The sequence below is a fragment of the Lepisosteus platostomus genome, chromosome 8 (assembly GCF_059453375.1).
Source record: "Lepisosteus platostomus isolate fLepPlt1 chromosome 8, fLepPlt1.hap1, whole genome shotgun sequence".
Lineage (NCBI taxonomy): Eukaryota > Metazoa > Chordata > Actinopteri > Semionotiformes > Lepisosteidae > Lepisosteus > Lepisosteus platostomus.
The window spans coordinates 12,120,000-12,558,600 of NC_142618.1; the positions used below are offsets into that span (position 1 = coordinate 12,120,000).

A 438,601-nucleotide genomic window follows, 5' to 3' on the forward strand; every position below is an offset into this window, starting at 1 on the left:
ATCTAATATTCTAAAGGTAAATTAATTAATCAGTGGATGTACTCATTGCTAGTGAGATAACATTAAAGCAGCCATCTTTTTATGTTGAATACACATATTTCAGATGACCTTCCTAACATAAAGGTAGTAATAAAAATGACAGAAGAAATGACAGATATAGCAGGGTAAGTAGAAATAATAAATGAAAAGTTAACCTCCTGTAAATTATTCATTTAATTATGCATTCTTAAACATTGAAGTTCTGAGGTAATGGGGTATTCCCTAAACTAAGAATGTTTTGAGCTACAGATGCAGCCACTTAAAATGTCAGGCAGTATACTACAACAACTTGCATTGCTATAATACCAACATGTTATGGCATTTTTATATTTGCAGATAATCTAATGCAGGACTGCACTACTCTGTAAAATTACCAGGTGGTGCAGTGAATCCTTAATGTACCACAGCTGTGGGTGACTATCATACTGTACATATCCTATTGTGATTAAAAAAATAAATGTTATCTACCAATTAGCCTGAACTCATTTGTCTCATTCCCCTCACTGAAGATCCCCGAGGCAACTCTGAGACCCTACACTTGGCTGGAGCTCAGCCTGCTGTTCTCCATGGGCCAGATTCTCAGTCAAAGCAACATAACATGTATCAGCTGCACTGCAACTTAGAACACATGACTGTAAGTCATTCTTTGGAAAGTCATTTAAGTCAGTACTAACCCCTTTTCTTTTAATGTGCGTATTTGTTTTTAAATTTAATATGGTTTTAAAGGCATTATGTAATAATAGTTATATGTCCTGTATACCATGAAATAATGAAAATTTCTGTTAGTGTCGCTGTACAGTATGATTAGCACAGCAAAGCACTAAAGGGATAAGCTGTTAACAAGCAGTGAGCAGGGAGAGTTAGAAACGGCCTTGTAAACAGCAGTGGAGAAAAAGAAAGTTAAACTATCCGCCTTGAGCCTAATTCTCTCAGCAAAAATAACTGTTTCCCTTTTTTCATATCCCAGGACCCTTTGCCTCATTTCATCATACCCAAAATGTCTCAGTAGCTAAAAACATTGTTTTGTCTTTCTTTCTTCCCTTCCTCTGTGAAATTAACTTCTACATTTTTCTTTGCACCCAGAACACTGATGCAGTGCCCTAAACAAACAACTTCTATCATCACCTTTTTAGAATTGAATATTTATGATAATTCTTCTTGAAAAGGTTTATATTATCTATTGTATACATAATAATGGTGATGAAACTGTCGGTGTCTGTTAGGTATCTTGGACATGAAACAGGTAGTTTCAGGTGACAGGTGGTCAATATCAGGGCAATGGAGGCCGCCCATGTCACAGTGATGCTGCTGGCTCTTGTTGGACTAAACAGGCCAAATGAGAGACGAGCAAAATATTGTTTAAACTTCTGTTGGATTTTTCAGTGCGAGTTTCTGCTTTTTTATGACCACTGTTAAAATGCAATTCTAAGCATTCTTAAAAAATTGATTCTATATGTCCGTTGTAAAAAATCCAATCATCGGGCGTACTGCCAGCATATTTTGCTACTACAACGCAGCATCATAGGTTATGTTCAACACCTTTTAAAAAAAGTAAAACCATAGAATTATACCCACCCACATTGATGTGAACAACATATTTCCTTCCTTTGGCTATTGATACAAATGAGGGTGTTAATCGATACACTGCAAATACAACACAGTTCTACTAATAAGAATCTACTACTTGTTAGTAAATTGCTATTGCCATTATAATATGTACTTGCTAGTACAGTCATTAGGTAGTGTTACCACCTTAAAAATGCATCTAGGGTCTCACCAAAAGTTGCAACACAAAAGAACGCCTGAGAGGAGCACTTTGTTACCAAATGTCAGATCTCAAGAACAAAATAATACTGTTTCTGTTAAGTATTATATTAGGCTAGACTGTTCTATCCTGGATAAATTACACCTTCTTCTTTACGTGAAGTACATAACGATTCCTTTCGATGTAAATGCTACACTAATGATAGAAAATATTAAATTATATCCCTATTTATTTAGAACTCTGGGACAGAACATCTGTCCCAGAGTTCTGAGGGCCTGTGCTGATCAGCTGGGCAGAGTGCTCCAGCGACTGTTCAACCTGAGCCTGCGCTTGGAGAGAGTCCCTGTGCTCTGGAAGACATCATGCCTGGTCCCGGTACCAAAGAAAGGGTGCCCCTCTGTCCTCAATGACTACAGACCAGTTGCACTGACTTCTCACGTCATTAAGACACTGGAGAGGTACTATTATACTACTGTACTATTATTATTATTATTGTATCATTCGTTACACTGTGGCTGTGTTGTCCGTGTAAAGCTGCTGTTGCACTGCAATTTCCCTCACGGGATCAATAAAGTATCTATCTATTTAGAAATGTGAAGAAGGGCTTTGCTAGGCCTTGTCACATTGCCTTTGAGGCCTGTCATAGACCTTTTGCATATACGGTAGTTTTTACAAATATTGCTGTGTTATTTCTGTATTATACTGTATATGTATTTTATGTAGTCTGTGTAGTGTATGTAATGACCATCCAGGGAACACAATAGTATAATATAATAAATAATGTATATTTGTATATTTGTTGTATATTTTTTTTCCAATTGTTTTGTAAGAGAGAGATCAAAATAACACAGACATGTTTGTTTTGGCAAATATATTTACCAGTAGGTTCAAATGTTTGAAGTGAAAGGACAAAATGCAACGAAAAAGCATTTTCTGCTGATAAGTTTACTGAAGAACAAATGGACTAACAAAAAGTTTAAATAGTTAAGTGAATGGTCAATCTATGTGCAGCTAAACTATCCAGAACCATTAAAAAGAGGTCTAAAAAATCTTTTAAATGTTTCCCCTGTCATCTTTTCTGAAAAACAATGATTCAGAGGTGGATGTAACTTGAATGACAATCATAAATTCAGTGAAAAAATTAAGCTTAATGTAAGCCTTAGCTAGGGTGGGGTTCTAAGTGTTTTTTTTTGGAATCCTGAAAACAAAAAACATATATAAAGCATACTGTATAGTAAAAGTCCAAATGAGATGAGACCGTGCTAAGCATCAATGTGTTTGGTTGGTTGTGGCAAACAGATCAAATTTGAAAAATGTTCAGCCTTAGCAGCATGGAGTGGAGATACAGCACTTCCTGACATGTGCACTGTAGAAGCTACTGTTATGTATTTATATATCCATTTTATTTTAGAATAACTTTAACAGGGACAGGGAAATGCTGAATGAAGAAAGGCAATCCATCAAAGAAGCTTAGATATATAAGACAGAAACTGTAACTTTCATACATTAAAAAGGCCTGTTTACACTGAAGCATCTTCATACTTAGTGCAGCTCAGTTCATTTGGAGAACGGTATAAACCTCTGTATTCACCTGCTAAATGGACAGGAGCAAACTGAACTGGGACTACCGGAAAAGGTGGTGCAAATGAAATGTGGACGATTCACTTTATAAACTTGAAAGTTAGCAAAGCAAGAGCTACACAACTCCTACAGTACATTGTGAAATCTCCTACCAAAAGTGAAAGAGAAGCCCGTAAATTCCTGGCCTTTGAATTAAAGCAGAAGAGCTACAGTATTTATTTAGTGTCTATCTTAGCCTTCTAAAGGGTTTGCCAATGTTCAGAAGGTTATGTAATTTTATTTACTTTAATTAAACCATGGTCTTCCACCCAGTTACTTTACCACAATTTCCAACAGTGAGCATGACTATCAAGGCTGAACCACAAACCAGAGAACAGGAAAGCACTTTTTAAATACAAAGTTTGTGGGGGTCTAGAATAAGCTGCTCAGTCCTGTGGCTGAAGCTGATACATTTGCTTCTTTCAAAAAGTGGCTGGATGATATCTTCAGAAAAAATAGCTCCTAGCTGACAAACATGATAGATCCCATTTTCTTATACTGTATGTATCCTTTCTTATTATATACAGTATGTATCTTACACAAGTGTAAACAATTAATATTATTATTGTTATTATTATTGTTGTTGTTATTATGTTCCAATTACCTGCCAGGGAATGCATATTAATATGAATTTTCAGGTAAACGTCAATTATTTTGGTAATGTTTTATTTGAATGTTACTGCATAATGGCTTCATTAGCCCTTTTAGTGCACAAGAGGTCACGAGATTTGCTTTAGCATCCTTTATAGAGCTTGGAACAATGCAAAGCTAAAACAAATGGGATGACCTTTTATGCACACTTGCAGTATGTCATTTATGCATGTCCCTATCCAACAACTGACAGTATGTGAGTGCAAAGAATGTAAAGCACCTTCATCTAACCAACATGAAAAATAGTTGTTTCAGTAAAGAATTTATGTTGTATGTCGATTATGATAAGTATAAAAGATGACAATTTACACAGTGGTCTCCTAATACTGATTTTCGAAGATAATTCTTTTCTCTTATGATTTAATCTGGTGCATTCATTGAGATTTTTATGGAATCCATTCTGTTTAATATAAAAAAGCTATTGTGAGTATGTCTTTCTTTGTGAAAAAAACAATAATGGATTTTATTATTATTAATAATAATGGACTGAATTGAATGTACACAATCTGAATTATTTCTCTATACACACCCCCCACTTCCTTAAGCAATTTAACATATATGTGAGAGACTATAGACAAAGAAGTTTCATAAGTGGAATTGTCTCTAAAGGGAATGTGAAAAAAGCATCAAGGAAGAGAGAGGGGATAATTAACAAGAAGATCATTAAACCTGATTGATATGACATCTAACAATATTTGACAGCTTCAAAAACTGTCACATGCAATGAAAATATTTAATTTGCCACACTGACTAGTGCTAAATCATTTCCAGGAACTGTAATAAGCATGAAATGGGATATAACAATTTACAAAAGCAGTAAAAGATAGTGATTCATGATAGAAGTTAAGTCTACTACTAATTGACAGCATTTCAGTTTTTGATATAAGTATTATTTACTGATACACCTTTCACTTTCTGACCTTGTACATAATGAGGATTTATAGGTATTTTATTTTTTAAGTCAGAAATAAACCTTAGGTGGTTGGGCTTTTTGCTTGCATTACTTACAATTTCATTGTTTCCCAATTTTTAGAAACCTTAGCACAGCAAACCTTTGTGGTAAACAGAAAACAAGCTCATTTAAGCTAAAACTAAACTAAAAGCTAAAACAATGTACAGTCCATTCTGTACACTTCTTAAACGTGCTTAAAAACTATTTCAGTCTGAAAAATGATGTTACAAAAGATGTTATGGAGGAAAGGTCTGAAGTTTGGTTTTCATCCCCTCACAGGTTTTAAACCATAACAAGTTCCAGATTAAGTAGGCTATCATTTAAAGAAAAAAATAATCTCATATCAATATGGTACATGGTACCTGGTGAAAAGTGGTATCTTGACTGATACAGGATCGACAATATGAAGCATGAATCAGGCCTGTATTGTTTATAATTACACTTTACCAACGAGTATACAGTCGTTGCGACTTTTGTGGATATCCAAAAAAAGAAACGAAGCAATTTAATGCTTTGCAGGTGTAAACAATTTTAAGAACATAACTCCTGTCATGTCAAAGTGTGTGTAGTGCACTCAGTGACTACAGCCAAATGGAAAGTAAACTTGGCAGGACAAAACTAGATCAGCCTTAGCCAGAATGAACCGACCCACCACCTTCATTTTCCCAAAGAGGCTGTAACACCTTTTCACTTTTTCCTGCAAATACTTACTATCGTTTGTGAACTATTGTTTACAATTTGTTTATTGTTTGATTTTAGGCTATTATTTAAAACAAGCAGCCATATACAGTCCTGGGCTTTGCAAAAGTGTTCAGATCCTACTTATAGTGTCCACTTTTGTGGATTTACAAAATGATGCACACACATTTTTAAACTTTTTTTTAAATGTTCAAACTGAAGACATATAAGGTTAAGATAACTTAAAATAAATGTAAGAAAAAATAAAGACAAAAAACTAGAATATGTTGAACGCTAGTATTCAGACCTGCAAACTCAATGTCTGATTAAATCACTTTTAGCAGTGATTACAGCCACAAGTCTTTTAAATAAGTTTCTACTGACTTTGAACCCATGCATGGTGCAATTTGTGCTCATTCCCCTTGGCAGGTTTGGTTAGGCTCTCTGAAGTTATTATGTGATTGCTTATGGAGAGCATTTTTCAAATCTTTTCATAGAATCTCAAAGGATTCTAGTCAGGATTGTCACTCATGCATCCAGAATGTTAATCATCTGCAATCAATCTTTTATGGGTAACTTTATCAAAGGCCTTCTGAAAATCTAAATGCACTATATCATAAGCTCTGTGTTCATCCTTTACTGTTGATTCTTCTTTAAAGAACTTAATGAATTAGACTACCCAAGACTAACCTTTTCTAAGTCAATTTTGACTAATTTAGTTAGAATAACTTTTTCCATCACCTTACACAGATGTAAGACCAATTCTGTAATCCTTTTTATACATGGGCACTACATTAGCAGCTCTCCAAGTCTTGAGTGACTGTGGGAAGAATTGCGTCAGCAGCATACTGTATATACCATATAACACCTTCTGTTTGTTTGAGTACAATTTATAAGCTACCATCACCCCCAGAGACTTTTTCTAGTAGCTGACACACTTCTGCATTTCTATGCCATTACTATTTAATAAAGAAATTCCTTCTACTGCTTGAGACAAGTTATTGACTTCTTCCATAGAACACCTGAATGAAATACTCTTTTAGCACATCTGCCATTATCTTTTCATCATGTAAACAGTTACCGTTGTTTAAGATACATGTATGTCATCCTAAAAGGTTCCACTGCTGTTGTATGAGCCTACAAAGTGAGTTGGTAATGCTGCTAATGCATCAAATTGCGGTATTACGCGGGGGCGTGTTCAGTGTGAGAGCGACACATTGCCTTAACAACCACAGCTGACCTGGCTAACTAGGTCTCAGCTGTGGGGGGCCCTTTAAGACACACTGAGCACCTCCCCAGAGAGACAAGCAGACCCCTACAAGGGGAGAACCTTCCAGCAACAATCCCCCTCCGGGATTGGAGAGACTTTAAGGTTACATTTTCACTTCTTTTTGTTTTCTTTTTATTTTCTCCTGTCCCACTGTAATGATTCTTTGTAATGAGTTTTCTTTGCATCCAGTCTGGACCTCACTAAACAGGGACAATCCAGCCTGGACGCCGCTATTCCAAGCAGTACATTTTGATTTTTCCTATTTTGTTGTTTTTTTTGGGGGGGGATTGCGAACCTCACACTGTTGCCTCCACCTCCTCAGACTGGGCATCGAGGAGGTGTTCGCTGTGACTCCTCCCTCTCCCTCATTGTTAGAAAGCTTGTTTTCTTTCGGCTGTTAATGTTTAAGAAATGACAGCACAAAACTTTTTCTATGGGTTGTCATTTTCCTTTTTTTAAGGCCAAGAGAAAATATTAGCTCTTATTTAGAAGTATTATATAAGACAGCTAAAGAAGCAAGAGCTACAGACAAAGAACAGAATGGAGCTTAAACCATTTTTTTGTAAATACAGTATGTGTATATTTGTCATGTTTTTTTTAATTCAGTGCTTAAACACCCATTTTGTTTAATAAAGTAAATTCCCAAGGTACTGAAAATGATACTCTAGTGTGTAATGAAGGAGCATCTGAGCTGAAAAAAGTCATTTTATGACGCACAGCACAAAAACATTTATTGTAGGCCATACAGATAAAAATATTTTCTCCTAATTTGTTGCAAACTCAGTTGACAGGTGATTATTTTTGCAATGTTTTTTCACTCTACATCATAAAAGGACACAACCATATTTCTAAAAAACTGTGTGAGACAAGGTGATCCTAATGAAAATATCTGAAATCCTGAAAGTCTTTTCAAGGTATCTTGTTTTCAGTTTTTGGAGATGTCAGTGGGCGTCGGTCAATTTACTAAATTATCCCTTGGGTACTTGGGACAAGGCAGAAAATAACAAGAGGAAATCCTGATGAGACAGAAGGTGTGAAATCTAATCCCAGCAGGGGAACTCGCATAATGGTGATTGATTTCTGAAATGTCTTGAAACAGTTGATCTACATATTCATCTACAGTTTTCACTTTTATCTCAGATGACAGCTTTGTGCAATTTTCAAATATGTCTCAACTGCAGTGTGAAAAGCAAAGCATTTACAATGCACTCCTTAAATATTCTTTCACATGATATTGCAAAAAATGTATTAGTACCATACGTTCTATATAATTTATATAGCACTTTCCATGGTAGCCAAGGGCATTAAAGGCATTATAGTGAATAGTTTCTGTAAAGGTTGCTGAACTCAACCAATCCATCTTCTGTTGACAAACACATAAAAATAGAATTAAAAGGAATTAATAAGCCAACTTGCAATTCCTGTGAATTTTACTGTTTGCTCTGTTTATGATACTAACACCATTTAAACCTATCAGATACAGTATAATGGTAAAGTTACAGTATGTTTAAAAGCATGTGGTCCTCTGTGATTTCTTTTCTATAGGTGTTCATATATTTTCATTCTCATTTCCTAATCTGGTCCTTTAACTTAAAATATGCTACTTTACAACTGGTATTTTGTCATTTCTTAAGCATGTAAATGTTCTAAACAAGCTTGAAACAAATTAAATTTTTCACTTTGTTAACATATAAACATTTTATTTACTCTGATTCTATCCTTTGGCCTACATCTATGTTTCGTTCAATTTGTAGTGCTCATACCATGCTGTTAAACAAATGGTGTTAAACAAAAAGGACTTTCAAGAAGTTTTCAAAAATGTCTAGAAGTTTATACAGTAGATGTTGTATGTTAGAAATATGCATACACTGCAGACACAGCATATTCTAGGTAATAATCATTATACTAGTTTTTATATTATTTAATAATAATATTATTAATAAAGTACTGTAACAATATAAAATTACACTCTCAATATTATATTGCAATATTATTACCACAGTATACTAGAATTCAGCAAAGAGCATTGCAAAATTTGATGTAAAGTAAAAATGACCACCTGAACACATAGTGTTGGCATGCTTTTCACATTACTACCATAATTAAAAAGGTAACAGTCCAAACACATAGACAGATAGATAGATAACAAGGCAAACAAAGCAAACTGGAATAAGACTGGGACCATACTGTACATATAATATCAGATTGTTCAAATATTTAAAGATAAAACTAAGCAAAAATTTTACATCGTGTCTGGCTGAATGCACCAAAATATGGCAATGGCAAAACAGAACTATATACTGTATTTTTCTCCGATTGTGATAGATTATTTTGCATTGACTTAAGACAAAAATGCTGTTTAATAGACCATTCTTGCTAATAAAAGGCTGCACAGCAAAGCTTTTTACTATAAACAACTCAGACCAGCACTCAAGCAATGGTGCAGTCTAACATAGCCCTTAGCAAAACTGAATGTGCAGTAGTATTCATGAGGAAATACAGTAAATGTGATACACATTAAATTATATGATGTGTGAAAGAATTGATTAAATTTATTAAAAATGATAACTGGTACACGGGGCCCTAAATCTTTGGGCCCTAGACATATGCCTAGTTTGCCTATACCTTGTTCTAGCCTTGGTAAACTGTTTCAATTATAAATATAGTGGCAAAACTTGTCTCTCTTGTTTGGATTTAATACAGAAATAAACACACTACAAGTAATGCTTATCTGCTAAAACATTCTTGTAATTTTTAATTACAATTGTATTTAAATCCTACCAGACTCAAGGAATCAATACCACCTCTCTCTATAATGAATAATTGATAAATAATTAATTTATTTAACTTAGACTTTAAAAAATAGTCTTCCCTTCATACAAACTGTGTGAATAGCAGATATTAACTGTTTTAGATAGATGCAGACATTTGAGCAACCTTTAAAGTTTGTGAATTTCTATAGCATAACAGAATTGTTAACCAATGGCCTTTATCATTTTTGATAAATCATTGCAGTTCCCCTTTAAGTGACTTAGATTGTGATAAAACATAAAATCAATATTGACTGGATGGCAAAAGTTTGAAGATGTTCTGCATGAAGAATATAGCTCTTGAAGTACATAACAGTCTATAAATCAGATGCACAAATGTTTTTAGAAAATCAAATTTAGTGTGTCAGTTCAGAAACTTGTTTACATCATTTACACTTCTTATCTAGTTAAGATACTAAACACAAAAAATAACTTTTTAACTCTAAAATTGAAGGTGTGACATCCATCCAACACTCATGCATTCGTTTGCTGTTATAAATGGTATCATCTGAATCTCATTACAGTCTACTTTTATGTGGTTCTGAGGTTGATTTAAAATAATAAGGTCAGTTTTAGACAGTCTACAACTTCTTGCCAGGGGCAAGTGGAAACATTTGTGTGGCCTCTAGCATTATATGCAACCAAAGCCAGAGAATTAGCATTGGAAAGCACTAAAATTTTAAAAGAACAGTCTTCTCATAGATTATTAGATTTTTTTATAGCTGTATTATTAGTACTTTGTATTTTTACAGATTCCTGAGACATAAAGTCTTGATTGATTCTCAAACAAAATATTTCACAAAGCTGGTCTCTTAACTTGTGGGCACCCACTGAATTTCTGCAATAGTCATATAAGGTAATTCATATTTTATCTAACAATTTTGGGGATAGCACCATACAGGTATTGTACATTCCAAACAGGTTATACTGTAAAATACCAAATACCTTCCTTTTTTTACGTGCACCTCTGTTGTACAATGCATGCTTCTGAGGTTCCCTGTGTAGCGGCGAGGCTTATTAATAAGAAAGAATTAAGTGTTTCTGAGCTTTCCCAAATTAGGCCTCATCTCTCTGTTCATCTCTGTGGTGCAGCCACAGAGAAACTATTCATGCAGGCTGATTTAAGGTTCCTTTGATAAGGTTTCCTCGGACAGCTCCCAAAGGGGGATGCACTTAGCTAAGCCTGGCTATCATGATCAATGGTCATCCATTGGCGCCTATCTGTCTAGGGAGTGCCAGATGGACATCTGGACTGCATTCCTAAGTGTCAGGAGTAAGTGACTCATATCTCACCTTGATCAACCAATCAGGGACTGGTAGGGCCGAGTAACCCACGTGGGACTCTGATGCCCATGGAACTGTCAGCCAATCAATGAGCTGAAGTTCCTCCAGGTAAAAACAGGCAACACAGAGAGCCTGAGAGATTCAGGGAGATTCAGATTCAAGATTTTCGGAGAATTCTGTGGACTTTTCTAAAGGGAATTCAAAGGAGAATTCCAGGGCAGGACGCCCCAGGAGCAGAAGGCTCCCAAGGGCAGGACATTCTCGCAGCGCGCCTCCTGACCATCCTGAGACTCAGCCCGGACAACCACGGAACGGCCAGTGTGTCCGAGTGCCAGAACTTTCCTTTGTTCTAAGAGTTTAGAGTGGAGGTTGCCGGAGAGTAACCAGAGGATCCACCCGAGGTTAGCACCAGCAGCAGGCCTCGTGAACAGGTCGGAACTGTGGACAGCTGAATCACTATTCAGAACTAGCTCTTCATCAGGAACGAACCGGTCCTCTTCCTGACTTGCTGGGACCCCCACAGTCATCTTTTCTCCTGTGCGCAAACTTTGCTAGTTAAAGCCAACACTAACTAGCAGGTCAGTGAGCATCTGCAGCGCACTGTCGCAAGCCGCACAGCACAGCCTGGCACCGAGCCAGAGAGCGCGGATTGGACAGCAACAGCCTGCAACTGTTTCTTTGTGCCCGCAGGAGATCTGAATCCTGAGATTGGATGAGTATTCAACTTCACTGCATTACTGCTCGAGAATTCAATTATTATCCCAACCAGTTGATATCAATTTAATTCCTAAGAGTTATGTACTTGTTTTGAGTATCTAATGTAGAAGTTATAACCAAGTTCATTTATGAAACGGTCTTAATGAATGATATACTGAACGTATGTCCTCTTGATATATGTAACTCTTTGTAACTGACTGAATATATGCCTTTTGTATTCTGATAACCCTCTCGATAAGATCTGTTAGGTTTATATGCATATTCTATGTATTAATAAATGTATCCTCGTGTATTAGTACCCGTGTGTGTGTGCGTTGTTTGAGTTATATCGCATGGTTGGAATTTAAAGCCATCAAAAGAATCAATTTTGTGATTTACTGCTACAATTAATAATTGTCACAGTAAATGCCCAAACCCTACAGAACTGGTGCCTTCAGAGAGCCACTACATTACATTTTGGCTATGGCAACGTTACACCTGGGACACCTTTGGATCACCTTTCTGGACCACCTTTCTGTAAGATAGTGGATGCAAGAGGTGAGGCTTCAGGAATAGTGACCTTGCTTCATTAGATCCTCATATAAATCTCTATGAATCAATGTAGCTGGAAAAGAGACCAGTTAGGAATTAGTAGTGAGGACCTTATGCAGAAAACTTGGGCAAACTCCAAAAGGCGTAGTCGAAAGAACAATCCGAGGTCCGAAAGCCGTAGGTAAACTAGCCGGTGCAAAAGTACAAATAACCAGAGGCTGAGCTGTAAACCGAGAGTACCAAAACCAAAACCTTAGACGTAGATGGGGAACAAACCAGGGTCAGGAAGCCAAAAACCAAGTAGTAAATAACAATGAGACTGGGAGCGGCTCTAGCCAGGAAAACCCTAATACTGAGCACAGGGAAGAATGTGAGGCAGCATTAAATAGACTGGGGAAAAGGGTTAATTGGGAACCATGCTGGAATGTGAGGTGGAATGCCGATTCCTCCAGGGGCGTGGTATAACAAGAGCTACGGTATCTCTCAGACAGGTCCACCTGATCCCTTTTAACTTTATGATTCAGAACTTGCTTATCCTCTCAAAGATGATTTTTAATGTACTGTATATTACTACCTCTCTGAAGTGTACACTGTGTTCCCAGGGAGCCACTGTCACATTTTATTCATATAGTCTGGGAATCCACAGATGTTTTAAGGTTTTGGGAAAAGATCTGTGCATCACTGTACAACACACAAGTTACTTTATGTACTGTATTTACAAACAAGGCGTTTCAGAGGCCTAACATTCTGGTCACCCAGAAAACCCCAGACTGCTACTAAGCATTAAACTCTTAATGCCAACTGAGGCCACATAAGAAAGGTGCAGCCTTCTAACTAAATACAAAAGAACCTGCAGTTAAATCTCTCTTCCTGCATTCTGGATGCCATAAAATAAATAGGAGCCTATTTCCCCATCCATAGAAATGCACCCTAAGCAGGAAAGATGTTTCTTACTGAGGTTACTTTTACCCAGGAAACCCAAGTTTCCTAAAAACACAGAAAAACATGCTCTCTCTAACAAGGTTCAAATACTTAGCTCCAGTCAGGTTTTGTTTGGATGATCATGAAGTAGGGGCTCTCACCTGGCACAAGCTTCAAATCCCAACTCATCCAATCTTCTCTCTCCTCCCTGCTTCTCCTGGTTTCTCCGTTCTTCCTCTCTCCTGCTCTTCATGTGATCTTATATTGTGTGTGTCTGTACTGCTCCTTGACAATCATTAATCCACAACTTACCTAGGTATACTAAGGTAAACTTTTCAATTGTTCCAGCCCAAGGAACCCCTAAGACCTCAGCAAACATCCTCTCTCCTTTGAAGTTTGAAGTCTTTACTCTTCCCAGTGTCACAAACTTTATCTAAAGTCTAAGACACACTTCAAAGCACCTAAAGCTGTGACAATATGTAAGTATTAATAATGTTAATTCTTAATCGTTGTAAGATGTTAATTGTGAAAAATAAAAAGCACTCATCCAGTAATACAATAAGCAGCATCAGAGACTACAAAAGGGGCTCTGTGCATCAGGTAAGACCAGAATATTTCACTCATTTACTCAAAAAGAGCAAAAAAAAAGTGGAAAAAAATTACCAGTACAGTAGAGAGCATTTCTACTTCTAATTTTCTGATGTAAAATTGGTGGAACACTGAATTCCTCTCACATTTCTTTACTGCAGATGATACTGTTTCTCCTGATAAGAAAGGTACTGTATTTTGTCAAGTGGATTAGGAGGGCAGACCTACATTTCAGTGAGGTATTTCAGTCTGGATTCTGAGGCTACTGTATAGTGAGCTGAATAAGGCTTTTCTGCTTAGCCTCTGGAAACTGTTCTATTACAAAGTTCATCTGTATAGATGTGATAGCCATCTGTACATCTTAATGAGATGGGCACCAATCAACTAGGCACAGCGTAATGCAGAGAAATTTAAAAACTAGAACGTAACGGGGAAATTTAAAGAACACATGAAAAGGGAGATAAATCCAGTACATATAGAATTTCAGGAAAACAGTCTAGAAAGAAAACAGAACCTAAAGGGGAACTGCAATGCTATTTTTAAATTTGGGGGTTAGAAAGAATTGGCATTAATGAGTGTATTTCAAACCACAATGAAAGTAAAATGTACACAGTAAAGCCAGCATACTGTATAGCCAGCAGCCATATCACCCTCACAACTGGCAACTCACAACTGGCAGCCCACTGAAGCTACAGTAAGTAGGTGGTCAGTACCTAGATGGGAGACCTCCTGGGAAAAACTAAGGTTGCTGCTGGTAGAGGTGTTAACGGGGCCAGCAGGGGGCACTCAACTTGCAGTCTGTGTGGGTCCTAATGCCCCAGCATAGTGACTGGGACACTGTACCGTAAAAAGCTGTCCTTCAGATGAGACGTAAAACTGAGATCCTGACTCTCTGTGGTCATTAAAAATCCCAGGGCATTTCTTGAAAAGAGTAGGGGTGTAACCCCGGCTTCCTGGTCAAATTTCCCATTAGCCCTTACCGATCATGGCCTCCCAATAATCCCCATCTATTAATTGGCTTCATTACTCTGTTCTTATGGCTGCACATTGGTGGTGGAGGGGAATCCCCATTACCTGTAAAGCGCTTTGAGCGGAGTATCCAGTAAAGCACTATATAAGTGTAAGCAATTTTTAATTATTATCATTATTAAAGTGTTACAATTAAACAATTGTAACAATTTCTGTCACAAAATAGACAAAATGTCCAATTTCGCAGTGCCATATTCTGTGATTCAGAGCAAAGCAAGGAACTGTCCGGGGACGTGAAGCAGCCCTATCACATTGTAAACATGGAGGCTTCTGAATACATCTCTCTTAATCCAACAGAAATATTGCTCTTGATTTTGAGATTATTTTGTTGACAAATACAGCTTACTTGTTAACTCTGTATTCAGATCATGTTGGAAATTTTGTGCGGTGAAATGTCTGTTGTACAACCTGTACTTTTCCGCTCATACATCACATTACATGTAATCATTACAGTGGCTAGAGAGCAGGATGGACCACTTCACGCCACGTTTATTACTGAGATTTAATAGCAGGTTCAAAAAAATTGGGATTGCAGTTCCCCTTTAAGTGACGTAGATTGTGAATGTAAAATCAGCATTGACTGGACGGCAAAAGTTTGAAGATATTCTGTGTGAAGAATATAGCTCTTGAAGTACATAACAGTCTATAAATCAAATGCACAAATGTTTTTATAAAATCAAATTTAGTGTGTCAGTTCAGAAACTTGTTTACACCATTTACACTTCTTATCTAATTAAGATACTAAACACAAAAAAGAACTTTGGATTTTGAACTCTAAAATTGAAGGTATGACACCCATCCAACACTTATGCATTCGTTTGCTGTTATAAATGGTATCATCTGAATCTCATTACAGTCTACTTTTATGTGGTTCTGGGGTTGATTTAAAATAATAAGGTCAGTTTTAGACAGTCTACAACTTCTTGTCAGGGGCAAGCGGAAACATTTGTGTGCCCCCTAGCACACACATATGCAACCAAAGCCAGAGAATTAGCATTAAGGATCACTAAAATTTTAAAAGAACAGTCTCACAGATTATTAGATTTTTTTATAACTGTATTATTAGTACTATGTATTTGTACAGATTTCTGATACATAAATTCTCTCTAGAATTCTATAATAATAAATTTGTGTAGTTTGGTAAATTCTGCAACAGATTACTTGACTGAAGTTTTCATATCATTACAGAAGATTAAATTCAGAAGTATTTTGTACATGTACAAAACATTTTGAAGCTCTTACAAGAGAGAGCAGATGTACTTACTTAATGCTAGGTCATCTACTTGATATAAATTAGTGATGTTGGTAGCTTAAAGATGATCTACTGCTACAAATGCAGTATTTCATTACATCTTACATCAGAAGATTGTTGTGCATTGAAGAACTATAAAATAAGGATTGATTCTCAAACTATTTCACAAAGCTGGTCTCTTCACTTGTGGACACCCATTGAATTTCTGCAATAGTCGTATAAGGTAATTAATATTTTATCTAACAATTTTGGGGATAGCGCCATACAGGTATTGTATATTCCAATCACATTATACTGTAATATACCAAATACCTTCCTTTTTTTACGTGTGCCTCTGCTGTACAATGCATGCTTGTGAGGTTCCCTGGGACACAAAGCTTCTGGATCACCTTTCTGTAAGACAGTGGATGCAAGAGGTGAGGCTTCAGGAATAGTGACCTTGCTTCTTTACATCCTCATATAAATCTCTATGAATCAATGTAGCTGGAAAAGAGACCAGTTAGGAATTAGTAGTGAGGACCTTATGCAGAAAACTTGGGCAAACTCCAAAAGGCAAAATAATAGATTTTTCAGAAATATACTGTAATTTCAACAGACCATCTGGAGTTTTTTTATTATCTAGATATCTATAGGTCTGATTTTTTATTGAGGACCCCTACAGACATTTTGTCAAGATGTCAACACTGTAGCAATTCGGATAATCTCAAAAGAAAGTTATAAACATCTATGTGCGTGTACAATAGATCATGAGGGTAAGAAAAAATAAATCAGGTATGTAACACTAATATTGTTTTGTGCCAAAGTTATCATAAGGCTCTGATGAAAAATCTCTTGAAGAGTTTCTTCAAAACTGGCCTCAAGTCAAATGCTGTAACTTTTGAAGTTACTTGTAAGTTACTGAATTTTCTTTTTCACAGGAAGAGATGTTTAATTTCTTCGCTGCTGTTCCTTTCTGTTGCTGTATTTTTTCAGTCTCTCTGTGGGATAAGTAAGGAGTAGTTAGGGCTGTGATCATTCTTTTCAAAACCTCATTCCACATTAATGAATGCATTCATATATTTTAACCATCCTTCTACTCATCTGCCAGAGTTGAAAAAAGTAACACTGCAAATTAAAATGAACAATTTCCACCTTAAACATGCATGAACAATTATTTTGAAACATGATCAAACTTAACTGTACTGGAGGTATCTACACTCAATATGTAGATTATTTCACAGAGAAGAATATTTTGGCAACATTTTGAAGAGAAAAGTGTTACGCCAAAGATGCCTTGTTGCCTCTTTGAGAAATGACTGATGATTTCAAAGTAATAATAATAATATCTGATTTGCTATGTAGCAGGGCCACTAGCACATATTCAGTGTTGTGCATTTCACAACACTGGGTGGGTAGGTAATGTACTTCAGTGGTGGAAAAGCTGGGTCTCCTCCTTTTTTATATCAAGAACCCATTGAAATTCCTTGCTATAGAAAAGGTACTATTATTAGAAAACAACCAATCTTTTATTGAGGACTGTATTTCTATGTTGATGTTACTGGATTCGAGACACACCTCAGATAAAATATTTTCATTTAGCTAGAAAAATGTTTTTCCTTCAGTCATAAACCTCTGCTCTCCGTGATTAAATTGAGAAATGGACGTGTTCAAATTGATCATTAAATGTAACTAAGGTTGCTGCTGGTAGAGGTGTTAAAGGGGCCAGCAGGGGGCACTCAACTTGCAGTCTGTGTGGGTCCTAATGCCCATTGATCATTTCAATGTAAATAGAATGGAAACAGGAATAGGTATTAAAAATGGAAACAGAAAATATACCAAGGTTTTAGCCAACCTTGGTTACTTTTCAGTAAAAATGAAATTGCATAATTGACACAATTATATATATAAAATATAATATAGTATAATAGTATAATACAATATAAATATAATAGTTTATATATAAAAAATAATATACAGTCATATACTGTCAAATATTTACACATCTACCCTCCAATCCATGTCAGAGAGCCTGGGATTTGCTCCACCTCAAAACCATCTGTCTCCCCTTACCATAATGTTCAATTCACTCAATACAAGCTCATTCCAGTGTTATCATCTTTCGTGGATTCAAGCTGGATGTGTTGGATTGTGTTGGTGCCAGACTACACCACAGTCCCTTGCTAAGTTAAACCCAAAAATCCAACAAATCTGACATAAAGAACAATATTTGCTTTAATTAATGAGCATCTTAATTCCCATTAAATAAAAAAAATGAACCTCTTAGAAAAAAAGATTGTAGTCTGCATATTTTTTCTTTTCTGTGTGTCATTCATTGAAGTGAAAACCAAGGATTTAATAAGGATTTTAATAAATGTGAGCCACTTTGGAGGAAATAAACACTGAAATGGCTCTAAATATATTTCAGGCTGCTTGAATGCTTTGTAATTGGAGGATTTACTGAATATACTGTACCTCATCAATCGGTTTTTAATTTATTGGGTTTTTTATTGCATAATGGTTTTAGAGTTTTTTTTAAACAAACCCTTCCACATTTTTAGCTCTTTTAAACACTTTTTAACATTTAACATTTCATATGAAAATGTTATATTCAGTTCTTTTTACAACAGTTTAAGAATGGCTAATGTCAGTAAAATCTTAAGCAACCTCATACTGTATAGGCACTGCTACAAGAAGATTGCTCTACCAAGGTCATGACTTCAGTATTAACAAAATAAAATTCAGACTGGTTTGTTGTGGCACTACTATAAAGTGTTTCAAGATCACTGAATCTTTTAGCTTCAGGGATTTCAGAATCATATTTAGAGAATATTATAATTTAAACCTAAAATTAGAACTATACATTAACAATGCATTGCCTCATTTTAGTATGTGAAAATACTTGTATTTTATACAAAATATAGAAATTCCCACTAGTTCAGAAATTGCTCTGAGACTAAATACAGAGAGTGACTTTTTACATTTACATTTTTTTGTCTGTGCTAATCACAGCAGACATTTACCTTCTGTTGAAGTGACACTTCTTCTAAGTTGTTCTTCTCATTTTGATGCCAACTGTTCAAATTTATAGTGGTTATGGTGAATAGTTACACTGGAGAAAACATTATGGAAATGATCTAAAAACATTCTTGCTAAACATTAACTTTAACTTTTTTTAAACTAAAAATAAGTGATTGTTTGAGAGAACTAAGAGCAGCACAGGAACTTTAAGCCAGAAAGCTCAGCTGTGTGATACTCTAAGTGTTTGACAGATGCTAAATAAGCTGTTATATTTTCTGTGGGAAATTGGAAATGTAAATCTGAAGACAGACACATTTCATATGTACACATTTCAGAATGTTTTATATCTGATGTAAAAGCAAATGAGGTAAGAGACATGGATAATATTATTTTCTGTATTTATCAAAAGACTTCAAGGAAAGTGATTATAGAAAAATAAACCCTGTAAACCTTACAGAAATGTTTGTGAGACCAATTTAACCATATTTTAAAAAAAGCAAGACTATATTCTTCTTATTTTAAATCTGTACTTTACAGATTGAATTGCAAAACCTACTGAATTGGGATGTTTTTGGAATTCCTTTTGGAATTTCCTTTTTTGGTTAATGTCGAAAACCTCATATTACATCTTAAAAAGAAATCACATTCAGTCATTCATTTCAAACTCAGCTGTTCCACTTTTGCCAGAATATAGTCATATTCCTTTTTGTGTCCCCTTAATGATTACTTTCATTGATACCAAACATCTGGATTCTTGAAATGGTTTAGTTCACTTTCATTATTTGTATTACATTTTTCAAATAAAGCCCTGCTTATCGGGTTGTCTGCTAATTTGATATAACACGCTTTAAAACAAGTACGCAAAATGGGGCAAACTGGAATTGACAACAGAATTGCGTGACATAAGAAAAATAATTATAACACATTAATAGTTCATGAAAAAGGGTGATTCAACTTTCTGTACATGAAATGAGAAAATAAAATTGGGAAAATGCATCTGAAATTGTTTTAAATATTTTGGCCACATCCTAATGTAGGAAACATAGCAACAAAGGTTATTGAAGATTATATGGCCAGCAGCCATATCACTCTGCAACTCACAACTGGCAACCCACTTAAGCTAAGCAGGTGTGAGCCTGGTCAGTACCTGTAAGGGAGATCACAATATCTGATTTGAAAAAAATCAGAAGAAGGGTTGCTGCTGGAAGATGTGTTAGTGGGGCCAGCAGAGGGCGCTCACCCTGAGGCCCATGTGGGTCCTAATGCCCCAGTATAGTAATGGAGACTCTCTGGTCATTAAAAATCCCAGGGCATTTTTCAAAAAGAGTAGGGGTATAACCCCGGCGTCCTGGCCAAATTTCCCATTGGCCCTTACCAATCATGGCCTCCTAATAATCCCCATCTCTGAATTGACTTCATAACTCTGCTCTCCTCCCCACTGAAAGCTGATGTGTGGTGAGCGTTCTGGCGCACTATGGCTGCCGTCGCATCATCCAGGTGGGGCTGCAAATTGGTGGTGGTGGAGGGGAGTCCCCATTATCTGTAAAGCACTTTGAGTGGAGTGTCCAGAAAAGCGCTGTATAAGTGTAAGCAATTATTATTAAGTTTACAGTATATAATCATTATGTAATTGTGTATTGTCTACTGATTTTGAACTCAGAGTTTGGTGCATGGAAGATGGAAGAAGCTACTGTATAAATGTATTTGTTTTGAGGTTAGTCTTAGATACCAGAACATTCTCAATGCTTTGGCCTCAATTAAAAGAGCTGTAATCAGTATGTGAATGTTAAAATAAACCTCAAAACTTACATTTATTTAAACATTGTTTCCTAAATCTTACAAACATTTAATAAACATTATGCAGACTGTGGATATACCATTATTCGTGCATTACACTGCACAGAAACATTATATAAATAATATATTGTTACAAATAGGGAGTAACAAAACTCCCTATTTGTTTAGTTTCGTGCTTCAGGACTTGTGCTGTCTGTCCACACTCAAGATATAGCTGGGCACCTGTTTTTTTTTAGTTTTTCAAAGAAAATCAAAAGATCAAAAGAAACAATGATGTGTCACTAAATATGGTTTTAGATAGTTAATGACCACTTTATCTGCACAAAAAAACATTTATTTTCCAAAACTGAGAAAAACATTAGATATAGAAAAAACAAAGATCATGCTTTCCTGATGTTGAAATCTGATCATTAAAATTTAAATGTAAATAGAATGGACAGGAATAGATATTAAAAATGGAAACAGAAAATATATCAAGAACATGAGTGCAGCAGCCTGTAACAGGGAGTTACTGTAAATCACAACTGCTTACAAATTAGCAGATGTTTCTTTTAAGCAGAAGCAGATACCAGAGTATGAAGATAATATTGCTTGAGTGAAGTCAGGTGTTATACTTCATGTACTGTATACCCAAAACCTTACAAATGCTCCTTTATACTAATTAATTTGTACAAAGAGGAATGTGATGTTTTTTTTTTGTTAAAGAAAATTGAACTTTGCACGGGTCAATATTATTGCATACTTGTATATACTGATGGAAAAAAGAAACACAACATTTTCTGGAATGAGAATACTGTATTTATAGCTTATGTCACGAAAAATTTGTTTTAAGCCCTCTGACCAGCAATACACTTGTGCAGTGAGGCATTAGAACTTGCCAATCACACGAAAGCTCATTAGGTGCACTTTTACCCAACGAGGTTCAGGTTGAACAATGCCTGATCAGATCACCTTTAAAAAGACCACACTTAGTCAGTTCTCTGTGCATTCCATAATGCCTCGAATGTCACCAGAAGCAAGGGAGAGGGCCATTGGCATGCTGCATGTCATGTGCCAGCGTTGCCAGACACTATGGAGTAAGCCACTCCACTGTGTCCCAACTGCAGAGAAGGTTTCAGCAGACCAGCAGGACAGATGACCATCCAAGATCCAATTGCCCTTGAATGACCACACCAGAGCAGGACCGACACATCAGACATGTCCATCTGAGAGATTGTTTCAGATCTGCCACCCGTACTGCTGCTGAAACTGCTGGCAGACACAATGTCTGCATCAGTGACAGGACAGTGAGGCTCCATGCTGCTGCCTTAGAGCACGGCAACCTGTCAGAGGTCCTCTGCTCACACCCCCTAGACATCACATACGACTGGCTTGGGCCAGAGTGTGGAGGTGTTGCGTTTATTTTTTTTTCCCCATCAGTATGTATTGCAATACTGTAAATTCATGTAAGAATAATTCCTTATACTTATGGAGGGCTTTTCTAGGCAATCCACTCTATGATTATTAACTTTATATTACTGACCAAATCTTTTCATTATTATATTATGAGAGGCTATGATGTGCTTGCAGAAAATGTTAGGAGTTTATCCCAGTCTCAAAAGCCTTGTTATGAGAGAGAGAGAGATCCCGTGAGGGAAATTGTACAATGAACCCTATGCTCCATCTTGCAGTCATGGCAACATCAATGCGAGTCAATTTTTGTCTTTTTGTTCCTTAAATGTTCAACATGATAATGCTAATTTATTTTCAGCAAGGGCCATTCAATCATGTCATCTCAATTTGGCATCAACATCAACATCATGGTTTGAGCCACTATGCTGTGACCTCTTAACCCAGAAGTGCAACTCATGGATGGGTGGTACAGTATGTACTGTACATACAGTATATATCACCCAATACATTAATGAAACTGCCAATCTAACGGTTGCTTAATAGAAAGATTATCAGAAAAACCTTGCAATCTAAGTGCACCACTGCTTCCTATCTATGACCTACAGTATCATGTCCATTCTTGTATTTGATTTGTGGTGAACATGCAAGATACTGATCACCTAAACAAGGGAATCTAACCTGACTACATTCATAATCTTAAAATATTACAAAAGGTACCATCACAAGATTGTATGTACTATAAATTAAACTATATCATAGCTAAAACATACTGTACATTTACCCTGTCTAAATGCTCATACGGAATTTGAAATTCCATTTCTTAATATGTTTCTGTATTCTGAAAGACAGGCATTGTGATGCCTCTCATCTTAACCTGTGCATTACAAGCAAGTCTACTTGAGGCTGGTACTGCTACTCCAGATGGAAAAAGCTTTGTCCAAATGAAGCAGTCTGTGATATTGGAACTTCAAATTAGTTTGTAAATTTATTTTAAAAAAATAATAAAAACAAGTATTTAGACTTATAACTTCAGAAAAAAAAGTATGGTACTGTGAGGAGACACACTACACCTTATCCTAATAAGCTTTGTATTTTTCTACTTTAACCTGGTAATCTAGCAAAAAATAGTGTTTGTTTGAAAAGGAGCCCTTATTTAACAAGAACTGGAACCTATAACACATAATATGTTTTGCTTATTTTACGGACCTTCAAGTACTTTTCAAAAGTCAAACCAGGATGAAATTCTGGTTTCATTCCTGAACCAGAATCCGCTGGCAGTATGGTGTTCAGGGACATTCTGCTATAGGAGATGCCATCCTTCAGATGAGACATTAAACCAAGGTCCTTATATGTTGGTCGTATAAGGTCCCATGGCACTGTTTGCAAATGGGAGTATGCCATACTATGTTCTACTCTACATTCTACTTCTGGCCAATTTAAATTTCTCCCTTAATGCAATTGTTGAAGTTTTTTCTCACTTCTTCCCCTAATCTGCTGCATAGTACTGTAATTGGCATGTAACTGTTGCCGTGTATCACCCATGTGGGTGCTGTCCATAAGTGGTGGATGAAATAAGTTCCCTCTTATACTGTATGTAAAGAACTTTTGGATCCTTAGATGCTTTGTAAATAACACACACCCTCCTGTGATGGAGGGCTAAGAATCTCCCTTGTGGTCCCTTTTTTTACCCTGCTTGGAGAACTAAATTGTAATGCTAAAAAGGATGTCTCTCAAAACAACAGGACGCATAACATGTTCACTTTTATTTAGTGGAGCTGTTTCGAAGACAGCTCAACTGGCTTTTACCATCCAAGCTTCAAAGAGAGACTTTGCTACCCAGTAGAATTGTCTTTAATGCTGGACGTGGGCGTATACGCCATGTTCTAAGAAAAACTTGCCTCAAAAGTTCTGTCTCACTTCATTTTTTTACATCACCAAAACCACAATACCTTTGCAGAAAACCTTTTATCAATCAAAAAGTGTTCAACTAGGGCTTCACAAAACCATTTTTAGAAATTATAGAAAAACGTTCATATAGTCACACATGTGCTATCCTTAGCGTGGTCGTAAACGTCCACAGAGTAAATCAATATCTACCTTTGATTCCTTCATAATTTTAATCGAAAAGGGACAACCAGAGCTTTAAAAAAACGTGTAGCAGTGTCTAAAGGTTTTTATAGCAATTTCAATGTTTTTTATTGTTATTATTGTCAATATTTTACATGCGTGAAATTTCATTCCAGGTCCAGTCTTCACAAAACATTATGTAGAATTTTTTCTAATTGATCAATTTGTCCCAGATTTGTATCCATGCAAGTAGTCACCTAGAACAAGGTTTTCAAATCATTCCCAGGACCTTCACAGGCCTAGAACTGAACATTCTGACCTCTGAAGACCAAAACAACATTTCCGCCTGTTGTTTTGTTTTTGTTTTTTGTTTCATATGTTTGTCTGATGAGTGGACACATTAAGAAATATAAGACATTTGACTGTTCACACTCAAAGTCAAGGGGGTTAGCTTTAATTTAAGACCTTAACCAGGCTCCTGCTATGTTCTGCTGCAGAGATATAACAAAATGTTTAAGGGGGGGAAATTCCAGGCAGATGTTGGCTAAATGGGTCTCTGCCACTAATATTAACATCACTTTATTAACCCTTTACAATTTATTGCATTAGGAATTTGTCTTTTCACATACCCCAGCTTGCTCTCCATGTGACACACAGACAGGGAGAAAGCTTGGGGTCAGAGCACAGGGTCAGCCATTGTACAACACCCCTAGAGCAGTTGGGGTGAAGGGCTTTGCTCAGGGGCCCAACAGAGTAGGATTCCTCTGCCATCTGCAGGATTTGAACCGAAAACCTTCCAGCCATAGACACAGATCCTTAGCCACAGAGCCACCGCTCCGCCCATAAAGAGACTCCCAAAATTTTACAACTTGTTAGAGCCACCGTAGGAGATACAGAATGCAATTTTTCGGCAGCATACTGTACTGTATATACAGTACAAGTAAAGTTAGGTTTCTCAGGGGAGACAAAGGAATGAATCAGCAATTTTACAGCTTCTGTGTGTCACGCCCTCTGCAGCCAGAGGGCGCTCCTTCTCTGTCCTGTCCCTAGTTTCCGGTCTGCTGTCCTTCCTGTCCCTCTCTTTCCCTTGGGCTATATATTTTCGGGTCTTGCACTCTGTCCTCGCTCAGCATTGACGTTCGGATGTCCTGAGACCCGCCTAGCACCAGGCCGCCCCACGTCCGCTCCCTGAGGGCATAGGTTTCTATACGGCATTCCTGAACTCTTTGCATTATGAGCCCGGGCCTTTTTCCCGTCTCGCCGCTACGCATATGGGTCCTTTTCCGCTCTCCTGCTCCCCACGGTTAGTCCCTTTGGACGTCCGTGACACTGTGACCTTGGTTCTCTGACTAATGTTTTAATACCCAAGGACAATTGTTCCTGCTCTCTGGCTTCTAACAGTACTCTTTTATTCCTTCTCAGACAAGTCATTAATTTGTACCTCATTGTCTAATTTAACTCTCTGACTTCTCTACTTTCCTCAAATCCATCAAATGTAAGGAATTCATTCAAAATGATCTGCTGTTGCACAGCAAGTTGTTGTGCTAGGATAATCTGACAATTAGAATATTAATCAAATGTAAAAGAAAATAAATAAATTACCTTAATAAGAAAAAATAGTGGCAAAAAGTAATGACTACAGCCCAGACCAAATTAAAACTTGCCTTCAAATTACAAACTTATTACAAATTTATAGCCAGGTTGTCAGCTGACTGATCAAGTTCTCAAGGACTGCATTTTACACCTTGTCTAAAGGTTTTTAAAACTGCCCTTAATTTGAAAGATAATTCATCTATCCATTTTCTAACATTTTGAGATTTTGGGTACCAAATGTTAACCCGGAAATGGGGGATTACTGTACAGATGGAGGAAGCTTACCACTGAGGCCACAGCTGGTGGGGGTCACTAGGACTAAACAGGGTAATACAAGAGCAGAAACTCACAGACCAACATTGGGTCTTGTAGGATGCAGGAAAAGAAAGGAAGGAGGGGGAGTGGGCACCAGTGCTACCACAGCCTAGGTAACAACTGGGATTCAGGGGCTACCCTGCAGGAATTTTAGGGGGATAAGGGTGAGGTGACCTGGTAAGTGAGTGGGGGGCAGTGAAATGGAAAGTACAGCAGGTTTCGGTGTGAGTGATGGAGTTGAGCAGTAGGGGCTATCAGAGGAGTTAAATAGTGAATGGGCTGGGAACCAAGCAACAGTGCTGGATGCAATGGATTCAAAGTATGGGGTACTGACATACTGTACGAAACTCAGGTTACATTGAGAGGAGGAAGCCACACAGAGTAGGAAATGTAGAGCATAGAGGGGGGTTTGAGCTAGGAGTATCCCAATGAGGAATCAACTTGGGAAAAGTTCTGAATTCAGCCAAAGCTTTATGGCTGGATTTGGAGACAGCACTAAGGAGGGGTTTAAGCAAACTGGAGAAGCATAGAGGTGTTTTCAAACCTGATACTTATACTATGGTGGCTAGAAATGGGTGAGAATTAATATTCTATTAAAGTACTTGTGAGATTGTACATTTTAATATATTATTTTGTTATTAGTAGTATTTGCTGGATATTTTGTAAATCCTAATAAACATTTTAAATTACTGGATTGCATTGCCATAATGAGGAAATACAATGTTTCACTGTAACCACAGAACCATTGAACCATTTATTGTGCAAACTTCTAATTATAGCAACATTGATCTTTTTAGAACAAGTTTGTCTCATGTTACTCATGTGGATGGCCAGACAAGCTAGAATTGAATATGTTTGAAGCTTCAGGCATAAATTGTTGTACCACTAGATTACACAGCAGGAACATTCTATTCTTACAACAGTAAGTTATTGATGTGGAGAATAAGTTTTAATTTTCCCTTGAAAAATCTTCATTTTATATTATTATTATTATTATTATTAATAATAATAATAATAATAATAATAATAATAATAATAATAATAATTGTGAAATCTATGCCAAGAATATACCAAAGGTATTTGTATAGTTAGAGGCACTGGGAGTTCATTGTTCTGTGACACGGTTCTGGTGAAAGGGTAATAAATTAGAGGAAAACTGGGATAAACAAATATTTATTAACAATGACAAAAACATGGACTAAACAATGCAGAACAAAACACACAAGGTACCCTATTTACAAACAAGATGTTTCAGAACCCGATGTCCTGATCAACAAAGACAAACCCAGACTTCTAACCCAGTACACATAAATCCTATATAATGCAAAAACAGACCCAGAAGAGAGATAAACCTGCATTCTAATTCTAAATAAAGCAGAGCACACCCCAGAGGTATATCTTTCTTCCTAAAATTTGGATGCTCTAGTAGCATAGTTGAATTGGGACTCTATCTCCCTACTGTATGTGAAAAATGTACAGTATAATAACCTGGCAAGAATGTCTTTAGCCTGGGAATTCCTTAAAAAGAAATCACAGCTTCCTAAAATACCAGACAACAAGCTCTTTGAAATAAGGTTCCAATACTTACCTAGAATCTGGTCTTTAAGGTTGATTTGAACAAGGTCCTCTTGCATTTTTCTTCTATCTTCTGTCTCTTCCTTTCTTTGTCTCTGTCCTCCTCCCCCTCCATCATCTTTCATCTTGCCTACTTATTTTTTATCCTGTTCTGCCTACTTATTTTTTATCCTGTGTTTCTAAACTGTTGATGACACTTAATGATTTACTACAGTAATTACATAGAAGTTCCCTTTTTGGTGGACTTTGTGGCCTCTAAAGACCTCCAGGAAAGATCAATCAAGATCAAAGATCAAAGAACTGGTCTTTTTTCCAATGTTTCTGATTGTTTTGAAGCCCTGAGAACTTCATAATGGCCATAAAATTATGAACTGCATAATGTGAACTCTGATATTTGTAGTGTTCTGTTTAACCAATGTTCCACACCTTTGCAGAAATTGCTGAAGATGTGAAATTGAAGATTTCATACTATGCTATGAAAAGGAAAATGAAAGAGCAGCTTTTTAAGGGAAGCGTTATTTGTGAAGCACTTAAACAAATTACATAAGTTATGTACACCATTGAAATGTCATAAGAAAATTATGTAGAGCATGTTTAAAAGGGACTTTTGCAGGGGGATGTTTACTTCCTTTCTCCAGTGCAAATGTTTACTCCTATTATGGAACACCTATTTTCAATATATAAAGGTGTGATTCTAACAGAACACATCATATATATGTATTTTTTTTTCTTTTAACATTTGAACATTATTTAGTAATTAGCTGTTGTCTGACATTATCTGACAAAGAAAAACGTTAGGCAAATTAGGTACGTTAGGTACTGTTCTGGAGCAGTTAGCAGGCACTCTGGCAATAGTACAGAACTATATAAAATTGTAATCAAGTCCATGTTTTTGAGCATTCAGGTTTCCATCATACCTGTGTTAGAGTATATAGTTTGCTGGTTATCTATTGTTTGGCTAGAAACCTTGTGAAATAGAACTCACATGACTTTTTTCAGATCCAGTATTCAACCTAAACATTTGTATTTGAAAATCTTCAGTTGCATGTGTGAATTTATTTGTCTAGAAATGAGTATATTCTAAGCTATTTTTTTTGTTTTCTACTAGCTGTTAAGATATATTTGAATTGAAATAAAAATGATTTTGATTGTATCCGCACAGTATTACCTAGTCTTTTAACTTTATTTTCTGATAACAAGGAATATATATATATATGCATAGGAACAAGTAAAGGTTTATTCCATGCTGAAAAGAGAAGGAAAGAAACACTAGGTTTTGGCTGTGGAGTCTGGCAATTTCTTTTTCCATTTTTATTATAATGTTACGGCCTTCAAATAGTTGAAAAGGCACACAGAACATTAAAAGTGATATATAGTTAAAAGTGTACAATTTGAATACAGGTATGCTATGCACTATTTGTACAAATTGTTTTAATTTTTGGTCACTTAGATACAAGAAATATATTGCAACTCTGGAGCAGTGAATTTGAACTGATTCCAATCTCCATCCACACTTGTAGCCCCTAGCTTCGGCACAGATAGAATTTCCTGTTGAACTATAATTGTGGCAGCAAATAACGTTACAGCACTGTCCAAGACAATGTGGATCTGGACAATCTTCCCTTTAACCCTGCCTGTAACTTCAAATACCTGAGTGGATAAGTAACACTGCTGTACACCTTTAGAGTACTAGAGCCTGGGTAAGGCCTGCAGATACAATCAGAAATACAGTCACTTACACCAGACTGTCCACACCAAAAGTGGAATTTCAGTAATTTCACTTTATTGGTTTATACATCAGTACTTTTATGAACATGTGTTATAGGATCTTTAGGAATCTTTGGGAACCAAAAGTAGTCATTTGGGACCTCAGTTTAACAACCTCATCCAAACAATAGCCCTTCCTGTAGCATAGTAACCTATCACCATACTAGTGCATTTGTTATGATATTCTGCTACCTACTGGTCCAACAGCACCACTTACAGAAGCAACCTGATTTTCTTTAGAGTTAATTATACCAGTATTCTAGAAATTTAAATTTAAATGTAGTGCTCAGGTTTGATTGATATTTTCCTTTTTCCTGATATCACAAAACAGAATGAGGAACAAGCATTTTGCTTTCTAAAATATTTCTATGTTCTTAATTCTTGGCATCTCCCATTCCTTTGGTGATCGTTAAAATCCCAGCTGCCGCTGTAGAAAAAAAGCTTTTGAGGACATGGCTTATACTGTGCAAGGTATAATGCTTTCATTGATATGATTATTTGTTAGTGTAATGTTAAAATTCTTGACATTATGTTTTTTTTGTATTATAATTCCATCTTCAGAGATTTCATAGTGTTGTAGAGTAAAGCTAACTGCATAATTATTTTGAATCCTCACGTTATGTTGTTTACTGTATACTCTGGTCATTTGACTAATGTTAATTAACCCCTTCCCCTTCCTTGACTCCCAGGAGCAGTATTTCTCCTAGTTTCCTTGTTATTTACAATTTTCTTGACAAATAATTATTTCATACAGTGTTTGTAAATGTACTGCCTATTACTTAGGGGGAGTATATTTGTGCAGCACAATGCTTTAAAGTCTGGAGGTTTGGAATTGTTATTATCTGTCCTGGAAGAGGGCAGTTCAGCTTATGTCACCCACATTCCTCAGAGAAAACGGAGGATGACCTATCATCCTCAGTCCAAGTCTGTCCTGATGAGAGTCAATTGTTCGGTGACATTTAAAACTAGGAAGTGGAGGCTTCCAGGAGTTCTGTCAACCTCTGCAATATCTCTGCAAATGCAATGTCTCTGCAATGAGAAGGGAACAAAAAGGCATCCGAAGGATGGACCCTCTGACTTTCTTTATTTTTGTGTTGGAAGAGTCTTGGAGAGAATCTGAGCTTTCTGGAAGAGTTTGTTTTGGAGAAGCATATAGCAAAGGGAGTTTGAAAGAGTTTCAGAGGAACATTTTAGTGTCAGAATGCCGTGTGGCTACGTGGTAGTGTTTTAGAGAGGAACTGAAGAATTGCAGTTAAAACTTGGAAGAAGAGTCAGGTATTTACGCAAATGCATTGCTGCCATCTGTTGTGCCACGCCCCCAGAGGATTCGTCATTCCACCTCGCATTCCAGCACGTTCCCAATCAGCCCTTTACCCCAGCCTATTTAATGCTGCTTCACACTCTCCCCTGTGCTCAGTATTAGGGTTTTTCCTGGCTAGAGCTACTTCCATTTTCGCTATGACTTACTACTTGGTTTTTGGCTTACTGACCCTGGTTTGTTCTCCGCCTACATCTCCTGGGTTGGGTTTAGGTACTTTGGTTATCATTCTGGTTTCGACTCTCGGCCTCCTCGCGGCTTACGGCTCCGCTTCTGGTTTTGTACTTTTTCACTGGCTACTTTACCTACTGCTTTCGGACCTCGGATTGTTATATCGACTACGCCTCTGAAGATCATTCTGGTTTTCTGCATAAGGTCATTACTTCTATTTCCTAACACCATCAAGGAAAAAATCCTTTTTTTCCAACCAAATTATTTTGCAATTAATAATAATAATGTTTCTTTATTAGCCCTATACAATTTCTTGCATTAGGAATCTATTCACATACCCCAGCTTTTCTCCATGGAGACACAGACACACAGACAGGGAGAGAAGCTTAGGGTCAGAGCGCAGGGTCTGCCATTGTACGGCGCCCCTGGAGCAGTTATGGGTTAAGGGCCTTGCTCAGGGGCCCAACGGAGTAGGATTCCTCTGCCGGCCGCGGGATTTGAACCGGCAATTATGAGATAGATGATTATTTTGTAATTACAAGATAAAAAAAATGATCAATTGAGTGAATGTTGCATTGTGCAATGACAGCACTGTTACGTTGTGCAATGACAGAATCTCCAAGCTACTGATAGCTTTGCTGGAACTCTTGGTTTAGTGTTCCTGACAATGTAGGACACTGGAAAATGTGTATGGACTTGCTTTCTCCTGGGGTTTATTCATTGTAATGTCACATTACAGATTGTACCTCATTTAAACTCAGTTTTAACCATGATGACACTTGCACGTATCGTAAAACAAGAACAAGTGTGCCAAGCAATTGATTCTACTGCTTCAAAAAGAAAATCAGATAATGATAATGTAAGTATTGCATGACAATTGTGCTAACCCGTAATCATCACATACAATACATGAGAATGTACTATCTCATAATCATGAGACAATCGACTATCTCGTACTTATAAGATAATTTGATATCTCGTAATTCTCCAGATAACTCAGGATGTTTTTCCTTGATGGCAGCAATGTGTTTTTGTTTTAGGTTTTTAATTTGTTTTCCCCTGCTCTGGAAATAAAGGTGCAGGTTTTGTACCTTACCACTGTGGCTGTGTGTCTGTTTAACCCTAACTAGCCTATTTAAAGATAGAATAATGGTTTGTCATAATCCCTTTCTCATTATTTTTCACTCATCTTTAAAACTGGCATTACAAAATTGGAAATAAAGAATTCCATTTAAGAACTCCCTGGAGAACTGGTGCACAAGCAATTTGTAAGTGTATTAATTAAATCTTTATTCATAATTAATGCTAATACACGTGATAATGGAGCACAGTTGGGTAGAAAACAAGGCTTTACTGTAAGTAAAATGGCAATCATATTCAAAAAGCAACAAATATCTGATTTGAAAAGTCAATTCCAAAATAAGCTTTTGCTAAAAGTGAAATTAGTAAATTAGTAAATATTCAGTAAATAGATATTAGTGCCTGACATATATCACAAATGTCTGACCTTGTTATGTGCTGTGTTCGTCATGCCACTGCGAGAGTAAGTGAGACAACCATGTTGTTTGATTGCTGTGCAGGAACTGGAACCCTTGAGGGCAAGCCTGCGGGGAGAAGAGCAGATCACCAGCACAGGAGGAAAGAGCAGGTCTAGGACATGGCAGGCAATTCTAATGACTCCTGTGACCTTTACATCCATGTCACTGGACCCTTGCCTACCTGGGAGTGTCTGTACATAGGGGTGGCCTTGGAGGACTCAGATACTCCAAGGAATGTAGAACTCAGTGGTGTGTGTTCAAGTTCAAGTTTGTTGTCATTATACTCATATACAGGTATATGGTATAACGAAATGCTATTTAGCTAGCTCTCGGACATAAGTAGTACAAGAAAAAAAACAACAAAAACAATACAATTGTATAACAAAAGAAAGACTGAGACAACAGACGATGTGCAAAAACAGCAACAGGCAATGTGCAAAACAACAACAGGCAATGTGCAAAACAACGAAAAGGTAACAGGGTATGTGCAAAAAATATGCATCAACAGAATGAAATAAAGGGATAGAAATTATGGGGAGTGAGCTTTTGAAATGTGTGGTAGAGGTAGATTTTCAATGTGTGTTTGGGTTTTTGGTAAGAAAGAAAGAAAGAAAGAAAGAAAGAAAGAAAGAAAGAAAGAAGGCACTGTGAGGTTCAGATCATAGGTGAGAGGTGAGGTGAGAGTGAGAGAGGCTGGGAGTTTAATAGTTTGATAGTGCGGGGGTAAAAACTGTCTCCGAGTCTGGTAGTCCAAGCCCAAATGCTCCGGTACCGTTTTCCAGATGGTAGCAGATCATAAAGTCTGTAGCTGGGGTGTGTGGGGTCTTTGATGATGTTTAGAGCTTTCCTCAAGCACCGTCTGTCATAAATGTCCTGGATAGATGGGAGGGCAACCCGAGTGATTGACTGGGCAGTTTTCACCACCCGCTGTAGGGCTTTGCGCTCAGCAACACTGCAGTTGCCATACCACACTGTGATGCAACCTGTCAGTATGCTTTCTGTAGTGCATCTGTAAAAGTTAGTGAGGATCTGGGGACATATCTTAGCCTTCTTCAACCGTCTTAGGAAGTACAGGCGCTGTTGAGCTTTCTTGATCAGACAGGTGGTGTTGAGAGACCATGTGAGGTCCTCGGTGATATGGACGCCAAGGAATTTAAAGTTACTGACCCTTTCCACTTCAGTCCTGTTGATGTGGATAGGGGCATGTCTGGTTTGCAGTTTCCTGAAATCAACGATCAGCTCCTTGGTTTTGCTTTAGAGATGCATGATATTTACTGTCCTGCCTGTTTTGTACTCCTGTGAAGCTGGCTTTCTTTAATATTAGGTTTCTAAAGCATGAATCCTGTACTTGAATTGTTTGCTGCTGTAATTATCATTCATTATCACAGCCCACAGAGAAACCACTAGGTTTCATTACATTTGTGTAGAAAGTGAGGTGGTGAACCTATAGTGCGGTTTGAGTTCCTTGGAAGGGTCTAAAATGGAGAGGAGAATGGTGACAGAAAAACAACAGAGCAAAAGACAGATACAATGGTCCTGCAAGAGCCAGTTACCAGAAGTAAGAATTACCTGCTTTCTTTTTGGTATGTTTCGGAAAAAGACTGTGTCAAACTTCATCAGTAAAGTCCACACAGAAAAAAATAGGTTCTGTTACTATATAATTAGACAGTATTTTTTCGTGATTGAGATAACATAAAAGAATGAGAAGCCAGGGGAATACTCAAATAAGATGGCTATTTAAATGTACAGTATGCCTCCTGATCACTAGGGTACTGTGTGACCCTAATACAACAACAGTATTGTTGTTGTTGTATGACAGAAAATACAACAACTGTAAAAAACATCAGTTTGAAGTTTTGAAAAAATATCTGCTAAACACAAATTTATTGACCAACCAAAGAGGAAAAACATCACTACAACATGAAAAGGCTTTCGGATTAAATGATGCCATTCAACTTTCATAGGTTAGAAAACACTATCTTATAAAAAGATTTGGACAGTTTCTTTCCCCAACAACTCTCCTTGATTCCTTCATGACTCCTTCACTGACCAGTCCAGAATAACCTAAATAAATTTTTATTTTATTGTTTTGGCTCCCTTCTGTTGCAAGGCACAAGGACATCACTGTGGCATGAGGACATCACTGTCAAGACTGCCTTGTTGCTAATGATGTGCCAGCCCAGTACTGATGCCATGTGAGAAATTATTTGCTAATATACATTAATGTTTTGAACTTTGGAGTGCCACTGACACATTTAAAAAAACACAATAGTTCAATATGACCATTATAACTTAGTGACTAAAAGAATTCAATCACATTATTTATTTGTACTTGAGGTTCAAAATATTCCATAATGCCTTGGATACTTTCTCATATCTTTAAATATACTTCACATTTTTGAGGACATTATATTACATTTAACAAGGAGGCTTTAGCTTAAAAGATAAGATTTTTTATTTAAAAAAAGGAAACCTTTCCAAATGTATAATCATTTTTACACAAGTGTAACCACTAGATCATATATTTAGTAGGAATAAAAGGGATTATGGGAATGAGATAAACACAAGCTATTTTTACACCAAGGAGAGTGTAGGGATACAAAAAGTCTCAGTGCAGTTCGGTATAGTTTTGGAAATGAGTTTATGAAAGATTGTGCTCTCAGAAATCAACTCTAAGACCATTTCTAAATGTTCTTATACATAGTGTAGACATAGCATGAACAACCTCATGTGTTTCCTTATGAAGAACAAAACACTAGAACATGGACATATTCTGAACAAATTAATATTTAAACATCAGCATGGAACGAATACTTCTAAAACCCCAGAAACATAGACATTGCACTGTCCAGTTATCACACTTCTCCAATAGTCTAAACAAAAGCTTGTCACTCCCAGGGTCACATGACAGGTGCATTGCCAGATTTGTTCACATAAAAGACATATGTCGAACAAAATTCTACAATGCTGTGAATCATTGAAAACAACCAAAAACTGTTATAAATCCATTAGCTTGGCACACATACAGTTCTGTAGGATAATCATCAACCTATTTTACAAAGCTATTGCCTTTCATAGAAATGTTGAACGGTATTAAATGTGATGCAATAATTTTTAGTTCCTGTTTTACATACTGTATAATGCACACATACTGTGTACAGTACACTGAATAGAAAGGTGTGAATAAACCCTTTCAAACCTATGGCTTGAGGAAATAATACATTTATGTTGGATTTGACCACAGCATGACGTTAATAGAGCTGTATTTCCACCTTGCTTAATATCATGAAATTATTCGCAGGCTGTGATTCTGAGTCAAAATAAAAACGTATTCATAACTGCAAATGCTTGTGCCTCTGCCATTGTTATTTTGTAACAGTCAATTGCCTTCAAGCATCAGCAATAGACTGGATTGAAATTACAGAAAAATTAAATTGATTTCTTGTTAGCCCTATTTGTGTGAGCTGGAGGGCAAAGACAGACTTGTCAAAACAAATTCTGTTCAAGAATTCACTGAATGTTACATGTCAGCTACTTGAACTGTTACAAATTGTTTTTCCAAACAAACTAAGCTTGTACTTTGTTCAGGAGGAAAACATTCCCCTATTGTGATAATAATAGGGATTGTTTTTTTTTTCCCTTAAGGACAATTTAAATCTTACAAACAGTAACAGACAATGATTTGCAGCAGTATTAATAAAGACTAATCCAATTCCTAATTAATCATTTTTATTTACTTCTCATTAAGGATTTTTAATTAGCCCATATATTCATGTAGCAGGTTTTGTGTACAAAATAAACATAAAACATTAAAATAATACCTTGCAGAACAATGGATCTTTATACAATTTAGTACTATTACTCTTCTATAATCTGTAATGTCTGAAAAACATTTTTCCCATTATCCAGTAAAATGAAAATCACAAATTTGAATCTCTTATTGGAGCTGTTGATTCCATTTAATGTCCTGATTGAACTATTTGTGACAGCAGTGTTCAGTTGATAATTTATAATATTGAAGTTATGTGACATTATTATACTGTACTTGAAAAAGTAAGAGTATTGTTTTACCTTTCCAAAAGTGGGGAGCCCCAGTTGGTAAATTTGGAATTGCATTTTTTTTAAACACAGCTGAGCACAGACAATAGGGTCTATTAACACGTTAATATGGAGTTCATGGCTGTTACTACCTTCAACCCTGATATATTCTGATCTCAGGAGCTTAGCTAGATTTACCTGTAAAAAAAGTAGGCTGCTGGTATGCAGAAATCACTCCACACTATCTAAAAAGTACAGCTTGTTATCTCTTAGAAGATGTTAACAGGAGGTAAGTTGTATTGCCATACCAGAATTCGGCTATAAGTGGTGCTGCCTGATAGCAACATGACTACTGTTTAGGATGATCTTATCACATGTTGTTTATTTTAGTTTTGTGATTTCTATTATAAGCACACTGGTTTACAAAGGCATTAATAAGCATTAATAGGTTCACACTTTAGAATAGGTGCTACAAAAACATTTATACATTGGCCTATACAAAGGCTTTATTAATGTCTGTTAATAGTTTTTTGCAACATGTTTTTACATTAATAAACATGGATAGTTTCACATAGGGGTGCAAAGAATTTCTAAAAGGTTTATAAAGCCTTTACAAACGCCTGTTAATAATTTATAACAACCTAGTTTAGTGTTAGCAAACATACACAGGTTCTTTAAAAGCCTTAGTCTGAATTTGGTTGATGATTATACAGTAAGTGGCTGAATATTGTAACAGCACATTCCAAAAAGAACATAACTACAATTATACCTGTGTCCTAGATGGAAGAGGTCAATAGCCCAGAACTATGTATACACATGCTAATCAAGACATTTATGTTAACACAAGTGCTAGATATCCCCTTATACTGTATATAGTTAAGGATATTATTACCAGTAGCTACTGATGACAAGACCTTACCAAAGATATCCATTGTGAAAAACTGACATCTGTTAATATATTGTTCATTTTCAATCAATTATGAATCTTTGTTAGTTCATTATTAATAAAGCATTTATAAACCCTTAATATCAGAACCTTATTCTAAAGTGCTACCCAAAATTCTACTACAGTGCCTTGAAAAAGTTTGCAAATCCCCTAGGATGGTCCAAATTCTCATTTTGTAGAACTAAAACGTAACTAGATCTTGATAAAAGTTTTTATAAAAGATTAATATAACCTCTAAATGTTTAATATAGATATATATGTATTTAGGTTATTTAATAAATTCAATAGCAAATATTAAATTGTGAATAAGAACGGTATGTGAAGCCTTAAATTTAGAATGGAGTTGCACCTCCTTGAATAACAATGACTTCAACTAGACATTTCCTGTAACAGTTTAAATAGTTACAGTAGCTGCGTCAGCATGCGTAGGCTGCAAAGGAACAAGTCAATGTTGATTCCACGTGGTGTTTCCCGTAACAGTTTATCAGTTTCGCTCATTGGCTATTTCTGAATTTCCTTGCATGAACAGCTGACTTCAGGTCCTGACATAACATTTCAAATTGATGTTTACTTGGATTAAATGACATTGAATAGGACAATTAAAAGTACAATATTATTTCTTTTCTGCGATTCTGTTGTAAAGGTGCTTTTATAATATATTTAAGTTCATTATCTTGCTGCATGGCTTACATACTGTATGGCTCACCTTCAGCTAACAAATAAATGGCATGACATTCTCCACCAGAAATTGTTGAGAAATTCCTGATTCCATTAATGATGAAAAGTTGTATGGATCATGAGGCAGCAAAGCAGCTCCAAATATGGTAAGTCTACCACCTTACTTGACGGTTGAGATGAGATTCTTCTGTTGGAAGGCAGATTTTGTTTTCTGCCACACCAAAAAAAAATCTCTCTATGGAGAGAAAATGCAACTTTTATTATGTCTGTCCAGATAATATTTTTTCCAATAGCGCAGTATATTGTCCATGGGTTCTTCTGATACATTACATGAGATGGGCAGCAATGTTCTATTTAGAAAGAAATGGTTTCTATCTTGCTTTTCTCCTTGAAAATCATTCCCATTCAGTATTTTCCTGATGGTTGAGGCATGAACACTGACATTAGCTGCAGTGAGAGAGACCTACTGTATACTGTAGATCCTCAGATGTTACGCTTTCCACACGCGTCTCTGACCCTTTTCGCATTCTCACGTACACTGTGTTTAACAAACGTTCACACTGCAAGTAATGTACTTATCACTGTTCACTCCCGTCACTATTTCAGTTCCCCTGTTTCCTCACTTCCCCACTCACTATTGCGGATTCTCCTTTATACTTTATATTCGGTATCTGACCTTCTAGCTTGCCCCTCGTTTACGATTTGGAATTGCCCCCAAGAACTTGAAACAAGTGCAGCGATTCCTGGGCTTTGCTAACTTTTAACGTCGTTTCATCTGAAACTTTAGCTCTGTTGTGGCACCCATCACGTACCTGACTCGTAAAGGCCCTAGACAGAGTAAGTGGACCCCTGAGGCCGACAGGGCTTTTCTTCGTCTCAAGCAGTGCTTCTCTTCTGCACCTGCTCTCTGTCATCCTGATCCTGCCCTCCCCTTTGTACTCGAGGTCGATGTCTCTGCCCTTGTAGTCGGTGCCATTTTGTCTCAACGCCATGGACAGAAGGGCATACTCCATCTGTGTGCTTTTTTTTCCAAGACGACTATCCCCTGCAGAGATGAATTCCAACATCGGGAACAGGGAACTCTTGGCCATCAAGCTCGCCCTGGAGGAGTGAAGGCACTGGCTGGAGAGGGCCCATCATCCTTTTACTGTTCTCACTGACCACAAGAACTTGGCCTACTTGCAGTCAGCTAAAAGCCTCAACCCTCGCCAGGCTAGGTGGGCTCTGTTCTTCTCCAGATTCCACTTTTTCACTACCTATAGCCCAGGCTCTAAGAACCTCAAAGCCGATGCCCTTTCCCGCCTTCATGATCCCTCCGAGTCCGAAGATTCCCCTGAGCCCATCATGCCTCCTGAAAGGTTTATCGCAGACGACGTGTGATGGGACATTGAAGACCAGGTGAGACACGCATTTCGGAACCTCACAGTACCTCCCCAGTACCCCCCGGACAGACTGTGTGTTCCTAATTCTGTGCGTTGGGCTGTTCTTCGATGGGGTCATGACTCCCGCTTCTCCGCCCACCTGGGTGCATGAAGATCCATTGGATTCATCTCCAGGGACTTCTGGTAGCCCTCTCTGAAATCCGACATAACGGAACACATGTTGGCATGCCCCACCTGTGTTAGAATCAAGACCTCCCGGCTAATAACTGAAGGCTGGGAATGATTGAGCGTGGTTGTTGTCATCCCTCCTGAACTTTCATTAAATAAACTCCATTACATTTTGCCTAGCAATTTGGATTGGTATTCTCTCTCTCTCCTGAGTCCTGCACAGGATCCATACTACCTTGCCTGTCCCTATTACAGCTAAGCTCTTTGTGACTTCATGAGTTTCTGGGTTAAACTTGGCAGAGATCTTGGCAGGACAACTGGTTCTGAGTAGTCACCTTCGTGTAGAATATTTTCTATTTGTAGACTGTCTGACAGTACTGTAGATGGATGGAGCCCCAGATACTTAGAAATGTTTTTTAACACTCTGCAGACTAATATGCGTTAACAACTCTTTTTCTGAGATCTTCTGAAATCTCTTTTGTCATGGCATAACATGTTTTTACTAATCACTATGGTAAACACCAAACTTACAAGGTTTCTGACTGTTATATATGGCATATAGACCGTTATACAGGGCAGGTGTGCCCAAACACCTTTGCTGTTTGTTATCAGATTATTTAAACACTGGATTCTAAGTACCCCCTTAATTTTACCTTGTAAACTATGCACGCACTTATTATTTCATGTACACTAAATCTTAATTATAAATTTTCTCAACTTTATACACTATTGTGTCTCAACAAATATTGAATAGGTGAATATTAACCCGTTTGTTTATTTAAGAAAATACGGATTTCAATTATATATACGAGATCTCTATTTATTTAAATGGTATTGGCACTAAACATAGCATTAATCTATGATTACACTTTGGCACAAATCTCTTTCTCTTCAAGATGGCTCCAATTACACTCTTGTTGAAGGAAATACTGTAATTCTGAGGGTATGCTTTTCAAAATGTGACCATATTGTGCCCATTTCCTGAAGAAGCTGTATTAAGATACCAAAGCACAAACATAATTGTGCAAAAGGAAATGTTTGTTCTACGGACCTTTGGAAAAGTCTGTGATCTGCATTGGAAAAATATTTCATGAATACTTTATAAGTATCTTCTTATTTTGAATGACAAAGTTCTGAATTCAGATTATTTTTTGTGTAGGGTTTTTTCATGCCCCTAGAATCCTGGATCAAATGACAGTTTACTACAGTATACACATTATTATTTAAAAATATTGTATTTCCCAATATTGTATCCAAAAGAAGTATATCGAAAAGTGAAAATCTAATGAAGTGTACTTCAGAGATACAAAAATATCAGTTTATTAGAGGTATTCTAGCATATAGTTTTTTATATGTAATGAAATGTTTGCTTTCAAGACAACTCCATTTACTGAAGTTTTTATCAGTAATTAACACATTTAACTTTGTCATTTAACCTGAAGAAAAAGGTTAAAAGATTTTAAAAGAATAATTGTGATTTTATAATATCAATCTTATGTTTCAGAATCACCTTCTTCAGTTACTAAAATGGGTCAGAATAAACAGTTCATAATCCACAAAGTTCTAAAATAAAATGAAACTAAATGAAAAACATCTACATTATTTTTTCAAACTAGTTAAATTAACTGATACACAGAAATTCTAAAATGTTAACTAGTGTTCCAAGAACTTCTTTTTGAAAGATGCTTAAAACAACAACAAAAAAACAAAACAAATTGCTTAAATTATAAATTGGTTTTATATAATCTGAAGATTGTCAGATTGTATAACTGGTAGGTCTGAGAAAAAGATAGGTGTACTAATAATATTTGCATTTTTTCTATATCACTATATTTTATCAAGACTTAACCACTTACATGTCTCATTTATTCCTTATAGGGGTGTGTTTTGTGTTCGTGCACTATCTGGTTTGTTGGAAGCTCTAGAACTGCCAGATGTTTGAAAACGATTAATTTAGCTTTTTTTATTATTTCTAAAACTTGTTGCAGCTTCAAATTGCTCTTTAAGATGGCTGCACCATAATTAAAATTCAATCTAAGTCTTGGTAATGAGATTTATTATGGCTGTGTGACTCATACATATGTTAAATGGTTTGGGTGGAGGTGTTAATCCAAGCATCATAACCTGAGTTTGTCACTTCACAGTAACAGATGGTAAATTTCAGGCTGAGCACAAAGATGTTTAGGGAATTCAGCCTTTGGTAATTGTCTAATTATAACTTAAATAATGGAAACTGAGGTTATGCACTTATGCTTTCCATCACATTTGCAGTACAATGTGTAAGTGGGATTACTTATGTATTACAGACGTACTTAATTACTTAAGTATTACAGACATTTATTAATGTCTTTTAAAGAACACAAGTATTTTAATTTTCCAAGTATTTTAAGACGTTAGTAAATCATAAGATGTGCTGTGACAATGACAGTATAGGAACGGATTCAATATTCTTAATAATGCTAATAAACTTAATTACATTATTTTTTAACATTTTGGCTTATTTACAGTATATTACAAAAAAGCAAAAACAATATCTGACATATGGTAAGTTTTAATGTACATAATAAATTTAATACATGAAGAATACATCCTACTGTACATCCCATTCTTTAATATCATTTAAGGTCCAAATATGGGGTTTGAATCATCAGTGCTTTTGACTTCTCCATGTTCAGAGAAGAAGACTGTCAGAAGTGTTAGAAACCGAAAATCAGTGTATGCATGCAATACTCCTGTTTTAATTGCCCTTTTTGTATTCTGCCAAATCATACAGTATTTTCTTAGTTATACCAATGAAATGAAAAATGTGTGACAACACATCCATTGTAAGAAATGTTGAATAGTGAGTTTCCAAGTGCAAAGGCGATGTGATTGTGCATGAAAGGCATACAAGTTTGCCATTGTTAGTGATTGCACTGTGATTGATTTAAGGATGATAGAACTCCCATCTAATTGCTGGGGATGCCACACACAAAGGCAAAAAAAAAGGAAGGTAATACCTCTATCACATGTACATTTGTAGTTGCAATAATACATTCCTAAAGCAAATGTAATTAGTCATATGACTAACATTAAAATACTTTCATTGCTGCCTGTTATTTTCTTCTGTATTAATTAGGGGTTCCCAATTCACAGCCTCTGATGGTCAGGACACAAGATCTCTGGGATAGTTTTACTTGTGTATCTTGCCTATCAGGCACATATGTTTTTAATTACAACTGAGGTTTATAGCAAAACATAACAGACTTACAAATACTCCTGATAATACATCATATTTTTCTTAATAGTGCATAAAACTTAGTAAGGGATAGGGTTAAATTTGAAAGTTTTGTTTGGGTTATAATTAAAGTTTAAGTTAGATTTGGGGTCCTGAATAATACTTACAGTTCAATTTCAATCATAGCTTTGATAAAGTGAACATACATTACATTTGCTAAATATACAAACTATTCACATTCTGTAAATTCAGTATTTTGTTAATCATTTGGCTTTGAAAACATACAGTAGAGAAGACACTTCCTCTTCTTATTAAGGAAGTAGTTTTCCTCCATGAAAACGCATGGAGTCTCATACCATAAAAACTACATTGGATTGAAGTCTGAAGGTTATGATGGCCAAAAAATAAAAATTATTTTATGATTCTTTAACCAGATGCGCTTTGTTAATTATTGTGCTGAAAATACCATTTGTGATGAAGATTGAGCTTCTCAGTATATGGAACCAAGTTATTTATATAAAATATCATGAAGTACTTTGGAATCCATCCATCCTTTAATTCCAACACGGGCACCAGGACTAGAGAATGCAAACAATTTTAATACAGAACAGACCCAATTGTCCTCTTTCCAGGAGTACTGTCATTCTTTTTCAACATATGATTCACCTTTCTGGGTAAATTGTATTACTGAGTTAGTCAATTAGTTGCCAAAACTGTGTAATAATGAAGACCAGACACAGCCAGCTACTTGCTGTAGGCTTGTGCTTGCTGTATGCCCCCTGAAGATCTTTGATGGTAATTTGGCCTAAACAAAAAAAATTGAAACAAGACACGGAATAGTAACGTTAATATCCTGAGAAGGCCATGTGATACCCCTAGTTTTTTTATATATCCACACCTCTGAGTCCCATGTGTAGAACATTTAGGTATAATATCCAATGTATCTTCTACCAACCCAAAACTCAGATGCAGATGAGTAAAAATATATGTTAGGATAATTATGTTTATAAATATATTATGTTAGTAAACAATAGGTTAAGACATATACTATAATATATTGTATTAATAACATACTGTATAGTTTTTTAAACAAATATTTTTGTAGATATCCTGCTCTGTGTTGACAAATGATTGGAACTTGAGATCATACATCGGTGTGCAACACACTTTTGCTATTGAGTATATTCTGTAATATTTTGGTATATATTTTTATTTTATTATTTACGGCAAATCCCTACATGCTACAGGGAAACAAATAGTTTTGAAAATAAATGTCTGTTATATAATAATTGTATCATTTTTTTTTCTGTCATAATCTCCTAGATACCTGACATTAAATTACCTCTAAAGGCACTGGGGATCCATCTGCCTAGCATCATGTTGTTTCATTGCAATATATTATAATTACGGTAAGTTGAAAAATAGACTCTTGCACAATTATTTTATTAGTATTTGTTATTTTATTATATTTATTTCCTTTGAAAATTTGCAGTCATGACATTTGAATTAGCAATTCATATTTGTGATAAATAAGAAAGGTGTGTTGTACTTTCTAAACAGCATCTAGATTAGTCTGTTCCTATTCCAAACTGGACAGCTGGACAAGGAGAAAACTGGTTAGCGATGCCACTGTGAGGCAAACAGCGACTTGGTTCAATGGCTTCAGAGTTCAGCTGTAGAGTTCAATGGCTGAGATGGGAGAAAATATCCATATCTGGCTTACAGTGTATATAGTAGGAAACAATTACTGAAAAAAATCTCAGCTCTCAAATTAGGCATCTACCTCTCCTTTGAGCCGATTGAACCTATCTACATGTATTCTTAACATTTCCAAACATGGTTTTCTGCACAACAGAACTGTTATTGTAATCCTCCGTCCGGTTTGAGTTATTTAACTACAGGTGTTCAGTAATAGCAATGTGCTACGCAGGCTAAGTGCAGGATACAGTGTAATAGAGTGTCATGCCCTCTGCAGCCAGAGGGCGCTCCTTCTCTGTCCTGTCCCTGGTTTCTGGTCTGCTGTCCTTCCGGTTCCTCTCTTTCCCTTGGGCTATATATTTCCGGGTCTTGCACTCTGTCCTCGCTCAGCATTGACGTTCGGATGTCCTGAGACCTGCCTAGCACCAGGGTGCCCCACGTCCGCTCCCTGAGGGCATAGGTTTCTATACAGCATTCCTGAACTCTTTGCACTAATGAGCCCAGGCCTTTTTCCCGTCTCGCTGCTACGCATGTGGGTCTTTTTCTGCTCTCCTGCTCCCCACGGTTAGTCCCTTTGGACGTCCGTGACATACTGTAGAGTTTTTTCCTAATTCCACATGCATGCTTTTCTATTAGCAATCGTTTTGGCACTGACACATTTAGCTCCAATTTTTCTTTATGTTCTGTATGTTACCATTTTGATTTGCTATGTTTAGTGCACTTTGTTTATTCTCATGTCTTTATACAAAATATTGGATTTATCTTGGTATTTCAAAATGATGATCAAATTCTTGAAAATGCTTAGGTCTTGACTTCACCTTAATAGCTGTGTAGCTATTATTATTAAACTCTCAGAACCACTTCACATGAAGATATTGTATGCATCTTGTTCTCAGTTTTAAATGCACTTCTACTTAGATTGTGAAGATGTCAATGGAGCTGACTTTGTCAGTGTTCTTGAGGATTTTGAATACTTGAATATCCAATTATCTTTTCTGTTTAAGACAAAGATTAAGGGTTATTTATTTAGCCTGATTTTGTACATTCCTTTAAGCCCAAGAATGTATCTGGTTCCTTGTAAAGCAGCTGGATCCAGACCAGCAATATTTTTTGTAACTGTATGTAGTGACAAACATGGTAAAAAATATTCTAAATTAGGTCAATATTAGGCTAAATAGCTCAGTAGACAATGTTAATATAATAGTCTTTGATTTGAACTTTTTTTCCCGTTTAGAATTTTATCTAAATTTTTTTTTAATTTGCTTTTTCTACAGTGCTAATCCCCCTGATTTGGTGATGTCTACCAACTTTACTAATTTCCTAAGTAGTTCAAGTAGGTAGCTGCGTCAGCATGCATAGGCTGCAAAGGAACAAGTAAAGAAAAAAAACACAGCGTTTCGGCTGTGAAGCCTTCTTCGGGCATCTTACCTGAAGTGTCATCTGGTGTCAGGTGTCTCACCTGAAGAAGGTTCCACAGCTGAAACATTGTTTTTTTTCTCTTTTTCTCTTTCCAGCATGGAATAAACTTTTACTTGTTAATTTGCTAACTATTCCTGAATCTAGATCATTGAGATATGATAGGAAGAACAGTAGTTCTATTACTGTTTCCTGTGCTACTCAATTATGTAAGCAATTAATTCTAGCCATACATAATGGCTCACCATTGTTCTGAGCTTGTCCTGGCTTCTAGGCATGAAGCAATCAAAGAACATGTACTGTAATTCCCCCCATAGATGGGATACCAGTCAATCACAGGGCCTACTCAGGCAAAGCTGGTTCACATTTATTGGACTGGACTGGAGCAACTGGAGTAAAGTACTGTACCTCATTACAACTACAACTTGTAGTACAAGAGTATGTGCAGTGGTGCCTGGCACCCACATTCCACCAGTTATAAGGATGAAGTGTTAACCACTACGCTATGAAGCCTCCACTCCACTAATTTTCAACATTTACCCCTTTCATTCATTTAATAGCTCTTTAGAGAATTAGTCATTTGAAAATTATTTTATGAAGGCCTTTTACAAACTGTATCAGAATCCTTCTAAAAAATGTACCATATTGCATACTTATAGTATACTATTGGCACAGTGTCATGATGCTGCAAGAATAAGCAGTTCATATGTTCACATTGCCTATGTTGGCACAAAGCACCACTAACAGATTGCAACAAAACTCTTGGGAAAAGAGCTGCTAAAGTTCAGAGACTGTCATATTCTGTATTCATATGCAGACCAAGGGGAACAATTCTTGAGCTGTTGGTAGTAGACATCAAGTTAAGAAAATGCTGGTCAAAAACATGTATAAAAAAGCGGAACAAGTATTGATACGGAACATAACGTTGTAAAATACATTTTTTTTACAATTTCAGGTTGCAGTAAAAATAAAACAACATCAGGTTTTACAACCTTCATACAATTTATTAATTTCCTCATGTGTTATGTGTACTGAGTTAAACAATTCTGGATAACATTTCGAAGGCAACATCTAGGCGTTTGGGGTAAGAAAGAGGTAGTGATTTATTGTTGAATAATAAAAAGTTTATTATTTCCAGATCAGTTAGAAAAGACTTTTGTTAGTCATCCAAAATTTACCAGAAGTGTTCTGTTTTGGATTTATAAGACAGGGTATTTTTCAAGGAAAGTAAGTATAATTACTTACTGGGCATAGTCACACATGGGCATGGTTCCACCTGACAGCAGTGTGTACAACAGTGGCATGCTTATAATAAAGCTAATAATAATTCAGTGTCTCATATTCCAGCATAGTTTTTGTAGGATTCAGACATGAAGTTAATAAAATATTCTTATTATTGTATTGCAGGTCTTTTCAATGGTTCAATGGTTCAATTCAATTTAATTTGCTCCTAGAATTTCCAATTGGCTATACCATTTTGGCACATCATATCAATTTCTACAGTTTTTGCACCAAACTCAAGTAATGATTCAACACTGAGGTACTGTAAATGTCATTTTTCAAAGTTAAAGTCACATAATGTGCATAGTGTCTGTTACATGTTTTGATTTGGTTAGTGAAGAACTGTTGTTCTTGTAAGGAAGAAGTGAGTGTACAGTAGATGTGGGTTTTAAAACAGGATTTGAAAATACAGATTGATGTGCAAGATCTGAAATGGGCTAAGTGTTACTGCAGCATTTCATGTTACAAGCCAAATACAGTAGCTCCAGGCCTTAACAGCGAGCAGCAGTATTTTGAAATTTATTTAAAAAAAAACCCAAGGATACTGGATTACACATGCCAGTGCAAGAAAACTAAAACAGTTGATAACATACACATACATTTTATTTTAGTTTTAGTTAAAATAAATAGTTGTGAACGTGCTGCAATTTATGAATTATACGTTTAGATGTATTGGCTTGTACTACATTACAATACAAGAATCATAATCTGTTCTGCTTCAGTCTACAAGTAATGAAAGAACAGTCTTTCCTTAAAAACATGCTCGCTGTCCTTGTTTTGATATTAAATTCTACAGTTTCCACTTGTGTGCTCTAGTATGTGTTTCTCAGTGCCTTTGAAGATTTTAAATACCTGAATGAGGTCCCCTCATAGTCTCCTCTGTTCAATATTAAAAATGTTAAGTTATGTCTGCCTGGCATGGAAGGATATTTAATTAAGTGTTGGAATGCATCTGGGTGCTCTTCTTATGAAGATATCCAGAGTATCCATTGTGCCAAGTATAGCAAATGGGTGTAACAACTGCATTATACCACTATACAATTTTAAAATAACATTCCTTTTCTCCAATAATACCTTAAACTACTGTATATAGCCAAAAATGTTATGCTTTTTATAGCTTTATATTTCTGTAAGATGTTAACAATGCTGAAGATGGGGGTTTTAATTTGCTGTAACAATTGGAAACTGTAACAGTAAATTTCAAGATTACATCACCACTTTTAGGAACCAATCAAACATAATAATTTACAATCTCACATGTGGATTCTAAATACACAATACACAATATACAAAGTATCAATATACCCAAGCATGCATTACAAGAAACAAACTTAATAGAATATATCTCTTAAATGATCTGCTGTTGTATGAAAGCTGATTGTTCACACTGGGATTACCAAGATCAGAGTTAATAATGTAAGAATTAAAATATGGTTAGACTATAATGTGTTACAGTCTAGCTTATATAACATCTATCTCATAAACTAAATCACATTTATATTTTCAGACACAGGTAAATATGCCTTTACTATCATGAACTAAACATTAAAGATGTATTTGCAATAATAGTTCAACTCTCAAGAATTATAATTTTAACAATGAAGTTATACTCAGAGAATTAATTTCCACATATCCTTGATGAGCTGAATTTCACTCTGACAGATGGAGCTGGGCTGGGTTTGTCCATGGCAACTTCTCTGTGATGAGTAAGTTCTGGTGCAGACCAAGGAGGGAAAGAAAAAGCTTTTGCCTTGAGTTTGGGCTCAGCTTGCCGTGGTCTGCTCTGCCCAAGTAGTGTCTTGCTGACTTCGGTCTTTAAAAACAGTCTGTGCAGTTTGTCTTCTTGAGGTCCAGCCACAAGGTAGACAAGGGGGAACCCAATTCATTTCAGTTATAGTTTTCTTCAGAATATGCTTTGATATTCTAGATGTCAACATAAAGAAAGAGTCCAACTGTCTAACATTGTTGTTCAGGCAAAAATAACAGTGGGTTGGTGAACACAAGACTTCTTCTGTTTCAGAAAGAATATCTAGGGCAGAATTCGATATGTTACTGACTTGACCCCTGGCCTGGCTTTTTAGAGAAAAGTCCTGACTTGGACTTGGACTGGTTGTAGTCACATAGTTATAAAAGTCAGTTTGCCAGTTTAGATGGAGACATTTCATGTCAGTGAGTTAACCAGCAAAGAATGACTTGGGTTACAGTTTTATAGTACAACATCACAGCTTTGGTGATTGGTCAAGATACTATCAGGTTTGGTTCTGGTACCCATCCTACAGATGCCCAATTGGTGGATCTTCTTTAGGATGATGGATAGTAATCTTTGATCTATGAGTTTTGGGAAGAAAACAGCCTGGAAACTTGCTGGACCCCATGTGCACTACATATCATTAAATATACAATGCTGATACATTTTTGTGATGTCTCTTCTCAGAGGGGCCTCATTATCCACATTCCTGTGCAATCACACAGACAGCACAAGGCTGCTTGGCCAAGGCACACAAAGCTTATTTCAAATATTTCATAATATTTATTTCATAGTGTAATAATAGGCTTTATTGCTACAATAGTGTGTCAACTAACTATTTTCATAAATAGCCCCTCTACCTTATTGTTGCCTTTTTGATATATAGATAATGTTTTAACTACCTATACAGTATGTATAATCCTGCACTTGTTAATATTAAACATCATCTGCCCGGTGTTTGTCTTGAATTTAATCAAAATATCCTTGAATTTCATTTACCCCTTCCCTTTCCATTTCTGGTTGAACATTCAACCTATGGCTCCAGCCTATATCTGTTCAAACCTCCTTTTCCCTGTCCCCACAGGAGCCCCTGGTTGCTCACTCCCACTCCGCCCCTTGGGAGCAAGAGCATGGTGTCAGCCACACACATTGACCCCCATCTTTTTTGGTTGGCATGTAATTGGTCAGTATCAGCCATTATTACATGTATTAAAAGGAGATGTTTTTTTCTGATCTAAAGATTTGTACATCCATTCACATTTATTGTCACTAAATAAAATATAGTTGTCCTTTTCAATATAAAGTATGTACTTAACCATACTGCATCACTGGGGAAACACAGTTCAGTCCTAGAGGTGACTGTAGAAATGTAATCATTTTTAAGTGAAAATAAGTAACCTGTATAATTAAAAGATTACACAAAAGATGGGGCCTAACCACTAACTATAGTTACAAAACTCTCTAAATATGTTTCTTTAAGTGTTCCAATTAGCTTAGAGATTAGAAGGCAATAATAAACAATATTAAAAAAAGCATCCTTTAACATTCTAAGAATGATTGGGAGACTGTGTATCTACAGTATCACTAAAGTCAACTGAGGTAGGATTGTCTCTAGCCCAAGTGGGAATAAAGTACCTCAGTATGCACTCGAAATTGAACTTGTTTATGTGTCACTGGGTTTTCAGGAAGGTATTATACTGTAGTACATTCAACTAGAACATCAATCCATGAGTACTATCAAACAAATTAGGAATTCTCAAGGTATTCCTCATGCCTGTTCAAAAGCGGAGAACGTTGGATATTATTCAACACATTACTGATCATTGATAATACTCCTTCCCCTAGCTTTAAATGTAGCTGCAATGGAATTGTAACATGGCTATTTTCATCCTTTAAAAAAAGTCCTACTTTAATCTGATTTTTTAACTCTATATGATATAAAATCATTTATTTATTTTTTTCATGAGAGTTTAGGAATGTACTTTCAGTTCATCAAAACATTGAACCAGTTTTAATTGTGTTCTGTACATTACAATCCATTAATAAAGCAGCAGTATGGAGTTATAGCTATAATAATAGACTTAAAGGCTTCAGGTTCAAATTCAAATTCAAAGTCAATAAGTGCTTTGGATGTTCACCTAATATATGAGTTTTGTAACATTTCAATATGTTCTAGTTTCTTATCACCCATGAAATTGCTAAACAGACAAAGATTAAATGATTTCAATCACAACATGTTACTGTTACGCATTCAACATGCTCTCATAAATGCCTGACTTTTTGCTCGTTCACTGGCCTACGGTTTTAGTCCTTGTGATTCGGATTGGTTACTCCCGGTATTAACTGCTTTTGCCTGGTGTAGACTTTTCACTTGCTTTTTGGGTTGGTTTTTGGATTCCCGGCTTTGTATTTAGGTCCCTTTTCCAAAAATTTGTCTTTTGTGGCAAATAGTGATGAAGAAGATGCATCAGCATGCACTGTTGTTAGGATACAGTTAAAAGATTAGAATTTAATGTTACGTTAAAACTATATAATCTACTAGTAATACTTCATTTCTGTTTTTTTTTATAATTTTGTAACAAATAGGATATTGATGCTCTGGAATTAGACCACAGAAGAATAACCAGATTCTGTATATTCCCAGACTACCTAATCCAAGAAAACTATTGCTGATCCAGAAGAACTGAACCTTTTTTAGGTTCAAATAGACAAGTCTACAAGGGTACCTGATTCACAATTGTATTCACAATCCTTAAAGGCTATGAGAAAGTAAGACTAATGGACTTTTTCACAATCCATAGTGAATTAAATGAATACACAACAGTACTCAGGTAAAGACATTAGAACAGGAGACACATTTTCACACTAAGGTTATGAGTGTGGTACAGGCCATGCTGTTCACATCAATAACCTGGTTTATTTAAAAACAATTGCTGGATAAAACATTCAGATCAATTAGCTATCAAGAATCAACAATATAGATGGGCTAAAATGTCTCCTCTCATCTGGTGATGTCTCATTATAAGTTTATTCTTATCTTCTTAAGCAGAACACTGGGCCCTCTTTCTTCCACGGATACAAGAACGTTTTAGAAATAACTTACATAACTGACATATTCAGAAAAGTAACCCAGGTAGGAGAAGTGCCAATTGTTTTCAAGGAGTTAAAGAACTTGGCTTAGCCCTCAGTTTTACATTTAATTCTATTTTTTTTTATTATTCACACAGTGCAGTACAATATAGTATAACTTTGTATTTCATGACCTTGTTGGTGGCATCTACAGTATAGTACAGAAAACAAAACAAAGAGGAATTGTACCTAGACACAGATACAATGCACTGTATACATTTTGATTCTAATATCCTATTTGATCTAGGGTGTTAAACATGTTTATAATGATAACTATAGGTATTATTTGTGCGTATAGGGTGATATTTGGTACTTTTAACAAAAATGTTAGTTAATGGATGAAAGTGTTTTAATCATTTATGAATATTGTTAATGGAAAATGTATTGAAGAGTATATTGAATAAGCATACTTAACATATTAAAAGCAACTTCAACATGAGAAGGAGTGTTTGTTTTTAGCCATGTGCAACAAATCACTGACTTATGAAGAAATTTGCCTGTATGATGAAACACTGCCAACTGGGTAATGTGGTGTGGGCCTTCTAAAATGCATATTTATGCAAAACTGGTATGCATAAATCACATAGGGAAAACACCTGTGAAAATAACAAAGTACAAAGAAATACCAATTCAGAAAAGCCTTCAGAAATATCAGAAGGGATAGTTGGCCACCTAGTGGTATTTCTACAGACTGCAGATTCAATTTTGTATAAGAAGAGCAACATCACTTTTCTTATTTTTATGAATTATCCATTAAACTACCACAATCTGTTTCATAAGGTACACTGTATTAGCTTATCATTACGAAATGAAGTACCTTCTGAGAGTTGTTTGCCAACTGCTTATGCCAGCAGCCATATCATCCTTCAACTCACAAGTGACAACCCACTGAAACTAAGCAGGTGTGAGCCTGGTCAGCCTGGTGGGAAACCTCCTGGGAAAAACTAAGTTTGCTGCTGGAGGAGGCGTTAGTGGGGCCAGTTGGGGACGCTCATCCTGTGGTTTGTGTGGGTCCTAATGCCCCAGTATTGTGACAGGGACTCTATACTGTAAAAAGGTGCTGTCCTTCAGATGAAACATAAAACTGAGGCCCTGACTCTCTGTGGTCATTAAAAATCCCAGGGTGTTTCTTGAAAAGAGTAGGGGTGTAACCCTGGTGTCCTGGCCTTTTCCAATCATGGCATCCTTATAATCCCCATCTATCATTTGGCTTCATCACTCTGTTCTCCTCCCAAATGATAGCTCATGTGTGGTGAGTGTTTTGGCACACTAGGGCTGCCATTGCATCACCCAGGTGAATGCTGCACATTGGTGGTGGTGGAGGGGAGTCCCCATTACTTGTAAAGTGCTTTGAGTGGATTGTTCAGAAAAGCACTATATAAATGTAAGGAATTATTATTATTATTATTATTATTATTATTATTATTATTATTATTATTATTATTATTATTATTATTATTATTATTATATTTACGATATTTAAATAAGTTCTATTTAAGTAGTCTATCTAGGTACTTTTTCTTACAATTTACTGTATAACTAGTGTGCAATATTGTGTCTGTAACAAGTCACAACAGGATAAGAAATTAATTACTGTAGGTTAAATTAATGTGAGACAAGGTTGACAATTAAAAGCCACGTGGCGATACAGCATATGTAAATTAAATAATAGCACCCTTGCAGTAAAACATTTCTTTTAACTTTGTGATAAATAGATTTCCTGCCCAGCATCTGCAGTCAAGGAGGTCAGAAAGAGTGCTTTACCCTAATTACTTTCTCACTGATTGATATTCTAATCTGTTTGGTAAAACACTCCTGAAAACAATTACTGCTTGATTGTGGTAGTAGCTGCATGAGCTATGAATTCCAAAAGCTTCCCGTTGGGCCTCACATCTTAGTGAATCAGGGCATACAGTACAGTATGTACAGTACTTTACATCCGTCCTGATAACTTGTTTGTTTTAAATCTATACAAGATCTGCTACTTTGAGGGCCTCCCGGGTTGAGCCTGGGTCGTGTCACTAGATGACTGTGACTGGCATTCCTGAAGCAGTGATGCACAGTTGCCCAATTTCTTCAACACCTCTTAGGGTAGGGTGGGAATTAATTATCCAGGGTTCTCCTCGAATCGGTGCTCAAACTCTGGTAGACATCTGTGATGCTGTTGTTTTAAGATATGAACGGCGTGAAAGTGAGCGAGAGGAGTCTTCCTACACTTCCTTGTTCTGCCCTGTGTAGGTCTGAACTAAGATGTGAAAAACAGACTATTGACTATCCCAAATCAGGTGTGTTTAACAAAAACAGGCAATTCGAATGTTTTAAAATAAAAATCTGTATGTACATGTACAGTACTAAAGCTCCACTGCTGAAATGTTGTGTTTCCTTTCTTCTCTTTTCAGCATGGAATAAACCTTTACTTGTTCCTTTGCAGCAAACGCATGCAAACGCAGCTACGCACCTGAACTACAGTACCTACAGTATGTACTACAGTAAGTGCAATATACACCAGAAATATAATTTAAATATAAGAAACGCAAATGCAAATGCTTAAAGCAATATATCAAGGGCCTCCAACTCCTTAGGTTCCTCCTACAGAAATGTCCTTCTCCAAATTTTGATCCTACTAGTATCAGGGTGTGAGAGTGCTTCTTAAATTCCTAAATGAGAACTATTTTATTAAATTTTAATTCAATGTAATGTGTTGTAAGGGGAAGCAATTGTTAATATCTGTACTTTTTCAAGAATCACTTCAGGATTATATGATTGACAGTTATACTCTAAATTATTTTCACTGAAGCTATTACAGTATTTATTATTTCTCTATTGGAAAAGAAAAGGGATCCCTTCTTTGTGTAGGTAATAGCCTAAAGAGTTAATGCAAATCAAAATGTAAAACAAGATATGAAAATTATGCAATCTCAGTATGTGAATAAATTAATATGGCCTCAATGTTCCCCTTTCAATAATCCCATTTAATGTTTTCAAAAATACTATTGTTTAAAACGAAAAATAATCAAATGGGCGGGTTTTTTTAAAATACAGTAGATATTGTTGTTTCTATATAGTTTTACACAGTATAATGAAATTTTAGCATGTTGAAACAAATTTGCTTACAGCAGAATCAACCAAAAATAATTAATCATATCATTTAAAATGTTAGAAAAAAGAACTATCTAAACCCATTGTACAGCTGCATAAAATCTAAAATCATTAGCATTAAATCATGTCTCTTCCAGGAGACAATGTGAAAGTGTGCAGTATCAAGGGAATTTGTATTTGATGGTTACAAACAAAGCAGAATGTAATACAGAATCAGATTTCATGTATTTAGAGTTTTAGAAGGCATTTAATATAGTTTCTCAAAAAAGATCAATTGTAATTCCAGGCACTATGCATTCAAGGAAAAGCATTTACTTTGAATAAAAATGAGTTAACAGACAGGAAATATACAGATACGTTATAATGCTTGGAATTGGCACTGAAATCACAGGGACTGCTATTTTATAGTTTTCTGGTATAGGCAGGAAATTAGTGAAGTCTGTACATTAACTCAATATTGGATTAACAAACGAAGGAGAAAAGTAAATGCACTTGACCAAATTCAGGACTGGAAAGACACCTGACACCTCACAGATAACACAGTGCAGACAAGTGCAGAATGCTGCAGGTAGACAAGATGTAAACTATACATCTGAACTGTGAAACTCTGTGTTTGAAAGGACAACATAAGAAAATGACTTAGGTATCTATGCTGGCATGTTGTTTTCATTTTCAAGCCAGCGTGGGAAAGCAATATAAAAAAAACAATGTTTGGAAATACTATATAGTGAAAAGCATTGTAAATAACAATTTTAATTCAAGTGATGTTATTCTAAAGCTGTACAATGCTCCAGTATGATGTTATTTTTAATATTGTATACAATTCTGGTGACATACAAGAAAACAATTTTCAGTAATTCAGTTCAGAGAGGGTCATCAAGATACAGTTCATTCCTGGTCTCAAACAAATGCTCAAGGCTAAAAGTATTGAACCTTTTTAGTCGTGAAAATACTGTAGTTGACTGTAAGGAGGCTTGATTACAAGTATTCAAAATCCTTAAAATCATTAACAAAGTCTATCCAATGGACTTCTTCAGAATCTGTACTGTAATATGAACTAGCAAAGCTTTCTAAAGTCCATTTAGAAATGAACCCCGGGGACTTCTTTAAAAAGTGTTAAGTGAATATGGAACAAGCTACCCATCCACATTGTTGAAGCTGATGTTGCGACTTCCTTAATAATAATAATAATAATAATAATAATAATAATTGCTTACACTTATATAGCGCTTTTCTGGACATTCCACTCAAAGGGCTTTACAGGTAATGGGGACTCCCCTCCACCACCACCAATGTGCAGCATCCACCTGGATGATGCGACAGCAGCCATAGTGCGCCAGAACGCTCACCACACATCAGCTATCAGTGGGGAGGAGAGCAGAGTAATTAAGCCAAGTCATAGATGGGGATTATTAGGAGGCCATGATTGGTAAGGGCCAATGGGAAATTTGGCCAGGACGCCGGGGTTACACCCCTACTCTTTTCGAGAAACGCCCTGGGATTTTTAATGACCACAGAGAGTCAGGACCTCGGTTTTACATCTCATCCGAAAGACGGGGCCTGTTTACAGTGTCCCCGTCACTATACTGGGGCATTAGGACCCACATGGACTGCAGGGTGAGCGCCCCCTGCTGGCCCCACTAACACCTCTTCCAGCAGCAACCTTAGTTTTTCCCAGGAGGTCTCCCATCCAGGTACTTACCAGGCTCACACCTGCTGAGCTTCAGTGGGCTGCCAGTTGTGAGTTGCAGGGTGATATGGCTGCTACTTCCTTCATGAAACTTCATGTTTAGTTCTTTGGATCAATTAGCTACTGAAAGAAAAACAACCAAACTAGATGGACTGAGAGACTTCCTTTTGTTTGTAACATTTCTTAAGTTACAAACCGAATATTGTTCCTGACACACTTTACATATCACCTATATTGCCAAACAGGTATTTCTGATCAGGCTGTTTTGCATGTGAGTTGTAGCTGTTTTGTGTAAATAAAACCAGAGTTGAACAGCAGTACTAAAGGAGGAGAAGCAACTGTAATGAGACACATAAATATTTTTATTGCAAATTCATTCTTTTTTTTCTAAATTATAAATTAGCAATCAATTATTGCAAATATCATATGATGATACAGGATTCAAAGCTGCTTGGAGGCTGCTGTGTTTTAATCTATCATTGTTCCTGTACTTTCAATGTACTGTAAAGTGCATACAGTACCACACATGTCAAATGTTGGGTTTAGTAATACTGTCTTTAATAATTATTGTGTATACTCTGTTCAGAATTCAAACTAAATATGTGTATTATATATCACAGATATATGTCACTTATAATGTGTAGTCTATATTTCAGCATCAGTGATATATAATACACATATTCAGATTAGGCTGTTTAGTTTCCAAACATGCCACGATAAAATATAGTTCAGGTGGGTAGCTGTGTTAGCATGTGTAGACTGCAAAGGAACAAGTAATAGGTTTATTCCATGCTGAAAAGAAAAGAAAGGAAACACAATGTTTCGGCTGTGGAGTCTTCTTCAGGTGTGTGGTGTATTAGGTGTATCAGGTGTACAAATTACAACATTAATATCAGATGAGAAAGACAGATACATTTCATGCGAATCCTTAGATGCTAGCATCTTAAGTATATCATAAACCATTGCTTTTCAAAAAGAGAATTTAATATATACTGTAGATAATATATAATTGATATTGAGTTGATTAGATATCTTATTAATAATGACAATACACACACGAAACTACACACAAGATAAACATACACCATACAAGTTACAATATTTACAAATTACTGCCAAGAAAAATCTCACACTGCTACCAAGTATTCAGCTCTTGCACAATGCCTATATAGGCCAAAATGGGAGATAAAGCTGCCTTCTAAACCAAACACAATATGACCTACAGTTAAATCTCTGTAAACCTGGATGTTACAAAATGAATGGGAACCTATCTCCCTATTCTAAAAACTGCTACCAAAAACCAGGAGTGGCTGTTTTTAATCAATGGATTCTTTACACAGGAAATCAGTGTTCCTAACAACAACAGAATAGCAAGCTCTCTTAAAAAGATTCAAATGCTTAACTCCAGTCTGATCTTTCTAGACAATCTGGACAAGGAGTTCTTGTCCTTCTTTCCCTGACAGTCCTCCTGTCTCCTTCTCTTGTCTTTTTTTCCCCCTTTTTTTACCTGCCTTTTTTATACTATCTTCCTGGACTGTAATCATTACCCATAACGTAATTAAATAAGTTAAATTACGACTGCTTTGATCGCCAAATCTCATCTCCGGCCTCTGCATCTCAGCAAACACCCCTTTGCTTTGAAGTTGGAAATGTTGACACAGGCCAGGTGTTACCCATTGTATCCAGATGCTGAAAGACAACTTCATAACGACAGATTAACAATGATTCCAAAAAGGTTTCAAAAATACTCATTTTCTGAGTGAACAATTTGCTACAGACTCCAGAATAAGAGCTCTGTCCTAATATTGTGCATGTGGGCATATATTACTACCCATGTAGGGAAAAAATATCTGAGAAAGCATTCTCACAAAGATAATAACTCCTGATAAATAGAAGATGTAGGGTCACCTACAGTACAATGCAGATACCTGTTTTTAAATACATCGATGTAAATGTGATTAAGAAATTAAATCTGAAAATCCCAAAATGTATGTTTTGGGTCTATTTTCAATGCATATCAAGTTGCATATGGAATGGTAATGCATATGGAATGGTAAAACATTTGAGTTGAATAGCACCAGACTTGATGAATCCTGAGAAACTGAAAAATGTTGGTAACTATCCCTTTGTACAGAGAAAAGGAGAACATTTGAAAATATATTTTAAGAAAATTGAATAACCCTGCAGAAACTACTTCACAAAAAAAAAACATGAGTGTGCTGCCTTGATATGTGCATCCTGTGTAAAAAATATTTTATTATTCTTTTTTTTTGGCTGGATGTTTTTTGATGGGTTGAAACCGAATGCAATGGTTTATGTGATGTTATGTAAGTTGAATAGTACTATTCACTATTTGAACAGGAAATACATGTAAATTAAGAAATGTGTGAGAAAGACATCAACTGACACCAACTGGCTTGAGATGGCAGTGTAGAGCACAGTTTAGAGCTTTTAGGCTCCTATCCAGAAGGTTTGGGGTTTAAATTCCAGGTCGGCTCCAACAATCCTAGCTGTTTAATTTGACACTAACATTTATATTTATAATGTAGTTAATTGTGTCCTCTGTGAGTTGCTTTCCATAAAAGCACCAGCAATGCCTTGTTCTTTTTATTTTCTTTACAGGAAAGCTTACAATTCCTTTATTGAATAATCTGCTGCTCTACTCCTTGAAGACTACAAGCCCATCATTTTCTGTGCTTCTTTTAATCATCAGCAGATTCATACCTGTGAAGCAGAGTTACATTGGCCCAACTAAGACTTAGTTAGACATACTAATGCTGTCGATTTCTTAAGTTAGGGATGAAAATCATGTATGTTTCTCAGAAGCCTTTCAATTAGCAACAGTTTAAAGACCCCCAAAAAAGGTGATTAGGATTCTTAACCAGATGATCAGTTGAATTATGTAATGAAAATTAGAGATAGAGCACAAAAAGGAACCTACAGCATAGCTTAGCATAGGACTGAAGTTGCCCTCCGTTGATTTGAAGAGACATACAGTACACTGTATAGCCACCTGCACTGGGGCTTCAGAAGATCGAAGCTGGTGACCCTTAATTAAACAATCTTATGAAAAAAAAACATTTGATAAAAGCAAAAGCTAGTAAGCAGTAAGTAAAATGTTGCTTCATGAAACCATGCAGGTTTCATTATGAATAAAATAACTTTTTGGAAGTCTCAGTAAGTCAGCAGTATTAATTACTCATTAGGTAAAAAAAGTTAGTTGTTAATTGTTTCATTTTTTACTAATTTTATTTTTTAAATCAGGCAAAAATTAAATGTCAACTTTGATCTCTTAAATAGCACTGATCTCTAAGATCTCTGATCTCTTAGAATTTGTCTTCACTCCAGTGAGGCATGCCAGGCAGATTTAAGACACAATAATAAAACATTAAATGGGTTGTATTTTAACTGGTTCTGCTTAAACTCTACATAATATGCATGTGTGTAGTCGGTTAAGTGCTTATTTAGAGTAACAAAAATTGGACAAAGACTAAAAATACTCTAATTTTCATTAGATGTCAGACTGTTTTGGTGATGTTAGCTAATATTGCAGTTCTGGCACATTTCAGATGGAAACAGACTTTTAAAATGCTTTAATCAGGCCCAGAGAGCGGTAGTGCCTTAGCGTAAGGGGAACTGCACCAACTTCAGTTTCCCATTTCACAGCAGGGAACATAACAGTATTCAGCAAAGCCTCCAATAACATGTGGAGCTAGGGGTATTTGAACAATTTTTGCTTTATGTTCCTCATTTGGCATACATTTGTTGTCACATTTGGTCTTTTTCATGAATTACAGTGTGGCTTGTCCAATCTCTTTTTCGCAGGACAGGCTTGAGAAACAAATTGTGTAACATGACACTTGCTACTGAATTTAACAACTACAACTTAACATATGCTATAGACTGGCTCCCAGTATTGGTGTTTACAGCTCCCCACTGGGTTGCTTTGAGTCAGTCACACCAGGGGATGGGTACAAGCTCGACAATATTTTATATCTATTATGGTGCAAGTATGACTAGTATATCAACACTAGCATATTAAGCACACCATTCTGGAGACTGGGAATATGAACATAGCTCAAAGTGTTATGTTTCATTATGTATCAGACAGTGTGACCAAGGTTTTTGTGGATGTGGGCTAACATATACCTCTTTGTACTGTAGTATGGTGAACAAGGAAAGCATATTGATTCTTTTATGTTTTTATTTTATCTGTTAACGTATGTTATTGTGGGTTTCAGTCTCCAAATTACACTATAAGGTCACAGGAGATGAATGAGAAATAGGATTTAGGGCATATTTTTTCAGCAACAGCCCTGGGGCTTATCCAGCAGTCCAGGCTTTTTATCTGAATATAATTTTCTTTAAGTTTGCACACCTATAATGTGTATAAAACTTTCCTCATCAGCTTTGTAATATTGGATTGGGGACTGTTTACCTTTTCCAGGAGCTAAATAGGCACTTTTTTCTTTCGCTATTTCATAAGTTCTTCACCCACTGAATGGAATAATTTTGCAAAAACAGCTCCTCTCATTGATAATTTGATGGATCATTATCAAAATGAAGGTTGTGGTATCACTTTTCATTACAGCAATGGAACGTATTGGAAAGGTCGCCTTTTTAGGAGACCTGATCTAGGACATTGCCATTTTATTTCCAATGTAAGGCAATGCACTCTTAAAGGGGAACTGCAACACTATTTTTACATTTTGGGGTTAGAATGAATCGGCAATGATGAAGCATTTTAAACCACAATGAACCTACCAAGCACATAGTAACTTGTAAAACTGACAAAGGAGACACAGTTTCAATGTACACATAGTGCCATATTGCCATCATTTTCTGCAATTCAGAACGAGGTAGAAAAACTTATGATGAACTAAAAGCAGACTTATTACATTGTAAACATGCTTTAGATTATGCAAATTTCGCTACTATATTAATAGCAAATAATTTCATGAAACTAACACATACAAGATGAAATGTTTTAATTACTTTTAAGTTTTGCAAAAATGAGCAAGCTGTCAACCAACTAAAATACACTCATAATAATTAATGTTGTCAGAAGACCATGTTTCTCATTCACTTACAGCAACTAATGAACAAAAAGGGCCCATCATTTCACAAATCACGTAAATTCTCGCTCTTCACTGTAGCCAGACCAGCAATTTCTCGTCTGGCAGTCACAACACAGCGACCGTTCACAAAGGTCACAATTTTACACTTAATTCCAAATTGATCAAATTTTATGACACCATCAATTCAATTATTTTATTGTTTAGATTTAATAATCCGTCTGAGAAATTAGGATTGCAGTTCCCCTTTAATGAATATGTGCTGGCTCAGAGAATGGCCAGCAATACAGCAGGTTACTGCATGTGTGCCTGGAGTATAGACATATACACACAGATAATAGGGTTACCAACTATAGTATATTCACTAGATTAGCATGTAAATAAAGGCTGTGTTCTCTCACCATTATTTTACTCCCTGTATGCCAACAACTGTACCTCCGGTGAACCCTCTGTGAAATGTCTAAAGTTTGCAGATGACCCCACCTTAGTCTTATCAGCAATAGAGACAAGGCCAGGTACAGAAGGGAAGTGGATCAACTGATGACATTGTGCATCATAAAAACCTCAAACCCAACTGTCTTAAACCAGTGAAAATGTTAATTGACTTTCGTAGAAACCCTCCAAACTCCAACCCCCTAGAAAATGGCGTGGCTGTTGTGAGTATGAGTCTTTCAAGATTCTAAGTACAACCATCTCTAACTCCCTCAAAGGGGATGCAAATGTTATCAACATCACAAAGAAAATGCATCAGAGATTGTATTTCCCGCACTAACTGAAAAATCTCAACTTTTCCCAACTCATTCTCATTCAGTTTTATAAAGCCATTATCGAGAGCATTCTGACAGCTTCTATAGCTGTTTGGTTTGTCAACACTTCAGTCGAATCTAGAAGCAAATTGCAAATGTCTGCTGTGCAAAGAGAATCATTGCTGCCATCTGCCATCTATTGAAGACCTATATAAGCTCAGACAAGAGATGTGAGCAGAAAAGACTGCCGATGACTCCTCTTATCCAGGACACCATTTGTTTTAAAAATTTGCTGCAGGGAGACATTACTAATCAATTAAAACCAAAACCTCCTGGCATATCAACAGCTTCTTCTTCATGACCGTCACCCAGCTTAACCAAAATACTGAACATGGGATGTTGTGTGTATATAATCATGGACCTGTGCATGTTCTTTATGTAATGTTCGTATGTATTATTGAATCATTTCTATGTTTTGCACCAAGATATGAGATCAAATCCCTTGCACATGTAACGTACTTGGCAAATATAGTGATTCCGATTCGCAATTGTTCTAAGCAGACCTTTCTAGTTTGCAACAGTATTTGTATGATTTGTAGTCAAAACATGTTTAAACCTCAAGGTTTGAGCTATTGTATTTAGAAATTTACCAAGCAAAGGTTGTGGTCATATTTTTCACCTGCACTCGAAAGCACACATGACTAACATTTGGTAGTAAATGATATTTGAAATTGAGCTGTAAGTCTAAGTTAGGTTTGTTTATTCTCATGAGAAAAGGAATTCACTTACAGTATAATACTGTAGCACCTTGAGAAGATTTCCTAAAACGGACAATGGGGATTCTTCAAAAACCTAATCAAATATCACATTATAACGTATGTCAAGGGTTTTTGTATATGACAATACTCAATCTTTCAGAAAATGTACATTGTAGATGGCCTGAAAACCTTCTGTGTTTGGAATATGATTTCAGGGGATTCTACTCTAAATTTTAGAGTAAGGAGCACATAGCATTAACAAAACACCAATAGAAATTTCCAAGTATAGTTAATTACCACAGAATATACTGAATGTGTATAACCTATTGTACAAAACCAAACACAGCATACATGCAAATACCCATTTAATCTTGCAGCAATGCAAATTTCCACAATGCAAATTTTTCTGGGAGTTAGAGTGCTGTTGTACTGAAGACCTTTTTTGTGATCTTTGTACTGAAGACCTTTTTTGTGAACTTTGAATGTCTAAACCAATTTCTAAAATCCTGAAATGAAGAAATTCAGTTTGAAATAGTTAATTCTGCGAATGGGCAGCCACTACTTTCAAATATATAGGTGCATTTACAATATCTTTCCAGGTGGTAGTCAGTAAACTGCACCAATTCTATTCTGAAATACAAAGAAAAAATATTTTTATAAAAAGTGAATTAAATGTCCAATTTCCACCTGCCAAACTGCATTTGACACTAATGCAATTTCATCAACAAAAAAAAAAATCAGTTGTAATACAGTTAAACATGGTCCACTAGTTATATTATTAAAATGTTTTAATAACCACACTAGAATGTATAGACATTTGATATTATGTTCACAAAAGTAACTTATATGTTCACTTGTACACTTATTATGCTCTTTGGTTTTATTGTAGATGTTCTAATAGAATTAATAGCAAACGCTTTTATACTGAATACGTATCAATGGCTCTTTTGAAGAACTGATTCAGCGTTGTACTAAGAAGCATTAATTTAAACAAATGACTTGCAATTACTTATTTTGTTCAATGCAAGTACCTGTACATATTGTAGGAGATTATGGTTAGACAAAAAACCTCACTGTTTGTTTTGAAAACAGGGACGTATTTCAGCAAGGCTCGTAGTCAAAACAGCAAACTGAAAGTGGAGTAGCTGAGTTTGGAAAGTTTAGATCACGTGGTCGTGAAAAGTTTTGTTAACTTTTCGATAAACACTGTATTTTATAGCTGATGGAACCGATTTCTCTTCCGTAAAAGAAGCCACACCCTCTGAACACCAAATTCTTCAACGTAAGACAAGTAAGATCCTTTCTATGTGAATTTATTTGGCTAATTTAATGTAATTCTCATATTTCGGTGAGAAGAGATGATCAATTGTGGATTAACCTGCTGTGTTAGAAAATAGCGAAGCTAGAACAGACAGCCTCTAAGAAACCAAGTGACAGTACTCATCAAACTAGTAAACCCCTACCAAGGTTTTTGTTTTAAATAACTATTTTGATCTATTTGCTGTTAACGTCTTATTTAAACTGGGGTTGAGGAATGCTTTCTGTTTTACCACTGTTGTGCGCGTTTCCAGTCGTTAAAGCCTAATAGGAGCTAAAGCCTAATGTTTTTTTTTATATTCGCACCTGAAATAATGCCTTTCTTCCTCTTTCTCCGTTTTAATATATACAGTACAAGATATTCACATCTGTGTTTATAATATAGTTTTCTGACACAATTCCGGTTATATTGCCTTACATATCCGTAACAGAAATGTTTCAAGTCAGCCCGAATATCAACCGTTTTCATTAAACTCATGTTCCTATTGTATGACAGAAAATCTGTGGTACTCTACGGGTGGCGACAACGGAACAAATACTTAAAAATAAAACAGTGAATCGTTTGCTATGGGAGTTACGAATTTCATATACTCAGTGTATGTAAAAGTACTTTTTTAAAATTTAGATTAGGCTGTTGTTTATTCAGCAGCAGTATTCTGTATTACCCAGTTTAATGCGTAAGCCTGGCAAAATTTTATGGAGCAATATTTTAAGCAGATCGTAGATACAGTACGTGTTTCGGTAAAGGTAAAAAGATCTATGGTCTTAACATGAGCAAAAAAAACTTTTACAATTACTTTTTAGTTGAAATGGATATGAAAAACGAAACAAAAAATAAAGATGCATTGTTTCACATCACATTTACGTGAGATCGGGAAAAAGCAGAATTTGGAAAACAGAAGTATAATGTCAAGTCAATCGTTTTTCCACACGGTTAAAAAAAAGTACAATGAGTAACTCCAGCAATGTATATACTGTATATATAAAAGATTTTAGTTGTTTGCATTTTACCAGCGATGAATTAGGAACCTACGGTCCTCTCACAACGTAATCCACTAATATTCAGAAAATGTAGGGAGGTGTCATCACATGTACTGTAGGTGATGAGGTAAGAAATGCAGTGCTGTTTATAAGAAGGTATGAAGGTAGACTTAACTCGTCATTTTCCCTTTCGCTTGGTAGCATGAAACGTTTCGTTTTTCTCCAGTACGTGTTCTGAAAGTGAATGCTAGGAAGCTTTACTGTTGAAAAGCTTCGCTGTTGTTTATCCTTCAGTTGCCAAGTTAGCTTACTTTTATTTTCAACGTTTTCATTATAGTAAAAACAAACTGTGTATAACTTAATTGTATATTAGGTCATACAAAGGCAAAATATACCCCTAAACCTGTTATGTATTCCCCAATGTAATAGTGTAAATAAAAGGTAAAAAAAACTATTTGGAAATACTTATCTGAAACACTAAATATTTGGGGAGTGTAATATAAACAGGAAGGTGGTAGGACAAGAAATAACACAAACAGCAGGTGGTTCCATTTGTCTTGTTTTGCAGGTCCCTTGATTTCAGTTGTTTTCCAAAGTGGTAGAAGTATGAATTGCTATGTAGGTTTGCTTTGGGATACGACTATTGCATTTTGTGTTTCTGGCCTTTTACCTTTCTGTGTTGAATAGTATTTGACTATATGAACAAAATCAACCTACAGAAAAGGAGTGGCTGCTGCTTAGCCTGTATGTTTATTGTTAAATTTGTTGCTACAGGACAGGATGGAATCCCTTTATTACAGTCTTTGCCCTGCCACTCCTCATCCCAAGTACCAGCCATGTCATGGAATGACACCCCTGGTTCATACAGTTTATGTGTGGTGATCATGTGCAGAAACCAACACAATTTCACTCTGTGTTGCACCCACACCTTGCTCCATTCATCCAGCTTCTACTATGGTCACTACAGTTTTCTTTTCCATACAGTGCATAAAAAGAAGAGACATTCATTCTTTGTTGCTTCTTCAAACCTATACTTTTAATGCTACCAATATGATATTATACTCTAAGTGCACCTCTTATCCCTTCTTTCTTTTCTTGGATGCTATCCCATCTTGTAGAATTTATTGAACTCTTAGTAAAATCTGTATCTTACTGTGTGCCTTTAGAAACTCTTATGCCAATTAAGATCTAAAATGCATTGAGTTTATACGTGTATCTACAGTGCTGTGAAAAAGTATGAATAGGTGTGTGTTTTTCAACATATTTGCATGTATGGATATTTGATCTTCATTTCATCAATATGGATAGATAAAGTTGGTCTAATTTAACAAATAACAATGAAAAATATTCTTTGCAATCATTTATTCAACACAAAAAAGTCAGAAATGCAATTGTGTGTTGTGGAAAAAATAAGTACACCCCCTAGCTTCAATAGCTGGTGTTGTCCCCTTTGGCAGAAATCACTTCTTGTAATTGTCTATCAGTCTCCTACATCGACTTGGAGAAATGTTTGCCCACTCCTCCTTACAGAACTCCTTCAACTGTATGATGTTTGAGGGCTTTCTTGCATGTACTGCCCCCCCCACAGCATTTCTATGGGGTTAAGGTCTGGGCTTTGACTTGGCCATTCCCTCCATTTCTTCTTTCTGAGCCATTCTTTTGTGGATTTGCTTGAGTGTTTTGGGTCATTGTCTTGTTGCAAGGTCCACTTACGGTTCAGCTTCAGCTTTTTGACAGATGGCCTCACATTCTCCTCAAGTACTCTCTGGTGCAATGTGGAATTCATGGTTGACTCTATGATGGCAAGCTGGCCAGGCCCTGAGGCAGAAAAGCAGCCCCAAACCATAATGCTTCCACCACCATGCTTTACAGTAGGTATGAGGCTGTTTTGGTCAAAGGCAGTTTGACCAAAACTCAATCAGGGTATTAGCTTTGATGTTGGGCTACTTATTCCAGACACCCACAATGCTTTTGTGTAAAAAGTCTTTCTATCCTAATTTTTCCGTGCACTTTTCACTAATGTCTTCTGATTTGTGTTTTAATTGTTTATTTTAAAGACCTTCATTACTTTGACATCAGTCAATGTTTTTAAGGAGTTTGAAAACTTGAATCCGATTCCTTTATACTCCTCTCTGCTCAAGACTTAAATGGCTCCTTCCTTCAGTCTGTCATGTGCTCTTTTCTGGACAGATTTCAGAGCAGAAATATCACTTTTGGTGGTCTTTTGGGCTCTCAGATGCTCTTTTATGCTGGAATGTTCTGTTAATTCTTCTTTGGACTGTTTTCTGAGCACAACTATCTTTTTGTAAGTTTTTAACCGAAAATGAGAGAAAAGCTCTAAATGATGTCCTACTAGTCCATTATAACTTTTACACTTTTTGCTTAATAGTCTGACATTAGATATTCCTTTTATTGCTTCCCCACAGTGTCTAGAAAATGAAAATCTCATATCAACATAAATGTCTAAGTCTTTGTGACAGCATAAAAAGTAAAACAAAATGTCTTTTTTCATAAGTAGCAGCTGCGAGAGATCCTTGGAGCAATTAGACTAGACGAATGGCCTCTTCTGTAACCATTCATATTTATACTGTTTTTTTCCCTCTCAATTACAAAACATGTAAACAAAGCAGCAGTAGAGTGTGGTTCCATCTTTTCTTACAGCTATGAGTTCTTTTGGTATTTTAGGTAACATCTCTATGATTTACCTTCTCATCAGTTGTTCTATGAAATAATTTATTTGTGTACAGTATATGAAAGTAAAATTACTAACTTTCAACATTTCTGACACCATTTTTTTTTGCCCAGCAACCATGGGAAAAGGCAGCATGAAGAGATTCAAAGACAAGTATGGTGTGAAAACCAAGGCACCGATCAAAACTCCAAAATGTAAAACCACTCTTGGGAAGACCAAAAATAAGGTCAGTTAATCTCACATTTGCTGTTTTCCATGAAGCATTGAATCAGATTTGAGTCACAAAAAAACCCCACAATTGTCGTGCTTGTAACAAAAGCTCTGGAGAATGGATGGCCGCATCACCTTAGACCTTAGACATTTTAAAATTCTTATCGCTATAGTATATGATTGAACAATCTTGTGTTCACTCTCACTATCCTTTTTAATCACTGGGTTTTTATCAGTTGTCATTAAAACCTGTGTATATGGATAGAGATGCTAAATAGGCAATAATACATGGAAATATAACTTCAATTCATGTAAAAGATATCCAAGCATCTTCTTTTCTTGGTACATCTTATCTCTTATTTAAAGATGAAGACATCATCACATTAATTGAAGATACTTTACACACCAAATGAATAGTTTTAAAATAGTCATGGATTCATATATTACAATAACATTTGCCTTAAATTATTAGGGTAACTGTTTTACAGTAAAAAGCATCGGAAAGTTGTTTAATAACTCTATCATTAAATAATGTCATATTAATAAAATAGAAAAGCTTATGTGTTATATGTGTTATATGTGTTCTTATGTGTTAGGATCATAGACCCTACATATGGGTTTTTTATCTTATACCGTTGTGAGGTATAGATGCGGCACAATTGTAAAAAACGAATTAAGCAGGAACGACTAAATATAATTAATGAAACCTTTGCATTTCTCATGGTCTAAGAAATATGAGTAGGATATAGGTGGTCTAAAAGACAATGATCAAAGGTGATCGTCTGGGGAATTACTCAGGTTAATCATAATAAGAGTAAACATTAAAAATCCTGAAAGACGGGGTAGAAAGACACAGGAGAGTCAGTCAGGGAGACAGGATAGAGAGATTGAAGGAAGGAAACAGAGAAAGAAGAAGCTTGCCAGGTGAGAGGACCTTGTTTGGATAAAACAGATTCCAGCTAAATATGAACCTTCAGGAAAGTCAGATTCCATCCATGAGGAATCCCCAGGCTAGAGAAGTTCTCTCCTGGTTAGCGATGCATTTTTTAAAACAGGGAGATAGATTTCCATTGACTTTGGAACATTCAGATTTACAGTAGCTCTAGGTTGTATACTTTTTTTATTTAGGACACAAGGTCATCTCTTTTTCAGCCTGTTCAGACATTATGTAAGATTTTTGAGTACTGAGTTAGCAGTCTAGGTTTTTTTTTCTGGGTCATCAGGACATAGGCCTCTGAGATGCATTGCTTATAAATAACATTATGCTTAATGCTGTATATGTTTAACATTGCGTATCATCTAGTTACTGTTAACATTTTTTTTTATCCTAGTTTACCTCTGATTTATTACTCTTTCACTAGAACATTTGCCAAAGGATAAAGAGGTCAGGTGCCTTAATCTATTATAACATCAGGTATATTCTTGACATATCTTTAATGGTTTGGGGGTTATTATTTATTTCAGTCATTGATTATCCCACTCAAGTTCTCTATTTTGTTAGCCCTCTATTTATAACAACATCTATGAAATAAAGCTAAATACATAAAATTGCATCACACTACAGTAAACTAGTGTGATGCCTCATTGATAATCATGAAACTAAGAATTGTGTGTGATGAGACGACTTTAACATGAGCTTTCACATCATGATCTTCATTTTTCCCATCATGTACTTCACATCTACTTTTTGTGAATTTATATTCTGTGAAAATGTTGTTAGAAAAGCAGAATAAAAAATCAAACATTATTTAGTCCAGGTGGTTAGCTGCGTCAGCATGCACATGCAGCAAAGGAACAAGTAATAGATTTATTACTTTACTACTTTACTACTACTTTATTACTACTGAAAAGAGAAGAAAGAAAACACAACTGTTTCGACTATGTAGCATTCTCCGTGTCTAAGAAACATAGGGCAACACAACGTTTCGGTTGTGAAGCCTTCTTCACCTGTAAGAAAGATAGGGCATCCCCAGGTATCCCAATTTTACATTACATTTTATATAACAACATGTTAGGGCTGTGAAGATTTCTCCAAGCCCATAGTTTCTCATCTCACCTCTGACGGCCATGATCACACTGATCTCTCCATCTGCATTCACAAAGTAGGGTTTCTTAACTCCTGTAGCAGAAAGACATCAGAAACTAAAATCATCCTGAAACTTGGTTCACACCTTCCCCTTTCTCTCAACGGCAGACTTTTCTTCTAATTCTCTCTATTCATTTGTTTCCCACCTCTCCTCATCTCTCTCGACCTCACACCATTTGATTGGCCACTCCCGCCTCCTCCTCTCTCCTGGCTTTTGTTTTCCCACGCTATATTATCTTTGCTGACTGCCCTATCTTTCTTATACCCTAAGAAAGCTCCACGGCCGAAAGGTTGTGTTTTCTTTCTTCTCTTTTCAGCATGGAATAAACCTATTGCTTGTTCCTTTGCATATTATTTAGCTGCTAAAATTATCAGTGGTGGGCAGAAAGCACCTCTTCTTTTCATAACCAACTTTTAAGACACCTTCACACAAGCTTAACACTTAAGAGATAGAAGCTAAATACAGCATAAGAAGCGGTGATGTCATTGTGATGTTTTTTGCTCCTAATATCATTTTTCAAACCTTAGTAGGTCACGTAAGAACACAAATAAGGCTACAAATGAGGATTCCGTTTGGCCAATTTAGCCTGTGTGATAGTAGTTAATTAGTCCAAGGATCTTATCCTGACATTTCTAGAAAGAAGTGAGATTATCAAGGGACGTTTGGCAGAGAGGTTTGTTTCACACTCCTACAATACTTTTGGTCACTTCTTTATGTGCTTTCTGTTCTGTGATATATGATGTGAGTGCACTTAATGAGCAAAAACATTGTCAGTGTGGCACTTATTTCCTATTTCAGATAATTTCAGCCTGAGGGGAGGCAGAACCTATCAGCAAGCAATAGGTGAAAAAAGTGTAAGCCCCTGAGTGGGACCCCGGACCATCACAGGACATATACAGACACAGACATGAACACGTTTAGATATAATGTCAATATGAAAGCCAATAAAAGCAAATTAAAAATTTCCCAGAAGCCAGTGAACCTGCCAGTATGTTTTTGGACTGTGGGAGGAAACTGGAGCACCCATAGGAAACCCACGTGAACCAAGGGAGAACATACAAACTCCACTCAGATCGTGCCCCAGCTCAGGAATTGAATCAGGAATGAACTACTGTGCCACAAAGCCATCCTATTTAATAATACAAATAAGGAAACAGTTGCATTAAGTATCATATCAATGTTTTACACACACTGCATTGACTGCCTATGTGAGAGAAATGGGAAATATTTTCTCTTAAGAGTTTTTGTTCATAATGATGATGTCAGCTTCAATCTACTTCCTTCTATTAAAATAGTAATACTGTATTTCCCCTGTGGTTTTCTGCAGTTTACCAATGTGGCTAAAAGATTTCTCATCTTAAATTAGTTACATCTCACCTATCTTTATATCACCTACTGTAACACTGCACATTTATTTTGTGGTTCATTTAGGTAATAAGGAATATTAGGATTTAGTTTATGTTCTTGCAACTGAAATTTGTCAAAGATTCACCCAACAACTAGGCAAAGTACTGTATAAATGATACCATTGAGAAAGTAGAAAGACTATTCCATACTTCAACATATTATTCTATTATAGTAGTGAATTCATTTAAACCACTGGCGGATTAATATTTTGGCAAGGGTACAAAAAATTGTGTTCCTAATGGATTTTAAATGAAAGTCCAAAGTAAACAATTAGAGGCTATGTTTATAATGCAAGGATTTATGGGGTAATATATCACATAATAGATTTGGGAAATGGGAAACTTAATCCTTGGGGACAGGAAAAGCAACATATGGTGTACTAAAGCACTGCCTTAAAGCAGTTTTTTTTTATTGAAGGAGAGTAGTTAACAACTCAGTGTCAGCTGCGTTAAAACGCATTAAAAATGAAAACAAATCAAAAGTCACATGAGTAAACCAACCACTTTTCAGATGTTTTTAATTTATCATTATTAAGCATAACCTGCCATGCCTGCTTGATCCCTGATGCCCATAAATCTTTTAAGATAATGGGGCCAGTAAAACACTATGGTTTTGTAATAAAATGCTACTGAAGTGATATTTGTGTAAGTGTGTGTTACAGGTACAGTAGCTTAGTCTGATTTAGAGAACCATGTTTAGCTTGCACAATATATAATTGTCCTGTATACAAAAATATTAATAATTTTATGACTTTTTGTTTCTTTATATAACATTCCCATATGGAATACATCAATTGCTAATCAACCTGTCTTTACTGCTGTGGTCATATCCTCATGAGAGGGCATAGGTAAGTGGTTTGCTCTAGATGGCTTGTCAGAGTCATTCACCATTTGGTCATTGTGAGGTCCACTGTACCTGAATGAGACTTACCTTTGATTAAAAGAGTGTATTAAAAGAGTGTACCTTTGATCAAAAGATATGTATCTTGCTGACACCAGCACTGAAAGTTTTAGCCGACATGACTTCACTGCTATATTTGTGCTGCTGATGTTCCTAAAACACAAAGCCCATCAGACCCTGGCCACTCTATATTTTAAGAACCTTTGATTATGTGTGGGTAACAACATAATCCAGAAGTGAGTTTGGTAATGTTTACACTTAAAGAGCTCAAATTGGCATTCCAAATGAGTGCAAAAGATCCTTAAACCTCTTAATTTGGCAAACCTCTTAATTTCCTCTTTAAATACTGAACTTATACAGTTTTTCCACCCCTTAGGTAGCCACACTGAAGTGCACACATGATTAACACCTGTGAATCTGTGTTCTAATTGGACAGATGCCATAAATTTAGTTTGATTTAGTTGTCTTGTGGAACTAAAGCAGAGGTATAAATAATCCAAAAAACACAAAATGGGAGGATGATAACCTGATATTTTGCGTAAAACATTTAAAAACAAAGCATTTATTTATTTTTTCACCACTAGATGGGGCTTCTCTCTTTTCGTTATAGAACTTTCAACTTTTATAAGATTTATAGTATAATTTAAAGGTGAAAGCTTTATGCTTTGTAACTAAAATCTATTTTAAAATGTAAATGTATAAACACTGACAGAGGCAGTTTATTGGTGGAAATTACAAAATGGTTTATATTACTGTAATATAAACTGGAGATTTAAACCAATCTTGAGTTAAAACAATGGGCTATGTTTAATATTGTATGAGGTTAATATCGAGGTTACGAGCACAGTCCTCAATCAGCTATTTCAATTCCATTTGATCAAGGTGAATGCATTGCCTAATTAAATAACTTACCAAATAATCACACTATAACAGCACTAGTTATTTTCACATTATGAATTTTATCAGCATTACCATATGATAACATATGATCATAAACCTTATCTTTGTCCTTAGAGAAATCTTGAAAAGAAATTTTATTGCTCTGCACATTATTTCAGTAAATGGTATACAAAATATTAGAAAAAGAGAAAGAAAAGCTTTAAGATTTTATTTTGCACAACTGGTATTCTGTTTTATTAATATACGATACATTTAATTGTATATTTTAAAGTTGTGAAAGAATTGTATACATTGTATACAAGAGTTACGATTATAGTGGGTTAAAAAACTGTATATTAGGATATGACATTGTTGTCTTTCTTCTTAAAAATGTGCACCCCTTTAAATATCTTATTTACATTTTTCTGTGATCTGGAATTTTTGTGGCTTATTATGAGTACAAATAGTTATATGTGCAATGGTCAGAAAGACTTGAACCATGATTTCAATAATAATTTGCTGAATGTGAAAATAACTTGACATTTCAGCCACATTATTCTCCCTTAAAATAACAATACTTGTTATACATTGTGGTTATTATTTATTAGTATTGCTGTACAGGCAAGCTCACTTTTTAGAAATGTTCAACAAAAATATTTCGAACTTAGATATTGGACGAGTAGACATTAGTGCTGATGGAGTCTCGTCTCTTAATATTTACTATGTTTTGTGACAACATGTAAAGCAACACAATTAAAATAAATGCATCCTCGTGTTTTTACAACATATCTCAAGATTCTTATAATAAAAGAGCAATGGTAAATGGAAAGATCATCTACTACACAAAAATAGACTCTGAAACAAATCCACCAAGTGCTGGGAACTGCTGATTCTGACATTCTTCACTGGGAATTAAAGGAAATCAACAACCCCAGTAAAGAGCTGGTTTCCCTGCAGTGTAACTGAGAGAGAGTAGACAAAGGGCGTCTTCAGCATCAGGTTGTAGACCAGTATCCTCTCAAGAGCGACCCAAGTAATAGGTGTTGAAACAAACTATAGAATAAATCTTAGTATTATAGGGGAACTGGAGTCGACAGTTACCATTTCAAATTTTGTCAGAGAATTTTAATATTCTCGACCTGTGGCCAAATGGTATACACCAGGCAACCTTCCAACTAGAGAGTTTCTCATTAAGATGGATTTGTTAGTGAAAATACATAAGAAAGGCACTAAATCTAAATCTCAGTCTATGCTTGGGAATTATTGAAAAGCCTTATATTTGTTTTAAATAATGATGACAATGATTATTCTTGTAATTTAAAATTAATTGTTGTCTTGCTAATGAATCGCTTGATAATTTTGAAGTAAAAGCTATTGAAAATAGGCATATGGATTAAAAAGATAAATATGATCATAAGAAATACTGTTAAGAAAAACTTTGAGGTATAATTTCTATAGCATACCTAAACTTTTGTTGCAGGAAATAATTCAAGATCAATGATGATAAAGATGTGACATTCAATTTCAGAAGCCAGGGTAATTGATCTTGAGCTTTGTGAAGTTTGTAGCAATTGATGTATTTTGTATTTTGATAATTTGTTCATGAAAATATGCAGGCACATAGAATAATTTCAATCCTTCTTCTCAGATAGAAAATAGAGTGTATTTTCAATGATGAAGCCATGTAGTTGTTTAGATAGCAAGCACAGAATTTGAAAAAGGTGTGAGAAGAAAAGCATTTATGTGCATTTGTATGCTTTATTTATACTGTATGCTTTTTGACATTCAGTTGATTTGAGTCATGATTTTCATTGCACTAAGAGCAGACGTAATGATGTATCAAACCTTCTTCAAATTGTGTACAAATTATCCTCTTAGATACATGAGGTACAGTATACATATTTTAATATATTTTATGATTTACTGCTCGTACAATCCTAGTATCTCCTGTTTATTTTTTTAAGGTTGAAACAGATTACAGCATATTCATGACACACACTCTCAGGTCAGTGTAGGATTAGAGCTGTTGTTTTGAAGCAGGACAAAAAGGTAGAAAAATCATTTGTGCATGTAAATCTTAAATTCTGTGAAAAATTAATTTATATCTTTCCTAATTAACTAAGGCCTCTTTACCTTCTTGCATAGTTTGCCCTGAATGATTTATTTAGGAATCTAGAAATAGCAGTGACCCACACAATATCTGAAGTAGTAAAAGAAGTAAGCATAGTGTAAATGACCATATGATTCTTTGTTTATTCAGTGTGCCACAAATGAACAAATATTTTAAAATGAGAACTTTAATTTTTCCTATGTTGTGGATAAAATCATGGACTTTCATTACAAGCCAGAACAATATTTGCATGGATCAACATTCTAGAATTATAAAAACCAGTCATGAATTGAAAAATTCTGTGAATTCTCTTCACTGTACCACTTGAATGACAAAAATATCTGGTTTGTATTGCAGCTGAACTTGTTAAATTTTTAATTTTGATGTTTTGTGTGCCACAGAAGAAAATTAGACCCAAAAAAATGTGCCGGTTACTGCTCGGTCTTACTGTTGTCATAACTCTTTGTTTCAAGCTCCTGAAATTTCTCAGCAAATCAAAGTCTTGATTAACATGTACAGTATCACACATCCTACAGTTTTGCAGCTGAGTAAAAATGTGGTTTAGACTAATTTCCCTTCTCTTTGTTGTATTTGTTCTTATTTCTTGAAGCTCCTCTACATACTTTTTCAAGTTCTGCATCACGCATCACGCCTTTCTGTTTTACTGCATTCTTCACATGCTGTTCGTTGTTTATTCTGTTGCTAAGCATTATGCTATCCTTATTTTGTCTCTGTAGCATTAGTGATGGATGAAAGGTTATATGACCAAAAAGAGTGAAGAAAAGGCTTTTTTGACCAGAGATTACATTTAGGTTTGATTTAGGGTTAGCTAAATATTAGTTTGCACAATATTGTTACCAAAGTGGGAGATATGTAATAGAGATTAAGTAGAATTTAAATACTAATAACACATAAACTGGTATTTACAACCTGTTATGTAAAATTGAAGTGAACTCTGAAGTCTGACTCATTACACCATACTTCTCCTCTAAATTCCTGACATACGCGTAGAGCTCTTTAATATACTCATAATTGGACATACTGTATTTTTCATGAAAATAAGTTTCCTTACAAAAGCTCTCCTTAGGAATAAGTAATAGTTTTTTTTCCATGCTGAAAAGAGAAGAAAGAAAACACCACACAGTGTTTTCTTTCTTCTCTTTTCAGCATGGAATAAACCTATTACTTGTTCCTTTGCAGCCTACGCATGCTGACGCAGCTACCCACCTGAACTACCTAAACTCTCCTTAGGTGAGACTGCCCTCTAACCTGTAAATGCTAAGGGGATGACTGGACCTTAGCACTTAGGAAAGATTTGGACTTTAAAACTGCACTTAAATAAAAATATCAAGGTCTGCCTAGTAGTTTTAAAAAAAGAAAGCTGAAATATTTATATATAAGAAACTTTTTCTCAAAAAGCATCCCTACATTTAGTGTGTTCAATGCGCAATGCTCGACACGTTTTGGTTTATCGAAGAGGAATCCAGTACTGAAGAAGAGCTGCAAAGCTATTATATTTTCCATCTTTTCTATAGTGCCATAGGCAGCCAGGGACTTTCTGTTGAAATTCCAGGCACATGATTTCTAAGCCTTTTGGACTTCATTCGATTGGGGATTGTTTATTTGATTAGATAAACATTCAATACTTGCCCTGCATAGAATTGTTAGTTATGTTTATGTCAGGGATGTCATTTTTAAGAACAGAGGACACTAATTAATCCAGGCATACTGTACCACCTACTGTCATTCCCAAAAAGGAAATAATGTGAATAAGAACCATTTTCTTTCTAAATTGTTGTAAGATATAGTTCTGTTTTTCTGCTTCTTTCTTTGTATAACCAGTTTTGGTCCTATTTTCAGTAAGAGTGAGCTTTGTTAGGAAATTGCTTGGCTTTCTATAACTATAGAAATTCTGTGTAATTCTGGCATAAAATTTTCTTCCACATAAAGTATTGATATCCATCCATGAAAAATTGCAACTGACATAGCACCATGATATGAATTTCTATTGATTTCTATTATCATAATGAAATAATTATGTGATTTTATATGTTTTAATATTTACATTATACAGCAAACCCTCCATTTTTAAAATTATTATAATTGGCACCATCATATATTTTATTTAATTGGTTTAAATTTAAAAGATAATGCGCTGTGATGGAAATAAATTAACACTTTTTTTAGCATTTTAAGGTTTTTGTTTCTGAGTTTATATAATACAACATTTTGTGTGAAAGTGAAATTACAATGGATCAGTCAATTAAACAGTAGGTAGCAATGGCTGATTTTTACAAAGGCAGTCAATAGTTTTCAACCAAATATGTAAAAATGTATTTTACACATAAAACAAATGCTCTGAAATTAACTGAATAATGTACAATTTATATATGAATACTCAATGATAATATTGTTTGAAATAATCCTAATAATTAACTGAAAATAATGATTTTGGAGTGAGGCCGATAGAAATTATACAGACTAGCAGCAATACATATTTGAAAAGTTTTTATCTGAATATTTTTTTCCTACATTTTTCAAAGAGACAGAAATTGTATTCTGCTCAATTTAACCACCATACATAATTGTGAATAATTATAAACTATATTGAAGAAGGTATATATGGAAACAATATTGAATTCTAAACTGTATTGAAGAAGGTTCCACAGCCGAAACCTTGTGTTTCTTTTCTTCTATTTTCAGCATGGAATAAACCTTTACTTGTTCCTTTGCAGCCTACACATGCTGACACAGCTCAAACTACTTGTTAATAGTTATATACTATAATTATATACCAGTATTGTAAAGCAGGTTCTTTAGATGTAGATTGCAAGTCTTCAGCAGTTTACCCCAAGAATGGCTAACCCTGATTACAGATATGTTTTAATCAGTGTAGGTAGTCAGTTTTTTCAATTAAGTCAGGAATCCTTAATTGGATATTTGGCTGGGTATATGACTACAGAGCACTGGTATTAAGTTATCCCAAATTATTTATAAACTATGTGGTTAGAGGTCATCTGAAATATGCTATTGAATAAATCACCATTTGTATTTAAAACCATTTGTTCCAGGTGTTTAGAAATTAATGATTTCACAGTAACCAAAAAAACCTGCTGGTTCCAAGGGACTGGGATTTTTCACAAACTCTATCCAATCTGTCCTTAGCTGATGGGGAAAATTCCCAGAAGTACTTCTAACAACAGAAAGAAAGAGTATCACTTTTTTATTATTTAGAAACACTTTTAAGAAAAGACAAATAGATTTTTAACAGGAACCTTTAACAGACATAAAAATATCAATACATTACAAAAAGAACATTCTTAAATAGTTTCTTAAAAGTATTTTTAAATCAGAAGCACAGAAACTAGAGGTTGAAAATTCTCTCAATTCTGATGGACACATTTTTTAAAATTGATGAGACACATTTTCCTTAGTGTATTACCAAATAAATAAAATCCTTTGACAGTCACTTTTTTATTGAAAGTATATAAATATCTGAATATTATGATTTTTGTTCATTAGTGAAGTATGAGGTCTAAATTGTAAGTACAACTTGCACAATAGCTTTGTTTTTGCATATTAGTTAATCCATGGACTGTAAAAAAGAGTGCGTGTGCAGTAAGACGTGGTTTGATCTTCCGCTGCTGTATAGTTTTCAAGATGAGCCTGTTCACTGCTTGCAGTTCTATTATTGCTTTGTTTGAAAGCTTGTTTACCTGCTGATAACATACACCAGTGGATTCAGCAGCACACATCCAAAACCTGGTGCCAGAGTCACTCAAGCCTTATTGTACTGTAGAACCAGAAGAAAACAAAATGTTTATGCAGAGGGGAAATGCAAATGTTAAATGTGGAAAAAAAACTATGGAATAAGAAATAACTCCAGTAGTGCCAAATTTTATTTTTAGCTCTACAGCGGTGCTTGCTTTATGGTAATGGCTGAGGATTTGTGTGTGATTTTGTTTGTGTCAAATTAATATTCTTTTGTTTAGAAGAGCGACAGAGTGACTGCAAGGATTTGGAAACTGCCAAATGGGTCGTAAAAGAACTAGACATTTAAATTTTACTTCATAATAAAGCATAATGCAACATTTAAAACCTCCTGCAAACTTACATTTCATGGTAATATGTAGTATATGTACAATATGGATGCAGATAGGGTCCCTTTAGGTGTGAGACAATTCAGGAAACACAAAGAACCTTAAACTTAAAGTATTTGCATTTTCACAGCCTTTTTTGGCATGGCTGTACTGTACATGGGTTGAATCTACTTGAGGGATCACAACCTAGTCGTGAGAATGAGCCAGAATAAGTGGAGTAGGCCAGTGAGCCAAGAGGCTGCTGCAGGGACATAGAGTGGCATGGTGGGGGGTGCTAACCATCAAGCGTTGGGAAGGAAGGATTGCTGATCTGCAGTTTATTCAGAGTGGAAAATCATGGCAATGACATGAGGAGGGTTGGTCCTATTTCCAGAACTTTCATTTCTAAACACCTTAGGGCACCAGTATTTTTGGGAAACTAACAGCATGTAAAATCATCCTTCTGACTTTGATTTGGCACCCACAAAGTTTGTTTAGTTTTGGGTTTACACGATTGTCTTGGTTTTAGGTGGGTTGTGTGTACCCCATTTATTACAGTTAGAATAAAAAAGCACTTCTTCTAGCTCCTTGAAGAGTCCCCCAATATAAACAACACAACTATATGCCGTCCACCACAGTGGTATGCACTCTATTTGTGCTGGTTTGCACCATTGAAAGTAACATTTGTGCTGCTTTTGTTCCCAAGATATAACACCATATTTCTTTGAGTGATGTCACTTGAAGGTGCTCGGGAACGAAAGCATCTCAGATGCTAGTGTCAACAGCACAAACCAGCACAGACCAGCACAGAAGGAGCACACATGAATGAGACTGGTTTGATTTTCCTGCGCCATTCAAGGGGAGGGAGTGACATTACATCCCTGAAGAAATATGGTGCTGTATCTCAGAAACGACAGCAGCACAAATGTGACTTCCAATGGCACAAACCAGCACAAACAAATGTGGTGGCTATCATAATTTGTTGGGGTGCCAACTTCACAGAGCTGCTTCTTCTGTCTCCCCTGCCAAGCAGCAGAAGAATCCCCTACACAGCCACTGAGACAAGCACTGCCTTTCAGTTTGCAATACTGCAGAAATGGGAGTTCTCGAGGCATTATACTTAAGAAATATGATGTCTTTGCATTAAATACTACTTTCATACTTTCTCCATATACTTCAATCCATGTTTGTGTCTGAGGCAAACTGCCTGCCACCTTTTTGCGTTCAGGAGCTCTTTTGCCCATCTGAGGAGATGCAGTATCAAATATGGATACAGCCTACCCCTTCTGGCATTGAAATGCTTTAATAAATAATAAGCAGTTGATCAAAACCCTTCTGATGAATTAGTTGTAATTGCATGTACTGTAACTTTCAATCAGGCACATTCATGTACAGTATATGAACACACAAATAGGCCTGAATTAAATCGGACCCATTCAAAAATGAAAAGAGATTTGGCTTTCCAAATCTGTGGAAAGCTGCTGTCTAGAATTTGGAAAGGTATTAGGGGATGGGTCAACATTTTTTTAATCTGAACTAAAATAAAAAATGGCATTGATTGGTTCCACTTAAAAGTGAAATTTTTTTTTTCCTATGTATTAGGTCTTTTTGTTCAAAATGCTATCCACAGATTTGAAAAGTAGTTTTCATTTTTGTGAATCACAGGCAAACCAATTCTTCCATCAGTGGCCAAATATATTATGTTAAAACAGTTTTACATGAGTGCCACAGTTTCTGCTAACTTATGAAGATCCAATCCAAATTGGGCAAGCATCTAAATGCAAAAGTTTCACATTAGAATGACTTTTTATGAATGTCCTTCAGGCCAGCAGTGTCCGCTGTCTGAGAAATTAAATGAAGCTTGTTAAATTTTTATTTTCAGTTTTAGTTAGCAATGTTGATATCCTGGTGATGTCATGTAGACTGATGCTTGCCAGGGACCTTATGACCTGCAATGAATACTTACCCTCAGGGTTAATGGCTGGAAGTGTTGGAGACAGTTACCCCCATATGCAACTTAACTTTCTGATGGAAGTGTTCTCTGTAGTTTTTTATTATTTTTATAAGGTGCATGCAGCCATCACTATTTATTCTCATTAATGTCACAAAGAGACAAAAATGTATAATCACAGATATCACAGATATTGTCTCGTGTTATCACATTACTTATCTTTAAATATTTTATTTTGCAGTGGTAATTTCATTTGGTTTTACAATAAGGTTCTATTAGCTGAAATCTCATCTGTCTTGAATGAGCCAGAAAAAAAGCTTGTAAGTGCAATATAATACAACATTTGGTCTAAAAAAACATAAAGGTAAATATATATATTGCAAATGCAAATTTATTATGTAATTCACCCTTTATTGTAGAATATCAATTTAGAAACTAAGAAAATAAATCCTGAGGGAAGATTGCAGATTACGTTTTAAGCAGTGAATTGGCAAATTCGTAGGAAGTGTATTTGAATTAAAAACAATCTCTTATAGAACACAATCCATTCTGTCTCAAAGTCTTAAATGTGCTGTAATGAAAAAAGTAAAACACTTGGACAGGCAGCTTAAAATATTTTAATGCTTTAATATTTTTAATACTACTACTGCTGCAATAAAAGCAACAGCAACAATTCCAAACAATATGAATACCTATTTTTTAACATACTTTAAATAAGTTCACTAAACAGAAAACATTCTTAGGGATACAACATTTCTTTATTCTAATTCTTCTAACCACTTTTTTGCCTTGAATTTTCTATCGTTTCCAGTGCTTAGAAACTTCTTTTTCCATTTTCTTTACCAGGAATGAGACTGTAGGTGCACATCTTATACTTACCAGATGGCTAGACACGGCTGCTGACATTTAGGATGGCAGGAAACACAAGTCTAAAAGGTTTTCTCAGGACATGCCGGCCAATGGTCTGTAAAATGAAAACTGAGTTCTTGTTTTTGTTTTCTAAGATTGTAATGAAAGCTTTTGGAAGAATCTCACATTGAAAACGAGGTTGAATTAAGTAGTTAATTTACAGTCCAATTTCACTAACATATTCACTAAAGCTCACATTAAACATTTCTGTGGGCTAAGGGAGTGCAATAGAAGTTCACATTATTGTTAAGGATTTCAAAGATCGCACAGAGAATAAGGCCAGGGAGCAGTGGATGGACAATGAGTGAGTGTGCATGGCTGTTAGCAGCAGCTGTCAATGGATTGGAAGGCGAAACAGACAGATTGTGTGTTCTGTTGCTACAGCCAGTACGCCACCTGGCAGGCTCTCCTCATTATAACTTCTAGCTGTTTCTCTCTGGTTTAAATTCTGTCTTTTTTTAAACTTTTATGACTAACCCTCTCTCCACCATTTCCAGAAGGTGCAGGTTAAGAGGCTGAGAAAACATACTTTAAAATGTAATAAAATGTAATTAAAGTCTTTAATGTAATGTTGGTTGTGTAGTTTAATAGAGGCTAAATGATGTAGAACTTGCTCATAAACAAAAATATAAAACTATGCCTCACTGTTCTTCTTACCCACAGCATTTATTGTTTTATTTAAATTCAAAAAGCTTTCTTTTGTTAACATTTGTAAAGCTGTGGTACCCTCTAGTGGCCAAATTATTTGTAAAAATGCTGAAAAGAAATGAGCACATTTTTGCAGTCTTTTGTCTCATAAATAAAATAAAAGTACCTTGAAGTACTTTAAGCATTTTACATTGATGTCTTTAGGGTAATAAAGGAATTATATACAGTAGCTTCAATAATGTGTGTCTTTTTGTTTGGAAAAAAAAAAGAAAGATTTTGATTTGGTAAACCACAGCCTTGATCGCCCCAAAAGAATGGTAGTTGAATGGAGCTGGCATTTAATATTTTCTGTTAAGGGACAGATTTACTTGCATCATTAAATGTAAGTTAGTAAAAATGTAAGATGTAGTTTTTGTCATAGTTTTCCTTGATACCGTATTGTGGGAAATTTGATCGTTAGACGTACAATAACCCCATAACAAAACAGTTTAGGGATTGGATGATGTGTCATGCTCCATCCTGTTTGGGCTGCCACTAAACCAGCAGTCTTAAATTTCTTAATAATGGATGCTACCTTGGAAAGTAGAAGATTCAGCTTTTTGTGTATTCTTTATACCTTTCCCCAAGTTGTGGGTAGTCAATGACACTTTGCTTGCAGTCTTTGGAGAGCTCTCTCACCTGAACCATAATGATACATGCTATTACTATGCTGTCCTTTTTTGTGCATTAACTCGTTTTATACCCCATCGAAGCAGGATTCCTTTGTAGGCCTCCATTGCATTTCTTAAGAGTATAATGATATTATAAAATTTGTTTTTGTTGATTTTTATTTAATAAACACTTAGAAAAATGAATCAATGCGCCAGTGATTTAGGTTATGAACTCTTCATCCGAAGGTTATGGGCTCAAATCCTGTCTGAAATGCTCTTGTTCTAACTCCTGGCAACTTCACCTGAATTGCTCCTAAAAATACCCTGCTTTATAAATGGGTGCAAATGTAAGTTACTTTAGATCAAGGAATTAGTCAAGTAAATTAGTTAAAAGGAAAATGTGACTTTCATGTTTTCTGGAATATGGTAATAACAAATATGACTTTGCTTTATGCAGTACTGTTCCATTTTTAAGCAAGACACCTTCAGTAAGGACTGGGTAGTATCCAAATCCAACTCATTATGATCTAAGATGTTTTTTGTTCCTATTTCATGAGAGCTACAGTATGGATACATTTGGAGGGCACAGTAAGTGGCATTTTTACGTTTACGTTTAGAACTGTGAGTTCTAATAATATGTTTATGTTGCATTTAGATTTTGGTATTAGCCTGAATAAATTGAGGATGGCCAACTAACTAGAGGGCATTTGGTGGTTAATAATACAACCATGTAAAGGCAGAGATGGACTTTGGAGTTTTAACTTGCTAAGGATATAACTATTTTGATCCTCAGTTAGAATGTGCATTAGTCAGATTTGTTCTTGTACAGTATAAAGTGTGTTTCTTGTCAGAAGAATTTTCTTTTTACCACTAACAGACTGCCGGTAGATTTATAACTATTATGATTCCTTTGTTTCTCAGTTTGTTAAAAACCATTGAAGCATTTTAAATAGTAGACACAATTCTGAACATGCATCAAGTGAATAATTTGATAACTTCAAAAAAGCAGCAACTAAAAAATTGAAATTTCAGTTTTGACTAATCCCTGCAGGACAGAGATGTACTGTGAGAATGAAAATATTTTCACAAAAAGTAAAATGTTGTCCTACAAGAGTAAATAACAGTGCATTGTTTGATGTTAACACATTGCATCAGTGTGCTAATATGTAAGCTAAAAGCAACACACCATAGGAATTTGTCATCAGCCACACATTGCTTTTAATGCCTTGCAAAAGTATTCAGACCCTTCCTATGATGTTCCATTATGTTGCATACATATTTTAGGCTTAATATTTTATTCCAATCCTGAATGTTCAAACTGAAGAATTTTAAGATAATTTATAGTAAATGTCTGCAAAAACTAAAGAGAAAAAAATGTGTACGTTGATATACAGTATGTATGCTGATTAATGCATTATTCAGACCTGTGAACTCAATATTTGGTAAAAGCCTCTTTGGCACTTTTGTGTACGTTTCTACCAATTGTGCACACCAGCGTAGTGTACTGTAGGTTTTTACCATGCTCTTTGTCAGTTTTGCTCAGCCTCTCTCGGGTTGCTTATAGGTCACTTATGGACTGCAGTTTTCAGGTCTCCTCACAGATTATCACTTCAGGTCAGGACTTTGACTGGGTCACTCAAGAACATTCACTTTCTTCTTATTATGCCACTACAATGGTGCCTTGCCTTTGGGTCATTCTTCTACTGAAAGGTGAATTTCTGTGATATTTTAGGTCTCCAGCAGATTTAAGTGGGGTTTTTCTGAGATATATGACTGTACTGTGATCACTGCTGTGTAGATTTTGAGCTTTCAACTCAGCCAGCAAGTATCCTGCAATACGTATAATTTCTGCTCTCCTTTCTGTCACCTGGTGCTCCATACAGCCCAGTGGGAGTCCCCTTTCCCCAGTACCCCTGCCATGTAATTTAGACAGTACATCCCTACCCTTCAGCTCTGCTTTCCCTGTTTATCCTCCAAACTCGAATTTTCTTATAAATCCTCCTTGCCACAACCTACAGTCTCACTACAGTTAACATGCATATTATTTTGGATCTATCTCTTTTGGGGCTCATTGTTCTATAAAGACTACAAGCAGTATTTATTGTAGAGCCCTTGACATGGAACTTTACTGTTGTATGACAGATGTATATCCTACAACATCTGCTATCTAATACTTTAAAATGTCTGCCCTGTAGCTAACTCCAGCATTGACCCTGTTCCTTTCACCAATTGCATTCTTCCCATCATCCTCACCTATTTAAACCCATGGAGCACATTTTCCTTAATCCTCTCCATTCTAAAAAATACAGTATCTGTGTCCATCCTAGATTGTTTGTCAGAGATCACCAAACTTGAAATAAGCAATTGCTCCTCCTTTCTGTGACACTTGCTCCAAATTTGTGTGGCTATACCTACTCTCTCCACCCCCACCACCCATTCCAGCACCAGTCCGCCTCACATGGTGAATAAACAATACTTCTCAAAGTATGAACTCATGTACACTGTGGTTATGCTGTGTTCTAGCCTGTGACTATTTGCACTTAGACAAAAAGCTAGAATACCAAAACACAATTAGGTAATATTAATACAATTGGTGAAAAAACAGCTGTGGTACTTTAAGGATTCACTGCTCCACCTTGCAGTTTTACAGAGTAGTGCAATCCTGCATCAGATTATTATAAAAAATAAAAGCATCATGATGTGTTGCTGTCAGCAATACTATGGTGCCTATTGTCGCGGACGTCCAAAGGGACTAACCGTGGGGAGCAGGAGAGCGGAAAAAGACCCATATGCGTAGCGGCGAGACGGGAAAAAGGCCCGGGCTCATTAGTGCAAAGAGTTCAGTAATGCCGTATAGAAACCTATGCCCTCAGGGAGCGGACGTGGGGCGCCCTGGTGCTAGGCGGGTCTCAGGACATCCGAACGTCAATGCTGAGCGAGGACAGAGTGCAAGACCCGGAAATATATAGCCCAAGGGAAAGAGAGGGACAGGAAGGACAGCAGACTGGAAACTAGGGACAGGACAGAGAAGGAGCGCCCTCTGGCTGCAGAGGGCGTGACACCTATAGCGGTAGGCACCTCGCACATTCTAGATGGCTGCATCTGCAGCTCTCCATTTTTCAGAAACTGAATGTTCTTCTTGCTAAAGAAAAGATTTATCTGTCCCTCTAAAATTCTGTGGAATCATTCTCAGTTCTGAAGTTTTTTTTCACCTTCTTTCCTCGCAGCAAACATGATCACGTGTAGTTGTAATATACCACCGTCTTGTCTGCTGCGTTTCGTACTAAACGAGACCTATTTTTCTTTATGTGGCGTAACCCTTAATATTGCAAAGCAGAGCTTCATTACTGTTGCTTGTTTCTGGAGAACGGGAATGGGCTGACCCTCTTCTATGATGAGTTTATCACCTGAAGACCTTGAGCTTTTCACTCATGCTGCCCAGTCTTTTGGCTTTAGAGGCTATTATCAGGGGCTTTTGCTTGCAGCATCTTGGCCTCCTAACTTCTCCTTTATCCCACCATCTAAATATGTACTCTAACTTTTCGTCTCAATTAAAGCTAAACCTAGCAGCTCAGGTATTTTTAAATTACTATCAGTCCTTATGAACCACTCCTCAATTATCTAAAACTCCACATAAATCTTCTCACCCTTTCATTAAGGAAAAGTATTTTGTTATTTCTTGTAACTATTTTTTTTTCTTTCTTCATTATAATTGATTAAAACCTGGGTCCACCACTGAACAATTTTCTGGCCATTCCTTTCAAAAAGGCGACCTCATTAGCAGTCTTCCAATGCCTTCCTGATTACATCAAATACTAATAAATACTAATCCAGCACCAGCTTCAATATCCTGAAACATCCGTTTCACCAACATTTCTGTCTAGTTGCCTGGAAGGCCCTAACAGCCTAAAAGTAGCCTTGGGCTATTGGTTTCTGTTTTTTTTTTCTAAATTATGCACTGCTGTTTTGGTTCTTTTGAGATCCCAACTTTCTTGTCCTATACCCAGGGTGTTGGCCCTCAATCAAGTGGGAAAAGCCAAAACATTCTTCTGCCTAACTTTTCAGTAGGAATTGGTAACAACGGATTTAAATTTTGAGGTCATCAGAGCTCGAATTGTTAACATAGGTCTTCACATCTGTAGTCTTGCAAAAGACAATTTGAGAAGTTTCATTTTGAACACTTGCATGAGTAGAGAATAGCACTGTTGGGAAAATATTTTTATCAGGTGCTCCATATGCAATGCATGTACATCGTTCCTTCTGCCCATTGCCTGTTGGGATAGGTTCTGAGTCCCCCGCAACTCTGTATTGGATAAAGCGGTTCGAAAATAGATGGATGAATATCCTCCATTTATTATTACCTACACATGTCCCATCATTCTCTTGTTCAGTGGCAAATGTTTGTTGCACCTTCACAGGGATGAAACTAAATTTCAACAAATGAACATGTTCTCTAATAAATTGATTACAAAATTAAAAGAATACTTTTTTTGTCCTCCTGAAGTAGATTACACAGTTCTTATACAGTATATTGCATGTAGCAAGAGAGACTAAGGTTTGTTTCTGGAGTGTCTTTACAATACTATTTGCAGTGTCCTGGAAAATAACATCACCTAAATGCATAGTTTGAAATGCCAGGAGCAAGCTAAATGCTTTAAATCTTATTTCATCCTCATCTCTAGTTTTAAGAAATGCCCCACAATAATTTAGTAAAGTATTAGTATTTTAAAGTTAATATTAGTAGATTGCCAGAAGTATTTCTATTGTGGTCATCAGAGCACTCGTAAAGCTGTTTTACAGGGTACACATCCCAGCAGAAATCCTGACTGACAAGGAGACCGATTTTACCTCCCATCTCATGAAGCTGGTCCATAAAAAGCACAAATTCCTATTAGACAGACTTGTTGAAATATTTAAACAAACACTAAAACATATGTTGAAGAAATGTATGTCTGAAAGAACATGAAAGACCACTACAAATGTGAAAAACTTTGGTGGCATGCTTGCAGTATTGGATTATACAAGAAGTTGGGAGAAAATGTCCATGAGTCAACAATATCTGGTCCCTTCATGCAACTGACCACCAGCAAATCCTCCGTGGAGTTTGTAAGAAAGCATTTAAGGAATACTGCAAACATGAGGCATAAGGTTTTGTGGTTAGACAAAGAAAAATGTGTGGTGAGCGTTCTGGCGTACTACTGTATGGCTGCCGTCGCATCATCCAGGTGGGGCTGCACATTGGTGGTGGTGGAGGGGAGTCCCCATTACCTGTAAAGCACTTTGAGTGGAGTGTCCAGAAAAAGCACTATATAAGTGTAAGCAATTATTATTATTATTAACTTTTTAGTCAAAATGCAAAACGTTACATCGGGGGCAAACCCAGCGCAGCACGTCACCCAGTTAATACCATCCAAACTGTCAAGCATTATGATAGAAGCATCATTTATGGAGCAGCTTCTCAGTAACAGGAACTGGGAAGAATATCAAGACTGAGAAAAAAAATAGATGGAGCAAAATACTGGCAAATTTAAAAGGAAACTGTACTTCAGTTTGCTAAAGACCTGATGTAAAAATGGTTGATCATGCTTTTTAAATAAAATTATAATAATTTATCATTATTTTTCAAAGGGACAAAAAATACATAAAACTTCATGATTGCCCAAACCATAAGAAAAACCTCAATCCTTAAACGAATATAAATGTTTCCCAAAATGTAACCCCAACTTGAATCCTAACCACAAATGTTATTACTAATAATAACAAATTTGGACGGTATGGTGGCACACTGGTTGGCTTTTCTGCCTTGCAGCACATATTTTAAGATAGAATTACACTATACCACAATGAAATAAACATAATACACTATATTAAATAAAATTACAAAACACAACCACAATAAAAAGTGCAATACAAATGCCAGACAAACCAAAAATGAAGTGAATGAATAATAACTAGCACATATGTACAGTATAGGTAAGTAGTTACATAACATTAGAGTAGTCACCCTGTCAGTATGTGCTCCATATTAGTAGCAAATAATGTAAAAAGCAAATTACATTATGAAAGGTGAGAATTAAAAGCATTAGTGCAATACAGTGTATTGCTTACATAATATATTTGGATATACAGTATAAGTGAGAAGTGAGTTCACAGTGCTTTAGCAAATGTATCTTGAGGAGGTGCTGATGGGCTGTCAGTGGCTGAGCAGACCTGGTGTCTGTTATTTGTTCATTTCACCATTGAGGGACGAGGGGAGAGAAGAAAAGGCTTTGCAATTGATTGGGACACACAGTGGAACTGTAGCAAGTCAAGTCAAAGCATAATGGAGAGGGCAAGATGGGTTGTAGAGAGATAGGAGAGACTGAATAACTCTTATCTGTGCTTTGATCTTTGCTGTGCCCATATAATGTGTTATTAGGTAAACAAAATATATAGTTCAGGTGGGCATGCTGCGCCAGCATGCGTAGGCTGCAAAGGAACAAGTATTAGGGGTATTCCAAGCTGAAAAAAGAAGAAAGAAAACACAACATTTCGGCCGGGGAGCCTCCTGACACACCTGAAGAAGGCTCCATGGCTGAAACGTTGTGTTTTCTTTCTTCTTTTTTCCAGCATGGAATAAACCTACTACTTGTTCCTTTGCAACATAATATATAGTTGGTTATACAGATATTGAAAACCATAAATATCTTGATCTGTATAAAGTGACTTCACATTTTAGTTCCCTCTTTATGACTTTATCTGGAGTTAAAACTCTTGAAAGTGCTTTGTCTTATTTTGGTGGTCAGAAGTCTTCTCTTCTGTATTTTGTTTCACTTACTGACAAGCGATGAAGTCCAGCTTTGCAAGATTATTCAAAGAAGAATGTGTGAGAAATTGAGATTTTGTTGTTTGCTAGGGGTTTCTAGATTAATTTTAAGTGATGCAAACATTATCCAGATTAGTTCAAAAGAAAAAATGGCATGCAGTGCTACTTATTTCCTCAGAATGAAAATCAGAGGTTTGTCTTTGTTTTATCCATTGCCAAGAACAAAATATGAATTTTAAGTAAGTTTTTTTTACAGTGAAAAGAAACTGTGCTTAAAACTATTTTATGAAGTCCATATCCTACATCAGTTAAACACTCTAACATCTCAAAAACCCAATTACAATCACAAAATATTATAACTCATTGTGTTCTCTCAAGATAATATTCAGCATTTCTGTTTTTTAATAAAAGACTTCAAGTACATTACAGGAACAAAAACAGTTCCATTCGCAGGAAATGCCATTTAATTGGCTTTGTCAACTGAACAACAATCACAGATGTTTAATGCTTTGGCAAATATGACAAAGAAATGCTGTGTATTTTCAAACATGAATGGGTGTCATGGTAACCCATGGTTTTGCAGAAGAGATACAAATTTAGTTAAGGTAAGGGAGTGAACCATTTTCAATTGGACTTCAACAAAGAAAATAGTTATTTTTACACTATTTGTAAAAGTGTCATTGTGTTTTAAAATTAATAATTTATATATAGTCCCTGTGTTTTGGTAAATTAAAAATAGAAATTGATCACTTTCATCGTTGCTGGTTTTGCTACTGTATCTGTATATTTAGTGTATTTTGTAAAGTATCAAAATATCTTTATTTTGATAGAATAAATGTGTTCATACCATATAGGAGTTGAAGTATTTTGTAGTAAAGTATGTAAATAGCCCATTTTACTAGCACACACAATGTACTCTATTTCTTACAATTGCCGGTACTTCATATATTAAAAAATATATTTGACATTTGGAAAAGTAAACATTTACAATGTAACAAAACTCTTTATTCTCTAGCTAATATTGTGTGGTACTGCCCTCTTTTCTACTGTGGTCAAGCAGATGTGGACAAGCTCATCTGTCCTGCTCTGCGTGATTATAGTGCATTCCTGTTGGTCTACAAAGGAATTGTAAAACAGATCTCTGCATGTTTATGCCCATATATTTTAATAATCTATTAGAACAGATGATGCCTCTGTGCAATGTGCCTTCAAATACAGCATTATTAATAAAATATTTTTTAAATTTGAATAGTGTTGGAATTAAATTATAAAATAACTTATAAGTATGTTATTTAAAGAAGAATCTGGCACTACAAAGTAAAAGCCTTGTCCCTATCTTTTCCTGTATTTGATTCCAGGATAAACAGATGTTTTGTCTTGATAAGCATTGGCTCTATGTTATTTCAGTGCCTTTGTAAAAAAAAAGATTTGCAAATGTTTGTGTTTAATACTTTAGCACAAAGGACAATCTCTTAAATAAGTACAAAATGGGCATCTGTGTTTTACTAAACATTAAGTTTAGTAATTTGTTTTTGGTATAGTTCTTAAGATCTGAGGTTCTCCACCCTGGCTATGAGGCTTCTCACACCTATTTGCTGTTTCACCCTAGTTGCTTACTTTATTGAAGCCTTCGTCGAACTAACAAGTCACTTGATTGGAACTTATTCAAGTGTTTCTTTCTATTCTGTGTCAGAATGAATAAAACTGATTTTGTTATTAGGTCAATTAAGGGTTCAGTTATGTAGTTCAGAGTTCAACTGGAACAAAAACCAGTAGGTACAGTATGTGGGTCTCTAGGCCCATAACTGGAAGACTCTGCTTTAGATGACATAGTGAAATTCTAAATAACATTTTAGAGAATTCAGAAACATATGAAGATTAAAGTGTCTTTCCAGGTGGGCAGGACCTCCCTTTTCATATTCTTGTTCTACTCATGAACTTGACAAAAAAAAAAAACAATACATAAAATATTTTTAGACAAAGAAATCTGCTTCTATGCTCCGCGCACAATCACATCTAAGAATCCAGTCTTTGCCTGTTCCCAGAGGAATAAAGGTGAAAACCAATCCAGCTGTTGAAATGAAAAGGGCAGTGTTCAAGTTGGAATAAACAAAGTTTTCTGGAAGAAGACAAAGTGCACAAAAGTCCCCTGTTGCGGCTGGCAGTGGTGTCACCCAGTTCCATGCCCCACAGCCATCACTGAGCCTCATGGGATAATGACAGCAGCTCAGGACATGGCCTCATTTGTTCACTGCCCTTTTCGGTGAAAAGAGTTTTGCTGTGTGTTTTGAATAGGCAGCATTTTTCTTTGTGTAGTTGGTCAAAACAGGGAGCAAAGTTAGTCAGCAAGTTGCATAGCTCCTGCATTCTGACTCTTCAAGCCTCTTTTGTATGAAGATTGACAATGTTTTATACTAGGTTTGACCTCGGTGGGATGCTGGAGGTAGGAGCCTTTAAAAATGTTAAACTTTGAAATATATATATAGTGAGTTATCAGTTTTCTGTTATCAATTTTCTAGTTAGCGCGAATGAAACATTTCCTTTTAAAATTAATGATGTGTAAACTAATAATGTCAATGAGTTTTTGTAATTATTGATGGGTTTATGAGATCCGATAAATAAATAAAGGATACAGTAATGACGCAAAACATTAGCAGGCATTGCAGAATTTCTTTTGAATGTGTATTTAATTTAAAAAGATGAAGTGAGTCTCTTTTAACTGAAATAGTTAAATTAAGCAGTCTGGACCTTACAACCAATTTGAAACATGGACAGTGATGAGATACTGAAGAGTCTTACCTTTATCTAACATTAAAAGTCTTTGCATTTTCAATAAAAAGTTAACAGGAAATGAATTACTATGGGATTAAAGGTTTTTATCTGATCTATTTTTCTGTGAAAAGTTTGCTGCAAAGCCCTGGCATTGCTAATATTACCTGAAGGCAAACTGTACAGATTTATACAAGTTATTTACAACAACAGCCAAGCGGTTCCTCTGGAAACTAGGCTGCAGATCAAAGGATTGTTTTGATCTCTACTTAGCATATTTGTTTAACCTAGCCAGTGATTCTGAAAAGTGCACAGGCTTTTTGGTGATATACACAGCAGCCTTTATCCTTATTTTTCTTGTGTTAGCTTGGGATTTAAGTACTTTCTGTATTTGGGAGACAACTGGATTTTCCAGCTTTTGAATCTTAGTTGCCCAGTGCTAGTAGTCTGGCACTCCAAAATAGATAACTAGGTATACTGTGAAGCTAATCCTGATCAGCCTTGTAATAGTATTTGTGGACTTTCAGACGCCCAGATATGACACACCTTGCTGTTTTTGTTTTCCTCCATTAAATTATAAAGGGAAATAATGTTTTAAAAGTATCATCAGTAAGGTCATAATGTTACATTGATGTATTTCACATTTACACTGCTATTATCCCTGTTGGATTACAGTTATAATTGCTTTTTGAAATCTAAATGAACTGTATGGAAATATCATAATTTGCTCAGCATAAACATACAGTACATGTTTCCTAAATTTGGTACAATAGAATAACATTAAAATGTGTGAAATGAAAATAGTGAGAGACACATTACATTTAATCCTTGCATATCGATTATATCCATTCTCTGGTGTACAGAGCTGTAATGTAGCTACATTTCATGGGGTTAATTCAATGAATTGCCTGAATAAAGACAATAATCTTTTTCCATGTACTTTCTGTGGTGTCTTATTAAAAATACAATAAAAATACAAAGTGTCCTTGAACATAAGTGCTTTTGCAAAATATCCTCACCATAAAATTACAAAAAATAGATTGTGACAGAAAACAAGACTGGGTTGAAACATCCATTATGCTGAAGCTGCCACACTTGTGTAAAAAAGGGCTCCCTGATAATAAAAAAACAAACATGTGCTTATGTTACGTATGGAATAAATTGTATTGTATTCCATATGTAATAGAATTATATAACTTTCTAATCAATTTGTAACATTATTGTGAAGAATACACAAATGTGTAAACTTCCTGTGGCTGTGCCTGTTCAAAGGACGCATTCTTGTATTTTGAATCTGTTCTACAGAAAACGAGGAAAGGAGTCGACAAAGCAATCATGGCACAGTCTTGTGGAAAATTGAAAAGCAGCTCTCGAAGGGCAAGGAAGGTGGAAAAACAAGAAGAGCCACAAGATGAAGGTGAAGAGGAGGAAGAAGAGCTCTCCAGCAGAACTAGTGAGTCTTCAGGAAAAGGTAAAAAAGACAGAAAAAGAAGCATTTTGTGTTCTAAATGCATACGATTCCACCCTCTACTATCTTTGTTTAAGCAGCATATGCTGCTGTTTATTGGAGAGTTCGTATACCTGGGGCTACTTTTTTTTGTCTAAACTCTAAACTGGAAAAGTCAATTAATATTTCTATATGCTGTTAGAAATGAGACAAATCTTAACCCTTATTATGCTTGCTTCTAAGACAGAACTTAATCACCAGGGTTATATACTCACGACATGTATTATGCAAGTTTGTGTGTGTAGCCTTTCCAAGATTGTTTGTGGTAGAAGGTGACGTCAAATATTTTGAAGCTTTTGAGGATCAAATAAAAATAATCCTATTTATATATACACAATCCTATAACTCATTGATTATTTTGCTGATTGAAACCGATCTAGTAACTGAAAAATAAAAATAAAAAATAAGAAACAAATTAACATAACCCCCTGAATGTATGAATGCTAAGGAGCATCGCTGTCACATAACTTGTGCATAGGGTATCCAGCAGAGGTCAGCATGTAACATTGAATTGGAGTAAAAGAATGTAAGAACCTTCTGTCAATTGAGGTCATTGCAACATAAATCAAGAAAAAAAAACTCTTTAGGCAGGAAATAAAAATGATTTCAGTGTCACATATTATAATGCCTTGCCAGCTGTTTCACAATTTGGTTTCTTGGCTATTGATGCTTGTACATTCAAGTTTTTGAACTGGGCTTTTGTGGTTTAAAAATACATCTCTAAAAGCATTATCTTACATGGGTTAAAGGAAACGTACTTGGTAATAAATAGCTTATTTAAATGTATTCTAGAGGTATCTAATTTTTAAACAAAAGGTACAGTATGTGTATACTTTTTTACATGTAGGGCATTACATCTTTTCATTTTATTTGGTGAAATTGGCAATATCTGCTAAATGTTTCCACACATAAATCCATCAAAAATACCATTCTTTTTTTTTTAACTGATCCTCCCTTTCATCCAATGACAAATAACTGTTTTTGCATATATTTATGAGGTTCTTAGGAGCTTTACATGAATAAGTAATGAGCATTTCAATGATTTAATCTGCAGAAATTGAAGTTCCGGGTCAAAATTATTAGCAGTATTTCATGAACATTGTCAAAACCTGGATGGAAACAACAGAGGAAATGTCTGATAACAAAAATACAAGTGAAAAAAAGCGTAATTGAGCATTAAGAGTCGAGGGAAATTCCTTCCCAATAAATGGACTGATTTGCAATATTTTCAGTTTTACAATATTTTAAATTTTACAATGTTAGCTTTGTGAAGCTAGTTAAAAATACGTATATACAGGCTGATAAGAAAATGGAAAAGGCTGCAGAATATGAGCAATCCCCGTTGCAAATAATTCAGTTTTGGTTTGACTGCTTCAGTTGCCTAATACAAAATAATAGTGATCCTTGAACTTGTTATCTGATATGACTTTATTATTTCTCACAATATCCGTAATACTTTGCATTAATTTTAAATGTGGAAAGAATGAGATGATATGTTCTGATTCATTTTGTAACAGTTTTACTGTAAACTAGAATATAATACAACTAGAATCCCCTTTAATTACCTATAGTGCAAGACCATATGCATTTTTCTTAGATGTAAGCTATAAAATGTCTGATGTTTATAATACGCATTTCAATTGGGACATACTAAACTGTCTAACACTATTGGTGTAGTAGCTTTTTGCTACAGATTTATGTATCTAATCCACTTTTTTATACATATCAAATTTCGATTGCTACAATTGTTTGTATTAATTTAACTGTGGGACTGCTAGTAACCTACAGTATATTGACCATACAGAAAACAAACAAGCAAACGGGTGCTGCTTATATTTTCCAGCTTTATGCTTTGGAAAACATATCCAGATTCTTGGTTTATAATTTAAAAAATAATGTTTACCATTTCATCAGGGAAAATAGAGGTTAGGAAATATAACAATATAACAACGGCTCTAGTCTTAAAATCATCTTCGGTGTCCAGTATTTAAAATAAATAAAGTGTTGGATGTATACTGTATATAAACATCACCATTTGAAAAAGTATCCAGTTACAAATTTAGTTAGACGCAATATATGATATAAAGATGGAAAAGACAGTTCAGAGAAAAAAATACAAGGACATTTCAAAATCTTTTTTATTATTAAACACTGGGAGACACAACACAATAATGTACCAAAGTTCTAGAAATGAAATAAGCAACTACTCTCTCTTTTTATATAATTGATCATTTTTTTTATTTTTTGAAACAAAAGGTGACCTTCTGGATCAAAGGGTTTTATGAATTTACTGTAGTGTTTTTATTGATGCTACTTATGAAAATCTAGTGTAATGTGTGCATTACTTGCACAGTTTATTCATGCTATTCTGCCTTGGGTTAATTGTAACCATTGTGATGTGGGCTGATTGTAACAAAAGTGGAAATTAGCACAGTGGTGACTATAGGGCCAGAATGAGATTCAAATAAATGCTGCAAGTCTCGAGATGAATTTGTTTTTTATTCCTTTTAACACTGAGGTTTTACAAATAGGCATTGGGGTTTTACAAATAGGCATCTGTTTCTCTTTTTGCTAATTAATTTTTTAATAGTCTATCATCCCCTTCTCCATCTGTCTTTTATTTTTCAACATATATGCATATCTCTTATTTTATACTGTTTGAGTTGTCTTATAAGTGTGTATTTGTACAATTACTACAGTTTAGTAAATAAGCATAGTTAGAAATACAATGCACTCATTCTTGAACTCTGCATTTCCAAAATACAGAGTTTGCACAATGTGCAGTATGTCAGCTTATTCAGATGTTTCCTTTCAGATGGGTTCAGAATGACCCATGTATACAGATGGGTGAGGTTTGTGGAAGTGTTGAGATACTCCAGCACTTTTATGTGTAGGGTATTCTTAAAGTAATTTAAAGGCCACAGCTTATGCTGTGTGCTTTCCGCCCAACACAGCAGAATTCTCCAAGAGGACTTTTTCCTGACTTGGTGAATCATCATGTCTCCATGGCGGGCAGTGTTTTAGTGAAGATGGTTTATGAACTCACACCGACATTACAGTACAAAGACAAAGTAATTGTACTTGAAAAAAAAAAATATATATACTGTAGTATTAAGGAACTGTCATTATTACAGTCATTGTCACATTATTATAGTGCTGTCCTGGCCAATCTCTTGACATTAACCCCACTTGCAGTACCTTGTGTAGGTTTTTCACAACATAAGTTGCCCTGTACACCCACTTCCCAAAACTTCATCAACAATGATCTCTGATCTTGTCCACTCTTATGTGTAAGATCGTTCTTGCTTTGTGTAGGACCAGATGCGACATCACATAATACTGTATTAACCTTAGTCATAATTTTGTAGTGTTGCATATGGTCACAGGATAAACAGTTATTATTGTCCATAAACTATATAATGTGGATATACTCTATATTTTAATGTACTTACAGTACAGTACTTCACAAAGGTAGAATGAATCAGTATATACATCTGAAATAACAGTTTTAGCTGGAGGAGGTGATTCTGGTAGTGCCTAATTCCTGCTTTTTCTCTTTGTTCCTGTATCCAAGTTAATGTTTGTGTTATTCAGCTTTGTAGGGAATGGGAAATCACTCTTTATCCATTGTTCATCCTACTACAATATAAAAATATTTTAATTATAAATGTCCAACAGCATCCAACTTAAATAACTTTACCGTAACATCAAACATCTTTTGCACGTTTCGCACATTTTATGAAAACTGATAAAAAAGGAGACTGAAGCAAACAGATAAATGCATAAATGTAATCTATAAATTGTCATTGTTAAAGACATATAAATTATTTTTAGATCAATGCATAACAAAAAAAGCCAATTTAAAGTATATACAAGAGCCTTAATGGATAGATAATTAATCCATAAACCATACAGCTAATGGATTTGCATCCTTCATAGAATATTCATTTTCTTATAATTGTTTTTATACCCCATGTTGTAATTCCATTGTACATTTCTGAACATTTATAAATAATATTAAGCTTTTTTTCTCTGAAAATTATATTACAGTTTCTTAAAGTTCAGTTCTAAACTGTTATATTCAAATGTAGTACAGTATAACTCTCTTTGAACTATCAAAAGCCTAAGATGTGAGAAAGGGTTAAATGTATTCAATTATGCAAACAGAACAGTTAGTATAAAGCCCAGGCTGAATGAAAACCCAAATTCCTTGTATCCTCTTTAGAGCTACAGTACAGTTATGTGATCCCTGGCATAATAAAAAAATATAGAATTCAGCTGTGTTTAGCAGAGACCCTTCTTAATGATTTTTACTGAATTAATGAAAAAAGGCATTTTGAAATTCTAAAATTCAAAAACAAGTGAACGTAATTGCTGCATGTTGTCTCCATGCTACATACATAAGAGTTCATCACCCCATTTATGATTATGAAACAGCAGTTGGTCACAGGTATCGTCTGGGTAAAAATCTGTGGCATGTGTCTTTATTGTAACAGCGAAGTCAGTTCTCAGTTTAAAGTGTTTGTCCTTCATTTCAGTGAGCATTCTTCAATCAAAAGATAAACCACTTTTCTTTCTTTGATGTTTTGCGATGTCAATACCCTGTCCTTGGACACTTACATTGAATGGAAATGTTTAAAAAAACATTTTAAAAATGAGTTCAAATCATTGTGTTTTCTACCTTTGAGCATATTGACATTTTAATTCATGTTTAATATTGTTGTATTTTGTTTGAAACTCTTCAAATACCATGTGGATAGAAAATATAATTCTAAGCCTTGAAATGCTGTGTTTTCAGTTGCTTTCCTGCTTTCTGACTTAGAATTAGAAATTCAGAAGCTCGGAAGACTTGTTATATTTTCATGACTTGGATGAAATCCTGGAAGCAACAGAGTGTGATGTACAATAGGAAGCTATGTTGGTGGCTCAACAGTGGGTTTGCCTGTGAAATGAAAAGCAGTTAATTCCCCAGATTTTGTGTTAGGGGGCACTATGACATTAGTGGTTGTTTTCATGTACAATGCTCACCCACTGATTTTCTTGCTGTACTTTTCCTGAGGGGAAAAAAAAATAGTGGTTTGAGGATGAGGCAGCATAGCTCAAAGGTTCTTTGTCTTAAATCTGTGAGGTGTTTGCACTTGAAAAAACTTAAAACTAACTACGAAATGCATATCACATATGTTCATATTTGAAATTAGATTTCAGCTGAGATTTTTGTTCTTCAAAAATAGAACATGAATGCATTGCTATTTGCCCATACCTACTGTACTGTTCTACTTGAGCCTAGATTGAAATGAATGATAAACAGTTTTTCTTATTGAGCTCAACTAATGTGTGAGTTAAACTTAATGTAGCTCAACTTATTGAGTTAAACTAATGAAGTTAACATGAAATTCAAAAATATTGTTATATACTTTACTCCTTAATTTATTATGGTGTTATACTTCCCTATAACACCACTTAATGCAACAGTTCTTTCTAATCCAACTTATTTACACAACACATTAAAACTTTATTCAATACGCTAACTTGAATTTTAATCATCAGATTTTATCTGTAAATAGAAAAGGTATCTTTTGGTGTCCTGACTTGCATGAGACTATGCAATGCCTCCGAACTAGAAATCTATTGAAAACAGAATGTACTGAGAAACTACTACAAAAATACGTTGATAAGGAGCAGAGTACTCTACTCCCCAATTCACCATTTCAACCAATCAAAATAACAAAAATCAAATTGAAAAAAGCATTTTCAGCCAAATCTAACTAGCATTAGGAAATCCTGCAGTATTTGAAAACCTGAATGATTTTCTTTTTAACTTACAGTATAAATGTACATAATAGTAATTGGTTAATAATATTCCAGCATTAGTTAATTAGCCGCATGTTTTCAATACTTGCAAACTGATTCAATTTAAATATTTTTATTAATACTTTGAGTGCATTCAAAATATTTTAAAATTACAGTATGTGAACCCCTCCCTTTTCTTTATGAAAGAAACAACACAGGAGTTTTGAGAAGTGACACTGATCTTTCAGGACACTAATTCAAGATTTTCTTAAAGATAATTAAATGTTTTTTGAGGTTTTGTTAGTCATCATATAATGACCAATGTTGTTTTCCACCTTCTTCCAGTATAAAAAAAAAATTAAGAGAAAAACTGAAAAGATTATGCAAGACTTTGTTCCTTGGATCTTTTACTTTTGCTTTAAGTGGGATTGATCTAGTTCTCCATATAACTAAGTTTTAGTTATATCAACATGCCTGTGCTATTAATCTATATTTTATTATTCTAAACAAGGTGTGGTGTAAAATATGCTTTTGTCTTCTGCCACACATTTCACAAAGCTTATGAAGACACTCAGAAAAACACAGGTACTAAGTATAACCATCTTGTGTCATGTACATTTCTACTATAGTAGTCTGTTCATTATATAATATAAGCTTTTACAAAACAGTAGTAGCAAAATGTAATACATATATTTCAATAAATTATGTAAAATGTTTGCATACAGTATTTCTATTGAAAGTAGCCATATATCTTTGGTCATACTTGTTATTAATGTTGTATTTAATAACAAATATAATTGACATAAAAATGTCTCATGGTTTTCTACAACAACATTTAAGCTGTAATACACTCTCCATTGATTAGACTTTATTGCCAGTGAAGATGATAAAATCAACTTGAGAGGACAGTAAAATATCAATAACCAAGACTGATTTGCTCTGGGATGTGACAAAAGTAAATGAACAAAATTAATATGCAATACAATATTAAAGTTGTATGAAAAGACACCATGATTGTGCACAAATGTAGTATTTTACGAATAAGGAAGATATGTTTTTAATGAGTATATTGTACTAAACTTAAAAAAAAACATTTAATGTGTTTATTTTTCTAATTATTTTTCAAATATTCATATTTTTATTATATTTGACAGTATTCATATAAATCAACAGTCTGTGCTGGTTATTCATTTATAGTTTTGTTTATTTAAGAGTTTTCAGGGAGCTTTAGAATTTTGAACACAAGTATGTTATTTATTTATTTCCTGAATTCAGAAGTCAAGGACTGTTCCTATTATGAGCAAAAAAGCAAACTACTGCATTTTCCTGGTGGTTTAGATACTTGTTTACCAGTTTTAAATACCATCATCTTTTGCTGAAATCCCCTTTCAAAAGAACCTTTCAGTTGCTGGAATAAATTCAAATTAAAATTTAAATCCCTCTTTTGGATTTCTTCAGCCTCTTTTAAAATAGCTGCTTCTTTTTAAAGAGCTGTTTATGTAGTGATCTGTTCATAATCCAGTTTGTTTCTCAACAGCGAAAAATACTGAAATCTTATTATCAGAATCTTGGAGCGATGATGCAAGAAATCAGTGAGTGAAAACATCTGAATCTTTAACAAGTTTGTAAAATTGTTCAGTAAAAGTGATCAGCAAAGAAGAAAACCCTTTAGAATGGAAATCCAGATAAAATTAACAAGGGAAGCTAATATTCTGTGAGGAAATCCATAGTATATTAGCTTTCAAAAGGGACAAAAAGAGTGCAACCACCAACAATTAAGAGACATTTCCGTTATTAAATATGTTTTATATCTATTTTCAGGAAGAAAAAAAATGTTTTACTTTCTCAAAAATAAAAAAGTTACCACACTGAAGTTTGTGAATTATTTGTAGTTTAAAAATAGTGAAAGGGAAGGATTTAGATTAAACAAATGTGTTTTCGTTTTTTTAAGAAGTTAGTTCCTTTATAAATAAAAATGAATATAAGAACATACTGTAAGAAAGGTTTCAACTGAGAAGAGGCCTTTCAGTCCACCTCGCTTATTTGGTTGCGAGTTGTTAGTTGAACCAGGGAAATGGGAAATATAGTCATTTCTTGAAAAAGTCCAAGCTCCCACTGCCCCTTAAAATTTCTTTTTGGACCATGAATAGCTGAGTGTAGCTTAGATTTTCTATAAAACAATATACATAAAATGATAAAACACATTTAGACATCTGAACAGTGAGTACTATTGAACCTGAAAGTTTATGTGCAATTTTACTACCTTTTGTGGTGATTAAGATGATGTGGTCACTTTGGCATTTTTACAAAAATCAAACAACAACAACCACAATTACAAAGAAGATGTGATAAATTTAACAAATCTTGTGTTTTGAAATATTTTTTGCAAATGTTTCTCCCCTTTGTTAAGCATCACACATGTAATCACATTTTTAACTGTGCATTACATGCTATTGTTATCAACTTAATCCCGAAAGTAGTTAAAAAAGACATTGCTCTAAGAATTCATTTCCACTGAATACTCCTTTTAAGAAAGCAAGTAAATATCCAAAAGATTGACAATTTTAGTTCTTTCTTACAATTTAGATTGGTGTGTTTTCTATTAACGAAGTTACTACATCTTGATAAAATAGTACGTGTGTTGATAATCCTAGAGTGAGGGTCGCTTAGTTACGCGTATTTTTTGTTTTAATTAAAACAGTTGTTGAGTAGTTGAGTAAAGCTTGTGTTGTCTAAAGCTGGAGTATTCAATTCCATTTGATTCCATGACACCCAATTAAAAAAAGTTTGGACATCAGTATATATAATGTTTACGTAGAGAATATTTTGAACTTTGTTGAAGTTGTATACTAGGAATTCTATGGCATTTGATAAATACGTTTTGTGACTGCAATGAGTTTCTCTATATAACAAGATTATGCTGCTGACATTATTGACTTTTCTTGTTATTCATCTGCACCAGATAGAGGTGATTTAAATTTCTTGGTACTGTTCATCCTGGCCTGGCACTATAATTAATTTTAATTACAAAATTATCTTTACCTTAACTTCCATAACATAAAATAGTAACCTACTGTATGTGATAAGCACAGTTAGATACAGGGTTAAAGGCATTCTTCCTTTTACTCTGCACCATGGTGTATGGATATTGTTTTGCGAGCAAGATTTCTGTCATATTGCTTAAGTGGCAGATTGAGTATATATTACGAATGCAGGGTAACTTTTATTTGCAATTAATTTTGCTCAACCTGACACCCATAGAATGATGAGGTTCATGAAATCATGTGGCTCTGAATTATGATTTTTAAATCATTTTCTAACTCTCCCGTGAAATTGGTGCATAACTCTTTTGTGTCACCGTGACTTATGTTATTGTTTCTGAATGGCTGGTGAAATGAAGCTTTTGCGTGACCAGAGAGTAACCAAAGAGAACAAGATAAGGTTCTTGTCTTCAAATAAAAGTCGTCGGTAGTTTTTGCAATATATTTCTTATAATGTGGGAATCTCACCTAACTGCAGAATGTATTTTGTGCTGATAGTGAACAAAATTAAAATATTTCTTCACTTTAAAGGTAAAGAAATGTGACTGCAGTGTGATCCCAGGTTTAATGGAAGAAAGGATTTTGGCTTTGTTTTATAATATAAGCTAAATTCTGTTTTCAAAGCAAGTTTTTTTTTAATTTGAATTATTTAAAATAATTCAGTAAAACACATTAAAATGGGGTTCATGCTGATGTTTGCCATTGAATTCAAGTTAAATTGAAGATGATATGGAAGAGGACATGGGCAGGCTGTTTAATTGATGCTTTCTAAATTGGATTTATTGTTAGAAAAGGAATTATAATTATTGCTAAAGAAAGTTAAAAAAGACTTAAACAAAGAAAATCAATGGCCAGCGCCATTAATCACACCAGTCCTACTACTTATACTGGAGAAACTCTCAGTTCCTAATCAATTTCTTTGTTTAGTTGAAAGGACATTTGCATGCTGATTCACGCCAGGAAGCTTCATGCATTGGATGCAATCAAAAAATTTGTAAATCACATTAAATAAGAGCTTCTTGTATACTCTCAAAGCATGTCCATGAATAGAGCAACCGAACTAATGCTTCTTTGTAAACTGGACTTTAAAGTTTTCGTTGAGTACGCAATTTGCCAACACAAAATTTTTGTGCATCATGGTAGAGGTTTCTGTTTCTATTATATCAGCCTGTCTCAATCATTTCAATATAGAGATATTTTCTTACATTTGCATGTTTCTACGGGTTTGCTTTTAATTCCTTTCCTGTGCAACCCTACAAGGTTTTACCTGAACACTTAAAGAAAAAGGGACAATCAGATATCATTATTTTTAGTTTATGTCAAATCAAACATATTGCATGTATTATAAAAACAGAGAAAGTAAAGGTAAAACAAACCTAATCAGAACACAAGTTATGATTTTTGTAATATTTGTAAATTGATGTTCCATTTGTAATTGTAACAGCATAAGCAGACACAGCAGCCCAGTGTATCAAATTGTGCCTCATTTCAAAATAGAGAATTTCCATCAGAAAGGACTATATTTTCTATATTTTACTGTATATGAAAATAAAGTCATAAAAGGACAGCTATTAAATAACTTCATTTTCTGTGCTGGAGGATGTGTACTGTAGGAGATGTTAACAACAAAAGTAGAACAATGGGGCTTTACCTTTGAGGAGGAATATTTATCTTAGCATTTATTATTATTAAAACTACACAATCAAGATGTTGTTAGTGTTGAGCGAGAGCCATTATAATCTAAATTGAGTAAAGAGGAAAAAATAAATAAGATGTGCTTAATTGATTGTAAGTTTGTAATAGGAATTTACACGCATACAATATACAAGGATTTAAAAGTGGCTTGACTAATAGAGAGAATTGAACTCATACAATGCTCATACTCACTCAGAGTAACTACTGCCTGCAACCATGATTTATGAGACGGAATATCATGAGGTGGAGGAGTATGGCATCTAAATCATACAAAAAAACAATACATTATTATTCTGTAATGTAGCCTTATCAATGTTACTTCTGATTTCACATTTTTCATTTGATATTTTATTTTTCAGACTTATAATAGGGTGTGTATGATTATGGTGAAGGTCAGAACAATCTAATAATAATAATAATAATAATAATAATAATAATAATAAAATCAACTTTAACAGAAGAAAGCACTGTATGTTAGTCCATTGTAGGGTACAGAAGCAAATAGAGACACCAGTTAACCTACTGAATATGTCTTTGTGAAGTGGAAGGAAACCAGGCCTTCTGGAGAAAACCCATGTGGATGCAGGAAAACATGCAAACTGCACTTGGATTTTTAAAATGTTTGTATTAAATTAATTTATTGTGAGAATTAATGCTACACAGTTAGAGATTCTGATAAAAACAGTGAGGCACTCTTGGTGATACAGTCACTGTCCTCACTGTCCTTTTGCTACCTAAGTGAATATTATGCTTAAACATTAGTTCAACAAAAATTGTCTTCTGGTGTTATTTTTATAAATTCATTATTACATACAGTACAGTGACTGTTACGGGCCTGAAGTTTTATGAAAAAGGAAAATATGTTTTGATTGTGATTAAATAAATATAGTAAACCCTCAGTTTAACGTTCTTCGCTTTAAAGGCTGTATTGGATTTAGCCCACAAAAAATAACCTGTCTCTGCAAACAAAGAACTGTCCAGTAAAGTGGTAGCTAGTCTGGACAACAAACTTGGTTTATTCTTATAAATAAGGCAAAACAGATTAAATAAAATAACAGTATAAATAAGTTGTAAAATATATTTATTGTAATATTTATATATATACAGTATACCTTTAATTAAGTATAAAAGGCATGAATATCAATGATTCTCCATAGGTCAATGGCTTTAAATGGGTGTTTGTGTTTCATATGGTTTAGTGGATTTTATACAGTACATTTGCCACACATAAAATAAGACCTTGTATATTTATGATAAAAGGGCACAAGAGCAATTTCATTTACTGTGTTGATTGAAATTATTAAAATAATAAGTAAAATATATTTCTTATATAATAGAGTGTTTTGTGGATGAAAATGTGATATTAATGTTTTTTACAGACATTTGGCAATAATGGACACTCCTTCCCCCCTATTAGTCAATTGACAGTATATAGTAAACACATCAACAATCTGTTTCAGGCTCAATTGCTCTTCTCATTCTATTTATCATATGATAATACACAGTACCTAACAAGGCCCATCTAAAGATATAGACAAAATCATGGATTGGTCTGATACTTGACAAGTTTAACATTGATCTGGCAAGGTGATCTATACAGGTAGTGGAACTAATAACTTAACATATTGCATGGGTGTTTCTGAGCTGCAGAAAGCAATCCATGATCTGGATGTTAATGTAGATTCTTTTGTGTTTTCTTTTCAAAACCATTTAGATGAGTGGTCAAATAAGCAATAGCACTAATAGCAATATGTTTATAAGCAATAAAATAGCAATTAGAGCATTTGAGTATAGAGAAAAAGATGTGAAAATCCAGTTAAGTCCAAGATGGTAAGACTTTATTTAGATTGTGCTGAGGTGTGGTCACCATACCAAAAAATATTTTACAGCCTTAGTTCAAAGAAGAGGAGTAAGATTGATCCCTGGTCTCCGGATTTCATAATTATCATTTATGTATAATTTAAGGGAGCTTACACTCTTTAGTTTAGAACAAAGGAGATTGGAATTGAAAATAGCTGGATGACATTTTAAATTAACTTAGCTACTTAACTATGAAATTAGCAAAATGGGCTAAATGTTCGCCTATCTTTTGCAACATTTTTATGTTTGCATGTTCTTCTATGTATTGTTAATACATGCAAGCACTCCCTAGCAACACTTATGTAGTGCTTCCCAAGACTTGTGAGCCTAATTGAGTGTGGTTACTAAGAAATAAAGCCCTTAAACTTTTGCAGCCCTTTATTTTTCCTGAATTCGTGTTTTACTGTGGGCTCACACAGTATGTATCAAGTGAGCATTCCCTAGCAACACTCATGTAATGCTTGATTAGATTTGGCAAGCTGATGTGGCTGCAGCACCAAAGGAGTGAAGTCAAGGCAGCACAGCAGACTCTGTTAAAGGGGATACACACTGACTAATTGTGGGTGCTCTGTAAAGCAATCAGCCTCAACCATTTTTACAATGGGTACATTCTTGTTTTATTAAAATATATATGCTCTTCAGCCGTTGAATATTATCCAATTGTACATTTAAATTCTCGTTATTCTATACGTATGACTGTGTGGTTAGCTGTGTGTTGCGAATACAAAAAATATTTTTCTTGGAGTCAACTTTTTGTCCCATTATCAAACAAAGAAGAATTGAACGATGTGTGCAGTGTGCCAGGGGTTTTGGCTCTCAGTCCTCCTTGTTTCCCTGTACCATATCTTCTGTATTCAAGGTAGAACTGATTTCTCCAGAGAATCCCCAGTTTTCTCGTAGTAGGACCATCTCAGGGAGCAAACTGATAGCACTGTACCATATAAATGATGAATGGCATTTTTCAAAAATGGCCTAAATGACAGGCCATATTGAAACCAAGGTCTTATCAACACCCTATCATTGGAGAGCCCCTCTATGCCCGTGGAGATGTCTGAGGAGACATACAATGTACCATATAATGACACTGCCGCAGAGGGAATGCATAAAGAAGTGAAAAACTGAAGGCGAGTGGGAGACCTCTCTTTTATTTTGCAGTTCCTGTCATTACCATGATCCAGCTCAGTTCAGTGAAGTCTGTACACCCTCTCCTAAATACACAAATTTAATAATGTTCCTTTATCCCATCAACAGATGGTGTAGTTCACCTAGTGGTAGTCAATAATATACACCCATCTCTTTTCTAAGTGCTTCATCCATTTCAGGGTTACAGGGGAGCAAGCAAGGATAAGGTAGGATACACCCTGGGCTGTACTCCAGTGCAGTACATTGTATACACAGACACAGAGGTTCAGTAGGTGACACAAGGTTCAGTTTTCCCAGAAGCCTATGGCCATACCAGACTATGGAGGGAACCTGGAGCACCCAGAGAAAACCCAAACAAACAAGGGGAGAATCTACGAACTCCATGCAGATAGCACCCCAGGTCTGGAACTGAATCCAGGGCTCCAGTGCTGGGAGACAGAAAAGCTAACCACTGCTCCACCCAGCCACTCTTGTCCATAAAAAGAAGTCAGTTCTTCAAAGCACAGCGCTCAAACTTTTTATGCTAATTTTTTTTTAATAATCATCTTTTAAAAAATGTATTATCTTAAATGCATTTCCTATCCTGTCCTATCTATAGCCTATTTTGATGACCCCTGCTTTTCCTTCCCTACTTTAATCTTAGAAGTGGAAGATTTAATCTTTGTTACCTACCAGAAACACTAAAATAACTGCCATGTTTCTGCTAGAACACCTTTTACCACCACTCCAGCTGACCAGCCTCAAGTCAATAAAATATCCAGACACCAAACTTTTGACACTTGAGCATTGTCTTCATTGAACTCATAAGGTTCAAAAGCTACTGTATTTGCGCAAATACAACTTTTTAGTTTTGCAAGAATTCAGTTATGATAGAGATAGTTGCTACCCATCACAGAAACAAGTTGTATTTTGGATTTCACCTGCTTTCCACATTCTGTGTCAGACGAGATGAAAATGTCTTCTAGATCTGCCCACCAAAGAGGGACACATTCGGAATTTGTTCACACTGCACAGCTGAGGCCAGAGGAGAACATCCAAGGTGCTCATAGAGGGTGAAACCTGGTGTCTTATAGTGACTGGCGGAATGGCTTAAGAATGTGTACCTCAAATATATGCTTTTTATCTTTTTATTAAATGCACAGAAGATCCTCCTGTTTCCACAGTGCAAGGAACAGCTTATGAGTTCAGTATGATCCCAGCGGGACTGGGTCTGGCACCATATGCCTTGTCCAAGTTTACAGAGGCAATATTGGATCTAATGTGGCTTCTAGGAGACATTAGAAGACACAGTTGTAAAGTTTTCAGTGCAAAAAATACCCAGATATCACAGTCAATCTAAATCTAATTTAAGGAGCTATCATATGGCAAATATTTGATGAGATAAGCTTATATAAAGTTTATACATTTTTATGGACCAATATACTTATATTTCATATTTCTTATCATAGTTGCATTTCAGTGGGTTTATTCAGATGTCACCATAGTTTTGATGACAAATATGTGAATATACGAACATTTTCTTCATAAACTCATTTAAATTAAGTGTATGTAATTTCTCCTTAAAAGCATATTCTTACAATCTGCGAGGACACCTAAAGTGTGCTGTGGAGATTTAGTTAAAATTGTTTAAAATCATGTGGGCTGGCTGAGGTGGAGTACATTTATTTATGTTTTTTCAGGGGGCTTGAACCAATCACACATGTTATCAAACATTAAAACAGGCGATGACTACCAGATCGTGAGCAAAACCACCCATTTATAACTAACCAGGAGTGTAAAAAAGGAAACCCACAGGCATATCTTATTATGTATTGTGGTCACACACCAGTCTCAAGAGACCCGAGAACAACCCAAAGACAAGCTTGTTTTGGTGTCCCCTAGTGACAGCTGGTAATGGAAATACTTGCATCTCTAAGAGGCCCCTTATGTGTATCACTGGTTCTGAGGTCTGGGCTTGAGGGCCCCCCAGGCTCCACCTAGAAGTGTGGCTGCCTTTGTCATTTTAATTGGGCCCTGTTTGCTAAACTCCTCTACTGTTTGCTTTTTGCTAGGGGGCTTGTATTTACAAAAGTCGGCAGGAGGCTCAGTGACATCACTGCAGCTTGGCTTATGTAAGGTCTGTGGCAGTATCTTGAGGCACTTTCTTTCTTTTTCTCTATCTGGGCCTGTCTAATGCATGTGCTAGCACAGGAGGGTTACATGGCCTACAGGGAGGAATTACACCTAATTACTCAAATAATTGCTAGGCTGCTGCCTCCCTTAGTCACCAAAAATAATTTCCAGGTCTCTAGCTTTTATAGATAGCCTTCTAGAGAATTTAGCAAGAGTGTACTTTAACTGAATCCATTCATTCACAAAATAGTGATAATCTTATATTTAAAAAAAATAATCCAAGCTGAAAAAGCTTGCAAAATTAATAGACACTGCTTTCATTACATATATTTTAGGTTGTTGTTGCCGTAGCGATAAAGTCGGGTACATTGAAACTCGTCTGTTGAGCCATTGTTATCATCCCTGGCCATCTGCTGCAGAAGAGTGATATTCCATCTCATTTGCATGATGACTGATATATGGGAAGCTTGGAAGGACATATGCCACAGCAATCATGTTATGAAAATTCGAGTGAAAGTTTTGGACCCCCAATGTATGAAAAAAAATCAGTCTACGTCAGGATGTGAACATGTGTGTGACTGTGTGTGTTTATTTGTATGTTTGTATATGTGTGAGTGGGAGAGAGAAGGGGGGGGGGGAGCACTGTTGATGTGCAAATGTGCATCATATTGAGGAGCTCTGAATAGGGAGGTGTGACGTAAAAAGGGACTCAAACGCAGGTGCTTATCTCCAGGCAGTCAAAGGCACAGTATGTCATATTCCTGGGGACTACCTTTCAAAGCTACAGCTCCAGCACAGGCAGCACATTGGAGGAAAATAAAACTTTTAGGATCACAAAAGTAGGTTTGTACTGAAGTTACTTATTTTATTGCTACTGTAGTCAAGCTGAGCTTCAAAAGGAAGTGTTTACAGAAACTTTTCAGGATTTTAATACTGATGTATTCAGGAACATTTATCAACTGTTCCTTTTAGGCTAAAGGTGACTAGGCCGTGAATTTACCATTGTTTGCAATTGATTCTTATTTTATATACTGAATAGACTGTTAAAGGTATTTGATCACTTCAGAATTCTTCAGAAGAAGAAAAAAACACAGATTAGGCTGTGCTTTATATTTGCTTAATTTCTAATGTAACTTTGATGAGTTTAAAAAGGTGGTATGAGCTTGCATAAATGCTGTATTTTTATTATTAAAACGAAATATTGAATGCAGAACATAGATAAAATGTCCTTTATGTGTCTTCAAAAACTTTCTGGAATAATTAGTCAAGATATGAGTATGTATCAGATGGCAGGCTTTGAAAAAAATACTTTTTAGTGATTGTGCTTGTAGACATATAATGCTTGAATACTGTCAATACCTTCAGTGAAAAAATATTGCAGATTTTATTTGGGCTTTAGATTGTTAGCGAGGAGATTACATGGCTCAAACTGTTTTTTAAGAAGCATGACCTATTTTGGATCATCCAGATAGCATTTGATGCTGTCTACCTAAATTAAACTCACAGCACTTAGAAACAGTATAAGCTAGTCTTAGAAGAACAAATGTTGTTATTGTGTTGAGACAAAGCTTGAGGAGATTGTATAGTGTTTGTGCTATGTGAAATTAAGATCATTTAAGTTCATTTAACCTTACTAAGAGATTTCCGAGTGGTTAATACATTAAAAATCACAGCTATGACTTGTTTCCTGAATTGTTTTCTTTATTTGGTTCTTATTATACTCAGACTAAATTAATTGAGATATTTAGTTATGAATTATAGGTGTTTAATTATATGTCAATACTGTAAAGAATACATACTGTATTGGGCTTAAAGTAAAGTTTTTAACTTTGTGTTGGGTTACCACAACTTACAACTAAGGTCAATTGAAATGTGACATTCAGTTCTTCTAATTCAGTCTAAATTCAGTTTATTATAATCAGTGATAAGCAGGTTTATTTCAGTATATTCTTAACCCCAGTTCATCCAAAAACTGTATTGAAAACTCTCAGCTAAGGAGACATCTCAAATAAAAATACTGATTACTGCTAAGCAACATGGTTGTGGTTCCAAGGTCATTGCCAGCTCAAATTGATTTTAGAGCAGAAGATATACAAATGGAAAAAGTCAATTATGTGCTATAATATTGTGCTTTAATAATTGCTTTTTTAATGTCACTGGCCTTTATTAACAAGTAGGAAATCAAAAACAGCCTACAGGCATATATACTTCACTTGTTGTTAGATTGTTTCTGAATATGTGAAATACCTGTATATAGTCTGTCTTACAGTGTATAAGTGGCCTGAACCTAATGCAATTTTGGAGGAACTTACAGTATTGAGTAAAATGTATTTTTTATCTAACATATAATGTAGCAGGTTACTACTGATGAAAACTGAATGGTTAAAACAGGCATGTAATGATTGGCAAACAGTTAGGTGACAATGTTTAAAAGTACCGTTCACTGTTTTTTGGACTTGGTGGAAATAGAAACCAAACATTCTTTATATTTTCTGGATGAAAGGAACATTGAGGAACGCCTTAAGATGTTACTTTGCTGTTATCAGCAACCATTCTGTTTCAATACGTTTTCTTTAGGAGGTGCTTTACAAGATATGGACGGTCCTGTGTTTCATTACGTGCAGTTACATTTATAATAATGAGGTCATAACTTAGTATGCTTGTGAAACTTGCAAAAAATGGATGTTATAATAACAGCACAGAGTCCATTTAAATCAGCTTTTTGATGCACTAAAAGATAATCACTTTAATACATGTTTCCCATATGGGTAGAAAATCTTTTTTCAGTCACATTCAGCAATGTGACAACTTCAGTGTGATCAAAGACCAGACTGGTAGATCATTCCAAGTAAACATGCTGCTTCCTGTAATAGTGACCTTAAGCCAAGTTACAGTGGAAGAAGATATTTAAAGAAACATTTCTCATCTATGTTCTTTCTCTGTTGCAATACATTATTATTTTAAAACAAGACTGCAAAACATTTTTAAATGGATGCTTTCTAAGAAGAAAAGACCTTAGTAACAGAATAGGCTTTTACAAAAAGTATTTTTATTCATCCGGCGATAAAAAAGAGTAAATAAACACACTGCAAAAAGAATGTAGCCTCTCTGAGTAGACTTTGATTTTTCAGGTATGTAATTAGTCAAATCCTAACAGCAATAACATGAGGAATGTAAGCTTACATTTAACTGTAATGAAGCACTATAATGAAGCTGAAGCATTAACAATTCTTTTGATGCTCATGCAGTACCACAGATGTAACAAAGCTGACAGAATTGTCTGCAGTTGCACTGTTCAACAAATAAGCATGTCTCCCCCTCACCCTCTTCCTTCCATTCTTTCACTCTCTTTCTTCTATTTTTTAAGCTCCTACATGGAAATGCTAATGTTTGCAACACAGCATGAAGGTATCTTCTTCTATTACTGAGTTAAGAACCAGGAGCTGTCCATGGTAGCAATTCTAGCTCTGAATGCTGTTACTGTATATTGTAGATTCACTTGATGATTTGGCTGCAGGAGATCACAGTCCCAGTATGTGCTGAAAATAGAAGTGGAAATGATGTAAATTATTTAAATTGATACTGTTGAAGGAATGATGTCCACCCCCCCAAAAAAAAAACAAAATCTGTGTAAACAATATCATCCGCACTAATCTGTGCTTTTTAAAATACTCTTCCAAAGCACTGTGTACTTTGACACAAATATGTTGTGCCAAACTACATAAAACAAGGAATAAAAAATGAAATGCATAGCAAAGTTTCAGTTTTGCACAACTCCACCACCCTCCTGATTTTGTTACCTGAGCTTTGACACAAACTTCACTCAGCTAATCCTAGGAAATGAGTTTTATGGATTGAATTCAACGAGGTTTCAGAAATGGATCCATCTGCCGCCTAGCAGCTGGTGAAAGGATAAATTTAATTAATTACTTCATTCGGAGAAAAGTATTCCAGAAAAAAAAAATCATAGCTGTTTATATATATTGAAAGTAGAATATTCTAAATACCATGGATGGATGTTATGATGTTAATTTCAGCATTTATACTAACACTAATGTATTTATATAGTGAACATGTAGTGTAATCTTTAAAGTAACTGAAGATGAAAAATAGGTTTAGCATAGCTTCTAGGTCTACCTTTGAGAGTGGTAACAATCTGCATGTTTCACGGATTTTTAAATTTAGAAATATTTGGGATAATATTGCTCAATTTGTAAATCGGGGCTTTTGTTTGCAGTATGTCTCCAAAAAGGCAATCCAGAAAACCTCATTGTTAATTAGATACAAATCCAGACTGAGTTGAGTGCTGGCACTTATGTTGTCCTTGTACATGTAGTTGCTTTCAGAATTCTGTGAAGGAAAGGCATGTTGTACAAATGGTTTAAGAATTTAATTTTGCAGTAATTTGTGCAGTTTTGGTGAAGCACACTGTCCCACATATGCATTTTACTGAATAGTCCATTTACTCTCATTGTAAGTAAATTTCATGTTATAATGTTATAGATAAAAATGGTAGCTTATATGATCTATGTAGCATGGGAATAAAGGCTAGCTGTCAGAGTCAGTGCCTGACATACAGGATCTCAAACAGCAAGGGAGTTTTTATATCAACAACAAGTTTCTATAGCCTTTCTGAGTTAAAGCCCTTCGTGGGTCATCAGGTGCTGTTTCTGACAGTAGACATGTTTCACCATTCCCTGACTAGTAAGAATTTGTTAATAGAAACAGTAATTCGGTTTCATTGTGTGCCCGTCCATTAATATTTTGTATAGTCTGCATATGATTTGAGTTTTGACCACAAAGCTTGAAGTATATGACAGCTGAGTTGTGTGGTAGATTCAATTTGAAAGTTTCAGGCATATTATAAATAGACTCCACTTTAAGAAATCCAATATTATACCTTGCTCTATTTTCTTTCAGGGTAGCTAATGAAACTTCCCTCATATCATGATTACTTAGAAACATCCAACAACCTTATTTGGCCTGACTTTTTAAAACTTATTTTAAGTTAAATTTTATTCTATCAATGTAACAAACGTTTGTTGCATTGGCTAAATACTATTTTCACTGTGGCAAGAGTCTAACTTTTATTTTATTTTTTCATTGTTTTGTATGTTGCCGAATTTTCAAAGATGAATAAACACAAGAGACAACTGTACTTTTTTTCATTTCCATTTGACCAGTTAATTTTACAGGCATGCTCCATATAAAAGGCAGGAAGCTTTTAAAAGTATCACAGTGACACACTGTTTAAGTTTTATTCATTTGGCATCCAGAAGCTGTAAGCTTTGTTTCTAATTAAAATTACATGGATTTTTTTTCAATATATTTTAGCATTTACCTTTATTGTAATGTTACCTCACTGGCGGTGGTTTTGTTTGTTGGACTAACTATAAAGGATCTGCTTGTACCCTTGTGGGTTGGGGAAGAATTAGGATTTATGAATTTATTTCCTCTGTTGTATTGTTTAAACAGCTTTGGTTTAGTTTTGATCCCTTCCTCTTGCCTTTGAGGCTGTTCCACGGTGTCAGCTGTTGACTGATAGTAAGAGAACTGCCTCACAGTGTGAATGAAAGAAAACTAGCGGTTGGTAAACACTGATAAGGGATAAATAGAAAGCGGTCAGGCAGAGATAGTTCTGTGAGAGCCCAGATTGTGTGCGGTCTGTTAAAGTGAGATTCTGAGCCTGTCTTTTTTATTCTCCTTTCCCCAGTATTGCGTTTGTCTGGAAAATCTCCAGTGACCCTGCTCAGTAGTCCCAGACTGCTGTATTCTTTTTTTGTTTTGTTTTGTTTTCTAACAAGGGTCAAGTTGGCCAATAGACATGTCCCTGATGCTTATGGACAGCTGTCATAGCTGCAAGTACTTACAATAATTCATTTTGTAGGGAATTAAAGGACTGTACCACAAACGCAAAATTGGGGGAAATATTGTAGAAAAAGACAAGAAAAAAAATTATCATGAAATTATCAGTCTTTACATTGCTAGCTTTAGTCACTCAAAGGTGCAGAAGAGCAATTTGTTGAAAAAAAGAAAGTACTACACACATTATAATAGTTTACTGTTCAGTTTATAATTTAGTATTTTTGCCTTTATTTTTGCATTCTTAATAGTTATGTAAATGTTTTATTTGTCATGAAAAATAAGAATTTCGATTTTGTGCATGTATAAATATTTTGTTGTTTAGACAAGATGTTTAACCACAATAGAGTTATAAAAAAACAGTTAGTTTTGCTAACTGTTGTTGTTGAAAAGTGTCTTCTCTATCAATTAAAAATAAAGATATAAAATAAATGTCTAATGTTTCACATTAAATTTTATTAGCCAAATAGGGATTTAAGCAATATGAGCAGTATAGATATTTTGGGATTTTTGTTTTTATTTTTCATTTTATAAGTACTGTTTATTAAACCCTCTCTATGCTGTTTTGAGGAACCTTGTTAAAGATAAATGAGAAAGTAAACAAATAGTTTAATACATATTTAAAACCAATTTAATGGATCCTGATACACAAAAGTCCTTATTTAGAGACAATCTGTTCATTTTTTTGTAATTGATTTTTTAAAATATCCATCTTTTATGTGATTAAAAAGACCTTCAGAGGTCTAACCTTGAGGGTCACCATGTGGTGTATTTACACAGAAAATGTATCAGCCCATTGTACCCCAGCAGCTAATGAGATTGGTCGTTAAGTGAATGACACAAAGGCTACACACACACAAAAAAAAAGCTTAGCAGCTCACTAGAATATCACAGTGTCCCCGCGCACCACGCAACAGCGACACATTGGACTAACCTACCCCACCTCTGTTTTCTTCTACATCACTGCTTCCTTGATGTTACTATCAAAGGCAGAACAAAGGCTAAAAGAGACACGGTAAGTCAGGCTAACAATTTTGCCCTGTAGAAAATGTGAATCTGTGTACGTTTTTTCGTGTTTCCTAAGCTACAGATCAATTCATGCTCTATAAAACAGATAAGCAGATTAATGAAAGGTTATTGTACCACCTAAAGAAGCTATCACTACCAAAAGCAAAGCTGATACTAGTTTAATTGATATTTTACTCACAGTATTAAACTACAGAGCAAAGTTTTAGCCATTGTTTGACAAGTAAAGCACAATTTTGTAATTGTTTTTTTTAACTTGAAGGATAAATTGCAAGACACATCTAAGTTTAAGTGTGCCATGCATTAGGGAAGTGTTTTTGCTAGAGAAAGAAATGGAAACAAATGAACTTTCTGAAGTACCCTCTTGAACCAAATTGATGATTTTAGTTACTAACTTGATTCATGTAAGGTTTAACTTTCTACGATTTCTCTTTTTAATCCAAATACTGCTATTTCATCAATAGCTTCATAAAGTGATGCTACAGTTACATTTTTCAAGCACCCCTGTGAAGAATGCTAAAAAAAACTGCAAGCTGAAATCGATAAAACCCCTTACATTTAGCTTCTGAAGTAGGAAGGGCAGGAAGTTACACAGATGGCTTTGTTTGTATTATGTTCTCAAGCAGTACTGGAGTTGTTGCTATCTAGTGGATGATCAAATTATTTTAAGTTGCTTTGAGTTTAAAGTAGTTGCTTTACTGAATGTTATATTTGTGAATTATAAAACTATAAAACTGTACATTGCATTATTACAGTGTCTGTATGGTAGATTAAGCATACAATTTCCAAATGGAAATGTCGTTTACCTTAGTACATATTTGGAATATCCTTGTTTTTGGGTGGAATCGAAAAAGTTGTATATTATTGTGTAATCCAGAGTGGAATGAAAAGAAATGCAATGCTGAATCATCATCGTTGTTGCAGCAAGGGTAACAGAAGGGTTTTTTTTATTTTATAATGCAACAACCATTTGGGACAACCCTAACCCTGTCTGCACTGTTATTCAAATAATTATTTGCATTTCATACTTCTGCATTTGGGAAGTGAGAATATTCTTGAGAATATGGTCTGCTCTGGGCACAGACAGTGAAAGAACATTTCATCTAGGATTTTTAAGTAACATGCATTCAGAAGACTATAACTATAAAGACAAAAAGTGACCTTGATTTCTGCCTCTAGTAAAGGTTGGAATAAGTGTGGAAAACTACCTAAAGGGCTGTATTTTATTTCACTGAATAAATATAATAAATCTTAAAGCATTAATAGATCTAGTGAATCAAATCTACCAATCAACTGTACCTTTTGTAAAATGTCATTTAATACTAGTTATAGGAGCTTTTAAGTGCTTATAGTCAGTTGTATTCATATGATGAATAATTGAACTTCTTTAATGATGCAGCAATAAGTAAGTTTATATGTGTTTGCCCTTAAAGAACCACCATTATATATAAATCCTGTAAATTGAAGAGTTAATTCTTTATTTGATTTTTGAATTTATTCCAGCTGCCATGGGAAATAATCGGTTAAAATAGGCATTTCCATCTTTTTATTAAACCCTGGAGTTAAGTCGAAATTTACATTTTGTTAAAGATTATTCATTTTATTGATGCATATAATCATAATCATGGACCATCTGTTAAGCTGGCAAGCTTGGTTCGAACTCTCTGAACAACCTCTATAACCTTTTAAGTACAATTCATCTAGGGCTCAGCTCAGTGTTATCTAGAAAGGAGGAGCAAACTAGGAGGATAGTTGAGACTTATGTTCTCTAGAAAACTATTGCTACACTCTTTATTAGAGTTTGAAACTTATATTTGTTTTCATTTTACCAGTCATCCATTTGTATATAAACCAATAGAATACAAAAGTGATTTACATTCTTTTATATGAATGAGTTGCTTATTTAAATGTGCATACTCTATCTTTTGGACAGTGTGAATAAACTGACTGACTACTGAACGTTTTTCCTAATATTTGTGTGCAAAATAGAATAAAGAAATTCCTATGTGATGTTTTCACAATCTTTTAAAAACATTTTTTGCTCTTAAAGTTATCAGTTTTACCAATATTATATTTATATTTAAAGGACACAGCTTTCCTGATAGCTTGAGACACAGAATAACGCTAAGCTTACTTCTTTGTGAGAATTTTTAGCAGATTTATATGCTTATTTATTTTACATGTAGAACAAAATTGTAAATGGGCACCTGATTGTCTGAAGTAAAACTGCAGATTTAAGGCAACATCGGTATATTTAGCAAACTTCACGAATGTAAACCTTTGGAATATTTTGATATTTTTTAAAGAGGATTGAAAATATAAACACTAATTCCAGTATTATCTGTAATCATGGGTCATACAACGTTACATTTTAAGATTTTTTTATAAAGCAGATTAGTGTTCAAAATTTGGCAGTCCTTTTACTTGAATTCCCTTTTTATCATTTCCAGTAAATTATTCTGTCACTGAGTGTTTAACACTAGCAAACTTTTATTTGGATTTTTCATAATTCTCCATTAGTTCCCTTCTTAACACATAAAATACTTATGTGCAACTCATTCCAGACAAAGCTTATTCGGACTGGGAATATTTTCTGCCAGAGGTAAATCCGAGTTAACACGGACTTAAACTGGCATGAGTTAAAGGACTATGGTTTGTAATCCAGGTAGCCAAGGGATTTTGCCACATAGTAGCAGAAATCACTTAAAACTCCCTAAATATTGTGTTCTGATGTGTCACACAATCCAGGACTTTATATTTTTCTTTCTGGAATTGATGATGCTGCTTTTCTGCTTTTCTTTGCTAAAACTTGTTATAAGAATCCAAATATTTCCACATTCAGGACAGTCACCAGGAGTTAGATATCTTTGCCTTGGTTTGAACTGGTGGCCCTTAAATTAAATCAGTAACAGTGTTTCTTGGACCTCATTATCAGGATTTGTAAGATATTGGCCTGGTGAGAGAAGCCTGCAGCTCTCTCGTCCCAGAATCTTGCCAGACTGGTCATATTCCCCTTTGACTTTAGTTCTGTCTGCTTGGAAGTGAGTGACTCAATTTTCCATCTGCATAAACATAAATCAGTGCTTACAGCTGAAAATAAAATAGCCGTAGATGTGTAATCTGACCCAGATCCTAGTTCATACAACTGTAATATTTAGGCTTTGTGCAAATAAATTATCAAAGAAAGAAAACCCATTTATTTTTTTAATGATTCCGAATCCCCCATTGTTCATTAAGCAAACATATATCAGTGCTATTTGTTGACGATGAAGATGCTTAGATGAACAAAGTGGAGTTGTTTAATGACAGGAACAGCTGACTCATTAGGAGAGAGCAGTGAAAGGTAATTAACCCTGGGAAAAGTACAGCTGCCATGCGAGCTGTTCATTTCTGTACAATCTGATTAGGAATCAGTGTTAAATCACTGATTCTTTTAAAACTGCTGTTTATGATAAACTTTCTTCTTTAGAGACTCAGGAGAACTGGAACACTACCTTTTGTTGAGAGGGATTAGAGTAACCGGTGACTAGGTTTTTTTTTACAAAAATGCAGTCCACCTGGTAGCATTCATGCATTTTCAATCATGAAAAAGCTTTTCGGAAAACTAAACAATAGTTTCGGCAGAGAAGCTGTAATAAGGGTAAGACTGTACTGAGCACATGTGTAAGCCTGAATGTTTTGTTCCTTTAAAATCTGTCCATTTCTTTTTTTCTAGTATGCACAGGATATATTTACATCATTAGTATACTGTACAATCTTTTTAATATCATTAATCATTATCATTAATGTATTGTGGTCAGCCAAGTTGGAATATTGTTTGTGTTCTTTGAAAACAAGAAATCCGAGCTAACTTTTTAGATAACTTTAATCTGTTAAATGTGGTATCCGATCTGCAATAAATAAACACATTATATTATGTAAAGGTTAATTTACTTTAAAATAGACAAGACTAAAATGTAACTAGGTTATGAAGAAGTGGTTTTATTTGCATAATTTGGTTGTTTTAATATTGAAAGTACTCATGCTACCTAATTCTAAATAAGGATGTGTAATCTGTTAATTATTAATTTAAAAACTACGTAGTATTTTTTAAGAATAAACCATGTCTAAAATCAATTTAAGATTAGACTTTGTTTTAACATGACAAAAATAAGCTTGTTTTTACATGTCAAATCTCTGTTTTAATTCAGCAAATGAATCATATTTATTTTAACTTTGATTATGTTTTACTTTGCTATATTCTGAATAATAACAAATAACGTTTCAACATCAGCACTAGATATCTAAGATATGTCCAGGGCTGATGGTTGTGGAAAACATTGTTCAAGGTCTAATATGCAAACTAACCTACCATAATCCAAAATTCCATTTTATCGCCCTTTCTTGAAGACTCAAGGTCTTCAACCCATCTAAAACCCATCTACTTACATTTCTGTATAACTAACTGAATGCTAAAGAAGTGACGCAGTCTTCAAGACAGATTAAAAAACACTTGAGAGGTTTCACAAAGCTGTAAGTTTGTAGTCACCTGTTTTTAAAATTGGGTGTACCCCAGTGGTAAATTCAAAGCTGTTCTGGGACAATCTGGGTCTTCCGAGCTCTCTCCTTATAACTGGTGTGATTCAAGATTATGCGAAAACCTCAGAAATGATCTTGGAATGTGAATACAAAATTAATAAATGATTATGGCAAAAGTGTCAGTATCTGATACTTTCATGTCTTTCTAAATGTATTCAATAACAACTTTCCCTGTAGTTATGCCATCATACCAAATTATTGAACCACCACTTGGAACCATTGCTCTTTCACTGTGTGTTCAGAATTCTAAGAGCCTTTTTTAATGATGCGGCCCTGCCTTGTGGTACTCACAAAAAAAGCAGGACTCCTTGTAAAAGTCCCAACTTGGCATAAACACTGAACACTTTACTTGGCTTCAGCACAGGCTGCTGGAATGATATTTCTGAAATCACAGTTGTCCTTAAGATTTCTCCATGGGGTGTTTCAAAACTCTGGTCCCCATAGAGAGAGAGAGTTGCGAGTGAACAGCGATTTTTAAGGATTCTTGGCTTTTTATTTCATAGTTTTATTCCCTAGTTAATCTGATCTGCTAATGAATTGTAGACCTGTAGTACTTTAATCCTGTAATTGCTTTTCCATTTTACTTCCAGCAATTTGCAAGCTTCTTAGAGGTTTTTTTACCTAATGCTTCTGAACACATAGACTAGTTATGTCTCTGTCACTGTTTCTATCTAGATTTTGGTTTTCCGCTCACAATTGTGCTACAAATGTGAACTTTTTTCTTAATTGTAGTAGGTTGTTTTATTCTCCCTAGAGATTTGAATATTCCTTTAATGATTTTCTCATTCAAAATGAAACATTAATGCAGACTGTGAAACCTAACAGCGCTTTACCAGGCTTTTACCAGTTCAGTTTTACTGTTGAATACCAACAGCAGCAATGTGGGGCCGTGCTGGCCCACTAGTAACACTTCAACAATTCAATATACAATTTACTGTATATAGTGTTTTCCAACCCAAAGGATCCCAAAGACCTACTATATATAGTTGGGAATTCACCTCATCCACCATTGAAGTGCAGGGCCAACCTGGGTGATGCAGAGCAGCCATTATGCACCAGCAGCTCCACTACACAGCAATGGGAGAAAAAAGGTGGAGAAATATGAATTGTTCCACCAGCTAAATAAAGTAGGGAAGACAAGATAGTAAAATACCAGAGTGGAACATAGTCAGGACACTGGGGTTAACACCTCTATCTCTCTGTCTTCCAGACATTGCCATGATTTAAACTGTTAAAAACTGGAATTGTTTTTAAGCATTCCCACAGATTTGCTTTGCTGTGCTTGTGACTAGAGCAGACACTATAAAAATGCTCTTTGTTCTGTGAATTTACTTAGCTTACCTAATTTTGTTATTTTGACTGTACACGTAACGCATTAACGATCTTCAGAGATCTTACTTGAAGTGTTTGATTCTGTAGATGCTGAAATTGACCTTACAGTCACTGGTAGCATAGGAAATAGTTAACATTTTCCCCTGTGATGTGTATTGCAAAAACAGTGATATACTTAAACTTAAGGGTATAAGCAGAAGCATGTATTGTCTGCATGTGTAATACACATTGAAAGTGAGTTTATTTTCCTGGGTATTGAATTAAAACATTTTTTATTACAAAATGTAAAAATTCTGAGAACTTAAATTGTACAGGAATACCCTACCATTTTTTTCACCATTTATTCTTTAACTTAAGTGTTTCAGGTATAAGAAGGCTTGTAACTGTTTCTGTCCTATGATCTGATCATTTTTACTCATGGTATAGTTGACATTTTAGTCCCCCATCTCAATAAAACATATTTTTTTCCAAAATGTTCTATTGTTTTCCTTACTTTTTAATTAAATTTTAAGGCTCATCAGTGTCATTTAAGTTAACCAGATCTGACATCCGATTATCATCAGCTGAAATGTACAGTACCTTAAAGGGCATAAACTATTTAGTTCATTTAAGATCCAGTGACAGATTCTCAAGTCTTGAAATTTATTGGTATTTTTACAAAATATTAAAATATACAGCTTTTATATTTGCATATGAAGTGACTGGTCTTCTCCAGACTCAGTACATAATCATTAATGTCTGGAATGGATAATAAAGGCACATTCAGTGTGGTATTGGTGGAACTGATATGGATATAGAATCTGAGCTTTTTTTGCATCTAAAACGTCTCTTAGCTATTATAATTATTCTAATGTCCAGCTGCTGGCTTTATAGGGGGAGGGCATCTGGTTAGTACCAGGCTGTACTGGAAATAGAAAATCCTTTTAAAAAAAATGTTTATTAAAATTGTCTCTCAGTGCTGAGTATAATTTAACCACAATGAATGCATTTGAATATTAATTAAAGGGAAAAAATCAGTTTCACATTTTAGTGCTATACTCCATTGGTTTTTTTTGCGTTACTCACAAGTGTTTGTATTATTTCTCAATTATGAAAGGATTATGAAAGGATAATAGGCATAAATACTTTTTGTTTTAAATAATTTACTTGATACATTTATAAATTAAGCCACAAAGGAAGGGCATGCTGCTCTTAACAAGGAGAACTGCTTATATGTTTCATCTATAATTATTAGCAGTTGCAGTGCACTTATACATTCATTACAAGGAAATGTTAAAGTAAATTGTACCATCTCGCCCTGTTTATGCTTTATTATGCAGAAACAGAAAACACTTAGCATGTGAAATTAATGTGGAAATTATTCCTGGGTAAACTATAAACACGGAAGTTACCCCGCACATTCGCCCTTTTTTCTCCCTTCCCCAGATCAGAGTGTAATTGCCAGTAATCAGGTCTGTTTGCTGCTGATAAAACCACTCTGAATGCGAGGAACCCTCTTTGTGTGATGACTCAATTATGCCAGAAGTGCCTCATCAAACCTGGCCCATCAGCTGGCTTAATAAATAAGGAGGAAAACTTGCTGCAGGCGCATTATAATTCCATTCATTCCATAATTAAATCCATTCCAATTTTAACCCTTCCTTCAATCTACTTCTGAAAAAAAATAGAAACAGTGACCTTGCAAAGTGCACCCGCCCCTGCCCGTAATACATGAAAACTAACACTGCCTAAGAAAGGTTCATAAAAAAAAAGAGAAAGAGAAAAAGGCGTTGTGAGAAAGGATGTCTATCGGTACTGATGATGAACAGGCACTTTTTTGTTTATTTTCTCATTCATTCAGTTTTATACAGTAATTACAGTGAAAATGTTATCTAATCATGACAATTGGTTGTTTGCAGCATTTAATTACACTTTTTATGGCAGGTGATTGTAAATCTGCACATTTTCCTGTTGAAATACCCAAGATGAGCTGTGAAAATATTATTTTTTTACATACTGTACCGCTCATTTTTTTAATCTATAATCCTCAACTAAACTATATCAAGATTAAAAGGAAAAAAAGATTTCTAAAATTAAGTAAAAGTAAAATGGCACTTAAATGATATAAAAATAAATAAAAGAGAGGCACTGTTTATCTTTTTTGTTATTAATATATCAGCATTATTTTAGTATTAGATGTATTATCAACATTTTCTTTTAACATAACATTCTTCCTTGGGGAAATTTCAGGATTGTAAATCTAAGAATTTCCCATGATTTGTGACTGGCAAAACAAATTTGAAGCAACTAGAAACTGTACATAAATTGTATAGAAAGAAATACTACATATTAAATGTCACATTAACTGTATTATACATTCATAATAATGAATTGCCAAAAATGAAAGATTAGGCATTTCTTTGATATATTTCCATGTTCACAATAGAACAATCATTCTTATATGTTAAATATTTCCATATTTTTTAATATTACCTTTGTAAACCTATTTGCACTAAATCTACCACGATTAACCCTCCACATAAAAGGCCGAAAACAATGTTAAGCCTTTTTTAACATTTTAGACGTTTTTAAGATTTTGAAGCTGAAAAATTGGAAGTGGAATTAAATAATTAAAAGGATAAAATTAAATCTAACTAAATCATTCACCTGCCAGTTTGGTCAGTTAATGTGACTTGTTCAGTAATTTGAAGTTATTAATAATTCTTCGTATGCAAACAGATTCAACCGATCAGTCTCAGTTGGCTTAAAGTTTTGAAACTAAATACTTTGTGATGCGATTTCTCCAGCTAAAGTATGATTCTTCCTGTCAAAAACTTGAATCCACAACCAAAAAGATCACCTGATTAGGTCAAATGAATGGCACATCTCCCACAATGGCAAACTGGTGGACGACTGATAAGGCAGATCTAATTGTACAATGTGACAGCAGCATAAATTTCTAAACCACGTTACCTATAAATCTCATAGTTAAGAAATTACTGAAGGCCAGTGCTGGCAGGATTAGAAGTTTGCAGATACCAGTAAACAAATTCCTTATTCTGCTGGTAATATATAATGTACAGAAACTTCAAACCCTCTAGTTTTCTTTAGAATTTAAAACTTCCTCAGATTGTGCATCACTTTCTATAATTGGCCATTACATACCTGCTTGTAGGAAGGAGATACAGTGTTTTAATATGATGTTAATGGCCTTACAGCTTTGTGTTCGGTCTTGGAAGGGAATTGTGAAGTTGGGGTGTATAGTTAATTGTGAAAATGTTGAAATATGTAACTTAACATCTGTGTTTAAAAAGACTACATAATGCATAAGGGCATAATTTTCTAAACATTTCTTTTGTAGCACAAGGTTAGTCAGTTTATCACAAAATATGTTTGATATATTTCAGTTTTTTTAAAAATGCTGTCATTCTTTCACAAAACATATTACTAAAAAGAGTGATTACGACTAATAAAATCTACCATTAAATATATTTTATTTAATTAAATTAATTATTAGATATAGTGATTTCACTTAAATATTGACTTGTAATTTAAGATTGTCTAAATTGAAGACTTTTTTTCTTAATATATGAAGGTCACTTGCTACTTAAATTATAGATGTATGGTAACTGTAGTGGTAGATCCTTTCTAAATACTCAAAATCCATTTATTTTTGTAGGTAATATTTCATTGTTAAAGTAATGGATTTGGCTAAACTAAGCTGCTTATGAAATCAACACATATTCCTACTCTTTCCTTTTCATAATTTTCCTTGAAGCCTTTTAAAAATGCAGTACTTTATTTTATGGTCCATTGTGACATGGTGTACAGAGTATATTTTATCTTGAAAAAGCATTGCTTGATTTGTTACTGTTTCAAATTTTATTTCAATTTTTTAAATTTCACATACAGTATGTTAATATATATTAATCAGTGCATCGAGTGTCAGAACTTTATTGAAAAAAATGTTTTTTTATTTAATTTGGGTAGCAAATGGTATATTTTGAATATGCTGTACTTATTAATTCCAATCTTTATTCTCTGTGAATTTTTAGACATTGTCTATATCAGCAGTTTATAAAATTCAACAATTGAAAATTGTAATAATTATAATCAGTTTTAAAGTTCTCATTTGGTTAAACCATGTTTATGAATGATATATGTAAGCATTAAATACAGTCATTACATGTTTTGTTGACCTAAATTGTTTCTGATTGGATAGCTGTAAAATTGTGGGGCGTTCTAAAACTGCTCCACAGTGTTTGAATAAAATCAGATATATTCAGAAAGAAGTGCTAGAGCTTAAATATTGACTTATGTTATTGATTTTGTATATGATTCTCATTCTTCTGTTTCAATTCTATCCCCTTGTCTTTTATTTTGAAAGTTACTCTTCCTGTCCTACACCTATATACAGTACATTATACATGCCCATGCTCAGGGGTTTCTCATTCATTGAAGTGAAAAGGTTTTCTTTCAAAAGAAAAATTCACGGAAGAAAAAAAGTTAAAAAATTGAACATGAAATGAACATTGAACATTGATGTATTAATGTTTTTCTGTATTTATATATTTACAATATATAGATGTAGCATTGTTTTGCAGTTTCATAAAGTACGACACTAAACAAATGCTTAAGTAAGTACAATATCCTTGTTGATCTAGTGGTTACAAATCAGTGCTTTTTTTAGTTTGTTTTACAGTATTTTGTCTTTAAATAGCTGTTTTAAGTTAGACTTTACTTATTTCTGGTTGATTTAATCCAACAAGCTATACCAGGGGATAAGCATGTTACAGTGGTAACTCCCTCAGCTGTGCTCCTTGCACCCTTGGCCTTATGGGATGGGAAAGACAGCAGATGGGGTTAGGGCAGAGGGCTGATGCCTTTGACAGCAAGCGGCCTGGTTACCACATAGAAACTGTGAGCATCAGGAAGCTTATTTTCCCCTGAGAAATCTGCCAAGCACTCTGGAAAGGGAAAACCAGTCCTGTGAGAAATGTTATTTGTAAAAAGAAATAACCGAAATTATGATTCAGCAGATGACATACTGCCTGCATTTTATTTTATTTTTTTCTGTGATGCAAATGACTCTGAGGGACTCCTGATACTTAGTGAATAAAATGTAAACACTGCTATAATTAAGATCTTCCAGTAGTAAAAGAAATGAACATGTCTGTAATAGAATCTCTGATGTGTGCAGGCACAGTTCACTGTACAGTGTCCCCTTTGTATTTCTTGTTCTCTCTCTGGGATGGTTTGTATTAATTACACGCATGCAATTAGATTTCTGTCATCCTAATAATAAGTTGTTAAAGATAAAGCCGCATCATTGCTTATTACATTGCGCATTTTTCATTTCTCTCATGAGATAATGAAAGCTCTGGCTCTTTCTTTCGGAGAAAGAGCTGCCTAGGCATGCATAAAGTCAAGAAGAAAGTTCTTTTGCATTTCTTTCAAAAGAAGGGATGAGTGATGGGACAGAAATTGGGTTGGACTTATTAACCATACCACTCCACAGTGCCCTGTTGAGCAGGTGATAATCAAACCAAAAGTAGAGTATGCTTTGATAGTTTTATCAGTATCTCTTTGCACAGTTTGCCCCATGTTTCACCTTATACACATTTTGAAAATCTAATTTGTGTTTTATGTCAGAAGATACAATACTGCTATTTTCACTCAAGTATGAAGAATAATGCTTAAATTATTTTTTTAATGACATCAGAAAACTTTTAAACTGTGTAGCCCAGATCTGTATTTCTCAGTTTACCCACTCACCAGCAATGGATCTGATATTTCTGTGTGATATGCTTTCTGAAAGTTCTCTAGTATCCTTGGGATTCATTGGGAAAAAAAATGATTCAATCTAAATTAAAATTATATGACTTTGATTGTAGAAGACACTTTGAAGGTTCTAATGATTATTTCTCTTTAATTTCCATGCTGAAATTTAAGGAACAAGTCAGTTTTGTATTTTGCTTGTTTCACAATTTTCCCCCTTTATGTGTGATTTCTCTACCCACCTCCCAGACATATGTTGGCCAGGTTTGACTGGCTACTTTAAATGTGGACTTTTGTTCCAATCAGAGGGATAGCAGTCGTGGACCGTCAGTTCCATTCAATGGATATGCTTCCACAATAGGATGTAGTTTGCCACAACTCTCAGTAGGAGACGTTCCTTTCAAATAATGGTTGCATTGCTTGTTTTACATTAGCCCACCAGTTCTTGAAGTGTCATCCTTACCTGATCAACCTTTGAATTTGATGCGTAGTACATGTCAAGCCCTTGGAGGATGAAGATATTTTCTAGCTTCGAACACAATTTCAGGAGAGGTAGTTTTGAAGCAGTTTTCTGCTTGGCACACCAACAGAGACTTGTTGCACTATTGTAATCAGACCAAAGGTGACACGCATTTTAGAATGGATACCCCATAATTCTTTATTTGAAAAAAAATTTTTTATCTGTAAATTATATGCCGGTAGCATAGTACATACATGTTATGTACTAGTAACTCCAGCACTCAGTCAAATGATTAAATTTGGTCTATTTTTGTTAACTATTTACCGACTGGATCTGAGATCACAAGGGTATTACAAATAACTAATTTGAAATCTCAGTGTAGCCATTGTTTACAAAGCTACATTTTAGGTATACAAAAATAAAAGCTGCACTAATACTTTTGGCATTCTTGATTGCACAAAAATTGCACAAAAGTTTACTACATGCCAGTTTGGGTTATTTTTGATAAACATATGTGCAGATCATAACAATGCAGTGGTTAGCATTGTTACCTCACAGTGCTGGAGCCCTGGGTTCCATTCCTGGGATACTATCTGTATAGAGAATGTATTTTCTCCCCATGTTTGCTCCAGTTTCCTCCCACAGTCCAAAGACATACTGGTAGGTTAAATGGCTACTGGGAAAATTGGACCTTCTATGAATTTGTGTGTCTGTGAGTGCCCTGCAATGGACTGGCATCCTGCCCAAGGGGTATCCTGCCTGTTGATTACCGAGATAGACTCTGCCATTCCCCGCGGCCCTGTAGTGGATAAAGCGGTTAGAAAATGGATTGATATGTGCAGATCAGTAGAAAAGTATGGAAGTTTAAAGCAAAACAATTGAAGATTTTTGTTTCACTTCGAGTATTACACAAGCTCGATTCAAAGAATTGTAACATTAGTTTTAATAAACACTATTGCCAGATTTTTACAGTTGATAATAAATACTGCGTACTTCTTAAAGACTTCTGGAAATGTTATAATACAGTTAGTTATTAACATATTCCATAAAATCTGTTCAGGTGTGTTTCCAATGTGAATGCTATTCTTATTTGAAGGGGCAGATGTAATTAGAACATCAGAATTCACAAATATTACATATCAGAATAAGAATAAGAAGTTGATTGGACTTGGTATTTTAGGTGTGTTAGGTTTATTTTGTATATGTTGGTATTCTTCATCTTGTATTTATTTCAGTCTATGTGTCACATTAATATGCTTTGTCCAGATATGATTGAAAGTAGGACTCAGAAAAAAATCATATTATATATATATATATTTTCAACTTAAATGATTTAATAATACTTCTGAATGTGTTTCATTCTGTCTTCAGAGAATGAATTTTACCCTTGCCTTCTGAAGCAGACAAGGACTTGTGGCACTGACCAGTGTGGACATTGTGGGACATCTTGTAATTTGACTTCAAAACACATTAAGGTAAAAGTGAATATTTTCTGTTAGTAATATATTCAATACAGCTGTTTCTGTTTTGTGCAACCTTAAAAAATAATTCCCACCTTTTACCATTTTCAGATGATTTGCCTTTTCCAGACCTACATACTATTTTTGTTTAAAGAGGGAGGCATATTATTATTCTTTTTAGTCTTTTTAGAAGTAGTAGTAAAATTATAGTTATATTTAATATTACTGTGGTGACTGACCAAATTTTAAAAATAAAATCTTATAGCTAATTTGTCTACTGTAATTTATTTATTGCTATTTATTTGCTTAGTATATGTCCTTATCCAGAGTAACATCCGTAGATTCTTAATGGAATGCATTCAGAACCTAATTATTTCAAAAGTATGAATGTGAAAATCTGTCAAATGATTTGTTGGAGAGTCCATAGTGTGTAATGTACTGTAAGTGGCTCCATAGAATAAGATAATACCATGATAATTCATCTATAAATACCGTTCTTGGCATCAGTAAAAAGAAATCTTCAAGAAGCTTAACCTAAATTACTTAGAATGTAGTTTAATGATGAAAGGCAGGTTCAAGTTGAACTTCACTGAAATTTTTATAGAAATAAGTAAAAATCTAAGTAAAAAAGAAGAATACATAAATAATTCCTGTTAAATTATTTGACTGAAACAGCCAGGGACAGACACTGATACAGTGGTACAGTTTGTACAGAGTGTAGTCTGTGCAACTGATTGCTCAAAAGAAAAGATACTTTGCTATTATTTACATACATGCTCTGGACCACTATATTTCATAGAAATCTTCCTGTTTAGATACACATTTCCCTTGCCATAAACAGGCTGGAGTCCTGTTTATCTCAAAGTTTAAGGGAAAAAATATATTTTATAGTTCCTTCAAAAATCACCTGTCTTGATCATCTAGTTATTAAACTGTCATCCTATCAAAATACTGCCATGGTGGGCCCTGATCACAGTTGATTATGGGATCCTCTGTCTTCAGAGCCACTGAGCTTTACTCCCAAGACAAGCAGTGAATTCTGCTACACAATGATTGGGACTGTGGGAGAATTCTGTACTATCAACATTTCAAATGGGTGATAACCACCTTCTACAGGGGCTCAGTGCCAGGGAGGCTTTAAATATTCTCCCCATCTTAGTTCCTCTTTATTGTCTGAAGCAACCTTTGCAATTGGTAGATGTTAGTTTCTGTAATTCATGTCATGGCACCAAAATGAGAAGTTCACATTTGATTAAAGCAGATTATGGGCACCCCTCTTTTTACCAATACCACTAGTGTTGAATGCCACTAACTCAAAAAACTGTCTCTCCTACCCCGGAAAAATTCAGTATTATTTAGGTCACAAAGGGCTAACATCACTTTTTGTAATAGACTAGGTGCCTCTAAATCCTATTTTATGTACAGTTGGCAATCTTCTGCCAGTCGGCACAGTATTTCTGAAAAAGGTAACAAAAGGATTTAGAATTATTTGTCCTTATATACAGTACCTTTATTATTTGAAAGTATTCCAATAAAAAGCAAAATACACTGAAAAGCCATGTTACCTAATTTGAGAGAAATTTAATATTAGCTATATTGATACTTTAACTGTGAATAGAATGAATATCAGACCTCGAAAGATAAGGAAAGGTTGGACCTGGTTCAATTCTGGGATCAGAGTACTTCATGGAAAACCAGGTTATTGCTGTAGTTGGTGTTGGTGGACATGTAAGTGACACTCTTCCATGTGGATGATGATTTCCAAGCCAATTCCCCAGTAGGGTGACTAGGGACACTGTGCTGTAAAAGGTTATACAGTACCTTGGTATACAGTTTATACCAAGGACCTAACTGTGTGGTCATTAAAGATCTCCTGGTATTCCAGTGTTTTTGTTTAATTTTTTAGGCTTACACAGATCAAACTTCCTAAATGTTTCACTTAATTTAATTGTAAGGTCCTTATTTCCCATTATGAGCTGATGTGTAGTGAGGCTGCAGATAGTTGCTATGCATCACCCAGGTGTTTGTTGCACTTCAGTGTTGGATAAAATGGGCCCCCTACTAAATATGAGGCACTTTGCCTTTGGGATCAAAAGTGCTAGATAAATGTAAGCAGTTATTGTTATTGTAATTATTATTGTATTTTAAGTAGACTTAGGCCAGTAATGATTCAGAGATGTTATCTCCTTGGGCTTCACTGCTGCATTGCTTGATATTTGTTGTTTGTATTGATGTTTAAAACCACTTGCTTTTAGATAGATTAGATAGAGAAGCTATGACAAGAATATTTGTTTTTGCTTTGTTTTTTAAAGTCTATTCATGTTGTGAAAATCGTTGATATATCTAAGCCATAATGAGCAGGTATTGTCTATTTTTTTTCACTGAACTTCTACCTTGCCCGATTTTTTATATGTTTTGGTTTTATATTTCTTATATCTCTCAATAAAAGTTAGTAATTGCTCACGATTTTGTGAAGTAGTAGAATAAAAAAAAAATAATATCTGATTACCAAAAACATTTTCAGTAATTCAGTCAAATCCTAATAAGTTGGACATAGAGGTGAACTGTATTAGAGAATATCACTGAGGGAACGGCAGGTTAAGTGAGGCTGACTGAATCCCCCTCACTTTTGTGAGAAATGAGCTGGGGAGCAGATGCAAGGGTATACAGTAGATGATGTGGAGGGAGGGGTGCAAGAGAGGTGTGCAAAGGGGCATTCAGAAGACAAGATAAATATACAGTATATACTTACAAGACTCGAAAAAGGTGAGAATAGAATCCGACCTTTCTGCTGAGCTTCTGTTGAAAACTGGATTCAATCAATGAGTAAAGTATTGCAATGCAGTACAAATAGTAACATTCTAAAATTTAACAATCCATACAATGATGTCTTTATTCAGTAGTTTGGTGAGATAAGTTTGAGGGAGTCAAGACTTGCAGAGTATATTTGGCGTAGCTCGCCCAGCTGAGGAAATACCAGCCTAGCTAGAAGGACAAGGCTGGCCAAACCCCCTTCTTAGTATTGTGAGGATTGAGCTGAGGAGATTCTGTAGGGGTGTAGATCGAATGTTAGGAAGGGTTTGACAGAGATGCATGACAGGAAGTCCCGGGTGTGAGACTTATATATGTAACTGGCCTGGTTGTGGGAACAGCAGTCTTATTCAAAATAGGGGGCTTTCCAGACCCCCCAGAAGAATCCCCAAAAACCTGTTGCAGAACAAAAACACTGAGCTAAGAGCAAGTCAGTTTGGTTGCAGTTTCGCAGGACAGAAGTCATGACAGAAGTACGTGTAACGAATGAAAATCGTATGTGATGCACGATTGCGCTTGTTTGAGTTAGTGGATTTGGATGCAGTGCCTGAGAAACACGTACAGTATGTTGCGGGTGACAAAACACGAGTCAGTGAACAGGTGGCACCAGCAGCTAGCAGCAGTAGCAGGACTGTCTATCTTGGATAGAAACTCTACGGTGGGCAGAAGAAGGTGACAGGAGGAGTAGCTGTGGCCTTGAAGAGTAGTCTGGCGTGGAATGCAAAACAGACCTGCTGTTTGCTGAATGTAACTAGATAATATCAAAGAATTCCCATCTAAATCCCCCAGAAGAGAAGGAAGTATGTGGCTGAGGTCTAGTGAGGAGAAAGAGCTGAAGGCCAATACTGATCAGTTGGACTCCAGTTGGAAAGATTGAAAAGCCAATGCTGTAGTTGCCTAGCCCCAAGTGCTAGGGACAGCATGAGGGTTAATGAGGAAGTCCAGATCTGGTGCAGACTGCTGTGGACAGCAAAAAGAAGGATTGGGAGGAGGGGAGAAAGAAAAATAACATATATAGGCTGGGCCCATAGGTGTGATGGGTTTGACATTCATCCAGAAATGGAGAGAGATATGGTGAGGGAAGAGAGAGGAATTCACAAGAGTAAGTAGACAGAGAAAGAAATGGGGGACTGCCATAGGGACAGCTACTGTGTTGTTCTGGGTTTGTGGAGACCTGAAAGAAAATGTGGATGGTGTGGTGGGCTCAGACCTGCTTGTTTTTGGTGAGAGACAAAGCGACTCCAGTCCTGGATAAAAGCAATGAGGATAAGGTCCTGGCAATGCCACATGTGAAACAAGTCCATCTGCAATGAATCAAGATGGAAAGTGCTGTGAGGATGCATGCGGTATGAGACAAATGCACTCCATACGATAGAGATGCGCAACAGCAAGTCCTGGGTGCAAGACTTATATACAGTCTGTAGGTGAGGTGAATTGTGCGAGGTTAGTTTCTAACTTTCCTCCCAAATTCCTGTGATAAACTTCTTTATTTAGTCACCGACACTTTCATCCGAATCAAAGTACATGGGTAGAAACTATTTATCAACATCCGGTGCTGATTGTCTTACAAAGACCTTTAGAATTATACATCATCTGAACAATGGAGCTCAGGAATGTTATGTACTGTAATTAGCTCACAGTACCACTGGGGTTTAAACCACACTGCTCTTGGGAAAATCCGTTACCTTAATCGGTAGGAAACTTAGCACTTAGATGTGCAAAGGAAATGACATTTGAAAACTAGTCTTTTTGTTCAATGCACAGTGCTTGATATTTGAAGCAGTGCATTCAAACAAGCGCAAGTTCAGATGTTTCTACGACCTGGACTCATGGATAAGCAGTGAAACTTTGATTTTCTTACAATTTCTGGACAGCTAGTAGGTCAATGTTGTGGAATACCCTCCAGTCATCTTCAACAACAGCTATAAAACAGACATAATGGTAAAAATATTTTGAAAACACAAGAAATACATTTTTTGCTTTAGGGGGTAGTTAAGATTAAGCATCCTTAATTATGCAAATAACGGAAATAGATCATTTGCAAATTCATAAAACAGAATATTTGTAGTACATGTACTGTATATTCACTAAGGCATTGTATACAAGCATATTGTATATAATATATTATGTGAATTTATTGGTACAATATATCTACTCAGTTCTAATCAGAATGTGTTTATTTTTTACCTCAAATGTGAAAGTTCACCATTTACAATAATGAGAATTTTAATCACTTTTGAGTCAAGAAGGTTATGTAACATTGTGATCAGTGCATTGAATAGAAAATGTTAAGCTCAAATTTAATGTCTGGCTGTTTCTCCCACTACTTACAGATTTTTCTTTCTATGAAAATGATTTTCAGATATTTACACTTAACAGGTAATCTCATCACAGAATCACAGAAGGCCTGCAATGTAATACGAATACATTTGTTTTGTAATCTGTTTTGAAAAAGGTATTGTTTCCATATTCACAAAGGAAAGTGCAGGGTGGGGGGAATTCGTAATTAGATTTTTAAAGTTATTAATTGTTTCTAAGAGGATTACTGTGACAAAGCTCTGGTGTTCAAAGAGAGGAGTAATTCGATATTCTGAAACATGTTAAATAATTGTTAAAAGCTAACAGATTTATGTAACAAAAATACATCAATGAGAAACTCTTAACAATTGCATTTGCTATGAAAGAGCTCCATGCAGAAATGTAGTAGTCATTTTCAGTGAATTAATTCAATTAATCCTAATGTATTATTTAAATATAAAAATTTAATAGAGATTTAATTGGAAGGATCTTATGATGAGAATAATTTAATAAAAATTATTTCAACTCATAGTAGTTACGTTGTATTGGACATACTGAAATAAATGTAACTTATATATGTATATATGTTATATTTATGTGTTCATTTTATATTCTGTTCTGTGCAATAAAGTGATTTTGCAAAAAGGAAAATGATGCACCTTTGCAGCAAGCAACTTATTAACAAAACATATAAAAAATAGATTAAATGGAACAGCATTATTAAGAGAGCTGAAAACATTATGAACACTTTTAATAGTTTTATGTTTCAAGAGCTATTGTTAAATTTGCTGGTTGTTGTGTGATGTGGAAGAGTGTAATGAACTAATCGGGTACATTAGTTTTACAGAATGTAATCTATAGTGTTTGGGAGTTGTTTGTCTCAATAGGCTATAGTAATCAAAAGTAATGAACCTATTATGAGCAGGACCTTAGAGAGCACAGCGTGGCAGTAAGAGTGTGGCACATAAAAGGTTTATTAAAGGAAATTAAGGTCCATCACTGCCACACCTGCTCCCCTATTATAAATGTATGACAGGTCAGTGCCTTCAATCACAGCAGCAAACGAGAAAGAGGAGTCATGTTTCCCATTACCAGTGAAGTAACAGCATATCCTGTGACTCAGAGGTTTCAGAGTCTGTGACCACTATACACAGCCATCAGCCTGGAATAATTATATTTAATAGGTTTTATTTGGGATCTGTAAGCAGCATAGAGTGAAAGTGGATGGATTTTATCAACTATTTTTGTCAAAATACATACTATATACCTTCAGCACTTTAACACAATAATTTCACATTATTTTTCCTCCAAAAACTTTCGAAGTTTACATTTACCGGCTGTGCCTTATTGAAGAACATTGTAAAGTGTGCTGTCAGCTTTTATTTCTCCATGGATTTTCTTTAGGTTTTTTTCCCCCCATCATCCTACTTCCATATAACATTATTCTAATTAAAAAAATGTTGAAGATTTACAAAATCCCAAACGTTTGTAAACACAGCCTTTGGAATTAATTATGAGGCTTGGGTTGACTGTGACTGTAGAGCATCTGGAGTTTTGATATCCCTTTTGGCATAAAAGCTTTCTATGTCAGTTTCGCTCTGAAAAAAATAAACGTTTTCCTACATATATATGGCTAACTCACCAGAGTACAATTAATGACTGCAAGGTTTTAGTTTGATATTGATTTCTATTTCACTACTTCTATATTTAATTTAAGTTTATAATATTATTCATTAAGTAGTGATTAATGCTCCAAAATTGAAGTGCAGTCAATTATTTTTTGCCAAAGTGAAATTTAAAATGAAATATTATTCCTGTCTCTGTAGTTAAATATTTAACAAAACAATTAATAGGGTGTAACAGTTAAACAAAATTAGTATTTGAAAAACAAAAGGGAACTATAATTTTCAGTTCAATTAGAACATCCGAACAGTAGAGATGAGTGCTGTTTAAGTCAAAGCACCAGGGTAACAAAATTAATAATTTTACTTATTTATTAAGTGTTTAGAAGTCAGTGAAGATTTTGCTTTAGTAACCTTTTGCTACTGTGACCACACTGCAAGTAATACAGTTGATGTGTTTGCATGGTGGCGTCTGATGCCAACAATGAGGCTGTCAGGACAGTTGTCTTTGTGATACCATCTGTTAGCATTTTCAGGAATATGTTAATAGAAGAATTTCCAACACCATTTACAAATTCTTGATGTTATACCATACCAGTGTTAACAAATTATTAACCTCTAAAGCTACTAAAAACAAGGATATATCTAAACGGTATAGATATGATACAACATTAATTAGACAAATATATTGGCAGTATTGCAAAATGCGATGGCTACAGGATGAATTCATGAACATTTTCTTTAATCATAAAATATATGTAATTTTAAACAAATTAAGCAATCTTATTAATATAAGATAATAAAAAAGAGTCTTAGTACTAGAAAACTGAAATCACTTGTTTTATAGAATAAATAAAATATATTTACCATCAGTGAAGCTCCCTTTCAAATACTCTTATGGTTCTAAGTGAATATAATATAATAGCAAAGGTGCAAAAGTCATAACCACACTCTGTATTTAAAAATAATATTAGTTCTAATTAGATTTTTTTAATTTTACTAGAATTACAGCCACATTACCAAGTCAAATTGCAGCAAGTAGTGTTCATTGGAACAAGCAGTGGTTACTTCTACACTGAAAAGTAGGAAAGGATGTGAAGGGTTCATTTCTTCTTTTTACTTTTCAGTGTAGAAGTAACATCTGCTTTCATCCTGCACACACACAGCTCCCGATTTGAACCTCTTTAAAATATTTCTTTGGACACATACAATACATAATTTTGTTGACTGCATGTTTAACATATCAAGCAGATAGGTTTATGGATTGAGTAATATTTGTTTTTTCTTGGCATAGCAAAATACTGAGCTCCAGCCATGTCATTGCATTAAAATGGTGCTCCGTGTTTAGTATGCATGTTGACTTGAGTTCAATTTGCCAAAATGCCTTGATTAAGAATCTGTTGTAAATATCCATGGAAAAAGATTTGATTGCAGTTAGCTCAAGATCAGCAAGAGCAAAATACATCACCATACCTCACATGAATATTGACAATCACATGGTTGTTATGAAAGAAGTTGCCAGTAGATGAAGAGATGTTCTGCTTCAACATTTATCAGAAACCAGAAAACTGACACTGATGGCTAGGCCACATCCAGGAACAATAAGGGTCACCATATTGACTCAGGGCCCTCATTATTCTGGCTTAACTATCGAAAATTTTTTTTCCAACTGCAGTGGCTACAGTATACAAAATTCCAGGACTGAAAATCATCAGCATAATGATTGTAACTTGCTGTGTGTATAAAAATGATCTGCATAGCAGTTTAGTAGTGCAGAGGAGGGACGAAAACTCTGCCGTCAGAGGTGGTAGTAAAGGGAATGATGGAGTGTTTAATTCACCAATGAATACTGTTTTTCCCTTGACAGACCTAACATAATAGAACAATTGCACGAATGCCGTTATCAGCTCTGTGGTGACTATTTAGTTGTTCAAGCCAACCAGTGGTACAGTACAAATATAATGAATTAGAGAAAATTTCCTTTTATACCAGAACTTTACAACTTTTATTTTTAATCTTACTGCTTAGCAGCGTGTCTACAAAGGGCTGAAGCCAATGGTTTCTCTGTTCCTCCAAGCCAGTACTGATTTGCCAGCAGGGCAATGCAGGACTATAGTCACAAGATGACAGTGGCAATTTTTGAAGAAATGGTCTTGCTACAGCCAGCTTACTGTACAGTCCTTGGCCCCATAGACCATGAATGTGACCATCTTGACAAAGCCATCAACAAGAGAGAAATGTAACTGGCCAGCCTGAACCAGGTAGCTGCCGCTATACAGGTGGTGCGGCAGCATATCCCACAGCAGTTTATCCAGAGGCTGATTGAGTCCATGTGTCCGTGGTGTTTGACATCTGTGTTTAACACATTTTATTATATCAATTTGTTATGCCTGCCACATTTATTTTAAGCAATAGTATGTACAATATACATTTTCCATATACATAATACATGATCATGCTTTCTAAATTCAATAGATTGGCAGGTGATATGGCTTAAGTATTTCTTTCTTCATAATAAAGCCTTATGTCAAATTCAGTAGTGTAAGTGGACATTTGAAAGGTCACTGTGTTTTAAAGTTAAGCAGCATTCTGAACACTGCTATATATAGTAAAGTGTTGGAAATGTTAATAATAATTTCACAACTGCTGTAATATATTGTTTATTTACCAATAATTAACATTATAGAGATGAAAAGGAATCTTTTTTATGTTTTTCCGATACTTATGTTTTTAAGTATTTAAGATACTTGATAAATTATTACAATGTGTTTCACAACTAAATGCCTCACATTTATTTTGTAGATGGAATCAGAAAGTGAAGAAAAGAGAGTTCAGGCATGCAAAGGAAGCAAGGGTGAGTAGTTTTGTAAGTGTATCTTTATGTATTGACTAATGCACTGTAAAAGTGTACTGTATTCTTCAGTAAATCTCATATACAACACTCAGTACCCATGCAGTATGATTTTGATTTTAATGCCCATGTTTTTCTAAAGCTGAAGAGCATAGGTAATATATTATTCACTAGGGAATGGGTTCATTAAACTGTAATATTAGCTCAAATTGGCCAAGAAGTACATTTATATTGTACATTTGATTAAAATGGCTAGCCAGGGAACACCATTATACTAGTTTTCAAAGCCTCTTAAGTCTCCTCTTATTGACCACTGTAGTCATTAATACACCTCTGAAATATATGGAAGGTTTATTGGTTTCACTCTATGAAAATAGGGTGCACTTGTGAATGAGATTTTGCATCTCAGTGTGCTCTTCTGATGAAATAAATTTGAATATGATTTAGAAATCATGCTGTCAAACTCCTTTCTGTGAAAGCAGTGCATTACATGCACTAGAAAACATATAAACCCAGTTTAAACACAGTGTTTAGAAAGAACAAAGAAAACCCCAAGAGGTTGGCTGAAGTGCGTACAACTGTCTCCGCCTGCCACCTCAAACAGTTAAGCTTATTATTCAAAGGGGCTTTGATTTTCAAAAGGAGACAAAAAATATTTCAGTAGTTTGGTTAGATCCTAATGAATGCGAGAGAAAGACGAATATGTATAGAATAGCTGGCGAGACTAGCCTAGCAAAGAGAATGGCACGCCACCCAGGGCTGGATAGACTTCCCAAACCCCCCACCCCACTACTGCTGCAAGGGTGTAGATGGAGAGGTGAGGGGGATGGGAAGGGAAGACTTGGGTGCGAGACATCTTGTACACAGGCGAGCACCAGTGTGCAAGATGAGGATCTGACCTTCCACCCGAACTTTTGTTTAAAAATAAAAGGAAAAAAGAAACCGGTGTGTGTATCTTATATATACTGTATGTTCAGGCAAAATTAGTGTCACTTGAAGTATTTTTGTATTTCTCACATTTTATTGATGTTTTATGTGGTGTTCAGATGACCCTGAATTATTTTCCACAGCTATCAAATACATCAAAGTTCTGACACTTGACAAATCTGCATCTACAGTCATTCTAACACTTCTGCATACAGTATATGGTATCCTGTGATATTGTTGACTGATGTATTTAACATAATTACTAAACGAGAACAATTTAATTAGCAACCAATTTAAAAGCCCCAAAGTATAACATCTTCCTGTATAAAAAGCGATGACGTTATATATTTTTCATAAATTTTTCATGATTGAAGAATGTTTGTCAATTCCATTATTTTTTATAGCAAAAATTGGAATCTACTTTGGTCATGACTCATTTTTTGTTGTAATTTTTTTTCATTACAACTGGATTCCTATAAAATGCTAATTATTTAAGATTTTTTTTTCTCCCAAATTAATAAATATGCAATCGGATAGCATATACATATGACCAATACTGACCTTTTCTTGATTTCATTTTGATTAAAAGTATTTACATTTTTTCATAATGTCTTATCTTTAAATGTTAATAAAATCTTTACCTACAATAATGATCCCATCCACAAATTCCAAACGAGGTTGTTACTTTTTGATGTGAACACCAAGCTGTCTGCTTCAGCTTGTGTGGTTTAACATTAGAGGGCTCAATGAGAATGCTGAATAAAATGCAGTTCTGCCTTCACTTTGTAAAAGGATTCGATGTCAACACTCCTATGCAGGTTGTTTTGGCAGAAGGCTCACCTATTTTTGTGACATGGGCCAGTACTGCTGTTAGTCTGAAGCTCTGGTGCAGGCTTCCAAACTATTGTACTGGAAATGTAAACAAGTTCATTTTTCTCACTTTCTTTTCTTTCTATTGACAGTTCCTGTTGACTCTATAGCCCAGGCTCTCAGGTAGGAATGAGTTAACGTTTATGAAAAAAGGTTAATATTGTAGTTTGATTTCACTGCTGACTAAAATACGTTTTATATTTATTCGTCCATCCATTTTCTAACTGCTTCATCTAATTCAGGGTTGCGGGGAGCAACCATGCAACCGGGGGCAACCAACAGGTGCAAGGTGGGATACACCCTGGACAGCAGTTTATGGCAGGGCACACACACACACACCAGGATCAGTTTTCACAGAGGCCAATTAACCTACCCAGGAGCACCCAGAGGAATCTGGGAGGAAACAGGGCGAATATGCATCTCACAGTATATATATGTGAAACCTTTGGCTTCAATTTTTTTCATACTACAATGCAGCTGACAGTTTTACAAAACAAAGTAGTGCAGAAATAAAAGAAAACATTACAAATTGCCAAACTATTAACTATTAACAAAAAGAAGTCTATAAAAATAACTTTCACATTATATTTTAGGTTACACTGAATATATAAAATGTTCTCATAAATTCCACATTTTTCAATTAAAAAAGCAAATCTAAAGACATACCAATTCATTGCATACCGATATATTTTCCATATATGACATCACTATAATCTTATCATCTTATAACTATAATATTGGATTTGAATTTTCAGTATTATCAGTACATCGTAAAGGTTCACTAAATATACTGCTGTATGTATACACAGTATATGTTACAAAATAATGAGTTTAGGCAACAGCATTTTGTTAATAATGATACTCATCTAAAAAAATAGATACGTGGAGTTGTGAAATATCTCACAAGAATATAAGAATGTTACAAACAAGAGTAGGTCATACCATCGATTTTGTTCATTTGGTAGTAAGTAATTGGTTCAAGGACCTCATCCAGCCATTTCTTGAACAAAACCAGGGTTCTGACTTCAACAGCATGGCTGAGTATCATGTTTTGTACAACATTTTGTGTAAAGAAATGCCTCCTGTACTCAGATTTAAATGCATTTACCTATAGTTTCCACTGATGTCCTCTGGTTAATGTTTCACTCTTTCTTCTGAGGCAATTCACAGGGTTGACTTTGCCAATGCCTTTATAAGGATATAGATAAATTGACTGAGATATCCTCATATTTTTCTGCTTTCAAGGAGACTCTTTTAGCCTGTCCGTGTAAGACATTCCCTTAAGTACAGTAATTTATCTGGTAGCGCTTGTTTCGACTGATTCCAGTGCAACAATACCTTTTTTGCAACAAAAAAAATAAGAATGGTAGCAAATGACAAAAAGCAGTCTACAAAGGAACAAGTAAACTAAGGCTTATTTGATTGCCGAAGAAGGCCCCACAGCTGAAACATTGTGTTTCCTTTCTTCTCTTTTCAGCATGGAATAAACCTTTAACTTGTTCCTTTGCAGCTTACGCATGCTGATGCAGCTACCTACTTAAACTACCCAAAAGCAGTCTAGCCCATTTGGTAGTAGCTTACTGATCCAATAATCTTATCCAGCTGTTATATTAAGGAATCGATGGTATTGGCTTCAACAGCATGCCTGGTAGCTTGTACTACTCCAACCCTCTTTGTGTAAAGAAGTGCATCCTGTTCTTTATTTTAATTGCATTTCTATGTAGATTCCATTTGTACCCTCTAGGTTTTATTTCACGGTTTATCCTGAAGTCTACTTTGTTGACTTTTTCAATGCCATTGAGGATGTTGAATACCTGTATTAGGCCTCCTTGTTATGCACACAACATTCTTCAACTCACTGTTTTCTACTTTATATTTATAGCTATATTGTTTGCATGTCTTCCATGCAACACCCTGCACCTGTCTACCAGGTGTTTGGCTGTCTAATATTTTTAAAAAATATTTTTTAATTATAGTTCCATTTATATAATTTGATAGTCCTCTTATTTTGGCTTACAATGACTAGTTTGCTAAATGTATCTGAATGCAGATTATTATATAGATTGGGAAGATCAGCAGTCCTGGTATAGATCCCTGTGGTACTCCACGAATTTCATGGCATCATGAAGAATTGTGTCAACATCTTGTTTCCTTAAAAAAAGGCAATCGGTAAAATACCATCTGGCTTTGGAGATTTCTGCCACTTCTAAGTCCTCAATATTTCAACCATAAAAGGGGTGCCCTCTGAGTATAGATTGTGCCCTTCATTACACACATTGAGAGATGGAGCCTGGGTCATATCATGGTCAGTGCCTTAAGGATTCAGTGCCATGGGAGCAAAGTAGGATGATACCACTCCATGCTATTGCAGCCTTCCCATGAAGAGGTGTGTAGGTGAGAACATCAGGCAAAGATTTTTGCCTTGCCATTGATCATCTCAGCTCACGAGACAAATGAACTCCTCTGCAATTTACACGCTATATGCCTGAGACCTTTACTTGTAAGAACATTACTTTTACAGGTCGTCCTTGAAGGGGGCCTTAAAGATTAACATAGAGAAGTTTAAAATATTTATTAAAATGAATAATTTGAATTCTATTTGAAGAGGATATGGATAGTCATAACAAAATCAACAGGGTTTTGACAATTAAAATTGACTTGATATGCGATTCTTTTTTATGTAATATAAATGGTTATCCATCTCCCTACCTGGTCGTTGATTCCTGTATACGTTTACAGTTCCTGCATTCAGCATGCCTGCTTTTTATACATATACTGAAAGGCATTCATGACATAATACATGAATACTGGAACAACCAGCATTTGTTACATTTTAAATACTTCTCAGCATGTGGTTTTGCATAGGTCAAGTAACAGTCAAAAGGAAAACTAAGAGATAGACAGTGTTACAAAGGAAGACAGACAATAAAAGAAATCTTTGTTTTTTAAACACTTACATCCCTAAAAATGACACCTGATAAATGCATTGTTTAATTTCATTTTGCATCATTTCAGTTTGACAGTTTGCACTATGATAAAATTATTAACACTGTGGTTAGAATGTGACTAAGTATGTTAATCTTCAAAATTGACAAAAATTGAAATCCTATGAATTCTAGGCCCTCTGAATATTTTTGCACTGGCAGGGTTACAGGCCAATCATACTAAATTTAAGTCCTTTAATCAGAACACTCGTTCCCACTCTGCTTTTGCTCTTTCTCCTCCACTTAATCATTTTGCACATGATTTCTTTTTTTTAAAGAATGCAGTCATCAGTCATCAGTCATGAAAATGATCAGGAATAGATTGATTGACTCAGCAAGTTACTATACAAAATAAGTTGATTAAAAAATGAAAACATGTATTAATATAACCCTATTACAGAAGACATGACTCACTTCTCTCACAGAAATGATGATATTCTCCAGGGCTACCAAACCGAACTTGGGCAAGGTTTTATTCCTGCTGTGCTTCTCTCAATGTATAATGAGTTAAGGTCTGTCCTGAACCTGCAGGCCCTATTAGCTGCAACCAAAGTACCACAGAATACGTACCATGCAGTTCCTCCTTAGGAATTTTCAAAGATGAGCTTGGTTCTGTACATGACATTTTTTGTATGGTATTTCCATCTCAGCATAGATTCACTCGGGACAATGCCACAAAGAGAAATTGTCAAGCCTTATGGTGAAAAAGAGAAAAACAGGATTTGAGAAGGGTGTTTCACTTGTCTTGTGGCAGGGCTTTATCTGAAATGCAAGATCAGTGTTGACCAGAGCAAACAAGGGTAGAATATTAGCAAAGTATCACTCCCTCCAAAGAAGCAGCATTATGACAACCTAGAGGGCTATTGAATGTGGGAACATCTATACTTGGATGTGGCATGGAGAGTTTGAACCATGGCCCGATCAGTGGATCCATGCAAAATTATCACTCCCTGCAGTCTGGCCTTTGCCATTTTGCTAATAACCATCCTCTTCTAGTCTCCATATTTATGTTGCTAACAGCTTTTTAATTTATATCAGTGTACTGTAAAATTTAGTTTTATTAGTGTGCATACCAAGATCATGTATGAGGCATTGTTTAGAGTGCTTCTGTAAAAAAGAGAGCATCAAGTCTCAGGTGAAGACATGTGGGACTAAGGAATGTACTGTACAGTGTGATGTGAACATTACAACAACGGTGCGTTTTATGTGTTTGCTTGCTGCACACATTAGCATCATTTAAATTGAAGTAGATTCGTATACAGTATGTTCATAAATTGTTTTTAAAAAAACATAATGTAGCACTTTCTGGTTCACTTGGGTATGCGCCCTCGCTGCTGCCACCTCAGGTCAGCCCCCCACCACTGGGGACTCAAACCGTGGCCTCTGGTGTCACTTAACAGGGACCAGCCAGCTGAGCTAAAGGGAGATCTCTCCTCAGCCCGGTGGCTGCGGTCACAGGGAAGGGCGGTGACGTCACTGCACTGGTAAGCCGGCTTGCACAACCTGTAATGTCGGCCGTATGTGTTACAATAATAATCCCTTATGTATGAGGTTGATTGATATCTTTGTCATTATCCTTACCTTTTAGATGAATACAGTAAAGTAAAGGGAAATTCCTCAGTACGTTTCAGCTCCGTGTAATACTACTGTAAATGTACATCCTGTCAAAAGTGTGATGGAGCAACTTCATGTTCAATCACCAGCACTTCACCTTTAAAATACAAAATGACATCTATACAGTTTTAAATACTTATTTTAAAGTGAAAGAAATTTTAACTGATGTGATATCAGTTAAAACTGATGTTTTTTATTTTTTCAGTTTTTTGAAAACATTTGCAGTTTTGCAAAAGGTGTACAAATCATGTGAAAATCATGTGGCAACATGTTCAACTAAAAGGCTAAAATAGCTGACCATCTTAGTAACATCTAGGTTATATTTTTAGAAAATGAAATGCTTACCATGTGAACCGTTTTAAAAGGTTTGTTTGTTTGTCCTATATTTCCTTGCTCCTGGATCATACAGAAATATGTGAGTTAACGTACTGGGATGAGCCTGTTGTTAATGTTTATATAGGAATTTACATTTACGTTTCATCAGTGATACCGTTGGCACCACATTTATCCATCCTGTATTGATCTGCCTATTACATTTTCCTCTCATCCATATTATTGATCAGTTTTATAGTTTTCTGTATAATTGCAAAATCAGAATTCCAGCTGTGTCTACCTTTCTTAGAAAGTCCAAGGATCACATCACAAATAGTACATTTCTTTGTATGCAGGATGTTGTAGAAAGGTACAACGATAAGAGAACTGTTACATTTCTGTGCCGCGTTTTTCAGTTACTTTTTTTCTAGATTGCCATGAAATTGAAAATCTCTTCATCTTTTAATTGAATTTTTTTTTACAAATTGTATTCTTACACAATTGTGAATGTCTGGGTGATCGTTGGATCAATTAGCTACTAGTAATCATAGATGGGTTAAGTGGCCTCCTTTTGTTTGGAACATTTCTGATGTTATAATTTAAAATGTGATATTTGAGCAAAATTCCAACACACTGTAGATCACTGTAAGGGTTTTTGTTTTTAATTACCGACTTATAAATTCATTTTTAAAATTTCTTTGCCCACAATTTTTGTTAGTTTTTAAATAGTAATCTCTTACATAATTAATTTGTATTGGTAATGGATTTATTTTTAAAGTCACTTTCACCAGCACTGATTATAAAATCAGTTATAATACATCTATTTTCTCACTTGTTTCTTCCAATTCAGGTTTGTGGGTGAGTGGAGTCTATCCCAGCAAGCAGTGGGCACAATGCAGGGTACTCTCTTAATGGGGATCCAGTTCATTGCAGGGCAGATAGACACAAACGCAAATATTCACACACACCTAAGGACAATTTTCCCAAAATCCAGATTACCTACCAATATGTTTTTGGACACTACCTTGGGGAGAACCTACAAAATTCACACAGATAGCCCCAAGAAGAAACCCACCTAAACATAGGGAGAACATTCAAACTCCATACAAGTAGCACCCAGGTCCAGAATTGAACCCAGGCCTTAAACCCACATGCTTAATATATTTTTTTTTGAAGTATTAAGTATATTTTTAATCCAATCAGTCTGATATACCCTGGGCTTTTAAACTATGTTAAAGCTACGTTCATTAAAACACATTTACAATAGTTAACAATAGTACAAACTAGTAACTATCTTTATCTTAATCTGTATTAATGGGGATGGCATTAACTTGTCATTTTTTACATATACTAAAATTCATCGCACATGATAAGAGAGCTGTTACATTGCTGTGACCTGTTTAAGATGCCATTAGAAATGTTACATCAAAATTAACTAGCAATAAAACAAGAACAAAATATGGATTCATTAATCTGTATTAAGCAGAGAAATGCACTGCATAGAATGCTGTGGTACTTATTGCACTTGAATTGTCAAATCAAAGGAAGTTAAACCTCATATCGGTCCATTTTTCAATTCAGGAGTTCAGTATTTCGTGTGTCCTCCATTTGTTACCAGAAATGTTTGCATGCGACAATGGCATCAACATTTAAAAAGCACTTACTTCTCTGTGGGAAATCATTTTCCTCTCAGCAAGAAGCACTGCACACAGCTCGACAAGTGTACATGGTTGTACACGGTTGTGGATCCAGACAACACTGTACACTGTACAACAAACGAGATATTGTCAATCACTGCACAACAAGTCTGGTAACTCTGGACATTATCATTCTTGCCCTCTGCATCCTCATTCCTTCTTAATTGTGGCTGTCATGGCATTTTGGTTCAGCCATGATAATTTCCCTGGCTTTTCTGAAATCAGTCACAGGTGCAAAATTGCCACAGTCATATCCATATAATCTACAAACTATTCTACCATATATGGTGTATTACAAATGGAAGTGTCTAAGATTATTTTCTCATAGTTGGTTCATTGACTGTCATGTGTATTAAATTAATTGTATTTAATATTTGTGAATATATACTACTGGTACATATCTTGTAATACTAGAACCAAAATATTGTTGTATTTTGAGTGTTTCTTAGTATATTATATACACCCTATGCTTGTTGTTTAATAATTAAAAACTGCATACTGTTAACAGTATTTCACTCTTATGTTATATATGTGTTAATTTTAGCAATTAATTAATTAGTTATATCTTCTGTTGCTCAGTATATGTTCAATTAGATTTCACACAAAGAACTTTTATCAAGTACAGTTTAAGTTTAAGCTTTATATATCCTCCATTCATTAGCAAGAACCAGCAAATTAAAATAATCCTGAATATTGCCAAAGAAAGCCTTAAAGCCAGTCACATTATCATGAACCACATGTAAGAAGCTTATAATGCTGAAGTCAGATGATTTGTTAAAGGGAACTCCCTCCATACACACAACAGATCCGCACACACTGTATCACATAGTTTCCTAAAAATTCATATAATAATTTCGAAGATCTATAATGGAGGACTAATCTTTGTATAAAAATTAAAATTAATATTTTTTGTACTTATGTTTTGCTTCCTCAACCTCTTAAATTAAACACCATTGCATGGCTTTCTGCATTTCATGCAATGATTCAGCTTTTGCATTCTGTAATTGTATGGTATGATGTTTTAGGGTCAGGCAGTAGCTGATGTGCTACTAAATAGTTCATTAGATTTGTGGTGCATGGCTCCAGCCCCTAGTGGATTGGTGTCCTGCAGTCTTTATAATTATCTTCAAATTGTTAACACCTCATTACCTGGAAAAGGGTTAAATTGGACCAATTAAACAGAGATAGTAATTAATAAAATTAGATAAAAACTCAGGTAGAACAAAAAAAGAGGGCCTATGAAGGTTCTGCTCCATAACTTTGGCTTTGCTGGAGTGGCTATGTTGACATCTTGAGGTTTTAGACTGAATTGCATATTAGACATTCACTGGGGCCTTGCATATTTTCAGATTTAATTTATACTAAAATAAAAATGAACAGCTCAGTGTGGAAGTGTTGTAACTTGATCAAGAACTTGAGAGTTGATGTCCTACTTAAATAGTTAATAATTCTGTGACTTCTTTAAAGTACGAAATACAGATAATAACTTAAGTATATGTTAAGTCTAATTGATCTTCAGAAATCATGAATATAAGCATTTCTGTTTCTTCACAGCATTTTACACAGTAAAATGGATTATGACTTTCATGTATTTTTAGTTATTTATTTTTCATGTTTGTTCTTTCAAAAATTGTGAGTCACAGTTTTCATTTATATAACCACAGTTAACAAATAATCATTTTCCACTGAAATATGTTTGGAACTAATTAGCTGACTTAATTTATTTCTGTTTTAGGCAAAAATGCAATTGTTGACTTTTACATGTCAAGACTAAATTGCCATTGATTCGAAAATTTAAAAACATATCTTAACAATATATAGCATATTTAATTGCCTCATTTTACAGCCAATTAAAGTATGAAAAATGACTCTGCACAAAGGTGGGAAGTAACTTGAGAGTATGGAGTTGTGTCAGATTATGGGTTGCAAAGGAACAAGCACAGGTTAAGTCCATGTTAAAAAAGTACAATAAAAGCGTAAAATATAGAATGCATTGGCTGTGGAGTCTTCCTCAGGTACTGTATGAGAAAGCTTCTAAAAAGACCCGAGGAAGGAGTATTTCACTCTGCCTCTTTAGTTTTCCAGCATTTAGTTTTAGATTGTTTCATTTTCAATACATTGATACCTATGACCTCTGAGAACAGTATTCTTATTTACTTGTGTGGAAGTTTAGGTACTTTTAAACAAAACTAATAGAACAAAAATACACTCTTATAACTGCTTTTCTTAAAACATCATCACATAAAACTCCAGCCAAAACAAGTAGGTACCCCATTACTCAATATAAAATCGTTTGATAGTGATACCATTCAAGTGGTGTGTTACCATAGAACCATACCAATTGAATGATATGAATATTGGTATTTTCAAGACATTTCATATTTGTTTTTGTATCCAGATGGTAAATTATTGGAAACATGCTAAAAATTAGAGTGTGGTCAATGAATATCAGAAACAGTCAACAAACGGAATATAGATGAAGAAATCACCCAAATATGTAGTCATAGCAACACTTGATATTTATTGCTCTATGTCTGTTTTTATATGAAGTGCCTATGGTTCTATGGCAAGGAAAAGAAGTGCCCAGGAAGCAGTGTGTGGAGCCCCGGTTAACAAGAGGAAGTCTCTTCTGATGAAACCCCGCCACTACAGCCCCAGCAATGACTGTGATGAGGAGACTGAGGACCTGGCAGAAATAGAGGACAAAGACGAGCTGAGGAGCATTGACACTCCAGCAGGTAGACAGATGTCCTGTTGTTTTTGTCTGTTTTGATGAACAATTGACGCTGAATTTTTAAATACCATCTGTTGCATTCATCTTTTTCTCATTCTACACTCATTGTTTGCTGAAAGTGCAATAATGTACTGCTGGGTATTCATTGGTCATTTGTTACATCCTCATATTTTCATAGTATTTCTTGACAGTCAATCTGCCAACCCCCTGTTGAAGTAAGCACATTCTTTGTATTTTTTTGTATTTATTTGTTTGTTTTGCTGCCTAATTTTGTTTTTCATCTTTGTGGAAGGATCCTTACAAAGCTGTTTTAATGGATCTGAAGATTAATTATTTAGATTTTTTAATGTTTTTCTTTAAAACGGCAGTGGACTCCATTTACATTTTACCTTTAAATTTAGACCATCTGATATCTTAATTTATAAAAGGTTCTAAAAGAAACTATACCACAATATAAGAAAACATCCTTAAAATTTAATAAAAATTGCAAGTAAACATATATTTAGTACTAAGAATAAACAACTGATATTTTAATGAGATACTAGCTCAGACTTTAATCCTGAACCTGAGATTTGTATACCATCCTTTTCAAGTAATTTGTGTGTGTGCCAATAATTGACACTTTCCTCCAAAAATACATTCAAACATCATTTTCGGGATTTTCTGACAATATTTTCTTTTTTTCTACTTTCATATGAATATTCAAACTTTTAAAAATAAAAAAAATAGAAATCAAGAAAAATCAAATGTAAAGAGAAACTAAAGATATAAAGAAATGTAAATCAGCAGTAAAAGAAGGGATGCTGGTAGGCTTTGCTAGAGTTTTGCTATAGTTTTAACAGTTTTCTTATATTTGAACGTTTGAGCCCTTTTAATATTTATACAGGACCACAAGTATTTAAGTATTTCCACAAAAGTTTTTTTTTTCAGAACATCTCTAAATATCTCTACAGAATGGACACAACAAAATTGTCTTTGTCCCATTTTTAGAATATGGTCTGTACACAATGCAATCATTGTATTCTCTTTGGGGAAAAAAAGCACACCAAATAAGCTAGACCCAGGAAAAAGACCATTGAAAACAACAGGAGGGCTACAAGTCATAGAAGTGTTCAAATACTATTATTAAATGATGAATATAATACATTAGAACATAATAATATAATAGTAAAAATGTATATATATACTGTACAATATGTTTCAGTAGTTCAGTCAAACACTAAGATGGAGAAGAGGCACTATTCAAAAAGAAAGCTTTATAGGAGTAACTGACCTGCCTGAGGAGAATGGCATTCTGTTATTAAGGGGTGCTGGAACCCCACCCCTTTAATGATGAATGAACCAGGATTCTGCTTCAAGGGCGACAATAAAGAGGATGCAAAACAAAACATGCAAAGGAGTAAGAAAAAAAGCATAATATTTAAACATACTGTAGGCATATTGTAGTGCAAGTGGGCATCAGAGCTTGACCTTCTCGTGAACTTTTGTTTAAAAGTCCATGTAGCAAATGATATCAATTTGATTTTGTTTCATAAGCACATACAGAAAGAAGTTTAGTTGTTACTTCTTTGTTAAATCAAGCTCACATATACTATATTCTAATGACAGAGAAGTATGTTTTAATGAATAAATTATTAAAATGCAATACTCATTCAACCAAGTATTGTTAGAAAGCTACATTCCTGTGGTGGTTTTTAGTCATAGGAATTTATACAGTAGATCTAAACCGTTAATGTTATTGTATGGAAAATGATTGAATGGAAATGGACTGTGAGTTGTTTTTTATGCCTCTGGTAAAGTACAATAACCAGAGAAGTTCTCCCTCCTCAGTGCAAGTTGAAAAACTTACTGCAAACTAATTGAAAATACTCAGAGGGTTCCCCTTCAATGAATAATATATCGGCCAGACACACAGCAGCTTTCGTATCTTATGGAATGTTTTTATATATCAGACTAATAACAAAAAAAGCTATTTTTTAAGAGTGCAATGTATTCCCTTAAGGATAGAAGATAAATATTCTATTTAAAATAGTCTGTTTTGTCAGGGTAAAGTGGTCATGAAACAAACTATGAACACCATTTTGGCGACAATACAGTAAAATGCCTTCCATGAAGGATGATTAATATTTTATTTAAAAGCACTGTCCTTTCTAGAGACAAAACAGTGTGAGCTTGTAATGAACTGAATTATGAACAACATTTTGGCAACAATACATGTGGTTTACATGTGCATTTTAGTCCCCTATAATCTGCACTTAATAGGTATATTTTAAACTATGTAACCAAGCAACAGACGTAATTGTTGCTTTCGAGAGCTTTTGTTAGGCCCTCTAACACAGTCCAAATATGCATAATTAGGCATAATGTCTACAACTCATTATTGTACACATGTGGGTAGTTAAGTGGACCAGGAGAATAGCTCAATGAATTGAGCAGATTCATTGGAAATGGCATTTATTTGTTTCCTGAGTTCATATTACATTACAATTATCATAACCCTTTTTGCACTCCCCTAACCATCAGTGGCGTTATTCTGAAAACTTAATTTATATTTTTTTCCTAGTCCTGTTTATATCTGAAGAGACGTCTTTGGACTGGTGTTAACAAAATGACAAGATCTCGTTAAGATCGCTGCATGTTTAAAAAGGGATGTCTGTATATGAAAATCAAATGACAGCTAGAGTGAAAAAAGCCATAAGAATCAGTGCCTGTGGGATGCTGTGAATATCTGCATTTCATAACAGGAAAAAAAGCCTCCCATTTGGTCATGCAGTACTGCAGTAGATGTGAGCCAAGCTTCTGCTCTGCTGCAGAGCTCCGGTAATGGCTATTCTGGAGTACAAACCAATCACCTGTTCCAATATAGAAACCACAGTAGGGATCCAAGAAATTTTTTTCAGTTTTTTTGTAAAGGCTGTGCATCCATCTGGATGAAAAACAAGTGCTCACTGCCTGTTCTGCTAATTGTAACTAAGCATAACTGACTAACTTTTAATCTATTTGTTGGATGGGCTCACTGATTTTTTTTAAATCTATTTAGATTAAAATGTCTCCCTACACAGTAAGGCAGGAAGGTTATTATCAGACTGCTGCACACCTCACAAATCCAGTTTGGTCTGGATACTGCAAAGCCTTAATTGTAATTAATGAACTACTGTTGTATTTTATAAAGAAGATATAGGAGATCATTTGAAGCTAGAAGAACATTTGACCAAAAATACCAATATATTCTCAATCCTTCATGGCAAAGAATGTTTCAGTGCTTGACAGTCAGCAAATCCTTAAAACAATGAGAAGGATTTGCTTGTGTGTTTATTGGAATCGTAATACATCGAATGGTTTCTAATTTTACTTTGTTTCTTTTTTGTGCACTAAAGTGTAATCAAAAGACATTTTAAATGTGTATACATATAAAAAATGTGCATTTATATGCATGCTTTATATATGAAAATGGTGAGATTACTATTTTCACAATGCAATCTCAGTATATGGATCTACTTATAACAGTGCCCTTCGGTTCATGACACTCAAGATGTTATTCTGAGGAAAAGATCATATATCTTCTGAATTATCGTTGTTGATTAGTTACTTGTACTAGCCGTGCTGGTTTTGTAATGCAAGATTTTGAGACATGTTTTAACTTTTAAATCATACAATATATTCCTATAGTATTTACAGATGATTTTTGTTTATAGAGATCAATGTGTGCCTGTTAATATCAGTACTGCAAAAGAGTTTGCCTGCTGTGTGTATTTGACTGATTCTCAAATAATCAACATATCATATCTTCTTCAAGTCTTCTCTAATAGTCTTAGTCTGGGTTATATTTAAATTGTTCTCTAACTCCTCGTAATGTTAGAGGATAGATCAGCCATCTACTTTATATAGCTTTTGCTAAACCCTTATGCCCAAAGAGACTTATCAGCAAGTTAGTTTTAATGATTTGACGGATTAAAAGAGATTTTCTTGAATCAATCCAGATGATAGCTTACCATTCTTGATCATTAACTGCAGATGCATGTAATCTGGTATATTTTCATTTTTAGTGTCATTTAAAAGAGCTTTGTGCAGCTAAATAGAGTCTTAGCAGATATCTTTATAGAACTGATCTATTATTGCATAAAAAGAACATTGTAAAACCTCTGTTAAACCTAAATCATAGCAGTCTGTATTACCTCATTTGCAATAATGTTTTATTTTATAATAGTCTACAGTAACAAATGCCTAATTATACAGCTAATCACATATAACTATTTCAAAGTCTGACAAGTCCTTTTCATAATATATTACAAGGAGGGTACTAAGTTTACTTATACTTCATCCTTTACACTTACAGTATGTAGATTGTACATGTAGAGCCAGAAGTTATTCATGATATGCTTATTTAAATCTTCGATAGTTTTAGGAGATTTTCTCTGAGAAAAGAAGATGCATTGTAGGACAGTGGTGTAATTATGTACAGTATTAAATAAAATAATGAAATATAAGAGTAATTAATTACAAAATATTAGTCTACAGGACTATCGTCTTGTTACTCCAGATTTATAACATTAATTTGTCAATAATGTATTAATATTGTATATGGTTAATATACTATTTATACCATATAATTAGAACAGACATATATTTTATAGTGTGTTTATTACTTACACAGGTGAATATCAGAATATTGTGAAGCTCCTTGGCTATTTTAATTTTTAAGGATGTTTCTTTGATAAGTCCATCAAATTTCATATATAATAATAATGGTAACATGCCTTGTACTGGATTTCTTACAGTTAGTTTTTTTATTACATTAAAATAGCAACAACTGTAAATTTCATAGGAAAGCATATTTCATTAAAAATATTTTAAATATCTTTCTAAATATATGTTTTAATTTATGAAATGCCAATGTGTTAAAAGATCGCACAGTTATTTCTGTAAATTGCCCACTTGGAAAGATTTTTCAACATGGTAATGATCCTAGTAATGCTGCAAATGTAGTTAACATTGCTTTCTAACAAACTAAGACATTATATAAATATTCTACCATAAACAGTACATCCAGTTCTGTAAACTGTGTGCTAATAGCAATAATAAACACATTTTGTAAGATACTAAACTAGTGCATGTTGAAGTACAAAATAAAATGTCCCCATGAAGCTGGGAGAAATACCCACAGAAAGTAAGGATGGCATCTGAACTCTGCACACATTAGAATGGATCTTTTTGGACTGTGCTAGGAGACATGCATTTGTTCCCATTTTAATTGAGGATTATTTACATTATATAAAAACTAAATATATGGTGAATAAAAGGAAAACAAAAGAAGATATATTCATGATTGTTTGTAATTTGTGCTTATTGTTGGTTTATAATTTCCATACACTATATATATCAAAAGAATAATGTAGTAGTGCACATTTGTTCATTTTCTTATTCTTACCTGTGTGCAGTACAGCACAACTGTTATATTTTTTAAACAAATTTAATAAATGCTTTGAAGTTATGATTTTTATGTGTAAAATGTACATCACTGGTAGTCTTTATATTTTACGCATAACATCTACTTTCTGTTTAGATTGTAGTTAAAGTGCAATTTAAAATCGTTCCATTTGTAGGTGTCATGAAAATAAAACAGTGTGTTTTCTAAATATACAAGAATAGTTGTGTCCTCAAATAACAGATTTACTGCTTAATGCCACACCATTAAGAATGCTATATCATTTATAAGGTACATGTAATTGTTAAAATAGTTTACATGTTGTACTCCATGCCAGGAATCTTAGCAAATTATTTCAAAAGGGGCACAATTTAAATTACTAATCAGTGTGGAAACACAACCTATCCTCACTTATAGCAATTATCACTTTTATGTTTATTTAAAAAAACCTTTCAGCTGCAACTGTGGGCAATAAAATTTCAACAAAATAATGCTAAATGCAGTACATTGTTTATATCAGGGAAGGGACCAGGTTAAAGGGAAGCCAAGAACAAAATAAATTATAAGAACTTATTTGTGCTAAACTTAGTCCATTAGCACATATCTTAAAATTTGATTTTGCCTTATTGTGAAAGACACCAGGAGGGAATACTATGAGAACAGAGGAACATGTGATCAGCTATATATATATGTTGGCATACCATCTAACTACTGTGTTCTAAAATAATTTCTTCCAGTGAATTCTAGGTATAGGGAAAATAACTATTATTCATAATGATGTCACTGGTACCTTCCTTATAACGTAATCTCATTAAATCTTAGAGGCCAGATTAGGCAGTACTGTGATGGGAGACCTCAAAGCAAAACCAGGTTGCTGCTGTATGTGGTTCTGGTGGAACAGTGCATGGAAGTATTCCCACTGAAATTTCTAATCCAATTCCCCACTATAGTAGCTGGGGAAAATGTGCTATAGTAGGGACAATCCTTCGTGTCCTTCAGCTTAGACCTTAAATCAAAATCCTGACTATTTGGTCATTAAAGATCCTATGGTACTATTTGTATAATTAGAGTTAGGTTTGAACAATAAGGCCGATCTGAAGTTTCCCCTTAATTCAGCTGCTGAGGCAATTTATCATTTTTTCACGTGATCTGCTGTGCAGTGGGGCTGCTCCAGGTCTATGCTGCACTTCAGTGGGGAATGAAGTGGGTCTCATTCATATGTGAAGCATTTTGGGATCCTTTCAACAATTGTTAATTATATAAAAAATATACATTTCTGTCATCATGTTAATCATTCTATTAATAAACTAATGTCCAGAACAGCATTCATCAAATTTCATTTCAATATAAACCAACTTTCACATATTAAATAGACTTGTTTTGTGTTGACCACATATAGTATTTACTTCTTGTTGGACAAGTTTCACTTGGTATTGTACCTAATGCATGGTATCCATATGTCAATAATCAGGTCACATCATAATTTGTTGTGCTTTTTTAAGAATCTGTGTATGTGAATAAGTTAAGTTTACTTGGCACAATTAGATTCAAAATTACTCAAAATTGGTAATTAGATTCAAAAGGTTAAATAATTTGTTCATAAGCAAACAAGTAGGACAGGGAGTTTTGGCATCCCTGTCCTATTGTACAGTATATAATGGTAAGAAACTTTTTGGGTTTTGTGTACTGTGCAGGGTAGTAGAAAAAGAACAGTTGCCCATCATTCTGGAGAGGGTTATAATACCATTGATATATGTTTGAGACTTTATCCATCCATGTCAAATATTGAAAACCATGACGAGTCTATCCACGACAGATGGTACTACCAAGATCTCTAAGAGTAACACAGAAACTCAACCAGGAAATCACAGAAAATGTTCATGGGAGGATAGTCCGTTTCAAATTTCCCCAAGAACACTTGGATAACCCCCAAACTGACTGGAAGAATATTCTCTAGGCAGTCAAAAGCGGAATGGGAATATGGACCAAATCCTCTTGGATTCACAAACATTTCCACTTCAAAATGATAGGATCTAGCCAATTTAGTAGTTTATAGTTTATAGTTTATAATTGCCCACAGAACCTCATTCAGCTGTTTCTTCGGTCTCAGTAACATTGTTAGGTAGCTTGTTCTATATTTCCACAAGCCATTGTGTAAAGAAGTGCCTTCTGTTTTCAGTCTTAAAAACCTCCACATCCTGTAGACTCCACTTGTGTACTGGTTACTGTTTCTGAACTTATTTTGAAATACGCAGGGCTGACTTTTTCAGTGCCTTTCAGGATTTTGAATGACTCAATCAGGTTCCTTTGAAGTCTTTTCTAAGATTACTTATATTTTGTTTGCATTCTTTAGACTCTGACCTTCTTGTAGTTTCTGAAATTGGGCTTCAGACCTTGGGAAACTGCTTTCTCTTCTGTTGCGAGGCTGGTGAATGCCTTCTAGCCCACATCAGGCCGTGTTTCCAATGTGTTTGCTTTTCCTTTATTATAAGGTGCCTTTATTCTGTGTCATGAATGAAGATACTTATATATAGATTCAAATAAAAAAAAAACCCTGTGCCAAAATCATTTAGTATAAGTAAAAAGTCTCAGATATTAGGAGAGAATTTCTTCAAGCAAGTGCTACTGAAAAGAGGAAATTTTAAGGGGGGTGATGTATTACCTTGACTTTGAATCGATTAATAATTACACCTATTTTAGCTTTAGGGCTCAGATGTTGCTCGGCTTTGGAATCTACAATATGTGCAGTGTTGTGAAACTAAGGATAAACGGGAAAAGGAGAGTACTTTTCTTAAACTAGTAGATTGAATCATGTCCACATTTGTTTTGTTTTAGTATATACATTGCATAGTATGCAACATACTGTATGCAGTTCTTTTTTTTTTTTGCTTCTGCTCGCAGACAGAACTATTGATATCCTGCAAAACTGCAATCTCTGAAAGAAGGTCATTGAATAATTTATTAAGGGTAATAAATATTTGGTTCAGTGATAGTCTAGAGATAACATACTATAGATGCCTGTCAGCACTTGCTTGATCAAATCTTTTATATCTCTCATGTCTCAATTAATTGTGAAAGCTGTTTTCAGTCTTCTGATTGAGAGGCAAATTTTAACAATATGTAATAGTAGCTTTTGAATACTGAAGTAAAATGGTAGTAAATCATATATATGACTACATTTTCTTTTAAAATGACCCTTCTGCATGAGGTAGTGGTTTTGGTATAGATTTCCCTTCTCATTAGCTTTCTAAGACAATGGTGTTTTGGTTGCACTGTAATTTTGATCCCTTTACGTTTTTTATAGTACAGTTCCTTTAGAAAGTTTACCCACCCTTTACAAAGTAATACTGTACATTTTGTGGGCTGAAATCACGAATTTATTTTACCTTTATAAACACATTGTAACACACAACCTCAATGTAAAAAACAAATACTCAAACATTCTGAAAAGTAATATCAAAAGAAAATCTATAAGATAGATACAGTAGATACTTTACTGATCCCGTGAGGGAAATTGCAGTGCAACAGCAGCTTAGCACAATCAACACAGCACAGTGTAATGAAATGATACAGTAATACAACAGTACAATACATACAATACAGTCAGTACAGTCAGTGAGAAGTGCACTAAAATGAGTTGCTCACAGTACAGAATATATAAAAAAACAGAACAGTACACAAAAAGTTGTATTACACATTATAAATATAAAAACATATTGCACATGTTCCTAGCATATATTGCACAAAAAACAGTTGTAAACAGGAAAAACCAGATGTAATAGGTCACATTTCGATTATGCCGTAATTCTGTTTGGATAAATCTGTACCAACATAGCACACCTAGATTTGGCAATGGTTGCTCATCCCTCCTTCCAGAACTGTTCAAGCTCAGTCAGATTAAGACAGGTGCGTTGATGAATTGCTTTGACTGCCTTTGTCATGTTGAAAGGCAAAATTCTGTCCCATTTTCAACTTTCTTGCAGAAGGCAGGAGGTTTTCCACTGTACTTTTCCTGTACTTTGCTCCATTAATTACTCCTTCTATCCTGACCAATGCCCCCACTCCCTGCCAATGAGAAACCTCTCAGTAACATGAGGCTGCATCTTCCATTCTTCACAGTAAGGACTGTATTTTCTGGGTAATGTGCTTTGTTGGTTTTCCACTAAACATAATACTTTGCATTTAGGCCAAAAGGTCCCATTTTAGTTTTGTCAGACCATAAAACATTTTGCCACATTTTGCAGCATCACTTTAATGCTCTGTTTTTTGCTTCCTTCTTTCTCTCCTGTCATTCAGGCTAGATCTGTAAATGTAATTTATAAGCAATGGTAAAATAAATTCTGATTTAATGTGTCTTGATTTCAGGCTGTTAGGCCACAAAATACTACTTTGGAAAGTGTGTAGACTTTCTGTAGGTGCTGTTTGTAAATATCTGTATATACACCAACATGTTCAATCAACCCACATAATAAAACTCTGTTTTATTGTATACAGCACGCACAGCTCTAACTTTTTATACATAATAATATATTATAATGAATTGTTGTATCAGTAAAAAGCTAAATCTACGCAGTATGTGACATGCACAAAGAATTAAACTTTCTTATATATACTGTAACACCATTCAAACAATGTATCCATCTTGCTGCATGTTAAACCAATTCAGTTTTAAGTAAAAATATTAAGTAAATAACAGTTACAATTAAAACAATGAGCAGATGAACAAATCCAAACAAATAAGTGTATACACGCCCCAGTGGAATGAAATTTCCATACATACGTGTTACTTCTTCCGTATCTAATATATAGACTAGATATGCACATGTTACAATTAACCATTGAGAGCTGGAGCTCATTCTTTCACAGATTACTGACTGATTCACCACTATCAGCAAATATTCAGGAATTCAGACCTTCCCAGAACTGGCAATCCATGTGTGCCATCACAATGGCAAGGTCATACCATTGTCCTCTCTTGTTTGTGTGACTGTTTTTTTTACCAGCCTCCACAGTAGTTTAACATACCAGCAGAACATACCAGAGATCAGGATCTTATAGTTTATAGCACCTACTTCACCAGACCCATTTACTTCATCATCTTTATTTAGGTGCATCATTAGGGTCACCTGGTGTAACAGTGGCAGAATGCTCGTTTTTTACTTTTGGATAGCATTTCTGGTTGGATTGGGCTGATTTAAAGAATAGAAGTGGCATATGGAGGCATTAAATGGCTGTTTTATTAGTGACTGCTGCAGAGGACCCGTTTGTTGGGCACAAAATATCAAATACATTTTGTTGTCTTTGAAAACAATGGACCTGTTAGAAGAAGTCACAATGCTATAATATAATATAGCATTATATTATTGAAGTTCCAACATGCTTAGATATGAGTTGTTCTTTGTTGGATAACATTGTCTTGTATACTAGCCAGAACATAACAACAAGGATGCTCAAATTTTTCTCTCATGGCAGAAATAAACATATGGTGGATTGGTCAGTTCTCAGCTGTAGACAAAATCTTTTGCTCAAGAAATTCCCATTGCAGACACTAAGGCTGCCACACCTAGTAATGGAAATTTGCTTTTGGATTGGTAACATTAATTGACAAAACAGCCTACAGAAGTATATTTCCAAATTTACTATGTACTCAATAGCAAAACTTAGTTTTTGAAAATATATTCTTAAATCTCAATGAAAGAACTTAAAGTTCTAAAGTAGATAATTTTAGACATATTTCTCCATTGGTGTCCTTTTCAACATGGTACAAAATTATTTTTCTTCATACCTGATCTCATTTTTAAGGTCTTTTGGACTTTTCACTTTAGGAATTGCAATCGTTTTTTATAAATTCAAAATAAGCCATTGACCTTGAGTTAAGATTTAGCATTGCATGTACTTTCAATAAGTGTCATCTTTTAATTTTAAACATGCTATTAATCAAGTAGAAGACTGTTACTAACAGGTTAATCTCACAATTAATACGATGTTAACATATTCCAGGCTTCAGATAATTGAAAAATAGAAATAAAGTATCATCAAGTCTTAAAAAGTAGTCTTTTGGCATTGCAAATCAATAGTAACCAGGACAATAGCAAAGTCGCTCAAATTAAAAGCACAACATAGGCAGCAAAAAATAAAATTAAATAATAATAGAAATCAGATGTGATAAACTTCACCCTTAAAGGTTTGAGCAATATCTGTAAAAATAGCAAAATAACTAATGTCAATGTGATGCACATTCATTTTCTAAAGATTTGGGAATTTATGTGAGCATTTAAATTAAAATATAATAGAATTACAGTATATTATATGATGCACTTTGCATATCATTAATATACAGTACATTCATGTACAGTAGAGCTGCAGTTACAGTTTTGGTTCAAATCTGTCAATGTCGAAGAATCAGAAAATACAATACATTTAATATATTTTGTATTTAAGAATCTGGAAGATAAAATGCATTTTCTGTTTGAAAATAAATTGTATTGAAACATATTCATTTCCTGTTGGTCTGTGTTTTCACAGAAATGGCTGTGACCTACAGTATGTTTGTCCTAACACAACCCTTAAAAAAATCCCATATGAAAATTTGAGTATATTACTTTCAGAATATTTTTCATTTCTTAGATTTCATTACCAAGTCAAGTAATATTGTGGAACTGTTGTAGAACTAAGGTTTAATGTTATAAGCAGTGTTTATCCAGTGATAATCTGGAGATTTCATACCCTTAACAACTTGCAGACATGCAAGTAGACAGAAGTAGAAAACATGTGTTCCATTCTTGCTTTCATGTAAAAAGGATAACATAAAATAAAATTCTTGTTTGACGTGAGGTGTATTGCTCGATTTTAAAGATTTTTTTAAATATACCAAAATATAAATCTCTTCAGTGTTTTCATTTGTGCTAAAGCATTTTGAGGACATTGTAATCTTAGAATGTTTGGGAAAATACATTTTTTCTTTCTTGTTTAGACATCAGGTTAAAGTACTTTTCTAAGATTGAAACATGTTAAGCAAAGATTTAAACAGCTGTATTTACCTACACCTTTCTTATTCCAAATGGCTTTGCTTTAGTTTCCAATTCTGTTTTTTTTTATTTTATTATGATCTAAATAAATGTAACCTTCCAAAATGAACTGAAATAACTGTCAAAGCATGTCGTTAATTTGATTATATGATGTATAAAATATTCTAAATAGAAAATTGAGAAAAGTCCATAAAAATGACTTATAAATTCAGTACGGTAAGTGCTGAAAAAAGAAAAAAATGTTAAGCCAAAATACCTTTAATTTTGTACTAAAATAAACATATTTTGAAAATTTGTCTCAAAATGAAAGAAAAGGGAGTTAAAGAAATTATTTCCTTTGTGTGATTCCACTTTCATTTCCCTTTTAAAGTGATCGAAGGCTTAAATATGTAAATATCACCGCAGTAACTGTGGGTTTTCTTTGCTTTATGTTTAGGTGGGAATTTAAAGAAGACTGAAGAAAGCTCGGACACAGACAAAATACTTTGCAAGAAAAGCTTCCAAAATCATGTCACAAAAATCCAAGAATCACAGGAATTGTCTGAGGATGTCACTGCTGAAAGCTCCCTGCATGAAACTGGTACTCAGTGCACACAGCCAGACAGTGAAGGTGAAGTGCAAGACCAAGCAAAGGAGGATGAAAACAATGTCAGTGTGGGGGTTCAGAGTGTGACTTATTGCTCTTCAGGGCACGGCGAACGCAGCTGTGAGAACAGGAAGGGTGAGTGGGATGGTTTGGCCAACTTTACCAAGGTGAATGGCATAAATGGAAGTCCATCAGAGAACACAAAAGATTCACCAGGGAAGAAAGGAAATGCAAGAAAGTATGACGCAGATGAAACAGATTCAGATCCAGATGGCCAAATAAAGATACCACAGAGCCTTCAGGGAGGAGACCTGAACTGTAGGAAGGATTTAAGTGAAAGTGAAGATGAGGCAGAGGTAGTTGACACAGATGAAGTCTGGACCTCAGAAGTTTCGGAGAACGCTTTTGACTTTGACAGGGCTAAAGGGAACTTGAGCCTTCTTGAACAGGCCATCGCTCTTCAGTCTGAGCAGCGACAGGTTCTTCACAATGCTTACAAGGAGATGGACAGGTTCTTACTGGAGCAGATGAGCGGGGAAAGGAGGCACCACAGACTCATAGACATTGATGCCAGGCAAAGCTACAACGGATGTAAAGGTAGATGGCTTAAACATAAACAAGAATTTTGGACTAAGAATCAATGAGTCAGAGCTGACTAATAGAATGTTTAACAGAATGTTTAAGGATCATGCTTAGGTGTGTTATTTGTATTATTAGTGGATATGTTTAATTTGTTAATATGAAAATAAAATATATAGTGTCTATAGGTATATCAGTTCATCAGATTTAAATATTACTTAATATGTCCCTAATATATACTGGATAGATTTAAACATATACTATAACTTAGTAGGTCTAAGGACCATTTGTAATATTTAGTTCATCAGATTCATTTTTGTGAAGTAGGCAAATGTTTAGTTAGAGGAAGCTGATTTACATGGCATTACAAAATGAAGGATTTCAATTTAAGGCTTGTCTTACACATTTCATTTTTATTATTTTTGTTTTTTATTACGTTCAATTATGCAGATTAGAAAATGCAGACCGGTGAATTATTTGTCCAGCATTTCTTTGTGTTAGCTCCCAGTTGCCATATGTCTATCTAGGCTTTCTAGAAACTTACTTAACACTGACCTGGAAGTTGAAAATCCTCTTAGACATAAAAATCACACTGGTAAAAATCTGTAAACTCTTATGCTTTTCAATGTGAAGGTTAAATTATTGGATTTTGAAAGGAATCAACTATACATTTAACCATAACTGTAAGTCTTAAATCCTAAGTGCTTCTAATGTTTTATACTTATTTTTCATATGAGTGCTGCAAAATTTATAATCCCTGTTGTAATCTTTTCTATGGATAAGCATTAAGACGTGCATTCCCTGACTAAAACTGCAGCCTTAACTAAAAGAACAGATTAAAACATAAACATAAACATCCCACAGAAAAGAGTGTGTGGCTACAGTATCTTTTTTGTTTGCCTTTGATTCCATATAAATTTCTAGGAAACACATACAATATACAGTAAATCCCACACAAGATGCAATATCAAGGCAAGTTAATTAAAGCTGGGGAAGTTATATCCTATTTTAAAAGCAATTGCTTATACCTTTTGTTTGTTTTCTCTTGGGTTTGTCCTCACATGTCAGGACAGCTTTTAAAGACAATTTAATTACATTGATATACTTCAACAGATAATGTTTCTCAATGAATAATCTTAGAAAAGTTATCTCAGAAAATGTTTTTCTTTATAGATACTGTACAAGTTTAAGAAATTCTAAACACTAGCTGATACACTGTAAAATTGCAATGCCACTGTGAAACATGAACCTGCATGTAGTTTTCTTGCTGATGTAATTTAATTAATTAACTCTTCAGACTCTCCAAGATCTGATAAAAAAGAAATAAAGTGCCCTACACCAGGTTGTGACGGTACAGGCCATGTGACTGGGCTCTACCCACACCACCGAAGTCTGTCTGGATGTCCACATAAAGTCAGAGTACCACCTGAGAGTAAGTGAACAGATGAGTTTACTACATATTGAAGTAATGGTCAGAGCTTTGTTTGACAGCGTGTTCTTGCTACCACAGCTATGCACTGTGTTTGTAATTTGTGATTGGCAATAGAAGCTATATTTAAAAGTAATGTTGTATAGTATTATATACACATTCGTAATACAACAGTATAATGCAAGTCACAGGTGATGTGGATGTCACAGGTTATGCTCTGTCTAGACGTTTGCAGTATAACACACAAGCTATATTAATTACTGAGCAGTTGTCAGGTGATGTCTGTTTCTTGTTGATGCATTTCTGTGTATTTTCTTTCAGCTTCCTTTCAGCTTTTTCAAGTGGTGAAAAATGCCAAAATCATATTGCACAGAAATGACAAATACTGTTGATACCTTAGTTTTCTGTTATGAAATACTGCCTTAAGCATATGTTCAGCCAGTTGATGGCGCTACAACATGAATATATCTTATTTGTAATCTCGTTTTGTTTTAAAAGAAGTATGTTTTGGTAAAATTAAAACTATAAACCTTGAATTACTGTAGTTCAGACCTTTGCCTATAACCCCTATTTATAAAATACATTACCATGGTTGTGCTGCTTTTTTAATTTTGAAAATAGGCTTGGTTGCATAACAAAAGGAACAAAAATGTAATTAACTTTTTCAATTTGAAAGCATGTATGTTTAAAAAAAGAAGCAGTATTTGCAAATCAAAGGGATGAACAATCCCTTGTTCAAAAATAAACATGCACATCCTTAAAACTAATTGGAAATTAGGTGTTCCGCAGAAATGAAAAGTAACTAAGGATACTAAGTGGGATTTTCAATTGAAACTAGCAATGCCTGTTCCCTTTAAAGTACAGACTATAATTAGCACAGGATTTTGTTTGCTGTTCATTCTTCAATTTTTAGCTTTCCTACAATTTTGATATTCATACAAATATTCATTGAAAGGTACATGTAAGGCAGGTAAGAATTTAAGAAGAATCAATTTACCCATACCAAAAGACATTTCATGATAATGATCTTCAGTATTGTGACCTGCAGTACATTCAGTCTCATAACACTCAGATCAAAGTAAAAGGGTATACTTCCAATGAAATAGATAAAGAAGAAGGTAAGCAAGCTCCATTCGTTATTTTGTCACAAGTTGCATACAGTGCCCAAGTAGTGAGTATGAGGAATGAGGCTGCATCCCATTCATTTGTTATTACAGCTATTGCTGAGTGGAAAGGTAAAATGCATGTAAAGGCACTGACGTAGACGTTTTTGTCTTTCAATAGAGAATCAGCACTGAAGAAAGATATAAGATGTGAAAAGGGGGTTAACTGATTTCTTTCTGCACAAAGACGTCTTGTGACACAAGACATTCCATGCTTAAGCACGTTTGAATTACGTCAGGAAAGAGAGTTAACTGATAAGAGATTCCAAGGGCAAGATGAAGACTCCCTAACTAAGGAAAGATAAAACCGGCCATTCAAAGTGGTCAAGGTCTTGGGAATATCTAAACACAGGTGACCTCTCCCCATTACCATGGTAACAATTTGCATCAGAAACGGCTGAAGTTTGCTGTATAAACTGGACATTTTGTACTTAAATTCCGAATAATACTTTGATCTAATTGTTCCTTGCATGCAATAAACTCAGTTGTTTAAACTTCATTTCGGGATCCAGAACTTATTCGTCTGTTACAATAGCAGTAAGGATTTGTTTTTACCTCCAAGGTGAGTAGGGCATCCCCTAAAGGTGACCAGTATTCAGAAACAGTGCACTGTTTTTTCCTTCATTTGATTGTAGGGAATGTGTTTCAGTCAATGTATATTATATGTCACCAATTTATAAACCTAGGTATTTTACAAGTGCAATATGAGATAATTATTTTGCTCAGAAATACACCAGCACCCCTGCCTGGGCATTTGAACCCACAGCCTACATCAACTAAGCCCACAGTCTTGTCCACTCTTCCACAACTTTCCAGCACATAGCTGGACCAAAAAAAAATAAAACTACAGAACAAAATTTGAAAATGTGATTCAAATTGTGACAGGTAATTTTCTGAAATAAAGAAAAATAACATTTTCTTTCACGCAACACAAAAGTCCCTCATCCCATCCAAGTTTCTACCTAATGACTCCCTAAAACAGCTTCAATCAGACCCCCAGGCAACAAGGCTCTGACTGCAGCAGCAACAGCACTTAAAGCTTTCACTGTTACCCTGTAGCACCAAGGACGTGCGTAGCAGTCACAATTTCCAAATAAAAGATACAAAGAGCAGCCAGGGCCCCTAGGAAGTGGGTAGTGGAGGCTCCCAACACAGCGCCACCAACTATTTGCCACAGTCAAATACTATAGTTCCATCTCTGCTACAGTGAAACGCTAAGTTTAGAGTCACCATCTTACAAATGTAAAAAGTGTCAGATATCCTGATCAAGAATAATGGACAGACCCAAAGAGAGCTGTTTCCAGAGATTAAAAACTTCTGGACACTCCCAAAATCATACATAAAAGTTATCCACAGTGTCCCTCAGACAGATCATACATAGGGGATTACGAACTACTGTAGCTTCATATGATGCAATCTACGAGATCTACATACAGAAGATACATTCTTTGAAAGATGTTTAAGTGAATCATTCAGTTAGGATTTCTGGAGACAGTATTTTGGTTATTTTAAATACTGTCCCAGGAAATGGCCTCATCTGCAACATTCTAGTCCCTGTTCCAAATGACTAACTTTCCTAAAGGTACATATGAAGCCTGCAATAAAACGACTTAACGTAAGCCAGCCCATTTGTTTTTGGCCAGTTTTCCAGATTATACATGGATTGCATACACAATTTTGCATCCCAGAGGTTGTCGTATGCAGACATAACAGAGCAGAGACATAAATACATATTGCACCTGTGTATTTTGGATATAAAGCCTACCTCTTTAAAGGGTAACAGTACTGGATAATTATGTTAATATGTAGTAGTTTAGAATGATTGTTTTGGTCATGTTCTTTAAAATTTAAAAATATCAGACTGAGGACAGGTGCTTTTGATACCATGTGTACTTCTACTACAGATGGACTTGACAGTCTTCAGTTAATGTGTTTGCTCCAAACAAATCTTCTACTTCTAAAAACAGAAATAGAACTCACCCTAATAAAGTAGTTTTTTCAGTTCATATTATCATGTCAGAATTATGCAAACATGGAGCCTGTTTCACTGTACTTCTACAAGTGGGTGGCATGAATAAGTGGTGTCCTGTCAATCCTTCACATTTGGTTAATTCTTGAGGCAAACCTGTTATATTCAGTATTCAGAGTTAAATCACTTAGTGCTGTGCACATTGCTCTAAACCTCTCATCTTTGTACACTTTCACTTGGCAGAAAATGAATGCTTGCTGTTGTTTTTGGATTAATCATATAATAATCGGACAGGTAAAGTTTTATTCCACACTGAAAGGAAAAGAAAAGAGAAGCAATGTTTCAGCTGTGACCCGAAGAAGGCTCCACAGCCAAAACATTGAGTCTCTTTTCTTTTCCTTTCAGCGTGGAATAAGTCTTTACTTGTTCTTTTGCAGCCTACACATGTTGACACAACTACCTACTTGAACTTCTTCAACACATATTAGTACCTTACAACTTTTTTATTCAATTATTTATTCATCTTAGAGAAATTATTTCGTAAGAAATTAAAAGAGTAAGCATCTTAGAAGATATTGTCTATAGACCAATTCTAACATTTTCCAAGAACCATAGTATTTTTGCAACAGACAGATAATCATCGGGGATTTTCGAGGATTTTTTGAAGCTCGGTTCCACACTTCCACTTTGTTGTAAAAAGCAGTGCCTGCTGATAAATTAGTATTAATTTTATAATAATAATAATAATAAAAATAATAATAATATAATTATCTCTCTCTCTCTTTAGTTCTTGCCATGCATGAAAATGTCCTTAAGTGCCCAACACCAGGATGCACAGGAAGGGGTCACGTCAACAGCAACCGTAGCACACATAGGAGGTAGGTCATTCCACAGAGCCACATAGTGCTTTTTTGCAGTGTGGTGTCTTTAATTACAAATTATGTTTGATTTAATGTATATGTATTAACTGCATTTCCATCCCATCTAGTTCAAAATGCATGTTAAGTGCCAATCCGTTAAATCTTCAATTAAATGTGATGCCTAGAGGGCAACAGTACACTTAACATCTGCCATAACTAACAATTACAATAAAAGTTCAAGTTGTTACATTTTATAGACCACATGTAGGTTACTATCTGTAGAAGGTATCACTTTTTACTTGTAAGGAAACAGGAATATATTTAAAAAGATATCAACAGTATTTTAAATTTGGTTTTGCTGTCAACTGCATCATATTTTTCGACACTGGCAGTTTGCCGGTCTAGCAATTTTTGGACAACATACTATATCTTTTTATGGACACTAGTAATGAAATCAGAGCTGCTTTCTTTCTTCCCCTGCACACCTTCTGAAAGAAAAGTCAAGGGGATGGGGCAGGGGGGCAAGGTTAGTACCATTCACATGAACTGAAGTCTCAGTTAAAATGACATGGCTACAGTCAATAAAAAGAGCACTCTGCTGTGGCGCTAGGAGACAGAAGAGAGCTCTTACTGGCTGGTGTTAGGACAGAGAGCTTTGAGACATTTATAAAAAAAAATAGCACAAGCAGTTTATGAAGGATTATCCAGACATAAAGTTGTAGATCTGATGACATTAGCAGCAATGTACAATTTAAAATATTTATATTTTCCAAGGAAGATTAAAACACGATTATAGTGCAGTTTAAGAGATAAGAAGCATATTGCTTACTTTTTTAACAGAAGCCAACTCGGCAGACTTACCTCTCTCTTCCACACAGACATGCCCAGTGAGGCAGCTTCTCAGACTGTTAACTTGAGTAGCTTTATGTTCGAAGCCAAAGGTGTGTTCAATAGAAACTACCTCCTTGTTGATTGTACTGTCATATGCAAATTGTTTCGATAGTGTCAATTAATTTTTAGTAAACATTACAGGTAGCTACAATATAACATATATTTCTAAATATACATTCCTTTATTTCACCAAAATGTACCAATGTATTTTGTAATTTATGGATTTATGAAGTGTTAAAATTAATCATTTTTTGGCCATTAATTTTCATTGCTGTCACGATCCTTCAATTATATGTGTGTTGTATACTGTTTATAAAGTTTTTTTTCTTTACTTCATATTATTATATTCTTTTACAGCCTTTCAGGCTGCCCTATTGCTGCAGCTGGGAAAATTACAAAACCTCAGGAGGAAAGTCAAAAATCTGGACAAATTGCTGACAGGTTGTCCAGGTATGGCCAAATAATTTTCTGTTCTAAGTGTGTGTAGCCACCGGTTACAGGAAGTGAGTTCACAAGTTTTCAGCTTTCCACTGAAATTTCCAAGCTGGAGAATTAATGTAAATTCACAAATTAAATGAGGATTTAATTCATGTCAAGACATCTGCAACCAATAAATCGAGAATGTTAAGGAAAGAACATATTGTACAAGTTTCTCCTACAGAGATGTGAGACGAATTCCTAAATATTCATGTTATCCTACTATTACATAATGTAATGATGTCACTAAAGTTAAAAATTAAATTTGTAAAAAAATACTGTAAGTTCAATGGGGAGCATGCACCCCTCTCTTTCATACTGTATATTCTGCTTGCTTTTAACATCTAAAAGGGCAGATGATATGTACAGTATGTATTTGGATGCCTTCAAGCAACATTATGAAACACAAGCTAAATATAGCTCTGGCAAATGAATCTCTGTACTTCTAGATTTACTTCAAAAAAATCCTTTGATGTTATTCAATAATTAAAATATTCTTACATGGGGCTTTGAAACAATATTCTAAATAATGTTATGGAATGAGACTCATTCAACAACCCACACTAACTTTAACAATAACTGTGTGCAGAATTGAATTAACAATGTTTGAAAATGTATGAATTGCATCTTGAGAGAAGGAAATGCATGGATCTGGCATCAAAACCACCCTCCTACAAAAATATGTTAACTGAAAAAAGTAAAACCTGTAAATAAACTTCAAATGACATTCCTTATAGTTTATATACACATAAAATCAAGTAATACAAGTTATTACTTATTCTGTAAACCCTCAGATTCAAGGTAAAACATTAGGATGGATGAAGTTTGGAATTTTGCTATGACATCATTTCATCATTTAAAAAATAATTCTCCAGCTGAAGTGTTGTAAGATCCGTCTGTTGTTTGAATGTTTTATTCAAATACAAAGCAATTACAAAGAATTAGCTTGGTGTGGAACAATCACAGGCGCTTCCTGAGCCGATCACAAGTACTTTCAGTTGGTACCACTGCTGGATTGTTGTGATAGTTAATGGATGAATACTGAATGCCCTACAGACTTAATATTATCTTAATTCTGCCAGAGCCATTTCTTTTTCAAAGAGCTATGGCACCTTATGGTTGAATCCAGTGAACCTGTGTGTCTGTTACATGTGCATACATATTTGTTTATACTAATCCCAAACATATGTGACTTACCAGACACATGTTGTCATGTTTTTTTGTCATTATGCATTAAGGAGATAAATCAGAGCACAAATACAGAAAGTGAATAGTCATTGTCACTCTGCATAATCAATAATTAGGGAATTAAATGCATGTTGTGCTTTTGATGGCTTTCAGCTTTCTTCTTATTCTCCTTACGAATATTTGTATTCCTGCCACAAATAATTAATTTGATAGCCCCATAGTCATAGCCATATGAGTATGCATTCCTGCACAGCTACATTACAATCACAACCAAAGACAGTAATTATGACTGTTCCCACTGAAAATTGGGAACTTCAACATACAGTAAGTAGTGAATTTGGATGCTTCCAGTTCTTGCTTTCACATTTGTTCTCTGGTTAGTATTGGTAGACCCGTGTTTCATCAGACGTTGTTATCTGTGCTAAAAAGTTATCACCCTCAATTACAAATCTGCTGGGCAAATCAGCAAATATCCAAGGACTGATTGTGCTATGGTCTTAGGGGAGCTTTTGTGATACCAATATGGCAGTGTTCTTCCTTTGTATATATCACCTGAGATACCTCATTTTGAAACTTAGCCAGAGCCCCTTATGTGGGAGCTCTGTTAATTAAATCAGGATTTAAAATGGCCATGTAGAAATCTCACTGCATACAAAAGAGCTACGCTTAACAAAGAAAGCTGTAGAAATCATCAGAAAACATGTTTAATTATTAAAACACCTTCAATTAAAGAACCACCTTAACTTCAATTTTGTTTAGCTAAAAGACACACAAGCATATGTTTTTTTATTGTTTTTAGATTTAACTAAATGTTAAATGTATTTAAATGCTTGAACTGATAAAGATGAAATGTAAGATGATAATTATTCACAAAATCTTCAAATAAATATACAAGAAAAAAACAAAGGAGGAGCTATAAATCAGGGTCATATGTCTAATGTTTGTTGTAGTGTTAAGTAAAGGTCTTTAAGTTTCATGTTGTATAACAGCACTTCAGTTGAAATGCTTTTTACAGATCTTTTCTTTTAATTTTCTGAATTGGTAACACAGTACTTTTATCTAATATATAAATCGTATACATCATATAAATGGAAACTTTTTTTTTTTATTTCCATTAATTCTGTAGTTACAACATGGTTATTCTTATGTAGGCCCCCAGGACTGATGAAGCCATTTGAAATTCCTCAGTACAACTATAGATTTGCACAGCCCGTCACCACACTCCAGGCTAGCATTGCAAAGGATCTTGACAAGTATGGCAAAGTCCGCTTTGATTATGCCAGCTTCGACGCACAGGTCTTCGGCAAACGCACAGCTGCACCAGCCGCACAGGACCAAGAAGCTTCTCACTTCTCTGACTGTAAGTTGGCTCATTTGAAATCTGAATTGAACACACCTACAGTATCCTTGCTTTTTGTGTGACCCTGTAAGATAGATAAAGGTTTACAGTGATTCTGTCCATTGTTCCCCTATTAAAATATATTGTATTGAACAGGTTTTATAACAGCAGAATATAAGCTGTACCATCTCACTTTTTTATTGTAAATTGACTGTGATAGATTTTGAGAAGAGCAATAATGATGTTATATTTTAATGGAATATGTTTGCATTGTTTCTGAAATTCAAAATATGCTTTGTTGATTTCTCCAAGAAACTCTTAGGAAAAAAGTGCAAGGTGCTTGCAAATGTTTTCTTTCCTTTGGAAAAAAAGTGTCTTCTTGTGGTGTCTCATTTTGTAATATTACAAAATGTTGTAATATTTTGTGATATTACAAAATGAGGCATTCACATTTTTAAATAAATATTTTAATAAAAAATGGAATGCATAAATGGAACACTCCTAAAGGTAAGATAATATACAGTACATGTAAAAAAACTAGAGAAAAATACAGAATTATGTTGATTTTAGAAGTATTCAGGTCTGTGAACTCTGAAAGATTTGGTGGCAGCACCTTTGGCAGCAATTATTGTCGCAAGTCTGTATGTGTACTGTACGTTTTTACCAACCCTGCACGTCAGCTTGGTGCAATTTTGCCCATTCTTCTTGACAGATTTGTTCAATCTCTCTTAAATTGTTTGGGGTCACTTATAGACAGCAGTTTTAAAGTCTTTCACAGATTCTCAATAGAATTCAAATCAGATTTTGTTCTTAAGCCACTCCAGTGTAGCTTTGGATTATTGTCCTGCTGAAAGGTGAATTTTTGCTCTAGTTCAAGACTTTTTGCAGGTAACGACTTAAGTCTTTACTATTCAGTCTAGTTTTAAGTCTTTGGCTGTTTTCCTCTATGCCTGTACTTCATTCCATACATTTTTCCTTCAATCCTAATAAGCTTTCCTGTACCTGCTGAGTAGCAGCCCCATAATATAATGGTGACATCACCAAGCTTGACTGGAGAGATGGTGTTGACTGGGAAACGTACTGTGTTGGATCTTTTGCAGATCTTTTGCAGGAACACTCAGATGCTACATTGCAAACAAATGTGTCTCCATGTGGGAAATGAGATGGGATTTTCCTGTCTGCCATACAGTACAGACTGGCTTGTGACCAGGATATTGTTGTCTAATGTGCATTTTCTTTACATTGAACTCTGTAGCCTAACAGTGGCGTCCTTCACCAGTTTCTTCTTTGCCTGGTTGCTCATTTTAGGGCGATGATCTGTATGCTGTATGTAAGGTTAATATGATGCAACTTCCATTTCTTGATCTCTGAATGAGTAGACTTTTCTCACAGAGATACTGTATTCAGGGAAATCAGTGTGTTTTTACCCTTCCCCTGATGTGTGCTTGTCAATGACTTGCTTTAAAAGCTCCTGGGTCTTCATGATTGAGTCTTTACTTGAAATTCACTACCTGAATCTCACAGAGACAAGCTCTTTAATTCTAAAATCATGAGGACCACTATGATTGCACAGATTTATCTACTAGATGTGTGGCTTCTTAACGTAATTTTAATTTTTGAAGGTAATTTTCAGCACCACAATTAATTTAGTTTAGCCACAGGTAAAGGTTTGAAATATGTATATATGTATACATATTTACTGTAGTCTACTATGTATATAAAAATGTTTTTTATCTTTAAAAAAAAGAAATCATTATCTTACTTTTTCTGACTAAATCAACTAAAAATAAAAACTACTCAGACTTAATATTTGTGCTTGCTTTGTCACTTCGTTCTAATCATCTCCATAATTCATAATCTTCATAATTTAAAGACAATCTCTCTCACCTTCTTTGAGCGAAAACCAATCATCACACTATTACATATCAGCTTTTTAACACCTGTTGGGGCAAATACCTTTTGCAGAATAAAAGATTTGTATGCAGTATGGGCAGGTGCATCATTCTATAACATGATTTTGTTAGTTAAATATGCATAACATTTATTGTAGAATAGTATTGACCAGTATTTTTCTCTTTTGCATTAATCAGAATATCTACTGCATTTTATCAAAAATTGCATTGCTTATAAAGACTGGGCAACTTCTCCCTGCATCTAAAAGTCTTGAATATAAATTATATAAAAAATGAATTATAATTATAAATATATACTTGACAAAAAAACTAAATAATTGAAGTATAGTCTGTTATGCCCTAAAACAAAATAGGTGTTTATCAGTGACATTATGGGGATACAACTGTTTTGTTAAATTCTGAAAAATATTGAAAGTACTAATTTTTTATGTAACAGAGTAAGCTTCCGTGAGGCTATTCAACATTTATAAATAAAAAAGCATAGTAGAATTTACTATTTAATTTGATCTGTGGTTGTAGATGTTTAACAGCTGTATATATCGTTTCTATAACAGTATACCACTTTATATTTACAGTATGTATTTGTACGTATAGAATAGTTTTTGAAACTGGTTATCTTATTGCCTTGACATGGGATAGTTGTTCTTCATCAACAGAACAACTTTTGAACTTCATCTTCAACTGAATTTCAATCTGGTATAAGAAACCTTACAAATGTATACCACCCTCCACTTTATTCGTTATCCATATCCCATTTTCTTATGTTGATTCAAGTATCACAGATTATTCTTAAGAGTGTTGCAGCACAATGTATTTCCAGATCTGTGTATTACTGCAATCATAAAATAATGACACATTTGTAAAACGTGGTGTATTTCTGATTTCACTTTTTTACTGATTGCTTGCCCTTGCTTTGAAAAGCATAACAAATTTGGAGCTAGCTTTTAAAAAAGTAATTCCTTATATTAATCAGTGTCTCTGTCACACTATCAATATACTGTATATCAGAGGAGGAGTATACGTTTTGGTGTTATTTTTTCATGAAACAAGACTAAAGAACCATTGTGACCACACAGAGCCAGCGTTAGTCTCTCAGACAGTTCTACACGTTGAAGCGTTTTTTCACTTGGCTTTGTGTCTGCCCTTGTTACAGCTTCCCTGCAGTATGCCAGTCCCCTGACATCCAGCAGTCGGATGACTGTTCCCCAAGGACAAAGCCCCTGTAATTCAAGCACCTACAGCTACAACCCTGATAGCGACGAGGCTCATGCAGCTGCTGCGGCTGCCGCCATTCTTAACCTGTCTACCAGATACAGAGGGACCGCCAATGGAGTTTCTGCCAGGCCCCAGGCCCTGTCCACAAAGGTAATCAAACCAATCTGCTTGGAAAGGTATTTGAGGGCAGCCATTTTAAAGCAGCCCTGATTTGTGCACAAAAACTAAGCATCAAACAACAGATTCTGGCACAGACAACTGTGCCTCTAGTGAAAGAAAAACAAAGAGGTTTGTCCATAAAGCTTTAATGGAAAATAGTAATTACATCAAAAGAAAAAAATACAACGTTGGCATTTGCATTTCTTTTTCCATTGCAATTAGACCGTATTTTTTTCAAGCATGCATTGCATATGGTTAATACTTTTATTGTAAAAAAAAAAACTTTAAATAATGCCTCTGTCTGGTATGATGCAGATGGTAGAAGATATTCTGGTTAGTAAGATATTATCCAGGATAAGCTGTGTCAGATCAGCCTTTACTGCCCATCTCCATCAGATGGCCTATAAAACTATTTCAGTGGATTAAACCAATCAGCAGAAGGATTCATAAGCTGAGCTCTTTTATTCACACAAATTGAAAATCTCCCACTTTCCATCAAATATGCATCAGTTTAAAAGTTTAACCCTTTTTAAACTCCCTTTGGTGCTTCCTCTAAATCTGCAATTTGTCCCTACATAACAATATAGAACAAATGTTACATGCTGCACCTGGGTTGGCTAGACTTGGAAGACTTTAATGGTTCTTAAAACCAGATCTAAACTTACAAAATGAGTAATGTCAACAACTAATGTCAATTGATAATACCACCAAAGTAGAGGATAAATATAATTGAACTGTCACTTGAGATTTTTAGAGCTGTTCTACACATGATTTGGATCAGTTTATGATTTTGCAATGCACACCTACAATATGAAGAGCCCAATTTAAATTCATACTTTTTAATGAGCTGAGCATGTGGCTCTGTCTGGGGTGCAAATAAGCAAATGAATAAAACAGTGTTTGCATATTTGTCACATGCCCTGCTTTGAATCAAAATGCCTTTATGAATATAAAATATTTGTAGCGCACTTCAGAGAGCCAGGTCATTTGGAAGAAAGGGAAGTAAAACTTGGAATTATTGACTGTATGGAATAACCATTTCCCTTCTCAAATGGAGATAACCACTTTAGGGATCATGGTGCAAGAATTTACATTTAAATGGAGATGTATTAAGGGTTTTGAGGGGGTAGTCTCACAAAATATTCAACCTGTGTATTTTAACACAACAGTATGATTCTAAGATAAAGGCTTTTTTCATAAACTGAGTTTATTTATGGTACAGTATATAAGGAGGTGATTTTTAACTGCAATATACTAATTTCTCTTTATCTTAAGGATTAAATACATAATATTATGTGTTGTATATTGAAGCACCATTAGAAAACCATTTATTTTAATGAAAACTGAATAAATAAATCTATTCTGCATCATTCTCAGATTCATTATTGAAATGTCCATTTACGTACTGTACATTGAACAACTTTTCATAACAATGGAATACTTTAAATATCAATACCAAATTTGTTTGGAAAATTCATTGGTCTGTAGGTGGCTAAATAACATCTCAATTTGATGGAAAAGCTGTTGTAAACATATTCCAGATTTACGGATACTGTTGTTTATTTTTCAACCAGAGGGATGTTCCATAATATTATTATTTAATTGGAAATGGATATGGAAATGATTACAATTTTAATTAAAGGATTATTTAGAAAAAAAAGTACTATTTTGAATAAAATAGATCGATTGATCGATTCATCAGCTCCAGTACAACAGTGCGGTTGTTTTAGAGACATTCAGAGAAAACCCATTGAAAGAAGAATGCTTGAGCACATTTTGGTTTGGGGGTTTGCAGATTTAACCCCATGACCTCAAGGATTCCCAGAAAGAATAAGTGTAGCAAGATAAGACCTTGTGATTCTGAATTTAAGGTATGGGATTATGTATTTATCAGTTTCTTAGCAATTTGTTTTCTGACTCCCTGTGGTGTGCTGGCCAACTTTAATACTTAAATATCGTATGGACAACAAGTGTAAGGAAATCAAGCAATAGTGAAAGTGAGTTAAGTAAGACAGAAGTAGTACACTGAAATATATACCGCCAGTTATATACGTGTTAATCATGATACTGTTTATACGGGATGTGTTAGCCTACTTACGACATTATTTTGGTTGAGCCTTGTCTACTATTAATAACAGTTGCAAAACTAACTCTGACGAAGACATTTTCACGCAGACCAATATTTATTACCAACCACATGGTTGTTTTCCATCTAGGGCACCCTGAGTTTAGTCATGCCCGTGATTTATGGCTGGAAGTAATCAAAACTTCACCTCTTCTGCCAGCTGCAGTATGAGAACCTGGTACATGCTGATGGCTTTTTGTTTAACTGGGAGTTTCTTGCTTACATAATGAAAACCCACTATTAAATATCAGGCTTGTCAGTTGTGGTAGAGGATCCAAGTTCTGCTTCAATCCAGGCCTTATTATACTGTGGTGATAACTGTGCATTACTGTCTTTTCAATGAAAAGAGATAGTCACTAAAGCACAGTTATATCCATGTACTCCACATAAAAAGTAAGCAGTACAAATTTATTTATTTTTTCTGTGCAAATCTGACAGTCTAATCCTGTCAATGTTTATATTTTTGGTTGGGGGCAGCAGTAAAATGTCCTCCTATGATGAAATTAATCTTGCATGCAATAATTGAATTGAAAAGGTGATGATATCAGAACATGAACCACAAAACAGAAGCTGTATTAGTTCTGTCTTAGAATACTGGTAACACAGGTGTTGCTAGTAAATAGAATCCCATCAATCTGTGCTTCATGCAGTTCTATCAAAATGGCATTGTTAAATTCAGTAGCTTTGTAAATGCATTTTGCATTTAGCAGTCTGCCTTCAGTTTTAATTAACATCTGTATAGAAGATCTTACAGTGGTAATTGTGAACTTGAGCAGTTGTATGAAACTGCTCTTTTACCGAATTAAAAAAAGGATAATTATTTTTACAGTTTCTTGTTACCAGACCCATGGCACATTTTAATGTAAAGGAACAAGTAATACGTTTATTCCATGCTGAAAAGAGAAGAAAGAAAACACAGCGTTTCGGCCGCGGAGCCTTCTTCAGCCTTCTTCAGGTGTGGCACACCCGAAACGTTGTGTTTTCTTTCTTCTCTTTCCAGCATGGAATAAACCTTTTACTTGTTCCTTTGCAGCCTACGCATGCTGACGCAGCTACCCACCTGAACATTTAAATGTAGATTACCAAATCATATAGTGTACATTCTTTAGAGTGATTTTTTTGTAGTTGTAACCGTGTAATTATGCTGTACATAGGATGTACTTATTGAAGTGGACGAAAACGGCACACTGGACCTGAGCATGAAAAAGAATCGTGACAGGGTAAAAGCTCCACCTGTGGTGCCTTTGGGAATAGCTCTGCCTACACCTGAGTCTTCACCATCGAAGTCTGGCAGCATCCGGGTCACCCCTGCGTTTTACCAGGCACTATGTGAGCAGGAAGGATGGGATACTCCTCTTAATTACAGCAAAGCACACATAATAAGAGACAAAGAGGTAATGAACAATGATGCATGTTTTACATGTTTTATTTGAATGTATTGTACATACACACAATTATCAAATCAAGTCTACTTTAGTTTTAAAAACAGTACTTTTCCTGAAGTATTGCAGTGGGTCTTATAATTTATTTTTTGCTCAGTTGCATAATTTTCATGAGAAATATAATTTGCAAAGAAAGAAGAGATTTGTATAAACTTGGGTGGTCAAACAGTTCAAAGTCATTGTTCTCATAGTATATTATAAGCGCTTATCTAAGTTATCCAAATCTACCTCTTTTTTAATTATTTGTGCTAGAGAAAGGGTTAAAAAATAAATATCTCACTTTCCCATTATACCACAGTGTTATGATTTTTTTTCCATAAAATGTAATATTCAATAATAATTTCCTACCACATCAATGTAAGATTTGTCTTAATATATTGTTTGTATTTTTGAGCTTGTGAAATATTTTTATCTTGTAAAACTCAAAGCTTGAACAATATACAGTACTTTATACAGAACGTTATGTAATGACTTCTACAGTATATTGAAACAACAATTAGGTAAACAATTTCACTATTACAATTACATCAAATATCAATCGCACTATTAAATAATGGGGAAAATCACCCTTAAAACGATAAAAATCAAATCATTGAGAGATACATTGTCATGATTTTCGTTGCACTTGGAAAATCACAGTTTTATTGCTCTTATCAATTTAAAGTGAAGTTTGTATCTTAGAAAATAATTTATAATTGGAGTGAGTCATATTTTACACCCAAATAAACACAACATGTTGTTGCACTCCTTTACATTTACCCTAGCATCTGGTGCTTTTTAACAGATTTCTACTTTTTAAAGTAAATCCACATAGAATTTAGTTTTAATCAATGCATGGGTTACAGTAAGAACATCAAACTGTAGCATTCCCACTTTTTAGTCTGAGGTCATCAGATGTCAGAAACTGTGCAAGGTGGGACCTGGTCAGTAATGGATTGAGAGATATCTAAGGAAAACTGAGTTGCTGCTTTAAATTTTAGAGACACTGTGCTGTAGGAGGTACTGTCCTTTGAATGAGATGCTAAACTGTGGTCCATGCTTTTTATTAAAGATTATTATTAAGTATTCAATATCACTCTTTGTAAAGTAGTGAATTCCACTTTGTTTTTTGAATAATATACAGCAGATTGCCTAAAGCTCCCTCTTGATTCAGTTAGTGACATAATTCCTTGATCTCTTCCTGATGTTCTGTGTAGCTGGGCTTCCTTGTGCATAATGTCTGCTGTGTATCACCAGCTCTATATGTACTTTGGAAATGGGGGGATGAAAAAAGCTTTACTGCTGAATCTGTTCTCACCCACTCTGAATTGTCAGCTTACAGATTTACTTGCGTAAATGGGCAGCCTCTCAATGCGCAGTATGACGGTTTAATTAAAGAATACTGTTTGAGCTCTTCTGAAAGCGAATTCATCTTGGTGTTTTCAGAAAGATGAAGTTGAAAATGAAGTCCAAGAGGAAAGAAAATACCCTGGTGATGTTACTATTCCAAGTCCCAAGACCAAAGTGTTCTCCAGGGACAATAAAAAAGAGCTGATGAGGTATGGAAGAAGAAGCCTCACAGATGTGCTAAAGTGAAACTTGTCCACAATACAGACTTGAAAATGTTCTTCAAAACTTAATGAGTGTTGTCCTCTTTGGCATGCTTATAATGAAAAACAGTTGCTTTGTTAAAGGATTTGGAAAACCATGCTGTTAAAATGAAAGCATAAGGGTGTACTAACTTGACAACTGCGCAGGTTGTCCCTATAGGTTTCCAAACTACAGGTCAGTGAAAGGATCTTGCATGCTTTGGTCGGAGCTTAAGGGAGGATCCAGGTTTGACAGAGATAGTAAAGAAAAACAAGCTTGTGTACATAAGGAGAAACACTGTAGCTAAGCAAATATGCAGCATATATGTCTTAGTGAAGAAAAAATGGTGAACAGAGAAGAGTGTACAAATGTACAACATACTATAAGACATATTTATTCATTGCTGTGACTGATGTATCTGCAGGTTCATTTGGAGGAGAATTGTATCTGTGTAAATGTGAGTTTATACGTATATATACATCTTCATTTGAGCTTACAAGTCTCCTTTTTTGTAGTTAGACTGTGCATGTGTTTGCATTTTTTAAGCTCCGTAGAAATACTCAGATTCATATTTTATAATCTGGGACTGAGTACTTGTAGTATGAAAATTAAACCTTTAGATTTTTTTAACTAAAGTTTAAAAGGACCTTGCCTGTTGCTGCAGATTGTAGACACTCTCCTAAAGTTCATTTCTTCTACTAAACACTTCTTGCTGTACTAACCTCTGTAACAATTTAAGGAATGTACTCTGTCTTTTTTGTTGTTACAAAGTCACTATAATTTATTAATACAAATCCAAAGGTTGTATAAATGCTAACTGATTTTTTATAATGTTTGCAGTTTACCAAAGATGCTAAAAAGATGAACTGAAATGAATCACCAGAAAGTCAACAGATTTAATGTACAGGATAAATGAAAATATAAAACATTATACTCTACTATTGAGTTAAATTTAAAAATGATTACAAAAAATTATTTCTTAATTTTCAGATTCCATTACATTTTAGATACTATATATATTTTACGTTGTTTTATCATAAATAATTGCTTAGAATTGGTCCCCACGATAAAAAAGTGATTATATAAAAATTATTCTTAAGTATTATTGTTGGAAGCTGAAATGTATTGTCTGTCCTTTATAGCTGTCCAACTCCAGGATGTGATGGAAGTGGCCATGTGACAGGAAATTATGCTTCACATCGAAGGTATTAAAAAACATTGAACACTTTCATTAACGTTCAATATGCTTCTAATCTGCAAGTGTGCTGTATATCCATACAATCTTAGTGAAGGTAAAGTTTTAAAGTGGTAAACGTCTTCTTTATCGAGTTTAAAATAATCTATAATTTTGGAGGCCCTGGTAAAAGCTTCTGTTTGCTTGACAACAGAAATCCTAAATCCATGAAATTATTTTTTATTCATTTTTTAATCCTTTTTCATGTAACTCAACCGAGAGCACTTTCTCATTTATTATGACATGGGGACCAGTTTATACAACAGATCATTTACTGGATTAGCTTGTTTTTATGGGATACAATTACTAGATACAAAAATTACCTTGCACAAAGGTACAACAGCAGCGTCTTTCCCAGACATGGTCCTCCATGGAGTTTGGAGAGTCAAATCACTACTCCATGCTGCTTCCTAATTACCTTTATTTCCTTCAATATCATCAGCTGTACTGGCAAACACTAAAAAATATAGTACATAACAACAGCAAGTTGAGAGGAGGAGAGGAGGGCATTTGATCTATCTAGCCTGTTTGGGTGCTAGTTAATAAATGATCTGAGGATCTACTGTACTTCAGCTGTCTCCTGAAAGAGGCCAAGTATATCAACTTCAGCAATATGATTCCCACCAGCTTTTGTGGAAAGAAATGGCAGCTGTTCTCAGTTGTAAAAGCACTGCCCCCGTAGTTTCTATTTGTGTTTTCTGGTTTGTGTTACACTGCTGATTCTGAAGAAGTTTTTGCAAAGTTTATTTGAAGATTCTGATTGCTGGAATTTGATCCTCTCATTGATTTCTCTGTTCAAGATGAAAAAAGCTGATATCTTTTAGTGCTGGAATCCATTCAGAGTAGGGAAGCTTCAGAATGTAAAGGTGTAATATTGGGTATAGAGATTATAATAGAGTGGATACAGCTGAAGTATAAAACAAAGCAGAGTGAATGTATTTAGGATTTTTAAAAATATGTGACATTTAGTAAGTGGCAAATACTACAAATTGAACTGAGTTGATATTTTAGTAACTCCCATTTCTAATATTTCAATATAGTTAAAATAGGGGACATTGATTAATTTGTGGTGTTGTATTTCTGTAGTGTTTCTGGGTGCCCGCTTGCTGACAAGACTCTCAAATCCCTAATGGCTGCCAATTCTCAGGAACTCAAGTATGTACCGTCACTGACACATTTGGAAGTGTGTTGAGTTTAGTGCTCTGAATGTAAAGTTATTTAATCAGATTACAGAGAAAGCTGAATAAATGTTGTCTAAACAGGTATTGCATTCTTACATTGCATGATCCAGTATATGTACTTATTTGATATTATCACATTATCACCCATGGCGATTAATAAAATATCAAACGGGTATGGTTCATCTTGTTTTCAAGCCGGCTTTGGCCACCAAGGGTGAGGTTGATGTTGTGTAATATTTTGTATGCATCTGTGTGGTTTCTTGCACATACTCAGTCCTGACAATCAGTGCAAAAGCAGTGCAAACATAACATCAGATAAGAAGATTAAGGTAAAAGCACAAAATTGGTTCATTAGTAATGAACTGGATCACTGTTTCATTTTTCATCAAGTCAGGGTTACTTGGCTATATATTTTGGAAATGTGAAAAGGGAATATATGTTTAAAATGCTGTACCGCTAGTATTGTGATTATTACACTTGATGGCATCAATACCATGCTACCCATGGTGACAGCTACCCATCAAAAAAGATTTAAGGAGGACACTGTAAGTTTTCTTGAGTTTTAACAACATGATTTAGTTTTTTACACACCATCTCAATTTTTTAAACAAAAAGGTACAGAACTCCACAGCAATAATATGACTTAGTATTATGACTATGATATTTCACTTCACTTTATTTTTTAAGGTTACGTTTTCTATTTTCGCTTGGCCATGTCTTAGAAGTGACTTTATTATTATTCAGACAGGCCTTTTTGACAAGTACATTTTTACACAAACAGTTTAATACTTTCTTTATTTACGTACACCATTCCAAGAAATGTGTCTCAGTACGTGACATGAATAATTAATTTAAACATCAAAACACAGTGAAATTTACAATAATTAAAATTGGATTGTTACATGCATAAATGAAGGCAGAAATGAAAATAACAGACAAACTGTAAGGAATGATCCAACATAAAAAATATAGATATTATACACTACTAGTGTCTCTGGGGACACTGCACAGAACCTGCACAATCCTGCAAGAGTCTGGTTGAAAACCTTAACTGTCCAACAATTGCATTGATACTGACTAGAAAAATTAAAAAAGGTTTATTTTGACCTTTCAAAAAAATCTAATTGAATTTAGGGAAAAATATATTTGTTTTAAAGAAGTGTAGATCCTTACTTCATTCCTTCAAATTTCTGTGAATATCATTAATCACAGTGTAATCTCTTAGGTGCCCAACACCTGGATGTGATGGATCAGGCCACGTGACTGGAAACTATGCCTCACACAGAAGGTAAATAGTCTACCACTTCAGAAAGGGACACATTCCTTTTCATCAGTTTTTAATTTAATTTTTTTAACAAACTACATTTAATATAAAAGTAACACTTACCCTCACCCAACCCACATCCCCATTAGTGGCACTCCTCTCCAAGGGAAAGGGACATATTCTGAAGTTGTAAGTTGTTTATAACATAATCAATTGAAGCCATAGTATTGCAGTAAGCTTGCCGAAAGTGAACGTGATAAAAGTGAGTTGATACAGTGACGTGTATAGGTATAGCATGTGCATCAACTGAATTGAGCAAAGTAACTTAGATGTGATTCTTTAGTACTGAATAAGCAAGCTGATAGTGAACATGATAATACAAAATAAGGCAATTTAAATTCTAAAAACAACATTAATATGCTTTTTTAGAGTTCAAAGCATTTTCTTTTCTTGATTCAGATTTTTGTTTTGCTTTATCTGGTGTGCCTATGTAGAATTTACTTTTTTATCATTAGGGTACCATTTTCAGCAATAAGCAGAAAGAGAAGAAAAAAGGAATAATTTTACACGTCCTTTCTGATTAGTTCTCTTCATGTATAGCTGATACTAAGATGCTCTTTTGCATGTGATGTTACAATCACCCAATCTGTTCAGAAACATAAGAATGGGTGGCATTTTAGCATTTTAAACAGCTGCGGTAACACCTCAGATCTGGCCAAAAGTTTGGTCCTCTTCATAGTCACAGCAGTGATACTCCTGCCTTCAGCCTAACTTGGCTGGAATTAGTGCTGTTACTCTAGATAAATCCATTTCTGCACCATTTTTCTAGGCAGCAGCTTCACTTTTTTTAATCTCTTTCAGCCTATCGGGTTGTCCACGAGCCAGGAAGGGAGGACTGAAGCTTACACCAAACAAGGATGAGAAGGAAGAGCAAGAAATTAAGTAAGTTTGCATTATTAACGATATACTTGTGTTACTCCTATTTTTTACACTTATAACTTAGATTTCCCTATCACAATACATTCTTATCTCTCTGTTGTTCTTTATATGTTTCATCAGATTATCTTCTTTTGGGCTTAAAAGCCCATTCTGTTATTAAAAAAAAATCTTAAAACATTAGTTAATTGATCAGCAACATAATAATACAATTTTCATTTATATAGCTACACAGTCATTTTAGAAACAGGGGTATATTAAACTTACGCATAACATTTACTTTGGAAATTAAGTGTGGATAAAAAAACTGTTTTTGTTTGTGGGTTGGGAATACAGTTTAGAGCTGAAAAATGTTACAAATCAAGTAGCAATATACAATTCATTATTTAATTTCTCAGAATGTACCAATGTTACGGGGGGGGTGAACATTAGAAACCCAGTAAAATGCTTTTAAATCCCATGGCAATTCAGGTGAGGAATGGAAATAGACAGATGAACAATAAAGTGAAATCATAATGTAAATTATAATATAAATGGGGGTGGCACAGTGACACGGGGGTTAGTATTGCTGCCTCACAGCAGTGGGCTCCTGGAATCAATTCTGGATAAGGGATGCTATCCATGTGGAGTTTGCGTGGGTTTCCTCTGGGTGCAGCAGTTTCCTCCCACAATCCAAAAACATACTGGTAGGTTAATTGGCTTGTGGGAGAAGTGGCACTGTTGCAAGTGTATGTGTCTGTGTGCCCTGAAATGGATGGGTATCCCATCCAGGGTGTATCCTGCCTTGTCCCCATTACTTTCTGGAATCGGCTCCTGTGATAAGCAAAGCAGACTAAGACTTTGATTAAATCAGCACTTTGGCCTCTTTGCATATATCAAAATCAAAAGCCATGGCCTATTTGCAAAACTATTTGTAAACATACATCAGGTTTCATGTTTCGAATTTGCAATTTGCAAGTGGAACAATGTTTTGATTTAATTCCAATGGAAACTTCAGACAACTCTGGGGGCCTGAAATTATAGAAGGGAATGCATAGTGATGTCTGCATTAGTAAATTTGGAATGAATTGTAAAATCATGTTAAATATAAGCTTTCACTATACATATTTGGGTATCCAGAGTCTTAAAGTTTGGGTTTATTGCTTTTTGCTATTTCATTAAAAACAATGAGGTTGATAAAATCTTGTAGATAATTATGATTGCTCATTGCACTAAGAAGTTTTCAAATATTGTCTAAAATGCTGCATAGTAGTATCTGAAGTAACTTGAACAGGAACTTCTTAACAATGGTGAAAAAAATACTGTATCTGACAATTTTGAGAATTGGTTAAAGTAAATGCACTTGGCAATTTTCTGATTTGCATCGCATACATTACAAATGTGTGGCATCTCCTGCATTAAATGTGAATGTTATTGCAGCACCTGGTCATCTATTTTCCAGCTGATCAGCAGTGTTCAATGACACATGCTCAAAGAGGGCATCCCTATAGTTAATTCTACCTGCAAGTCTTTCATAAATAAAAGCAGAACATTAAATTCTACTTGCCTGACAGCCCATTATTCTAAATACTTATTAGATGGGTTCTGCAAATTTCTTGCATGTAAACACATTGAGTAATCACTCATTTAAGGCCTGGACAGCATGCCCTTTTACAAACTGGAAAACATGGATTGACCAATATACAGTCTTTGCTTAGCCAAATTGTGTAGTAACTAATAGTTGATGAAGACGAGTTTCAATTCTTAAAATTAAACCTACAGTACTTTATAAATTTGAAGTATATTTTATCCTTAATAAAGTCTGCTTGCTCATCTTGCAGATTCATCAACTCATCTAATGAACACAGATGGTTTTGGTCTCATGAATTTGAATCCTGTGACTGAAAAATTATTTCATTGAGGGTATAGCACTGTAACCACATAGTTCCACCATGCGATCAGACTGCAAAACTGCAGATAGAGCAATATATACAGTAAATGCTGCAATAATCTGTAACTAATCTAGCACAATAGACAGATATGGAAAGATGGAACCTCAGTGGTTTCAGTATCCCACTTTACAGAAAAACGAAAATTCTGATTGACAAATATATTTAAACTGAATTCTGCAGTCTGGTTTTAGATATTTGGAATATTTTTGTTTGGAATTTTTAGGATTTAACATTTGTGTAATTTTCTGCAAAATATAATGAAAACAACCTGTTGAAAACAGAACTGATCAGGTCTGTAAATCTATAGATTGCAATAGTGTTTTATTTCAAGATATGAAAGCTGATGTAGTTTGGTTCAAGTATGTTGAATACCAGATGTACCTACAGTATACAGTATATACTATAAAACATTGCTCTTTCAGCACTAATACAATTGAATATTATAAAAATTAAAATGATGATAAGTGTATCCTCCTTTACTTTTAAATCTGGAATGGCTTACTTTATTTCTCATTTTAATTATAAATGCCAGGTCATGAGCTTATGAATTAATTTGGAATGGATCTAATACACATTAAGGCAGGAGGATAGAAAATTGTCCTTGGGTTTGGGATATAATATATTAGTAACTGTTGCACATTTAGGCTTATGATAGTGTTTACATGCAATCCTCTTAATTCTGATTTATTCTGCAGTTGATCATGTCATCAGACAATAACATTGAGCCCAACAGTCATAAACAGCACCTACACTGAACAACCTTCTCTTTGTGGCCCAGTACAATTCATGATGAAGAATCAAAGTAAAAAACTAAGAAAAGAACAGGCCAGGAGTGAAATTTCTGTTATAGTAAAGTTTACCTTAGTCTCCAACAGAGACTCCAAATGTATGTTTCCTTTGTTTGATTTTTACTAGATGAATTTGCGAAAGCTTCTATCACCTGCCCTTCAGTCCTATCCATTAAATTAAATCCAACGAGTGCAATTGTGTGCCAGGTGACACAATGGACTGCATAGATACTGCGTGTTTGATTTATCATTACAGTTGGCTGAGCAAAGCAAATATCAGTAATGTACTGATCAAGGTGTGTGTCACTGAATTATTAAATTTATTGATAACAAATAAAGGCCCGTAGTAAATCAAAAACAATGACTTCTCACCAACGGCTCATTCCAGACCCATTTCTTTGTGGCAGCCTTCTTGCTTTCTTTCTGATACAGTAGTACCTTTCTGCTTCTACCTAATGGAAAGGCAGAATCACATACTGCATATATAATATGTGATAGGAAGATAGGTTAAGGCCGTAGACACAGTATTTCCAACTTTAATTCTCTAACACAGAAGTTTATTAAGTTTTTTAATTTATTAAAAATAAAAAGGGCTACACTTTAAAGTATAATATGGATTACAAAATGAGCAGGCTATGTGTAGAACTCTAGAAGCTTTTAAATTGAATTACTTACAAATATGTTTTTTGAAATAAAATCAAGGTATATTTTATATCTGGAATGTCTGTGCATCTGTGCAATACACATTTTTTACACATTTGAAGAATTTGAAGAATTGTCTTCCCAGCTGGAGTAGTTATTGAAAACTAAGTCATGGCTTTCAATATGCTGGGAATACCCATTAGATGCAAAATATTTATTTTGTGCTTTTCTTAAAATTGAAATGAGCAGTTCTCACATTGTATGAATCACTTGCACTCCAAGTTAAACACCAAGCGTAGCACAGCCGCTGGGAATCTCTGTCCTCTTTTGTTTGCTTGCACCTTTGTTTGTTTGGTTTAATAACACATATTTCAAAATCTGCCCACCGTGCATCGCATGTCTATTTTTTTTATAAAGCACACCCTTTAGAATTTCAACAACTGTGATTATCATTAAATTAGCACTTTGTACATTAGCCACGATATCAATAATTTGTGATGTGCTTCTGTTTTATCCAATAATGACTACTGAGCTATGAACTGGTATTATAGGAAGTTGGCACACATACGCAACACTTTTCCTTGTTTTCCTCTAGATGTCCAGTAATAGGCTGTGATGGCCAAGGTCACATATCGGGCAAATATACATCCCACCGCAGTGCAGGAAGCTGCCCTATAGCTGCCAAGAGACAGAAGGACAGCTCTATTAATGGAACTCCATTCTCCTGGAAAGTCAGCAAACAGGAGCTGCCACACTGTCCTCTGCCAGGATGTAATGGATTGGGTCATGCTAATAATGTCTTTGTCACTCACAGGAGGTAAGGCACTGATTCCTTTCATTTGTCTGCTGCCTATGAAAAGGAAAAATGTTCACACATTAATCTATACACCCCAAGCCATGTTATATGTTATGTATCAGTCACTGGACTCAAAGTCATTTATTAATATTACAGAATGTTGCAAGAAATTGTTACATATTCGTACATCATTCCTTTAGATCTCCTTTTAGATCTCAACCATCACCTAATTCATATAAATATGTTAATGTTGGTTATAACTGTCCCTTGATTTGTTTTAATTTTTGTACTCTTTTTGTTCAGCTTGTCAGGGTGCCCTCTGAATGCTCAGTCAATCAAGAAAAAGCTTTCGGGGGAGGAGATGATGACAATTAAACTCAAAGCAAGCAGTGGTAAGACTAGCTGTATAAGACCACATGTTGTGTTTTAACATCATGATATGAGTAGGAAAGAATATTAATTTTACAAACAGCTATTTAGCAGAATACTCTTAAAACATAATTAGAAGTGTTTTGAGGTGGTTCCATCTTCATAAGCATTGTGATATGAAAAGATCATATCCATACTTTCTATACATTTAGTAATGGTGGTTTGAAGATAAAGTTCCTTAAAAAATTTAAATTTCCTTAGAAGACAAAAACAACATGACAGGTTTTTATACAGTATGCAGCATATGCTGTATATATATATACTGCCTTCCTCAAATATTACAGAATGTTATATTTCATAGAAATGGCCCATCCTGTCCAAAGCAGTGGGACTGGCCCAGTATGTGGCATGTGATTTTGAATGATAAAGTAATCACAGCCCAGGCGTTTTCCTTTGTGAACTGTGCTATGGGAAAGAAGGCTGATCGAAATGACCTCACAGGAGGCATGATTATTGACGCACATGCATCTGGAGCATCACTGATGGCAGAACCAGACCTGGATAATTTATCAAATCAGACAGCCTCAAGGGAAGTGCACTTCAGACCACAAGAAGCCAGTCACATCTCATGCAGAGCTGTGTCAATGGCTGTAGGCTGAGTGGTCCCATTTCCCTACAGGCAACTGTGAACATCTGCCGGAATCAATGTTTCAATGTATCGCAGTTTTAATTGATGCTGTAGGTGGACAAACAAGCTATTTTACATACACTGTTATTTTTGATAAAGTGCTATATAGAAAGAAAGATTGAGAGGTGTTACCGATGATTCCAATACTCATTTCTAGCATTTTGAATGCCTCTCACTATATATACACCTATATTGAATAGATGTATGCAGTCTTTCCTGATAAACTGAAATTTCTTTATACGGTAGCAATCATTAATAACTAAGGAAAAAAATCCTACCATTTTGCAAGTTTCCCTGTAATTATTAGTAATATGCTTATGGGTTTTCTATACAGGTATAGAAAATGATGAAGAGATGAAACATCTGGATGAAGAGATCAAGGAGTTAAATGAGTCCAACCTGAAAATAGAAGCTGACATGATGAAACTCCAGACTCAGGTTAGCAGAGCAGTCAACACGGTGAAGGCTTTGAAGCCCTATGGGGAAGAAGTTTTATAAGCAAGCATCTGAATGCTTTCTTTTTTGCATGACAGATATCATCAATGGAATGTAATCTAAAAACAATTGAAGAAGAAAACAAGCTGATTGAGCAGCATAATGACAGCCTGCTGAAGGAGTTGGCACGCTTGAGTCAGGCGCTTATCAACAGTCTGACTGACATACAACTCCCTCAAATGGTAGGTCAGCCCACTGCTGCTCTTTATCCTAGTAACAGATTCTATAGTCCACTCTTAATATACAGATATAAATAACCGAGGACTTTACAAAGAAAATTACATTTAAAATGAGGAAAAGCAGATTTTTTTCAGAAATCGAAGAAATATCTGACGTGTGTTTTACCTCAGCATTCGGTAAAACATCAAACATACTGTACATGTGTCTGGAGTTCATAGTTTTAATGAATTGAAAGAAAAAAAACTACAAAGCAGAATAATCCAAATCAGTAATATACTGTATGTTGAAGTAATGTTTCTCAGTGATGTATCCCTTTAACACTTTAAGTACTGTACTTAGAAAAAGTAATTTTTATTCCCTGTTTAAGTTTTTAAATTTGTATTTATATATATTTTAATGAAAAGTGTAACTACACATACAGTGTATGGTGTATGGCATAAAAACGCTTATTATAATGTTTTCAACCATTAAATAAGCACACAGAGCACTAGTGCCGCAAATTACTGTAAATCTCATGTGTGAACATCAATAGAAATATGGTAAAACATGTCTCTTATAGCTTTTTTTTCAAGAAAAATACAGGTTTCTTAGCAGCTTTATGTTATCAACACTTTATTGTAAATAACTGTAAGGATTATATCACAAATTCTGAATAACATTGAACTAAAAGCCTGTAACCGAGAAAGTTGACAAAGACCATCAACAATATCTTGAGTACGTCTTATTATCAGTTAAGAAATGGTACTGTGCTTCAAATGATAATGACAGAAACCTCTGCCAATGCTGATAAAAAGATGCTAAAATTAACATCATTTAAAGATATTTATTATATAAAGAGATTTATTCAATTTAACTTTTTCCGAATTCCATTATCACTCCAACATACTACATTACATCAGATCTCTTCCAAGGATTAAATCAACTTGTCATCTAACTTAACGTCTAAAATGTCGCTGACTCTCTCTGGAGCTTTTTGTTGACTACGACATCTTTCTGATGTAGTCACAGAGCCACATGGTCTGGCCCTTCATTTTGTGTCTTGACTTTCTTGACCCTTGCATTCTGTTGTGCACTTTGCCAGATGCAGAAAAGAGCCAGAGACAGGGTTGCCACCTGTCTATTTTTTTCCCCAGACGTCTGGAAAACAGACTGTTTTCTGACCCTTAGTGTCAAAGTAACATTTCTCATTGAATTGAGAATGAGACAGGATTGGTGAAACTGGGGACACACTGTGAGAGCCCAAAGAGAAGCAAAAAAAAACTTGTGAACTCCTCCTGTAAAAATGAATCCCAGTATTGTAGACGTGAAAAAAGTCAGTTCTGCCCAAGCAAAAGATTCACAAAGTCCATTTTAAGTTGTCAAGCTCTTGATCCTCCTTCTGATAAACCCTTAATGCCAGTGTCATCCATGATGAAATCCAACATACAGACACTTTCTTTGGCCAGTAACTGAAATCCACCTTGCCAGAATTGCTCCTTTTCAAGCTTTGTTTTGTGAAGTACCCTATGATTTGTAACATATTCTAGAAATGTAATATGAATTGATTTAAAAACAAAGCAGAATGTAGTTTCCTAATGAACCATGCAGAGCACTTTTTATTTAAATAGACTTGTCTACTGTAAATGAACTTCCTTTTTAAAATATTTTGCAGGGGCCAATCAGTGAGCAGAATTTTGAAGCCTATGTGAACACTCTGACAGACATGTATAACAATTCAGAGCGTGATTATTCTCCTGAATGTAAAGCTCTCCTTGAGAACATCAAACAGGCTGTAAAGGGCATTCATGTGTAAGCTCCCCACTCCCTAGTCAGCACGAAATGCATCAAAGCTACAATGCTGCTGAACAGCTCGACTCTGTGAGATGGACTGGTTTGGTTGCATGAACATGAGAAGACTTTTGGAAATGCAGTTCCATTTTACAGCAGACACATTGCACTAAATGCATATTTATACCAATACCAGCCGTGAAATGTAATGGACTTTAATAGCAATTCACTTCATGTTTATTTTAGTGGATTTTTACCCCCTGCACTTAGTTTCTTTTTTATAGTTTGCTGTAAATTATGTGTATTTTTATATTTAATTATTTATTGTCTTAATATATAAGGTTATTGAATTTGTAATTTATTCCTGCCATATTTAAGTTACTGAAGAAAAATAAAATAGGAAATGAAGAGAACCTAACAGACCTTTGAAACTTAACAGATTTCATGTGAAATGTTGTGGGCAGCAGTCTGAGGCACTTGCACGTTCTGCACATTGTAAAGAACATTTTAACAGCTTTCCGTTTAATATTCATAAGGCTTTTTATTATTTTAAAACAGCAAATTTCATGGAACTTCTCGAGCAAAAACATGGTATACTGCTGCCCTCTAGTGATAGATGTTTTTCAAACTTGTTCAGAGCAATAATGGCTTTTGACATTATGCTTTCTGGCTACGATAAAAACCCCAAATTATTTTCTATTAATTGCTTTAGTTTATTGACACAGACACTTATCAGACTTAAAACAGTATTATGTACTGTACAAAAAGAATACTAAACGTAAAGATTTTTAAAAATCACACTTTTTAAAAGTGTAGTGTCAAAAACATGCTTATTGTTGGCATAGGAATTCTTTGACTGGCGCTTACCAGGAGATCTTATTCTGTCATTTTTAATAGGTAGTGATTGCAGTTTTCAACCACAGAACTAAGTCTATGCTGAGGATCTGATTTCTAGTGACAAAGAATATCCCACTTTTTTCTTAAGTTCTTTAATTTTATTTGAATATTTTTTCTAAACTATATTGATATGAACTGCCTTTTGTGAACACACTAAAATGTGTGTATATGTGCCTAAGTGTAAATGTGTAAATGAAGTATCACTATTATTACTGTTTTATGGTACACCATGTCAGGTTTATACACTTAATTATTTCACATGTTAGAACAATAAAACAATAATAAGACATTTTAATTTGATTTTTAACAAGGCTATGATCTTCCAACTGTTCAATGTTCCTGAGGCACATAATGCTGTTGAGATTCCAGTTCAGATAATATAGCACAGACTTGCCCTACTTTGATTTATCTAACCCTTTCTGTTTTTAGCAAAACTTTTTAGGATCAAAACTGAAAAAAGGAAATTTGAAAGAACGTTCTTCCTTTGGCCTTTGAATATGGGTATTTTTGTACCTTTCTTTCACAAATTCAAAGAAATGGCATGTGGTTTACTGCAGCTGAATATGACTTTCAGGTCTCTTTTCTCGGAAAAATCAATATGCTGTATTAAATTTCTTTTGTTTTACAATAAATAAATGGATATACCATAATTCAGTTTTTTTCACCAAAGTTAAAACACATAGAAAACTGCAGTAAAACTAAAGCATTGTAACCTGGGGGATATATGTCATATTTTGCTTAAAACATTCTTTTGATTTGTTAGTTTCCAATTTGTGGGATGATGAGCCTTACAGTGACATAAACCCTTATGCTTATAGAGTGCCAACCCACAACTTAGTACCTTGTTTGTAGTTTCCATCACTGGTGTGTAGATAAAGCAGGCTGTATAATAGAGCAGAGTTCACTGCATTGTTGGCATATCAACCATAAAGGAGAAACTTTCTGGAACATTTCAAATATGTCCATGAGAGGAGTTCCGACTAGGTGAGACTAGTGAGGAGACTGTGCTCTCATCGATGGATTATTTGCTTTATAACTTTTTGTTTTGGAGAAACATGTATTATATTCCTTAAGAACTTTTGATACGTGGTAATTTACAATAATCAAAAATAATTATCTGAATTTTAACATTTTTCAAGGCTAGAGCCCTTGGTATCAGTGTTAATAAAAGCATTTTCTAACAGACAAAAGTGTTGGAAATACTGTACCTTTTGTTTTTGAGTTTAACCAAAGTCTGGGGACTCATTTGTGAGTTTATTCTTCTTTTTCCATCTAGGTTGCATAACTAATGTTTGTATATTTAAAATTTTCTACATGTTGTGTATGACTAGGCCAGTACATTTTGTGCAGTTCCAACTTAACAATTAATAAAAACTACACGAACCTGCCAACAGAATGAACATTTGCTAAAATGCAAAGAGATGTTTTATTTTATACAAAATGAATCAACTCATTAAACTGTAATTTTAATAAATTAAACTTTTATCAGACATTTTTTGAAATCCATGATAATTGTAAAACTTTATAATTCTGCTTATTTATTTGTATTGTTAATATTTAATTTATATGCCATGCATTGTTTGCTCAGGAAGTTTTGTGAAAAATAATTATTTTTTCCTTGTTTGTACTTGATGTGTTTTGTAATGTGCACTGAATTTTGTGTTGAACGACATTAGTAATATGAGACTGTATTGTAAATTAGATTTTTTTTAACGATAAAGAGTTATGCATTTTTTTTCATTTCAAGTAGTTTGTACATTGGAGTTTCCTTAAAATTTTACTATTTCATAAACAAATATGTGCTGTGTTGTACAGTTTGTGTAAGGTAGAAATAAAATTGAAAATTGAAATTTTTATGTGTTGATTACCTATTTTAATCGAGGCAAACAAAAAACAATAACTTCAGTGAACAGAGAAAAAATATCCTTATTTTATATATTAAAACTGACAATTGGGCAGGATTTACACATTACTGTTTGCAAAAGGTGTCTTTGAAACACCCCCTGTTGTCTAATTAAAACATTAAGTTGTAAATGCCTTGCACAGTCTTTTACAGCCGAGTCATGCAATTTTTCAATGACCTTGAAGATGATGCCACTTATTGTACTGGAAACCTTAATTGGAAATAATATGGGATGCCTACAAAAGGTCCAGCCTGTCATTCTCTGATTTAACTCTGTAAAGTGTTAGAAGCGTAGATCAGCTGACCTAGGTATGTTGTGCTGAAAAATAAGTGCATTCTGGAAAAATAAAACACAAAAAACATGCATCACTGCAGATGTTCCAAAAGGGCAAGACCAGGCATTCTTTTAGGTAAATTCAAGAAGGGTAGTGTGATATTCTTCTTTTAGAAGGATGCAGTCATTTATTGAAAATCTTGTTGAATGCTCTTTGTAATGAATTTGTGATCAGTAAAGAAGCCATGAAGTACCAAAAAGGTTAACAGAATAATTTCAGACAAAGATTAGACTCACAGGGAAAATAATTGCAGTCTTCCTAGTCTATTTGCATTTGTGAAGGTTGGAGTTGAAAATATATACAGTGTGAAACATGCATTCACCTACTGTGTATATTACAAAAAATATTTTTTTCTAGTAGAATTATGAGTTTGATAATTCATTCTTTTGTTTCATGCACTTTGAAAAAATCTCCAGAGATAGGAGTTTCTAGTGAACTATTTTCTGGTTACCAAGTCTTTTTAGATAATAGAGAATTTTTCCATGGTGAACATTATTTTAACATGCACAATTTGTAATATTTTAGGACAATTGATCTAGCACAATATGTAAGGATAGAACAACAAATTAATGAGAATTTTAGTAACCAATGAAAAAGAAAGGACAACTTGCATTCAGCATTAAATTATTTTAACAATCTCTTTCAGAAACCTCATAGATATTATGTAACATCAGATAACATAAAATAAGTTTTGTTAAATGAACTAACACCATTGTGTTTTAAAGAGTATAACAATTTATCTCTCTACCACATTTCGTAATAATCAGAATGATTAGCACTTTTTGAAAGCAAATTGTTCAAGGAATAGACCATGTTGTTTATTACTGATGCAATATGTCACTGAATACTATTTTGTCCCATTTGGGTCCTAAGAAAGTTAATTGGGATTTCACAAAACCTGATAGTGACTCTTCACCTTCAGCATTGTACTTGTCCAAACTTGACGACCTTTTCCTTTAAGAAGTGACTTCAGACTGGATCCAATTTGACTTTTAGCGTTCATCAGTCCAAAGCTTCCCATTAAGTTTACTGAAGCTTAACATACTGTACACATCAGATGTGTTCAAATTTAACTTGAATGGTTGGAGTTGTGGCTTTGAATACCACCAGCAATGTGCAAAGCATAAAACTAGAGTACTAATAAGACAGCGGTGTTAAGTGGTCCTGAGAGATCTGGAATCCAGACTGGAGGATGGAGGATTCAGATGGTAGGTGGGTTGCTGCTGTTGTACTCTTAAGCAACGTGTTTCACTCCAGTAAAGGCCTGCTGAAAAGCTGGATCTTCAGGTTGTCTTTGAAAATGAGAGTGTGATAACATGTGACATAAAATAAAGGCATATTATTCCTTTAAGTGCAATATAGTAATAACATGAAAAAGTGATACTAGACTCAAAACAAGTCATGGATGTGTTGCAAGAGCTGAAATGGAATGCACAAAAGCTACAAATTTAGTTCCGTTAGAAGTATTAAATGATGATGAGAAAAAGCTTTAAATCATACTGAAAGGTTTATGTTTATATGTTGTCACATCACAACTTTAACAATTCTTAATTGTTAAGAATTTAACAGAATTCTTTACAATTCTTTAGTGGGACTGGAGTTAGACATCTCAAGGACAATAAGATTCAGTATTCTTTTTCTTCCCTTCTATTTTCTGTCTAAGCATCCTGTGACGTAAAAACATTAAAAATAAAGATAGACAAAAATGTTCCCGCAGCTAGTAGGAACTACTAGTAAAAATGGTAGTAGTCAGTCAGAATGTAACGATGCATAGGTCAGGTCCCCATGCAGACGGTATAATCCAGAAGTAAGTGGAAATGGACACGGAGGAGACAACGAGGAACTGGGCAGGTTGGCAAACAGAGGGGCGTGGCGACTGTGCACTGGTGCTCGGGAGGGCGTGGCCATGGCAAACTAGTCCAGGGGAGTCCAAAGGGAAATCCAGGGAGAAGTCCAAGAGCCCAGAGCCGGGTGATCCATCCAAGACAAAAACAAGACAAGGCTTAAAAACCGGAACAGTATCCGGTGCAGGGACAGGGAATTAAAAACGGGTTAACGAGGCCAGGCACTCTGAGCCTCTGACCCAGATGGTCAGTACCGATGAAGCCGATGCCGTTGGGTCACTCCAGGACCCACTGGTAGGTGGGCTTAGGGGCATCTCATTTTCCAATGCTGAGCCCAGAATAGTAAGAGCGTCTGGCTTAAATAAGGAGGGGCTGGATAGGAAGCAGGTGCACATAATCAACTAAAAAGTGTAAGATCCGGAGTGCCCTTAAGAGGAAGGATTACGATCGTGACACAGAATGCAGATGTGCGGATCTACTGTCTGGAAGTGGGATTCAGGGTGAACACACAGGTAAGAGGTTAATACCGAGTACTGTACAACTGAAAATAGAAAAACAACTTTTCAAATTTTAAATACTACTTAACAAATTCTCAATTATAGCCTAATCATACACACTTTCTTTTACCGTACACATAATGGGTATCCGTATCTGCCTGCTATCAACCTACAGTATCTTGTGCTGTACTGACACAGGGTGAGAAAGGACATGAAATATTTTTAAATATTGATCTCAAGTGACTCAATCTTAAAAGGCACCCAATTGGAGTTTAGGTTATAAGTTATCAAAGTTCACAAAATGTCAGTAGTGACAGATTTTCTGTATTCCCGCAGGATACATTTGAAATGCATAATCTAAAGAATGAACTGCCTTTATCAAGAAGATCCATCTGTACTTTCTGTACTTTGTACCTTCGGATGAGAAGTAAAACCGAGGTCCTGACTCTCTGTGGTCATTAAAAATCCCAGGGCGTTTCTCGAAAAGAGTAGGGGTGTAACCCCGGCGTCCTGGCCAAATTTCCCATTGGCCTTTACCAATCATGGCCTCCTAATAATCCCCATCTATGAATTGGCTTACTCTGCTCTGCTCCCCACTGAGAGCTGATGTGTGGTGAGCTTTCTGGCGCACTATGGCTGCCATTGCATCATCCAGGTGGATGCTGCACATTGGTGGTGGTGGAGGGGAGTCCCCACTACCTGTAAAGCGCTTTGAGTGGAGTGTCCAGAAAAGCGCTATATAAGTGTAAGCAATTTTTATTATTATTATTATTATTATTACCTTGTGGCGTAGAGTAAACAGGTTTGCGACTTTTGCAATTAGTACTTAATTGCTTAGCTTTCACCCCTACACAGGTCAACTCCCAAAACATACTGTATACAGTATGAATTTTAATAGACGGTAAGTAACAACATGTGGTAAAACAATAAAATGAAAATTGTGCCCATCAGAAGCTTAAATTGCAATGCAAAATCTGTTCGGAAAAATGAAATAGCAGCCTAAAGTTTGAAACAATAGCCATACAGATACTATGCATAGCACTACAGTATATAGTGTGTGAATACCAAGCAGCAGTGAAGCCAGCCTGGTGAGATGTGTTCCATGTCCACAGTGAAAAGAAGTAATAATTAAATCACACATTAATTAGAATGTGCAAATGTCCTTGATTTTAAGGGGACATTTTGTAATGGGAAAGATGCTAATGCATTAATTACTAAATTAATCTTAAGATGTTTCATCAGAGTGGCTGGACATACAGGTTTTTGCACTGAATCGAAGGGTAGTCAGGACATTTCAAAAACTGTGTTTAAAGATACAGCTTAGCTTCAAATTTGGAAGAACTCCAAATAACTACTACTAAATACATTAAATTTAGTATTTCTACATTAATTTAAAAATCATTTATTAGTATTGTATTAACGATCTTACAGAGAAATTTGATACCATAAATATCTGAAAAGAAATGTAATTAAAAAAAACACAGGAATCCTTCCAATGTTCCATAAAAAGGCATTGTAGTCCCTCAGCACCTACTGTACATGAGGTAAGAATAATGAAATGCTTAAATATGCTTGAAGAGAATTTTAATTTCTCTGATTTTGAGCCTGATAATATGAGTTACAATAATAAGGCCTATAATGATATCTAAATGTGTATTTGCAGGTTTATTGCACTTGACTTGTAATACAGTCCTCATATTTTAACCCTGTCCAGTTTTTGGGGGAATAAATAGCTGTTGAAGTTTAAAAAGTAAATCCTATCTGATCATAATGCGCTATAAAAGGACACATGGATGATGGTTTCAAAGCCATAACATCAAGAATTCATCAAATGTGATGCCTTTCTTAAATTTTAATTACACATAATAAATGTGTAAACACATGAAAAACAGTGGCACAGGGATTGCATGACAAAATGCTGAATTAACATTTTCAAACACAAATATGAATACTACATCCATTCTCAAAAGTCAAAAAGCAGAACAATTTTTTCACATATGTATACTGTATGTAGTACCAATTTCCAACACAGATGTTTGCACTTTGGATAAAAGATGTGGATCAATGCATGCTGTTAAAACAGAAATGCTAAAACAAAAACAGTAATGGAAATTAATTAAGTATAGGCCTGTATCTAAAAAAAAATGTTTTCACTTTGGCAACATATCCAGGGTGTAGCTACCTCGTACCTTTTGTTTGCCAAGACCACAGCTCCCCTGCAACTCTCAATTGGATAAAGTGGATAGAAAAAGGTGTGGATGGATAGTATACTATAGTATAAATAGTATAATTAGAAAAATTTAGCTACATATAGTCAGATGGATGCAAAAGTTAGAATGCATATATCAGATATCTAAGGTGTTTCCTTTTAATAATCTACTTGTGACTAACATCAGCTCTATTGATGAAGCAAATTTCAAAAGCACAATCAGCTGAAATCAATGAAAAAACAACACATGAAATTTTAAAGCATTTCAATTCAAAATACGTCCCTTTGATAATGAAAATCCAATACCTTACTATTGGAAATCTGCTTGATTTGTCTTTCTCTTAATTATCGTTAGAGAATTAACACTGAATTAACATCACAATTGGTTGGAATTGAGTGCTTTACTGCTTACAATGAAAGAGATGGTACTATATTTTGTGCTCAAATCTAACATCCTTAACAAAAGTACATTGATCCATACAAATCAAACAGACCATAAGGGCATAAAACAGTAATATAATTTTGGTGTCTACTTATTTTATATCTAAATTCAAATGTCGACACATATTTTAATAAAAAACCTCACCCATCATGAGCAGTTATTTACTAATCAGGACATTTATAGTATCACTCAAAGTTTTCTATTTTTTTTTCTTCTACAGAGTGCTTGTTGTATAACTAGGAATTTCGTTGAAAAACACTGGTCAAATGAAATAACCACTAATGTAATCTGAAGTAGGGTTAATTACTGTGGAAATATACTAGAGTATAAAGAGTATACTAGAGTGTAAAGAGTAAAGGTAATACTAATTTATAATAAGTAAATAAAAAATATAACTAAAAGAGAATCTTGATAAAGCTATGTCAGCCACCAGATGTCATAATGGAGTAAATAATACAGTAAACAACTTTGCATCATGTGTACACTTGGCTAAATTTCTTATAAATTTTATTAGAAATATTAAGATAGAATAAGATTAGTCTAAGATCTAAGACTTAGTATTAAGTCTCAGAACTAAGAAATCAATCATAATATATAGGAAAATGGCTAATAAATACTGTAAGTAAAGTACAGTTAACATATAAAAATCAGTTACATACAAATACAGTGGCAACCTGAATGTATAGTATGGAAATGTACAGCATCCTTGCTGGTTGATAAATTTGCAGTAACTACTGGATTCACTTTGTTGATTAATTTCAGACTTTTAAAGACCCCAAACTGTATTTGTCCTTTTCTTAATACCTATTCAGTTGCTAGTTGCAACTCATGTTTTCAGCACTATTTGCCCTTCTCTGAATCTACAACATCAAACCTTTAATTTAACTCCAGAAAAACCTCGACAAGTTATAAATAAAAGATTTCCTTCTTATCCATACCCCTTCTATGTAGTCAAAGACATGATTACAAATAGGCTGTCCTCCAAAAGCTACTGTATACAAAATAAGATGTACTGTATATAACATAATCTGTGTACTTACTCTGCATTTTAAAATAATGAAGGTACAGTAAATAAAAGTACACAATATAATATGTATATTAATTTAGTGAGTGCTGGGGTATAGCATAAATAATTAAACTATTGCTGAAGACTGTTTAAAGACTGCAAAATGACATGTTAGCAATGTCACTAGCTACTACTGCTAGATAGCATTACATACAGTAGCTCTGTTTACACCAGTGAAAAAAATGTTATTCCCAGACCCAGAAACACAGAAAGAACATTATAAAAATATAACGGATAGAATGTAAAGGCCAAGGTACACAAACTACTTTTTTTTAGAATCTACCTTATTAAAGCACAGACCACAATATTAGCTGAGAATTTGTTTTGTGCATACATCCTGAGATATGCTTCTTAAAATCACATTTCTCCTATAATCCAGAAAAGAAATACATTGCAATGGACAGGCTCGCACATGAACAATTTTCCACTTTAGACATTTTGTAATGTTAATGTGGCTATGTGCTTTAGTACATTGTGGCTGAAATCTATTGAAATGTATTGCAAATGATTTCTGCCCTCAAAACATGTAAAGAAGGCTCTCACAATGCTTGAGAGCACTACAGTATATATACTGTACAGTGAAATGTTCCTGGTAGGCTTCTTCTTTTCATCACCATAATTTACTGTAGTTGGACTATTTTTGGAAAACAAAGTCTATTTTTAGTCATTAGAGCACAGGATGTTCTCTAGATGAAACTCTGCTCAGACAAACTTTCTGAACAGCACTGTGGCAATCCTCCAATACAAACCAGAAGTAATATGATGTTGCTCAGTTTATCACCATTTTTTGGCTGACTCCCTCTGGACAGTCTCAGCTTACACTGGGTGTTTAGGCATGCTCTTTCTGAGTACAACCTGTCATAGGAAAACAATCTAACTCTGAAACACTTTACATATGTGAGAATGAAACTTCAGAACCAGCTTCATTGATTCTGGAGCCTCATTGTCACCTCCTTACCCTTACACAAACAAGGACAGCATTTTCAGAAGTACTCATTTAACTGTTCGTAAAATCTCAAAACGGCTATTGGATAAACAAAGCAGCGTGACACTCAGTGGTCACATTCCCTGGCCTATACTGGAGGTGACTGGAAAACATGCAGGCTCATTTAGAACAGAAGGAGTGTTATCGCAATCATCAAGACCACATAACTCAAGTACAAGCTCTTTAATTTCCCTTTATGTATTACACAATACCAACTATTCAAACTGAAGAATACAGTATATATATGTCAATGTCTGTCTACACCTGAACCCCAGGCAACCCATCTGGGAGGAAAACCTCCTACCCAAGCTCCTACCATAAACCCACAAATTCTTAAACTAACCCTTAAATTATCATCTATCTGCTTTTAATACAATTTTAGAATTGCTATCCAGATTTCTATTTCCCATTAAATGAGCGAGTAAATTATGCATTTTTTTCATTTACAAATGCACCTGTGCACCTTATTTGTAATATGCAAACCTGAAATAGATCTGATGTAATTAGCATAATGAAAGGAATGGTTTCCACTGTTGTGTATAAACTTTGATACAACTGAAGAAGTATGTTTCAATTTTCAATTGACTTTCAAAGATATTTTGTAGCAATGCAACTAAAAAACAAGTAGTTTGAGGGCATACTAGCAAATTTTATTGCCATGGAATAACATAGTAAATCAATGAGGCAGAGAGGTTGTCATGGAATAGTAAAACATTTTGTAAAAATGTAAAACAGTTTGATCATTTGCAGTTTAAATGTTTAAAAAACAATAGAAAAATGATTAATGGTTATCAGGGACTTATATATTACATAGGAACATCATTTTATAATATAACAATATTGTATATACTGTATTATGTTCTCATATGTAGTATTTTGAAAATTAACAGATTGAAGTGTATGTGATGATTTACTCTGTTCCACTGACACCTTTTTGTCACATTTTCACAACAATTTTTAATTATTTGGTTGACACTTTTATCTGAAGCAACTTATATTTATAGTGTGTTTCAAAACTATTCACCCCCATTCCAGTCTGTTGAATTACAAAATTACACTTTTGGTGAATATTCTAAAACGTGCATACTCAAACAGAACATTTGTATGAGTGAAAGAAGTTAAACGTGAAAATGAACCGCTAAGAAAAGGGAAAAAAAAATTAAATAAGGCTGAGATGAGAGAAAATGTCAAAGCTGGCCTGCATGGTAGAGTGCCAAGAAGGAAGCCACTACAGAAGAAAAAAAGTATTTTGCAATAAACCGTTACAGGATGCTGTAAACATATGGCAAAATATTTTGTGGTTAGACTAGGCAAAATTGTAAATTCAGTGTAAAATCATGATGTCTTCCTGAAATCAAACACAGTGCATCATCCAGTCACAACCACCCTTACTGTCAAGCACGGTGGTGGCAGCATTATGTTATAAAAATGTTTCTTTTTAGCAGGGACTGAGAAACCTGTCAAGAGTGAAGGGAAAATGAAAAAAAAAATACAAGAAAATCTTCATGGATAACCTGCTTCTGTCAGCTAAAACCCCTATACCTGAGACAATAAATCATCTTTCAGCAGGACAAGGATTTTTAAGAGTACTTTGATGAACCAGAAAAAAAATATATAAAAAAATTCTCCAGGACAATTACCCAAAGTTGGAAAGGCTTAGCAAGAAGAAATTAAAATGTCCTTGAGTGTCCCTGACAAAATCCTGACACAGCATCTTACAGAATCTGTGGCGATACTTGAAAATTGTCCCCCCCTGCGATCCCCTACCAGCTTGGCACAGCTTGAGGGTGTTTTCATAAAAGAATGGGCAAAAATTGCACCATCATGGTGTGTGGTGAAAAGCTGTTAGAAACTTATCCAGAAATATGCCCAGCTGTAATTGCTGTCAAAGGTATTTCCAAAAAGAGCAGACTCAAGGGGGGATATTTATCCAATCAACATATTTTAGTTTTTCATTTTTCTTTGCAATATTTGCTAATTACTCTACCTCCCATAATAGTGTTCAGTCTGAGTTTCCAAAATACGTTAAATCAAGTTCCCACAGAATTACCCCAGAAACTATTCTTCCTTGTACAAGCAAACTGATGTAATTTTGTAAACCACAGTTTTGGTCACAATTACAATATCATATTTTTCACAGATTACCTGCCATGTTCAAAGTTCCTGGGATATCCCATGAAATCTGAGAAGAAAACAAACATTCTTACATCTCTGTAGGTTATACAGCTTGGATGCATAAAAGTATAGCAGTAAGAACAAAACTACTGGATCTTGCCATGTAAAAATACTGCTTCTGTCTTGATGTCTTTTGTGTTGAAACTTGTTTTGAAACCAGTTTATCCCCTTTTCATATATACTGTTATAGAAATGTGACAGATACAGTTGTGCCTTTACTAAGTTACAGTTCAAGTAAAGACATGAAAATATCTTCTTTTACTCTGCTTTTCATGTCAGGAGGATGGATAAAGTAAAGTTCCATGAAAATGAATTGTTGGTTGTAGCATTTGGCTTGCTTAACCCTGAAAAATGTTTTACAAAATAGTTTCACTCACATATCTCACAAATAGCTGCATTAAAAATGTCCAAATTTGGCATGTACAGTACAGTATATTCTAATACTGCCTTTTAGAACATCCATCTATCTTCTAACTGCTTCATCCAATTCAGAGTCAGAGGGGAGCCTCAGCGAGAACAGGGCAAAAGTGCCAAGCAAGCAGTGCTCTATCTGTACAGTAATATGAGCACAACTCACATGCTTCTGTGTTTGTGCTCTCTCTTAGATCTTAGATGGCTTGGCCCTTTTGCCCTGTGTACGCCAATTTGCTCAAAGCGTTTGTTAGAATCATTAATACTTTACCACATAAACATATATGCATCCTCTTCAATTTTCCTTGTGCTGCTTCGCTTCGGATTTCATAATAAGATTCAGAAAACTGCTGCTCACCTTTAAGGGCTAAATGGTTTGGCTCTTTGAATGCATCCAAGAAGTGCTGCCTTTCTGTACACTTTCATTTCATTTGAGCTCTTGGGACTCTGGCCTTTCATTTCCCCAATGCACAGATCAGAACACAGGAAAAACATGCTTTCATTTCTGTTGCTCCAGTACTGTGGAATGATATCACAGCCCATAGTCAAACTTGCAAGTCAATCAGTGAAATCCTGTCTCGAAACTGAATTTATACTCTTAATTCTAATTGCTATGGGGGATGCTTCACCATGTCGGGGCCTGCAAGACTTGTGAAAATAGAAGGCAAAACTGATGCAGCAAAATACAAAGAAATCATAGAGGAAAAACTGCTGCATTCTGCAAGAGACCCGGAGCATTGGAGAAGATTAATCTTTCAGCAGTACAAGTACCCTAAACATAAAGCCAAAGCCACAATAGAGTAGCTTAAAAAACAAAAAAAGACAATATTCTGGAGAGACTGAAGTAGGTAAAGGTTTGTTCCATGCTCCAAAAAAAAGAAAAGAAACACAACATTTCAGCTGTGGAGCCTTCTTGGGTGTCAAAGAACGCTCCACCCAAAGAATGCTCCACAGCTGAAATGTTGTGTTTATATTCTGGAGTGGCCCAGTCTCCATCCTAATCGAGAATGTGTGAGTTGAAAATTGTTAAAATTCCAAAGGCCCCCATTCAACTTGAGTGAGCTTCAACATTTTTGCAAAGAATAATAGACAAGAACTGCAGTGTCCAGATGTAATAAGGTGGATGCTGCACATTGGTGGTGGTCGAGGGGAGTCCCCATTAGCTGTAAAGCGCTTTGAGTGGAGTGTCCAGAAAAGCGCTATATAAGTGTAAACAATTATTAATTATTAAATTATCAATAAGCTGGTAGAAACTTATCCAAGGAGACTCATGGCTATATTTTCTGGCAAAGGTTCCTCTACCAAATATTCACTCAAGGGGGTGAATACTTATGCAATCAGTTATTTTCTTTTTTATACTGTACTTATAATTAATTCAGAAGGATCTGTAGATTATTTGTTGATTCATTTGTGTTGATCTATGGCAAAAAAAAACAATCTATGGCAATATGACATTATTGTAATCCATATTATAACACAATAAAATGTGAAATGTTTTAATGTGAAATAATGTTTTAATAATGTGAAATGGAGGGTGAAATCATTTTGATAGCCACTATATATTCTACAATGCTTTTTGCTTGTTATTCTTACTAGAACCCCTTGAGCTTAGGCTATACTGAGGGACATCACATGAGCCGACAGATGGGCTGAACAATAATTAGAAAGGAGATTCATTACAAAAAAGATTAATGAAAGCCAGGAGACATGGTAAAACTATCCTGAAAGGGAAGAACAGCATCCTATGATCCTAAGGCATAGTGGTTTGTTTGCCAGGTTCAATGGAGTTGAAGTGTGCTGCTAAGAAACAGGACTGGTTGGCTGAACCAGGGCTGACTGGAGGCATTGGTATCTGGAGGAGTGGGGTAAAGCCTGGCAAAGTAGCAGCATATCGTATCCACATAGCTGAGAGACGGGAGTCTAAATGCACAGTACTAAACTCAGGACTCATCAACAGACAAACTGGTGGTCTCCTACAGAGAGTGTAAGATACAGTAACAGCAAGATAAACATAAACTGACTGCTACTGTGCCAGTGGTGTAAGTTTTAGTTACAGAGTGGTATCCCTGGCCAAATACAATACTGGCTGATCCTGATAGTTGAAAAAAAGTTATTAGTTATAAACATAGTGCTCCAGAACGCTCACTACACGTCAGCTATTAGTGGGGAGGAGAACAAATTAATGAAGCCAATTCATGGATGGGGATTATGAGGAGGCCATGATTGGTAAGGGCCAATGGGAAATTTGGCCAGGACGCCGGGGTTACACCCCTACTCTTTTCGAGAAATGCCCTGGAATTCTTAATTACCACACAGAGTCAGGACCTCGGTTTTACATTTCATCCAAAGGACAGCACCTTTTTTACAGTATAGTGTCCCCGTCACTATACTGGGGCATTAGGACCCACACAGACCGCAGGGTGAGCACCCCCAGCTGGTCCCACTAACACCTCTTCCAGCAGCAACCTTAGTTTTTCCCAGGTCTCTCATCCAGGTACTGACCAGGCTCACACCTGCTGAGCTTCAGTAGGCTGCCAGTTGTGAGTTGCAGGGTGATATGGCTGCAAAGGGAACACAAATGGGCTAGATGGGTTGAATGGCCTCTCCTGTTCATACTGTATGCTTGTGGTTTATACACCTTTGCAATTATTGTGATTGCATATTACACAAATTGATGTCACAGACCTGCGATGGCATTATGACTCTCCTTCTGGGATGTGGCCAATCAGAGCCATTTTCCTTTTCCTGATTTGTCTGCTGAGTATTGAAACAAACCATCTCATACAGTGAGCAACTTCTCTCTCAGACAAGCTGCTTTCAGTCAACTTTAACACCCATTGTGATACACGATCATACAGTGTATTATGCTGTTCTTGTATTAATTAATTTCTCATCTTTTTAACTATTATTTATAAAGAACTGTTATTTATAAAGATTTATAATCATTTAATTTTGGCAATTTCACTCAACGCAGACACAAAACATTAATGACCCAGTGTATTTATGAAATCGCATGAAGTGATCTCAATATTTAGTCATGTCAAGGAATGATACTACTTGAGAAATGAGCACATGTATCTGCTTACTATTTAAAATATTAATTACTAAGTGTTACCAATTGCAAAATGTAGACTGTTGAATTTTCAATAAGTTCTCAAAATCCACCTTGGATTTAAGAACGTTACAGGCATAAAAAAGAACTGTTTAGGGAGCAGTTTATACGTGCATGAACTTCTCTTAATATATTAGAGATGCTCTGAGTGTTTGGTAAATCAAAATCTCTGCTGTTTTGGAATCAAAATGATTTTTTTATTATAACAGCAAATATGTCAAAGTCAGAACTAAACTAGTAAAACTGGAACACTGGACACCTCCTCCCTGCCTTGACTTTCCAAGCTGAATCTCTAATTTCATAAAGTGCAACTTCTCAGACATTACTGAGTCCATCCTTCAGTGTTCCAAAAATAGGAAGGGGTCCCATCATCTGGACTGTAGAGAGGATGTACTGTGGCAGAGGCTAAAGTTTAATTAAACTGTCAGTGGACTGCCTGGGACTATTTCTTGACCATGTCTTGGATAATTGAGTCTCAATTACAAATGCGGCCTAATACAACATGATAGATGTCTAACACAAACCAAGCATTTGAAAACAAAACGACGTGGAGGTCTGCCACAAGGTGTTGCGTGGCAGGATGACAATGCATTCAATGCTCTGATAGCACGCTGTAATGTTGTTTATTTCATATTATGAAGGCCTGTATGTTGTGTACAATATCATGCGTTAATCCCCAAATACACGTTTCTTCTAATTCTTTGATCATTTTTATTGAGGCATTACCATGAAAAAGTATTGAAGTAAATCAGGTTGTCAGGAACATACAATTTTAACTTAAAAAACATGAATGTAAGGCAATAAAAACGAAGTTATCAAAAACTATGTCTCAAAATTGTATTTTGGTTATAGAAAATATATCTTATTAGCTAAGTTCCACTCCATACGAACCACACATTTGTTTTTCATTTGGTATTTCGTTTTTTGAGAAACTTGAATAAATGAACTGCGCTAATTAGCTTGGAAATTCTGTGAAGTGCGTACTTCAGGAGTCAAGTCATTTTTTATGGCACCTAATAATCTCTGCCTACACCCTTTTTCCGTGGTCTGAAAGACGGGAAGGCGAGCAGAAAACCTTTTATCCCTTCAGGATATCACAAGTTTGTATGAAGTTTCACACACTTGTTTTGTTTAAAGGACCCTGCATGTTTAAAGCCCCAGTTTGCTCTGCAGCTCCATTTGCTGGTGACCACGTGACTTTATGTTTACATCCTCACAGCTGTTTCTTCGGCGTCTGGAAGGCAGAACTAAACCGAACTCTTTTTTAATATATACGTGCAATTCACAAAATTATTAATTTTAGTACGTTGACAAAATCTTTTTCCGATTTTGTCATCAGCTTTTAACACTCTTGCTTGTCGACTAACTGCAACGAAAGAGAATAGGTGAGTGATTTGTTTGAAATTACTGATGTCGACATTTTGTTGTTTTTGAAACAAAGTACTCTACCTCGTTATCCGGCATGCAGGATATCCACAATACGAGACGTGTCGTTCGAGTTTAATAAATAGATTGCTTCTTCGATTACATTGAGATTTGACTTGGTGGTGCATGAATTGTAGGGACCTCTGCTGCTTTTATCACTGTGGCGTTAGTAATATCTGCAGTTTGAGTAACAAGCAGCAGTTTAAATACTGCCCCTGTCGTTTGCATCGCCATTAAGTTCCTTTATTTGGAAATCTTTTCACATGCATCTCTCAGAGCAAAAACACATTTAAAAGTTTAAAATATAGACATGTCATGAATTTGTTGCTTTAATGCCACGATGGTATTTGTAAAGATACTTTAAAAATACAGTAGAGTTTATGTTTAAAACAATGCACGTACAGGCCTTACTCTGTAAAGATAATTATAGCTATCATAATTAACCCTGTATATTTTATCATATTTTTTAACAGGCATCCAGGCCTTTAAAGTGTTTGCGTGGCCTTTCCAGACACACTAACGTTTGAGTGCGTAATACAAGGTATACGTATGTCTAATGCACAGTTTTTGTAATGACCAGTCCTGCAAATTAGTTGTTTCTGGTGGTTTTTATCACTTTATCGCAGTAATCTAACAACGCACTGAAGTGTAGCTTATAAAAGGCAAATGCATGAGAGCACCTAAGTAGATTACTAAAGATCGATATAAAAATACGGAAACTTAATGCAGCTGTAGCAAGTTGCCATTTTAAAGTTTTTTTTATTTTGTTTTCACGTAAGACGGTGAAGTGCAGTCGTATTGTAAGGCAGTTGCACCGCACATTGTCTTTTATTTTATTTGTGCATTCCATGTATTATTTCAGTAACTCGGTGTTGTGGGCGCCGCTGTGAAAATAACAGTAAAAATCAGATGCCTGGCGGAGATCCTTTGTTGCTACCGTGATGGCGTCAGTGGAAAGTTTTCGCACAGTGTTGCTCTAAGGGATCATTTGTCAATTAGAACCGAAGAACGAAAGCTTTGAAATCGAGAGAATGGTATGGTTTTAAAGATAAAATTGTCTCCGTCAATTAATTTAAAAATAGGAATGTAGAATATTTAAATTGGGCGTTTAAGAAAAAAAAGGCGTGTGGTTCTAGCTTCTTTTCTAAAGGTTGAACTTTATACCCGGTCCCTTGCTTGGAAAAACGTTGGTATTATCGCTGCACTTGGAGGTTAGAACGGAACAAAAACTAGGCCAAATCTGGCAAATATCCCAGTGTGTGTTGAAAAAAATAAAACTCTGGTAGAAACCGTGGTTTTAACGAAAGCAAACATTTACCATCAAAATAATTCACTTGATAAAATCAAATAAGAGGGTTGTGTCACGGGAGAAAGGCAATCTTATTACATTCAGTAATGCAGTAATTTAATTTCTCTGTGCAGCTTCTAAAAATTTGACTTACTGAGCTCTGCAGTTGAAAATGTGGTCATGGTTCGCTGTTACTGCTAACTAATAACGTTTTTCACTCTCATTTCAGTAATAGATTCTTAATATTTGACATTGTGAACTACACGTCGAAACGAGCTGTTTATTATCACACTTTTATCAAAGTTTAAATATTCTATATTGATTATCTAAAAAGGCCATTTATTATGGAACATTTCTTTGTAGTATCTTGTTTTCAAATCTTTATATGTACTGTATATCAGCATAATGCATGTTATTGTAATTGTGTATCTTAAATGTTAGTGGCATTTACCATACTGATGCCCTTTATAAACAACGCTAATATTTTGTACTTTAACGACAGCACATTTTATATTTTAGGATTGTGGTTTTGCTTTCAAACACTGTAAGGGTTGGTAATGGGGAGTTGCTCAGTAGATTCTCTCAATAATTTTTTTAAATAAAAAAAATTCCTTTGTCCTTGCTGGAACTGCTGTACTATTTTTTCAGTGATGTCTGTTGGAGTTATGATTTCTTTGCTGTTACATTAAGACATGAATTGAAAGTGTTAGTGCTAATTGTATCCACATCAACTTCTGTGATGCTAAGAAATGTATAGACCTAATTAAAAGTTCTGTGATGGCTATAAAGTTGCCATTATTATCACAGACATTGAGACAAAGTAAAACTTAATTGTTGAAGCTCACAGCATATATTTTAACTCTTTACACAAAGCCCCAAGTAGTGTTCATACTATTAAACCAACATTGCTTACCATTTATATAAAAAAGAAACCAAAATTGTCATTTAAAAATCTTCCTATTGATCATTAAAAACCTGATTTTAACAACCAAATGTGAACTTTGTAAAAGTTGTAGTGGCGATGTTCTTCTCATAACTTTCATACCATCTATAAAAGGCTATTTTTTGTACTTAAATATATAGATCTATAAGGAATGATTATATTAAACTGGCTAAATGTTGAGTAAAAGTTCAGTAGAAGGTCATAGTTTTTGTAATGTTTCTGGATAAAGAAGGAACTTGACTGGAAAGAGTGCTACAACGTAAGCCTAAAACCTTTGAGCAGCAAATTTGCAGCAACCTGTTGGTAAACTTGAAAACAACAACAGCGATGTGTAAATAGAAACCCAAATAAGAACAACTAAATTTAGTATTTTTGTTAAATATTTAGCCTACTTTCACTGTAATTTTTTCCAGATTAAGTCAGGTGCAGAAAACTACTATCGGAGAGAGATAAGATAAAACACTTTATTGACCATATACAATACAATATACAATGTATAAGGAATTGGTCTTTTTTCACATACCCCAGCTTGCTCTCATGAGACACACAGAGAAGCTTGGGGTCAGAGCGCAGGGTCAGACATTTCTATGGGGCCCCTGGAGCAGTTGGGGTTAAAGGATATTTTAAATAATTACCTTATTGTATGTCCAGTGTGTAGTTTTTGTCCCTTTATTATTTAATCGCTCGTCATGAAATGTATAGTTGGAACTGGGCAGGTATGGTATTGCCTTTTCATGCAACAAGAAACAACGGCTAAAACACCTATGCTTGCAGTGTTGACTGAGACTTGTGGCTGAGAGATTATTTTTTTTTGTCTTTTGGTTTGATATCTGAAGGTTAGATTGGCTAGTCTACTGTCTCCAGTCTAGTTGTCTCCTGTCATCCTTGATATTTTTAATGTTTGGATTATCCGAACATTATGTTCTTCTAAATTCAGTATAGGATATCGTGTGTCTGAGACTGACATTCTGGTTTTCATTGAAGGATTGTTTTCCTCACCTGCTGGAAATGACTAGTGTCTAGCAGTAACCTAGAATTTGTGTGATGTGGAAAGAAATGTCTCAGCTTTGGAATTGTAAATTGTAATTTGAATCACAGACTTAACAATATAAACCTTACTGAGCTAACAAAACTGCTATATACTGTATGTTAAACTCAACTTTTGCTTTCAATTACAGAACAGCAACTTTTTTAAAGCCCACTTTTCTAACATGCATGTAAAATCAGTAAGGTGTGCATTACTGCTTTTGTTGATTTTAATTTTAATCTTGTATTTATTCATTTGCTTTCATAAGCTTTTGTGAATATGTTCTGTCTATAAACTAATGGTCATCGTGGTGATAAAAGCTTGAAAATTGTATGACTGCATTCTGTACAGTGTAAACTTTGCATTTCTATATTTGTTTAAACAAGAGTGTTGGAATACATATACAAAATGTGAGTAGCGGTAATTTTGAATATACTGTGTATAGAAAGTAATCCCTGTAAGCAACTGATGCAAGGCAGGATACACCCTGAACGGAATGCCACTCCATTGTAAGGCACATACAGATGCAGACACACACGTTAACACGAGGGCCAGCTTAACCTACCAGCATGATTTTGGACTGTGGGAGGAAGTCGGAGGAAACCCACATGAACACGGGAAGAACATACAAGCTCAATGCAGATAGCTACCCAGGACCCCAGTGCTGAGAGACCGCAATGCTAACCACTAAAAACAAGTGCTGAAAAAAACAAACGGTAAATTGTTAAACCACAAAAAAGATATTTTAAACTTAAATAAAATGCAATAAAAACCTGCTTATACTACCTGTAAATGCTCTGATCATTTCAATAGTGATTTGTAGATGTATAGTAATGTATTGGTTATGCACAAAAAAATCACACTAGTTACCTAGCTATATGTCTTTTACAACTGAGCATTTTGGGCACCATCATTATTGATCTAACCTGTTGGGAGGTACTCTTCAAAAGTGCTGACTATTAAATTAGCAACAGATGAAAACTCTGCAAGTGTATGACTTCTCCATGTTGCGGTCTAATAGAGAGAAGGCTGCGTATTTAAAATGGGAATTATGGAATAATAAAGTGGGAATTAAAATATAAGAACTCCCCACATAAGCTCAGTATAGCAATGGTTCATGTACATTATATTCAGAAGTATATTGAATGCATGTAGGAAGTCCATTCAATACCAAACTATACATCAAAAACAGAACTGTGCTGTGCACATATTTCCACCTTTATTCCACTGACACACGTTCCTTTTCACTTTCTTGTAGATAGGAGGTCTGCTGAGATAGTAATCTCTTAATTAATAATATTATCTTTATAGGTAGGTAGTACCACAAAATTGTAATATCTTAAAACTTAAGATCTAACCACTGAGGTATTTTAATCCTAATCACTTGCTTTGTTTTTTATGCACAAAATGTACATCTATTAGTGATGTTTTGCTTTCTTTAAGCATAAAAAGTAACAAATATTAGCAGCATGATCGCATTGTAATGTGCTCGATCAGATCTCTGAAACTAAATCTGGACATGGGATGGCACTGGGGTGGAAAACCTGGTTGTGGCTGTAAGTAGTATTTGTAGACCTCTAGACTGGGTCTTTCCTCTGGACCTAAATGTCTAAAAAAACTGTCTCTTTATAGTGACTGAAGATACTGAGTTGTTGTAGGTGCCATCCTTTGGGTGAGATGTTAACCAGAGGTCCTGACTACTTAGAAAGATTCCATCGTGCAGAAACGTAGAGTAGGTGTTTTAATTCTTGTGTCCTGACTGAATTACATTCTGTGCTTGTACAATCTATCCTTCTTAAAGCTTTCTCTTAATTAACCTGGTGCTGCATTTTCTCACTTCTCCAACTGATGTGCTGTGTAGTGGGATTGCCTGGCACATAATGACTGCTGTGAATAGCCCATGTGTGCACTACATTTTAGCAGTGAATGAAGTGTCCTCTCTTATATATAAAGCATTTTGAAACAATTATGGATGAACAGCTCTGTACAAATGCAAATAATTATTTTGAAGACTTTTTTTTCCAAGCTCCACCTTTCAGCACTTACATTTCTTGTGGTATGAAGAGGTGTCTACTAAGTGTCTGACCACTATTCATTAGATGAGTACTATGTAGTAATGCTTATGGTCTTTATTTAGTCTTAAATAGAATATCTATTATTATTTCAATAAAATGAGAGTGGTTGTCAGAATTTATAGCTGGGAAATAGTTCACTGCAGTTTAAATATCACCCTTCTTCACTGTTAAATATAGGAAAAAGGAAATGCAGTGAAAGGTAGTTGTTAAATGCCCTGACTCAACTGTTCACTTAAAGCTGACAGCAGTGGTTCAGAACATTAACTCCACCATGTCTGTTTTAAATTTTTGTAAAATTATTAACGTCAAATAACATTTTTAAATGTTAATCGAGAATGATTATGTATGATCATTATAACTGCTCTGTAATGTTCCTTTTTCACATATGTAATATTTAGTAAAATAAAATCAACTTGTTAGCAGTATTGTGGTCTTTTCACAAGAACTGCTGGAGGCAGTTCTTTAAAACTAGGTCAACACTGCTTACTAGTCTGTGGATTAATGACGTACTGTAGCCTGTATTTACAGATGTGTATTCCTGAACAACAGAAAGGTTACAAAAGAAAGAAGTCCTTTTGCTTGTGTATTAATAACCTGTCCTTATTTTAAAATTCATTTGAAATGTGTCCTGGTTCTTATTTTTGTTTATCTTAATAACCTAAATTATTAAGATGCCTACTATTATTTGATGAAGTTTTGACAGTTGATACATTTGTTTGATGTTCAAATTTCACATGTGGAATTGTTTTACATCTTTTTCAGTCATAGTGTGAAAGTGTAAGGATTTAAAAAAAAAAAACAAGCTGTGTAATATTTTGCAACTCCACTTTCTTGAAGATAATGCTTGCCGTTGAGCTGAAAACTCACTTTCAGTCAAGAAAAAAAAAAGATAATTGTTTAGTTTAGGTAATCTTAAATAGTCATGTTTTTGTTTTAGTGGATACCTTTTTTTTTTCAAAGGTTCTAGTCCATCTGTAGGTTTGCCTGATTTAGAAATCAGGTAAAGCTGCAGTTGGACTAGAACCTTTGTAAAGAAAATAAGGAAAGTAGAAAGCAGCAGTATTTCATGAGCTTCTACTATTTTTGGCTTCAGTGCCCTTTGTGTTATTATTTCAGAATTGTGTAGCACCTCCTTGTTATATAGTGTAGTTAATAATGTAAGACCCTTAGAGGTTTTACACTGGTTATTTTAATAACAAGAAACATGATTTAGCACCAATATTTCCACTGTGCAAAAATCAATATTTAGATTCCTTTTGTAGGATTGAAATAATTATTATTTCATAATATAAGTTGCTATTAGGTTTTCATTGGCAGATGCTGTGCAGAACATTTGACATGCAATAAAATGTAAGTTCTTTGAATGGCGTTTGTACCTTTAAAGCTGACATTACAAAGAGCTGTCTCCCTTCAAGACATTTGATTTTATGTTATAATATAGAACCAACCTGTGTTTCTTATCATGAGAAGTCTGTGAGCCCCAGAACAGCTTTTTTTCACCCCAAACTTGTTTGACTCTGAAGTACCAATGAAATTCTCCACACACTGAGATGTTTTTTAGCTGTCATGCACCACTCAGTGTACAATGACAGAAATATGCAGACTGTAATAGAGGATGTTAATGATACTGCTGTGACCAATGTAAAAATAGTAACAGTAATTCAAGTTCCATTATACTGACTGTGAACACTTCATTTTGGTGTCCTAAAATAGGAACCAGAGACAACTCATCAGTTTGTTTGCTGAAGCACTGTGACAGCATGGAAAAGTGGAAGAAGTCCATTCTAGCCATTTTGCTGTAGTTCTGTATTTCTGATTACCCGGAGAATTAGGAAAATTGCTGAAAAACAAACAATACAAAATACAATACAACAAAGGACATAAAATACAAAATTGACATTGCCATGACAATGAAGTGGCAAGCAATTTTTCCTCTTAGTGGAAAAATATATACTGTAATCGGTCAGGGAAATTTTAAGTTCAAATTGTGCCCTTTAATTCAAATTGCAAATGTAAATTTCTTCAAACACCTGATAAAATAAGGAGAAAGGACCTCATATAATGGAAAACAATTATGGATTGGATATTGTCTTGCCTATACATTTAAAATAGCATTTATTAGATGAATAGTTAAACCAAAGGGTCTGATTTGAGAACTGCCTCCTAGTGTCTGAATTACTATATTGAATTGGATTGAATTCTGTAGTTTGCAATGGCCAACAGTTTAGAACATGTATTTTATTTGAAGTAAACGGTTTGTATGTATGCTTTGGATTGTTGTCATGCTGGAATGCTCATTTTCAGCCAAGCTTAAATTTATTGGCAGAAGGAACCAGGACTCTGGCCTAAATGTCCTGGTATGTGATGGAGTTCTTGGTGATTCACCCTATTTTAATAATAAACCCATAGATGCAAAACAACCCCCACAAATGACACCCTCTTCCATATTTCACAGTGGCTGTGCATCTTGTTTTGATAAATGCTTTTCCTTTTATATGCTCAACATAATGTTGATGAGCATTTTCAAAAACCTATCATTTATCACTTGATCTGAGGGTAAGATATAATTCAATTGTCTTTCAGTTTACAATTGATTTGGAAAATGTAAGTTGCTTCTATTTGTTTCTTCTTTACTGTCTGGCTATGAATGCCATATTCATGCAGGTTATGTTGAACCTTTATAGTAGTTATAGTAGTTTTCAACACTTTATATCTTGAATATGAGATATGGCATATCACAATCTCTGGGATCATGGGACCTGTTTAAATTATTATTAGTAGGTGTGTGGTCACAGTAATAAGAAATAATGTCAGTATATTAATTGGCATTCTTAATTAATTAATAAATGAAATTGTATAATTACTATACTAATTAGGTTTAGTTTAATAAGTGCATTACAATTAAACTAGTCTAATTTTATTGGATTGATACGAGATGATTGCTTTAGCCTAGTTTGTTGATTTATTTTTCTGCATTTTTAGTAAGACGTATCCGATTTATTTAGCTTTTAAATAGTTTTATAGGTTGTTGTTTATAAAGTCACCTACTGCAGATTAAATATTCAGACACTCTTAACCTTATGCATGGATCAGAGACCTATTCCTGTTTTTTAAAACTGCTTTCCTTTTTGGAACTCTCATACCTAATTTCTGTATTAGAAAGCATCTTAAATTATATTTCACACAAAGGCAGAGTGGTGAAGATCACAATGTTAGAACTGGCCAGTTTAACAAAGGATATGTGAAAATCAAGTGGAAGAATATATGACAGAAATGTGCCAGAAGTCAAGAGGCTTGAAATAAGAAATGGCTTGAAAAGCACATAGCATCTAATATTGGTGAGAAGTTGAGATGTAGTCAATGCCTGTAGGCTCCCTGGGAAAAAAAAACAACAAATGGTGGTTATTGACAGTGTAGCAAGCATGGTGTTTACATTAAACTCTTAAAAATTAAGAAGTCATGGGTAAATATATGGTTTCAGGTGTGCTGGACATACAATGCAACTTAGTGTTAATTTGTAAATACTCAAGGATCTCTTGTAATGTTGCTGCTACTTTTAAAAAGTACTTTTAAAACAGTGCTGCACGAATAGTGCTCTTAAAGTGAAACAAAACCAGCAGAATGTAATTGCATTAGTTCAACATTCAGTTGATGCATCTTTATTTCTGGGTCCATTCTTCAAGATGCGTGGATTTAGGGTGAATTTTTGTAATCACTTTGAAGCTTTGTTTTGTTCCATTGACCAAACATCTGCTGTGAGTGTTTTGATGATGTGAGTTATAGATTTTGAATTTCAAGAGTCTGCTTTAAAGGTGGCCCATGGGCCAAGGCTGACATCATCACCTCAATCCTGTCTTGAGTTGATACTAAAATTTTCCCTGCTGCTGTCTTGTCCTGAAATACTGTAGCTTCTGTGTACAGTGTTGTGCAACAGAAAGATAGTAATCTAGCTATGGCAGAAGGTCAGTATCACTTAATAATTAAGGGTAGTGCCCTGGCACCAGTATTGTTTAAAGTATTTGCAAGCAAAGTGCCCACCACAAATACTGCACCTAAACCCAGTCTATTGTTTCTGCATTTCATCTGCAAATCACAATGTACTCAGCCTCTGAGCTGCAACCTTTTGTGGAGAAAAAGTGCAAAATGACCTTGCAGCTAAAGTGTTGAAATGATGTTGGATGGCTCCCTATCTTATCAGTAGCACCTCAGAAAGGCTGCTTAAAACACACTAAAGATAATCTGTGAGTTTATGTGCTTGGATTATGGTGTTTTACCTGCTGTTGTTTACACTTCTGCCACTATTTTGGTCATCTCAGCAGCTGAATAACACACATCTCTGGGCCTCAAATTGGGACACCATTATCATTTATCCCCAACTTCGGTCAGCAATGATAAAAGTTTTTCAGACTATCTACAAGTGGTACTTCAAAACTTCTTCTGGTTGCAACCGTAATGGCATTTTACCTAAAATACACATTTGATGGTGGCATCCAATAGTTACACTTTTCCAGAAGGGCATTGGATTGATTAGGGAATTTAACACTACAATTATGATACATTTCTGCTTTGAAAATCATATAAAATAAGAAGAATGAATCAAAATGACACCAAAACACTTAATCAATGTCTATAATTAGTATGATTTTTCCAGTACCATTTGTGTAATTGTGTTTTGATGTTCTGCATGTAATCAGTAGTGTGTCCAAAGTATATTCATGTTCAATTAAATTATTTTTTTGCCCATTTTCTAAGCATTATTTTTACTACACAAAACTAAGGATAAACTAGCATAGATGAACAAAAATGGGTGCTGCAGAATTAGTAATACTGGGAATTGGATTATCGATTCTTGGCTTTTGTGAAATGCACAGAATTAAAAGGCTGAACTTCATTGTTATCCATTAACAATTCACCAAATTGAGGGATATCTTCACTGTATAAAGTGCCACTGCCTGAGACAGATGTGGAGGTGCAGATAAAGGTAGTGAGTGGCCTCCAGATGAAGGTTTTTTTGCTTGCTTGGCTTTGGCTCATGTCATTTAATTCTAAGGTCTGTAGCTATAATTTCTGATAAAATATTTGGATGAGTTGTTAATCCTAGTATTGCAGGCCCCTCCTCAAAAGTGTGAATTTACTACTATTTATATATTTTTTTCATTTTGTAAGTGGACCTTATTCTATTTAGAGTCTGTATTGAACGTGCTACAAATTAATTCTTTAAATATACCAGAAATAAGTTGTACAGAAATATACAGTGCCTTGCGAAAGTATTCGGCCCCCTTGAACTTTTCAACCTTTTGCCACATTTCAGGCTTCAAACATAAAGATATAAATTTTTTATTTTATGTGAAGAATCACCAACAAGTGGGACACAATTGTGAAGTGGAACGAAATCTATTGGATTTTTGAAACTTTTTTAACTAATAAAAAAATGAAAAGTGGGGCGTGCAAAATTATTCGGCCCCTTTACTTTCAGTGCAGCAAACTCACTCCAGAAGTTCAGCGAGGATCTCTGAATGATCCAATGTTGTCCTAAATGACTGATGGTGATAAATAGAATCCACCTGTGTGTAATCAAGTCTCTGTATAAATGCACCTGCTCTGTGATAGTCTCAAGGTTCTGTTGAAAGCGCAGAGAGCATCATGAAGACCAAGGAACACACCAGGCAGGTCCGTAATACTGTTGTGGAGAAGTTTAAAGCCGGATTTGGATACAAAAAGATTTCCCAAGCTTCAAACATCCCAAGGAGCACTGTGCAAGCGATCATCTTGAAATGGAAGGAGTATCAGACCACTGCAAATCTACCAAGACCTGGCCGTCCCTCTAAACTTTCAGCTCAGACAAGGAGAAGACTGATCAGAGATGCAGCCAAGAGGCCCATGATCACTCTGGATGAACTGCAGAGAACTACAGCTGAGGTGGGAGAGTCTGTCCATAGGACAACAATCAGTCTTACACTGCACAAATCTGGCCTTTATGGAAGAGTGGCAAGAAGAAAGCCATTTCTCAAAGATATCCATAAAAAGTCTCGTCTAAAGTTTGCCACAAGCCACCTGGGAGACACCCCAAACATGTGGAAGAAGGTGCTCTGGTCAGATGAAACCAAAATCGAACTTTTTGGCCACAATGCAAAACGATATGTTTGGCGTAAAAGCAACACAGCTCATCACCCTCAACACACCATCCCCACTGTCAAACATGGTGGTGGCAGCATCATGGTTTGGGCCTGCTTTTCTTCAGCAGGGACAGGGAAGATGGTTAAAATTGAGGGGAAGATGGATGCAGCCAAATACAGGACCATTCTGGATGAAAACCTGTTGGAGTCTGCAAAAGACCTGAAACTGGGACGGAGATTTATCTTCCAACAAGACAATGATCCCAAACATACAGCAAAATCTACAAAGGAATGGTTCACAAATAAACGTATCCAGGTGTTTGAATGGCCAAGTCAAAGTCCAGACCTGAATCCAATCGAGAATCTGTGGAAAGAGCTGAAAACTGCTGTTCACAAACGCTCTCCATCCAACCTCACTGAGCTCGAGCTGTTTTGCAAGGAAGAATGGGCAAGAATTTCAGTCTCTCGATGTGCAAAACTGATAGAGACATACCCCAAGTGACTTGCAGCTGTAATCACAGCAAAAGGTGGCTCTACAAAGTATTAACGCAAGGGGGCCGAATAATTTTGCACGCCCCACTTTTCATTTTTTTATTAGTTAAAAAAGTTTCAAAAATCCAATAGATTTCGTTCCACTTCACAATTGTGTCCCACTTGTTGGTGATTCTTCACATAAAATAAAAAATTTATATCTTTATGTTTGAAGCCTGAAATGTGGCAAAAGGTTGAAAAGTTCAAGGGGGCCGAATACTTTCGCAAGGCACTGTATATCCTATGTGATTTGATTAATCTCAGAAATAGTGTGCTAGTGCTATTTCTAACATGCTAAGAAGATTTTTGTATGTGTCCTGAGCATTGTGTTTACCAAAATAGTTGAATTTAATTTACAGAGTGATATGAAACATAGAAATTTATTATTCTTTAACACCTATTGAAAATATTGTAGTGATTTCATCTGCATTGACATATCTGCAGTAAAAAAATCTAGTTTTGGTAGATATTTGTCAATCATATTTCAGCCTAATATTATTTCATTTAATTAAACATCCTTTAAGTGTTTGTACAATACTCCTGAAACACTAACACTTATCAAGACATTGTGGCAGTGCTTATGAAGTAAAATCTCAGTGTTAGCACAAATAATATTTGAGAAAAATTAAGGTTTGTTAAACCAAGTAATGCCGAAGCAATGCATCAAATTTCATTAAACTTTGTACCATTTTTAACAAGTTTACATGAAAACCAAAAGACGTATGGTGATCCAGGGCCATGTTTGTGAAAAGTTGGCTGAAAGATCTTCCATCCTTATCCGGATTAGGCTCAGCCTTGCTTGGTGTCTAAGATCTGACATAATCAGGTTGTATATCTTTAACATCCTTAAATAGGAAAACATTAAAGACCAATGGACTTTATTGGAATCGCATGAAAAATGTGGGTATAATCATATCTTTTACACCAAACCAGTCCATTTCTAAATAAGACTGAGACAACGTAAAAGTTTATAAACAAGAGATGGACATTTGGTAGATCATTTAGTAACTAATTAATCTAGGCACCTCTTCCAGCCATCTGTGAAAGAAGCCAGGGTATCAGCTTCAATAACAGGGTTAGGAAGCTTATTCCAGGGTCTTACAAAACTAAATTAACCAGAGAGAAATGAGCATTGTAGTTGGGTTAACAGTGAGCTGAAAGCAAATGGCACATTTTTAGAGCTTGCTCATCTTAAGGAGATTGAAGTAATCAGTTACAGTGTATGTTTCAGGGACAACAGAAATCAACAAATGAAAACAAGATGATTGAAATATAAAGAAATGTCCAATTGGGATGGGTCAACTTTCAGGAGATTTATGTAAAATCCTGGACGTTTGCCTGAAATTTGCAAAAATACAGAAATGGGGAAATAGGAATTGATCCACATTGCACAAAAGAAATTCTGAAATGCATCTAAAAAAAATTGGGAATTTCATACTTTCTGTTCTGTTTCCTCTCCTTAGCCAAGGTTTTTGAGTAATCAGGTGCTCATTGACACCATTTCTTCTTTGAAACAAGGTTATTAGTAAAAAACTCTACTGAATTATCTATCACCTATATAAATTTGCTCTGAAGATCTTTACATCATGCTTGGCTTCAGTCTTCAATCATTCCATTCCCAACAGTGTGCATTTTCACAAACCTGCCTCAGCATGTTACATACAGCACAGATGTGAAGAAGGACTTCATTTTGTCAATATGAATAGATTGTATAAGCTGCAACGTCTGTTTTTCTGCTACCTGACAATAAGTGATAATTTAGTAAGTAAATATGTGTAAATTGAAACTTTTCTGTAATTTCTGTATTTCCGTTACTGTATACGGTTGCTTTTCACCACAAAATATTTGCCTTTTTAATAGAAAACACATTTGTGAAAGTTATTATCCTATTTTCTTATTATAGATTTCATCTTTGACAGAACATCTGGAAATAGCTGCCTCCTGTAAAGAGATGTGGTCCACACAGCAAATACTACTCCTTGGATTTCCATGATGAGGAACATGCTTGTGAAAGAATAGACTTGGATTAAGCTGAGTGTTCAGTGAGGTGATACTTACTCATTACAGATTTAGTAGAGAACAGGAAAATTTGACAACAAAGGACTTTATCAGGTATGATTTTATCAGGTGTAATTAACTGTTATTGTATTTTATACAGTTAAAAAATAAGTTCAGGTGTCACTTGAAGAAGGCTCCTCAGCCGAAACGTGTTTTCTTTCTTCTCTTTTCAGCATGGAATAAACCTATTACTTATTCTAATTTAAATAAATAATACTTGCAAATTAATTTTTACACATGTAAAAAGTGCAGACGAGACATGTTTATGGGTTGAGCAAGTCATAATTTAATGCTTGTTTCAAGGAGTATTATTTTCTTGATGTTACTGACAACCTGTGGCAATAGCTTTTCTTCTGGGAAGGGTTACTTTCTATTAATGTTTTTTTCCCCCTGTATCACAGCATACCACGGGTATATAAATAACAAAAACATTGCACCTTGTGACAAACCTTTTAAACAATTTCCCTTAAACCTTAGTGTCATACTTTAAGCCTTATTTGAACATTTGAAAGCTATAGTTACTTATGTCTTTCAGAAATTGTATATTCAAATACTCTGGTTGTTGAGGATTGTATATATAGAGGTATAGTGAGGTATACCTATATAGAGGTATAGTGATTGCCACTCCTAATTACAATTTAAAGCAACAGTATCCATTTTCACAAAATGAATTATTTTAGTGCTTTGTGCTGTATAGTATTTTCATGTTGGAAGCAAACATTTAGCTCATTACTGGTTTTAATTATTAACATTGGTGATCTGAGTTAATGAATGGATATAGAATTGAAATAAGACATGTATTTACATAAAGAGCTTAATCAGTATCCTTATTCTTACATACAAAGAAGGTGTGCAAAGAAAATAATACAATTTGTTCAATTGGTACAGCAAAATATATTTTCAGGATATAACAGTTTGCATCCCTCTTGGGATGTTAATGCTTTTGCGTAATGTCGTGCAGAGTCATTTCTCATTATCAGTTTTGTTTTCTTTGCACATGGTTACTAAAGTGCAGTGAAGGTCAAAGGAAACTTTTTCTATACTGTATTTCCCATTATGGTGAGTCCCAATGATTGTTTTAATCAGGCAAATGTCACATTTTGAAATTTTGAATATATCGAATGTACATTTTTAGTACTTTAGATAATGCAGACAATTTGCAGGAACAAAATACTAAACAAAATCGTGATTTTTACCTTACTTTTAGTAGCAGAATCTATTAGTTTTCTAATGAAAATGTTTGAAAATGCAAATTGAACAACAGAAAAGCATGCATCTGGCAAGGGAATATTGACAGCTGCAAAACCTACCAACAAGCTGGTAGCTCTTTTTTCTTAGTGCACTTATCTGAAATGTGGTACAGTAGATCCTATTTGTGACATACTGTTACAGCATTCTCTATGATGTTATTAAAACCAAGAGGTCTTAAGCTGTATTGCCTGTGTAGTTTCGTTGTCTGAATTTCTTGTTCTTTCTGGTCATCTCTTAATGTGCACAATTCACAAAGTCATTCACATTCAGAACTGACATGCTGGCTGAAAGCAGGCATACAGGAATAATCTAGGTGAGACTGGAAATCGGTATTTCTACATCAGTTTTTGTCCAGACATTTTCCGGTGAGCTACGGTATTTAGCTTTTTGCCAGAATATGAAGCACCTTTAGTAGGTATGACGCAACTTGGTTTGGTTATGCTCATTAATATTCCTTTAGTTAGATGTGTTGTAAATTGCATCCACGTGTATTTAAGATATCTGAATACCCTTTTACACTATTTCCTTCACGGTCTCAACTTACAAATGATTAAACATTTACCTGAATTGCATGCTATTTAAAAAGGACATTTTCACTGTCCCTTGTATAAGGTGGATTTGTAGCCGTAACGGCTATGAACATATAACACTGTAAAATGAATTAGGGTAAATTTGTTGGTTTTGATATGATTATAAATGTAATCAATCAATGTAAGCTGTAACATTTTTAAATACATTTTTATTTAAAAATGTGTAGAAAATATATATATAAATATACACACAGTAAGCTGAGAATTCCAAAATACATTTGTTGTCCAGTGTTGTTGAATTCAAATGATTTCAGATGTTTTTGTGTGCTGTTTCCTTTGGCCTTATCTGTGCTCAGTAAATAGCAGGGATATTATAGAAATAAATACATAGATCTCCATTTCACAATTATTGATGCTTCCAGATCCACTATTTAATTACTTATCTGCATATTTAATTTGCTACGGTTAAATAAATGGAGTAATTATTTTTCATTAGAAAGCTGTTACTCCGTTCTAGTAGTCTCCAAAGTATCATCCTTTTTATAGCCGTGCGTAATGACTAGTGGGAAAATTGATTTCCTTTTAATCCAAGTAAATGGGTTTTCTGCATACGGGATCCCAAAGCCGGGGTTATATTTGGGAAGTGAATGTCGTTCCACAACCAACAATGCTGTCGAGTTATGTGAGATAAAGAGAAAAGGAGAAATACTATAGCATTGAAAGAAATCAAAAATAGATCAAGTAATATACAGTATTCCTCTTCATATTTTTTAATCAGTCCCCATATGCAGATTATTTTCTAAGAATTAGACTTGCATCCAAGCTAAGCACCCAGCTGTGAAAATGATGAACTCAACTAAAAGACACTTGAACCTTTTTCACATGGGCAAACTATAGTTCAGGGGTGTCTCTGAAGTGGTGTGGTATCCTGTGTGAATTTCCTGTTCGGTATAGAACTGATATTTTGTCAGAGCTCTGAAGGACCTTACAAGGTGTTTCCAAGAGTGCCCAAACCTATTACAACTGTTTGAATTGCTGTGCTGGTTCTGAAGTGCTACAATAATTTTGATTTAAACTGAAGTATACTGTATGCTTGTGCACAAGAAGGAAAAAAGTACCCGTGCTGTATGTTTTGACCTTACTATCAGTGTTCTTTCCAAATGGGGAAAAAAAATCCAATAAGAAAAATGGCAGAAAAAGACAACAACTGATATGACCAAGTAGTTCCGAATTATTCATTTTCAAGTTAAATTAGCAGTAATACTGCTTCTGAAATGATTGGAACTTGATTTCTGGTGGAAAGATTTTCTGTGATATGTTTGTGTGGAAAGGTTATAACACTGCCATAGCAGCATAAATATACTGAGTGATTTTTCTAAATGAGGTCTCTCAAATAAAAAAAAAAAAAAACAATCTTAAAATAAGTTACAGGACTCACCTCCAGTTTGCATTATATTTGTTGAACTGTTTAGACATTTTAGACAGGTGGATGCTGCACATTGGTGGTGGTGGAGGGGAGTCCCCATTACCTGTAAAGCGCTTTGAGTGGAGTGTTCAGAAAAGCGCTATATAAGCGTAAGCAATTATTATTATTTTCATATTTGGCTATCAGATTGCTCTGTTTGCTGTTAAATGTAGCACCTTATTCTAGTTCTGATAATATCTAGGTCTGTCCTTTGTATCTTCTCCACGGCACTGTTTGAGTGCAGCCAGTTGTTTTGGAAACTGTAATTAGATTGGATGAAACTGAAGTAAAATCTACACATGAACTTTCAAAGACCTTCTACTGCCCTGTGAAATATTGTTTACACACTTTTGCACACATTGTATATATGAACGCATTGTAAATCATATAATTTTATTAGTGTAAGAAAAAGATGTGTAAATATTATGGAGCAATATCACAAGAGAATAGAAAAATTGAGTGGTGCATTACTGAAGATACGAGCTAATTTGTTCTTTATAGGAACTATTGCATTTTTCAAGATTGTAATTTGCAGACCAAATGAGATGGTGCTGCATTATCTGCACTTTACAGGTATCTTTTTGGCATTGGGTTATGAATGCTACAGAAATTTCTTAAATGAAGCTGTGATGCATTTAATATCAGCTTTGTAAAGTAGATGAATTTAGGTTTGATTCTAGCATTGCCAAAAAACACTTTGAGAGAAATAAGAAACCTCGGTAACCAATGTTGTCATTTAACATGGTTTAGGAATGTCCCAAGCTCACCTTTCTTTCATCTGCCTCAGTATAGACTCTGGCTGCCTTATGATGAAATATTTCTGATTGCAATTTATTCAAGATTACCCAACTGTAACTCCTTTCTTTGTGCCTTCGGGTGGAATCTCCCAAACAAGTATTTCCATGCCAGGTATATTAATGTCCTAGAGTTTTGCAGCACAACAAATTATTTCAAAATAATCAGCTATGACATTAACCAATAATATTATTTCTTGCATGCCATATTGAGTACACTTTTGCTGTGTAAAGTATTTGACTTTTTTGCCAGAATTAAATTTTTTTTTAATTAACAGGACTAATACTTTGTTTAATACTGGGAAGATGTCCATGAAGTTCATGGTACACACTTTTGAAATATTATCTTTTCTGATTCTGTGGCACACCTTGGACCTTTCCACGGCACACTGGTATGTTGTGGCACACAAGGTGCTAAATAAGATTCAAGTATGCTCATAGAACTTTATCATGTTAGCTAAAAGTTCTTCACTTCAACACAGGATTCCCCTGAAATATAGAATGAACTTTAAGGTTTTACTTCACACATATTAGGGCACAGAATGATTTAGTTCCAGAATATTTTAAGGATTTAGTGCATAAGTTTACTCCAACTCTTGAGTTTAACTGTCATTTGCCTGAACCTTTTTTCATCTTTACTTCTGTTATGTATTGTGTGTGTACTCTTGTAAAGCTCTTTTAGTTTCTTGAAAAGTCATGAAAAATAAACAAAATAAAAAAACATTTTAACCTCTGCTGTAAGTAAGCATCACAATGGATACATTGTACTATAAACAATGAACTGTTGTGTGTTGGTCAACAGGTTTAACAGGAAATTCCTTAAGGCTCTGCAACCAGTTTCCTGTTCTTAAAGGAAGTTTCATAAACTATCATGCTGATAAGAAAGTGTTAAAACTGTTACATATATTTTTTTATATGACCAGTTATAAAGTCTGTTTGCCCATAGTTCCATAGTTCAAACTGTGGCTATGTTAAGAGTATATGCCTTTATCTATTTTTTTGGTTTAATAAAAACTAGAATATTAACATTTTTCTGTGAGTAAGAGCCTTTTAGGTCTTATCCTTGTGACCCTGAACTTGGCATAGGCCCACGTAGGTCACAGCACAATAATCCTGAATCCTTGAAATTCTCCTTGAGGGCTTTACTGTTTATTTTATAATGTCCGTAACTTCTAGTTCAAAATTTAAGATATAATTCTCCCAAATATAGTCATAAATAAATATAAATAAATGACTGTCATAAGAGTCAATGGATATTCTTGTGGAAAGCCTTATCCAGACATTAGCAGTGTTAGCAATGTTTATTCCCTCCACACACATTTAGTGTTGCAGAGGCTTTGTAATGATCTGCTGCCTTAGCATTTTGCAGCTTAACATGAAATGTATTACTTCTTGCTTTTTTTCTCTCCCTGTATTTCAGATCTACACTTGCTGTGATGATCTGATACACTGCTTAAAGAGTACCAACACATCACTTAAGTGGCCTCTCCATGTGGCAGCGTTGCTTGTTGTAGTGAAAGAGAAGATCAAAAGTTACTGAAAGTTTGAAGGCCAGAGAGCTCTCTCCTTCACCAGCCATGGGAGGAGCTGTGAGTGCTGGAGAGGATAATGATGACTTGATTGACAATCTTAAAGAGGCTCAGTATATACGCACTGAGAAGGTGGAACAAGCCTTTCGAGCCATCGACAGAGGTGATTACTACCTAGAGGGTTACAGAGAGAACGCCTACAAGGACCTGGCCTGGAAGCATGGAAATATTCACTTGTCAGCACCATGCATTTACTCTGAGGTGATGGAAGCACTGAAACTTCAACAGGGATTGTCTTTCCTTAACCTAGGAAGTGGAACAGGATACTTGAGTACTATGGTGGGCTTAATTATAGGTAATGTCAAATCTCTTCTTTATTGCTAAATATGATCAGATTGTCTTTTGCAACCCATGTGCCTACTCAGCCTAGTTTCTTCTTGACACTTTTATAATTAATAAAAGAATAAGTCATTGCATTTGCGTAGTGCATTTCATCCCACTACATCCCCAAACATCTCACATATAGAAGTGGACCCTCTTCACCCACCACTGAAGTTTTCTGTTTTCTAATACCCCTATACTTACAGTATGAACAGTGCTATGGGATCTTTAATGACAAGGCAATCAGAACATTGGTTTAATGTCTTAATTGAAGGATGGTATCTTTTACAGCATTGAATCCTCTGTAGCCATATTTGGTGACAGTACTGGGCTATTGGTTTGGTAAGACCAACAGCCTGATTTTCTGTAGAGGTTTCCCATCCCGGTAAAGACCAGGCACAGTCACAGAAGCTTAGTTTCTGAGATTTAGTGAGATCAGACTACTGTGTGGTAAGAGGTAGTTCAAGAAGGTGGCTGCATCAGCATGCGTAGACTGCAAAGGAACAAGTAACTTTAAGGTTACAGTTGTACTATAAAATTAAGCCATAAAATCTGATGGTTAGTTTAGGATTAGATATTATGATGAATCTAAGGTTTGGTACAATTTCAAAACATTGTGATTTAGCCAAATGTTCAGAAGATGGTCTGATGGACTTTGAGTCATTAACCACGACAATTGTAATGAAACAGATGCTTGTGTTTAAAATAAATTGAATATAGGCCTTATGGGCTTGTAAAAAGGACTATAACTCATAAAAGTAAACATTCTTAAATCAATAAAGGTGTAATCCATAAATGTACTCAGTGTTTTAGCAGCCCTCAATAACCAAGGAGTAATGTTGTAATGCATATTAAAAACAGTCGCAGTTGAAAGCATTAAAGCAGTTAAAAGAACAGGAAAGCTGTGAGTTCTATATTTTCTTAATTGTTCTTTTGAAGATTTATAAGTTAGCTTTATAATAAAACTACCTGTACAATGTCCCATTAATGCGTACTATTAAAATATGAAGGCTTATTTCATATTCTGATCATTTAAAAATATATTTAGCAATTCTCCAATGTTAATAGGTTTTGTACGAAAGATATTTTTCTGTTTACAGACAGTTACCACCATCTGACAGTAACTGTAGAATGAAATGTGCTAAAAATAAATTGGAAATGTATTTATTTTGAAACAACTTAAATTGCAAATAAAAATGCACTGAAGAACTAAAGAACACATAAAGAATGCAATGTTTATCTCATAATGGTAGAGAAATGAGTAAGTGAAGGATAAAATCAAAAGAAATGTTGGTTTACCAAAAAGTGGTACTTGAGCAATTATTAACCAAATAATGTGCGATTGTTTTTTCAGCTCTTTACTCAAAATGTGATTTATTTTGAAAAAACAATTGAAAGATTTTAATTTGTAATGTTTATTCGTCCTTTTGTTCTGTGCTTTACAATATGTGTACATGATATTATTTTGTTTAACGGGAAAGGAAACTTGACATGCTAAAAAATTGTATTCACCACATTTGTCTTGTTTAATAAGTCCTTTAGGAGCCAAGCTTTAATTTCAGTATGTGAATTGTTGATGCACACTGCCTCTCTGTGGCAATAAATCAACTTTGTACACACAGTTATGTATAGGATACAGGTTGTTTTGTAAATTAATATAAGATGAGGAAATTATTATTTTATAATAAATTAATAATATATATTATACAAGTTACCGGCTATATCAGTCTGATCGGTATATAGCTAATATCATCTTACCTGCAACCATCTTTAGTCTATGGTGACTTGCAGATTCAACTAAATAGTTTTCTTAGGGCTTAAGGGGAGGCAACTGTGTGTGAATCTTACCATTGTCCCATAAAATGTACATGGTTTCATAAGCATTTTCTTAAATCTCATGTGAAAATGTGAATTTTCCATGGAAATACTGAGGTTGTTTTTTGGGCCATTTGCACAATCCCTTGGTCCATGTTGACAGTTTCATTAAGAAAAATATTTCACTTGTTATTACACACCTGTAAGTCACAAGGTATACTGTATAGCACATTGAGCACAGAAACATGATTGCTGTAGTCCAATGGAGAGAAAATATTAATTATTGTTGATATGAAATCTGTCAGTGTTGTAACTAACATTAATTAAAATTTCAGAAATATGATTCTTAAATAACTGCAATAACCTTTCTTTATTATCAATATTAAATGAATGAGAAAATACAAAAATGTATACTAATCACTTAATGACAGGAATTGGATTCTCTCTATTTAAGCACTGAAGTAAGGCTAAGTGTTGTGGTAGACAAGAATATCTATATTCATCTATACTAGCAGATGTGGCCAAATGCCAAATAAGTGTCTGTATTCCATTTGTCATTATGAAATGTAGCATCAGAGAATTCGAATGCTTCATACCATGTATTCACTCTATTAGGGAAAAAAAGATTTATGCAAGACTTTTTGCCCATATAAAATAAAATATAAATTGACTAAATACTCATGTGCTTTGGGTGCCATCTGCCTTGTATCCTACTAATCTTTATTTTTGTTTTATACACTTAATTTTTTAACAATTTAAAACTGTTCCTTTGTACATGTTGTCTGAGAACAGAACTGTTATATTCTTGGGTATTGCTTGTTTCCTTGTCTAGAGTTGATCAGTAAATCATTGTTTTACAGTATTGTCACTCATCGAATTTAAGCAATAGAATATTTAAACTGCTGGAAATGCCCTACAGCTGCCTGTACTAACAAGCAAGTGTACGCACTAGTTATTACTTGTACAAGATTAGCAAAGTTCTAAAATATGCAATAACATTCACGTTCTTCACGCAGTAAAAAATAAAATCCAGAACAAAGCAACTTAGTCCTTCAACCAAATCACAGATATAAATTTTGCTTATATTGTATATCAGTTCAACTGGGTCAGAGGTGATTAGTTCATTTTGTTTTTTTTCCATTTTGGTCATTTTATCAGTGGCAGTTATGAAAGTGCCTCAGACTGTTAAAAAATTAATAAAAGCCAATGTTGTTCTATGGCTTAAAAAAAAGTCTTGGAACAGACTTAAATATCAAAGAACGAGCGTGAGTATATTTAACAGCTGCTTTCACACTTTGCAGATGATAGATTTATAAGGCACCAGTAAAGATTGTATGTAGTGCAGAATTAAAGTCCCATACTTACTGAAGTATCTGTATGGGAACCCAATCCAACATGGAACCTCATCAGTTTGACATGTTTTTACCTACCGTAACTGCTTTTCACAAATTTATTTCCCAAAGCTTATTTTAAAAACAAGAGACACAGCTTGTTTGAAAAGAAAAGGCATTTTCTGGGTGAAGCTAAATTATATGGAGTAAATAAGATGTCTCTGGCTTGAACACACATTTTATTTTGCTGTTCTTGTAATGTTCACAGTACATGCTGTAAGTGTGATTCAGCATGTATATGCATTCAGGAGTCTTGGCTGCTTTATGTGATTTATGTAATATAAGTGTTATACATGTTTTGTTTGTCACAGGTTTTTCTGAATACCAGACATAACAGCTGTTTACTTTTTAGAAATCAAAGAAATTGCTTTTCAGTAATTCTGTTGAAAACTTTTATTTGGAAACAAATGTGAAACCCATTAAAATGAATTTAGAGGTAGCAGTAGCTTTTGGGCTGGCGATTGAACAAAAATTAATCTTAACATAGGTTACAAAGTTAAGTTATTTGTCAACATGATATAAACCCAGTAGGTACAGTCAGTTTCATGCCACTGTGACACATTTTACTTGTTTTGTTCTTGCACAAAAAAATAAAAAATGCTTTATTTTGCAAGAGGTTCCAAACTTTCAATATTTAAGTTTTAATATTTAAATTCATGAAACTGTTTTGCAGGTATTCAAAATGATAAAATAATTGTATTAACTAAAGTCAGAATGAACTTACTGTGAATTGTTGTGCTTTAAAATGTATTAAGCCTGTGTATAGGCTTAAAAGTATTTTAAGTGTAAAGATACTTTAGATTTGTAAAATGATCATTTTATTTCTGATCCACTAACCTGTACATTATCAAAGCTGTGGGGAGCAAATGTCTTTGCATTTAACAAGATGGTCGTGCATATCCGTTTACATTATTAAATGTAATGGGATATCAGATAGAAAACTGTTTTTGTGTGATAGGTTTTACAGTCCAGCTTTTATTTCCTTCTTATTTCAGGTCCATTTGGTGTTAATCATGGTGTTGAGCTGCATACTGATGTTGTGGAATATGCCAAGGAAAAACTGGATGACTTTATTAAGAATAGCGATAGCTTTGATAAGTAAGTATAAAGCTATGCTGTTCTGTGCTGTTTGTCCATTGGTCTTATTGGTCTGTAAACTTATTCTGCACAGGTTTTGAAAAAAACTGGCCTGCACCCATAAACTTTACAACTGATTTTTTATTTCTGATTTGTGGACAAAGTCTGAGATGGCTGGTGGCACTACCATCTTGCAAAGACCCTTCTTTATGTAAAGTGTTGTAGGAGTATGGAACAAACTATCGAAAATGTTTTTAAAGCCAGTGGCTGTAAATTACCTAAAAGGGTCAATGGGCTCAGTCTCATTTGTAACATTTCTTATTTTTTTATGATAAGTACTAATATCACTTCAATTACTTTCATGAATTAGATTAATTCACAAAGGTATTTACCAAACAGGGTTAAAAAGTGAGCACAAAGAATCTTTCTAATATTTTGACAGTGATGGTGTATATCAGTCCTAGTCATTATTCTGCAGACACATAAACATACTGAAGAAATCACATTAGCTTGACGAGCTTTATTTTTTTTCAAAAGTAAATAAAGCCAATATCCCCCCCTTCCAGTATATACAACCTCAATTTTGTATTTTCTTGGCATTCTGTCAAATTAAGTAGCATATCTGTATCTATTTTTGCCCATTTAGTCCTGTGAATCATATGTTTCGCTGGCTGCAATGTTTTTTAATACTAATACAAAGCTCTTTATCTATGGCAAAATGAAGAGTTTCAGTTATTTCAAGTGTTGTCAACTATTCACTATGTTTCTTATAATGCTGCTAACAGGTCTCATGTCATTTTTTATTTTAGGAACAAAATATTTTTAAGTTGCACCAATTATCTCATAAATAGTTTTTTAAAATCTTTTTGTTTATTGCAGATTTGAGTTTTGCGAACCCAGCTTTGTAGTTGGGAATTGCTTAGAAATTTCTTCAGACAGTCATCAGTATGACCGTATCTACTGTGGAGCAGGAGTACAGAAGGATCATGAGAACTACATGAAAATCTTACTTAAAGTTGGTGGCATTCTTGTCATGCCAATAGAGGATCAGGTGAATTTATTTGGCTGTCTCATTAGAAACATTCAGATACTATATCATCATGTTTAATTTTGTTTTTAGTCCACTTTCTTTTCTTTTAGTTTAGTGGATTAACACCAAATTCAGATTTGTGGTATATTCTGCATTTTTGCTTTTAAAGTGACACAGGTATTTCAAACACTATATATCTTGATAATTTCACAGTATCCCAAAGATTGTATAAGATTGTATAAAACAATTATCTTAATATTGGAAAAACACACCTGTAATATTTCGTATGGAAAATATCATCAAACTGCTAATGAAGCCATTTGTCATTGAGAAATTCTTTCAAAATAGATGTGGAATAAATACATTTTATGTTTTAATTTTAAGAATTAGCTATTCTTTTTTATTATCCTTTCTCCTTATTTGGCATTACTAGTACTTAATCATTGAGTTTTGATGTAACTATGCTTGTACATGAACAACTAAAAAAGATGATTGTATACGGATCCTTTGAGTTGTGCACCTGTCCAACTATCAACCTCTTAGAGATAGCGGGTAGACAGGTGTATCTATCATTAATAATACAGCAAACATGTAGGATCAAGGCCAGAATACAGGGGTTTCTGTTGAATGGAAATTAAGGATAACTTTGGCTACCTAGGCATGGAAATGTTTAATCTCGAATCTGTACTCTTCTACACTTTTCTTGCCACCCAACTTCAGGGACTTCTGACATTCTTTATATAAATTGGCTGCCTCATGGAGGAGTGATTATCCTTCACAGTTTGCATTTGTAATATCAAAAATAAATCAGGCATATGACAATAAAATGCCATTTTTGTTTTTCTCCCATCTCGATTTTGAGTTATTAATCAAATCAACAGATTTCCATGGACATTTATATAAAAAAATACTTCTATTGGTTGTAGAAGCTATTGGAAAAGGAAATGTATGTCACAGCCATTTTTCCCTCTTTTTAACAGCTGACTCAGATAACAAGGACAGGTCAGAGCACATGGGAAAGCAAAAATATCCTTGCTGTATCATTTGCACCTCTTGTTCAGCCAAACAGAACAGATGGAAACAAGCCAGAGACTGTAAAGCTGCGTAAGTTTCTAGTGCATTTTATCCCTGGAGTAAAACTGCTTTTTATTCCATTTGCAGATCGAGGTGAAACAAGCTTGATGTGCTTTATGTTCCTCAGACCAAACCCATACACCAATTTCCATTTTTAGTAAGATACATGTTTGTCATTGCATCTCTCCTAGGCACTCCTTTTAGTTATTACTAATTGGTTCTTGTAATAGTTATTTTATTTATTGTTTTGTTTTGATTTTTCAACTTGCTTTCATTGTGAGCAAAGGGTTTGAAAAGGGGGGTATTCTTTAGCCTATTTTTACCAGCTGTTTGAAACTGATTAGGTTATAACTCTTAAGATGTTGTTGATCAGGTCTCACCAATTGGATTTTGTTTTCTCATACAGTACGTGACCAAATACAGTAATTTTATATTTATGGATAAATATACAGAACATGTATATAATATGTTTGAAGCAAAAATAATCTTATTAATGATCAACATTCTTCATTTAAAGCAATACTATTCACTGTTTAGTACTTCTGTTAATTATGTATTGCAGAAGTACAGGGTGTAGCCAACATAATGTAAACAACAAGCAATACTAAATATGTATTAACTAATCAGAGATTGTGTGACCTTCTCCCTTCAGAACCTTCATTACTTATTGGAATACTGTTAAGCAAGTTTATGAACTGTTTCTAGTTGGGCATTTTTCAACAAGAAGGCCTCCAGTTCTTTGGGAGATTAAGGTGGTGGAAATGTACTCTGCACTCTGTGTTTCAGACCTTTGTATAAAGGTTCACTAAAGTTTATATCTCATGATAGGGGAGGCCATGAAAGGTGTTTGACTTCATCCTGGCGTTCATGAAATCATTCTTGAATCTGTTTAGCAGTGTGTATGGGGGCATTATTATCTTGGAATATGGGAAACAACATCTTCATTATAGAGTGCGCAAGGTCCCCTAAGATGACTTTGTATTCCTTGGCTGTAAGCTCCTTAAAATTGAAATGAATTAAATTAATACGTGAAAAAATTGTTTGAAATAAAGTGTGCTAGTATATTTTCATGTACCTGTACAGAAGTAACCAACTTGAGAAGAATAAGGAGCTGGACATAGGAAAATACAAAGTTTTCAAATATCTGATTAAAAGATAACAACATGCAAATGATTTACAAACTCTTTGCAGGCTCACAAAGAGAGCCATCTTGTGTCCATTTCATGCATTTTTGGTGACTATGAAAAGACCCTTGTACATTGTCTCCATTGTTTACTGTGGAACTTTTACTTTGTACAAAGTGTAGTTTTTAGTGATTGTATTTGTATTTAGGGCCTTCTTCATAGAGGTTTGTAAACTTAATGCTCTGAAAATGTAAAGGCAAATTAAATTCCCTGGTTAAGTGACAAAGCAAAGATGATTTCTTGAGATATGCAGCCATTACTAGACTTGTTAAACAATCAGTATTGTGACACACATTTGAAGCTTTTTTTATGTCTGACCACTCAAAAACATTACTTATAGCGTTTGTCTTGGAAACCTGATTGCCAGACTGAAATAAAATATTTGTGTGCAACATTAAACACTAAAAGTTCCCTTTGTGTCTTTCAGCCCCAGTCTCTGTAAGAAACCTGCAGGATTTGTCTCGCATTTACATTCGCCGCACGCTTAGAAACTTGATTAATGAGGAGATGCAGGCCAAAGGCACACCCCAGAAAATGCCCCAGAAACGCAAAAGAAGACGGTGCCGCAGGCATCGGATCAATACATATGTTTTTGTGGGAAACCAGCTCATCCCACAACCTGTAGAGAGTGAAGAAGATGAAAGAATGGAGGAAGATAATAAAGAAGAGGAAGAAAAAGATAGCAATGAGGGCTTGAAGCAAGAAGAACCTCCCCAGAATATGCTCAGAGAAAAAATCATGACTTTGCCTTTACCTGAATCACTAAAAGCATATTTGACATATTATAGAGAAAAATAACTCACTGCACTGACATTCATTCTGAAAAGCTGTAACACCTGCTGAGACTCTTTACTTTTTTTTCCTTGAAAATGTAGCATTGTTTTGATTTACCATGTAGGAGAAGCTGTTAAGATGAAAAGTTGCCACAAATTAAGTCACTGTCAATAATGTGCTGAGTATTAAGACTGGATTGATTTAGAAGAGTATTGAAAATCCTGTGTTTACTAGTGAACATGAGAAAAAAAAACTGTTTCAGTACTGTTTCATCAAAATAGAGTCCTCCAGGTCCTGTGGACATAGAATTTTCTACGTTTCACATATGTATTAGAAATAAGGATAAAAATGCATTTTGCCGATTTCAGACGGCTAAAACAAATTATTGTTGTTATAAACAAGCTTCAAATAATAGTATGTACCCACAAGGGTTTAGCACAAACATTTAGATGCTTTAAATAAAGTTTTTCTCAAGATTTCCAAAGCTTGTATGGAAAACCTTAAAAATGATTAAATATACTTTTGCAGACATTTTGCTATCATTTAAGTAATCAATCTTGAATACATAAGGTGTTACAATTATTTGAGTTTTTGCCTTTGATAAAATATGTAGATTTGTCTTGGCATATTGCGGAAATGCACTTTACTTCAGTTTTTGTTGGTTATGAGAACAGAACTATATCTACTTTTAAAGTAAATTTCAGAACAATGTTTTGGAGTAACAACCACAGTTAAATTGATCTTTTCCCTTCGATTTATAAAATTGGTGACTGTGGAACTCTGGGACCTTCATAGAAACAAGTTGGACTTTCCTAAATTTTGTAATTTTACTCTGTCTTTTTACTTGATGGAGTTTATATGTCAGTTGCACTTTCCTGAGTTTATTAGACTTTGCTGACTGGCGAAGTTTTGGGAAAGACAATGACAGGGGAGGGGTATTATGATAAAGATTATGTTAATATTTAGTATTATGTGTGGAGTAAATGAAAAAGGATTTGCTTAGGTGATCATTTGATGTGCAGGGATGCTTTTACATTCCTTAAGTGCTTAAAAAGACAGATTAGGTATAGTGAATGACCATGTTTTATTTGTATACAAAAGATTTTAGTCTACTTCTAGATACATGGCAATGCAGTGCTCCTTGATCACAACCAGCATTTTCATGTGTTTTCATGTGTAGTTCACCTGTTGTTTTTTCCTGATGTAGCTGAATATATACATGTAGGTTCTCTTTTTTTTACTTCATGTAAAAAAAACATGAAAAATAAAGAGATCTGTAAGGGAGGTGAGTAAAATAAAAGGCATGTTGTTAGACTGTGGGAGTTTCAACCTTGATAATATCCATTTGGCTCCAGCTACTGTAATGCCAGCAATGATCTTAAAAATGTTCTCCATTGCAGTGGATTATGGAAGCTGTAGATTTGTTTATTGTATTGTGTTGAGAGTCATTACCTCCCGTTATCACTGTATGCTGAAGAGGCCTTTCATTTTTAGTAGCAATAGCATACATAAAAAGCATTGGGATGTAGTTTCTTGGACACTAAATGTAATTAATATTGCTATGTAAATCCTGTATACTTGGTATCCATCTACAGGTATACACTGAAGTGATGTAGTAAATACTCCAGATTGATAAGCAAACATAGAAGCCAAATATATAACTTTTATAACTTTTGAACGTACATATACGTCCCCTTAAATGTCAAATATTTTGGCACTGGATTCACATTAGAACTTTAACATGTACACACTATTTAAAGAGTTTAATACTTTTGACAGTTAAAATTAGTCTTTTTTTGTACAGAAAGCTTTTAAACAATGGTTTCAGCACTCTCGGTCTTTGGGCCATTGATATGATAGGTACAAGAAGCAATAGATGTATTTTCATAGGTACATGTGTAACTTTTTTGATCATTGAAATATTACAGTATGGTGTTCATTTGTGTGAAGAATATGGATTCCTTAACATTGTTACAAATTATAAATTAATTCTTATGTGGATTCCTTGGTTTAAAGAACATTGATCAGCTTAATCCTTCAGCAGATGATAAATGGGGAACATTTTTAAATAAAAGTTATAGACAGTCATGTGTCCCTGTGTCATTTTATCATAGCATCTACTGTTTCAGATACGGTGGTACTTTATTAGTGTATTCACTTTAGGCAACAATAATAATTTACTTTAGTTCTTAGGTGGGCTTTAAATGTGATAAATCTTTAGTTTATGGTCTTTTAAAATGTCCTTTTGATTATATTTACTAAATTCACAACCGATAGTACTACACGGTATCACCTGTTAGTGCCATTTAATTCCAAAAATAAAATCCCTCAAAATAATGTACTTTTTTTAAAGATACTCATACTGTTCATACAAGCAGCGATCTTTGCAAATGATTTGTTCAAGGTTGAAACCAAAAGTTATTGCAAGAAGAAGATATATCAGGAATTTTATATATTATAATGCATATTAATAATAAAATGATTAAAAGTGTTTTATGAGAGTTTCTTCTTGGTCATTTAGAATAAGGATTCTTCCACAAAACTTATTTCTCTGTAAAATGAGGTTGGAAACCACTTAGTAAGGCTGGATATTTTGTCAACTTACAAGTTTTTCAACATTCCTAGGTGAAATGGCAAAAGCAGAGTGCACATCGTATTCATTAATTCTTCAAAACTGGTTATCCTAGTTCTAAGGATAACAACTGAAAGATTCTAACGAGGCAGCAATTGTCCTTTGTTATTCCTTAGTATACCAACGAGGATAAAGATTAGAAAGTGGAGCCAAGCAATTGCCTGTGAAATGTTTACTATATATTGTGGTTTAGGGAGATATATATTTGCTTGGAGGAAATATTATTTACAATTGCGAAAACATGCAAAACTAATGAACAAACAACTTGAAACAATCTTTTCCAAACCTACTCCACTACAAATCAGAGACAAGTCAATGTAAGACAACTGTAGTTTGATAATGTGTGAATATAATGTGTTTCTTTTTTAGTTATGCTTCTCCTTTAGAGCATAGTGTTAGAGAAACGGTCATTAGATCTGCTCCTTTTCATACCACACATTACCACAAGGGGGCAGTAGAGTTAAACTCAAATTTCTGTTCATTAAGTGCAAAGAAATAACAAGAAAGAGGTTCCCAACCCCCTGTCGTCCTTGATAGGCCACATTCCTACAGCTTTTTTAAGGTCTGTATGAACAGAAGCTACTGTAGGGATATAAAATCTACTAAACTACTCAAATTAAATCAATGATTAGTTGGATTAAGAATTGTGCTGAAATGCAAACCTGCAAGTCTCCCAGACAGGATTCGGAAACTCCTGTGATCATGATTCTAATGACTGCTGCTGTTCACTTCACTTCGATTTATTGGAATTAATGGTTTGCTTAATTAGACACTAGGGGCAGCATGGCATAGTGGGTATGTCTTTGGGCTCATAAGTGACAGGTTCTGTGTTCAAAACCCCATTGTACTACCTGCTGTTGTACCCTTGAGAAAGGTACTTTATTCCAGAAATGTTTTTTTACTGCCCTCATTCAGGGAGGAGTCACATGCTCTCTGATCACCTAAACTCTACCTCCGTGATAAACTGTCCTGATTGTGTGGCTCCGATATGGATTTTACCACTTTTTAATTAAATATCTATCATTTGCTTTGCTAAAAGATAGTTGTAAGTTATTTATAGGATAGAACCAAACTCATTATTATCTTTTTCCTATTATATATTAATATTATAATTGTTTACTCTTACAAAACTGCACTCATTCAGGGGCTAGTAGCTTATCAGATATCCAAGATCACTCAATTCATGAAATATCTGAGAGAGTCTGCGTCAAACAAGTTTGTCCAAAATTCCATTACCTGCTGTAAAAAAAAAAAACATCTTATTTTCAATTCAAATAGCACCTGCAACTAGGTTTCATGTGTCTCTGGGTCCTTATTTCATTCTTGGATGTTGAAATAATCCGAGGTCTGACAGCCTCAATGACTTCAATTCTCAATATGTAGGCACTAGGCCTTCAGTACAAGGTGTAGATTAGGAACTGGTTAAGGGATAGAAATCAGAGGGTAAAGGTAAAGTGGCTGTTTTGATTGTGGTGGTGATAATTAGTGGAATACAAGAAGGATCTTGTGATGGAGCAAGCTGGGACTTTGTTGAAGCCTCTTCCTTCTCTGCAGTAAATTGGATACACCTGCCTTGATTGTCTGATTGAATGGAATTCATCTGAGTGGCCCTGTGCGTAATTGAGACATGCTTCAGGTGTAGCAGCAGTTATCACAACAGCAGTCAGGTGCAGAGGATGAGAGCTGTGTCTAAGCTCCTGCAGTTCGGGGAGGGAGAGTGTGGTACTGGATTCCTGAATTTTAGAGCTTTTATGTGGTACAGGACTTGAATAAACATTCCTGTCCTTTAACATCAGCAGCCAGATGGCAGTCCTTACCAGTATTAGGTTTGAAGAGTTAGAGAGAGAAAATGAAGACTTGCAAGAATTTTTGTTTTATGGATTGGTTTTAGAAAAGAAAGATGGTCCCACAGAGAGTTTAGTAGTTCATTGTAGTGTGTAATGTATTCCTGGATTTAGTTTGATTTCTCTGTAGTCTTTATAGTGCAGTAGATTAGTAGTGTTTATATTTGGAAACTGGGTGCCAGGGGGTAAGATGTGCCTTGGAAGAAGCAGGGAAAGTGTATCTCACAGTGTGTGGAAGACTGACCATGGAAGGGTGACCCTGACTGAGAGTGTCTGAGGTTCTAGAGTAGGGATGAGACAGGATTCTTCCAGGTAAAGGGAAGACTGGGCATGGATGGGAGAGCCTGGTTGAGTGTGCCAGGGTTTCCAGGGAATGAAAGCTTATTTTGGTGAGGAAGAGAAGAGAATTCAGGAGTTTTTCAAGAATCAGTCTTTTCCAGTTCTCTGTGGAATAGAGGACTGAAGAGTGGGCTTCTCTGAAAGGGGGCCTACTGGTACATCCTAGGAGCCTGGAGAGGTTCCTCAAGCCAACAATGACAGATCACTGAAACATGCACTCCTAAAGTGAATGATTGGTACTGTATTTGGACCCATACACTTCCTAAATTATATGTGTTATCTAGATTCTTGTATAGTTTGTAAACTAGTCAAGATCACAGATAAAACCAAAACAGGAGGATTGCCAGATTACAAAAACAATATGGCTGCCCTGGAAAACAAGGTACATTCTGATGTGTTTAAAAGAATGTATTGAACAGAGAGGTCTCTGAGGAAACCTGATTATGCAAGTATACAAAATTATCAAAGGTATTGACATAGTTAATCCAATGTCATTTTTTTTTAGGAGCAGTGAAACACAGACCAAAGGACCCAAGTGGAAGCTATATAGAAGTGCATTTAAAACTGAGAGCAGGAGGCAATCTTTTTCATAAATATTTGTAAGAGTATGGAAATAACTAATCAGTATTTATCCAAGGATAAGATCCTTAGATCAAATAAACTGGCAACCATAATAATAATAATAATAATAATAATAATAATAATAATAATAATAATAATAATTGATTACACTTATATAGCGCTTTTCTGGACACTCCACTCAAAGCACTTAATAATAATTGCTTACACTTGAGGCTAGATGGATCAAGAGGTCTACTGCTGTATTTTGGACAGATTCTAATATTAAATTTTACCCATACTGTACAAGTAGCTTATTCTTTAAGTTCTGTGAATGTCAATTGTTTCTGCATTTGTGTAAACAATCCTTTTATCTGACTACCTCGTGTAAGGCAGTCACAATGGCCAAAATCAAGGTGGTAAAACTTTGTACAAATCTTTAATTCAAGCAAACAAAGACAAGAGCAATTCTAAGTCTAATCATTGTCAGTCCTCTTACAACATCAATATTCAACATCAATATCGACCAGGTCATTCTTAGTAATCATTACCCAGGCCTTCTTAAGTCTGGCACTTAAGAAATGGGCCCCAGGGTAGGATAAATAAAACAGTACTGTACATCAAAGGGGTGGAGGAGAATTTCAGTGGCAAGATGAAGAGAACATAAACGCTCAAAACCATGAGTCCGAAATCTGTGCCAGTAAATTGAACACTAAAGGTCAATTGCAACGAACTTCCAGAGTTAGTACGCAGCTGTGTACTACTGTAAGTTGCGGATTAGTTACTACGGTACTTTCTGGAGATCATCTCCAGCTCTGAGTTGGCTGAGTTCAGCTGAGTTTGTGCTCAATCCGGTTTCCAGGGCTCATCGTTGTCGTTGTATTAATTAGCATGAACTTCAGGGGACTGTGCATCAGAACATTTCAATTCATCTGATTAGTAGGTTAATACGTAGGCCACTTTAATATACAATTATTATTTTGTCTGTTTCTTGTTGTCCTTTTAAGCATCCTCCACTGTCTCCACAACATTCTTGATAAGCTCAATGAAATAAAGTTTCTGAGCCAATGTGTAGTTCTGAACACGAAGAGCCATGGTTGCATTTCTTTCTTACAAGCGAAATTGATTTATAGGCTATATACTAACGATATGTTCTAGTCAGCTGTGATCTTACACTTAATATTGTTTGCAAAGCTTTATCACTATAAGATATTTGAAGTATGAATTCTAAAACAATAGTTGGTCATCATGAATGAGTTTTGCAAACTGCTTGTGCAGCAAATAATTTCTGATCAATGCAATATTTTAAAACTATTATTAAAGTGATTCTAAATGACAGATATAATAAATGAACTAGCTTTATTACTCAATGGTCTTGGTAACAGTCCTGACCATCTGCCCTCCACAGTCTGCTCGGCCAGCAGCCAAAGGTAATGAGTGGGCAATTGGAACAAATCACAATGCTCCACAACAAGTGTTCTCGTTGCTTTCTTTTATAAAGTTATTACACCACATTGACAGAGTCACTCAAAATCTGCAAAGATGCTGAGCTACTATGATAGAGTTTTATGTGCTCGAAGAGCACAGTCTGCCCAAATTATATCCAGATGATATCGCAATTTGTATCCATTCATTGCATTTAGCGAACGGGAGTTTAAAATGCGGTACAGGATTTCAAAGAACGGTGTCAGAAGACGAATTAACATACTGAAGCTTCAACTGCGATCTCAGGGAAGAGGGGGGCATCCTTTGGACCCCACACACCAAGTTTTATTAACTCTGCCTTTGTTTTTCCACTGGATCTTTTTTCGTTGTGGTGGGGATATTAAAAAAGTACACCAGAGCACCGTTTGCCGCACAGTTCACAGAGTCACTGCAGCCATTGCATCCCTTCATTGCTATGCCAACCGAAGAGGAGCAAAAGGATATCTGCACTTCTCTTTTCACTAAAACTGGAATCCCAGGAGTTGTTGGTGCACATATTCCCATTCGCTTTCACAGGCAAAGGAAAGATCCCATTTACATCAACAGACGTGGGTATACTTCGATTGTCAGATGGTATGTGACCATAACCTGAGATTTCTCAACCTCGTAGAAGGATGGGCTGGCAGTTCACATGATGCTCGGATTTGTGACAGCAGTCGTCTGAAATCAGATTTTGAGGAAGGATTGTATTGTGGACTTCTCGTGAGTGACCGTGGTTATCCTTTATAACGGTATTTTCTAACACCTGTGCACAATCCTACAACATTACAAGAGCTGCGCAATAACAGGAGTCATAAAAATGCAAGAAGCCACATTGAACGAGCTTTGGGAATTTTAAAACAACGCTTTGCTTGTCTGTCATTTGGTTTGCGTACCAGTCCATCAAGAGCCAGCACCATCATCGTAGCATGTGCAGTCCTACACAACCTTGGGATTGACTGGGAAGAGCCGCCTCTTCCATCTCCAAGGCATCCAGCACACTCTGGCTGTTTCAACACAGTCATTACTGGACCATAGCCACAGAGAAGAGACAGTGTTCCGAAGATCTATCATAAATAATCACTTTTAAGATGCCGAGTTTTTTTCTTTAACGTATGCTTGCATTTGCCTACAGATATTATTCTCTGTACCACCCATTTCCTCATTATCCCTGCTTTCCTCTGATAACCACAAATATGGAGACCCATCACAATAAAATATTGAACAAATCTATTCAGTTGACTCCCAGATTTTACAGAACACATTAAAGGCTCACGCTCCATTTATAACTATTTGCTTAAGTGCTGTTCTCTTCCCTCCCTAGGATATCATAGTGATGGTATTATTTCCACTATATTTGGGTGCCTTCTAATACGATCCAGCGTTATTCCAAGTACGGTACTAAGTTGCTTAAATCATATGAAGAGGTGGTTTAAGTTAGTCAGCTACTTTAGTCACCTCTAGAGGAAAGCTGCTGTTACTTTGTGTTTGTTGCAATTGAGAACAGGTTTAGTACTGTGGTACGGACTAAGCAAAGTGGCAAAGTTCTCTGCAATTGGTCTTAAGGTGGAGCATAAGTTTAGACCGCAGCTGCGTACTAAGCACGGGTTGAACTCCTGTTAGTATGCTACTTTCAGTTTCGTTGCAATTGACCCTAAGGCTCTAGAGCTTAAGAAAGGGACTTGTCTAATAATTGGGGATATGCTAATTTATGGAATCCACAGGATAGAGACATATCTCATTATTTAGTGGTGCCACAGTTTGGAATACGGAAAAAAGATCATTTATTCCGATCATTATATTTTGTAAGATATTACCTTTTTTCCCCCTGTAAAATGTATCTTTTCTGGCTGTTGTTCTGTTTTTCTTGTAATCCTGAAGCGTAATGTTGTGTATCAGTACAATCTATTTTGAATAAATGTTCTACCTGTTTAAGTTTGCTGCATGGTTATGACTTCATTTCCAATCGGGCCAAAAAAAAAAACAAGAAAATAACTCTGGTTTTTAACCTTTCTTATGTTCTAATGTTCATATTTGTAGGTTTTTTAACATTTAATTATAATATTTCCTTACACTTATGTTGCGCTTTTCTGGACAGTCCACTCAAAGTGCTTTACAGGTAATGGGGACTCCTCTCCAACACCACCAGTGTGCAGCCCCACCTGGATGATGCGACGGCAGCCATATGGCGCCAGAACACTCACCACACATCAGCTATCAGTGGGGAGGAGAACAGAGTGATGAAGGCACTTCATAGATGGGATTATAAAAAGGCCATGATTAGTAACAGCCAATGGGAAATTTGGCTAGGATGCCACAATTCCCCTACTCTTTTCAAGAAACTCTCTGGGATTTTTATTGACCACGGAGAGTCAGGACCTCAGTTTTACATCTCATCTGAAGGATGGCACCTAGTGTCCCCATCACTATACTGGGGCATTAGGACCCATACAGACTGAATGGTGGGTTCCCCCTACCGGATCCACTAACACCTCTTCCAGCAGCAACCTTAGTACTGACCAGGCTCACACCCACTTAGCTTTAGTGGGTTGCCATTTGTGAGTTGCAGGGTGATACTGCTTTTCTGGTCAATATTGAATATGTGTTTGTGACAGACCTTTAATACCAGGTCAGCTCTTTCCAGGATATCAATATTTTCTTATAAATACTGTATATTGAAAAAAAAAAACATATTCTATATTTTCACAATATATCAAAATATGTTGTACACCTTTTCATTATCTTTCACTAATTTTCTAGAAGAAGACAATGATGAGCAAAAATCTTTAAATATTTGCATCATTTTCCTAGGTAGTTTTTCAAATTCTTTATAAGCAATTTGATATATACTGTACAATGCATTTTCTGCAACCTGCACATAGCACTTGACTGTATTACATTTTATTTACCAGTCCTGAATTGTGCCAAATATGTCGTTACAGATTATGCTATCATCCTGCTATTATATCACTTAGAAATGAAACAATTGTATCAGCAGAAATAGTGTCTAGATTAGTGATATTAATGTCAGAGTGAAGAGCGATCCCTCTCATGCTCCAGTACAGTAATTATTTCACTCAGTGTGAGGTTTCCCCTCTTATCAATCACTGCTCCCTTTTTCTGACCATAACTAAATTCTTAAGCCACACGCCTACATTTTGGGTTGCCATACTGCTCATTTTAGTACATATTTTTATGCGCAAACTGAATATGACTACCCTAAAATTGTAAGTATTAAACAAACGCTCCCCTTTCGACTTCGGCGACCATAGGTTGGAGACGAGACGACTTTCAGGGTCACTGACAGTTCTACAGCACATGTCCTTTTCATTCATTCATGCTAGTCACAGACCAGGTAACGCTAGGAAGATAGAGAGCTAGCATTCTCTGGCTCTCTGGTGGGGATTGAGGAGGTCGCTTTCCGGTTTTATATCGGGAAAACGGCAGGAAAGGGTAAGCGTGGGGTAAAAGGAGAGAGAGAGAGAGAGGTCGTGGGGAAAGTCCAACGAAGAAGGGACTGGATAGTTACAATATCTTTCTCATGCAGTATATAATATCACTGTTATTCAGTGGAACAAGTAATAGGTTTATTCCATGCTGAAAAAAAGAGAAGAAAGAGAACACAACGTTTCGGCCGCGGAGCCTTCTTCAGGTGTGAGCACCTGAACTGTTATTCAGTGTCCCTAATGATTGTTTAATCTAAGGAGTCGAAGAAAACCTTTGTTTTTATAAATCTTTGATATTTGATTTAGAATTATAATGTGATACTTTTGCTCCTGTTAATGTGTTGAAAAGCATTAAATAAATGTCCTAAAAACACAGTCTTATTATGTTCCTCAATGTTTCTCTGAGGCTTTTAAAATATCACCCTTGTCATTCCAGACTGTGGATACTTTTCTTTTTATATTTTTATATTCTGTTTTTGTTGTTGTTTATAATTGTCACTTGCTGTGGGTATATAGTAAATTAATTAAAACGATCATTTCCATTTGCCTTCTTCGGTGATATTACTAACACTAACGAAGACAAATCCAAAACATAATTTCTGCATAATACCGTAAGTATCACTGTAGTCTTTTGAAATCAGGAAACTACGTATGCTTTTCCTAAGCATGGTGCTGTAAGTGGACATCAACTTACAAATTCTTGGTCCCCTATTTGTCTTCTTCACTGTATCTTACCAGACTTTCTGAGCTTTTGTTCTCCTACGCTACTAGGAAGCCTTTGCTGTGTCTGTGATGTTGTCTTCAAGTGGATTTTGCTTTATTTCGCATAGCTACAGGTGTAATTCTGTTTCAATATTACAATCATGCCAATCCGTGTAAAAATGTCTGCCTGGAGTTTCTTTTAAATAGTATAGTGCAATACTAGCCTGTGTGTATTTTAATTTTATTTCAGAAAGAAATCACCTGCCAGTCTGAGCCTAGTTCTAGTGTGAGTCTCCCATTGCTAATCTCCACTTTGTCCTATACAATTTTAACAGTTCTATGCACCACCTTAAAGTAATAGTGGAGACCTATCAGGGGCATTGCGCGTCGCTGGGGTTTCGGAAGACTGTTATGTAATGTGATCCTCCTGTCTGTATTGGGTGGTACTTATTTTCTTGGCTCAAGCTTTCAGAAAAGTTACACTTATGTTCAGTGGAGCTCCAGGACGCTGCCAGGGCGCATAACACAACGAAGAAGATGGAACCAAAACGACTTCGGTTTTCGTGTATTTTTCTGTCTTTTGCGTTCTCTTTCCCCCTGTCCTCGACCTGTCCTAGTCGGTGTCTTTGTGTCAGAACCACAGTGCGTTGCATGCACTTGATGCTGGACCACATCCCCAAAGTATCACCACAGACTACTATCCTGTAAGTGCTAAACTATTTTTGTGCGACTTATTTTACATACATTGTAAAGTAGTGGATAGAACAGATTTTAATTGACCGTATATATAAATATTACCTTTAAGGTTATGAATACGACCAGCTGTTATTTAATTCGCATACAGGTATTTAATAACATCATTGTGAGGGACGAACGTTGCTGACGGAAAAGCTTTTTTTGAGTGAGGCATGATACTTGTATCTCTTGGTCTTATTTCAAGACGTTTTTATAATGGATCAGAAAGGACCTTGATTTCTAAGACTTTTAAAAAAACAATAGAAACACTCGAAATGTTTATGGAGCTGGAAGATCTTATTGTCAGATTTCTAAAGGTAATTAATGCGGGTCTTTGTGTAGGTCGAATTAAATAACCGCCTTCTAAATTTATAATGATCAGAGGTACTGTATTATAATAACACTTGCACTGAGCAGACCTGCTGTAGATAAAATAACGCAACAGATTTTATAGGTTGTGCAGTGAATAAAGGTAGATGATATTTTGTATTAGCAAACAAAAATGGTAATATATTTGCAACACGAATTGCCAAACAATTCTTACATTTCCTTGTTCTGAAACGTTTTTACAAAGCCTTTAATTTTGCGTTCACTTAGTACACAGATATATGTAAGACTTTAATGCCTATATAACAAAGTACACCGACCTATCTTAGTAAATGGGTAAACAGATACCGGTCATGTACAGTAATTAGCATATCGGTAAAGTAGAGCTGCAGGCCAGAGAAAACATCTGTCTGTAGACAGCTATGCTCCAATCAAAAACATTACAAGAACTGATGTGTTTTAAATAAGGAAGCACAGCTGTCTAACGTAGTGTTCTCATAATTCTGCAATGCAACTTATTGGAGTTTATTATTTATTGCACTTTTAATATTTAGTTTGTTTTAAGCAACACAAATAAGAAATATTCTTTTGATTGCTGAACATCCACAACTGATGCCCCTCTCAAAGCTACAGAGAAGGACAAGTGTACAGTAGATTTGTTTCCTGATTGAGTGACATGAGTTGTTTCTGGGCAGGGGTGCCTCTGATTGTGGTGTTTGCAGTTTCTTTGTGTGTTGTGGTTTAATTGCTGGGTTTGCTGGTTTCTTTGCACTATTCAGAGGCACAATAGGATGATCGGTTAAATTGTACATTGCAATACATTCTTGAGTTACAGTGCTACAGTACTGACCCTGCTACAGCATAAGGTTAAGGTGAAGAAGACGTCCATTTCCCGAACACACTGAACAGAATAATATATAGTAGAGAAGAGGAAACCCAAGCTCTGTGTCCACAAGAACATCTTTTAACAACGTGGGAGGCAAAGGAAAAAGAACAAGATATACACTACTGCTCGTAGTGTGCATTGTTTTCCATTGCTTTTGGATTTTTTTCTCAGTTTTGCATTTACTTTATTGTTTCTCATCTTAATGTTAGTACTGTATATGCAAAAGGCATCAGCAAAGAGTTTTGATGCACAGAGACAGTTTCCCCATTACAAATTCTGTTTAAAAGTGGCACCTGCTGATTTCATTAGAATTGGTTTCCCACTCTTAATGTATAATGGTTGGTGTCAGTGGGGGAATAGTTCATGATTTCCCAGACGTACCAAAATATGTTACATCTTGGGTGAAGCATCTTCACTAAACTTCCTTTTCAGACCCTGTTTAATATCTAATTTCAGTCAAGTCTTTTATTTGTGATTCTTTCAGCTTTGGGATCAAGTATTACATGTAATGAATTAGTCTTTGATGTCTAGGTGACTTAAGTAGGCTCCATGAATCTTAAATAATCTGTCACCATAATCCAATCGTTCCAATGGTTCCTCCAGGGTGAAAGTGTAGAGGAAGCTTTAGGGTTATTTTAACAATACAAACATAACCACACATTCAAAACAGTTTTGAAAATAACTTTTATTATTTCACGGTAAAAAAAGACATGTTCGACCTGCAAAGTCTTCTTCAGATACTCTTCTTCAAAAGTACTTTTCTAGTTCTTGCACTTGAAACATATTAATGTAGTAAAGCAACAAGAAGAGGTTAATTCCTCCCTGAAAAGTAAAAAAAAAATAAATCAGCTCTGCAAGGTGAAGGGGTGAATATCAATGGGAGATGAAAAAGTGGTCAAAGACATGGAAAACTCAGTGACGAACTCCAGAGAAAAGGTGGAATGTACAAATCTGCAAATGATTGGATGGATTTAGAAAGAAATTAGTCAGTCAATCGTACACACTGTAGCTGGCAGAAGGTACAAAGATAGTTTTGTCTTCTGGTGCATCTTTGAATCTCTTTGAACAAACACAGAAAGATCAGTGGCAATCATGGGCAGGAATATTGATATGTCCTGCACAAAATAAAAGTTACTAAAGGGCTAGTTTGAATGCACACCGGTCCTTTATTTTGTTGTGATTCATTTAAGTCTGCCCTCTCCTGAGTACAGTACCTCGTGAAAGTTGTAAGTCAGACTGTTTCAGCTTGGGATATTGTATCACCTTGCTCTCTATTCTGATTTTCTTACTGCCTTTATTTTGCCATCCTGTTCTTGTTTATCTTTTATAAATGGTGCTTTAATACCTATACTTAATAGAATATAATGCAGTATTTTATAGTGTTTTATTTTCTTATCAGATTGATATAGAAGCTAGAAACTTGTATTGATTAGCTCAAGAGCTGTGCTCACATGGGCATGACAGGTTAGTGGTGGTAATTTAAAATACTGAGGAATCTGATTATCCTTCCACTAAAATTTTGAGTATTTGAATATTTGACCTCTGATGGGAAGAACAGCTCTTCAACATATTAACTACAATCAGCCTTCTTATAGTATAGTCATTTTATTTTTGAAGGTTTAAAATGTAATTCAATATTATTAAGATAGGCCTAATAAATCTAGAAATTAATAAGGACGTCTTCTGGTTGAGTTAAAATTTGCATAACTTTTATAGTATCTGTGAGATACCAGTTCTGCAGACTAATGTAACGTTTATTAGTAAAGCATTTTGACTGTATTTTAATTTTTTTCTGAGCAATATGGTTTTTCAGTAAGATTAAACAAGACAGACTTTTACCTCATATTTGCTTTTGGTGATTTCGTGCTGTGGCCTTATACATATACATATACATATACATATACATATACATATACATATACATATACATATACATATCAGCTATGGTCTTGCATGAACATTTCAGCATGATTGACTGTGACTGCTCAATTAGGAGAAGCTAAATCTGGAACTAAGAGTAACTGCAAATTCAGTGGTGGTATTCATGTTTCACCAAATTGACTGGTATTACAGGCTTCTGTTACTTAAGTAGTGTCACATCCATTAGTCTAACAAAAGTACTACGCAGTACTATATGTAGTAATTATCTAGCAATTTTCCCACTTATTGTTACATTATAAAACCAGAGCTGCAGTCAAGCATCAGAACATTCTACAAAAATGAAAAATAACATGCGATGATAAAAGAAAATAGCATTATGTAATGTGTGTTTCTGGAAGACTGACATTTCTGTACAGGTTTTTAACTAAACATAGGTGTCTTTTTGAAGTCATTGATCTTGTAGCTAAAGATAATAACATATACAGTATGAACACATCTATCATGTTATCTTTATTACAATCTTTAATTTATTTAATGGTTTTTCCATTTATAAATGAAAAATAACCATTTTGTAACAATCATTTTGTAAATAGTCTGTATTCACTGTGATTGAACATATTTTATGCTCCTAATTGAAATTCAGATTCTTTTTCCATTTTCAGTCTGTTTGAGCTGATCGAAACCTTTAGATGTACTGTATGTATTCATCATGCAAGGAATAAGCATTTACCTGTTCCTTTGCATTCTATGCGTGGTGATGCAGTTACTTACTGTACTTGAACTTCTTAAAATTATGTATATGTTTTCTAAAATATGTACTGTATACAGCAGGGTAATTTTGAACTTTTTAGAAACAAACATCTGTCATATTGGAGGCTGTCGGAAGTTGTTCTTCCATAAAGCACCAAATGTGTAACATACCCCTGACCTCTAGAAACAAATGAGACCACTTTAATTCTACAGCCGTTTAGAAAAACACAAATTCTTAATAAAGACAACAAGTAAGAACACATCAAGGTCATATTCTTTGATGCATTTGGTTCTTCCTGGAAGAGCTACTGTTTTGTATCCAAAATAACAGACATATGTTAACATTTTACTTTTAAACTACAGTACATTACAATTTGTCCTCTGGATCTCAGATTTTTGGAGAAAACAATCAGATGGTACTTAATCATTTGGAAATCCCAGTAAATAAAGTTATTTAAGATTAAATTGAGAGGTGTACCTGATCTTTTTTAAAGACTTCACATCTATTTTTCTGTGCATATTTTAATGGACAAGAAGTAGCTTGAACATAAGGAAATGGGTATGAGAATATTTGTTGCTGGTTGAAAGCTATGCACAAGTAACATCAACTCCAAGACTTGTTAATTACCTAAAAGGACAGTTATCAGAACATTTATTGAGTTATAGTGGAATATAATAAATGTAAAAAGACAAATCCTTTCAATTAGTCTGAAAGAACTGATAGTTTTCTATTCATGCCCTCTATTTTGTCAGATCAACAGTGGTTAATTGACTTGGTTCACTGCCATTACCCTTGGACCAGCACGGGAGGGATGAGGGCTGTGCAGTCACTATTAGAATCATCACTATGTGAGAAGAGTAATCTGCTTCTTGAACACACTGTGAGCCCCACACAGCGCATTTAGACTTAGCATGTTAGGAGGGCTTTAGTGCTTTCTGGCACCACCACAGGTTCATAGACATCTGGCAAAATGAGGATACCCAGCGTGAGTCATCCCCACCCAAGCCCTTGGCACTCATGCCCAGACTCAAAATGGCAATATCTAAAGAGCAAAGTATACACTCAGAATGATTACCTTTATTGCTTGAACCTCTCTGGTACCCTCTGATCCTGATTCTTTACCATGCACAATGGAATATACTAAACATAGTGTTAGTGTGATTGCATATATCTGTGAGGCAGTGAGGAGGAGAACACTTATTTTTCTATCACTGCACCAAAGATATGTTAAAAAGCCACCTGATTCTGTTAGAGACTTTTTGAGAGCAGACAAAACAGGATAGCTTATAAACACCCACTTGTATGAGTCAGATGGAAATGAGACTTGACAGGTCAGAAATGACCTATGATCCAGAGCATGCCTTACAGGAACTTCAGGAACTCCAAACATCTTTCAGAAGCATGTCAATGTTTTCCTTTGGGCTGTAACATTCAGGAGGCTGCACTGGCAGTAGAAACAAGCTCCAGTCAAGGCTGCATGTTGTTCTGTATAAATGACAATACAGCTTAAAGTACTCAAAAGTTTAGAAGGAGGTCAATTACATACAGTAGTACACTCACAATATTTATTAATGCATTTTACTTTGAGTGATTTTTAATATGAGTTTAAAAAGCTTTGCTCGTTAACAAAAACCTAAAATGAATAGTTGTGTTTTAAACATTCATATAGAGTCTTGGATATCTTAGAATAATTAGGGAAAGCATATGTTCAAAATCATTATAAAATGTTGTTGTGTGTCTTGTATTGTCTTGGAATGAGGTTTAGCAGTGAAGACAGAAAAGAAAACAAAGACCCAACAGCTTTCAGGCAATCTACCGCTCTCAGATTTTTAAATTGATTTTAGTGACTATTTTTTAGTGCAAATCTGCTGTCTCTTAAGAACAGTTTATTTGTATCCCCTTTATATAGAGGAGCAGCTTGTTTTGGGTATTTATGAACTGTTGTATCATTTAGTTTGGTCTGTGACATCTCTGCAGAAAAGACCCAGATTTTGTCATTTTGAAATCACTGAAGATTCATACATTATAATTATGAACTAAATATTAAGCTATGTACAAAACACTATAGTAAGGCCTTGGGAATTACTATTTGAAAGATGACATAACCTGTAAATATAAATGCTACATAGGCAACATTGAAATAAAAAAACGCACAAACTTGCTGTTCATCCTGTATTGTATACTAATTGTCTGTTTCACAACACTTGAAAAACCTTGTCAAAACACCAACACTAAGCTGCAAAAAAAAAACATTTACAGGTGAAACCAAAGCACCACTCATCCAAAATTTGTAATCACAATACAAACATAGGAGGAACATGATAGGAGTAAATTTATGGGGCAGCCTAACTCTTATCCTAGCTGTACTTTAAACATACTATTCGTTTAATGCTGAAATATTTTTAGGAGGGAATATTTATGTGATGCGTGTACATGAGTGAATGGGATTAATATGCTCTATAAAATCTCTGTGGAATAACTTGGGATAACATGGTTCTCTTGGCTGTGTTAGTGATCGTGGAGTAACAACAGGAACCTCTCCTAATATTAAGCAACATTTTCTAGATAGTGAATTGAACATTAGAAGAGGTTTAAACACATTTTCTTCAATTGTATAACGGCTGAAACGTTGTGTTTTCTTTCTTCTTTTTTCAGCATGGAATAAACCTATTACTTGTTTCTTTGTAGTATATATTATGTTATTATGTTATATTATATTATATATATTAACATATTATGTTATGTTATTATGTTATATTATGTTATGTATTTCACACTCCTTTAATATTGCTTTTAAAAGTTCTAGCCTTACAAGGTATTATACAGCCTGTTTGTATCTTTTGATACCATTTGTATCATGGTTATGCAGAGTTAAAATGACAAAGTTACCATGTTTGTGTTTGTTCGTACACAACCTGGATACTTTTAAGTAGGATAATTTGTCGTAAATAAATATTTTTAAAGATGAAGATTTTTTTTCAAATGCATCTCACTTACTCATTAAATGTTCACTTGGTAGGCTTGTGAATGTTACCTGTTTGAGCAGCCTATGTAATCGGTTAAGTTTCCAAAGTAGATTTATTGTACATAGTTAATTGTTGATATTAATTAATAATAACTTATTATGTTTAAGTGTGGAATTAATGAGTGAAAGGGTACAATATACATGAATTCCATTCACTCTTATATAAGGAGAAAGTTTTTTTTTCACTTAATGGGTTTCTAATTGAAGGGTTTTTTAAACAAGGACTCAAGTGTTGGTGGTTTTATGTGAATTTAAACAACACAAAATCACAGCCTGTATACCAAAGAAAGAAAGAAAGCTAATTGCCAGAATTTCATTACATCATGCAGGAAAAGTTTAATCCTTTGAGATACTGTATGTGGTCTGTTTTTTTTAATGGAGTTTTAAATTTTGGTCCTGCTCCAGTAGACAGAGCCTCTCCTTGAGCTTCTTTGTGTGGACAATAAATAAATGACTTAATAAAACACCAATATGTAAATGTCACATACCTGCATTAGTCATGATAAAAACATTAGTCAAGCCCATATATTACTGAATTCTTATTGACCTTTTAACAGGTAGATATTAATTATGCAGCATTCATGAAAATCCCAGTCCCTGTCCAATTTGAACAGCCATAATTCGTAGAAATTTCATGCCAAAATTCATATTGCAGTATATCTGCAGTCACCGTTAGAGTGATTCACAAGATTCACCCAACATTGTCGAAACAGTGTGAAAACTAGAGGGCATGTGAAGAACAGCAAAGAAAAAAAACGTCTGAAAACTCTCCTCAATTCTGTGCTGAATGTCCATTAGAACATTGTTCAGTTTTAAGGAGGTTTAATGAAAAAGAAAACACACGTATATGTCACATGTATAAAAAAAAAAACAAAATACAGGCAAGGTAGTCCTAAAATTCCAGTAGAGGGTCATTGGGGATGCTGAAGATTAACCCGACAAGCAACAGGTTCAAGGTGTGATAAATGCCAGTCCATCGCAGGGCACAGACAAACACACACAAGCTTACTAGGGCCATTTTTTCCCAGAAGCAAACTAACCTACCAGTATGTCTTTGGACTGTGGGAGGAAACTAGCGTACCTGGAAGAAACCCATGCAAACATGGGTAGAACATACAAACTACATATAACCCAGCAATTGGGCCCAGGATCCCAGCCATACAAGACAGCAATGCACACCATTGTGCCACTATACCACCAGAATTGAGTCATTTCGATAAATATCTTCAGAGTATCTATAAGTTATTTTTATAAAGGCAAACACAAACTTCTTTTCATCTGCCTGTTATCTCGGGACTTCACTCAGATCTGATGTTCAAAGTTTTACAGATCTTTTATACATTCCTCAGCTACTACCTGTACTGCAGTAACATGTTGTTACGGGTTAGTAGTGAGGACCCTATGCAGAAAACCAGGGCGATTTCCAGAAGTGTAGTCGATAGAACAATCCGAGGTCTGAAAGCCGAGGGTAGACAAGCCAGTGCAAAAGTACAAAACCATAAGCGATGCCGTAAGCCATAAGGAATCCAAGAGTCGAAACCAGAGCAAGATTCAAAGTACCAAAACCAAAACACCAGGAGACGTAGTCGAAAAACAAACCAGGATCAGGAAGCCAAAAACCAAGTAGAAAGTAATCGCAAGAATAAGAGTAGCTCTAGCCAGGAAGAACCCCAATACTGAGCACAGGGGAGACTGTGAAGCAGCATTAAATAGGCTGGGGAAAATGGGCTAACTGGGGACTGTGGTGGAATGCAAGGAGGAATGCCGAGTCCTCTGGGGGCGTGGCGTGACACATGTCTGCAAACTTCATCAAAGCTCAAATGTGATCACTACACATACAGCAGCTGTAATGTTTTCTTGCTTTCACTATGGATCATATTATAGTATATATAGTGAATTAAAGGTGTTTAAATTTACCTGTGGTAAATATAATTTGACCACCTCTTACCTAACCACTACTTTTAGCCATAATTCAAGTATGGCATTCTGATAGCCTGACGTACGCTGACGTCCTTGTACAGTACATAACTTGTATGAAACATTGTCTCCTGACAATTAAACATTAAATATATTTAAAAGATTTCATCTTGCTAAAACAAATGTTTCAACTCAATTGTACTGTACATCTTAAGCTGTCTTGTCAAAGCAGGGACAAATTATAGTACAGAAAGACAAAATGAACAATCATAACTCTTGGCTGTCGTGGTCCTTGAGGGAGGTCTTTTTAATACTAAAAGCCTTTTAACAAAGAAATTCTGTATTTTTAGCAGAAGTGTACTGAAGATGAAATTTCATTTGTCAATATAATTACAAACAAAAATGTACAGCTTTGGTAATAACATTTGCAGTTATAGCTGTGTTTCAAAAGCTTTTTAGTTGTTTCTTATTTTAGTTTTCTGGTCATACAGTAAGTGCGTTTGACACATACTGTATTACATTATTTAACAATTCAAAAAATAAGGTAGCAAGACCTTCATAGTTACCCATGTATTCATACATAGTTACATTTATAAACAATAATAAAGCAAAAAAGCTTATACATTTCCACAATGTCTGAACTTGTTAAGCAATGTGTCCCACTGTGAAAGCAGAATAATGAATCCTGCATAGTAGGAATCCATGTCAAGCTGGAGTGAACATTTACTGTAGCTGCCTATTATACTTCAACAAATGTTGGAGATGATCTGCTGGACAGACATTCTGTAAAGGTCTGAAGAGGCGGAAATCAGTGGGTACCAGATCAAGGCTCTCATGTGTTACACTGAAAGTGCTCAGACACTGCACTTCTGCTGGCAGTGAGTTTTGGTATTATCATGCAGCAAGACAATGTCCTTCATATATTGTAGCAACCCAGAAATGTTTTTGACCAATGGTCTCCTGCAGTTAGTCCCATGGTTGACTAGCATTCAGTGTTTGACCATGTTTAGTTAAGGACCGAGGCCACCCATCTTTAAATTGACCTGTGGTGTTACCATGAACAGGTCTCATGCCACTGTGGGCTCATAATCAAACAAATGATGGTGTTTCATCACTCTACCTGTTCAATTCTGCCAGAAAAACACTTACTTTTCTTATTTATTGAAATACCCATTTAGCTTTATTTATTATTTTATTTATTTTGCATAACACGGATTAAAATAAACCTGAACAGGAAATAGCAGAGAAAGAATTGATTGTAAAAAGGAAGGGAGTTGCTAAGTAATCAATAAATGCAGGATAATGGATAAGGCATTTGTGGATATCGTACTTTAAATGAGATTACAAATGAATTAAGTATGGCCAGGAATGCTCCATGTAATATGCTGTTTCTTTTTTGGACAGGATTCCAAGAACATTTAGCTTGTTCTCATGACACTCATAAAGCTCATTGTTCATAATACACCATGAAACACTGTTATTATGTTTTCTCATTATACAGTATAACATTGAAAAATATACAGTCTGTTCAGAATGTAGTACTAGTAAAATTTGATTGTGTTTTTCTTTAGACAGTAACATGGTGAAATTGGTCATGTTCTTTTTTAAGCTAACTTTACCTTGTTAACATAAATCAAAATGCAAGAAGTATGGTATTGCTGTAACTGTACCTTTGGCTTTTACTGTATACAGTATACTTAAAATGACAAAATGACACATCTAGCCTGTATGAAGATGAGAGGTGTTTCATTTCATTCTATAATAGAAAAAAACATGTATATTAATTTGGATTTTTTTATACTCACTAGTGTTATTTGCCTACAATACGGTATGTCTGACTGAATGAAAGGAAAATGTCTAGAGAATTGGTTATTATCTCCTGGCACTCTCTGTGCAATTGGAATACATTAGTGTTCAGTACATAATGTTCCTGGCATAACTGCTAGCCCAGCTGTGGGAAATCTAGTTTTCAAGTTTTGTTCATCAGCTTAGTATATATTTGCAGTTCATTGTACAATTTGCATGTTGCATGTGTTATAACTTAACTGTTGTGAGGATAAAGAATAAAGAACTGCATTGTTCAAACTGAAAAAAACCCCACTAAAACTCAGTTACATTAGGTACAATTTTACATTTTAATGTAAATTATTGTATGTTAGTAAATATTTAAAGCAAAAGTAAATCACTATATCTAAAATATTACAGTTTTGAGGGGAGGTTTATCTTATTTCTGATTTGATGGATTACCTCAGCGATATTACAGTACATAAACTCCCAACAAATATACGTTTTTGGAGATAATGTGCTCAAATAAATGCAGAAACCAGGATCATACCACGCATGAAAATGTTGCAGAATTCAATATGATAGTTGAAATTTCTGTCCAACCGGACTGTGGAGGAGTTTACTTGGTTCCTTAAATAAAAGAATGATGAGTTTCTGGGAAAATCTTATCTCAAGGGTTTCTCGTCCCTTTCCATGAACTACAGTATTTAAAAAATAGAATATTATTCAGAGCTGTAAAGGTAAAAATGATGTTTTTGTATTACATTTGAAATATTACTGCGATAAAAATAAAATTAAGTATGAACAGGAGGTTAAACACCCTCTATGAAAGTTGATAAATGAGATGAAAGGAGTGTTTGAATTCTTCCCATAGGGAATGTTGATTGTCGGCCTGCTACCATAACTCGTTATTAAGGGTGTGAATATTTCAGTGGCAATGTGTCTTAATATAACCTTAAATGAATTATCTTCTGTTATAAATCTGGCATTGTCTGTTAATGTCTTTTCTTTATTTTTAAATTCCAAGCACTGTCCCTTGAAACAGCTTGTTGAGTAGTACTCTTTCTAATGTGAACACTGAATTGGTGATTTTAAGCCTCAAAGGATTTAGAATTTAAATTAAATGCATATTCCTCTGCTTAGAAGCTGTGTTTATAGGAAATGATGAAGCATATGACAAAATAACAAAGAATTACAGATTCATTTAAAATCATAATAAAAGCTCTAAAACATCCCCATGGATAATATAACAGTGAAAGATATGGGTGAATAACTGCCATTGTGGTTTCATATTGCTCCCTGAGTGCGCCTCGTGTATAAGTCAAATACCTTAAATATCTCTACATTTTAAAATTCAATTTAGTAATATAAATATCAATCATTGTTTGCATTGGGGATTGAAAAAATAGGTCTATTCAAAGAAACCCAACATCAGTGAAGTAATGAAAAACTTGGAAAAACATGACAAATTAGAATGTCAATTCAAACAGAAAATAAGGAGAAATACCACTATTTCTTCTCTTTGAAAAACACAGCTGTTATCAATTAAGGCACAAAACCAAAAGTGGTGGCCAACCACAATGCCACATTCCCACATGTGTCACTTGATTTAATTTAGGTTTGAACTGTGAAGCCATTTTCATCACTTCAAAATCTTAAATCTCCCACTCAAAGTCATTAATAACCAGGTTTATTTACTTAATATTTCTGCAAAAAAGAAAACCTTAAATTGGCACTGTTTACAAAGTCCATTTACAAGGAAACTAGGCCATTCCCAATATAAGATTTATGAATAACAGTGTGGCCCCTAACGATAGTTTCACAATAACTGAATGAAAATCTATTCTGTCACTTAACAGTTGGTAGTGAATCTAAAAATGTACTGAAGCTAATCGTAATATGGTTGTGCAGTTTAAACGAAGACAGTTATAATTCACAAAAGATAGTGATTAGTCACTGAAGAAAAAGGCTCCATTGTAGACAGACACTTCACTGCTAGTTGGGCCAAAAGGCAACCTTTTTCATCTAATTTCTTTTTAACCTTTCTATGGGTACTTTTTCTGTGGGAATCTAGGGATTATGTACAGAAGAATTTAATGGGTGAGATACTGTATAACAGAGAGCAATCCATAGATAAGCAGGTTAGGGAAAGCCAAGGGAAGGCTTAAAATTAGATATAGGATAAGGAATATCTTCTGAATCTCCCCAGACTAAATGATTGCTTGTTTCTAAACCATTTAGGCTTCACTCCAACAAGCAAACCTTGTCATTACACAGGTTGTAAAAGTTTTAGTTAACCGCTGCTTCTAGAGCAAACAATTTAATGTAATTTTATCTTGTGTAGATGGGTACAAAATATATAATGGACAAACTTTAAGTGTAAAGTTATACATTTGACTTTTAATTACTTGTATTAAGTGGTAAAGCAAAAGCTCGGTCTAATCTCCTTTTAGTAATGGGTTTCTTGTTATAATTAATTATAATTACTTTCACAGGAAAATACAGCAACATAGCAGTAGAGCTATAAAAATAACATATCTGGCTTTTGAAAGCTATAATACCCTGTGAACAAAGATGTGGAAAACAAGATTATTGGCTTTATTACACAATTTATCATTGTCAGAATGGTAATTTAATCATGGACACAAATCACTAATTATCCAATTAATCATTATATTATGACAAACTATGAACGTGTATTTTCAGGTCCAAGTATTATTTACTTTACTTTCACGACGGGCAAAAATTCTCATTTGAGAGTTTGATAAAATTTTAAAAATAATGATAAATGACATTGAGGATGATCTACAGTATGAGAAATAACAATATGAATATGAATATTAATATTAATATTAGTAAGGAAACAGAAAAGCAATAACTGAACTCACAGGGCATAAAACAGACACATGTCAACTGCACGTATGTTAATTATATACTGTATATATAAATTCACATATATAATAAAATCTGGTGGGTAGCTGCGTCAGCATGCATAGGCTGCAAAGGAACAAGTAATTGGTTTATTCCATGCTGAAAAAAAGAAGAGAGAAAAAACACAACGTTTTGGCCATGGAGCCTTCTTCAGGTGAGAGAGACAAGGCAGTAGGCAGTAGGCACAAGGCAGCAAATATATATATTATATACAACATTTTATATAATAAAATGTATATAGACAAGCCTAAAAGGGTTCTTTGGTAACCTTCTATTGTCTTTTATGGTTAGAATCTCATGTTTTCCAAATATTTACTGAAATCAAATCCTTACATGACAGATGGAAAGTAAAAGGTAGCAAATTTCTAAATGAACAAAATCCAAACGTTCAGAGTAGCAAATATAACTGAAATGCTCCAAATATGTGCTCATTATTTTACCTACTGTATGTGCTTTGTAAAACTGAATTAGAATTGTACTTTTTGTAACATAACCCACAATTATTATAAATTCCTAATTTATTTTGTGGAAAATCTAATCTTTCCCTTCCAGTGTAATCAATAGATATTGTCCTAGTTTGCACAGATGACTGAAAAGACCTTTGGATTTAATTAATCATTCTGAATTTCTTTACTTAACCTATTTCTTAGGAAATCTAAACACACAAGTATTTTTTTTAATGATTTTAAGTGTTCATAAGTTTCTATTCTTCCATTTTTCTACTCATCACATTTGCTTTTAGCCTACTGCACATTAGTCACTGTATGAGAGTTTTTATTACAAGATTCAAAACAAAAATAATAACAAATGGACTCCTGCTTTAGATAGTAGTTCAAGTAGGGAGCTGCGTCAGCATGCATAGACTGCAAAGGAACAAGTAAAGGTTTATTCCATGCTGAAAAGAGAAGAAAAGAAACACATCATTTCGGCTGTGGAGCCTTCTTCGGTTGTGTCACACATCTGAAGAAGGCTCCACAGTCGAAACATTGTGTTTCTTCTCTTCTCTTTTCAGCATGGAATAAACTTTTACTTGTTCCTTTCCTGCTTTAGATTGTGCATTGCTCTGAATATAAATATCCAGTTGTGATTATGCTGTGAATCATGAAACCCACCAAATGATAGAATAAATATCACAGATCACGTCTTTATGCAAAGCCACTAATTGTAAAGAGCAACATAAAGAGCATGCATTAAGTATTGTAGTTTCATTAAAATACCTGTAATATTGTATTGGGAAGATTAATTCTGTTCTAAAAATGCAAATGAAAAAAACCCTGTTGTTAATAACTGTTCCTGTACATAAAACTGAGGCAAACCTATTATTTTTTGTACTGTTAGTTGTGGTTCTATTTTGCAGAATTCTAACTTATTTTACTATTTTATGTATAGTGATGAAACATGGTAATATAAATAATGTTGTACATTGCAATGTATCTAATTTTTACTTTGGTTTATCAAAGCTTCATTTAAACACATTGGAATACATTATTAATACAAATATATGTCAACACATATGTCAATTTTCTACTTGCAAAAGAATGATTTTTGCTCCAGAACAATTAATTCATATTCAGTTGTAGAAAACAGTTTTTAGAAAACACAAGCTTTCAAGCTTTGAAAGTTGTCTTGTTAATGCTTCTTTTACTCATAAGTGGAATATTTTGAACAAAAAAGGATATTAAACTTTATGGGGTTAGATTTCTAGAACACAAAATCAGCAGCTGGATGGAATTATGCTCACACCTGGTTTTAGTTAATAATAATTCCTTTACTACCATATGATGCCTGACGTATCCTTAGGTATAATTTTAGACTGCTAGAACTTTTAAGTAATATGGTTATATGGTATGGGACATTTTCTTCAAATTTTCTCTTTAACAGTTTTTGCTGCCCCTGAAATGACTTTTTCAAATGTTTTAATTTTTCCCTCTGTCCATCTCTTCTGTATTCCGAAAACTTAGCCTGATGTGTTGTCTTGTAACGCCTTTTTATGTTGTATTCTTCAATCACGGTGATTGTTTCCCGACAGATAAGTGTCACGATCGTTACTCCTCCTCTTAAGGGCGCTCCAGCCCTTCCTCGTTCTGTCCCATTCCCCACACCTGTTTCTTATTCCAGGCCCTCTTTAGTTCCACCTTTAAAGCCAGACGCAGGCGATTGCTCGGGGCTTCTCATTGAATCCCGTTTCGTGAGAGCCCGGGGTCCTGCTGCGTCTGGCTCCGTTATGGTTTTAGTTTCCTGTTCCTGATTCCCTGTCCCGCCGGTCCCGACCCGGTTCTGGTTTTTAGTTTCTTTGGATGGATACCCTGGTCTTGGACTCCCCTTTTGGATTTCCCTTTTGGATTTATGCTTGGATTGTTTGCCCCGGACTCACTTCCCCTGGACACCTGCTCACCTTGGACACGCCCCCCTGTCTCCTGACCGACTCCTGCATGATATTTTTCCCTATTGTTTCTTCACCTTCCGGATCGTGTCGTCCGCATAGGGACCGGAAAGAACTGGTTCCTGACAATAAAACACATTACCTGTTCTTTCCAAGGGACACAAAAACACTCTTCCAACTATTTGTCGTTGAATTTTCGACCCACTGCATTTATCTTCCTTTTTTTCGACATACAGGAATAACTTACTGTTAGCCGTTTGTCAGTTATAACTTTAAGAACCGTTTGAAATCATTACCTGCTTTCAAACAAGATAACATACACTAGAATCACAGTAGACAACAAACATCCAAATTAATTTATGGTAAAAATCAGTTGTAGCAAAGGCATTAGTAACGTAGGCTAAAGCTTATGTCTGATAGGCTAAAAGTAAAATGCATCACCCTGCCTTACCACAGACGTGAGGCAGTCACCATACCATTCAGAGATGAAGCTGGGGATGCTCCACAGGTTTGGCTGTGCTGGTGATCGTGATCGACAGCAGGGGACCCAGAAACAGGATATAAATGAACAATGCATCTTTACAGCTGGCCATCTGTATACAGCCTTTTCCTGAATAAGTCTTGAACAGTCATCTCTGCCCACGCCTGAACCATCACAGGGATACTTCCGCCACCTGAGTGATGAGTAAAGATCCCTTGTTGGGAGTGCTTCAAAAAGCCCCAGTCAGCAGATAATGCTTGAAAAGGAAGGTTTGCTGGATGGATTACATAATTGGACGTAGGAGAGGACTCTCAGACACTAGGTACATGTACTCTGCAGAGAGCAGCAGAGTAAGTACTGTACATATTCCTAACCACTGTCACAATGATTCTGAGATGTTCATCAGTGTGAACTTCTGTATGACTTTGTAAGAGGTTTGAGATGTGATTTAAGGTATCCTCTGCTTTCAGCTATCCTGTGTGTCTTCTAAGCAAATACAGAGGATTATTAAACCCGGCCAAAGACAGATGCAGCTGTAAAGTCATTACTTCCTACTTGTGGTGAAATTTCATTTAATATTCTCTGCATTGCACCATGGAACGCATTAAGAACTTCGATGTAACTTCCTATCCTGTGCAACAGAATTACCTGACAACTCTAAACATATAATAACATTGGTCATAACTTTATACACATTACAGAAAAACTAAGGGGTACCTCAGTTCTTCACCCTCACCTTACTTTGCTTATTATCAACATTATCCTCTTTTTTTCAACACCATTCTTTTCACACACAGTGTCTTGTTCCATATCCCCACCCTGTACATGATTATTCACATTCTCCACTTCTACATGGGGGCTGGCAACACCACCGAGTACATTTTCCACAAAATTCCCTGTTTCTACCTGTGAATTGACATTCAAACCTAGGCTGGCACATGGTATCTTTTTCGTTTTAACAACATTTTTCGGCGAAGTTAATATTTTTTTTCTTAGAACCTTGCCCCAGTGCATAGTTACATGCCTGTGTTTATTTTGCTGGAAGAGTTTCTCAGGTTGAGTTCAGTTGCATCCCCATGAACTATAGCTTTGGTTACACATCGCTTAGGAAGGCTAAAAGTGATACTGGGCTGTTTAACTCTAGAGCTGGACCATTCTGCAAGCTCTATAAAACACAATCAAAGCAGACCACTTTTTCAAAGCTGTCAGTCACTGTGCTAAAAGCAAAATGTGGAAATGATTGTGAAATGTACTATTATCTGATTTGAGTATGGAATCATACCATGCACTGTGATCAAATTGGCTGAAGACATCTGTGGCTCTGTAATACATTTAGAAAATGTGTTTTGTTTACCATTCACTAATTACATGGATCTGATGGACTTAAAACCAAATGAAATACAGTGTATTATTACAGTGACAGGATTTGGTGCACCTCTATTTTGAGATCGCTTATCCTGCTCTTCTTTTCTGCACTTCCTTTTCTCACTGCCCAATAGGTACACCCTTTTGTAGGACCTTTTGTGTATATTTGCCAGCTGCAACTACATGATTTTAATTCTAAACCAAACAGCAAAGCAAAGTTTGCACTGCTAGTAAGAGATCAGTTGTAATGTTTCATTATTGTCTCTGCAACAGATGTTACAAATGAAACAGAATTATTACATCTGTTGTCCTGAGAGCATTCTTCACAGCTGCCCCCCAGAGGACACTTGTTAGTCTCATGTGTGCTTCAGTGAAAGAACCTCATGCATTTTTAAGCAGTTTGTTAAACTCCTTTCTGGTGCATGAGATGCTGGAGGTAAGATACAAACCTGCGTGTAATCCTGTCTTTATTTTTCCTCTACCACTAGGTCTCCCTGTGCTGCTTTGTACAATGGGCCCTCAGCAGGCCCTGCACTCTTCATAGCTCCCTGATGTCTTTGGAGTATAATAGACCTTTTTTAACTCACGCTTGGTCATGTCTGGGCCAATTTTCTGCCCAGTCGACCTTCAAAAATGGATTTGAGTTTTAAAAGTATGATGCAATAACGTAGGGGAGTGAAGATGGTCCTGGGAAAATTACGCTAGAAAAAGGGGTGTGGTCACCTGTCAAAATGTTTGGTGATCTGTGTATTTACTCACTATTTGTGATTTCTGCTGCTGGGTTCATATGCTTGCATCTATTTATTTTTAAAACAATACACATATAGCTAAACAATCATTAACATTGGTACAGTATGATCGTCTGGTTATACAGTTAATATTTGATTGTGAACAGTTGTACTTTCTAGATAATTTACAATAATTAGTGGAAAGACTGGAATAGACAGTGAGTCTTGTGATAAAGATCACTGCAGCTCTAGGTGGATATTAATTTTACAGTTAAAAAGTGTTTCATGAAGAGAACATTAGAAGTCATGAATGAACAGGCTAATCTTGTGATGCACCCCCAACGGAGAACATCATCATCTAACAAAATCTGAAAGAAAAGTTGATGAAATAGCTACCAGCAGAAAAAAAAACAGACAAACATGAATGAAAAAGCACCAGGTACAATTAAAAATTCTGCAACAAATTCACTGATAATAAATTGTGTTAATTTAACATTAACATTAACAATTTATTACATAAATTTTCGATGTAAGTATTCATATCAGCTTATTTAAGACCTTGTTTTTTAACAAATAATTTTACAGAAAATTAAACATAAAAAATCTAATGTCACACGATGAAGTAGCAAAACTGGGTTCTAATGTTTGTGCTTATAATTTTATCTTTGAAGGTATCAAGGTTAAATCAGGCATTATATCAAATAATCTTACACTTACTGGCTAAAATATGAAGTCGATTGCTTCAAATGAATGAAAAATGTGTGGTTGGTTTGAGAACTTAAGACAAATTCTCCCCGGAGAAAACAATTCATCCCATATTGTCAGTCACACTGGAAACGTGAAATCGCAATTCACAAACACTCAACACATTAGTGCTCTATAGTTAGGTCACTTAAACTACTGTTCTTCTTTACCTTCATTTTTGTGACTTTGTGTAAAAAGTGTACATGTCAATAGAAATATTTATCCTTATATGACAAAAAGACAGAAGGGAAATGTCTGCTCATGGAAAATTCAATCCATCTGGTCTCGGGATAGTGACCAAATCCTGGAAGAGACAGAGCAGAGCTGCACCTAGCCGTTGTAAAGAAATGCATGTATTGGATTTAGAATCCAATTTCGCTGGTCTGTCACTTCCCTTCTAACATATGAGGTGTGAGTCAGGGAGAAAATTCTGCAATGGCGATGCTGGGGTGGAGGGAGGAATCTTAGAAAAGAGCACTCTGGGCCATGTTGTACTGTATGCAGTTGAGTTGAAGTGCGTTTAACCTCCACCTGATAATATAAACTTAGTTTCGAATATCAGTAGAAACTTTGTTTCATTTTCTCTAGCAACCTACAAGAGAGAAAGATTTTTGTTAGAGATACACATTTTAATAAATCTTAGCTTTTGTTACCTTTATCTGAAAAAGTTGAAAATATTATTTGTATAATATTTCAGTGCATTCATTTGAAAATGCCAAAACATTTAAACAGATGTTACTTTTGGAGTAGCAGTAGTAGTTGCATGTCACTGTGATGAAGGTAGATTAGTTGTTGGCAGACAATCACTCCACAGTGAATTCTTCATAATCTATAATTATAAAGATTACAATCTTGAGTGATGCACGTAGATACAAGTTCTTTAAAAAATATTTCAGTGCCTTATATGATACCATTCAAATAATCATAAATTAAATGTTATACTAACCACACATTTTTGGAGCTTTATTGAATCTACAAAAGAAATAGCTGAGTGACACATTTGTTAATTTCAAAAGCAGCATTCACATTTATGTTTAAACAGTATTAAAGTTGATATTGAAGATGGCTCATTGCTTCTAGACGTTGCATTATTAAGAAATTAGGTATATTTATATATTCTGTAACACCTTCTAAGATTTCCAACAAAGGGCACAAGATATTCTAACTTGTAAACTTCACTGATTGCATGTACCAGGTATTCATAACTCTGTATAGTGTTATATACAGCAATGTTGTATTTTCAGCATTAAATTAATCTTTACTTGCTTTTCACTTTTGCTCAGGTTCTTGTTTTACTATGTAGTCTTTATTCCTTTTTGTTTTTAAGCAATATCTCTAAGTACTTTAAATATGTCATTCAGATCCTCTTGTAATTCTCTATTTTCAAGATTATAAATATGAATGCCTTTAACCTGTCTCCATAAGACATACTGGACCTTTCAGACCAAGAGTAATTGTGGTTGCTCTTCCTTGAAATGTCATTACAAACTTTTCGTTTAACTTCTTATCATAACTTTACATGACCCCTAAGATTGATTGCTTTACAGTATACAGTTATCTGTTTTACTTACTGCTTTATAATGGATTAGGCATAATTTGCCATATTCAATCATATGATAATTCCCGCTGTCCTACTGTAAGTGCCCATCAAATTTTGTTATGAACTATTGGAAAAATACATCGAATCATCTGATTCTTGTCATATTAATGCCTCTTTTATAACAAGATGGTTTTTAACAGTGCAGAGTCCTTTCTGAAATAAGAAATGATTAATTATACTTTTTTCAACCTCTACCCTTTATACACTTTATTTCTTCTGTTAATGCTAAAAATTATATTAAATTTTGGTTTAGCTCTTTTCCTTGCCTGATACTACTACTACGACTACTACTACTACTACTACTACTACTAATAATAATAATAAAGCAATACTTTAGACTTGTAAATGTTTCACCATTTTGTTTGGATTTTGCAGAGATCTTCGATTCAACAGAATAAGAGAAATTACACCTGGAGCATTTAAGAAGATGAAGAATTTAAACACCTTGTAAGTAATAGTAGAAAGAAAAATAATCTTATCTCCTTCACATAATGTCTGTTTCTGTAGAAGATCCTGTTGCCTGGTGTATTTGAGAAATAGAAAAGGTAAGTTTACAGGAAGCCTGAAATATGATGTTTCAATTTGCTTCAGTTCTGAGTACTTATATAATGTAAGAATAGAGTATCTCCATTTCCTTAATCTATGGTTTGCAGAATGTCATGGAAGCATTGGCATACACTAGGTTCTTGACTTTTGCAAGGCTTTGGTGCAGAAAAATGTTGTGAATAGCCAAATTCACATATAACGAAGTCCACCCCTACAGTATATCACTGCATAAATGACTATGGTACAGTATATAGTATGTACAGTATAGCTAAAAAGCATAAGTAAACCTTCCTTATATAACAAATGTGGTACTAATGCTTTGGCTTTAAGTTAATTAAAATAACTTTGATATACTAAAGCAAACAACAGTAATTACAAATTTACGGTAATTAGGTAGAATAAGCAACATGAATCCCTCCTCCGCATCGAGCGGATGCCTGCACTTCCCCTCTCTGCCTTCCATGTTCTGTGATTAGCACGCTGTTTGTGCTGTATCTTACTCAAAAACAGCAGAGAGTCAACACTGCACTCCTGTGACAAGGAATGCATCTGCATAATATAATTGTGTGTCTATGACAACATCCAGGGAAACTATGAAGCCTGCATTTCAATCTGTGAAATGTCATGTTTTTCTCCATGTCTTTGTATTTGTATGGAAAAGTGGATGCACTTGTGGTTATTGTTAACTCATCAAAGGTTTTTCCCCCTTGAAGATTTGCATTTAAATTTCTCATTTCACCCTCATTTTATTTATGCCTCTTGATATTCTCAGGTGTAGAAAGAAATAGCTATACCTTTTAATTATGATATCTGGTAACATCTAAAGGCAATGGCATTTTCATCACCATTTTTCTGAGAGGATATTGACTGTATTGTAGATTTAAAAAACACTTTCCTTTTTTATGCTTATACTGAAACAAAAGCATAACATGTTGCAAACTTCAGGTTTTTCCAGGTGTTTAGAGATGTAAAGGAGACATTTTATACATAAAAACAATAGACGCGAAAACAGACAGCATACAGTAGCAAGGCCTTTTAATTGTATTGCTGGTTTAATAGAATTTTAATATTGTATTGGTTTGGGACCATGATAAACAATTGTTAAACTAAGGATATTTGTTCAGCTAAAACATTACTTTCGTACACCATAAAACAGTTCAACAGATAAAATGGAACTGTGCCCTTTTTGTTAATTTATTCATCAATTAGAGCCAAATATGGAGGTTAATTGAAGCAGACAGTTCACACATAGACATTGGAACCACCTCTGCAATAAAATTTGAAACTCAAAAGAGGGATCAAAAAGGAGGATAAATTATAAACATCTGAGACTTCTTTTTGGAGACTTAATTTGAGACAGAATGAATGGTGGTCTAATGTGGTATCAACTTCAAATATACTGTAGGACGTATTATGAAGCTTATCAATAATTTATTAAAAGAGAAAATGCTATTCAGTAAATTGATTATAAATGGACAGACTGCAATAGTGCTAAAAGCAACAGAAATGTAAGATTTCTACATGAACATTGACAAAAGGTTTATCCCATTATGTAATCCCCGTGCTGTTTTGTAATAATCTAAATAACAAGGGAACATGGCCATTGACAGATACGATACTACATACTCATGCAAGGTTTTGTTGTGTTTTTCTGTCATGTTCACAGACAGTTCTAGTTGTAGTCCTGTCTCATAAAATAGCTCCCAAGTTCCAAAAGTATCCAAATATTGTTTGATAACACCATCATGCAAATATAACCAATTACTAATAAGTATATGCAATTTCAAAACATAAGGTAATTCTATTGGTTAAGACCAATAAAACATTTTTAATTCTTTCACCTTTTTTTCTGAGATTGTTTCTTGATGTTTGACATTTACTGTAGCTTTCATTTCCAATTGAATTGCTGCAATCAAAATATTTTGAATGTCCTCTGATTTGAAGAGACGAATGAGACCTGTTCTGTTCCTTTATGTTTAATTCCTATTAAATTCATGCAATACACTGTTTTACTTCTCTACTGTCAGAACGTAGCCAGCAAAAGCTGCTAAAAGGATAAACTGGATTTGTTGTCTTATTGAGAAGGAACTGCAGTGAGGAGATAAGTTTTTTTAAAGCTTTCAAAAAATTTAATTTTGCATTCATTAATAAAATCCTATGCTTAGTGTTGTAAAAACACCGGAATTAAAAGAGAGCTTCTGAAAATCCAAATAACAGACATAATATGATTTCAAATGTTCTGTGCTATTTTACAAAAAATAGCTATTTTGTTGATCTGTTTTTAAAATTTAAACACTTCAAATCTTGGGTCACTGTGGTGGTCTGATCTTACATTTTAGATGCATTTTTGCATTTTATTAATATTTAACTGAAATCTGTCAAAGCTCATATCACCCACTTTGCAAAAATCAGACAAGAAATTCAGTAAATATTACATCATGGTTACTGACTTGGAATGAAATGCTGTCCTGAAACTCTATTGGATTATATATTAGGTTTATACTGTGTGTATGCACAATATACACAATATATTATTAAATGTGTTTGCAAAGTTAAACAATTGTAAGATATTCCAGTTTAAGAGAAGTGGATATTCACTGAGAACTGGTGAGCATTAGAAATATTTTCTCTGGAAAATAATGTATTTTTTGTCAAACTTTAAGGTTTTACCAAAAGACATTTATGATTTACTCCAGCATAATTTATCTGAGGATCTCGACCAGCCATTTCTTAAACGTTGCCAGGATATTAGCTTTGTTTAAAAATGCTTATAAATCCCACAATCCTTTCTGCAAAACAGCACCTCCCATCCTCAGTTTAAAATCCCCTTTGTTTCCATTTATGTCATCTGAGTCTTGCTGTTGACTCTCAATAAATCCAGTGGGTTATTATCCATGTGCTTATTACTTATTATATTCCTTTTCATTAGCTGAATGCTATTCTTTTTAATACATTTATAAAGTGTTCTATGTCTTTTTATATAAAAATAATTGTAATAATAATATTTACTATATTACATATTTTCTATAATACATAACGTCACCTTTATTTGTCCAAATCTAATTTCCCATTAAATTTACTATATGTATCAACACAACAATTCTATATGTTTTTGTCTCACTTAAATGGACTTTATTACATGTTAGAAATTAAACACAGCTGTCTCTACAACTGAATAAACTGACATCATCCAGAGAAGTAAGTCTCTGTTGACCTTAGTGATTGTATTACATCATGTAATTTCTTGAACTTTACTTATACGGTAAAAAATGCCAATTAAAAGCAAACAGTACTCAACACCTAATCATGGTTGTAGAGTTAAGCATTAAAAGTGTAGTTGTATGTTTTAACTATTTTCAGATTTAATTAGGAATTTTCAAAGGTCCTATCTTTGTATTAAATTTTTAAGTTAACATTAAAACTTTTGTTTTATCTTCAATTAAAGCTTTTCAACTCAGTCCACATCCATAATAATTGCCACAAATTTACAGGATTACAGGCTTTTGGAGGTTACAGTATAGAAATATTATAAAAAATTGAAACATAGTACTAATTGCAACACTGTAAAGCTTTGACATTGTCTTCAAAGTGAAACATTTTCTGCATGAAATGAATACAAAGCACTAACATAATGAACAAAGAGAGAAAATGTGTACAAGCCATTCAGTTACAAGAATAGTCAGTAAAATGTTTAAGCCAAGTCTAAAAATTTGGCACACAGGTGAAAAATATCAAGGCAACTAAATGAAGTTACATTTCTCAAGGTGAAAATTAAATATGCAGTTTTATCAGCTTCACTGCCCTTCTCTGTATTGGAACCACTGCCAAATACAGCTTCTTATGGTTGCAGCTAATCTATAAACATTATATGCCATGTGATTTTAAAAAATATTTATTTTTGCGGGATTATAAAATGTTAAATGACTATACTGTATATTTATAATGAATCGTTGAAAATGTTCCACCATATGCTTCACTGCACCCTGTGAAAAAATAGTAGTGGAATGATTAACTTGCACACTGAACAACTCATCCACTATGAAATTGCATGGCTTAAATGTCCTTTTGACATGCCAAAATCTCTAAATGAATCTATTATATTGTGCAGGCAGAGTAATGGTGGATACAAAGGACAAAGCACATCTGATTGTAAAGTTTTTCTTTGATTTGGCTTTGAATGTATTTTACATGAGAATAGTTTTTGTATTTTATACATTAATGATCAAAACAGATAACAATATTGGTGATAGTATTGCATAAGCAGGTATATTAATTTAACTTTGATTTACCATTAATCCTTTACACAAAAATATAATCCTCTGAGTATGTTAGTATTTTTAAAGACTTACCTATAAACATTTAGTCATTCATTAAAAGGCATTACAATAAAAAATAATGGACTGTAATGTAATGGCTGATTTGTATGGTTCTATGTTTACGGCCTCTTGTTATTTATGTCACAATAGTTATATTTATTGCAGATTAATTACAGTATTTTTAAAAACCTATGTGTTATGTGTACATAAAAGCAGAAAAACAATGTCAGTTTTGATTATACCAAGGAAATGTTTTATTTTTAAAATTGGTTTTATGGTTACTGTTTACCTTATATTACTTTGTTTTTAATGATTATTGGTAGCTGATAAGCAAACAGGATCATATAAAGACCCCAGTTCTTCTTGTAAGTATAGACACAGTCATTGGTATTTAATTCTAATATAATGACCTTTCTTTCAGGTTACTCAACAACAATCAAATTGAGTGGATTCCTGAAAAAGCCTTTGATGATCTCGAAAACCTAAAATACCTGTGTGTTAAGAACTTTTACTTTCTTTTATATAACAAGGCTTAGGTTCTTTTCACCAAAATTAATTTTAGTGAAAATGAAAAGTGTAACTGAAGGCAGTTCTTTCACAGATTCCATAAAAATAAACAATTAGCAAATGAATAATACTTTAGCCATTTTTCAGGTAGCTAAACATAAAATTGCAAAACTAACAATGCTCTGACAGCATTTAATTGCAAATTTAAGAATGAAATAAACTTTAGAACATAGGAATATGATTGCTAAACATTAAAGGGATTTTAGAAATAGGTTTTCAGGTGACTTCTGTAATTCAGTAATCTGCTCCGACGTTTGTGTTTTTTTGTAAAATGTATCAAAATTATAGGCAATATTTTTATTCTATTGGATTAATTGTATTGTCTGAATCCCAAAGCAGTTCTCATTAGTAGTTAATTTCACATTAAGATAAGACTGTTTTATCTTGCAGCTACCTGTATAAAAATGAAATTCAATCACTGGACAAGCAAGCATTTAAAGGTTTACATTCTTTAGAGCAGCTGTAAGTATGAAATCAATTTATTTTTTGTTTCACATTCTCTTTTCTTGTTATACACACTAGATTACCACATCTTGAGTATGCTCTTATTTCTTTCCACTGCACTCAGAAAAAACATAACAACAATCTTGCATATAGCTAAAATCATTATATAAAAATGTGTCTGTATCATTACTGCGTTGTAGTTAAATCTCATCAAAGGTAAACTTACTGTAAAACGAGCAAACCAGGGCCAGAACAATTGGTAGAACCTTTATTGTAGGTTGCACTCACACCTAGTATGGTGACAGGCAACACTGAGCTGTAGGTGTTGCCTTAGATTGGATGAATCATTAAAGGGAGGTAATGACTACATGGTTATTAAAATCCCATGTCATTGTTGAAATGTGCAGGGGTTTAATTACCGGTGAGCTAGGTAAATTCTATTTTAGGTGTGTATAATTTGGCCAATCTAAAGTTTCCCCTTAATTGAACTGGTGAAAAAAAATACCACTTCTCCACTTAATCTGACATGTAGTGAGATTGCTGGCACATAATGGCTACCTCAGGGGATCCGGATGGGGAGAGCACTTCAGTAGAGGATGTAATGGGTCCCCTCCTGTCTGTAAAGTGCTTTGGGATTTTTTGAAATGGAAAATGTTCCACAAATTAACAACAAATAAAATGAATTAAAATTAAACTGAATAACATCAAATTATAGTAGTTCAGGTGGGTAGCTGCGTCAGCATGTGTGGTCTGCAAAGGAACAAGTAATAGATTTATTCCATGCTGAAAAGAGAGGAGAGAAAACACAATGTTTCGGCTGGGAAGCCTTCTTCGGGTGTGAGAAAGACAGGGCAGAGCGAGAGGCAGGGAGAGGGCACTCAGGAAGTGCAAAGTGGAGAGGGGTGAAGAGAGGTGTGAAGTCAAAAAGAATAGAGAAGAATAAATGTATAACAAAGAAAAGGTATATGAAATACTATTTTCTCATTGAAAAAAAATTATGTATACTTTTTTTTCAGTCTATTTTCTGTCATATTTAAAATACATGTACTGTTGAGACCATTATATATTTCCTTCATTTTAAGGTACATCTTCTGTAGCCTGCACTGAAGTGTTGCATTTCTTTTAAATATTGTTGTATCATTACAATTACATTTATTCCATTTCAATAATGTATGAAACTAACATTTTTCAGTGTATTTTTTATTTTAATGAATTATTTTCTCTTTTTACTAGGTTTTAACAAATTGTACTTTACCAAAGTAAATTGTTGTAGACCCGCAAACTATTACTAACGAAACATTCTACTATTTTTAGCTTTCATTCAATGCCTTATCTACATTATAATCCATTTGGAAATCTTGAAGTGCAAACACATGAATAACATTGTAAACTCTGATTTTAACCCAATGCTTTTCTTTTTTAAATAAAAATATTAAAATTGTTTGGTTCTTGAACAGAAAGTGTACATTGCATATATTTCTAATTTACATACGTACATATCATATAGGTAAAACGGAAAATGTCAAAATGTATAACATTTTTTACAGATTTGTTTTGTTTTCTCATATCACAAATTAAACAGACTTTCAACAGTTTTTAATTGAATTCCTGTTTTACTTTGTAGTAACAGCTTGAATGAGATCTGATTACTAATGTTAACTTTTGATGTACATTTCACAGATACATTCACTTCAACCACATAGGAACACTAGAGCCAGATACATTCAGTGGCCTTCCCAAACTGGAGAGATTGTAAGTTAAACTTGTACCGACATTGTGTGCACTGTGATTTTTTCTTTAACTCAAATATATTAATTTTTCTATTTGCATATATACTTGATATAAGTAAATATAAGAACTTTACAATTAACAATTTCTGTCATAGCAGACAATACGAGACACTATTTTGTTACCATTAGTGGTGGTCACCACAGTAACGTCAGTGGTCACCAAAGTAACTTCTTTTATTAACAATCAAGTAAATCTATAGATCTACACATGAAATAATGACATTTTTTTTTTTTTGGTGAGACGAATATATATATAAATGATGTTTAAACAAAAAGAAAAGAGTTGAAGTCTCAGTTGAAAGCAGTCAGTTTCTTCACATTGAAAATCGATCTACTGCACCTATTCAACAACACCAGGTTTCTTACAACTTTTTAACAGCTGAATCCATCTTCAGTCCTGTGTCTGTTCAGTTAGCACCTTTTTTTTCAAGCCAGGCAACCCAAGCCAACTTCCACATGTCTTGGAATTAATTTGTTCACTGGAGTCACCATGCTGATGGTGATCATCACAGCGTGCTCAGGGCTGCCCTCCATCCTGTTCTCTATACCTAGCCTTTTTCTCTGCCCCTGTGGTGTTTGCATTACCTTGTTCTCCATATTCTGTCTGTTCTTTTTACCTTCACTTTCATCATCAGGTGTCCTACCCCCCCCAAGGCCCCAGGAATGTCCCATCTCTTTCAGTTCCCATACCCCCTTCCCTACCCTCACCATTGGTGTAAAGATGATGTGGCATCTCCCAGGACCTCTCCTTGCATCTCTGTTTTCCATTCTTGTTTTAATTTCCTTTCATCTTAATTTAGTTGATCAGGTGAAAATAACTGGTTTGCGAAACACAAGATGTCTTCTGTTGCAAAAAGAGTATCATGGACAGAATTCTGTTGTTTACTGACTCTCTGTCTCAGATGGGCGTCTGAGGGAAAACAATAATTCCTGACTTGGACTGCTTGCAGTTACATGGTTGGGAAAATCAAAGGGCCAGGTTAGTTGGATAAGGGAGAGATGCCAGTAAGTTAACCAACAGAATGAGTTAGGTGCTACCTTTAGAAAGCAGGAAATCACAGTCAATGATTGGTTAGGATGTTTTAGGTATAACTCCGGTATCCACTCTGCAGGTACCTCATTGGTAGATCATTGTATGGGTGATGGACAGTGATCTCTGATCCATTGTCTTGGGCAGAAAAGGAATAGGAGACTAAGAGGAGCCAGGCTGCACGATATACCTTTAGATTGTTTCAGAATAAATAGTTTTATGATGTCCTTGGGTAGATGTTTCTTATCAGTTGGGCGCCTTTTAGCTTCATTCCTGTGCTTTACACAGAAGCAAAGATGCTTTGTCAAGGCAGAAGAAATATCATTAGAAATCTTTATTAACACTTAATTCCAAGTGTAATACCTTGCTACTACAGATGCATAATAAAGGGCCCTTTATAGTCTTAAAATTATGTGTTTATAAAAGCATTAAGGTAATGGAATATGGAAGATATAAGCCTCTAGAACATGCAGTTGCCTTCTAATTTACTAAAGCAAAACATAATCGAAATTTTGTGTTTGATGTCACTTTTGCTACATTTGGTTTTGTAGGTTTCTTCACAATAACAAACTAACTCGAATCCCAGATGGAACCTTTCATCATCTGGACTCATTGAAAAGACTGTAAGTAGTAATACTGTTTGATTAATTTTAATTTAAAAAAATCTGTTGTTAATTCAAATTGGATTTCAGTACAGTCAGTAAGTAAGGACTAGTAAATTTAGCAGTATACACCCTAAAATATAATGTTCCACCTTTTCCTAAACTCTGGAGTCCCCCTTATTTAAAACTCTTTTTAAATGCTCATTTAAGGGTGTTTCTTAAATTTATGTTTATTATGGAGAGGTTTATTTATATATAAATGGTCCTATGTTATCATCCTTTTTTTATTAAACTTATCTAAAAACTACAATGATAAAATAGTTATGCAAATGAATAACCATGGATTAAATGTCATTTTGTTTTCAAATGAGTGCAGGCGTTTAGACTCCAATGGCCTAGTCTGTGATTGTGAATTAATTTGGCTGGTTGAACTGATGAAGGAGTATGCAAAGAATGGGAATACTCAGGCTGCAGCAACCTGTGAGCATCCTAAGAGACTGCAAGGCAGGGCTGTTGCTACAGTAACAACAGAGGAGTTCAACTGTGGTGAGTATACATGGCTGTGGGTTCTGTCTGTCACTCTCCCTTGGTTATTTGTTACTTTATTCATGGATGCATACAAACTTTCTTGAGGTTAAGCACCTCTTACGGAGGGGATGAAGATAATCCGACTCTATTCTGTATAATCTGTTCTATAATCAAAGTTTTGGACATAACCTTTGCCAGTCAAAAACTAATGTAACATTCAATTAGTGCTGTGGTGGTAAGAAGCATATGATACATAAAAGCACATAAAGTCTTTTGAGCTTGGTGTTTTTATTGAAGTGCCTTATACAGTACTACTTGTTTTGTTTAACACATAAGTTATTATACTATATTTTACAACATTGTTTCTATGTAAAAGCAGATTGTTTCACTCAGTTTTTAGTTCATGAGGAATAACCACACCCAACAAGAACATGTGTTTAGGAATGTTCATTGGCAAGTAAGACATTGGACATTTTATTTATATCCAGATTATTGTGGTCCAACCACCTGGCCATAGGACAAGAAAGTTAGGATCCCTCTGTGAGGAAGAGTTTATCAAAGATGGAAAACTTCATTTGCTGCATCTTCACTGCCATTTTATGCCTCTTGTATACAGAGATAAACAGTTTTCTTCTTTGTCTCTAATGAAAAATGAACAAAATGTTTAGATATTGATGTTAGAATGGTGAAATTACTACCTCTAATGTATTGTTTTTATTCTGAAGTGGTGCAGATAGAAAATGAAAAATGCAAGTTCCAAAAAAAAAACCAACAACATAGGGCTACATTTTCACATTCAATAAAAAAAAAAACATGTAATGTAATTTCTTATTGCATGAAATCAATGCATTTCAATTATGGTTTACTGCAGTATAACACAGACGGCTGTAACTTCTGTAACATCTGTCAGATGGATGGTAAGCTTTTTGTTTTTGAAGCCAAAGACTTTAATGCAGAATGAAACGTATGCACATGATAACTGTAATTCTTTTGATTACCTACTCTTCAGCCAGTAAAAAAAAGACATCCTCAGTATGACTGGATGCCTTATCCAATAAAGAATGTATATCCTGCTGTGTTAAGCATTTTCCATTTTGTCAAATGGAAAGACATTTGTAAAGCATGGTATAATCAGTGTTATGTGCTATGTAGTATTATCAGTGTTATGGAAATTGTAGAAAAACATGTTTTGAATTAATGTAGTATAATTACAATATACGATTCTTATACTGTACTTACGTTTAAGTTATGGTATGTTTTTCATATTTTCAGAAACATAAATTAATTTGGGAGTGATGTAACCTCTACACATGCTTATGACTGAGAATCAAATCAAACGTGATGGAAAAAAAATATTTTCATTTGCTTTTGATATTAAAAAGCATTCATATCAGATGTTTAAATACTGTATACGATGGTTCCTAAACCCTAAAGCATTTCATTCAGACATTTTATTCTATATTGCAAATTAAATGTAGTCCTAAAAAGTGACTAAGCTTAACAAAACGCGGTATTGTTGTGCATTTGATAAATAAACTTTGATTGTTGATTGTTGTTTGAATAAATCAGTAATGTCACTTTTCACATTATCACTGAAATTGCTGCAAGAAGGGTTACAAGAAGGCAGAGCAGTCAGGGGGTTAAGCTCACTATATATTACAGACTAATGAACTGTGTGAGAAAGAGCAAAGCAGTACAGTCGAGTCGCAGTTTACGGGCTATGCGGTCGCAGCTTTATGAGGTCGGCTGCGGAAAATAAAAAAAATTGAATAAATGCTTTATTCTCTGAAAAAATCGTCAAGCACGCCTACGAGAGCTAGTTAGTGAGCCTATACAGTCGTCTTGTTTACTGTTTTATACTTATATTTAATACCTTGAACTACCGTAAGAAGTTAGTAGTTTTTTTTTTTTAATAAGGGTTATTAGGGTAAAATTTGACTATACGCGAATTTGGCTTTAGACTCCACTCAAAATCCCAACCCACGCTTAAGTTATGAGTCGACTGCACTGTAAGATGCCGGATATCAGGCACAGGTATCAACATTTTAGTGAGAGAATCAGGTCAGAGAAGCTATAAATTTACTGAATATGTCCTCTTCTTATCTGTCCTGAGAAACAATCACATAAACTGAGTGACATTACTTGTGCAGTACAGCATATACTGCTGAAAACGCGCATTCTGTAGCTGCAGTATCTCCTGCGGTGGCTCCGATGCATAACATTTTTAGGTTTAAAGAAAAAATCTAACAGGTAGTAATCTCTCCAACTGAAGCCTGGAGGTGAAAGCCAGTTGAAGCAAAGTCACTAGTGATAATTGGTGTTAGGTGGTTAGAAATGCATTCAGAGGTAGAATATTCAAAGGAATATGCAGAAATCCCTTAAAAGTAGCGTTTACCTTGCTCACAAAATGCAAACACAAAATATGGAATTAAAGTAATAATTAGATGAATAACAACAACACTACATACATTTTATTCTGAAATCCTTAAGGTTTCAGTGTCAGTGCCACAGCTAAAATTCTTTCCTTTGGTGAAAAGAAGCCATTAGTATGTTTATATAATTACACTATATTGCATTGCAGTACAGTATACTTTCACCTCATCAGACTAATGGTAGGAAAGGGGTGTTTGGTGTTGCCGGCTATACTTTGAAATATTTCAAGCTCAGAAAGAAAATTTGCATATACTATAGGAAAACAAATCACCAAAAGTAAACCAAGTTTTTGTGCAATGGTAACAGACCACTGGAAGCTCACTCATTATACCTGTATATTTGAGGACCCTCGGTCTCCCAGGCGTGCCAACTAATACAGGTGTCCGTCTATGTAAGCTGTCATCTTTTGCACACAGTAAGGCTGAGATCCTTTCCTTGCCGATTTTATATTCTGATGTAGATGTCTCTTGATTGTATGCTGGGTATTTTACGGGAGCAAATGCCAGAAGAGACCAGTTTCGTCGGCCTTGTACAGTTGGAATAATATGAACCCTTCAACTTAGATTAATTTATTCATACTGTATCCTTATGGAACTGAGAAAATAAGACAGAAATAAAGCATTACAGAAATGACACATGGCCATTGTAAGGTAAGCAGTTTTAAGACAAGGAATTACTTCACCAGAACAATATGCATTTAAAATCTTTATCGTAATTAGTGTATTGTGAATTAATTATGCTACACGATATAGATGCAGATAATTCCGGAATGTGTTTTAGAACATATTAAAACACAAAACAGCAAATAAGAAATGGGGAAATTGAGGTGCCAGTGATTATATGTTTAAGCAGAGTAGCCATAAAATTTAAGTTTTCCTCTTCACAGAGAGACCTCGAATCATCTCAGAACCCAAGGATATTGATGCCTCTATGGGAAATACTGTCTACTTTTCCTGCAGAGCTGAAGGCAGTCCCAAACCTGAAATTATCTGGATCCATAACAAGTAAGCACTGAGAAATTGGATAATTCATTGAAAAGCACGTCATTTCCTCCATTAAAAATTCAGAGACTGTTGATTTACTGTATGTTATAGTGATAAATATCTTGTCACAAATAAACATTTCTTAATATCTATATTATATATGATCATTTATGATAACATTTATAGATTGCTATTTAAAAATATGTACTATACAATAGATTTGTCGATCTTAAATAAGAATAGCTACAGTGTAATACAAATAAGAGAAGCAAGCAACGCTTCCCCCAGAAATTCAGCTCATAAGTTAATTAGTAATCCAGTTCCTCTCCACATCCCGGAGGTCCTCATCTCTTTTACATTTCCTTATTTTTTTGTCTCCTGTGGAATCAGTGACTTTGAACTATTTGTTTCCATGATACTCTATGTTTAACTGATTCTGTGGAAGACAAGTGATTTGTGGAAAAATTATTGCACAGGATTCCAAGCGGCTGATAGGCAGGCTAACTACTTTTTGTGTACATTGTTAGGCAATCCATACACAAAGGCTCTCGGAGGCTGGCCTAAGCCATACACACTTCACTTTTCAACAACACATATTATATATTACAAAATGTAATGAAAAAGTAAGTACAGCCCCTAAAGATGTCATGGTTTCATGTATTTAGACATATTTCAGCTTACCCTTGTCTTCACCAAGTCCTATTAGATAACTAAAAGTGAATAAATAACACAATAGTTCCACTTTGTCGTTTTTTACTTAAACATGTTAACTAGCACTCAATATCTATGAAAAAGTACTATAAGTGCACCCTTAGTTCTACTATCTCAATTAATAGGGTATGTACAGTAGAATCAGGTGTACCAATGATAAGCTGATAATCAAAAAGTGATTTCCACCTATATATAGATATAAGACAATCTTTAAATAAAGAAATTTCAACACAGTTGCCAATCTACCCAAGAGTGTCTATCTTATCAAATTATCTCCAAGATCTGACTGTATGATGCTCCTAGAGGTCTCAAAGAACCCTATGATTGTATCTACAGGCCTCTCTCACTATGATAAATGTCAGAGTTCGTGAGTCCATCATCAGAGAGTGAATAAAATGGCTTTCATGGGGAAGGATAGCTTGGAAGAATTCTTGCTCCTTAAGAAAAACATTTCCAACATGGCTTACGTTTCTAAGTTTAAAACAGCATTTGAAACAAAAACACAACTTCTGAAACAATGTGAACAAGGTTGAGTTGCTTGGCCATAATGCAAAACATCATGTCTTGTGAAAACCAACCACCACCTTTGACCAGAAGAACCTCATACAATACCTCCGATCAAGCAGAGTGGTGATGTGATGGTTTAGGCCTACTCTGCTTCATCAGGATCAGGACAACTTGCTATCATTGGGTCTACCATGAATTCCAGACTATAGCGATTATTCCAGAGGAAAATGAAAGACCATCTGTCCACCAGCTAAAGCTGAACTGAAAGTGAATCATACAACAGAACAATGATCCAAAACACACAAACAAACCTTTGGCAGAATGGCTCAAAAAAAGAAAAAGTGGATTTTGAAATGGCTAAGTTAAAGTCTTGGCCTAAACCCCATAGAGATGCTGTGAGCTGTCCAGACAAGAAGGGCCACAAACGTCACAGAGCTGAAGCACTTCTGTAAGGAACAGTGAGCCTGAATTCCTCCCAGGTGATGTGAGAGACTAATCAAAAATTACAGCAAAGGTGGTAGAGTTTTATCTAAAAAGACTTGCAATTGTAATTGTTGCCAAAGGTGCTTTCACCAAGTGGTATCTTAGGGGATGAATACTTAGTTATTGATTTGTCTTTGCAGTTTTTTTCTGACTTCTTTCACCATAAACATACAGTGTGTGTTAAGTTTGAGCATTCAGGTTTTGCTTAAACATATCCACTTAAAATATTAATATTTACAAATAGACATAATTTGTAATTCAACAAAATGGGCCATCGTTGAATGTTACATGAATGCCTTTGCAAGGCACAGTAACTACGTTTTTGCAGACTTGCTTAGTAAAGTTTTAGTTTAGGTTATGACTCTTCTTTCAGTGACAGATTGATTGAAGTTTTCATGTTACAAATTATCTGTGGCTACATCAGGTCAAGCTGTATGTTTTGTTTATGCATTTTATTATATTATTTATTCTGACAATTTTTCATGTCATGTTACATTAAAGTGGCTGCTCAGTTTATAGTGACAAGACTGTGCTCACATGTTCACAGAGAAAATGTGTACAAGCTACAAAATATACTATAGCTGATCAATTCAATATTATTGTAGTCACTCACTTTTGCTGAAGAACAGTGAACAAGGCTAGAATTTTACTTTTGTATATTTGTTTCTGAAAACTTTAATTGGAGAATGGAAACAGCTGGGGAGAAGGGTAGTGTTTGTTTGGGTGTTATTGTACTTTTGTTTTTTATTGTTCTCTTTTTTGTGTTCTTGTTAAACTAAAATGAATCATTACAAATATAAAATATTCAATTTAACCTCTAACCAATTAGATATTCCTGCATCATATTTTAATTTTTGTAATCTAGTGTAAATTTCTTATTTTACCTCAAATTATCAGTTATAACACTTCGGAATTCATTCCTTGTTTTTTACTGTAGTTGTCAAAGTGATTATTTTAAGTTGAGCTAATTATAAGTTCTAGAAGCTTGAAAAGCCATTGTAGCTTGCTGTTATAAGATTATTAGTTGAGTACACGTTGCAGTATTATTTACTGGCATCAGATTAAAGGAATTACTTCAGCAAATTCATAAAGTTACAAGAGAAATGGCTAAATATTTTGTAGCAGGTGTTTTAACATTTTTTAACTCAATGGAAACAGGGAAATTCATTCTGCTGATGGCCAATTGTTATAAAAATCGGGTTCCATGCTAGTGTGTGGTCACTGTTGGAACCAAAACAAGGTGTACATTTTTCTCTCATTAGTATAAGAGCCTGGATGAGTATATACATGTTCACTGGTCTCGGAGGTTTAGATTCCATTTGTCATCTTAGCTTATTCCACAAAAAATTAAAAGAAGCTCAAGTCTTGTATGTAGGGTATAACCTTTACATTTTTATCTAGCAAGAAAGCTGTTATTACATGAGCAGCATGATGACATGCATCATTCTGCTGGAATGCTGTCATGTCAGGATGAGTCCATGGAGACATGTCATGGCAGACTCGAGTGATAGAGTGTGTTGGACAACCATGCAGTAGTAGGAAACCTTGATCCACTCTCAGTCCATGTCAAAAGTACACAAAAAATCCTCAGTCCAAAGGAATTTCTTGTGCGATATACAGTAGTATGTAGCCAGTGTTTTGTGTTCTGTTTCTGTAGTTAAAGATTTTACCTCCTCTGATTGAGGAGGATTTAGCATGAGCATTGCATCACTCCCAGCTTCACTGTTTATAGAGTCCTCCCATCCCAAAAGAGGCAATAATGTCAATTAGTAATCAAAAGGATGAAATGGAGATTTTCCATAAAGCCAAAGGACTATGAGCTATTTTTTCTACGAACAGGTACCTCTTGCATTTGCCAGATAATCCAGGGCTGTGGGTGAAAAAGAGTAGGCAAGAAAGTCAGGGGTCAACTCTGGACTATGTACAGTAGCACCCAAACAAGGAAGGGAGTTTCATATCTCCGACTATAACGGCGGATGGGGGAAGGGAATGATGAATCACAGAATGCATTGCTCAAGCTGGTGTGGTGGTTAAAAAGAGAAAAAAGAAGAAAGAAAAAAGCATACCAGACTGGGGCTGTGGAAGAGGTGAAAGAGAAAGTGATAGTGGGAGAGAAAGGATGAATATAGAGGACTAAATGGTGTCGGCCCAGATGGCACGATTGTGCTATAGTTCCATGGATGGGTGACGTCATCAGGATGCGCCAAGAGACAGGAAAAGACAGCATGATAAGTTTGGGGAAGGGTAGTTTTCATAACATGTGGACCGGTGTGACTGGGTCGGGAAAGAGACAAGATTGGAGAAGAGATGCAAGAATTAAGATGGATTTAGCAGCTGGAAGAGTTGGAAGTTGGATAAAACTGTTGTGGCTGAGATTGGGTTAGGGAGGTCAACATGATGACAATGACTGCTGAAAAACATTTAAGAGGGTCAGTGAGCTCAGAGAAGTGGAAGAAGGAAGCTGAGAGGTGGTATTGGCTCCTGAAGGGTCCAGATGGAAGATGGAGTATTCAGAAACAGAGAAGTGGATGTGAAGAGTGTAAAGCCACTACATGACAAAGGATAATTACGGTGCCATGATAGTAACATCTGCTTTACTCACAAGCTACTTCTTAAACGTCTCTTAGAATAATAAGCCATTGAAAGGGAAATTTCATGTTACTTTGCTTTTCTGTCATATTAATTTAATTTAAATTCCACAAGCTGACACCACAGCTCAATTTGCTGTTAATATTCTGACACTTTTCAAATGCCAGTGTGATATGACCCTTTTAATGAATCAAGCAAAAAGAAATTTTGTTTTTTGAATGGAGTTATTTGTGTTTGTGAGCCCCCACTACCCCTCTGTTCCAAATGACTTCAAATCTTTATTTTTTAAGGTGGTAATACTGTATACCATAAAGCCTTTGTCACTTTATACCCCTTTCTGATGTTATGGAGACCATATTGACAAGCAATGTGTGTGTACACTGTTTTAGGAACACAATTTTATTCCATTGTAGATCTTATACCACAGCAATAGTCACTTTATTGTTCCATACAGTATGAGATGGTAAACTCATTTTTGGCATTAATGACTGCTGCAGTTCTACTTCTGTCATGTGCAGACACCTTTGTGACAGCTGAAGGAAGGTATAGTGTGATATTCATTACCACAGCTGCCCAGTGAGAAAATTCAATGGCATTAATTTCATAAGAGGGGATGATATCTCTTCCAGAATCTTTGTCTTCCCATGGTTCCTTCCTAAGCTTCTGCACCTTGCAGGTCTTGCACTTGTAAATTTATTTATTCTAGGTTTAAAACATTTTTTTTTATTGAAATATGACTAATGATCCATTCATTAATAGAAAATAACTAATTTCCTGGCAAGGGACATGCAAGGGACATGCCAACCCAGAGCCTATCCCAGGAGCACAAGAAGGTGCAAGAAGGTACTTCATCATTGATTTAAAAAAAATGTTTAGAGTCATGACGTTCCCACTAGTTAGGCAGTGAGTTCCATATACTTATACTGTATGTGGTGCTTTAACACCCATTGTGTAGATCTTGGTCTTTCTCAGATCAAGAAAGATTCAAACAGTATATGTCAACTTAAAAGTTCATTCATACAATAAGTTTCTTAAGCCTGGTAATAGACTATTCAAGCACTTACAGTGCCTATCAAAAGCATTCACCACCCCTTGGACTTTTTACATTTTATTGCTTTACAATATGAAATCATAATGTATGTAACTGCACTTTTTTTAATAAGTACTGTAAGTGCAGGAACACAGTATTTCCTTTTTACTATTTCCTAATTATTATTAAATGTCCAATCTAAGAGTTCATAATTCCACAGATCATCTTTCTGTTATTCTGCAGAATTTTCTGAAGTGAAAGTGTAAGATGTTTTTTCTAAAGAATTGTTGAATACCTTCGTTGATAGCACTGAAATCGATATGAGGGTTGACATCCGATTAAATCTGCTGGAAGATGGCACATTGATGATACAGAACACCAGAGATTCTGACCAGGGGACTTACCAATGCATGGCCAAAAATGTTGCTGGAGAGACAAAGACTCAGGGAGTGGTTTTAAGGTATTTTGATACCCCAAGTGAGTGAACTTTTAAATATGTTCAATGTTTAGTCACCTATTGTACTTTCCAACTTATCACAATTATATCCCAATTTCTTGCAATTCATGCAATACTAGACAGAGCCTACTGGTGCAGATGTTATATAAATACATAGTATACAATTTTATTTGCATAATATACAGTATTATATTATCCTTACACCTGTTTTTTTTTGCAAGCAAATTTTAAAAGTTATTAAAACACATATCTCCTGTTTGTTTGGGAATACTGAGCAATAAACACGTATGTCTTTTCTTTGTATGATGAGGTATGATGGACTAAGAAATTAGGAATCGACTTAAAAGGCATACCAATATTTACAATTATTAACAACTACAAAGTCATATGTTTACTCCTATTATTTAGAGTAAAGAAATTGTGAATACCAGGGCCCTGCTTTTTGAAACAGGAAAACAGTATTCAACCCTGCAACTGAACCCCAGATACCACAGAGGAAAAAGGGAAACCTGTTTCTTATAAAGTAAAATTCCCTACACAGGACTAAAATGCTCTCTTAATGAAAACTAAAAAATTGGGACATTCCCTATTCCAAATAGAACATTACAAAGCAAGTGAGAGGTTACTTTAGCCTGATGGATACCATGATTCCACAACTATAAGCAAACATTCCTATTGCTTAATCCTGGTGGTTTCTTCAGTACTCAAATTAAATGGACTTGTTCCATTGTCTAGTCTGCCAAAAGAAAGAACCCTCTCATAGTGCTGTTTCTTTTCTTTCTGCTGTCAATGACTGATTTAATTTATTTTTATTTCATGTCAGTATGTCTTATCTATCCTGCATTGAGGCCCAGTTATGCACTGTACAATCCCCAAGAAGGATGGCTTAATACCCTCACTAAAAATAGTCCAGCCACTGGTAAATAGTAGTATGATTTGGGCTCTGGCCATTGTTAACAAAAAAGACAAGAAACAGCTGTGGAGTTCTTGTCCTGACAGAAATTTCTAAAGCAAGACATTTAACTTACCCTAAAGAGGTGCTATGAGCTGTATTTTTCAATACCCCCTCCTGCATGTAAGATAGTATACCAAATTAGTAATATGCATTGTCATATGTGCTTTTGCCCCTGAACGTTTGTGATAGATCTTTATGTATATCTTAATAATAATAATGTCAACATTTTTATACAGTCTATTTTCTGTCTCCTTCATATTTTATTTTAGATAAACCCAGTTTTGTGATACAGCCCCAAAACACAGAGGTGCTTGTTGGCTCCAGCCTTACACTGGAATGCAGTGCTACAGGAGATCCCCAGCCACATGTCACCTGGACAAGAGGGAATGGAAGTCTGCTCAGCAATTCCACTCAGTACACCATCACATCATCAGGGGGTCTCTTTATTCAGAATGTCACTTTGGCAGATCATGGCGAGTTTATCTGTCATGCCAGTAATAGTCAGGACTCCATTCAGGCATCAGCAAGCATCATTGTTCAAGGTTGGCTCCAAGTGGCTTTTAATTTTTTTCCCCTCACTGTTGAAAGAGCTGAAACATTGATTCGGAGTTGTATTAAAAATGATTACTGTTACGTAAATAATGTGCTTTCTTTGCCATGTGAGTCATATCCTCTCAATTTGTGGAGGGTGGTTACTCAGAAAATACTGCAGCATTTGTTAAAAAATAATACTGAAAAGTAATGAAAGATTGCTTTTGTTTCTTGTACTTCACATGAAATATCCCAGTGTCATCCCAAATGAGTATGTTATAAAAAAAAATAAAAATGTACAGTAGTTTCTACATTACAAGAATCAAGTTATATGGAGAATGTAAAAATTGAGTAAATATCCTGTTTAATTCCTTGGCAAAAATGTATTTATCTAATTAGTAGACTCCTTTACCCAACTTGATTTAGAAACTGTGCAGTAATACATACGTTAATTACATAATGAAATACTGTAGAAAAATAAGTAAAAAATGCAGGTTTTGACAAGAAAGGAATGAGGTACAATAGGCTCTTGTTAGGCACAGAGAATTATGAAATCAGTGTCCATTGAGTGGACACTGAAAAAATGAATTTTTGATTATGAATAGGGAAATTGCTACATCTGAACGTTTTTCACCAACTCTTACAAAGATAATTAAAAAAAACATTGAGGCAGCTCTAAACTTTCAACAAGCTGGTGAATGATGATAGGAAAGTGAGTATTGTGCTAGAAATAAAAACAAGAATGTTATCGTCCTGCAGTATTTTGTTAATTTTTAAGATAGATAGTGATGGAGGAGTTCTGCATTTCATGTATTGAAATTTCAAGAGCAATATTTTATTCTGAGATTAATACTGTCTGAACTTCAGACAATTAAGGTAGCTCATTTGGCTGCTAGTAGCTAAATGATCCATGGATCATGTCCAACCATGTCCAAGGTATCAGCTTTAATATGACTTTTTCATCATGCTTTTGAGGATATTGATTACAGGATATTGAATACTGAATCAGGTCCCCTCATAGTTTATTGTGTTCAGAAATAAAAATATTATCTTTTATTCTTTCAGAGTAGGACATTTAATAAGTCCAGAAATGTACCTGAAAGTTCATCCCTGGACTAATTCCAAAGCAGCAATATCTATTTTTGTAAGGTGATGAAAAAAATTATGCACAACATTCTGAATAAGTTCCTACATGTGTATTGCACAATTGTAATAAAACATGCCTTTATTTAAAATTTTCAACTTTTGCGATTTTAAACCGTTAATACCAACATTTTGTTTGCCCTTTGTTTGCCAATGTGTTTCCCCACATTGTCTAAAAATGTAAATGTTCAAGTAGGTAGCTACAGTACGCCAGCATGTGTAGGCTGCAAAGGGACAAGTGAAGGTTTATTCCATGCTGAAAAGAAGAAAAGAAACACAGCGTTTTGGCTGTGGAGCCTTCTTCAGGTGTCTTTGTTCTGTTTCTTTTCTTCTCTTTTAAGCATGGAATAAACCTCTACTTGTTACTAAAAATGTAAATGATATGTCAAAATATGCTGTATGCCTACAGTACATGTTAGTCATTCAGACTTGGTCTTTCACACCTTATACTTGTATGTTTTTCACTTACAATCACAGCTGCTATTGTTAAAAGAAATAATTAAGCAAGACCAACCTTTTGCCCATGTCGACTATCATATTATTTGATTCTGTTATTTTTTTACATTCTATGTTATTTATGTATAAAATAATTGATGAAATCCATTAAATCTGAATGTTGCATTTAAAGTTTTCATTAGTAAACAGTATTTAAAGGAATTTACTCCTACTGTAGTTTCTGATTTTGTAGAGTACAGGAAATTGTAGGAAATGCTTGTGAAATTCCCTGCAAATATTGAGTGTTCGGCAATATAACCACGATAAAAGTTAAAAGTTAAAAGTATACACAATATATTACAGGTACAGTATGTGCAAATATTGTATGGTTTAACCAGTAAACAGAAACAAATTTTATGTGTTCTGTATATGCTTATTTAAAAAGCATCAGGCAAATATGCACATACTGTATAAGGTATACAGTTCATTTGGTCAATTTTTCTTTCCTACCCTTGATTTGCTTTCAGCTCCTCCAAGGTTTACTATGGTTCCCAGAGATCAGGCTGTGATAGAAGGTCACTCAGTGGACTTTCCATGTGTAGCTGTTGGAAATCCTTCTCCTGTCATTGCATGGACTAAAGCAGGTAATACATGTGTGCTTTTTAAATGACTGTTTCGTGGGAAATAGGATCAGCTTCTTTTCTTAGCCTTTCCCATATTCTTTGACTCATATTGCTCTGTCAAAATGTTATACTTAGCTAGAACAGGATGGTGAGTGTGACTTTATTTATTCAAACTATTTTTTTTCTTTTATGATTCGTTTATTGAAGTGGTGAATTGCTTTATGGAAACTCTACAAACTTTAGTATTTTGTATATTTAACATGTAGTTTGTATTTTAACATACAGTGTACAGTGTTTTATGAATGAGAGATCATCTGTATATGCATTGTCTTTTTATTACTCTAATAGCTTCTTGAAATTTGCCTTAACACTTTAAGAAGATGTATGGCAATAAAAGGTTAAATAAATCCTTAGTAATGAGACATGCAGTACTGTTTTGGCATATATTATGGATTTTATTGTTTTAGAAGAATTACATCACTCTTCCTGAACCTCATAAAACCAGATAGAAAGGTTACACTATTAAGAGTAAACATGCATTATCTTAATGTTTACATGAAATGGCATCAGTGACCATCATTTTATTGTTTTTTAATTAATATAGTTGGAACATCTGTATAGTTTTATACACCCTGTTTTCATTAACTTGCTGGTGTAAGATTCCATGATTGTGTCATGTTGAGAAAAATTATAAAATGAAATGAAAAACACAAAGTGAGGTATAAAATTGCAAGATACCTACAGTACGTACTACCTGGAATGATACTTTTAGTTGTTTATTTTACCCAAATAACATCTGTATAAAAGAGTGCCTGACTGGTTTCCTTTTGTTTTAGGGTTTATTATATACTGTTTTACTTGCCAAATGACACAGCAGGCAGAGAAAAGAGGCCATTATTAATGTTTAGATTATTGAAAGCACATGTCTCCTGCAAGCTATTAAGAAAAATATTCATAAAAATTAACAATACAATATTTTAGAAAAGTAAATAATGCTTTTGTAGCTTTGTATTTTGAATAAAAAAATTAAGAGCAGTCCTAGCATAGAAAATGGGAATGTAGAATAATACAGTATATGCAAGCCTGGGAGAGTATATTCTGGTGAAGAGAGTTAACCTAAAAACATTTTCATACTGATCTGTATTATTAACTAACTCAGTATAGTTTTGTTAATACTAAGAAACTTTTAACTATTTAATTATTAAGCTGCACATTTTAATTATCCCCATTTCGTATTAGCACAAAATAACAACAGATTTTCCATAATGACACACAAATAACGTTAGTATCAGGGGAGTGCTTTTAGCACAGGGGTTTCATGTTCAGTTTAGCCGAGTTTATTGCTTTGGAGGGTGATCCAAATTGCAGCATCACAAATTCACACAGTGAACCCACAGGGACATTTAAGATACATGGCCAAATTTAAATGCTTCCAAAAATATTCAGATCCAATCACAGTTTTCACATTTTCTTTTTAAAAGCAAAATGGAAATGCATGAGTATGTAAATCCATGGCTGTGGCAAACCTAAGTTAATTTAGGTGTACAGAATTACCTTAATGAACCACGCAATTAGTTGGGTGATCTCTGTCTGTGTACAACAATAGTGGTTTACATAATTTCAGAATGAATACATCTTACTCTATAAGGTCCTTCAGCCAGGTAATGAATTTCAAGCAAAGATTCAACCATGAAAACAACGGTACCTTCAAAACTCAGTGATAATGTTGAAGAAAAAGGGCAGACCAAGAGAAGGGTACAAAACCACATAAAACTATTTGAATATTATGAAGCTGATCATTACATTTGTGAAGTGTATTGTCCAACCCAAAAGTGGTCTAGATCAGGCTGTCCCTCCAAACTGAGTTGCTGGCCAAGAGGGAAACTGGTTGAGGATGCTACAGTGAGACCAACAAGCCAGTTTGAAAAAGCTACATACTGTAGTTCAATGTCTGAGATGGGAGAAAGTGCTCTTTGGTCAAATCTGGTCCATATGGCACCATGACCAGAAGGAAAACATTACTAAAAAAACATTTCAAATCTTGAATGGGGTTTGCAACAGATAATTTAAGCATTTAAAACTCTATTATAATAATAATAATAATAAACTTTATTTTATATAGCGCCTTTAAAGGTGGCTTCTCAAAGCGCTTTACAGGATGACAATAACAATAAATAAGAAGACTACAACAATAAATAAGAAAATTTCACAAGACAGGACACAATTATAATTACAACAATACAGTACAATACAATAACAATAGAGGAGACCGTGGAAGATGGTATTAAGAAGAGCAGAGGGGTGAAGAATGGAACCAGTTAAGTAAAGGCTTTTCTGAAAAGGAGGGTTTTGAGTCTGGATTTGAAGGAGTTTAGAGAAGGTGACTCTCTAATATCCTTGGGCAAGGAGTTCCAGAGCTTGGGGGCATAGCAGGAGAAGGCCCTGTCGCCCATACAATGTAGACGGGCTTGGGGGACAGTAAGGAGGGCAGAATTTGAAGAGCGGAGGTTGCGAGGTGGGGAGTAGGGCGATAAAAGTTCAGACAGGTATTGAGGTGCCAAGCCATGTAAAGCCTTGTAGGTGAGCATGAGGATTTTAAAGTCTACGCGGAATTTGACCGGAAGCCAGTGCAAGGACTCCAGGATAGGAGTAATGTGAACACTTGCACTAGATCTGGTCAGGATTCTGGCTGCTGAATTTTGGACATACTGCAGCTTGTTCAGAGTAGATTTAGATACCCCAGGGAGCAGAGCATTGCAGTAGTCAATTCGAGAGAATACAAATATGTTGATCAGCTTTTCAGCCACAGTTAATGATAGCATAGGGCGTAGTCTTGCGATATTTCTAAGGTGAAAAAAAGATGTTTTGACAGTATGCTGTACATGTGGGTCGAATGTTAAGCCAGAATCGAATATAACCCCAAGGTTTTTCAATTTTGATTGGAGCTCAAGTACAGAGCCATCTACAGACAGGGTTACAGGACTGGCTTTACGAAGTTGATGGGGGGTACCAATAAGCATGACTTCAGTCTTGTCACAGTTAAGATGAAGGAAGTTTTGAGTCATCCAAATTTTTTATGTCAGAGATGCAATTAGATAGAATAGAGACAGCCACATCAGTGTCGGGTTTGGTATGGATGTATATTTGAGTATCGTCAGCGTAAAAATGAAAGCTGAGGCCATGTGATCTTAAAAGCTGACCAAGTGGGAACATGTAAATGCTGAAGAGCAAGGGGCCCAGTATTGAGCCCTGAGGGACACCAGACTTGACAAGACCAATTTCAGACCTGTACCCATTGAGAGAGACAAAGTGACAGCGATCAGTGAGGTAAGACTTAAACCATTTGAGGGCAGTGTCAGAGACTCCAAACACAGTCTCGAGACGAGAAAGCAAGATGTTATGGTCAACAGTGTCAAAGGCAGCACTGAGATCAAGAAGGATGAGTATGGAAAGAGAACCAGAATCAGAAGCTATTAGGAGATCGTTGGTGACTTTGACTAGGGCGGTTTCTGTGCTGTGAAGTTGACGGAAGCCAGATTGGAGGGGTTCGAAAAGGTTGTTTGTCATGAGGTGGTTATGTAACTGAAGTGTGACAGCACGTTCTAGAATTTTAGAGAGAAAGGGTAAGTTGGAGATGGGGCGAAAGTTGTTAAGATTGTCGAGAGCCATGTTAGGCTTCTTTGGCACTGGGGTAATAGCAGCAGTTTTGAGGACCGTTGGTACAATGCCGGTGCTCAAGGATTCATGTATTATATTGAGGACAATGGGACAGAGAGAAGAGAAACAGGACTGGAATAAAGTGGTGGGAATGGGATCTAAAATAGATGTGGTGGGTTTCATGCGCGTAACTAGTTTGTTTAGGGATGCTGAGTCAAGAAGAGAGAAGCTGGAGAGACGGGAACCAGAGAAGTTGGATGAGGAGGGAGGAGGTGTGGAAATTATATCCGTAGTGGAGAGAATGTGATGCCGGATGTTGTCAATCTTAGAACTAAAGAAATCTAAGAATGTGTTGCAAAGTTGTGATGAGGCAGGTAATGTGGTGGGGCAGTTTGGCTTGAGCAGTCTGTTGATGGTGGAGAAAAGATGTCTGGGATTGTTTTGGTGATTTTCAATGATGTGAGAGAAGTAGGTGGATCTAGCAGACTCTATAGTAACCTTATAATCAGATAAGTAATCTCTCCAGGCCTGATAATGTACATTTAGGCCGGAAAGACGCCACCTACGCTCAAGTTTGCGAGAGGCTGCCTTCATGAAACGCAGATGGTCATTGTACCAGGGGGCAGGGCGAGAGAAGGAGATGGTTCGAGTTTTTAAAGGAGCAAAGGTGTCGAGGGTAGATAAAAGAGCATTGTCAAGTAACTGTATTTTGTCCTCTAGAGGGTCAGAGGAAGAGAAACAGGATAAGGAGGACAGAACAGAATTTGCAAACCTTGGGTGATCAATTGATCGCCAGTTGCGGAAATTTACAGAGCGTGAGGGGGAAGTGTTAGAAACAGGTAATTCCAGATTGAAGAGAATGGCTAAGTGGTCAGAGAGGCCTAGATCAAGGGGGGAGCAGTGGGAGACAAAGGAGTCATTTGCAATAATTAGATCTAAGGTGTGTCCTTTGTTATGTGTAGGGGTACAAACAAACTGAGCAAGGTCAAAGCATCCCAAAAGAGAAAGGAAGTCTTTAGCCAGACTGGAGGAAGTTGAATCAATGTGTATATTAAAGTCCCCTAGAATAAGGATCCTTTTAAATGTAAGGGATAAGAATGAGAGAAAATCAGCAAACTCACCTAAGAAGACTCCACTGGGTTTGGGTGGTCTGTAAACTGTGGCAATAATAGTTGATTGGGGGATAGAAACATTTAAAACAAGACACTCAAAAGAAGAGGGAGGAGGTATAGCTATAGGACTTAGACTGTAAAAAAGGTTGTAAATAACAATGATGCCCCCGCCTCTGCCTGAAAGACGCGGAAGGTCAAAGAAACCATATCCAGGAGGAACTAGTTGGTTGAACAGGAGTCCATCGTTTTGTTTGTGCCATGTTTCGGTTAAGCACAGAAGGTCCAGTTGTTTTTCTTTGATAATGTCACATAAAAGAAGAGCCTTGCTGTTAACGGAGCGGGTGTTGAGTAGCGCTGATCTGGCCAGTCTCGGGGATGCGGGGGGATGCGGGGGGAAGCGGAGTGCGGTCCAGGTGCGGTAGTGAGAGGAGATTTTTTAGATCGGCGCCGGTACGTGATGGACTTACAGACGTGCGGCGAAAGGCAGGGATAGAGACTCCGCAGGCAGACGAACGTAGAGAACGGTGTCCTGTGCTGCGATGGATGTAGCGAGTCGGTCGTAAAATCCCAGTAAAACGGCAGTAATCGAATGTGTCTTTGACCAGAAAGTAGCTTTGTTTTAGTTGAAGAAGTTGCAGTGCAGTGTACCTCAGAGACATGATTGATGAAACGAGACGGGAAGGAAATCCAGAGAAGGCGGTAGCAAGAGGTGAAAGTCTTCAGTTGAGTAAGTTCACAATGCAGTGGAAGTCGCACCCGTGAACTTGTAACGTGAAGCGGATGAAAATAGATAAACTAGAAATCAGTGCAATCGAGGAGAAAAAGGGAAAAAAAAAACATAAATAAGTAGATAGAAATGAAAAACTGGTGAGAGGAGCGGCAGCCAAATGCGCCAGCGTTCCCTCTCGACCGGAACCGGAAAATCCGGTTCTATTGTCCGGCTCCCTATTGTCCAGGGAGTCCACAGCAGGGTTCACCTCTGTATTTCCAGAGACCAACACATGGACTTCAAGTAGTGTAAATGATCAGATTACTATTTTCAGTTCTTCTCAGGTTTCGAGGTATCTAACTTGCAGGAGTAGGGATGGAGACAGGGAACGTGTCCAGGAAGTGCAGGTGTCCAGGGGAAGTGAGTCCGGGGTGAACAATCCAAGCATAAATCCAAAAGGGAAATCCAAAACAGGAGGCAGAGTCCAAGACCAGGGGATCCATCCAAACTAATTAAAAACCAGAACCGGGTCGGGACCGGCGGGGCAGGGAATCAGGAACAGGAAACTAAAACCATAACGGAGCCAGACGCAGCAGGACCCCGGGCTCTCACGAAACGGGATTCAATGAGAAGCCTCGGGGTGACGCCTGTGTCTGGCTTTTAAGGTGGGGCGAGAGCTAAAACAGGTGCAGGTAATGGGGCAGAACAAGGAAGGGCTGGAGCGCCCTTAAGAGGGGGAGTAGTGATCGTGACAGTAGAGCTATCAGTGAACTTCAGGTTCCTAAATTTTTGGGGTGGCCCTTGGTATTCAGCCCCACTCAATCCAAGAAGTCTTCCTCCAGTTTCTTATAATCTCTGGGATCCTGTACTGTCATTGCCATGGCCACCACCTGTGCCCCTCCCATTAACAGTGGAGTGAGCTGATATGCCCAAGTTTCCTTGTGTAAGACCATTACAACAAATTCAATCAATTTCTTGAATAAATGTATTAAAATTAATAAAATTATTAGTCATGTACAGTTCAACAGTTCAAGTGGTCAACAAAAGAATGCATTTAATATTATGGCTGGGCTTAAGGATTGAAATATAATAGCTAAATCAAATGAGTCAAATAGCTACATTTTTATGTCTTTAAGGTTTATAAAAATCTACTTTAGCACACAAAAGATTATTGCATAAACACATATTAGATATCATTTGCTGCTAAATAAAAAGTATTTTAAAACTTCCCGGTTGTGCTTTGGATAAAGACAACTTAAGCAGTTCAAATACAGAGCCAGATTTATTATGGAAGCTTTTGATAGTTGTCATGAGCCATAAAGTCACGGTGAAAGCTTTTGATGGACAAGTTGCCAAGAGAGGGCTGACTTTCCCCATTTCCTGACTGTACAGGGGGCCAGCTGCTCAGTGACAGAAGGCTATCAGTGTTGACATCAGGGACTCTGCGGATCAGTCGTGTGGCCCCACATGACCAGGGCCAGTACGAGTGCCAGGCTGTCAGCGTAGCTGGAGTGAAAAGACTGCCAGTGCAGCTGACTGTGCTGGCCAAAGGTATACCAACTCTCATGGCTCTGGGCCTTCATGCATCTGTTCAGAATATGAGATAATCATTCCTCTAAATTCACCTCACTTGCTCATGTGGTCATTTGCATCGTGGCTATACCTTTTAGTTTTTAAATTCCCCAATGGAAAGTATATAGTACGAACATATTTACTAGAAAGTAAAACACTAATATACAGTATTTGTGACATGAGCAAAACGAATAAGCTGCATAATTATAATTTATCTGCTATTTTAAATAATGTTCTCTTGCTTTGTCTCTTCAATAAATTTAACTTCTTTCGATGTGAATGAGTATATATCATAGAAAAGCATTCCTTACACTGGAAAGAAATGATTGTTCCAAAAAAGAATGACTTTACAAAATAATACTGTATATGGAATCTCATTTTCTTAAAAGCAGTGAAAGGTTAACATTTTAAGTTAATTTGGGATTTATTCCAAATACTCTTTATAATGTATGTGGTACAAAATACATAATCTCTCACCTAATTATATTCCTGTTGAAATGTGAAAAAACAATAATAGTGCCAATAGATGGCACCGATTGTTTATAAATCACAGTTAAAATATATCACATAAAAGCTTTTTGGCTCTTGAGTTATCCATTTACAAAACATAACTGCCTTAACTCCATTTTTTATGTTTCATGTAGTTTACAAACACAAATCCCAGTGAGGGAATATTCCAGGGCTACACAATACGTGGTCCCTCCAATCTAATCCATTGCAGTACTTTGAGAGTTTGAAAATTATTATACAATTTACTTCTGGATCCTTGTGTAATTATGCTTTAGTTTTCTTCTCAATGTGTGTGTTATGTGATTTTTTTAGTCTACATTTATTCTAAACTACAGAATGCAAATGTATTTTTTTACCTAAAGTGCTTCTGATTGAAAATCTTGTCAACTAAACAACTGCACTGATGCCTGTGCTGCTTTGTGCACAGCTGCTCAGTTAAGAACAGTCCTGGAAATGGGACTTTAGAATTAATGCAGAATTAATTGCTTTTGAAAACATTTAAAAGTAGTCACCTTAAATAGTAAGTTAAGTGGTAGGCTTGGGGATACTAGTGTGGAGAATATCATTTAAAATGATTTTTTTCTGTTTTTTCTTTAGTTTTGCCTGTTTTTATACATGTACCTCAAGATGCCTCGACTGAAGTGGGGCAAGATGTGCAAATTTCATGCAGTGCTCTGGGAGAACCAACCCCTATGATCACCTGGACAAAGGTATGTTGTGCGTTTTTAGGGGGTTTATTTTCCACTATGTTTTTCCCACTACTAAAACTTAATTCTCAGTGCCGCGAGTATCATGTATACTAGCAAATCTGTGCACATAATACCTCATTCAAAACTTTGTGAGAACAATGTTTGATGTGTGTTAAATTCAGGTTGCCAGCAAAGCAGCACTGACACTTGGTATTATGAGATGAGTGCAATGTATCTTACCAGGAGACTGAGATCCCTTCTATCATCCCTATTTACATGAGGTGTAAAGGAGAGCAAGGTTTACTACTCCTCTGCAGAAGAGAAGTTAGCTGGTGCAGTGATTAAACAAAAGGTCTCAGTACCAGAATGTTCCTAGTTCAAATTCTCGCTCTTTCACTGACTCTGACTGTTGTTCTGTTCATGTTACTTGCACTGTGTCCTTGAAATAAGGTGCTGGTATGGGGGATTATAAATAATAATAACATCACTTTATTAACCCTTTACAATTTCTTGCATTAGGAATGATCTTTTCACATACCCCAGCTTGCTTTCCATGAGACACACAGACAGGGAGAGAGCGCAGGGTCTGCCATTGTATGGCACCCCTGGAGCAGTTGGGGTTAAGGGCCTTACTCAGGAACCCAATAGAATAGGATTCCTCTGCCGGCTGGGGATTTGAACCGGTAACCTTCCAGCCACAGCCGCAGATCCTTAGCCACAGAGCCACCACTCTGCCCCCATTATCAGCAGCAGTGTCAAAGTTCATCCTGTTTTCTCTATTTTATTCTGTAGAAGAATCAGCTAAATTATTTCTTATTTATAAGTAAAGCACCAAGGGACCTCAGGAACCCTGATGAAATGAGAAATTTAAAGAATAAAACATAGTACTAGTTTACTAAATGCACGGGCATTCATTATTTCTAAAATAGGTTGGTATGGATTAATAACACTATTAACAAAATCAATAAACTGCTGTATTTAGATCATAAAAGTCATGCCGAAGGCAGTTTGGCTTAATGTTCATTGGTACGAGATGCAAGAACGAAAAAAAATAGTTTTTTTCTTGATTTTAACAGTTTTCAGTCAGAATGTTTTATATCAGAACTGAAATATGAGGTTAGAATTATGCATATGTTTTGTTTACTTTATAATGTCTTACATTGTTTAATATAGACGACTAAACCAAAGGTTTCAACCAAAGGTAGATGACGGAAAGTAAATTAAAAACAAAATCTGATTTGATAAGAAACACAGGGAAACATCCATAACAAAACCGATTGTTTAGGAAATCAATTGCTGTGTAGTAGTTGTATAGCGAAAAATGTAACTGACTTCAAGACCATTATTGAAAAAAAAGCCACATGAAACTGAATACATTTGTAATTGTACAGATATGAATGTTGTAGAAAATACAATTAACATCAAAGCATCTGACTGGTCATTTTTCATCCTGATATCTCCATTTTTTTATAAGGATGGCGTTCAAATCACTGAAAGTGGAAAGTTCCATGTTAGCTCTGAAGGCCTACTAACCATCCGAGATGTTGGTCAGGCAGACAGAGGCAGATATGAGTGTGTGGCACGAAACGCCATTGGCCAATCTACCTCTAGTATGGTGCTGAGTGTTGTAGGTAAGGCATTTTTTAAAATGTTTTTACTTTGGGAAGTACAATTATTCTGTTCTTTTCATTCAATAGTTTTCTATTTTTACAGAAACACAATTTTATTACTATTTTCTACTGAAAAGTTATCTTGTTTAAGCTAACAGCTAATCCTGATCCCATCTGTATTTCGTAGTATAAATAGTAGTGTATTGGCATTACGGATATTTTATGGATATACTGTATAGAAAGGAATAATAATCTGTATGTGAATGACTAGAAACACCTTGCAATGAATCATTTACATTTGTTTTGTAAATGTGTTGTATAAATCTCCGTAGCTCTATATACTGGCTTCTCATGAGTACATAGGCTGCTGTGATAATTCATTTTAAGATTCTGATCAGTATGAATGGCTAAACAACAAGATTGGTTTCTTCACAATGAGGTTTCATACTAGTGCATTGTACATGTTCCAACCCTTGATTTGATTTCTAAGCTTTTAACTATGTATCTTTTTATTCTGAAATTTTATTTCTGTGTTTTGTCTTTTTTTATATATTTGCTTTTGTTAGGTGTCTCTGTCAGTAATGATAGTGATGTTACCCTTGTTTGGTATTGTTCTCCTAATGGTTTGACTTTTATCAGAATTTTATCAGAAGAGTGCAAATTCTTGATTATTCCATGTGTTGCCCTTGCTATTTATCAGTGTTTTAGGCAGTCCTTTCTAGCAAACTATTGTGGATCACTGGATAGATTGTGGATGAAATTGTCTATTATTGCAGTTATGGTTACAGTATAATAGATACCATAGTTAAACATTTGTATTCAAAATGATTTCTTGTTAAATAACATATTGCTTTATAATGTTTTAGAAATCCTGTTATTTTTTCTTCCCTGTGGTTGCTTGAAGTGTTCTATTTTATTTGAATGTGTTGTCACTGCTAAGACTTAACACTTTCAGCAGTTAGATAGTATTGACTGCTGTGTTAATTTCTGTTGTGTGGAAATTTTTCAACAAGCTGTAATATCACATTGTAATAAGATGGGTCATATTATTTAAACCATATCTAATGTAAAATTGTTCATTGAATGGTAATATCACGCAGAAGTGCAGAAATGCTGTAATTAAAAAAAAGCCTTGCTACTTATACAGTGTGGCATTGCTTTTTGCTGTTAATTTTTTTGCTTTGATCTGTCTGAAGCCAGCCTTATTTTTAGCTTTTTACAGAACTTCATTGTCACCTTGTGTATCCTTGCAGTTCCAGAGGGAAGACGTGCAGGAGACAGTTTTGTTGAACCGTCAATTCATGATGCAACTCAAAGGGTTGACAGTGCAATCAATTCAACACGTAGAGATTTATTTGACAAGTAAGAAATAATGATTGATTCTTCAAGGACTGATGACAATAACTATAATAACTAATGTAGGTTTAGTTTATTACAATGTGGAACTGTGGTAGCTCAGATGGCAAGGGTGTCTAGCTCCTGACCAGAAGGTCTCAGGTTCAATCCCACTCAGCCAGCTTTCCAAATGAGTACCAGGGGTTAATCCTTCTAGGGGTAATAGACCAGCTGGAGTGTAATGCTGACCACATCACCTCCACCTCCAGTGTTGGATGGTCAAGAAAAATAGTGGCCCTTGTCCCCCATTCCCCCATGGGCCTTTATGGTCTGAAAAGGGACCTACCTTATTACAAGGTATTGAGTATTTATAACCATGTAGTGATATCAATATTTTTTCATTAACCTTGATTTAATTTTTATATCTCTGTAAAAATCTCTACAGAGCCTATGTTTGTCTTTTTGTCCCTCTGTCTCAAATGCAGGCGACCTCGCACGCCAAATGACTTACTGGCTCTGTTCCGCTACCCAAGAGACCCTTTTACCATTGAGACTGCTAGGGCCGGAGAAATATTTGAACAAACACTGCATCTTATTCAAGAACATGTACAGCAGGGGCTAACTGTTGACCTCAATGGCATTGGTAGATTTATGTGCATTATTTTAATTAATTTAATTTCATTTATCTTAAAGACATACTGACTCATTGTACATAAACCAAACTATTGACTTGTTGTGTCTGTGGCTGCTCTAGTTTTCTTAATTTAAGTTACAGGAATTCCAAATTTAATTTAATTTAACAACTTTTTTATTTGTCTAATTGTGATTTTATTTTAATAATTATATTTCTGTTTGTACTGTTGTGCTTCAGAATCTGTTTTAATATAACAAAGAGTCAAGGCTTATTCACCACTGCATGCTTATTTTCTTTTACATTTGTATCTGTATGAAACCATCTTCTTTGTTGGTATTGTAGAGTTCCGCTACAATGACCTGGTTTCACCACATTACCTGGACCTCATTGCCAACCTGTCTGGCTGCACTGCTCATAGACGCTTCCCAAACTGTTCTGACATCTGCTTCCACCAAAAGTACAGAACTCACGATGGTACCTGTAACAACCTTCAGCATCCCATGTGGGGTGCATCCTTAACTGCTTTTGAGAGAATACTTAAGCCAGTATATGAGAATGGTTTTAGTGTACCCAGAGGGGTTGGGCATGATGCAAAATATAATGACTACCCATTACCAATGCCCAGACAAATCTCCACTGCCATGGTTGGCACTGAGACAGTAACTGCTGATGACCGCTTCACACACATGCTCATGCAGTGGGGACAGTTTTTGGATCATGATCTGGACCAGACTGTAGCAGCCCTCAGTATGTCACGGTTTTCAGATGGTAAACCCTGCAGCTCTGTGTGCACTAATGACCCCCCCTGTTTTCCCATCATGATACCTGAAAATGATCCCCGTGTGAAGAATGCAAGGTGCATGTTTTTTGTGCGTTCAAGTCCAGTCTGTGGTAGTGGAATGACTTCAGTCCTTATGAACTCTGTCTATGCCAGGGAGCAGATTAATCACTTGACCTCCTATATTGATGCATCCAATGTGTATGGGAGTAGTGACCATGAATCTGCTGAGCTCCAGGACCTCTCCAGCCAGCACGGACTCCTGCAGAAAGGTAGTGAGTGGGGAAATTCTGGAAAGCACCTTTTGCCCTTTGCCAGAGGACCACCCACTGAATGCATGCGGGATGTGAATGAAAGTCCTATTCCGTGCTTCCTGGCTGGGGACCACCGTGCTAATGAGCAGTTGGGCTTGACTGCCATGCATACCTTGTGGTTCAGAGAACACAACCGCATTGCGGAGGAACTGTTGAAGCTCAATCCTCATTGGGATGGAGATACAGTGTATCATGAAGCCAGAAAGATTGTAGGTGCTGAAATGCAACACATCACATATCGGGAGTGGCTACCCAAAATCCTGGGGGAGGTGGGTATGAAGCTGTTGGGGGATTACAAGGCTTACAATCCAAACATCAATGGAGGCATTCTTAATGCGTTTGCTACTGCTGCTTTCAGATTTGGCCACACCTTGGTTAACCCAATCCTTTACCGCTTGAATGAATCCTTTGGGGAGATCCAAGAAGGTCACATTCCTCTCCACAAGGCCTTCTTTTCTCCCCATCGGATTGTTCAGGAAGGAGGCATAGATCCCATTCTCCGTGGCCTCTTTGGGGTGGCTGGCAAAATGCGGGTTCCTTCTCAGCTTTTAAACATGGAGTTGACTGAGAGACTTTTCTCCATGGCTCACTCAGTGGCCTTGGACTTGGCTGCTATGAACATTCAAAGGGGCCGTGACCATGGCATTCCACCCTACAAGGACTACAGGGTGTTCTGTAATCTGACTTCAGTGAAAGGTTTTGATGATCTAAAGAATGAAATCCGTAACCCTGAAATCAGAGAAAAATTGAAAAGGTAAGTAAAAACAATATTATTCTAAATATTAAGAAATGCTTAGGTTTTGCTGTTTGTCATTTGTACTGTCATAGATGTTGTATTCTCAATACAATCAGTGATACTAGACTACAACTCACGTTATATACTATGAAATAAATATAAAGTACAATTTTAAAGGTTTTTCCTCCAGTGCTAAACTTGTTCATTTCTTCAATCATGTTGCATTAAATGATCATTTTCATTTAATTATCTTCCCTTCTTAGACATAGAACTATTCTTTTTGTATTTTTGTATGCTCTACACCTCTGATTTTAACAGTGCCTGCTGTATAAACAAATACATGGTGATTTTAGGTTCAAAACCATGTGTCTGTAACACTACCAGACAAAAATACAATTTAAGGTTGCATTGACATCATTGATCTAACGTGGATGATAAAAAAGCATTTTTTGAGCTCCCGTGAACCCCCACAGACTGAATCATTTGTGAATTTTTAGCCGTAATTCAAGGATAACCAGAGATAAGTGCCTGTTGCAATTTGTCAGAGTGCTGAAATGAAACACTGATAAAATTCAGCAATAACTTCATGCTGTAATGTCTAGAATGGCTATTGAGCAGCTACTGTTTACAGTGTTCATATAGTCTTAGATCACATTTATACCAACATAACCTACATTTGTCATAATTTAGATAGGGTACTTCCATACTTCCAAGCAAATACCCCAGATAGGGTTCATATTCTTTTCTATAAAAGCCTATACAAATTACCAAAATTTACACTTTATCTTTCAGTTGCCTAGCTCTCTAAATACCCACAAAATGACCATTTCTTATGGCTTTTCCTCTGGTGAAATGTAAGTTCCATTGGAAAGTTTACACATTAGCTCACTGTAATTATGCATGTATTGGCACTTTCTGTTTGAGTTCTACAGTGTATTACCTATAACAGACATGCATTCACCTCAGACTTTTCCATTTTTGCACATGCTTTGATTTAAATCTCAATGATGGAAGAGGCACATATCTAACGTTCCTTTGTATCCCTTAAGTGTTATTTCTTTTTCCAATGCAATTTACATGCCCATGATCCCATCTGTGAAAAAGGTTATTCATTTTGATGGTTACAGAGAGGTAGGACATAATTGCAAAAACTTTATCACGATTAACAGGCTGGGGTATTTTACCCAAAATATAATGGAAAAGTAGGGAAAACAATGACATGACAAAAAAAACATAAGTAAAAACAATTTTGAAATATGGAGATTTAAGAGTAAAAAGGGGGGAATTCAAAGATGAAACCCCCTTTTTACTGTATTTACAATCACTTATAACCAAATGCCAGCATGGAGAAAACACATTCAAAAATGGTCAATATAATTTTAGTCACAGTTGGGGGTGGTACAGAGCACTGAAATAGGACTATAAATTTTGACACCACCGAAATATCCTTTCCCTGAGTAATACCTACAGGCTTGTATTATTATTAGATATTCAATATTTATTTTAATCTTTGTTTTCTCATTCCATTTAATTAACATTTGTAAACTTTTGGGTCCAGTTGTTTTAACAGAAAACCATAGTTTAAAACATTCTTTCTTAATTCCTGTCATACGTGTCACTTGATTTTATTGCTTTTTCCAGCCGTCATCTGTAATAAAGTGAAACTGTGGTATAGTATAAATAATTTTTGTTTAAAAAAATCAAGAGGGTCAAACATTGACATATATATATATAACTTGGCTTTTGTAGGTTGTATGGAACACCTCTAAACATTGACCTTTGGCCTGCATTAATTGTGGAAGATTTGATTCCTGGAACTAGAGTGGGTCCAACTCTTCTGTGCCTGTTTGTTACACAGTTTCAGAGACTCAGAGATGGAGACAGGTAACACAGTGTCCTAATAAAATATTATTAAGCATATAAACAATGCAAAATATTCTAAAATAACAATGTTTGCCTTCTTTGCAAATATGAAAACATAAAATTTTAAATTTGGAGAGATATAGTAGTTTAATGAAGTTAAATGAAGACTAATGTTTGCATAATCACTCGATTATTTCTAATTTGACTAAATCCCATGCACCCAGCAGCTTTCTTTTGATATGGAGATATACAGTGGCCATTGCTGGTAGAACGTGACCCTACAGTATAACACATTCTAGACACATTGGTTACAACACATTAAATACATAATATAAAGTTGTCATTTGGAACATCAATTTTTTTGGAAATGCAGAGTCACAAAAACAACAGGGTCACAGGATTCAAGAGGAAATCAAGAGATTTCAGCACAATGATATCTCAATCTATTCAGTACTTCCCAACAGTTTTTTTTGTAGTGAAACCACTGTCCATAGTCATTGGGCAGAAGTATTACACTATTATACTATCCAAAATTCTGAGGATATAAAAAAAAACATGATGGCATTGGACTATACAGGAGGACTATACACTATACTATTTTAGAGTCTGCTGATATTTACAACAAAGTATTTCAAAACAGCCTTCTCAAACTGCTAACATTCAGTGACTGCTTACTATCACTCTGAAAGCCCTTTCTGTATCCGAATATTCCACCCATCACACCCAAGTGAAAATGTGACCAGTCAACACATCATTACCACTAATGTAATTAAAACATTAATGACTACCATTCATCTATTTACAAATAAACCTAGGCTTTTTTGCTGCTCTAGTGGCAAGGCCCTTAACTCCTACTGCTCCAGGGGTGCTGTACAATGGCTGACCCTGCGCTCTGACCTCAAGCTTCTCTCCCTGTCTGTGAGTCTCATGGAGAGCAAGTTGGGGTATGCAAAAAGACAAATTATATATGGCTAATAAAGTGATCTTATCTTATCTTAAAAGTCCTCTCAAAGACCAGTCTGTCACAACTACAGTACATATAATCATATTTTGGTGTATTAGAGTTTTTTAACACTCTAAAGCATGGTAGCTGTGCAGCTTGATCTGGGAGTCAGCTTAATAGAAGGTGGCTTACGGACATTCCTGACAGAGGGAAAATAAGTGTTTTAGCACAAGGCTATAAGAGGAATCGAATGCAGCTGGTTTTCAGAAGGTTCTTCTATAAATGTGTTAAGTTCACAGGAGTCATTATCTTATCTTTTAGTGAGATCAGGCAGATATATTCTCATTGCAAAACAGTTTCTGGTTAGGTTGGTTTTGAGAGAGCACACAAAACCAACTGATAATGTTCAGTGCCCACCCTTTGACTCTGCTTCAGAAACAAGGTTACAGAAAAGGTTTAGTTACGACCACATGCTTCACTCTCCAGGGTACCAGTGTCTGAAGACAGAAGTAAGAGCTCTCTGGTGGATTGAGTCATATCAGCCAGTAGTTCAGGCCGAAGGAGCCATGTAAAGTTAAGAGAAACAGGGAAAATGGGAAGGCCAGTAATGTACAGAGTCTGCAGAGGCTGCATACAGTAGGTCATTAGATAAGGTTAGATCCAGATCCAGGTTAGATTTGGTTATATGTTTCGCCACAGTTAAGGGGATTAATGTGCGTTGGTCCTCTGACGCCAAGCTACTGCTTGGGAAGAATCTGGCACAAGCACATTTAAAGTATGTGCTTTAATTGGTTTGACTGTAAAATATTGTTATGCCCATTGAAACATGGCTTTACTATATTGCACAGCTTTTTATTCATTTTTATTTGAAGGATTAATGCTAATTATTTGCTGAATTATAACATTTCCTTTAAAAAGTAAAGTATTGTCATTCCATGAGCTAAACAACAAAAATTTGTATCCATGTACATGGTAAAACATGTATTTGTTTAAAGTATACAGTCTCGTGTTTCACCATAATACTGTTCTGACAATTTTCTAGGTTCTGGTATGAAAACCCAGGAGTGTTTAGCCCATCTCAAGTCACACAGCTGCAGCAGGTGTCTTTGGCTCGTGTCCTATGTGACAATGGAGATAATATTAAAGAGGTTCAGTCTGATGTCTTTTTGAAAGCAGATTATCCCCAAGAATATAAAAGCTGTGAAGAGATACCTAAAATCGATCTGAGAATGTGGCAAGATTGTTGTGAAGGTAAGTGATAGCAGTATGTAGCAAAGCCAATTTCGTTCAATGTACTGCAGAGTCACATTTTGGATAGAATAAACGTCTATTGAGCTTCTTTGTTCTTTTGTTACAGTACTTTTTTCTATTCCAGAAGCTAGCTGTAGATACAATATTGTACTGTATGTATCAGGCAATAGATTGGGAAGACAATTGGAAAAATACTGTCTGAAAGGTTAATAACTCGTTAATTAAAGGTTAGTTAATCACTCCACTTATGAATTTGTCTATAACAAAATATAAATATGAAATTTGTTGGGCTTTGCAAAGAAACTGACAGAAGGAACGGACTTTTAGTCGTTTTTATATTGAGCAATAATAAAATAATAATTTTATAGAGCGCCTTTAGAAACAACTTCTTTACAGAAAAGTAAATAAAAATTATTTGTTACAGTGAATAGCTGTTAAATAGGTAGGATTGCTTTAAGACTGTAAATGGAAGACTAAATAAAAGTTTCTGTTTATTAAAATTGTGTTTTCTGCATCTGCTTTTGGGCCCCAGAGTGGCTCAACCCAGACACAAAACTGTACAGTACTTAAACATTATACTAGTATTTAATTTTGAGAAAACCAAATATGCTTGGGCATATTATGAATAAGGTTTTATACACTATTATTAAGAAATGATAGTTACTATATTTATATCCACTAGTGCAAAAAACAAACCACAACAGTTTAATCACAATTATTTACAAAAGCTATGTTATGTTATTTTTTGCTATTATTTAAAAAATAAGTGAGTAATTATGTAAGTTTGCTCAGTCTATCACGGATGTAGTACGTTATTTAATGCTATGGTAATTACAACTGACTATATTTAAATAAGGAACAAGTAATAGGTTTATTCCATGCTGAAAAAAAGAAGAAAGAGAACACAACGTTTCGGCCGTGGAGCTTTCTTCAGGTGTGAGAGAGGCAGGGCAGTAGGCAAAGGTAAAGTAGCGGGAGAACAAAGGTTGGGAGGGAGGAGGAGTGAGAGGCGGGAGCAGGGGACAGAAAGAGAGGCCAATCAAGAGGTGTGAAGTCAGAATGGGTGCAGAGAGGTGTGAAATGAAACTTCCAATGAATGGAGAAAATTTAAAAGAACAGTAGTCTGTCGTTAAGAGAAGGGAGAATGTGTGATCCTAGCTGCAGAATAATTTTAGTTTCGGTGGTCTTTCTGATGTATGAGTTCGGAAAACCGTCTTTGAGAATACAGGCAGAGAGATTGGAGTGGTCGTGGCCGTCAGAGGTGAAATGAGAAACAATGGGCTTGGAGAGATCTTTAATCTTCACAGCCCTGACGTGTTCTCTGAAGCGGTCTCCGAGTCTCCTTCCTGTTTCTCCAATGTAGATGGCTGGGCATTTACTGCAAGAGATACAGTAAATAAGGTTGCTGGAGGTACAAGATGCTGTCTGGGTGATCCGGAATTGTCCTGAGGGGCCTTGAATGAGTGTGGTGGTGGCTGTGTACTTGCAGGTGATACAGCGAGCTCTGTTGCAAGGGAAAGTGCCTGGTGTGGATGGTTGTTGAGAGCGGTCAAGGGAGCTGTGAACAATGTATTTAAATTATATTATTTAAATTTTATATTTAAATAATAAAACATTGTGAGCCAGTGAACACTGAACCATTTGGCCATTGTATTAAATATGGTCCCATAAATAAACAAGAAAAGAAAGCAAAAAACAAAATTATTTCAATATTTTTTTTTATTTATTAAAAAAAAGCCAGCAGCCAAATCACTAAGCAAAGCAAGCAAGTGTGAGCCTGGTCAGTACCTGGATTGGAGACCTCCTGGGAAAAACTAAGGTTTCTGCTGGAAGAGGTGTAAGTGGCCAGCAGGAGGTGCTCACCCTGCAGTCTGTGTGGGTCCTAATGCCCCAGTATAGTGACGGGGACACTATATTGTAAAAAGGTCCCGTTCTTCGGATGAGATGTAAAACCGAGGTTCTGACACTCTGTGGTCATTAAAAATCCCTGGGCATTTCTCAAAAAGAGTAGGGATACTGTATAACCCTGGCATCCTGGCCAAATTTCCCATTGGCCTTTACCAATCAATTGAGTGGAGTGTCCAGAAAAGCGTGATACTGTATATGTGTAAGGAATTATTATTATTTAATAATTTCAATTATTAGTTCAATTAAAAATCTTAGCTTCATAAAAACTCTTAACAGCATGTTAAAGAACTATATAGATGTCTAAAAACAGAAACAGTTTCACAAGCAGATAATCAAACAATTTCTATTTCACAGCCAATTAAATGTACTGTAGCTAAGCAACAGTTGCCTTTGGTCATGTTTACTATTGCTGAGAATTTGATTTCAAATTCTCGTTTTACATACTGTATTAGAAAGCTATAAAGTATCACCGAACCTGTGAAATAGCTCCTTTTGAACAGCCTATCAGTCACAGGTAGGCATTTTTTAATTAATGAATTTACATTGAATACAAAAACACACATACAGTAGGCCTTTTCAGGATCCTCCACAACAGCAAAAGAAATAACTCAAAAATACCACCTCACCATTAGCACTGTGCTCACCCTATAAATACCAAATAGCCAACTTGTACCCATGTGAGAATGTGAATTTTTAAATCCTTTACCAGTTATACCATGATTAAGTAAATGACCCCCTAGTGTGATTATTTAAATGTAACTAGAGGCCATAGAATGGCTTCGAGTAGCAGGTCAGCTGTTGAAGCCCCTTCTTAAGTCGGTTTGCCACAGATTTTAATTGATGCTGTCACCCGTCACAGTCAACAACTTTAAAAAGTGAAACATGGAGATGATGCTTATTTGCACAACATTATGTAACAAGGTTAAAAAAATGACAATTTTATGGGGAAATAAACCTTTACAGTGACATAATTATCATCAAAAGGCAAAAGAATTCAGTAGTTCAGACCAATAGCTTTTGGCTACTGGTTGAGTATGAGCACAACAGGCCCATATACAAGTATGTCACTACATACTCTATTATAGATACACATACTTCATATATTATGTATAATTGTTTCTTTTTTCAGGTTGTAGAACACAAAGGCAATTCAGTGCTTTATCTAAACACTTTCACAGCAGACGCTCTGCAGACGTAAGCTATCCTGAAGAAAGACAATCCAATTATGTTTGGGAAATAAAAAATAAAAAAAGGTATGAGTTTGAATGATTTCATTAAAAAAAGTATATACTTTGTTGTGTAAGTATTTTTTATTCGTTTTAATTCCAGTTTACATAAGGCATTAAAAAATATGTTGTTTTCAGATTAAAAGATAACAGAGAAGAAGAAAGAAATAATTCCATCGAATACATAGAGGACAAAAAAGGATTTTCAGACCAAGATTTCAACAGCTTTTTGACAGAAGTGCAACAAACAATTTCATCATTAAGGGATCAGGTAATGTAAAGACCGTTAAAGAATATCAAATGTAAGGACCTTTATTTCATTTTTACATCTACTTTGATTGCTCAGGGTAATTAAGCTGCACTTCAAGACATGCGTATGATTTAAATGTTTATGATTATGATCTCATGTCTTTTTTAGAATGCTTTCACATTGGCCTCTATTTAATTTGAGTAGCTGGATTTTGTTTTAGCTTAACCAGTAAAGGATTTTACTTAGAGTGCACTTTAGGACTTTTGTCCAGAGATACCTTCAGATTGAGATGTGGTTAAAAAATACTGGCCATGTGCCTTCAGTAGTTTCCCCTTAACTCAGCACCAAAAAGCTATTATTCCTTTTTCCAACATTCCACCAGCTTTCAGTGTGAAAAACAGTACAATCAGAGAAAATGTGTTAAGTGTATGTTCATTTTTACAAGTTTCAGAATATAATGTATTTTGTAACTTTCATACTTGAACATAAAAGTTAAAACTCGAGAAGTATTGCTGACTGAATAAGAGCTGGGTGTATTATTTATACAAATTTGTAATATACTTAAAAGCATGCTTAACATGATGTAAATAGCAATAACTATATTAATGAGTACAGTACAATAAAAAGAAAAATATGTAATGATAATAGTGTATTTATTTTTTATTTTAACATTTAAACTGTTATTGTAATTCTGTTATAAGAAGTATTTTTTTTAACACAAGCAATATATTGGAAAGAAATGCATTTTGTTGCACTTTATGTTGCCCCCAATATAGACTTTTAACTTCATGGATATGATTTTAGATTTGTGGAGGCAGCATTATTTAGTTTAACATTTTATGCATGTATCTGATGGCATTTACCATTCATGACAGGGTTTAATGTAGTTTTCAAGGGTCAGAAAATCATAAATAACTGAAGAACATTTATTGCTGACCAACGCTTGTTTATGGCTAGGAAACTGAGAAGCATTGCTCATTTAACAGTGTGAATTGGTTTGACTTTTTAAAGCTAAGAAATTTAGCTTTAAAAGCTAAGAGACCACAGAAGGCCTCAAAACCAAGAAAATAGAATTGTGTGCAAGATCAATACAATACTAATTTAAACTATTTTTATTTAGTATTGCTCTGCTACGTAATAGAGATTTGCAAAAAAGTGTTAGGACTACACTTGAAATGCAGTCTGAAAATCATGAGAGGGATCTTATACAGTAGGTGTGATTTACAATAATGTGCCTAATATTTTAACAGACAATATTCTTCCTTTTCCATTCATTGATTCATTTCCATGTCTTCCTTCAACTTTTAGTTTATTATAAAGCAACACACATTATAGACCTCAATCTTCACTTGAGTTAAAACAACACATTCATATATATTTACACAGGAGGAAAATATCCCAGTATAAATTGAATTGTAAATAATCTTTAGTAAAAATACATAAATGGAAAATTTATTGACATATAACAGTTAGCTGTTAAAAGAAAGGAAATAAAAAATGTAAACAGGAAACTTCACATACAGTATCTAGTTAATTGTTTTTTATTTTAAAGAAAAGTCTGGGTGAGATTCCCTGATCAATTAGCTTGTAGCAACTAAACAGGAAAGGTGAGCCAAAAGCTCATCTCTCACTTTTAACCTTTTATCTTTTATGTCTTACAGTATATCCCTAAATGTAACTTAGAACATTTTTGTTGCTTATATTTTATTACAATATTACTGTATTTCATTACAATATTTCATTTTGAGCTTTCTGAAATGTATTTAAAAGGTTTACTACAGTGTTTGGAGTTCATAAAAGCAGAATACACTGTACTACTATCTTCAATACACATTAATTTTCACAAAATTTTAAAAAAGGCTGTTTGCTCACTTACTTTCCCGTGAGTGAACTTTCCTTAGAATCGGGACGCTTTTTTTTTTTGAAGATATGAAGAAAAAAAGTTAGTTCAAGTGCAAGTAAAACACCAGAAGCGAGAAAATGATCTAGGCTTGTGAACAAGACCTCATCTCTTCAAAGGCTACATGTTGCAAAATGACTTGCAAGCCTATTTGTGTGTTTTTTTTATCATGTATTTTATAGACTCATTGATATTCTGTAGAAATTTATGGACAAGTTTGTTTAAAACTAGAGAACCTGAAATGCCAACCTCCTTTTAAATAAAATTATAAAATACCACATTAATTGATCGATGTCTAATCCAACAACCTTTATTCTCATAAACAGATAAATAATCTGGAGACTCTCCTGAGGAAGAAAAGTTGCATGGATGAAAATGGTAACCACAGGATAGAAGGAGAACGCTGGGACAAAGATCCGTGCACAAGCTGTCAGTGCCAGGTAACTTGCCCTGAAAATTCTTTCATAAATCTCTTTCGCCTTTTTTGAGAGCAATTGACTGATTTTCAGTTGATTGACTGAGCAATTGATTTTTCCTTTTCTATTTTCCCTTTCAGAAAGAACAAATTACTTGCTTTGTAGAATCCTGTCCTGCAGCAGACTGCAAGAAACTCATCAAAGTGAAAGGAAGATGCTGCCCTGTTTGTTCAGTGGTTAAAAATAGCAAAGAAGCCTCTACAAGCAGTTCATAAAGCCAAGTCAAAAGCAAGAGGTTTCAGAGCATTTCGTATAATCTACTGACACAAAAACATGTTAAGTGCTAGTATGAGCTAGGTCAACCTCACATGGTAATAAACTAGAGAGAGAGAAACCTTTCCAGCACTATATAGTTTATTTTTGCCATTACTAATAAATTGCATAAAATCTGTTAAAACAAAGAATTAACCTTTGCGTTCGGAATTTGCCACTCTTTTTAATTTGACAAGTTAACTATATGCCTTGTAAATCATCTTCAGTTCTAAGAAACATGAATATTGCTGGCCAATATGGATATTACACTTTGAACCAAGACACATTTTTAATTTTTCAGTTTTAAATAACTGAACGTTACTTAAAAAAAAGTGCTGTAGCAGTCATAGCCCATCCTAAATATAATTTGCATAAATAGATCTTAAAAATCACTGACTCAGTGCAGATTAAAACAATGAATACATACTGACACTGGCTATCAAATTTAAACACCAAATATATAATTTATTTGGTATATTATGACATACTAAATATATAATAGGTATATTTCTGGCATCTTTACTGCAAACATTAAATATGTCATTAAATATGTTCAATTTTTAGAGAAACTATATATACTATATATATATAACTGTATATTTACTCTAGGTTGTCTGTCCCACAATATATTTCAGTTAACTTAAAATATTTTAAAGGTGTTAAAGTTTACACTTCATTTTGCAAACTATTAACTCATTACTCTTTTGTAGTGCAATAGTTAGTACTAAATAACTGTATTCTTCCTTGGATTGATGGTAGAGTATTCAGCTTTATTTATACTATTTACTGTCTTTCAAAAGAACTGGGCAACTCAGTTGCTGGCTTGGTCCAATGGTCTCAGTTTATAATAAGAGTGAAGATAGAATTCTGAGGATAAGATCTGAGGAAAAGCATCATTGCAATCGTCCTACAGTATATACAGTGGGTAATGTAATAGACATTATCAATGACTATTGATGGATGTGATTAACAAAGCTGAAAGTTAATAATTATAACACAAACACAACAGAACAGTATTATTTAATTCAGAGATGCTTGTATGTTCTGAAGTGTTTAATAAGTCAAGATGTTTTGGAAACCATGATGTTTGCCTTTAAAACATGGCAGTCATTCATACTGTAATGACATCTGGTGAAATTGATCATCTGTGCTATTACCCTCTGCAGCTGTGCTGTTTGTTTTCTTGAATGTCAGAGAGAAAAAATAGATGGTTAGAATTATAGCAGAAATACAAAGCTATGTTTAAAAAGTTAAAATCATTTAATTTTCATCCATTATTTCTCATTACAATACTATTTAGATGTAAGACCGTTATTATGTGAGAAAAAGTATCACAATATTTTAGTTAGCTCTGTATGAAAACATTCATCTTACATGTAATTGTATTTATTATCGAAAGTTGATTATTTACAGTCCTTGTAAGACATATATACAGTATATACATATCAAGTATATGAATGCCCAAACTTGCCATTTTCCTTGATAAAATGTTAAATGAATATTTAAAATATGCTCATTATACAAAACAGAAATCTAAATGGATTTTCAGAAAACATGAATTGTTGGGATTTCTTAATACCTAATTCTAATTTTACTTTAAAAATTCATTATATTTAAATATACAAATTATAAGTAATATCTCTAAGTAGAATATTTTAAACGAAGTGCCTAGCTACATACAGTATGAGCAATACTTTTTGGTCCGACTTCATGTTGTTAAAATGTGATTTTATTTGGGAATGGTGACATTTTCAACAGATTTTCAACATAGAAATAAGCAACATTATATAAATCTCTTTCTGTCTCAAAGTGTGACATTTGATATATTGCACACTCACTTTAAGCACACTGTTTTTGACAGTGCCTTGAATTCAACAGTGGTTAAACAGTATGAATAAATCAACATTCTGATATTACTGTATGTCACTGCTTTGATTCAAAAATTGAAAATTCTTTAACCTGAAAATAGAGATCTTGGGGGATGGTATTTATAATGATTTCTGGTCTTTTTTGGTAGACAAAACAGTAAGGAACATACTATAGTAAAGTAGCTTTCTGTTATTAGCTACCATACCTCATAAATCCACAAAGACAGGGAAAAGCTGTGGGAATGGTGCTATGTTTTACACCTTGAGAGAAATCAATATTAAGCCTAATTCATTTAATTTATATACGTGAATATATACAATTATATAAAATTAAGATTAATGTACAGTCTCTGTGTTGGTTTTTTAACTCATTCTTATTTTCTTCTGTATTGGTTTATTTTTGTCATTTTCATTTAATATTTTTATACTGCAGGGTTTTTCCAAAAGTATTTTCTACTGGAAACTTTATAAATTAAATTTGTAGAATGCAACTTGAAATAGAGTAGAGTGAAGTTTTTTGGAACTGTATGCAGATAAACATCTTTACATTTTCATGTTTTAGAGCACAGAACTAAGTGCAAAAGCAATACTGAAACTGCACTGCACCACATTGGAAACATTTATATAGTATTAAGTTGTGTTTGGGTTGTGCTATGTACAGTATAAGCATTTACAGTATGTAATGTATAATGTAGATATGGTAATGATAAAAGTTTCCTTTAAGAAGTTGTGTGCTTTTTTAATTTAACACTACTTAAAGCCTGTCTCTAAGAAGCTGAAGCTTATCTTTCAAGATATGAATGTGCAATACCACACTTGCTGCTGATCTTCATACTGAGCAACTGGCAAATACCACTTAGGATGACCACAAGGTGAGTTAATTGCCTCTGCTTTATTAGTCCAGCAATAAACAAAGCCCTACCCCATACTCTCTCTCACACAGTTACTCACCACCAGACCAGACCAGAGACCACTGGAGTTACAAGGCTGTACCAGGTAAGAACTAGGATGTGAAACCTCCAGGCAGAATTAGGTTGGTGTTCAAGTGGGATTGTTGGACTAGTAGTTGGAATTCTTCTCTCTGGCTGAGAATTTTCAATGCCCCATAATGGGGACAGAAGATACCATGCTGTAGGAGGTCCACTGGATAGGACATTAGAAAGACAGATAGGCATGTAGGTAGGTCACTTAATTGGCCATATACAATTTCTTGTGTTAGAAAATGTATCTTTTTGCATACCCCAACGTGCTCTCCATGAGACACACTGACACAGAGAGAAGCTTGAGGTCAGAGCGCAGGGTCAGCCATTTATATGGCGTCCCTGGAGCAGTTGGGGTTAAGGTACTTGCTTAGGGGCCCAACGGAGTAGGATTCCTTTCCCAGCCACGGGATACGAACCGGCAACCTTTCAGCCACAGGCGCAGACCCTTAGCCAAAAAGCCTTTCCTTTCCCTAAAGCAAGCTGCTACATTAGACTGAGGACATGAGTACTTGGCAATTAAAGATTTTATGGTAGTCTTCTTAAGAGTAGGGATGCTATATTCTACTCTAAGCTTTCACAATCTGACCTACTTAATTATCTCCATAAATTCAATTAAATAATTCTGTCTTATTCTAATTAGGACTAAACACACCTAAAAATATTAAGGAATAGCGGATTTAGTATTTAGTATTTAGTATTTACTTTGGAATTAACTTGACGGGCAGAGGAAATGATGGTCAGCTGAAGGTCAAAGATGTCAGAAGCCCGAGAAACAGACCAGGGTGCTTTTGGGCTACAGCTGCGAATGTTAAAAGCAATACAAGGAGAGCTGCGGACAGCCAGTGGGGATTTATACATACGAGAGCACAAGTACGAGATTAGAATTCAACCTTCTCCCAAACCTCTGTAAAATACCATTTTCCTTGTTAAAGGAATTTCTTACTTCTTCACCCATTCTGCTGTGTAGAGGATCTGCTGGTGTACTATGGCTGCTGCTGCCACCCAGCTGGCGTAGCACTGCTGGAGGAAAAGGGTCACCCCCTGCATGTAAAGTGCTGAAGTGCTTTGCAATACTTTGAAAAGAAAAATGTTGTATGAATGCAATTATTTTTTATATCAGATTATTAATTAGATTATATTAGATTAGAATACATTTTCTGGTGTTCCATAACATTAAAAAAATGCCTAATCATGTAAACAGCACATACAGTAGTACACTTCTTGTACTACAGTATGTGTTGTTACTTTAATTACCTAATTTTAAAAGGTTATTTTGGGGAATGTTGGAATCTATAAGGCAAAATAGCTTTATATTGTGTCTTAAATTATACTTAAATCAGCAGAGAAAATATGCTGCCTTCGTTTTGGCAATTTGTTCTCTTGAAAGCTATATGCTATTATTTGTTATTAGAAACAAACATAATGGTACCATAGCAAAGTGTCCCTGCAATTTGAATTGAGGACAATAATCCAGCGAGCAGGAGTAACATTGTAACATTGTAAATATTTACATTGTACATTATTTGAGTGCAATATGAGCTGTACATGGGGTCGTATTTATGGGGAAATTAGGCACCCATCTGACCCCATGTATTTAATATCACTTTTTGTCTCATGATGCTAGTAGACCAGGGTAAGTTCAGCCTGAGCTCAGTGAAGGTGAGTTTAACACAACACAATAAAGCCATGTTCACCATGAACCTTGTATTAATCTATTTGTCATGTGGTTGAATGAATGAAGGTCCCCTTCAGTCACAGATCTTCTGTAGATCAGTGTTTCTTATGTCATGACACCCATTAGAAACCTGCAATGCAGGTACTGTATCAAGATGGATCATAGTCCTGATGCCAACTTTCTCCACAAAAAGTTGGAGAAACCAGCAGTCACTTTCTACAGTATATAGTGCGGATTGTTTGTTTCTAGGGAATTGCCACAGCTACTGTAAATTACCTAGAAGCTCCATTTGACTTTTAATTATTAAGTAAAATGTGAAACAAAATCTAGTAACTGTTGTACAGTAAGGTCTATAATGGCAAATTTGTACTTCTTTGAATGGGCTTATTGGCTTATTTGATGACAAAAAAAATGTAGCAGTATAATTCAATTTACTGATTTTAATACCATGTGTATTAAGCCATGGTACAGTATTGCTATTTATTGTGAAGTACTGTTAAATATGACTGGGACTCTACTTTAAGAAAGATTTTAACCAAAATTACCTAAATTTTAAAAACATTTTTAGTTTTAATAGTAATAATCTTTAAAGTATCTCTGTGTAACAAGTTTATTAATATCTAACATGTAACATCTTTTTTCTCTCTCACATTGAACAATCACCATCAGAAGGACAGCAGTCTTGTGGTGTAATATCAAAATCGTTAACATATGTATGGTTTTTTTTAAAGTAATGTTCACTTTATGCTAGACATTCAAGACCTACAGTTTCACATGCTATACATTAATTTGGTAGAAAATATGCTCAAAATATGCATGCAGTATATCTTGGCCAGCATATCTCTTTTTAGACACCAGATGATGCTGTTGTGTAAATATTTCCTTCATAAGTTCTGAGATGTCATTTCTACAGTATATCAGCATTACAATGGACTTGATTAACTATTAAGGCAAATATTCCAAAAGAAAATTAAATTGGAAATCTTATCAGAAAGAAAAAGAAATTGTGAAGACAGCACCCTTAGGCTAAACAGTGTTCTATCATCTCAACAGGTTTCCTTTATGATATAGGTTTAATTATGTGACAGCTTGCATTATCAGGTTATGCTGGAATATGGCAAACTCTAGACCCCCCGCAGTCCCCTTCCTTTAAGCCCTTATTGGTTATAGTTCTTTAAGTTTAATTAACGTTTTGTCCTACAAACATAATATTTTGCCTTTATATTTATTAAGTTATTCATGATGCGACAACACAGTCTTCCATAGATAGGAGTGGTTCAATAACCTTTCCACATCTAAACGCATTAAAAGAACAATATGAGATACTGTACATTAGAAGAGAAGATTTTGACTTAATATGAAACATCAAGGGAGTTGCTGTCACGTTGGTATGGTAGTTAGCGCTGCTGATTCAAAGCTTTTTAGTCCTGGGTTCAGTTCTAGCCCGGAGTTCGTACTGTATATTCTCCTCATGCTGACAAGGGGTTTCTTGAAGTGCTCTGGTTTCCCTCTCTTGCCCAAGGACAGCAATCCAGGTTAGCTGGTGTCTATGAACTCCCACTGTGGGTATGCTCTGTGATGGCCTGTTACCCTCTCAGTGTTTAGGATTAAGTGGTTACTTAAAATTTTTGGAGAGATTTTTTAAAATAAACCAAAAGAACAGAGTTTTGGTTCAACTGCTTTTTGAAATCCCCCCAAAATTATACAGTCTGATTGTTTGTAAAGGCAGTTTGGAGTTTTATATATACCTGTGAACATTTTTTTGGTGAAATCAAATGACAAATTTACATCTGTTTCATCTGCAGATAAACACTACCAGTTTATGAATAATGATATTATGAATGTTAAAAGAAGGAGTTTTTAGAATCAAATTAAACAGACATGTAAACATCTCACCTTTCAATATCAAATCAGATTCACAATTACCGCCGTTGTGAATTTTAGGATTACATCTATTCCATGTATAATGGAATCCATTATTTGTCTAATTGGATTCTGATATTTGCTTTCTCTGTGTTGAAAGAAAATATTGTAAGCAGACATTTGTTTGTTTTCTTTCCATGTATGTTATATACTGTATCATTCATGACTATAATGAATAATTTTACATTACCTGTGAGCATGATTATTTGTCATGTAATATTAAATATATGGTCTCCCAGAAAGGTCATTAAAATGATAGAACTAATTGTTTTTTCAGCATTTTGTACCTTTTTATACTAAATATACATTATAACATACAGTATATATCACATGATGATAAATCAACATTTCAAACTATTTTATTGTAGTCACAAAAAGTAATGAAAAGATGAACATTTGTCTGAGCTATTTTTATCAAACAGAATACAAAGGGATTAGCAAATTCCCACACAAAACCACCTTACCTATCCCCTCTAAGTCCCTAAAAATTGCTCGAATGGAACACCCATGCAACAAGACCACAGCCATGTTAGTAGCAGCAGTCCCAGCACCTACCTTCCCTCACCAGCAACCTGGATCCCAGCAGTCAAAAGCTCTATAAAGAATACTATAGGTCAGGATTCAGTGATGTCAAAAGAGGCACTAGAAGCCCCCTCCCCTGCAGCCAGACCTGCCAATACTGGCCACACTGCCATGAGAAGCCCAAACCACTGCCAGTAGAAGCACAAAGAGCAAACAGGGAACATCCTATCCAGATAAATGGACAAAAAAGATAAGACCAGAACCCAGCAACAGCAACAGTTTCCCTCTGGACAGGGAACACAGAGGAAACTAAGAACCAGGCTCATTTAACACCATCCATAAAGGACCAGACACACAAATTCATAGGGGATGAAAACTGCAAATGACCTTAAATGTACAAGGTGTGAATAGATTAGACAGTTTTAAGTTTTGACAAGATTTTTTTTCTCCTGTTTCTCTTCAGTTAAAATAAAACAGGATCTCTTCACCACAGTCTAAGTTGCCTTTTTTTAAAACATTGTCCTTAGCTATGACCTTCACGCACCTATAGTAGATTTTGACAAGTTGGATTTCAAGTATCTAGACACCTAGAGGTTTTTAGAGCATTCAACTAATAATGTAACATAAATGTAAAGACAGACACAAAAATATTTTTCTATCTGCATAAGTCAGATATTACATCCTCCCTTCTTAAGCAGTTGCTGGAAATGTTGGCACAGTGTTGCATACATTTTATAAATAAAAACTCAAGGTCTTTCTCAGAATTATCATCCTATAATTGATCATTTTCTATGCATCTATTTCCCTGTCCCTGTCTAGAAGGATGGAACTGAATATAACTCTTGATTTTGAGAGTCATAATTTGTGTTTGCAACACAAATATAACTGTGTATTTTGTCGATTTTTTATGTTATTAAAATTGTTATTGTCTCAATTAAACAAATAAGACTACCATGTACAGGAAAAATTAATTGAGATTTTGAGTGTAGTTTTTGTGATGGTGACACTGTTTGTACAGTAAGAAGGACATTGAACAAAAGTTGCAGAAAGAAAAATATTTTCTGGACCTGAGTAACTTTTTAATAAAACTTTCAATATTAATATTAAAAATGTATTTCATATTAATAAAACAAACTTTTTTTATTTATTGATTCCTCTTTCTCTCACTTTAGGATATTGGGATATTATTACTGCAAAGTAGAATTTTTAAAATCATATAGAAAGGAGTAAAAAACCTGTAGAGACACAACTCTGCCAATATTTAATTTGCTGTTCTGTTCTCCTTGGATGCTGCAAATTGCATTTTGGACCTAATTCCATATACAGTATATTTACAATCTTGTGTTACAAGATAGATATCACAGAATACATTTTGTTAACACAGTTTGATTTAATCTTGACACTCATGTATCTTGACATTCACTTGAAGAAAGTCTGATCATTCAATTCACTTCTCAAACCCTGCATAATGGGTTTTTATTCTATTATGTACTTAATATCAACATTGTGTTTAGAAGAAAGATTCAAGAAACCACAAAAGAAAACAACAATTTGACTAGCATAAACTCTCTACAGGTATTTTCTTATCTGTTTTCCACTTTGGATAAATAAATTAAATTAGATTCTAAAAGTTGTGACAATTTTTTTTAATGAGAATCACTTTTGAAATGTCATTTCGAAACTACCAGGCTCTTCTTTCTTTTTAATTAAACATTGGTCACACAAAACAATCAAAATGTATACAAAAACTATTCAGCTAATGCAATTTACATTAGTATGATTGAAAATTTAAAAACATTAAAAATATTTAGAGATGTGGGTAGGATCCAGTCTCAATATTTATAAATAAAAGCCATCAGAAATGAAACAAAGTAGATACCATATCTTCATATTCCTGTATATTGTGTATTTCAATTTCAAATGAAAAAGAAAACAGACTTGACATTTTGCTTTTGACATTCACTAACTGGAGGGTTTTTCTTCTTTCACCCTTCTCTGAGTTGGTTAAAGTAAAACAATTTCTCACATGTTTTTCTTCCACTTCTGCAAGTGGATCGAAGCCACATACTGTATAGGTTTACCAGTGAATTTTAAACACGTTTCTGGCTAACCCATTAAATCTTCATTCTACTCTCCCTCATGAGTTTCTGTATCACACTTTTATCTCTTTCATTATCAATGATGTTTTTATTGTTTTGTTTTAAAAGCACCTTTTCAGTGTCATGCTTATTTGAAGCCATTTCCTTATTATATTCCATAAAACAAATTGTCCCTTCCATTTTAAAAAGGCTCCATTCTTGCTAGGCTAGATCACTTGGTGGTAGAGAGAGAGAAAGGTACAAGAATTTAAAAAACAGTGCATCTGAAATAGGCGTTGGATTACTGTGATGCTCGCAATGAAATTTGCCTTTACGATAATGGATTAATAGACATTAAAATGTATTTTTTTCTAGAATTACTCTATAATTATTCTATAAAGAGTACACCAGGGTCTGCTGAGGACTACAGAACTGTTAGACCTACCCGGTGGTGCTGAAAAACTGCTTGGGTTGGCTGCCTGAAAACTAAGGACCTGCCAAGAATCCCTTCTGTTGCAATCCTCTCTGCATGGTTCCAGAGCTGCTCCCTCTGGATAGTTTGTTGCTTTTTGACTGCAAGACAAGAGGCCTGTGCTTTTCATACAGTAAATCTTAATCTGATGTGTCTCTCTCATTCAATTTTGGATGAGCAGTGGGAAGTTTCAGGGATCCATTAGAAGCAGGGTCTCTGTTAGGGCTTAGTGTCTCTGGTCACATGGGACCAGTTGGGGAGAATGGTACAGTGTGACAGGGTTGTAGTAAGCAGGGACTCAAATAGAGGCTACAGCTGTGAGAGTGTCCAATTGAGAGAGTACCATGCTGATTGGCCCAAGCAGAAAGGAAAAGAGGAAATCTCTTTACACAACCAGACCACTATGCTAAGTAAACTGAGATAGCAGATGAGAAAAGACATCTCTAGGTTTTAGGAGCATGGATGGGCTTCCCTCTGGGTGGAACATACAGTAAGAGTATAAGAGAGGTTACAAATGAGAGGAGGCCATTTAGTCCATTTAGTCCAACCCGTATTATATTTATTTAATTGATCCATGGATGTCACCTGATGTCAAAGTCCTACAGTATGTCGAGGAGGTTGGCTCATAGTCAAGCGGGTTGAGTCAAACCTGGCTATGATTAAGCACTCAAATATTTTCAAGATATTTAATTATTTTAATTCTTGAATGTTATTTCTTGTGAAGTAAAAGATGTGCCAACACAAACAATTAACCTGCTCAGTCAATTCCTGTGGTATTCCACTAATAACATCACCTCAATTAGAACATTCCCTTATCTGTTCTCTCCAGTTTTATAACTATTAATCTTTTCTCAATCCAAATAACTCATTTGAGAACTAAGATTTTTATCAAAAACCTGCTGAAAATCTAAACATAGAATTTCCTATGCCCTCTTGAATGTGTCATTTGCAGTTGTAGTTTGTTTATAGGCCCCTAACAAGTAAGTTTAGCAAGAACTACTTTTTCCAGAACCAAGCTGACTATCCATTAAGATCCTATTCCCAAGCAGACGATCCAGTTTATTTATAATTTTCATTTCCGTAACCTTACACTTAATAGATGTCAGACTTAGTGATTGCTTGGATTAGTTTTGTCACCCTTTTTAAGGATTGGAACTATTTTCAGTTGATGGTTATTACCAATGTTTAGTTCAATTATAGAATATCACCAGGTGCCAGAGAGTTGTGTTGTACTTCAACTAAAACACTTACTGTATGTCTCTGCTCTGATAATACTGTTTTATATTGAATAATATATTGTTTAATTAGGTAGCTATGTCAGCATGCGTAGGCTGTGAAGGAACAGGTAAAGGCTTATTCCATGCTGAAAAGAAAAGAGACAACGTTTTGGCTGTGAAGTCTTCTTCTGGTGTGAGGGAGAGAGGGAAACCAGCAGCTGATAAATCATGTGAGAACAAAAGACAGGAGGCAGGAAGCAGGTGAGAAGGAGTATCGACACTCAGGGAGAACTGGAAGAGAGATGTGAAGTCAAACCCTGCAAATGAATAGAGAGAAATAGAAGAAGACGAGTCCGTCTTTAAGAGAAGTGGGAAGGTGTGATCTTAGTTTCAGGATAATTTTGGTTTTGGATGTCTTGCTGCAATTGGAGTTCTGAGACACAGTATAATCATGGCTGTTGGAGACCATTAACTAGTCATGCATTTTGTTTCCAAGAGAATCCTCTTTGCTATCTAACACATAAAGCAGATCCCTAGAAATACAGTATAACAGGGAAAAATGGAGCCAGAGTCAGAGAATGATAGCAAACCATCTGTTGAAGTCTGGACTTAAAAAAGGTCATTTTTATTTTGTTATCGATAAGCAGTTTAGGTTTCTTTACCTACAGTATATCTTGAGGCACTGTCTATTGCTTTGAGAGTGTAAACTTCTTCTAGAGTGAAGCCCAGTCATTATTTATGGAAACATCATGTTTATTACATGCAAGGCCATGATTAAAAATACTTTTGTATTTTGTACTTTTTTAATGAAACTACAAAGTTTTTTTTCTTTGCTTTTATTCTATACGAATGTTTATATTAACTTATAATTTCAACTTGTGGATTTCTAATTTAAAGGATGGCAAAATGTTCTTCCATAAACCCAGAAAGATACTTAATGCCAATTTAATTATAATCCTAAATATAATACATTTTTGAAGTAACTGATGGGTTTTTATTATTTTTTTGTAAGGCCATTATTTAAAGGAATGGAAATGTTTTCTTCCTGAAATATGTCTATGAATATAAATATTTTCAAAGGTGCTGCTAGACTTTTAAAATGACTGTACTTTGGTAACAAACCTTCATTTTGTGATTTTAAAATTCACTTCAGGACCATGTAATCAAAGCTCTAACCAGTTACATCAACCACTAACAGAAAAAAAAATGTTTCAGATTTTAACCTGGTTTGACTGTTGTCATGGTGTTAGCAACAGGGGAGCCAACAGTGAAGTGTATTAATATACTGATTTAATGTGTGACTCACTGGCAGAGAGGATTAATGTTAACTCAGTAATGCACTGGTTCTTCATTTGTCATTTTTATTTTTTGGACCCAGCCCAAACTGAAAGTCTCATCTAATTTTTCATTTTTGCTGGAAGGCTCTCTCTCTGTGTGTGCCTGTCTGTGTTTTTGATACATATCAGCAAATCACATTATTGTGATGTATTTGCTCTATCTTTCTGCCATGTTTCAATATTATTGTAATCTAGAGGGGCTAGTTTTAACTGCTCAGAAAATTCCAGTCTACCCTTTCAATCTGAGAAACTCCTTGACCTATGAAAACTGCAAACACAGCAGTGATCCTGAAGCTGATTGCAAAAGAAACCCATCTCCTATGGTTCTGGTGTGAGCAAATCAAAAACTGAAAAGCAAATAAAAATTATTGGTTTTTGAGGCTGCTCACATTAATGCCACATTAACTTATTGACCTTAATTTAGTCAGAGCGGCAAAAGAAAAATATGTTTATGTGGAAACAACAATAAAAAAACAAAAATGTTTGAAGAATTACCATGTTGGGGTACAGTTTTCTCATAGTTGAAAGATCTTTTTATACACGTGTTTTTCAATAGTAATGTATTTTATAAGCATTATTTAAAATGCAAGATGCACACTTCTTTTAATGTACAATGATCTATGATTCCAATCTCTTTGTCCTAGTGGAGCTCATATAAGAAAAAATATAAAGGAAATATTTTGTTGACATTTTTATTATTCAAGTTTCTACATATTTTTATCAGTTACACAGTAATTATGATGATATTTAAAAATAATCAATGAGCCTTAATCTAATAAAGATCATTTCCAAGAACTAAGTTTTGACACATTATCTATTATCTTTGTCAATACAACCACTTAAAATTATAAAAATCTGCATTTTTTATATTTTGTAAATGGCTAAGAACTTTTTTCTGTACTGTATCTGCACATTACAAGCAAATTTTATTTTTCCAATGTCTCAGTAGAACACCACTGACACATGCTGAAGTTGCAGTTTCAAAAGAAATTAAGTCCAAATGTAACAGGCAAAATGTTCTATTTAAATACAAGGGAGGCAGGGTGTAAGTGGTAAATTAGCAGATTCAGCATACCCTAAGCTCTTTCAACTTACATTGGAAGGCATTTGGTTGGCACCATGGTGCACTGGTTAGCATGGCTGCCTCATCACTGGGGCCCCGGGTTTAGTTCCTGGGGTGTTATTTGTGTGGAATGTGTATATTTTCCCTGTGTTCACATGGGTTCTCTTTAGGATTTCCTGCAACGTTAAATTGGATTTAAACATTTAGCTTACCTGAAAGTAAAAATGTGGGGTATCTGGCATGTACTGTAAATGAACACAGAAGAAGCATTCTTCTTTATGGTAATGGCAAACATTTTCTAATTGCTTCTTCAAGCAGGATGCTTGGAAGCAGTATGGTGCACCCATACATCCCTATTGCCAGTCATTCACATTAGGTAAGGGGTCATAAAGATTTCATCTTTAATCTAAAAATGTGTCATCTATCATTGAACTAATTATTATGATATGCATTTTATGCCTCAACAACACTTTACTTTGCTATTTCAAGTTGTGTTTTGATGGAGTATTTATCAATTTTGTTTTTACTGGGCATTTGATCAACAATTTATAAATACAAAAAGAAGAATTAAAAGGAATATTTTAAGGTATCTATAGGGGATCTTTAGTTAAAAATGAAAAAAAAAAGTATTTGTTAGGATTCCTGTAAATTAATAACATACACAAAAATAATCTATTTAACAGATGTCTTGAATATGGAGATCTGTAACCATGACATTAAAAATTAATCAGTCATTCATATTTTATGACAGTCCCCAAAATATATTACAAAAATTGAACTTTTTTCCAAGTGAAAATAAAACTCTATATATTTACTGTCTTATTCATACATTTTCAGAATCAGAATTAACTTTCAGCATCATTATATATCATCATTGATTAACCACTCTTTCAGTTATTCAATTCCGGGCCATGGTGGCCAGGGGCATATCCCTGGATGCATTAGTTGCAAGGCGGGAGACTCCCTAGATGGGATATCACTCAATTGCGGGGATCGCACAGACAAAAACACACACATTTACAATTTCAACTAAGCCAATTAACCTTCCAGCCAGTGCTTGAATTGTGGAAGAAAACCTGAGCAACCAGTGGAAATGCACATGAACAGAGGGAGAAAGCAAACTCCATACAGGTACTGTAGCACCCCAGGAATCAAACTCAGCACCTGAGCACTGCAAGGCAGCATGATAACCACTGCCCAGTTATCAGCATGATATGCAGTTTATTTTCTATTACTTCAAAAATTGCAAAGCATATATTTGGGGGCATATTCACTTCATCTGTATTTCATCATGGAAATATATATATATATATTTTTTAAAGTTTAAAACTGTTTTTAGAAATAAAAAAGAATGTATCTATCTAGTATTTATTACTGTTTAAAGAAAATGATTTTGTTTTTAAGCATTTAATGTTCATTTGACAATTTTAAAATAGATCTTGTTTCTTGTGTCAGAAGAAGTTGCAATGAATGCTTTTCACAGGAAGTATAACCACTCAACTAATAAAAGAGTGTATATAAGAAATGAGTAAAAATATAAAAATAATCATTTTTTATTAAAAAATTATGGTGTTAATTAACATATGTTTGGAAATTGGTTAAATTCTAGTGGCACTTTTGATCTTCTATGTATTCAGACTGTCACGATTGTAAACCCTACCTTGTTTTAGACTATCTCCTGCACCTGTCTCCGGTTCCAGCCCCCCGTGCTATAAAAGCCAGACGTTCCTGCCGATCTGGGCTCAGCTTTGGAAGATGGACGCCAGGAAGCCTGCCTACCCATGAGTCCAGGAGTGACTCGGCGGCGTAGGCTTCACAATGGCGTCCTGACCATCTGGGTCCAGGACTGGAGCGTCTGGTCCCATTACCCCCCTTTTATACCCCCGACCCTTTGCCGGATCCCGCTCCAGCTTTAACTTTGAAATGGATTACCCAGTCTTGGACATTTGCATGCCTTTTTTCCCCATGTTTTTGGCACTCCCCCCCACGCCCCGGATTGTGTTGTCTGCATAGGGGTCTGAAAGAATGCTTCGTGACATACAGTATACTCCTTGGCTGCTGATAACAAGCAGCACTTCTACTGAACCTCAGAATCTTCATGGAAAAGAACGTACTCTGCTCCTGCCATGCTGCCTGCTCTTTTCTTAGAAGTTCCTATTATGTAGTCAACCTCTGAACATCTGTGCTGGCTTTGTCTCCTTTCATCTCCTTCTTTCTTTTAATCTCACTTGCTCTGCTCTCACCCCCTCCATCTCTTCCCTTTTGTGGTCAAGTGTCCAGCCCTTCATGCCTACAGCTATATTTGTTGTTTCATCTCTTCCCTTTTTTTCTCTCCCCTTTTTTCTGAGCCCCCAGTCACTGATAACTCACTCTGCCCCATGGCTCTGGGTGCACAGTGTCAATCTGAAATGGGCTTCAGCCTCCTCATTCACAGCCCTTGCTGTCCCTTACTGCTAAAGAGATGGGTTCCCCTGCTTTTGCCCCCCTCCCCCAATTTCCTAGAATCTTAAGATTTGAAAAGGTGATTAATAAATAAAAGTAATTATTATGGTAGCGTGGGCAATACCATAATTTTCAAGAGTACAGTATGCGGCTCCAAAGATGTGAACTGCCTTTCAACGTGTCTGTAGGGAATAAAAATGGAAAAGTACACTAAAAAATAAGACACACATTTAGGATTACCACAAAACATTAAGGAAGAACATGTATAAATTACAACTAATTAAAAATCATGTATATAATAAAAATTTAGATTTTATAATTTACACACATTGTGCTTCTGAAAAGTAAAATGTGTTTAAATATCCTCTGCTTTACAAGTGAGACACCAGCCTCTGTCTAGAAATGGACGTAATTTAAAATTAATTTATAAAATAAAATAAAGGGAAAATAACAAACCTCGATCCTCTATTTAATTTTTTTTGTTATGGCTGTTCAGAAATAACTCCAATGATATACTGTATATTAATGAGTGCAGTTTTGTATACACTAACTGGCAGTTTTTTAAAATTATCAGAAGTCTTAATAAAAAAACAAGAATTATATTTAGGGTACAGGCTTCATATTCGGAGCAGTGTTGTGGAAGTAATGCATGTCATGATGCATTATTATGAAAGGAAATGAATCATGTCACAGGTTCTTTGATCAACTATGCAAAATGCTGCTAGTAAATTACATGCCTGATTTACTGGAAAAAAATTGGTACAGACGGTTATGACATCTGCATATATTTCTATTCTCTTTAATGCTCCAAAAGTGTCGCTTACTTCCTTCATTTATTGTCCCTAACTTCCCATGACAATAAATTGAATACTTATGCAGAACTTCCAGTGCTAGGGTTGTAACAGACTTGTTTGTGGAATACTTTTAGTGTTTTAGTGTTTTAGTGTAGCTATATACAGTATAAGTTGCATTATAGATCTGGTTACCAGTTCCAAGTAGCAGATTGGGCCATGTGTTAGCATCTAACACATTCATAGAAAACATATGTAATTTTGCTGAATAGAGGAAGGAAACTGGCTTGGGCAGACTCCTCATAGTGCCATTTACACTAGTGTAGACCTCAAAAATGAAATGGATGGGGTTGGATTTTTTTTCTTTAATGCCATCTTATAGACATAAGTTTATATATACAGTTAGCAGTGCTTATGAAGCAGTAGATATAATATAAAATATACCCATTCATCTTCAGTTAAGATGTTAGTTGCAAGATGAATGGAGACCATATTAAATACTCCATATATAAAACTGGACAGGTAGAACATTAAAACGTTCTACTAGTAACATGGACTTCAGAAAAAAACAACCAGATGTTGCTGCCATCTAACAACACTTTCTTCCACCTGTCAACTATTTCCAATTACCACCAGAACCTCAACACAGCCTTATTATGCTTGCAAAACAGACAGCTAGGCGGTTCTTCAGTTTTTGTTAGGGCCTGAGTCAAATACAGTACGCAGATGGTGTTTCTTGTTTGTCATCCAAAATCAAATCTGTATAAAAATACATAAATATTTATAATGTGTTTTCACATAAACTTGCCAGCTAACAGCTAGCTTAGTTTGGCCTTATGTAATACATGGTGAACCAAGTGACTTGTCATACATGCACACATCTTACATCACAAAAGACACATTTAATGACATTTAAAGAAGAAGTACTGTAAGTGATCTAAGTCATTTAATGTGTTATTTTTCTGCGTCTTTGTCACTTATAATCATTTCTTTTAAAGAGTAGCCTTAAGCGAACAGTGATGAGTGCGAGGACTCACATGTGCTATATGCAATGAGGCCACTAAAATAATGCTAAAATAATGTGCTCAATAGCTTTTTCACCACAGCATGCTTTATGTTACATTTTTTACACATTAGTTGAAGCGTTCTAAAGACTCTTGAAAACCTAACATATGTAACATACAGTAAAAATGTAGGTTGCACCCCTAACTGTGCTGGATAAAATGGTTAGAAAATACATTTGAACTTGTAAAAACATTCTGATTCTAATTTAAATGCAACACAGAAGATATTAGGCCAGCACCTATATCACCCTGCAGCTCTCATCTGGCTACCCACTGAAGCTAAGCAGGGTTGAGCCTGGTCAGTACCTGGATGGAAGACCTCCTGAGAAGTAATGGTTGCTGGGGCCCTCTTCAGGATGAGACGTTGAACCAAGGTCTTGACTCTCAGTGGTCATTTAAGATAAGAGTAGGGAGTTATCCCGGTGTCCTGGCCAAATTCCCCCCCTCGGCCTTTACCGTGGCCTCCAAGTTGTCCCCATGTATGATTGGCTTGCACCTGCCTTGCGATGGACTGGCGCCCTGTCCAGGGTGTACCCTGCCTTGTGCTCGTTGCTTGATCCCCGCGACACTGTATGGTATTAAGTAGTTTGGCAAATGACATGACAGAAGATATTATTACATATAATAATAATGGACATGAAAGAGTTTGCAAACATGGATACTGTAAATGGCAAGGGTAAAAACAAGCCTTAAAATGAAATTCTATATACCCTGTATATACGAAAAGATAGATAAGATCAGATAAGATCACTTTATTGGCTATATACAATTTCTTGCATTAGGAATTTGTCTTTTCGCATACCCCAACTTGGTCTCAATGAGACACATAGACAGGGAGAGAAGCTTGGGGTCAGAGCGCAGGGTCAGCCATTTATATGGTGCCCCTGGAGTAGCTGGGGTTAAGGGCCTTGCTCAGGGTTCACAACAGAGTAGGATTCCTCTGCCAGACGCGGGATACGAACTGGAAACCTTCCAGCCACAGGCGCAGATCCTTAGAACTAATCTTGTCCACTCTATAAACCACGTGTAAATATCATGGTCTTGGCTTATTTGGCAGGACATTTGTTTCTCATCCCTTTCGTCACTCCATCTCCACCCTTCTAGCATCTCCTTGGTTCATCCCTCATGTGTGTGGGGTGTTCTGACAGTCTCATTCTTATGGCCAGATTCTCTTAGGAAGGTGACTTAACCAATATTGCAAACTATTTTAAATATCCCCTCTGTGCCTCCTTAATTAGTGCTTCTGTGAACTACTCAACAGCACAAAGGCAAAAGCTGGGGAGAAAAATTAACCATTCCAATTTAAAAACACTCTATTTAAATTGTGTGTCAATTTGCAGTTTGGTTTCTACCTTGGACAGAGTAGGTCTTGCTGTTAATTTGTGTGCATGGTTTCTGCATCTCTAAATCTTTGAATAAAAGAAACACATCTGAGCTAGGTTAAATTCATTCATATTGTTAATGTTTGAACTGCTTTCTCTTGCCTTGTAAAGGAACAATCTTTCACAACAGCCTGCAGGCCACCATTTCATTTCCCCAAAAATGTTTTTCAGCACTTGATACGTTCTTTAAGCTCTTGGATTTCTGATTATGCAAAACAAGGAGTTAGAGATGTGTTAGTATCTTTTTTAGTCTTCAAATGTCTTGTGACTTCCTTTTATTATGAAATAACGAATCATTGTAATATTGGAAAACAACATTATCCATAATATTATGCCTATGCCTAACAGTGTAATATCGATTTCAGTTATCCCATCTACTATTTTTCTTTAAGTAAATTATGTTTCCCTGAAAATAGAAAAAAAATAGAAAAAAAATTAGACAGTAGTAGCTTAAATATAAAACTTTTCTGAATGTTGGTAGTGAGTTATTAAGTTACTTTATCATACTTATATTTCTGATATATTAAGATACTTCAAATAGTTTTTCTTTCTGAATATTCTTAAATTTAATCCAAACATAATGATGAGTGCTGCTTCTGTCACATTTCTTTATCATACAATAACAGTACCCCAATCTAATCAATTACTACTCAAGTTCAAGTTCACGTTTATTTGTCATTCCAGCCATATACAAGTATACAGTGGAAGGGAATATCGTTCCTCCTGGTTGACAGTGCAAATACAGACAGGACAGACAGGACACTGACATAGACTTTGTAGACAGGATACACATATGTAAAGTGCAGATAGTGCAAATTACAAGGCAAATACATAATACAATATACACAACACACTGGGGGGATTTAAACCCTGTTTCTGGAAATGGACTGGGTGCATTCCAGGGTGTTGAGGAGCCTGACAGCCTGCAGGAAGAAGCTGTTACAGAGTCTGGTGGAGCTAGCCCGTACACTACATTATCTTTTCCCAGATGGTAGGAGGGCAAGGAGTTTATGGGAGGGGTCATCTACTATACAGGAGGCCCTGTGTAAGTAGCGTCTGTGATAGGTGACAGAAATGGAAGGGATGGAGGCTCCAATGATCTTTTCAGCTGTTTCCAGAATTAGTCCTTTTTGTACTACTGCATTTATAAAACCAAATTTCTTTAAATATGTGTAACCATTTATTAGTATTTTATAACCCAACACAATTATCTTTATCTTAGCATACAACAAATGTACAATCTCAAATGTTCTTTTACTGGAAGTCCCGCTATAAAAAAGATTTTTTTTAAATGTTGCATTTCAAAAGGTTTTCTGTGCCAAAAAACAAAAGCCATCCCATTATGGTAATAGCTTTTAAGAAAGAGCAGTAATTAGCAGACATTGAGAGAATACAGACGCCACAATGCATTTGCAATGTATGTTTCTCTGCCATGCAATTAACTGCTTATGTTTCAAATGTGAAGGAGTGCCTGCTTTTCAGGATCAAAATCAAAAGGTTATTTTTTAATGCTACATTAGAAAACATATATTATTGCCTCTTATAGATATTAATAAAATCGGACAACTCAAACGATGTTTGTCTAAGTCTCTGGCATTGATTTTATTCTTAGCAAATATTGATCTCAAAGAGAGGCCTAGAAATATATAAATACTACTTTGTTATACCGTTACCTCAAGTTACAATTCCCTGTGGTGTTATCTTTCATGTAATGTGCTGCCTCAGTTAGCACAGAGAATTTACAGACACCAATTAATTCACCTTGCATGTCTTTGGGTGGTGGAAGGAAAACTGATTACCTGGAGAAACCCATATGAGAACAAATAAAAATTGTCAGCATGGAATCAAAGCAATGCTAACCGCCATGACAAGACACCATCCCAAATGACTTATGTCAAGTTGTTCCATACAACTGCCTACGAGAAGTCTGACTCTAAGGCAGATCTGGAACTTGGGATAACCTAAGACATCCAGTTATATGGATTTGTACAAGTAAACTGGTGCTGACAATCCTCATCCACGTGCACTGAACTCTTTCGGTAAGGAGGAGTTACAATTTGACGTAGACAACGGTGAAGAATATGCAAATAAGGTAAGGGAATAACAAGCTAAGAGCTGCACATGGGGTCAGCAGAATTTCCCATTGTTCCTCCCACAGTTTCTGACAAATTGGATAGATTTAAACAGTGCATACCCTGACCAAAATATTATGATATCAAATCTATCAATCAGTAGGTATTTCTTATTAATCAGAATTACAGAAAACCATGGTGGATAAAAACAAGGTACTGTATATAGCGCAGACAAGGTCTTAGTGGAGAAAACATAAGACAGAAAAATATGTTAATATATACAGAGTATATATACTGTATAAATAAAATATAACATATATATATATATTTTATATATAAATAAAAATAAATTAGGAAAAAATAGACTTATAAACAGAGTCCTGATACCCACTTGCCAAGGAAGTAAATTTCTGCATGTGATCAAATGGCTTCTTTTTTCTTTGGGCCAGGGTGGTTATGCAAATTCTTGCAAATATGATTGCAAGAAATTGACTAATATTGTTACATTGACAGGTGACAAGGAAGTCTCCCTAATAATTGAGATGTGAAACACCTGGCAGTGTAAACATTTCCAGATTCAAAGCAAAGGGGATGTTTGCTCAGATGTAGTGGGTCCAAATTCATAGATCATAGCAATTGTAAAGAAAACTCAGAAATCAAGACCCGAGCTTTCTAGGTCTACTCTCCAACATTGTCTTCAAAAACTTTGTACAAAAAAGGCAAATGACAACTATATGACTTTATTTTCTATACCGTAAATGCCCATTTTGTACTGGATTGCAGATAAATCATAATTGACTGCAGATCTAAGCTAACAAGAACCATTTGAAGTATTCCTCCTATAGACAATTCAAAAACAATGTTGGAAGAACACACAAATGGCACACCTAGGTAAATATTTGAAAAACTAAGATGCAGAAAAATGAATACAGTTGAATATAAGATAAGTGAAATTGCTGTAGCTTTAGTTGGACCATTTGTCTCTACCCTTTGGCAGGGGAACTAATTTGGCTTTGTATTCAGCAACACATGGTCTTCGACAAAAATGTTAGCAGATACTATCATGTCATGTTGTAAATGGAGAGGTAATATATTCCAAAAGTCATGCAAAAGTACAAATGAAAGTACACTGCAGCATGCTACAAAGTTGAGATTCATGATGGTAAAACCTTGTCATTATAACATTTGTAGCACTCAATTTCAATGAAGGACCAAGGTGCTTGCTTTCAAATTATTGTTAAAAAGGAAATAGTTTTATTTTTGTAGTGTTCCACCAAAAGAGATTACATTTTTTGCATACCATTACAGTTATTGAAAAGATAATTAATCTTATTAAGTTTGAGGAAATTAGAAGAAAGTGTGCTTGTGGAAACTTGTTGTAAGAAGAAATGTTTTGTCTTATTCCCCATATAAGATCTCAACCCAGCAAATGTTTACCTAAATTCATTCTAGAATGCTGTTCACAATACATTTAAAGTTAAATGAATTTGCAGTGCAATAATGAATACGTCTAGATAACGGTTTAAATTAGACTTAAAATTTCAACTGTGTCACGTATCTTGTAAATATTGGCAATTTGCTTTCTACTATCCGGCATGTTTTAAGTTTTTACTGACAAATTTATTCTTCACTTTCCATTCATTAAAATAAAAATTAAACAAGTAAAATATTTGAAAAGATGTTCAAAATAAACTGCTGTTGTCAAATTGTTTATTACAATTTATTTATTAGGTTTCAGACTGCAATATACATTTTCCGTGAAATACAGTAATTGATCTATAAATGTCTTACATGAAGTGAAACTAAAAGTATTGTACAACAAATGGTAACCTTAATTCAACTTAACATTAAGTCCTTCAATTTGTTTTTACTATGCTATATATTTTAACTAAGACATACACTTAAAATAAGTGAATATATTTTAGTGCCTCTCTACCCTACATGCAGTGTCCAAATTTGAAAATACAAATACTTTTTATTTTTCGCACAAAAATTCAGTCTATAATGGAAGATAATAATAATAATAAAAAACTTTATTTTATATAGCGCCTTTAAAGGTGGCTTCTCAAAGTGCTTTACAGGATGACAATAACAATAAATAAGAAGACTACAACAATAATTAAGAAGATTTCACAAGATAGGACACAATTATAATTACAACAAATGACATCATATTTCATCTGGATAAGTTATTTGGCAAATATACATGATGATGATGATGATGATGACTGACTTGGGTTTACCAATAGGTGGCACTGATTTAGTTTGAGGGCCAGAGACAACAGTAAGGACATCTGAAATGCGATCCTTGAAAGGAAGACTACTATTGCTAGGGACCAAAATGCTCTTGAGTTTGGGAATGGATCAAATTTTTTTCCTGATGGTCCACAGGAAGAGGAAGGCCTTGATAAACCATTTGACACTCTACAGCCACAGCACTCTCCTAGGTGATTATAATTTTGTCAATGTAACGCATATATCCTATTTGTCCATGCTTTAGACACAATACATGAAAAAAGGGGTCGGACATCTGGTACAGATCTAGACTAAGAGCTCTTGAAAGAGAGGACCCTGTTTACAGCTTGCTTGCACAATATCCTACACCCACCACACACTTACACCATGGCAATAAATAATTGGTTAATTGATGTCAAGAACACTATCCTTCAAAACAAGGGGTGGATGTAGGGTGGAGAAAGAATTTGGGTGTTCCACTAGGTGGCGCTGTGTATTGGGATGCTAATCACACACCTACACATCTGTTCTGCCTCATTGTGGCCAGAACTCCATGTGCTTTCTTGAAGGTACGATACTTGAGTTATCTCTCCCTCAATCTGTTTATAATTGTTTTGTAATGTTTCCATCCATTTGTTCAAATAAGCCATGTTCACAAATTATTGTTGTTTTATAATATAATAATATAATATATCTGATAGTGTATTGTATGCAGTCAGAGCACATGATGTGAAGTGTTATGGGTTTATCCAGTGTGATGAATTTGTGCATTCTAGTTTGTGTTAGCAATGATTGGTTTTATTATGTCTGTTTGTTCTGTGATGTGCATCAGAGTTTTGGTATAATTAACTAATGTAGCTTTGTGGACTGATGCATTTTATTTTTTGTGACAGAAATCATTTCAAGGTGAAATTTTAATCAGAAATACATGCTTTTTCTTGAAGGAGGATTGTCACTGACTGTTGAGGTTTTCTTTTAAAAATAATAGCAATAAACCTACGTTTTAATGAACCTGCAAAATCCAGTATCACTGAGCTTAATTAACAAACTGAGAGGTTCAAGAGAAAAACTTTATAATGCAAAGTACAAATGGTAAAGGGTTTACAACATCTGGTCATAAATGAGTAGAAACAGGTCTGTGTCCGTGGACATTTTTTTTTCTTCCTTTCTGAATGATCTGTTTTTTTAATATAGTTTGTTTTTTTTTCAGTGATTTAGTGAGATATCACTGTCTACATCAGACTTACAGTACAGCAGGGTTTCATCACACAGGCAACTTCAACAATATTAATAATACTACAGCTGATATTCTGACATTGCAAGTACGTCTGAATTTTTTACGCTTCTGATGTTCTGACAGCTGAATTTGAGATCCTGAACCCATACATTACACAGTAAAGAATGCACAATACGGGAGGTGTTTAGACTTTCTTCTACTAAATTGGCCTTTGTATCTGTGAATTTGTAAAAATGGTTAAATCCAGTCAAATGTCAAATGTACTTTTTCAGTAAAATTCTGAGGAACCTATGTTGAAGCCTATGTGGCAGCTCCGAGCAGCAAACAGGTGTGAGTTGTGTTATAGAAGTGATTTGGTTGTCTCTAATATCATTGCTCTGGCTAGATGCACGGCTATGTAAAATGAGGTCCGGGTTGTGCCAGATGATTCATCAAGTGATATGAGTATGGTAATGAAACTCAGGTGTTTCTCAACTGTTTGGACTACGGAACCATTTGAAATTCATCAAACTAAACACCCATGGTTGATTACGGAGAAAACAAATCTCATCTGGATGACATATCAAAAACTCTGGGTCCACAGAAAATGTTGGCCATGAAACTGGCCAAAGAGTATGTAACTTGCACTGCATCCTCCTGTACTCCAGCTGTAAACAACGGTGAACAGCACTCAGGAAAATGGCTGTAGAACATATTCAAACCAAGGCAATTTATCCTCATCTAGCATTATGGAGAACACTAAAAAAAACACTTGAGTGCAGACCATTGTCAATGATCAATCGGAGGCAATATCCATCACAGTGTTTTGCACAACTTACAAACAGGCAAAACATCTTAAGCCTGCTTCTAGTTTTGAACGTGGAATTGTAAGGAATTGAATGGGTTTGACATGAGGTGGATTTTGCATTCCAGTTGTACATGCTAAAATTCAGTAACAACTTTCTTCAAAAGTAAGAAAACGTTTTGAGAAGATGCACTTCTAAAGTAATCGAAAAAAAAACTGACTAACACCAGATGAGGCTACTTTTTAAAAAATAAAATGCCTTGATTGTGTTATGCACCTGCTTGTACCTTTTCTAAACCAAAAATGTGAATTATTCAGTTTCATGAAAATTATGCAAAACACAATAATTCTATCTTAAAATAAAATAATATGTTCATGTCAGTATGGTTACTTTTAGGCTATTTAGCTTATTTACATTCATAAAACTTACTTTCTTAACAGGTTGTATGGCTTAAGGTGTACGTAGTCAGATTGTGTCCATGTTTTTCAGTTCTGTGATTCAAAATTGTAATACATTACAGAATAAACATCTAGTATGACAGTCTCTCCATCCAAAACAAAACAAAATAAGATGTGCAGACTCTTGGCAATGTACTCTAAGATAGTGGGATGTCTACCTGAACAGGGCATTCAAATTGCTTAAGAATTCGTCTGCATGAAGAACACCACAGGTTTCTGGTGAAGTTGTGTGGATTCCTGTAGGAGTTGTGTGAAACTGTGAAATCGGTTGTTGTTGTTTTTATTTATCTTTTGTACGTTTCTGTGTGTGGAACATATAGTGTACACCCCATTAATATTTTATTGTGTAACATGTTAAGACATATTTGACATTCACAAAAATTCAAAAATGTTGTTATTTATTTATTTAAATGTAATTATTTAATTGAAAAAATCAGCATTCAATATCTTTCAATATCTGCTGTTACTGCTGTGATTCAAAGGTCATCATATATATAGTAGGTTGCTGTCACGGTCTTCATCTCTCCTCTAGAGGGCGCTTCTACCTTTTTCATTGTGTTTCCAGTTATATTACTCCCAGCTGTGTCTTATTCCCTTTTCCCTATTTAAGCCCGGAGTCTCCGTAGATCTGGGCTCAGTTTTGGAAGACAGAAGTCTGAAGGCCCGCCTATCCACCGGGATCAGGAGCAGTCCGAGGGCAAGGTCTTTTCCCCAGATGTCCTGACCATCTGAGTCCGGGGCTCGGAGCACCTTGTCCTGTTATGCTTTTAACTATTCGTATTCCTAGATCCCTGTTCCCTGTGTTCATCTCAGATGGATCTCCTGGCACCTAGACCTTGGACAGCACCCCGATTTCCCCCATTGGACTTCCCTTTGGACTCGTTCCCCCACGCTCCCTCCATGCACCAAATCACCGCCTGGAGTATGTCCTACTCCAGTCACTTCCGGATTATACTGTCTTGCATAGGGTCTTTAACAACTCATTTCACGGGAGTCTGACCGACCAGGCTTAATTTCAGGGGATGCAGTAAACTAGTAAAGGCTAGAGGGAGATCATATAGACAGATGCTGAAACCCTACAGACCTGACAATAGGTCCATCAGAGTGGAAATGTTTAAAAAATGAGTAGAGTAGGTCTTATAAAATATGATAATAGTATTTAAAATTGATAATGAACTTTTTTGTTCAGTTAGCATGTTACTAGCAACGCTGGCTCGAAAATGCATTGAAAGTGTGTCATTTTGGTGCAATGTGCATGTCACAGTTAAGCTCTCTTTTACTTCCATTGCCCTTTATACACCCTGTATCTCACATTCTCTTTGAGCTACAACACCTCTTGATTTACAAACTAAGCACTGCCAGGTGCCCAAGAGGTTCTAGGAGCTGCAATTTTGCCACAGGCCCAAGGAAATCCAATTCATTTTAAGTACCGTTAATGACATGACTGATGCTTGAACAAGTGACATCTGGACTAAAAGGTGCTACTGGCCAAGACACCGCCAAGAAGAAGAACAGGGGGGTGTGTCCAAGGTGCGCCGGTGCTTTGGGGGGGGGGGGCGTGGCCAAGGCAAACAAGTCCGAAGGGAGTCCGTAAGAAAATCCAGAGAATGCAAATGTCCAAAGCTGGGTGATGCATCATGACAGACAAGACAAGAGTTAAAAGCTGGAGCGGGATATGGTGAAGGGTCGGGGGAATAAAGGGGGTAATGGGGCCAGGTGCTCCAAGCCCAGGACCCAGATGGTCAGGACGCCATTGCGAAGCCTATGCCATTGAGCCTCTCCTGGACTCGCTGGTAGGCGGGCTTCCGGACCTCCATCTTCCAAAGCTGAGCCCAGATTAGTAGGAGTGTCTGGCTTTTGAAGGAAGGACCTGGAACCGGAGGCAGTTGCAGGAAATCAAAGGTTAACAAGAAAGGGCTGGAGCGTCCTTAAGAGGAGGGGCTTACGATCGTGACACCCAACTGCTCCAGGGGTGCTGTACAATGGCTGACCCTGCGCTCTGACCCCAAGCTACTCTCCCTGTCTGTGTGTCTCATGGAGAGCAAGTTGGGGTATGCGAAAAGACAAATTCCTAATACAGGAAATTGTATATGGCCAATAAAGTGATCTTATCTTATCTAAAATGTAGGCAATATATTTACTGTAGTTTGAATATACTTAAAACCTAGATTGAATATGTGTGTATATTTTACATTTTTGTATAAACTGACAGAAATTTGTAAAAATCATATTTGTCCTTGTTGTGTGTTGCATACATTTTCTCTTGCTTATTATCGTACTTCCAGTAGGCTTTTAATAACCTTGGTTCACTTACATTCTATCCAGTCACATACATATTTATAAACCTTTGGAGTAAGCTTTTTTTCTTTTGTTTCTGCAATAAGAAAAATGAGATAGAGCAAAACAAATATGTGAAAGCTGAGCAAGCAGAACTTTGAAGATTAAAAGACAAGCAGTCTGAAAGCTCAGACTGAGAAAAGTAGTTTTATCACAAAGCACTTCTGAATGAGAAATATATATTAACCTTCTTAATTAAAAATGATACAATAGGCTGATTTCTGCTATGCTTATCATCTTTATTCGTTTCCAATTTCACATTTCAGATATAAATGTATAATTCTTTATATTTATTAGCTGATTTTATTATTTTATTGTAGAAAAATTCCCTTTTCAATATTATTAATTTCTTATTAGTTATAGAGCAGCTAATATTATTTCATAAGGCAGAAAATATAAATAAGAAATTAATTGTGACTTGGTAGTATATTACCCCATTGTAGTATAAAACAACATATTTCTGATTCATTTTTTTTAAATGTTAATTTTATTATGTTTACAATGATATTAAGAACCTCAATTCATTCATTGCAGTTGTTTTAAGTCTCCTTATGAAGAATAATGATCACAAGCATCTTGGAATGTAAAGTTCAATGTCTTTCATATTTCACTGACATTTAACAACATGCAGTGCTGATAAAAAATTTGCAGAGCTCCTATGTTGGTACATATTATTGTATATTTAATACATAAAAACAATTAGATCTTCATAAACACAACGTTTCAGCTGTGAAGCCTTCTTCAGGTGTGAGCACCTCAACTGAAGAAGGCTTCACAGCCAAAAGGTTGTGTTTTCTCCCTTCTCTTTTCAGCATGGAATAAACCTATTACTTGTTCCTTTGCTGTCTAGAGAGTGTCCCGCCTTGTGTCAGTTGTTTGCTGGGTTTGCTTACCCGCAACTATGTATGGGATAAGTCAGTGAGTAAATGGAAGGATGGATGGTTTTGATTAAACAAGGATTTCATGGCAAGAAAATGTAAGTTCCATAATTATATCCGGTGTTCAAAAAAACATTTTCTTGGCAATGTATTGCATACGTTTCCTAAGCAACATTAAATTTAGGTAAATTCATTGACAAATTGCTTTTCTGCATGGCAATAAACATTAAATTAATTGTAAATTGCTTTATATAAAGATTAGTTACCTTTTCCATCATGAAATACATAAATATTTTGCATTCATTGAAAGCTCCTGCTTTGCAATTTAGTATATTTATAATTTTTGTTCTTCAATTCTGACTAATGGACAAGAATATTAGCGATTTCAGGTGCCTCCTGTTCTACATTATAATTCACAATTTATTTAGTTTTAATGTTTTAATTTAATAGGATGAGTTATGTAAAACCTTCTATTGGTGGGGAAATTGTGAAATGTAATGGGGAGTTTAATTGAAAGATTATGAAAAATCTAATTTTCCTCTTGTTCTTCTAAATTCAGTATAAAGCAAATACAGTATAAATTTACACCTATGGCAAAAATGACTTATTTCCTCACAAATAGTATATATGTATGGTTCTCTAGCCACATTGTCATTTCTGAGCTTTTATCAGGTTACTTTAGGATTGGCAGGACTAAACAGTACCCCCTCCTTTCTCTACAGACTGCAATCATACCCTAGGTTATGTATCATCCATTAACTGTTAGACTACACACTAATTAGCATTGCCTTTATTATATAGAGATTGTATTTATTAATAGAGTTTTTTCTAAAATTGATGGCCCTCAAAAAGTGTTTTGTTTGTGGTAGGCTAGGCTTAATGTTCTATGCAATTGTTCTTGGTCCCCAATTACTTAAAAGTCAATAATAGCATAACACAAAGGAGCCCTCAGTGCATGAAGGCAGAGTTTGCTTTCTACAGATTCTGAGTTCTGCTGACTTATAGCTGTGAAGAGTTTTGAAATCCTGAGTATTGGAGTCAGCACCTATAAATCTCATGCCACACAAGAACAGCATTCAAAGCTAGGCTCACATGAATATATCTAATTTCTTGGTTCAATTTAGTGGTAAGCCAATAAGCCACTTGATATTTGGTGATTAAAGTCAAAGCACACCAACACCATGCTTCCATCTGAAAATATGATGTCCTTATTGATGTTATGGTGTACTCTGCAACTTCAGAATAAAGAAGAAAGTCAGCTGGTGTTGACACTTCAGTCTTTTTCATGTAAATGTTGATATTACATAATGCTGACTTAATATGTCACAATTGTATTGTCACTGATTAATTTTTTGCTTCACATTGGTCATGCATAGAATTCAATATAATTGAATTCTTTATTGAATTTATTGCTTTATTGAATAATAAAGCAGATTATCCCACATCTCTTGGAGAAATGGAAGACCCAATTAAATAAATCAATTTTTTACTCTTAAAATGTTCATTACTACCTATAAGTTCTGTTGTTTATACATCAATAATGAGGCACCACTAGAATAAATTCCCTTGATCCCTGAAAGTTAGTATTAGCCATGTACATATTTCTTTTCTTGTCCTGCCTCATCTTTCTTTCATTCTTTTCTTTCCACTTTTCTTTTTTTCTTTTAAAAGTGATGCTTTTAAAATGAAGTGGAATACTTAATGGAGTGTTTATCTGCATGCTCTGACTTGCTCTTCTGAGGAATTATTTTGTAGTCTTAGATTTCAAAATATTATGGATTTTTTTGTCAAATGGACTATATAGTACTGAAAATCAATTGGCCTAATGGGAAAAGTAAAATGCTTCAGAAGCAGGAATTGCTTGTACTGACCCACATGTTATGCTTGTTGGAGTATTTGGAAATGTTCTTATTTGGAAGCAGTGATATAGTTGCTAGAATCATAATTTTTTTAAAAAGGAAAAATAAACACAAGTAAGGACAATGAAAACAAAAAGTTTAGAAGAAACCAAAAAAATCTAATATGAAGTAAAAATGGAAAAGTCATGAGTGAATTAGTGTTCATACCCTTTTGCTGTGTTATAACTCAATTCATTTGCACAGAATTACCGTCCTGAGCCATACAGTTATTTGAGTGGCCTCAGTCTGTGTGCAATGATAGTGGTGGTCATATTTTCAGAATAAAAAAAACATCTGTCTGTAAGGTTCTTTGGTAAGGTAGTGAATTTCAAGTAAAGACTCAACCATGAAGACCATGGATCAAAGCAATTGTGGGACAAAGTCATTGAAAAGCACAGATCAGGAGAAGGGTAGAAACATATTGAAGTCTCTAAATATCCCTGTGAGCACAAACTACTTAATCATCAAGAAATGGAAGATGCATCCTACCATGCATCTACAGCCTCAATCAGGCCATTTATCCAAAATGAGTGTCCGAGCAAGTGGGAAATTGGTGAGAAATGTTACGGTGTCAGGTGTCAAAGAAGAAGGCTCCACACATCGAAGAAGACTCCACAGCTGAACCGTTGTGTTTCCTTTCTTCTCTTTTCAGCATGGAATAAACCTATTACTTGTTTATTTGCAGCCTACACATGCTGACGCAGCTATGTACTTGAACTACTGTATGTTTGGTACAGTACATCTATAAATTTCTGTCTTTACTGTAGTGTAGCACTGTATTGGATGATATGTGCAGGTTTTTAATGCTTTTTCTTTCTCTTATTTGTAGCTCTCTCTTTTTGTATCTGTGTTATTTTGCACACGCCACAAACAATTCCTAACAACCCCAAGGGTTGGTTTGGAAATAAAGTTGACGTTGACTTTAGACTTTGATAAGGATGGTGGTGGCAGCATTCTCTTTAGCATGGACAGGAAAGCCTATGATCAGTGTGCAATTTAGTTGAGACGTACCCAGAATGATCTGGGACTGTAACCACTGCCAGAGGTGCTCCCACTCAATATTGAGACCACAGATCTGAATATTTATGCAATCAACATACTGTATTTAATTTTATTTGGTTTAATTTTGCTGACATTTATTGTAACATATCTTACCCTTATTAAGACTAAGTAAGTCTTCAGTTTGGGATTCAGTATTACTGCAGTATTCAGATTTAAACTAAAATATTAAGTTTAAATATCTGTATGCATCATTCTATATGCATCATTTCTGTAAAATGGTACACAATGGGTCTGAATACTTCTGCATGTCAGTGTACTTGTGGCCTAACTATTCAACTGTTCAACTGAAATTACGTTTTGTGCACAACTATGATATGTGGTTGTCATTGTGCATGAAAATCGTTTGCAGAATTTTCCATATTTGTCATTATTACAAACATGTATGCTTGAGATCAGATTTTTTACATTGTAGCTCTACTTTAAATTGAACTGACAGTACTCAGCCCTAAGGGGTTACCTCAGTATGAAATGGTCGCCTGAAGGCCAGGAACCTTTTAATCACTTGGTGAGGCAGAGAGCATATGAGAGTTTTGTATTAACTTATTTAAACAGAACACAAATGTGTTACATTACGTAGATCAGATATATAAATCAGACTTTAGAAGTATTGTAGTTAAATTAAAAAATCTGTGGAAATCTATAGTTACAATGACAAATTTATTTGAAGATTTTGAAATACTATTGCATTTACATATGAAGCAAAATAAACTCACCTGCTTGTTTTAAGAAACGTATGTATATTTTGGAAATTAATAATAAGTTTTTTGTGTCATTTTGATTAATTGTTCATTCATGACTGACTTACTGTAGTTGACTTTGTTGCATAAATACTTAATCATCTCATCAAAGAGAGAGTTGATTAGGCACAGGGAATGGCATGAATTATCCTGTTGAATATCAATCATGGTGGAAATCATGAAAGAAATTACAGAAATGAGACCCTATTATGGATTTATCAATAATGAAACTTCTGTGCCATAGTTATGTTGGAGCAATACCTTAGGTGGATTCACTAACAGTGGAGGGATGAATGAAGGTGTTGTGTACACCAACCTGATTTCAGCAGGTCAGACACTGACAAGTAGAGTGATATGGTAATTGTTGTGTTTGACAGAAGAACTAATGGGGAGATCCATAACCAGTGGTCAAGGGAGGAGTGTCCTGGGTTGGAGAAGTCTACCTGTAGGGATTGATGGAAACCTGATTGCACAGCACTACTTTGATCAAGTACTAAGAGCTGATTTGCTGACTTTCCTGCAGTTTCGTCCTTACATTACAACATTCCAGTGAGACAGCACATATATTTGTGTTAATTGTGTGACAAATGCTTTCATGCCAAATTAAACATTTAGATGGTCAATGTACTTGCAGACCTGAGCTTCAGGTAAGATGAGTGGGAATGATACTGTGGCATCAAGGGTTCACAGACCAGAAACAGGAATATGTTCAGGCTCTATGAGAGGGTTGGGACAGAATTCCACAAGACAGTATCCACAACATTGTGCAAAGTATGATTTGCATGCTGATTAACAGCTTGTATTATTTCCATCAGTGGCCACACATCTTATTACCCTGTAACGTTCACAGTAGACCCCTGTTGACTTGCCCAAATAAAGCTCTAATCTTGCCTGGAAATCCACAATACAGTTCTTCCTAGACTAAGCTCTGATTGATGCTCTGTTTTGATCCCCTCCTTGTCTCTACAGAGTGACCACTTTTTGCTATGTTGCTGTTCCTCTATTAACTTATACGGTGGAGAGAACAACCTCTTTTATTTGTCTAACAGCAGTGTTTAGGCTGGGCAAAGGATCCTCCACTTTCCAGCTTTGCTGGAATGTTTTATGCTTCCCTTTATGTTACTGTCACATAAGGGGAACATTGCACCCAGCTGCTGTCTGCTCTGTTCAAGTTCTTGTCCTACAGTATATCTACTCATTCTTCTCTCCCTTCATCTTCACTCATTGGTGGTCCCAGGGCTCTGAGCTCACCACACTTTCTGCCAGGACCTGGACCAATGAATTCTGCCAGGAATTCTCCCTCTACCCTGGATCTCTAACTATCCTAGCCTGACAGAGCCCTATTCTTACCTTTCCCATTTCTGAATCTAAGTGCAGGCCAAGAACTCTCAGGGAGCTTCCTAAATACCACTATAAGAAAAAACAGAATTTCCTTGTGATATATTTGCTTCACTGAATTCTTACATGAAAATTCCTGATGAGAGACTAGTTCAATAAAAGGCATCCTAATGTGGCTTAAAGAGAGGTCACAGGCATCTTTATTATTCCTGATAATAAGCGTGAATGTGTTGCAGTTACAGTATAAGTGATAATATTCTTAAGTATGGCTCCTCATTAAACCTTGTTTATGAACTATGATTGAACTATAATGCATTTACTTTCCTTTTCCATACATTCCCATGATTTGTATCATATTTCAAGCCTGTCTATATTTAATCACACTTTCACAGCTGTTTACTATACACTACTGTATTTTCACATGTTCATACAGTATGTATATGTTATATGAAATTACATCACTTATATAGATATATCTTCTTGAATACTTTGAATCTCCCCAGTTCTATTTTATTATCTTTGAACAATGAATGTTACTTGTTGCATGATGTGCTTTTTTGTCCCCTGAGAAAAAGAGAACAAATGGTAGTCATAATGCTTGACACAATACTTGAATCAATCATTTCCATCTCTATGAACTTCAGAGAAAAGTGAATATATAAACATTTAATTCAAATTTAATTACAGAGGTACAGTATTGAAAGAATAATAACAATGGACGACAAAGGATGTTCAGAATGTTTAATGCTTTCAATTAGTATTTTTCTGATTCCCTACAGTGAGACTTTTCAGTTCCACATTATTCCTGAAAAAAATAAACAATATTTGGCTTCTCAGAAGATTTCTATGAATAGAAGATTTTCTATGAACATTGTTCCATCCTTCCAATGGGAGAAATAGCAAAATGAACAATTCAGACAAAGCTAAAACAGATTTGCAAAAGATAGCCTAGAGGGAATTTTTCTCTTTCTCTTGATAACTTATCAGTGTTTCAGAACAAGCCTTTCTTAAAAACATACAGTATTTTTCCACATTTCTGCTTAATTTTTCAGGTTGGAGAATGATAAATAAAAATAAGCCTCTGTATCTACTGTATATACATGTAATCACGAAAAATATCCCAGTGCCTTTAGTGCACTTACAATTGAAAATGTTGACAAAAAATGCTGAGAGACATGAGCAACAAAGAATGCAATAAGTGGTATTTACAAGCTACAACGCAAACCACAATGTAAAAGAAGCTTAACTCATGAACAGAACAATGCATATTTTTATGAAGAGTAAAATTTCCTTATAACTTATATCTTCCTTATATCTTCCAATCTCATCTTTATGACTCTCATCTTAAGGAGATGCAGAGATTTACATTTATCACCCAAACTCATTTGAGTGATGTATTATCATACAACACAATGTATTAATAATACCCACTATGTATTAATAATACATGATCAAATAAATAAAAACCAAGTACAGTTAATCCAACTAGAGAATGAATGCATTCAATTCCTGTTTAAACAATTAGAGATTTATGAACTGCCTGGTTTAATGTTCTTACTCAATCATACTGTATATTTTAATTAATCCAAATTCTGTATATGTATAGGTGATAAACACTAAAGTAGTATGAAAATGATTTTAATGATTTATGCTATCCCAGTGACTTATGTCATGCCTTTCTGACACTTTAGTAATCCCCAGCCTTAAAGGAATTTCCTAACGTTTCTGGATAAAATAACTTAACATGTTTTAAACTTGAACAGACTATGATGGATCCAAGTATTAAAAATCCTCAAAAGTTATGGACAAAGTCAATCCAGTGGACATCTTCAGAATCGATAGTTAAACACAAACCAGGAGACACAATTGGAAAAAAACTGAAAGTGCATTTAAAACTGGAAATAGCAAGCATTACTTTGTGCAAATGGTTGTTGGAGTAAAACACAAACTACCCACTCATATTGCTGAAGCATGTACATTGACTTTTTTGAAGGACCAGCTGGACAAGATCCTCAGATAAATTAGCTACTGACTAACAAATGTGCTATATATACATGATCGCCTATGAAACCTAATAAGATTTTTTTTTGTAATAAGTACCTTAGTCCCATAAGTCCCCTGGCCTTTTCATTCGACTGTGAATATGCCTTTTTTTTTCACCACTAATGTTACAAAATATTTTTAGAGTTTTTTTTCAACTACCCCTATGCTTTGGATCAACCTGTCAATATTGACACATTGGAAAACGTTTTAAATTGCATAAAGAAATCTGATGAATCGGCCTTCTAATCAGAACTGCTTCAACAACTGACTTTAATGCTGCTCAGCTCCTTGATAGAAAGTGAAAAACCCATTATCAAGACTGTTCCCTGAAACCTGTGTTTGTAAGAAATACGTCCATCAAAAGACGTGGTAATGATTAGATGTCAATATTAAATTAGTTGTAATGTGTTGAAAGTACTGTATATGCTAATTTCAGCATTGTGGTGGAGTTGATAAGCAGAGTCAATCAGCATAACTTTGATCTTCCTAATCAACAACAAAACAAAACTTGATCTTCTCAGTCAACAACAATCAACAACATGTCTCGTGTGCAGAGAAAGAACAAATTTGTTTATTTTATATTATTAGCACAGAAGTACAGAAGAGGCAGAAATGTTTAAGGTACTATGGCAATCAAAATTAGGACTCCAACCAATTGGAGTTGGTTCTCCAATAGAGGACCAACTGTTGGTTCCAAAAGGCAGTAACAGTGATAGACTGCTAAAATGGGCACTTATTATCTGGTGATATGCTGGTTTAGGTTTAGAGTCTCATATTGTGGCACATTGTTCAGGATGCTTGGAACTGAAGAGGATGCCTAAGACCACTGAAAGGACTACAGAGTTTCTTTGCTGGGGAGGAAGGAGGCGTGCCAGGCCACTGGAGCTGGTTTTAGAGAACAAAGAAGTTGCTCTGTTCTTAAGACACTGAATTGTGGGTAAATGGAGTACATGGTTTCATATGGTCAGACGGCCATGATCACACTGATCTCTCTGTCTCTGTTCCCAAAGAAGGGTTTCTTGGCTCCCACTGAAGAAAGACAACAGAAACGCAACTCATCCTTAAACTAGGTTCACACCTTCCCCCTTCTCTCAATGACAGACTATTTTCGTGTAATCTTCTCTATTCTCATGCAGGTTTTGTTTTGACTTCACACCTTTCTCCACCCCTCTCCACTTTGCATTTCCCGAGTGGCCTCTCTGCCTCTCCCCTCTCCCTTCTCTTCCAGTTTTCCAGCTTTTGTTCTCCTGTGTTATTTAATCTTTGCCGTCTACCTGTCTTTCTCACACCTGAAGAAGGCTCCACAGCCAAAACGTTGTGTTCCCTTTCTTCTCTTTAAGCGTGGAATAAACCCGTTACCCATTCAATATTTAAGAAAACAGTTACAGAGTTACAGAAAAAAAAACCCTTCTTCTAGTAGCTTTCCAAAAATCACTGACCTAGGCCAATATTCTCTCACCTATATTTGAAGTTTAGTTGTAAGACCAAAGGAAATAAAATATGAATGTAATTCTTGTGTTTCAGAACAAAGAATCAACTCTTGTTTTTCAGAACTTCAAATACCCAGACTCAAAATTAGAATTAAAATCAACTTAAAATAAATTTATTGTACAATAAGGCACTAAAGGTAACATAATAGCAGAAAACTCTCATATAAGAGTGAATTCTTAGGTCTGTACATGAGCACCATTGTCAGGGCAAGATAGAAACAAACATCAGAGCCATATATTCATCAAAATGCTGTGACAGCTGTATTAAGTTAATGTACAATTATTAGACCTTGTACTCCTAAAGGAGCATATGATTTCTCTAAACAAAGGTACGCAGGGGGAAGAAACTGATTTAGCCAAACTAAAAATAGTAAAATGTGATCATATTACAATTCATTTTCAGCAATAAATTAATCACATAGTAAAGCCTTGTTAAATTAAAAACTAGTTACTTAAAAAACTTCTAACACCGTCATTGTTACTATGCAATACAGTCTATGAAGGACTGCATGGACATCTTTATCATTACCATGGCATCGAGGTACACTAGAATACCTAGTTCTCCAATAGGTTTTATGAATAATCTGTGTTTTGTAAATAAAGCTGGGAGCACATCTGTTTTGTGGATATCTAAGCCACATGATGCCTTATAAACAGCACTTAAGTCAGAAGAAATACAGTATTGTTTCAAAATATTGTCAAGTCTCAAAGATAGGCTTAAAATGCTTTGTGTGGACATTTTAATGGAAATTCAAAAAATAAAGACATGTAAAAACACAACCCCTGGGCTTTTCTCAAGCATTCACAAAGACTTAGCCTGGAGCATATTATACCAGTGCTTGTCATTATGAACCTTCTTGTACCGTTGGGGCCTCACACTCTACCCTAACTGTGTTGTTGTGGGGAAGAGACTGTAACCCACACAAATTATTTTGCCAAGGCTTTCTGGGTACTGTTTCATGATTGGTTACAGGCCTTTTGCCTAACTTTCCTTAAAGTCTGTAAAATCTTTCCTGTCAAATGTCTCACTGATGTCTTTGACAGGATGTGGACCACAGTAAATAGGGGAAAGTACTCTCTCTGGAGGATAAAGAGCATAGGGGTATTCAAAGACATTGAGGTTTCTGCCGAGGGTACTCCGGCTGTATCCATCATTAATGAATATTAAAGAAAATTACTGCCTGAGAGATTCATAGAGACAGGGTAGAGAGTGAAGGGACGGAACAATTTAATTACTTTTTTACAATCATGTATACTGAAATCACTATTAATGATTACTGGTATTGATTTAACTTTCGATTCTCAGTTGGTCGATGTTAATTACTTTATTATCACTAATATATCACTAATGCAACTATACGTTTGTATTGGAATAATTTTGAGTCACTCCAGTTTCTGTCTCTGGTTAAAGTTATATACAAATACATATATTCATGTATACTGACACTGATAGACCAGCAGCCTACTATCCCACACAATATTTTGAGAATATGTTGTTTCGCTGGCTTAGACTCTCGGCTTCCTCACAGCTTACGGCTCCACTTCTGATTTTTACTTTTGCATCAGTTTGTTTTCCTTCGGCTTTCCGACCTCGGACTGTTTAATCGACTACACCTCTGAAGTTTGTCCTGATTATTCTGCATAGGGTCCTCATTAATATTCCGGAACATATGTTACTTGGAGTGTCATAGAAGACATAACACAACCTTGGTAGAGAGGACTAGTGAATGGTGGTTCTACAACATCTTCATAAGAGTTGGTACAAACTGGTTATCAGAGAAGATTAAGGAGGGGGGTATACTACCCATGCAGGTTAAAGAAGGGGACACTAAGTTCAGCATCCCTGTGTCCTGGGGATGCTATGGAGAACCTCCATATTTACCCCTAAGTTCTGGGGATGAAAGTAAAGAAGACTAGAGATGAGTATTACAGGATGTACTGTAAGCTGGAAGGGTAGATGGACTGCTCAACTTATTAACCAATTAAGATTGAAATTGATAGTGGAGGTTGGGGGATAGTCAGTGAGCCACCCCCACCTGAGAGTTTATTTAACATCTGAAGCTTGCCCTACATCTTTGTGTTTTACATGTACTGTGGAACTCCCATTGTGCGTACATCATGAATAAAGGAGGAAAATGATTCTCGCTGCTGTCTGGTTCACTTTGGGCTGTCCTGACTACCTGCCTTTTCATAAAGAAAATTTATGAAAGTCAGAAGGTTTGAGCTTTATTAAACTAGGGCAGAATTATGTGTAAAGGAAAAATGGGGTATTCTTGGTAAATACCAGACATGATGTATTAAGAATACTAAATATTTCAACCATTCATGATTTTATGGACTGTATTAGTCTTTTTTCTGTTAATGTGTTTATCTATGCTGGTAAGACTGTATTTTTTTTTGTTTTTCTGCATTTGTGATAACTAATTAAAGCTCTAAATATTCGTAATCGATTAATGTCAGTTCATTAAAGCAAGGGCAATCCTTCCACCTGTGGTCATCCTGATTAAAAATCCCAATTCTGGCGAACCAAAAGCACTTTTAAGAGCTACAGTAAATAACATAGGCCTACTGTATATTAAAGATGGATAATGGAATAAAGAGAACATTAATAATTAGAGTACATCTTACTTCTTGATGTTATTATTGTTTGCTCACGATATTGTTACAAACAGGGCTTATGAAAATTGAGAATATTAGGGAATTGACCAACTGGTTTAATCAATATGTAAAATAAATAATCACACCCCCTAAATGTTAAACAACCATGCCAAGAATAGACTTGAGTGGTTGGTATAATTAGAGCCACTTGAGTTCTTTGTTCTCCGGCACAGCTTTGGTGAAAAGCATATTAATTCACACACACAAGAATGGCAAGGCAATGGCCAGGTTCAAAGGTCTTTCTGGAATATCTGGAGAAGAAACTCCCACCTTCTGCCTGTTTCCGTCCCCTCTTTCTCTCTCCTTTCTCAGTTCAGTCTGTGTTCCTGGAATGTTGATTGACACTTTATTGTTTACCCAAAACTCAATTAATTAGGGTAAACCAAGGTAAATTTTATGAATGCTTTGATCACTGAATGTTGGATGATGGATCCCTACATCTCAGCAAACATCTCCTTGCATTGAAGCTCCCAAGAACTGGAAAGATTGACACAAGCCAGGTGTTATCCATAGTTTCTAGATTCTTAAGGACACTTAAGACAATAGTCACTAACAATACCCTGTAACAATATAAATCAGCTGGTATCCATGTTATTTCTTATACGTATGGTATTGTAAGACTTATTAATGACTGGTGAATTTTTACCTCGGTTATTAGTATGACGTAATTATCTTTCTGCATTAATGTCTTTCAATTTCAATGTAATACATTTATCTTTTTTAATAGTTAGGATTTGAATTAATTAATTCATTTGACTCATCATTAATGAGTGAATTAATTGTTAGGATTGTGAATGTCTTCTTTACTGTATATATATAGTGTAGCGGCGAGGCTTATTAATAAGAAAGAAGTGTTCTGAGCCTTCCCAAATGAGGCCCCATTTCTCTGTTCATCTCTGTGGTGCAGCCACAGAGAAACTATTCATGCAGGCTGATTTAAGGTTTCCTAGGACAGCTCCCAAAGGGGGATGCACTTAGCTAAGCCTGGCTATCATGATCAATGGTCATCCATTGGTGCCTATCTGTCTAGGGAGTGCCAGATGGACATCTGGACTGCATTCCTAAGTGTCAGGAGTAAGTGACTCATATCTCACCTTGATCAACCAATCAGGGACTGGTAGGGCCGAGTAACCCACGTGGGACTCTGATGCCCATGGAACTTTCAGCCAATCAAAGAGCTGAAGTTCCTCCAGGTAAAAACAGGCAACACAGAGAGCCTGAGAGATTCAGTAAGATTCAGTGAGATTCAGTAGGATTCAGAGGGAATTCTGAGACTTTTCTAAAGGGAATTCAAAGGAGAATTCCAGGGCAGGACAGCCCAGGAGCAGAAGGCTCCCAAGGGCAGGACATTCTCGCAGCGCGCCTCCTGACCATCCTGAGACTCAGTTCGGACAACCACGGAACGGCCAGTGTGTCCGAGTGCCAGAACTTTCTTTTGTTCTAAGAGTCTAGAGCGGAGGTTGCCAGAGAGTAATCAGAGGATCCACCCGAGGTTAGCACCAGCAGCAGGCCTCGTGAACAGGTCGGAACTGTGGACAGCTGAATCACTATTCAGAACTAGCTCTTTATCAGGAACGAACCGGTCCTCTTCCTGACTTGCTGGGACCCACAGTCATCTTTTCTCCTGTGCACAAACTGTGCTAGTTAAAGCCAACACTAACTAGCCGGTCAGTGAGCATCAGCAGCGCACCGTCGCAAGCCGCACAGCACAGCCTGGCACCGAGCCAGAGAGCGCGGATTGGACAGCAACAGCCTGCAACTGTTTCTTTGTGCCCGCAGGAGATCTGAATCCTGAGATTGGATGAGTATTCAACTTCACTGCATTACTGCTCGAGAATTCAATTGTTATCCCAACCAGTTGATATCAATTTAATTCCTAAGAGTTATGTACTTGTTTTGAGTATCTAATGTAGAAGTTATAACCAAGTGCATTTACAAAACGGTCTTAATGAATGATATACTGAACGTATGTCCTCTTGATATGTGTAACACTTTGTAACTGACGGAATATATATCTTTTGTATTCTGATAACCCTCTCGATAAGATCTGTTAGGTTTATATGCATATTCTATGTATTAATAAATGTATCCTCGTGTATTAATACCTGTGTGTGTGCGTCGTTTGAGTTATGTCGCATGGTTGGATTCTAAAGCCATCAAAAGAATCAATTTTGTGATTTACTGCTACAATTAATAATTGTCCCAGTAAAAGCCCAAACCTTACAGAACTGGTGCCTTCAGAGAGCACACTACGTTACATTTTGGCTATGGCAACGTTACAATAGTTTAAATTCATGTTGGGAACCTTAGGAACACTGTTCTGCATTAAAGATGCACAAACAGTAATCGGATTACCATTTTATATTACTGTATGTGTACTGTATCTTACTCTGTGTTGTGCTGTAATATTAGATTCCCTGTTGCTGGTGCTGGTACTAAAGTTACAGGAGAGAACGGGTTTGCTTTGCTACAATCAATTGTTCAAGGTCTTTCTGTTAAATCATTTTTAATCTTAATATCTTTCTATTTGTGTTTAACAAATTTTATTCAATGCAGAACACTGCATTGTATGATGATGTTAGAAGGATGTTAAAAAGGTAAATGTGAGAGAATGTGTTGTCTACTACCAGATTAGGATCACTGGACAATAGGGACAGGTAAGTTAAGGCATCTGTTTTGTAAGAAAAACTGCTTATGAATGTTATTTGATATCTATCTTTAGTTCATTGTCTGTCCTGTGGGGCAGTCCCAGCACCACATTGCTGAAAAATTGGGCTCAGTAAACTTGAATTTCATCCTGCCTCTGTGTCATTGTCAAAGAAAATTAATGAAAATTGTCAAATTGTCAAAGAAAATTGTTGAAGCAAGTCTGGAACAAGCCAAGTATATATCCTATTTTTTTTAAAACACACATTAAGGACATGCTTTATCAGATGGCCATACTGGCTAAATTGTGAGGAAGTACCAAATGTTTTTAAAAAATGCTTTTTTATCTCACATACTATATATCTTTTTACAGAGTGACATAATGAGCTCTGTCATGATGTGATTGGGGTGGATGTTCACTGCCTTAAAGCCATTCACAATCTACAGTAACTTGATTTTTCCAGCACTATTGTTAGTGTACCCTACACTCAGAAAACAATCAGCCCAGCTTTTACTTTGTGATTGAAAACAAAATATCATATATTATTTCTATGGTTTCCCATATTTTATACAGGTATGTATGAGTCTAGTTCAGCCTAGCAGATGCATAAACTGATATTGTGAAGTTTCCCATTTTTTTTTATCTATAGATTTAATGTAATGGACAGATTACTTTTCAGCAATTGTATTCACAAATATTCCTGCTTCGTAAAAAAATCAAATAATGTAACAGGTTGTGGTAATTATACAGAAAATTACATAAAACTTTGTTTTCTGCTTATGAGAATAATATTCTTATCTTATGTACTTATATTTTAAACTTTGCAGAAATGCCATGGGCACTCTTAAAACCCATCCATAGGGCTCAACCTCTCTATGTCCACAAAGCAGACTTCAAAACAGTCTCATAATAATTCTAACTATATAAATATTTTATGTTACTCTAATTGTTATAAAATAGTATAATAAATTATAATAATATACTGTAAGTCATAAACTTTACTATACCCAATACTCCATAACAGTGTAGCTTTTTGTAAAATGCTAACATGACATGACATTAGTTGCAAAAAGTTCCACTTTTGTATTTTTTCATTTAATATTTCTACTGTATCACAGTAAATAAAACCTATACGAACTGTATTAATTTTTTGTCATCATTAGTTAAAAGAGCTAAATGATTTTGTCCCCTATATTTTTAATTCATTTCTCTGCTTCTATAATGTTTGCTCATCCTTCTTTTCTCATGTTTTTTGTAACTGGAGGGGCAGTCACATTTCAGCAAATTTAGCTGAAAGGTTGATAGTTTGCAGCAAAAGTACCTTATTTTGAAGGTTTACAATTGGTTTAGTTTTGTTCTATATCCATAACTGTTCTTGGGCCATGGAAAATAAAGCATGCGAATAAAGGTGTTCTTAATAATTAACTCAGGTTAAACAGTCATTCTAAGATTGTTAAATGAGCCATATTAAAATATTCAATAGCGACTAGACTATTCTTTGTAAGGTCATTAAGCCAGTCCCCATAAGAATGGACCACAGCAGAAATACACCAGATGGGAGATAGTGCAGATAGTGGAAGAGGGGAGGAAGAAAGATCATCATCATTCATTATCCTTCTCTTTGTCCAAAGCATGGGTTATGAGAAAACACCTTTTTGAAATTAGACTCAAACAAATTCTGTTCAGGTAATCTGAACTCTGAGTACTGGACTTTGAACGTCATTGTGAAACCTGCAGACTAAAGACAACTCTCCTATTGTGAAGGCTGTGTTGGGATAGGGAATTGGTTCCCATTCATTTGTGAACATCTGTTTTGGGAGGGAGATTTAGTCTTGGTTAGGATCCATTTTGTGTATTAAGAGGCAAGTTTTCTCTCTTTGGTCTTTCATGTTGTTTGTCTCTTTTATGCATTAAGACAATAACATTACAGTTCTGGACTTTCTATTTCTATGGAAGGTAAGCCTGTGGGATTCACTGGAATGTATGTATCCATTAATATCATGAAAAAATTGTTTATAGTGTAACTGGTGTATGTTGTGTATTGTTATATGTTGTATAGTTGTGAGTTATTTGTCATTTTAAATATTTGTCTTGTCTAATCAGAACTGTTCCTGAGAATGAAGGATTCATAATGCTTGGTTAATTCCTGCCCTGTAGTTTTGAAAGAGTATGATTGGTAAACTTTACTATTTTACTACCTACAGTATGCTAATTTTAACATCATTGATAGTTTAGGCAGAAAAAAAAATGTCTTACTACTCTGATACATTATTAAAAATTAAATACTCTAGAGTCTAACTGGATTAATTAAAGATTTTTAAGTGTGCAGCCCATGAGACATATGCTCCTGAATCCAACCATGTTCCAACATCCTCAAGAGAAAATCTTGAACATTATATTTAGAATTAGATACTGTCAGGCCAGCAAAAGCTTTGGGGTGCTATAAAATCATTAATCAGCCTCTTAGCTACTTTAATCTGAAAAGGAAACTTGGTATAATAAAATTAACATCTTCCAGGTTATGTTGTACATGCAAAGAATTTTAAGTAGAGAAAGTGGCCTAATGTGAAGTACTCTCTATTTGATTATTCTGCCACATAAAACATGCTGTACTTGTCCCCAGACCTCCCATCTCCTTTTTTCAACAAAACTAGATACAGTATTGGCCACCAGGGTTTCTACCCTTGCTCTGACACAGCCTGCTTCTTTCCTACTGTCTCCAAGTGACTCTGTCCTTTTTTTTTAATGCTTGACACTGACTGTTTGACAACTGCTTACTTGATCAAGCCATTGGTTATTCACTGCTTAGGGCCAATGGATTTTCTGTGCACTTTCTAAATGATGAGTTGGCATAGAGGACAGAACAAAGGAGTCAGAAAAGGAAGAACAGACCACAAGAGAGTGGGAAGGCAGGAGGAGACAGAACATAAAGCATGTGTCAGGCAAGAGGTCCTTGTTCGATATCAACCAGGAAATGATCAGATAGTTTGCTATTCTGTATTTTTATTGAACTCTGATTCCGTGCATGAAGAATCTCTTGGTTAAAACACCCTCTGCTGATTAGTGGATGCATTTTAGAACAAAGAGGTTTTCCTTTATTTTGTGGAATCTATGTCTACAACCATAGGTTGTTTCTTATTTAAATGACCACTTCTTTGTACCTTTGTAGGTACAGTATTAAGAGTTGAAGGAGCAAGTGAAGATTTATTAAAAGGCTCCCACAACCGAAGAAGGCTCCACAGCCAAAAAGTTGTCTTTCTTTTCTTCTCTTTACAGCATGGAATAAACCTTCACTTTTTCCTTTGCTGCGTACACATGCAGACACACCTACCTACTTGAACTATTTAGAGTTGAATACTTGGTAAGCATCTGGGATTTTGTGTTGTATGATAATGTTGTCTGTGGTTTAGAGTGTATTGTTATTGTTTAACCAAGAGTTCCTGAATTATTACTCTCTTCTCCAAAGCTGTGCCAGAGAACAAAATTCACATGCCTCTAACTGTATCAAACGCTTGGGTATATTCTCGGCAAAATCTTTACAAGTTGGAGTTTTTTTTTACTTATTGGCTAATCTGCTTGGTCATTTCCTGTTTTTCTCCATGTACGCAACCCATGTTTGTTACAATATGCAACTGCTCTGATTGGTGTTAAAGAATTCTTCATACTGTACACAGATTCATTGTAGTTGCTGAACAGCTTAAGTCAGAGATGGAGTCAGAGGTTGTGTGGCATTTGTGGACAGCATGCTCTGTACCAATGATACACCTCGTGCATGTACATGTTAAAGTTCAGTGGAATAGATATCAGAAGAAAAATTAAAAATTAATACCATTTTGGTTGATGATCCCAGTACAAACAACTTTCATGCTTCCCATGGAAAAACTATGCTACAAGTGTCATTCTCTACCTGTACTTCACACTACTACAGATGCCCAGCTAATGATGCCATATGTGTGGAATGTCTGTTAATGATGTTGATGTACTGTATTTAGTGTGGATGACACTTACCATTGCACGGATGATAATAACATGTGTACAATCACACATGAAGCTGCTTCTCCAGGACAACAGCTTCTATCATTTGAACTCATGCTCGACAGAAGTTCTGTAGTTTCCATACTGCCATTAAAACTCTACTTTAAAATGTTCAGGACTGTATCTCTTACTGCCAAAACCCAAGCTTGTGAATTATTAAATAAAAACAAATTTCTGGTGTAGGTTAGTGAAATGGAAATCTAATAAGTAAATTGATTCTTAAAATGTAGAGAGCTTTGCAAAAAATATATTGGTGCTTTTAGAAAATATATTTCAAGGATGTAACTGCTGTGCTACGGGCAGACTTTTAGAAAACAGTGCGTCAACAAAGTACGCACTGTTTAGGTTACTTAAGAAGACAATGTACCAAAACAATATATGCTGTCTGGGTCATTAGATTAGCCAAAAGTAACTGATAAATTTTGAAAAACAAACCTAGTGGTGCTTCTTCTTTCATTTTTATGATGTAATCTTAGGGAAAGGGGAAGTGTTAGAAGGGACAAAGTGTTGAGCTTTCTCTTGCAGCGCAATATCTTGTAACAACCCTGTACTGCTTGTAACAAATTGAGTCTCTGATGCACTTTGCAGAGTGGCAACAGGGCTCCCAATATTGCAATATTGAAATAAAGACCTTACTCAGGTGAGAACTCTCTCTTGTGGCTTCCTTGGTAGTTATATTTCCATGACAATTTGGGGGCTCGTCCGGGATCACACACCTGAGCGCGGACGGCTGCTGAAACTCCATCCGGACCAGGAAAATTTTAGCAAATTGGACGAACCTAGGGGGATAAACTGTTTATCCTTCCAGAGACGCGTCTGGAGAATTGGCAGCCGTCTGACGTCAGTAAGTGATCCTTAAAAAATTAATAGTTTGAAAAGCAAGCCACAGGGGTGTTCTCTTCAATAAGTCAGGGACTTATAAATGGTCTGGGACCCGACTAGTCTGGGACTCGTGAAATGAACATATCTTAACACAGACGTGTGGATATGGATTTTGCTCTGCGGAGTAGTTAATGTGATAGTGTTCTAGAAAAAGTAAGGTATTGTCGACAATGGGTAATGAGAACTCTCTCTTGTGGCTTCCTTGATAGTTATATTTCCATTACAGTTAGTTACATACAAATGTATGTTTTAACAGATACTGTACTCCTGCTGACATAAGTTGTAGAGACTGGTACACCTACTGTATACTGTACTGGAATGAACATCTGTACTGCTTTAGGCCTGCATAACCTCAATGGTTGTGTCACAAATACTGCTGACTGATTGAAAATGAAAGGCTGTAGTTATGTGTGGACAGTGGCTGATTTCTTGGGCTGTCCTACAGGCTTTAGATTTTGTCATTTAAATGTTGTCAAAGAATCCTTTGATGTTGGCCATGTCTGTTCTTCGTCTGGAATTGTCCAAAACAATTGCAGATAATTCATTTCAAAGCCTCAGGGTTAGAGGGTACAACATTAATACTGTCCTTGACTTCCCCCTATATAAGAAGGTTATTATTTTGCAACATCCTTATATGAGCAACCCTAGGGCATTCTACATATTTATAGTGAAGCTGTCATGTTTTGTGTACAAAGAAATCTGCTCTATTTGGTAAAAATTGGGCATTTACTTTTCAGAAGGACCAAATGTAAAGATACTGTTTGGTGTGTTTGTAACGAACATGCTCAAGTGAGTGCTGTTTCCAGCTCCCTCAACACCATGGCTGGTGGCCAATCTACCCAACTGTCACACCCTCTGCAGCCAGAGGGCGCTCCTACTCTGTCCTTATGTCCCTATTTTCCTGTGCTTTGCTGTCCTTCCGGTGTCTCTCTCTCTGGGGCTATATATTTCCGGGTCTCTCATTCCCCTGAGCTCGGCATTGATGTTCGGATGTCCTGAGACCCACCTAGCACAAGGTTGCCCCACGTCCGCTGCCTGATGGCATTGGTTTCTATATGACTCCTGAACTGCTGAGCCCAGGCTAATCCCCCGTTCCGCCAATACGCATATAGGTCTTTTTCCGCCCTCCTGTCATTCCACGGTTTGTCCCTTCCGACATCCATGACACCAACCTACCCAACCACTCCTTGGCAGGGCAATTGTGTAGCTTGTCAATACTGCTAGCCCACAATTAAAATGGCACTCACTTCGTTGTGGGCAGAGTATTTCTTTCCACTCCGTTGACATTGCAGTACTTGGTCTTTGCCTTGCTCCCTGACCTGGCTTTTTGTTTCTCCAGTGCTTATGAAGTTTCTCTCCAGTGTTCATATTCCAACTCAGGCTTGCTTCTCTGCTTTGTTTCTCAAAAGCTCCCAAGGCTTTGTTTAGTCTTCTCAAGTTTGACCTGGACTGCCTGACCATTCTCTTGGAGTTCCCTGTTTGTATTTTTGCCTTTTATTTTCGTGGCATGCCCGCTGCTCTGCAACCACTTTGTAGCTATCTGGCTGTGCAGTTGCATCCTGCTGGTCTTGCCTTCTAGCGTGCCTACATGCCAGCCTGTTTGCTCCTGCAGCCCTGCAGTCTCACATCGCTTATCCTAAGCTCAACACCAGTCTTTTTCTGCATTACATACATTACAGTCATTCCAAAATGACCCCCATTCCCCCCAGGTGCATTCAGCTCTCCATTCCAGAGTTGTTTTGTACAAAATTTAATTTAATAACTCCCCATAAAGTTACTTGGTTTTAGGACTATTGAATATGATTTGGCTGGTTTAGGACTATTCTTATATACCCTTAAGAGAGATGACCTTCTAAGACTACCTTCTGAAGTAAAAATGGAATGAAATAAAATAAGTGCACTACCCAGACATGAACAGAGAAGAGGACTGTAAATCTGTGGATGTAATGTAATGCAGTAAAGGTGGACAATCAAATGCATAATTAATGTGAGAGTTAACAGTGTCAATGAGAGAGAAATAGGTAATGCAAAAAGGTTTTTAGTCTTCTATTTCTTGATCACCAAACATCTCAGACATTTAAATATTATGCAAGGTTTTTAAAGCATGTAGTAGCAGAGTGAAATAATTGTTTGGTGCTAGATTAAAATTAGTCAGCAGCCATATTACTGTGTAACTCACAGCTGGTAATCCACTGAAGCTAAGCAGGTGTGAGCCTGGCCAATACCTGGATGGGAGACCTCCTGGAAAAACTAAGGTTGTTGCTGGAAGAGGTGTTAGTGGGGCCAGTAGGGGGCACTTAACCTGGGTCCTAATGCACCTGTATAGTGACGGGGACACTATACCGTAAAAAGGTGCTGTCCTTCAGATGAGATGTAAAACTGAGGTCCTGACTCTCTGTGGTCATTAAAATTTTCCCATTGGCCTTTATCAATCATGCCCTCCTAATAATTCCTATCTACTGTATGAATTTGCTCTTCTGTTCTCCTCCTTGCCAATATCTGATGTGTGGTGAGCATACTGTGTGCACTTTGGCTGCTGTGGCATTATCCAAGTGGGGGCTGCACATTGGTGGTGGAAGGGAATCCCCATTACCTGTAAAGTGCTTTGAGTGGAGTATCCAGAAAAGTGTAAGGAATTATTATTATTATTATTAAAAATCGAATTATTCTATTTTTATAACAAATGCATTATCTTTTTAAGCCTAAATGATAAAATGTGATATACTTATAAATCATTACCACTCTAAAACCACTGACAGCAATAATGAGCAATGATTTTATGATGTTTATTTTGAAATTTACATTCATACATACATCATTACACTTAAGATGAGTCTCCTAAAGTAGTGATAAGAACCGTCTTACAATGTTAAAACTCGTAACCATTTACTGTAGCTCTCCTGGAGGGCAAATTGAAGCTGTTTACACCCTAGGATATAACATGATATGCTGTAATTGTAAATACATTTAGAAACACAGCAGTGAAGGATAACCTGCTCTCTGGGAGCTAGACACACAGTATGTAATACAAAACACATTAGTAACAAGAGAGAAAGAAGTAAGCATAATCTGCTTAACAGATCCAATGGAAAAAGACCAAATAAAAAAATAAATCACCCTATAACAAGGTAACTGCTCCCAAATGCTTAAACATTAAGTACAGATGCAATCTAAGAACATGAACTCATGTATAACTATACTGACTTGCTGAGAGACATAGCAGCCTAATCATATTCTGTGACTCCCATTGCCAGAGAAAAAGCCAAATGTTTTGCATTCACTGATTCATTAATGACCGTGTTAATACAATAAGCATGACAGCGCATTAAAATCTCTGTGGACACCTTTCCACACAACTCTAGTCTATAAGCTTCTGAACAGGGAAATCATCACTGCAATACCATAATACTCAGCCTTTTGCCATGTTCCAGTTTATTTATAGTGAGAATAATGAATCTGTCATTTCATATATATAATTTAAAAGAATGAATCATGGACAGAGAATCATGACGCTTAATCATTTTGCATCTACATCACAGGAGACAAATGCAATCAGCCAGAGAGGTCAGTAGCCTCATCTTGCTTTCACACAAAGATCACAGCCAATTTACCTGTTTGTTATATTTTGTTAATAATGTAGGCAGTTCTCTATTGTACAATTTATTAAAAGATTCATTGCCTTGTTTACTTTACCCAAATTATAATTCCTGCTTGGCTGAGAAGATAAAAACCATCTACAAGCACATTGTGTTTACCAGCTTATATAAGTTTTCCTTGATCAGCTTTCCAAAGATGTTGAAGTTTAAATCTGCTGATGCATGAACAGGAAGCTTCTTTTAAAACTATGGGGGATTCCTAAATATTGCTGAGGTTGAAGGGAAGATATAGAGTCTTTTCTGAAAAAGCAAACTAGAGCTATACGATGTTTTTTTTTCTCTGTTACAGTTATTGAAGTAGCCATTGAACATTCTTGTACCATTGTGCCAGTACAAACCAGTAACAATGGTTAAACACAGATGTCTTATGTAGGCCACCTGCACCTGTTCTTGTTAACTGTTAATATATCTGTCACTAAGGCAGAACTTGGTATGGCCTTAGACGTTAGTTTGAAGTAGGCTACAGGTAGGATCAGAAAATAATAGATAATATTCTTCAATCAGATGTACTGAACGTCCTTCATTGGAGTTGGAGGTACAATTTACATGCAAATTAGCAAAATACTAAACTAAGAGGTGAATAAATGGTTTTTGTTATTAGGGTCAATAGGGTCACCCACAACTTACACCCATTCAGTTGAAAAAATAAGCTTGTGAATTCCCGTATCAGGCCTATGATGTGATGAATGATTAAACCTTAACAGTATTTCTGAGCACTGAGACTGAAAATAAATTTAGGAACAAAAAAAGTATTTTTATATTTGCTGAAAAATGTATCCACTTTCTGTACTTTCCAGGCAAAGATTATATCTTTTGAATGATTTATTTAGTTTAGTGAAACATTTCACATAACTGGGGATCAGCTTCAGAGAGCAGATTGTGCTGTGGAGGATCTTTTTGTCTAGCGATCTGCTGTACCTTCCTAAGCTGCTGTGTTTCCATTAGATTTCAGCAAGATAAGTTCATATTAAAGGGACAAGCGAGGGTCGTTTAGGATAGGAGAAGGAGTGGAAATTGGAAACTCACAGAATGGTAAAGAAATGTGTATTTATGTATTAGCATGTAATTAGGTGTTGTAAATAAATAATTGACTTTCAGTTGTGAGCCTCCTCATTACATTGCCATTGCACTGTGTCAGGAATGAAGAAAACTAGATTTTATTTCTGAATATAGTGAAAGTGTTTTTCCAATATATTAATTTGGTGCCAGGATTTCTACTATTTTTTTACATTTAAACCAGCCCGCATTACACTGTATATAGTATACTACATATATTACTTTCACAAATTACAAATTGACTTAGCCTCTGCTACTGCCACTGTTATACTATGTACGTATGTATATTTATAATGTTTAGAAATCATATCTATTTTCCACTCCTGACTGTCAAACCGAGAAGTTCTAAGTAATAAAATATTTTCAGAAATTTGGAGAGAGGCTGTTTTTAAGTGGAACACTGCAAATCATCTTGCAAAAAATAATCCACCATAGAGGTAAGCTCTTTTATATTCATTGAAAAATAATTTGTGAGACATTTTTTTTCAGAAACCTGGATATTGCCTGACTAAAATATTGATGAAGGTACTCAGGGTAGTTCCAAAAAAAATCTTAGACATGCTCCCAGGTCTAACATAAATCACCATCTGTGACACTCATATTTATTTCTATGTACTGTAGGATCTATGCAATGTAATAAAAAGCTGAAATGTAAAATAATTAACATGTATTCTTCAGATGTTATATACTCAGATGCCAGGAATATGACAAAATACTGTAGCTACTAATCAAAAGAATAAACTAAAATAAATACAATTTAGAAAGCTTGATCCAGCTCACACAGTGTGTAAAAACCCATGTATTTTCTACAATACATTTTTTAACAGATTATTACAGATTTATTTATTAAATTTAGGTAATGTTAAAATGTCAGTTTTGTGCACCTAAATTTGGTATTGGCCAAAAAAATATTTTGGTTTAATTATCGATCTCATTGATCAAAGAACATTTTTTTGAATGTGTGGAGTAAGTTCTGTATATAACGAATATTAATTGCTATAGGTAGTATCTCATATATTAGCCTCTCTTTCTGTCCCCTGCTCCCGCCTCTCGCTCCTCCTCTCTCCCAGCCTTTGTTCTCCCGCTACATTACCTCTGCTTACTGCCCTTTCTTTCTCACACCTGAAGAAGGCTCCACGGCCGAAACGTTGTGTTTTCTTTCGTCTTTTTTTTTCAGCATGGAATAAACCTATTACTTGTTCCTCTGCTGCCTATGCATGCTGACGAAGCTACCCACCTGAACTACTAGTATCTAGTATATATATATACTAGTATATGTCTGGGATAGGGACCATAAATTAGAGTGTGCGTTTCACTTGTACAGTAGCTAAATAAAGTAAGGGATCCGGTTATAAGCCCTGGGTATTTCAGAAATAATGTGGGGGAATCAATAACCATAAGGAATAATGTAATTAGTCTGAGATATGTTGCAACACTGTTATTTACATGTAATGTACCTTTAACCCATAAAAAACAATAGAAAACTCCTTTCGATTTGTGGTCACATTGAAAAAAACAAAGTTATTCACTTAAAATCGGACACCACAACTTAAACCACTGGTTGGATTAGTGACGTATTTTGTGGGAGTAAGAACAGGGCATAATGATACATAATCATAGTCGACTGTAACAGCATTATCTGCAAGAAAAATAATTTTAGTGTTAGATTTTGATCTTTGCAACATACATTTTTTTTTAATTCCAGGAACAAAATAATCCAGGAGACACCTACTGTACATTGTTGCCTTTTGGTGCCTTGATAAACGATGGGGAACTTTTATGTAGAGTTCAAATGACATGATGGCAAGTTTAATTACAACAACACTACAAAACTGTATATGGGTCTGAATACTTTTACAAAGCTGTATACCTGATATTTTAATATTTTGTTTTATACAGTTTATTTCTCTGGAGAGAATAATTGAAGTGTGTCAAAGTAACATAAACAAACCCAGTTCAGAAATATGTCAAGAATTTGAGCTTCAAAACTTCTTCTATTAAAATTCTCAAGCCAATATTTTTACCCCTGGCAGCTAGAAAATGTTTCTTATGTATAAAAAAAAACATTGTGTGTCTTAAATAATATCGAATAATTATTCTGCCTTTCATGTAATATTATACAGTATACAGATATTTTATGTAACCAAACAGGAAAAAAAGAACTTGCATTTTCTAAGTACTTTCGTATATAACCCATTAAGAACTTTTCAAAAACAAAGTTAAATTTCTTGATTAGAAATTTTTGTTTGACAAACTACACAAACAATCCATAATGTACTGTGGCAAATTTAAAATATCTTTTGTTAAAAATAATTAGTCATATGTGCCAATATCTCTTATTTTTGATTGTTTATGTTAACATCTACCAAAATATTATTTTACATGTTGACAGGATCATTGACACATTGAACCAGGCTCGTTTTGAAGCCAGACATTGTTTTCCATGTGTGAACAAACCAGGAGAATGTACAAATGTTTATGTACAGTTTCTGAAACATGCATTCAACAATTAAGTGCTGAAAAATAGGTCATGAGCAGCTACTGCAAATGCTGGACTCTGCAATGTAAACCAAAAATACACAGAGGTACTGTACAGCTGCTGGCCAAGATGAGATCAATTAAGTATTAAATAAGGATAAGGGAATGATGTGTGTTTGGAATGATGAAACAAAAATGAAGTCACTATTGTTGAAAAAAGTTAGTAGAGAGGTAAAAATCACTGAGTATCATTTTCAGAAATGCAATACACTGTTGAATGAGATGGATACTTATTTTCCCCCTTTTTAATTCAAGGACCTAGACTGTAAGATCCTAAGTTGAACAAACTGGTAAAATTAATTGCACACATGTTGTTTAGAAATGTGGATCACAATGCAAAACTGTCTTTAGTCATAGAAGGTATAACTTTTTAAGAGTGCCATGATGTTTTAAAAAGATTGAGCAGGAATGCTTATGAAAACAATGGACCTGCGCTTTGTCAGACAATGGACTTTGGATGCCAGAAAGGTTGGGAATGTGTGTAGAGAGGGACAGTGTGTTGGGTCTCGGCATGTTGTGTAGTGCTGACGAGACTCGGTGATGTAGGTAGTGTGTGTTTGTGTAACCCAACCTGGTGGCGTCGGGAGAGGACGTCAGGACTGGAGGTGGACCTGGGAGTCTGAGGCATTGGTTGTGTGTGAAACAGTGGCCTAATGGAGTAGGAGCAGGAGGCTCTGTGTTGGTGTCTGGGAACAGAAGGTTCCTAGCAGTGAGGACAACAGGGTGAACTTGGTGAACCTGAGACTCCGAAGTTAATGTGCCCAGAAGTAACGGAATGTGGAGTCATGTATCCTGTTACCCTGATGAGATGAGGGGGTCAGTGTGATCACCACTCTTGGAGGAGTGTGTGTGTGTGTGTGTGTGTGTGTGTGTGTAAAATAAAGAAAAGGAACCCAAAAGAGCTTATAAAGGGGCGCAACAGGGGAGAATGGGACCCTGACCATGCCCAATGTGGTGTCAACTACCCCATCAAAGGAAATTTATCAAAAGGAAATTTATGAGAAAAAAATCCATACCATACACTTGTGTTGCATTTTGTATCCAAAAAAATCCCAAAATGCTTTACAGATAGAAAATTCACATAATTCACTGAAGTACCTAACATTACTAAGTAAATGTTGATGGATTACCACACTAAGACAGTAAAATCTGTTTCATTCAGAGGATTTTTCTTTTTTAGGTAAGAAAAGTAAGCATTTTGTTTTAGTCCGTAAGAACATTTCCTGTCTAAAAGAACATTAGTCTTATTTCCCACACATTTATTTCTAAATAGCTTATATTCTTTAGAGTCTTAGATGGAGTGAGATACTGTCTCCCGAATATATTTGACTGAATTTTGTTTATTTAATTCAATTGTACTGTAGTTACTATGCATACCACTTTGCAAGCAGACTGAATATGCTTATTTCTTCTCCAAACCCCTACTATAATTTTAGTGAAAATAAAACTCCCACATTTTACACTAAATTCTTTATTTAAAAGAAACATTTTCTGTGCCCTAATTGATAATTACAGTATATGTGAAATATGAAAATCAACTTCAGTATTTATGTGATTTGGCCTTTTTCTTTACACTTATTTCCCTACTGGCAAGTTCAATTTGGTCAAGACTCCAAGGTTAACTTCTTTACTCTTTTATAAAGAGCCATTTTTGGTCAATTCTAAGTTGTCAGAGCCTTGATATACCATCTCATCCAAAGGAGAGCACATTCTGTAGCACATTGTTCCTGGTCACTGTAATGTGGCATTGGTTTGGAAATTTTGTCTAGAGGGAAAAGTAAAAGGCTGTATGTATCCTTTTCACACACACTGTCTTGTGTATAAAGTTTAAAGAATGTGCACTGTAGGAACCGTATTGTTTTGAGTTTACACAAGACAAAAGTGTTGTGTCGACACATAAAAGGCTCACAATGTTTCATCACACTTCAACAATGTCTTGTGTCTTTGAAACAGAAAAGATGTTGAGTGAATGTTAATGGCAGAAACATCACAAAGCAAATTCACTAGGCATTCAGAGTCTATCCATCAACAATCAATAGACTTTCATGGTACTGACAACTGACAGAGAGCACAGATGATTGTTTTATACCATGCCATTGGAAAGTAATCACCAAAGGATTGTCAGATTTAGTGGGACAGAGATCACTTTCGCACAGGAACTGTAGTAGCTACCAATGCATTAGGTCACCCTAAAAAATCATATACAAAATTACAGTTATTAGTTACTCAGAAATTCTGGTATCTAATGCAAGCATCTCTACAATATATCAGGAAACCAATTGGCAGAATAGGAGGATCCCTATGCGGAACTGTGAAGCCCACAGAATGCACAATAGAACAGGCACAATCCAAAAGACATAATCCAGGGGCTTGGTCAATTAGGGAGGCAATGAGTCCAGTAACCAGGGAAATCCAAAAGACAATCCAAAGAAAAAATCCAAAAGGCAGGAGCAAAGATTTGGTACCAGGAGATCAAGAGAATTCTACAGGAGGCTTCTCAATGGTAAGCATGGGTTGGTGTGTGAGTGAACTTTAAATACTGAAGGAAAAGGGATGTGGTTGGATAATTGGTCTGGGAGTGAGAATTTGAGGAATCTGGTGCATGTGGGAATGTGACGGGTTCAATTAGGAATGAAATTGTGAAAAAGTGGGAATGCAAGGGCGTTTGCGAGGAAGAGTGTGGGGCGTGACACAAAAGTAATTTCACAATAATACTTATGTCCACAGTATTTCGAAACTCTGCTGTATGTAGTGAGCTGCTGTATTGCTAGATCCTAAACCAGGGATCACTGTACACCAAAATAAAATAGGTATCATGTCACTTCCTGATGATGGATGTCACATACAGGATCTTTTATAAGCAGGTCTAGGTAAAACAGACATACAACACAGCAAAGTGCTTTTGAAAAATGCAGCTCAAGGGAATGTTGTTTGTAACCCAAACAGACATAGAGTAGGATAGGTTTAATCTCATTAACACTTATTTCCAAAGCTCAAAAATCGGAAATCCCAATTTGGGAAATCCAATTTTCACATACTGTATGTCCAATACTGTATGTTTATAGGAAAAACTTGATTATCTCATCTGTTTATCTTTATGAACCAGTAAGTTAAAAGTGTAGCACAATTGATCTTGATTATATGGTTGCTTTTGATATCAAAGATGTGCTGATTGGAGATGTTTGGAATCTCCAGATGTAAATGCATAACATCCATCTTTTATTCCCTCTTCAGACACCCTTAGGAGCAAATGTAGATGAAAACAGAGTTTTCTAATTCTCTATATTGAGTGTTTGACCTACTCACTCTATACAGTATGTATTTAGTAAAATGAATACATGGATTTTGGATATGGCATTATTTTATATAAATATAAATTCATATAAATTCATTCTGACATGAATGTGACTACATCCAGTAGGACAATAATGTCTTCATGATGCTAGTATAACACTGATTGTGTTGCACTATGAGAAAGTGACATTTATGCTGTGGATGCCTTTTTTACAAACTCAAATTCCATTGAAAATGTATGGGATGAGCTGGGATGACATGTGGCATCTAGCAGTCAGTGATCAGTGAATAGGTACAGTATACTGTATGCTTATTCAGGCTCAATGGGAAGAATCCAGCAAGATAGTATCTGCAACCTGGTGCAAAGCTAGTGTAAGCTTGTATTACTTCCAGTAAGGGTCATGCATACAGTACTACTAGCTTGAGACTTTAACGTTAGACAGCTTGTAGATTAATCCTGTTTTTTAATAAACATACTGTTCAATTGATTACAGTTATGAGTGAGATGCTTCTTTTCATAAGTGCTATGCTGTATATCCCCACTAATGTTCAGTCAAACAGTATCAGAAATAACATTATTGGACATTCTTTTCAATCAGTAGCTCTGATTTATGGTCAAATAAATTAGCAGAAACATTGACTATCAAACAGCTGCAAAGTTATCAGTTATGACTGAAAGACAATCTGTGCAATGTTCAAATATATGAGTATAATTAAACAAGTAGACAAGAGACACTTATAAATCAGAGATACTTATAAAAATAATATATGAACATAAGGAATTTAAGGTGTTCTTATAACACTTAAACTCAGACAAGATGTCACTTGAAAGGCTTCCTGGTAAGATTCTTAAACATACAGTTTTGTTCACTGAAATCATATTAAGAGGTCCTTTTTGCGAAAGTATAACAAAAACATATATCTAGCCATGAGTGCAGCATATTTAAGAAATATCTATTCCTGCATTCAGCATTAATTTGAAAGAAATTAGGAGAAAAGTGATAGAGAAAATGGAAACAAAATGCTTTAAACAAACAACCCACATGGAAACTATTAAGTGACAAAAGAAGCAAAATAGAAAAAGAAATGTGCAACCATTTTTATATTTTCCTTATTCTAGATTGCAAATATGAGAACACATTTCCATTCCAATGTGCATCCGAACACTAGGTAGAACGGTTCAGTGGGGGAAAAGGTATCATATTTTGAGACTATTTTAAAATGAAAACCACAGGGAATCCAATAAATATCACTTGTAGTCTGCTGCATTCTATTTTTGTACTTATTGAAATTATTAAAAAAGGCTGTAATGCAAGGTAATTATCAAATGTACCAATGTAGTACATTTGATAAATTTCAGATAAAATGTGATATTTTAACTAAAAACAAATTATTCATATTTTGACACTTCAAACCAGATGACACGTTTCCCAAACTACTGAATGTTAATCAGTCTTTTTCGTTTTTTATTAAAACCTTGTTTCAATAAACTTTGGTTGTTATGAGGGTTTTTAAAGGAGGCGATAGGGTTTTGGACAGGTTCAGAAAATGTTGGGAGACACAGCCACAACAGCATATACTGTAAGTTCAAATATTTTTTTAATTGAGGAGCTGTGTTACTTAAGTCCACAGACATACATAAATAAATTCCTCACAACTGAAGAAGCCTCCGCATGCTGACGCAGCTACTGTACCTACTTAAACTACACATAAATGTCATCACTATAAAAATGTCATCACTCCATAAACAAAAGACACTATATATTTGCAAGCATATCTGCCTTCCTACTAAATAGTACGTTAAATGGTAATCATTTCTTAATAGATAATAACTCACTATATATATATAAATTATAAAAGATAACTGTTGTTTATTTTGTATGTATCTGATTGCGTAAGTTACATAACTTTGCCTTTGTGTGCTATCCACTTGACTATATTGAGAGAAAACCCACTACCAAGGAAAATAACCTGGACAGGACACTAGTCCATCACAGAGCACAAACAAAGGCATAGGGACATCAAAAGCACCTAAGCTAGACAGCCACTAACCTAGTTTGTATGAATTTGAGGGTGAGAAGAAAGCAGAGCTAAAGTGAAGACCAATGTGGGCATGGGGAGAGCTCCACATGGAAGGTGTTCCTGTTTGACATTGAACCCTGAAACAGCAGCATTATCAACCACACCACCCTAAATTGCAATTCAACAATCACAAAATAATAATAATAATAATAATAATAATAATAATAATAATAATAATAATAATAATAATAATAATAATTGCTTACACTTATATAGCGCTTTTTCTGGACACTCCACTCAAAGCGCTTTACAGGTAATGGGGAATCCCACTACCGCCACCAACGTGCAGCATCCACCTGGATGATGCGACGGCAGCCATAGTGCGCCAGAACGCTCACCACACATCAGCTATCAGTGGGGAGGAGAACAGAGTAATGAAGCCAATTTATAAAGTATATATTCAATAATAATTGAATATATACTGAGAGGCATGCAACAAAGACATTAGAACCAGTTCCTTTATTCATTTAATGTTTTTCATTATTTTGTGCACTGAAAGCCAACACAAAATGAAATAAAGCAAAGAATCTTCTTTTTGGCCTGCTTTCCATGACGATAATAGCCCTTTGCTGAAATGTGCACAACCCATCAAAGTGAACTATGAAGATGAATTCCTCTATGCCCCTCATACACACCTTTGAGACTTCACAACTCCCAGAGGTAATATTGAGCAGATAACATCCTTGATGTATTCCTAACCAATTATGTGAGCATTTTACATCATTGGGTCAGATGCTTTCAACATGCACATCCTGGTTTTCAAATTCTTTTGCTATAGACAATCTAAAGCTGACTCATATTGCCAGGGGGTGCATGCATATTTGCCTCATGTGAAAACAGCTTTGATTCACTTTAAAAAGCAGAAAACCAAATAGATTTAAGATTGCCCAGCTTGTCATGAAAAAAGGCTCCAGGACATCACTCATGTATTGATCCAAAGGGTGCAGCAGACCCCATGTGTCATTCTGACATGCAAACACGTTGGAGCTGTTAAGCAAGTCTCCCTGTCATACATTAATATCAAACAAAGAAGAAGAGTGGGCTGTGGAATTACACTTTTGTACTTTTTGCTGTCACTATCAATCTGCTCACTATGAAGTTTGGCAGAGTTTCTTCTAAAGAACTTTTCTAACACAATGACATTGTTAGGAAAAGACTGAAGAAATATGCCTAAGTTTAAAGTATTAGTTTATGATTTAAAGACCATATCTCTCCAAACAATTTTTGCAAATAGAATGCCATATAATTTTGTGTGTCAGGAAAGAGGAAAATATATATTCCTGCAGTCCATTTCCAAATTAGATAGAAAAGTCAAATATGGCTAATTCCCAGCTGGGAATACCCTGTCAAAGCCAATCTAGCTGTAGGCATATATACCTTCAGAATTTGTCTGTGCTACTCTTATTACAAAGCTATGCTCACAGCTTCCTTTAGCTGCACACTATTCTGTCATCCTAAATTGCTTATGGCCCAGTGATAGTTGTCTAATTATACAGGGCTTTGTCTAATTCATTAAAGGGGGAATTTTGTAAAATATTTGCCTAAAAAATACTGAAATATGTTTGGATGCTTAATAAGGTTCTGTAAAGGTCACAGAAATGCTACATCCCAGGAAACCTGGTTTGTCTTTAAAAGGCTTTGGGCAGCTGTACCTCATGAGAAATGGAAAAATCACTGCAGAAATTCATCATGGTCTCCTTTTCCTTCCCCAGTTTTTATACATTCTGTATTTCTTCATTCCCTTCTCTCAAGTTTTTAAATAAAGTTTAAAAGAACTTTTTCTAGTTTTTTCCCCCCACAATTTTCAATATATTTTGACTGCTGTTGCAATCTTTTGCCATTTTAAGGAAATGGTAACCTTTTCATTGATGTGATGAGAGACAAAAAAACATTTCTGAGATTTTAAAATAACTTAAACTTGCTTTATTTCCAATAGAATTATCATTTTTATTTAAGATGCTGCTTCGTTTCAATTTCTTAACATATTTCAGTACAGTTATCAAAAATACAATTTAAATTACTGTTGTTGTAAACTATGTGCAATATAAATATTGTTTTACTTTTTAAAGGAGAGCAATCTTATTGGTGTAATTTATGGTAATTTTTTTTATGCAACCTTACATGAGCGAGAAGATAGTAAAACAGCAATATACAGTATTCCTTGTATATTTTACTGTATGCAAGTGCCGATACCATTAAATCAAGTTTTTCAATATGTTTGTTGTATGAGGGTTTCTTAATAGTCTTATTACTATCATTTTATCTAGAAAAACAAACACTATCTTAGGATAGTTTGGTTTTAAGAATATATTTAAAAAAGACATCAGTAGTGATTGGTACAGCCATTATAACTTGCACATTCAATAGTTGTATATTAATATACCTATAATACTGAAATACTGTTTTGAGTTACAAGTAAATAATGTGCATTATATGTGAAATAATAAATCCACTAAATACATTAATACATTTTCAAAGCCATGAACAGGATTCTGTTTTTAAACTGGAAATTAACACCTCTTTCTTTCTTGACAATAAATAATCAATCTGTGCCATTACCTTTATTTGACATGCAAGAAAACATGTTAAAATAACAATGTTGTATTTAGGAAGTCTTAAGAAATGCCTATATTGATTGCCCTTTATATTAGAACCCCTGCCCAGTGTGGAATAGAGTATTGTTGCGCACCACAGTTGCAGTGATATTTAGCTTTAAAGCAATTCAATGTTCTAAGCCAGATGTCTGGACCTGTTATCAGGTTAAAAGGTTCCACAAAATTAAAAGCAATATGTGACAATGTGGTAAAAAGACAGCACAGAACAGAACAGCACAAAACAAACATAGAAAGAAGACAGAATCATCAAGACAGGATAGAACAAGTTACAAACTACAGTTTATCTTCACCCTTGGATTCCTTTCTTGGTGAGCTGAAACCTATTAGGTATTATTCACACTAAATTAAATGAAATAAGATGTATTTTCATATTGCAGAATTATTTCTGTTTCTTTTTGAAACACGCCAAGCAAATTATTTCAGTGTTGTTTATCGAGCACATTGTCCTAAACCAAAGGTTGCCTCCTTTTAACACCAGATTAGAGATCAGGTTCACAGTTACATAGAACTCCTGCTTTTAAAGTTTTATGTCTATTTCTGAGAGCCCTGGGGTAGTCAAGGTTGGGATATACTGTAAGGGGAAGGATGCTGGACATAAAGTGAAAGGCACTGAAAATTACTTTTAAAAATTACTTTGTATTGTTTTATACATGTGTGCTAAGTACATTTTTGTATTGTAAAGTGTTGCCTTTTCATTTTTCTACAATTCTTCATATTGCTCATGAAGGACTCTAAAAACTCTCTTTTTCTCAAAACACATCAGACTTCATCATCACCCATCTAAAAAGTGCCAAGAAAATTTGAATGCTAAAGTTTAACATCTCATCCAAAGAACAACACCTCTTCCAGTTACCATACTGGGGCAGTAATTTGAGTCCACATAATGGGACATCATCATCACTTACAACAGCAACCAGGTTTTTCTTGGAGGTTCCAAAACCCTGTACTGACCAGGATCAGCCTTGCTTAGTTTTTTAGATCTGATTAGATGGTGGTAATTGCCCCTAACAGCACTTGGTGTTTTGATTATTTTTATTTTTGTCAAAATGTATAATACTATCATGCCTGCATGTGTACACATCTTGATAAGAAAACCTCACAATCTAAGAATCTCACATTTGCCTGTGAATTTTACCTTCGGCTAGCTGCCAAGGAGTGATAACTTATGCTTTGCAAAAATATTCAGACTCTTGCATAGTTTTTGTGTTTTGTTTCTTTATAGCTTGCAGTCATGACACTTGGAAGTAGCAATCAATATTATGTACACAACCTTCTTCAAACATCTGAAGCAAAAACAAAAAATATTAAGTAAATAGAAAATATTAAGAAACAAAAAGTAATGATTGCCTAAGTATTTCAACTCTTTACTATGGCAAACTTTAATTAATCTAGTTGCAAAAATTTACCAAGCCACAAAATTACTGTAGTTGATTAGCCTCTGTCTTTGTGCAATAATAGAGGGTCCCTTGATTTTAGAATGCTTATCTCTTTAAAGTATCTCAGTCATGTAGTGAATTTCAAGTAAGTTTAAGGAGGTTTCAAAATAACTCAGGGATAATATTATATAATGACACAGATCAGGAGAAGGGTATAAAAACATTTCAAAGACCCTTAATATTTGATCGAGCATTGTGGTTGATCATTAAGAAGTATAATGTACCCAAACTTTGCATAGATCAGGCTGAGTAGCTGGGCAAGGAACAGTGGCTGGGCACAGTGGTTAGGTATGCCACTGAGAGGCCAATGATGTCTTTGAAAGAGAAAATGAAATGGGAGGAAACATCCATTGGTCAACAATATTCCAGTCCCTCTACACATGGGGCTTGTATGGAACTAATAAACAACATCTGAAATTCTGCATGGGGTTTGCAACAAAATATATTAGTGAAACTGCACACATGTTGTAAAAACATTTGTGGACAGACAAGCAAAAACTGGAACTTTTGGATCTACAGTAAATGCAAAGCTTTTACAAATGGCAGAAACTCAGCATAGTTTATCACTTAGTAAACACCATCCCTACTGTCATGCATAGTTGTGGCAGAATTATAACATAGTTATAATTAGCAGCTTTCCTGCTGCTCTCCCTCAGCAGGGGCTGTTAGACTGGTCAAGAATTATGGGAGCATAGATTGAGCAAAGTACTAGCAATTCTCAGAGGTAAACCTGTTTCAAACCTTAATCTAGGACAAAAAATTAACCTTTTAGTGGATCAATGATCCAAAGCACAGGGCCAAAGTTATGATACAGTGGTTTAGGAATAAAAAAAAAAGAATGTCCTTGAGTGGCCATTGGTACAGACATGTACTGTCCTCGTTGTGTCTTTACTACCACAATTTGACAGTCAGCCAAACTTCATTCAAAAATTACATCTGTGTCACAAGATTATGTGTACTATTAAGCAAACACAAAACATGCAACCTTGAATAAGGAATAAAATGCAGTGCTTTTACTGCCAAAGTACCAAGTAGATTGTAGCAGATTGATATGGTGGCAGCTGATTATGACAATGTGCTTCAGCAATAACATTACATCCTATTTCTCGGGTCAAAAGTGTCAAGATACCATAGAAACATACTAACAGCTAGAAGGGGAAGTGGAATTATAAAAACTAAAAACCGAATGCAAAATACCCCCCGTCTGACTAAATGATTATAACATTGCAGTCCTCTTTGGCTACAAGAAGAATGACCTCAGATACAGGTCTCAAGAGCTTTTGGACAGACCCTTGGTTCATGACCTTGACGTCCTCTTTACCAACTTTTCTGTTATTGCTTAGGATGGCGGCATTTGTGAGAGCACCATAGACATTCATTACAGTTGGCTTGACTGTCCTTTAACAGCACAAGATCACCCACATTAATTCTGGGGTGAATGCAATGCAAAGTAGGGGGATAAATTTCCAGCAAGTCCAGATCTTGATGGCCAGGCACTGCACATGCCTCCAATGGCACTGGTACAGGTCTTTGTCAGTGAAATTAAGTAGTGAAGGGAGTGCACAAACCTTCTGGTAAGCAGAATTACAGGGGTCAACATGAAAGGTGACTCTGGATCTGTGGAGACTGGGACTAGAGGTCTGGCGCTCATGATGGCTGTAACTTCAGGAAGAAAAGTGCAGAGAACCTCATGTGAGAGTTAAGAAGACCTGTTTTGTAGCACCATGCAATCTAGGATTCTGTGATCCAATCCAATCCTGCTTTCCCAGGTTCCTCCTAAGTGAGAAGAATAGGGAGCTTTGAATTCCCATGTGCAGTCTTGCTCTCTTAGGTATTTTATAACTCCAGTCTCATGTTGCTGCTTTTTGTGAAGCTGCAACTCCTTACAGACTCCAATGAAGTTTGTTCCACAGCCCTTAGTTGCTTGGCAGGTCTATGAATGGCAAAAAAACCTTCTGCATGAAAGTGCATGTAGAGTAAGTGTGATGCAGCTCGCTTGACTGGTGCTGCTTTTCAGTGTAGTTGAAAGGACTTACATATCTATCAGCTGAATAATGTGTCACCTAAGTGTCATCATGCTAGGCTGGTGAAAATGACATTGAATTATCATTCACTGGTTCTTGGTAAGGACTGAGAACTATTTAGCAACCTACTGTAGCTTGCTCCTGGACATATTCTTCTGTGTGTTTAGATACAATTTGGTGCTCTATAGGGACACTAGTTTTTTTGCGAAATTCCCCCCTTTCCAATATTACTACTGCTATAAATACTTCTGTTTGAGTTCGAGTTGCAGCTGCCTCTTCTTCAAGCTGTAGTGCATCTAAAGTGGCCTCTAACCCGGCTTTCTCTATCTTCACAATAATCTCTTTCTGTGCAAAGGATGCACTTTTGCTGCTTCTGCTTTGGTGTGGCTGCACTATCTGATTTAGAGTATGAGATGGAGCATCTGGAGCTAATCTGCGATGCTAAAGTATGTCGTCTTCACTGTGTATATCCTCCATAATAGAATAACATAGAACAATGAACTTTATAAGAATCTTCTGCTGTGGTAACTTGGTATAGCAGCTGGATTTTTATTGCTTTTTACTGTACTGTCCTTGTTGTGTGAACACAACAAGGACAGTAAAGGGAGAATAAGAAGCATGTTATATGCTAATATAAATTGTAAATGGTTCAAATAGGTAGCTGCATCAGCATGTGTAGGCTGCAAAGGTAAAAACACCTAACGTTGTGTTTCTTTTCTTCTCTTTCAAGCATGGAACAAACCACAAACCTTTTCTTGTTCCTAAATTGTAAATGTGCATATTAGGGCATATTACATAGGGCATATTAGCTCCTTTCTCTATTTTCTTTATAAAATTTGTATTAGGCTTGAAATGCAAAATTTTCAATTGCTTCATCAAAAGTGCCAAATTTCTCACAAATGAGGTGATTTAGAGCTTATACAACAGTCAAAATAATTCAAGTGTATCATGGAAAGTCATAAATGATAAAAGAACATAGTGTTCAGCGTTACCGTCCACGGTATCGGGTCGTCTATTATTTGCATTAGGACGCGCATCTAATTTCATCATGTTTAACAAACTAAACCACAAAACCTTTAAATCAATCCTCATATCAATCGAAAATAGACAACCAGAGCTTCACAAAACAGTTTTCAGAACTGAAATCCACCAAGGCAATCAATCACAATAACACTTTTTATCTGATGATGCACTTCAGCAAACTTCCAAAGCGCATCGATAAGTAATCAATAAGCCAGCAAAACACGACTGCAAAAGCAAAAACCAGCAAAAAAAGAATATATCCCATGTTTTTATCTTATTCGGAAGTACTGTAAGTTATATGTCTATTATTTTTCAGGCAAGTTCATAAGAAGAAATCTGAACCATCTCATCGCTCTTGTTGAACACGTTTTCTCACAATGCGAGTGTGGGTTTACACCCTAAAGATTCTCAAGCAGAGAGGAACAACTCTACTTACAGTAGCAGTCTTTGACTTATCAAAACTATTCTACCTGAAGTATGTATGTCCTCCAAAATTTGTCAGAGTCCTTCTGTTACGAACAAGAGAAAAGGTAGGAAAAGACCCTGTGCGGAGAGTGAGAGAGAAAACTGAAGTCCTAGGCGAACGTAATCCAAGTCGTGAGGCTAGAGTGAGGTCGTAGATCAGAAGCGATAGGTCAGAAATTCAGGAGGTCACAAGAACAAAAGATAGATCAGGGAAAAATGTTGACTAGATATGCAGCTCAGGCTGAGGAAACCTCAATAGTGAGCAACGACAAGTTGCAGAGAGGAAGTTTAAATAGACAAAGCGTATGAAGTTCATCTGCCTGTGTGCAGTTTGTTACACCTTCAGCTTCATCACGATACTCACGTATTGTAGTAATCCACACTAATGGATCCTTAACAGCTTACTTCACAACTACATTAAACTACTGGAGGTACTACACAAGGTTTCTTTAGGTCTGAATGAAAGAACAGTATTGATTTGGTGGTTAATTGTAATGATGTGGGAATCATTATGGCTAACCACGAAGCCAGGATCAGGTACTGAACCTCTCCTCAAGCCTTATATGTTGGTGTAACTGAAAAGGTTACTAATGCAGACTTTTTAGTACTTCTGAATGAGAAACAATGAAATATATGTGCTCTGTGGTTGTTATGGTGATAGGGGCCTCAAATTTCTTGGCAAGTAAATTTAGTCAGCACAGCATGCTGGTGTATAAAGCACACAACACACATCTATACTGTATAAAAATGTCACAGGAGTGAAGATTATTCAGGTTGAAAGACATAAAGTACAACGATAAAATTAAAATGGATATATCTATATAGCATAACTTTGATGGTATCTGATGGTTTTAGAAGGGCAGGACTACACATTTCTAGATACAAAAAGGGTAAAATACCTGCTCTAACTATGTCTTATTAGAATAATTTGTTTTACAAGTATAAAGAAAATTAAAGAAAATTTTACAAGTATAAAGAAAACTCTTGTGCTGCATAAAGCCAGCCACTAGCACCTTTTCAAAGAGGCTTTTATTGTATTGTCTACATTTAATAATAATAATCCCTTACACTTATATAGCACTTTTTGGACTCTCCACTCAAAGCACGTTACAGGTAATATATTTCACCCACCTGGATGATGCAACAGCAGTCAAAGTGGGCAAGTACGTTCACCACACATCAGCTGTCATTGGAAAGGAGTACAGAGTAATGAAGCCAATACACTGGGCATTATTAGGGGGTCACAATCTACTATCACCTCTTCCAGCAGCAATCGTAGCTCCCATCCAGGTTTCTCATCCAGTTACCGGCCAGGCTCACACCTGCTTAGCTTTTGTGGGTCACCAGTTGTGAGTTGTAGGGTTGATATACTGTAGCTGTTGGCCATTGTTGAATTGTTTCTGCCACTGTGATGATTTGTGTGTAATATTTTGATTAAATTATTTCACTCATTTAACCTTTTTCTCATTTTGTAAAGCATATTGTGCTGCCCCTTTTGATATGGATTTGCTCATTATAAGTAAAACTGATGACAAAGATGATATAGCAATTCTCACTCTGGCTAATCCCTACTGTAAGCATTATATTTGAGCAAAAACTATTTTTAATTCACTTTAGATAGCAATTTTAAATAGGAAAATCATTAAAACAAATCTGTAATGAAAGTTTTCTACCAGAGTCAGCATTTCAGAAGTTTATATTCCTTAATATTTTAGATGATAGAAAGCTTAAAGCAATGTTGTTGTAGTGCAATTCAGTTCGGACTGGACAAGCTACTGACACAAACATGCATATTTTATGTATCAGCACAAATCCTCTCAGATCAAACGTACTCTTTTTATTATAATATTCAAATAAATAAGGATAAGGGATAGGTAGATGCCTATTTTAATGTGACAGGACTGAAAAAAGGTTGTCTGTGGCTATTGACACATAATGAGCTTTCATGAAAATGTTTGATTAGTTTCTTAGATCAATAAACCATTAACCAATGCATAAAAATAATAAGACTCCCCTAAATAGGAATATTTTACAGGTTGTTGTTTAATTTTAGCCTAGCATACTACACTCTGGGAAAAAAGATCAGAAGAGTAATTTATGAACTCTCCCTGCCTTTTAAAATCAATTGACAGTTAATAATATCATTATCATTAACATTAATTTGCATCATAAAATTCATGAAATCCATATGTGTTCACTCACCAAGATTTTGAAAATGATTAATTCACATACATTGTTCATTCAGAAAAATATACAGATCATAATATTGTGCATGCTAAGTAAGACAAAAACAAAAAACAAAAGCTTGATGCACCAATTCACATACCACATACACAAATACTGTACATTAATCTGGTATAGTGGTAAAAACATCTTGTGGTGTATACAGTGCAGTTACTTATGCTGGTCTGTTTCAGCATAACTTTCATTCTTCATCTTATACTTCAGAGCAACAAGGAGATCTGTCTCCATTCTGCCTGATGTCAGATGTGTAGTGATATTATCATCCATCTAAGTCAAATACAGGCTTTCATCTGAACTGTGTTACACACAGCCATGAGTTGAACTAACACATTCATTGAAAGCATTTCAGCCTTGACTTATTCATAATAAACATAACAGCATGAGATAAGTTAAAAGCAAGAGGAGGCCCATCTTTTTTGTTTGGTTGCTAGGAGCTAATTGATGCCAAAATGCCATGCAGCTGCTTGTTGAAGAACCCCAAAATGTCATCTCCAATAACTCACTGGGGCAAATTGTTTGAGACATGCAATATTTTTTTGTAACAACTACAATACTTTTACATCACAATATACATATTTGCAGGCTGTTGTTTTCCTTTTCCTGAGAACAAACTGCTCTTGTCTTGGACATTTTTTTTGTTTTTTTGTATTAAAACAATTTCAGTGCCTGCAAGGAGAATGGGGGGACAGGGGTTATAGGACTGAGAGATGATGCACATTAGACTGATAATATTTTATTTTTGAATGCCAAAGAAAACTACTGTAATGTTTTACATCATTGACAAAAACAAGCTTTTGAATGCTTAGCACAGACAAAATTCCCCCCTGTAGGTGCTCAAGCTATGGAGCATGTGAATCAGTGCATAAACACTGTACTGGTGCCTTTTCTTTGTTCATCCATCCATTATCAGAAAGACCCTAAATCCCCTAACAGTCATGGCAACTGGAACTAATCACAACAGGCATAGTTTAGAGATACAGTACCAGTTGTTCTAACTAATATGTCTTTAGGAGGTGGCCATGCAGACATGGGGAAAACCCCACTCCACTGTTGAACCCAGGACCCAATATGTTCAATTTTAAACTTCAAAAATAATGCTACAAACTAAACAGATAATGTTCTCATGCTATCATTCTTTTTTGTACAAAACGTTTGTGATTGTTTTTTACAGATCAAGAAAGTGGACAATAGGTTCCATATGTTCTGCTGGTAATGAATATGAAGAAGGCTGGGTAGAGGTCACATTGTAATGTCACACTTCTGGTTTTCCACACATAAAAGCTGAACACTGTGCTACCACACATACCTTGAGCACCCTGTGTACCGCTAAGTCAAAGATGGACACATCTTACATTTGGCAAGTCATGTTTCATCCAGGCTCCACAAACGGCTTTGTGCACTCTATGCCATCCACATTTTTGTTTCAACCAGCCTCCCAGAAACTGAACAAATGCAGCAGGGCTCTCTGTGTCATTGCCCTTGGTTGTGGACCTCATCCACATCCCATGGCAGATGGAGGCAGATGGAGGCAGTGCTCATTCCCACTTACACCCTAGCTGGACTATGCTCTACAGCAATGTGTTCCCATCTCCATCTACCCATCCTTTTGACTGGTGGTATCAGCATTTGACTCCTCCCCCTCCCTAAGCTTCGACTGATATTTGTTCTCTTTTTAGGGATTCAGCTTGAAATATGTTCTTATTGTCTAGCTTAATTTAGCAAGTTGCAACTCCCACGTTCTTTGCTGGCTTACTCCAGTCAGAGTCTTCCACTGTTACCCACAGAATTCCAGTCTCAAGTGAGCTTGTAATGCTACCTGCCAACCAATAGCTCTCTTTCGGCTTGCGTGTCAAACCACTCTTCTGGTCATCCAGCATCTTCTGGTACACACCATGGAGCTCTAGTCCAAGCTAGCTGGACGAGCATGTTTACGCCACTTTTTAAGAAACATTTGCCTCAAAAGTTCCGTCTCACTTCATTATTTTATATCACCAAAACCACAAAACCTTTACAGAAAACCTTTTATCAATCGAAAAGTGTTCAACTAGGGCTTCACAACACCATTTTTAGAAATTATAGAAAAACGTTCATAGTTACATGTGTGCTATCCTTAGCGTGGTCGTAAACGTCCATGGAGTAAATCAATATCTACCTTTGATTCCTTCGTAATTTTTAATCGTTTTTACCAACAAAACCAAAAAAACTATTATATATATATCGAAAACGGACAACCAGAGCTTTAAAAAAAAACGTTTTTTTTTTAAAACCAAGACGATCAATCACAAAGTCACTTATTATTTGATGATGCACTTCCAAACTCCCAATATGCATGGATAAGGTAATCAATAAACCAGCAAAACAAGACAGCAAAAGCAAAAACCAGCAAATATATATATATAGCCCATGTTTTTACCTTATTCTGAAGCACGATATATATCCACAGAAGCCTAGAGTAGCTTATCTCCAGACCTGGAGGCTATTGACTTTGTAGTAAATGTTTGAATTAGGACCGCCAGAAATAAGGCGATCTGATTGGTAGAAAGCGTTGTCATTCATTGTATTTTCAGCCACCTTAGAGGGTAAGACTTCCTCTAGAAGCCTCAGGCTGCATTCTGCCTGCTTTTTAGCTGTCAATCATTGACTCAGAAGGGGTAATCAATCGGTTTTTTATCAGTTTCTTATCAATGCTCCTTTTTTCACACCAGAAGGCAACTCTGAGTTTTTTTTTCATTGCATAACAGCAGATAAAGGCTCTCTAGCAGTGTCTAAAGGTTTTTATAGCAATCACAGTTTTTTATTGTTATAATTTTCAATATTTTTACGATTTTTTATTATATGCGTGAAATTTCATTCCAGATCCAGTCTTCTCAAAACAGGATGTAGAATTATTTTTATTGATCAATTTGTCCCAGATTTATATCCAAGCTAGTAGTCACCTAGAACAATGTTTTCTTTGAAAATTCTGACCTCTGAAGACCAAAACAACATTTCCGCCTGCTGTGTTTTTTTTTTTCATATGTTTGTCTGCTGAGTGGACACATTAAGAAATATAAGACATTTGCTTGTTCACACACTCAAAGCCAAGGGGGTTAGCTTCAATTTAAGACCTGAACCAGGCTCCTGCTACAGTATTGTCAGGAGCAGTTCTTTCCGGGCCCTATGCGGACGACACGATCCGGAAGGTGAAGAAACAATAGGGAAAAATATCATGCAGGAGTGGGTCAGGAGACAGGGGGGTGTGTCCGAAGTGAGCAGGTGTCCAGGGGAAGTGAGTCCGGGGCAAACAATCCAAGCATAAATCCAAAAGGGAAATCCAAAATAGGAGGCAATGTCCAAGACCAGGGGATCCATCCAAAGTAATTTAAAAACCAGAACCGGGTTGGGTCCGGCGGGACAGGGAATCAGGAACAGGAAACTAAAACCATAACGGAGCCAGACGCAGCAGGACCCCGGGCTCTCACGAAACGGGATTCAATGAGAAGCGCCGGGCAAACGCCTGGCTTTAAAGGTGGAACTAAAGAGGGGCTGGAATAAGGAACAGGTGTGGGGAATGGGACAGAACGAGGAAGGGCTGGAGCGCCCTTAAGAGGAGGAGTAACGATCGTGACAAGTATGTTCTGCTGCAGAGATATAACAAAATGTTTAAGGGATGGAAATTCCAGGCGGACGTTGGCTAAATGGGTCTCTGCCACTAAGAGGCTAGCCACTCCTGCTACTGCTGCTACTGCCGTTTCCTGACTTCCCTCATCATAAGCATACATGTCTCTCAAGCACTGCACTCTAAACTACTATCTCAGATGGAAGTTCGGGTTGAGGTTAGATTCTAATATTGCCCCTCTACTTCCCTGCACATGGCAGCTCATTTGCTGAATACAGCTGAATGAACATTGCCACCACGCATCCTCTCAAACATCCCTCCCTTCTCCCCTACATCGCTGTTGCAGCACTTTTCACTGGTTCATACCTCCTAAGTGGGGAGGGATGGTGTGACAGCACTGATCCTTGCCCAATGCCATCATATCCACAGCCAGGGGAGGGAAAGACGCCAAATTATTAAGAATGCTATTTCATTGTATTGTCACTTTGTTTTGTCATTACTAGAGTTTTACTGAACAATTAAATAATTAATTAGCTCTGTCACCTAAGCAATCCACTTATATCCACAAGATATTTTATTTGGATATTTTATTCACAGTACCCTTCCAAGTGCCTTTTGGAATTTCTGCCTTGATTAAATATATATATAATAAAACTTAGCACTGTTTACAATTAGTACTTTCATTTTAAAACTGAACTGCTGTTGCTGCTAGCTAATGTACTCCTAATGCCATTTGGTACTGTTTACTTTTTAAGGTTATTTATTTGCTTCTGTAAGTGATATAATTTAAATAATTTGTGAGATTGTTGGGGCACATACTATGCTGACTTTTTTTTTTGAATCCAGAGGGACAACTTAATGTGATTCTAATTCTATTCAAAGTTTATTTTTGGAGATGCCTGAGCCTTAACTCAGGCAATTAGACTTGCAAAAGCTGGCTCATTTTAGTTATTATTTAAGTCTAGAAGAACACAATGACTCCAGGAAAAAAGTTTCTCTGGCCATTCTTTTTTCTATACTTTATCATTACAATTTCCATCATATAGAAAGAAATTGTTTTCATCATGGTTTAAATTCATACCACATTTTGCCTTCAAAGGAATTTTCCTCATTGTGTTTGTATGATTACCATTGCATTGAGTCAGTTCCTGAAAACTGTAATACTGTTGATTTATTCTATCAGCTTCAATCAACACAAGTTGATTTGGTTTAAATCTCCTCATATAAAGATATATCATGTCCTCTCTGCTTAGGGTTCTAAATTGTTACAAAGAACTCCATTAACCCTATCAATAATATAGGGGCAGTTATAGAATGTAAAACATAAAACTATTGTATTTACAAAATAGGCTATAAAAAGGCTAAAACTAAATGCTGAATAAGTTAGCATTATTTAACCTCTGTAAAAAAGGTCTTCTGTAATTAACAGCTCTGGGGCACTACAGATGCTCTGTTGGTAATTACTGATGTGTTCCATTCCATTCCAGAAGTGTTAAAATATTTGTTCTTTTCTCTTTGTTTTGGTAAAATATACAATTTAAGAAACCAATTTATCATTTGTGGACCATTTATGAAAATATTAAATTATATTCATGTGTAACTATGCATTTAAATTACAATGTAATGTAATTATATTTAGAACAAAAAAGATAAACATTATGTGGCACTAACATAAATCAATGTGAATGTCAGCTCCATAATTCTTTTTTCTCTGGTAACTGCAGCATTATTAAAGATATCATTCTCTTGTCATATAAGAGAACACCTATCTAGATTTACATGCCTAAACTTGTATGTGTTAGTTGTATGTGCATTTGTTCCATATTTTCACTTAAATATATAGAAATCATATGTTAAAGTCCAGAATTGCAAATAGATGCTTTCTTGTGTACTGTATAAATTAAAAATTGTATTACAATTTGTTTTTGTAAAATAATAAGTGATGAATAAATACTAGCTAGGACTAAGCTTTGATGTACTATATCATACTGTTATGGAATGATGGCATATGACGCATTCTAAATTCAACAAGTTAACTGACTCATGAAAGACAGATCCAAGAAATGTCAGTTCAAAGCCATATTCCATTATTAATATATTTATACTTTCTATTCCAAATAGGAGAATATTCACTTTTTCATAAAATATCAATGATTTTCTGTCATAAACACTGACAGCGGATGAGTGCCTGCTTGAGCAAGGGACTGTATAACAGACTCAAAATAGGACCAGAACAGATTGGAAGGTAGTTTAAATTTATTTCACTTCTCTCGGCGGAGTGCAGTCAGTATAAGATGAGTGGAAAAGGGAGGACTGCTACTGCTCAGGAGCTATAGAACCAACTGAATTAGATAGAAGAGGATAGAGAGAGCTGAAAGATGAAGAAAGGCATGGAAAGTGACTGGAAGTAGGAGTGTCCATCCAAAGCCGTTAAAATGAGTCAAAACCAGTAAAACAACTGAAGAAGTTAATATAGAGGAAGCTGTAGATAAATGTATTGAGTGAGATATACTCATATAGTTAAGTTAAGTGGCTCAAGAATAAGGTGGGGTGGGGAAAGAAAAGAGAATGAAGGAAAAGAAGGTGAAGTATTGATAATATTTAGGGATATAGCAGCTAGAAATTGCTTATACAAAACAACAATTGAAAAGACTAGAATAATTAATTTTCTTCAACCTTATTATGCACTTAGGTTTGGTAAGATTTCTCGAATCAGGTAGTTATTGTGATACTACACAAATGATTATTTGTATCAAGTATTAAGATTTGGATTAAATTTAATTTGTATTAAAGCAAGGGAAAGTGTATTGACGTAATAAATCTAGTTTTATTAATTCCTAATAGACTGACTATATTTAGCTTTTTTCAAATTTACTTTAAGCCTGTAAACTAGTCTCAGAAACACATCTATTGTGATTTATTTCTTAATTCTAAAGGTACGTCCTGCAGTTTCCATATTGTAAATTCATAGTTGTCACAGAAGGTACAGCAGAGTTGCTCCTTTGAGAAACATAAATTAGATCTCAAGTGAGTAACACGTATCGGATTGTTAGTGTGCCACTTTTAGAGATGATTTTTAAATGTATTTAGTACAATTTCTCTTGCTAACTTTCAGACCTTTTCTTAAAGTGCCACAAGCATACTTTAGCACAAAAAGCAACATTTTATCCTACAGTAGTATGGATTAATTTATCTAAATACATAGTTAACTACTGTAATATGAGACAATCTGTTATACTTACATACTGAATCTGCCAAATTCCATGGTCATGTCCTGAAAGACTTGCTGACATTTTCGTTTCACTACATAGTATTAAAATATGTGCTTACATATCATTTGTTAGGGTTTGAGTAACAGGAACACCTTTGGTTATTAAATGTAGTGCGTACCTTCCTTAGCTGGTAGCAATAACTATTGGCCTATTATGAAACATAGTATACACACCGAAGAGACTAATTTGCACCTATCTATTGCAGTACATTAAAGATTCAACAATGTATAATATGTATAGTATCTTAATATTAACATCACGTGAATCAGATTGAAAAGCCTGATACAGCAGAACTCAGACTTCTTCTGTAACAGTTATTCACAGAAAATTGAAACCAAACATTTATATGTAAGACATAATTCTGCAGCAATAAATGTTGCACATATATTCTGTACCAAAAATGTTCTTTAAATGAGAGTGTACTGCATCTCTCATTTAAGTATCTCCATATATTTCCCATAACCAAGCCTCAGGGCTAGCTACCACTTAGGATACATAGCATTTAGTTATCTTCCACTTAAGATAACATTTAGGTTATCAAAGATGTGATCCCATAAGTTGTCTTAAATTAGTTCTTGTTCTTAAATTAGTTAGTTAAATGAGTTCTTAAAATTTTTACTGTCATGAAGTACATAGAAAACAGACTATAGAATTCAATGGTTCTAAATTTAAAAGTTTCCTTAAGGCATAGAAAGATATATGTACTGTATATACAGTAGGTACAGGCAAAAACAAAAATATACAGCAAGGCCATAAAATCATGTGCTCTCCCTTTATAAGCATAGTGATAATGATTAGTGGTACATGTACTGTAGGTACAGTAGATGTGTCAGCATGCATAGGCTGCAAAGGAACAAGTAAAGATTTATTCCATGCTTAAAGCAGAAGAAAAGAAACACAACGTTTCGGCTGTGAAGCCTTCTTTGGGTGTGAGGAAGAGAGGGAAGTCAGCACAAGAGAACAAAAGCCAGGAGTGGACAGCCTCCACAGCTAATGAAGGAATCCGAACTGTCATTTTTAAACCCTGAGTGCTGTTGCTCTGATGTTATTGAGTTTACATCAGATCTGAGCCTAAACCTTTAAGAACAGTCACAGTGTTCTGCAAATTAAGGATTCTGCTTCAATGTTATGGTGTCCTCATTCATTCTTCTTCACAGTTGCTGAACCAGTATTTCCCAGAACAGTCCCAAGTTTTTTTTTCTCTCTGGTCTACTTACAGATGGGTTGTCCTTCTCCTTAGTAAGATTAATTGCCCCAGAAAAGTTCACTTTCAAATTATGCCTCTTCTACTGTATGTCTTAATTAATGTTTGACTAAACTGTGACAGTCTAAAAAAACTGGGAGGAGGTCTAACCCTATTCTTGCCCACTTCTGCCTACCAAAGTATAGCATATCATTTATCATGCTTACTAGCTTGTGAGCTTCTAGTTTTTTATCCTTCCCTACTGTACATTCCATCTTGACTTTGCAGCAGCTCCTGGGTTCATACTTCAAAAAAGGAAGGGGTACTGACACCTCAATCCTTATGGACAAATAGTCAATTTCCTCAACCAGGTGAGGAGGTATAGTTACCAGATATACTGTATAGTAGCTACTTAAATAAAGCTCATTCAAAACCAGCTGTATTAATTAGGGTTTGACAAAGCTAAAAATATCATTTACAGTGAAAAGCTTAAGTATTGTGGCAATGAAGAGAAATTTGTCATTTTTGGTATGTACCAATGAAGTTTGTATTTAAGATCAAATGTTTAATATGAGGCAAAAATCTGGAATTTCAGTGTTTGTTTCTGGGTATTCATGTGCCTAGATGATAAGCCATGTTTGAATAAAATGTTTTTGGGCTCAGTTGCCACCAATTTCACATCAGCATGAGTATTGGGACAAATCAACATAAAATAAACTAGTGTAAGGATGTGACTTGGTCTAATACCACTTACATGCAATGACTGCTTCAAGTTTGTGACCCATTGACATCACCATGCTCTTAGTGTGACTTTGAGATGTTTTGCCAAGCTTTTACTGCAGCCACTTTCAGTTGTTTCTTGTTTGCGGGGTCTTCTGACTTTAGTTTCCCCTTCTATAAGAAAAATACAATTCAAATGTGGAGAACTTGGTCAGTTCAAAGATTTTAAAACTTAACAATTATTTCCAGTGACAAATTTCAATTTATTGTCCAGATACTTTTCACTGCAGTCAACTAGATCTACAGTAATCTAACCATGTTCGTAGATCATATCAAAAGAGAAGGATTAGCAAACATTATAGAAATGCGAAAGAAATTTCAAATAATTTGTATAGAATCTAAGAGTGGTCAAATATCTGGCAGGTGGCATTTAATGTGGACAAGTGGAGGCTGGAGTTTCGATGTTGAAATGGGTCTCTTCATGTTCTTATCTGTTCAAACCTATTAATTTTATAGCTGTTAGTAAAGTACATTATCTTGAAGCCTGGGGTTTGTTTGGTTGATCTTTGTCTGATTCCAGAGCAGCAACATTGAATGCCATTAAATTTTGATAAAGCTGCCTGGCCTGCTTTATCGTACAATAAAAAGAAGAAAGAGAAGAAGAAGACCGATGTAATATGAAAACTGTATTTTATGCTGACATTTTTTCACATTTTGATACAGAAAGAACAGAGTGTAATTTTTTCACCTTATAGTTTTATCGTAGTCTCTTGTAGAAAGGACAACTGACAAATTATTTAAAATGTCTGTCACTGCATGTGACCTTCTATGCAAGCTGTCATTCGGTAGACAATCTGTCAACCCTACTGAACTGACAGTGGCAAGTTTTAATGTAGTATCATGACCTTCTCTGCAATGGCTACTAATGCATTCTCACCATCAAGTGTTCAACATTCAGGTCCCATTCATATACAGAAAGAAGTGACTATTACAATGAAAATTTTTGACAGGCTGTCAGTGCTTTACAGTAAGGGATGAATCAAGCTTAGTGAGAAAAAATGTCACTTTGTCTGGCAATAAGTTGCGCTGCATACTTTACTTTCAGACTGCTAGACATCTTCCCTAAATAAGGCTGTCACTGTTGGTCTTTTTCTTCTTGTAGCAGTGCCTTTTTTAAAAAAAAATGTCCTGTTTATACTTTCCGGCAAAGCACTGTTACATTGATGTATTGAGATGTTTTGTCAGGAGTAGTCCATAATACTATGATGTTACTATATTTCAATCATTTACAAGCAAGTTAATTCATATTTAATTCAAATTAAACACTGCTCTTTTTGTTTCAGCACCAAGTTGTTTCAGTGCTATTTGTTCTACTGCAGAGTTTATTAATAAAGCCTCACACTTGATACAAAAGGTTTTGAATAATCGGCTCCAAATACAAATATAAATATCAGCAACGTATTTTTGATTTTCTTTAAAATTAAAAGAATGGGTTGCTCATAAAATGCTGCAAAAAACGAAAAAACATTTAAGCATTAATTAATTTTAAAAAAATTAAATCCCTTAGTTTCAGATTTAGGCTCAACCTAGTATTGAGCTGCAGTATGGTAAGTGAGCAATGTGGAAAACAGGTCTGGGTTTAAAGTTTTTCTCAATTCCCTCAACGCAGTTTCTGCAAGGTTATCATACTGTATAAGGTTACCAGTGAGTTAGTGTTGCTGAAAGCTGGAACTATTGGTTGAAAGAGGACGAGGGGTCTAACTGTGTGGTAGTAGTGCCGGTGACATTGGATTGGGAAGAGGAAGATGAGGGTGTACAAATATCTCTACTGAAATAAGGGCCCTCATTTCGAACCGTGTCATAAATCATGGTTTGACTAAAGTGACATGGAAGGAACATGTGCCAAGACAATGTGAAGGCAATATAACTATGTTCACTGCCATATCAAAGGTTAGTGTCATTGCCCGCTTCTCCAACATTGGGTCCTGCAACATAGATCATTGTTTAGTTTCCTTGAATGTTCTGTACAACAGACTTGTACCTGTTGATGAGAGACAATTGGTTTTCAATTAGTTGGACCACTTGTATTTGTTAATTTACTGTATTTATGTACTGTAACATTCTTTACAATATTGCATTGGTTTGCTTTATATATGTGCATTGATTATATTTTACTGAATGAAAAATGTTAGCACCCTGTTCCTAAATATATTTTTTCTTTGTAATTTTTCTGAGTGGGAACATCCTTATTTATACTGTAGCAACACTATTGCTATCGAGAAGTTGGACTGTAAGGTAAAGGAACATGGGCTCAGGGTCATATTGATGGTGATACTTGATATTTTGTATGGTGCACTGAGAAATATTTTTTCTCATTTAGCAACACTGTTGTAGTCTTTGGTAAACTTATTTGATTTTGAGCATTGTGTTGAATATTTTGAGTGTTTTATGGAATTTTTACACTTATAATGTGTTATTTGCAAACTGAAATAGAGTTTGTTTATTGATATTGTCAATACTGTTTCAGGAATTGTATTTAAGCAATTGAGAAAAAAACTGTAATCTAACTGCCTGAGGGACCTACTCTTTGGCCATAAGGAAATGTCAATCACAACCAAAAAATCAGGGCAATGACTGGATGGAGGTAAGAAAGCAAAATTAGTTTATTCATATTTATACTGTACTTTATTGATAGGTTCAAGGATTAGGTTTTCATTATTGAGATTTAGGCATGATGTGTGTTTATGAATAATATTAATTTGATTTTTTTTATAACTAATTTTGAATAATTATTTGGCATTGTCTGCTGTTTCTTTGTACTGCCCAATGGACATTACAGAAATTAGAACAAACATATCCGAGTTGCCAGGCCAGTTGTTCTATTTTAGTTTCTAATCAGAAGCTATAACAGTAAGTCTGAAATAATAAATTTTAAAAACAATGAGGACTCAGTAAATTTTTAACAGTTCTGCAGGCACCAGAAATATTTGTTTTGGGAGCCACAGAACCATTCCCTATTTTCCTCATAATTAATTAAGTCCTGTATTCACAAATTCTCTGTTCATGGAACCTTCAATGTGCCTCACAAATGCCAAGATTTTACTGCATTTACTGGACCTCCTCTCGTTTGTGATTGTCCTTCTAACAGTATGAAAAGCTACATAAACACAGTAAGATGCATATGTTTTATGCTACATTCAGACTAAATGAACAGTTTTACCACGTTCAATCCGAAAGATATTATGTTTTGTAAACAGTCAAGTGAGTTATAGTGTACTGTCACTCTCATAAGCACATTATGCCCAACCAAACCCAAGAGTAACAGCAAATCTAAAGTTACTGTGGACAGCATAAGGGAAAAAAAAAGCTTTTAAGCTATGTTATATTTTGCATGAAACAACTTTCATTTTAATCTGCATACCATTAGCCTCCCAGCGTGCCCTTTTAATGTTTCACAAGAACAGGCTAACGTGAATAAACAGCCCGAGCTTCTCCAAAACCTATCTTTGCTTTGCCTCATGAATTTAAATAACCTAATATATAGCATAAAACTACCTTGAGTAATTACTGGCTGTTTCTTTAATGTGTCTTTAATTGCACTGTATAATGCATATTAAGAATTAATACAGAGCGATTAATGAGGTGCTCTTGAAGCACACGCAGAAATTTCTGGTTATGGTAAGAGGCGAGGAATCAAAGTCTCAACAATAAATGCCCTGATTGAGTGACTAACACTAAAACCTTTGACACATTATCTTCCTGTCAGAAAGCTTCCTAATAGTAAATGCATTAAACATTTTTAATACTACATAAATATTTTAAACAAAGTGCAGGATGTTTTTAAAAGCAAAACACTTCTTTACTGCAGTGAGCACAAGTGACATACTGTATACGGCCAGTAATTAGATTTGTCCATTATGATCAAAGTGTATTTTAAGAACTAAGCAAAAAACACAACATACAGTATGGGATGTCCTCAAGAGGTCTCATTCACAAGGACATTTTTCCAAGTCACTCATGTCTTACTGACTCTTTAAACTACCACAGTAGCAGTTTCATCTTTGCAAGAAACAAATTTAAAACAAGACAAAAAATGTAATTTAATTTAATTGAAATGTAATTCCACATTTTCATTTAAATACAAACTTTGAGGCTGATTTCAATTACAATTGCTCTTTAAACTTTGTACATCTATACATGTTAGGGTTTTTTACGCATTTGTTGAAATCTTACAGTATATAGAATTATAACATTATGCTACCGTATAAATAAGCCATTATGTTTGCTCTGCTGTTGTAAAAAAACAGATAAAGTCAGATCTTTTGTAGCTGGCCCCTAAAGACCGTTTTAACTATTATTTTTTAATAGTAATGTTAAAAAAGTGCTTACACTTTTAATATTTATTAAAGAAAACAAATTGTGTCCTTTCTAAAATAGTTTTTTTACAGTACATCAGGTTCTTGTAATTGCCATAGTAAAATGGAAATGTGGAACGAGTGTACCAAGATACAAACTGATTCTTGTTTATCGTTAATTCAATTTAAGCACAAAATTCGTACAGTACGTAACAGACTTAGTTTACAGGTGTCCCCTATTCTAAAATCATACCAAATATTTCATTCCAGGATTCATTGATTCCTTTAACAAAAGAGCCAATTAATCACATTTTATTTATTTCTAAATAGTAGTTTTAGAATCGAATATTGTACAGAAGTAGTCAAATGGCAGAAAAAGAACTGAGACATAAACGCGTTTTATGAAGGTATGATTATGTGTTGTCAATTGACCTGTGTTAAAATAGCAGTCTTTATGTTACAAATAATAATAAAATTAAATGATTCTGCTTTAAAGTATTCAACACACAGTACTCATGTACTGTATAACATATACAGTCCTAATTAACTGTAACTTACTTTTAGAACAAAAGTAACATAAGTAACATTGCAACTGAGACGAGGGTGTTTGACCCATTAGCTTAGCTGTTTTGCTTTAAAAGATTTTTAAATGTCAAGTGTCAGACGTAAGTTAGTAGTCATGTGTAAAAGGGTTTTGAGCCCATTACAGTTCTGTCATAAGCCCCTTGAAGCCTAGGCAGTGTCAATTCCTCCTACAGATAGAGAGAGATACAGATCCTTAGCCACAGTGCCACTGCTCTGCCCTAAAAACTTGTGCCCGAAGCAGGAATTGAACTCGGATCAACTAGACAGAACTCCTACTAGCAAACCCGCTGTACCAACGGGCTGAAGACTAGATAAGGACCTAGTCTTTAGCCTTAGCACAGTTGGTAGCTGTTGAGAGGATGGTGCTGTTTCTGAGCCTATACGCAACCAAGATGGAATCCAACAGGGGCACAGCAGAATATCAGCTTTTACCCATATATATAATCATTAGTTAAGTTCATTTTTTTCTTTTTTTTTGTATTTTCATCATGGAAATAACCCTTGTTCCTTTTCAGCCTGCACACCAATGCAGCTTCCCATTCAAACCTCATTAGTAAGGTCAACATACTGTCAAGTTATTGACACAGTATGAATTTTCTTTTCATGTGTTACAGATTTTAAGGGGTTTATGCATAAATTTGTGTGCTAAATTACAGACTACATAATACTAACTAAATAAAAGAAAATATGTTTTATTTTTTATTCAAAAAGAAAGAGTTTGTATTTTTTACTTTCTACACATATACAGGATGTTTAATTAATTTATTATTTATTCTTTTATTTTTATTATCTATATTTGCTTCCAAATTTTGTGTATATTAAGTGTTGGTTCAGAGAAATTCTGTATATCATTAAATGAAAATTCACAAGTGAAGGATCTGTCTGTTCGAAGAAAAGAAATATGAGGAAGAACAGAAGGAGGGTAAAGTATTTAATTCCTTGTCAGTCAGGCAGAGAATAGACAGGTAAACATAAATGTAAAATAACAGCACAAGATAAATTGCTGGGGGCAATTAGAAAATCAGTCTCTATAACTTTCAATTAGTGTAATGCTGGATGCTGTATTATTAGTATCCATTATAGCGTAGTTGCTAATATAAATGCTCAGGCACATCTGGTTCATGAATTACACAATATGTGCTCTATTTATCTAATTAATTTAATCCTTAGAGGAAAAATAAACTGTACCAGCAGTGATAAGAGTAGGCTGAGATCATTTCTGTAAACTTTCTATTGCAGAAAGATTTATATTTTTATTTATATTCCTTAATTTATCTTCTAATAAACTACCAGTGTTGCAAGTACACAAACTTGAGACAAAGGTGACACAAAGGTCGATGAAGCTTAATTAAATATTATATATGACAATTAATTTCATGCTTTAATTATATTGATTTCCAAAACTATACTCTGCTGAAAAATGGAGGATGCTGGATTATTTTCATGAAATTAGGTGTCATTTTCATATTCATCCAGTATATTTATCTCTTTATGCAAAACACAAATATGATGCTTACTCGCCATGCAATGATTTATGGTTACATCATACTGAGAAAAGAAAATTATGTGTAGAAATTTGGAATACTGGATTTCTGGATAATATTTTACAAACATTTAATAACAACAGATTATTTTGTTTAGCCATGTTAGGAAAATGTCATTGGTTATGTTCAATCTTCCCAATGCAGGTGAGCATACTGTAAATATCGGTATAAATGGCTGAAAGGTGTTTCTAATTGGCCAGGCATTCCATGTTGGATCAATTGTGAAAATATCAAATAGCTGTGGATATACACCCTTTGTTCCCAGCCATTGGAGTCTACATTTTGGATCTGACTCTTGAATTAGTAGGCATTAACCAAAAATAAGACGAGAGAGTTGTCTATGAGGGAACAGAAAGCAATTGTGAACAATTAATAACATGAAAAAAAAACTATTTGAAAGAGTAAGCAATCAGCAAAGATAAGGGCATCCAAGGAAAACGACAGCAATTGATTATATATATATAAAAAATTAGAGCTGTAAAGGAAAACCAACCAAAAAAATTGCAGAAAATCTCCAGAGTGCAGGAGAAAAATATATACAGAAGACTTTGACAGGGCTGCACTGCAAGATGTTAACCTCTCATCAGAGCTAAAAAAAACCAGAAAGACCAGATTAGAATTTTGAAAGAAGTACAAAGACGAGCCACAGCCATTCTAGAACAACGTTTTATAGACAGATGAGATGAACATGAATCTTTACCAAAGTGACAGAAAGGAAAAAGTGTGGCAAAAGAGAGAAACAGCAAATGACACCTCATCTGTGAAACATGGACTTGCACTGGAACTAACACACTGGTCTTTATTCATGATATAACTAATGATGGCAGCAGACTGCATTCTGAAGTGTACAGAAACATCTTGTTTGCCCACATCCAAAAATGCCTCCACACTTATTGGGTGGCAATTCACCCTGCAGCAAGATAATGGACTTAAAACTCAGTGCACACCTAACCAGAGAGATCATCAGGAAGAAGTGGAAACTTTTCAGCTATACATTGAAGAGGAAAGTAAAGTCAGGAAATCTCACTAACAAGCATGACAAAGGAACATATCATGAGTCTGGTGATGTAAATATGTTGTACACTTCAGAGACATTGCATGTAAGGGGTATCCTATAAATGTTAACTATACACTACCTTAATAAACTTTATTTTTCCAAATACCTAGGCTGAACTTGGGAAGGATTTGAACACAAAACCATTTTGTTCACACACAGTTTAACATGCTTTCACAAAAATCTGGAATTAAAACCTCAATTTTATCTTCTCCTTAAAAATACAAATGTCAACAGTACAAAGCAGAAAAGACCAATTTTACTTTACTGCCCCAGTACTACTGCTTTTCATTATAGATTTCAAAGCTCTCCTGCTAACCTACAAAGCACCAAAAGCTCTAATGATGATTAGTAAGCACTAATGGTAATATGAATATGTGAATCCCCATACCTAAGTGAAAATCTTACAGTATATGTACCAGGTTGAGCCCATGGATTCCATTCTGATCCCTTTTTGTTTTGTAGATCCGAGTATGTCCAAAATAGATACAAGAGGCTAAGCTTTTAGGTAAATGACCCCTATGATGTGGAATGGCCTACACAATTTTATGTGAGGAGCTCCTGTTGCCTCAGACTTCACATCAATGCTCAAGGCTTAATACCTTTTTTTTCAGCACCATCTTTTTTTTTTCCATCTGGCCACTGACACACTCCCATTATTTATCTTTTAATACCTGAGGTCCTGGTGTCGTGGCCTACAACTGTCGATGAGAATGTGTTAAAGTGATTTGTGACACTAACACCCAGGATGCCTGCCCATTGATGCCAGACCCTAAATAAAGGCCGCACTCTCCTAGACCTCTGATCTGTGTTATCCCAGATGAATTGAAAAGGACACAACTGCAAATATACTTTTTATATTTCACAAGATTCATTGCATGGAGGAGAAGCAACCATCATGCCTTACATAACAAGAGATTTTTCTCCCTTTGTGAGTTTTTTTTTCCTCCATGTTTTGTGATCTGTACCTGTAAAAAGAGCATCTGTTGTACTAATTTCCGTAAAGTGCTCTATGATAATTTGTGACAAAGGGTGCTATAAAAATACAAATCTGATTGATTTCATATACAGTACAGTATGTTCAGTTGAATTGAGTGGAAAATCATGATTTGTCTCATGTATAGGTATTGTATAGTTCTCATTGTTGATCACTCTGGGACTGAATACATTTTATTTTAGCCACTGTAAAGTAGACTTACCTATGTACGCTAATATTTATTCAAGTAATGCAACTCCTTTTTATTCTGTATGTGTTATTTTCAACGTATTTCTTCACCAGAATTAAAGATAACAAAATATAAATGCCAATATTCAAATCATTCCACTTGATTTGCATTCTAATGATTGAACCCTTTCCTGTATAGCTCTCATGTTGATTATTTACAGTATGTTTTTAAGATCAGTAAATTAAAAAAAACTTATTATAGTTCATAATTTAGAATTAAATTACATTTTTATTCAAAAATATATTTACACTTGTGGGTTATGTCCAAAGCAGCCCTAAAATACACAAATTGGAAGTTATTAAGCGAAGTTCATGACAAATCAATCTCACACTGCTCTACCTCATCATGCTCATTATGGAAATTACCTATATACAATATATATTGAACACAAATAGAGTTCTACAAGTATAAGGAATTCTTATTATTATTATTATTATTATTATTTTAAAGCAGAAACTGCTGAAACCTACAGTACATATTCATTTGAATATAAGATGAAAGCTAGAAATGAATGTGTTATTACTCTTCATCAGCTTGTAAATTACCAACAGGCTTTAAACTAAAGAGGAGGTGTCCGTATCTAAATCTTGGTTGTCTCTTGTTTATGCTGTTTAATTTAAGTTGGTTTCTATAAGAAAGTATACAGTACACTTCTCAAAATAACAGAGGTCAACAGCAGAACATTTATCCAGGTGTGTGTGCATGTGTGAAGTTTGAGGAGCACAAATAATTTGTTATTCCTTTAATATTTTCCCTGAGCAGCTGCGCTGGGCAGTGGACCTTTGTGAAGCCATGCTGAACAGCTGCAGAAAAGTAGCGTGTTCTAACATCTTAAATGCCAACTGCACATACCTTTTATGTAGCATCTGTTTAGTTACCCTTTTACCTGATGTGTAGAGATTTGAAATCCCATCCACATTTTAAATGTAACTTTTTCCTTCTTTTTGTTGAAATCCACTCATGCATTAGGATGAAAAAACAAGAATTCAGAAAATGTAATTAGTATTTTGAAATATTCTACTTTATTTATTCTAAGTACAGGATAATTCTCAAATAGTTAACTACCTAATACTGATATATTATCTGTAGTTAATAATCTAATACTAGGCAAAGCCCCTTTTTTTACATATAGCAAGATAACTTGTAAAGGACCATGCTCCAGTGTAAACTTTAGACTTCTTTTCTTCCATGACAGAAATAATTTTAAATACCTGGATTGTGTTTAAAAAAAACAATATTTGCTTTATTTTTTATTTCCATAAATATTCTATCTACAGCTTGATTAGTATTTCTATATATTTCATATATATTTCAGCAAATTAAGAGCAAATTTTGCTTTTGCGCAAAAGTCTTTTCAACTCACTATACCCCCAAGGTAAAACAGGAAATATATAAATAAATGGATCTTAAACTCAGCACCTGAAATGTACAGTAAATGGAAACTAAGTAAATAAACTTATTAATTTTACATCAGGGGGCTATACAACCTTTATAATTTTCTAAATAACCTTTTTAATTTTCTAAAGAAATATACAGTATAACATTTTTAATAAACAAGTATAACTAATGTATCATTAATCATTTGGATACATTTCTTAGAATTAGGGCATATATTTGGTAAAACTACATTATGGAGTGCACATAGAATCTTCATAAATGAAATATGTTTATAAAGTATTACTAAAGAAACATAAACTTGATAATATCATGAGTTTACCTTATAATAATTAAGTTAGTAACAAAACCTTAAAACTGACACAGACTAAACCATATGCCTAAGGCTAAATTTAAGAGTATTTGATAAAAAATGTAGTGTTTATAGCATTCTTAATATATTTTTAAACATTCTAACAGAGACCAAAATGAAAGCGTGAGGATTAAGTTAAAATTGTAATGCCATCTGTATTTTCAAATTACCTATCAGTCTTTAAACTAAAAAGGAGGTTGCCAGCGCTGTCTTGATTTTCTCTTGTTCGTGTTGTAATGAAACATGTGTAACTTCACTGTAATGAGGGTACTTTGAGGGAATGGATGATGTACTTTTGTCTCCTTTCATTGCTTTCTTGGAAGTTACAAGACAGTCTTAACAATGCAGGCACTCAACAATGGACATTTTCCAATGTAGGCTATTAACCTCAACTGTGTTAATAAAGGAAATAACAATAGCTATTGAGGACAGTAAGGTCCATGATCCTTTCAGTTATCTCCCTAGCCTCTTCTCTTTTTTTCCCTTCCCACCACAGAATGGTTACATTGTGATCACATTGTGCGAGTTGCATTCAGCAATATGGATATTTGCAAACTTTTTTACTTGTACACCACATTGCCTACTCACACATCACAAACAAATCACTCACAAATATCACAAATCAATTGTAGTCATTGCCAAATAGTTTTAGAGAGGACAGATATGTATATGAACCTCATAACAGCCAGAATAATTTGCAGTTAAAAAAAGACTTTAGTATTTTATTAACATTCTATTATTATTCAAGAGACAATTTCCTTTTGGAGTGAGTCTGTTACATACAAATCACAAATCCAGCCATCTAGAAGGCACTTTAAGACCTGTGTTAGTGGAAACCCAACTGCAGTATACTATAGTCTGGTCCAGCATACCAAATATTCAGCAGTTCAGTGCTGAAGGAAGATTGATAAGTAGCACTTGTGCTGAGTTAGATGTTACTGAACAGTAGCTTCATTTAATCTGTTTTTGTTAATAATCCTATTTATTGAGAATGTAGGTTTTTATGTTATATAAACATGTAAAATACATAGTCTAGCTTTCTTTTAAAATGTAACAAGGCTGTGTGGTTGTTTTTTTTAGAAGGGGGTTACATGCCACGAATGGAGCCTGGTTCCATTAGGTTGAAAGCTCTTGCATTAGCCCACTATGTATGGTACTTCAAAGTACAGTAACATTCGTGTGCAGGAAACCTACTTCGTTTAATACACTTAATGTGGAATCATGTAACTAAAGGGAACTTTGGTAGCTGAAAATAAAAATAACCAAAATATAATATTGTTCCTAAATGTTATTAATATTAATGTATTAATATAAAAATATAAATTTACATAGCTTGCAGAGGTAGCTGAAAATAACAATATTCTACCTTCTTCATTAACATTTTCTGGATTAAATTCTCACTCACTTGTAGTTCTTATTTTTGGACATTTTTAAATGTTTAACTAAGTTTCCCATGAACAGTTGCAAGGTTCAAATTGAAAACAATGAACAACAAATCATTGAGCTTATAAACCATCAAGGCAGGGTGGAACCTGCAGGACCCAAAAAAATGAAAACTGTGGATTTCTTGCGTGCAGTGATTGCTTCAGCTTTCTATCAGCCTTTTTCTAAATTACTCTCTTGTCAACTATGTTACTCATAATTTTATGTCTAATAAATAGTATTTAATTACATCTATTTTGTTTGGTTTATATTACAAAAACAATAAATATTATTTGATTTTCTCAAATTGATGAAAACAACATTTTAAATGTGGTTTTTGTGGTATTACTTTTTTGCATTGTTTTTTATTTCTGAGTTCCACTTTAGATAAAAAATAAAATTAAAATTAAAATGGGTCAAGGGACTTATGAAGTGCTGTATATCCATGAATTGTTTTTGAGAGACCCAAACACATTTCTAAATTATGTGAGTTGAAAACAAGTACTACAACTCTGCACTATATTAAGATGAATATATTTAAATTGTTAATATTGCAGTTTGCCCCTGAGGTACTGTACAGTATGTCCACTTGAAAAATGTATGTACTGTAGCATAACGTTAATGATCTCTTGCAAAACTATATGGAAGTCATGTAATCTAAATGATGGCAGTCTGCAAAGATCTCAGCAAATACTGTACTATACTGTAGTTGATGAACAGTATGGATATCTGTGGATATCTGTCAGGAAATGAAATCTTTTAGTTCATATACTCAGCTCACGTCAATGATTTAAAAATTACATCTTGTGAAGAAAATACCTACTGTTTCATTTGAAACAGACTGTTTAAAATTAAAAAAAGGAGTTGGAGCATATTTAATTATTCAGAATGGGGAAGTATAAAATCTTAAACAGAGAAAACATCATTTTAATTCATCAGATTGTACAGTGCAAAGCAACATATCCTCTATTTTTAACTTGCGCCGGGGCAGGTTAATTCAAATTTAGTCTGACTTTGTGGTTAAGAGCACAGCTCACAAACCAATCAATCTGCTGAAAAGAAATTATGTCACTTTTTCTTCAGGGACACAGTTGACATTAGAGCTTTGCGGAGAGAATGAAAGTTAGAGGTCACCAAAAACATTTACAATTTTCTGATCATTTTTAACAGATGCTGAACATTCTTTCTTACCACGACCACTAGTTTTGATGCACATTCTATGATTGCTGGATCTGTATTTGAAACTAAATATTTTTTATATATAATGTTTTGTTGCAGTTATATGAAAAATAACACTTCCTATCAAATAGACCCATCACTAAGCAATGCTTTAAGTTTTTAATTTTGTTTGTGGCACTAAATACTATACGTGAACTAAGAAATGACATTTCCAACTCTTTCACACATTCAGTCATCCTATCAGAGTGACATATAGTAGCACTTCAATGATGTGTAATACATGTGGGAACAAGAGTTTTCATTTTGAAAATGTTTAAAAATACTGCACCACACAATGATATTATTAGAACAACACGTGTATGACTTGCAATATTAGGCAATAAACAGTAGAATTACGATTATATTTGCCTTTGTATTAACATATAAGGTTTATTTTGCCAATGGAATATAGATTACATATAGTAATTATAACATAAAACAAAATCACAAGTTTCCTAATTACTGTACTGTATGCACACAATGATTATTAATTATTTTATACTGTATATACGGAAGTGATTATAAAGCTGGTAAATTTTACATTGTTATCAATCATGTTTGGAATCGTCACTATGATACTGATGCTGAAAAGGGGTTTATGTACTATGTTGTTTGATGAATTGTCACTAGTATATGATAAGCATATGAAAGTACTAACTAATACATTAATAAACATGTCATTTTGATTCTCTCCAGTACCTACTTGTCTGTCAACCACATGCACCTACAGTTACCATTAAGGCAACTTTTTTCCAACATTTCTTCAACCACAACACCTGCGTTAAAGATCCCATCTCCATATTATTGCAGCAAACAAGACGCTTTTTTTTCTTGATTGGCTTTGCAGGATCTTTGTTTTTTGATAACCGTTCTGGAAATTATTAGAAATAATCACCTCTGTTGACGTGTATTCTGTACTTGAATAGGAAGTGATCTTATGCTGATACATCTGACATCCTTGAGTGAAACAGCACATCTTTATGGGCCTAAACAGATACTAAATGTAACTTTTGAGAGATATAATTTATTGTTTAGCCTAAACTGATAGAATTTGTGTTAATTCTGACATGTTGAAATGTTGCTGTTTCTTATTATGCATAAATTAAAAATTAAAATTAATGAGTAATGCATCTGAAAGGGGTAAAGTTTACACCATAAATTGTAATAGACAAGAAAATAATATCCTGAATATAACAGTAAACTGTAATAAATATTTAATATTTTTAAAGTTATTTACAAAAAGGGATTTACATGGAAAAATTAATCTAAGCAAAGATTTTTGCCTTATACCTCAGAGTCTAGACACCAGCTCCTGTGCACAAAAATGTAGTCTATATAAAACAGAACTTACCATGAACAGCTTGCTGAGCCACATTGCATCAGATCACAACACTGGCATCATTATACTGTATAGAAGGAACGCATGTAATACAGTATGTCTATTACCAATAAAACAATAAAAATAAAAAATGTTTTGAAATGACTGAATTAATTTTCATCAATATCTCTGCCAAAACTCTTGAAGTCATTGATTTCAGATACATTATTAAAAAGAAATACCCCAACTTCGCTGAATGCATTTTATCAATACAGCTTACAATGTGTCGGGAAACCAAAGTGCTGAACTAATATCTTCTCATCAAAGCATGTGATTTAGTCTCAGTCTGATACTCATATTCTCTGCTGCTCTCCAGCAGTCCCTGGTACCTAATTATCTGAAAGTAGTTTTTGCCATTCTATTTTTTTTCTTTTTCATCTTTTCATGAAACGTCTGTTAAAATGGCAATTATTTCATACTTCAGCTTTAATTTATATAGATGCTTCCTACTTCGATATATAAATTATTTATACATTTTTACGTATTTATTGAAAATGATTTAGTAAACAATAAGCACTTTAATAAGATTTTTAGGTGAAATATATTGAAGACAAACATGAAAGCAGAACATCAGAATTGTTCTATATAAAAAGGACTAGTGGATCACCAGATTTCAAGCCATTGTTTCCACTATTTCTATTTTCTCAAAATTTTAAACTTCTCATTTTCATTTTTGAACTGTCTTGTTTGATGATATACTGTCTGTCTTTGTTCTCAAATATTTTTGTTTGAATATCTTAAAATAAATTAGGTAGAAAATTAAAGCAGGATGGATAGACAAACGCCTACTACTTTTTGATGCGAGAGAAATAGGTATCAGTGAAACTAAGAAATAAATGTGACTATTACCAATTCCATGTAATGTGACCTTGAGAGAAGAACATCTAATCAAATATGCTTTATTGTTTTTCTGGACATCAAACAAATCCTATTCATAAATCTGAAGAAAAGTAGGTCACTTTACGTGCAGATAAGTAAAATCCGAGGAATGTGTCAGAACTGGAATATGCAGAGGAAGAAATGTTACTAAGTAATAGGATTCAGTAGCATAACAAATTATCATGTAATATATTTTAGATCCTAGCAAGCTACAAACATTATCAATTAAGGGGAAAATGTGGGGAGTGAACTAACAATATCAGAAAGAAACAGGAGAATGTCAACAACACAGAAAAAATGCTATCCAGTTTATCTGTTATCAAGATGAGCCAAAATATTGGCACTAAGTCAAAAGTATTAATGGCGAATTTCTCTGCTTTTACTTATTTTCATGGACAGGAAATCATGGTGCAGCTGAGGTATGGAGAACATTGGGTTTGAGGCTTGCAGCTTCTTCAGAATATGATCCCTAACAAAAACAAGTAATAGGGATGAAAAAATATGCCCTTCCAAATTTGAGGTGATGGTTTTCGTCATTTAAAACTAGAAATATCATGGGACTTGTTATGATCATAGTCATTCAAATTGATCTTTTTCATAGTGGAATATTATGTACAGTACTTTATAGTTTATTACACAAATCAGAAATTATGGTTTGCATTTAAAGATTAGAGATTAGAGACTCTCCGTCTGTGTTCTCAAAGAGGGTTTTACATCAGAAAGACTACAGAAACCAAAATTATCCTGCAGCTAGGATCACACCTTCCCCCTTCTCTTAACGACAGACTACTTTTCTTCTAAATTTTCTCCATTCATTGAAGGTTTCATTTCACACCTCTCTACACCTATTCTGACTTCACACTTCTTGATTGGCCTCTCTTCCTGTTCCCTGCTCCCTCCTCTCACTCCTCTTCTCTCCCAGCCTTTGTTCTCCAGCTACATTACTGCCCCATCTTTCTCACACCTGAAGAAGGCTCCACAGCCGAAATGTTGTTTTCTCTCCTCTTTTCAGCATGGAATAAACCTATTACGTGTTCCTTTGCTTAATGTATAACACTATGAGAATTATTGTTTGTGATTACATACAGCATACAGTATTTATAGTATTTTTGTATAAACATTCATTAGAAATCATTTAGTATTAGGTTTTAATTTAAAAATATAATATACATATGGCTTTAAAAGCATATTGTATTTAAAAGCAAGTAAACTTGTAAAAAACAAAAAAGAAGACAAATTAAAACTAAAGTTTTGAGAAGTTATTTGAAAGACTTTGTTGTGTAGTGTAAGTTGCATTGTAGCTGATACAAGTGTTAATTTTGTTAAAGCCTGCACTGTATATACATTAATGTATTTATATTGTAATTTGCAGTTATATTAATGTATGCACTGCTCGAAACATTTTAATGTGATTTTAATGATCTCTTGTAAACCAGTGGTGTAAATAACTGCATCTAGATGAAGGCAGTCTGCAAGATTGGCTGTAATTGTTGATGTATGGATATCGGTGAATATTATTTAACTCTTCAGAGTCTTTAACTCTTCACCTTTCCACCTACTCATTTTGACATTGCTGTGCTCAATGTTGCTGACACTGTATGTGATAAATGTGTAAGACATCTGTTAATATAGTTTTTTGTTCATGCATTTGGCTCATATCTTAATGAATTCCACCTGTTTCCCCTGCAAATGTCCATGCTTCTCGATATGAGTGTGTGCAGTGACCCAAATCAGGACACCCTGTGAGCTATCTACAATGAATTGTAGATATCTGATTTATTTTAATAACAAATAGTTTCTTATATTTTTAATATCTGATATGTCCCCAATAAAAATAGTGCTGCATAATAATGTGAAACGCTGCCATGAGCTGGGCAGCTGCTAATTGGTTGCAGTACAGTACAAGTGCCATCTAGTATTTTGTTTTGAGCAGTGAAGGGCTGAAAGTGGTATGCCAGATAGGGCTGTTGATTACTACAGAGAGCTTTCTGTTGACATGAGTTGTGAGGCACATTCTAGATGGCTGCATTTACTGTATAAGTGAAATTAAGTCCAAGAACAGAAGGCACATTACTAAAATGGCTGTGAAGGTATGGACCAATGTCAACCATTAATTTTGTTATAGTTTCTTTCAAGAAATGGGTAAATCCCCAACTATTAAGCTATTGTACTGAGGATCCAATGTCTTCTGATTTACAATCCATCCTTGAACTTAATTACTTAATTTGAAACAAGCGATTGCTTATTTGGTCTACATTACCACTAGTCTCTGCTTATTGACCATTCTAGGTTGTTAATGACCTTGATTGTTTAAACAATTTGTTCACTAAAGATATGACAATATAAAATGTGTGGGTTGTTTGTTGTGTGTATGCCTTTATTTATTTTTATGATTTAGATGAAGATCAGATCACATATCTGTGATAATAATGCGATAATAATGCTTAAATGTACGGCTAATTCTATCACTTTTGAGAGGAAAGAGATAAAAAATCATTTTGCCATTGTAGAGTTGGACATTAATCTGTTGACCTTAGGGAAAGAGATAACGTTATCTATAAAGAAGGGAATAGAATGTCTCTTCTGAGCTGTTAAATACAGCTTTCTTCTGTGTGACTGAGATTAGTCCACAGTAATATATCTTTCACATTTGTACAGAAATCAACCTGACTTAGATGGTAACATATCTAGGAGAATAGCTTATTTGTTTTATGGCTTATTGTATCAGTCTAGTAGAAAATGAGACATCTACAGCACCCAGCATAGGAGAAAATATTATACTTCCACAAATTGCCATATTGCAGCAATTTGCAATTTAGGGAATTTTCTTTAAAATAATGTTATGTTCAATAGCAGCATTATTAAAGATGCTCACAAAATCAAAATATAAAATGCCATTATATACAAGACAATAAGCACAATTCAATAAAATTACTGCTTTAATATGGTATACATTTAATATTGATCCAATAATACTGTTACAGCTTTAGGAGACTTAGAAGTGTGTATTAGATTTTAGATAAAGTTTGTGACACTGGGAAGAGTAAAGACTTCAAACTTCAAAGGAGAGAGGATGTTTGCTGAGGTCTTGGGGGTTCCTTGGGCTGGAACAATTGAAAAGTTTACCTTAGTATACCTAGGTACGTTGTGGATTAATGATTGTCAAGGAGCAGTACAGACACACACAATATAAGATCACATGAAGAGCAGGAGAGAGGAAGAAGGGAGAAACCAGGAGAAGCAGGGAGGAGAGAGAAGATTGGAGGGTTTGGGATTTGAAGCTTGTGCCAGGCGAGAGCCCCAACTTCATGATCATCCAAACAAAACCTGACTGGAGCTAAGTATTTGAACCTTGTTAGAGAGAGCGTGCTTTTCTATGGTTTAAGGAACTTGTGTTAGGCTTCTAAAATGCTTTGTTTGTAAATACTGCACATTAAGTAACTTTGTGTTGTATGTTGTGTGTTGTGTGGTTTGTGTGTTTTGTCATTGTAATAAATATTTGTTAAGTGTGTTTGGATTGTTTGGATTGTTACTCCTCTCAACAAAGCTGTGCCAGAGAACAAAGAATTTACGTGCCTCCAATTTTACCAACCGCTCGGGTATATTTCTAGAAATTACTTACAAGTTGGGGGTTATAAATAATTATTTCACTGATTGACTAAACCACTCAGTCAATTCCTGATTTTCACCAGTTTCATAACCCCCCAAATGTAAACTGAAAAAATAATATGAAATGAAAATGAAAAAAAAAACCCTTATGAATTAATAATGAAGAAAAATGTAAAGCACGTACAAATACATATTAATTAATGTATCATTCAGAGATGGAAACAGAGAGTTGGTCAACTATCATGAAGAAGGACTATGCATAGCCACCTTTGGCTCAAAAGAAAAGAAACTCCCACGCAGCAGTCTTCAAATGCAAACAAAACTGGATTTATTGCCATCAAAATAGGGATAACAAAAAAAAACCCTCACAGGAGTACTCTTCACACCTTTACTCCAAAGCACCCTCTCCATACTGAGCCCTCCAGTCCCTTTTATAGCCCCTCCTCTTCTAAGGACCATCCTCTTAAAGGGACTCATTCACATTTTTTTAACAGGGATGGGCAAATTGATCAAAATAAAGTATTTAACCATCAAAAAGAAAACTTATAAATTATAACAGAGTCATGCAACTGTGATATATTCACTTAAACAAAACAATTAACCTCACATCGGTTATTTATAGATGGCTCACCAGTCACCTTTCCCTTTAAGATCATTTGTGTGATACTACAAACAGGAAAGGTGACTGGTGGCCATCTTGATCAACACAATACATTACTCCAACGGGGAAAACACTGTAGTGATTTTAGGGAAACAACAAAAAGGGTAAGTATCGTTCACACTTCATTCGTATCACATACATACTCTCAAACATACCAGAGGGTAGAGGGAAATATTGGAGTATTTCACATTTAGTAAAAGAAAGAAAAAATAACAAGCACCCTGTCACACAATCATAATTGATGATTTAACTAATGACAATAAAGGCTGAATTAATTATTTAGTTTACAAAAATATTTTGTCTGTGTATATAGAAGAAAATGTTTCCATATATTGGGTGGTGCTTCATCAAGAACTCAAACTGGTTGAACCAAAGTATCTTCAATGAATACGCAAAAAATCTCAATGGGTCAAGGGCTTCATGCTGTTATTGTCTCAAGGGAATATGTACAACCAAATTCTGAAGTTTTACACACTAAAATTTACTTAAAATGAATTTGTCCCAAAAATCTGTGACTTCAATTGTAATTGAATTTAAATTCATTTTAAATCACTAGGTTGAAAATATTGTATTTGATGTTTTATAATATTGTAGCGTTTGCAGGTTCTTTTCAGAACTAAAGAACAGTGGAGACGCGATTAACCAACCAAGCACTAGCTTTATTTGTTAACAACCACACAAAACCAAACACAGGATATACACACACATGAGGAGACTGACGGAACACGTACACGTATTTAGGGTGGTAATTACCTAACAACACACTATACTTTTACAAGACTACACAGGGCACTAGAACTACTAGGACATTATTTACACAGGTAGGGTCAGCCGCTGGTCATCGTGCTGACCCTCAGACTCTCCCCGGCTACCACTCCCAGCATGCCCAGCGGTACTACGAGCGCCTAGGGGCGCTTCCTCCTCACCACCAGGCGAGGGCGTTACAATATTATGAGATGTAAGCATGGAATTTCCAAAAGCAAACCATATATTACAGTACATTGTGTATTATTTTATAAGTGAATATATTTTGCTAGGATGATACAATGTATCTGCATTTCTGTTATTGGAATCATGTTAACAACTTTGAACACCTGAAAGTTTAAGCTCTACCAAAACACTGTCTTATGTCTAGATTAAAAGCATGTATACAGATACAGATAGTCTTGGACTGGGGTGTTTTTAGTTCCACAATTTCCTGACAACCAAAAGAAACACTCTGTCCTGCATTTTGTTTTCGGGGTTAGTGTCACGGACACGGACTGAAATCCGTGTCAGATCTTGTAGAAGACCCTATGCGATGCGGTAAGAGCTGGAGAAAACAGGAGGCGCGGTAAAAGGGAACACACAAGGGTTAAATAGTGCACAAAATAATAGTGACAGTCCGTGAGACAGTGTATGGGGAAGACAAAATGGCATCCAAATCCAAACAGGTCCAAGGGCAGGTCAAAACACAGTCCAAGAGTCCATCAACAAGGAATCCATCCTGGGACGCTACAAAGTTAAAATCCCCGGGAGGGGGGAGCACACGGACAAACAAAACATGGAGGTCCAAGGGTGACGGGGCGAGATCCTCCAGAGCCCGGGCTCAGGAAGCGGGAGGTGTCAGGGATGAGGCCTATGCCCTCAGGAGACGGCCGTAGGGTTTCCTGGTGCTAGGCGGGCCTCACGACATCTTACCCTAATGATGAGCCCCAAGGACTGGAGGAGCTGGTCTTTAAATAATAACGCTAAAAGGGTACACCTGGAGAGCTTAATCACACGAACAATAATGGGAGCAGTGGAGCGCCCTCTAGGGAGGGATGTCGGGCGTGATAGTTAGCCTCTCTTGTATTAATAAAAGGTTTTTAAAGTTAAATCACTACAAACCAGTGTTTTTGAGTCTCAGTCTCTCACTACAATATATTCTCAGAAATGTGTTATTACAAAATAACTATTCATATAAGAGGAAATATAGAGTGATATAATGTTTCATTATGAGATGTACTGTATACTGCAATGAATGTAAGGTCCTCATAATCTGCACAAGTTCATACTGAAAATCTAGGAACAGCCTTTTGCAGTTACACATTTATGGAGGTAGTTTGTATCACATCTAAAGCATAGCTCATGTATAAATTTCTGCATAACCCTTGGCATACCTTAATTAAAATAACCTAATTAATATAATCCAGTTTAGCAATCTTATTTTTTCTATTTTTGTAAAATGTAGAATTGCAAAGATGATGAAATTTGTACATTTGTATTCAGAATAATTAAGATCTTATCTAAACCTGATAATAAACTCAATTAAATGTAACAGTGGATGGTGAATGTACAGGTCTTCAGTTTTCTTAATTGAAAGACTATTTTGTGCTAGTTTCTTACACCTCAGTTGAATAAAAACCTAGATGCTACACATAAATAAAATAGTTGTGTTGGTCATTAACCGACACAGCAATATGTTAAGAATCTTTGCAGGGCATTAATACAACTACAGGTGTCCATGGACTCGATCACTTCAATGTGCACAGCTCTACTACTCATGCAAGTGAATAGCATTGCCCTGCGCTTGCTTTGAGCCACACCTCCTCTGGTGTACCGTGTGGTAACTGTCCAGGGGCCAAATACTGTACATCCAGAACTACATAAGTGAACGAAGGGAATGTGCTAAGGAGTTCTTGGGAAAGATCCGCCATCTGTTGTTCCTTTATTTTGCCTCTGAGCTTACGACATGTAACACAGAACTGGTGGTGAAGAACAGAACTGATTAGCTTCTTACCGCCAACTATCCTCAGACCTGCTGCTCTGATGGCTCCCTCTGTGAATTGACGGCCTTGGTGTTTCACCTTTTCGTGGTAATGCCTCACTGATTGAGTTGTAACATGGCTCTTTCTTGGGAGTCTGAGAGGATTCCTTTCAACTTGGTCCATTGCTGCGTGTTTCAGCCACCCACCTATCATTATGCCACTGCTCTGGCCTTGTAGTCTGCCAAATTCACTGGACCCTATTGTGCACATACACAAAGAAACGCCTGGTGTCATTGAATATGTACTCAAGAACTACTTTGCTGTCATAGTAGAATTTAACTGCATCTGGCTTGAGGTCTGTTTCATCCAGAATGCGTTCCGCCATTTCCACTGCCAGCACTTCTGCAAATAGTTCAAGTCGGGGTATCGTTGGGTCTGGATGGGGGGTCAACTTAGCTTTCCCCGGGACGAATCCTGCATGGCTCCATCGATCCCTGGTAACAACTCTGAGGTATGCCACTGCTCCAATGGCCTTGTTAGAGGCATCTGAGAAGAGACACCACTCAGTGTACTTTGCTTTGGACAGGCCATGAGGGGCGTATGTGCGTGGGATGTGAAGATTTCTCAAATCCTTTAGTGAGGCCCTCCATGCCTTCCACTCTCCTAGCTTATCCTCCGAAAATGAAGTATCCCAATCACAAGTGTCAATAGAGAGTTCTCGCAGTAGAGATCTTCCTTGGATGGTCAGTGGTGCCACTAGACCAAGAGGGTCAAACAGACTGTTTACTGTGGACGAGACCCCAGGGCGTGTAAATGGTTTCTCTCCTACAGAAATCCTGAAGGTAATTGTGTCTGACTCTATTTCACTGCATAGCCCAAGGCTTCTTTGGGCTGGCAAAACTTCTTCAGTGAGGTCTAAGTCTTTTATGGCTTAAGCTAGGTCCTCAGCTGGAAAGGCTTTCATTACTGTGGCACTGCGTTGAAGCAATCTTGTGCAGCTTTAGATTTGACAGAGTCAGGGATGCTTGGGTCCGTTTCAGTAGACTTATGGCCTCTGATTCTGTTGGCAGAGATGTGAGATCATCATCCACGTAAAAGTGTCTCTGCACAAACTGACCTGTAACTGATCCATGCTCAGGTTCACCTTCTTCAGCCGCATGTCTCAGCCCATAGATAGAGACTGCAGGGGTGGAGCTATTCTTACTTCCATCCCTAAGCTCCAGTCCAGAGTGTTTACTGAGGTGAAGTGGAGAACAGGATAGCATAGGTGGAGAACTTGTAGTCCAACCTCAGTTAAGCCATTGCTGACAGGAGGAAGAGAGCAGGACAAAACAGCAAAGGTTTTGTTTCTATAATGACCATGCTAGAGGACAGCCAGGGGAAATAAATGAAAAAGAGGAATTACTCAAGTTACTGCTTGAGAATGAGATTATCCAAATGAAAGAAGAAATTGCAAAACAAAAGATCAAAGCCCACGATTTTTCTGTGTAAATCTGTGAAACATTCATAGACCTGCCATCTGTTAAAGAAATCTATAAAGAGAAATTGAGTTCTGCTCAGATGGTGAAAAATGTTGCAGAGCAGCAGATGAGATGGTTGCTGACAGACATGAGGCAGACTTTTCAGCCACCTTTTCCTCATGTACTCATAGAGGAAAATTGGTTGCAGAAGATCATACGGAAACCCCAGGATATTTTCAGCCAGACCACAACAGAAACACAGAATCTGATGGTAATTTTAACATAGGCAGAGGAGTCTCAAAGGGCATTACAGGGATGTGTGATCAGTTTAGAAGTGTTCTGACTGAAAATGAAGAAAAACGATGGGACTTTCAGATAAATATGGAACTGGGGAAGAAAGCTAAAATAGCTGAACTTGATAGAATGGCACTGGAGAAATTATAGTTTTAAAGTCAGATTAAATTGACCAAGTTGCACTGAAAATGCACTGAAGCAGAGAGTGGAACTGACTTGAGTATGGCAGGATCTGAGAAAGAAGAGGTAGCAGATACAGTTGAGACAGGCAGCTGAAAGTTGGAGCATTACACAATTCGAGCAGTAAGAGACTGATCTAAAAACATAGAGTTCTGAACCCGCAGTGAACTGATCCAGTAACCTCTGCCCTTACCCTTGTTCACCTGCTTCCTCCTCCTCCTCTATAAAATGGGGAGAGATCCCCCTTTCACCCTCATTTGCATCATGTCCTTGCAGCAGATGCATCATTTTCTCCTTTCCTCTCTCTCAGGCACTTCACTACCTCCCTGCAGTGACTAGCATGCTCTCTGTAAAAATAAAAGGCAATACACTTGTTTGTTGAGCCTTAAGAGCCTTCTCCAGCTGTTATTCCCCACACCACCTGCACAAGACCTTTTGAAGATTAGAACAGTTAAAAACAAGAGAAAGTCAGCCAGAGCATCTAGCCTGTTTGGTAGTTAGAAGTTATAATTGATCCAAGGATCTCATCCATCCATTTCTTAATAAAGTTTCAATAAAATGGCTGGGTAGCTTATTCCATTCTCCAACAACATTTTGAGTAAAAAGTGCCTCTTGTTATCAGTTTTAATTGTACTTTCACATAGTTTCCATTGTGACATGTCAGTAAGCACCTGGATGCATTTGGTTACTCTTCTCTGGACTGATTCCAGAGCAGTAATATATTTTTGTATATGTGGTGACTAAAGCAGTAGACAGTATTATTAGTGAGGCCATATTACTGAGTTATACAATTTTAAAATAACATTTTCATTTTGTGATTTAAATTCTACCCCTTTAGCTATAACTATATACAATATAATTTCAGTTTCTTCTGCATATTGTCTAGAAAATGTAATTATCAACACAAACACCCCAGTCTTTTGAAAAAACAGCCTCTTTTAACTCAGTGTTCCCCATTCTGCATTCATAGTTTGTTTTTACTACATATAATACTGCATATGTAAACCTGTGCTTGCGCATACATTAATCCTCATCTGCCAGTCATGAATTTGATCAAAATCATTTTGAATTTAATTTGCTGCTTCAAGTATAAGCCAATCCTCCTAATTAGGTATTATGTGTAACTGACCATTTACCCTATGTAACTTGATCACTATCCCTTCTTCTTTCCATATACAATGGCTGACCCTTTTGTTTAGTTCCAATTATTGTTACCATAAACATCCAAGCGGAATTCAGACCTATTGTTCTATAATCATGTCAAAAAACCTAATATGGTAAGTCTGACATACCAGTGGACAACATTTCTGTTTGGATACCCTTTTAAGGATTTATTTCATGGATCAGAATTACAAATAATATTAGAATGTACTGTATGTCATGACATATTTGGTGTTTGATAATCTTTCAATTAATTGTCTCATAAATTGCTGATTCTGAAATTAAACCCATCTCACATAAAAGACCTACAGTAGTTGCCAGAATCTCAGGATTCGTATACTCTGCGGCATGTTCTGTAGATGCTTGACTGCTTCCCCCTTTACTCACAACACACACACAGACAATAAAAGGGACGGAACAAAACAGTTTAACTAAGCATGACCAGGGAACAGAGGAATAAAAGGCAACTGTTTACATAAATCTTTTTTTAACTCTTCAGGAGTGCATGTCAATTGCAATACAAAAACTGCTTATTACAATGGAAATTTAATATACTGCTACCAGTTGTCATGTACAGGGCATGTCTACAGTACACTGCTCTAAGCAATAAACACAACAGACAAAGAAACTGAATAATACAAAAATAAAGTACAAACAAAACACAAAATACTGGAGGGAGGAAAAATAATAATTATACAGAACTAATGGCAACATAAGTGTTTACAAGAATTGGCCTAACTAGAATACCCCACAGTCCTTAATGTGAATAACTGAACAGTTGGCTCTGCAATAGGATAATACTCAGGACACATATTAATGATTGTGACATGGAGTAAAATAGTCCATACAACAGAGCATGATGTAGCTTAAAATCTAAAAAACAATGTTTAATATACTGATGGAAAAAAGAAACGCAACACCTCCTCCTCCACACTCTGGCCCTCCCGTCTGTGTGGAACAGGCTGAAGAGTGACTCATCCACGAAGAGGACCTGATGCCACTGCTGACGAGTCCATCGAAGCCTCTGTCTGGCCCAAGCTAGTCGGGTGTGACGTCTAGGAGGTGTGAGCAGAGGGCCTCTGACAGGTCGCCTTGCTCTAAGGCCAGCAGCATGGAGCCCCACTGTCCTGTCACTGATGCGGACATTGTGTCTGCCGGCAGTTTCAGCAACAGTATGGGTGGCAGACCTGAAACGATCTCTCAGATGGACATGTCTGATGTGTTGGTCCTGCTCTGGTGTGGTCACTCGAGGCTCGACCGGATCTTGGACAGTCATCTGTCCTGCCAGTTTGCTGAAAACTTCTCTGCAGTCAGGATACACTGGGGTGGCTTACTCCATAGTGTCTGGTAACACCTGCAGCATGCCAATGGCCCTCTCCCTTGCTTCTGGTGGCATTCGAGGCATTATGGAATGCACAGAAAACTGACTAAGTGTGGACTTTTTAAAGGTGACCTGATCAGGCATTGTTTCACCTGGACCTCATTGGGTAAAAGTGCAATTAGCTTTCGTGTGATTTGCAATTTGAAATGCCAAACTGCACAAACCATAAGCAATAACCATGGTATTCTCATTCCAGAAAATGTTTTGTTTCTTTTTTTCCCATCAGTACATTAAAAAAAGACAAAAATAGGAAACATAGCCTATGCAAAACAACATTCCGGAGGTCTTCTGTTTTAGTAGAAAACTGAGAAAATGTGGTTTCCCTGCACAGAGATCATTCACAAAAGAGAATCTCATTAATAAATTAATGGATGTCAGGTGATATTTTGTTTGAGAGACTTTGTCTAAACACAATATTAAACTTAAGTAAAGATGCAGTGAAGTGTAAATGCTTAGCCTCTGGTTGTTTAATACATTCTTTTTTACGGCTCCTGACCAAAATGTTTTATATGTCAGTAGTAGAATAGCTTGATGTTAAAAGTGAGCAGGTTTTTCAACAAATAAATTCAACTAAATAAACCAATAGCTCAGAGGCATGAAATGAAAGCTTTCACTCAAGTCCTCAGGCTTATAAAATAACAATCTTTTTAACTTTTCAGATGAAATGCATCTTTTTTTACAGAGCTCCAGAGGTATACAGTACATACTGTATACATGGGGGACAAGATGATTGAAATATTAGCAAAAAAGACTCCTATTATGAAGTAATTAAATCCTAATTAAAAACGATTCTAGTGATTCATATTAATTTTGATAAGATGTATTGATATGTTTAAACTATAAAACACATCTTTAAACTTGTTTAAAGTAAGGCCAGGGAGAACAAAGCAAAGCTTTGGAGGGCTACAAGCACATAACTGCAAGAATGAGTGTCACAACGTTGAATAAATGCCCTCCTGTTTATAGGGTGAGTGTAAGTTAATTACGACTTGGTGGTACTGACAAACTGCCACACTGTGTAGAAACGGGGATGGACTAGATTGGATGACTGAATTGCTGATTGACCACTGCGATGTTATGAAAATGAGAAACACCAATTTTTACATTATTTCGTCCACCCCCTGTAGATATGTAATGAATTTTTGTGTTAAATTTGTTTCACCATAGATAGAGACACCTTAGTCTAATAACTGAATAACAATAATTTCATAATAAAAAATGTTGAATTCTGCTCAATAAAACCAAGTTTTAGATTTTTAAATTTAACATATTAAAAAGTAGAAAAACATTAATACAACTACACAACATACATGAAATGTATTTAATATTCTAAGAAAATCCACTAAGATGCTTGATTTGGGCATTGTCACGGATGTCGGAAGGGACAAACCGTGGGGAGGCAGGAGAGAGAAAAAGACCCTATGCGAGGTGGCGGAATGGGGAGTTAGCCAGGGCTCGACAGTGCAAAGAGTTCTGGAGTATAGAAACCTATGCCCTCAGGCCACGGACGGAGCAGCGACCTGGTGCTAGGCGGGCTTCAGGACATCAATGTCGAACGTCAATGCCGAGCGAGGCAGAATAAGTGACCCGGAAATATATAGCCCAAGGAAAGAGGGAAACTGGAAGGACAGCAAAGCAGGAAACTAGGGACAGGACAGAGTAGGAGCGCCCTCTAGCTGCAGAGGGCGTGACAGGCATAAGCTTTCAATGAAAGGAAATGTTGTGAATTATACTGTTGTATACTGCTTAGTCCAATTGATAAACTTTAAAAATTTGAATTTTATTTTTTTCATTATGAATAACAGAAAGCTATATTTTTCTAATTTAAGATAGATAGTATGCTCAGTTTCTTTTATTATTTTAGCTTTTAAAGCTAAATCAAATTTTCTTTCACAGGTCCAAAAATTTTATTTGGAATTCCATTCCTCAGGAGGCAAATCATTCAATCCAGGCAGGTGTGTGCAATTTAGTTCCTAGCAGGAGGCTGGAACCAAGCCTCAGCTTGCTCCATCAGAAGGACAAACAGGAGTTAATGTGTGAAGGGAGCTGGGAGACTGTGAGAATGTCTGACCACTTAGTGGAGAGTAAAAATCCCCCTTTTTCTTGCAAATCTAATGGAGAACCTTTGGGTGTCCAGGTGGAACAGATGAGGGCATTGGGTTGTGGAATTTGGATGTCCATAAATGATTAAGAACATTAGATACCGGAAGGTGTCGAACTGTAAAAGAGGAGTTATTGATATGAGATTGAAAGAGTGAAACTTGGGACTGCTGGATAGAGTATTCTTGACAGATTTTGTTTTTGAGGAAGGGAAAAGAATGTGAGTTTAGTGTGTGAGGTAAGTCACAGAAGCAGAGCTCGTTTGCTGGAAATCTGGAGGTGAAAGGGATGGTATATTTTGTAAATCTTTGGCATTAAAAAACAAAAAGTATTTAAGCATATCGTGTCCACAGGTGTATTAATAGAGGAAGATAGGAAAAGCTTTCCTGAGGAGATTGGAGCTACCGATTTCTGAAATTCTGAGAGTATTAGCCGAACTGTGAAGATAGAGACCAGGCTAGGGAAGTTGATTGATTGAAATGGTGAAACACCCCTTGGAGAGAAATGCAGGGAGTCTTTGTGTGTGTGATAAAGATGATGAATGAGATGAAAGAGTAAGGGTATTGAAAGTGCAATAAAAGTATGTTGACCAAGTAACGGAACAGTAAGTAGTGCGCATGGATGGTGCATGGGTTGCTGACATATAGTTTCATGCAGACCCAGTAGGTTTGAGAGGCATGATGTTAGTCAAGCATGAGATCTTAGAAACAATAAGAAGTGATGGTAATTCTGGAACTAAAGAGGGAAGGGAGCTGTTGAGTGCATCAGGTTGTGGAATTTGGATATTGGTATTCAAGGAAGGTGAAAAAGTAAGTTTTGAATTAGAGAGGAGGATCATCTTTCTTTGTTGATGATGAGGACTTTGAATCTGTTATTGCAGCTAGAATACTTCCTCTCTGGCAGAGGACTCAAAGGTGGGTGGTGGCCTAGATGAGGTAAAGTCCCAGGGCAGAAGATGGTGAATGCTGTTGGATTTGACAGGACCAGGAAACGTTGAGTCTCAAAATACCACCCAAGCATCTGTAAAAAGTAAGAGGTGGCAGGGAGCAGATGCTAAATATGCACTGGATGAGGTTGGTGTCAAGAGGAAAGTAGTCCACAATATGATTATCCAAAGAAATGACAGGGCTGCTTGTGCTCAGAACGTTTTCTTGTATTCATAAAACATATTAGCGTGAGAGGGAGCAGTTGTTTACTCTAATGCATAAGAATCCCAAAGTAAACACTATATCTCAGCAGCACAGAGTGATTAACAGCAGATTGCTGGAGCCTTCTATTTACTCATCCTCAATTACATGTTTACTTAAAGAGCAGATGAAGAACATTTGTACCTAGACTGTGCAGTAAATCAAAGGACATACGCACGAAAAATGCACTTAATTGAAGTGAAGGACAGATTAAAAATTGTCGATAGTAAGTCTTCATTGCTGAAATCATTGGATCTTTCAAATTAAAGAAAAAAACAAATGAGATCTAAAAAATACTGCTTCTTTGTTATCTTCTACATGTAATTATCCAGCTGCTAACACATAAGAGGATAGGCAGAGCCCAACATGTCTATGTAAATAAAAAAGCCTAATACAAAGTCACCAAGATCTAAAATTTTAAAAATACTTGGATGGTGGGATTTGAAAGTAACAGTAAGGTTGTCACCTTTTCTCTATGCAGTCGTTAATAAATTCTGAAGTAGATACAGTAGCTTGGAGGAGAGTCACAAGATTTATGAGATCTTTACCTTCAAAAAACTGGTGATGATGAATGGCAACTGCTGCTTGAGTTACTGCAGTGCTGAGAGTGAAGGTGGGGAGGAGCCTTCTGCTAGAGGTGGGTGGCCGGCAATGGAGTAAGTGAATGCCTCACGAATCTGAGTTATTTTGTTGAGAGACCAAAGTAGAAGGGGAGACTGGCCACTCTGAGACTAGAGAGGTAGAAAGAATTTTCCATTTTGCTGGAGGCATAAAATCAATAGTTTTAGGATGTGGTGGAGCTGCTGCTGAAAGAGTGAAGGCAGAGCTGGAAGGGAAGAAAGAGGCCCAAGTGATTGCTTTGTGGAAGGAGAATAATGAATTGCAAAATGATATTTCAGAAGCTTGTTAAGAGGCCAGTCTTTGTAGTGAAGTCGTGCAAGTGTATCCTGGGAAGTGTGGTGCCCTTTGGGGCAGCGTAAGCCACGCAGGGTTGCGTAGGAGAAGCTGCTGTGTATAAAAAGCTGGGAGAGACATCCCACATACCTGACAGCTTGAAGTTTAAATAAAGACACTTAAATAATTGAGGAAGAGGAGGAGACTCTGCTTCTCTCTTTGAACCTTCACCTTGTAGTTATTCATTTGGAGACCATATTGGTTGGTTATAACTGCAACCACTTCTTAAACTGTTAAATAAACATAGGTTTCAAGCATCAAGCTAACTACACACTCAATATTTCAAATAAATGGTGTTAAAACCAGTAATCTTTGTAACAGCCAAACTGTGTCTGTAATGACTGCTGCAAAGCGCACACCCTGAAAGAAGAAGATTAATATGCTGGAGACTAACCTAAAGTCAATCAATGTCGACCAAGACAGTGATGAACTGAAAGAACCAATATTCAAGGAGTGTGTACTCTGGAGGCAGAGGCTTTAGATACAGCCTAAATTGTTGATCGACCTGTGGCAACCTGTGCAGAGAATCAGGTGGGTGGAGCAGAGGTCAGATGCCATGCCAGCAATGCTAGCTCACCCCACAGAGGAACAGTGCCGCAGTGCAATGCTGTGTGCAGTCTGTGGTACAAAGCTAGAGGATGGGATAATGGTGAGACTTGGTGTTGATAGACAAGTGGGTGGAACAGAGGCTGCCATGCCAATGCTAGCTCACGGAGCAGAACAGCAACCAGGGGAAGCCTAACACAATGACCACACATAAAAGCACAGGAACAGGAAACAGGATAATTGATTACTGGCCAGTGGGGCTGTGTCAGCCCAGGCTGGTCAATAATTGAAAAGAGAATGGAAAAAACTAAAACACAACTGTCCAGCAAAGCAAGAATTGCTGCATCTGGTCAGCAAGAAAAAAAAAAGGTGAGGGTGCGATCGACTGTGAGATGCTGGTTTTCACATGACATAAGATGGGAGGAAAAGACCAACTATGGAGGTTAATTTTAATCTATTTACGGAATGACAGAATTTATAGGCAATACAAGTTTTAAATTAATATCATATGGCATACAGGCTGTTGCTACTGTTAAGAAACTCTCTGGATTTTGAAGGTATATTACAAAATGAAAATAATGAAAGAAAAACAAACCTGATAGTCATGGATTTTTGCCTCTTTACTACAAATTTCCATTCACACCTGCAAATGATCTGGGGTTGGGGTTCACTTAAACTCAATGGTGACTGCTAGATTGCATTTAAATGTTAACACTCCCTGGAAAGTGACAGTGGCAGCTGCTGAATGAAAGCTTGAGATAGATTAGTGAGATCCCAGATGAAGATAATTGCATCTAAAATTTAATGACCTATATCTTTGATCCAGCAACATCAAAAATCATCAGCGTGTTGTGAAGCGTAAAAAGCACATAGCAGGCACAGGACATCAGTGTAGGCCATTCACCACTTCCAGATCTCCCCCAAATCTTATGAAAATTAATGTATTTGCATTCAGGAATATGGGGTTGACTCATGGTTTCTTCAGTTTTATTTTCACTAATATTTTAACCTTGAAGAAGAGTAGTGATGGACAATGGTGTTCTTTTTAATTAAGAGACACAAAACAGAAAGGATTATTATAACAAATCTGCAAAACAACTGATTATTTTAAAAGAAAACATTACAAAGAAACTCATTACTTGAAAACAATCGGTAGTTTATTGGGTTTAATTTTTATCCTTGTTCAAGGTTTTTCAACATTTATTATGCAGTGTAATTGCAGCGCAGGTGGAATATTGTAAGGTTTAAAATGCAATGACAAAAATCTTTCCAAGTAATGGGCAAAAAGCCAGAGCCAGCTGAACAATCTTTTTTCTTTCAACAACCCATGTTAATTTCTCTGTGTTCATTTTGTTTTTATTACATTGACATCTTCTGGCATTTTTATTTCCTGCCCTTACAATGTCTTAGGATGACACTATTAGTGCTTTCTTTGATGAGGCATGATGTACAGTACCAGTGTTGGTAATATTGGAGAAATATAAGTGTTATAAAAATAGTTTTTTTTTTCACATTGGCATTGGTAGGGTTTGATTTCAAATATGTATATGTATCCTGTTACCAATCAGTTCTCATTATTTTGATCAATTCACTGTCTTCTCATTTTAATGACACTCTTGATTGAGCTAAACAATTGAGATTAAATAGAAATGACAGCATGAAAACAATGCCAAAGTGTCACAGGATAATCTCTACAAATTTCAAGATCTGACCACACTCCACCATTTATACCAATTACTTGCACCATTTATATGTAATCAATAATTATCAAAAAGTTATTAAAATAAACAGATTTCTCCATTTTAAATCAGTTATGGGGACTTTTTCATGAACTGAAATGTAGAAGGATGAATTATTACTTCACAGAAAAACATAATGACTATTTTTCTCTAGTTTATGGAAAGACAATATGTCAGTACACAATCAAGAAGCATCATACACAGTTATTTGAATCAAGTAGTAGACGTCAGTCTTCAACTTCAAAATAAATGCAACTCTGAAGTAAAAGTAAGAATTGTCAGTAAAATATACACAAACACATAATAGTTTTTAAAAGGCAGAAGGAGTAGTGTTCTATTTTGAACAGTGTAGATCTTTATTGGTCTTTGCTTTAGCAGTCATTCCATTAACTGTGTACCACTATCAGACAGGGAAAAAGCCTAAGTATTCAACTCTCTATGACCTTCTCAGTAAACTATTTTACTATAATGTTCAGTTTGTTAAATTGGAGGACAGCATATCCTTTAGGTTAAGTCGGCTTTCAAACTGTTTCACTAGTGGTGATTGTGTTTTAATTTGGTACAATGGATATCTAATACAAAAAATGATTAAATCAGTAAGAATAATCATGCTAATTTGATATAGTAAAAAGAAACACAAACTTGTATATTTCATAGTCATATGTAGCTCAAGTACTCAGGCTCATGAAGAGAAAGTGGGTTCTTGCTGTGTACCCACAAATCTTGTTTAATAAAATAATAAATCCTAAGGTTAATTGTTCTTATTTAATAATTATAAATAATAATATTATAATTCTCAAGGCAAAAGGTGCAGAACCATTTGTTTTCTGAGACTTTGTCAGTATCCTACAAAGTGCTACAATTGATTAATTTTTGCTAATATCATGAAACTGTGATGAATCTGATATGAAAATGATATTGAAAAAACACATTTATATTTTTCCAGCTCTTCAGAAAAAGAATACAGAAATACAACTCTTTGTTAATCAGTTAAACAAAGCAGAGAGCTTTAAAATGAGGTATTACATTATTTTGTCTTTTAAAAAGATATTTTTAAATGCATAAAAGCAAGTACTCATTGGGTTTTGCCAGTCAACGTTACAAGCTGCACAATTAACACCAAGCTCAAAACAGCTACAAATATGGTCAATATGCTGCCTAACCTATGCAAAGCTGTGATGTATGAAAAAGTCAAAATCAAAGTAAGCAAAGCTCAATAGTTTACAGTACTTCAAAACTACACATAATGCCAGAGTTATTCTCCTCTTGAGAAGGATCTTCCATGTTGGCTTGTAGATGTTGCTGCATGGTTTACAAAAATCTTTGAACAACTGAGATGGGACATTTGTGGAAATCACAGATAACTTGGTCTCTTCTGTCATCCGAGTTTTCTTTGCAACTGGGAGTTGACGTTTCCTCTTTAATTACACATACAGGCTACCTAAAACAGCATACTGTAAACTGTAAACTGAATGCTTAGGTCTGTTGTTGTGATACCACCATAAACACAGTCTGAGAGAATGGTGTCATTTTTCCAGTGGCTTTCAAAACACTCAGTGATCTGCAAAGACACTTTCTGTGCTGTATTGTAATGAGGATTGCAGTTTTGAAGGACCACTTAATGCATAAATGATGACCAAAACTGGATCATTGCAGGGAATACATCCAGAGAATTTATTGTATTTCTTCTTGTGTCACTTTAGAAATCCTGTCCTACTACTCAGGCAGTTGAAGACTCATTTGCAAAATATTGTAAAATATGTGTGTACAGTAGGTGACTATAATTAAATCCTGTTTCAAGAATATAAACTATAACATGGAAGAAAAACAGTTTAATTGTACGGTATATCTTTTTTTGTATTACACATTGTCGTTTAACAGTTAGGAATATTTGCACCTTAGTGCTATCTAAATGCAACTGTCTTTAGGGAATGTATTGGTAAAAGTTCAAATTGACAGAAAAATACATTGAAACGTATGATTTTAGTGGCATAATAACAAAGAAATCATCTGGTAAAAGATTTCTGATTGGTAGTTTCAAATTATGAAAATCTTATTCATTGCTCTAAAACTTTAAATGACTAGTACAGATTTATGTTAGCAAATTTGTAGAGAAAATAAAATCTAAATTAAAGTGAAGGCATATTTAATTGCTCATTAATAATCCTTCTTTCATAGATTCATATCTTCTTGAAAAAAAATACAATGCTTTGAAATAGAATAAAGGAGGTACTGATTATAATCTGATTACTGGGAAGGTAGTGCAATTTGTCTTTGACCATTCTAATTAACTTTTCTTTCTCCCAGAATTTCTTTTGTTCTGTACTAGTTTTGTTAACAAAGAGATGCCTTATTCCTAGAAGTCAATTACAAGCTAAAGGAGACCAGAATTTTAATAATTTGAATAAATCCTAATTAAGACATAAACTACTATTCCATATGAATATAATTGTGCTCAATAATGATTCCAATTAACCTGCATACCTTTCATCTAACACATATATTCTAAATATATATTAATTTATTCTCCATACATAGGTAAAGATAACCAAGCAAAAAGTTGTTCCATTGTTCCATTAAAATTGTTTTCACAATTCACATGTGAAAACACATGTGAAGAACATGTGAAGATGTCCTTCACATCTCTTAGGACCTCACATGGGCACTAAACACCTCCAGTTTCATCAAGAAGGCACAACAGCAGCTGTACTTCCTGAGAAGATTGAAGAAAATACGTCTGCATCCACAGATCCCTCACCAACTTCTACAGATGTACGGTGGAGAGCATACTGACCAGCTGCATCATAGTCTGGTACAGCAACTGCACCACATCCGACTGCAAGGCCCTGCAGCGGGTGGTCAGAACTGCCCAACACATCATTGGCAATGCCTTACCATATATCCAGGAAATCTACAACACCAGAAGTTTGAAAAAAGCCACCAAAATGATGTCTGACCCCACTCACCCTAGTCATAACTTGTTTGTCCCCCTACCATCTGGCAGAAGGTTCCGGTCGCTCCAGTCACACACAACTATAAATAGCTTCTTCCCCAGAGCCGTTAAGCTGGTGACACCCCCACTCCCTCCCATCATACTATGATCTCTCCTCACTTCTTCCTGTACTCACAATGACTGTACTCCTACACCACTACATATACAACAACTGAATGTAAGCCAAAATCATACTTAAAACTGGACTAGTTTAATTTTTACTAGTACTAGTATTATTTTTGCACTGTTCCGCGAATTACTTTTGCACTGTTTTTGTCCTGTTGTATATTTTTCTCTGCACAGTAAGTTTGCACAGTTTTTGATTACATTGTTATGTTATTACACGGTTATTGTTATTGTGTTACTGTCTATTGTCTTGTCTTCTGTTCTATTTATATACTGCACCTGAGTGACTAATGAGAAACACTTTTCACTATACTATGCCCCCTTATAAGTATAACGACAAAAAAAGTTGAATTGAATTGAATTGAATTAGGACCATTTTATATTTTTGCCTGGACCTTGTGTTCTTGTTCAAAGCCTGATGTACAGTATCTACGACTCCATGAAAACATATACTCGAAAACAATAGCAGTATGTTTACAATGTGTGATCAGTCAATACTGTACATTAAGTACCATATTTCTAAAGTTGTTTCTTAATTAACTTTTTGGGCAGTAAATACAGTAAAGTGAGCATCTGATTGAAATGAGAATTGGGGAGCGGGGGGCACTGGAAAGTGAAAATGCATATTTCTTCAAGGAGTAATTCTGATGTTATTTTAATTATATGTATCCACACAATTATCTGAAACTCACTTAAACTTAATAAGGACTTGGAAACCCTTTCTGCAAACATAGGGCACAAGGATGTCAGTCCAACACAATGTACAAAGTCCATCAAGCACATAGGGACAAAGAGACAGAGTCATCAATTAACCAGGCAGCATGTCTTGGGTAACACTAAGAGAAAATGAATGAGGACATGTGGGGAGAACATACAAGTTCTATATGTAGTTCTGCCCGTCTACATTGTATGGGCGACAGGGCCTTCTCCTGCTATGCCCCCAAGCTCTGGAACTCTTTGCCCAAGGATATCAGAGAGTCACCTTCTCTAAACTCCTTCAAATCCAGACTCAAAACCTTCTTCAGAAAAGCCTTTACTTAACTGGTTCCATTCTTCACCCCTCTGCTCTTCTTAGTACCACCTTCCACAGTCTCCTCTATTGTTATTGTTGTATTGCTGTAATTGTAATTGTGTACTATCTTGTGTATTCTTCTTATTTATTGTTGTAGTCTTCTTAATTTATTATTATTATTATTATTATTATTATTATTATTATTATTATTATTATTATTATTATTATTATTATATGGAAGGCAAAGCCAAAATTGACCACAGTACCCAAATCCTGCAAAGCAGCCGGACCAACCACCATGCCACTATGCCTTCTTTTCAGGTTTGTGTACAATTTCATAAATTATGCTTTGTTCCATTTTTTTTAAAGTCCTTGTTGATTTTTATTCTTAAAGGATTAATGTGTAGTAGTGTAGTTTTTTTCCACTTTATACAGTATATTTAAAACAGATGAAACCTGTTTTAAGTGAAAATAATTACAATTGCATGTGTGTTTTATACTTTTATAGTAATACTTCAGTACTTTAGAACTTTAGAACATGTATAAAACTGCAATTCCTACAATATCAGAAATTTGGAACATTTAATGTATCATAGGTTGCAACATATATCAACTCTCCACTTATTTTGACATATTTTACTACATTTTATGCAAGGTAGTATGAACATGGTAGAAACAGGAATATTCAATATGTAATATTAAATATGCATCAATTACTAAAAAGTTTAAATTAGAATATTCTTATCAGACCCAAAATGCAGGAGAGTTGCTGGTGTTATTTCGTACTAAATGTCTGATGAAATTTGTATATTTTAGTGATGGTTTGAAAGGTGAATTTAACTTTCAAACTCCAGTACAAACTGTCTGCTAGTGCAATTGTTTGTGCATATTGGATCATGTTGAAAACAATTCTGAAATGTATTTCCTCTAAGTGCATGTTTACAGAGCTGCCATTCTAATTGATTAAAATAAAATTACTCAAAAGAGAAATGTGATCTTCAGACCAAATTTCCAGTTTCTATCGAAAAAAAAATGCATCTTCAATTAATATATGTATATATTTATAAAATATCTTATTAAAAAGATCAACAATTTTCTCATCTGGCAAAAAACCCCCTCAAATTTTCAGTTTAGATATCTGAATGAAATGTTAGAAAAGTTCTACATTTAAAGACTTGTCTTGTGGAGTCTCCACATAGTGTTTAGTGTTTATTGTATTGGTTTAATAAAATAACAATACTCCCTTGCATTTATATAGCCATTTTAATCCCAAAGAATCTCAAAGTGAAATACATATTGGAGAGGACAGATACCATCCATCACTGAAGTACAGAACTAACTTTGTTGAAGCACAGCAGCTGTTATGCACCAGTAGTCCCAATAAACAGCAGATTGGATGGGAAAAGTGAGAAATTACTTAACCAAGTGAATTAAAGGAGAAATGTAGGTAAATCAAATTGTGGAAATACGAAGCATAATTCAGCCAAAATGCAAGGATTGACACTTCTACTCTTATGACCTGAAACATGGGATCTTTTATGAGCAAGTATTCAAGGACCTCAGATTAACATCTCAAGACTGGTAGGTCCTA

The 438,601-nt window shown here is 35.3% G+C and overlaps 3 protein-coding genes across 14 annotated transcripts; all 3 read left to right on the forward strand.

Annotated features, from left to right (window-relative positions):
- The first annotated feature begins 64,847 nt into the window (after positions 1 to 64,847).
- st18 (ST18 C2H2C-type zinc finger transcription factor) lies at positions 64,848 to 198,817 on the forward strand. Of its 6 annotated transcripts, none has more exons than XM_088642456.1 (24): positions 64,848 to 64,996; positions 68,809 to 68,921; positions 95,405 to 95,570; positions 131,634 to 131,737; positions 141,256 to 141,307; positions 143,194 to 143,224; positions 152,259 to 152,446; positions 165,332 to 166,078; positions 167,358 to 167,492; positions 171,409 to 171,499; positions 172,730 to 172,822; positions 175,189 to 175,397; positions 178,443 to 178,654; positions 181,943 to 182,182; positions 183,656 to 183,768; positions 184,942 to 185,004; positions 186,120 to 186,188; positions 187,440 to 187,502; positions 188,340 to 188,420; positions 192,371 to 192,592; positions 192,875 to 192,963; positions 193,963 to 194,066; positions 194,162 to 194,305; positions 195,955 to 198,817. In XM_088642456.1, exons 2-24 carry the CDS (start codon positions 68,814 to 68,816, stop codon positions 196,093 to 196,095), a joined length of 3,465 nt encoding a protein of 1,154 aa, XP_088498582.1. In that variant the 5' UTR covers positions 64,848 to 64,996; positions 68,809 to 68,813; the 3' UTR covers positions 196,096 to 198,817. The 6 variants fall into 6 exon arrangements, with proteins under 6 accessions (XP_088498582.1, XP_088498583.1, XP_088498584.1 ...); XM_088642457.1 differs by having other exon boundaries at positions 95,405 to 95,552; XM_088642458.1 differs by lacking the exons at positions 64,848 to 64,996; positions 68,809 to 68,921 and adding an exon at positions 93,630 to 93,773.
- A 14,311-nt stretch (positions 198,818 to 213,128) lies between these two features.
- On the forward strand, positions 213,129 to 243,016 carry pcmtd1 (protein-L-isoaspartate (D-aspartate) O-methyltransferase domain containing 1). 7 transcript variants are annotated; one of them, XM_088642463.1, is made up of 8 exons: positions 213,129 to 213,331; positions 213,845 to 213,912; positions 227,255 to 227,463; positions 232,870 to 233,333; positions 237,561 to 237,663; positions 238,522 to 238,693; positions 239,653 to 239,776; positions 241,358 to 243,016. In XM_088642463.1, exons 4-8 carry the CDS (start codon positions 233,027 to 233,029, stop codon positions 241,726 to 241,728), a joined length of 1,077 nt encoding a protein of 358 aa, XP_088498589.1. In that variant the 5' UTR covers positions 213,129 to 213,331; positions 213,845 to 213,912; positions 227,255 to 227,463; positions 232,870 to 233,026; the 3' UTR covers positions 241,729 to 243,016. The 7 variants fall into 7 exon arrangements, with proteins under 7 accessions (XP_088498589.1, XP_088498591.1, XP_088498593.1 ...); XM_088642465.1 differs by lacking the exon at positions 213,845 to 213,912 and adding an exon at positions 231,728 to 231,841; XM_088642467.1 differs by lacking the exon at positions 227,255 to 227,463.
- A 10,074-nt stretch (positions 243,017 to 253,090) lies between these two features.
- On the forward strand, positions 253,091 to 323,250 carry LOC148655679 (peroxidasin homolog). Its single transcript, XM_088642469.1, has 23 exons — positions 253,091 to 253,393; positions 274,604 to 274,675; positions 279,512 to 279,583; positions 280,048 to 280,119; positions 281,782 to 281,853; positions 283,473 to 283,544; positions 283,900 to 284,069; positions 287,371 to 287,488; positions 293,095 to 293,264; positions 294,469 to 294,741; positions 296,836 to 296,952; positions 303,802 to 303,960; positions 305,089 to 305,201; positions 306,655 to 306,811; positions 308,044 to 308,152; positions 308,611 to 308,768; positions 309,102 to 310,605; positions 312,337 to 312,471; positions 314,436 to 314,644; positions 317,682 to 317,805; positions 317,917 to 318,049; positions 320,255 to 320,368; positions 320,485 to 323,250. The coding sequence occupies exons 1-23, from the start codon at positions 253,227 to 253,229 to the stop codon at positions 320,617 to 320,619; spliced, it is 4,425 nt and encodes a 1,474-aa protein (XP_088498595.1). The 5' UTR covers positions 253,091 to 253,226; the 3' UTR covers positions 320,620 to 323,250.
- The last annotated feature ends 115,351 nt before the right edge of the window (positions 323,251 to 438,601 follow it).

Excerpts from the sequence above, each read along its gene's own strand:
- st18 (XM_088642456.1), top strand. The coding sequence starts at position 68,814 with ATGGGAAAAGGCAGCATGAAGAGATTCAAAGACAAGTATGGTGTGAAA. Across the intron at positions 185,005-186,119 it reads AATTATGCTTCACATCGAAG|TGTTTCTGGGTGCCCGCTTG; the intron begins GTATTAAAAAAC and ends GTATTTCTGTAG. Across the intron at positions 194,306-195,954 it reads ACATACAACTCCCTCAAATG|GGGCCAATCAGTGAGCAGAA; the intron begins GTAGGTCAGCCC and ends AATATTTTGCAG.
- pcmtd1 (XM_088642463.1), top strand. The coding sequence starts at position 233,027 with ATGGGAGGAGCTGTGAGTGCTGGAGAGGATAATGATGACTTGATTGAC. Across the intron at positions 238,694-239,652 it reads TCATGCCAATAGAGGATCAG|CTGACTCAGATAACAAGGAC; the intron begins GTGAATTTATTT and ends TCTTTTTAACAG. Across the intron at positions 239,777-241,357 it reads GCCAGAGACTGTAAAGCTGC|CCCCAGTCTCTGTAAGAAAC; the intron begins GTAAGTTTCTAG and ends TGTGTCTTTCAG.
- LOC148655679 (XM_088642469.1), top strand. The coding sequence starts at position 253,227 with ATGGAACCAAAACGACTTCGGTTTTCGTGTATTTTTCTGTCTTTTGCG. Across the intron at positions 293,265-294,468 it reads AAGGTATTTTGATACCCCAA|ATAAACCCAGTTTTGTGATA; the intron begins GTGAGTGAACTT and ends ATTTTATTTTAG. Across the intron at positions 306,812-308,043 it reads TATGGTGCTGAGTGTTGTAG|TTCCAGAGGGAAGACGTGCA; the intron begins GTAAGGCATTTT and ends GTATCCTTGCAG.